This window comes from Nyctereutes procyonoides, unplaced genomic scaffold (genome assembly GCF_905146905.1).
Source record: "Nyctereutes procyonoides isolate TBG_1078 unplaced genomic scaffold, NYPRO_anot_genome, whole genome shotgun sequence".
NCBI classification, from domain to species: domain Eukaryota; kingdom Metazoa; phylum Chordata; class Mammalia; order Carnivora; family Canidae; genus Nyctereutes; species Nyctereutes procyonoides.
The window spans coordinates 80,244,261-80,809,220 of record NW_026575140.1 but is presented as its reverse complement, the minus strand read 5'-3'; the positions used below and the strand labels follow the sequence as shown (position 1 = coordinate 80,809,220).

At 47.1% G+C, this 564,960-nt stretch overlaps 7 protein-coding genes across 25 annotated transcripts; 2 read left to right on the top strand and 5 right to left on the bottom strand.

Annotated features, from left to right (window-relative positions):
- Positions 1-24,526: 24,526 nt before the first annotated feature.
- On the bottom strand, positions 24,527-62,308 carry CHEK1 (checkpoint kinase 1). Of its 2 annotated transcripts, XM_055307113.1 has the most exons (13): positions 62,261-62,308; positions 61,465-61,549; positions 58,611-58,834; positions 57,342-57,406; positions 57,182-57,251; positions 43,891-44,079; positions 43,336-43,440; positions 39,401-39,496; positions 34,988-35,096; positions 34,624-34,801; positions 34,227-34,358; positions 31,624-31,725; positions 24,527-30,424 (listed from the first exon to the last, which is right to left on the bottom strand). In XM_055307113.1, the coding sequence occupies exons 2-13, from the start codon at positions 61,527-61,529 to the stop codon at positions 30,329-30,331; spliced, it is 1,431 nt and encodes a 476-aa protein (XP_055163088.1). In that variant the 5' UTR covers positions 61,530-61,549; positions 62,261-62,308; the 3' UTR covers positions 24,527-30,328. The 2 variants fall into 2 exon arrangements, with proteins under 2 accessions (XP_055163088.1, XP_055163087.1); XM_055307112.1 differs by lacking the exon at positions 62,261-62,308 and having other exon boundaries at positions 61,465-61,751.
- A 5,957-nt stretch (positions 62,309-68,265) lies between these two features.
- On the bottom strand, positions 68,266-96,204 carry STT3A (STT3 oligosaccharyltransferase complex catalytic subunit A). Of its 3 annotated transcripts, none has more exons than XM_055305897.1 (18): positions 96,086-96,204; positions 93,071-93,197; positions 91,753-91,813; positions 87,392-87,513; positions 86,860-87,005; positions 85,419-85,509; positions 83,002-83,108; positions 81,767-81,931; positions 80,193-80,373; positions 79,255-79,410; positions 78,046-78,137; positions 76,652-76,807; positions 76,220-76,408; positions 75,274-75,390; positions 75,066-75,168; positions 71,166-71,354; positions 70,227-70,342; positions 68,266-69,358 (listed from the first exon to the last, which is right to left on the bottom strand). In XM_055305897.1, the coding sequence occupies exons 2-18, from the start codon at positions 93,156-93,158 to the stop codon at positions 69,320-69,322; spliced, it is 2,118 nt and encodes a 705-aa protein (XP_055161872.1). In that variant the 5' UTR covers positions 93,159-93,197; positions 96,086-96,204; the 3' UTR covers positions 68,266-69,319. The 3 variants fall into 3 exon arrangements, with proteins under 3 accessions (XP_055161872.1, XP_055161873.1, XP_055161874.1); XM_055305898.1 differs by having other exon boundaries at positions 96,004-96,138; XM_055305899.1 differs by having other exon boundaries at positions 96,035-96,092.
- Positions 96,205-104,177: 7,973 nt separating this feature from the next.
- Positions 104,178-118,099, bottom strand: EI24 (EI24 autophagy associated transmembrane protein). Of its 2 annotated transcripts, XM_055305896.1 has the most exons (12): positions 117,917-118,099; positions 116,787-116,906; positions 115,119-115,228; positions 111,634-111,779; positions 111,124-111,184; positions 109,803-109,869; positions 109,138-109,262; positions 108,711-108,830; positions 108,253-108,364; positions 107,460-107,571; positions 106,982-107,056; positions 104,178-105,230 (listed from the first exon to the last, which is right to left on the bottom strand). In XM_055305896.1, exons 3-12 carry the CDS (start codon positions 115,158-115,160, stop codon positions 105,068-105,070), a joined length of 1,023 nt encoding a protein of 340 aa, XP_055161871.1. In that variant the 5' UTR covers positions 115,161-115,228; positions 116,787-116,906; positions 117,917-118,099; the 3' UTR covers positions 104,178-105,067. The 2 variants fall into 2 exon arrangements, with proteins under 2 accessions (XP_055161871.1, XP_055161869.1); XM_055305894.1 differs by lacking the exon at positions 116,787-116,906.
- Positions 118,100-155,542: 37,443 nt separating this feature from the next.
- Positions 155,543-199,421, top strand: FEZ1 (fasciculation and elongation protein zeta 1). Of its 5 annotated transcripts, none has more exons than XM_055306613.1 (10): positions 155,543-155,701; positions 161,590-161,945; positions 169,790-169,889; positions 185,108-185,194; positions 187,019-187,187; positions 190,520-190,791; positions 191,652-191,732; positions 192,826-192,901; positions 196,950-197,015; positions 199,075-199,421. In XM_055306613.1, the coding sequence occupies exons 2-10, from the start codon at positions 161,635-161,637 to the stop codon at positions 199,089-199,091; spliced, it is 1,179 nt and encodes a 392-aa protein (XP_055162588.1). In that variant the 5' UTR covers positions 155,543-155,701; positions 161,590-161,634; the 3' UTR covers positions 199,092-199,421. The 5 variants fall into 5 exon arrangements, with proteins under 5 accessions (XP_055162588.1, XP_055162592.1, XP_055162591.1 ...); XM_055306614.1 differs by lacking the exon at positions 155,543-155,701 and adding an exon at positions 156,665-156,783; XM_055306615.1 differs by lacking the exon at positions 155,543-155,701 and adding an exon at positions 161,201-161,447.
- A 9,801-nt stretch (positions 199,422-209,222) lies between these two features.
- PKNOX2 (PBX/knotted 1 homeobox 2) lies at positions 209,223-463,711 on the bottom strand. 4 transcript variants are annotated; one of them, XM_055306571.1, is made up of 14 exons: positions 463,641-463,711; positions 395,521-395,590; positions 304,164-304,267; positions 303,414-303,486; positions 286,174-286,282; positions 270,944-271,083; positions 253,753-253,924; positions 241,992-242,180; positions 230,548-230,677; positions 229,998-230,095; positions 229,104-229,223; positions 213,433-213,509; positions 212,401-212,579; positions 209,223-211,403 (listed from the first exon to the last, which is right to left on the bottom strand). In XM_055306571.1, the coding sequence occupies exons 5-14, from the start codon at positions 286,258-286,260 to the stop codon at positions 211,177-211,179; spliced, it is 1,419 nt and encodes a 472-aa protein (XP_055162546.1). In that variant the 5' UTR covers positions 286,261-286,282; positions 303,414-303,486; positions 304,164-304,267; positions 395,521-395,590; positions 463,641-463,711; the 3' UTR covers positions 209,223-211,176. The 4 variants fall into 4 exon arrangements, with proteins under 4 accessions (XP_055162546.1, XP_055162547.1, XP_055162548.1 ...); XM_055306572.1 differs by lacking the exon at positions 303,414-303,486; XM_055306573.1 differs by lacking the exons at positions 303,414-303,486; positions 304,164-304,267.
- A 51,298-nt stretch (positions 463,712-515,009) lies between these two features.
- TMEM218 (transmembrane protein 218) lies at positions 515,010-532,808 on the top strand. 6 transcript variants are annotated; one of them, XR_008661995.1, is made up of 5 exons: positions 515,688-515,780; positions 524,508-524,617; positions 525,449-525,551; positions 529,226-529,423; positions 530,894-532,808. XR_008661995.1 is itself a non-coding variant. In XM_055306957.1 (5 exons), the coding sequence occupies exons 3-5, from the start codon at positions 524,508-524,510 to the stop codon at positions 529,358-529,360; spliced, it is 348 nt and encodes a 115-aa protein (XP_055162932.1). In that variant the 5' UTR covers positions 515,698-515,780; positions 516,395-516,493; the 3' UTR covers positions 529,361-529,964. The 6 variants fall into 6 exon arrangements, 4 of the variants coding, with proteins under 4 accessions (XP_055162935.1, XP_055162933.1, XP_055162931.1 ...); XR_008661994.1 differs by having other exon boundaries at positions 529,226-529,628; positions 530,894-532,802; XM_055306957.1 differs by lacking the exon at positions 530,894-532,808 and adding an exon at positions 516,395-516,493 and having other exon boundaries at positions 515,698-515,780; positions 529,226-529,964.
- A 4,105-nt stretch (positions 532,809-536,913) lies between these two features.
- Positions 536,914-559,882, bottom strand: SLC37A2 (solute carrier family 37 member 2). 3 transcript variants are annotated; one of them, XM_055306917.1, is made up of 19 exons: positions 559,862-559,882; positions 548,596-548,677; positions 548,077-548,170; positions 547,867-547,945; positions 546,432-546,567; positions 545,932-546,008; positions 544,500-544,666; positions 543,728-543,771; positions 543,316-543,456; positions 542,886-542,976; positions 541,470-541,532; positions 541,040-541,125; positions 540,474-540,522; positions 540,194-540,267; positions 539,855-539,933; positions 539,616-539,713; positions 539,263-539,327; positions 539,004-539,060; positions 536,914-537,486 (listed from the first exon to the last, which is right to left on the bottom strand). In XM_055306917.1, exons 2-18 carry the CDS (start codon positions 548,623-548,625, stop codon positions 539,030-539,032), a joined length of 1,404 nt encoding a protein of 467 aa, XP_055162892.1. In that variant the 5' UTR covers positions 548,626-548,677; positions 559,862-559,882; the 3' UTR covers positions 536,914-537,486; positions 539,004-539,029. The 3 variants fall into 3 exon arrangements, with proteins under 3 accessions (XP_055162892.1, XP_055162890.1, XP_055162891.1); XM_055306915.1 differs by lacking the exon at positions 559,862-559,882 and adding an exon at positions 559,432-559,629; XM_055306916.1 differs by lacking the exons at positions 539,004-539,060; positions 559,862-559,882 and adding an exon at positions 559,432-559,629.
- Between the last annotated feature and the right edge of the window lie 5,078 nt (positions 559,883-564,960).

Below are 564,960 nucleotides of genomic sequence, written 5' to 3'. Positions count from 1 at the left end.
CATCCAATGATGTGGTCCAAAACTCAATCCTTCTTTGGCTCTTGAGAGTTTCAGTCCTTAAGAGTTTATTCTTAACATAATTATAACAATAAAATGACTTTAAAAAAATTTGTTATTAAATATGTAGTAGGTCATACTGCTTAAATCCTTTTCTCACACAATGTTACTGGATCGTCTCAGCATTGGAGCAGGTGGAAATACTGTAATAGTCCCTCTCTCTCCTTGTATTAGTGCTATATTCAATGTGTTTTCATACAAATGGTCTCATCGTCTCAGAAAAAGGCCCAGTAAGGGAGACAAGAAGGATAGCATCATCCTTAGTTTACAAATACATAGGATTTATTTATTCATACTCCATGTTGTTCCAAACTTGCCATGGTTACAGAGCTACATTGAGCCAAGGCCAGATTTCAAAACCAAATCTGCAATTCAATTTGTTTCCAGCACATAAGTATCAGGCAGAACAGTTCTTTCAAGACCAAAGTCAATCCTCTCTTCCTATACAAGCCCATCTCCTTTCAGCCACTGCTCTCTCAAAGCTCTGTTTAAAACCACCTGAGTAAAAAAAATAAATAAAAATAAAAATAAAATAAAATAAAACCACCTGAGTAGTCTTAACAGTAGTCTTAACAGTGTCTTGTGCAGAGCGAAAGCCTTTAATTTTGATAAAACCCAATTCACTAATTTTTTCTTTTATGGACAGGGTTTTAGATTTCATGCTTAAGAACTCTTGGAATACAGGGCACCTGGGTGGCTCAGTGGTTGAGCATCTGCCTTTGGCTCAGGTCATGATCCCGGGGTCCTGGGAGACAGTCCCACATCGGGCTCCCTGCAGGGAGCCTGCCTTTCCCTCTGCCTCTGTGTGTCTCTCATGAATAAATAAAATCTTAAAACAAAACAAAACAAAGCTCTTAGACTACTACAGCAAGAAACAGATTTAACTGTTTGTGAAACTTAAAAATTATATACACACACATACATACATCATGGACCCTCTCCCAAAAACATATTGGTAACAGACTCTTCATTGGCAAGAACTGTTGGCTGGAAGACAAACTCATTTCACTTTTTTTTAAACAATCACTGGAGGCATGTTTCTCAGTATATAATTTTATTTTCCATTGTCTAAAACTCAGTGATGTTTACATTCATATTTTTTTATATGGGAATATCCAAATTGACAACATATTAAACATTGTTGTACTTTAATAGAGAAATATAAGCTGTGACAAATTTAATATTTTCATCTATGGATTTAAGTATGTACTACTATGTGAGACAAGATTCCATCAAAATCCTAGAGAACACAGGCAACACCCTTTTTTAACTTGGCCACAGCAACTTCTTGCAAGATACATCCATGAAGAGAAACAAAAGCAAAAATGAATTATTGGGACTTAATCAAGATAAGAAGCTTCTGCACAGCAAAAGAAACAGTCAACAAAACTAAAAGACAATCTACAGAATGGGAGAAGATATTTGCAAATGACCTTTCAGATAAAGGGCTAGTATCCAAGATCTGTAAATAACTTCTTAAACTCAACACCAAAGAAACAAACAATCCAATCATGAAATGGGCACAAGACATGAAGAGAAATCTCACAGAGGAAGACATAGACATGGCCAACAAGCGCATGAAAAAATGCTCCGTATCACTGGCCATCAGGGAAATACAAATCAAAACCACAATGAGATACCACCTCACACCAGTGAGAATGGGGAACATTAACAAGACAGGAAACAACAAATGTTGGAGAGGATGCGGAGAAAAGGGAACCCTCTTACACTGTTGGTGGGAATGTGAACTGGTGCAGCCACTCTGGGAAACTATGTGGAGGTTCTTCAAAGAGTCATAAATAGATCTGCCCTATGACCCAGCAATTGCACTGCTGGGGATTCACCCCAAAGATACAGATGCAATGAAACGCCAGGACACCTGCACCCCGATGTTTATAGCAGCTATTATGTCCACAATAGCCAAACTGTGGAAGGAGCCTGGTGTCCATCGAAAGATGAATGGATAAGGAAGATGTGGTTTATGTATACAATGGAGTATTACTCAGCCATTAGAAATGACAAATACCCACCATTTGCTTTGACGTGGAGGGACCTAGAGGGTATTATGCTGAGTGAAATAAGTCAATCGGAAAAGGACAAACATTATATGGCCTCGTTCATTTGGGAAATATAAAAAATTAGTGAAAGGGAATAAAGGGAAAGGAGAGAAAATGAGTGAAAATATCAGTGAGGGTGACAAAACATGAGAGACAGCTAACTCTGGGAAATGAATAAGGGGTAGTGGCAGGGGAAGTGAGCGGGGGGTTGGGGTGACTGGGTGATGGGCAATGAGGGGGGCACTTGGCGGGATGAGCACTGGGTGTTATGCTATATGTTGGCAAATTGAACTCCAATTAAAAAAAAAAAAGGTATGTACTACTGGCTTAAAACCAAATGAGCTGGGCACTGACTTTGGATATGTATTTCCATGAAGACAATCATCAATGTGAACAGAGTGGTAACTAGCACTTATGGAATATATACCCTAGGCCATGCAATGCATTTAGCAGTCTTGTTGATGCCTTCTCTTCTAATCCTGAAAACAAAATTATTAAATTGTGGTATATAAGTATACAAAATTAAGATTATTAATTAAATTATTAAGATTACAGGATCCTAAGCAAGACAAACTGGAGAGTTTTTTCACAAGTCAAAATAAATGGTTGTGGTCCAGAGACTCCCTCAGGCTCCTTTTCAAACTTCTCAAATTTCTGAGTGAAAATTATTTTGGACACATAGTACTACTCCTTGATAAACTGGCATTCAGAAATAAAGTACCAAACCTGGAACTAAAATTCTAAATGAATTCTCAACTTGAAATATGGTCTACTGAAGGCAAGAAGAAAAATGGAATCCTACTAACATTACCTGACATGTTTTTTGAGGGAACGAAGGGAATAAGTAGTAGCTAAATCTATGCTATAAATATAGTTACATATGTTAAGGAAATAAGTTCAAATATGTGGTTAAAAAGTAAGAGAAGGGAAGTTCTGGCTTCCATTAATAGTGTAATAGTTTGGTCAAACTAACCTTCCTTCAGATAACAATTATAAATGGGGCAAAAAATAGAAAAGAACTATTTGAAAGTTCCTTTAAAGGAACTGGAGAGAAGTCACCCCTAAAAAGACAGGAACAGTGCTGGGTTAGAATTGCAAGTCTGTGGCCTTATGCCTAAGAGGATATTTTAGTCCACTTATCAAGGACAAACCCACAATTTACTCCTTTGAGGAATCAGAGAATAAACATTAGGGCTGGCAGAGCAGCTGTAAAATTAGAGAAATCCTGGAAAGTAAGAAGCCACAATGAAACCTCAAAATGAATATAAACTATGAACAAATTTTTGGCTGATCACTGACTCCAGGAAGCTGAAAGAACTGAACAGAGATGTGTGCTGCTATCTACCTCAAAGAAGATAGAGTTTGGACTACAAGTCTGTGGGACTCAGGAAGTTTAACAAAAATCCCCTGCCCCTGGACAAGTAGAGCAGGACTAACTCCATTTTGTGCTGCACCCGCCACCTCCTGTATCACCCCCACAGGACCTGCTTATTGCTTAAGGCGCTGCCCCACCCTAGTCAAGCCGCTGGGCACACCCTAATCAGAAATCGGCTCATAACAATGTAACCCCGCCTTGTGCCCACCAAAACTGTGCACCCATTCTGACCAGAGTGATAGGCCAGTTCAAATGGATACTATAGGGTAAGATGTAATTCAATCGGCCACCTGCGTGTGGACCGACATAACTGTGCAACTTTCTGGGTATATTACAATCCCACTGGCCACTGGCCACTGGCCCCTATAAAGCTGCTACGCCTCTTGGTCTCGGGGTCCAAGTCCCTGCTCCGCTGTGTCGGGTATACTTGGACCCAAGCTCGAGCTTGCAGATAAACCCTCGTGTGTTTGCATCGGTATCCGCTCCTTGGTGGTTTCTCGGATTCGCAATCTTGGGGACAACATTTGGGGGCTCTTCCGGGATCCGAGAGATCCCCAGGACTTCATCCGGAGGGTTTCACGCGTGGTGAGTGCACTCAACTTTTTCCACCTTTTGCGCGCGTATTTTCTGAGAGCTGTAAACTGTACTTTACCTGTAGGAATTCCAATCTGTATTGGGTCGGCATTGGCTTAGGTGGACGCACTGGTGGGCCGTCGACCGGGGGTCTTGAGGAGACGTCCCTTGCCCTTGCCTGGAGGACAGAGTTCCTCATCTGTAAGGAGGACAGGAGTCCTCGTCTGTAAGGAGGGCCGGCTGCCAGCCCTTCGGGTTACTTTCTGTTTTGTCTGAGGCCGCACTGGAACATTTGTCTCTTACCGTGTTCTTGTTCATTGCTTTGTGCGCTGGTCTGTGTTATTATGTCCTTGTTAACTTTTGTGTTTGTGCATTTGTCTGTGTTGTTGGGTCCTTGTTAATTGTCTTTACTGTTTCTTGGTGTGGATTGGGGACATAATGGGGGAGACAGAAACCATCCCCCTGTCTCTTATGCTCTCCCACTTCTCGGATGTTAGGGAAAGAGCTCGTATTCTGAGCACAGACATACGGAGAGAGAGATTCCAAATTTATTGCATATCAGAATGGCCAACCTTTGACGTGGGATGGCCCCGAGAAGGAACTTTTCACCTACCTGTTATTTTACAGGTTAAGGCCGTGATCTTCAGGGACAAACCGGATGGCCACTCTGACCAGGTTCCCTACATCCTGATCTGGCAGGACATGAGTGAGAATCCCCCTCCTTGGCTAAAACCATTTTTACCCCCCAAAGCAGGACCCACCGAGATTCTAGGTCTGCGGAAAGCTGAGAAGGAGACCGACTCTACGCCCTAAGCGTCCCTTTATCTGGTCTTCCAGGATTCCTCCCCGGAGGACCTGATTCTCCCGCCACCCTACCGGGCACCCCCTCCCCCTACTGCCCCTCCATTGGAGGTGCCGGGGGCTGCAGAAGGGGCGCCTCCCCTCCCTGATGAGGGAGTCCCTGTGCGCGGGCCAGCAGTGGGGACACGCGGTCGGACCCACCGGACGGCCCCATTTCGAAATGCGGGGCCAGCCGACTCCACCGCCCTTCCTCTCCGCGCTATGGGGCCCCCTGACGAGACTGGTGGACAGCTAATGTTATATTGGCCGTTCTCCACCAGTGATTTATATAATTGGAAAACCCAAAATGCAAAGTTCTCTGATAATCCGAGAGATCTAATCGGGCTTTTAGATACTGTTCTCTTTACCCACCAGCCTACTTGGGATGACTGCCAACAGCTCTTGCAGGTTCTCTTCACCACCAAGGAGAGAGAACGAATTCAGGTGGAAGCCCAGAAGTCTGTCCTGGGAGAGGACAGACAACCGACTCAAAACCCAGACCTCATAAATGCTGCCTTCCCTTTATCCTGCCCCATCTGGGATCACAACTCAGCTGAAGGTAAGGAAAGACTCTGGGTCCACCACCAGACTCTAATGGCAGGTCTCTGGGCTGCGGCGCACAAGCCTACCAATCTGTCCGAGGTATGGTTATGTAAGACAGGATAAGGACGAGAGTCCAGCAGCCTTCTTAGAGTACTAGGAGAGAAGAGCTTGCAGGACTTAGTAATAGTAGCAAAATGAGTCTATAATAATAGAGAAAGTCCAGAAGAACAACAAACCAAACTAAGTGACCGGCAGACCCGAAACCTGGCCAAGATCCTGCTGGCCACAACCATGGATGAGAAAGACGGGGTGGCAAAAGGGGTCCTTGTCCAATACTTAAGGTCCCTGGAAGAGACCCATAGCCTATCTCTCCAAAAAGCTGGACACGGTGGCTGCTGGATGGCCCTCATGCTTAAAAATTATTGCTGTGGTGGCCACTATGATCAGGGACGCAGACAAGCTGGCCATGGGACAAGAATTGCATGTTACCACCCCACACTCTATTGAAGGGGTACTCAAACAGCCCCCAGACCACTGGATCAGCAATGCCTGTCTGACCCATTATCGGAACCTACTGCTAAAACCCCACCAGAATTTTATTTAAGCCACCAACAACCCTATATCCAGCAACACTACTCCCTAACCCAGACTGGGACCCCCCTCTGCATGACTGTCAAGAAATTTTGGCACAGGTGCACAGAATCAGAGCTGATCTCCAGGACCAGCCACTGCCGAATGCAGACACCACCTGGTACACGGATGGCAGCAGTTTTGTCTGAGAAGGAGTCAGAAATGTGGGGACAGCCATAACCACGCAGATGGAGACCATCTGGGCGGAGCCACTGGCAGCCAGAACATTGGCTCAACGGGCAGAACTGATCTCATTGGCCAAGGCGCTGACCATGGGGGAAGGTAAACGAATAAACATCTACACCAACAGCAGGTACACCTTTGCCACCGCTCACATCCATGGAGCCCTTTACAGAGAGAGAGGGCTTCCCTACAGCAGAGGGAAAGACTGTTAAAAACAAAACGGAGATTCTTGAACTCCTGAGGGCCCTCTGGCTGTCCAAGGTCCTAGCCATCATCTACTGTCCAGGACACCAAAAGGTGGACACACCAGTAGCCCGGGGAAATCGGCTAGCCGTTTTAAAAGCAAAGGAGGCGGTCCTTTTGGTGACCCAGGTCTTAGCAACCACGCTACCCGATCCGGGGGCACAGACCCTGCTGGACACCCCCAACTATACTGATGCTGATTTACACTGGATCAAACGCTTGCCTGTGACCCAGTGCTTGTGTGACTGGTGGAGAGCTGCAGACTGCAGCATCATCCTGCCAGAGGAACTAGGACGGCGAGTCCTATCCAAAATGCATCGGAATACTCAGATGGGAACAAGAAAGATGGAAGACCTCATACGACATACAAAGATCACTATTAAAGACTCTCGAGCAAAGATCAAGCAAATTGTGGCGAGCTGCCACGCATGCCAGTTAACTAATGCTACCGCCCATGGATCAAACCGGGCACCCAGCTCTGAGGGGACCACCCAGGAGCCTACTGGGAAGTGGACTTCACTGAGGTAAAACCTGGAAAATATGGGTACAAGTATTTACTAGTGTTTGTAGATACTTTTTCAGGATGGACAGAGGCATTTCCCACCAAACATGAAATGGCACAGACCGTGACCAAGAAACTGCTGAAAGACATCTTACCCAGGTATGGTTTTTCTGTTAGGATTGGATCAGACAACGGCCCAGGATTCATCTCTAAGGTAATACAGGGAGTGGCACAAATACTTGGGGCAGATTGGAAATTACATTGTGCATATAGGCCCCAAAGCTCAGGAGAGGTAGAGAGGATTAACAGAACATTAAAGAAGACCTTAACTAAATTAGCCCTGGAGACTGGCGGGGACTGGGTGACTCTCCTCCCCTTCGCCCTATATAGGGTGAGGAACTCCCCATGTAAGATGGGACTGACTCCCTACGAGATCATGTTTGGTTTTCCTCCACCTATTACCCCAATTTAAAACCTGAGGTGCTTGCTGAATTTGATGATCACCAATTTCTTTTCTCCCTCCAAATGTTACAACGAACCCATCAGCAGGTGTGGCCTAAGCTGAGGGCCCTCTATGAGACTGGGCCACCCACGGACCCCCATCGATATCGGCCAGGTGACTGGGTGTACATGCAGAGATACCAATACCAGACACTTCAACCTTGCTGGAAGAGACCTTACATAGTGATCCTGACCACTCCCACCGCTCTCAAGGTCGACGGGATTACTCCCTGGGTTCACTATACCCACATCCGGCCAGCTGACCCACACTCCGTTCTCAAGGACTTTGTTCCAGAATGGAAAAGCCAACCGGACAAGGACAATCCCTTAAAGCTAAGACTGTGCCATTCTCACTTATTTCCCACCTCCAAGACTCCCTAGTCTGAGGTTGTCCTTCAAAACAGAAGGGAATTAGATTTAGTCTTCTTACAACAAAGGGGGGCGGGGTATGTGCTGCTTTGAACGTAGGATGTTGCTTCTTCGCTGGAATGTAAATGGGAGTAAGCACAGCAACAAGGTTGGTTAGAATCCTGGTTTAGGGATGCCTGGGTGGTTCAGCGGTTGATCGTCTGCTTTTGGCTCAGGGCGTGATCCCGGTCTCAGGATCGAGTCACACATCAGGCTCCTTGTGAGAAGCCTACCTCTCCCTCTGTGTCTCTCATGAATAAATAAATGAATAAAATCTTAAAAAAAAAAAAACAACAGAATCCTGGTTTAATCATTCCCCCTGGCTCACTCTGAGAGCAACCTGGACCCATGATGGGGTCCTGCATAGGATCCTCTGAAAAAGGGGGGAATGTGGGACCCAGGAAATTTAACAAAAATCCCCTGCCCCTGGACAAGTAGAGCAGGACTAACTCCATTTTGTGCTGCACCCGCCACCTCCTGTATCACCCCCACAGGACCTGCTTATTGCTTAAGGCGCTGCCCCACCCTAGTCAAGCCGCTGGGCACACCCTAATCGGAAATCGGCTCATAACAATGTAACCCCGCCTTGTGCCCACCAAAACTGTGCACCCATTCTGACCAGAGTGATAGGCCAGTTCAAATGGATACTATAGGGTAAGATGTAATTCAATCGGCCACCTGCGTGTGGACCGACATAACTGTGCAACTTTCTGGGTATATTACAATCCCATTGGCCACTGGCCCCTATAAAGCTGCTACGCCTCTTGGTCTCGGGGTCCAAGTCCCTGCTCCGCTGTGTCGGGTATACTTGGACCCAAGCTCGAGCTTGTAGATAAATCCTCGTGTGTTTGCATCGGTGTCGGCTCTTTGGTGGTTTCTCGGATTCGCAATCTTGGGTACAACAAAGTCAACCCAAGATAACCACCTAGTAGAAAACAAGTTGATGCTCTTCAGAGGAACGTACAAAGTCCAGAACCTCTACAATGCATCATTTACTATGTCCACTATATAATAAGAAATAAAGGCATAGAAATAAAAATGTAACCCATAACAATGAAAAAAAAGTTACTGACCCCAAGAAATACCAGACATTGGAATTAGTAAACAAAAGCAATAAGCAGCTATTAGAGATGTGTTTAAGACTCTAAAGGAAAATAGTGTCATGGAAGGAAATTGAGGAAGACACAAAAAAATAGAAAAACAAAAAAGCAAAACAAAAGAAATGGAAAAACATTTCATACTCGTGGATTGGAAAAACAAATATTGTTAAAATGTCTATGCTACCTAGAGCAATCTACACATTCAATGTACTGCCTATCAAAATCAACTTATTTCATAGAGTTGGAACAATTAATCCTAAAATTTGTATGGAACCAGAAAAGATCCCAAATAGCTGAAGGACTGTTGAAAAACAAAACCAAAACTAGTGGCATCACAATTTGGACTTCAGGCTCTATTACAAAGCTGTAATCATCAAGACAGTAAGGTACTGGCATAAAAACATATAGATCAATGGAATAGACTACAGAACCCAGAAATAGACTCTATAGTCAACTAATATTCAACTAATTCATAGTTGAATTATTCAATATTCAACTATTCAATATTCAACTAATATTCATAGAAAAAATACCCAGTGGAAAAAAAGTCTCTTCAACAAATGGTGCTGGGAAAATTGGACAGCTACATGCATGAGAATGAAACTAGACCATTTCCTCACACCATACACAAAAGTGGATGAAAGAGCTGAATGTGAGATAGGAATCCATCAAAACCCTAAAGGAGAACACAGGCAGCAACCTCTTTGACCTTGGCTACAGCAACGTCTTGCTAGACAGGTCTCCAAAGGCAAAAATGAACTATTGGGACTCCATCAACATAAAGAGCTTTTGCATAGCAAAGGAAAACAGTCAACAAAACCAAAAGGCAACTACAGAATGAGAGAAGATATTTGCAAATGACGCATCAGAAAAGGGCTAGTATCCAAAATCTATAAGGAACTTATCAAACTCAACACCCAAAAAACAAATAATCCAAACAAGAAATGGGCAGAAGACATGAACAGACATTTTTCCAAAGAAGACATACACACGGGGCAGCCCTGGTGGCTCAGCGATTTAGCACCGCCTTCAGCCCAGGGTGTGATCCTGGAGACCTGGGATCAAGTCCCATGTCAGGCTCCCTGCATGGAGCCTACTTCCCTCTGCCTCTCTCTCTCTGTCTCTGTCTCTCATGAATAAATAAATAAAATCTTAAAAAAAAAAAAAAAGAAGAAGACGACGACATACACACGGCCAACAAGCACATGAAAAAATGCTCCACATCACTCGACATCAGGGGAATACCAATCAAAACCACAATGAGATACCACCTCACATCAGTCAGAATAGCTAAAATTAACAAGTCAGGAAACAACAGATGTTGGCGAGGATGCGGAGAAAGGGTAACCCTCTTACACTGTTGGTGGGAATGCAAGCTGGTACAGCCACTCTGGAAACAGTATAGAGGTTCCTCAAAAAGTTGGAGCTACCCATGACCCAGCAATTGCATTACTGGGTATTTACCCCAAAGATACAAATGTAGTGATCCGAAAGGGCACCTGCACCCCCATGTTTATAGCAGCAATGTCCACAATAGCCACACTATGGAAAGAGCTGAGATGTCCTTCGACAGATGAATGGATAAAGAAGATGTGGTATGTAAATACAATAGAACATTACTCAACCATCAAAAAAATGGAATCTTGCCATTTGCAATGTGGATGGAACTAGAGAATATTATGCAAAGTGAAATAATCAGAGAAAGACAATTATCATATGATCTCACTCTTATATGGAATTTAAGAAACAAAACGGAGGATCATAGGGGAAGAGAGGAAAAAATAAAACGATGAAATCAGAGAGACAAACCGTAAGACTTTGAATCATAGGAAACAAACTGAAGATCACTAGGAGGACGGGATAACTGGGTGATGGACATGAAGGAGAGCACTTGATGTAATGAGTACTGGGTGCTATATACGACTGATGAATCACTGAGCTCTACTTCTGAAATAAATAATATATGCTAATTAACTGAATGTAAATACAATTTTTAAAAAATAGGGCAGCTCGGCTGGCTCAGCGGTTTAGCGCCACCTTCAGGCCAGGGCCTGATCCTGGAGACCTGGGATCAAGTCCCACGTCGGGCTCCCGGCAGAGAGCCTGCTTCTCCCTCTGCCTGTGTCTCTGCCTCTCTCTCTCTCTCTCTGTATCTCTCATGAATAAATAACGAAAATCTTTTAAAAAAATGTTTTTAAATACTGTCATAAATAAATAAACAAATCTTTTTAAAAAAATAAAATACTCTCATATGAGTGAATAAGTGATAAGGAATCTCAACACAAACTAAAACTACAAAAAAGAACCAAATGAAAATTTTAGAATTGAAAAGTACAAAACTGAAAAAAAAAATCACTGGATGATCTTAACAGCATATTGGAGACCACATAAGAATCAGCAATTTTGAAGAAAGCTCAACAGAAATTATCCAACTTGAAAAACAGAGAAAAAAAAATATTAAAGAGGGACGCCTGGGTGGTTCAACAGTTGAGCATCTGCCTTCGGCTTAGGGGGTGATTCTGAAGTGCCGGGATCAAGTCCCACATCAGCCTCCCTGCATGGAGCCTGCTTCTCCCTCTCCCTGTCTCTGCCTCTTTCTTTGTGTCTCTCATGAATAAATAAATAAAATCATTAAAAAATATATTAAAGTGAACAAAACTTCAGTGACTTGTGGGACAATATCAAGCAATAGAACATAAGATTAATTGGAGTCTCAGGGGCGCTTGGATGGCTCAGTGGTTGAGTGTTTCTGCCTCAAAAAAAAAAAAAAAGTTAACGTAATTTCTTCTTGTTCAAGGAAGCTGAATGAAAATGATGCCAGATGGCAACTCTGATCTACAGGAAGAAATGTGGAGAACAAATATAATAAATGTGGTAAATATAAGACATATACCTTATTTCTTTTCCTAATTTTAAAAGCCATACCTGCTTAAAGATAAAATTATTTTTAATGTAAAAAGATACACATAACAATGATAGCACAAAGGAAAGAGGAGGTATCTGGAACCATAGTTTCAAAAGTTTCTTTTTTTCGGGACACTTGGGTGGCTCAGTTTGTTAAGCATCAATCTCTTGATCTCAGCTCAGGGCTTGATCCCAGGGCTGTGAGTTCAAGCCCCATGTTGGGCTCCGTGCTGGCCATGGAGCCAACTTAAAAAAAGAAGTTTTGGGGCACCTCGGTGGCTCAGTTGGTCAAGTGTTTGCCTTTGGCCCAGGTCATGATCCCAGAGTCCTCCCTCCCTGAACAGTAGGGAGTATCCTTCTCCCTCCAGCTTGTGCTTTCTCGCTCGCTCTATCTCTCAAATAAATAAAATCTTAAAAAAAAAAAAAAGAAGTTTCGTATTTTTAAGCGAAGTAGTACAGTATTAATTTATTCACCTGTGAAGAGATATAGTAAATCCTTAAAGAAAACTCATTTAAAAAAAAATACACAAAGGTATAGCTAAAAAGCCAATGGAAAAATTAAAATGCAATACTAAAAAGTATTTGATTTACTCGAATAAAGGTAGAAAACTGTGGCTGTAGGGGAATGTTTTCCATTGTCTTTCTTGACTGGCTGGCTCCTCCCTTGGAGTGCACTTGACTAAAACTTTGTTTTGCTTTATTTTCATTTTGCTGTCCTGTAATTCTTTACTATGGCAGTGAAAAGAACTGAGGTTTCTTTTTCTTTCCATCTCATTCTAGATAACAAAGGGAACCGTGGTGACTCTTGGTGGGAATGCAAAACGGTGCAGCTACTGTGGAAAACAGTAGGTAGGATCCTCAAAAATTTAAAAATAGAACTACCATATGATCCAGCAACCCACACTACTGGGTATTTGCACAACTGGTATTTACGCAAAGAATATGAGAAAACGAATTCAAAAGGATTAGTACACTCCTATGTTTACTGTAGCATTATTTACAACAGCCAAATTATGGAAGCACCCCAAGTGTGATATATGAATGGATAAAGAAGATGTGATACACACGCGCACACACACACACACACACACACACACACAGAGGAATATTACTCAGCCATAAAAAAGAATGAGATCTTGCCAGTTCTAACAAGATAGATTGACCTAGAGAGTATAATAAGAGAAATAAGCCAATCAGAGAAAGACAAATACCATATGATCTTACACATATGTGAAATTTGAGAAACAAAACAAAGGAAAAACAAAGAGACAAACCAAGAAACAATCATTTAACTATACAGAACAGTTATCAGAGGGAAGGTAGGTAGAGGGATGAAACGGTAAAGGGGATTAAAAATACACTTATCGGGCAACCTGGGTGGCTCAGCAGTTTAGCGCCACCTTCAGCCTGGGCGTGATCCTGGAGACCCAGGATCAAGTCCCACGTCAGGCTCCCTGCATGGAGCCTGCTTCTCCCCTTACCTGTGTCTCTCATAAATAAATAAATAAAATATTAAAAAAAAAAAAAGAAAAAAAGGAATACACTTATCATGATGAGCACTGAGTACTGTACTGAATTTTTTGGGGTTTTTTAGATTTTTTTATTTATTTATTCATGAGAGAGAGAGAGGCAGAGACACAGGCAGAGGGAGAAGCAGGCTTCATGCCAGGAGCCTGACATGGGACTCGATCCTGGGACTCCAGGATCATGCCCTGGGCCAAAGGCAGGCACTAAACCACTGAGCCACCCAGGGATCCCCTGTACTGAATTGTTAAATCACTATATTATATACTTGAAACTAATAGAACACTGTATATTAACTTTATGGAGATTAAAATAAAATGTTAAAAATTGTAAGCTGTACAAATATAAGGAATTTGTTATTAAATGTTTAATTTTTTTACTCACCCCCCCCCCAAAGACAATAACCAATCAATTACAGCTAACTAACCATAGAACAACTATAGTCCCATACCCACCAAGGCAAGCAAAGGCCAAGTCAGGAGCCTGCACTTCCACCCTAATGAGCCTATTAATTAGGGGCCTAACACCCCTGCTGTGGTTGTATCAGGTAAGGCCAAAGAAGGAGTTGGGACATTCACCCCCCAGTAAGAAACAGGGCCCTTGTCAGTGTCAGCATGGCCATGTGGAAAGCCAGGACTTCTGCCTCCACTTAACAATAATGGGGAGTTCCCATTCTCATTGGTGGTATCAGAGGAAGTCTACTGAGGTTGAGAGTTTCCCCATTACCCAGCATATTGAGGCAGCCCCCATGATAGTATCAGCAGAGACCACATGTGAAATTGGAACTCTACCCTGCATGGCAGCAATGAAGGGCTCCCCGACTTGGGTGCCAAATGGGAAACCTGTACATCTGTCTCTACTGGGCAGGAACAAGGTATTGTCCACCTCGTTGCCGGAACTGTTGCAAAAAAAAGCCAACTAAAACAAAATGCTTAAGTAAAATTGTATGCCCAGGATATAATTTAAAAATGTCCAAGTTTCAGAAAATCACTCTTCATACCAAAAACCAGGAAGATCCCACACTAAATGAAAGTAAAATATAAAGACAAGTAATCCATGCCAAAACTGAGATGACAGACACGTTTATCTGAAAAAGATTTTAACAATCATAATAAATATGCCTCCATGAGGAATTATGAACATTCTTGAAACAAGTGAATAGAGGGGCACCTGGGTGGCTCAGTGACTGAGCCTCTGCCTTGGGCTCAAGTTGTGGTCCCGGGGTCCTGGGATCGAGGCCTGCATTGGGCTTCCTGAGGGGAGCCTGCTTCTCCCCTCTGCGTATGTCTCTATGTCTCTCGTGAATAAATAAATAAACTCTTAAAAAAAAAATAAAAGGAAACAAGTGAATACCCTCAGTAGATAAAATGTTTTAGCAAAGAAATAAAACATAAATACTAAATAAAAACTTTAGAACTAAAAAATATAATAACCATAATAAAAACCTTAGTGGAGTGGACTCAGCAGCAGCAGAATGAGAGGAAAAAAGGAGAATGAACCAGAAGACAGAAAAATAGGGGGAAAAAAGTGAGAAATTACCCAATCAGAACAAAAAACAGCAAAAAATGAAACTATACACACACACACGTGCGCGCACACACACACACACACAAAACGAATGAAGCCTGAGAGATCCATGAAACTATAACAAAAGATTCATGCCATTAGAGCCCCAGAAGAATAGAAGAAAGAGGGGCACTTGGGTGGCTCACTGGTTGAACGTCTGCCTTCAGCTCATGTCATGATCCTGGGGTCCTGGGATCGAGTGTCACATCGGACTCCCCATGGGAATCCTACTTCTCCCTCTGCCTACGTCTCTGCTTCTCTCTCTGCGTCTCTCATGAATAAATAAATAAAATCTTTAATATAAAAAAGGGGGGGGGAGAGAAGAAAGAAAGCAGGACTGAAAATGGACTAAACCATAGCTACAAACTTGCCAGATTTAGGAAGAGACATAAACAGGGTAGGGGGGCATGAACACAAAGGGAAACCCTCCCTGACACCCTCCAACACGCAAGAAAAGTGCACTCCCTCAAAGGAGGAATTTGAAGCCTGTAGTCCCTGGAAAGTAACAGTGGCAACAATAAAGTATGACCTAATCACAATTCCTGACTAGACTGACTCAACTCATACTGACAGCCTCACTCAAAAAGAAGCATGTCCATGTCTAGGTGTCAATACTATTTATCTCATTCTCTACAATTCTACCCATGGTGCCAAACATTTGATTAAAAAATTACAAAGGCAAGAGAAAACAATAAATTGTCAAAAGATAAAATAATTATCATAACTGAACTGTACAATGGCCCATTAGAACTATTAATTAGAGACACTGACTACAATATGTTAAAAACCTGAATGAAAAAGTTAGACAGGATGCCCGAACAGATGAAAAATCTTAACAGAGAAATGGAATCTCTAAGAAAGAGTCCATTGCTAGAAATAAAATAACATAATATCAGAGGTAAAGAATTTCTGTGCTGGGCTCATCAGTAGACTCAAAACTGCAGAGGACAGAAGCAGTGAACTTGAAGACTGGGCAATAGGAAACAGAAACATGAGGAGACATAATAATAATTACATTAATAATAGTAAGAAGAAACCAGCACATAGCATCCAATAGCCAGATAGCCATATGATAATATAAAATATTCTACAGATGTGATTAGTTTCCCAGACAGAGAAGAAAGAGAAAATGGGATGGAATATTATATACTTAAAAACAAAGGAGCCAATATTTTCCAAAAATAATGAAAAACATCAAAACACAGATCCAAAGAAGCTAAAAGAATCTCACATAGGAGTACACACAACATCACCACCAGGACCACCAAACTGCTTAAAGCCAAAGAGCAAATCTTGACGACATCAGGAGAATAAGGTACTTTAAGTAAATTGTGATAAATTAAAGGTATATACCCCAAACACTAAAACAAGGTATGTCTCTACATGAGAAGATGAGATGGCTAGTGATGTCTATTCTGGCCACTATTTTTATACTTTTTCTAAACTGAATATTTTAGTTACATGATTTAAACATAAAAACAAAGATTCCAAATAACACCAACTTAAAAAGACACATTTCTTAAGAAAAAAGCTACATAGTGGAAAGGGGGAAAAGACCTAGGAAGTAGAGTGTGTGTGTGTGTGTGTGTGTGTGTGTACCAGAGGGGCTGGTGAAGGAGTCCCTCCCAGCCCTAAGTTCTATGAATAAGAGGGAGGCAAGATACTGGAGCCATTGTGGCTCTGGTCAGCCTGGCAGCAAAGGAGCCTCTAAACCGAAGGCACCCTGAGGGCAGGGAGCAGGTCTGTTTTATTCACTGTTCTATAATCATCTAGTTCCCAGGCTTAGCCACCAGAAAATATGGGTTGAAGGAAGGAAAAGAGGGAAGAGGAAAGCTAGCTATCTGGCAGCCAGTGACAGGGGAGGGAGGGAGGGTTGGAGGTGCACAGAGAAAAGGGGAGGTTGACACAGAAAGAGAAAGAGCACCAAAGGGATCCCTGGGTGGCGCAGCGGTTTGGTGCCTGCCTTTGGCCCAGGGCGCGATCCTGGAGACCCGGGATCGAATCCCACATCGGGCTCCCGGGGCATTGAGCCTGCTTCTCCCTCTGCCTATGTCTCTGCCTCTCTCTCTCTCTCTCTGTGACTATCATAAAAAAAAAAAAAAGAAGAAAGAAAGAGCACCAAGGGTGGCGGGAAGCAGAAAGCCTTGATCTGCTGGGTCAAGCTGTGGACATGTCACAGCCACAGCTGAGCAGGGCAGGCTTCAGGCCTTGAACGGTGCTGGGGCAGGATGGCCCCATCCTTTGAGGCTACAGGAGCACAGAAAGGACTAAGTGAATAACTCACCAGTTCAAAGAATGGCCAATCTCTACGGTTGTTTCTAGTGTCACTGTGGTATTTCAAAACCAATTTGCACCCTTGGTTTGCAGAAAGGCAGGGAGAGATGCCCAGTGTCTCGGTCTCCATACAGGAGCTTCTTATCTGGAGAAGACAAAAGAGCATCTCTGATTTGTGGCCTGCAAGTTCAAGTGTTTGTCATCTACAAGGTAAACAATACATACCCATGGAAAGAATGAGTGATTCAGCCAACAGGAAGAAACGGCACATAGTCCTGAGTTGCCAGGTAAGAAGGGACACCAGCCACCCTGCAATGGCCACCCTAGTGGCCATCTCCCCGCAAACCCTCACCTTGCCCCCACCAAGGCCTCCAGTTTCCAAAAGCACCACCACAAACAGGCTCTGCTACAACTTTTCTAATTTTTTTTTTTTATTTATTTATGATAGTCACACAGAGAGAGAGAGAGAGAGGCAGAGACACAGGCAGAGGGAGAAGCAGGCTGCATGCACCGGGAGCCCGACGTGGGATTCGATCCCGGGTCTCCAGGATCGCGCTCTGGGCCAAAGGTGGGCGCCAAACCGCTGCGCCACCCAGGGATCCCTCTGCTACAACTTTTATAGCCAGTCCCGCCCATCCTGGGGTCTGCATGGGGACTCCCCAAAGACCCAGGCATCCCTCAACAAGCACTTCTTCTCCTGATATGTCTGTTGGTCCAGTCAAGGGTCGGTGGCAGTCCAGCACCAGATCCAGGACCCTTTTGCAACTTTTTTTTTTTCCCCAAAGGATTTCACTATCACTTTATTCACTATCACATGTGATGCTTTAGATCATAATCAAATACTGCTACACTGATTTCAGCCCTCGGCTCAAACAATGGAAACGCTAATTTTACAAACAGCGCCAGAACCCAGAACTGGGATTGTTTTCACAGTGCTTAATGGTGGAGTTTGCAAGGAAGAGCCTAAAGCCAAGACCTGTAGGGAGTTTCCAGAGTAAAACTCTAGCGAGCTGATTATAGAGATATGGTGACATTTACTTAAAACCACCACCCACGGGGATATCCCTGATGTGTTCTGGCCAGGACCCCTTTTTTCAACTTTTTAGGAAAAACACCCTTCTGGAGCTCTCCGCTTTTGCCCCCCGGGGCTCCTGAGAGCTACCGCCCCAAGATGAAGCAAACATCACTCAGGTGATTTTGCACGTCCCACCTACCTTCAGAGGCTGTCAGAGAGTTCTGCAGGCTCCCTGCAGTCTGGGTGGCACTTGGCTCAGCCTGGGAAACTCCATTGGCCATAAAAATCTTATAGACGTAGACTCTTAGATTCTGGAAATGTACTAGAATTGGAAAGTGAAATTGGGCATCACGAGGCTCTCCAGGCTCTGTCTTCCCACAGGTCAGGAGGGACCACATTCTCTGGGGCCCTGGCAGCCTGGACAGTGGCCAGTTCCCAGGCCTCATGAGCCACCTGGCGGAAAGCTGGGGATTTCTGGGTGCCTGGCTCATGCCTGGGAGGAGGCATGCCTGCCTGAGGACAGACAGGATCCCCCTCTACTCCCAGGGACGGACTGGGCTGCCCGGGGAAGGTCGGGTCCTACACTGTAGCTCCCCAACCCCACTCATATGGACCCATCACCATCTTCCCAATCCCTCCTGAAGGGCAGCCCACGTTGCCTTCACCATCCACAAAATCTTCTTTGCTCCCTTTCCACTCAAATTTAGGGCTCTCAGCAACAAAGCCTGAGGCACTGGGGAGTGTCAGGGATTCGAACTGAGGTGGGAAGGAGGTGAAGTAAAATGGAAGGCAGGGGAGGAAGGACAAAGGGAAGAGCAAGGACAAAAGTGGAGGAAGCAAAGGAGAGGAGGCAGAGAGGGAGGAAACACAGTGGGGTGAGGGGGTGAAGGCTATGATCACCTCTGAGGTTAAAGGGAGGCCCTGGGTCTTGCTCTTCACCTCCCCGTGGCCCACCAATTCACAGCTCACCTGAAACCGGTCCCCAAGGTTTCTTCTTTTGCTTTTCAGGAGTGCTTTCTTGCCAGATGCCCAGCCCGATGCAGAGGAACTGCATCAGCATCACTGGCAACAGCACCAGCACCACCAGTAGAGATGGGATGCTGAGACTCCTCTTGCACCCACGACCAGGGAGCAGAAGGCAGGACAGAGCCACAGGTGCACAGGCCCTGAGTATCTGGCTTTATAACCCTGGCTGGGAGGGGCCCCGATGGGAGCTGAGACAAAGGGCTGCACTCTCACTGCAGAGTGAACAGAAGGCTGGTGGGAACCTTAGCCTTCCTACCTGCCTTCAGGGGGGTGAGCACACACCACCATGTGACTGCCCATATTTAGAGAACATGCTCCTCAATAGAGCGTGAGAACAGATTTCTCAGATAAGGATGGGCACCCAGACTACTGCTGAGAAAAACAAAACAAAACACTAAACCAAACATCCTGTTTAACGAAAAGTCTAACCATGAGGTGATCTTCCTTAGGGACTCTAGCAAGGGCCTTGTCCTGAACCCTAACCTGTAAGGACCCCTCAGCCTGTAAGTGGCGAGGGCTCCAGCCTTAGCTGGGGACCCCCTCTCCAGGTTTCTGTTTCCACAATAAAACATGCGTTTGCCATAGAGCCACAGTTCCTCTCTCTCTCTTCTTTAATCCCTTGCTGGTGGGTTAACCTAAAATTTTGGTGCTGAAACCCCTCTCTCGACAGCGACAAACCCCTTATATCTTGCAACTCAAGATGCAGCGGGCTGCAGTCGCCCATCTGGGACTAATTCTCGAATCTTGGTTGGGCTCCCTGCTTCTGACCCTGTCTCTTGGCCTTGATCTCCCCGTTGTTTCCTTCTCTTCTCTTCCCAGGGGCTCTGACCGGGACCACCTCCCATTGCTGGGCATCACATCCAACACTGGCTGTCTTCATGCAGGTGTCTTCTCATTTCCCTTCTTGGAACTGGCTCATAGATCTTCTGATTGCCTGCCAGGAATCTGGGCACAGGTAGCACCTGGGAGATGCTTCCCTAGCTACTAGCGGGTGCTCTCAGGGGATGCCCTCTGGTTGTGCCTTCCTTCAAAAAATAGAAGTTTGTGGGGATGCCTCTCCCATATTTTTTGTTTCTTTGGGGACTAGAATCCTCTTCTTGTCAACCTCCATCATGGGTCAGATCCCCTCCAAACCCCCTTGTGACACCTCTTGGATATCTTGGGCCCAACCTCTAGCATTAAGCCAAAACATCTCATTTTCTATTGCAATGTGGCCTGTCCTCAGTACCAACTAGATAATCACTGGTCCAAAAAAAAAAAAATGGCAATTTAAATTTCCAAATATAGCATGATTTCAGAAACTTTCTCCAACACAAGAGAAAATAATCCGACATTCCTTATATCCAGGACTTTGTCTACCTCTAATCTAGATTTTCTCCTGTCAACCCTGTTCGACTTGTCAAGTCCTTCACAACAGAAAACCCCCATTCCTTCCCCTCTTCCCTCCTGAAGAAACCTTCCACCTGCAATTTCAATCAGGCAGACACAATGGCCCCATTACCACCCCTCACTTATCAGCCCCCTCTCCAGCCCAACCCTTAGCACCTCCTCCCCCAACCCCCTGAAAAAAAATCTCATGCTCTTCCTCAGGGAAGTGGCAGGGGAGGAAAAGGCATTGTTCACATTCAGGTCCCACTCTCCCTTGCTGACCTTATTCAAATAGAAAGTGCTTGGGCTCCTTCCTCAGGGCACCTACCACCTTTCTAAAAGAATTCCTATACATCAACCAATCCTATAATCTTACCTACCACAACATCTATGTCATCTTCTAGTCTACCCTCTCCCCTAAGAAGAATCTGGGAAGTATCTGGGTAGCAGCTCAAATTCATGCAGACATCCTCCATCAACAGGACACCACTCACAACCCTACTGGAGCCATCACTGTCCCAAAAATTGATCCTGAATGGAACTACCAGCCCCAATATACCCAAAAGAGAGAGAAGGGGCCACATGATTATCTACCTCCCGGCTGGCATGAATAAGACTGCCCTCAAGGCTGTCAATTATAAAGATACAAAAAGTCACCCAGGGCCCTAATGAAAACCCTGCCCTCTTCTACTCCCAGCTTTTAAAAAAAAATATTTTATTTATTTATTTGAAAGAGAGAGAGAGAGAGAGAGAGAGAATATGAGTGGGGGGGGGGGTGACAGAGGGAGCTCCCTCCAATAAGCAGGGAGCTGGACGTGGGGTTGGATCTCAGGACCGTGGGATCATGACCTGAGCCAAAGGCAGATGCTTAACCCACTGAGCCACTCAGGTGCCCCTAGTCCCAGCTTTCAAAAGCTCTAAGAAGATATACTGCTGTCACTGCCAACATAGACACGGAAACAATCTGTTTTCACTTACACTTCTTTTCACAGTTGGACCAAATATCTCTTAAAACTCCAAAAATTGGAAGATAGCCCACAAACCCCACAACAGGATTTATATGTGGCAAAAAGGGGCACTGGAAGTCGGATTGTGCTCTGCGAGATTCTTTTCCCATCCAACCAATTCCAACTCAAACCAACCCACCAACCCAAATCTAAGCCTGGCAAACCTACTAGGTCTGGCCACCAAAGACTGACAGGGCTGGGAGTCTGTGGCCCCCACCATCATCACTGCCTCAGAACCCAGGGTTCTGTATCTGGTAAGCCCATCTATTTCTTATTGGACGTGGGTGCAACATTCTCAGTCCTACCAGATTTTCCAGCCCCCTCCACCTCTATTGTTAGGGTGGATACCCCCTACACACAAACAGACTGGCCCTTTACTCTGCAACCTCTGATATTCCTTTCATTCACTGCATTTTAGTCACCCCACAATGCCCCACTAAAAACTTAGGGAGAGACATCCTAAGTAAATTCCATGCTTCCCTCCAATTTGTACCTTCCAATGCAACCCCCTTCATACTACTGTGCTGCCTAGATGCTTCTCTCTCCCCTCTATCTCCTCTATCCACCCTCCTCCCCTAAGTGAATCCCACAGTACACCACGGAACCCACTCTAAGAGGAACCCACTACAGCCACTCACTGTACGCCTGTCACAGTCATACTCCAAAATCCCTGCGCTATGCTTCATCAGCCACAATATCCACTAAATCCTGCAGGCCTTCAGGGATTAAAGCCCATTATTTCCAAATTCCCTCCAGCTCACATCCTAAAACCTGCCAAATCCTTCCGCAACACTCTTAAACATCAAAAAATCAGGTAAGTCCTACTGTCTTGTCCAAGACCTCCAAACTGTTAATCAGGCAGTAATTCCTACTTACCCCATTGTGCCTAACCCCTACACATCCCCCCATCCACCACTTATTTCTCAGTGCTCAACAGCAAATTTTCATTTTTTATGGGTGAGGCACACCCCCACACACAGTATACATCTTATTTATCCATTCATCTGTCAATAGATATTCGGTTGCTTCCATATCTTGACTATTTTAAATAATGCTGCAATAAACATAGGATGCATGTGTCTTTTTGAATTAGTGTTTTTCGGGAGGGCAAGGGGAGTTTGGTAAATACCCTGAAATGGTATTACTGGATTGTGTGGTATTTCTATTTTTAATTTTTTGAGGGACCTCTGTACTAAAAAAAAAAATCCCCAAAACAGAGAAACATGAAATGTTATGTACAGAGAAAAAATTATTAGAATTCCACTTTTGCACAGGGTTTAAAAGATAAATGCAGGGGTGGCAGCCCGGGTGGCTCAGCCGTTTAGTGCCACCTTCAGTCCAGGGCCTGATCCTGGAGACCCAGGATCGAGTCCCACGTCAGGCTCCCTGCATGAAGCCTGCTTCTTCTTACTCTGCCTGTGTCTCTGCCTCTCTATGTCTCTCATGAATAAATAAATAAAATCTTAAAAAAAAAGATAAATGCATAAAAATAATAGTAAATCTATGTTAATGGGTATATAATATATAAAGATGTAATTTGTGACAGTAAAATAAAATGGGGAAGGAAAGAAACAAAGCTGTAGAGGACTAGAGTCCTTTCATGACAAAATTAATTAATTTTGTTAATTTTAAATATATTACTATAACTTTAGGATGGTGGGAATGTAAAATTGTATAGCCACTATGGCAAACAATATGGGATTATCTCAATATATTAAAAATAGATAATAGATTTACCATATAATAAGCAATTCCACTTCTAAGTATATACCCAAAAAGAACTGAAAGCAAAGACTCAAATAGATATTTGTACACCCATGTTCACAGCGGCATTATTTACAGTAGCCAACAAGTACAAACAATTCAGATGTCCATCAAAGGATAAACAGATAAACATCTTAATAAATACAATGGAATATCAGCCTTTAAAAGGAATGAAATCTGATATATACTGAAATGTGGGTGAACCCTGAAAACAAATACTGAGTGAAATGAACTAGACACAGAAGGACTAATATTGTATGACTCTACTTATATAAGGGACTAGAAGTTTTCAAATTCAGAGCAATAGACAGTAGAATGGTAGGAGCTAGTGGGGAAGGGTAAATGAGGAGTTACTATTTCAGAGGTACAAGAGTTTGAGTGCAGAGGGATAAAAAAGTTCTGGGAATGGATGATGGTGATGATTATACAACAGAGTGAATGTACTAAATACTACTGAACCAGCACTTAAAAAATAACTAAGATGATAAATTTTGTTACATATATTTTTATCACAATTAAAACTAAAACCCAGCAAATCTTTTAGCTTCAGACAAGATTATCCTGAAATGCATATCCTGAAATGCATATAAAAAGATAAAGGACGGGATCCCTGGGTGGCGCAGCGGTTTGTGGCGCAGCGGTTTAGCGCCTGCCTTTGGCCCAGGGCGCGATCCTGGAGACCCGGGATCGAATCCCACATCGGGCTCCCGGTGCATGGAGCCTGCTTCTCCCTCTGCCTGTGTCTCTGCCTCTCTCTCTCTCTCTCTCTCATAAATAAATAAAAATTAAAAAAAAAATCTTTAAAAAATAATAATAATAATAGTTTTTAAATAAAAGGAATTCCTGAAAGTTTGGATAATCAGGAACATAATTCTAAGTAATCTATCTGTCAAAAAATAATTCATACAGAGTTTAGAAATATTTGAGCCAGATAACATGCAACACATGAAAATGTACGGCGTGAAGTGGTACTTTAAAGGAAATCTATGATTTTTAAAAAGATTTTATTTATTTATAAGATTTTATTTATTTATTCATGAGAGACACAGAGAGATAGAGGCAGAGACACAGGCAGAGGGAGAAGCAGGCTCCATGCAAGGAGCCCGATGTGGGATGATTCGATTCCAGGACTCCAGGATCACGGCTGGGCCAAAGGCAGGTGCTCAACCACTGAGCCACCCAAGCGTCCCTAAAGATTTTATTTATTTGAAAGAGAGTGGGAAAGAGCACAAGCAGGGAGGATGTAAAGGGAGAGGGAGAAGCAGACTCCCTAAGCAGAGGGCCCTATGTGGCACTTGATCCCAGGACTGTGAGACCACGACCTGAGCTGAAGGCAAACACCTAACCTACTGAGCCACCCAGGCGCCCAAAATCTATAATTTTAAATTCTTATATGCAACATATATAATTGATACAGGACTAGTATCCCAAAGTATGTATTTATAGGAAACATAGAGAATAAAGGAAGCAGGTGAAACTATATCACAGTAAAACAATCTGAAAATTAGAGAGTAAATCAGCTGGACTCTTCTATCAATAAACTACAAGGGGAAAAAAAAGTCAGAAAGAAGGAAGGAGGCTTAAGGGGAAATTTATAAACCAAAAACAAATTAAATACATCAGCCAATTACTAATGTGGGCTTTATTTGGATCCTGATCCGAAATGTCTTATAAAAAATAAGAACTGTAAATCTAAACACCGAATGGGAACAGTAAGAAATGGATAATCTTTTCAATGAAGCAGTGCTAAACTGGATAGCCAAGTGAGGGAAAAAAAATCAATCTTGACTTCTACCCTCACATTATACACAAAATCCACTTTCAGGTGGATTGTCGATCTAAACGTAAGAGCCAGAACTATAAAGCTTTTAGAAAATAATATACAAGAAAATCTTCATGATCCTGAAGGAATGAATGAGATTGAGTATCTATGATGTGCCTCCCCTAGTCTTTTCCTAATTTTTTGTTGTTTTTTCTTTTTTCTTAATGATTTCACTTCTTTATATGTTCAGCATACTAGTTCTTTGTCAATTGCATGTGTAGCATATACACTGTCCCATTCTGTGACTTATTGTTTCACATTTTATGGAGATTTGTAATTTTAACATAGTTTGGTTAAGACCTCTCCTGGCGCTGGTTTTATTTCCTATTGAATGAATCATTAAGAAAAAAGAAAAAACAACAAAAAATTAGGAAAAGACTAGGGGAGGCACATCATAGATACTCAATCTCATTTAAACTTAGGAATGAGCAAATTAACACCAGATATTACACACCAGTAACTTGGGAAAAATTAGGTTGACAGCATCAAATGGAGGTGAAAGTCTGAAATACTAGAAACACATATTCTGCTGCTATGAAAATTGTGATACTGTAATAGATTATTCCAAACTTTTTCCAGCAATTGCATCCTTTTGTTCATGGCAGTATAAATTGATACAATCACTTTAGAAACAGTTTGCCATTATTCTACTCAAGTTGAAGATATGCATATCCTAAAACCCATCCATTCCACTTGTCTAAGTATACATACTAGTCCCTAGGATCTAGAGAAGTTCATGGACATGTACAACAGTGTTCTTAGCAAGAGTGTTAATAGGGGTACCTGGGTGGCTCAAGTCATGATCCCAGCATCCTGGGATCAAGCCCAACATCGGGCTCCCTGCTCAGCAGGAAGTCTGCTTCTCCCTCTCCCTCTGCCTACCGCTGCCCCTGCTTGTGCTCTGTCAAATAAATAAATAAAATCTTCAAAAAAACAAAACAAAACAAAAGGAGTATTAATAATAGCATCAAACTGTAAATAATCCAAACATCCATTAACAATACAGTGAATACGCAATTAGTGGTATATTCCTAAGTGGCATCTTATACAGTAATTAAAATCAATGACTTTGATACATGCAAGTTATTCATGCTAATGAACATTAAAAAGCAACACATAAAAATTACATACAGCATAATTTCATTTATATGAAGTTCTAAAACAGGCAAAACTAAACTATCTCATTTAAAGATGCATAAATAGCTGAGAAAACTAAAAACCAAGGAAAGGATTATTACAAAAATAAATTTTAGGATCACTTCTGGGGAAGGGAGTTGGTTATGAGTGGGAAGGGGAACAAGGGAAGGCTTGTGAGGGTTCAGAAATGATGTTTCTTCAATGGAGTTTGATCAACAGACATTGACTTTCTAACTAAACCATACACATTTTATATATTTATATGTATCTCAACAATCATACCCAATATACATACTACACTATGCATACACATGCAGCATGCATTGATCTTCCCATCAAAATTTTAGCTGTTATCTTTGGCCAATAATTCCATTCCCATTTTTACACTTTGCTAATTTTCACTGATAAGCAAACATCACTCTCAATAATGGAAGTAAGCACTTTCTCCCAATAGTATAATGAACACTGCAGAAAAATTATGGCAGCTTATGTTTATTGAATGCCTTTTGTGCAACACCGTATACTATACTTTTCATACACATTAACTCATTTAAGAAAAAAACAACTCTAAAATGTAGTTATTATCAGTTTCTCTACAGAGGCGGTTGCCAATGCTCACATAAAAATGTGAGAGCTAATCTGTCCAAGTCTAAATGCAACTTCTTCCACCATTCTACACAAATTCCAACAACTGAGTTTGTTTACTCTCCATCAATTCACCTTCCCCTTACAATATTCTGTAGGATTTTCTTCATCTGATATTTAATTCATTCATTTATTCAACAAATATTTATTTAGTACCTACTATATTCCAAGTACTGTTCCACTTTCAAGATATACAAAGGGGCAGGAAGAAGGAAAAAGGTAGGCAAAGGGGAAAAGAGATGATGAAGTCTAAGTTTACATTTTGTTGGGGGAGAGAGACAATAGATAATTTCAGATAGCAATCAGTTCTATGAAAAAAAATAGGAGGACAGTGATTGGGGATAGCAGAAACATTTGGGCTGAGATCTGAATACTACATAAGTCATGCAAACCACTGGAAGGGGTTCCAGGCAGTGGCAGCTGTAACCATAAAAGTCCTGAAAGCCCCCCCCCCAAAAAAAGTCCTGAAAGGGGGATGAGTTTTGGCATGCTTAATGAACAGTAAAAGTAGAAGGCTACTCTGCCTGTAGTATGATAAGCAAAGAGGACAGATGGTGTATCTTGCAGTCCAAGGAAAGAATTTAGACTCCATTTCTGACACAGTGGGAAGCCACTGGAGGTTTTTAAGCAAGGACTTACAATTTATCTTTAAGAAAACAACAAGTTTAAAAAAAAAAAAAAAGAAAGAAAGAAAACAAGTTAGGACCTATGTCAAGAGAAGACTTTGAGGAAAAGAAGGTTGGGAAATGGCAAGAGTGGAAGTGGAAAGACATCAGTTTTTAGTAAGAAATCCAGGGAAGAGATGAAGGAGCTTGAACTAGAATGGCAGCAATCAAAATGGACAGAAGTGTTCAGCTTCCAAATATACTGTGAGGATAGACCGGATCAATGGAGTGCCTATTTCTTCATTAAACGACTATTCATTGCATGCTGTAATAATATATCAGGCACTGTTCTAGGTGCTGGGGACAGAGAACTGAACAGGACACACAGGATCCCTGACCTCAAGGAGCTTATTGTATATTACATACTGCAATGAGGGAAACATTTAATAGGTAAATAAAAATATATAGCATCAGACAATAACTGTTATGATGAAAAATAAAGGAATGAATGATAGAAGTGGGATAATATTTTAGGTAAGTCAAAGAAAGACTTTGCATAATGGGTGACATTTAAGCAAGGACTTAAAGTGAAACACAAACCACACCAAAGCACTCCACAGAGAGGGAAAGAGCAAAGGAAAAGAATATGAGGTGAGAATGTGCCTACATTGTGAGCAGAACAGCTAAGCAAATGCAGCCAGAGCAGGATGAGTACGTAAAAGAGTGGCAGAGGAGGCCCAGGAGTTGGTAAGAGGGCAGATCCCATAAAGCCAGGAGGTGGGAGAGAAAATTTTGAAATTTGTTTAAAAAGTGTGATGAAAAGCCAGGAGAGTTGAGAACAGGAGAAGGATCCCTGATTCACGTTTTAGAAATATCATTCTGACTGACTTTTTGAACTGTTGAAGGATAAGTAGTATGAAAAGAGTGGTGACAATGCCTTCAACTAGAGTGCTTCTAGTAGAGGTGTGAAGTAAGATAGATTGTGGATAAGTTTGCTAAATTGAATAGGATTTGCCAAATTAAATGTAGAATATCAAAACTAGGTCAAAAAAGATTCCAGGGGTTTTGGGTTAAGGAAGGGGAGAGCTGAATGTAGCATTTATTGAAATTGGGAGAAACTTAGGAGGAACAGGTCAGAAGATAGGGACCAACAGCTGGTTTTGGTCACATGTTCACTATTAGTCAAGTGGAGATGTCAGCTTGGCTATGTCTGTAAAGTTTGAAGTTCAAGGGGGGAGATCAAAGCTTAAGATAACTTTGTTTATGAGAGTTACTAATGATAATTTTCAAGAACAAAATTTTTCATATTTGAGAATTTACTAACTCAACCTTAGGAATCACCTAACTGTTCAAATTTTTTTCTCCTATGGTGTTAACACAATCACCAGTATACACTAATAAGCGATAAACTCTAACCATAAAATTTCACCTTCTTAGGTTCAGACTAAGATGATCAATTTTATAAACTACCAAGAAAAAGGAATAGAGGTCCCAAACCTAATACATTCAAAAATTAATATAATTTTTTTTTAGTATTTTATTTATTTGAGAGCGAGATACACAGTGTGAGGGTGTGAGCAGGGGGAGCAGAGGGAGAGGGAGAAGCAGACTTTCTGATGAGCAGGAAGCCTGATGTGGGGCTTGATCTGGGACTCCAAGATCATGACCCGAACCTAACCCAGATGCTTAATCAACTGAGCCACCCAGGAGACCCCAAAATTAATATAAATTTTATTAAAAGAACAGAGTCTTAGTAAATCTAATAGTAAAAGAATTAGGAATCAGATCTATTTCTCTCACAGCTTATTTACTTCTCCCTCCCTCTTTTATTCCTTACTACCTAGAAGCTTGGTTACCAAGAAGTCCACAGAGTTAGCTATTCATTTTCAAAATAGAATTTATTTCTGTAATAAAGAATTAAAATATGGCTGTGAAAGTAGAAAATAATATAGAAAAATATTTAAAATGTGCAATAGTAATTTTAGAGTAAAGGTAGTTAAGCATTAAAGTCCATGCTCAACTTATACTTGAAAGACCAACCAGTATTTTATATATTAACTACACTGGAAAAAACATACCTACTTGCAATTTCAATTAACAGTTATACTCCAAAAACAGATTTATATACTTGGTAAGGCCCTTGTGAAAATATAAGTATAAATTTTGAGGATATATTTTTTGAAGTTGGCTTCACTTTATAGACTGATAAATCTACTGTCCAAAAGTCACAGGACTGCTTTAATTACTAATCCATCCATATAATTAAATCAACATAGAGAAACACCTACTTTTTTGGATAAAACCAAATGTTCTGTTAACAATATGACAAGAATATCATCTTTCATTACAGTGGTATAAAAGTTGGTAAGTTCATGTATCCTCAAAGCTTGGTTTCCATTACATGGGTCTTTGGAAACTAAACACAGGATGAGAAATATCTAATGAATTCTATCCATCCATTCCCCAAAGCTTTACTTACAATGAAGATGTAAGGTATTGTTTGTATGAAGAACATACCAAAAAAATTGAAAGTGTTTGGCTAGAGGGAAGACAATTCTTCAGAGACTATTGTTTGCAGTTTGCAGAATAGGATAATCTTCTCTAGGAAGAATAATGTCAATGTAGCAGCACTATATTCACCAGGAATCCAATGGATCTCTCATGTGGCAGGAAGCCAAACCTTCTGGCTGCTCACAACATCACTCAGCTTCCCTTTAATCTTCAGGAAGTGTCTCTTGAATTCTAATCCATCTCCCTATATTAGGAATAATATCCAAAAATTAATATCAAAAAAGAGACTGCCATAAAATCAAACTCTCTTTAGTGGTAAGTAGAGATAAACACACTTATAGATATGTCCAACTACAATTCCCTTCAAGTCCTCTTCTGAAGACTAAATATCCTAGAAGATATGGCTACATAAACAATTTCAACTTGATTTTGGGCCATCACTGTTCCCACTATACTGAGCGTAGAGAGGCAGAAACAATGGCATCTTATCTCTGTCCAGCATTGGTATCTATGTCTATGAACCTAAATCACTGTTTTCCATAGGTACCGGGGGTTTATAAACCAAAATTAAGCTACACAACTACATTGAAGTCTTGTCCAAATACTGTGGTAACAAAGCCAGTGATTCAGCTATGAGAAGAATTTCATTACACTAGGATCTTAATAATTTAATTTCATACTAAGCATCTGGACAATGCAGCAAATTTCCAATTTCAAAATGTGACCTAGTTCTCTAATCTCCTTTAGAACCATATACAGTATCTCAGGAAACATAGAGAACACTATTTTGCTCTTATATATCAAGGCCAAACTATAACCTCAGAACCAGTAATTTCTAAAGAAATAATCAGAAATGTGAACAAGACTCTATGTATACAAATATTAATCACAGATTTACTTATGATAAAGGTTAATTATATTGTACATTTTGACAAACATAATTGTTATTAAGATATATATGGATTAAATAAGAAAAAGCTTCGAATGCTTTAAAATATTCAGGGTAATTACTGGTGGACAATATAACAGGATTATTTTTATTTTATTGTTACTTATTTACATTTTCTACAATAAAGCTTTTATAATAAGGAAAATGTCATTTGAAAAAAATCTGTATTTTAGGATAATAAGAATGTTCAGAACACTGAATGAGAAAAAGCAAGTTACCATATATTTACAAATGCCATGTATATACAAATATAATACCATTAAAAAGAAATCTCTACATAAGAGCATTTCCATATAGCACATACTAAAGAAGTAGTAAGACTACCATAATGAAATACAGTATAAAATCTCTATTCTCTCTGGAAAAGATTAAACTTGATTCTTATTTTATCCTTTATACGTGTTTTCATATTTTTTAGGTTTCTTCAATGAACATGTAATACTTCTTTAATAACAGCAAAACAAATTTTTTTTAAAAAATGTTGTTTGACATACCTTAGAAAGCCGAAAGTCAACCAAGATCTTCTCATCCATTTCCACCAAATTCACTTTGAAAATCAGCTTATTGTTTCTCCTATCAGTTGTTGATACAGTAACCTAAGGCAATAAAAATAAGATTAGTGCAAATTACAAAAACATTTGTAAAACTTCTCATTTCAAGGAATGACCAAAAAAAAAAAAAAAATACACCAGTGTACCACAATTGTGCAACAATGGAACATAATGTTCTGGGAAAGAAGATGCTTAACACATATATTGCTGGTGGGAATCTGCAAAGGTGCAGCTGCTTTGGAAAACCACTTGGCAGCTCCTCAAAAAGTTAAACACAGATACTATATGCCTTAGTAATTCCATTAGCAAGTTATATACCTAAGAAATTGAAAACATATTGTTGTGAATTGAACTATGTCCCCTCAAAATTCGTATGTTGAAGCCCTAGCCCCTCAGAATGTGACTGTATTTAAAGACTGGGCTTTTAAATAGGTAATAAGAGTTAAAATGAAACCACTTAGTGGGCTCTGATCCAATATGACTGATAGCTTTATAAGAAAAAAAAAAAAAAAAAGTGCTGCCTGGGTTGCTCAGTGGTTTGGCACCTGCCTTTGGCCCAGGGCGTGATCCTAGAGACCTGGGATCAAGTCCCACGTGGGGCTCCCTGCATGGAGCTTGCTTCTCTCTCTGCCTATATCTCTGCCTCTCTCTGTGCCTCCCTTGAATAAATAAATTCTTTACAAAAAAAATTTTTTTAATAAAAAATTAGAATACAGAGAAAGATACCAGGTACACATGCACACAGAGGAAAGGTGAGATGAGGAGGCAGCAAGAGGCAGCATCTGAAAGCCATGAAGTGAGGCCTCAGAAGAAATCAACCCTGCCTGGGATGCCTGGGTGGCTCAGCAGTTCAGCATCTGCCTTTGGCTTAGGCCATGATCTCGGGTTCTGGGATCGAGTCCCACATCAGGCTCCTTGCATGGAGCCTGCTTCTCCCTCTCTGCCTGTGTCTCTGCCTCTCTTTCTCTATGTATCTCTCATGAACAAAGAAGTCAATAAATCCTCTTTTAAAAAAAGAAGAAGAAGTCAACTCTGCCGGCACCTTAATCTCAGACTTCAGTTTCTAGAATCGTGAGAAAATAAATTTCTGCTGTTTAAGCACCCAGTTTGGATATTTTGTTATGACAGCCCTGGCAAGCTAAAAACACATTAAGTTCATACAAAAAACTTGTACAAAAATGTTCTTAGCAGTATTCATAATAGACAAAAAGTAGAAACATCTCAAAAGTCCATTAACAAGAAAATGGATAAATAAAATATTCTATCCATATAATGTTGTATTCTAATAGTCTCCCATAAAAAGGAATGAAGTACTGACAAATGTAAACAACATAGATTAACCTTGAAAACATTATGCTAAGTAAAAGATGACAGACACAAAAAGCCATTTATATAATTCCATTTATATGAAACATCCAGAATAGGCCATCTATAGGACAGAGAGCAAATCAGTGGCTGCCAGGAAATGAAGGGAAGAAAGAATAAGGAATGACTATTAATTAATTCGTATGGAGTTTATTTTGGGGACGATGGAATGTTCTGGAATAAAATGATGACGACGGTACCACAATCTTGTGAATATACCAAAACAACTAAATTGTACACTTTAAAATAGCTAAAATGACGATTTTTAGGTTACCGTGAACTACATCTCAATATACCTATCTGATTAAAAAAAAAAAAGTAAATTATCTACATAAGTTAGAGGAAAATCAGGCTGGTCTCAGATTTCTGCATGGTAACAATTTCCCCTAACTTTTAATTTTGAAAGCTTACAAAGCTATTAAAAAAAAAAAAAACCTGAAAGAATCACCAACTATATATACCCTTTGTTGGTCTTATCAACCTAGATAAGTATGTTTACTTGTCTTTTTTTTCTTTTAGTTTTTCAACCAAGCTATACAAGACATACACTTCACTTCAACATGTTTCTCTTGTGAACAAAGACCCTCTTCTACAAAACTACAATATTATGATAACAACCAAGAAATTTGGCACTGATTCAAAAACATTATCTAATATAAAAACCATATTCAAATTTCCTCAATTGTTCCAATAATGTCTTTTATAGCTTTCACTTCTTTAAAACCATGATCTAGTAAAAGATCATGCCATTACATTATTTGTCAGGCCTCATTAATACAGAATATTCGTCTAATTGTTTTTCATGTCATTAGGTTTTTGAAAAGCCTAAAGATGGACTAGAATTTCAGTATTACAAATATGCTATAATAATATAAAACAAAAATTGGTGGTGGGAGCAGGGGAGATGAAGAAGTATGGGATTGTTAATGTATTCATCTTTCATAGAAGGTAATCTTTGTTACTCTTACAATTTAAGGACATACAGTTTTCAAGAACGTGACTTGCATCTCTTGATATTTTTAACAACCTTAAAGAAGACTTTCAATACTATTTCTTAAGGTAAGTAACATTTTACTTAAGTCTTTTAAATTCCAATTGCTTTTTTAAAAAATATATACTGATAATGATCATTTTTTACTCAAATATTTACATTTTTCTTCAGGAAAATCAATGAAACATACCTGATTCATACAACCCTTTTTCCACTGATAGCCCAATTTCTCACAAGTCTCTTTCAGGCATTGATAAGATTTGTCTGCATCCAATTTGGTAAAAAATCGTGTCATCCTTTTCACCAAGCGCTGCCAAGGGTTCTACATGTCAAACAGAGGAAACCTGAATAAATCTGGTATCACCAAAAGCAGTCATTTCATAGCTATTGGGTCTGAAAATTTTTTTGTGTGACTTAAGATTCTTATACAGGAAAGCATCCTCTTATCTCTTCCTTAAAAAAAAAAAATCTATATACGCACAATGTTAATACTATATTTCTAAGATTTATACATTAAAACAAAAGGCTTTATGAGGAAAAAACTAGAAGTTTTTCATCATTTATTTGAAAAAACTAAATTCCCTTACCTGTGAGGATCCCGGGGTGCCAAGTAACTGACTATTCAGGAGCATATGATCAGGACATGTGGGTTGGGAAAAACTGATCCCTTGTACCAGCTTATCAATATATGAAGGGCTAGTGTCCCATACGGAAAGACCTGTCCGTGGTTCTGGCTGGGAACTGGAGTACTTCACATTTTCTTCACTGAGGAATTAAGATATGGGGAAAAATATATCTTTAGATAAAACCAATCAGGCTTTTCTTATATCACATTACCATTCTCACACTGATAAAAAATTACATTCATTATCAAGAAAAAATATATACATGCATTATTTTTATGGGAATATTACATACAATAATTATTTGGTCTTTATTGATTTATCTTACCTAGAGGCACTGTTCACTGGAGAGAAGTCCAAATTGGATTGAATGTGCTTAGAAAATCCACTAGAAGACTCTGATACACCACCTGAAGTGACTCGGGGCCTCTTTGCTCCTAAAAAAAGAAAACATAAATACAAATGTTTTTAAACCATATCTAAATCCATTTATTCAAAACAAAATAGTTATATGACAAATAGTGGCTCTCCACACATGACTGCATAAGAAATGTGGTCATCATAAACTTAGGAGGACTCCTGTGTCAAATTACACATTTCACAAATCCTGATTTGTATGTTGCCAGTGTGGGATTTCACAATAAAGTCATAATTTTATTTTATTTTTTTAAGATTTTATTTATTTGACAGAGATGGAGTGAACAAAAGCAGGAAAAGAGGCAGAGGGAGATGCAGGCTCCCTGCTAAGCAGGGAACCTGACACAGAGCTCAGGTGTCAGGACCAGGATCCAGAGATCATGACTGAGCTAAAGGCAGATGCTTAACCAACTGAGCCACCCAGGCACTCTCTCCCCTGGCAAAACTTTACTGAGAATAATTATTACACAGAAAATGATGCCACTGTAAATTCTGTGGTTAATACCCTTAGCTGGATCCTCAATACTGATAGTCCTATGTTTTTCAGTCAGCTTCCTCTCCCTTTCTCCATAATGACTGCTTCAAAACTTCTACATTCTTATCAAATTCCCACAACCACCCACCCTCCAGTTCCTTATTACATAGTACAGGATACCATCTCCCACTGCACAAAGAAAATAACGTCATTAGAAACTCCCTCAACTTGCCTTTAATAAATCTGCCAATTTACTTGCATTGCGACTCATCCTTCCCTCCCTTCCAGGCTCCCATCTAATGCCCATCCCTCTACTCATACCTGAACCCCATACCTTCCTATCTTTTCAGGGGTCTTGATGCTCCTTCATTCCTTCTCTCTTATACCTTCATCCTTTTTCCCTCTCAACTGGAACTGTCCCTAAACCATTTAAACACACTTATATTTAGCCAAACATTTTATTTATTAATTCCTTCATCCAAATATTTTAGTAAGCCTCCGATGGATCAGGCAGTAAGATGAAAGAAACAGCATGCTGGTATGCTGATGGGAAAGTTAATACAGAAAAATTAACGATGCAGGAGGAAGACTGAAGAGTTGCTAGATAATGTCCCTGAGTAAGCAAGAGAACTGGGTCTCAAGTACAAGAGAAAGAGAATTGGCTTATAACTGGAGCAGACAATTTATTCATAGCAACAAAGAGAAAGCAGAGTATATGAGCACAGAGGCTGCTGGTTAGGTGAGTGGAGGTGATGACTGGAGCCTGTAGAAGTTCCTTTGTGACTGTGTCTATTTCTCAGTGAAATAGGAAATGCTGTCACCAACTGAGAGTGAGGATGGGAAAAGAGGCATTCAAAGTTGAAAGGAAAAAAAAAAAAGTATATACATGTGATTTAGGAGAGTGAGGCTGTGAAAGAAGTGGAGAAATGCATTATAACTGACAGGCAGAATTAAGGGCTCACTTGAGATTAGTGATCCTGAATTTAAAGTTAATATTCTGGTCCAAATGTGATCCGCTGAGCAGGTGTTAAGTGTACAGTAGGCAGAAAACTGGATTAAACTTGGGTTAGGTTTTGACCAGTAACCATGGTGAAGAGCAAACAGGGCTGGAAAGCTGAAGCTGAATGTAAAGGAGTCATTATAATAACTGACCCTGGGATTTAAAGTAATGAGGATGGGATGCCTGGGTGGCTCAGCGGCTCAGAGTCTGCCTTTGGCTCAGGGCATGATCCCAGAGTCCCAGGATCGAGTCCCATATCTGGCTCTCTGCATGGAGCCTGCTTCTCCTCCCTCTTCCTGTGTGTCTCTCTCTGCCCTCCCCCCCCCCCCGCTCTGTGTGTGTCTCTCATGAATAAATAAAATATTTTAAAATAGTAATAATAAATAAAGTAATGAGGATGGAGCTAAGGACCTAGGGAGGGGGCAAATAAGAAATAGTGAAAAGGAAGTAGATTAGTGAATTGCATATCTAGGTAGGGTCAAAGGATTGCTGGAGTCAGGGAAATAGAGGAAACCAGGAAAATGTAACAGTAGTCAAAGCAGGATGCTTGAAGAGACAATCCAGGAAATATAAATTCAGAATATTGGACGGATCATCCAAATGAATATTTAAATCACCAAGAACCATGACAAAATGTACATCAAGAGTTGGAGAGAGTGACAATGTGACAAGAATTTTAATTGGAGGTTCAAAAGCTTACTGTAACAAGGATGGAACAGCGGGTGATAATCTGATATGAAATTCAAAATGAAGCAGGGGAGAAATGTGAGGAAAAGGCAGAAAGTGGCAACGAAGGACAAAAAGGATGCTTGCCCACTCTCAGATTCAAAGGTAGGAGAGTGTGGGAAAGAAAACAGCTACCACTGGAGGAAGCCTGTGTTCTCAAGGGAGAGCTGGATTCCTGTTAGAACAGAGTGAAAGGTAAAAGATGCATTCAGAGAATGCCTGGGTGGCTCAGCAGTTGAGCACCTGCCTTCGGCCCAGGGCATGATCGTAGAGTCCCGGGATCAAGTCCCGCATCGGACTCACTGCAAGGAGCCTGCTTCTCTCTCTGCCTATGTCTCTGCCTCTCTCTGTCTCTCATGCTCTCATGAATAAATAAAATCTTAAAAAAATAAAAGATGCATTCAGAGAAGAGTTAAAAACTCACTCATCTCTAGCCATTGTCCTCTTTCCTCTCATTCACAGCCAGAATGAGCTGTCTACCCTCTGCTTCATTATCTCTCTTTTAGACTACAATCACTGTACTCGACAATTACTCCCAGCTCTCCACCAAATCTGTTCCTGCCACAAACACAAATAACTACTGGGCAAACTTTTAGGCTTCATGTTATTAATTCATTAACAGTATCTGCTACTGTCATGCATTTTTTTCTCTTAGCCTCAATCCCTCCATATTCTCCTGATGTTCCCCCCCCCAATCTCTTTGGCTATTTTTCTGTTTTCCTGGCCCTTACCTACCACTTAAATGTTGGCATTCCTTAAAGTTTCACATACTCAATTTCATCTACCAGTTTAAACTACCATCTATTTGCAGAGAACACCCAAATATTGAGATCTCACGCCTGGTCCTGTCTCCTCAGTTACACACACACACACACACAGCATACATCTCCTTTTTAGACAGTTTTTACTTCTAAAATTCAACATGTCCAAAATCAATAAAATTTCCCAATTCTGTTTTTCCTGAGGTATATCCTAGTAAATGGCACCATCATTTTCTGAGTTGGCCAACCCAGAAAGGAGTCATCCCAGATTCCTCATCCTCCTTCATTTTCCACATATAAACAATCACCAGTCTATCAATTGTAGACTGTATATTTCTTTGGAATCTACCTCTTCCTTCCAAGCCCATTGCTACTAAAGCTCATGCAAGGTACCGTCTACTCACATCTAAGATCAAAAATGTCATAAACAATGAAAAAAAAAAAAAGCCAGAAAGATGTTTTTTTTTTTAAAGATTTTATTTATCTATTCATGATAGAGAGAGAGAGAGAGAGAGAGAGAGAGAGAGAGAGAGACAGGCAGAGACACAGGCAGACGGACGGAGAAGCAGGCTCCATACCAGGAGCCCGACATGGGTCTCGATCCCGGGACCCCAGGACCATGCCCTGGGCCAAAGGCAGGCGCCAAACCGCTGAGCCACCCAGGGATCCCCGCCAGAAAGATATTTTAAAACCAAATATACGATGTTATTTCCTGGCTTAAAATCTCTTAAAACTTCCTCAATGGCCTTAAGTTAATGCCCAAAATCCCAAATGTGGTTTACAAGGTCCCCCTCTACAATTTGGTCACTATCTACCTCTCTACCTTCATCTCAAACCTGTCTCCCTCTTCCTATTCTTTATTCACTCATCTACTCAACAAACATTTACTGAGAGCCTACAACGTACCACACACCATGCTAACCACTGGTGACACCATGATGAACAAGAAAGACATGGTCCATGCCATACTGGCCTTCGTTCAAGTTCCTCAAATGTACCACCTTCCAAATTCCAAGACTCTCCAGAATGCTGCTTCCTCTGTTCCAAAGAAACTGTCACTCATCTTGCTAGTACTCATCTGGCTAGCTCCCCTTTAATCTTCAGACCTTAAATTTAATGTGATTTCCCCAGGAAGACAAGGTTTCTCTGTCATTTAAGACTTGGTCATACGCTTAGCTATAGTACTCTGACTTTCCATTTTATTAATAAACTGTAAAATTATTTTGTATTTCTCTTTTCCCTACTAGACATTATAACCAACCTGAGGACAGAGATAACAGCTATCTTGTGCTGTTGACTCGTGATACTGACTCAATTGTCTTTTCTTTCACAGAAAAAATACTTGTATTTTCAGGATATTACCTTTCTTGAGTGGTTTGTTGTACCATCTATCTTTTTTGATGTCTGGGATGGTAATCCTTACTGATGGATTCTCAACTAGGATTTTATGCAGCAAAGCTGAAATAAAAATATTAATACGATATTTACAAAATAGTTATGAGATTAGAATGCAACATTTACAAAATAGTCATGCAGATTAGAAACTTGTGCTGTGGAACATAGTCTCTATTAGTCTCTTTATATCCAAATACTTCTGGGCAAGAGAAAAAATAAGCTACTATATTATTGCTTTAATTTCATGTAATTGCTCTTTGCTACTGTCTATATCTTAGAATACCAGTTCGTAGATCTGATTCTCAGTTGTCTGCAAGTAAGCAGAGCAGGAGCCAGGTGGAAATGTTTCTTCGCGTGTGACACACATTAACAAAAAGATACAAAAACCCTCATCCATTTTCTTTCTTTTTTTTTTTTAATTTTTATTTATTAATGATAGTTACACACACACACACAGAGAGAGAGAGAGAGAGAGAGAGAGGGGGGTGGGGGCAGAGACACAGGCAGAGGGAGAAGCAGGCTCCATGCACCGGGAGCCCGATGTGGGATTCGATCCTGGGTCTCCAGGATCGCGCCCTGGGCCAAAGGCAGGCGCCAAACCGCCGCGCCACCCAGGGATCCCCCTCATCCATTTTCAATACCAAACTCATTGTTCCAATATATCATGTTATGTCCTCACGCACACAGTTTTATAAAGAAAATTTACTTTCCAATAAGAAAAGAGATAAGAGATAATCATGTACGCACCTATCACCCTAAAGTATCTTAACTATCTTGATGAAGAATTCATATATCTTCAAAAGCCAAAAAAAAAATTTTTTTTAATTTTATTTGAGAGAGAGAGAGAAAGCACAGAGGGACAGTGCAAGGGTAGGGGGAGAAGGAGATTCCCCACTGAGCAGGGAGCCTGATGCAGGGCTTGATCCCAGAACCCTGAGATCATGACTTGAGCTTAAGGCAGATGCTTAACTGATTGAACCACCCATACGCTCCCCAAAATTATTACTATTATTTTTAAAGATTTTATTTATTCATGAGAGACACAGAGAGAGAGAGGCAGAGACACAGGCAGAGGGAGAAGCAGGCTCCATGCATGGAGCCTGACGTGGGACTCGATCCCAGGTCCCCAGGATCACGCCGGGCTGAAGGCGGCGCTAAACTGCTGAGCCACCTGGGCTGCCCCCAAAATTATTTTCTAATGGGACAAAGATTTATACGAGAAACTGAAGCCATAAAAACACAGGGAATTTTTTTTTAAGTTAGGTCTAGGGAATATCTTTCCAAACATAACAATATAGTCAGAAAATTGCAAAGGACAAAATAATAGATTTGAATAAAAATATAAACTTCTGCTTGTGAAAATAGCATAAACAAAATAAAAACGCATGGCAAATTGTGAAAAACACTTGTAACTAAAGCAAAGCTCTAATGACATTAATGTTTAAAAAAAAAAAGAACCCATACAAAATAGTAAGAAAACCTCCCTGCCACAAGTGAGCAAAACAGATCATTCACAAAAATGGACAAAAAGCTAACAATGGATATACAACCTAACTGGTATTAAATTTAAAATAAGAAACAGTGAATATAGGGGTGCCTGGGTGGCTTAGCCAGTTAAGCAATCAACTTCATTTCTGCTCAAGTTGTGATCTCAGAGTCCTGAGATGGAGCCCCATGTTGGGCTCCATGCTTAATGTCTGGCTAAGACACTCTCTATCCCTCCCCACTGCACATGTGCACTGCATACACTCTCAGGTCTAAAATAAATATATCTTTAAAAAAAATTTTTTTAAATATAAACTAATGAAATTGTGATGAAATGATACAAACTCTCTAAAAAGCAATTTGGCAGGGATCCTTGGGTGGCTCGGTGGTTTAGCACCTGCCTTTGGCCCAGGACATGATCTTGGAGTCCCGGGATCGAATCCCACGTCAGGCTGCCTGCATGGGGCCTGCTACTCCCTCTGCCTGTGTCTTTGCCTCTCTTTCTGTGTGTCTCTCATGAATAAATAAATAAAATCTTAAAAAAAAACAAAAAATAAAAATTAAAAAAATTAAAAAAAAAAAAGCAATTTGGCCAGGTAAACCATAATAATTAAAAACTGCATATATCCCTGACACTTCTGGATTTGTTTTAAGATTTTATTTATTTATTCATGAGATACACAGAGAGAGAGAGAGGCAGAGACACAGGCAGAGGGAAAAGCAGGCTCCATGGAGGGAGCCCAACGTGGGACTCGATCCCAGGTCTCCAGGATCACACCCTGGGCCAAAGGCAGGCGCTAAACCACTGAGCCACCCAGGGATCCCTTGTTTTGTTTTTTAAACGACTTTATTTTTTTTTCTGCTGATTTATTTATATTTTTAAAGATTTTATTTATTCATGTGAGATACAGAGAGAAAGAGGCAGAGACATATGCAGAGGGAGAAGCAGTCTCCACGCAGGGAGCCCGATGTGGGACTCAACCCCAGGATCGCAGGGTCACGACCTGAGCCTAAGGCAGACACTTAACTGCTGAGCCACCCAGGCATCCTGTGAATTTATTTTTTAATTTGGTGTATGTGCATTATGTGAATGATCATCATATTGCTTTCATAAGTGAAAATTTTTAAAATATATAAATCTCCAAAGAAAATGAATTGGATGAATAAGGTAAAATATACCCACACAGCATAATTCCATCCTTTAAAACAATGATGTTTTACAGCCTTTAAAAACAATGATGTAGACCTATAGTTACAGTCATGGAAGAATGTCCATGTCAACAGCATTAAGACAAAAAAACAGGTTATAAAATAGCGTATGTAGTGTGATCTCATTTTCTATAAAAACGCAAATACTTATAAATAATACACATATGTAACAAATATTTGTAAAACATTTTTTTGTTATTTTTTTAAAGATTTTATTTATTCATGAGAGACACAGAAAGAGAGGGGCAGAGACACAGGTAGAGAGAGAAGCAGGCTCCGTGCAGGGAGCCCGACGTGTGACTTGAAGATGCTTAACCTCTGAGCCACCCAGGTGTCCCAACATTTTTACAATAAAGTGTAGAACTGGGATCCCTGAGTGGCGCAGCGGTTTGGCGCCTGCCTTTGGCCCAGGGCGCGATCCTGGAGACCCGGGATCGAATCCCACGTCGTGCTCCCGGTGCATGGAGCCTGCTTCTCCCTCTGCCTGTGTCTCTGCCTCTCTCTCTTTCTCTCTGTGACTAACATAAATAAATAAAAATTAAAAAAAAAAATTTAAAGTGTAGAACTGCATGTCAAAATATTAAAAGAAGCTATTTCTAAGTGCTGGGATTATACAGCTTTTTTTAAATTATTATTTTCCAATCTATCTGCAAGGATTATGGATTACTTATGTGATTATTTAAAAGTTAAAAAGAGGGAAACTCTAAAAACAACAACAACAACAAAGAAAAGTAAAAGGGAAGCCATGGGGATCCCTGGGAGACTCAACGGTTTGGCGCCTGCCTTTGGCCTGGAGCATGGTCCTGGAGTCCCGGGGATCAAGTCCCACATCGGGCTCCCTACATGGGGCCTGCTTCTCCCCCTGCCTGTGTCTCTGCCTCTCTCTCTGTGTCTCTCATGAATAAATAAATAAAATCTTTAAAAAAAAAAAAAAAAGGAGGGAAGCCTGGGTGGCTCAGAGTTGTGTGTCTGCCCTTGCCTCAGGGCATGATCCAGGAGTTCCAGGATCAAGTCCTGTTTTGGGCTCCCCCGCAGGGAGCCAGCTTCTCCCTCTGCCTATCTCTGCCTCTCTCTGTGTCTCTCATAAATAAATAAATAAAAATCTTTAAAATATATATATATATATGTATATAAAATGAAAAAATTCAAACATCACTAGGTTTCATTATATAAGAAATCAGTAGTTTCAATCAATATAACTCAGTTACCAAGAGGAGCTGAATCAATTTTTTTCCAAGGGTTAAGGTATGTTTTTTTTTCTTTCCAATCAGAATATTCTTGACAACTGTCACTGGGCTGGTCCCATGGTAATTCTAAAAAAGAAACAAGTCATGGTTTTCTGAGTATTCACATTATATAGTAAAGATTTTAAAGAAAAATAGTCAATGATGCAAATCCTAGTCAATGATACAAATCCATTAAAAGTTTCCTCCAAATTAATTCAATATGTTTTTCAAACCAAGAATACCAACTCACAGAAATTTTAGAGGTATTTCAAAAATGGATGAACCACTTCCACCCACCCTGTTTCCAAACTTATTCACACGAATCTTAAAAGATTGGTATTGTAATATTTCATTTAAAAGGTATACATACCTCATTTTTAAAAAGCTTTGGGATTCCAAGTTCCATATTAGTTATAAATAAAATCACTATTAAAATATATATAAATATGGATTCTCTTGGTTTGTTTCATTTATTTTGGTATAATAAATCTGGCTTTCCATAGGACAGGAGTTTCACCATGATTAAATAGCTCTTACCTCCAGCCAACATTGCTGTAAGTACTATTCCACAGGACCAAACATCAACTGGTTCTGCATGAAATTCTTTTCTCTTTAGAAGTTCTGGAGCAACATAAGGTAAAGTACCACACATCTTGTTCAATAAACGTTCACGATTATTATGCCGAAACACTGTTGCCAAGCCAAAGTCAGAGATTTTGAGGTTATCTAAACAAAAGTAAAAATGAATGGCACTGGAATAAAATGTTTTATAAATATATATATTTAAAGGAATTAAGTTTTATTGGAAAATCACTGGTGTTACTTAAAACGTGTACAACTTTTCTACCTTAAAAGGACAAAAAAGTGTTGTTTTTTTTTTTAAACGATTTTACTTATTTGAAAGAGAACACGAGCAACGGGAGCAGCAGAGGGAAGAAAGGGAGAAGCAGGCTAGCCCTGAGCATACAGCCTGCGGCAGGGCTCAATCCCAGGATCATGACCTGAGCTGAAGGCAGGCGATTAACCAACTGAGCCACCCACGTGCCCCAAAAAAAGAAATTTTAAAAAAAGAAGAAATAAAAGATATCACATAGCTAAAACTAGAAAAAGGCCGCCTCATCGCTTCTATTAAAAGAAAAATCATCAATACACAAAACAGTGGACCAGGTTAAAGAAAGACACTGGAGTCAAAGGAGATTGCCCTTCTGGAGAATGAACACTATCTTAGGTTGAAAGCAGAGCCAGGGCCTTCAACAACTTGTACAGAGGGCAGGAAGGAGGGATCCCTGGGTGGCGCAGAGGTTTAGCGTCTGCCTTTGGCCCAGGGCGCGATCCTGGAGACCCGGGATCGAATCCCACGTCAGGCTCCCGGTGCATGGAGCCTGCTTCTCCCTCTGCCTATGTCTCTGCCTCTCTCTCTCTCTGTGTGACTATCATAAATAAAAAAATAATAATAAAAAATAAATTAAAAAAAAGAGGGCAGGAAGGAGCCACCAATAACGTGACAAGTTCAACTTTCTCAGCAGCAAACAAAACCAGCTGGCAGAAGAAAATTATGTAAAGACATACAAAACCTAAAGATCCACAAACCACTAGAACTTCTTGTCAAAGAGGTCAAGTTTAGAAAAGAGAAACTGTGCAAAAAAATAAACCAGAAGAGCAAATTTACTCTAACTTCCCACTTTTAACACATGCAAACTACAGGCAGAACTTTCAATTTATCCTGTCCTTACTAAATATCTGCCATAACTGAGTGACACTGTGCTAGCCAATGCGGGTAAATTACTGAAAATTAACAACAGACAACTGCTGTGAAAGTTATGAAAATACAGAGCATTACAAGATCTTGCCTAATCTTAGGCAGGAGGGAAGACACCCCTCCTCTCCATTACCAAGGGTCAAATGGCACAACCTTTTTAGAGGGCAACCTGGCAATCTGGAAATTTGAAATATTTACTCTTTGAACTAGCAAGTCCCATTTCCAGGACCACAAATACCGAAATACTCCCTCAAATTCATAAGCATAAGGATATTCCTAGCAATATTATCTGTAAATAGCTTAAATGTCCATCAATAAAGAAATGATAAAATTTTATTATACATATATACAATGAAAACTATGTTGGTAAGCAGTTTTTTAAAAAAGGGTGCTTAGGTGGCTCAGCCAACTGAGTATCCAAGTCTTGGTTTCCTCTCAGGTCATGAGCTCCAGGTCCTAGAATCAAGCTCCATGTCCAGGTCTGCACTCAGTGCAGACTGTATTTGTCCCTCTCCTCTGCTCCTTCCCCTGCTCTCTCTCTCTGGAATAAATAAAATCTTAAAAAAAGAAAAAAAAAGGATGTATCTATAGCACTGACATGGAATAGGGTCTAAGTGGAAAAAAAAAAAAAAAAGACAAATGTCATAGCAAATATCCATTAGAACATGACCCAATTTTTATATTGGGCCTGTGCACAAATTTAGAGAATAAACATTGCTTTCTATCTTTTTAAATCTAGAAACAACTTAAATATACTAAAATAAGGGATTGATTCTCTGAAAATCAAGTATATCCACAGAATATAGTATGTAAGCCACTGATGATGTTTGCCTGCATTTGAATTGGGAGGTAGCTATGTAATTATCCTTTTAATATAATATAAATGCAAATACTATATTTAATATTAAATACATTGGTATTGCATATTTAATATATATATAAATTTATATATAAACTTAACATACTTAAATATATAATATAAATCATATATAACATGACACAATTATTTTTTTTAAGATTTTATTTATTTGTTCATGAGAGACCAAGAAAGAGAGGTAGAGACAAAGGAAGAGGAAGAAGCAGGCTCCCTGCAAGGACCCCAAGATCATGCCCCGAGCCAAAGGCAGACGCTCAAACACTGAGCCACCCAGGTGCCCCTCCATGACACAATCTTGACAAACCACTGAGATTAAGAGTGCCAAGTTACCACTGAAAATGCTAATATAACTGTAACATTCCTTGAATCTTGCTGTTTCCTATGTCTGCAACATAATACTAGGGTTAGAGAACTGCAGATAATAAATTCTAAATTGAGGGATGTGGTTATCTCTGAAATAAAGAGAATACATTTGTGAAAGAATACACTGGACTTGGACTATATTTGTAACGTTTTCTTTTTTAAAAAGATTATTGGGGGATCCCTGGGTGGCTCAGAGGTTTGGCACCTGCCTTTGGCCCAGGGCACGATCCTGGAGTCCCAGGATTGAGTCCTGCATCGGGTTTCCAGCATTGAGCCTGCTTCTCCCTCTGCCTGTCTCTGCCTCTCTTTCTCTCTGTCTATCATAAATAAATAAATCTTTAAAAAAAAATTAAAAGATTATTGTTAAGTATTAGATAAGAACAAAAGAATATTTATATACTATGCAGGATATGAGAAATATAACGAACATCCATTTACCTAATACTCAATTTAAGAACATTCTAACAACAAAAGAACATTCTATTTCCTTTTAAATCCCCTGGGGAAAAAAAAGAAATTCCCCTGTAATCAGGGACACCTGGGTGGCTCAGCGGTTGAGCACCTGCCTTCAGCCCAGGAGTGATTCTAGATCGAGTCCCACATCAGGCTCCCTGCATGGAACCTGCTTCTCTCTCTGCCTCTCTCTCTGTCTCTCTCATGAATAAACAAAATCTTTAAATAAATTAATTAATAAATCCCCTGTAATTATTTCCATCAATATATTCCCTTCCCTACTTTCTCAGAAGTGACCAACATTCTGATTTTTATTTTAATATGCTTCTTTGTGGGATGCCTGGGTGGCTCAGGGATGCCTGGGTGGCTCAGTGGTTGAGCACCTGCCTTCGGCCTAGGGTGTGATCCTGGAGACCCGGGATCGAGTCCCACATCAGACTCCCTGCATGGAGACTGCTTCTCTCTATGTTTCTCTCTCTCTCTCTCTCTCTCTCTCTCTCTCTCTCTGTCTCTCATGAATAAATAAATAAAATCTTTAATATGCTTCTTTGTGATTTCCCGATTTGTATCTCTAAATAATATTCAATTTTATATATTTTTGAACTTCATATGAATAGAATATACTTGTGTGAACACTTCCATGAAATATATCCATGCCATTACTTTGTACCTATAAATGACACATCTCATAATTTATCTATTCTACTGCCAGTAGACATTTAGGTTGTTTCCAGTTTTTTTGCTATTATAAACACCACCGCTTTGAGCAGTGTACATATGCATAATGTTTTATTTATTTATTTATTTATTTTAATATTTTTTATTTATTTATTAGAGAGAGAGAGAGAGACAGACAGAGAGAAGCAGGCTCCATGCTGGGAGCCTGATGTAGCATTCGATCCTGGGTCTCCAGGATCACACCCTGGGCTGAAGGTGGAGCGAAACCGCTAAGCCACCAGGGCTGCCAATTGTTTTATTTTTTTTAAGCCAGGTCAGTACACTGGTAGTTATTGTTTTTTAATTACATTACATATTATGTTTTATGAAAATTTTTATGTCCCTGAACTTTTTTTTAAGCTCTACACTCAACATGGAGCTCAAATTCACAACCCCAAGATCAAGGATAGCGTGCTCTACCAACAGCCAGGCGCCCATGCCTAAATATTTTTTAAATTTTAAGTAACTGTAAAGGTTTTTATAAGATATAAATACAATGTAAAATAAAGTCTACATGCACATTTAAAAAGCAGCCCGGGCGGCTCAGCAGTTTAGTCCTCCTTCAGCCCAGGACGTGATCCTGGAGACCTGGGATTGAGTCCCACATAGGGCTCCCTGCATGGAGCCTGCTTCTCCCTCTGCCTGTGTCTCTGCCTCTGCCTCTGCCTCTCTCTTTCTCTCTCTCTGTGTGTGTGTGTGTGTGTGTCCTCATGAATAAATAAATAAAATCTTAAAAAAAGAACGCATATATCCTTTGATCTAACTTATGTTGATACACGTATGGGTGAAGATATATACGGCTCCTTTATTCTCACAACCCAAATAGATTCTCTTACTATCACCATTTATAAAGAAGGACAGTAAGGCAGAGAGAAAATATGTAATGGCCAACTTACACAAGGCTATACACTTACTATGAGGTGGCCTAGAAATTCCAAGCTTTTAACACTATTCCATACTGCCTCTCATCGTTAGAGACAAACAATCCTTTTTCCCCAGAGGGATTTATGTAGCTTGAAACCTACATTTCCTCAAATAAGGACTTAATTTATAGATGAGGAAGGGGATGAATGACTGTACTACCATCAAGCCTATTAGCATTCAAAAACAATCAAAATAGAATGAAAAACAGAAGCTAAAGGATTCTCCAGCCTTGCTCTCATTTCTTGGGACTCATCAATCAACTATTCAGTTCCTTTTTCCCAATACCAAATTTTCTGAATATCTAAAATTTTGCTATTTGCCTTTATAAAGCAACTTGCAGAAGGCTAAATAACTGAAAGAGGATCTTAGCTAGGTAAATGGCTTAATAAGAGGTTATCTTGGAAAATCTGGGTGCCTCAGTGGTTGAGCATCTGCCTTCAGCTCGGAGCACGATCCTGGGGTCCAGGGATCGAATCCCACAACGGGCTCCCCAGAGGGAGCCTGCTTCTCCCTCTGCCTCTCTCATGAATAAATAATTAAAAAAAAAAGAGAGACTTATTTATTTTAAAGAGCAAGAAGGAGAAAGGGAGAGGAAGAGAGCCTCAAGCAAGCTCACCCCTGAGCATGGAGCCCCTCTTGGGGCTTGACCCCATGACTCTGAGATCATGACCCGAGTCAAAACCAAGAGTGGGATGCTCAACCAAATGAGCCATACAAGCACCCGTCATCTTTTTCAATCCTGACTCAATAAGCTAATACTTTCACTATCTGTCCATCCCAGTTTTTATGACATGCATTAAGTAAAACTAAACTCTTTGCATCTCCATCCAAGTCACAGATTATAAAGAACAAACAGAGTGGAGCTAAGATGGCAAAGTAGGAAGGGGACCCTAGGCTTGCTTCATCCCATGAACACAGCTAGATAAATATCAAATCATTCTGAACACCCAAGAAATTGATCTGAAGACTGAGAGAACAAACTGCACAACTAGAAGGAGAGAAGAGGCCACACTGTGAAGGATAGGAGGTACGAAGATGTGATTTCGGGGAGAAAAAGATCATGGGTGCTGCAGAGGGGAGGGAGCCCTGCTCAAAGAGAGAGGTGGGGGGACGCCTGGGTGGCTCAGCAGTTGAGTGTCTGTCTTTGGCTCAGGGCATGATCCCAGGGTCCTGGGATCGAGTCCAACATCAGGCTCCTTGCAGGGAGCCTGCTTCTCCCTCTGCCTTATGTCTCTGCCTCTCTGTCTCTTATTTAATAAATAAAATATTTTTAAGAAAAGAGAGAGAAAAAGAAAGAGAGGTGGGAGAGAAAGAGAGAGAAGAGTACACGGGACATCACACAAGGAAAACACTTCCCAAAACCACTGACTGGGAAAAACAAGAGGCTGATTTCCCTGTTTTTACAACCGGCAGGGCTAAAAGACTGGAGTTTTAGAGGTCTGTGGCACGGCTTGTGTGGAGCCCTGAGGGCACTCAGTGCTCCCAGGGAGACGAAGGGCAGAGAGCCTGGGAGCAGATGGTGCAATCTGAGGATCCCCTGGGACACACTGAGAGAGACGGTGCCCCCTTCTTGGTGTACACCTGGGAGAGGTGGCACTGCCTCTCCAGGGACAAAAGAGCCAGAGGGCACCGTTTCCCTACTCCACCCCTCAGTACAGGTGCAGAGATACTTGCTGAGGGCAGCTAACCTGGACACTAGCGCTTTGCTGCACTTTATTCCAAACTACATGCCCTGCGCTTTGGTGTGACTGCCGCTCTGGGACAAACCTGCATCAGTCCTAACAAGGCAAGACCCTCCTACAGAGGACAAGCACGGGTCTGTGCCATACCAGGTCCCTAAAGTTTGGAGTTTTAAAACTCAGCCAGCCTGCTTGGGGTAGAACACAGGTGCACTACAACACCAGTGGGCAGACAGCCTGGGCACAGACAGGGTGAAGGAAGCAGATCTGAGGGATGCCTGGGACACCTGCTCTTCTGGGAGGGCTTCCTAGACAGTGGTGAGTATGAACTTCCCTCTCCAGGGACAAGAAAGGGGGCTGGTGCCATTACTCTACCCTGCCCCTCAGCATAAACTAACTTCAGTAAGCAACACAGCACCGACACTTGTGGCCAAAATCGCTTACACCAAGCCTCACCCACCCTGCACTCTACAGGTGCTGCCTGTCTCAGGCAAGTACGCCTGAGAACCAGCACAGTGGGTCCCTCCCTCAGAAGACCAGCACAAATCCCCTCCATGCACCAAGTCTACTGACTGGAGAGTTCCGCAGAGCTTCAGCACAAGTGGAAACAGCATCAGGTCGCTTTTACCAAGCAAACAGAGTACACTTAGTTAAAACTCACCACACTCTGGCCAAGGTCCAAACACTCCCCACTGCAGGCAAGGAGAAACTCTGCAGGGGACCAATCTGAGGAAAAGAGCAGCCAAAATATAGCCACAGACAACACACGACATACCTCAGAGACACTTCCTGAAGCGCCAAGCCCTGGATAATATAGGACCTCTTCTTTATAAAGCCATTACTCTCAGAAGTAGGAAACATAATAGGCTTTCCTAACACAGAGACGAAAACAGAGACCTAGACAAAAATCCCAAGATGGAGGAATTCATCCCAAAGAAAGAATAAGAAAGGTCGTAACAGGGATCTAACTGAAACAGATAATATGAAACATAAATAATATGTCTGATCTTTATAAAGCCATTACTCTCAAAAGTAGGAAACATAATAGGCTTTCCTAACACAGAGAAGAAAATAGAGATCTAGACAAAATCCCAAGATGGAGGAATTCATCCCAAAGAAAGAATAAGAAAAGGTCATAACAGGGATCTAACTGAAACAGATAATATGAAACATAAATAATAATATGAAACATAAAACATAAAGCAACAATAAGAATACTAGCTGGGCTTGAGAAAAGCACAGAAGACACAAGAGAATCCCTTACCTCAGAGATAAAAGATCTAAAAACTAGTCAGACCAAAATAAAAAATGCAGGAACTGAGATTTGAAATCAACTGGATGTAAGGACCACAAGGATGGAAGAATCAGAGGAACAAATAAGTGATACAAAAGATAAAATTACATGGAATGCCGGGGTGGCTCAGTGGTTGAGCATCTGCCTTCAGCTCAGGTTGTGATACTGGAGTCCTGGGATCAAGTCCCACATCAGGCTCCCCACAGGGAGCCTGCTTCTCCCTCTGCCTGTGTCCTGTGTCTCTGCCTCTCTCTGTGTGTCTCTCATGAATGAGTAATTAAAAAAAAAAAAAAAAGAGTTGGATACTGAACCAACTGAGCCACACACGTGCCCTGAGACAAATGAGATTTTAAACCAAAGACTGTATAACAAGAGATGAAGAAGGGCATTAAATCACAATAAAGGGGTCTATCCAACAAGAAGACCTAAAAACTGTAAATATTCATGCCCTCCATTTGAGAGCACTCAAATATATAAAACAATAACAAACATAAAGGAACTCATTGAGAATTATAAAATAACAGTAAGGGACTCTAACACCCTACTTACAACAATGGACAGATCATCTAAGCAGAAAATCAACAAGGAGGGACGCCTGGGTGGCTAAGCAGTTGAGCATCTGCCTTCGGCTCAGGGTGTGATCCCGGGGTCTGCAATCAAGTCCCACATCAGGCTCCTTTCGGAGAGCTTGCTTCTCCCTCTGCCTGTGTCTCTGCCTCTCTCTCTTTCTGTATCTTTAATGAATAAATAAATAAAATCTTAAAAAAAAAAAATAAAGAAAAGAAAATCAACAAGGAAACAATGGCTCTGAATGACACACTAGACCAGATGGACTTAACAGATATATTCTGAACATTTCATCCTAAAGCAGCAGAATACACATTCCTTTCAAGGGCATATGGGACATTCTCCAGAACAGACCACATACTGGGTCACAAATTAGGCCTCAACAAGTATACAAAGATTGAGATTATACCATGTATATTTTCTGACCACACATTATGAAACTTGAAGTCAACCACAGAAAAAATTTGGAAAGACCACAAATACTGGAGATTAAAAAACAGCCTATCCAAAGAATAAATGAGCCAACCAGGAGGTTAAGGAATAAAAAACACATGGAAACAATGAAATCACGAAAAAGCCTTTGGGATGCCGCAAAAGCAGTCATAAGAGGGAAGTATATAGCAATACAGGCCTACCTCAAGAAGCAAGAAAAATCTTAATCTAACCTTACACCTAAAGGAGCTACAAAAAGAACAAATGAAGCCTAAAGCCAGCAGAAGAAAGATATAGAAGAAAGAAATAAAAAAGACCAGAAATAAATGAAACAGAAAATGCCCAGCAGAATAATGAAACCAGGAGCTAATTCCTCAAAAGAATAAAATTAATAAACCCCCAGCTGGACTTATCAAAAAGAAAAGAGAAAGGACCCAAATAAAGAATGAGAATGAGAGAAGAGAGATTCCAACCAACAACACAGAAATATAAAAAATTATGAGAGTAGTATGAAAAGTTATATGCCAACAAATTGGGAAGTCTGAAGAAATGGATAAATTCCTAGAAACATATAAACTACCAAACCTAAACAGGAAGAAATAGAAAACTTGAAAAGACCAATAACCAGCAAAGAAATTTAATTAATAATAAAAAATCTCCCAATAAACAAAAGTCCAGGGCCAGATGGCTTCCCAGGGAAATTCTACCAAACACTTAAAGCAGAGTTAATACCTACTCTCAAACTGTTCCAAAAAATAGAAGTATAAGGAAAACTTCCAAACGCATTCTACAAGGTCGGCATTACTTTCATTCCAAAAACAAAGACCCCATGGGCAGCCGGGGTGGCTCAGTGGTTTAGAGCCACCTTCGGCCCAGGATGTGATCCTGGAGACCTGGGATGGAGTCCCACATCAGGTTTCCTGCATGGAGCCTGCTTCTCCCTCTGCCTGTGTCTCTATCTCTCTGTCCCTCATTCATTCATTCATTCATTCATAAATAAATAAATAACCCACTAAAAAAAGAGAACTACAGTCAATATCCCTAACAAACATGGATGCAAAAATTCTCAACAAGATATAGCAAATTGAATCCAACAATACATTAAAAGAGTCATTCACCACAATCAAGTGGGATTTATTCCTCGTTTACAAGGCTGATTCAATATTCACAAATAAATCAACGTGATACATCACACTAATAAAAGAAAGGATAAGAATCTTATGATCCTCTCAATAGCTGTAGAAAAGCATTTGACAAGGTACAGAATTCATCCTTTTTTTTTTTTTAAGATTTTATTTATTCATGAGACACAGAGAGAGAGGCAGAGACACAGGCAAAGGGAGGAGCAGGCTCCTGTGGGGAGTCCGATGAAGGACTCGATCCCAGGACCCTGGGATCACAAACTGACCCAAAAGCAAATGCTCAACTACTGAGCCACCCAGGCATCCCTACGGCATCCATTCTTGATAAAAACACTCAACAAAGTAGGGATAGAGGGAACATATAGAGCAACATCATAGAAGTCATATTTCTAAAACCCACAGTTGGTATTATACTCAGTGGAGAAAAACTGAGAGCTTCCCCTCTACAGTCAGGAACAAGATAAGGATGACCACTCTTACCAGTTATTTAACATAGTACTGGAAATCTTAGCCTCAGCAATCAGAAAAGAAATAAAAGGCATCCAAATTAGCAAGGAAGAAGACAAAGTTTCATTATTTGTACGTGACATGATACTCTATGTAGAAAACCCAAAAGACTCCACCAAAAAATTGCTAGAGCTAATAACACGAATTCAGTAAACTCACAGGATATAAAATCAATGTACAAAAATCTGTTGGATTTCTATACACCAATAATGAAACAGCAGAAAAATAAATCAAGGAATCAATTGCACCCAAAACCATAAGATATAGATACCTAGGAATAATACTAACCAAAGTGGTTAAACATCTGTACTCTGAAAACTATAGAATGCTTATAAAAGAAATTTAAAAGGACATGAAGAAATGGAAAAACATTCCACGCTCATGGATTGGAAGAACAAATACTCTTAAAATGTCTATATTATCCAAAGCAATCTACACATTTAATGCAATTCCTATCAAAATAACACCAGGATTTTTCACACAGCTAAAATAAACAATCCTAAAATTTTTATGGAACCACAAAAGATCTAATAGCCAAAGCAATCTTGAAAAAGAAAAGCAAAGCTAGAGCATCCTAATTCCGGACTTTAAACTGTATTACAAAGCTGTAATCATATAAACGGTATGGTACTGGCACAAAAACAGATACATAGATCGATGAAACAGAATAGAAAGCTTAGAAACAGAATAGAAAGCTCACAACCATCTGATCAACTAATCTTCAGTAAATAGGAAAGAACATTCAATGGAAAAAGAACAGTCTCTTCAACAAACAATGCTGGGAAAACTGGACGGCAACATGTGAAAGAATGAAACTAGGGGTCCCTGGATGGCAGTCAGTTGAATATTTGACTCTTGGTTTTGGCTCAGATCATGAAATCAAGCCCTGTGTCGGTCTCTGCACTCAGATACTTGAGTATCTCTCTCCCTCTGTCCCTGCCCACTGCACACACTCTCTCTCTCCCAAATAAACCTTAAAAAGAGAGAGAGAGAGAGAATGAAACTGGACCACTATACACAAAAATAAATTTAAAGTAGATAAAATACCTAAATGTGAGATAGGAAACCATCAAAATCCTAGAGGGGACAGCAGCAACCCTTTTGACATGAGCAGTAGCAACTTCTTACTAGACATGTGTCTGGAGGCAAGAGAAACAAAAGCAAAAATGAACTACTGGGATTTCATCAAGATAAAAAGCTTCTTCACAGCAAAGCAAACAATCAACAAAACTAAACAGCAACCTAGAGAATAGGAGAAGATGTCTGCAAATGACACACCTGATAAAGGGTTAGTATCCAAGATCTATAAAGAACTTAACAAACTCATCACACAATAAACAAATAATCCAGTTAAGAAACAGGAAGAAGATATGAATAGCTTTTTTCCAAGGCAGACATACAGGTGGCTAACAAACACATGAAGAGATAGATGCTCAATATCACTCATTATCAGGGAACTGCAAATCAAAACTACAATGAGATATCACCTCACACCTGTCAACAACACATGAAATAACAGATGTTGGTGAAGATCCAGAAAAAGGGGAACCCTCTTGTGCACTGTTGATGGAAATGCAAACTGGATGCAGCCACTCTGGAAAACAATATGGAGAGGTTCCTCAAAAAGTTAAAAATAGGACCGCCCCAGGGCACCTTGGTGGTGCAGTTGACTAAACCCCAATTCTATCTATCTATCTATCTATCTATCTATCTATCTATCTATCTATCTATGAATGATAGGCACACAGAGAGAGAGAGAGAGGCAGAGACACAGGCAGAGGGAGAAGCAGGCTCCATGCACCGGGAGCCCGACGTGGGATTCAATCCCGGGTCTCCAGGATCGCGCCCTGGGCCAAAGGCAGGCGCCAAACCGCTGTGCCACCCAGGGATCCCCTAAACCTCAATTCTTGATTTCCACTTGGGTCTTGATCTCAGGATGTTGAGATCAAGGCCAAGTTAGGCTCCACACTCAGCAAGAAGTTGGCTTGTCCCTCTGCCACCCCATGTGCACATTCTCTCTCAATAAATACATAAATACTCTGGGAAACAAAGGGCTATGGAGGGGGAGGTATGTGAGGGGATGAGGTAACTGGGTGACGGGCACTAAGGAGGGCACCTGAAGGGATGAGCACTAGGTTATACTATATGTTGGCAAATTGAATTTAAATTAAAAAATAAAAGTAAAAAAATTTCAATTAACTAATTAATTAAAATAAAATTACCCTATGACCCAGCAATTGCACTACTAGGTATTTACCCAAAGGATACAAAAATACTGATCTGAAAGGACACATGCACCCTTTTGTTCATAGCACCATTATCAACAATAGCCAAATTATGGAAAGACCCCAAATGTCCACTGACTGATATATGGATAAAGAAGATGTGGTGTGTGTGTGTAAACACACACACACACACACACACACACACACACACTCTGGAATATTACTAAGCCATAAAAAAATGGAATTTTGCCATTTCCAATGACCTGGATAGAGATAGAGAGTATTATGCTAAGCAAAATAAGTCAGATAGTGTATGATTTCACTCATACATGGAATTTAAGAAATGAAACAGATGAACATGGGGGTGGGGAGAGAGGTGAACCATTAAAATAAACTATATGGAACAAACTGAGGGCTGCTGGAGGGGAGGAGGGCAGGGGATGGGTTAAGGGTTATGGGTATTAAAAAGGGCACTAGGTATTATATGTAAGTGATGAATCACTAAATTCTATTAAAACTATTATTACACTATATGTCAACTAACTGGAATTTAAATAAAAATTTGAAACAAACTAAATTTTAAAAAAATAGAATAAGCCTAAGGTCCAGAGTATTCCAACAAAAACTTTCCTTTATTAATTCATTGAAGAGTTAAGACTATTTGTACAACTATTCGTGTAGTGAGTTACTCTCGCATCTAGGTTAGATTTCTCTATCTCATCCACAAATATTACCAGGAAGGACTTGTAAACTCTAAATATACCGAGTCTCTCAAACTTCCTAGACTCTTCAGATTTTCTGCCCTAAAATTTCAATAATACGAAAGCTTCAAATCTGCCTTGTATGGATTAAAATAATCTAGGCAGCAGTGACAAAATGTTAAACTTACCCCGGTCATCCAACAGAAGATTTTCTGGCTTAATATCCCTATGAGTTATCCCAATACCATGCAGATAAACCTAAAAGAGAAACGGGAAAATACCAAAGTTTGGGTACTTGTTTCATTCATAATAATTTTAAGCAAAAGGAAAAGAGACAACTGTACCTACCACTCCTGCCATGAGTTGGTGAAAGAACCTCTGAGCATCTTGTTCAGGCATGCCTATGTCTGGCTCTGTAAGAATTAATTATGAAAGTTAGTTTGCCAGGTACAACAATAATCAGGCATCAACCACACAGTCTCCTAAGGTTAGATTTTTGCGATGGTACTCTGGCAAGCAAAATCTTGTGGTAACAATTAAAAGACTCTGATGTCCTGATGTCCACTAAATCATACAATACTTAATAACTCATATTTCCCCATGTTATGTGGCAAAAATAAATTAACATCACAGGAAAGTTACAGAGAGAAACAACAAACTATTATCCAAATCAAGAATGGAAGGCATACCTTAAAATCTCTTAAAATCTCTGCACTAACCATGATTTGTTTAGCATCTTTCAAATTCTCTCCTAATTTCCTCTAAACACTATGGCAATATTTTCCCCACCACCAAAAATGTAATTGCCAAAGTGTATGCCTGGGCAAATATAAACTAATTTCACTAAATATTTAACAACAAAACGAAACTTCATATAATCGCTCGTACTACAAAGCCATGAATGACTGCAAAGTTCCTTCAGGAAATACAGTTTTATTACGAAATGCTCTATTTTGAGTGATCTTTTTAATATTTTGATCTCCTCTTAACCTCTTATTTTCTCTTATACTGAACTCTCTTCTGAGATATGTACCAGAGATTCTAATAATATTTTTAAGCGATAAATTTTGATCCACATAATACATTTTTATTTACTTCTTGGTGTTTTGTAATATCAAGCCTTTAAATCTACATAAAATAATGAAGTAGCAAGTACAGAATTTACTAAATATAGGCAAAGAAATTCTAGAAAATTCTCAAGTTAATTTCATTTAAACATGAAGAAGATATATAACATGCTGTTACTTTGGCTCTGTCAGTGTATGTAATGATTTCATGTAACTGGAATGTCTACAAAGAAGAATCACTGTATAGGTACATAATACATTGCACTCATGATACTTCAACCTATTAGTTTATCATTCTTAAACTCTACAAAACCACAATCCTAACCAAAATTACATACACAATTTGGGGAAAAAGTTTTCCTTGAAGATTCCATATATGTTTTAATGTGTTAATATAACCTGCAAAAACAAGAAAACTTACTCCAATTTCGCTGTTGCATAAGCAGTTCTGAATGGGCAATGACCAAATAGCAGACCCAATATTAAAAAAAAAAAAAAATTTAGAAACTTGTTTAATAGAACAGCTATCTTAAAAAGATTATTTCCATACCTATTCTGTCAAAAAGTTCTCCTCCACTACAGTACTCCAGAAACAGATACTGGATATTGCCTTCTCTCCTGTGACCATAGAATTTCACTACATTCTCATGATTTAACATTTTATTGATACAGATCTCTTTCTTAATATTTTCTGGACAGTCTATGGCACGCTTCATGTCTACAATCTTGACTGCAACTGCTTCTTCAGTTCTTCTATTCACAGCAAGTTGAACCCTAAAAAAGAAAAGGAACACACCTGAATTGTTTCTTTGAAAACTTTAAAAGATTAAATATGACTTGTCCAACAGTTTTACCTTCATTACTTTCTCTACCCAACAGAAAATACGAAAATGGTTTCTGCCGTGTTCTCAACACATACATTTTTCCGAAATGTGAAAAATGATGGCTAGCTAATGCTCTAAGGAAGTCATGATGATATATCACCAAAGGTTATTTGATAAATACTTGATAAAATACACTAAAATAGAGTAACAATAATTCCAGGCCACATCACATATACACATGCCCTATTCATTTAAAGATTTTTTTTTTAATTTATTCATGAGAGACAGAGAGAGAGGCAAAGACACAGGCAGAGGGAGAAGCAGGCTCGCTGCAGGGATCCCTGCTCCCACCCAGGGATCCCTCTATTCATTTAATTTTAATAACATGGGCAGCACCTGTGGCTCAGTGGTTTAGTGCTACCTTCTGCCCAGGGTGTGATCCTGGAGACCCCGGATCAAGTCCCACATCGGGCTCCCTGCAGGGAGTCTGCTTCTCCCTCTGCCTCTCATGAATAAATAAATAAAATCTTTTAAAAAAATTAAAAAGCAATAATTTTAATAACACTACTTAAGATTTCCTAACCTCATACTATGTATGTCTGTGATAACTGTTCTAAGGGGTGGGTATTATTGTCCTCGGAGAGCTGAGGAAATGGAGGCACAGATTTTGAAGTTTGCCTAAGATCGCAAACCAGGGCAGCCCAGGTGGCTCAGCAGTTTAGCGCTGCCTTCAGCCCAGGGCCTGATCCTGGAGACCCGGGATCGAGTCCCACATCGGGCTCCCTGCATGGAGCCTGCTTCTCCCTCTGCCTGTGTCTCTGCCTCTCTCTGTGTGTGTCTTTCATGAATAAATAAAATATTTTAAAAAAGAACGCAAACCAATGTGTTAGTATGTGATGAGTGAAGATTTGCAACCAGGTGGTCCAACTCCAGAATCATTTAACCGCTATGCTTAAACCCCAGGAAGGAATATGTGGGAGGAGAAACTGACTACACAGGTCTCTTTTAACTCTTTGTAGAGAAAAACATCTGGGGCAGCCTGGGTGGCTCAGCGGTTTAGCGCCGCCTTCAGCCCAGGGCGTGATCCTGGAGTCCCAGGATTGGGTTTCATGACAGGCTCCCTGCCTGCTTCTCCCTTTGCCTGTGTCTCTGCCTCTCTGTCTTTCATGAATAAATAAAATCTAAAAAAAAAAAAAAAAAGAAAAAAGAAAATGTTGTGTGTGTGTGTATGTGTGTGTATATATATATATATACATATGAGAAAAAAATAACCCTTACAAAAGAATATGCACCCAAAAAATTCTTTTTTTTTTTTTTGCACCCAAAAAATTCTTAGACCCCGAACGCAAACACCTGTTCTCTAAGATGCCACTGTATCAGAATCAACAACTGCAAAACAAAGGGCTGCAGGAAGGAAGGAAGGAGGATGGGGGGATGGGGGGTGACTGGATGAGAATGGGGGTGACTGAGGGGGGATGGGGGGACTGGGGGAGGATGGGGGTGACTCGGGGATGGGGTGGTGACGGGGGGGGGGATGGGGTGACTGGGGGGTGACTGGGGGAGATGGAGGGTGGTGACTGGAGGATGGGCGGCAACTTGGGAGGATGGGGGGGTGACTGGGCGAGGATGGGGTGACTGGGGGGATGGGGAGGATAGGGTGGTGACTGGGGGAGGATGGGGTGTGACTCGGGGGGATGGGGGGTGACTGGGTACCAGGCACTGAGGAGTCCAGGCCAGATATTCACTGGGGGAGGATGGTGGTGACTGAGGGGATAGGGTGTGACTGGGGGGGCGGCAGGGGGACGGGGGGAATGGGGGGTGACTGGGGGACGATGGGGGTGACTGGGTACCAGGCACTGAGGAGTCCAGGCTAGATATTCACTGGGGGAGGATGGGGGTGACTGGGGGGATGGGGGGTGACTGGTGGGGAGGCTGGAGAGAATAGGGGGTGGCTGGGGGGATGGGGAGGATGGGGGGGTGGCTGGGGGGGATGGGGGGTGACTGGGTACCAGGCACTGAGGAGTCCAGGCCAGATAGTCACTGGGGGAGGATGGGAGTGACTGGGGGGATGGGGTGGTGACTGGGGGAAGATGGGGGTGTGACTGGAGGGGATGGGGAGGTGACTGGGGGGGAGGGGGGGTGACTGAGTACCAGGCACTGAGGAGTCCAGGCCAGATATTCACTGAGGGGGGATGGGGGTGACTGGGGGGATGGGGGGGTGGCTGGGTGAGGATGAGGTGTGACTGGGGGGGATGGCGGGGTGACTGGGGGAGGATCGGGGTGATGGGGGGTGACTGGGTGGAGGCTGGGGGGAATGGGGTGGTGACTGGGGGGATGGGGGGTGACTGGGGGGATGGGGTGGCTGGGGGGATGGGGTGGCTGGGGGGGATGGGGGTGGCTGGGGTACCGGGCACTGAGGAGAGCCCATGATGGGATGAGCACTGGGTGTCATATACATGTGGGCAAGGTGAATTTAAGTAGAAAGCAATGGTTTTAAAGCTCACAAAGGGAGTATGTACTCAAGAGAGCAGACAGAAAACTGAAGCGAGTGCGAGCGCAGGGTGGGAGCGCCGAACTCACTCTCCATAGGCGCCTTCTCCCAGGGTTTGCACCAAGTCCCAGTCCTCCACAAAGGGCACTGCCATGACTCCAGGCCGCAGCACGGCTGCAAAAGGCAGGAACCCAGAGAAGATGGGGGTGAGGGCCAGCCTCGGCCACCGCCGCCATCCCTCAGGGCTTGGCTCCCCCGCACACCCCGCCCCTATTTTCTCCAAGGCTTTAAACCGAGAGAGCAAGTGCCCGGGGTTCCGGCATCCTGCGGTGTGAACCGCCATCCCCACGCCCACGCGGGACGAGGCGCGGAGCGCCTTCCGCAGGCCTGTGAGAAAAAGCGGCGGAGGAGCGGGCGGCGCCGGGGCGGGGGGGCGGGGGGCTGCGGGGCGGGAGGGGCGGGGGGCTTCCGGCCGGCGCAGGCCAGCGCGCGGGACCCCCCGCGCTGCAGCCCCTCCTCCCCGGCGCCCGCTCCAATTCCCACCCCCGCGCCGACCCGGGGGCCGGGAGGAGCCTGGGGCGGGGCCAAACTGCCCCCAGAAGCGGAAGGCAGGGCCGGCAGGCCCCGGAGCCGCCCGCGCCCGCCGCGCGTCGGGGTTCGGGGTCCGCAGCCCGCAGCCCGCAGCCCCCGGAGGGCGGCCTCCGTCACCCCCCACCCGGCCCCCGGTCCCTCGCCCTCCGCCCGCCCAAGCCGCCCCTCGGGCCAGGCTCCCCCATCCCCTGCGCTCGTCACTGAGAACTGCCTCTCGCCATGCCCCTCTCAGCTAACGGGGACCCCGTGCCCCTTCCCCAACCCCTTCCCACCCTACGGGCCGCCCCTCCTCACCAGGCCGTCCTGTGCCCGCCACCACAGGAATCCAAATGCAGCGCTTTTCCCGCCAAAACCCTGCCGGCGTCACGCTGTCGCAAACGCGCGCAGCCTTGCCGTAAAGCAGGAGAGCGCGAGTCCCGGCGTGCGGCTGCTCCTCAGCGCGGCGGCGGCGGGCGGCGGGCGGCTGAGTTCGCGCCTGGGCGGGTCGGGCCGGTGTGCTTTGGAGTCGAGGGGAGATGCGGGCTGGAGAGGTTTAGGAGCTCCTGGGGCGCAAAGGCGCGCAGGTATCGGTGCTTCACCCGACGCCGGGCCGCCCTTGCGCCCCTGGGCGGAGCCGAGCCGCCTCCGACGCCTGCACACGCTCGGCGGGCGCGGGGTCCTCGGGCCCCCCCCCCGTCCTCCGGCCCGCGCCCCCCCTGCCCGGCCCTCTGAGCCTCCTGCCCAGGGGCGCGGGGTCCTCGGGTCCCCCCCCCGTCCTCCGGCCCTCTGAGCCTCCTCCCCAGGGGCGCGGGGTCCTCGGGTCCCCCCCCTGCCCGGCCCTCTGAGCCTCCTGCCCAGGGGCGCGGGGTCCTCGGGTCCCCCCCCGTCCTCCGGCCCTCTGAGTCTCCTGCCCAGGGGCGCGGGGTCCTCGGGTCCCCTCCTCACCGCTCTGGACCCGCGCCCCCCCTGCGCGGCCCTCTGAGCCGGTTGCCCAGCGACCTGGCTGCATCCAGCAGGTTGTACTCAGAATCGCCTGCTCTGCGACTAAAAGGCGTAGGTACCGCTCAGAGTAGAGCCAAGAAGCTAGGAACAGCTGTCGTGAACCGAACCTGGTGAAGAATGAAAACTTTTATGACGGGAGTCAGAAGCACCTAAAGAAGACCGGCCGTGCTGCAGGGCAGGTGGAAGGCCTCCAGCTCTGTTGTAGTGTGAGGGCATGTCAGGATAACCAGTTTTGCCTCGTCTCCAGGCACCAAATCCATACCTTAGCCCAAACTTTATCAGGGAACAGCATCTCAGCCTAGTTCCACCTGCTTTCTAATTCTTACTGTATGAGAAACAGGTGGAGGCAAAAAGACTGTTTTGCCTCATTTTAGGATGCAGCTTTTAAACGCAGAGTAACCAGCTTAAACGGGAAAGGAGATTCTGGGGAAAGAGACTTGCTTGAGAAGAAAATAAAGTGGGAAAACTATAGGTATTCCCCTGACAATAAACTAGACAGGGAAATCAAGGTGCAGGTGAGATCATCTCCATTAAATTCTCCAGTTCTTAAAATTGGGCCACATACCTGGAGTATAAAGCTCTTGATTGTGATATTAGTAATAGAGTAAAATGAGTGTACAACATGCTATCAAAAAAGCACACGTTTGTTTTAAAGCAAAGTCAGGAACAAAGAAAGGCGAGACCATTTCAAAGTTCTTACTGGAGAAGTTTTTAACCGGGACATCAACACTTTAGGCTTCGTATAATAGTTAAATTTTCCAAGGTCATTTACTCCGTTTTCTCTCATTTTCACTGTGTGCTGCAAAAACTGAAGAAAGGAAGAGGAGGTCCTGCCCAGCTCCTGTGTCTAGGTGGAATTAGGTAGGTTAGCCTGAAAGAGTATGGTATGCCCATTTCAGGCAGAACAGCAGATAAAGACAGCGTGTGAGAGAATCCGTACACACAACAGCCTCTCTTCCCTTCTCAAACCTTACTAGAATAGTAAATATTAAAATTACGATTTAATAATAAAAACAGTAAATTTGTAAAAGGCAGTAACTCACAAGAATGCACTATGAAAAAATTTTCAGAAATTGGGAAGTTGGGGATCCCTGGGTGGCTCAGCAGCTTAGCGCCTGCCTTTGGCCCAGGGCATGATCCTGGAGTCCCGGGATCAAGTCTCACATCAGGCTCCCTGTGTGGAGCCTGCTTCTCCTGCCTGTGTCTCTGTGTCTCTCATGAATGAATAAACAAAATCTTAAAAAAAAAAAAATTGGGAAGTTTTCAGATGAATGATAACTTAAAGATGAATCTTAAAGCTAGCAATAGGAAAGAAAATGAATTTCTATCACAAACCTCCCAAAAGGGCTCAAGTTGGACCCACGACACCACGTAACTGAATGTGGAGGTGAAGGTGGAGCTAAAAAGGATAGGTTGAAAGACTGGGATGCCTGGGTGGCTCAGCAGTTTAGCATCTGCCTTCGGCTTAGGGTGTGATCCCAGGATCGGATTGAGTCCCACATCAGGCTCCCTGCATGGAGCCTGTTTCTCCCTCTGCCTATGTCTCTGCCTCTGTGTGTGTCTCTCATAAATAAATAAATCTAAAAAAAAAAAAAAAGGAAAGAAAGAGACTGTAAGAAGCCTAAAGAACCCTGGCTCCTCCCCCTCTGTGTACCCCCACTGAACTGCTCCTCCTCAAAGTTGGTACAAGACTTGAGAGGGTAAACCCTATCCTAACTGGAGAGCACCAGGCAGGGTTAAAAGCCTTGGTTACCTTACTGAAAAAGTTAAAGTTTATGTACTGAAGGTTGAACCTCAAAGCCTTCTTACCCCACCTTACTGGCAGAAATCTGCCAGCTGGATGGATATACACGCCTTCTTGAGGGAATCTTACCTATATTAAAGATCTAAAAATACCAGTATCAAGGATTTTCTATGTAAACAATTAGATAACAGAACTATGTTCCTATGTAACAATATGATAATTCAGCCAGATAAAGGAGAGAAGCCCATGTTGAGTAAGCCCCACCCCAAGAAGACTTTCCAATCTGCTTTTTAGGACCCCACTCTTAAGAGCAGATAACCAAGAATTTGAAAATGTCTTTAATATGAAAGATATTAAAGCAAAATTTTTTTGAAATTTTTAAAAGATTTTACTTATTCATTTGAGACACAGAGAGGCAGAGATCTGGGCAGAGGAAGAAGCAGGCTCCATGCAGGGGGCCCAACGTGGGACTTGATCCCAGGACTCCAGGATCATGCCCTGAGCCAAAGGCAGACACTTAACCACTGAGCCACCCAGGTGTCCCAGAAATATTTTTTTTAAAGAGCTTTTGGACGTAAACAAATGACAGCAGAGGGGCATCTGAGTGGCTCAGTGGTTGGAGTGTCTGCCTTTGGCTCAGGGTGTAATCCCAGGGCCCTGGGATTAAGTCCTGCATCAGGCTTCCCACAAGAAGCCTGCTTCTCCTGCTGCCTGTATATCTGCCTCTCTCTGTCTCTCATGAATAAATAAATAAAATCTTTAAAAAAAAAGATAGAAAAAATAAATAAATAAATAAAATAAAAAATAAAATGATAGAAAAAAAAAGTTTAGGAAATCTCTCCCAGAAGGAAGAATAAAGATGAAAAATAGAAGAATAAATATAAGACTATCAGGAGACTAACCCATTAAGTCCAAAATCCAAGTAACTTAATTTTCAGAAAGAGAAACGAGTTGTGGGAATATACAAATAAGTAAAGAAAATGTCCCAGAACTGAAGAACTTGATATTCCATACTTATAAGTTTAAAGTACTCAGAACAATGGATGACCCATTCCCAAGTGCATCACTGGGAAATTTTCAAAACATTACATAGAGAGTATCTTAGTATGTCTGGGGTGGGAGTTAAGAGGAATGGACACATAGGAAAAAAAAGAATAGCACTGCACTTCTGAACATTTAGAAGACGCATGAGTGGCTCAGCAGTTGAGCATCTGCCTTTGGCCCAGGGCATGATCCTGAGGTCCCAGATCGAGTCCCACATTGGACTCTCTGCATGGAGCTGCTTCTCTCTCTGCCTCTGTCTCTGCCTCTCTCTCTCTCTCTCATGAATAAATGAAATTAAAAAAAAAAAAAAAGACGACAGAAAACCATGGGCCAATACCTTCAAAATAATTCTAAGGAAAAATTATCCCCAACTTGGAACTCTGTCCATAGCTAACCTAACAACTGAGTGTGACAAGACATACAAGATCTCAAGAGCTTTATCTCCCACGTTTTTCTCAGGAAGTTAGGTAGAGGTGATGAATCCAGAAGGAAGTTAGGAGATTAACACAACATGACACTTGAAAGGATACACCAAACCAACAAGTTGGGTAGCAAATCTAGAATGTAAACCAATCCAAACTGGAACACAGCAAAACAGAAGACCTCTCTAAGAATGAATATTTAACAAGTCTGAACGTATTGAAAGAATGCTGGGACAAATGAAGGAGTCTGGGGGAAAATTAGCATCAAGTACAAAATACCAATGGGGAAAAAAACCCTCCCCAAAAGAGTTATGCCAGGGGGAAAAAAAAGGAACCTAGCTCTAGAAAACCATAAGGTAAAAACACTATTGAGCTGATCTAAATAATTATAGATCTAATTTGTGGAACCCAGGAAATTTAACAAAAATCCCCTGCCCCTGGACAAGCAGAGCAGGACTAACTCCATTTTGTGCTACACCCGCCACCTCCTGTATCACCCCCACAGGACCTGTTTATTGCTTAAGGCGCTGCCCCACCCTAGTCAAGCCGCTGAGCACACCCTAATCGGAAATCGGCTCATAACAATGTAACCCTGCTTTGTGCCCCACCAAAACTGCGGCCAATTCTGACCAAAGTAATAGGCCCGCTCAAATGGATACTATAGGGTAAGATGTAATTCAATTGGCCACCTGCGTGTGGACCGACATAACTGTGCAACTTTCTGCATATCCCATTGGCCACTGGCCCGTATAAAGCTGCTACGCCTCTTAGTCTCGGGTCCAAGTCCCTGCTCCGCTGTGCCGGGTACACTTGGGTCCAAGCTCGAGCTTGTAAATAAACGCTCGTGTGTTTGCATCAGTGTCGGCTCTTTTGTGGTTTCTCGGATTGCAATCTTGGGCACAACATAATTAAATAAACATCTAAAATAAATATACATGATATATGTGTGTTCATGGGAATAATAGACTAGTAAAAAAGCTACAACCTCAATTTCCATACCACCAAGTCACCAGATGATACCTAAAATTGAAAAACCAATGCATAGCAAAATAAAGTTATTTAATAATCTGGAGTAAGTACTATGATAATCAGCAGAGTTGAAAGAGGCTATCTGGGGGGGGGGGAGGGAGAAGAGCGTTGTTGCTTTTTTAAAACTATTTGATTTTTCTTACACTAAGTGCACTAGAACAATAAAGTGAAAAGTAGATTTTGGGGCAGCCTGGGTGGCTCAGCAGTTTAGCGCCGCCTTCAGCCCAGGGCATGATCCTAGAGACCTGGGATCAAGTCCCACGTCGGGCTCCCTGCATGGAGCCTGCTTCTCCCTCGGCCCATGTCTCTGCCTGTGTGTGTGTGTGTGTCTCATGAATAAATAAAACCTTTAAAAAAAAGTAAATGTTTTAAAAAGATAGTTTCATGTAGCCTAGAAGGTAACAAAATTAAAACCATACAACTAACACCTATAGTGATAAGTTAAAGGATTATCCCATATATGCTCCTGAGGGAGATTACTAACAATCTTTACCTGTATTGCTCATATTGGTTAAAAAATAAAATTTCAAAAAAAAACTCAGAATAACCTCTTCCACAAGGAGAAATTCTGTATACAAATCAAGTAATATATTTACATATAGTAAATGAAATCTTAGACCAAATTTAAATCTCACCCACAGGTCAAACAGTATATAAATTGGTTTGGAAGGTTATGTTTCCTGGGTATACAAGAATACCTGAGTATACTCTTTAGGGGCACCATTATGACCTGAGTATACTCTTTAGGGGCACCATTATAACTTATCTAAAAGCCATGTAATTGCTCCTGTTTCTTAAAAAGGTAACACTAAACAGTTACCTTGTAGTTCTTTTTCTTAATGACTTAGGGTTTATGTACATCACTGATATATGTTTTGCGTTGTAAGGTACAAAATGTCCAGCTGTACTGAATATAAGGTTGTTTGTCCTGACATTGAATATTGATGGAACTACTGTGCTTTTAGTAAAAATTTTTTTAAGTTTCTCTCCCCTTTACTGCAGTCAGGAAAGCACTGTCTCCAGGTACTTTCTAATAGCAATTACTCTCCTTTCTAATTTGCAGCTTATTTGGCAAGGGCTTCAAAACCAGATCATTGAATTTATTAGTGGTATATAACAACAACATAGGCCACATATTTAGCTGAGACTGAGAAAGAAGTTTAACCTTAAATAATCACAAGCGTTTTAGTGTATAGGCTAAAGGAAATGAGCAAAGGGACATTTAACTGCATCATGGGTAACGAAAAGCTGGATTTCAAACAGAAACGTATGATTATATTTCAGCTGATTCAAAAACACCTGACCACTAAATTCTATATATAATATTGGAGAAGTTTCATCCTCTCCAATGAGAACAACAGTTTCACTGTCTGCCTTGAGTCTTCAAAAGTTCGAGTGATTGAGTCTCAATTTATTTTTGCTGAAAACAAAACAAAACAAAACAAAACAAAAAATCCAGCTAGTCCCAAAAAACACTGGTGAGATCAGGTCTGGGTAGCTTTCTGTCCCTCATAAAACCAAAGAGCCTGAAAGGACAAGAGATATTGAAAACAAAGACATGATGGCAACACAGCTGACTTTCCTGCCCAGAAATGGTACTCCTCTGGTTCCACAAACATTTATTCATTTAATAAAAGTTTACTGAGCACCCAATATATGCAAGGCATTGTGCTAAGTGCTGCAATTTTTGAAATGACAAAATTGTTTGTACATGTACATGTGAGATCTGAGCTAGTCCTTGATAATGTTCCTGATTTGAGAGAGACAGAATGCCCCCACATGGCTCATTAAGGGAGCTAAAAGCATGGATGAGGTTTGCTTTCTTTCCTTCTATCAGCCCAGCACAAATTTTTGCCTTTCTCAAATCAGTCATAAGTCAAAACAAATAAGGCACATTTAAAAAAAAAGGTCCCCCCTTTAATTGACCAAAGTAAAGCCATGACATTTCATTTGGTAACCTGCTCAGAATTATAAAAATCATTCCATTTGGCCCAGCCCATCTGCCCAGGCAAAACTTCCAGAAATTCTAATCCCATCGTGCTCTGTTCTCATAAACTGCATATTTAAAAAACGTCTTCAGCGTCCTAAATGTGACGCACTCAGTGCGAAGCATATCAGAGCTGGATGTAACATTTATGTCCGTGATAAGCCTCGATTATCCAGGTCCTTTACCTGCAACATAAAGAATGTCATTTTAATATTTACAATCAGGTCAACTTGGGAGAGCTTCTCTACTGAGCTGGGTTCTGCTGCTGGTGTGGTTTTGGCAAGGGCTTCAAAACCAGATCATTGAATTTATTCAATGACTAAAAGAGCACTGGTTTGAGACTAGCTACTCTCTGCTTAACCTTTTGTGTTTTGTTTTGTTTTAAGATTTTTTATTTATTTATTCATGAGAGACACAGAGAGAAAGAGAGAGGCAGAGGGAGAAGCAGGTTCCACGCAGGGAGCTCGATGTGGGACTCCCTCCCAGGATTCCAGGATCATGCCCCGGGCCAAAGGCAGACACTAAACCACTAAGCCATCCAGGGATCCTCTCTGCTTAGCCTTCTGCAGTATTTCTGAGAAGCAGTATAAATGCTACCTGCCAAATATATCAAGGGTTCTCAATTTTATGTAAGAGATATAACGCACTTCTGTGTGATTCTATGCCATAAATTCCTCAGTGGGAGAGATGAAAATGTAGAGTACATGCACACACACACACACACACACACACACACACACACCTAACCCCCCCACACACACTTCCTTTTTTTTCCCCTCCAGGCCTGACAATCACAAAAACAGATCAAGTACAGCCCCAACTGGAAAAATATCACTGTAACCACAGCCAAAATGAGAGCAGACGAGGGTGACTACTCTTGAACAATCTAAAATAAAAATAGTAACATTCTGAGTTTTAAGTACTTTTCTGACATTAGAAATGTCCCATATTAGAAATATACGGCCTATTTTTTTTTTTAATACGGCCTATTTTTAAGCACTAGAACCAATCCACAAACATGAGAGTTGCTTTCTCAGGGTAGCATCTGCTCACCTTATATATCCTGACTAGCCAGTGTTCTGTGGTATATGCTTCCTCCAGGACATCAAGTTCAAAGTCTTTATTCCCAATCTCAGCATTCCGGACACGATCAAAGCCTGGCGGACGCTCTAGAAAGAGAGGAAAAAAAAGGAGAAACACTTCTTTCTACAGTGCTGATTTCCTAAGGAAAGAGTAAATCAATTTGGCAAATCATGTACTAATTGGAATGTTATTCCTCAGCCTGATATTTGTTTAGAGAGTAGGCCCCTTCAGAAAAAGACATTAGGTAGTTAGAACAAATCAAGTGTAACCCTGACTCAAATCCTCTCCAAGTTAATGCTTGGCAAAGTCCATGGAGGCTAACTCTTCTAAGAGACAGGGGTCTGATTTCCCAGTCCCTCCAATCCTGAGGATTGCTACCCAGAGGCCTCTGTGTTACACCAGTAACCCTTCCATGGATTAGAGAAGAACCCATCAGAAGTGAAAGGCCTGCATCCACTTCAGGAATTGTCCCTAGTGCAGAACAAAGAAATTAAAGTCAGAAGGAAAGACCTAACCTAAATCAGGTTAGTCTCCATGCATTTGTTTAAAGCAAAGTCCCTTATGTCACTGTATCCCCTCCCCCCTTCATTCCTCTCTCCATTGCAATACCTTTTACTGAGAGGCAATAGAATGTAATGAGTAAAAAGCACAGAATCTAGAGCTAGACTGCCTTAGTTTAACTTAACTCTGCCACTAGTTAGGTGACTTTGGACAGGTAAGTATCTTATTTGTACCTCAAATTCTTCATACATAAAATAGAAATAATATTAGTATCTCTGTTTTGGGTTGTTGTGAGAATCGAAGGAATTAATAGATGTAAAGCACTTAGAGCAAATATGTGAAAAAAACTATACATGTCGGCCATCACTGTTCTTACTGCTATTACTAACGTTATTACGAATCACTCACTGGCTTCTGTGTAGACCTGTCCAAAGCGGTAGTAACACATCTTGTACATAAGGCAGTTGAGCAGCACCGGAGAACCCTCACGGTCTACACGGAATTCCCCAGTTGGAGTATAATAATCGTGTTCCTTAATATGTTTGCCTGTGTCTGTGCTCCCTCCAATCCGGACCATCCACAGAAACTTGTTGATGTCTAGAAAAAAGTAGAAAGAGAACTGCCGTGTCACAAAGGTTGCTAAAGCTGAATTACCAAATGAAAGCTACTATTTATTTACTTTTATTTTTAATTTAAGTACAGTTGACATACAGTATTAGTTTAAGGTGTACAACATACTGGGGTGACATTTGAAAAAGCAGCTATTTCTAAGAAAATCCCTCAAAATATTTTTCCAATGGGAAAATATTTTTAAAACAGGAAACACAATGTGGGGGCAAAACTTTTCCCTCAATATTCTGAAATTCGGGGCAGCCCGGGTGGCTCAGCGGTTTGATGCTGCCTTTGACACAGGGTCAAATTCTGATCCTGGAGACCTGGGATCAAGTCCCATGTCAGGCTCCCTGCATGTCTCCCCCTGCCTGTGTCTCTGCCTCTCTCTCTCTCTCTCTGTCATGAATAAATAAGTAAAATCTTTAAAATAAAATAAACTAGGTATTCCATTCTTTAGTAGCATTATATAATGTTCAACAGAAGAGGGCATCCCCAGTGGTCCAGTGGTTTACTGCTGCCTTCAGCCCGGGGTGTGATCCTGGAGACCCAGGATCGGGTCCCACATTGGGCTCCCTGCGTGGAGCCTGCTTCTCCCTCTGCCTGTGTCTCTGCCTCTCTCTGTGTGTCTGTCATGAATAAAGAAAATCTTAAAAAAAAAAAAAATGATCAACAGAAGACAAGCAGGATAATGTTCATAAGAGCATCATTCATGACAGCGCCAAACTGAACTCATCAACACTAAATACTCATCAACACTAAAATGCATATATTATGCTATATTCACACAATTGACTACTACACAGGATTGAAAATTAAGAAATTAAAAAAGAGAGAATTAAGAAATTATTATGACCTGCAACACGAATGAATCTTGCAAACACATACTCCTGACCAAAAAAGCCAGAAATGAAGGGTACATACTATACTACCCCATTTATACAGTTCAAAAACAGGCAAAAATACATTTATGTCAAAACTTGCTAAATTACAGATTTTAAATATCTGAAGTGTACAATATGTCAATTATGCTTCAACAAGTCTGTTTAAAAAGCAAACAGATGGCCTTAGAAGCCAAGATAGTAGTCACCCTTAGAAGATGGCGGGTTGGGGGGTAGATACTGTGAGGGGTATGAAGAGAAATTCTAGGACACTAGTAATGTTCTGTTTCTTGATCTGCGTGCTAGTTACATGGATATGGTTCCCCTTGTGAAAAGAGACCATGCTATATACTTATAGTAGCTGCGTTTTTTAAAATGTCAAACTTTAATGCAAAGGTCACTTTTAAAAATTGTATAATTTGGGCACCCCAGTGGCTCAGCGGTTTAGTGCCGCCTTCAGTCCAGGGCCTGATCCTGGAGACCGGGGATCGAGTCCCACATCAGGCTCCCTGCAAGGAGCCTGCTTCTCCCTCTGCCTGTGTCTCTGCCTCTCTCTCTCTCTCTCTCTCCCTCCCTCCCTCCATCTCTGTCTCTCATGAATAAATAAAATCTTTTTAAAAAATAATAAATAAATAAAAATTGTATAATTTGAAACCTCTTCATCTCAGCACTTTCTTTTTTTTTTTTTTAAAGAATCAGTATGTTTTAATTTTTATTTATTTTATGATAGTCACACAGAGAGAGAAAGAGGCAGAGACATAGGCAGAGGGAGAAGCAGGCTCCATGCACCGGGAGCCCGACGTGGGATTCGATCCGGGGTCTCCAGAATCGCGCCCTGGGCCAAAGGCAGGCGCCAAACCGCTGCGCCACCCAGGGATCCCTCAGCACTTTCTTTTATGTTACTTTGTCAAGTGTCTCATATGCTAATTTCCCACACAAAAATTACAATATGTTCCAAATGACATTCATTCTTACACCATCATTAAGCATACTTCTGTGAACCTTTATAGGCAATAAAAGGTTGACTGGCTGAAAGTGGTTTACCTAACAGTGCTTAATGCTAGGATTTCAAGAAATTATCTCTTTTTACCACATATAATGTGTACATTCATATATATAAAAATACATATACACATAAACATACACAAGCACTTTTCTGTAGTATTTGGATATATTGTGACTATTAGAAAACCTACAAATAATTATACACAAACAGTGCTGTTGCAATTGTAAAAGTTCAGATCCTTGGACACATGTCCATGCTATCATCGTTCTTCCTGCCTGTACCAGACACGCATGGAAACCAGTCTTCTAACTTTACACTTGGCACTTTACCTGTACTATATACACAGACCGATAACCTAAAATTTAAACATCTCTGGGGCGCCTAGGTGGTTCAGCGGTTTGGTGCCTGCCTTCAGCCCAGGGCATGATCCTGGAGACCCAGGATCGAGTCCCACCCACATCGGGCTCCCTATATGGAGCCCACTTCTCCCTCTGCCTCTCTCATGAATAAATAAATAAAATCTTTAAAAAAATAAAATAAAATTTAAACATCTCTAAGAAGTAGTCATATATTCAAAGAAAATTAAGAGAGAAAGATGAGGTAGTTATTTAACTGCAGGAAAACAGAAATCATTCTAGGTAAGAATGTAACCTGGTTAGAATGTATACTGGTTGACACAGGAAGGAATGTTCAGATAGTCACGATCTTCAAAATACCTTATTTGGAGTTAACCAAAAACTAAAAACTGACTCTACTAAGAAGATTCAAGAGGAAAAGGAAGAATTGGGGAGTGATAAAAAGAACGAAATTCCTTCTCTATAATTATAAGTTGATACAGCATATCTAAAATGATCAATGAACAGAACATACATATTTTTAGAAACATAAACATAAGTACTAAAATAAACAACTGAAGAAATAATTGCATCTGGAAACTGATATCTATCATAGGGAGTTTAGGTTTAGGGACTAGGTACTACGTACCAGGTTTTATTGTAAACCTGCAAAAGTATTTAATATTTTCAAGTATAAAAAGGTATTGCTTTAAATTTTTTTACAGTTTTTTTAAGGCAGAGTACCACATTTGACAATTCTTCTAAAAATATGGTTTTCCTATTAATCACAGGGAACATGGTGACATATGCCAGACACACACAAGTATGAAACATTTTAAACTGGCATATGAATCTATGGCTGAAAACCACTAAAAATACTAATTCTTAAGTTCATATTGAGATGCCTATGTTCTTTTTGTCCCATTGTGTTTTACTTTGCTAGTACTTTCTATTTGTTTGGTTTATACATACTGTGAAATGAACACAATAAGTTCAGCTAAGCTTTTTTTTTTCTTTTTAAATATTTTATTTATTCATTCATGACAGAAAGAGAGAGAGAGAGGCAGAGACACAGGCAGAGGGAGAAGCAGGCTCCACACAAGCAGCCCAATGCAGGACTCGATCTCGGGACTCCAGGATCACGTCCTGGGCCGAAGGCAGGCGCCAAACCACTGAGCCCCCCAGGGATCCCTCAGGTAAGTTTTATGTTGTTTATCGATTATGGAACTCTTAGGTCTTTAGACCATTCTAGCAGGCCATACTCATGAGAATTATTTACTTTTACCTCTTACTTGTTGCCCAAAAAAAAACAAAAAACAAAAAACAAAACATTAAAACCCTAAAGTTCCAAATACTTAGGAACTTCTCCAACCAAGAAAATACATCAGTATTAGTTAAAAAAAACTGAAGTGTAGGAGATTCATCTTGTTTCCTTAGAATCTATGACCTATAATTAAAAGTAGAATCAAGTACATACCATCAGAGGAATACCCAGTAAGGCCTCCAAAAATGACCAGCACGTAGCTAACATCAAGCTCCCTCATGATCTCATAGGCTTTTTCTTCTGTGGATGCCATCGCCTAGAAAAATAAATGCATGTTTCTCAGAGCAAAATTCCAGATCATATGATACCTCAGAAATATTTCCCACTAGTCCCTGTGTGCCAAATAATCCCTTCACTTTACCTGCCCTACTCGAGAAATATGGGTATTATTCCATGTGTTATTGTCCACTAAAATTGTCCGATTCGCCATAGCTGTAATCTGGTAACCATAATCCCACCATGACATGACCTTTGCATCCTGAAAGATGAATGGAAAATGAAAATAAGCTCGCTGCCTCCAAAAGTCAAATATGAGAGAAGAACTAGAAGGGCATCTATAGTTAAGTAAGGCACTACCTAACCGAGAAAATAAACCTTGTACTTGGTCCTACATTTATAATATAATCATGAAATCTCACTGCAAATTATACAGTATCTAACATTCACAATACTTTTAATTAAGATCACCTTTTATAAGCAAGAATAATAGAATGGTAGGTATAGGGTACTGTGTAATAGTTCCAAAAAATAATCTTGTGTCATCAGATAATTATATTAAATCTTAATTATATTAAATCTTTGTGACTTATTAGTCACAAAAAGCAGTTAATATAAAGATGAGAGGGAAAACAAACCACGGAATATGATGGACAAGAATTAAGAAATTCATACAGCTCTGACTCCTTAAGAGTCTAACTCAGAAATGCTATTCTCAATAGTTACTGCCAAGAAAATTACTTCAGATTCTCAAAAGGTATAAACCAAATGTTATAAGTACTTATCATTAAGTGATCACTTTATGGAAAATTTCTATATTTTATTTCTATTTTCTGATTTCTTTTATAATTGGAATGGTCTACCTCCTGATAAAAACACCACGCTGTCAGAGTATAGATGATTACAAGTTAAAATACAGAAGAAATCCTGAAATGAATGGAGGCTGACTTTTAGGGCTTATTCAATACCAGGGTTCTATAGTTCCAATTTCTCCAGGCTTTCCACCCATCTAAAAGCTATATGATTAATTATCACAGCAAATGTCTCCCACTTCCCCCTACCCCTCAGTCCCACTCCTCTCAAATCTTAACCTCTGGAGTATTGTGACGAAGCCAATAGTATGCTTCTCGGAAGTCATCAAAAATGATCCTACTGCCATCCCCACCACGGGCAGACAGCACGATGGAGGGAGAAGAGTAGGCCTCGCTGGTCACCCAAGTTGAATGAAAGGTGTAGGTGATGAGAAAGAAAGCCATGACCAGTATCATTCCACTTGCCACCTAAAAAAGGAAAAACTATGTCATAAAACAAATTAAACTAACACAATTCAGAACAGCTTCTTACCATACAATATTCGTAAGACGAATCAAAATGAGTCAGGGGCTGTATGAGTTCACTCTGGCCACTATGATAACACTCTACTCCCTCACTCAAGAAATAGGTACACACACACACACACACACACACACACACACACACACACACACAGAGTTTCCCAAGCCTGTTCTTAGTTTAATTCTCACTTCATTCTTAATTGGGTACGTAGAATCCTGTTGCTTCTTGCTCTTTTTGTCTGGACGACTTATGTCCAAATTCTTCATGTAAGTGGACAGCACCTGGGAAACTCCAATGCCAGAAAGAATGCACATAACAGGTGCCAACACTAGCATTAGACGCACCTGAAAGAGACAGAAAGCAAGCAACAACAGTTCAATCAGCATTTTACAAATTACAGATTTCAATATACTAGTATAGCATATCAGTTCAGTGGTCTATTATTTTATTTATTTTATTTTTATTTTATTTATTTTACTTTACTTTATTTTATTTTATTTGAGAGAGAGAATGCACAGAGCAAGAGGGAGAAGCAGACTCCCCACTGAGCAGGAAGCCCAATTCAGGGCTTGGTCCTAGGACCCGGAGATCACAATCAGAGGCAAAGGCAGACGCTTAACTGACTAAGCCACCCAGGGGCCCAGTTCAGTGGTTTTCAACAGAGTTCTCTATAAAAAAGATCAAAATAGGGCAGCCTGGGTGGCTCAGCAGTTTAGTGCTGCCTTCAGCCCAGGGCGTGATCCTGGAGACCCGGGATCAAGTCCCACGTCAGACTCCCACATGGAGCTTGCTTCTCTGCCTCTCATGAATAAATAAAATCTTAAAAAGAAAAATCAAAATATGAGAAAATATTTGCTATATCTACAGAAGTATATATTTCTTGAACTGCTTTTCAGTTAAATATGTACCTATGTATGTGTGTTCCTAAATAATGATATGTTAAAGAATACATGTAACTATAGTTTAAAAATTTTTTTAAAGCATGAGAAATGGGGATCCCTGGGTGGCGCAGCGGTTTGGCGCCTGCCTTTGGCCCAGGGCGCGATCCTGGAGACCCGGGATCGAATCCCACGTCGGGCTCCCGGTGCATGGAGCCTGCTTCTCCCTCTGCCTGTGTCTCTGCCCCTCTCTCTCTCTCTCTCTCTGTGACTATCATAGATAAATTAAAAAATAAATAAATAAATAAATAAAGCATGAGAAATGTAGTCTTACTACAATATATAAATTCTCTCTGCTTTCAACAATCTAACACTTGGCAATCCTCCCTGGACCTTAGGGAAAAAATGTCACCTCCTTTCTTAAGACAATCAGAAAGAGAGGGGAAAAAACATGTCCACGGTTGCTTTCTCCAACAGATATATATGTGCCTCTCCCTGACACAAGAGTATGAATCCAAGAAAACTGGGCCCCACAACCAGACTGTATGAGTGCATCATATATCCCTGGGAAGGATCAGCAACAGTAAGCAGCTTTATAACTCAGCTCCCCAAATGCTCCGAAGGAAGCATGTGCACAATCATCAGTACATCCTGAATCTTGCCATGCCCCTCAGAGCCAGGGGCAGAACTGTAGCATTCCTCACCATGACAGCTGAAAAGTACATGCTGGTTACACCATACATGATGATGAAAATCCGGGCATCAGACAGGTTGCTAAAGCAGTAATACAGACCAACTACAAAAGTAAAAATAAAAACAAGTAAGCAATTAAAATAAATATCATAGATACATGCAAAGACGTTTATACAGAACACTTTAAAATAGCAAAAAGTTAAAAAACCACCTAAATATCCAACATAAAAGAGATGGTATATTTATAGAATAGAATACATCAATTAAAATATTGCTGCAAGATATTATGGATCATTTACCTTCTTTACACATCTCTGTACTTAAAAAAACAAATAATATATTTGTCATATCTTTACAATAATACTAAATAACAGAAAATATGATTCTTTATAAAATGAGAAAAACTGGGGAAAAATTGTATCATCTCATTTTTATTCAATAAATAACTGGATGAGGGGGGCTTGGCTGGCTCAGTCAGAAAAGCAGGGGATACTTTATCTCGGGGTCATGAGTTCAAGCCCCCCGTTAGGTGTAGAGATTACTAAAAAAAAAAAAAAAAAAAAAAAAATTTAATTAAAAAGAACTGAAGTAAATGAATAAATAACTGGATGAATACACATCAAAATGTTAACAGTAGCAAGAGATGTGTGGTGAGCTCCTGAAGGTTTTACTTTTTTTTTTTAACTTGTCTACATTTTTTACAATAATCAACTTCGTTTAAAAAAAAAAAAAAGTTATTTTATTAAAAAAAAAAAAAAAAGAAAAGGCAGCACCCCACCACAAGTAAATCCAAAAACATATGGACTGGTTAGAAGATAAGTAGCTGCGTTGTTACAATCAGCCATGCCTATTCTCAAACTTCAGTACTGTCAATAAAATAAATGGGCAGAGTCATGGATAGGAGATGGGAGAAGTACACTGAAAATACCCCAAAATAAAAACAAAAACCTGAATGCAAATTCAAGTTGAATTTTAACTTATAATAGAAATGAACAGAAAACGATGAGGCTCTGAACTTGCCAGCATCTCCAACTGTTCAACTTCTGACTTCTACTCTGCTTCAAATATTAGAAAAATGCTTAGCCATCCTTTGTACTGCACAGGGTAAACAGGCAAAAACAGAAACAACAACAAAACACAAGAATGAAGGTAATTTACTTATTTCAAATCAAATAGTGATTCTTTAAAAAAAGCCACTTCAGAACACAAGGCAGACAGACCTGGAAACATGAAGACCAGAAGCTGTAGGTCAAAATAGTAGGAGGACCAGGTCGTGGGCTGGTGCTCAGACACAGAAGCAATGATGGGGATGTTGTTCTTAGCATAAGAAGGATCCAGCAGTGAGTAGAAACGACCCGTCCAGGGAGATATTTTTCCTGGCAGCAAAGAAGCAACAAATATTTCACACTCTTGAAACAAAATAACCTCTGATCCTAATCACAATTTTCCATTTCAATAAGAGTCTCAAACAGAGAAGTATTTTTTATTAAAATGCCATCAATACTTTGAGAATTTTACTCCATCCTTTCTTTCAAACTTCAGAGTATTTTTGTCAGCATAGCCAGCAGAATAAAGTCAGGCTGTATATAAACTCAGAGATAAGAGGCAAAAGAGCTTTCTGGAAAGATTTTAGGTCAAATTCAGCCAAACCATGGCCAACTCTATAAACTAAGTCAACTACAGCCTCCAGTGCTGCTCCAAAGTAGACAACACACAGAGACTTGGGCAGAATCAAATCAGCCTGCAAGAAGTGAGGAAAATGAAGCAAGCTAAACAGCCATGGTTTTGTGCAAATGGTATTAGACAAGGCCATGTTTGCACAGTATGGCCAGCAGTGTGGATTGATCTCTCCCACCCTACCAGCAGAAAAGAAAAAGAAAAAGAAAAAAAAAAAAAAAAGAGGAGGAAAATTAGCAAGGTGAGATATAGTCCTTTCACCAAGTGTGATGTTTCTGACATTAAGAGCTACTCTAATGAGATATTCTTAACTACACAGAATCCAAATACTGGGCTGACAAGTGGACTAAATGTGAAGAAGCAGGACTTTTTACTCTAAGGAGGAAAAGAATAAATCTTTCTGTGGTCAAGAAATAACCCATATTTTTGAAGTTTATTATGTGTTCCATATCCATTTACAAAAAAATGTGAGCCTGCATACCTGTCAGCATGAGGAGAGCTCCCACGGTGAGAAGGACAAAGCCTACCAGGGAGATGACACTTCGGAAAAGAACTTCAAACTGCTGTGGATTCAACTTGCTGCGCAGATAATCCACAAAGGCATGAATCTGGCAGAGACCAAAGACCCCAAAAGCTGCCATGTGCTCTGATGAGAGGACGGGCTGTAGATAAAAGCATATATATGACAATGCTGGAAAACAATGGACCCAGCCTAGACCTGAATTCTCCTGACCTAGTTCTGACCAAACAAAGGGTCAAATGAGTTCTGAGGCCTCCGAGGAATTAGGGCCAATTGAAGGGAGAGTCTAATTCGCCTGCTGTATTTTCCAAAGAGTATTTGGAGTCCTCCAAAGCATACCATACTCTATCATAATCATACCTCTGGCCTTTGCTCAGGCTTTCTTTAGCCTAGATGGCAATTTTCTCATTTTCCCAAAATCTGCATTCACAGAAATTCTCATCACTCAAGGCCACACATTTCCTCCTAATCTGCCAAACTTACTGCCTTCTATGTTCCACGCACCTTAGATCTCTTCCATTACTTATAAATTCTTTGCTTAGACCAGTGGTTCTCAAACTAGTGAGCATGATTAACCATGGGGAGGACAAAAAAGAAGAGGGTGTTAAGACACAGAATGCAGAATCCTCCCCTAAAGTTTGATTCAGCAGGTCTCTGAGAAGAACCCAGAATTTGCATTTTTTTAATAAAAAATTTGGAATTTATATGCTTCTTCAGAATACTTATATTATTGTTTTTTGTAACTTCTACCCCCAGTATGGGGCTCAAACTCACAATCCCAAGATCAAGCAGCATGCTCTACTGCCAAAGTCAGCCAGCTGCCCCCAGAATCTGCATTTCTAACAAGTTTGCAGTGCTGCTAGTCTAGCAATCACATTTCCAGAGCTGCTGTATTATAAATATAGACAACTGCATATACTTCTTTCCCCACAAAACTGCAACTTCCTTAAAGACCAGGATCATATTTTTAATTTTTACATTTCCCACTGATTAGCAAATTGCATACAGTAGGTAATCAGTAAGGAAAATACTGCTGACTTCTGAATAAGGGTTCTATTTTCATCAGAATTTCACACGAGAACTTAAACACACCACATCATTCTCCGGTTTCATAGTTGTCTCTTAACCCTATAAGTAATGTGGTTAAAATGTTTGTCCCTTGCTTCCTAAAGGACTTTCACACAGGTCCCATCAAGAAATTCAGGGGTCATTACTAATACATGGGACTCATCAGCATTAAAAAGGACTGGAAATAACTTTGCATTTATATCAACTCAGCTCAAAATAGCTCTCCTCCAACAAATCTAAGCCAGATTAACAGTCCTTAAATTCAAACATTATGGAATAAATATTAACATGCCCTGGAAGCAGACTTCAGTGACCAATGATTCTGTTGCTTCAGTTAACACAACAGTCCAAGGTTAGACTGTGAATAAGTCTTACTCTCTTTATCAGAATCCAAGATAAATCAAGCTACTTGGAGCGGTTTAAAGAAAGTAAAAGAAGCTAAAAACTCTATTCAATCTAGGGCTCACCTGAAAACCCACAAAGGAGATCTGCATGGAAAGAATGGTGCCCAGGCAGTAAACAGTACAGTAGGCCACATAGATCCGATGGGAGAAACGTCCTGTGAGCATCAGCACCAGTACATGGAGAGGGATTAAGTTGATCAAGAACACATAACCTCCCCATGAAGAGACCTATGACAGGATAAAAAAAAGAAGAGTTCCTCTGAGCACTCCTGCTCAGGCTACCACTATATTTAGGATATTACCTGTGACCTTGCAAAGAACATCTCTTTACAGTTAACTATAAACTTTATTTATGCCAAGTGGCTTACAGAGTTTAAATAACTGACTTCTGGGATGTCTGGGTGGCTCAGCACTTGAGCACCTGCCATCAGCCCAGGGCGTTATCCTGGAGTCCCGGGATCGAGTCCCATATTGGGCTTCCTGCGTGGGGCCTACTTCTCTCTCTGCCTATGTGTCTGACTCTTTCTCTCTGTGTCTCTCATGAATAAATAAATAAATATTTTAATAAATAAATAAATTATTTCTTTCATTAAGAAAATCAAATTCACCCCTATTACTGTAACTCAATCCCATATTCCCTATGCCATCATGATCACAAAAGAAGGCTTTTGTAACTCAACACTCAGTTAATCTGGATGCAATCTATTGTAACACTATATGGAGGATTTAAGGATACATAGCAAGCGGAAGCAATTAAGGGAAGAAGTCTAAGTAAATACATAAGATTGAACAGGAAAAAATATATTAGAAAAGGAAAAATTTAAAGGGAACATATTAGAAAAGAGAGTTGGCCAACCAATTTCCATAGGACATATACTATCTGGAGAACTTTAAAAATTAAAAACATTATCTCTATCTTGCTATTACACAATAGATATCCACACACCTGTCTTGGATGGGGCTTTGTAAGGACATAAGAAACAATAAAGACTTCTAGCCTCCAATCTATGGTCTCAAAGCCCAAGAACTAATTCCAGTTTATATCAGTTGATCTCAATAGAAACACTCATGGAGGGATCCCTGGGTGGCGCAGCGGTTTGGCGCTTGCCTTTGGCCCAGGGCGCGATCCTGGAGACCCGGGATCGAATCCCACGTCAGGCTCCCGGTGCATGGAGCCTGCTTCTCCCTCTGCCTGTGTCTCTGCCTCTCTCTCTCTCACTGTGTGACTATCATAAATAAATAAAAATTAAAAAAAAAAAAAAAAGAAACACTCATGGAAGAAAGGAGGGAAAAGTTACCATGTAGAAATAAGCAAGGGCACACTTCGCTGCCCAATAGATGGAACCAGTCTTTACTGCTTTGATCCACATGTAGTAGGTGAGTAGCATGCAAAAGATGGCAATCCCTGCAGAAAGAACAGAACAAAAATTTAGTAAAAGGCCATGCTGGTATAATATTTAAGAATACTGTTCTGGGGGTGCCTGGGGAGCTCAGTCAGTTAAGCATCTGCCTTCAGCTTAGATCATGATCTCAGGGTCCTGGGATCTATCCCTGTGTTGGGTTTCCTGCTCCATGGGGAGTCTGCTTGTCCCTCTCCCTCTGCCCCTCCCAGCTCATGTTGTCTCTCATAAATAAATAAAATCTTTAAAAAAAAAAAAGATCTTTTTTTTAAAGATTTTATTTATTTATTCATAAGAGACACATAGAGAGGCAGAGACACAGGCAAAGGGATAAGCAGACTCCCTGCATTGAGCCTGATATGGAACTTGATTCCAGGACCTCAGGATCACGACATGAGTCAAAGGCAGCTGCTTAACCACTGACCTAACCCGGCATCCCAATAAATAAAATCGTAAAAAAAAAAAAAAAAAAAAAAGATATTGTTATGATTCTTATCTTAAACCTACTTACTCAATAACAGTGTAATTATTTTACCTCTTATCATTTGTTTCCTATTAAAAAGAAGCCATAATAGTATCTATTACATAAAAGTATTGTAAAGACAAATTTAATTAATGCATGTAAAGGACTTAGAATAGCACCTAGTATAGAGCAAGTACTCAGTAAACGTTGGTTGTTATTATTACTATTCCTTTCAGGCACTAAATTCCCTGTTAGTGTGGTCCTAAAGATACTCCATACTAACATGCACCATCCTGCCTCTGCCTCTTATGCCTTCATTAGCCCTTTCCTTAATATTTATCTAATGAAGTCTTAACCCCAGGACTTGGTTCAATCTCAGCTACTTCCAAAAAGTCTTCCCTCATCTCCAAATCTGAATTATCTCTCCTTTCACTACAGTCCCAAAGTACTTTGTACATACCTTTCTAATAACATGTATACTACCTACCTCTTGTGCATTATTATAGGTCTATAATTACCTTCCATAACAGATTATGAACCAACGTAATTTTATTATCATTGTAATTCCTTAATTATGAGCCAAAATAATCTTACTGATTACCTATGATACCTAACATTATGTTTTCCCAATAACATTCAATAAATATAGGCCATACTGAAACAAGTCAATAAAAGTCATTAGGGATTTAAGAAAATCCATTTCTCAAGGTGCCTGGGTGGCTCAGTCAATTAAATGTCTGCCTTAGCTCAGGTCATGATCTCATGGTCCTAGGATCAAACCCTGATTCAGGCTCCCTACTCATCAGGGAGTCTGCTTCTCCCTCTCCCTTTGCCCCTCCCCTCCAAGACAGACTTGTAGTCTCTCTCTCTCTCGCATTCCTGCTCTCTCTCTAAAAAAAAAAAAAAAAAAAAAAAATTAATTTAAAATTTTAAATTTTTATTTTTTATTTATTTATGATAGTCACAGAGAGAGAGAGAGAGAGAGAGAGAGAGAGAGAGAGAGGCAGAGACACAGGCAGAGGGAGAAGCAGGCTCCATGCACCGGGAGCCCGACGTGGGATTCGATCCTGGGTCTCCAGGATTGCACCCCGGGCCAAAGGCAGGCGCCAAACCGCTGCGCCACCCAGGGATCCCTAAAATTTTAAAATCTTAAAAGAATATTCATTTCTCAAAGCATGTGGCTGGTTCAGTCAATAGACATCCAACTCTTGATCTTGGGAGTTGTGGGGTTGAACCCCACCTTGCTGTACAGATTACTTAAAAATAAATCTCGAAGGAGCACCTGGGTGGTTCAGTCAGTTAATCATCTGCCTTCAGCTCAAGTCATGATCCCAGGGTTCTGGAGTCCTGGGATCAAGCCCTGTGTCAGGCTCCTTGCTCAGCAGGCAATCTGCTTTTTCCCCTCCCTCTGCCCTTCCTCACCACTTGTGCTCACTCTCACTCACTCATATAAACAATGAAATCTTTAAAAGAATAAATAAAAAATTAAAAAGCAAATAAATCGATAAATAAAACCTTTAAAAAATATATCCATTTCTCTTATCTAGGAAAATAAAGCAAATGATCACGATGTTAACATAATAGTAACACTCAACACTAAACTAACTACTTTTATGCCCAGAGAAGAGCCAAAAGCCTTATATAATGAAGATTACCAGCTACCTTTCTGGAGGAGATGACAGAGAAAGATATAAATTTGTCTGAGGTCCCTTCTGGCACATTTCTAATCTTCTAACCCAGATACCATTTTTGCTACTGCTAAACATCAGATATGAATTCAGTTCTACTGCACTTCCTGAAGATCTACTGAATAATGAGATGAACAGATTATCTTCAGCATTTTAAGTCTTACCTTCATTATCATAGGAACCAGCCACAGATCGAGAGATATACCCAGGAACTACAGCAATCATGGCAGCAGCAAGAAGTCCAGCCCCTGCATCCTGAAAGAAAAGACGGGTAACAGGAAGTTAACACCATCTACTCATGAGAAAAAGAGAGGATCCACTAGTACATTATGCTTATAATGGGCCCAGAGAACAGTCCAACACTTTTCAAGATAGAAGTGATGCTAGAAATGTTTGCAGCACAAGAAAACTAAAAACATCACAACTAATTCCCCATGATGATACCAAGACTGAAACTGAATACACATATGCTAAGGACAGACAAATCATGCAAGCTGTGAGACATCAGACATTGCCTCAGAATGGGCTGTTTGGCTGCAGTATTCCCGGGCTTATGAGTCCCTATCCCTAACAATATCTGCATGCTGTCAAACAGTCACACCTCTAAAATGTATGCAAGAATAGATAATTATTTAAGCTAAAAAGCTAAAAGGTGACCATCTATCTGGAGTAAAGATCCCAGGAGCTTGAATAATAAAGTTGGAACATCACAAGGTAATCTGTGCGCTCAGAAGAGAGGAACAACAAATATAAGCCATACTCCAAAAGAGTAAAGACTTGTCTGTTGGTAAGAGTCAAATTTGGAATGAGGGCAACAAAGGGAAGGATGAAAAGGTTTCCAAACTACACTCAACTTTCCCAAGACCTCCTACTAGTTAATCACCTCTATGGGATCTCCCTGACACCACAGCCACAAACTAAGAATAGTATCCAAGTACCCTGGATCAGCAATGCAGAAACCTAGAAAAAGAGAGGCAGTATAATGGTGCCTACTACAAAAGTGGTTTAATAATTTTAAATAATATTTAAAAAAATCAACAAATAATTGCTGTGCATTTCCAATAGGAAAAATTAACCATTTTGGAACACTTTTTGTAGTTATTTTCCCTCTCCCTTAGACTGTGAGAACTTTTTTTTTTAAAGACTTTATTTCTTTATTTATGAGACAGAGAGAGAGGCAGAAACACAGGCAGAGGGAGAAGCAGGCTCCCTGAGATGAACCCGATGTGGGACTTGATCCTGGATCCCAGGATCATGCCCTGAGCTGAAGGCAGACTCTCAGCCACTGAGCCACCCAGGCATCCCAGGTTGTGAGAACTTTCAAATCTAAAGCTCACATTTTGCATTTTAAATGTTTTTCTTTTCCCTTATGTAGAAATTTATATTTGACCTTCAAATGTTCTCTAATAAGGACAAAACAGTTGCTAATAACAAGAAACCATATATCCAGGAAGGGGCTGGAGTGAACCCTGTAATTCAGCCTTGCCAAAGCTTTCTTTAGCCTCTGGTTCCCTGCCCTTCTGAGGCTCTCAGTCCCCCACCCTTTAATCTACTACAGGAGTTCAACAATATTCATTCCCAAGCCTATCACCCCAAATCCTTCACCTTGAGCTCTTTGGTAAGGTGGTACGTGACGATGGTGGTGAAGGAAGAGAAGAGAGGGGCCAGGAACACACAGACATTCCGAATGTCGATGGTGATGTGGAAAAAATGAAGTACATGGTAGATTGCAGCAGAGGTGATCATTAAGCCTGTAATAGGAAGAAGAAACCCCAGTAGGTTATCTTAGTAAGACAAAGAGCTTTAAGGGAAAGAGAGAGAAAATCAAAAGTATCAATAAAGTGATAACATAGGTCTTGACAAACTCCCAGAAACAGACACAGTAACTGTGGTAGACCTATAAATTTCTCTCCTAAGAATTCAATCAGAAGTCCAGAATTTATGAAAATCCACCCATCCCCATTTCCCACACGTGTTCGCCTATATACATAAGATCCAATTTTAGGAATCTGTAATCAGAATAAGATTACAATTGCCACAAAATGAAGACATTAGAAATAAGATAAACTGTTCCATAATATACAAATACCTTATTTCTATTAAAAAAATTTTTTTAAAAAATTCCTGTTCCTCTCACCTGGATAAATTGTTCCTCCAATGATTCGTCCCAAAGGGTACCAGGCCCGGTCATCAAACCAGTTATGGAATTTATAAAATCCCTCTTCAGCCAGGAACCGAGTAGTCCGATAATTAAAGTACCTATGGCAAGAAAGAAATGATCTGTGTCTCCTCCTCTTTGTACTCAATACCAATTTGCAGAGAATTTTGCTCCTCAGATTACACCACTAAGGAACTTACCATTACTCTAATAAAAATCAGTTTGATACCAAAACATGCCAAGTATGAAAATCATTTTACATTACCGTAAGTGCCCTCATTTCTAGCTCCATGCTTGTCTCAACTCAAGAACTACTTCTCTCAGAAGGAAATGCAACTAGAGCCTAACTCAAGCAGGATACTTCACTAGCCTGGCAATTAGTAGGTATTAACATCAGTCAGAGAATTCAAGCACCAAAACACAAAACAGCTGATATGTAGGCATTAATAAATTTGGCCCTTTCCAAGAGAGAGGAACATACAAAAGATCATTTTGATACCACATAGGAAGATACATGGATAACATCAAGAAATGGGCATCTCTAAAGATGTTGGTGTAACACCATACACACCTTACAATTTTTTTAATCCACTCAGTAACACAAACGTCTTAATGAATGTTTAAATTTACAAGTCCTACTCATGTTATTTAAAATAGTTCTGGGGGATCCCTCAGTGGCTCAGCGGTTTGGCACCTGCCTTCGGCCTAGGGCGTGGTCCTGGAGTCCCAGGATCGAGTCCCGCGTCGGGCTCCCTGCATGGAGCCTGCTTCTTCCTGCTTCTCTACCTGTTTCTCTGCCTCTCTCCCTGTGTCTCTCATGAATAAACAAAATCTTAAAAAAATAATAATAAAAATAAAAAATAAAAAAATAAAATAGTTCTGGGTGCAGCCTGGGTGGCTCAGCAGTTTGGCACCTGCCTTCAGCCCAGGGCGTGATCCTGGAGACTCAGGATCAAGTCCCACATCAGGCTCCCTCCATGGAGCCTGCTTCTCCCTCTGCCTCTGTCTGTCTGTCTCTCACAAATAAATAAAATCTTTAAAGAAAATAGTTCTGAATGCCACTCATGTAGTAGAATAAAAATATAAATTACACAAAAATATTTGAGGGGGACACCTGGGTAGCTCAGCAGTTGAGCGCCTGTCTTTGGCCCAGGGCGTGATCCTGGGGATCCAGGAACAAGTCCCATGTGGGGTCTCCACATGGAGCCTGCTTCTCTCTCTACCTATGTCTCTGCCTTTCTCTCTGTGTCTGTCATGAATAAATAAACAAAATCTTAAAAAAAAAAAATTTGAGGGACGCATGTCTGGCTCAGTTGGTCAAGTATGTGACTCTCAGGGTTGCAAGTTCAAGCCCCACATTGGGTGTAAATTACTTAAAAATATCTTAAAAAATATATTTGATATAAAATTCTTAGAGTTATACATGGAAAGACACAATTCTTTAAGTCCAAGGTATATAACCTCTTCTCAAGCTTATTTTATTTATTTTAAGTTTCTTATTTTAAAAGAAATAAGGGGGAAAAATAACTTACAAAATGAAAAATAGGGACGCCTGGGTGGCTCAGTGGTTGAGTGTCTGCCTTTGACCCAGGGCGTGATCCTAGGGATCCAGGATAGAGTCCCACGTCAGCTCCCTGCATGGAGCCTCCTTCTCCCTCTGCCTATGTCTCTGCATCTCTCTCGATCTGTGTCTCTCATGAATAAATAAATAATTTTTCAAAAATTAAAAATAAAAATAAGAACATCAACATCTCATCACCAAGGAAACACAGATCAAACCACAATGTGGTATCACCTTACATCTGTCAGAATGGCTAAAATCAAAAAAACAAGAAATAGCAAGTGTTGGTGAGGATGTGGAGAAAAAAGCAACCCTCATGCACTGCTAATAGAAATGTTAACTGAGGGGATCCCTGGGTGGCGCAGCGGTTTGGCGCCTGCCTTTGGCCCAGGGCCCGATCCTGGAGACCCGGGATCGAATCCCACATCGGGCTCCCGGTGCATGGAGCCTGCTTCTCCCTCTGCCTGTGTCTCTGCCCCCCCCCCCCCCGTGTGACTATCATAAATAAATAAAAATTTAAAAAAATTTAAAAAAAGAAAAAGAAATGTTAACTGATACAGCCACTGTGGACAACAGTACAGAGGTTCCTCAAAAAATTAAAAATAGAAATACTATATGATCCAGTCATTCCTCTACTGGGAATTTACCTAAAGAAAATGAAAACACTAATTTGAAAAAATACACACCGTATGTTTACTGCAGCAATGTTTATAGTAGCCAAGATACAGAAGCAACCTAAGATTCCATCGATAGATGAATGGGTAAGGATGATATGGTATGTATGTATACACACACACACACACAGGAATGTTACACAGCCACAAAAAAAGGATGAAATCATGCCATTTGCAGCAACATGGATAGACCTAAAGAGTATTATGCTAAAAGAAAGTCAGAGAAAGACAAATATCATACAATTTCACAAAAATAAAAAACAGAATCAGACCTGTATATACAGAGAACAAATGGATGATTACCAGAGGGGCAGAGATGGGGGCATGGGCTAAATGGATGAGGCATGGGAGACACAGGCTTCAGTTATGGAATGAGTAAGTCAAGGGAATAAAAGGCACAGCATAGGGAATATAGTCAATGACACTGTAATACCAGTGTATGGTGACAGATGGTAGCTACATTTGTAGGGAGCATTTCATAATGTATAAACTTGTCCAATCACTATGATGTACACCTGAAACTAATGTAACACTGTGTACCAACTACATTGAAATAAAAATATAATTTAAAAAGTAGAAAGAATAAGAAAAAAAAAAGGAAAAAATATAAATTAAATAATTTTTAAGGGATCCCTGGGTGGCGCAGCAGTTTGGCGCCTGCCTTTGGCCCAGGGCGCGATCCTGGAGACCCGGGATCGAATCCCACATCGGGCTCCCGGTGCGTGGAGCCTGCTTCTCCCTCTGCCTATGTCTCTGCGCCTCTCTCTCTCTCTCTCTCTCTCTCTCTGTGACTATCATAAATAAATAAAAATTAAAAAAATAATAATAATAATTTTTAATTACTAAGGGTAATGATGACTAACCACCCTTCCTGCCCATCCTTCTAACCCTATTTCCTTCTTGGTCAGTCAAGTTTTAGCAGCTGAAGTAAGCAGAAGTAGCAGATGGCAGAAATCTCTATCCTTCTGTTTGTTGCTAATGAATGTTATTTTGGTAACTGTCAGAGAAACACGGGGATGAGGGTAACAGGCAGTCAGTATGTGTGAGAACCATGTCCTTTACCTAAGCGCAGGTAGGGCAAGGCAGAGGAAGTACCAATTAGTGGGAAGAGGTCTGGACTGGGGTCAGAACCCAGGCCTCGGTTTCTTGCTCCACAAAAGTAAGCATCAAATCACAAGATCTTTACAGTTCCTTCCAGTTCTATGGCTACAGAGCAGACAGTCCCGTTCTCCCTGGCCATCTCACTTCAATATTTGTTCATGTAGAGAATCTGAAAAAAAAGCCTTAACAATCTGGTGATCAAGAAACAAAAGGATAGGTTTCCTCATTCATGAGAAATAAATACATAAATTGGTTTGAGAGGCCCCAAAGAAAATATTTTATGCCTCCAGAGTGCTCTCAAATACTTACAAAAAATAACAAATTTGCAAATCAACTTCTGAATGCAACTGAAATATGGTACTTTTTAAATATTAATGACATTTGAAGAACCTATGATTCTAGCTTTCCAGATTTTTAATTAGGCCTTAACTTTAGGCAATACAATATAGTGACTCCAGTGTCCAGAGACAGACACACCTAGGTTCAATGTAAAACAGAACTTGAAACAAAATGAACTCTCTCTATATATATATATATTTTTTATTTAAAAATATATATCTATATGTTTATTTAAAAAATATATATATTTTTTTTTAAATAAACAAAATCCCTAATTGAACTCATGGCTCTACATTTTCCCCAATGTCTTAGAACTTAACCAAGAGGCCCAATTTCTGTCATTTAAATTGTTAAACAAAAAGTCATAAATCTCAAGTTCATGACTTGTGATTTTCTTTTGAGCCTCAAACACACATCAGGCCCCTTTCCATCAATCTGAATCACTAACTGCTGACCAACCTGAGTAACCAGACTTCCCTTAGCCTGGCCAGAAAATTAGTTTCAGAGACTTACTTATCTGCACTGGAAAACCTGAACGGTTTTCACCCTAAATATATACAGGAAGCACATCCCCGTCACCAAGAGCTGATTAGAATCTGAGATCTGAAACCCACTGAACCTGAATGCTCCCCAAAGCAAATACCAGACCAAGCAAAAGTACTTACGGGTCAAACTCATGGATGACACTTTCAAATCTCAGGACGGCAAAAAGACGAGTGGAGAATGCTGCAAAAGCCAAAGAGTTAATATTTTAATGGTACTGTGCCATGAAAAGTAATAGTAGATTATAGTATTATAGAGGTAATAGCATTATCCAACACAGAAGTCATAGGAAATATGATCCCTAAACAGGCGCCTGGCTGGCTCTGTCGATACAGCATGTGACTCTGGATTTTGGGGTCATGAGTTTGAGCCCCATCTCTGGGGTAGAGTTTACTTAAAGAAAAAAAAAAAGACCCCTAAATAAAGTATTTATCCATCTCTCCCACATAGGAAAAACAAAAGTACTTCACTTTTTTTGTTGTTTTTTTTTTTAAGAATTTCACTTTCTCCTGAGAATGACACCTACATTTTCCAGGTAGGTAGGACCCACTTTACTTATTATCAAGGCCTGTAACAATGCATTCACCTATTAATACTGCACTCAGCCTACATGGTCATCTTTCTTATATGTTGACCTCCCCTCTCCACAACTAACCTTTACTTTGGAGCAAACTAAGAGGTAAGGCAAATCAAGACCACACTTATGACTCATAAAGAGCTAGAAAATCTAAAAAAAAATAGACTAAGTTCTGAAGAGATTTTCAGAAATAACTAAAGTAGGCAACTAGACTGAAGACAATTGTCTTTTACAAAATTCAGTATCCAAGGGTTCCCAGTGAATCTTTTAGTTCTAGGAGAAAATAGAAGTAGCAAAGCATGCTTCCCATTCTTTCCCAGATGATCTCTAGCCATGACTTTTATAATCTTTTTTTTTTAAGATTTTATTTATTTATTCATGAGAGAAAGAGGCAGAGACACAGGCAGAAGGAGAAGCAGGCTCCATGCAGGAGCCCGATGTGGGACTCGATCCTGGGACCCTGGGATCACGCCCTGAGCCAAAGGCAGATGCCCAACTGCTGAGCCACCCTAATCTTTGTTTTTTGTATTTTGTCTTCATAAAATTACACTGATGGATAACAGTAAAAAGATAACATCACAATCTACTGAAAAGAACAAGGCATTCAAGAAAGCCATTCTTGGGACGTCTGGGTGGTTCACTCAGTTAAGAGTCTGCTTTCGGCTCAGGTCCTGATCTCCTGGGATCAAGCCCTGCATTGCGCTCTCTGCACAGTGGGGACTCTGCTTCCCTCCCCCTGCTTGTGCGCATACCCACGCACGTGCACTCTCTCTAAAATAAAATCTCTAAAAAAAAAAAGCCATTCTTGATTCTTTTGAAGATTTTCTCCCCCCAAAGAAAGAGAGGTCTACATGCACACTCACATAACACAGCAGCCATCGACAGAATGAGAAGCTTCAGAAGTGTGTCCTGCTTCTCATAGGACAACCGCAAAAATCCCAGCTTAGTCATCTTGACATCAATGGATGGCAGCAGATGACACTCAAATAGCTGAAATGGAAAAATCAACACTGTGAGATATTAAACACTTTCAATTTATCTAATTCACTTTCATATTTTATGGTGGCAAAAAAAAATATCAGGCAGACAGGAGCTAACGAACACACCAGAGAGGTCAGAGCTAATACCAACACCCAAGCCTTGCCTCAAGCACGACTGCCTGGCAAGAAAGGAGGGATAAGTCAAGTCTGTGTGTCAAAACTCAAAAGGAGTGACTGGACTCTTATCACCATAATTCTGCTTCCTGCTCCTTCACAGTTAACAAGTACATGATCACTACTGGCAACAGCATGGTACAACAGGAATAAAGAGCAAACACAGGAAAGGAAAAAAAGGGGGTTATGGGAAGAAATGCAAAGAAAATAAGAAAGATTGGAAATGGAGAAACAATTAAATAGAGAAAGGGAGCATTCTAGAAAAAGCAGGAATGTATGAAAGAAACCAGGAAATGAATACTGAGTACAGAGGAAAAAGTAGAAATCAGAGAAAAGTCATGACTGAATATGCCCAATTTATGGTCCTACATTTCAGCAGCAACTGCCTAGCTACAAGCTGCTTTCTGTTCCAAATCCCAATGGGGTAGCAGGGTCAACTAAAGAGCATGACTGATGACTAATGCAGGTAGTGATGCACTCAAGAGGGAGACATACGCATCCACCATCACTGCGCTTTCAATCCCATATACCGTGCTGCAACTACTGCTCCTATCTATAGCCACTTCCAACTGCCCATCTCAAGACATGTCTGTAACTGACACTACTAATTGAAGCCACCGATCGCAGAGACAGCTCATGGAACTAGATGACAATCGGAGGGAAAAGAAAATTTTTCCTACTGAATCTGGAAAAGCTCAGAGAAGGAAAAAAAAAAAAAACTAGATTAAAATAAAACATCAGGGGATCCCTGGGTGGCTCAGCGGTTTGACACCTGCCTTTGGCCCAGGGCACGATCCTGGAGTCCCAGGATCAAGTCCCACGTTGGGCTCCTAGCATGGAGCCTGCTTCTCCCTCCTCCTGTGTTGTGTCTGCCTCTCTCTCTCTCTAGGTCTATCATAAATAAATAAATAAGTCTTTAAAAAAATAAAAAATAGGGATCCCTGGGTGGCGCAGCGGTTTGGCGCCTGCCTTTGGCCCGGGGCGCAATCCTGGAGACCCGGGATCGAATCCCACGTCGGGCTCCCGGCATGGAGCCTGCTTCTCCCTCTGCCTGTGTCTCTGCCTCTCTCTCTCTCTCTGTGACTATCGTAAATAAATAAAAATTTTTAAAAAAATAAAAATAAAAAATAAAAAAATAAAAAATAAATAAAATAAATAAATAAAACATCGAAGGAAGGAGGTTAGCTATTTCTGTTTAAGACAATGCTACCTGGGATCCCTGGGTGGCGCAGTGGTTTAGCGCCTGCCTTTGGCCCAGGGTGCCATCCTGGAGACCTGGGATTGAATCCCACATCGGGCTCCAGGTGCATGGAGCCTGCTTCTCCCTCTGCCTGTGTCTCCTCCCCCCCCCCCCCGTGACTATCATAAAAAAAAAATTAAAAAAAAAAAACTGGGGCACCTGGGTGGCTCAGTCAGTTGAGCATCTGCCTTCAGCTCAGGTCATGATCTCAGGGTCCAGGGATCAAGTCCCCTGTTGGGCTTCCCTGCTCAGCCAGGAACCTGCTTCTCCCTCTACCCTGTCCCTGCTCATGCTATGCTCTCTCTTGCTGTCTCAAACAAATAAATAAAAAATTAAAAATAATAACACCGTGCTACCTTCTTAAACCATAAGCTGATCAAGAGCTAAATGATAAAGAATATAGTAATAAGGAGGTGCAACATTGTTCAAGACTTCAGGGGAGAAAAAAAGGTCTTTTTCTCACTATTAGCTGGAGGAAAAGGGGGGGGATAACACCAGACTAGGTGGAAGGCAGAAAGAATCATGCATTCCCAGCTCCAACAACATCTTCTCCACAATCAACTGGCTCAGAGGGGCGGTTTCACATGTGCTTTTAAATTTACAGCCCCAAAGGAAAAAAAAAAAAACGTTATCTTGCAGTAAAAAACAAACACCTAACTCCAGGGAGTCAATAATCCTGCCACATCTCTCAGGTTTGTACTTGTTTTTCTGGAATGCCTGAAAACACAAACATGTCTGCACCGCTGGGCTGATACGAGCCACACACCTAGAGGAGTCAACGGAAGGAGAGTAAGGAGAACCTCTAACTGAGGAAAGGAACTCGAAATTTAAGTCAGGACCTAAAGAGAGTTTTTTCGTAGTGGACTCTGTTTTTCTTGTGTGTGTGTGTGTGTGTTTTTTTTTTTTTTTGCTTGTTTTGTTTAGTTTGTTTGGCACGCTGCTAAAGCAAATAAAAGCAAAGGCACTTTGAAGACCACACGGAGCATCTGTCCTCCTCCCCAGCGGGGTCCGCGGGCCGTGCCATCCTAGTCCCATCTTCGTCCTGGTTTCCAAGCCGGCAGCTTCCCCAGCCCCGTCCGCCCACCCCCTTCCCCCCTCCACGCCCCTCTCTGCTCACTCCAGCAGGTCCCAACTGCCCGCCTCCCGCCTCCACAACTCAACCCCTCGGACGCTGCCCATCGAGGGGCAGCCCTCGGCCCGCCGCATCCCGAGCGCCTTCCTCCCCGGGACCGGCCCCAGGATGCGAGCTTTCCCGCGCCCTCCTGGGCGAAGCGCACGCCCCATCCCGGACCTTCACATCCTTGCATTCCAGGATGTCCCTACCCCACATCCCACGCCCCCTCCTCTGCGAGGCCCCGGACTGCCGCTTCACACACCCCACCCGCCGCCATCAGAGCCCCACCTCCCGCTCTTCGTTCAGCTCCACCGACAACCTGGATTGCACCTGCAGCTGGCTCTCATGTTACAGCCTTCGGCCTTCTCACCTGGCCAGCGTTCCCCAGGAATCCGCTCCGCTCCCTCTGCCATCCGTTCAGCGGCTCACCCAACCCCGGCAGCGGCCCGGTCCGCCTCCTGGCCCGCTCCCCATTGGCTGAGTCAGGGTCGATGCCGCACTTCGAGAGAGCGATAGGATGGCGTGGCTGTCTGTCGGAGTCGGAGGCGTGGACGAGGCCGCGCTCCCACGTCTTCATTGGACAGGTCGGCTGTCAGTTAGCACCCGGGAGGCGGGACTCTGCGCTCCCGCTGAGCTGTGATAGGCCCGGTTGTGAGAGCGAGAGCGCGGAAAGAACGTGCTCGGAGCAGTTTGGTTGAGAGCCGAGCAGTGACGTGTCGGTCCGCGGACCGCGGCGGAGTCGCGGGGGCGAAGGTGTGGCGGGTTTACCCACTCATGTGACCAGAAGCGGAAACTACGCGGCGGAGTCCGCCGGATCCACAAAGCCCCAAAAAACAGAGCCGCGCCGGGAGACTCCTCCTCTCACTTTGGGAGAAAGTGCAGAAAGGGACCGCGACCTGGAGAGGAGGGAAGACCGTTCCGCCTGTGCTCGACGAAAACCCCAAACGCTTCCTGCGACGGACGGCGGCACCTTGTGCAGGATTTGTCCCAGAGTCCGCTCCTGTGCCCGGCGGTCTGCGAGCGAGCCCTGCCACATTCCCGGAGGCGGGCATAGCCCTCCCTTCAGCCCCCGGGCTCGTGGACGAGCACGCGTCGGGCCGTGGGCACCGTGGGGTCAAGCCGGCCAGTGAGCGCCGGCCACGGCCCCGAGCAGCCCCTCCGACGGCGGGCAGGTGCCCCGGAGACCCGGCGCGCAGCCCCGCTGGGCCCCGTCGCTCTCCCCGTGCTGGGGGCTGCGGGTGCAACCTGCCCTAACCACGTTCCCTCCTCCCTCTCGCCCTTAACCCACCCCCCCCCCCCCGCCTCCAAAAAAATCCAAAGAAATGCTGAGAACAGGGAAGAGGGCGAAGGGCGAAGTTCAGCCTCTGAAACAAGCACCTGCACCTGCACACGCACGTACGCACATGCACATGCACGCTGCAGCGGGCAAAAGCCACACCAAAGAAAACTTCACACTCGAGCCAGGGCCACTCGGTTACCTTCCCGTGTGCGCTGCGATCAATGCAGCCGACCACACGTGCTGACGGCACGCTTAAACCTGTGCTGCAGGGGATCCCTGGGTGGCTCAGCGGTTGAGCACCTGCCTTCAGCCCAGGGCCTGATCCTGGAGACCCGGGGTCCAGTCCTGCATTGGGCTCCCTGCATGGAGCCTGCTTCTCCCTCTGCCTGTGTCTCTGCCCAACCCCCCTCTCTCTGTGTGTCTCATAAATAAAATCTTTGAAAAAAAAAAAAAAAAACCTGTGCTTCAAAATCCGTGCTTTTCACCGTTCACATGACTCTGGTACGTTAGGATTCAAACCGCTCTCTTGCTTTTCCTGTTCTTACAATGTATTCAGTGTAATTGTATGAACAAGAAAACTAAAAACTGAACCTGAAGGAATTGCAGAACTTCAAGCAAATGCTTCTTCAAAATTAGAATTAGGGCTTTTCTTTTTCCTGTTAAAAAAGGAAAAGGAATTAAAATTAGATTCCTGTAGAGTTAAAAAAAAAAAAAAGATACTGTTCCAAGAACATAAGATCTTGGTTTGGTGTTTTTTTTTTTTTTTTTTAAGATTTTAATTATTTATTTGAGAACATGAGCAGGGGGAAGAGGGAGAAGGAGAAGCGGGGTCCCAGCTGAGCAGGGAGCCGCATGTGGGGCTCCATCCCAGGACCCAGGGATCATGACTTTAGAAGAAGGCAGACTCTTAACCAACTGAGCCACCTGGGCATCCCTAGATCTTGGGTTTTCATTAATTTTTTTTTTTAAGAATTATTGAACATAGGGGATCCTTGGGTGGCTCAGCGGTTTAGTGCTTGCCTGCAGCCCAGGGCGTGGTTCCGGCCCGGGATCGAGTCCCACATCAGGCTCCCTGCATGGAGCCTGCTTCTCCCTCTGCCTGTGTCTTGAATGAATGAATGAATGAAAGAATGAATGAATGAATGAATGGAGAATTGTTGAACAGATTTCTTAAAGGGACTCTCTTAAGCTTCTAGGTGGAAAACTAACTTGCCTTTTTCAAAAATCAAAATATGCTACTAAAGAACAAAGCTTAAAATTGAAGCCTAGAGGGATCCCTGGGTGGCGCAGCGGTTTGGCGCCTGCCTTTGGCCCAGGGCGCGATCCTGGAGACCCGGGATCGAGTCCCACGTCGGGCTCCCGGTGCATGGAGCCTGCTTCTCCCTCTGCCTATGTCTCTGCCTCTCTCTCTCTCTCTGTGACTATCATAAATAAATAAAAATTTAAAAAAAATATAAAAAAAAAAAAAAAATTGAAGCCTAGAGACACCTGGGTGGCTCAGTGGTTGAGCATCTGCCTTCAGCTCACGTTGTGATCCTGGAGTTCCAGATCAAGTCTGCATCAGGCTCCCCACAGGAGCCTACCTCTCCCTCTGTCTCTCATGAATAAACAAAAATCTTTTAAAAACATAATAAAATAAAATTGAAGCCTATTTTTAGGCTAATTCTTTCCTACCAGTTGCTAGGGAAACTCTTATCTATAAGTAAAATCAAAGTCAGCACAGGAAATGGAGAAAATTATTGTAAGCCCAGAGAATATACATGAATTCAGCATATTAGCTAATCCTTCTCTCTCCTACTTTACTGGACCAAAAGTTTTGAGTTTTTTCAGAAACATTATTTTTACTATTCTGTCAACTGCTTAGAATAATGCTATGTTTTGCTTGCTTTGTAGGAGTCAGGTCATTCCTGTGGAGCTCAGTGGTCTTTCCTTAAGTGTCTACTTACATCTTTAACATCATTAATCAAAAGAACACAGACTTGGGCAGCCCCAGTGGCGCAGCAGTTTAGCGCCGCCTGCAGCCCAGGGTGTGATCCTGGGGACCCTGGATAGAGTCCCATATGGGGCTCCCTGCATGGAGCCTACTTCTCCCTCGGCCTGTTGTCTCTGCCTCTCTCTCTCTGTCTCATGAATAAATAAATAAAATCTTTTAAAAAAAAAAAAAAAGAACACAGACTTCATCTCATGAGAGGCACACCAGAGTAGCAGTATGTTTTCTCTTTTTTCTTTTCAAGATTTTATTTGAGAAACAGAACAAGCCAGGATGGTGGGCAGAGCAGAGGGAGAGGGGGAAGCAGGCTCCTTGCTCAGGGAAGTGGGATGTGGGGCTTCATCCCAGCCAGGACCCTGAGATCCTGACCTGAGCCAAAGGCAGAACTGAACCACCCCGGGCACCCATAGGGTTAAACAAATAGGGATCCCTGGGTGGCGCAGCGGTTTGGCGCCTGCCTTTGGCCCAGGGCGCGATCCTGGAGACCTGGGATCGAATCCCACGTCAGGCTCCCGGTGCATGGAGCCTGCTTCTCCCTCTGCCTGTGTCTCTGCCTCTCTCTCTCTCTCTCTCTCTGTGACTATCATAAATAAATAAAAATTATAAAAAAAAATTAAACAAATATATTTAAAAAAAAAAAAAGTCTGATGCCCATGTGAATCACAGTCCTTTGTAAGTACACTGTTTTTCTCTCTGATAAATGACTTTTCCTTAGAGATCCTATCTAGGTGTGTTTTCCTGTCTCATTTTTGTTCTCATTTTCATCTTTACATTCTGCAGGCCCTTTCTGTCTGAAACCTCCAATTTCATCATTAGTCCAGTAAATTTTCATTTTATTCCTGTCTCTATGTTCCTGTTCTCATTTCTGAAGGTGCTGTTTGGGTGAACGTCAGACCTCCTGATTCCTGGATATTTCCATGATTAACTTTTTCCATGTCTTGATCATTCTATATTCCGAGAATTTCCTCAATTTTATCCTGCAATTTTCTTTTTTTGTTAAGATTGATTTATTTATTTATTGATTTATTGATTTATTTATTTATTTATGATAGACATAGAGAGAGAGGCAGAGACATAGGAGGGAGAAGCAGGCTCCATGCTGGGAGCCTGATGTGGGACTTGATCCCGGGACTCCAAAGGCAGGTGCTAAACCGCTAAGCCACTCAGGGATCCCCCCTGCAATTTTCTAATTTAGGCTCCTCAATATCACTTTTTATACTTTTTTTCATCACAATGTGCATTCTTTAATCCTCATCCCCTATTTCCCCACAGACCCTCCCCCCACACCTCCTTTCTGGTAACCATCAGTTTGTTCTCTATAGTTAAGAGCCTGTTTCTTGGTCCTTTTTTCCTTTGCCCATTTTTTTTCTTAAATTACACATATAAATGAAGTCATATAGTATTTCTCTTATTTCACTTGGTATTATTTTCTCTAGCTCCATCCATGTCATTGCAAATGGCAAGATTTCATTCTTTTATGGTTGAATATTCCACTGTGTATCACTTCTTTATCCATTTACCTATCAAAGGACAGGTGGGCTGCTTACAAAGTTTGGCTAATGTAAATAATGCTGCAATAAATCTAAGGATGTGTGTATCTCTTTCAATTAGTATTTTTCTGTTTGGGGTGAATACCCAGTAGTATTACTGGATGATGGGGTGGTTCTATTTTTAATTTTTTGAGGACCCTCCATGCTGTTTTCCACTGTGACTGCACTGGTTTGCATTCCCACCAACAGTGCATGAGGATTCCTTTTTCTCTACATCCTCGTACACTTGTTTCTGGGGTTATTTTAGCCATCCTGATAGGTGTGAGGTGATATCTCATTGTAGTTTTGATTTGCATTTCCCTGGTGATGAGTGATGTTGAACATCCTTCCATGTGTCTCCTGGCCATCTGTTATGTCCTCTTTGGAGAAATGTCTGTGCACATCTCTGGATTACTTTTAGAAGCCATATCATTTAAATCCACTATTGCTCTAAGTTCCAAGAACTTTCTTATCCTGTCCCCTTTTCACAACAATCTGTTCTTACTTTATGGGTAAAATAGTTTCCCAAATTTCCATGAAAGCAGTTATAGCTTTTAAAGTTACCTTTTGTTCTGGAATTAAATTTCCTCCAAGGGCAGGTGCCATGTGTATTTGGGCAAAGCTCCAAGAGAGGACTGTGATGGTGATCCAGATCTAAATAATTAAAATTTATCTCAATGATCAAATGGACACTACTTTCCTCCATAGGTCTGAAAGCACTACAAAACACTGAAACTTGAAATCAGAGAATGAGGGACGCCCAGGTGGCTCAGCAGTTGGGCAGCTGCTTTCAGCTCAGGTCGTGATCCCAGGATCCGGGATCCAGTCCTGCATCAGGCTCCTGCAAAGAGCCTGCTTCTCTCTCTGCCTGTCTCTGCCTCTCTCTCTGTGCCTCTCATGAATAAATAATCTAAAGAAAAAAAAAAAAGAATACAAATCAGAGAGTGAGCACAAGAATGGGAGGCTGAAGGTACAGCTTAACCTCTCACCCTACTGAGATTCTCTGAAATCCAGTTTTATCCAGCTGAGACCTATGGAAAGTAGTAGCTATTTGAACATGTTATTTTTAAAAACTTGCTTGACTACTTGTCACTCGCTTTCACTATGCTGTTAGGTCCAGGAGGACAGTAATCATCTTTCTAGTTCAACTCTGAATCCCCAGCACTTTGCAAAGTGCCCAACAGAGAAGGCACTTAAATGTTACATGATGAAGTCCTGCATTCCCCCACTTGATCCTTGACTGACTCTATGGGCTTACTTTAGGCCCATCCAAAATACTTCACTGGTGCCTGTCATTGTTCAAAAGGCATGTTACACTGACCTAATGTCAGTTTCCTTTTAACTTCTGTGGGTCATACAGCATGGGAGGAATGTTAAGGGAGGAGGAAAATGTCTGTTCACTACTAAGCTGATAACCTTTACCAGAGCAGTCTTGACGGAGGTAAACACATGGGTATAGAAATTGAATGTACTTCTATAACCAGAAAATGCAAGGGGATGGAAAATGAATAGTAAACAGAACTGTAGTTGCCTTTTTATTCCCACAGCTGTTATCATTTTTTTTTAAGATTTTTATTTTTTATTCATGAGAGAGAGAGAGAGAGAGAGGCAGAGACACAGGCAGAGAGAGAAGCAGGCTCCATGCAGGGAGCCCGACATGGGACTCAATCCTGGGTCTCCAGGATCACACCCGGGCTGAAGGCAGCACTAAACCACTGGGCCACCGGGGCTGCCCAGCTGTTATCATTTTTAAGGTGCTTCAAAAACCTCTAGCCACTCACTGCCCTCTCCTGGGTTTGCTCCAGTTCGTCACAATTCCTCTTCAACTGTATCTTGGCTCCTTACTAAGTACAGAGCAATGAACAAGTCAGTACAAAGATCTGTCCACTTAAAAGTTTCCAACAGACTTAGCAAAGGTCCTCGGGCTTTAAGTATCCACTTTCTAATTCTTCAAGTTGCTACAATGGACAACTGAGCTCTAGATGGGATGCAAGAACATCAGTCACATATACCTGTCCAGGCTGTGACGCCTGTCTCTGCAAAGAACTTTTGTGAACAGGATGCCTTAGATCCTATTGGTTCTAACCAGGTTGCATGGTTCAAACTCAAGCTCTCTCACGTTTAGCAATGTGATCTCCCTTCCTTTCAGGTTACTGTTTGCCTCAAATTGCCAATTCTGATCTTAGCAAAAAACAGAGCCTACTCCCTTTGATCCTCATTTCCTTTTTTAAAAAAGATTTTATTTATTCATGAGATAGAGACAGAGAGATAGAGAGAGAGGGAGGGAGAATCAGGCTCCCCACAAGGAGCCCAATGTGGGACTCAATCCCGGACCCCGGAATCACGCCCTGAGCCAAAGGCAGATGTTGCTCAACCACTGAGCCACCCAGGTGTCCCTGATCCGAATTTCCTAACCACTGTCCTCAGTGCCCTCACCCTAGTGAAAACATGAGGAGTTCACACTGCTTTGGGGCGTATCTCATTTGAGATGGTTGCCAGGTTTTCACTAGAGGTATGCCTAATCTATCCTTTGTACAGACCTGACATTTCGATTATGCTAATGCAACTTTGCAGATTCCTCACTTCCAAATTGAAGCATTTTCTATCGCTAGGCACAGTGCTGGATAGGAATCACGTGCCTTCAGGCAGCCCGGTTGGCTCAGCGGTTTAGCGCCGCCTTTGGCCCAGGGCGTGATCTTGGAGCCCCGGGATTGAGTCCTGTGTCGGGCTCCCTGCATGGAGCCTGCTTCTCCCTCTGCCTGTGTCTCTGCCTTTCTCTCTGTGTCTCTCATAATAAATAAATAAGATCTTAAAAAAAAAAAAAAAGGAATCATGTGCCTTCATCCACTTAACCCCTCACCCTTTTAAACTAAGACCAGCTTAGCTGGTACACAAATTTCAGGCAGCAAAGATGTGGGCCCTTTAATAATAAAGCCAGTTTGTAAAAACTTTAACTCACCTTAAGATAATGGCTGCTGAAATGCTGAGGTCTTCAAACCACCACACAGCAACCTGGAAGTACTTCTCTGCAGTACTACTGTCAAATGACCAGAAGGGTCACAGAGGAATACTGGAATGAAATCTTTTTTTAACTATGTCTTTTACAATTTCTTGTGCACAAGCTGCTAACACCACCCACGTCCAAGATGCCACTATTTTAAAACCTTCTGTACTTCGAAACTTGCTTTTACGTTTCCCAGCAATGATTTTCACATCCTTACAGTCTTGTATCTAATATAGGTTTCTGTAACCAAACGTCTAATCTCTTCCCTAATGCAAAAGTTCAATATACTGAAACCTAAAAGGATTTCTCTCTTCGTGAATACACAAGAGACATACATACAAACTTTAAAACAATTCCAAATTCTATCGAGATATAAACATGATTATAATCACATAACCCACACTTCCTCAGGGAACATTTTTCAGGACTAATCTCCCAAAACTACAACCAGATTGTCCAAGGCAAAGTTGTATGTTCCACTTAACCTTTTTAACGTTTCACAAGGTGATGATTTTTAAATATTCAACCATTACACGCTTGTGGGAAACCAGCTCATGTTTAATTGTGACATTTTAAAATCGGACAAGTGTTTTGACATCTGCCCCCACCCCCACCCCGACATATTTAGTCTCTTTAAAATGACAGGAAAACACCAACCAATCACAGGCTCAATGGGTTTAATAAGTTTACCCCTTCAGTTCCTATTTGCAGCACCCAATAATCCTTTGAAATACCAGACAGACCCGGCAGTGGCCAGCAGTACACTTCAGACCTCCAGAGTTAAAAGTTCAGATTCTCTGAGCATTCGGTGTTGCAGTGGCACTGGTCCAAAACTGGTACCTCCCTACAGCTGGGGAACTTAATGTACCAGTGAAAAAAGCTTTTTCCCCTTCAAGGGGAAGAAAAAAAATCACTCCTCAAAACCAAGCAGATCTGGCTGTGAGGTCTTTCCTCCTGTCCCATCTCTTCAGGCTTGTTTTTTTTTTTTTTTGCAGTGGAGCAAGAGAGACCAAAATCTAACCTGAGTTACAAGAAACAAGACAGTGATGGCTATAAAGGGAGTGACCAGGAGCAGGTGAGATACTCCTTTATCTCCCTCATCCAATATATGTGCTTCACAGGAAAACAACAACAATAACAACAACAACAAAAAAAAAAACAGGTCCACAAAATACAACAGCTAGAATTACAAAATCCATTCATCCAAGGGTGGTGGAAGGCAGGACAAGGAATTGGGAGGATCGATGGCACAGGGACCAAAAAAAGTACTCCAATCAGTCCAGGCACGGGGGCTGGCAAGTGCTAGAAAAGAACTACAGAAAAACCTGTGGTCCATTCAGACTCACCGGTGTTAAAAATCCACACACTGGTGTCAGGAAGATTCTGCCTTAAGCGCACCAGAGACAAAAATCCCAGCTCCTCAGAGACAAGGGAATATGCAAAGGGCCCTTGGCAGAGCGGGTCCTGCCTTCCCTGGCAGAGGAGGGGACAAGGAAAAGAGCTCCTACAGCATCCTTCCAATCCACCCATCCCCTCTGGATGGCAGGCAATCAGTGGCCTGCAGCAGCCTTCAGTTTGGCAGGAGACGGATGCGGTGAAGGGAATTTTTCTGCAGAGGTTGAGCTACTCAGGGCAGACTGCAGGTAGACTGTCTTGTGGAAAAGTCTGTTGCTTAAGAAAACCACCAAAGAGAAGAGGCGCAGCTGGAAAAGGCTGGAAGGCAAGAGACCAAACAGGTTAGATCCCCATTTATTCAAACTTAATGTTTTAATTATTGGATACGTTACTTGACTATGTTGAACTTAAAATGACATAGGGGAAAACCAGACAACTGAATTTGATCAAGGAAGTACAGATATTAAGACACATATAGGTTAACAGGCAGCAGCTGAAGGTGGCACTGGGTCTGGCGGCTATCATGAGGGCAATGGAATCACCATTTGAAGAATCAAGGGTCAGGGAAATAAAGTTACATTTCAGATTAATTCCGATTGGAGAAGTACTTTTCTATGGCTGTTTGTAACATCAAGCTATGTCTGAAAATATACTCTATGTGCTTCATTTTCAAGAGTTTCCAGGGAAAGCAATTACATCGAGGACTGCCATTACACTGAGCACTGCTGGGTAGCAGGGAGCCCGAGGCAGGGCTCAACCCCAGGACCCTGAGATCATGACCTGAGCTGAAGGCTGAGGCTTAACCGACTGAGCCACCCAGGAGCCCCAAAGATTAAACCTTTTTTAAAATAATAAAGCTTCCGGAGTGCTATTATTATCGTTGCTAAAGATTCACTTCATTTTTTGTTTAATTTTCTGTTTTTACAGAGTGTCCACAGGTACAAATGTGTGTGTGCTCAAGTGCTGGGGGAAGGTCAGAGAAAAAAGGATAGAGACTCTCAAACAGGCTCCAAGCTCAGTGCAGAGCCCAACATGGGGCCAGAACTCACGACCCCAAGACCATGACCGGAGCCAAAATCATGAGTTGGATGCTCAACTGACTACACCATCTGAGCACCCCACTAAAGATTCATTTTAAAATACTTTGTTTTGTGGCACCTGGTGGCTCCAACAGTTAGCCACTTGCCTTTGGCTCAGGTCATGATCTCAGGGTCCGGGGGAGTCTTCTTCTCCCCACCCCTCTCACTCTGACCCTCCCTGTGCTCATGTGCACTCTGTCAAATTTTAAATTAAGTACATAAATAAAATATTTTGTTTTACTATCACTATCAATAAATTCATATAGCCAGATCATATGGCCCACTATAAAAATCTAACCATTCTTACAAGAATGGGCTTCACTACAGGTATTTCCTGTGCCTTATATTCAGTGAACTGTTTAATTTTAAGCATATGTATAATAGCATCATTTTTTGAAACATGTGCATACATGCCTGGGAAAAATAGGAGATATATTCCAAAGAGTTTTTCTCTCATCATAGCGGATATGAAATGTTATCCTACAATGTAAGAGGTTATTCTTTTTTTTTTTAACTCTTATTCCTGGGATGCCTGGCCATCTCCGTGGCTGAGTGTCTGCCCTTGGCTCAAGATGTGATACCGGAGTTCTGGGATCAAGTCCCACATCGGGCTCCCTGCCTAGAGCCTGCTTCTCCCTCTGCCTGTGGCTCTGCCTCTCTCTCTGTGTCTCTCATGAATAAATAAATAAAATCTTTCAAAAAATAAAAAATAAGGTGTAGTGAGCTATCTCTCTGTGTACAGAGGAGCAGGACTGTATGTAACATGACAATTATAGGAATGAGACCTTTTTTAAAAAGATTTTATCTATTTATTCATGAGACAGAGAGAGAGAGCCAGAGACATAGGCAGAGGGAGAAGCAGGCTCCAGGCAGGGAGCCCGACGTGGGACTCGATTTCAGGACTCCAGGATCACGCCCTGGGCTGAAGGCGGTGCTAAACCATTGAGCCACCCAGGGATCCCAGCTTACTACACTTTAGCTAATACTTACTATGCTTTGCCAGGTGTCTTTGCTTCATTGGCGCTGATAATGAATAGAGGAAAGAGGATGGAGAAGAGGCAGCCACTGCAAACAAAAGAGAAACAGTCACTTTCATGACACCCATCTGGAGAAGAGATTAGAAGCTCACAGTTCCCTTGCCTACAGAGCTAACATCTATCAAGCACATCTTCAAGCAATGGTCAACACTACTCCAGAAGGCAACATAGAAGCATTTGGCATTTAAGATCATACAGACAAAAAAAAAAAAAAAAAATCATGCAGACTAGATTTTAATGCTGACAAAGCTGACAAATGTCTATGACTCTCTGTCAAGGAGAAAAGTCTACAGACCTCCGGATGGCCAAGTAAGAATGGAAAATGCCTACCATAAAACCAGGCATGTAAAAAAAAAAAAACAGGCATGTAGAAGATGCTCCCTACACTGATTATTTTACTAGTCCTCATCAAGTCCCTCTGGCCAAATTACCTGATAATGTATGAAGACTGCATCGCTGTGAGGAAAGCCAAGGGCAAACCAAATCCAAAGTAGTAAGGCCAATTCCTTTCTATGTTTGACAACCGCTGGTGCATTTCAATTCCTAAAACAGGACAGTCAATACAATATACTTACTAATTAGATTGCTTATTTTTGTTTAGTCAAATGACTAAATACAGTAGACAAATTATTTGAGGTTTGAGTCTTAGGTACACATCAGTCATTTAAAACAGTTAAAGCATATAAATTGGAATTGTCCAAATATAAGGCTTCTGGGTCAAGTTTTTCAAATCAATAATCACAATTTCAAAGCTGCTAGGAATTAGGAATTATAACATCAGCTTCCTTTGTCATGACTAGTCTCAAACAAAGTATCAAATAAAAAGGCAGCCATTCTCAAAAATCAATTAACCTCAGCTAACCATTGGCACCCAGAGAAATATGCCAAGGTCTTTTAAAACATACCCCAAAGAATATGAAAGCAATGATATCAAATTAATTTCTCAAATTCAGAAAAATATGTGCGCCTTTATGCCACTGTATGGCTCAGAATCAGAGCTACATCACATTAAGTACCATAAAGAGAATGTTACGCTGCTGTATCCCCCAGTATCAGGTACAGGTTAACCTCCCCAAGCCAAGTGTAAATTCTCTCTCGCCAAAGAGGCTACCTCCTTCCAAAGATGGGTTACCAATGGCCTAAGTGTTGAACAGTGTGAGAAGCCTGCTTAGCAGCATTTCCAGACTGGACCTCCTACTTCCGAGTTTCTTTAGGTGGACTTACCTTTATTGAACCAACGATATTCAAAGCAGTACAGTGAGTAGAGAAGGGACATGTGCAGAAGACTAACCAGCTGACCAACAAGGTGGATGGGAAAGAGACTCACAAACATCCCCTAAAGAATAAATATGGAGAATCTTAATCCCAAAGCTTCGGAGACTTAACACTTTCACCTGCCGCTCTGAGTCATCCCCCTCTGCCTAGAGAGGCTCCTCATGTTTCTCAACAGGAGAGTGGAGAAAGCCCGTGGGCAGCAAAGAGGAGGTAAACCATGCCGCTTATCATTTTACGATTTTTAAGTTTTCTAGCTGTTTCTGTGAAAAAATGATTTAAATGGGAGCTCATGACCTCCCATAAAGCTCATCTGCCCCAGTACAAATGCAATATTCTGATCTTTGTGACACTCCCTCTAGTGAACCGTCTTTCAAAATTTGCCCATGTAACCAGAAGGCCAGTCTCACCTGGATGAGGAAAAGAGCCTGCAGCAAGAGGTTGAAGAGCATGTCAGCAATTATTTTGCTGACACTAGGGAATGGGTGAGGCTTCCTCCCTGATACCTCAAATGCCAGGTCAGCTATGTCCTGTAACAGAGAAAGTAGCTCACCAAAACACAAATATTATGGCTTCACTATCCATCCCCAAAGCTAAGGCCACTGATCTGCCACATCAGATCTGCCAGGTGAGGCAGGTCTGGCAATGAGATGCTTTTGTGACTTGAGACGCTAATTCCATCTTACAAGAGCACAAAGATCACCCACTGGCTGCTATGAGCCAAGAAAGGTTAAGGCTATGAAATCCTTCCCTGCCCCACCACCAACCACAAGCTAAAACCCACAACCCATTAACCCATCACTGCTGGGCCCAGATTCCATTCTGCCATGGACCTACTTGAAACCAAATGGCATTTACAACTTTGCTGAGCACAAACAGAGGGAGCACCCAAAGAGCACTGAAGATGGACGTAAGGAAGAATTCCAGCCACGACCAAACGTCTCCATGCAGTGATGGATCACCTAAGAGAGGGGAGAAAAGAGCAGTTAGTTTAACTGAAGAAATGAAAAACATAAGAGACCAAATATGGAAGCACTAGTTGGTGACTCTTCTCCATATACCCACACAAGAGTCCCCTTCATTTCTTGCCAGCACATCACCATACCAACTTCAGGTAGTTTTCTTCTCCGTACACAAACCAATCTCTAGCCATAGCTCTAATTCAGAGGAGCCGTGAGTGCTACTTACCTGGTGGTGACAGATGTCACAGTGCTCTAACGGCACACAATATGCAGGAAACCACCTGAGTTTTTTTTTTTTTCCATCTGAGTTTCAATCCCAGCTCTGCCACTCACAAATGGTTTAACCTCAGTAACTAATTTCTATTTCTTCAACCATAAAAATGATATGTGTAACAGTACTCACTCAAAGGGTTGCTAAGAGGCTTGAGCTAGAAACATCTAAAGTTCCCGGCGCAAGGAGTATTCAATAAACTGAGAGAGACAGGGAAATACCTGCCACCCCATCCCAGGCAGATGGCATGCAGTAATACATATACTTACCAATAATCTGGGCTGTCACTGACTGCAGAACAGGAATAAACACTCGATAAAACAGGAGGAGACTTAACTAAATGAAAGAAGAAAGCAAACATTAAAAGCTCTCCTCTAGGGACACCTGGGTGGCTCAATGGTTGAATGTCTGCCTTTGGCTCAGGGCGTGATCCTGGAGTCCTGGGATCAAGTCCCACATCGGGCTCCACATAGGGAGCCTGCTTCTCCCTCTGTCTGAGTCTCTGCCTCTCTCTGTGTGTCTCTCATGAATGAATGAATGAATGAATGAATGAATGAATGCTCTCCTCTAACACAGGAGTTCCATGTTTCGAGGTCCTTATTCCCAGATGGAGGTGCCTATTTAAGGCAGCCTAAAGAAGCACCCTAACTGGACCCATTTCCATCTGCCAACACCTCCCTATAGTACAAACCTGACACTGCCTGTGAAGATAGTTGACTCTCCTCGGGACAGAGATGAACATTTCAAATAGTGGTCAGATGAAAAATACAGGTACATACTAAATACGTAGTAAAACTTTATTAATTAAACACCTGGAAATGTGGAATGTTTAGATTAAGACAACTGGAATTCTATTGAATTCCAAGTCAAAAAAAAAAAAAATTTAACTACCTATCTTTCCAAGTACTCAAATTTTGCTTAAGTTCATGTTGGCTCTTGAACTCTGAGGCAACTTTTTCTGGTATGGGTTTTAGTAGTAATCAATTCTAATATAATTGTAAGATCAGACACAAGGATAACCTGTCCTGATCCTTCTCCCCTTCCCTTCTGATCTTCCATAGCTGCTCTTAGCCAAAGGGAAAGAGATTCAAGAAAAATTTGTAACATTAAAACTTGTGAAAGTCAAAAAAAAAAAAAAAAAAACTCGTGAAAGTCATTTTTAAAAAATAAAAGTGCAGAGGCACTCGGGTAGCTCAGTCGGTTAAGCATCCAACACTTGAATTTGGCTCAGGTCATGATCTCAGGGTCCTGGGACTGAGCCCCACATCCGACTCCATGCTGGGTGTGGAGGCTGCTTGAGACTCTCTCTCTCCCTGTCCCTCTGCCTCTCCTCCACCCCCACCACTTGTGCTCTCTACAAAAAATAAATTAAAATAAAAGTGTGTATTTGGGGCTATACCTGACATTTACATACAAGTGTTCTTTGTGTGGGAATATAAACACTGCAGGTGCACAGATTCCTGAGTTATGGTCTTAAGCATGCATCAGCACATGAAAGCTACCTTGTCTCAATTTCAAGAAAAGTCAAGAACTATTAACATAACAACAATCTAAAGATGCTTACGAGGCATTTGAGAGTAAAGAACTTACCCAGAAGACACCACCATTCCAAGCGCAGCATTGGAAAATTCTACTAACGATACGTGGCTCGCTAGAAAAGACCACATGTATTTAGCTAAGAAGGCTATTTCCATATCACCCAATCCCTCCCCACCTTATACTTTTCATTGGTTATTTTTATTTTTCTAGCACCTGTTCTTCTCCCAATGTTCTCCTAGTGCCAATTAGAAAGGCTAAAAAATGTTTCTAGAGAAGAAGCAGCTTTCTTTTTTTTTAGTGTTCTCGATTCACCATTCTTTTTAAAACACCATGACAAAAAAAAAAAAAAAAAAAAAAAAACAACACCATGACATCCTGAGCAAGCATGGTTGCTAAACCCTAGTTTAATCCAATGTGAAAGAGAGAGTCACCTATAACATTTTTTTGGAAAAAAATACAAAGCAAATATGGGGTACTGAAACTCCAAGTGATTATACTAAGGACCAGTCACTTGGTGAAGTCCCTCCCTCTCACTTTCTGACATCAGCCCCTACTCCTCACCTCTCTTGCTTCCTTTCTATACTCTGGGCTCTCCTCTGCGCCAGGACACTGCTTGCCCTTCTTCGACGCTGCTCCTCTCGCTTTTGCTGAATCCGAGCATCCAGCTTTGAGATGGTACAAATTCCCCAGATGGAGTCTTTGATTCCCTAGAGACAAGGGTATTATTTTAAAAAGGAAGGATTATGGATCAGAGAAGACTTTCTAAGTTACATGCATTAAAGTGAAATAACAGTGGAAACCACCGAACTTACTTTGCTTAAAGGAACCTTGATAGTTTGATAGAATTCAAAATTTATAGCAGTTCTAAAAATGGAACTTCCAAATATCCTTTCTCAAGATTTACAAAATTATAATAAATGTGGTAAATTAATGTATTCTTTACACATATAGTCTTCCCCATTATCAGAATGTGTATTCCTAAGAATGATACTCTTTTCTATAACTGCAAGATATTGGGATGCCTGGGTGGCTTGGCAGGGCGTGATCCGCAGTCTCAGAATTGAGTCCCACATCAGGCTCCCTGCCTGGAGCCTGCTTCTCCCTCTGCCTACATCTCTGCCTTTCTCTGTGTCTTTCATGAACAAATAAATTAAATCTTAAAAAAAAAAAAAAAAACTGCAAGATACTGATTCCGGAAATTTAATACTGAAAAATTTTAATCCGCAGTCCATATTCCAGTTTCTCCATTTGTCCCAACAATGCCCTCTTTAGGATGTTTACCCCACATGTGTCAGAAATCAGTTCAGTCACATACTATAGTTACTTATCATATCTCCTTAGCCTCCTTTAATTAGAAACAAATCCTCAGCCTGTGTTTTTGAAGTATAGAGGCCAGTTATTTCATAGTTCCCTCAATTTAGGTTTACTCACAATTAGACCAAGGCTACCTCACTTTGGGGCATCACAGAAACGCTGTGCTCTTCCAGACATCAGATACAGAGAAAGACATGTGTCTGCCCTTGGTGGTGGTATTTTACATAGTCAAGGTGCTGTCCAGCTTCTCCTCATTAAGTTTCTCTCCCTGTGATTTAGCACCCATTGACAATTCTTTTTTTTTTTTTATAAATTAATTTTTATTGGTGTTCAATTTACCTACAGAATAACACCCAGTGCTCATCCCGTCAAGTGCCCATTGACAATTCTTACCCAAACCAAGCTTAAATAGCACAGTTGCAAAACAGCGGCTTTCCAATCCCTCCAACACTTAGGACTATAAAAGTCCAGTTACTGCCTTTCCCTATACTCTTTCAATATTAATCAAATACTTCTAGTATGCCTTATACCCTGAACTAAACTCTAGTGAAACAAGGACAAATTAAACACTGGTCTCAGGACACCTGGGTGGCTCAGCAGTTGAGCGTCTGCCTTCGGCTCAGGGCGTGATTGAGTCCCACAACCAGCTCCCTGCATGGAGCCTGCTTCTCCCTCTGCCTGTGTCTCTGCCCCCCCCCCCTCATGAATAAATAGACAAATCTTTAAAAAAAAAAATTAAAATAAACACTGGTCTCTAGAAAAGACCAGGGACTGGACCACAGCTGAAAACACAAATCACTACTGTGAAATGTGAAAAGCTGGAGGATACAAGCATGCCACACATGACAGAAACACGGTAGCATAACTGGAGGAAACAATGTCCTTAAGAGGAGTGTATGGAGGGGGAGAAGGTTGTTATGTCTATAAAGACAGTGACAGAGGCACTTGCCCACTATATTGAAAGAGCTCCAACAGTGGAAAAGTTACCATTAGCACTACAAACCCCAGAACTGCCTATTGCCCAGTTCCAAAAACTATTCATTCATCCATCCATCCACCTATGTATTTAGCATCCTCAATGAGCTAGACATTGGTCATATGAAAATGCTCAAGAAATGTGAACCTGCCAGGTAAAGTATACAATGAACAACAACAAAAAAGTAGACCAGTGGCACTGGGATATTTAACCTCACAAAGACTAGGTGGAAAAAGACATTCTGGAAGCAAAGGTCAATCTGGACTCAAAAATGTTGTTATTAGCTAAAACAAATTTTATTTATTTTTTTAAATATTTTATTTATTTATTCATGACACACACACAGAGAGAGAGAGAGAGAGAGGCAGAAACACAGGCAGAGGGAGAAACAGGCTCCATGCAGGGAGCCCGACGTGGGACTGGATCCCCAGTCTCCAGGATCACACCCTGGGCTGAAGGTGGCGCTAAACCACTAAGCCACCCAGGCTACCCTAAAACAAATTCTAGAGGTAATGTTCGGGATACAGAAAAATACGAATGGGCAAGTGGTTATGTACTAACGAGTGATAACATCAACTAGCACAGTGTGCACTTGACCTTTTAAGTATAGTTCTATTTTGCTTTTAACTTCTAAATCTTCCACAAATTGCTTAAATATTTAAGGTAGTGAAGTTCAAATGTCTGAGGACTTTGTACGTGGGAGGACGATGACAGGATCCCCACCTCTGAGATGCTTACTGGAACAAACAGTAACAGCACATTGTGTAGAACTGATCCAGGGTTGATATTTTATAGCACAAGAATGGCAAGATGAGGTAAAGGTATTAAAAGTAGATCTCCTTGCATGAAGTCTCTTTGACCCTTCTAAGATAACTCCTTCAATTCTCCCTCTTTTACTCAAAGGTAATAAATTTTTAAGGACTCCCGTTGAGGAAGGATCCCCTTCTCCCAAGAATAGAGCTACAGGGGATACAAGCAGGGCATTAAGCCTCAGACATCCACTATGAGGGAATTTTGTGGTATTGGTTAATTGGGGTTACCAGGTCCTAAACAGATCTTTATGGGACATTTTCCTAGTCCATCATCATCTGCACCACATAGAATGGGGGAAAAATAGGTTCTGTAATGTAAATAGGAATTAAGTAGTTTAGGTAGTAGTATTCTATCAATGATCATGATTTAATTTTGACCAGTGGACCAAAAACTTGATGTTGGTGGAAGCTGAAGGATATAGGGCAACCCTGTACTATCCTGCAACTTATCTCTAAGTCTAAAATTACTCCAAAATAAAAAGCTTTTTGAGGGCAGCCCGGGTGGCTCAGTGGTTTAGCACCGCCCTCAGCCCAGGGCCTGATCCTGGAGACCCAGGATCGAGTCCCAAGTCAGGCACCCTGCATGGAACCTCCTCCTCCCTCTGTCTGTGTCTCTGCCTCTCCTTCTCTCTCTGTGTGTCTCTCATGAATAAATAAATAAAATATTTAAAAACAAAACAAAAAAAATGCTTTTTGACAAAAAGGCTCTGGAGTCAAACTAACCAAAGTTCCCAATATTAGAGACACTATCATTAGATAGCTTTCCCAAGCTTTTGGAAGATGCAAGATAATACTTAATCTCCTGAGTAGTGTGTCTGAGAATGAGAATCTGTAGGTGAAGGACCTTACAAATATAATAAAAATTCCCCCAAAAGAAACCCTAAGGCTCTCTGAGTCGGTTCCCACAGCAAAAAGATCAAGAGATGACGTGACAATGTACTCACCCTGGCAAGGTCCTGGAGAAAGGTTTTGACACTGTCAGCCATCTCTTCACCACCCAAACTACCAACTACACACAGAGAGAAGCGTCTCAAAATCTTTCATCATGAAGGACCTGGAAACAGATGGAACATAATGAAGCAACAAATAGGCATCTTATAGGTAAGTTACTTCAGGTATATTTCTACTTGATGGCATATTCCACATACCAACATCTCTACATGGAGCGCAGCAGATTTGGGCACTCCCACAGATACTAACACAGTGAACTAAGTGAAGGTATACCTGTAACTGCTAAAACCTGAAAGCAATACAATTTTTTAAGTCCCACCCGTTCACTTTTACTTGGGGGTAAACATGCTCTTGGACTAGGAGTCTCCTCTCCTCTCTGGGCCTTGGTGTCCATAACTATCCCTCCCCTACACATCCCAAATACTTTTGAGGATTTGGAAATGAGCCATTATTTCATCTTAGTACCCTCTTGAGCGGTTATTTATGCTTGACATAGAACCTCCAACACTTGAATGAAAATCAAGATGAAATTCTGGGAAAAATTACTAAATACACACTTCATACACAGGACCCTCGGGCACACAAGCTTAAGGTACAATATAAATTACCTACCTACACTACCAAATAGGCCTCCTCGAGATTTCCAACTTTAAATACACACACAAAATTTTAATAAGCATGCAAGAAACGTTGGATTATAAACTAGGTCAAAAAAGGTCGTGTATAAACATTCTTTAAAAAAATACAGCTTTCTCATTTTAGGTATTCTCAGATGAATGAGAAACCTAGCTCCAAAAACTGATGACGGAATTTCACAAGCATCTCGTATAAAACTCAAACTTCAAAACCTAAGTACATTTTTCCCTCACACATATAACCACTTCAAACTGTACTTTGACCCAACTGGACTACTGCCACCCAGAACCAGAAGAGCAGGGAATATTGCAGTAGGAAGGCAACTTGTACAACACCATATGCACCATTTGCTCCTTAGGTCAAATCCTATTACTTCAGATAAAGAAGTTTCTAAGGTTAAGAGACTTCTGTGACTACTCCCACTTCAGCACAAACAAAAGCACCACAGAGTAACAGGGTAACTCACTGCCAGGTGAACAGTTAACTACTCAATGAGGACAATACACAACAGTAGTTTGTCAAGACTATCATGGATTACTCTTCATCAGCTACTTCCTCACCTGTAAATTAAGGATATTAAATTGTTTTCTAGGTCTTTTGAATATATGCTGCACGAACATCAAAATAGTAACTTTTGTTTTTTTTAAGATTTTATTTATTTAAAAAAAAAAAAAAAAAAAGATTTTATTTATTTATTCATGAGAGACACAGAGAGAAAGAGGCAGAGACATAAGCAGAGGGAGAAGCAGGCTCCATGCAGGGAGCCCAAGGTGGGACTGGATCCGGGGACTCCAAGATCAGGCCCTGGGCTGAAGGCAGCGCTAAACCACTGAGCCACCCGGGCTGCCCTAGTAACTTCTATAAAAACATAGTCCTGCTCCAGACTGAGCTGGCTTGGGAGTTTAAGCAGGACCATCATTTGGTCTGGATTTCTCACAAGGCAGGGACAAGGGTGAAGCATGGCAGTTCTAGTCCAGAACAGCTGTGTTGGGGATCCCGGGGTGGCTCAGCGGTTTAGCACCTACCATTGGCTCATGGTGTGATCCTGGGGTCCCCGGACTGAGTCCCACCTCGGGCTCCCTGCATGGAGCCTGCTTCTCCCTCTGCCTGCGTCTCTCTGTGTGTCTCTCGTGAATAAATGAAATCTTAAAAAAAAAAAAAAGAAAAGAAAAAGAAAAACGAACAGCTGTGTTATTTGAACCGTGGCCATTAACACCTGGCTTCAGGACGTTCGGGGCAAGTTACCTACTGACCAACAGCAGCAGTCGAACAAGTCACTTCGATTTTATAGGGACCCTAGCAGTCCTTCATTCAGGGATACTCGGTCAACTGCCCGCTTGGACAAAAAGCTGAGACGTGGAGAAAAATAGAACTTCCCACAATTTTAGGACCACACGGGGGGAGGGGGGGACCCGACACTGTGCAATTGAGCTGGAAGGAAAAAAGATGCCTCTGGTTCTCATCACTTTACAGATGGAGGAACCCAGTCTCCAGAGTTCAATGCCTGCCCAAGCCTACAGCAATTGAGAGGCTCCTGCGAACTTCAAAACCCTGGTGTCCTAACCCCCACCATCCCCCCGGCAGTCGGGACTTCTCTTCACTCCAGCTTTGCGATGCGTGTGTTCAACCCGTGCAACTTCTCTTGAACCTGGAAATACAGATGGCCCGGAGACCCCCAGTAGTCGCTAGCCCTTGCCACACACCCGTCTGCGGCACAATCCTGTCCTTTCGTTTCTAAGCAGGCAAACTCAACCCGGGAGGCAGGAAGCTGTCCCGGCCCACGGCGGGTCTCGGGAGGGTGAGCATCCTCGCTTCTCTCGGGGCGGCGGCGGCGGCGGCGGCGGCGGCGGGGGGGGCTCCACGGACGGCTCGAGTGCCCCGGTCATCTCGGGTCCGTGCCCGCCGCACCTCCCAGCCCGTTTCGACCGGAAGCCACGGTCTCCCCACCGCACAGCCGCGCACGAGGAGCGGGGCACGCTCACGGCCGGTCACACGCAGCGCTACACCCGCGCGCCCCCCGCCCGCCCCGGCCGGCTCCTGCGTGCCCGGGGCCCCCCGCCCGGAACCGCGCACCCGCGCCCGGGCCCTACCGCCCCTGCTCGCAGGGCCCCGGCCGCGCGGCGCCGGCGGCCCGGCTCGGTGGGCCTGCACCTACCCGGCCGCTCCGCCGCCCGGTCCCTCGCCCACCGCGGGCCCGCTCGGCTCCTCTCGGCCGCTCCGCGCCCGGCCGCCAGCTCCCGCCCGGGCGCTCCCAGGGCCGGGGCCGCTGCGCCCGCACTGGGCATGCCCGGGCCGCACGGGGCCGCTGGGAAGTCGGGCGGGCGCCGAGCCGAGCGGGGCCGAGCCGAGCGGGGCCGAGCCGCGGCGCGCCGCCCGGGCTGAGGGGGCGGGGCCTGGCGGGGGCGGGGCCTGGCGGGGGCGGGGCCTGGCGGGGGCGGGGCCTGGCGGCGGCGGGGCGGGGCCTGGCGGCGGCGGGGAAATAATGCCGAGCGGCTGCGGAGCCCGGCTGAGGGGGCGGGGCCAGGCTGGGGGCGGAGCCTGACGGCGGAGGGCCGGACTTAAGGGCGGGGCCTGCGGGCAGGGGCGGGGCCTGAGGGGCGGGGCCGCGAGGGCCGGCGGAGCCTGGGAAATGCAGTCCGCGCGCGGGCCCCGCCCATCCCGCGCCGCGCGCTCCCGGGACCGCCTCCCTCCTCCCCGCCCTCCCGAGCCTTCCTTCCCGGTTTCCTGCCCTTTCCGGTCCGTTTGCTCCCGCTGGGCTGCTTGTGTCTCTAAAACAACCCTACGAAGCCTAAGAGAACAAACTACAGAGGTTCACCTTGCTTTTCTGGTTGGAGAGTTTCTAGACCCAAAGGCAGCCATGCGCAGGAGTCAAGATCGTTCAGAACAGGACAAGCCGCCGTGCCGTTCGGCTGCCTTAGATGTGTGCTCTGGCTGCAAAGTGATGGTGGAGACTAAAATTCTAAAAATAAAGTGAATAGAAAACCCTTTTCATCTCCATCCCCACCAATCCATTTTTACCCCAGGGATGGCAGTTCTTTGGCATCCCCATCAAGCCTCACCCAGAACTTTTTCTCCTCTAGTTCCAGCCTATTGTATCTCACTTCCCATTTCTCCTATTCACTTCCCATTTTCCTTTACCTCTGTGTTTAGAGCTGCTAGTGCCAGGACAGAAGATCAGACTTTTACCCCCAGAATCTATCTAGTGGGACCTCCTATTTCTGGGACAGGAAGCCTGGCTGCCAACTGGACTCACTCGAAGTGAGTGGCGGAGCAAATGTCCAGGCCTCCTGACTTTTCCAGTTAAATGGGCTGGGAGTTGTTGATCTCTTTCTTCTCCCTGGGCCAACTTCCAGCCCCGTGCCAAAATAAACCAGCCCTTACCTTGAGCCTGCTGAAACCTTCCTTTCCCTTCAAGGACGAGGACCAAGTGGAAATGACCAAGATCAGAGAAGGGAATGAAACATTCAGATCAGAAGGCCAGGGCAGCCCCGGTGGTGCAGCGGTTTGGCGCCACCTGCAGCCTGGGGTGTGATCCTGGAGACCCAGGATCGAGTCCTATGTTGGGCTCCCTGCATGGAGCCTGCCTCTCCTGCCTGTGTTGTGTCTCTGGTCTCCCTCTCTCTCTGTGTCTCTATGAATAAACAAATAAAATCTTTAAAAAAAAAAACAGAAGGCCAACCTAGGATTTATATGTAAACCACTGGGGTGTTTTTTTTTTTTCTTACTTGTTTCAATAATCTTTCACTGAAAACAGATCTAGGAATATCCACTCAAGTTTCCTTTTCTCATAAATGTATTGATGAAGGAGGGTTGGAAGAAAGGCAGGCAGGGACAAGGGACCCCCTGGCCTAAGAGGAAACCAGCCTTAAAAGGATTTTACACCACCCTGGAAGGGAGCCTCCACCCTTTCCTACATGATAGATGCTGAAAATCTGATTGGATGACCAGTGAAGAGGGTTAATCACATTAAAAGAGGAGGCCATGGAGCCTATAAAAACCCCTAGATGTAGAAACTGATGGCAACCCTCTCTGGTCCCCTCCCTTTTCGGGAGCTTTGTACTATCACTTTACTAACCCTCAACAAACTTTGTTTTCTGCTCACTACTCTCTCAGGCCTACCTCTTTATTCTTTGAAGCAGCGTGGCCAGGAACCTTGGACACCAAAGGAAAGGAAATCCTACCACACTATTGCTGTATTTACTCTATTGCTTTATCTACTCCACCAATGAAGTCATTACAAAGAAAAGACTTTCCTAAGCATTCCTTTTGCCTCCACTATAAGTAAAAATCTTAAATTGCTTATTACATAAAATGACTTTCTTTTGGAATTTTATTTTATTTTAAAGATTTTATTTATTCATGAGAGACAGAGAGAGAGACGCAGGCTCCATGCAGGGAGCCCGATGTGGGACTTGATCCAGGGACTCTGGGATCACGGCCTGAGCCAAAGGCAGCCACTCAACTGCTGAGCCAACCCAGGCTTCCCTGGAATTTTATTTTGATTAAAATAAGCAATCCAAAGGCTCCTGGGTGGGCTCAGTTGGTTAAGCATCTGCCTTTGGCTCAGCTCATGATCTTAGAGTCCAGGGATTGAGCCCACGTGGCACTCCCTGCTCTGTGGAGAGCCTGCTTCTCCCTCTATGTTCCTTCCCACTGCTCCTGTGCATGTATACTCTCTCAAATAAGTAAAATCTGTAAAAAAAATAAAATAAAATAATGTAAACTCCATCCTCTGAGTCTTACATACCGTATTATAAAGAGGTTTAATGATAAACTCAGTATAGTAACCATCAGTTACAATAGTAGCTTTTCCTCCAAACTCTATCCTTTCTCGAGAGTGTGAACTTAGAATTTAATACGTATTAATCTCTAACTTGCTTGATGATAGGAAATCTTACAAATCTGACAAGTATAATACAATCTAGAATTTTAAAACAATGATAAAAAATAATTATTATACTTTGCATTTTTAAAGAGCTCTCACAAAGTCCTGAAAGATTAGAGGCAACCTATTGGACAAATAAAGAAGGTATTACTGTCCCAATTTTACAATTGAGGAAGCTGTATGGCTGAGCACCGAACTCAGAAGACTTAACCTCCAGCCTTAGAGCCTTACCATATCTGTAACACAATGTTGCTAAACTAAATGGTATCTGTGTAAAGGTTCCTTCTAACTCTATATACCATGATTTAGTGAATTGGTGACAATATCAGATTTAGAGGCTAGATCTCCCAGTGATCAGCCTTGGAATCTTCCAGGGGAGAGAGATACTATGATTTATTAAGCATCTAACATGTAGCAAGCCTTTCAAACTTACTATTTCACAACAACCACTTATGGGATGTAACTAATAATCAAAAACAACCCAGCCAGGTTTGTGGGATTCTTAATGCCTTTTCTTCATAATACTGGCCTTCCTTTGTGGATCACTATAAGGCTTCCCAGTTAAATTTAGGCTGTGTATTATTATCAATAAAATAGTGCTCCTCAAATTTTATTTTATTTTTTTTTAATTTTTATTTATTTATGATAGCTACAGAGAGAGAGAGAGAGAGAGAGGCAGAGACATAGGCAGAGGGAGAAGCAGGCTCCATGCACCAGGAGCCTGACGTGGGATTCGATCCCGGGTCTCCAGGATCGCGCCCTGGGCCAAAGGCAGGCGCCAAACCGCTGCGCCACCCAGGGATCCCGCTCCTCAAATTTTAATGTGAAAATGAATCACCTAGGGACCTTGCTAAGTACAGATTTTCATTCAGTCCATCTGAGGTGCAGGCTAGGAGTCTGCATTTTTTTTTCTTTTCTTTTTCTGTTTTTTTTTTTTTTAAGATTTTATTTATTTATTTGAGAGAGAGAGAAAGAGCACCAACAGGAGAGGGACAGAGGGAGAGGAGAAGCAGACTCCTCTACTGAGCAGGGAATTTGATGTGGAGTTCCATCCCTGGACCCTAGGATCACTACCCCAGTTGAAGGCAGACACTTAACTGACTTAACCTCTCTGTACCCCAGGAGTCTGCCTTTCCTTCTTTCTTTCTTTTTCTCTTTTCGTTTTTAAGATTTTACTTATTTATTCAAGAGAAACACAGAAAGAGAGGCAGAGACATACACAGAGAGAGAAGCAGGCTCCCTTAGGGGAGCCTGATGCAAGACTTGATCCTAGGACCCTGGGATCAGGACCTGAGCCAAAGGCAGACACACTCAACCACCAAGCCACCCAGGATCACTATCCAGTTAAAGGCAGACACTTAACTGACTTAACCTCCCAGTACCCCAGGAGTCTGCATTTCTAAGAAGTTTCCAGATGATCATTATAAATGTTTATCAACTGCCTGTTATCTACCTACCTATCTTGGCTAGATGTTTGGAAAACATCATGTTCTCCACATTCTTCTCTCCACCTGGAAAACAATGTAATGCAATATGATAAAAATAAAGTCTTGAGGGGCAATGAGGAGTTAGCAAAAAGAAGAAAAGATGAGGAGGGAATTCTACATGGAGGAAGAAGCATATTTAGAGCAGTATAATTTGCTCATTAAGTCTGGAATTTAGAAATGGCAAGATATAAACTCTCTATTAATCAAGTGGTTTCTGTTTGCCAGACTCTTTTCAAATAATAGGATTTAGTGATAAGCAAGACAGACAAGATGTCTGCATTAATGGGGTTGAGTAAATAGACAGGATGGCATAAAATAGAATAAGATAATAATGATAAATGATGAAAAAATAAAACATGGAAACATATTAGAGAAGGCTGGCTGCCACTGGCTTTGTGAAGGATAGGAATGGAAGGCAAGTTAAGGAGTTGACTTCGTGCTGGCATCTGAATGCAGAAAAGGAGACAGCCATGTAACAATCTGGGGTTAGCAGGGGAAACCAAGTACACAGCACTATGGCAAAAAAATTGCCGGGGTATGTTCCAGGAGCAGAAACGAGGACAGTGGGGCTGCAAATATGACAAAGTTGTATTTGGCTTTCTCTTCTTTACCTCCTACATCTCACCAGTCACCAAATACAGTTGCCCCTTGAACAATGCAGGCATTAAGGGTGCTGCCCTTCCCCACCCCTGCACATAGTCCAAAATCCACATGCAACCTTTGACTCTCCCAGAATTTAACCACTTAATAGCCTCCTGTTGACTGGAAATCTTATTGATTACATGAACTCTATACTGCATCCTAATAAAGTAAACTAAGGAAAAGAAAATGCCAAGACAATTGTAAGGAAGAAAAAAAATGCATATACAGTAGTATACTGTATTTCTCAAAGAAAATCCACACATAAGTGGAACTGCGTGGCTCAAGGGTCAACTGTAATTTTTATTTGACCCCCTAAAAATGTCTCAAATCTATCCTTGAATCCATCTGTACCTCTACAATTGCTTTTTACCTAAATCCTTGTAAAAGTCTTCCTGCCTCCAGTCAGTTCCCCTAACCCATTCACCACATAGCAGATAGCCAGAGCTTTGAGAAAATGGAAATCTGATTATTCTTCTCTCTGCCTAAAACCCTTCCGTGGCTCCTATTCCCATCAAGATAGAGTCCAAACTCTTTATCTTTATTATGGTTTATAAAGACTCTGGGGACCTGGCCCTGCATATCTCTCTTACCACATGTCTCTCTATACTCTGTATTTCAGGCCTAATTCCTCAAACACACTAATGTTTCTCTTTCTTCCTGGTCTTCATATGGCATTCCGTCTGCCTCCCTCTGAGCCCTCCACACACACACCTTCCTCAGGCAGAGTCCTCCTCACCATCCTCTGTGAAACCCTTCCCAATTGCCCTCCAGGTCTTTCTGAGAGCTCTTGAAGCACGCAGAATTTCCCTTATCAAAGTACTCATCCTGCTAAATTATAATTACTTATGTATTATCTTTCTTCCCCATTAATTGAGGGGAAGACCATTACTGCTTTGTTCTTTTTCATAATCCCCAGTGCCTCACATGGTGTCTAGTATTGGAGTAGGGACTCAAATACTTGCCGAAAGAACAAGTGAATCAGCCTTTCTGTGTCTCTCATGAATAAATAAAATCTTAAAAAAAAAAAAAAAGAACAAGTGAATCAATTAATAGAAGTTGAAATAGGCAGTGAGATCATAGCTTTCTATGTCAGCCCATGAACTTTGGACACTAGCTTGGTGGCAGCAAGGAGCCAGTGAGGAAGCTGAAGGAAAATGGTATGATTATAGTTGCACTTATGAAAGACCACTCTGGTAACAAGAAGACGCATGGATTTGAAGTGAACAAAATTGGCAGTAGTGACTGTGGATGTAGGAGGCTGGTTGCTTCCACTATGAAAGGGTAGAATGATGAAAGCCTGAATCTGCAGAAAACAGTTTAGAGATAAGAAGAAAGAAACTTAAGGATGTGGAGATTGGGAGAAGAGGTAGAGAGAAGGGGTCTTATGCTTCTAGGGTGGCTAAGCTGGTTGATAAGAAAGGTCATGACCTGAAATTGGAAAAGAGAGGTAGGAATCATGGATGAAGATAAATTCAGTTTTACACATGTTGAATTCCAGGCACCTGCCATATCCACAAGATGAGCTATTTTAGTAGGCAACTGGATCTGGACTCACCAAAGAGATCTGGGTAACAATACAGATTTGGGAGTCGTTGGCATGTAGAAGATAGTTGAAATGATGAAAATAGAAGAGATCAACCAGGAAAATGCACAGACATGAAGTACCTGGCTGGCTCAGTCAGTAGAGCAAGTGATTCTAGATCTCAGGGTTGTGAGGTTAAGCCCCGCGTTGGGTCTAGAGATTACTTTAAAAAATAAAATCTTAAAAAAAAAAAGAAAGAAAGAAATGAAGCAGCATAAACTGAAACCGTGAGTATGATAGCTTTTAATGAGGTCTGGGAGTCCTTCTAGAAAATTATTGAAACTAAGAGAGGTCTTGGGGACTCCTGAACTTGCAGGTGGTGTGAGAAATAAGGGTGCTTTTATAGACCTTCCTCCCTCTAACTTCACAGTTTATCAAAGTGAAAAGGAGAGGCATACAGAGGAATATTTAAAGCAGCTCTGTTCCCAACTGCCAAATTCTGGAAACAACCAAAACATGCATCAACAGTAAATGGATTAAAAGATTTTAGCATATTTATAGAGTACTATATGAATGAAAATGGATCAATCTCATAAATATTAAATTAGCAGAGGAACCCAAACACAAAAGGATGCATACTGTAAAGTTCTACTTATATATAAAGGCAAAGAGCAAGTAAAACTAACCAAAGTGATAGAAATTATATTAATGCTTATATTGGAGAAGGAGGAGAAAAGGATATGAAGAGGACATCTGGGTTGCTGGTAATGTTCTATTTATTGATCTGGGTGAGAGTTACATGTATGGGTTCTCTTGGAAAACTTGTTACTGAGCTCTGCACTTTTTCTGTATTTATGTTACACTTCAGTTTAAAAGTTTTCATTACCAAAAGCTTAAATGTGAAAGAGAATAGCATCAGGTAATTTGAACTAAAAAAGCCTTTTATTTTTAAGCTAGGAGAAAATTGAGGTTTGTTTTTTTTTTTTTTTTTTTAAGATTTTATTTATTCATTCATGAGAGACACAGAAAGAGAAGGCAGAGACACAGACAGAAGAAGCAGGCTCCATGCAGGGAACCTGATGCAGGACTCGATCCTGGAACTCCAGAATCATGCCCTGAGCTGAAGGCAGACCCTCAACCACTGAGCCACCCAGGCAGCCCGAGGGTCTCTTATATAAGGAGAAAGAGATCCAAAGGAAAGTCAAAGAAACCAGAAAGAGAGGCTAGGGAAATATTCTTTATTTTTTTTATATAAGATTTTATTTATTTAAGAGAGAGAGTGAGTGGGCCTGAGCAAGGGGAAGCGGCAGAGGGAGAGGAAGAAATAGACTCCCTGCTGAGCAGGAAGCTGCCCCCAGGCCCCTGGGGATCATGACCTGAGGTGAAGGCAGATGCTTAACCAACTGAGCCACCTGGTGCCCCTAGAGAAAGATTCTTGAAGAGTTTTGAGAAAAGATAAAATCAGAACTTCTTGTTGGGCCTTGTCTATTAAGGTGAGGTATGGGGAATTAGTTAGAAATGCACATTCTAAAGAGTCACACCAGAGATTTTGATTCATCTTATCAGGAATGGAATCCAGAAATCTACACCTTAAAACCTGGTGTTTGTGGTGCAGGAATTCTTGGACTTAAGCTTGAGAAACACTGCCCCAAGGTAGTGATAAGGGCAGAAAGGGCACAGCACTGGGATCAGAGCATTTTTGCACGTTCCAGAGTTGCCACTTTACCATCTAACAGGAGAGTTTTGTATCTTTTGCTTATTTTGTTTTAGTGTCCACAGGTCATATACCATGCAAACTTCTGGGCAAGGTTATTCCATTTCTCCAAGCTTCAGATGCCCTCATCAGTAATGATCTTATCTACTGCAGAGTAATTAAGAATCGAATTAAATTATGTGGAAGGGAGACTTCCTCTTCTAGCCAAGATGTAGTAACAGTAACCCTCCCATGTGAAACAACTACAGAATCAGACAATATACATGCAACAGTGGTTTTCAGATATTGGACATCAGGCAAAGCAGGACAGTGATCCCTGAGTGGAGGAAACAAATGAGATGAGCCTACTATTGATTCATTTTACTATATGGAGGCTGTAACACACAGAGAGTGGAAACCCAGTTGAACCCAGTAGTCTCCCTGAGGGTAGCAGGTGGAGTTGGAGGTCCCAGGAGGCACAGCTGACTAGAGTTCACAGGGCAGAGCCCTAGAAAGGGAAGAGAGCAGAGAGAGGGGTAGAGTTTCCGGTGGGCTGTAGAAAGGCTCCTTATGGATACAGCTGAGCACACATCAATGCATAAATATAAGGAAAGTACTCAAGGTTGAGGAAGAGCCACCCAAAAGGACTAGAGGGCATAATGTCTAAACCTCACGAAGAACTAGGAATACCTTGTGTTCCCACTAACCAGAGGAAAAAGAACTTGATAATAAAAGGACATAAGGTAAAATAATGCCCAGGAAAAAAAAAAAAAAAAGCTCTTACTAAAGGCTGCACTAGTCCTGCCTAACAAAACTTAAAAGCCATCCTCATCCTTGAAAGAGAGTACAAAAGTGTTTCAGGTAAGTTTACCATATCCCAGAAAAAAAGCTCAGGTATATGTATAGGAGGGACACCTGGGTTGCTCAGTGGTTGAACATCTGCCTTTGGCCCAGGGCATGATCCAGGGGTCCTGGGATTGAGTCCCACATTGGGATCCCTGCATGGAGCCTGCTTCTCCCTCTGCCTATGTCTTTGCCTCTCTGTGTCTCTCATGAATAAATAAATGAAATCTTAAAAAACAAAACAAAGGGACAGGGGTTCATTAAAAAAAAAAAGAATATGTATAGGAATACAAAAATATCCAACTCCCACAAGGAAACATTCATAATGTTTGGCATTTAATCAAAAATGACCAGGCATGCAAAGATGCAAGGGAATATAATGCATCATGAGGAGAATAACCAATCAGTAGCAACGGATCCTTAAGTGACACAAATGATAGAATAAAGAACGCCAAGAGGAGTTATTGTGATCGTATTCCATATATTCAAGAAGGTAGAGAGGGCACCTGGGTGGCTCTGTCAGTTAAGCGTCCAGCTCTTGATTTCAGCTCAGGTCATGATCTCTGGGTCCTGAGATTGAGCCCTGTGTTAGTGGGGCTCTGTGCTCAGAGGGATTCTTTCCCTCTGCCCCTTCCTGTTGCATGATCATGTGTGTGCTGTGTCAATCTCTCTCTCTCTCTCTCAAATAAATAAATAAATAAAAATCTTAAAAAAATAAAAAAAGAAGGTAGAAAAGAAACCGAACAAGTTAAGTAGATGCATGAAAATATTTAAAAAGAACCAGATCAAACTTGTAGAGATTTAAACTTCTAGAGATTTAATCCAAAAGAAGGTAGAAGAGGAGAGGGATGGAGACAGATGGGATAAATAAAAAATAAGATGTTTTTTTTTTTTTAATTTTTTAATTTATTTATTTATGATAGTCACACAGGGAGAGAGAGAGAGGCAGAGACATAGGCAGAGGGAGAAGCAGGCTCCATGCACTGGGAGCTCGACGTGGGATTCGATCCCGGGTCTCCAGGATCGCGCCCTGGGCCAAAGGCAGGCGCCAAACCGCTGCGCCACCCAGGGATCCCAAAAAATAAGATGTTAAATATAAATCTAGTCATATCAATAATTCCATTAAATGTAAATGGTGTAAACACCCCAATTAAATGTATGAATCTAAAGAGAAAAAATATCCCTTTGGCCATCTTTGGAATCTGGTATTCTAGGAGTCGTGGCCACAGAGTCCATAAGTAGATAGTAGGAAGGAGCCCAAAATCAGTTGGCAAAATTCCCTACAGAAATAAACCAGTGAAATGTATTTCAGTCATTGAAAGGTGTTATGAATAATAGATTATAATGTCCTATCAGGCAGCAATTTACAAATGAAACAGTTACTTTATTCACTTGAACTTAAATAAATTCTTTTTTTAAGATTTTATTTATTTAGGGGATCCCTGGGTGGCGCAGCGGTTTGGCGCCTGCCTTTGGCCCAGGGCCCGATCCTGGAGACCCAGGATCGAATCCCACATCAGGCTCCTGGTGCATGGAGCCTGCTTCTCCCTCTGCCTGTGTCTCTGCCTCTCTCTCTCTCTCTCTCTCTCTCTCTCTCTGTGTGACTATCATAAATAAATTTTAAAAAAATTAAAAAAAAGATTTTATTTATTTATTTCAGAGAGAGAAAGAGAGAGAGAGAGAGAGAGAGAGAGAAAGCAAAAATGGGAGGTGGGGAGGAAGAAAGGGAGAGGGAGAGGGACAAGCACATTCCCCAGGCATCCCTTGTATGTATGTATGTATGTATTATTATTATTATTTATTTTTTTTTTTAAGTAAGCTCTATGCCTCAGGTGGGGTTTGGACTCACCACTCAGAGATCAAGAGCCACATGCTCCAGGACTGAGCCAGCCAGCTGCCCCTAAGCTAGTATTTTACAATGGATACTTAATTCATTTTTTTAAAAAAAGATTTTATTTATTTGACAGAGAGTGAGCACAAGCAGGGGGAGCAGCAGAGGGAGAAGCAGGCTCCCTGCTGAGCAGAGAGTCTGATTACAGAGCTCAGTCCCACCACCCTGGGATCATGCCTGAGCCAAAGGCAGCTGCCCAACTAACTGAGCCACCCAAGCACCCAAATCAATACTTCATTTAAAACTCAAGGCAAGGGGATCCCTGGGTGGCACGGCGGTTTGGCGCCTGCCTTTGGCCCAGGGCGAGATCCTGGAGATCCGGGATCGAATCCCACGTCGGGCTCCCGGTGCATGGAGCCTGCTGCTTCTTCCTCTGCCTATGTCTCTGCCTCTGTGTGTGTGTGTGTGTGCGTGTGTGTGTGTGACTATCATAAATAAATAAAAATTAAAAAAAAATAAATAAAACTCAAGGCAACTCTATATAAGAATCTTATGTCATCTATCATTTCTCTCTCAATTAACAGATGAAGAACCAAGAATTAAGGAGGAAAAGTAATTGTTCAAGGACAGACAGATAAGTGGTGAGGCTCTTCCAAACACAGATTCACATTATTCCAACATTTATACATTTAATCATCATTCTATATTGTGTTCAAAAATTGAAGAGAGAGGGATGCCTGGGTGGCTCAGTGGTTTAGCTCCTGCCTTCACCCCAGGGCGTGATTCTGGGGTCCTGGGATCGAGTCCCACATCAGGCTCCCCTCAGGGAGTCTGCTTCCCCCTCTGCCTGTGTCTCTGCCTCTCTGTGTCTCTCATGAATAAATAAGTAAAATCTTTAAAAAAAAAAAGAAAGAAAGAATAAGGGGCAACTCCCAAGGAAGCTCTATTGCTTGGCTGGAGATGTCCGGGAAGGCTTTCTGAAAGAAAGGATATTACTGTTGAATCTTGAAGGTTTGATGAAATGTCTGCAGACCAAAAGGTAGAATCACCATTCTGGTTTAGGATGAGGAACCAGTAAGGTAACCACAAGCATAGAACCCATGGGATGGGGAATAGGAAGGTGAGGTTGGTAAGGTGAGCAAGGACCATCATGGAAGGTGGTTTATAAACTCCTACGGAGTCTTACCTTCTTGTTTTTACTTTTTTTTTGTTGTTTTTAATCAGTTACAGCTAATTGAGTTCACTGTACTTCTCAATTCAGAGTACGCTGCCATCATTGGTCTGGGCAAGGTCTTGCTTGTTTGTTTTTTTGTTTGTTTACACTTTTGCATTCCCCTCTATTCACCAATCTCCACTACCCTTTCCTACACAAATATTCCTGTGTGTTTGATATCATTTTACTTGAATATGTTCTTGTAAAACATGAATCATCTTATAATATATACAAAATTTTAATTTACATAAATGATATGCGATAGATGTCAGCCTGCTTTTCTTTTCTTTTTTTTTTTTCACTCAGTACTGCTTTGAAGATTACACCAAGGTGATGTGGACATCTAATTCTTTACCTATTGCTGCCTAAGGAGACAGTTTTTTCTTGGATTTTTTTCCTGTGAACCCAGAAGAACCGTTCTGACTTTCCATGGTTTGTAAAGTCAGATGTCTACAGGCCTGCTGAAGCAGGCTGAGCAGCCTGGATGGGATGGAGGAAGTTGTTACTTGGCTCTGGGGATTTGATGCTATCTGGCAGTGCAGGAAATGTTGCAAGAGAGGCCAAAAATCTTCTGATTTTTTAAATATTGGAAAAACTTAAATACTCAACCATGCACTGCCATTTCTTGGCTTTTACATTAAAACATTTGGATCATCATGGGGCACGTGGCTCAGATCATGATCTCAGGGTCCTGGGATGGAGCCCTGTGTGGGCTTCCTGCTCAACAGGGCATCTGCTTCTCACTCTCCCTCTGCCACTTCCCCTGCTTGTGCTCTCTCATTCATGCACCCTCTCACATAAATAAAATCTTAAAAAAGCAAAAAACAAAAACGTTTGGATAAGGGGTGCCCAGCTGGCTCAGTGGGAAGAACATGCAACTCTTGATCTCAAGGTTGTAAGTTCATGTCCTGTGTTGGCTGTAGAGATTATTTAAAAATAAAATCTTTAGGGACACCTGGGTGGCTCAGTGGTTGAGCAGAATCTGCCTTTGGCTCGGGTCATGATCTCAGGATCCTGGGATCAAGTCCCACATCGGGCTCCCTGCATGGAGCCTGCTTCTCCCTCTGCCTATGTCTCTGCCTCTCTCTTTGTGTTTCTCATGAATGAATAAACAAAATCTTAAAAAGGAAAAAAAAAAAAGAAATTAAGGGGAGAATGAAATAGAGTAAAAGGTCAAAGATTCCACTGAGCTTCGGTACCTAGAATAGTGGTTTACCAGAGGCTGGGAGCAGGGAAGAAGGGGGTTTTGGTTACAGAGTTAACATTTCAATTTGGGATGATGAAAAAGTTCTGGAGATGGACTAGTGGTAATAGTTATAACTAATGTGAATGTATTTAATGCCAAACTATACACTTAAAAATGGTGAATATGCTGAGTTTTATCTTTATGTATATTTTAACACACACACACACACACACACACACACACACACACACTGACTCAAAACAAGTCCACAAGTCCTTTCTGCCAGCAGGACAAAGCTGCGTTTAATATGGAAAAATACACCCCTGGGTGTGCCTGAGTGGCTCAGTCAGTTAAGCATCCAGCGTCTGAGTTGTTTTCTGCTCAGATCACCATCTCAGGGTCATGGGATCGAGCCCCACGTGAGACTCAGTGCACACTGTGGAGTCTGCCTGAAATTCTTTCCCTCTGCCTCTCCTAACTCTTGTTCTCTGCCGGTGACTCAGAGAGGCAGGGAAGTCAAAACGTACTGAGAATTTGAAGTTTGGTTTCAGGTACTTCTTTCAATACCGGGGACTTGATTAAAGATAAGATTGAGTAAGAATCATGGACTAATTAGTCCATTCCTAATTAGTCCATTCCTAATAATTAAGGACTAATGGAAAAAGCAAGGCTGGGATGTGAGAGGAGGAATTAAAGAATTTAAAAATTATACTGTATTGAGATATAATATCCACATTATACAATTCGCCCATTGAACGTGTACAAGTCAATGGCTTTAAGCTCAGTTTCTGCAACCATCACCACAATCAATTTCAAAACATTTTCTCATTACCTGTAAAATAACCCTCTTACCCATTAGGGATCATTGTCCACCATCACTAGGCTGACACACATGCACTTTCTGTCTCTATGTAGATTTATCTATACTCTTTGTCTGTGTTGGGAGGGAACATTTTTCCTCTACCAAGTTAGGTTCAGTAAGGGGGGCTTCAAATTAATAATAGACAGATGAATAAAAGATAAGAAGTTGTATTTATAAATAAGCCATGGAACCATTCAGCAACTTTTCCTCTACCAAGTTAGGTTCAGTAAGGGGGGGACTTCAAATTAACAATAGACAGATGAATAAAAGAAAAGAAGTTGTATTTATAAATAAGCCATGGGAAAAAAAAAAGCCATGGGACCATTCAGCTCAAGAGGCTCTCTGAATAGCTAGAGACAGGAGTTTATATATCAATTTAATAGTAGAAAGAGGGGGAGACAAAGGGTTTCTGTAGGAAGAACAAATGGTTTGGTGGGGTTTATTGTTTGTTCTCAGAAAAGACAAATGGGCTTTTAGGGAAGCAAAGGGCAAGTATGACAGTTTGTTATAAAGTTTGTTTATGTAATTTCTCTTCCCCGTGTGAGTGGCCCATTTTCTTCCTAGAAGTGAAGCATCCCGTGAATATTTATGGCAGTTTTACTCTTGGAAGACTTTTTTTTTTTTTTTTAGTTAGGTAAGGGAACCTCTGAAAAGGCTTCTTTCTGCATTTGTTGTATCTCAAAGTGTTCAGTTTAAAACAATCATAAAAATGAATAAATGAATGAATAAATAATAAATAATAAACAAATAATAAATAAACAAATAATAAATAAATAAATAATAAATAAATAATAAATAAAATTATCATCCAATGAGCGAGCCTGGGTGGCTCAGTGGTTGAGCATCTGTCTTAGTCTCAGGGCGTGATCCCGGGGTCCTTGCATCAGGTCCCACGTCTGGCTCCCCGCAGGGAACCTGCTTCTCCCTCTCCCTTTCTCTGCCTCTCTCTGTGTCTCTCATGAATAAATAAATAAATCTTAAAAAAAAAAATCTTAAAAAAAAATAATGCTTTCCACTGAAGGGTTGATGGGAAATCCCAATAAGTAATGCTAACAGAGAGTGAAATTCAGTCTTGTGATGGGAAACGGCAAGGGAGCAGTTGGTTCTCTGTGTCCAGGCTGAGTAAAGGAGTAGAGGGTTTGGGTTCTTAGTACTTAGCTCATAGGGATAATAGAAATAAAATACTTAAAATGGTGCCTGGCACTCAGTACTCAGCAAGTGTTAAGTTCTTATTTCCTGGGCAGCCTGGGTGGCTCAGCAGTTTAGTGCCGCATTCAGCCCAAGGCTTGATCCTGGGGACCTGGGATAGAGTCCCACATCGGGCTCCCTGCATGGAGCCTGCTTCTCCCTCTGCCTGTGTCTCTGTGTCTCTCATGAGCAAATAAAATATTAAAAAAAAAAAAGTTCTTATTTTTCCCAGACAAATTTCTTTTGATGTAATTACCAGAGGAATAGCTAAAAAATAAAGAAGGTTATGATGAAATCTTTAGTACAGTAAATGTTTACCTTCTCAGTTTGACAGGGAGGTTTCAAAATGCACTGGGAAAGGCCCCAACCAGAAACAGAAAGGTAGAAGTGCTTAAAAGGACACATTTCGGGGATCCCTGGGTGGCTCAGCGGTTTACACCTATTCTTATACTTTCACTCATCTCTCCCCGTGGAGTGGTCTGGTCACTCTTGTAAATATCCACATAAAGCACTCTGAGATGCTCATGAAAGATATTGTTCCTCCCAACAAAAGATATTCTATAAGGGTGGATAGAGGAGAGAGAAAGGAACAATGTTACATAGGCCAGACTTTTTATTCAAGGACAATTAAAATATTACTTTAAAACATTGTTTTTGACTTTTTTATTTTTTATTTTTTTTATTGAGAGAAGCTATACAAAAGTATGCAATTCAATTAATCATCATACACACCCATGCAAATGCACATACTTGCACATCGTTTAGGATTTTCCCATCTCCACCAAGGTAAGGGTAGATGTAGGGTTGTAGGCTGGATGAAATATGGAGATACAGAATGTCCAGTTAAATTTGAATTTCAGGCAAACAATGAGTACATTTTTAGTACAAGTGTATTCTATGCAATATTTGTGACATATTCACTTTTTTAAAAAAACATTCATTATTTATCTGAAATTCAAATTTAACCGGGTGTCCTGTACTTTTGCTTGGTAAATCTGGCAATCTTAGAAGGGGACATTAAAGAACATCCATCGGGTATAAATCATTTTTTTTTTTTAAGGTTTTATTTATTGGGAAGCCTGGGTGACTCAGCAGTTGAGTGTCTGCCTTTGGCTCAGGGCGTGATTCCAGGGTCCTGGGATCAAGTCCCACATCAGGCTCCCCCAAGGGAGCTTTCTTCTCCCTCTGCGTGTGTCTCTGCTTCTCTCTGTGTCTCTCATGAATAAATAAATAGAATCTTTTAAAAAATAAAATAAAAAAAGGACAAATTTCTCTCACTGATTAAAAAACATGTTAAAAGTTTAATTAATTATTAATGTGGGACTCAGTAGAATGATATAACCAGTTTAAAGGAGAAGTCAAAAAAACAAAAAAATTATGTAGAGTAAAAGAATGTCAAAAGGAATTTACAGATAGATGATAATCTGATTTTTTCCCCAAGGTTTGGGGAAAGGAATTGAACCTCCACCTGACAGAGTCAATTTGCATGTCTTTAGGGAAGAATTGTTTTGCATTTCTAGGAGTTATTTGCAATTTACAAAATTGCAAAGTAGCTAAAGGGCAATGAAGGGTTCAGAACAGGCCACCTCAAAATGAGCTGTTTTGGTCTACCGATTATTTTGAGCTAAAGAAGCTTGAGAAACTGCAGAGGCAGGAAGCGCTCTCTGACCTCCTCTTTCTACCTAAAAGCTGGTCAAGACATTTCCCGTGAGAAAGATGCCCTCCCTTACCAGCAAGAGAAGAACATTCTCGTCACCAGAGACTGGAGTTGATGCTGAAATGGCTCGATACACACAGATCTACCAAAAATAACCCTGATCTTGTACTAGTTACCTCCACATATTTCCTAGTGACCTTCCCACAATTTACTGCCCGTACTTCAAGCCCCTTCATCTTTTCACATCTTCACAAATTTACCATTCCTTTATTTAAAATGTTATATGAGGAAAAAAAATAATAAAAATAAAATGTTATATGAGGGATCCCTGGGTGGCTCAGTGGTTTAGCGCCTGCCTTCGACCCAGGGCGTGATCCTGGAGTCCTGGGATCAAGTCCCAAGTCGGGATCCCTGCGTGGAGCCTGCTTCTCCCTCTGCCTGTGTCTCTGCCTCTCTCTCTCTGTCTCTAATGAATAAATAAATAAAATCTTAAAAAATAAATAAATAAAATGTTATATGAGGTCTTGGTCCTGACTGCTGCTGCTTCTTCTCCCCCCCCCCCCTTTTTAAGATTTTATTATTCACGAGAGAGACAGAGAGAGAGAGGCAGAGACACAGGCAGAGGGAGAAGCAGGCTCCATGCAGGGAGCCCGATGTGGGACTCAATCCCAGGTCTCCAGGATCATGCCCTGGGCCAAAGGCAGGTGCTCAACCGCTGAGCCACCCAGGGATCTCCCCTCTGTGTTGACCACAGGCCGTACTGATGAGGTTTTAGAATATAGGTGAGGTCCAGAGCTGATGACCAAGAAAGAATTCTTGAGGCATCTTGGGTGTAAAATGGTTACTAAAGCAGGAGGACAGGACGGCTGGGCAGGAAGAGCTGCTGCCCCGGGGCTCACCGAGGAGAGGCTGATTATAAACCTGGGAGTTGAGAGACTAGGGAATAGGGAGATTTCCAAAGGGTTTTCATATACTAAGGAGGACCTGCAGGATACTGGAGGCCTTGCCATTGTCACGTTAAAGATTGCGTTTCCCACTAGCAAGTCACCAACATTAAGACAATTGGAAACTTTCCAAAGAATGTCACACGTATCCCACCCTGGGTAGGGGTTGTTTGTGGGATATATGCTGTGCTTTGTACTCAGCTAGTCCTGCTCCCCTATCCTGTACCTTCTATTGATTAAGTTCCTCTTTCCAGCTTATCTCTTAACTCCCACAAACGACCCTGTGGGCAAAGCATCCCCCATGGGAACCGAGACTACCCCCACGTTGAGCAGTGACAACTGTCCCGACACCAGCAGGAACGCACGTGATTGACCCCAAGACAATGATCGGCCTGACCTTTGCTGCCCACCTGCAGGTACCCACCGACCTTCGTCCCACATCTGCCTTATATAAACTGGGGTGTGTTCTCAGCACTTTGGAGACAAGTCTCTGTGACGTTTGTCCTCTGTCTTCCTGGAGTTGGCCTCATTGGAAGGAATTCCTTTCTTGTCTCCCCACCGCTCCTCTCTCTGCCTCTTGATTTCGCCAGGGGCGAGTGGTCAAACCAGGTATGTTTGGGGTCCCCGGAGCCAGCTAGTCTCCCACCCCAGCGCCCCAGCTGCATTACTGTTACCATTTCAGAAATGATGACATTGAAGCAAAAGAGAAATAAGTTGCCTGGGACAATACAGTGTGATGTTAGGGACTTCCCTCTCAACGAGTGCTTAGGAAAGTAGGCTCCTTTACACACACACACACACACACACACACACACACACACACCCCTTCACCTTGACGACACCAAGGAATCGAAGAAACAATACAACCATGGCAGATTTAAAAGTAAAGAAAAAAAAAGAATTAAAAATAAAGGTCCGGGGGATCCCCGGTGGCTCAGCAGTTTAGTGCCTGCCTTTGGCCCAGGGCTTGATCCTGGAGACCCGGGATTGAGTCCCATGTCGGGCTTCCTGCATGGAACCTGCTTCTCCCCCTGCCTGTGTCTCTGCCTCTCTCTCTCTGTGTCTCTCATGAATAAATAAATAAAAGCTTTTTTAAAAAAAAAAAGGTCTGGACAGAATTTGCTGAGCCCAAGAATTAGAACAAACTTAAAAGAATCCTTAGTTAACTAGAGATTCAGGCCAAGCGGTCTGCTTCGTTTGACTTCCCTTGTTAAGCTACAAGAGCAATTCGAGCCTAGCAATTTGCTAAGACTTAGGTGTTTCTTTTTTATTTTTCCCCAGTTTATTTTTTATTTTTTTATTTATTTATGATAGTCACAGAGAGAGAGAGAGAGAGGCAAAGACATAGGCAGAGGGAGAAGCAGGCTTCATGCACCGGGAGCCTGACGTGGGATTTGATCCCGGGTCTCCAGGATCACGCCCTGGGCCAAAGGCAGGCGCCAAACCGCTGCGCCACCCAGGGATCCCTCCCCAGTTTTTAAAATAGCTTATTGAGCTATAATTCACATACCACACATTTCCCCTACTTAAATTTAGTGTGTAACTTGGGGCGCCTGGGTGGTTCAGTCTTTTGAGCATCTGCCATGGCTCAGGTCATGATCCCAGGACCACATGGGGCTCCCTGCTTGGCAGGGAGCCTGCTTCTCCCTCTCCCTCTGCAGCTCCCCCTGCTTGTGATCTGTTTCTCTCTGTCAAATAAATAAAATCTTTTTTAAATGTGTAACTCAATGGTTATAATAAATCACAGAATTGTATAGCCATCATCACAATCTAATTTTAGAATTCTTTTTTGGCCCCCAAAAGGAACCATAGTCATTTGCTGTCTCTCTGCATTCCCACCTCTCTACCCCAGGCATAGGCAAAAGCTAATCTTTTTGTCTCTGGATACCTATGCAGAATGTTTCATATAAATGGAATCATCCAGTAGGTAGCTTTTTGTGTCTGGCTTCTTTCACTTAGCACAGTGTTTTCAAGGTTCATTCATCTTATTTTTTCTTTTCAAAGATTTCACTTATTTATTCATAGAGACAGAGAGAGAGGCAGAGACACAGGCAGAGGGAGAAGCAGGCATCATACAGAGAGCCTGATGTGGGACTCGATCCAGGGTCCCCAGGATCACGCCCCGGGCTGCAGGGGGCGCTAAACCGCTGCGCCACCAGGGCTGCCCGGTTCATTCATCTTAGAGAATATACAGTACTTCATTCCTTTTGTAGCTGAATAATATTCCACCGAGTGAATATACCACATTTTGTTGATCAGTTCATCAGTTGATGGACTTTTTTGGCTTGTTCCCATTCTTTGGCTATTATGAATAAGGCTGCTATGAAAATTCTTGCACAAGATTTTCATCTCTCCTGGGTACATACCTAGGAGTGGGATTGCTGGAGTATACGGTACCTCTATGTTTATTTAGGTTTTTTAATTGTAGTAAAATGCATACAACATAAGATTTATCATGTTACCCCTTTTTCTCAGTGTACAATTTGGTGGTGTTAAGTATATTCACATCGCTGTGCAACCAAATCTTCAGAACTTTTTCTTGTAAACTGAAACTTTATGCTCATTAAATAACAACTCCCCATTCCCTTCCTTCCCCGACCCCTGCAACCATGACTGTACTTTCTGTTTCTATGAATTTATGCTAAATACCTATAAATGGAAGCATACAGTGTTTGTCTTTTTGTGACTGGCTTATTTCACTTAGCAAGTGTCTTCAAGGCGCATCCATGTGTGGAAATTAATGAAAGGAAACCTTGTTCATAACCATGAATATATAACCAACACTTCCTGGTAATTAAGAGCATGAACTTTACTTTCAAATAGACCTAAAGTTATTTTGTGTAAGTTTTCTAAGCAATTTCAACCTCAGTTTCTCCTTCTATAAAATGGAAATTAAAAAAATAGTGTCTACTTCATAGTATATGTGTGAAGGTTAAATGAGGTAATACAAGTAAAGCATATGGTACAGTGCCTGATTTATGGTAATTACTCAAGATGGTTGATTTCTTTCTTTTTATTGCCTTCAAATAATGTATTTACTGAACCCTTCGCTTACCTTCAAATAATATACCAGTGTATTATTTATTGTATGTTATAACTGGAGACATCATGGACTTCTGGTTAAAAGTTCAGGTTCTAAAATCTATTTTATTTATTTATTTAGTTTTTAAAAGGTTTTACTTCTTTATTTGAGAGGGAGAGAGAGAAAGAGCACAAGAGGAGGGGGAGGGAGAAGCCGACTCTTCACTGAGCAGGGAGCAGGATGCAGGACTCCATCCCAGGATACTGGGATGATGATGAAGATGATGATGATGATGATGATTATTATTATTATTATAAAAGTTTTTATTTATTAACTCATGGAGACACAGAGAGAGAGGCAGAGGCACAGGCAGAGGGTGAAGCAGGGTCCCTTTGGGGAGCTCGATGCAGGACTCAATCCCAGGATCCTGGGATCTCGCCCTGAGCTGAAGGCAGATGCTCAACCGCTGAGGCACCCAGGTGTCCCTCAGGATGCTGGGATTATGACCTGAGCAGAATGCTGATGCTTAACTGACTGAGCCACTCAGGCACCCCCAGATTCTAAAATTTAAATTTCTGTGTTGGGGATCCTTGGGTGGCTCAGAGGTTTAGCGCCTGCCGTTGGCTCAGGTCCTGATTCTGGAGTCCCGGGGTCCCACATCGGGCTCCCCACAGGGAGCCTGCTTCTCCCTCTGCCTGTGTCTCTGCCTCTCTGTCTGTGTGTGTCTCTCATGAATAAATAAATAAAATCTGAAACAATTTTTTTAAATTTTTAAAAAAAATAAAAAAAATATCTGTGTTCAGGGACACCTGGGTGGTTCAGTCTGTTGAGTGTGTCTACCTTTGGCTCAGGTCATTATCCCTGGGTCCTGGGATAGATCACCATGTCAGGCTTCCTGCTTAAGCAGGGAACCTGCTTCTGTCTCTCCCTCTGCCTGCAGCTCCCCCTGCCTGCCCTCTCTCTCTCTCTCTCTCTCTCAAATAAATAAACATAAATCTTTATTTAAAAAAATAGGGACACCTGGGTGGCTCAGCGGTTTGGTGCCTGCCTTTGGCCCAGGGCATGATCCTGGGAACACCTGGGATCGAGTCCTGCATTGGGCTCTCTGCGTAGGGCCTGCTTCTCTCTCTGCCTCTCTCTGTCTCTCATGAATAAATAAATAGCATCTTTTTTTTAAAAAAAGGAGGGATGCCTGGGTGACTCAGCGGGATGCTGAATTTGAAGGAGGGATGCCTGGGTGACTATATGAAGGAAGGATGCCTGGGTGAAGGCAGGAGGGATGCCTGGGTGACTCAGAGGTTGAGCACCTGCCTTCAGTTCAGGGCCTGATCCCAGGGTCCTGGGATGGAGTCTCAGGTCAGGCTCCTCACAGGGAGGAGCTTCTCCCTCTGCCTGTGTCTCTGGCTCTCTCTCTCTCTCTCTCTCTCTGTCTGTCTCTCTGTCTCTCATGAATAAATAAATAAAATCTTAAAAAATAATTAATTAAAACAAAACAAAACAAAACAAAACAAAACATCTTGTTTAGAATGCAGTGGGGAGTCCAGCAGGGGGAGCTCTCATGCCCTATCACTCAACATTAATTGTAGACCCAACAGAAAGAGGTGGACTTTGCCCTTGGATAGGATTTACTATCTCAGCAGGAGGAAGGCAAACTTTCCTCCTTCCCCAGCAACAGCCTGGCTCTAGAGGGAGTCACAGCTCAGCCAATGAAAAGTCTCTATACTTCAGTCTTCTGGTTGTTCCAAAAGACTTTTTGTTTATAACAACTTTTCCAACATTCCTTTCCTGTATAAAAGAGCCTTCCTCTCCCTGGTTCAGCAGACTTGCCTATGGTTTTGCCAGAGCTTGCTCATCCCAGATGTCAATTCTCTGCTATTCATGAAAAAATCCATTTTTTTTAAACTGGTAAAATAACTGACAGTTTTATTTATTTATTTTTAAAAGTTTATTTATTATTTATTCGTGAGAGACAGAGAGGAAGGCAGAGACAGGCAGAGGGAGAAGAAGCAGGCTCCACGCAGGGAGCCTGATGTGGGACTTGATCCTGAGTCTCCAGGATCATGCCCTGGGCTAAAGGCGGTGCTAAACAGCTGAGCCACGCAGGCATCCCAACTGCCAGTTTTATATTTAAGATTAACACATGTTATATATCATGTGTCAGAGTTTCCTTCCTTTTAAGGCCCAGAAAACTTCCACTGTATGTATGTATATTCCATGTTTTGTATATCCATTCATCCATCGACGGACATTTGTGTTGTTTTCATCTCTTCTCTGTTGTGAGTAATGTTGCTGTGAATGTGAGTGTATTAGGAAGGAAAACAGGGTAGCCCGGGTGGCTCCACGGTTTAGTGCTGCCTTCAGCCCAGGGTGTGATCTCGGGGAATCCCACATCGAGCTCCCCACAGGGAGCCTGCTTCTCCCTCTGCCTCTCTCTCTGTGTCTCTCATCAATAAATAAAATATTTTTTTAAAAAAAAGGAAAACAAAATTACTCTCCTAAGTTCTGTACCTGGATCCTGCAAACTAAACTAACAAAAGATAGACTAACAAGAGAATAGGCGGGGCAGCCCGGGTGGCTCAGCGGTTTGGTGCCACCTTTGGCCCAGGTTGTGATCCTGGAGTCCCGGGGTCGAGTTCCAAGTCGGGCTCCCTGCATGGAGCCTGCTTCTCCCTCTGCCTGTGTGTGTCTCTGCCTCTCTCTCTGTGTCTCTCATAAATAAATAAATAAAATCTTAAAAAAAAAAAAAAAAAGAAGAGAATAGGCACTTAGTTCATGTGCATGGGAATCAGAAAAGAAGTGAAAATCAAGGAAGCATTTAGATTTTGGAGTTTATATACTCTTAACAAAGGGAACTAGGTTTCAAGGGACAATAAATTGTCAGGAAGTGACTGAAAAATATAGAGGGAAACTAATGGAAGATAAGGGCTATTTTAGTAAGATCTGTTTATGCAAACTTATCTTGGTGTAGATATCCATCTTCAAAGGTAAGAGTCTCTTTTCTCTCACTGGTATTGGGGAAGAGCACTTTACTCAAAGAGAAATTTATGCTGTGCTTTTAGGCACTGAAGGTAACTATGTTTTTGTTTTGTTTGTTTGTTTTTTGAGGAATTTCCAGTTTTTTAATTTTTATTTTTTTAATTTTTTTCAGTTTTCTTTTAAATTTACGATTTTATTTATTTATTTGAGACAGTGAGACACAGAAAGATTACAGAGGGAGAGGAAGAGGGAGAAGCAGATTCAGTAATGAGTAGAGAGCCCGATATGGAGCTCAATCCCAGGTCCCTGGAATCATGACCTGAGCCAAAGGCCAGACACCTACTAAGCCACACAGATGCCCCAGAGGAATTTCCAGTTGTTGTTTTTTTTTTTTTTTTTTTAGAATTTCCAGTTTTTATTTGAACTGATAAATGCAGAGAGAAGATTCACCATAACAAAATCTAAATAAAGTAATTGCTTTTTAAAAGCTTTTATTTATTCATGAGAGGCACAGAGAGAGAGAGAGAGAGAGGCAGAGACACAAGCAGAGGGAGAAGCAGGCTCCATCCAGGGAGCCCGACGCGGGACCCAATCCCAGGTCTCCAGGATCAGGCCCTGGACTGAAGGCAGGCGCTAAACCGCTGAGCCACCCAGGCTGCCCTAAATAAAGTAAATTGTATTTCAAGAATGGTATTCTACAACAACATGAGATAACCCAATAACAACAAAAAATGTATGTGTTGTTATTATTTTTTAAGAATTTATTTTTAAGTAATCTCTACACCCAAATAGGACTCGAACTGACAACCTCAAGATCAAGAGTTGTACAATCTGCTGAGTCAGTCAGGTGCGCTCCCCCAAAATGTATATTTTATTTATTTACTTATTTAAAAGATTTTATTTATTTGAGATACAGAGAGAGATCACAAGCAGGAGGGTGGAACAGGCTCCCCACTGAGCGAGGATGCAGGGCTCCATCCCAGGACCCTGGGATCATGACTTGAGCTGAAGGTAGACACTTAAGCAACTGAGGGACCCCAGTGCCTCAAAAATGTATATTTTAAAAAGAAATACATATTTTGATTTTGGAACTGTAAATTGTGTTTTTCTTATTTTCTTTTTTTTTTAAATTTTATATTAAAATGCATTTCTTGGGGATCCCTGGGTGGCTCAGCGGTTTAGCGCCTGCCTTCGGTCCAGGGCATGATCCTGGAGTCCCGGGATCGAGTCCCATGTCAGGCTTCTGCATGGAGCCTGCTTCTCCCTCTGCCTGTGTCTCTGCCTCGCTCTCTCTCTGTATGTCTCTCATGAATAAATAAATAAAATATTAAAAAAATTAAAAAAATAAAATAAATAAAATGCATTTCTTTATATTTGAGAGAAAACAAACTGATTAAAAAAAAATGTTGTGTGACCTAAGATAGTCACTCTAGGGAGGAACACCATAAGGAGAAAAGCAGATTTCCAGGCAAAACATCCAACTGAAGAGACAGCAAAGCATGTTTTGCATTTGCCATTTTCCTAGCTAGACAAAGAGCCCAGATGTATTAGTATATTTACATATTAACTTGATCTTCACAATGCAGTGTCTATTCGGACCCCACACTAGGCAAAACAATGGACTTGATCTAGTGCCAGGCACCTCTCTCTCTAGGTTTAGGGAAGAGAAAATTCATGAAAAGGCGGTGGGAAATGGTCCAAGGTCCAGCCTGGAGACATCAGAGGGAAACAAGATCTTTCCTCTAAAGTTCTCTGGACTGAGACCCCTTCAGTCCTTGTTTTTGACCTGGGGGCATAACGGTCTCCCTTTCTCTTTGGGTAGACAGACAGTCACTGCCTATGGGAATGCAGCAGCTCCTCTCAGTAACCATGGGAACCTTATTGGCATGGCAACCTGGCAGCCACAGTGAAAGTCAGCAAAGGGTGGAGGGATGGAAGTAGTGGGAGGTAGTCCTGTGGAAGAGGGGAGAGGGAAGCCGCCTTCCTTCTTGCTGAAGAGGGAAAAGGATGAGGAAAGATGTCCAGTTCTCTGAATGGCCTCAGGGAGAAGCTCCTGATCAATTCAAAGCTCACTCTATAACCCAGTTCAGGGGGCTTGGGGTAGGATTATATGCCAAACTGGACACCAGGATCTAGATCTCTTGATGCTTTCCTGTGTTAAGTGTGCCTCAGCAGCACCAAGACAGGGATAGGGCTGGGAGACACAGAGTAAAATATCTCACAACATGTGAGCAAATTCTGACATTAAGTTTTGATTGCAGGCAAAATACCATGCAGAGCTTTTGTAGGGCTCTGAGAGTCAAGCACCTTTTATTAAAGACGTCTAGGGGTGAGGAAATTTCCAAGGAGCAGCTAAGGCAGGAGCTCTCTATGCAATAAGGTTGAGGAAGGCTAAGAAGGTAGTAAAAACAAAATCAGGGGCACCTGGGTGGCTTAGTGGCTGAGCGTCTGCCTTCAGCTCTGGTCGTGATCTGGGGGTCCTGGGTCTGAGTCCTGCATCGGGCTCCCCACAGGGAGCCTGCTTCTCCCTCTGCCTGTGTCTCTGCCTCTCTCTGTATGTCTGTCATGAATAAATAAATGAAATCTTAAAAAACAAAACAAACAAGATCCAGTAGGGAGAACCCCTGCCCTGCACCTTACCTACCTATGTCAGCCTCAAAGAAATTACTGTTTCTCAGCATTCATTTCCTCTTCTCTCAAGACAGAGGGTAACAGTACCTAATTTTGGGGATGTTGTGAAAACTAAGTAAGATTTAAAAAAAAAAGTAAATTAAAAAGTAGTATTAAAGTTCCGTGCATGAAAATATCTCAAATAATAGTAACAAGTGTTGTTACTCTGTTGGCTCCTTATAAGTGGCTGTTTGGGTGGTTCTGTAGCATCACCTGAGATCTGAGGAAGCCTTACTTTAATGCACTGACTTTTAAAAAATAACAGCTTTATTGAGATATAATCACATGTCATAAAAGTCACCCTTTTAAAATATACAATTCAGTGGATTTCAGTATGGCCACAGACTTGTACAACCATCACTTACCTAATTTTCATTACCCCAAGTAAAAGTGAAGAAACTATACACTCTACACAGTCGTTGGCAGTTACTCACCCCCTTCCAAACAGCCACTTGGAAGCCACTCGTGTAATTTTTTTGTCTATGGATTTATCCGAACATCTTATATGAATTAAATCATGCAATTCATGGCTTTCCATGTCTGACTTCTCTCATTTAGCATAATGTTTTCCAGGTTCATCCCTGCCTGTGTCAGTATTCTATTCCTTTTTATGGCTGAATAATATTCTACTGTATGGACATACCACAATCTGTTTATCCATTCATCTGTAGATGGACATTAGGGTTGTTCCCACTGTCTGGGCTCTTATGATGAAGTCACTATGAACATTCATGTACATGTTTTTGTGTGTATGTCCTGATCAAGTTTTAGTTTATGGTTTATCAGGCCCCATGACTTTTTTTTCTTTTTTTTTTTCCCATGGCTTATTATGATCAGATAAAGAAATGGTAAATATGAAAGAGAGGCTGATGTCATTACTTCTTTTAAAATTTCCTCCTGACCATACCCTGCTTTACACCTATTCTCCTTATATTTTCACTCATCTCTCCCTGTGGAGTGGTCTGGTCACTCTTGTAAATATCCACATAAAGCACTCTGAGATGCTCATGAAAGATATTGTTCCTCCCAACAAAAGATATTCTGTAAGTGTGGATAGAGGAGAGAGAGAGAAAGGAACAATGTTACATAGGCCAGACTTATTATTCAAGGACAATTAAAATATTACTTTAAAACATTGTTTTTGACTTTTTTATTTTTTATTTTTTTATTGAGAGAAGCTATACAAAAGTATGCAATTCAATTAATCATCATACACACCCATGCAAATGCACATACTTGCACATCGTTTAGGATTTTCCCATCTCCACCAAGGTAAGGGTAGATGTAGGGTTGTAGGCTGGATGAAATATGGAGATACAGAATGTCCAGTTAAATTTGAACTTCAGGCAAACAATGAGTACATTTTTAGTACAAGTGTATTCTATGCAATATTTGTGACATATTCACTTTTTTAAAAAAACATTCATTATTTATCTGAAATTCAAATTTAACCGGGTGTCCTGTACTTTTGCTTGGTAAATCTGGCAATCTTAGAAGGGGACATTAAAGAACATCCATCGGGTATAAATCATTTTTTTTTTAAGGTTTTATTTATTGGGAAGCCTGAGTGACTCAGCAGTTGAGTGTCTGACTTTGGCTCAGGGCGTGATCCTGGAGTTCCAGGATCCAGTCCCCGCATCGGTCTCCCTGCATGGAGCCTGCTTCTCCCTCTGCCTTGTCTCTGCCTCTCTCTCTGTGTCTTTCATGAATAAATAAATAAAATCTTTAAACAAACAAATAAATAAATACTTTTTAAAAATAAAGATTTTATTTATTTTATGACTTATGACTGAGTAGCGACTGAAGCTGTGTTAGAGGAAATCCCTGAATAAAATGCAATTTGGAGTAACTTGTAGATTTATTTTACTTGCCATTCCCCCTACGATTTTGTATAACTAAGCGTTGTGCCATCTTGTTTTCTCCCAACACCTCTATGAAATACTTAGGAGTCTACCAATGGGCACAGAAGGACAAGGAAATTTAAAGACATTCCAAGATCCCTCAGAGTTTGGAGTCAACTTAAACAAAATGTTGGGATTGGTTTGGAAAAGAAAACAGACTTCAGATTGATTAAATTTAAGAGAAGGAAAAGATCTTATTTGAATATCTTTATATCGTAGATGAGCAAACTGAGGTTCAGAAAACCCAGTAATTCTAAGTCATAGAGTTAGCTAACGTTTATTTATTTTTTTAAGGTTTTATTTATTTTTTCATGAGAGATAGAGACACAGGCAGAGGGAGAAACAGGCTCCATGCAGGGAGCCTGACATGGGACTCGATCCCAGGTCTCCAGGATCACACCCGGGCTGAAGGTGGCACTAAACTGCTGAGCCACTGGGGCTGCCCTAGTTAGCTAATGTTTAAGTTGACACTGAAATCCAAACTCCTAACTCCTAGCTTATGGAGCTTTCCCCAGTTTGCCAACACCACACATCCTTCAACTTCTCTTCCCTTCCCTTTAATTTTCTTCTCTAGTAATGTGGTCTACATAATCAGATCAGTCATAATCACATAGTTACATGAGACACTAGACTGAGAATTTTTCCTAGATCTTGCAAGTATAGAGAGCTGGATTATTCAATATGGATTAATATTTTTCTGTTCTAAAAAGGTTTACAAAAGGATTAAAGGATGGGACACCTGGGTGGCTCAGCGGTTGAGCATCTGCCCTTGGCTCAGTGTGTGATCCAGGGGTCCAGGGATCAACTTCCACATTGGGCTCCCCGCAGGGAGCCCTCTCTCTGTGTGTTTCTCATGAATAAATAAATAAAATCTTAAAAAAAAAGGAAAATGTATTAAAAACAAGAAGCTCACTCCTTACCTATCAGAAAAGATTACCCCATAATCTAATAATAATTATTCTTTAATCCTTTTTTTTGTTTGTTTGTTTTGTTTTTAAGATTTTATTTAGTCATTCATGAGAGACAGAGAGAGAGAAAGAGAGAGAGGCAGAGTCACAGGCAGAGGAGAACCAGGCTCCCTGCAGGGAGCCTGTTGTGGTACTCCATCCCTGGACTGAGGATCACGTCCTGAGCCAAAAGGCAGACGCTCAACCACTGAAGTCACCTAGGCATCCTCCAAAGAGCAAATTCTTAACCTGGAAAGGAACTGGATTTTTTTTTTTTTTGAATATGCAAACTTACAGAATCAGCAGATTTTGAATGATTGTAGATTGCCAAGTTTCTCAAAGCTTCTGTATTTATATTCATTCTATATCTAACTGCTCTGTGTGTCTCTAAGTCAGTATTTGCCTCATCAACTTCTTTTCACATGTTCCAGGGATCTGATCAATATCTAACACTGTATTTTTCCTCTTGTAGCTCCTCAAAATCCAGTTGCAATGCCCTGCCATGTCAAGAATTTTGCAGGATGTCATTTGCTATGTATATTTTTGGGGAGTCATCTTGCTCATCACCAACCATACTTCTTTGGGGCTTGGTGTTTCAATGTTGTGAAGCTTTCACCTAGTAGGATGTGACAACTAGAGGAGACTGGTTTATTTAAATCCTGGCGACCAAGACTTTGTGAAAAAGCCTAACTGCTGAAAGTGAGACTATGGGGGCTCTTTGCTCATCATTTCTACAGGGTGAAAAATGATGTCGTGACTCGGAGTCAAGTCTTAAGGAGGACAGCTGTGGCCTAGGGCAGCATTTGCAGTGCATGTAGGGCTCTGGGGGTTTGCTGAAGTGATTTTTATATGGCCTGACAAGTGCAGTGAAATGACAGTGTTAATTGGCATTTTCATTTCCTCCAGTTTATTTCTGAATCATCACATTTCTGAGTACCAGGGCATCCTGGGGTAGCATAAAATAGAGATTACCTGAGATAGAGGGAAGAGGGAGTGAGTCCTCAAGGGTTTATATAAATGATGTGTCTGCTTGGCCTGGTGGGCACCTGAGGAACCTAAAATTAACCTGATAGTGAGCTTGTGGACCTGAACCACCTTGTGAGTGGCCTCTCCTCATGACACTGTGGTTGAGGCTGTATTTCCTATCGAGAGTAGGAGACAACAATAAGCCTATTCTGTCCTCATTCACCCAGGCACAAGCTGAACTGTGCTGATAAATCACTTGGTAGCTACAGAGAGGGGAAGATTAATGACCTTTCTCTTTTGACCACTGCAGATCTACAAGCTTCCCCCACACCGGGGATCTCATTTTCCTCTTCCAATTAAAACCTGCAGTTCTCCTTTCCTGAATAGCCAAATATTTTCTTTATAGAAAATAAAAATTGTCATCATATTTACACTTAAGGGAATTTCCAACACCTTAAGGGATCTCATGCTTTATTTGCCAACTAGTTCATGTATTTCATCATTTTTCATCAGGTCACGGAGGTGACTATTCTGGAATTTGTAATTATTCTTGAGGTTGATTTATTGTCAATTTTTATAGTGCTGCTCATTCTTTTTGCAAGTAATGTGCTTTTGCTCTTGCCGCTTGCGCTTTGTGGTGGAGGGTAATTACCCACCAACTAGATGGCTATAAATAGATTTTGAATCTTGGGGAATATTCCACTTCCCTTGTGGAAACAAATCAGGGAGTTTAATCAACCCTGGAGATTGAGGATGGAGATGGATATGGGCTGGAATGGAATGTTGGTGTTTGAGAGCTACCAGTGATGGAAACATCAAGCAGCCTTAAAATGTTAGCAGCTATGAGCTCATCTTTATTTGCTGGGCTGTGATTGACATAGGTTTTCAAAAAAGATTCAGCAGCTCATTTCCAGAATACCATGGAAAGCTGGCTTCTTCAAGAAGGATCCTTCTAAGGAAAGTCAAATAGAACGAGCACAATACACATCGTGCTATTACTGAATTTCTAACAATAACAAGCTGTTTCTAGCCTTGAAGGCCATTAAAAACACACAACCCGAAAAACAGAAAAGGAATGTGCCACCCTGCAAGGTCAGGTTTCTCATCACAGGAGGTGTCTAAGAGCACCCGGAGGGATACTGGTTTCTGATCAGGTGCAAGTTAGGTTAGATGACCTTTAAATGCTCCTTATTCCCCAAGATTCTTTGATTATATCAAGTAAATTAGAGACTAAAATAAGTTCAGTTCAGGAACTAAAATAAGCTCTTAGAATGGTATTAGTGTGATTCCAGAAGTATTATTTACCCCGTATTTCCAACAACCAGCAGTTTGAACCTATGACCGACCAGCCTCAGTTTTTCTTACTTAAAAAGCCAAGCTTTGGCTATGCCAGTTCTCTCTGGAGGAAATGCAGCCCCGTGCTGGCAGGACGTTCACTTACCCCGTGAAGACCTATGTGTAAGGTAGTGGTTCTTCACTAGGGTGATTTTGTGATTTTTCCCTTCCAGGGGTCACTTGATGAAATCCAGAAGCATTTTTGGTTGTTACAACTGGGGGGATGCTACTGGCACCTAGTGGCCAGGGATGCTGCTAGACATTCTGCAACACACAGGACAGCCTGCAACGGCAATCACCCAAAATATCTACAGGGCTGAGCTTGAGAAAACCTGCCCTAAAGTTTTCAGGCAAAACCCTGCTCTCTTCCTTACTATCACGTAGCTGTCATAGAACTTTGTTTAAAACATTTTCTACCTGGGGCGCCTGGGTGGCTCAGTCAGTTAAACATCTGTCTTCAGCTTGGGTCGTGATCCCCAGGGTCCTGGGATAGGGCTCCCTGCTCAGCAGGAAGTTTGCTTCTCCTTCTCCCTCTGCCCATCCTCCTGCTTGTGTGCACGCACGTTCTTTCTAGCAAATAAATAAATAAAATCTTAAAAAAAAACAACCCTCAAACACTTTATATCTTCTTTAAAGCACTGATCACTTTTGTCTACTGAGAGTGTTGTTTGTTTGGAAACTTTCCTAAGGTCTAAAAGCTCTTACCATGGGGATGCCTGGGTGGCTCAGTGGTTGAGCGCCTGCCTTTGGCCCAGGGTGTGATCCTGGAGTCCCGGGATCGAGTCCCACATCGGGTTTCCTGCACATGGAGCCTGCTTCTCTCTCTGCCTATGTCTCTGCCTCTCTCTCTCTATGTCTCTCATGAATAAATAAATAAAATCTTTAAAAAAAATAAAAGCTCTTACTATGTATAAATAAAATTGGACTTACTCTGATTGGAGATGTGGAGAGGTGGGAATAGCTCTACCTATTAACCTTAAGGAGGATTTTTGAAACTTTTTTTTTTTTTTTTTTAAAAAGTCTGTTAATTTTTTTTTTTAATTCTTTTTTTTTTTTTTAATTTTTATTTATTTATGACAGTCACACAGATAGAGAGAGAGAGGCAGAGACACAGGCAGAGGGAGAAGCAGGCTCCATGCACCGGGAGCCCGATGTGGGATTCGATCCTGGGTCTCTAGGATCGCGCCCTGGGCCAAAGGCAGGCGCTAAACCGCTGCGCCACCCAGGGATCCCAGATTTTTGAAACTTTTAACAATAGCATATAAGCAGCACTTATTGAGCACTTACTATATGCTAGGTCCTGTGCCAAAGTTTTACATGGATTGCACTCAGGAGGTGTAAATATGCATTGAATGTTGGATTGTCTTATATAATTCTGCTAGGGTTCTGTATTAGTTTCTTGAGACTGCCTCAACAATGTCACGAAGTCACTGGATATCAGGCCCACCCTAATCCAGTATGACCTCATTACCTATTTCCTAGGTAAGGTCACATTCTAAAATTTGGGGTTGGGACGCCTGGGTGGCTCAGCGGTTGAGCAACTGTCTTTGGCTCAGGATGTGATCTTGGAGTTCTAGGATCTAGTCCTTCATGGAGCTTGCTTCTCCTCCCTCTGCCTGTCTCTGCCTCTCTCTGCATCTCTCATGAATAGATATATAAAATCTTAAAAAAAAATAAAATAAAATCTTTTTTTAAAATTTATTTATGATAGTTACAGAGAGAGAGAGAGAGGCAGAGACACAGGCAGAGGGAGAAGCAGGCTCCATGCACCGGGAGCCCGACGTGGGACTCGATCCCGGGTCTCCAGGATCGCGCCCTGGGCCAAAGGCAGGCGCCAAATTGCTGCGCCACCCAGGGATCCCCTAAAATAAAATCTTTAAAAAAGAATAAAGTTTGGGGTTTCTAGGGTCTGAATTTTTTCCTCCTCTTAAAATTTACAGATTGGAAACCCAATGGCCAATGTGATGGCATTTGGAGGTGGGGCCTTTGGGAAACCTCACAGATGAAGTGAAGCCCTCATGAAAGGGGTGAGTGCCGTTACAAAAATGGCCCAAGGGAGATCCCTAGTTCCTTCTACTTTGTGAGAAAATGTCCATCTGCAACCGGAAGAGACCTTAACCAGAAATCCTGCCATGCTGGCACCACAATCTCTGAATTCCAGCCTCCATACCTACTAAAAATAAATGTCTATTGTTTATAATCTACCCAATCTGTGGTACTTGGTTAGAGCAGCCTGAATGGACTAAGACATGGGTGGACATAAGTTTTTGGGGGACAATATCCAACCCACTATAGTCTGCCCTCAGTCCTCTTGTGCGAGATACCTTCATTCTATACCAGCATTCCCAAGTCTTAACCCATTTCAACATTAAATCTCATCCAAACGTCATCAATTCAAAAAGTTCCAAAGGTCATCATCCAAGTCAGGTATGGGTGAGATCGTGGGGGTGATATACCAGGGGGCAATCTTCCCCTCCCTCTGTGGATCAGTGTAACTCGTTGGCTTCTAAAATACAGGGTGGGACAGATGTAGGATGGACATTCCCACTCTGAAAGGGAGCAAGTGGAAGGAGGAACAGGATGGCCAATTTAAGGCAAGCTTGAAACCCAGCAGGGCAAAATCTATGAGGTTTTGAGGCGTGAGAATGATTCTCTGTGGCTCAGAGCTCCATCCTTCAGACCAAGGGTGGCCACTCTGCATTCAGGTTGTTCTTCCTTCTTCTTGGAGGATGCCAGGTGTTTGCAGCCGAGTGCTTCTATCAGCCTGTTTTCTGACCGTGGATTTCAAAAGTCTAGTAGTCTTCCTTCATCTCATCCCATTTCTGATCCTTTTGGCCCAGGTGGGCAGTGTTTCTGTTGGGATAGAATTCTCAGAAACCTTGCACGCATGCAACACAATGCGTAGGAGTGCAGGGGGTGCAGGCCATCATTCCTCATTGCATTTTGCCCTAAGCAGCAAGGAGATGCCAGGCCACATTTTTCACCCTTTAAAGACTTTTTTTAAAAAAATGTTTTATTTATTCATTCATGAGAGATACACACAAACAGAGGGAGAAGCAGGCTCCATGCAGGGAGCCTGATTTGGGACTCAATCCCGGGTCTCCAGGGTCATGCCTTGGCCTGAAGGCAGACCTAAACCGCTGAGCCACCTGGGCTGCCCCATTTTTCACCCTTTAAACGTCTCCTCAGCTAGAGGCGCCTGGGTGGCTCAGTCAGTTCAGCACCTGACTTTTGATTTTGGCTCTGCTCATGATCTCAGCATCCTGGGATCGTGCCCCGAGTCAGGATCCCCCCTCTGCTGGGAGTTGGCTTGAGATTCTCTCCTCCTCTGCCCCTCTCCCTGCTCACACGCTCTCATTTTCTCTCTCTCTCTCTATGATAAGTAAATATATCTTAAAAAAAAAAAAAAACAGAATGTGGTACATCCACACCATAGAACATCATTCCATCTTAAAAAAGAATGAAATTCTGACCCATGCTACAACATACTGAACCGTGAAAGCATATGCTAAGTGAGATAATCCAGACACAAAAGGACAAACTTGGAATAGTCAAATTTATAGAGATAGAAAGTGGAGTGGTGGTTACAGGGTGTGCAGGGAAGAAGGAATGGAGATTTATTGTTTAGTTAATAGAGTTTCAGTTTGGGATGATAGAGGTGATGGTTGCTATAATAATGTGAATGTACTATATGCCACTGGATTGTACATTTAAAAATGGCTAAAATGGTAAATTTTATGTTGTGTGTATTTTGCCACAATTAAATGAAAGAAATGTTTGCTGGAAGAATAACTTCGTTTGTATTTTGGGACATTCTCATTCCAGATGCCTAGAATATCAGTCATCAACTTCTAATTCCTTCAAATCCTCACAAAAACAAGAAACAGCAGTATTCCCTTATTGAATACTTAATATATGCCAGGCACTATGCTAAGCATTTTGTGTGTATTATTTTATTTAATCTGCACAATCACCTTGTAGGAGATATTAGAATCCCCACTTTACAGATGAGGAAATTGAGGATCAAAGCTGGTAAGTAACTTGTGCAGAATCACCAGCTGAGAGAAATGGAACACTGAGAAATTTTCTGCAGAGCCCAGGCTGTTTATCACTTTGCTGTGCTTCCCTGAAAACCTCTCTCAAACCTGTGAATCCCATGCTTTGAAGAGCAGGACAGAAGGTGGCCTCTGATACAGTGTCCTCAAGCTTTTCTTAAAGAGGATGATGGCCAAGACTTACATAGTGCCTTGTAGTGTGCCTGACAGTACTTTACATATATTAACTCTCTAATCCTACAGCAGGCCTCAGAGGTGGGTGCTCTTTATTTATCCTCATTTTACTGAAGAGGAAATGAGGTGCAAGGAGGTTAATTCACCTAAGTCATAGAACTGGGTTATCATCGCAACAAAGTAACTCAGGCTCTCCCCCACCCTCCAATTTTTAAGATTTATTTATTTAAAAAATTTTAAGTATTTTACTTATTTATTCATGAGAGAGACAGAGACACAGGAAGAGGGAGAAGCAGGCTCCATGCAGGGAGCCTAATGTGGGACTCGATCTCTGAACTCCAGGACCATGCCCTGGGCCGAAGGCAGGCACTACATTGCTGAGCCACCCAGGGATCCCCAAGATTTATTTATTTTAGAGAGAGAAAGAGTAGGAGTGTGGGAAGGGCAGAGGGAGAAAGAGAATCTCAAGCAAATTCCCTGCAGAGCATGGCGTTCCATCTCATGACCCCGAGATCATGACTTGAGCTGAAATCAAGAGTCTCACCCTTAACTGACGGAGCCACTCAGGCGCTCTGACTCAGACCTTTTAACAACCTCTTTCTTTTCCACTCAATCTGGTTGATGCCACCTGAAGGGCAAAGTGATCAACTCTTCCTAGCATCTGGATGGGACCTTATTCACTTGCTCCACCTTTGTCTCATGATTCCAGTGTCTGTTGAATATATGCATAAATGAGCCAAAAAAGGGCTCCCTGCTGCTTTCAGCAGAAGCTCTCAGCTTCACCATGCTTCTGCCAGTTATCTGACTTATCTCTAACTTTTTTAAAAAATATTTTATTTATTTATTCATGAGAGACACAGGCAGAGGGAGAAGCAGGCTCCATGCAGGAAGCCCAACGTGGGACTCGATCCCAGGTCTCCAGGGTCACACCCTGGGCCGAAGGCAGCGCTAAACCACTGAGCCACCCGGGCTGCCCTGACTTATCTCTAGCTTGATGAAAGTATTTTGGGTTCTCCAAGCAGACATGCTCTTCGGGTGCCTTTCATTGATACCTGAAGGTCTTGCGTTCTTAGTTACCCGCTTTCATGAATTATTAGATTTTGTATTGACAGCATCTAGAAGCACAGACATGCATAGAGGACAAGATAAATGAATGAGGAGGAAATTTTCATAATACCCCAGGGTCCTTCCTTATACCCCCTGGTGAAGCATCCTCTGTTACCTGTGCCAGAAACCTTACTCAGCTTAATCAGCCCGGATCGAGCTCTCCTCCTGCATCTTTGGGCGGTGAACGCATGTATCCCTGTTGGCTCCAGGTCTGAACCGGCTTTGGGCTGGGAGGCGCTGCTCCGCTTGCCCACCTCGGTCTCCAGTATAGTAGAATGAGTCGGAGCCCCAACAGTCCAAGGGAGCCTTTGGTGTGTTTGGGGGCATCCGCCTGCCCATGCACTCGGCCCCCTGCCTGGGTTTTCAGGGGGAATCTGCAGTGCCAGGCGCTGGGAGGCAGCCGGCTTGGGGGTTCCTGCGCGCACACATCTTGGGGCTTCTGCATATTCATGAGGGAAGCCGAAAGTCCAATGTTAGAGGGGGGAGAAATAGTAATCCATAAATATCAATAAAGGCAGGCCGCAGGCCGCCTGGAAGGCTCTGAATGCTAACGAGTCGATGACGTCGGGCCGGCGCGTGCCTGCGGGCGGGTGCCCGCGCGCGGCGCGCCCCCGAGGCCCCGGGCGCGAGCGCGGGGAGGGGGCGGAGGGGGCGGGTGGAGGAGGGGAGCCGAGCCGGGCGCCGGCCGAGCTGCGGGGGGAGCGCTCGCTGGCTCGCCGCTGCCGCCGCCGCCGCCGCCGCCGCCGCACTGTGCTCCGGCCGCTCCCCGCGGCCCTGGATGGGGGTGTCCCGCTGAGCCCCGCGACCCGCCTCCCTCCGCCAGGACCCGCACAGGTGCCGTCGCGGGGGCGACCTTAGCCCGACCGACCCACCGCCGTGGGTGGGGGTTGCACGGGGGGGTGAGGGAGGCCCGGCGCCCGGGCTTCTCCGCCGGCGGGTCCAGGGGGCGCCGCCGCCCCGCACCCCAGCCCGTCCCAAGCTGGACTCGGAACCCGAGGGCCCCGCGGCGGTCGCCCGGCTGCCCAGCCCAGCCCTTCGCGGGAGCGCAGCGCCCGGGCCGGGAGCCGTGGCATGACGGGCGCTTCCAGCATCATCAGATCAGAGCCTCGGCCCCCCAGCCAGGCCTGGCGTGCGTGTGCGTGCGGGCGTGTGTGTGTGTGAGGGAGGGAGGGGGAGGGAGGGCTGGGGGCTGGGGGCACCGGGAGCGCTGCCCGCTGGTGTGGGGCAGTGGGTCTGCACCTCCTCCCAGGACCGCTGCCGGCCCGGCCGCTGTCCGGCGCCGCGGGGCCACCTGTGCCCCCGGAGCCCGCGCCCGAGCCCGAGCCCGCGCCCGCCCGCGCCCCTCCGCGGGGTGCCGGGCCGGTCCCCGGGACCGTGCATTCCTGCAGTGTCAGAACCGCTGGCAGCCGCCGCGCACGCTGCGGGAGCGATGGTCTCACTACGGAGCGGGTCGGAGAGAGGACGCGGGTGGGGGCGGGGCGGGGGGCGCTGCCCTCGGGTGGGCCGCGGGGCGCAGGGCGCGACGGAGCCGCCGGCGGCCGTGCCCCCCAGCCCTCCGCCTCTCGCCGCTCGACCCCGCGGAGCTCCGCGCCGCTCCCGCGTCCCGCGTCCCGCTGCCGTTTGCCCGAGGGCCGCGGGGTGTGCGTGCGGCCGCCAGCCATTGTGCGGCCGGGAGCAGCCTTTCTCTCCCCCCACGGCCCCGGGGCGGGGCGGCGGGGAGGGGGATGTGAAATGAGGGTGAGCGGAGCCGCGGAGGAGGGAGGGGGGAAGCGGCACCGCTCAGGGGTTGCTGACTTCTTTGCAAGCAGACACTCTGTTTCTGTGAAAATGGGAAGCTGGCACGATCGTCTCTACGGACCGGTTTTGCTGAGTAGCGGTGGGACAGCTGCGTGGCTCCAGCTGGGCAGATTTCAGGGGTGAGGCGGGTGAGGGGATGGCAGTCAGCTGAACTGCGGGGCAGGTAATAGGACGAAGGGGGAGACGGACCGGGGCCTCCTAGGAGGTGCAGAGGCCCAGCGGCGAAGTCTCCACGGCTCCCGCTCCGCTCCGCTCTGCAAAGCAGGGAGTGAAAATTTGTTACTGCGGCCCCAAGCTGCATCTTGATGCTGCAAGGGAGAGGCTCATGTGTTTCCTACTGGGTGAGGCTCATGTGTTTCCTACTGGGTCTCTGTTAAGCTCGGAGCCGTCTTTTCTTTTCCAAATTACACCACCTATTGGGAGCCAAAATAAACGGAATAGATTATAGGACATAAACTATAGCCCTGTAGCTTGTTCTAGGATAAAGAGAAAAAAGACAAGGTGACCCTTCTGTGGTTTCCTTTTTCTGCCATTCTTCCTGCATTTTTTTTTTTTCACATTGATTTTGGAAGTGTAGAGAAAAGAGGATAAGCTATGAATTGTATTAACCCTAGTTTTTCAGGGAGAAGGCCCCCCGGGGAAGAGCTGTGAATGAAGATGAGGGGTGAGCTTGCCAGGATGCAAGAGTGGGACGTTTCTGTGGGAGTGCAAAGGCGCCCCACCAAGAGAGAAGAGCAAAAGAAAGTGAGCTACAGAAAGGACAGAAGGGGCACCGGTTCAGGAAGGGCTGCCAGCGCCAACCCAGAGACCCCTCCCGGAGCCAAGCTCTCATGGCCTCTGCCACAGCCCGGGGTCTTTCTATAAATACCTGGCTTAGTTTGGGTGTTGAGTGACTTCCAATTTCCAGAGCAGGCTTTCTGTTTTTGTTTCGTCTCCAGGTGGCCATTCATGCAGAGCTTCTTGGCTTCTGGGTAGTGAGCTGATGCAAAGAAAACAGGCTACATTATGGATTGTTCTGATGACCATGTTTCTGAACTCTAGAGCTGTGATATCCAGTTCTTTTTTTATAATTGTCTAGGTGAATTCATTTTCTCTGGAGGCTGCCTGGGCTGAGGATAGGTGCTTTCAGCATAATCTTCCTGTTGCCAACATCCAAAACTCAATCTTTGTCTTAGATTCTGGTTGGATTGCCCTCTTGTTGCTGGTTAAAAGTATAGATTGTGCCTTTGCAAACTAGCACCCCAACTAGCTTTGCAAGCTAGTTTACTCATTCCGGCTCCCTCTTCTCTCTTAGAGAAGAGTATACATTTAAAGGGAGTGTAAGTGTCTGGAACATCAGCTGGTTAGCTTTCATGTCTTTCTGAAATGGGGCCAGTGTTCCAAGAAGTTTTGACCAAATATATCGAAAAAAAGGTAATAAAATTTACTTGGCGATAGTTCTCCCATTTGATCATTTATTGGACATCACATATGCCATACATTGTGCTTAGCACTTTCAAAGATTATCTTCATTACAAAATAACCTTCAAGTTAAGTACTATTTTATTTTTTTAGGGATTTGTTTATTTATTTGAGAGAGAGAAAGAGAGGGCATGAGCAAGGGGAGGGGCAAAGGGAAAGGGAGAGAGAGAATCTTAAGCAAACACCCCACGAGCGTGGAACCCGATGTGGGGCTCCATTTCATGACCCTGAGATCATGACCTGGGCCCAAACCACACTTAACCGACAGAGCCACCCAAGTACCCCTAAATATTATTTTAAACCTCCCTTTATGGATGAGGAGACTGAGGCACAGACTTTTTAAAAAGATTTTATTTATTCATGAGAGACACACAGAGAGAGGCAGAGACATAGAGGGAAAAGCAGGCTCCCTGTGGGGAGCCCGATGCAGGACTCGATCCCGGGATCCTGATCCAAAGGCAGCCAAAGGCAGATGCTCAACCACTGAGCCACTCAGGTGTCCCCTAGGCACAAATCTATCAGAGGCTGATAATTTGTGGAAGGCTCACAGCTAGGAAGGGATAGGATCAGCATGAGAACCTGGAGTCCAGATTCTCCTGGAGTCCAGACTCTTAGCTATCACAGATTCCAGCTCTAGTCCACACAAATCCTTCATCTGTAAAGCCGTCCTTGCTCCCTATTGTGCTCTGCGATCTTTTCTCAACTTACTTTGGCACTCACGGATTCTCAATCTTTTTTGTGCTTTGGCCCATTTGGCAAAGTAGAGCCTATGGTGTTCTCCTTCAAATATGTTTTTTTTTTAATATTTTATTTATTCATGAGAGACACAGAGAGAAAGTCAGAGACATAGACAGAGGGAGAAGCTCCTCCCTGTGAGGAGCCTGTTGTGGGACTCCATCCCAGGACTGTGGGATCAGGCCCTGAGCTGAAGGCAGGTGCTCAACCGCTGAGTCACCCAGGCATCCCTCGTTCAAATATGTTTTTTTTTTTTTAAAGATTTTATTTATTTATTCATGAGAGACACACAGAGAGAGATAGGCAGAGACACAGGCAGAGGGAGAAGCAGGCTCCATGCAGGGAGCCTGATGTGGGACTCGATCCCAGCACTCCAGGATCATACCCTGAACCGAAGGCAGATGCTTTAACCATTGAGCCACCCAGGCATCCCCTTCAAAATATTTTTAAGTACACAAAATATAGTTATATTTAAAGAGCCCCTTTAGGGGTCTGTAGACCCTAGATGATGAATTCTTGACTGGCAGTTAGTTGTGTATTGCTTTATAGCTGTGTTGTCCAATATGGTGGCCACAAGCCACCTGTGGCTAGTCCAAATGGAAATGTACAGTGAAAATACACTGGATTTCAAAGACATGGCATGAAAAAAGAATGTAAAATGTTTCACTAATATTTTAAAATGTAGATTACATGTTGGAATGCAATCTTTTGGATATATTGAATTAAATAAAATGCATTATTCATATAGATTTGTATAATTAAGATTAACTAAGTTAATAAGTTATTAAAATTAACTGCCAAAGCTGTTAGCTGTACACCAACATCTTCATATTTTAACAGATTGGAAAATCAGGACCGGGATGCTTGTCACTTAGCTACACTTTGGCAGGTCTGTTTGGCTCTTGAGCATATGTTCTTTCTAAGATATCATACTGCTTTTATATATCTTTTTATCTTTACATCTTATCATGTGGCCTTTGCAAACTGTAAATATGTAGAATATGTTTTGATGTGATGCGACGGTAATTGGCTTAAACCTAGTATAATCCCAGTAAGAGGTAGCCAGGTCCTTGTCTGGCATGACCTTTGCCTCACTTATTTAGAGTTTAAGTTTTATAGGCAGAGATGGAGACTGGTACTTACCGGGCAAAACCCATGGTTTTTGATGCCTGTCCGGTTCTCCTCAGCTGGTGGTTCCAATTTCAGCATCTAACTGGATCACTACTCATGCAGAGAGAAGAAAAAAGTTTGGTTACCTTTCCATGTTACAGGGAAGAAAGTTGAGTATATAGAGAAAGGTAGATAATAATGCTGCGCTGCCTAAAATTGAAGATGAGAAACTGGGGGTGCCTGTGTGGCTCAGTCAGTTAAGCATCTGCCTTTGGTTCAGGTCATGATCCCAGGACCCTGGAATTGAGACCCACATGGGGCTCCCTGCTCAGCTCTCACTCTCCTCTGTGTGCTCTCTCTTTCTCAAATAAATTTAAAAAACAAATGAGAAACTGTATGTGGGGGACAGATGATCATTTTACAGGAGTGCACATTGATTGATTGCCTTAGCCTCAGAGCAGTGTATGCTCGGAGCCATGCATGATTTCCAGGGGACTTCTGTGCCCTCGAGGAATTTAAATTAAATTTGGGGAAGGGCTTGGATAGCCACACAGTTGGATAAACCACAGTCGAAGGCAGTGTATGAGGAGGACCCGGAGATGTGGAAAGGAAAGCAGGCCTGAGTGTGCAGCTTTCCAGCATGCAGTGCCCGAGATGGTTACGGAGGCTGACCTTGGAGCTCATGGCCTTATCCTCTCTCCTTCAGGATAACCAATCATTTGGTCCAGTCCTCTAGCCTTAGACATAAGCTCTGTATCTTAGTCTGTTATTTGTTGATGAGGGTAGTAATATCCAGGTCTGTGCCTTGGGGCCAGGCATTTTAGAAGCCAGTAATAGAGTGTATATTCTGCATAACATCTCCTGGGGACTGGGGCAGCAATCACCATAATTAAAAAAAGAGTAATATTTCTGCAGCAAAAACACATTAAATGGGATAAATTAAAACCATAAGCAACTTTATATTCACGTAGATCAGGTTTGGTTGCCAAGCGAGGTCAGGTCAGGTTTTGCCACCAAATAGGTTATGAAAGACTTCTGGTTTTTAGAGCATGTGGTTACGGAGGTGGACCTATGGTAATAATAATAATAATAATAATAATAATAATAATGTGGACCTATGGTAATAATAATAACAACAACAATAATAAATGGAGAACATATGGAACAACGATGACACTGTTCTAAGCACTTACACGAGTTTACTCTTTTAACCTTAAGACAATTGCTTTAAGATGATTATTTCTGTCTCGAGAAAAATAAAAGGAAGCACAGAGAATTAAGTAACTCGTGAGGCTGCAACCGGTAGGGATGGGACCAGGGTGCAAACCTGGGCAGGCTGGTCCCAGGACTACATACTTAACCACTCTGTCTTTTGGAGCAGGGAACCAGAAGCTGGTACGTCTCCAAAGTTTACTCCACGTAGGTTCTTCACACTGATGACACCGTTTGAAAGCCTTACGTGTATGATAGTGAGGAGGTACGGCAGCAATGAGTACCTGGGAAGTTAGAATCTTTGTTTTCAGAGGGATAGAGTCGTGTGATACGTGGCGATGGTTCCTCGGCAGAGCTGGCGCAGTAGCCCAGTCCAAGTTCACGTCACCTTGTTTTTTTTCTCCTAGATAAACGAATCCTGAAAGTGGCAGTTGTCCCATTGCTGCGCAAGAATGGAGGCCCCACTGGTGAGTTTGGATGAAGAGTTTGAGGATCTTCGGCCCTGCTGCTCAGAGGGCCAGGAGGAGAAACCGCCCAGTTTCTATGGCTCATCGCCCCACCATCTAGAGGACCCCTCCCTCTCTGAGCTTGAGAATTTTTCTTCTGAAATAATCAGCTTCAAGTCCATGGAGGACCTCGTGAATGAATTTGATGAGAAGCTCAATGTCTGCTTTCGGAACTACAATGCCAAGACCGAGACCCTAGCTCCCGTGAAGAACCAGTTCCAGATCCAAGAGGAGGAGGAGACCCTGCAGGATGAGGAGTAAGAAGTCTTAATTGCCCTCTGTTGCTTCAGACACAAGCCCGTAGACTGGGGCTCCTTGACGTAGAACTGGTTTCTGTCTGTGGGTTCACAGCCCATCACTTACCTTTTTCTGTAGTGGGGCAGGGTCCTGGTAATTGCTGACATTATTCTGCTATGTTCCTTTACAGCAACCTGTAGAGCTTCCTAAAATTAAAACCTTAAAAGAATGACAGATTTTTAGAATATAGGCTTTCTTAGATATGAAATGGAATTTTAGGAGCATGATCCATTTTAGGGTCTGTCTTCAGTTTTTTTTTTTTTTTTTAAGGTTTTATTTACTTGAGAGAGTAGGGGGAAGCCCACAATCAGTGGGGAGAAGTAGAGGGAGAGGGAGAAGCAGACTCCCGACTGAGCAGGGAGCCTGATGAGGGGTTCAAACCTAGAACCCCAAGATCATGACCTGAGCCAAAGGCAGACACTTAACTTTAGTTTTATTTTTTTTAAAGATTTTATTTATTTATTCGTGAGAGACAGAGGGAGAGAGAAAGAGAGAGAGGCAGAGACACAGGCAAAGGGAGAAGCAGGTTCCCTGCAGGGAGCCGGATGTGGGACTCAAACTCAGGTCCCCAGGATCCTGCCCTGAGCTGAAGGCGGCGCTAACCCACTGAGCCACCCAGGCTGCCCTCAGTTTTTTTTTTTTTTATATCAGTAGTAATCCACCCAGGTATTAGAAATAAGGACCATGGGGAAAAAAAAGTAAACTGTGACAGAGGAATCTTGTCACCTGAATAATTTGCTTCAAGAAACAGCAGAATTGTGAGAATCACCTGTTTATAAACTCCCCTCAGGACTCCAAAGTCATCTATAAATGTTAAGATATGTCCAAATAAGAAAGCATGCAAAGTGAACTGAGAGCCCAGGGAATTACCTTGGGCACAATAAAGGGTGGTAATTAGGTGACATGGCTTTTGAGTATGCGGATTTCCTGTGTCGCTTACCAGCCACCTTCTGGGGTCTTCACATGAGTCAAGAAAAGGGCTTTGAGTAAAGCGCTATTTGAGGAGTGAATAGAAAAAGAAAAAGAGGGGGACCGCTGGGTGGCTCAGTGGTTGAGCGTCTGCCTTGGGCTTAGGTTGTGATCCCAGGATCATGGGATCAAGGCCCTCATCAGGCTCCAGGCAGGGAGCTTGCTTCTCCCTCTGCCCATGTCTCTGCCCCTCTCTCTGTGTCTCTCATGAATAAATAAACAAAATCGTAGAAAAAAAGAAGGGTATAATTCGGTGCATAAATTAAGGAAGGGTGCTTTGGGCACTTAGTAAAAATAGGCCTGAATTCCCTGTAGAGGTAAAATATGCATCGATTGTTCTTAAGGCATCACACAAGAAATGTCAAGTAGTTGTAATGGAACCTTGGAACAACTGGGCTTTGGTTTCTCTTTTTATGAACTGGAGTGGGGGCAGGGTGGGAGGAGTTGCCCATAAATAAGTGGGGTAAAAGGATGTGTCCTAGACAAGGGAGCCTGACCTGGGTGAGAGGTAACTGGTTACTGATTGAGCCTGTGAGTGTACAGGGCCTCCCTGTCTGTCTCATGCACCATTACAGGGCCTAATACAGGGCTTGGTGTGTCGTAAGGAATCAAAGTAATATTTTTTGAATGAAATACTGAATGTCGAAGGAATTGGGTGAGCACTAATAGCTGGCCTTGTAGGTGAAGGTAATGCATTCCCAGAGCAATACCATTTCCTTCTCTCCTTTTTAATTAATGTTGGCCTGCAGTCATGACCAGAGAGAACATTTTTACTCTGGTGACCAGTACTAACTGTGGGCTCAGTGTTTTAATTCAATTTTAAGTTTCTTAAATTCAGAGCCTGTTATGATTTGTTCGACTACTTTAAGTCTCAAAAGAATGGCTCTGGGGCTTCATTATACAGCTTTTTTTTTTTTTTCTTCCCCACTGCCTGGTGCAATGAACTAGAAATACAAAGACTATGAATTATAATTTTCATACTCTTTGCTAACTCACTGTGTGACCTTGGGCTAGTCACTTAACTCAGTCGACTGCGTGGGTCCTCATCTTTGAAACCTCCAGAGCTCAATCCTGATGAAGCGAGGCTAAGGACTTGGAAAGAACCTAACTCCTTACCTCACCCAGGCTGTGCTCTGAAAATGACATTTTAAGATGCGTCCCATTCCTTTTGCTTCCAACAAATCATTTCTTCCCTATCTAACCCTCCCTACCCTGCGCCTCATTAAGGATGAAGGCCCAGTGAGCAGGTTCTTACTCTCTTCTAGCGCATTAGCAGAGGCCACTCAATGTTAATTACCGTCACATGGGGTTATTGGTCTGCTCACCCTGATTTTTCTGACTTGCCTGCCTCATTGACTGCCTCAGCTAAAAGACCAAAGGTTGAATAGTTCCTTAGAGATAAAGTACAATTTGGGGGTAGTGTAGAGGGACGAAGCCAGGAGTAGAGAAATTAACACTGCGCTTTCTAACCAGTGCATCTAGACCTTTCCAACTTTTTTTTTTTTAAAGATTTTATTTATTTATTCATGAGAGACAGAGAGAGAGAGAGAGAGAGAGAGAGGGACAGAGACACAGGCAGAGGGAGAAGCAGGCTCCCTGCAGGGAGCCCGACGTGGGACTCGATCCCAGGTCCCCAGGATCACACCCTGGGCCGAAGGCGGCACTAAACCACTAAGCCACCAGGGCTGCCCAATCTTTTCAACCTAAAATAAAAATCAGAGTTAAATTGTACATTGTGCCTATAGATACCTATCCAGATTCCTCAATTATAAAATTATGATGAAGGAAAAAGGTAATTTACTATCTAATCTGGTTATGAGTCTCTTGAGCATAGCTTGTAATAAACTTGCTTAGGTTTGGTATTGGGATGGGTATTTCATCCACAAATGGATTGACCGTGTTTTGGTTGGGTTAGAGCTAGATAATGGAACCATAAAACAAAAAGCTGTGAAAATCTCAAACCTCCTTAAAGATAGCACAAGTCATAAAGCGATCGCAGTAATTCCCTTTAAAGTTTGGATTTCTTTCATTCTCACGTGGAACTATTTGCTAATAGAGAATTAGCTGAGATGTCAACTTAACTCCATGTCAGGGCATGGAAGTTTTGGGCATTACGGGAGAGTCAAATTTGAATAGCTACTTCCTAGTTTTAAGTTTAGAAACTTCCAGAATCTATTCTTTGCATACGTGTGATCATCTTTTTTTTTTTTTTTTGTTATAAGTGAAAGGAGAATGGATGGTCCTCAGCCCATTGCTTGCCTCACTGGGGCTGCAACTGGCCCTCTTATAGGCACCCTGGACACATCAGCCAAACATGCGAGAACAATCACATTTTCCTGTTCTTCAGATAAACTATTGGGTTAAAGGTGTAAAAAATAAAGTCCACACAGGGAGGCGCCTATCTGGCTCAGCCAGAAGAGCATGCGAGTATTGGTCTGTGAGTTCGAGCCCCATGCTGGATGTAGAGTTTACTTAAAGAAATAAAAATTTATTTTTTTTAATTTTTATTTATTTATGATAGTCACACACACAGAGAGAGAGAGGCAGAGACACAGGCAGAGGGAGAAGCAGGCGCTAAACCGCTGCGCCACCCAGGGATCCCAGAAATAAAAATTTAAAATCAAATAAAGTCCATACAGTAAACAGGTAACCTCGTAGTCAGCCAGACTTGAAGGTGAAGACAAGTAAATACCAAATAGGACAGAGAAAGCCAAAGTAACTGATTTTCAGCAAAGTTATTTCTCTTCTCAGAGGTTCAGTTTCCCCAGAGGGCAGAGGTATTATTGATTCTGTTTAAGTCCTTGAAAGAATCTAAAAAGTTGTCCAAAGCCATCTGTGCTAATAATAATTCCTAAGTATTAACTGTGAAAGCACACTCATGTGAACACACAGCAGAAAGTGGCTGTCGGTTTGATTGGATGCAAAACACTGGACAAGGGCCAGCCGAGAGGGTGTTTAGGGAGATGTTGTCAGATTGGAATTCTAATAAGCCCTTTAGGCTAGTTGTCTGCCTTAGTGTCAAGAATAGGTACGCAGAAGTGTGTGTGTGTGTGTGTGTGTGTGGCAGAATACACAGAGCCCTGATGGCCGTGTTGCCAGTAGACCCAGATCTTTCTTTCTTTTTTTTTTATTTTTTATTTTTTATTTATGATAGTCACACACACAGAGAGAGAGAGAGGCAGAGACTCAGGCAGAGGGATAAGCAGGCTCCATGCACCGGGAGCCCGACGTGGGATTCGATCCCGGGTCTCCAGGATCGCGCCCTGGGCCAAAGGCAGACGCCAAACCACTGCGCCACCCAGGGATCCCTAGACCCAGATCTTTCTATGTGGGGTTTCTCCCACCCCGTCCTGTGCAGTCTGTTCCCCCCTTGCCCGCCTCCTTTTCCAAGTCCCTGGTGTTATATGGGGAAAGATAGTTTAGCCAGTTCCACGGGCACCTGAGCCCAGGCCGTGAGGCACGCACACCAAGAGCCTTTTCTGTCATTACGGGGAATTGCCAGTGCCATGGCAGCATCATGACAGGAATGGAGGCAACCTGTTTAATCTTGGCCCTTTGATGACAAAATCAAGGAGTTGACGTTCAGATTCTCCCTTCCCCCAGATAAGAGTAAGCAGCGGGGGCTTCTCAGGGAGGTGGAATTCCACGGTCCACCTCAGGGCGCCCCGAAGAGGGAACAGATTCCTCCCCAAGGCTCCTGCCTGTGGTAGAATAGATGGCCTCTCCAGGGAGGAAAGGGCTTCCCTTCTCTTCCTCACAGAAAGCTTTGTGTTTTGCCCTCCCACCACTGGCTCTTCCCTCCTGTGGCTGCGGCCTGCCGCCAGGGCTCTGCCTTCCATTTAACCTTCGCTGGGGCAGGAGAGCCAGACAGGAAGCAGTCACGCACCCCGCTGCCCCTGCCATTCCTCCCTTTGTAGACTCATGAAAGCACCGTGTCCGAGGATAATGTAGTTAGAGATCGTTCACGCAGAGCTGGTTTCTGAACTGCTGTTCAAGCTTGTGATTGGGAACTTGGAATATTATTCTGATGCCCGTGCCAGTACCAATCATAAAATGATAAAGCATTGGAAGAGTTACGTGGTTGGGAATGTAGGCTCTGTAGCCGTATGGCCTGGATTCAAATCGCACCTCTGTCATTACTGGCTGGGTGAACTTAGACAAGTTAACTGACTTCTCTGGTTCAGTTTTTTTTTTTTTCCTCCTTAGGACCTGCCTTATAAAGTTGTGAGGAGAGAGTGAATTGATCCACACGAAGGTCTAGAAGAGTAGCTGCCTTCTAGTCAGTGCCCATTAAGTGATAGCTGCTAGTGTTGTTATTGTTACGTGGGCACTGAATACGTGTGGGAGGATAGGGTATGCAAGCCATTACAGAGAGCTGAGAGTTGCTCCATCTTAAAGGTTGTTTATGAACCTCAAAGGGGCAAAGATTACTTTAGAAAAGAAGAAGAAAATTTGGACAAAGCAGGAAAGAATGAGGATGGCTTGAAATCCCAAGGAGACAAGGGTGTATGGGAATCGTCACTAAAAATCTAGAATAAGAAGATGAAAGCCTCACTAAAAATCTAGAATAAGAAGATGAAAGCCACAGTATGTCGGGTAAAGGCTCACAAGAGAAAAGCTGCCACTCTTGCCCTACATGATTTGACAGGGTTCCCAGTTGTCGTTTTAAGGGTGCACACAGTTTCATGGTCATTGGCAGGTGTGCAGTTCGTTAAAGGTCCCAAGCTTCTGTCCAGCCTGAGAGAGACACAAAAGGCTCCTGCCTATTTTGGGCTTTGCTGAATCTCGTTTTTCCAGGCACTTGTTGCAGGGACAAACCTGAAGGCCGGTGCCCGCACACTTGTTGTTGATTCTTGCAGCAGAGAGTGTACCACAAACGATGCAAGGAGGAGTCGAATGAATAGCTGGCCTTCCTGGTGGGTGTGGTGCTTGGAATTTTGTCTTGGAGACAGCAAATCATATTTGCCTCTTGGCTTTAGAATGCTACTGAGACTTGCATTGTTAGCATTAGGCTGGATTAATGAAGCTCTAATGGTGCCTGATGGAGATTGGATTATCACCCATGTTTAAGAAGCAGACGCTGAAATCCTGCTCAATGGATGTCTAATGAACACTTGAGGAGTCCTCTCAAAGTGCTTTCTTGTAATTGTAGGAAAATAACGAATAAGCGGATCACCCCAATAACGGCTATGAGCTTGTTTTCTTGAGTTCCTTCAGTGTGCTTCATGACCGATTGTATGCCTTGTGCCCTAGGAATACCTCTTTGCCTCTGTGCCCATAAATCGTATGTCATTCTGGATTTTACATATATTAAGAGCACTCGCCTCTCCAGATTTCAAGTGCCTGTGCTCTTGTCCATCCTGCACTTAACCTTTTCAGCATCTTAACCCATATTTTGTCATCTTTTGAATTTGATCCATATGGACACTTAGCTACGTGGTTTTTAAAAAATTATTTAATTTATTTATTCATGAGAGACACAGACACATAGGCAGAGGGAGAAGCAGGCTCCCTGTGGGGAGCCCGATGTGGGACTTGATCCCAGAACCCTGGATCATGCCCTGAGCTGAAGGCAGATGCTCAACCACTGAGCCACCCAGGTGTCCTTGGCTGCTTATTTTTAAATGGCCATTTCTTTATATTAGTCTATCTAAATAAAATTTACATCCTTATACCTTGTTTTCGTAGATAGCACGCAGGTTTGACATGTGTAGGCACCTGAGGGAGATTGCTTAGAGCCCTCATTTATCATTAGCTAATATTAACTCAAGTGCCATGGCTGCCATGGATGGCATAGTTTTAGGAGGTTGGTTTACTGATTTATATTAATCTCTCAGTGTTGACTCATGTGTTTATTTTTCTGTGTGTGAGAGTTTGTGACTTTAGGTAATTTCCCCTAACTTCTTCCTTTTTTTTCCCCCTCAAAGAAACCTTCCTAAGTGAATTAAATGACACGAATTGTAGAAAAGTGTTTCTTATAATGTACATATTGGAATTCTAAAAAGACATGTAATAAAGAGAGCCCCATCTTTCCTCACTAAAGACCAGTTGTTAGAGGTGTACTGATTGGTTCCTTTCATATATTTGCCTTAGAGTGTCCATGATGGAAATGGGGCACACTCATACTCTGCATTGGTAGAGGGGGGGAATTATGCTACCCGTGGGCTTGCTAGAACATTTTGGCTAATAAGTAAGCACTAACAGCATTGATATATCCCCCTTAGCTACATTAGAGGCCAAGTAATTAATTCTTGACCCATTTGGATTGCAGGCCTCTGAATTGAAATGCATCTAAACTCTATGATGGCCCTGATCTTAATGAGATTTAGCCAGAAAATCTGCCCCATATCCATCTGTCTATCTATCTATCTATCTATCTATCTATCTATCAATCATCTATCTATCTCATGATCTTCCTCTTTCTCAATCTTCTTTGCCCATAGGAACGGAAGGGAAACATGGGCATTTCTTAGGTTCATGAGACAGGAACTATTTGGTTGAGGGGCAGATTTATTTTCAGGGGCAATTAATTTTTTGCCAGAGGTGGTTTGATTGGACTCTACCATTTGTATCTCAATGGTGAGAAATCCCTCCTCTCTTAAGCAAACACCTTTCATGCCGAAGCCCCTGGCTGGGCTCCATTCTCTTCGCTCTTTCTCTCCTGATAGTGCTCCTAATTCAGTTTTTAAGCTGCTTTGCTCTTGCATGCTGGAAGGCAGATGATCTCAGCCTGGCACACACAGAAGCCTCTCTCCTCCCCTGGCCCAGCTCTTCCTTCCTCCAGGCGGGGCCAGGCCACAGATGTGTGCTAATGAGAGCTTCTCTTTGTTTACAGGGTTTGGGATGCTCTGACAGACAATTACATCCCTTCACTCTCAGAAGACTGGAGGGACCCAAACATGGAGGCTCTGAATGGCAACAGCTCTGACACTGAGGTACCTCTCTGGGGCCCCTTACTTAAGGCTTGAGTAGATGTGGATTCCAGTTAGAAAAACATTTAGGAATTCAGTAGTCTTCCCCGTTAGGTAATGAAGCTCAGCAGTAGCTCCAAAACATTGCTGGGAAGGCAGGAGTTGTGGAGGAGGTTAAGAATAAGCTTAGGGGACATCCAGTGTATACGAGGTGATTCTAATGGCTCTCTGTAAGAAGTGTGAAAGCAAATTACCCTGTTGTTGATCTGTGTCTTACAACATGTAAAATAAGGTGTTCTGAAGTAAGAGGAGGAGAGCAACTCTAACAGGCTTCTCTTGTGTTCAAATAACGATGGTTGAAAAAAAAAATCAGGTTTTCCTGTCTACGATGAACAGTTCAGTCCCACCAAAAACAAGATACCAAATACCGACAGATTTGTGGCAAGGTCAAAGCCTGGCCAATGGCTAATGCTGGGGCCTACACATTAGTGAAGTGGCCACTGAGTGAGGGGTGGCTGAATGAGCCGTTCATAGACTCAACCAAGAAGATGCTTATGTGGCTGAACCTGAATTACACTCTGTGCTTACTCATGCCAAAGAAGAAAGTAGCCTAAAGGCTTCTGAATAAAGAGAATACTTATTCTGAGTAGATTTGCATGAGGAGTGACCTTTCAAGAAGATCCAAATGGCCCTTCCTAGCTGAATCTACATATAGAAAAGTAAAATCATTTAATGACTCTGCCCTTGCTAAAAGCCAATTTCTGCCTTGCCTCTCCTAATTTCCGCTGTAAAGGAAATTTGCCAATTTCTTATCAGGAGGGGCTGTCGCAACCCCGTGTGCTCAGCAAATGAGGGAAAAGGAGGTGAATCTCATCTTCATAGGTCCTCCAGAATTGAGTCCAAGTAAAAGACCAAGAGACAGATTTCCCTTCCTGGGCAATATTTCTGCGGATTGTTGCCCAAATAGCACAGCAAAGGGATCAGCAGTTGACTGATTTGTTGAAAAGGTAGCTATATATCTTTAATTCTTTTAATAATTAGCAATCCAAAATTCTCAAAACTGCAAGGTTTCATTGATGGTAAGACGGTGACGTTGAGATCAGGAGATGTGCAATAAGCCTACTAAGCATGGATATAGGAGGCTGAGTCCCAAGTCCCATTTTGTTTTCTCTTGACATACTTATATGTATCCTCACCCCAAATGCAAAGGACAAGGAGGCAACCGTGGAATAAATGTAGCTACTGAAATTAAATCAGGTCCATCATGGTGGAAAAGGCAGATTTTACTTTGTTATCTCTTTTGCCACCTTTCCAACTCATTTTGTGGATTAAGCCAAAGGATGTATAAGATATCCTGCCCTTCAAAAGGTCTCTAATTTATCCTCATTTGCAGATTTCCCTCAAGAGGGTTAATATTTCAGGGCAAATTGAGTGACCCTGAGAAGGATGATCTTGAGTTCCACTCCTTGTGAAATTTCTTCCATATAACCCATGGGAAAATGACAGGGTAGCCAAAGTGGATGGATTGAGGCTGTTTTATTTCATCTCCTTTATTATCGGGATTCATTACAGTAGAAGCTCTTTTAACTGACCTCAGTTTAAATGATTTGCTAGATTAACCAGCGCTCTGTACTCCTGTAAAAGAGTGATCGACCCAGTGCCCTTGGCTTGCCGAATGCACACAGCCGGTAGGCTTCTTCGAGCAAGCCCTCATAGCTCTTCTTCTGCTTACGTGGTTCAATTGCCAAGAATCTGTTGTTTGTATCCAAACCTCTTGATGCTTGTCCTTCTAAGTGATGTAATCAAACATTATAGAAACTGTTGGATTATGATGGCAAAGAGAGTCATATTTCGCTTTTTGAGAATCAGAGTAACACATGTACATAGTCTTAAAAGTCAAATAAGACTTTAAAAATATTATAAGACCTAAAAAACCCGCTCCCCCAGCAGTTCCTGACTTGTCTGACTACTCCATAGAGGCAACCACTTTTATTTCTTTTGGCCTATATCCCGAATTTTCTAAGTAACACATTTATATTGCTATTTGTTTGATGGTTAAAATCAACAGTCTGGGCGGTAATCTATTAACTTTATTCTATGGAAGATAAGATCAAATGCTTTCACACCACCTCAAATATTTACACTTAGCCTTCCCCCCTTCTAATATGAGATAGTCACCAATTTATATATAGTGAAATCAATATTAAATATGTACACTATTGTAACTGTGTAAATACTATTTCTTACTGAATCATGTAGTTATGTAAGGATATTTCCTCTCTTATACAGCCTTTTGTTGAATCTGATATAAAAAATAACCTTGTTTTTGTATTTTTGTTTTTGTATTTAGTTTTCTGTAGATCTATCTATCAATATAGTTCAACCCCAAACTCTGAGTGAAATTTAAATCTCACAATATGGTAAAAAAATCAGACATTCTCTCAGTTTTTTTGGGGGGGGGTTCCTGAAAATGTCCAAATGAGTACCTCCGTCTTTCTGCTGTAAACTAGTCTGGTTGTATTCTACATCTGGTGCACAGCTGTTGTCCTTGGACTTGCCTTCACTTTCATCCCAATAATTCTTCCTGCTTCTCTCTCCTGTCCTTGGATTGCTGTATTTTTTATCTTTCTAGGTACATTCCGTTGTTTTGGTGGGAAATAAATTCAGTATATTTTTGAGAAAGGGTACAGAGGAATATATTTTTTAGAATTTACTAGAATGTCTGTATTCTCCTGTCATATACTTGATTGAGAGTTTGACTTGATAGTTATTTTAGATTGCAAAAAAATTTTTTTTTTACTTGGGATTCTGAAGGCAATGTTCTCTTATCTTCCAGCTTTCCCTTACTGTTGAGAAGCCCTCAAATCCATTCTGATTCTCCTTTTATATGTGACTCTCTTTTGGTTCTTTCTAAAAGCATTTAGGGTATTCTTTTTTCTTTCTCATTTGAAATTTTCCATTGTGGTGTGCCTTATATTGAGGTTTTTTTTTCCCCCTCCCATTCATTCTGCATTATACTTAGTGGGCCCTTTCAACCTGGAAGCTCATGACTAAGTTGCGGCATGTTTTCTTGTGTTATTTCTCTGAAGATGAATTATTTCTGTTTTCTGCCTCTAGATTGAGATGATTACGTGGGTAGTTCTCTCCTTTATTATGTTAATGTGATAAATTACATGAATTGATTCTCAAATATTGAGTCAACCTTGCATTCTTAAGATAAACCCAACTTGGTCATGGTGTATTATTCTTTTCTTTCCTTTTATTTCATTGTGTGGTTTTCTTTTCTTCTGATAGCTTTACTGAAGGATGATTGGCATACAGTAAATGGCACATATTAAAGTGTTCAATTTGATAAGTTTTGACGTAGGTATACATTCATGAAACAGTCACCACAGTCAAGATATTGAGCATATCCATTACTACTCCCTTGCACCCCCCAGTCTCTAGGCAATCCATTTCTGTCACTATAGATTAGTTTGTGTTTTCTAGAATTTTGTATAAATGGAATCATGCAGCATGTACTCTCTCTCTCTCTCTCTCTCTCTCTTTTTGGTCTGGCTTTTAAAAACTTAGTATAATTATTTAGATATTCATCCATTTTGTTGTTTCTATCAACAGTTCATTCCTTTTATTGCAAAGAGGTGTTCCATTTTAGAGATATACTGTAATTTGCTTATTCATTCGTCTGTTGATGGGCATTTGGGTTGTTTCCAGTTTTTGAATATTGTAAATAAAGCTATTATGAATATTCTTGCCTAAGTCTCTTTGTGGACATACGTCTCCATTTCTCTTGGGTAAAAAATCTACAAGTGGAATGTTGGGGTGATATGGTAAGTGTATGTTTCACTTTTTAAGAAACTGCCAAATTATTTTCCAGTGTGAGAGCTCCAATTACTCCACATCCTAACACTTGTTATGGACAGCCTCTTAAATTTTAGACATTTGAGTAGGTATCTTATTTTGGTTAAATTTGCATTTCCTTAGTAACATGGTATTGAACATCTTTTCATGTACTTATTAATAATCTGTGTGTCCTCTTCAGTGTGTTCAAATCCTTTGCCCACTTTCTTAATGGGTTGTATGTGTTCTTATTAAGCTTTTATGGTTCCTTATATTAAAAGATAAAATGAGGCATACTAAATTTTTAAGAGTTTATGTGAGTAAAATCAAATAGGATGGCACCAAGCTCAAAGTGGTGAGGAGTTACTTCAGCAGGAACTAGAGGGACAGACTTTTATATAGAAAAGGTGAAAGCAAAGGAAGGATACCAAAGGATATTTGGTTGACTATAGCCTAAAGGATTGTAATTATTTGGGAAAGCCCAGTTGGCTGTTTGTGATTGGTTGTTCTTTGGTTTGAATTCTTAACCTTGAGGCATTAGAGGCTTTGGTTTTGGTTTGCTTGGTAGGCTACTAAGACACTGAAACCACCTCAGTCCAATGGCCTCCTTGTTTAATTAATCTAACATATACATTCTAGACATGGTCCTTTGTCTGATACTTGGTTTATGCACATCTTTTTGTCTATGGATTCTCCGGATTGCCTTTTAACTTTCCTAACATATTTTGAAGGTCAAATGTTTTTTAAATGTGATGAAGCACAGTTTACTGATTTTTTTTTTCTTTTTATAGTTTGTGCTTCTTAGGCGGTATTTAGGTAGTCACTGAGAGTTTTTTTCTTAAGTCTTCTAGAAGTTTTATAGTTTTAGCTGTTCTGTGGCTTATGATTCCTTTCAAGTTAGTTTCTGTATATGGTATGAGGTAAGGATCAAAGTTCGTGTGTGTGTGTGTGTGTGTGTGTGTGTGTTTGTGTATGACTATCCACTTGTTCTGGTACTACTAATTGGAGGTATTATTCTTTCCCTATTATATTGTCTTGGCACCTTTGTCGAAAATCATTTGACCATATATGTGTGGATCTATTTCTGAATTCTTTATTCTGCTTCATTGATGTGTGTCTATCTTAGGCCAATACCATGGTGTATTAATTACTGTAGCTTTTTAATAAGTCTCAACATAAAGCAGTACAGTTGCTGACCCTTGAACAACATGGGTTTGAACTGCATGAGACCTCTTACATGTAGATTTTTTTTGGGAAATATAGTACTGTAAATATATTTTCTCTTCCTTATGGTTTTCTTCATAACATTATCTTCTCTCAAACTTATTTTATTGTGAAAATACAATATATAATACATTTAAAATCCCACATATGTATTAATCAACTGTCTATATTATCAGTAAGGCTTCCATCAACAGTGGGCTACCAGTAGTTAAGTTTTGGGGAGTCAAAATTATATGTGGATTTTTGACAGTGCAGGGCATCTGCACCCCTAACCCCTGCATTGTTCAAGGGTAAACTGTATAAGTCTTTCAACTTTGTTCTTTTTTTTGAAATTATTTGGCTATTTTAGGTCCTTTTCATTTCCATATAAATTTTGGAGTCAGCTAATTAATTTCTATAAGTTGCTGGAAATTCAACTGTGACTGTATTATATTAAATCCATAGATCAATTTATATATGTAGATCAATTTATTATGTTAATGTGAATTACACTAATTGATTTTCAAATCTTAAACCAACCTTTCATTCTTAAGATAAACCCCACTTAGTCATGATATAATATCCATTTTATATAATGTGGGTTTTTTATGTTTATTATTATTATTTTTTAATTTATTCAGAGGCAGAAAGAGAGAGAGAGAGAGAGAGAGGTAGGCAGAGAGGCAGAGACACAGGCAGAGGGAGAAGCAGGCACCATGCAGAGAGCCTGACGTGGGACTCGATCCAGGGTCTCCAGGATCACGCCCTAGGCTGCAGGCAGCGCTAAACCCCTGTGCCACCGGGGCTGCCCCTTTATTAAAGATTTTTGCATCTATGTTCACAAGGAATCTTTTTCTGTAATTTTCTTTATTTTCTTTTTTTAAAAGATTTTATTTATTTATTCATGAGAGACAGAGAGAGAGAGAGACAGAGACACAGGCAGAGGGAGAAGCAGGTTCCACGCAGGGAGCCAGATGTGGGACTTGATCCTGGTTCTCCAGGATCAGGCCCTGGGCTAAAGGTGGCACTAAACCGCTGAGCCACCTGGGCTGCCCAATTTTCTTTTCTTTAATGTCATAACATGAAATGGGAATTTTGCTTTCTCTAGTTTCCGGAAGAGTTTGTCTTAGATTGGTATTATTTCTTCCTTACACGTTTAGTAGACTACACCAGCGAAACCATCTGGACCAGTTTTCTCTATGGAAGGTTTTTGATGATGCATTCAATTTCTTTAATAAATATAGGAGTGTTCAGATTTTCTATTTCTTCCTGAGTTGATTTTGGTAAATGGTGTTTGGTAAATAGTGTTTGGTAAATAGTGTTTTTCAAGGAATTTTTTCATTGAATCTAAGTAATCGAAGTATTGACCACAAAGTTGTTTATGATATGTGCTTATTATTTTAATGTCAATAAGATCTGTAGGATGTTCTCCTTTTTATTTCTGATCTGCTAATTTGTGTTTTCTTTCTCCTTCTCTCCCTCTCCTTCCCCTCCTCTCTTTTCAGTCTGGTTATGGGTTTATCACTTTTTTGGGGGGGCTTATTACTTTTATTAATCTTTCCAGGAAACCACTCTTGGTTTCTTTTTTTCTCTGTTGCTTGTTCATTTTTCTGGTTTGTTGATTTATTCCCTTAACTTTATTATTTGCTTGCTTCCTTCCTTACATTTACTAGGGTTTTACTAAACCTCTTAAGGTGAGAGTTTAGGGCAGATTTTAAACTTTAAAAATAACTGTCTTAGTCCACCCAGGCTGCTATAACAAAATACCACAGACAGGGTGGCTTATAAACAACAGAAATTTATTTCTCACAGTTAAGGAGTCTGGACCTCCAAGATCAGGGTGCCAGCATGATTAGGTTCTGGTAAAGGCCCTCATCTGGCTTGCAGCCTGCCAATTTCCAGCTGTGTCCTCACCAGGTACAAGGGTTCTCAGGATCTCTGTGGAGCCTCTTTTCTAAGGTACCAGTCCCATTCCTGAGGGCTCCACTGTCATGAACTAAGCAAATGCTTGAGGTCCCACCTTTTAATACCATCACATTGGGCATTAAGATTCCAACAATTGAATTTTGGGAAGACACAAAAATTCAGACCAGCAGTGACATAAGCATCTTAAAATAAAAAAATGTTTCCTTTAAACTTTGCTTTACCTGAATTTCGCAATTTTGATATGGTGTGTTTTTACTTCTGCTGTGTTTCAGACTTCTGTTTGAAATATTTTCTAATTTCTCTTGTGATTTCTTCTTTGACCTATGGGTTGTTTAGGTGTATGTTGCTTAACTTCAAAATATTTGAGGATTTTATAGTTATCATTTCATATTGATTTCTTATTAATCTGTCAGAGAACACAATATATACCAATTCAATATTTTAAAATATATTAGGATTGATATGCAGCCCCACTTATGTAGTATCCTATTAGGAATGCACTATGTTCCATTGAAAAGAATGTATATTCTGTAATTATTGTAATTATTTGTACTGTTCTGCAAAGGTCAACTAGATTAAGTTGGTTTATAATATTGTCGAATTTTTCTAGATCTTAGCTGATTTTTTTGGTCTGTTTATCCATTACAATTTATTTTTGTGTTTTAAGTTTTATTATTGAAGTATAGTTGATGTGTACAATGTTAAATTAGTTCTCTTTTTAGGTGCACAGCATAGTGAGTTGACAATTCTATACATTACACAATCCTTACCATGATGAGTGTAGTTACCATCTGATGTCATTAATGTTATTACAATATTATGGACTATATTCCCTTTGCTGTACTTTTAATTTTCATGACTGACTGATTGATTAATTTTAAGTAAGCTCTACACCCAACATGGATCTTGAACTCACAACCCCGAGATCAAGAGTCATGTGCTCTACCAACTGAGCCAGCCAGGCTCCCCATGATTTATTTATTTTATAACTGGAAGTCTGTACTTCTTAACCTTCTTCAGCTTTTTTGCCCATGCCCTCCTACCTGCCAGCCTTCCCTCTGGCAGCCACCAGTTTGTTCTCTGTATTTATGAGTGTTTCTATTTTTGTTTCGACTTTTAGATTACTAAACATATAAGTGAAACCATGGTATTTGCCTTTTTCTGTGTGACTTATTTCACTTAGCATAATTCCCTCTGGGTCCATGTATGTTGTCACAAATGACAAGATCTCATTCTTTTTTGTGGTTGAGTAATATTTCATCACACACACACATGCACACACACACATCTTCATCCGTTCATCTATCAATAGACACTTGGACTGCTTCCATACCTTGACTATTGTAAATAATGCGGCAATAAACATAGTGCATTTATCATGTTGAATTAGTGTTTTTATTTTCTTTGGGTAAATACCCCAAGTAGCATAATTACTAGTGGTAGTTACTAGATGGCATCATGTTTCTATCAATCCTTTTACTTTTCACCTGTCTGTATCTTTACATTTAAAGTGTATCTTTCATAGATTGCATATCTATGCTTTTTGGTTTATTGAGTTTAGTTAATTTGCATAGCATTTAGTTCATTAACATTTAGAGTAACTGTATTTTTTGAAATTTTATTTATTTATTCATTCATGAGAGACATAGGGAGAGAGAGAGAGAGGCAGAGACACAGGCAGAGAGAGAAGCAGGCTCCATGCAGGGAGCCCAACGTGGGACTCGAATCCGGGTCTCCAGGATCATGCCCTGAGCTGAAGGTGGTGCTAAACCGCTGAGCCACCCGGCTGCCTTAAAGTAACTTTAATAGTTTGTGTTTAGGGGTATGATCTTGCATTTCTATTTGTCTTATCTGGGTCTTTTATTGTTGTTGATTTTCCTCTGTTCCACCTTCCCTGCCTTATTTTGGGTTAATCAAACTTTTTGGTAATCCATTTTCTTTCTTCCATTGGATTTTAGCTATACCTCTGTGTGTGTGTGGTTTTTTTGTTTGTTTTATTTTTGGCATTTTACTTACTATTCTAAGGATTACATTCTGCATTATTAAGTTATCATAGTCAATTTAGGGTTAATATTATGCTACTTCACATAAAATGTAACACACTCTCAACAGTATAAATGTATCCCTGTCATCCTTTGTGTTATTGTTGTCATACATTTTACTTCAATCCACATTATGTACCCCACAAGTTATTATTTTTGTTTTAGACAGTTAAGAACTTAAATGGAAGTAAAAACCACAATTTAAAAATATTCACCATTCCTGGTGTTATTTATTTTTTCCTGTAGATCTGATTTTTAATCATTTCCTTTCAGGCCAAAAAACTTTCTGTAGTATTTCTTGTAGTGTTAGTTCACAGGTGACAGATTCTCAGCTTTCATTTATTTCATGTTTTCCCTTGTTTCAATGATCACAGCCTTGTACTATCTGTGCCCAGTGCCTCAAAACAATCAGCTCTTAGATTTTTGTCCAGATTTATAGTTGTATGTGGCAGGGTAAGTCCAGTACTAGCTACTCTTTTGTAGCTGAAAGAGACTGTCTCTTCTGTTTTTGCCTTTGGAATTCCTTTTATTCAAGTGTTGGACTTAAACCCGTATTTTGCTTTTTCTCCCCTCTATTGACTTACTTTGTTTTGCTATTTAGGTGATTTTCTCAGCCTTATCTTCAGTTCTTCTATTGAAAATAGGTTTTGCTATCGTAATTTAGATTTCTTTTTTTGTTTTTTAAAATATTTTATTTATTTAAGAGAGAGGAAGAGAGAGCGAGTGAATAGCAGGAGGAGTGGCAGGCAAAGGGAGAGGGAGAAGCAGGCTCCTCACTGAGCAGAGAGCCCAATATGGGGCTGGATCCCAGGACCCTGGGATCATGATCTGACCCTAACTGAAGGCAGATGCTTAACTGATTGAGCTATTCAGGAGCCCCCATAATTTTAATTTGTAAGAACTCTTTCTTGTTTTAAAAAATTGTTTAAAAATATTAATTCTACTAAACAAGCTATTTTTTTTAAAGATTTTATTTATTCATGAGAGACACAGAGAGAGAGGCAGAGATATAGGCAGAGGGAGGAGCAGGCTACATGCAGGAAGCCCGATGTGGGACTTGATCCCGGGACCCCAGGATCATGCCCTGAATGTGAAGGCAGATGCTTAAGCACTTGAGCCAGCCAGGTGCCCCAATAAGCCTGTTTAAGGAAGTAATATTTTCTTGGTGTTCCTGTGAGGGCAGCAGTGATAGGAAGGAGTTTCTTCTGCCCTCTGTATTGCTTTTGATTTACCTTTCCTTTGTATTTGTTTTAGTCCCTGTTTTCTTTTTTTTTTTTTTTAATTTTTTATTTATTTATGATAGTCACAGAGAGAGAGAGGCAGAGACACAGGCAGAGGGAGAAGCAGGCTCCATGCACCGGAAGCCCGAAGTGGGATTCGATCCCGGGTCTCCAGGATCGCGCCCTGGGCCAAGGGCAGGCGCCAAACCGCTGCGCCACCCAGGGATCGTAGTCCCTGTTTTCATGTTGGGGATTATCTGCAAATATTTGACAATCCTTGGGCATATTTAAAAGTGAGACTAGACTCCCAGAGCTTTTCCTGTGAGGGCAGGGCTTGTCTCTTGCTAGTCCCCACTGTAGCAATCAGTAAGGACCTGGTCATTTGTTTGGAGACTCAAAATATTAGCATGTATCTATAGGTCTTTTTTCTTGGGCGTGTAACAGAAATGTACTGACCACTAAGTGAATTCCTCCAGTGTTTTGCTTGAGGAGCATAAGCCTGACTGCCAGCATCCTTGGAGCCTAATCAGGGCAGGAGGCTGAGGGTCTCTGGTGAGTATGTAGATTTACACTTAATCCCTCTGTTTTGGGTAAGATCCTTTTCCCCAGCTTACAGGTGGCCTGGTGTCTCTTGAGTCCAGGTCTTCCTTAGCTCAAGAGTGAAATCACTTCTTTTGATGGTGAGAGGGCAGTAGTTGCCTCTCTACGTGGGACAGGAGAAGAAACCTGGGGTTTCACTGCTCTTATGAAGAATCCTGGCAGATCCTTCCTTTAACAGCCCCACTTCCCCGTGCCCCTCGAAGTCTCCAATTCCAGAGCCTTTCATCATTTTTGGAGTGAAAGCACATACTTTGGGAAGCTTCCTCTCATTGGGCTTAAACCCTCTAGGCTACTAGCTAAACATCTGCTTTCTAGCATCTTGTTTGCTGTTGTCTTTCCTTGGGTTCATTTTGTACCTGTGCAATATTCCCTTTTGGCCCTTTTGCACTCACTTTAGTAGGGTGTCAGGAGGAAGAGGAGATAAATGTGTGTGCTCAATCTCCTATGTATCTTCCTTCTGCTATTAAAAAAAAAAAAAAAAAGGAAATGGGAGACCATTAAAAAAAAATGTGTCCTAGGGTGCCTGGGTGCTGTAGTCAGTTACGTTTCTAAATCTTGATTTCGGCTCAGGTCATGATCTCAGGGTTGTGAGATTGAGCCCAGGGTTGGGCTACACACTCAGCATGGAGTCTGCTTGAGTTTCTCCCTTTGCCCCTCCTGCTCATGCTCTCTTTGTCTCTTTCCTCAAATAAATAAATTAATTAAAAATAAAATTGTGTTCTAGTGTGGATGAAAGAAGAAAGACAATGTGGAACCGCTACTCAAAGACTTATCATGGAGAATAAGGTGTTGGCCTTACTTTAGGAGCTTGGGGGAAAAATAAGTATATGCTTACATTTTTAGGTCAAAATAATATGCTCAAGCTATATAGTAGTATCATTATTTACAATTCTCCACATTTATTGGGTTTTTCAACTAATCAATATTTTGTTCCTGACTGATATAAAAGATGGTCTCTTTCGTCCCTATGACTGTAATTAATAGCAGGTGGTGGTTGTCTTGGACAAGAAGAAAGACAGTTCAGGACAGTGCATTCTGCCCTTCTGTTTTCCAGGTAACGGAGCAGCTAAGTTGTATTTGGTGGTGGACTGACTATATGAGGTGATAGTGTTACCATTCCTCCTTGTTCATTAATTCTTTCAAGAAACGTCTGTTGTCTACATGCTGTTTGCTGTGCTCTGGGGATTCAGAGGCATTGACTTAACCCCACACAGATGTTTCCTGGTTGTTCACAAGCATGAAAGGATGTAGCTGTCCTTTCCTTGGGCTGGGTGCATGTTGATTTTTTTTCACGGAAGGTGAAAATAGATCTTCGTTCTCTAATTCTGGTCGAAAGGCAACCACCTATGTGGAACAATTGTGATAAGGGCAGGGAAATATAATGCAGTAGAGACTGCCTTTATTGTGAATAGAATCATCTGGATTGCTCTGCCAAGAGACACTGGCTAATAGTCACTATTGAACACAAGGACTCAGTGTCATTGGAGTCCTCGCTCAGACTACTGTGCGGCAAGATTTAGCAGCATTCTAGGCTCCAGGGAAGGTTCCCTGCATTAACTGTCAGGCTTTAAGCTACCACATTATGGCTTTAAGGGCACACCCTTTACTGAGAGCAGGAGGAAGAAACAGCTTGCTGAGAAGGATGGCCAGACCTTTCCTGGCTTGAGGTCTTCTTTTCTCCGTTCTGGAAAGAAGTCACTTGGAAGAGTGATTTTTCTTGGAAGAGCCATAGTTCAACTTCTACAGTATGGAAACAACTTGAGTTTTAGTCTATGCAGAAACTCAGCCCCAGATGACCTGGCCTGAGGGTTGTTTGTGGCTTTGGCCTTCCCATTGTTACACCAGAGGCTAAAGGAACTAGCGATTTCTAGGTCTCTGTCCTATGTTAAGAATAAAAGTGTAATATACTCCTCCATGTGCATGTGTGTGTGGAACTCACGTGATCCTACCCGTATACATAAGTGCCATCATTTCTCAAAACTCTTTTTTTTTTGTCCTGTTAGTCCTCACCCTGCTTTACCCTCTGCACAAGATATTGTCCTTGTAACGAAGGGCAGGTAGGGATTCTGTAAATTTGCAAGGAAAGAGGGCTCTTTGAGAAGTGACAGAAACTATTAGAGTGGAACAGAATCTGCTAGGACTGGGGAAAAATGGGGGACAAGCCCTAGAGAGGGTGGGGAAGGATGGGAGCATGAGAGCCAAAAGGGAGGAGGAAGGCCAGGGAGGGGGCCGATGTTGTGGAAGCAGAGGCAGGGAATCATTCACACATGGGAGAGCGGAGGAGCCAGGGCTTTCTGCAGATACTTTTGTGTTTGCTTCTCCTTTCATTTTACTTTTTAATGGCAGACTTCTGAGGTCTGAGAAAATGTGGCGTAGGTGCACTTCCCACAATACTAGGAACTCAGAGTAACTTGTCATTTTTTTTTTAAAGATTTTATTTATTCATGAGAAACACAGAGAGGCAGAGACACAGGCAGAGGGAGAAGCAGGCTCCATGCAGGGAGCCCGATGTGGAAATCGATTCTGGGTTTCCAGGATCACACCCTGGGCTGCAGGTGGCACTAAACCGCTGAGCCACCCTGGCTGCCCACTTGTCATTTATTATCGTTGATTTTCAGGTCTCTTTTTACCCAAGCCTGACAAATGAGACCTGTCAGCTTTGTGCCAGAAATGGGGAGATGAAAGAAAGCTCCCTCCAAGAGGCATCCATGCCACCACTCAGGTTCACTAACATCTAAACTAGAACCTCCGTCTCCACCTTCAGCCTGGAACTCAGACGGAAGGCCTCGTGAAGGGAGATGGCTTAGCTCAACGATGCACTATTAACAGCCAGTGAAAATTGGCCATATCTCAGAAAACGTAAACCTTCCATTTTTAGAATAGACTTACTGTAAAAAAAAAAAAATTCTGCTTATAGACTTAACACTTGCTTATAAAAAAGAATCCAAACAGAAAACAACTCTGTTTCCCAGGGTGAGCCTAATTTCCAGCACAGGCCTTTCTGGCCCTGAGAAGGTTTGCCCTAGGAGTGTGGTTGTGAACAAACTGTGGTTTCAAGAGCTTCGCTCTGTAGAGCGGGATGTGCGGAAGCCAGGCTGCTACCACAGGTGGTAGACTTGGCAGAGAGAGGAGCATATGGGTTCGCCAGCAGAAATAGATGTCGCCATCTGGCACACAAGCCCCTCAAATGATCCCCTTACCTCCCTGCCCTACCCCTTATCCAGGGTGAGCGCAGATGGCATTTGAGATACATTTGATTAATTTTTTAATGACATAGTCCTGGTTTTAAGCAAACGTAGATAGAAGGTGATGTGTTTCGTCAGGGGAGTTTGCCAAGGTGGGGCTCAAGGAATAGGGGAGAAGTTTCTGAGGACAGATTATCTCTGACATGATTGCTTGGGATGAAACTGGGTGTTTTCTATTGGAGCAGGGGAAGTGTAATCTCCGGGAAGGAGGCAGATCAGCATGCCAGCTATCGAGGAGCACGTAAAACTTGATTCCTGGATGAGAGGTGTCTCTGCAGCAAGATTTCCTGGAGGCACTCTTTGCCAGCCCCCAGAGGACTTTCTAAGTAGACTTCTGGACATAGGCAAAGGGTTAGGTGGTTTAGTGGTTTATATTGTGCCGGATTTGAACATAAATGCCAGACTGTGGCCGTTAGGGATGTGATTAGTAAAGCCAGATATGCTGTGACTATCTTGGTGGATTTCAACATCTAGACTCTTAGTGGTTGTGAACTTTCAGAATTTTACTTGGCATTGTGGAATTTTGGAGGAACAGGGCACATGTTTCTATGTTTTTTGTTGTTTGGTGTGTGCTTCTATTCGTGTGGTCAGGTGGTTCTGTGGCACGTCCCGTGTGGATTCACTGCATCCTTAGCAGCTGTGACACCCTGCCTAGATTCCAGTCACAGGATGGCATTGCATCAAGTTCTAAAAGCTTAACTTTCTGAACCAGAACAGCGTACCCCTTAAAATGCCTCAGACAACTAACTCTGGAAACAACCCCCAGAGGAAGTTGTTTCAATCTGGGGGAGCCCGGATTGAAACTCCTTATATAAATAAGAGTGCCTTTGCTGCAGGAAATGGTTGTGGCATCACTCACCTTGACAAGGCTCCTTGTTCATGCAGGTACAATCTACCTGTGGGTTAAAGAGCAGTGCTCCTCCCTTTGAGTCAGACATCCCTCATTGTCCTTTTCGACGGTGCTGGACTCAGGGATGCATGTTGCACAGAAAGGGTGTGTTTAAAATATGATGAAACTCTGGGCATCTCTTCAGATTCCCTCGTCACACAGTGGATGGCCGGAGGGGCCTCTCAGTCTGTGTCCTCTGTTCTAGAGACCAGACAGTAAACAGAACCCTAGTTCTGCTGATGATCAATCAGAATTCCACCCCCCACCCCCCCTTCAGATCCATGAGAAAGAAGAGGAAGAGTTCAATGAGAAGAGTGAACATGATTCTGGTATCAATGAGGAGCCTCTACTCACAGCAGATCAGGTATGAATATTTCTCTTGGTTCTTGGGACTTTTTGTTCTTTGGATCAAGAAAAAGTTTAAGTACATACTTGTCATGTCCATTTAAAGCAGAAGAAAAATACATGGTCTCGCCGTGGCTGTGTGGATGACTCCTAGTGTCTTTGAGCAGGGATTTCATTTCTCTCTGTGTCTCAGTTTACCCACCTGCAGTAAATAGGAACATAATTCCTGACCCTTGGGTTGGGTGGGGTTTGTGTTTGATTACAGCCAGAAAGAAGCCCAGTGTTGACTGGCTTTGCTTCTTGCTAAGCCTCTGAGTACAATCTCATTAAGAGTCAAGACGCTTAAATAAAAGATCCCAAATACCTATTCTTGCAAAAAGAGAAGTGACTGTTGTATGATGAGTATTTTCTCATATTTCATAGAACACCCAAAATATCGAGCCTTCTAGAAGGAGTCTTAATGGACAGTTGTGTCTTTGTTAAAAAAAAAAAAAAGATTAAAAAAAAAGGTAGTGTTTGACATTTGATTGAATTAGTTATATTTTGGCTTGAGTCATTTATTACTTGGGGGACAGGCACCATACACACTGTTGACAAAGTAGTTCTGAAAAAGCTCCACCAGGAGCCTTTGGTGCCAGAAAGTGCTTTTCAGCAAAAGGAACTCTTTCCTATCTGTGATAAAAATGCAGATAGATGTAAACAGGTAAGGATCAAGAGATTGGAGGGCACCAGATAGGAAGAGAATTGGGGCTAACAGTTATTCTTGTGAATTGTAAGGAAACAATTCAGTAATTCAAAGTCAGTGATAAGTACTCTGGGAGAAGAAGAAACTCAACCATAAAATTGTAAAGGGGGTTTGTCATTGGCTTGCATTTTATAAAGGCTGTCGGTAAGCAAAGACTAAATATCCCCTAAATTTACTGAATGGAGGTGAGACGGGGTGGGATTAAAAGAGAAATTCTCGAAGTGGTTACCCTCGGTCTGCTTGTCCTTGGTCCAGCTAACAGGAAGAAAAGCCTGCCTCAGGGAGAGCACAGCCCATTGGTCTGGAGCCTGAATCCATCACAGAATCGAGGACAGACAAATGTATACGTGCCCGGTCGTGACCAGACCCATCTGCGGATGCCTTTCATGCTATCTTTGCCTCTTCCATTTTCTTTATGTGTAAACAATTAATGAACGGAGCAGCTTACCCATATTCCTCTGGCAGTCCTCTGATTTAGCTCTCTCTTCTAGGGGCTGATCTGTATTAAGAGTCTAGATTACGGCTGGGTTTCTCAGCTCTTTCCTGCTCTCCAGACCCTACCTATTCTTTTGTTATTTTCTCATCCTGGTTTGCCCTGGTGGCTGGGCAGCTTTAGTTTCTATCTAGGTGACTTCTGGAGAAATTTCCTCTACATAAAAAAGTCTCCCCATTTTGAGGTGTTCTAGGAACAGCGTAAGCACTGTGAGCAATTAATGGACTGGGTTTTGTGTTAAAATTGGGTGGATAAAGTACTTTCCCACTTAGAAATGAAGTGCTCAGCAGATTGAAGTAGATGTTCCCTTCTAGGCAGCTCTGCTTTGTTTCCCGAAAGAGGAGTTTATTTTCAATAAAGCACTCATCTAAATGGTGTTCTTGGAAGAGATTGCACATGAAAGAGTACCTTACATTAACGAAAGAGTGTATGGAAGCCTTTGGTCAGATCTATTTTTATTATTGTTCAATATGTATTAAATAACAATATTGCTTTAGGAATTTTACAGGCAGCAATGTAGAAACACCCTTAACTGATCAAAATTCGAGCTGGATTGTTCCTCCAGCAGAGAACAGAGTTAGCATTCTCTTGCATACCTTCTTCAGGTGATTGAGGAGATTGAAGAAATGATGCAGAACTCCCCAGACCCTGAGGAAGAAGAGGAGGTTCTAGAAGAGGAGGATGAGGGAGAAACCTCCTCCCAGGCAGACTCGGTCCTCCTGCAGGAGATGCAGGCCTTGACCCAGACCTTCAACAACAACTGGTCCTACGAAGGTGAGGGGCCTGGCAGGTGGGTGTGCCAACGATGAACACTGCTGCCTGCAGGCCAGGCCGTGGGCACAGGCTTCCCATGTAGCTAATAGGACCTCAAATCCAGGGAGTTGGCAATGCCTTTCCAACTGGGTGTCAGGACAGAAGTTAGCAATTTTGGGGGGTGGGATCGGGGAAAGGCAATCAAGCAAAATCAAAATAGTAAAACTAACCAAAGAACAAGACTAAAGCAGATTAAGTAGAAGAAATCGGAAACCCGCTGTCCAAAATGATACTACCATAAAATCAAAGAAAAAGGTAATAATCACGAGAGCTGATATTTTTGGAACGCCCGCTACGTGCCAGACCCTGTTCAAAGAATTTCTGTGCATAATCTCATTTCATCCCCACACCAACTCCATTAGGATTGGGGTAATTGAGTATGCTGAGAGGCTAAGTGACTTGTTCGATGCCACTATTGGGGAAATATAATTAAAAACAAAATCTAGGGATCCCTGGGTGGCGCAGCGGTTTGGCGCCTGCCTTTGGCCCAGGGCGCGATCCTGGAGACCCGGGATCGAATCCCACGTCGGGCTCCCGGTGCATGGAGCCTGCTTCTCTCTCTGCCTGTGTCTCTGACTCTCTCTCTCTATCTGTGTGATTATCATAAGATAAAATAAAAAAAAATTTAAAAAATTAAAAAAATAAAAATAAAATAAAAAATAAAAACAAAATCTAGGGCAGCCTGAGTGGCTTAGCAGTTTAGCGCTACCTTCAGCCCAGAGCGTGATCCCAGGGACCCGGGATAGAGTCCCGGGTTGGGCTTCCTGCATGGAGCCTACTTCTCCCTCTGCCTGTGTCTCTGTCTCTCTCTCTCTCTGTGTCTTTCATGAATAAATAAATAAAATCTTTAAAAAAATAAAACAAAAAAACCCCAAAATCTCTTCCCCAACCAGAAAACCTCTCCACAGAAGGAGAAGAGAAAGAGAACAATTTTACTATTGAATAAGCATTAAGCCAGAACCGAGTGCCCATCACAGGCAAGTTGCTAAAGGGATTGCAAAGGCAGAAAGAAATCCTACTCTCGTCTGCAGCTAAGTGGATACAGCCCATTTCATTAAATCGGTTTAGCAATCTGGAGAAGGGTGACTAGTTAGGGGCCTGTCATCTTCCTCTATGATTACTTTTCCAACCTGTGACTCCCGGGTGCTTGAGGAAACATTCCTGAGTCTCGAGGCTGACAAGAGGCTTATTTTGCCATTAAAATGATTGGCATCCATCTGCAAAGGACAGAGAAGGGTGTTCACAAAGAACAGGCAGGTGAAGGGGAGAGAAACTCGCTGTCCTTATTTTCAGCAGGGAGAGCCAAGCCTCCTATTTTTTATTTGTATCTGCCCTGACACCACATCCAGGTGGTGAGGGGTGGAGCCCACATGTGAAGCCGGGCGGGTTCACTCCAGAATCCACACTCCTGATCTGTGTCGTGTTAGCTCTCTGACACAAGTTCATGGTAATTATGATCAAGCAAAGAAAGAGGTGGATGAGGCATGAAATGAAAAGATGTGACACGGTGACATAATGGTGCCCATGCTGCAGGAGGGGCCCGCGCTCGCCGCCAAGGGAAGGAGGGCTGGGTAGGTGTCAAGGTCCAGACCCCGGATGGAGTGGTGGTAAAAATCGAGGCCTGATCTGAGGAAATGTGTCCTGAAAATGAGACCCTGTGGCCCTAAGGGAGTAGAGGCTGGGCGAGGGCAAAAGCAGAAGGAATGTGCTCGGAATGATGGGGCAGATTTGGCTGCGGAGCTGCATTCAGACCGTTCTCAGCCACACAAAGGCCCCAAACATAGCCGCGCTCGGCGGAAGACTCCGGAAAACAGCTGAAGTGCATAGTGAAATGGCAAACGCAGAAGGAGGAGGACAGCTCCAAAGAGCAGAATAAAGGAGGAGGTCGAACCGAGTCAGCACATCCACAGGCCACAGCAGAAACAGAACAGAAAAGCAAAACGGATTCTGGGGCAGAAACAAAAGATGTTAGGGACCAATTTGAAAAGATGTTCCACCCAAACCCCCATTCCAGTCAGTTCTTTTTTTTTTTTTTTTTTTTGTAAGTAGGCTCTCTGCCCAGCCTGGGGCTTGAACTCCTAATCTTGGGACCGAGAGTTGCATGCTCTACAAACAGAGCCAACAGGACACACTCCCCCCACCCCTAATCTATTTTCAATGAAGAAATCTTAAGGGACAAAAACTTAAGATAAAGTCCTCTGTATTGCAGCATCTCAGGTTCCCTTTCCTTTTCTCTGATGGCAGACTCTGTACCAACTAGCCATGGTGCATTTTTTTTTAAAGATTTTATTTATTTATTTATGAGAGATACAGAGACATAGGCAGAGGGTGGAGCAGGCTCCCTGCAGGGAGCCCGATATGGGACTCGGTCCCAGGATCCGGGGATCACAACCTGAGCCAAAGCAGACGCTCAACCACTGAGCCATCCAGGGGTCCCTCCAGGGTGCATTTATTTATTTATTTATTTATTGCATATTTTTAAAAAAGATTTTTATTTATTTATTCATGAGAGAAAGAGAGAGAGAGAGAGGCAGAGACACAAGCAGAGACACAGGAAAAGATGTGACACAGCGAAGGCAAAATTGAGTACAAAAGCCATCAGTCTGGAGGGATAATGGTGCAGGATGAAGCAGGCTCCATGCAGGGAGCCCAACGAGGTACTTGATCCCCGTTCTCCAGGATCAGGCCCTGGGCTGAAGGTGGCGCTCAACCGCTGAGCCACCAGGGCTGCCCTGGGGTGCATTTTTTAATATGTGTAGCCAGCCGGCCACACGTTTCCTGTGTTCCCTAATATCTGCACCCGCCACCCAGGGCCACAGGGGTGCAGAGGGCCTTGGATCCCTGTGCTTGTTTTGCTGGCCGGGTGTATCTTGCTCTGTTCTTGGGACAAACACCACCTTTCTACTGCTATCAGCACACATGCCAGAAACCTCCTCTTAATGTTTTCTCCCCCTGATCCTTCACCGGCTTCGCACTAGGGATATCATAGGAACAGGGGAAAAATAGGAGGAGGACTCCGGGATCACAAAGCCACACGTCTGTCCATGCACAGTTTTGTGAACGGGGTCCACGGGCCCCCCTGGGGGCTGTTTCCTTTTCCCTCTTTGTTTCCCTGAGAGCAGTGTTCACTTTGCTGCTGGCACACGGGCCCCTTCCTTCCCGGCACGGCCCTGAATTCCCGCCCCGTAAGGAGCTGGGGTGCAGGGAGCCCTGGGCAGCGCCCGGGAGCCGCTGGGTGGGCGTGGGCCGTGGCTGGGACACAGCCGTCACCTGCGGGCCGTCTGCCCCCGCAGGCCTGAGGCACCTGTCGGGGTCGGAGCTGACCGAGCTGCTGGACCAGGTGGAGGGCGCCATCCGGGACTTCTCGGAGGAGCTGGTGCAGCAGCTGGCCCGCCGGGACGAGCTGGAGTTTGAGAAGGAGGTGAAGAACTCCTTCATCACGGTGCTCATCGAGGTTCAGAACAAGCAGAAGGAGCAGCGGGAGCTGATGAAGAAGAGGCGGAAAGAGAAAGGTCTGAGCCTGCAGAGCAGCCGGATAGAGAAGGGAAGCCAGATGCCTCTCAAGGTACATGAGCCCCCAGCGGGGACACGGGGCGCGTGGGGCCCGACACCAGCAAGACAGGGACTGAGCGGTGACTGCCAGCAGGACCCGGGCACGCACTAGGGCCCTGACGATGGAGAAGGCACCCCCGTCTCCTTTACTCCCCTCGAAGACCTCGGTCTAGCTGGGGAGACGGGACGCGGACATCGGAAAATCCTTACCTGTGGCATGTGCTCCCGAGGCAAGCCCTTGGAAAGGGGGGTGATGAGCCCTGAGACTCGGGGTCAGAATCCCCCTGCTCCCAGTCCTGACTCACCTCCTCCAGGTGTCAGTGGGGCATCTCAGGATTGAAAACTCTGACGCCTTACTGGTATGTTAACAGGGCTCCAAACCAGTGGTTCTCGGTCAGGGAGGCTCAGGGGAATCATCCAAGGATGATTTTGCAAAATACCTTGGCCTGGGCCCTGTCCAAGACCTACTGATTCAGGCCGAGGCTTGTGCATTCCGGGAAAGGCTTCCCGGATAAGGACAGTAGCTTTGCGGACGTTGTGTTCTCCTCCCTAAGATGCTTGTGGCATCATCTGCCCCGGGTGGACTGTCCTGCTTTATTCTCTGTACACCTGGAAGCTGGAATGAGGAAACCAGGGACGTGCAGGGGCCACGCGCTGCCCTGAGGGATGACGGAGTTAAGAGTCTTTGAGACTCAACTGCTGGTTCTTGCAAAGCTCAGGCTTCCGTGTTGGCCTATGTTTTAGACCAGGTGTTATCTGGGACCCAGTGGTAGCCGTGGGTCTGGGTATCTTAGGGAGGACACTGAAGTCCCCAGGGGGTGATGACGATGGGGCGGGAAGCACTTGTTTTTGAGCACCCCCCACTCTCCGCAGCGCTTCAGCGTGGAAGGCATCTCCAACATTCTGCAGAGCGGCATCCGCCAGACCTTCGGCTCCTCAGGAACGGACAAACAGGTATGAGCAGTTCCCCGGCTCCCAGAAACCCTCCGGGCCGCTTGCCACCTGGCCTCCCCCGCAGAACGGGACGTGGCGATCCCCTGGGATTATCCCAGCCCTCAGGCAGAGGGGTCTTAGCACCTTCTTGCACTCTTAGGGAAGGACACACAGTGTCTTTTAAAGGGTCAACTTTTTTCTTTTTTTAATTTTTTTTTGAGCGGCTGCCAAGCCCTCAGGTTCAAAGATGAGTGGGTCCTGGCCCTGCCCTCACCAAGGGCATAACCTGATAGAACAGGCATGTGCATAAATGGACGCGTTTGAGATCGTGGACTAAGTTACCTGATTGTGTGCGTGTGTTAGACACATTCGTAGCTGGATCCTAAGGGCTGGCATTCTGGCACCGCAACATGGGAAGTGATTTGGGGAACATCTGGCCCAATTGCCACATTTTGCAGGGGTGAGAGCTAAGACCCCAGAGGGATTAGGTCTCCTCTCAAGGCCATACCTCGAGGGGCCAAACATATAGGTCTTTGGCCTTTGGGTCTGGGGCTCTTCACCCTCAGCCCCCCAGGGTCCCCACAACCTCCAGGATCTCTCTGGTACCCTGTTCTGGGGGGGATGATCTATTTGTATAAGCACCTCATATCCAGCAGAGGGAGCAAACCCAACGTCCAAGACCGAGGGCGGGGTCGAAGTTCTCTCCCCTGTCATTTTTGACAAAAGGGAGACCCTTGGATTTCGTATCACCCGGCAAAGGATAAGGAAGTACCATCTCCCCTTGAAATGTTCCCTGCGCTCAGCCTGAAGGAGGCACAGCTCACCAGGGCTCCTAAATATCCCCAAGCTTCTAAGCATCCGAAGAGTGTATTGGATGCAAGGGAGGGCTAATAGGGTTAAGTCTTAGTTTTAGAGACGTCCCCCAGAGACGGGGAAGGGGTCCTAGGGGTCCTGAAGCAGCGGTGTGCAGAGGATCGTGGGTGTCACTGAGTGTCGCCTTCAGGGAGCATGTTTGTTAGGCAAAATCACAGTCCGCATGCGGATGGCCGACGGATCTTACCGCAGAGGGGCCGTGCTTGTGTCTGAAGGCCTGCGTGCCGTGTTTGTCTCGTAGTATCTGAACACGGTCATCCCTTACGAGAAGAAAGCCTTGCCCCCGTCGGTGGAAGATCTCCAGATGCTGACAAACAGTGAGTTCCTGTCATCCCCAGCGAGATGGGCTGCTCGTTTCCCTCCCTCCCTCCCTGCCTGCCCCGCTGCAAGAGGTACCCCTGGGGTCTGAGGCCTCAGGTTTCCCCAAGAGCAGCGTTAGCTGGGTTAGCCTGTGCATCACGTCCCCCTACAGGGGACAAAGCCAAAGTCCTCTGCACTGGCACCCAGAGCTGTCTTGTTTGCTCCCTGGTTCCCTGTAAAGGGCAGAGCCTTGCCAGGAAGGAATGAGCTGGGGAGAGGGGTCGCGCCAGGTGGGGGCAGGACTGGTGTGCAGGCCCTGGCTCCCCAGCAGGCCTCAAAGCCTCGCCTTCTCTGCCTTGTCTGTCCTCCTGGCGGCAACTTGAGGTTTGCTTTGTCCCACCTCGTGGCCCCGCGGCAGGGGGCTTGGTCTACGGGGCTGGCTGCATTTTTAAGGAGAAGCAAGGTTTCTTCTTCAGTGGCGGTGGCGGTGGCGGGGTGAGTGAGCCTGATTGGAAAGAACAGTCTTCCTTCCAGGAACTGACTGCCTCCTCTTCTCTGCTCTATTGTCAAATATTAATAAACACCCTGAGCTACGGGAGGAACCAGTGTGTGATAAAGAGCCTTTTGTAGGCAAAATCTCTTTACATACATCAAACACAACAACGCCCCAAGGGCTCGGGGCACATGGTATTAGCCATCAGTGTCAGCCTGCATCTTTTAGGAAGAGAAAAATCCTAGGCCGAGGTGGCGTGGCAGCTCAGTGAATCCCAAGAACGCCCATCTCCCTGGCAACCGAGTGCCTCACTGAGTGACATAGTAACCGGGCCACCCAGCCCAGCGTCACCCTGCCTTGGAGGCAGTGGCTTGAGCTGGGGGCCAGCGCAGGGCCACTGGATACCCCGGGGGGAGGAGGGGCAAGAGGAGTTTCTTCTGTTCAGCTGAGGATAGATACCTGCAGGTGTCCCCAAGCTCCCCCCCTCCTCTACTGCTATAAAGGTGACCAAACATTTTCATTTTTATCAATTTGAAGAACCAAAGCAGGCAGTTCTGGTAAACAGAAACCCTGCCTACATCCAGGGATACCGCGTCCTTGAGAATCTGGAATTTTAAATTCAAAGTACATTGGCTTCCTCGTCACTCATTTTCAACTCCTTTATTTGCATAAATATGCACTCAGATTTTTTTTTTTTGGTCCAAGGGAACAGCCAGAAACGAACTGACATTTATAGGTGTTTGTGTTTTCACAAGTAGTAAGCAGTTGGAAAATAATTTGGACAGATTATGGAGGTTGATACATGTAAAGTACTCTATCATGGTTTTTTTTTTTTTAAAGAAGAGCTATAAATTTATTACAGATACCCATTCAGGAATTCAGCGCGAAATCCTTTCATTTTAATTAAGAAACAGTGGGTTTATTTACATGTTTCCCAGTTTTAAAAAATTTTAATTGGAGTGTATCCATCATTTAGAATAGTTTGGAAATACAGAACAGTGAACAAAAGAAAATAAATAATTCATTGTCCCCTCCACGGTGGTTACTATTTTGGTGTTTTCAGCCATAATGTTTTATGTCTTCTCCACATACTCGGGATTATACTGGCTATAAAATTTTGTATCATGATTTTACTCCTATCAGTTAACATTTGGTTAACATTCTTTTTATGGCTCTCTCTTCTATCATGTGGGTACACCACAATCCAATATTTTATTCCTTTTAAAAGAAAGAAGGGTCTTTCCTGCATGTGAATTCAGCTGCAGGTTATAAAAGCTCTCTCTCTCTCTCTCTCTCTTTTTTCTGGGCAAATCGTCTTATGGATTTGTGAATGTCTCCTCTTGACTCCTGAACTAAGGACATAGGCCCCAGACCAGCTCTTGGGACCGGATAACTCCTATACCTTTTGGATTTGGGGAGTGAACTTAGACACATGTTGGCTGAATGCAAGGATTGCATTTTTACAGCTGTCTTCTTTTTCTTCTTCTGTTTTTTAAAGATTTTATTTATTTATTCAGGAGAGACACAGAGAGAGAGGAAGAGACACAGGCAGAGGGAGAGGCAGTTTCCCTGTGGGGAACCCAATGTGGAACTCCATCCCAGGACCCCAGGATCATGCCCTGAGCCGAAGGCAGATGCTCAACCATTGAGCCATCCAGGCGTTCCCCCCCTTTTTTATTTTATTGATTTATTTTTTTGAGAGGGGGAGAGATCACACTTGAGCAGGGCAAGGAGCAGAAGCAGACTCCCCGATGAGCAGGGCCCCTGAGATCATGACCTGAGCCGAAGGCAGACACTTAACCCACTGAACACCCCCAGGCTCCCTGCCGGGGTCTCCTTGTTGGGCATTTTGTGTTGCCCATGTTCAGTCATCAGGTATTTCCAGCCTGTTAGGTTGACTCGAATACACATCTGAAACTACGGTAGAAATAAAAAAACTACCACCTGGAGGGCCTCAGGTTCAGGCTCTTGCTTTTCTCTGGACCTGGTCACTGCCTCACGCCCCCAGGCTCCATTCATCACCCACTCCCAATCTTTGGAGTCAAGTTTCATGATCCTGATTTGAAGCGAGACAGGGTGATCAGTGGAGACCTAGGCCATGGAAACCCCTGGGGGGAACCCGGTACTGTCCAGGCTGAGGTTGCCTCCCCCCAATTATCTGTGTCGGCCCACCTGTATTGCTTTCTCTGCTTGCAGAAAAAGCAATTCGTGCTCATTGTAGAGAGCCAGACCCTGCAGAAGTATGATGTAGAAAGGAACATCCCCTGTGGTCTCACACCCAGGGGTGACCACCCTTAACAGTTTCATGGACATTCTTCCAGGCATTTCTTCATGAATATTAGCATTTATTTTTTCATTTAAAAGTTAATGCATCATGTTCTATAGTCTTCTTGCTTCACTGATAAATATGTCTTGTGCCCACAGATCCCTCTCTTCATTTTTCATAGAGCTAGGTAAGACCACCTGGGATAGACACACCGTGTTTAAAGAATCTGTGATGAAGAATCCTATATGGTGGGCTTTCTCCTCCCCTCTATTTTTTTTTTAATATTGTAAAGTTCAAAAACGTTCTTAAAGGATATCCTACAAAGCTGACTTCCACAATGTGAATTATGAACATGAGAAAGTGCTACCTCGTTTAGTAACAGAAAGAGCTATTTTCAAAACCTCTATAAAAAAAGCCTTTATGCTTCAGTAACTTCCCTCCTGTTTGCCTTATATGTGTGTAAATCGTGAAGCATCTCAATGAGAAATCTACGAGCTTCTTAAGAGTCCATAATTCTTTTGCATTTCCACAAAGTCTGGCCCTGTACTGGGCACAAAATAGAAAAAAAAAATTTGTTAAAGTAAGTTCATTTGTTTTGAATAAATTTGAATAATAATTTATTATTATTATAATAATTAGAGACATTTTTCTAATGTCTCTTTACATGAATAGAATGTCTTTAAAGAGAGTTTTGGGGCACCTGGATGGCTCAGTGGTTGAGCATCTGCCTTCAGCTCAGGGTGTGATCCTGGGATCCTGGGATCAAGTCCCACATCGGGCTCCCCATAGGGAGCCTGCCTCTCCCTCTGCCTGTGTCTCTGTGTCTCTCATGAATAAATAAATACAATTTTTAGAAAAAAGAGAGAGAGAGAGTTTTATTGGTGATTCAGTAATGTGATGACTGCCATTCTTAATATTTAGATTGCATCTGAAAGCTGATTCTTTTTTAAATTGCTTTCTTTTCATGCTTATTAAAGATATATACTAAAAAAAATAAAGATATATACTTAGGAAATCATGTGGAGGTTATAGATGAGCAAAAAAAAAAAAAAAAGTAAAAGATAAAAGAAAATAAAGTCACCAACAAGCCACTGTGACTTTTTGGATATATTTTACTCCACCAGCATGCTGACATGCTTCTTGACAGAAGCTTCTAGGCGTTTGCTCCTTACTCAGTGAATGTCTGGTTTCCTTGAATCATTTCCCACTTTGGGTTGGTGGGTTGTCTGCCTAGAAGTGAGCTTTCTACTCTGCTGGCATCTTAGCTCATCTCTCTTTCTTTCTCTCTGTCTCTCTCCTTCCTTAGTTCTCTTTGCCATGAAGGAGGATAATGAGAAGGTGCCCACTTTGCTAACGGACTACATTTTAAAAGGTGAGAGCAGCCCCTGGCCCCCCTGGTTCAGGGCTCCCTGACAACCCCTCACCCAGGCCTCCCACCAAAGGCCTGGAACCTGCCCTTCTGCAGGCTTCTCAAAGCCTCCTGCCTGCCCAGACCACGCAGGGCTGGGGGCCACCAGTAGGCACTTGTGAGGCCCTCACAGGGATGGGTTTTTGTCTTTGCTTGTTGCCGGGAGGCCAGGGGAGAGTCCTTCACCCTGGAGTCACCAGAGCGACTCCGCATTGCAGCAGCCAAACCAGCACAAGGCTGATTGTGAAAGCTCTGTGGAGTTCAGGCTATTTCGTGGGGAGAAACAGAGCCTGGGGCTGCCTTTACTAGTCTCAGCTGCTTGAAGTCTACATCCTTTCCTAACATTTGTTTTATTAAGGAAACTTTTAACATATGTAGGAGTCAAGTGCCCAGAATAATGAACTCTCATGTGCTCAACATCCTGCTTCAGTGATCATTGACTCATGGCTGATCTCTGTTCACTTACACCCCTACCCAGCTTCTCCCCTCCATATTATTATTATTTTTTAAAAAAAGATTTTATTTATTTATTCATGAGAGACACAGAGAGAGAGAGAAAGAGGCAGAGAAACAGGCAGAGGAGAACCAGGTTCCCTGCATGGAACCCGACGTGGGACTCGATCCCCAGTCTCCAGGATCACACCCTGAGCAGAAGGCAGATGCTTAACCGCTGAGCCACCCAGGTGTCCCCTAAGTCTCTTTATATATATGTATTCCCCTTCCTTTCCTCTTGTCCCTTGAAATTTATTTCTTGGGGGAAACCAGGCTGTTTGCCCCATAGAATTTCCTGGTTTTGGCTTCTGCTAGTTAGTCATGTCCTCATGGTTTAATTTAATACATTCTTCCCCCTTTTTTTTTTTTTTTTTTTGTATTTCCTGTTAGCTGGCAGAGCTAGAGGCTTGATCACACTCAGTCTCAAGTAAGCATTACATTATCGGTGGTGCTAAACTTCCATTAAGAGACACATATTCTCCGGTTGTCGTTCTTTGTGTGACATTTATATCATATTAGTTTGCTCAGGCTGCTAAAGCAAAATACCACGGGGTGGCTTCAACAACAGAAATGTATTTTCTCACAGTTACAGAGGCTAGAAGTCCACGATCGAGGTGCCAGCAAATCCAGTTGCCAGCAAGGGCTCCCTTCTTGGCTTGCGGGGAGCCACCTTCTTGCTGTATCCACAAGTGGCCTCCGTTGTGTGCATGTGGAGAATGCTAGAGCTCTCTGGTGTCTCCTCTTAGAAGGACACTAATCTTATCAGAGCAGAGCCCCATCCTATAACTCACCTCCTTGGAGGCTCCATCTCCAAAAACGGGGCGGTTAGGGCTTCAACATGGGAATTTGGGGGGGCACCCGGACATTCAGGCCGTAACAGTATCCACCGCTGTAGTCATCTGCTGTCTGGATCCTTTATTTCATTTAGCTTTGCTCTACACGCACACACAATGTCGGGTACGGTTCCAGTAGGCTCGCGGATCTCAGTTAAGGATCTCGGAGTTGTATTGTTTCCGTAAGGATCAGAAAGATTAGTCTTGAATTTCTGCAGGAGGACGGCAGGCTCAGCATTGGGAAGAACTTCTGGCTCTTAAGGGCTTTCAAAGCAAATTTCTCAAAGGAGTTTTGTGGAAATGGGTTTGGAAAGTCTGGGAGCCCGAGGGCTGGACCCCTTTCCCCACCGTGATCCACGGAAATGTCAGTGAATTCATAAAACTAGTTAACATTTACTGAGCACTCTCTATTTGCTTCTGAACCACCCTGTGAGGTAGGCAGAGGCAGAGCACAGAGGGGTGGGAGCCACTTCCCCAAGGTCGTGGGATTAGCACAGGCCGGATCCGGGGTTTGAACCCAGGCAGACGAGCACCGGAGACCTGATCATCTACGCCTTCTTCTGGAAGGAAGACACGTGATCACAGGTGTCCCCTGGTTCCTGGGGGCGGCTCTCTGCCTCTGGGCCAGGGGCATCCTGCACTGGCAGGGCCTGCCCCACGCGTGCTTTGACCTCTCTCCTCTCCCCTTCTCTTTGCAGTGCTCTGTCCCACCTAACCCTGCCCTCGGGGGCAGCCTTGCTGCGGAGGTCACGGAGCAAGAGTCATTCTATCACAGGGACTGCATGACACCACGTAACCTCCGACGTGTATTTAAACGTGTATACCTTAACCTGGATTAAACATGAGCAAGCGCGCGGGGTCCTTTGCTGTTGGCTTCTAGTCCTAGTGATCATTGGATGCATGACCGAGGGGCAGGGCCGGTGGGGGCCTCTCCGCCGTCGGAGGAAGGCGGCCGCTCTCACCGCGCATTATGTAGTCTGGCTCCAGCCCTCGAACACAGCTTACACTCTAAGACTAATTTTGAAATAAACCTTCATTTAATTAATATTCTTCATGTGCTTTGGAGTGTGGTGTTTCAAACCCACAGGGGCAGGCCGCCTTGTTGCCTTTGCGTGGTGTCCCGTGGCCTACGGCGGATGACCAGGTGTTGGGGGGCCAGAGCAAGGCCCTGCCGCGGGCCGGGCTCGGGCTGCACGTGGCACAGAGGGAGGAGGCCACCCCCGGGGCCCCAGGATCCGGCTGCTTGGCAGCTGTCAAGGGAGCTGCGCAATGTCTTGTAGGATCTATGGGTGGGGGGTGTCAGAGCAGAGGGGCGATGGGGGAGTCAGCAGGTGGGGAGTGAGTCTCGAGGAGCAGCATGTGCCTCCTGGTGAGGTGGCCACGCTGGCCCTCGCCAGCCCCTCCACAGGAACCCGGGGCGCGGAGGGAGTCAGCTCCGCTGGGCGATCCCAGGTTGGGGGGGCTGCGGCTGCCCCCTGAACGCCCCCAGGGCCCTCGGAACGGTATCCTGCGGCCGTGCGTGCCCTCCGTCTGCCCTTCCCGCAGCCCCAGGGGGCCAGCGGCCCCGACGCCACTTGGTGTCCTGGCCTTGGTGGCAGGCAGCTGCCGGCCTGGGCTGCCCCGCAGGTGGGCGGTGTCCCCGTGCCAGGGTGCTGGCGTGATTTCACCACACCTTGAACTCTCTTGGCTTGCGTCTTCTGGCTTGAGTGATCATAGCCCTGTGAGTTCCCACAGCCCGTCGTTTTTTGTTTTTTTTTTTAAGATTATGTTTATTTATTCCTGAGAGACACAAAGAGAGGCAGGGACAAGGCAGAGGGAGAAGCAGGCTCCCTGCAGGGAGCCCGATGCAGGACTCGATCCCTGGACCCTGGGATCACGCCGTGAGCCAAAGGCAGACGCTCAACCCCCGAGCCACCCAGGTGTCCCTCCCACAGCCCCGTCTTAAAACAAAAAGCTTTATGGAGCCCTTGCCCTGTGCCTGCCACTGACCTTATGGCATCATAAGCTAGTCTCACATCGTGGCGACCCTCTGTGGTAAGTAGGCCATGGCGTCACCCAGATTTTACGGATGAGAGGAGACCTGGGAGGAGAGACGTTCACAAATGGTGGAGTCAGACTGTCACCCTCCACTTGCTCTTGGTAGGGTTTGCCTTAACCACATACGACAAACAGAAAGCCATATTTTATCACGTCGGCAGAAGGCTGTGGGTCAACGTGGGCGACAATAGAAGGCCTTCTGGGTGCCTTGCCTCTCACTTGTTGGGCCTGTGCTTTTCTGGCAGCCGTGTCGCTGAGCAGTAGCCATCCGACCTTGGGGTGAGGGGGGCCCACCCCTCCAGGGAAGCTGCCCCGGTCCCTGCAGGCCTAACTCAGGCATCTACCTCATGCAGAACTACACAGGCCGAGCTCTGGCTACTGGGGGGAGGTTGAAGCAACCATAGGTGCCCATGTAAATGCTTAGGGGCCGACACCCTGACCTAAGTCTTGGTACTTTGCCAGAAAGGGGTGACTTCAGTTTTGCATTCAGTGGCACAGTGGTTAAGGATGCAAAGGGTCATCGGTGATGGGAGGTCACTTGCCAGCTGTGGGGTTTTTCACCTGCCTCAGCAAAAGGGAAGCAGAGAATCCTCCAGAGCTTTCCTTCCTGGCTTGGATTTGTCAGATCTGGGTCAGCCACTCCTTTCCCCCCGAACGTATCCTGCCAGCAGGTGTCTGAGGCAGCAGAGACAAGCTAATCAAAGCTGCTGGCAGTTAAAAATAAATCTCAAGTGTCAGGGATCCACTCAAGCTAAGGGAGGTGAGTAGGGAAAGCTGGTGACCGGGGGTCCTCTTTCCTTGCCTTTTGTCCACATCGGCAGCCTTAGTGGGAAGGTTCAGTCAAATCGCCACGATTTTGCATTGCCCTTCCCTCAATTCCTTGCTCTTCAACATGTGGCGCCCAGCACGGACAGCATCAAATTGCTGTTAGAAACATCTCGCCCCAAACCTCCCGAATCGGAATCTGCATTTTTAACAGGCTCTCCAGGCAATCGGTATTGGCATCCAAGGTCTGGAGAAGCCTTGTGAGAGCGAGTGTGCAGCGTGGTCAGCAGGAGAAAGCGATTCTCCACCCCCCACACGCCCCTCTGCTCATGCTTGGGGTGCAGTGACGCGGCCGAGGTGCCCCCAGGTGCCGTGACACCTACGACTGCGGTCAGCCTTGATGGCCAGGCGCGGGACCAGTCCGGGCTGCCGGCACACGGCGAGGGGAATGGGGCGCCCGGGCCTGGGGCAGGTGGGCTCTAACCTCCTGCCAGTTAAAGGCCCCCACGTGCCCCATCATCAGGTCCCGGTAAGGAAACTCCGCTGGGGAGCCAGACACAGCCTCTGTGTGTCTTGTCTCTATTTCGGGAGGGAGGCAGATACAACCCAGCAGGAAGAGCTAACAGGGAGGGTGGCGCCCCTAACGCTTGTGGGACAAATTGGCTTCTAAAAATTCAGGAGGAGAAAAAAAAATAAAATAAAATAAAAATTCAGGAGAAAAAAAAATAAATAAAAAATAAAAATTCAGGAGAGCTTTTTCCTGCCTCCCTGGATGGTTGGGAGGGTGACTTTGTCCAGCCGGTGGCCAGGGAAGAAGGGGGGTGGACGGTCAGAGAGGAGGTGCGCCCTGCAGGGCTCTCAGGACAAAGGACAGATCAGGTCCGACGTGCACCCAGTGCCCCTTCGTGGGCACCCTGGCACCCACGGCACCCAGGCGCGGCGGGCCGCGATGGGGGTCTGACCGGGGCACCCCGGGGCGCCCAGCCCGCCTTGCAGCGGAGCACTAATGGGGAGGGGCCGCCTCGCCCCCCCCCCCCCCCCCCGGGGAGCCCGGAGAGGTGGTCCTGCTGGCGCCTGCTGAGTTCCTGGAGAGGCTGAGGCCTGTCGCTCTGCTTCCTGCCCGAGCTGGGGGGGGAGCGCCTGGCCCCTCTGCGGACCCCAAGGTGCCTTGGCTTCCTCTCCCTGCCTTTCTTTCAGAAGAACAATGAGCCACCTTAGCACGCAGCCCCGCAGCTCCGCACCCCGCCCAAGCCCTCATGCATATTCATCCCGCTTCAAAGAGCACAGCATGGAATATGCAAATTGACCAGGCAGGAGCTGGTTGGCATTTTGATAATAGCTTTGTCTGAAAAGCCCCAGAGACACTTGCACATCCAGGTCCTCTCTCCCTCGCCCTCTTTCCCCTCCCCGAGGCCCCTCCTCGCTCCCTCTCCCGCTCTGCACAGGGAGCAGGCAAGTACACTGCAGAACCAGGACCCCAGAAGCCAGGGGAAGAGCCCGGGGCGGGGGGGGGGGTCTGGCTCCAGGCGGAGCATCTCCCTTCCCACCTGGTCCTCTCCTCCCTCCTCCTCCAGTGGCGTCGCTTGGGTTTTCTCCCTGTGGAGGGGTCCTGGGACCCTGGGCCTGTCCACGCTGTGTGGGGACATGGTCTCCGAGGCCATTCCCCCCTTTCCTTGGTCCTTCCTCCTTCCTCCTCCTCCATCCTGGTCTTGCCCTTACTCTGGGCAGTCAAGTCTGAAAACCCAAGAGCCTCGCCTTCCCTGGGAGCAGGGAAGGAGTCACCCACAGATAGGAGAGGAGGCTTGGGTGTTGCCCCCATCACCGACAGATCGTGGGGCCCCAGGAGTTCCTGACTTCACCCCGAGTTCTCGATGGCACATCTGGGCGGCCGTCAGTGACAGGCTGCGTGGCCTTGGCATTGCCCACTTCTTTATCCCAGTTTGTGGATGGTCAACAGTGGCCTCTTCCCGAAGACGAGCTCTGGGGGTGATCCTGCCTTAGCGCAGCCCCTAGAGAAGCGTGCAGAGGTGGGGTCCCTGCTCGCCCCAGGGTAGCCAGTTCCAGTGAGGCGCTGGTGGGCTACAGGGTGGGTGCCCTGCTGCGGGGGAGGCGGGCTAAGGCTTGGAGCCGGGTGGTAAATGCTGCTGCATGCGGGTCCTTGGAGGAGAAAAGTGGAGGCAGGTGCAGTGCTGCAGGCACCTCCCAGATTTCAGGGACCAGGGGGTCCTCTGCCTTTGACCCTGAAGGCCAGCCCTGGTCAAGCTGGGGCTTAGAGAGACATGTTACCTCACAGGAGGAGCATGGGTTTTGCCCTTGGGTTCAAATCCCAGCTCAACTACATATCAACTAAATAATTTTTAAAAAAGATTTATTTGAAAGATAGAGACCACACTTGAGAGCAGAGGGAGGAGCAGAGAGAGAGAGAGAGTAAAGCAGACTCCACACTGTGCGTTGGGCCCGACACAGGGTTCAATCCCACAAGCCTGAGGTCGTGACCTGAGTGAGCCAAAACTGAGGGCGGATGCTCAACGGACTGTACCACCCAGGCGTCCCCACGTTAGCTAAATAATTCTATATTTTTTAGATTTTATGTATTTATTCATGAGAGACACACAGAGAGAGGCAGAGACACAGGAAGAGGGAGAAGCAGGCTCCCTGTGGGGAGCCCGATGTGAGACCCGATCCCAGGACCCTGGGATCATGCCCTGAGCATCTGAGAATACGCTCAACCACTGAGCCACCCAAGGCGTCCTCTAAATTATTTTTGAGAAAATAATTTCTCTGAGCCCCAGTTTCCTCATTTTAAAAATGGGAATATTAATATCAGTAATTCCCCCAGGGTTATTCTGAATACAGTATCTTGCATAGATGCTAAGTACTCAATACACTGATTTTTTACTAGTAAACTTTGAGGAACAAAGAGAAAGGGCCAGGTACCGTGTTCGCTCTGTTGTTGGGGACGTGATCATATTCTCAATCCAGTAGGTGCAGAGGCCTGAAAACACAGGACAAGGCAAGAGAAGGTGTAGGCTACTCCCCTCGAGTCAGCCGTACCCTCTGTCCTCACCAAATCCTGCCAGCCGGTGGCCCGGGGAGTGCTGGCACCTGCCGATTCTACGGCCAGAGGTCTCTGGGTGCCAGCAGCCCCGGGACCAGGAGACAAAGCAAAGAGGCTGGAGCTGGATCATATTCTGATTTCTCAGCAGGTTCATTCAAGGGGAGTGATGCAGGAGGGAGGGTGAAAAGTCCAATGTACTTTTGCACTTAGCGGAAAGATTCTATTTTTACTGCTAAGGAGACAGGTAGAGAGAGACGGAAGAGGGAACACGCAGAGCACCCCAGACACAGAGAGGCCTCACATGCCTTGTGACTAGGCCAGACAGGTGGGAGGCGTGCGGACTCTTTCAAGAGGTTTGAGAAGGGCATTGCAGGGTCTCCTAAAGTGCTGCTTCCACACATCGACTAGGCCTTGAGGACCACCTCTGAACAGTCTGGAGGGGTGTCTTCAGAAGGCAGATCTCGGACCATGGTGGAAATTGGAGGGATGGGGTGGCTCTGTGTGCGATGCAGCCTTTCTGCCCGGGAGGCATGGGGCTCCCCAAGCCTGGGGGTGGGCGGTAAAGGCAGGTAACAATAGATGGTGGGCCATGGGTGGGATTCCCGTATGGGGTGAGCAGGTTGGGTTTCCTGACCCATTCTGGGGGCCAAGAAACGATTTTTTTGCTTCTGCACTTGGATCCCTGCTCTGGGCAAACAGCCCCAAAAGGGGCAATACTCAGAGCATCAAGCATTTTCTGCTCGGGGCTACCGCAGATCCCTTTGTGAGATTGGTCCTGGATGGGGCAGGGGTTGGGAATCGCTGGGGGGCTGTCTACGATGCACCTACCGTGGGCCCAGCCCAGGAGACTCTGATCTAGTGGAGAATAGAAATGGGCACCTGCAGCTCCAGACAGCTGCCCAGCAATTCTAGGCACTCCAGGCTGACCTCCTGGGGGTGTTACAGGGGTGGGGTGGGGAAGCTGCATGAGAGGCAGAGATGCCACTGGGCCCTGAAGTGCTGAGGCAGAGTCCAGGAGCCGAGTTCTTGAATCTCCTTCCAAAATGTGACCCTGTGTGACACAGTGAGACCCGTCAGAAGGGCAGCAAGAAGCATGCAGCCCGCTGGCCCGTGGAAGCCTGGACAGTGATGTCAGTCTCAGCTTCTCCAGCAGGGGTGGGGGCTGTCCTGAGATGGGAGGAGTCCCCCCACCAGGAGAAGCTGGGGACCCACATCATCTTCCACAGGACTAGTTTCATGGAGCATCAGCCGAGGGCAACTTAGCAACCATCTCTTCTAACCTCTCAGTGTGCAGGTGAGGAAGTTAATTTAGATGGTCGGTGAGAGGGAATTGTTAGCAGAGTCTTGACCAAATCCAGGAGAACCCAGGGCTCATCCTCTCCCTACAAAGGAGCTTGGGAGGCCCCCGGGAGGGCAGAGCCAGCCTTAACTGAGGTCCCTGTAATAAAAATTTGTGATACTACGGGGGAAACCACCACCCTGAATTTCATGAAATAACAGGTGGGTGTGAGATATGCACACCTGACATGAGTTCTCTGAATAATGCTTGGGTGTAATAAGATGAGAAAAAAAAAACCCTGAAAATGAAAAGGTATAATGAGATATACACAACTGAAGGGAATTGTCTTAAATGGCTGATTGTAATGAGATGTACATAAATTGTAAGGCTTGTAATGAAATGGAAAAAAAAATCCTTGCCTGATAATACTGGGTGTAATGTCTACACCTGAAATAAGTCGTCTCACCACGCTGAGTGTAATGAGATGCACATAATTTTAAAGAGTGTAATGAGATGAAAAATAAATCAAACACTTGTCTTAAAATGAAAGATGTACAAAGATGCACACACCTGAAGGGCATTGTCCTAAATGGGTTCGCTTTAATGAGATGCATTTAATTTGCAAGGGGGCTAAATGAGATTGGCCCAGAGAGAGGCTGAGAAATATAAAACTGTAAGATCTGTACAATCGAAAGTGGTATAATAAAATCTGCCTCATCCGTGGGGTGGAAATAAGATGCCAAAGTGGAAATGCACAGAGTATGACGCAATCGATCAGTGTTCTCTCGGCCAGTCCTTGGTGGTCCCTCGCCCTGCGACACTCTGCAAAGTTGAATTATCCTCTGTCCCCTGTATGGTGCCAGGCACACAGTAGGCACCTGAGAATCCTACTGGCTGAATGACGGGGTTGTAGTCTCTATAGCAAAAGGAAGGTAAAGGGAGCAGCTATAAACAAGTAACTTCGAAAAAGCAAAATAAAACTACTTTCTTTTCTTTTTTTGAGAGAGAGAGCGGGCAGCGGGAAGGAAGGGGCCAAGGGAGGGAGAGAGAGGATCTTAAATAGGCTCCATACCCAGTGTAGAGCCTGGTGCAGGGCTCGATCCCACAACCCTGAGGTCATAACCTGAGCTGAAATCGGGAGTCGGACGCTTACCCGACTGAGCTGCCCAGGTGCCCTGAAAATTATTTTCTGAGAGCAACGCTTCTCGAAGTCCTCAGGCATCTTGCCTTGGAATCTAGGAAACAGTTGGTCATGGGACCAGATCTGCATATATAACAAGCAGCCCTGGTGGGTTTTATGTCCCAAGATTCATGTTTCCCTATTGAGGCTGGGGAGGCACGTAGCCGGAGTGAAGATGTCTGGATGTAGGACACAAAGAACGCTTTGCAATGAAACGTCAGAATATCTTCACTTCCACAGATACGTTCTCTTGGATAATTTTTTTCCCCTTTTTGTCAAAGGCCAAGCCTCCTGAACTGTCTTGTTTTCTCATGCTTGATGGAGAGGGAATAGCTCCTTCTTAAGAAGCAAGAATGCAAATATTGAAAGGAAAGTCAAATAAAGGCAAAAAAAAAAAAAGGCAGGGGCGGGGAGGATAACTAACCAACGAGCCAACCCAACAGTGACAGCCTGGTAACAAGTGTCAGTGTTGGGGGGAGCACGCGTACGGCCAGTGCTGTGATAACCTGGAGAGCACGTCGTAAGGGGTAGCGATGACGGGATTACACCCCGTTGTGGCCGTGTAGGAATATAGGTCCTGGGTGGCAATTCTGTCTTTCAAATGTTGGCACAAAACTTTTTTTAGAAACAGTATGTGGTCCAAACAAAACACGTCTGGGAGCTCAATTTGACCTGAGTGCCACATCGGACTCGAAAGTCTTGTTTGCAGCTCTGAATGATGACATCTGAGGTCAGGGTCCCAGGAGGAGGTCGTATTTTCAACGTGAGGGTGATGTCACCAGCACACATTCAGTTGCCTGTTCTCCTAGAACGTAAACTCCTGGGGGCCAGAGCTTTGATGCCCGCAGGTGTATCCCCTGCACCTGAAGCTGCCGGAGACGGAGGTGGGAGACGGAGACGGGGCTCTATCAATACACATCAGCTGGATGAGTGAGTCTGAGCGGGCTGGGGTGTGATGGAGCCGTTGCCCCCAACTGGCCCAGGGGTCTCCCATCAAAGGAACGTAGCTCTGGCCCTTGGCTCCCGTGAGCCGGAACCTTCCAACCTGGAAGGTCTGCCCCGCTGGGATAGGGGTTGGGGCCAGACATCATCTGGAACGGCTTCCAGGGCCCCAACGCCAGCACCCCGGTCCCACCCTGCACTGTCCCGTACCTCCACGGGGATTGAGGCACATCTTCTCCTGGGCCCGGAGAGGGCTTGGTCACGCACAGACAGAGGTTGCTCCTTCTCATAACACTGCCAGCCACATCTCAAATGATTTGGGAAACCCCTTTATCATTGGTGGCATGGTTGAAAAGCTGTCAGAACCCGATAGAAAAACTGAGCAAGAGGTGGGAGAGGCTGGGGCAGGCTACTCTGGTTTCTCCCAATAGGGTCGCCTACAGTGTGTTTTGTGGAATATTAGCAAAACTTGAATATATACTACTTGGGGGGGGGGAGGCAAATAAATCTGGGGAACAGGATAAACAGGTTTCTCAGAGCCTTTCCTTTACTCCTGTGCCTTCTGGAACCCCACCAGCAGAATAGAATATGCAGTTCATCCTAGATTAATTTGGCCACGGATTTTTTTTTTTTTTTGATAGCATGGTTTTGAACAGTGTCTTCCTTGGAAACCACTTCTTTGAAAGCCTCCTGGTTTCCGGGCTCTGGGAGGTGAGGCTCTAAGGTGTCATCTACTTGCGGGGCTCAAGACTCACCATCCAGAGGTGGGGTCTCTGTCTGTGGATGCTCTGGGTTTGAAGGGAGGCTCGGGCTCCATGAGAGCGGGGACCTAGGGAGCACCCCTCGAGCTGCCTGCGGGCCCATGTGGCCTGCGTGCACTCCCCTCCCTGCCTGCAGCCTGGCGTTGGGGGGGTGCAGGGGGGACACGTACATCTCACCGGGTGCCCAGGAAGGGAAACTAGGCTGAAAGGAACAAGAAACCTGCTTCCTGGGGAGGTGTGGGGTGGGGTGGGGAGAAGCTGTGCCTAAATTCCCACTCGCTCCAGGGAATAGAGTGCTGAGCCCTGGGGTTCAGAGGGCAGGCTCCTCTCTGGACACAAATCCAGGATTCAATGTGGCAGCCAAGACTCGCTCTCCTTCCCGATTCCTGGGACCTGGGGCCTGAGAGGGCTGGCGGGGGGTGGGGGGTGGCAGTGGTGCCACCAGCTTTGAGGATGAAGACCCTTTGGAGCCTAGGATGCGGCCCCGGGAAAGGCAAAGGCCTTTGAGGGAGGTCAGGGATGGTGGAAGAGGGACCACAGGCTGAGCTGCTGCTCTGGGGGAACCCTGCCAGGTGGGGGCGGAACAGGCTCCGGCTCCCTGCTCCCCTCCCTTGGTCTTTGTCTTTGAGCCCCACCCGTATGCAGTGAGTGTGCCCTCCTGCCCAGACGGGTAAACTGAGGTCACTCACACGGCCCCCTACCTCGTTCCCATCCATGGGTCATCAGTTCAACAACAGGTAGGCTGAAGCCAAAGTTTCTCTGCTCCAAGGTCCCACTAACCACCGAAAAATAACTGCGCACCAGAATTATGGTAGGTAATAAGATTTACTGAAAACTTCTCGGCCACATTCAGTACTGGTTTGGTGGATACATCAGAAGGAGGTTGCATAACATTAGGCAGGGGGAGGGGCTGGGAGGAGGATGTGTGGGCCCATGTGTGCGGGTGCACCTGTGCTGGGTGGGTCGCTGTCCGAAGTGCTAGGTGAAGGGTGTGTGCATGTGTGTGTGTGTGTGAGACAGACAGAGAGAGAGAGAGAGAGAGAAGAAAAACGAACCAGAAAAGGAAATGTATTTTATCCCACTGCACATTGCAAAAGTCTCACGCCAAAAAAGCTAGACTTTCCTCTACTTATGGCATCAAAAGGGAGTAAAAAATGATTGGATCACCCAGATTATAAATAAGGTTATTTGTTTCTCAAAAATCCCTATTAAAACATTAAATATCAGCTCTTTTGGGGGAGAAATACATTCATTTCAGGGAGACCTCAGGGAAGCGACCGTCCTTCTGCTCCACCCCAACCCGGCGGGGGAGGGGAAGCCCCCAGGAGGGCCCCCCCGAGGGTCCCCAAGGTGGAGCCAGGTAGCCGCACCCTGCCACTGAAGGAGATGGCCAATGCACAATTTACAAATGAAACTGCAAGTCCATTAAATTAAATCCAATGGAAAACACACATGTGATCAGTCCTGTCATTCACAGCCAAGGGGGCGGAGAGGAGGGGGAGGGGTGCCAATCCTGGGGGCCCGAAAGTTGGGGGGGCGGTGTGAGTCAGGGCAGGGGGTGGAAAGCCTCCTCCTCGAGGGAGCCCCAGTTCCTCCCGTGCTGTGTGTCACGGTGGTGGGTAGATCAGCGAGGTGTGCGGGTGGGCCCCAGGTCTCTGGGCCCCTCGCCCACACTGTGGATATTGATGAGAAGAGGGATGTAGCACCTTCTCCAACCCCCGGCTTCCCCCTGGACTGGATGCTTCTTTCCAATGTTTCTTCCGCCTTCTCTGAAGGATAGAATGAAGAAGAGAGAATGGGGGCTGGTGGGGCCAGCCTGGGAGCAGGGGGGCGGTCCCGGGGGGGTGCTGAGGGCTGGGACATCTGAGGAGCTCCATCTGAGGGCTGGAATATCTGGGATAAGACACCATTGTCCTGTTGTTACAGGAGCGGAGTTCCGTGACCACCTAGGGATGGCCGTGGTCCCCAAAGTCACCTTGATGTGGCTCCTAGCTCAGGTTCTGCATCTCCTTGGGTCCTGGAGCCAACCCAGGGGAAGGGATTCCTCTGAACCCCCTGCAATCTGAGCCTGCCGGCTTACCATTCATTCCCGGGACAGAGAGAGAGAAGGTGGCTATGGGGGCTCCTGCCCTCTCTCCCAAGTCCATGGCTGCCTGGGCCTGAGGCAGGTCCTTGGAGGAATGAGCAGGAGCCCTCGGGAGCCTGCGTCCCACTCTGATCTGCAGGCCGTGGCGCCGCGGGGCCTCCTGCTCTGCTAGCCACAGGTGACGCGTCTGGGCTCCTCCTGCCCTTGAATGTCTGTCAAGGAGCTGAGAACCTTGTGGGGCTGGAACCCAGACCCCCCAACTCTCCCTTTCCTCCTAACTCTGTCCCTGGCAAGGCTCACTCTGAACAGCGCCGATCCACTCACAGTGCAGGGCTTGCAGACAACCCAAGTCCTTCAGTGGGGGGAGGGGGTGGGAGGGGGCATGGATGCCATCTGTCCTCAGGGATGTGGTGAGTCCAGCTCTCACTCCTGCCTTTCCGCGCAGGCTGCTTGACGGATCCCGCAGACGGAGTCCTCTGCAGTTCTGGGGAAGTGGGGCTGGGGTACTCATTGAAGCTTGGTAGTTGGGAAGGAGCAGGTGTCTCCTCTGCATTACTTCAAGCTACTGATTTGGGGAAGCTAGGGCCTAACTTCCTTGGTGCTGCCTGCCCATGCCCCCCTCCCCCCCACCCTGAAGCCCTCCTGACGACACTCCTCCCCCGCTCGGTGACCATTGCCATCTGGGCTGCCAACTACTCCAGGGAGTCACTGTGTTCCAAGCCCAGGTCGCTGACATTTGTCGTCTGAAGCTCGTCGGTCTCCTCCTCCAGCTCCTCTTCCTCTTCCTCTTCCATCTCGTCCTCATCTTCTTCCTCTGTCCCATCCAATGAGTCATCGTGTGCAGCCATCATAGCCTGCTGCATAGCCATGGTGGCATTGTCTGAGGACAGGGACTGCAGGTTGTCCAGGCTGATGGAACCTACATGAGAGAAGATGACAAGGGTCAGGGCCAGGAGCCTGTGTTGGGTAGAGTTGGGTTGGGTAGAGTTTCAGGGACTGGCTCACAGGTGGTCGACAATTCCTGGGTATCAAGTCCCCCAGCCATGGGTCAGCTACGCCCTGCCCCATCCCAAGCAGTGGTGCTCCTAGTTACCAGTCACCGAGCGTCTTCCATGTAAGTATGTTAAGTACTTCGACTTTCTAGCGGTTCTGTACGGTAGGTGTTATTATCCCTGTTCTGAAGAGGAGGAGACTGAGTCTCAGATGGTTAAGTCATTAGCTCAAGGTGACAGTCAGGCATGATGGAGTTGGGATTCTCCTCTTGGTCTGTCTAGCTCAAAACCTGTTATTTCTGCTACACCTGACGTGGCAATTGCCCAGCACCTGGAACCTGAGCGCAACTGTATAGACGCGCAGGAAGGTATGTACGCGCACACCCACACCTCCACTCCGCTTCCCACACAGAGCCATCTTCACGTGCCGAGCTATAAAATGTCTGGCTCATTGAATTATTCATTGTGCACCAGGCGACCAGCGATTAGAAAAGTGTATCTGGAGGGTGTGATGGAGAAGCTGGGAAAACAAAGCTCTTCCTGGCCTCCGTTCACGAGCCAGCTGCCCGCTTTGGTATTTATAGATGGCCTGGCTCCTGGGGAGCCGTGTAGACACTCATGGACGCTAAGGAACTTTGGGTGGGTGTAGGAGTGAGGAGGGGGCTCTGCTGAGCAGTCATTGACTCAGATGTCCATGGACTCCCACTCCTCTTTATGAGGTTGCTTTTTTGGCTTGTTAACACATATGCAGAAACATCCCCTTCTTTCAGGCTCGCACACATCCTTGGAGGGAGATCACTCTTGTGACAGTGCTGCCACTGTCACTCAGGCAAGTAGATGGTCAGCCCTTGCGTCTTTGCAGAGCCTGTCCCGGAGGTCTACCCACCAGCTCCAGTCTAGTGTCCACCTATCCCCAGTTCTTACCGTCTGGGTTTGTCCCTGGGGCGCCACCCTGCTGCTGCAGCACCCCCGCAGCAATGGAGTTGGGCCAGAATCTTTGGGTGGGCCGGTGCTGCGACTTGATCTTCTTGGCTTTCGGGGCAGGGTCTGGGTTGCTGGCATCAAGCATGGGCTGCAGGATGCGCCTCCGGGCATTGATGAACCTGCCCGTGGGTAAAGGGAGAGACCTGGTTAGTCATCCCCCCGAAGTTGTGTGACATGTGTGTGCGCATGCACGCATGTGCAGGGAGTGCAGAGCTGCTTCCAGGCTCTCAGCAGCCGATCCACTGTACAGAACAGACTGGGAGCTGATGTAGGGTGTGAAAGCCTAGCCAGGGAAGAGCCCTGGGCCCCGCAAAGCTCATGGAATCACCTGAGCTTGGTAGCCACAAAGCAGCACGGGAGGGATGCATGAGGAGGGTCAGACATCTCTACTCAGGACTCGTCAGGACTGGACAGAGGATGTAGGGGTCCCCTTAGGCAGAAGCACTATACTCTGACTCTCTCCAGAGGGCCCAGGGCTCCGATCAGGGGGCCCATCTTTTGGGGCTACCGGTCTCCAACCAGACCTTGCTCTCAGGTTTCTAGGACAGCCCAGCCAGACACAGAGAAAGGGAACAGATCCTGCGAAGTCAGAACAGCCAACTCTCCCTCCGCCTTCCCACCCCAGCTTTGCAGAATGTTGTAGTTTTTCAGTTCGCAGAGGTGGCGGCTCCTGCAGGCTCCGAGGCCTGTGCTCCATGTGCGTCTCTGGTGCAGGCGGGGCTGGGCTTTCCGCGCAGGCCTCCAGCGCTGTTCCGGAACCATCTCCCAGCAGAGGGCGCTGAGAAGCTGCAGATGAAGCTCTAGGCCGTTGGGTTGCGGTTGGGTTGGGGTTGATTCTGCTTGGAGCCCAAGGGGAAGACTGCCCAGGGAGCTGGGCCAGGCCGGGCTGGGCTGTCTCTCTCCCCCCTACGCAGTCCCTCGCCAGGCAGGTGGCCCCTGGATCCGAGAGCCTTTGGGCAGGCGAGAACTCACCAGTTATTTACTTGCAGGAGGGTGAGGTTTGTCTGGGCTGCGATCTGCCTCTTCTCATCCTCCGTGGGGTAGGGGTGCTGAAATGAGATGGGAAGGGCTAATGCGGGGTGGGCACACGGTGGCCCGGTCCCCTTAGACACATCATAGCACTGTCCTGGCCCAGGCAGCCCAGCGGTTCAGAGCCTAAGTTGGGGAGAGTACAATGTTTATTTCCCAAAAGCAATGGGACTGGGCTTGGGGGAGGCTGCCCCATATCTGAGGCTCCCACATTCAGGGCCACCTGGCCCTCAGCGCAGGCCCCCCCAGGATGGGGGACCCAAATGGTTTCCCAGGAGTCAGTACGGTTCCATGTTGAGAGCTTCCAAGGCACTTTCACATCCCGACTTGGTCCTCACAGCCAACCCCCAGCAGGCAGGTCAGCATTATTAGTATTAGGTTGACAATGACCTCAGAAGTCCACAGACCTAACAGAAGGTGGTAAACGGGGTATATGAACCAATTCAATCTAAATTGACTGGAATGTACTGAATATCTATTCCGTGCCCAGATTTATGTAGGCCTCCCAGGAGGCAGAAGATAAACAATACTTGGTAACCTGTGAAATGTTGTCATGTGCTTAATGTCATTTAACAAAGCCTATCACTAACATTTTATGAGATAGGCAGGTTAAGTGTTGTTAGTCCCACTTTACAGATGAAGGAACCAAGTGACTTCTCCAGTGTCCCCCAGGTGGTGGCACCAGCTTCTTTCCATTTAGGTCCCATCTCCTTCCCCTTGCTTCATGCTGCCACTTTGTAAGACTGAGTCCATGTCTTTGTGGCAGTGAGTGAGGAAGTGGTGTTCCAGGGCATTTCAGTCATTGCACTGATGACATGTTTGTCTCCCTCTCTCTTAGACTGTGCTTCATGAGGGCAGAGACCATGTCTTATTAATTCGTCTTATTAATGTATCCCCAGTGCCTTCCACATGCAAATGACATGCAAATGACTCCCAAGTGAAAGAAAGCAGAAACAAAGCAAAGGTTGGGTGGTTTGGGTAATGGGCCCTATAGAAGGTTAGGAGAAATGGGTTGGCCAGGGCGTTGGGAAGGCTGCACAGGTCACATTAAGAATGGGAAAGTTTTGGGTGGGGGTGTAATAGGAGTCCTTCCGGGTCCCACTGGGTGGTGAGCCACATGGTAACTGGGTATACATGTCTTTGTAAAGTCTTTCCCGGAAAGGTCCCCACACTACCACACCTTGCACCCAGTAGGCATGCGGTAAAGGTGTCATGAGAGTCTGAATAGGTGAGAGCCTTGCCCTTGAAGTGGGGAGGTGGGATCTAGGGGTTCTTAGGGCACAGGGCCAAGCTGTCCAGCCTCCTCTAGCCAGGGTCATTTCTCATGACGGAGGTGGCATTAGAAAGTGGTGCTTAGGCTTTCTGAAGTCCCAGAGAGTGGGATTCTGATTCAGGCATGTCCCTTAGCCCTATACCATAAAGTCGCCTAGTGGTTAAATGAAATTATACTCATAAAGTGCTCAGTAGGAGGTGACTTTTCATACTATTATTATGGGATGATGTGAGCAAGGCGCTTAAGGCTGTCTAAGGAATGAGTGTGAGAGCAACAGCCTTGGAAGTGCTCTCATTATCAGTGACAAAGGCAGCAACCTCTGCAGTTGCCTGCAGCAGTCAGGATCATGTGCTGTTCAGATTCGTACTTCTGACCCTGACCACCATGCCAGGGTAGCTGGGCCTTGTGATTCACCCAATATTAAGATTCTAACCAGCAGGAAAACACATCACTGTCACAGGAGCCAATTTCATCCTAACAGGGAAGGAACAGAGGAAGGCTGGCCGCCCCAGGGTGCAGAGGAGGAGGGGCTCTAGGTTTCTGACACCTTCTGGGGCAGGGCTGGGGTCCAAGCCCTATTTTCCTGCCCCAATTTCTCTAGCCATGAGAGGGAGCCTAGCAGCCTCCCTGTCCTTGGCCACTCGTCTGAGAACACAGCAAAAATATGGCAACTTTCTGCCCTTGCCAGGCTGCACTAGGCTCTTTTGTGCCTCCTGGTCCTTGCACCTGCTGTTCCCTCTACTGTAATGCTCTTTCTCCCACTTTTCCACTGTGTGCATTTCTGAGCTTCTGGGGGGACGTGTCACAGATCAGATCCCCTGTGAGGCATTTCCCAACTTGCTGGGGCAGAGTTAGTGATGGCTAATGTTTGAGTAACTGCATTTAGCCCGCTATATGGTGGGAGGTCTCCCTAGGAGACTGGGACTTGCTTTCAGGCAGGACCTGGGTCTTATCCGACACTGTATCTCCAGGGTCCAGCCCAGGCAGGGGCGGTGTTCAGTGTCTGTGTGTGGAACACACGAGCGAGCCAACACAAGGAGGAGACGGCCAACTTGTTTCCTGAGCAGAGAGGCTGTCGCAGAGAGGCTGTCCCTGTCCGCTGTGCGGCCCGCAGGTGAGGGGAGGCTGCTGCCCCCTGGCTGCTGGCGAGTGAAGGACACCTGGCTGTCGCCGCTCACAGCTCAGAGCCAGAAAGGCTACAGACAAAAGGGAAAAAACGCCTCTACAAGCGGGCAGTGTGGGCATTGGGCAGTAAGAGAAGGGTGGACTGGACTGGTCAGGGAGGACTTCCCTAGCAGGGTGGGACTTCAGCTGGACTTTGAAGACTGGCCAAGCCATCCTAGCAAAGGAGAGGATGGGCATTCCAGGCAGGAGCCTTGCACCAAGACTTACATTGAAGCCAGTCAGATGCAAATCTCTTCCACTCTTAAAGACCTCCAGGGAAGGAAGGACATCCTTCAGCCTCCCATGGAGGGATAATGTGTGCTGTGTCCAAGCCCACATTCTGAGTGGATGTCATAAATCCACAGGTTGATATGCTCCCATTGAATGGAGAGGGTGAGAGGCAGTGTCACTGAACTGGCTGGTTGTTCTCTTATGGGGGGGGGGGGGAGAGCGAGAGAGAGGCCTCTTATCCTCCCAACAGTGCAAATGCCACCACACATCCCGCCTGGAAGCAGTATCTCAGGAGGCACGTGGTGGAGGCCACGGGGTGAGTGGCAGCTTTGGCCCAGCTCTAGGGACAGGTGTGTCGGCCAGAACATTCCTGGCACCACATCTGAGTGCTCATAGGAGCAGTCCAGCTTGTACAACGCCTCAGACCAGATGATTCCTGAGGACAGAGTCAAAATAGTCCTGGCTCCTGGACAGACCTCGATTTGCTCAGTGCTACTTTTAGCACAATTGGAAAGGCTTGGGGCCAAGGACGGGAAGAGGAGTCAAAAGAGATCGTGGTAAGCCATCAAACCGTACTAGCTACTCTCTGGTCATTATTTGGAAGAACTCCTCGGGAGTTGGGAGGGAAGCAGGCAGCAGCTTTCTGGAAGTAGGTAATCCTTCCTTGAAAAAGGGATACAGAATGGGCCAGAAAATGACAGATCTTTCTCAGGGCAGCCACGGAGCCTCACACAAGTAGGCAGAGCTGCCTAATGGTCAAGAGCGCGGCCTTTGGACCTTTGGAGAGGTCAAGTCCTGCGCTCCACCCCCCCCCCACCGCCCCCCTTACTGGCTATGTGAGCTTGGAGATTTGTTGTTTTACATCTTCCATCTTTAGTTTCCTTAGCTTAAAATGGAAATAACAGAACAGTGCGAACCTCTTGGACTTGGGGGCTGGTTTAGTGAGATACTGTGGGTAAAGCACGTAGGCTTCATGGACTCACTCTGTGCAATGTAGCAAAGCCTCCCAGACATCACATTGCCAACTGTTCAGTCTCCAGAGAAGGGCAGGGCAGCGTTGACACCGAGTAGGTGTTTCATGGTGCCCCAGCTGCTATAGGAAGTTCCTCTGAAATCTGACCTAACCTCTTCCCTGCCTCTTTCTGATACCTTGCTTTATGACCTCCTCACTCAGGTGTCATCTGCCCTAAATGGAGGCTGAACGCACCTTCGGGTGAAGGGTGAGTCCCACATGGGTCTGAAAGAAGTATGGCCAGGGCTGGTTCATGGGTCCCTGGCCACACTTCTTTCATCCGAACACTGTCTTGGCCCAGGCAGCTAAGCACAAGGCTGGCCAGTCACCAAGGGAGGTAGCACAGGGGAAGCAGCAGCCCGCTGGTGTCAGTGGCCTGGTGCCACTAGTGAAGCAGGGCTTGGAGCCAGTTTTCCTTCCTCACTTTCCCGCCGAGACCAAGCACTGCACTGGCAGAGGTGCCAGCCCTCTTCCCTTCTCACTCCTGACCAACTGTGGGCATGTACCCTGGGGCAGCTCCAACTCCGTGGGCACAGCCTTGCTCTAGGGGCAGATGCTAGCCCAAGGGAGGCTGTTGGGATGGTGAGGGACCCCAAAACAACCCCACTGTCATCACATCTGAGATGCCATCAATGGGAGGGTGCACACTGATTTCAGAGATGCTGAGTGGGAAAAAATGAGCCTTTTAGAGAGGAGAGAAGCCCAGGAACTCCTCTTTCTTACTGTAATGCGCCTTGTGCAGGCTTTCCATTCTTCTATCTCTCCTTTAGACTCCCCTCCCCCTTATAATTGAACCCACACAGAAAGGCGCAAAGAACTAAAATGTATAGCTTTATGTATTATCACCAACACCAGTGGGACCGCCACCCAGGTAAAAAAAATAGGATATTATCAGCACCCAAAAGTTCCCCTTGTGTACCTTCCCAATCACCACCTTCAAAGATTTCCTCCCTGGAGATAACTGGATTTTTATAGTACTTTCTTGCTTTTCTTTATAGTTTTCCTATCTATGTTACATCCTTAAACATCATGGTTTACTTCTGCCTGGTGTTTGGATGCTCTATAAATGGAATCTGCTAGCAGGCAGGATTTCACTCCACAGTACAATTGTGAGATTCCTCTTCAGTAATTCTGTGTAACTGTAGCTATTCATTTTCATTGCTGTACAGTTTTCTCTCATAAAAAATCTGCCGCCTTCTGGTTCTTCACCCTCCTGCAATCCTGGACCTGTTTTCCCTCCCTCTGGTTTCTCTTTCAATCCATCCTTCATGCTGCAGCAAGACTGGTCCTTCCTCACCTGGCCCCACTGCCTCATGGCCGCGGGGGCACCTCTCCTCTGAGTTCGAACGCTAACCCTATCTCGGGTTCCACACACTACCTGGATGATTTGTGGAATTGTCTTTCACTCCAACCAGATATACAGAATGTTTTTGAGGAAATGAGGCCCCCACCTTTCTTTCTACCCCCACCTTATCAGTGCCAAGGAAAATACCTGGCACGGTAGGTGTTCAGCATGTGTCTGTGGAGTGGATGATCATAGGAACCGAAGGGGTTAACTGGTGGTTGTCACCATTCCCCAGGTGTCTTTGTGAGTGAAGAGGAGTGGGAGAGGGTGGAGAGCATCAGTGAGTCAGACTCCCCAGGAATACTACCTATAATCAGGCCACCCTACTTCCTAAAAGGGTGCATTGTTCCATGCATGTTTGTGGGGAGGAGATTGGAGTACTTAGGGTCTATAGAGGCATACTGGCCAGCTTTCTGAAGGAGTCTTCGGGGTAGCACAGTAAGACTCGGGTAAGAACATGAACTCTAGAGCCAGACTGTCTGGCTTTGAACACTGGTCTCTCACCAGCTCAAGGCCTTGAGCTTGTTACTTGGGTTCGTCTTCTGTAAAATGGGGAAAATAATCCCACCTACCTCTGAGGTGGCAAGGAGGATTAAATGAGTTAATATTTGAAAGGTGCTTAGAACAGTGCCTGGCACTCTGTGTTTCTTAAATAAATAAATAGCAAATAAAATAAATCTGCTGCTTGGCACATGTGGCTCGATCTCTGTGAAAGCCACAGGTTGTTTTTCTGACAGATGGCAAGAGCCCCCAGCAGCTCCTTCCGTGCATGGAGAGATGTGCTCCTTTGTTCAAATGGTTTTATTTCCTGGAATCTGGGACTGTTCCAGCCCCTGTGCACATATGATGGGGTGTTTTCCCCTAACCTGGATCTCAGGCTTCTCAGGGGATGCTGTGAGGCTGTAAATCTCCCCTGGCCATTTTTTCGGGTGGGATCTTTGAGAGCTGTAGGCTCCCATGGAGCGTCCTGGGGCTCAGTGCAAGCCGTGCCTCCCACACCTCCTGTCTTCTGGGATCAGTTCCATCCAACCCTGCCACTGACCAGTCAATTGTCAATAAGTCCTTGTCTTTGCTGGAGACCACCGAACTTGCTTCTATCTCTGGGACTCACTGCTGCTGAAGCAGCCAGTGTGGCTCACACCCTGGGACTATGGGTGTCCTAGGGCATGCTTCCACCACTCTCCATCTGTCCTGGGGAGTTGAGGGCAGCTTCCAGGGGTCTGCTCTCTCCATGTCCCTATAGTGAAAGCTAGGTGGGAGAAAATAGTTTCGTATCATAGGCAGGAATCCAAGACCTAATGTTTCTCTGGCACAGAAAGATAAATGCAACCAAGACAGTCAGCCTGACTTCCCACTCCTGGTGTACCTTCCCCTGAAGTTCTACAGGTACAGATGCCTGAGCAGCATGGGACAGACAACAGTTATGGCACGACAAGGAGCCACAGAGTTCCCTGGGCTCTGGAGGGTGTGGGGATGTGGCAAGTAAAGGGGAGAGCAGGAGTTAATGCTCACAACACTAGGAGGAGGGGTCAGTTCCTTGGTCTGCAACAATCACAGCCCAGACAGGGGCAGTGATGGTCAATTGGGAGAGAATTCTCATTCAGACAACTCCTGCTTCCCTCCCTACTCCATTCTAAATCCTAGCCTCCCTTCCAGGTCTGGCCCAAATCTCATATCTTCCACTAGACCCTAAGTTTGTTCATCAGCACTACATGCAGGACTTGTTAAAAGCAATAGCTCAGTCATGCAAGAGCCCTCGAAGTCTCTTCTCCCACTGGGCAGGAGTCCTTGGTACCAGCACTTTCAGCGATGCACCCAAACAAGTTACAGGTGTGCAGAGATAGAGCTGGGGTGGCTCTGCGGGGTCTGGGCTGGCGGGAATGCCCTAGCTGGTCTCCAGCTGTAAGTGGTGTAGTTGTTTTCCTACCATTTTCTGTGTGGACCATCCTGAAGAAGGCGGGGGAACGTGGCCCTGCGGTGCCAGTGTGCAGTGTGCAACCCTTTGCTCTGATAGTTGGGAGAGTCTTTCTACTGAACTCAAGTCTTCCGTCTTGAGAGACATTCAGCCAGAGAGCCTAGACTGTCCTCTGAAATCACACAGAAGCCTACTGTACTGCCTCTCCCTGCATAACAAGAGTTACCACCACTTACTGGATGCCTACAGTTTTTGGCTAACTTTGAATACTTACAATGTTCACAGAGTATGCGGTCAAAATACCCGACATGTATTCTCATTGAATTTTCCAGGTACCTATGAAATAGGCATCATTATTCACATTTTACGCCTGAGAAAACCGAGTCCAGAGGGGTTAAAAAACTGGCTCCAGGTTATTCGTGCAGTGAGTGGCGGAGCCCAGACTCACACCCCCTGTGTCTTTAACCACATCCACTCCACCTCTGGGCTAGACCATCTGTCAGGCGCTGCGCTTTTTAGCATATTATTGATCATCTTCGCCATAGGTGGGTATCATTATCTCTACTCTATGAAGAGGTAATGAGCATCAAGAGGTGCTAGTTGACCCGTTCAAGGTCATATCGCAACTACAAAAATGGAGCTCAGATCAGTCTGAGGTCTGTCTGCCTCCAAAACCCTTGTTCCTTATACTATATCGTGCTGGCCCTAAAGGAACAAATCTTTTCTACGGACCGAACATCCCCAGTCCCCTTAACCATTCATGATGTGACATGTTTCCTGTTAAGGGTCGTTTGAACAGACATTTCCCCATCCCAGCTGCTCTTCTCTGGACACAACTTGTCAAAGGGCTTTTTGAAATGTGATGGCCAGTTCTGGACACGCTAATCTGGATGTGTCTGACCAGCACAGATGGTCAAACTCCTCTCATCTACATGGATTCCTCCATTCTTGAACCCCTTGAGTGTGTGTGTATGTGTGAGCATGTCCATGCTAGTACCTGATTATATCATGGGTTGACCACTCATGGTTTATGTGTCTAATTTGTTTCCCCAATTAAATGATCAGTCCCTTGAGTGCTGAAATCATGTCTCATTACCCAAAACTTAGGTGTTAGTGGATAGATACTGTATTTGGAACTTAGATCACTGTTTCTCCTCTCTTTTTTTTTTTTTTTAATTAGCTAGCTTCCAGGCTAGCCTCAAAGGCTGATTTAGTTAGAGATCTGTCTTCTGGTGGAAAGGAGCCCCCAGGACTCATGGACAAACAAGAGATCTTGTTCTATTTTCAGGGAGTGGACTAGACAAGAATAAATTCTGAGATAGGTGAGCACAGACTCCGTCCTTTTTTCTTTTCCTGGGCCCTGTTGGCACTTCTCAGTACCTCTTCTCAAAGCCCCGGGGCCCTCATGTGACTCTGCAGTCAGCCTTCCCAATCTGAAGCCTCTGGCTGCTAGGACTTCAGGGTCAAATCTCCTGAAACTATATTCATGATGATGTAGATAAAACTCATCAGATTCTCAAGAGGTCGGGGGTGGGGGGGTTGTCTCAAAGAGGTTAAGAACAATTGCTAGAAACCTTTCCTCTGGCGCCCCATTCTGGTTTGCCTCCTCAAAGTGCTGTGTTAAAAAATATTCTAATCTTCATTTGCTACTGCTAACAAGCACTGGCACTCTTCCCATGAAGCTGATCTTAGCTGAGTGGGAGTAAAAAAGCAAGCTTTGGAACTAATTCATACTAAGCTGTGAATGAATGATGGCATCCTGGCCTCTCCATTGGCATCTGTTTTTGACAGGGATTGGAGACTTGTAAGTGGATCTCTGATGAGTGGAATTTCAGATTGTGTGGCAAAGTTAAAGGAGAAAGTAGCAGACAAGATATTCTGGAACAAAAATGGTCTCTCTAAGTCTCTCTGAGCTGTTTTTTTTTGCTTTTCAACTTTTCTTGCTCTTCCCCACAGATTCCCTAGAAGTGTCAAGATTTCTCTCAGCTTTTTGTGAGACAGGACAGATTATGGGGACTCCCGGAGCGAGATGGGAGGCATCTGCAACAGTAGCTGTGTCTGTATCAGGACAAAGTACTTTCACACACATCTTATTCCATCCTCACAACAACGCTGTGAGCTGGGTCTCATGATTCCCATTTTAAAGCAGAGGAGACTGAGACCTGATGAGGTCAGGCAACCTGCCCCCGACCCCCTGGCTAGGTAAGAAGGGGCGTGACACTCGAATCCAGAGCTTGCCTATCATGCCCGTTCCACAGGCCACACTCTTTCTGTGGGTAAGAGACAACACCGTTCCTAAGTCAGTTCTAGGTGGATCCTCTCAGTGGGTCTCTGACGGAGACAGATGCATATTCCTTGGGGCTTTAGTACCATGTTAGGCATGGGGAAGGTGGCAAGACACACAAAGAATGTTTGTTGAGTAACTGAAGATAACACCAAGGCACAGAGGCAACCAGCTGGCTTTCACGTCCACATGCCCTCCTTGGCCAGGAGCCACGCTCAGGGCACACGCCGTACCCGGGTATGTGGCAGCCTGTTTCCCCCGGCAGGGCTGAGCCCGGCATGTGAGGCTCCGGGGCTGTGGGTGAGAATAGCTGGGAACCTGACAAAGACTCGCTAAGATAAGGCCACGTTCACATCACGTGGAGTACCAGAATGTTCATAGGAGCATTACTCAGAAGCCAAAAAGTGGAAACAACCCAAACGTTGTGTCAGCTAATGAGCAGATAAACAAAATGTGGTCTGTCCATGCAGTGGAATTCTGTTCAGCCATAAAGCAGAAGGAAGCACTCATGCGGGTTACGATACGGATGAACCTTGGAAACATAAGGCAAAGAAGCCAGTCACAGAAAACCGAGTGTGATAAACCTATTCATGAGAAAGATCCGAAATCAGCAAATCCATAGAGACCCGAAGTAGATGACTGGTTTCTAGGGGCTGGGGAGCAATAGCTAACGGGTACAGAACTTCTTCCAGTGATGAAAATATTCTGAAATTCAATAGTGGTGATGATTGCGCAAGTCTCAATATACTAAAAATCTCTGACTTTACTTATAAAGGGTGAATGTTGGTATGTGAATTATAATTCAATTTAAAAAAAGTCATACAGAGCAGGCCCCAGGTGCATTTTGTGATAGTCGCACAGAGTTCACGGGAGGGCCCTGGAGCCAGGCCCTCGGCCATCGAGTGGCCGCATGGAAGGGCAGCCCTCTCGACCGTAGGGTGGGACGGGATGGCAGCAGGCATAGTCCAGCTGTGACCCTGGCCAGATGCCACACGAGTGGTGCCGGTGTGATGGATGGAGAAGGGAGAGGGAAGGAAGGGATGGTGAGGCGGCCTCATTGTATCTGGAAACTAGGGCTGGCATATAAATCTCCTGCCCCCCGTCCCCCCGCCAGGACAGGGCTCTGGGTCTCCACTGAGAGCCTCCGCTGACAGCCAAGTTTCCCCTTTGCTTCACCTAGACTTTGAGTGGGAGCTGAGAGATGCTCTGGTGTCTTGGGTCAATGCAGAGGCAGTGTAACCCCAGTGGGTGAGGAATTAGAGCCTCGAGGTACCACAGACCTGAGTTCAAATCCCACGAGATGTTGGGGAGCGTGTTCCCTTCTTTGAGTCTACTTTTGCTACCGGCACAATGAAGATAATAGTAGTACCCAGCTCCTGTGCTGGCCGGGTGGATTAAAGGAGATGATGCTGGAAGACGCTTAGCCTGGATCTGGCCTGCGCAGTGAAAGAGCTGCTGCTTTGATGTGCAGCAGGGCCAGCTGGGGACTGGTTTCCTCTCTGGGATCTCCCAACATGCAGAGAATATTCTAGAATGTTGCTTCTGTGCTTTGGTGGCAAAAGTGCAGAGAACAGTCATATTTCGGGTGGGAATGAGCAGAATGGCCCGGCCAGGGCCTGGGGTGCTGGGATCCGGAGCAGAGGGGATGGAGGCAGAAGCTGGGAGGGAAGAGCGGTGCCTCTCCCTCCCCGTCCCGTGGAGAGGACCCTCTGCAGGGTTTTCTCCTCCAGCCTGGGTTTGCTATGGAGTTATTGCTTCCAGCAGGAGTTTGGCCTCTTTGAGCCAAAAAGCAATAGCAAGAAAATATCACTGGATTCTTCAGGGACCCAACAGCGAGCAGCTAATGGAAGAAACCTTCCCAATCTCACTGCAGCCTGACAGCAAAAGGGCTCTGGGGTTTAAGCTCCATCTCAAGAGCATTCCGTCCTCTGAATCCACTTTGGTAGCTCCTCATGCCGCACGAGAGTGGAAATGACAAGAAGCCTCAGACTCAGGACAAAAGGAATCAAAGAATACTAACTTCTCCCAGAGGGAAAGAAGACAACGGGAAAAACTAGTATTTACTACAGATGTTTGAATAAGCAACCCCTACCAACCGAGACTGTAGATTTACAATGTTCTTCATTTCTTCCGCAGACCATGACAACTGCCGTCCACATTGTCCTGGGTGCTCAGGATGAATAGGCTACTGTGTAGGGGGTTCATCAGACCCTCTATCTGCTTATCAGGAAGTCCGCAGCGTGTGTATCCAGACTGGTTTACGCCAGCTTTATGTGTTAGTGTGATGTTGTACAATTTATTCTGGGAACCAATGAAATATAAATGCAAAAAGAAAGTTATTCTTGCTAAGAAAACGAAGTGGAATGCTTTGGAGAGACTGGGGACTCCAATTTCTTTAAAAAATGCCCTGTAGTGAGGATCTTGAGACAAATGTAAGAGGTTGGAATACGTAACAAAAATCTAGAAAGATCCCCTGGCCAGATTACTTCCCAGACCTCAAAGTTCTTATCCCATGTTAAATAAAGACGGAATTTATAGATGTTCTATTATGGGAGAGGTTTGTGCAAGTAAAAGGACAACGTCTCATCAGAAAAAGATTGTGGCCCTGTATCAAGACATTAGCAAATCAATATATATGCATATCTTCTAAATTAAAATAAAATGTATCTTTCTAATGGCTGTGCCTTTCTTGGGCCAACTTTTCCAACGAACAAATCAACACATTGAAATCTGTCCTTTCTCATGCATTTTTCTACCCTTTTCTCCTAAAACTGAACAGCTACTTTGTGCAGATAACGGTGTTACTGCAGAATTCTATTTCCCAAGAGCTACTATCTCCGAGTTGTTCCTCAAAGAGACAGTGCAAACGAGGGGGTTGGGGAAGGGGCTTTGAGTAACCAAATATGTTTAGGGAAAGCTTCCGACCATGCCCCCTCTTGTGAATTGGCAATGCCCCTCCCTAGCACACTAAGAGTCAAGAACTGAGCTAAACTTTGTATAACTCAGATTTTCCCAAATTCCTTTACCCTGTACCAGGAGCAATGCCCGTAACATCCTATAAAGGTGCACACTCTGGGAATCAAATCTTTAGGGCCCACATAAGAGGTATAATGTATGATCCCCATTCTGGAGCAATCCACAAGAAGTCAGAGACATGAGACATGTACGTTTGACCCACATATACATACGCAGAACAGGTAAGTAACAGTCTTCATCAGAATATTTTTAGGCTCAAATGATGGTAAAAATCAGTAGGTGTTTATATATATATATTTTTTTTCAGTAGGTGTTTATAGATCAGAACAACAGGTCCAGCGTCCACCTCTAATTTTCACAAACCGTGGGCCTTGGTCTCAAGAACTCGCTCTTAGTCCTCTGTTCTAGAAAGTTCAAAGAGGATTCACGTTTCTTAAATGTGACTATGTGCCAGGTTTGGCTCTTTATCTGTGTTATTTCATTTAGTTTTGATAAGCACGGGAAACGGGTATTATCTTTTTTCTTTAGATGCAGGGAGATTGCACAGCCAGTGGCAGGGGCCTCAATTCGTACCCGTCTGTCTGGCCTCGAGGCCTGCCTTCTTTTCGCTGTGCCCTGTCACCCAGTCTTTATAGCCTCTCCTGAGCTAGGGTTTGGGCGCCTGTGCACCCACCGATATCTGGGTAGCCGGGCTGACCCATGGCCCAGCCTGGGCCTGCAGAGGACAGCTGTGCCATGCTGTGTCGCTAGAGCCTGGACTTCTCCCCATCCCCTTCCCTGGCTCGTCCACAGGTTCTGAGTTGTAACTTTTTTTTTAAAGGCCTGCGGGTCACTCCGTTGTCCTCTCCTGATGGTCGCTGTGAGGAAGGCATTAGCTGGGGGAGGACTTTGCCAATGTTAAGTGCTTTATTAATAGTATCCGCACTGAGTGCACTCTGAGCTGGAGAGGGTCCAGGGGTGGGAGGGTGTGGGCAGAAAGTCTTACTCATGCTTTTCAGCAAGCCCTCTCCAGGGTTCCCGGGCCCATCTGTAGAGCTGATTGGGGCCCTTCCTTCTCTTCTGCTGTATGCTCAGCGACTCCCCCCTCTCTCTTCACCTCTACCTTCCTCTGCCTTCCCCAGGCAGGCTGGCAGTGGCCATGGAGGGGAAAGAAATGACATTAAGTTATAGAGGGGCGCTGAGCAGGAACAGGCCAAGAGGGCGGGATGTGACCTGGAATCCAAGGTCAGAGGGGAGCACAGCCAGGAGGGGCTTATTGGATGACCCTTGAGTCTCAGCCTAAGACTTAAGTCAGGGGTGAGATGCGAAGGGACAGTGGGAAGTGGCTGAGGCAGGAGCCCCGCACGGGCGATGGGGGTCAGTGCAAGGTGCTGGCCTGGGCGCCCCGGTTGGTGGGCAGGGGAATTGGTCTGGTCATCCTCCTCCTCTGACGCTTGCCTTTTCTCCCCTTCAGAAGTGAGGCTATAGGTGGGTTCACATCAGTCTTCAAAAATGCATGGGGTTGGGGAGGCGGGGCAGGAAGGACAGGGACTAACAGCTGTGAAGCACCTCAGTGTGTGAGGTCTTGGCGTTAACTTCGCTGCTTCCTGAGTGTGAGTGTGTCTAGGTTACAGAGTGAGAAGTTAAGTCTAGATCTGAGCTCAGGTCTGGCTGCCTCAGGAGCCCATGAGCTTTCCACCGCACCCACAGTCTATAGTCACACACCATTGCCACGGACCCACGGCTGGGGGTGGGGGGAGAGGACCAGCTGCTGCCATCTTGGCTGTGACGGGCCAGGGCACAGAAACAGGTCCTTCCCCGAGAGCCCTTCTTCCCATGGGTGGGGCTGGGAACTGTAGCTGGACACTGAGCCCACTGGGCCCCTGGGGCTCTCTGACAGTGTGGAGAACCAGAACAGGCAGGAGGCCTGGACATCCCTGCCACCATCTTCAGCCACTGAGTCAGAGCTGCTCCCAAGAGGCCTGAGGATGGACCTGGCCCTGGCTCCCTGGCTTCATCACTAGGATCTCAGAGTCTCTCCAACCTCATCCCCTCACCTTGACCCTAGGCCTTCCAGTCTCCTCTCCAAACTAGGTTCCTGGTTGTTCTCTAGTTGGTGCTTTCAAAGCGTGCTTCCTCAGCAAAGCACTGAGGAGGCCTCAAGACCCTAGAGCTGGAGGGTGGACCTGTGTGGGGAGACTCAGAGGCCCGGCCCCACACTGGTCACCATGGAGCAATTCTGGGTATGTGGGCCTAGTGCTTCCAGGCCAGAGTCCCTAGGATGCCCACATCTGAGCACCCAGGCTCAGGCGCCATGGCTTCTGGAGGTACTCATATTTCAAATAAAGGGTTGTTGATTGATAGACTGATTAATTCCTATGATCCATTTGATTTCTTCCTCCTCAGAAAGAGTTTCCCTCACTCCTGGTTCTTCCTCACAGGCCAAGACAGTCCCTTGGTATCTGTTTTCCATCTATCTTTGTACCGCCATGCCAGGCCAAGACCTCGCAGACTGCTGGAAGCCTGCTGGTGCTTCCAGAATCTACCTCCCCACCTTGGGTGCACACACACACGCACACATACATGCACATGTACACACACCCTACACGGTCAGCTCAGACATGGCCATTGGCCTTCATTTATTGTGACAACTCTTGAACGATGCCAGGGGATTATAGCTTTGATCTCATTCCTGACGTTCAACCACAGTCCTGTCTGTCGCAACCAACACTGCACACAGCACACAGCTGCCATCATGTGAGTGCACACAGCAGGCTCTTTACGGACATTACATTTAAAGCCAAGGCTTTATCGCCATTTTATGGAAGTGGCCGTAGAGGCTTATGGAGGCAGTTGTTCCGCACCTGCTGAGCTGGTTACATGAGGAAGGAGACGTCTCCCTGGGCTGCTCCTCCAGACCTGGTGGTCGCAGCCACCGCTCCCCAGCCCTGTGCCTCATCTGGCCGCTCTGATCAGAGAGACCGAGAAAAGGGCCACACATCTGCTGCTACCCCAGCAGCGAGGACTCCAGGGAAACAGAAGAGCCCTGGCTGAGGATCACCCTTTTCTTCCATGGGAGAGGGGCTGGAGTATGCACAGCCGCCCGCAGGAAACACAGTCCTGGCCCCACAGAACCTCACTCCGTTCATGAAACGTTGCCCAGTGCTCCCTTCAGAATAAATCTGTGCTCATTCCCTCATTTGGCATCACACTTTTTCGTGGCAGCAGCAAGTCCTGGAGAGAGCCTCTCCCAGCTTTAGGCCCCTCTGAAGCCTCTCATCTGCCTTGGCCTCTGGAAGATGAGATCCCTATTGGGAGAGCCTCTCTGTGGGGTCACACCCTCTGAAGATCCGGGGGTGACAGCAGAGTCTGGACCCTGGGGGGTTATTCGTACCCCACGCTGCAACTCCACACCCCCAGCGCACACACACTCACCATGAGATGTTGGAAGAGCCAAGAACGCATTATATTGGTGGCGTGCTTGGGCAAGACTCCTCGTTTGTTCTTGGACTTCTTATCCTCATTGTCCAGGAGGGAGGTGAGGTCAAGGTTAACCTTCAGGGCACGTGGAGAAAAAATTAGCATCAGCAGCCTGGCGGGCCAGCAGCCGGGGACCTGTTGCCATAGTGATGGCAGGCTCGCTGCCAACCCCTTCCCAACTGGTTCTTAGGGCCCCAGGAAGGCCACCTTTCCTTTCACTCTGCACCAGCCCCTCAGAGAATGGGAAGAAGGAGGGGGAGGGGGTGCGGGAGAAGGGGATGAGAAAGGACACAAAGGAAACAGGGACATGCAGACGGTAGAGGAGAGACAAACTTGCCAGAGACCATCCACTGGTTATGAGCATTTCTGGGTTACTTTACAGTTTGCAAAGCACCTTCCTACCCATTCCCATGGTGAGCACTGACAGCAGCCCTGAAGGTAGGAGGGCTGCGTGCAGTTGGTGTTAACCCCCCTTCTGGGGATAAGAACTCTGAGGCTCAGGTGACTTATCCAAGATGACAAATTAATGTCACATCTCAGGCCTGACTTCAGATCCTCTTTTTCTCCCTACTTGTGTGCGCGCTGTATCCCACTGAGCTGCGGGGTGGCTTGGGGTAGAGGCCAGGAGTGGGAGGTGCAGGATCCTTTGACATAACCCCGAGAGGTGGGGAAATCCTAGGACTTCCTGACACTCAGCTTCCGATATGTAAACGGGGGTAACGATACCTCTTAGAGGAATAACGAGGATTGAAGGAGTCACTGGTGTAAAGGGCCTGGCGGATAGTAAATGGTTACGGTCGCCCTCCCCATACCATGCACGTGCGCACACACCTGTGTACGGACACTCACCTGTGTGTTCTGGATCTGGATGGCTCCCTGGGGGATTGCTTGGGTGACCACCTGACCCTGGGAGGTTACCATGGTAACCGGCTGGTATAAGGCTCCACCTGAGGAGACAACCAGTTTTTGGGTCCCCTGCCACGGGGGTGGGTAGGAGTGAGGGCAAGCAGGGTTTTCAATTTGCTTGGCACTCCCATGGAAACACCTTCTATTCTGGAGGCACTCAAGTCCCTGTTGCGGGGGGGCAGGATGGGAATGGGGTCCAGAGAGCAGAGCCTCTGGTGGGAAGTGTTTTGGGGGCAGGGACAATAGCTTTACTTGGTCTTTGAGGGGCTCATGAGACTCTGACCCAAATTTGTTCCAAAATATCACAATCAGATCTTGGTGCGAGCCATCGATAAACTCAGAGAACTCTTTAGTCAAGAAATTGAGCTGGAAGCTCCTCCTTGGCAGGGGGCACCCCTCCCACTTCCTAAGATTGTACAGCACCCTGCCCCCCGCCCCCTTGGGGCCACCCCTTCTCCTCCCAGGAGTGTCCCCCACAATCCCCTGCACCGACCTGACACCACTTGTGAGTTGACGGTTGTCATGGCGATGTTGCCCTGCTGGAGAGCTGAGGCTGGGACCACAATCCCCTGGGGGTTATTGGAGACTCCAGACATGGAATTGGGGGAATTCTGCAGGAGGTCCTGGCAGTAAGGGAGGCGTGGTTTGTGACAATGTCACTAAATGCTTAGATGCCACAGCCCCAAACTCCTCCTCTCCCTTTCTCTCTTCCTGCCTTCCCTCCTCCCTTCATCCTGCTCCTTCCAGGACCCAAATCTGAAAGGCAATTCTCATGGCCTTCTAGAAGGAGTGAATAAGAAGGCTCAATATTAAAAACCAACCAACCGACCGACCGACCGACCAGCCAACAATATTTATCCACTTAGCTATTCCATTCTTCCGAAACCTGAGACACAAATCACCACATAAACAGTGGTCCCCACTTCAGCTCCACTTTGGAATTCCCAATATCGATGCCTGGGTTCTAACCCCAGAGATTCTAATTCAATTGGTTGGATGTGTGGATGGAGCCTTGGTGTTTGACAAGCTCCCCAAGTGGTTCTAATGTGTGGCCAGGGCTGAGAACCAGGCTTCATCTGCCTGGCACCTCTTCACTCTTCACATTCAACTGTCTCCAGACACCTTCCCTGACACCCTCTCCCCTGAGAACCTCACCTCCTCACGTACCTATATCATATTATTACACCAAGCTCCAGACGTGAATGGCCTCCAACGTTTTATCTTTGTATCCTGAGCACCTAATGCAGGGGCCTGGCGCACAGTGGCTACTAAAACAGTTGTTAAATAGTAATTTTAAAAAGTCATCCTAGCTTCTTTATAACCTGCCTTCCAAGGGCATCTCATGAGCCTTGACCTCAAGCCACCCTTCTGCACATTTCATCGATTCCTCTTCCTGAGGCTGCCAACACAGAATCCTGCCGCAGACAGAGGCTCCCTTTGCCCCACACTGTCAACCTGCCAGCCCCTGTTTTACCCAGGAAACAATCCTTGCAGTTTGTTTTTCTGCAGTAGCCAAAGCAGATAAGAAGACCATGTTTTTCTGGCACTCTGGTCACCTCGTCATTGCCATGTACCAGCTGGGCAAGGAAGTGCTTAGACCTGACGTTGAGGGACTCCGCATGCCATGCACAAGGGAAGGGAGCTTGGCTGCAGCCTCCAAGAAGCAGCACTAAACCCTCCCTGCCTGGAGGTCGGTTGCTTGCTCAGAGGGGGGGCGGGATTTGTGAGGAAGGCATTGGGTGTGGGTGACAGGTTGGGGTCTTTAGGCTTTATTTGGAGAAAGCAAGAAAAGTGGCCGAAGAGATGTCGTGGAAGGAGCTTCAGGAGACGTGCTTGGGTCTCTGAGCTTCTCCGACCACGGTTCCTCATCTGAAAACAGGGCTGAAGCAGGTAGCCTATCTGATGACCCTCTAGGGCTGACGCTCTCATGCTCAAAGCTTCGAGTCATAACACATGAGATGTAAGAATTCAGATAGGTGCAGTCAAGAAAATAGACTACAACTGGGGGTTAGGGGCGAGAGGAAAGAAGGCCCCTGGCTTCCCAACTTTTGCTTTAAGACTGGAAGAAGCTTGGGCTTTCAGCCTCCAGGGAAGTTCTAGAGTTTCTTGGATGAGCCAAACTCTTGGTCTTCCCACTCAAGGAGTTCAAGTCTCATACAGAGGCCCCACCCTCGAAACCCAAAAACTGGAAGAGCCCTTAGAAGCCACATACTACAACTCCCTGAACACAAATAAGGAACTAGAGGCTTTAGAAACCCAAGTGACTCAACCAAGGCCCCCAGCTGGTTTGCAGCAATGGGACTAGAACACAGCCCTCCTTCATCCACAAATACTGAACACCCACCTTGTGCCAAGAACCGGGCTACGAGGTGCTCCTGGAACCACAGGAGTTCAGTACATAGTTACTGGAGGTAAGATAACAGGCAAAACAATCCAACTCCAGAAAGACAGAGGCGGCATGGGCACCGAGGAAAGACCATGGATTTGAGAATCAGCCAATCACAGCCCTTCTGGGAGCCTTAGTCTCATTTATAAAATGTGTCTGGCCCAGTGCTGACATCCAGGAGCCCTCAAAGCCTGTTTTTAGCTACGTGGCCATCTGAGGTTGATTCAGCCCTCGTCCCAATGCCCCAGCCAACCATCCTCACAGGATGTGAGCCAATGCTGATGTTCTCTGAAGCTGAAGCAAAGCTGGAAGGTAAATGTATCTGAAGAGGGTGTCCCACCCATGCCTTTCACCCCAAAACTAATGGAAATGATTTTTCAACAATCTCATCGGGAATCATTCATACCATGTGCTCCTCATTGGGTAAAGGCATTTGGGTGTTTCAAATATAAAATGTTGCCCCAGACTTTCTTTTCTCCGAAAAAAGTATCCGGCAAGGTTAGGAAAACACAAGCGAAAGCAGTAAAATAAATACAAGATGTGTGCCTTGGGATTCAACCAAACACACATTTTTGCTAGCTGGAGGCAGAAGGGTGAGAGCTATTGCCTGGATACTTCATCTGCTTATTCAGACTCTGGCTGGTTCCCTGCCCTGTGGTTTTGCAAGCCTCGTGCCAGGTTCTGGGCTTGGGTAACGAAAGGCAATTTATGCATTAGATCCGAGTCTTCTCTTTCCGACCCTCTCCTCCTACTCTGGGGTCCTTGGCTGGGACATGCTGAGAGGCAGCCAAGTTCTATCAGCAAAGGAATGGAATGTAGAGCTTTGAGGGCAGAGACTATGGAAAGGGCCAGGGCTGACCACATCTTAGCTGGGCAAAAAAGAGGAAGGAAAATCTGGGCATCCCTGAGGTCTGGGGAAATAATATCCATCCCCAACATTTGTAAATGTGAGCTGTTTCACACACTGGCCTGAGCCCTGTGCTGTTTTTAAAGACACAGATTCTCAGGGTCATTGAACCGGACCCTCTGCAATCTGTATTTGTAATGACCACCCTCAGCTGGTCCCAAAGATCAATGGGTCTGAAACTACCTACTTATTACACACAGAGAATATTTGCATTCTTCTACCAGGTTCTTTCATTTTAATCTCCCTGCTACCATTTGCCTGAAGAGGAGCTGAGGTCTGGAGAACCAAAGTGACTTCCTAGAGTCACCCAGCCTCGAACCCGGGTCCTCTGGCTCTGAGCGCGGTGCTGATGCTCGCTTGGAGAGATCTGCTTTGGAGTCAGACATCCAGGCCCGATGTAAGCAGGGTGCCTGGCACATTCAAGCACCCAATAAATCACTTCCCACTTCCTTTGGCTAAAGCCACTCAACTCGGGAGCTGAGTTTGGCACGGCCAGGATTTAAAACCTGTCCTAGAAGTCCTGGAGCCCCTTGGGTTCTCTACTGAGCAGCTGTGGAGATCCGTCTGGGGCTGCATACCAAGTAGTGGCCATTCCTTACCACAGGCCCCCCTCATTCCTGCCTCCCTGCCGCAGGCATTCCCGGGCCCGGGCCAAGCCCAGTGGAAGCTGCGTCCCTGTCTCGGACGAGCTCTGTGATGTGACTGCAGCCACTTCAGGAGGAGCCCAGGGTCTAGCTCTCTGGAGCCTCTGTCTCTCCGGAGACATTGGGGCTCCAAATCTCTGGCAAGAGTCTATGGTCTTTTCTGAGGAAGCAGCTACGATGGCAGCAGTGGAAACCCCTTCGGGAAACAATGTTGGCTAAGCATGCAGTATTTTTATCTTCTTGACAGCTTTCTCTTGGGGCTTATCAGACTCCCAACCAGGTGGATGCTGCTCTGTCTAGACCCAAATAGAGCTGTTTCTTTCCAGACTCCTTAGCGCCCATAAAGAGGTGAGAAGCACATGTGGTACAGTTTTAGCGACATTCTTGAGCATCCAGAGCCTCACGTCTCTGCCCAAATTGTCCAGGAACCAGGGGCGCAAACTGGTTATCTAGCTCAAGATCTCTGCCTTGTCCCATCAGGAACATGGCAGGGGTGTCCCCAAGCCTCTGAAACCTGCTGAAAGGCTGCTGGAAGCCTGGTTTCCTTGGTGAGGCCATCCCACCAAACTGGGGAGTATGTGGGCTCCTACTTTCTAGGAGTAAGATTTGCTTTCAAAGTAGGAAAAGTCCCCAAAGCTGAAAACTTCCATAGTTTCCTGCGAATGATGTCTCAGGGCCTGGACCAGGTGACCCAGGACTCGGATGGAAACCCACAAGCTGGGCTCCACAGGCCTCCCCAGAAGCTGCCCCTCCGCTGGTCCTCGTGTGCTGTGGCAACGGGCACCTTAGAAGCAGGTAGAGCAAAGTAGGGGAGCAGCTTTAGAACGGCTGAGAGCTCACACCTCCTAAACCCCACCCGTGGACCAGCTGCAAAGCCCTTGCTGCCACTGGTCACTCTTTCTGGGCCATAGTGGTCACTGGGTGAGTTTTACTCCAAATCTCATTCTGGAACCAAAAAAGATGATTTGTTCAAAAGGAAGACCTTACTAAGAAAAAGTGGGAGGCTCTGGGATTACTCTTGGAAGCAGAGGGTGTTCGGGTGGGGTACGTGTGGCACAAGGAGGCTGGCGATGGCTATGGCTCTGACCTCATGGTCTGGCGTCAGCCCAGGAAGAGCTCGGTCAGTCCCTGGGGCCCCCAGTCTTTGCTGTGAATAGGGAAAGGGCTTGTGTTGCCTGAAGAAACGTAATTTCCACTATAGGAAGAAATTCTTAGAATGAACTGATGGGAGGAAGAAAGAAGGAGCGAAGGCAAAGACAAGATGGAGAGAACAATTCTCCTTTAAGTTATTTTGAAAGAGCCGGAGTGTTTATCTTACCAGGATGTCTGTGGAACAGGGGACATGAACTAGATGACACTGCCAAGGTCCTTCCAGCAGAGGATTTTAGAAAAACCAACGCCCTTCTCTAGGATTGTGTGTGTGTGTGTGTATGTGTGTGTGTGTGTAGTGGGAGGGGGCAAACAGGGGAGAGGTTGGGGGAGCAGTACAGCCCACTGAGGGGGGTGGGGGGGGCAGCTGTCTGCCATCCACCCCCAGGCCACTAGGGGTCTCTGCTGATCCATCAGCTCAGATCTCACTCCCCCAGACCTCCCCAAGCATCCCCGGAGGTCAGGCTGGGGGTGGGGACGTGGTCTTGGGCGCAGCACTTCTGCTGGAAAGCTTGTCCTGACTCACCCCAGGCACGCCCATGGCCCATTCTCTGGACTCCTTCAGTGCTTCCTGTCGGCCTGGCCCTACTGGACACACAGCTCGGTGGTTCTCCTGCTTATGCAGGTGCATGGGTCTTCCTCCCCTAGCTTTGGCTGCAGATATTTGGAGGGGAAGAGGGTTCTTTCTTTGCATTCTCCCACACTGCCTACCACAGTGTTGGGTGCATGATAGATGCTCAATAAACACATGGCCTGACTCGGCTTTGGCCTGGGATGGGGTGTGTGCGTGTGTCTTAGAGGGGTGGGGAGGTTGTCCCTGTCCCCAGACACGCTGTCCCTGGCAGGCTTCCTCCATTCTGGCAGGGCCAGAGTCTGGTCCTGGGCTGGGAGGAGCTGGGCTCCCAAACCCTGGGGAGCCAAACACATGTAAACAGGCCACCTGATCCTGTTGCTGTCCCTCTCGTCGACTGGGGGCTTTAGTCTCAAGGGAAAGGCACTTCTGGCCTGTGGGGGCAAGTGGCAGCTGCTGCTCTTAAGGAACATTCCTTCTCACAAGGAGGAGTGGACTGCTCAGGTTTCACTCGCCTGGCGGAAGGGGAAGGGCCGTCCTCATGGTCTCCCGGGCCCCTGAGCTGGAGGGCTGGAGGCCTGGAAGTGGTGGAGGGGACAGCTCCAGCGGCCATGGCGACAGTGAGGCAGGCCAGGGCTTGGAACTCTGTTTCCTGGCGCTGTGGTCTAGGGGTGCCCTCTTCCATCTCAGGGAGATCTCGCAGGGTAGATCACTTCCCCCTTCTCCTGCCGGCCCTAAAACAGCCTGGTCAGATCCTCAGGATGCTTGGCCACGGGTCGGAACTTCTGGGGGCTTGATGGAGGTGACTGCCCTCCACCCCCACCGCCTTGATCTCCTGCTAATCTTGAAAATGCAAACTCCCTGTAGGTCAGTAGGCAAGTCTACCTTCCCCAGGTAGAGGTTCACTCGCTAGTCCCCTTCCTGTGTTTTTAGGGAGTCTGCATAGCTGGAGAGTTCACTCTGTACCTTTCTCCTCCCTATTAGCAAATCTAAAGTCTTGCTTCCAGCAATTGGTTCCTTGCTCTCTAGTCTCCAGATTCCTGCTCTGTGGTTAAGGGGGTCACCCCTCCTTATCCAGGGTGCAGGATCTCTGGTTCTTCCTATGCATCACCAAAAAAGCCAAAGGACTCATTATAGTAAGTAGAACATAGACTCCAAAGTAACCTACTCCAGTCTCTGCTGCTTACTAGGTGTGTGACCTTGAGCCAATGTCTTAACTTCTCTGAGCTTCTCTTTCCTTGGGGAGAAAATAATGTGTCCCTTGCAGCCTTGATGTGAGGAGTAAATAATATATGCAAAGCACCCAGTGCATACAGGGTTTGGAGACGCAGGGGAGGTTCAGGAAATGTTGACCTTCTCCCCGTTCTCTCCCAGCTCTTCCTAGAGCAGCACAAGCAGCTCTTCTTAGAGCTACTCAATTAATTTGCCTCCAACACGTTTCCAACCCTTACCCCCTCACCTACGCTCCCCATTACCTCTCACATCTTTGGTGACTGGCCATCATTTCCCACCTTAGGGCATAAGGTGCCCACAACTTGGTTGCAAGATACTCCACTGTTAACGTTTGGAGGACAGAGATCATGTCAGATCCACTTTGAGATCCTTGGAACTCAGCAGGCTCAACTGCACTTGCACAGATGCAGGGCATGAATGAATGACTGCTCAGGAACGAATGACTGCTCCTCCTCTACAGCTGCTTCTCTCCAGGGATTCTAGAAGGTTGTTTCTGTTCCTCACCTTCTCCCAGACTTCTCTCTATCCTGGGAACACTTTTGGAGCTCCCGGAAAGCCTACACCCCCACCATCCCCCTCATCCCCAAGGCCAGTGAATCTGTGACTTCTCCACTCACAATGGGCAAAATCCTCCTGCTGGCCTAACTAATCCATGCTGAGGTTTGCTCATTCTGTCTCTAGGCAGGAACAGACTGGCTGTGCGAGTGTGCAGGGCGGGCCGGGCCCTTCCTGGGGGCAGGAGGAAGGAGGCTGAGCAGCGACTGGGGTAACCTGAGGCCACACATGTGGTTTGTTTAATCCAGACCCTTTCCTGGGGTTCCTCTCCCCATCTCTGGCTGCTCCCTTCCCGCCTTTCTCAATGTTCCCTCGACCTGGAGCTTTCCATGGCTCACATAACTTATCTAGATCCTCAGGTGTGACTCACAGCTCCTTTGCACTGAGATTGGGGGCTCCTTCTGGATGATTCATTCATGCTCTCACAGGACCTAGCAGGGTGCATACAGTAAGTGCCCCCCCAGTGCTTGGTGACTGAGAACCGTGGCTCAGCCCAATGTGCCCCGCGATGGGGCCCTGGCTTAGATCCCCATAGAGAAAGAGGGATGAGTTTCAAGTCAAATTAATACTTGAGTGAGGCGGGAGTTAGGTTTTGTCCAGTGGGATGGTTTAGTTTACAACCTCTAGGAAAAGACAGGAGAAGCTCGAGTGCGAGTCTGAGATGAGCCTCCTTCCTAGGGAGGCTGCCCCTGCAAGAAGCCTGGGCTGGGAGGCGTGAGGGAGCTTTGATGTCATCAGGTGCAGGCAGTACAGGTTGGCTTCCTAGGGACGTGGACAAAACTGTGGTCCAATTCTTTGGGAGACTCCGTGTCAGCTCTCCTGCTTGGTGGAAGCCGGCTCCCCCACTCCCTACCCTCATCCCACCCCCAAGAGAAAGCTCACATTCAGAAACAGGAAGGCCAAGCGGGGGAATGTGCCCAGCTGCCACAGAGCTGAATGGGAACACGGTGTGGCATCTGAGTTGGGGGGGGAGACCAATTTGAATTAAAAAAATGTCTCCCACTTTGCAACACAAGGCCGAATGATTAGCACACAGGGAAAATCATGAGCCAGCAGTTTGCAACAAAGCTGGCAGACGGCTGGAATGTTGATCCTGAGGATCATGTTCCAGAGGGGAGACACCCCTCCCCGGGCCAGGCTGGCGCTCAGTGGGGCTATTTCAGGCTGGGGGGATTAAGGTCGAACCATGACGAATGTGAACCATCGTCTGCGAACCATCATCTGCATGCGTGTGTGTGTGTGTGTGCGCGCGCGTGTGTGTGCACACCCACCCACCCACACACACACACACACACACACACACACACTCCAGACACTCCTTTTCTCTCGTCTCTCCCATCCCGGCCCCCATGCCCTGATCTCCAGGCCTGCCTCCCGCACGGAAAGTCTCTTGGAGGCCAGGACCTCTCCCTCCCCGGCAGGCCCAGCCAGGCCCGCAGCCCCAGCTCAGGGAGGCACGGGAGCCGGGCCTGGGAATGTGGACAGCACACACCTGGCTTTGCACTGTCCCCTCACCTGCCCAGCCTGTCCCTTCATCCCCTGTCTCTGCCGATGCCATTCTTTCTTCTCTCTCTTCCGCCCTGGCTTTCTCAGCCTCACTTCCCTTCTCTCTGCTACCCTTCCCTCTGGGCCGCATCCTTCCTAAGCCTCCCTCCTGACGGTGACTCTCCAGGGTTGTCTCTCTTTCCCTTTTTCTTGCTTCTGATTTCTCCCTCCTAAGCCTCCCTCCTGACGGTGACTCTCCAGGGTTGTCTCTCTTTCCCTTTTTCTTGCTTCTGATTTCTCCCTCCCTCCTTCCTCTGGTCTTGCCTGATCTCCGTCTTTCTCCTTGTGTTACTTCTTCTTTTTTTTTTCCTTGTCTTACTTCTTTCAACAGTTCTTTGCTGGCCATCCATGCATGAGACCTTGGGTTAGCCGCCACCAGGCGTGGGTTATAATTGTATATAAAATACTCTCTGTTAGCTAGGAGACGAGAATAACAATACACCAGCGACTCTGAGTTGAAGCCACATGTGGTGTTTACAATTAAGTGGCCCCCAGTGCTCCCAGCACTTAGTTGGGAGAAAGAAAAGGCCTTTCTGGATGGGGTGTCAGAGGGGCCTCCAGGGGAGAGCAGCCTTGTGGCCTCCTTCGGAGGGGGCTGGGCTTGGTCCTGCAGAGCTGTGCAAGTGTCGTGGGAGCAGACAGGCCTGGGAGAATGGGGGTCCGGGGAAGCCTGGGGTATCAGGTGAAAGGATGAGAGAACTCTGAGGACATTAAGAGCTTCTGGGCAGGAGAATGACATGAGCAGAGCCTCAGCACCACAAATCCAGCGGCAGAGGCTGAAGAGGCAGGTGTAGGCGTGTTTGCGGTGTGCATGAGTGTGCGCGCACGGGTGCATGTGTGTTGGGCTGAGGGCTAGCCAGAGAGGACAGGCGAGCCGGTGAGGCACCCAGGGCAGCAGCCTGTGTGCGATGATCCCATTTACCCACTGAAGTCTGGACTAGGTAGGAGGTGGCAGTCAGGGGCAATGAAGGGACACGTTTGCGAAATTCCAGACAGGAGTGTCTTTGCGTCTTTCTCTAGTTGTCTTTGTTTTTGCCCGATTGTCTGAGTTCCCCTTTCCAAGCAGATCAGAAGCCTTTCCGCGGTGGCCACCCCAGGGCCAGCTTCGCTGTCAGGCAGAGATCTGATATTTACAGTGACGGGAATCAAAGTTCTCTCCTTTTCCTCAAAGCTCAGAGGCCCCGAGTGCCGGGATCTCCCAGGAGGACTTGGGCAGGCAGCAGCTCCGCGCCCCGGCTCACCCGGGGTCTTATCCTCCTCTGCCAACCCCGCGCCCCCAGAGGCCCTGCCGGCTGCAGACTGACTTGTCAGTCCCAGGACCCCAACCCCGGAGGGGCCCGCTGTGGCTGCCGAGCCCTCTGGCCCTCCTCTCCTCCCCCATTACCCCGGTGCACCCCCAATGTCAGCGCTCGAGGTAGACTTGGAGAGCCCAGGAGGGGAAATCCAGAGCCTCTCCAAGGACCTGATTATTTCCAAAGACTTGTGCTAATTTTCTGATATGATCCTCACATCTCTGTGAGGCACTAAATCCTCATTACTTTTCCTGACCGATGCATTCTAATTAGATCAACACTTAAAAAAAATTCACAATAGCCACAGGATGGCTTTCCATCTCATTAACTCCTCACTTATTATTTTCATGAAAATTACTGATAAAAATGTGCATCTCCATTTGCTGAGGCCTCACGGCCTCCTCAGCTCCTATCTTGAATCTCTCCCGTCACCGGGGCTGCGCAGCGTCGCCATGGTAACCCACAATAATAGAAACTAATAAATTACAAACGAGATGCTCGTTGAGCAATTATTGTCCTCTTTTATGCAAGTTTCTTGCTAATTTTGATCATAAGGGAAAGTACAATAAGACTCTGAAGGAATGAGTCTATTTCAAGAGAATATTAGCAAGCAGAAGCCTGGGCGGCTGTTTTTAGATCTGTAATAAAGTGATTTGGTGATTTCAAGCAATGGGAAGAGGAAATAAACTTCTTGCCTCATGTCCCATGCAGTAGTCACTGTCAAGTCCCACAGAGATCCCTTTGGATATGTGCAAGGCGGGGGTGGCCTCCTAGAGGCGCCCCTGACCCTTCTGTCCCCTGCCTCTGCCAACCTGGAGGGGTGGATGGATGAAGTGTGTTGGTCCTTAAAGCTTAGAGATAAAAATGGCACCACCTCTCTTAGGCACTTGCTTTCCAGTGCCCATCATTCTTAGAAAATTTACCCTCTTCCCCAAGCCTGATCCTCTCATGAGAAGAGGCCACTGCAAACCTCCTGGGGCCCCTCATGTGTCTGTCCTAGACTCGGGAACTCAGTGGGAGAGGAAGAAAGTGGTGAGCTATGGCTTACGTAGATTGTCGGTGAGTTTGATGGAAAGGTATCACCAGGCAGCTTTCTTAGCTCGTAGGTTTGGAGAAAATATTCCACCCTGGAGAGAAGAGCCCGTGTTCACCTAGAACACATAGTGGCCATTTCTACATTCCCCAGTTCCCAGGATGAAGGTGGCGGGTGACTCTTGGGAAGGGGGGTGACTTGAGGCAACCTTCACAGTGGCCCTGAACCTTAGGGAGACAGATGAGCCAGGGTAGGGTGAGCAACAGGAAAATGATCTGGGAAAAGCAGTCTCATGGGAAGCATAGAACCCACCTATTAGGTGGGCAGGACTCAGGGAAGGACCATTTTCCTCAGAGCCTCCTTCTCAAAAACATGGAGAGCTCAGCAAGCCCTCTTGAGAAGTGTGCGGGGCTGGGAGGCTGGGGTCCATTCCCAGCTCTGCCCCTGTCTCATGTTCCAGGAAACCTTTCCATCTCAACACTTATGTGCATTTCATGTGTCAGAAGAGGGGCCTCGTGCTGAAAGGATCCTGTGAGTCTAATCCACTTTCCTGGGCCACCAGGGGGCCTTCAGACAGTCCTCCAGCCTGGCTTAGGAGATAGGACCCAGCCCTGTGTGTTACCTGTGAGTGAAGGTTTATGGAGGGCTGGTTGGGGGAGTAGGGTCCCCCGAGATCATTCCTGAGCAGGTTATCGCTGTGCATCTTGGTTTTGAGGCAGGTGATGTACCGGTTACAAAAGTCCTTGCAGAGTTCATTTACTTTCTCCAATTCCAGCAGGTGAATTCTCAGGACCTGGATTGCCTTCACCATCTGGAGAGAGGAGGGAGAGGTGAGCCCAGGTATTCGTATCACACTCCTCCTGCTGCCTTGACTTCCCGGGCCCCAAGCCCACCAGTGGGGAGAGAAGCCCATCCCCTGCCCTAGGTAGAAGCTTTCTCATCCACTGGATTTAAATTCTAGTTATGTCGACCTGCTGGTGGTTCGTGTGTGTTGAGCCCACTGCTACCACAACCGTTCTCGAGTCTGAGAACCATAGAGATAAAAGGCCAGGTCTCTAGCTCTGGCCCTGCCATTTATCATCTGTGCGGCCTCAGGTAATGGCTCTGCACCTTGTTGTCTGAAAAATAGTTATGCCCTCCCTAACAACTGTCTAGGTTTGTTGAAAGGATTGCATGAGAGAATGCACAAGCTGAAAAGTGTGAGGTGCTGAGTAGGCATGAGGAAGACAGGAGAGTTTCTTGTGAGCATCTCAAGAAGTCAGGGACTGTCTATTCTTAAACATGTATTCTGAGTGCCTCATGTGACACAGGTCACCTTGCAGATGCCCCATTGATACTTGTTGACTGATGGAATCATCCAGCAGGACTTAGCTGGGCTCTGGAACACCTAGCTGTCTGTGGTGGCCTCTTCTGTGCCCTTTGGATTGTTGTACGTGCGCCTGTCGCTTCTTCAAATGGACACTCCGAACCCTTCACGGCAAGAGGCTATTTCTCAATCGGAGCTCTTCTCTTTATCATTGTTATTATTATAAAAAGAAAAAGTGTGACAGGAGGTTTGGAAAGTAAGGGATGAAAATAACTGTCTTTGATCCAATCACCCTAAAAGAAAGATGATTTTTTTTTTTGTCTTTTCTACAGGCATCTATTTTAACATGGCTTTAGTCACCTCGTCCATACAACTTTGTTTCCTATTTTCCCCTTAGTTTACCAAATAGATTTTTCTACACAGCAGCACTGTCTTCCCTATTGTCCTTTTCCAGCCTGTGAGTTTCTAGGAAGGAGAGATGGTGTCTGATTTGCTCACCATGTTATCCTTGGCACCACCACTCAATGGATGCTGAGTAAATATTTGTTGAATGGGTAAAAATTATTGAGTAAATATGTTTTTGATTGTTGCCTATTATTTCATGTGTGCCATCCTTAACCAATCCCTTATTGTTGAGCATTTAGGCTACTTCCAATATTTCAATTTTATAAAACATGTTACAGTGACTGTTTTCCAAGCTTCCAGCTTTTACGTCACACGTCTGCATTATTCCTCAAGGTAAATTCCCAGGAGTGACAGGAAAAAAAGGCTGTGGACATTCTTTTGGCTTGTGATAAATACTGCCAAGCTGCTTTTCAAAAAAAGTGTGGTTCAAGTGAGGCTGGAGCGATTGGACATCCACAAGCAAAAAAAAAAAGCAAACCTTATATAAAAATGAATTAGCATGGACCAAAAGACCTAAATGTAAGCAATAAAACTATAAAAACCTTTAGAACAAAAATGCAGGAGAAAATCATGATTTCCTAAGAGTAGGCAAAGAAGTCTTAGACTTGACCACACAAGCTTGACCCAGAAAAGGAAAAATTGATAAATTAGAACTCATCGATATTGAAAATGTTTGCCCTTCGGAAGACCCTGCGAAGAAGATAAGAAGGCAAACCATAGACTGGAAGAAAATACTTGTAAACCATATATCTGACAAAGGACTTCTTTCTAGAATATGTAAAGAGCTCACAGATTTAAACAGTAAAATAGCAAGCAACCCAATCCGAACAGGGGGAAAAGACAATATCAGACATTTCACTGAAAAGGATACACAGAAGGCAAGTAAGCACACGAGAAGATGTTCATTGTCATTAGCCATCAGGGAAATGCAAATTAAAACCACAATGAGATACCACTTACACACCTATCAGGATGGTTAAAATAAAAAAAAATAGTGATAACACCATGGCAAAGAAATGGACACTGGGTCACTCGTACATTACTGACAGATATGAAAAATGGTTCAGCTCCTTTGGAAAACAGTATAACAGGGCTTTTTTGTTTGTTTGTTTTGTTTTCTAACAAAACTACATATATGCTTACCACGCACCCTGCAATTGTACTCTTGGGGATTTATCCCAGAGGACAAAAATATGTTTGCACAAAAACCAGTATGTGAATGTTCAAAGCAGCCTTATTTCTAACAGCCCCAAACTGGAAACAACCAAACTACACTTCAGCAGGTGAATGGGTAAAAGACACTGTGGTACATCCATGCCATGGATTACTATTTAGCAACAAAAAAAGGAACCAAGTACTATAGACTCAACAACTTGGGTGGATTTCAAAGGAATAATTACGCTGAATAAGAAAAGCCAATCTCAAAAGGTTACACACTATATGATGCCACTTCCCTAACATTCTCGAAATGACAACATAATGGAGATGGAGAACAGATTGGTGGTCGCCAGGGGTCCAGCGGGGGATGGGGGGAGGAACTGCTCTGTATCTTGACTATCAGTGTTCACGAATCTAGATCTGTGAGAAAATGGCACAAAACTACACACACACACACACACACACACACACAGACAAGTGCATGTAAAATGGTGTAATCTGAGTAAGATTGGTAGATTGTATTGTTGATTTCCTGGTTGTGAAACTACGTAGTTATGCAAGAAGAGAATCAGAACTTTTTTGTATTAATTCCTAAAACTGGGTGTGAATCTATAATTACATCAAAATGAAAAATGAAAAAAATGGGGCTTGTTGCCCTTTGAGACCCATTGATATGGATAATAGCAGGATACAGGGAATTCCTGTTTAATCCTACCCTCCCGGCTGTTGGCTAGCATCTTGATGCCTGGGAAACAAGGCAGGGAATGTCTCCCGGAGAATTTTGCAGGTCAGGTGTGAGCAGAGCGGCGTGGCTGGACACCAGTGCCATGCTCCTCTCTGAGCTTCACTGGCATTTCTAGTGGGGAGTGACTGGGGTTAGCTTTTGGATTGCCTGATGGGCAGGCACGCACTGTGCTTAACTAATGAAGGTTCCTGGAGTACGGAATTAGACTCAGTGCCACTCAAAGACAGACCCACAGCTCTGTGTCTTCATGTGGGGCTCAACCCTCGGGTCTTATCCTAAGGGAGTGCTCCCTCCCTGGGGCTGAGACCAAAAGAGACTGTGTTCTCCCAGGTAAAGAAGGGAATCTTGACTTTAGAATGGATTATTCGGTACTGGAATAACATTTGCTCTCAATTTCCTACTTGGCTGTGGCCATGGATATCTTGGTTTACGCCTTTCAGAATAATTAGCCCCGTATAAAGCGTTTAATGAATGCTCATTGATTGATTGATAACAACACCCAAACATTTCTTATTCTTACAAGGTCTCAGGCACTGTGTTAACCCTATCACATGCCCTGCCTTAATTATACCACACAGCCACCTCTGTGAGCAGGTACTCTTATTGCCCATATTTTAGAGTTGAAGAAAACAAAGCCCAGAGATACTAAGTTTCACTTGTTTAGAATCACATGGCCGACAAGTGATAACACTAGGGTATGAAGCCAGGTGGCTTATGTTGCTTCACCCTCAAGACAAGCTCTCAGGATCTGTGTAGCTGGAGAACAGCAGTTTGAAAGCTGCATGATTTGTGGGGTGGGTGGGGGTGGGGTGGCTCAGTGATGGGAAGTATGGGCTTCCAGGAAGACCAAATAGCTTTGGGGACATTAAAGTTTAGGATTTCCAGAACCCTCCCTGGTAACATTGCCTCCTTTGGCTGCTCTGGGTTCTCATCTCTCACTCCTGGCCAACCCCCTGGAGTCAGAATACCTCACAGTGTAGGGGTATTGGACTGTTAACAGAGAGGGTTGGACTGTCAGGGGCTTCCCGGTTTTTGATTCCCTGAACATTACCAGGACTCGTGCCCTCAATTCACTGATGGGGCTGGAAGGGCCCTGGGAGATGATCTGGGCTGGCGTCCAGGTGAGCGGATGGTCCAAACTCTCTAGGCTATATGGCTACATCCTCTCTTCTGAGGCTGCCCCCGTCAGAAGCTTCACTTCAGACCATCGCTATGTCTCTCAGCCTGCTGATCAAGAAGTTCTTCCTTACATGTCCCAGAATCTCTCCTCCTGCCTGAATATGAAGTGCTTACCCAGCACCAAGAACATCTAGTGACTCCATCAACACCATCTCCCTTAACTGAATGTTATCCATTCAACACAAACACTGAGTCTCACTATATGTCACACACAGGACAAGGCATCTGACTTGAATAAATTATCCAACTGGCTTTGTCTCCTTCGGACAAAATCACCCTAATTCCTTAAACCTTTCTTTTTTTTCCCCTTCTTCCCTCTCTTCCTTCCTTTTTTTCCTTCCTTCCTTTACTTCTTCCATTTCTTCTTTCTTTCTGTTTCTGAGCTTTCCTTTACTGGACTATTTTCCATTTTTAATCAAAATTGCATTGACTCGTTTAATTTTAAATCTACATGCATGCATCCACCACGTGGAAAGGTGTACATATCTATTCAATTATTTTTAAAACATAGCCAGTAAATAATTATTATTTAAAAAGAACCCAAAAGTACAAATAGGTAAGACAAAACACGATAAATCTATGCAGGATGATTTTGTTCAAACAAAATACACAAGGAGCTTACACCAGATCTGGTGCCCAGGGGTCAATAGTGGACCTACTTTTTGGTCTAACAAAGCACAGTTGAAGGATGACTTTTTTATGGGATAATAGGCTTGGTTTAAAGATTTAAGAAGGTAGAGTAAATCATAATGATATTCTGAGGCAATAAATATGTAGGACCTATTCAATATTAGAGAAAAAGATGGGCTGTACCATTAGTGGGGGTGGCTGTCCAGCAGAGCAGCAAGTCTGTGGGGGTTGTTGTCAGACAACCTGAATCCAGCCCACTGCTTACAAAATTGGGTGTTACTGGGCCAGTTCCATGACTTCTGCAAGTCTCAACTTCCTCATTTGTAAAATGGGGATAATGATCATCTCCAGCTTGCAAGATCTGATGAGGGCTAAAGGAGATAATGATGTGAAAGTATCTTAGAAACCACAGGGAAGCAAATGTGTATAATTTTTCCACCTCTTTTAATAATTTCTAATATCCTGTTGGCTTTTCTATTGCTATTCCATATTCAGCAAGTAGAAAAATAATCATTCCCAGTGTTTTTCCTCCTGTATTTATGTTTAGTAAATCATTCTCTATCCTACGTGTTTGCCGTTTCGGGTTTTTGCTTCTCAATCAGAATAAAACTCTGATTTATTAAACTATTTTTCTAAGTGATCAGTGTCATACAAAAAAGTTATTTCAAATCTTCTAGAGCAATAACAATTCCATTTCATTTAATATCATCATCAAACGTGATGAATGTGTTCTCAATCTTTTTCCCTAAGTCCTGCTTCACCTCCAGCTTCTCTCTCTGCCTTCTCTTTCAAAATAAAGAAACAGCCCCTTACTTCTGAGAAGTAACTTTCAAAAAAAGCAAAACAAGATGCAACCTTACATTTCAGTCTCACATCACTGTGCACTAGCTTCTCCAACCCCTCATCCCGGTCCCACAGGACTGGGGCTACTCGCTGGCCATGAAGTTGCAGGGTGTGATGTCTCAAATCTATTATTTCCTGCCTGCTGAATGTGGACAAGTGGTTCAACTTCATCTGTAACATTTAGGATGAAAATACCTACCCGGTAGAGTGGGTATGAAAATTGAATAAGACAATGTAGGCAAACTTTCTGGGCACATTGTAGCTATTTGATAAATGCCCATTCTTTACACCAATCCTCTCCCCTACCCCACTGCTACCAAGTTTCTTGCTAAAAAGTGGCCTCTTGTAGAATCATGGCTTCTGCACTTCACGGTCATAAATCCTCGCCTTCCACAACGCTTGTATACATACACCACTTTATGATTGGCAAAATGCTTTTCTCATCATTATCTCATTCGAGTCTCACAACAACGGGGACACACAGGCAATTTAGGGTAACCTAAATCCCCCGCGGCAATGAGGGAGGCACCCTTTCCCTGGAGGGCAGCTTCTTTCCCCCCTCCCTCTTCTGCAACTTGGGAAGCCAGGACTCCTCTCCCTTACTTATAGACAAAAGAGATTACACACTTTCATTCCTTAAAGTGCTCAGATATTTCCTGCGGGTCGTGAGGGCAGCCAAAGCTAAAATCTAATCAGGGATGGTTCCCTGACCATACCAGTTGGATCTGAGCGGTTGGAAGTGTAGGGTCCCTGGAACAACGGATGGGACGTGGGAGAAGGGTGAAGACCAGGGATAGGAGAACTGCCAGACGACTGGGGGTTGCAATGATCAGCTACAGAAGCCATCATGCACGACAAGTCCTATAACTTTTAAGTCAATAACATGGCACTTCGCCCCCAGCGTCCTCAGAATTTGGGGCAGCAAGTGGTTCAGAGGGAAGAGCTGGGCTTTGGGAGTTAGACCCACTTGGTGCAAATCCCAGCTCTGTAGTTTCTTGGCTATGAGACTCTTAGTCCTTGATTTTCTCCTCTGTAAAATGGGGATGACAATGACTACCTGGTGGGGGGGGCACTCCCATGAGAATTACATAGAGAAGCGTGCTCGAGAACAATGGGTTTTGGAGGCTGGGTCTTGGGTCTTCTTCCACCCCCTGAGAAATTCTGGACAATTTACTTAATCTCTGCACTTTATTTTCCCCATTTTTTTCCCTGTAAAATGGGATAATAATAGTGACTCTCTCAGTGTTGATCTGAGGAGTTAAGTGAGATACAGCTCGCAAGAACTAAAAACAAGAACCGATGCATAGAAAGCCCTAGAAGAACAGCAGCTATAGGTCAGCACGGCTGTCAAGAGTGTGGGCGCTGGCGTTCGAGCCCCATGCAGCATCTGACTCGCGCCTCTGCCTCTGGCTAGCTGTGGGATCTTGAACGAAGTGATTTCACCTTGTGTCTCAATCTCCTCATTTTAAAATGGAAATAATCATACATCCATACCTTGTGGGTTCCAAAAGAGGATTAAATAAGATAATATATGTAAGGTGTTTACAGTGGCACCTGGCACCTAGTAAGTGCTCGCTCTACAAATGTTAATCGTGACTAGCTTTGATTATTCTCCTAGCTTTCCCTTTCTTGGTGTTGGTAAGGTTTTCTGCTCCTGTGTAGGTGAAGAGCTGGACTGAAGCCTGAAGTGAACGACTCTGATCGGGGCCGCCCGAGGTCTCTGCGGGCCCAGAGCTCTGGCCCGGCTCCTTCGTGTGCCTCCTTATTCACAGCCTCCGGCCTCTGGCCCTGCCTCTTTAGAGTGGGCCCAGGGGCCTGGGGGCCCCATTTTGGAGCTGGCTTTGCGGTCAGGCAGCCATAATCTGTCCCTCGAGCCACACCAGAGTCTCATTAAAACGTGCCCCATAAATGTTAAAAAATTTACACATAAAAAAATTCCATGCATGAAACTGAAACCGTACGTTTTACAGCCTCGGTTTGAAATCTTGCATAATATATAAAACCTCGGCACTGCACTGGGGGCCCGTAAATCAGATTTTATAAAACAAAAAGCTTTTACCTTTCAAAGGGGTTTGGGGAACTTGCAAATTTTACAAACTTTACCAACTGCCAGTCAGAGGCTGCTGGGTCCAGGCAGGGGATCAGTGGGCCAGGTGAGAAATGGGCCTGGTGAGCACTGGTTGGGTGGGGGGGCTCCTGAGGGAGCTCAGCTGGGGGTTGGGGGCATGCCAGCTTAGCCACCATGCACGGGCGGGGGAGGAGCCACACCCACAGCCCTGAAACAGGGAGGTAGAGAAGGGCAGAGAGTGGGCACCAGGGGATGGACAGGGGATGTGTAGAGATGCTGGTGGCATTTATAAATGAGGGCTTTGTAAATAAGATGGGGTCACCCCAGAAGGAGTAGGGTATTGAGAGCCAGCGGACATGGGCTTTGGTCCTAATGACTCATTTTCCTTTTCTGGACTTCAGTGTCCTCATCTGTAAAATGGGTAATGGGATGGGCTGGATTGGCTTCTCCCTGAGGTTGTGTTTTTCTCTTAGTGTTTTGTGATTCTACTGTGGGAGCAGCTGGCTAGCAGGGGAGGGAAGTTCCTGCGGAAGCCTATGATCTGGGAACCTCTCTGATCTTTGGGCAGCTCTGGGACAGCCCGTTCCCATGGGAACTTGTCTGGGAGACCACAGTGGGGAGCAGGGGCTGGGATTGCTCAGTGAGGCAATTTGCTTGGAGGAATGGAGAATGAGTGGCTGGAGGTGGTGGGATTTATGTCCTAATGGCTGGCCTGGCAGGGCTGGGGCCCATGGGCTGTCTGGGCTGGGGAGGGAACAGGATCAGAGGGAGACTTGAGGCCCCAGGGTGGGACAAAGTTTTGGGGGACCCCCCATGTCCTCCTGACAATCCCATCTGTGAAAGTCAATATTCAAGGGCAAAGGAAAGCCGCCCTGACACACATATATATAAAAAATAAATCTCTCAATTATCTCAGCTCATTTGCTTGGGGTCTCTCATTTTATGTCCCTGCTCCGCTGCGCAGTATATCTGTCCGGATAAAGAGTTACAGTCCGTTGGGCTACGTGTGCGGGGTTGTAAAAAATACAGATGCCAAATTAACTGGCTGTGGCACTCAGCAGCTGATTGAGCTGATAATGACGCGATCTGACCTTTTTCTAATTTCTAATTATGTGCATCTCGGCTGTGCTGGCTACATGATTCTTGTTCTAATGATGGCCCCTGTGGTTGGCCTCTTGAGCCGCTCCCTTCCAACATGGGACCATAATCAGGGAGGCAAAGGGCACTGCTGGACTCCCCAAATAAAGTTGCAGGGTCCCCGCCCACCGTCTCTCTGATGGCCAGGAGGAGAGGTTGGGGAGGTGGGCCTCCTTACCTTAGCGATACTGCCTTCGAGATTAACCTTCTGGATGCCACCCATTTTTAAAGGACATTTAGTTCCACATGCCACCTCGTTAATTTTTTTTATTGCAGTCACATGAGATGGGTGTCTTAGCACTACAGACGAGGAAACCAAGCTTCAAAGGAGTTACATCATGAAAGTCACACACTCAGTGAAGCCGGGCTCCGTCCTGCGTCTCGAAGTGCTCCTTCGACTCTCTATTTAAACACCTGACCGGTAGGCCAGCCATTGACCGTGGCCAACACCTTTAAGTAAATCAGGTCCACGTGCATGGATGTGATGTCTGAGGACTGGTCCATCCACTGGACCAGTCCCAGCCCAGTCACCTGGGATGAGAAGACCAGGGAACACCAGAGGTCCGGGCCGCGGGGCATCCACATCCCTAGGTCAGGTGCTCATGTAGCACATACCTGACCAAGTTCTGTTGGGTTGAATCAAGAAGTCTGATTCTTTGGGTGACAAAAAACCCAGAGAGATCCAGGTAGTGTTAGCGAGGGGAGAGCACAGAGCCAGCCACTTACTGGTATTTTCTAGGTTATACTAGAAAAGGAGGCAGTTCACAGGGTGTCTTTTATACTTTCACCTGGCAGGTTGTGGTGGGCAAGGTATGTGAGGTTCGTTAGGACCCTAGGACCCCTGCTTCTTATAAACACTTCAATTCTTTCACATTACTCAGCCTGGTTTTACTTTTTCCTACCAACTTAGGCCTCAGCTTCTTTTCGTGTCATGTGTCAGGGGTGGGTCCCGGCCCCTCAGGTCCATTCTGCCTCGCACAGAAGTAGCTGCCACAGGCCCTGGGTGGCTCATTCGGTTGTTGTCATTCAGCTCAGGTCATGATCTCAGGGTCCTGGGATGGAGCCCTGCATTGGGCTCCCTGCTCACTAGGGAGTCTGCTTCTCCATCTCCCTCTCCCCCCTGCTCATGTTCTCTCTCTCTTGCACACATGCGTGCGTTCTCTCTCAAACAAATAAATAAAATCTTTATTTATTTATCTGAGAGGGCATGAGTGAGAGAAGGAGCAGGGGAAGGGGCAGAAGCAGACTTCTTCCTCAGCAGGGAGCCTGACATGGGGCTCCTTCCGGGCACTCCAGGATCATGACCTGAGCTGAAGGCGGATGCCTAACTGACTGAGCCACCCAGGGGTCCCAATAAGTAGAATCTTAAAAAAGAAGAAGAGGAAGCTTCCTCCTCCCCTAGCTCCATGGCTACTGTGGGTCTAAATTCCAAAGACCTACTTCGGAGCTGCAGTTCTGAGATGGTGGTCAGCTGAACACCGGAGAGGGCCAGACCAGCCTGCAAGGAACCGGACAGACAGTGGTCTGGGCTCCTGGGAAGTGGGGCTGCTCCAGCCCAGCCAGGGACAAAGGAAGGCCAGGGATGGGCAGAGCAGACCCAGGGCCCTCAGATACCTACGCTAACATGCCCGATGGCAGGCAAGTGTTCATGCTCTGGCATGTGCTCCTTCTCTCTAAACGCCAGCCCCACTGTGACACTTCACCAATTTCCAGGCCAGGGTGGGCTCTCCCGGCAGCTCTTCCAGACTCCATGAAATATCAAACTCGATCCTGAGAGAAGCAGTGGGGTGGATAGTTCACAGCACAGAATAATATAGAAGTCACTGAAATCTGTTCTGTAGGTGTTCTGAGTGTGTGTGTGTGTGTGTATGTGTGTGTGTGTACATTGTTTTGGTGCCACATTTGCTTTTCTAATTCTATTTCTCTTTTGGGAGCAGGTTATCAGCTAAACTCTGGCTACAAGAGGTCAGCACTACCATCGATTTATGGAGGAGCGTTTTGCAGAGTTTCCAAATTCACCATGCATGATCTAGGTAATCCGCCCACAGGAAAATCAAAAATTGTGGTTAATAATTAATAATTCCAGGATGACTGTATATCATGATGAATGAACAGAGCAGCTTCCCTATTGCTTGCTCTCTCTCTCTCTCTCTCTCTCCCTCTCCCTCTCTCTCTCTTTCAGCACAATTCCCAGGGCTAGAAGAGAATTTTAGATGTCACCTATGGTAGTGGGTATCAAATCTCACTGATGATCGCAATTGCCCAGGAAACTTAAAAAATTGTAGATTCTTGGGCCCCACCCAATTTACTGAATCACAGTGTCCAGGTGTGGGGTCCAGGAATAAACATTTTTTAAAAAACTGTAGTGATGATCTGGATGATGATAAATTGGGTTTCGGAGCCTGGTCTAGGCCCAGATGGACAGGACATCCGCTGGCCTTCTCAACATGAGTGTGTCTGCAGGCTTTTTTCTCTACTGATGGGTTTAAATATGCCTGTTGCCCTCATCCTCCACATAGGAGCACACTAGCCATCAGCTCCTCTCTGAGTGGCCCAAGACATATTTATTAACATGCCAGGACTTCAGTCCTCAGAACAGCTACTCCAGACCTTCTGGCTCCCATGACCCTCCTTCCCTCCTGTCTACACTGCAAAGGGGGCAGGGTAGTGGGATGCAGGTGTGCAGAGAACAGAAGGCCATTGGCAGCAAAACCTGGGCATGCGACTCTTGGGTTAGGAACCAGAAATGGCTCTCAGCTGCTAGAATGGGTGCATCTAGTGCCTGCCCCACAGCAGGCACCCCCCAATTTCTGTTGAATGAATGGAAGGAATAAAAGGATAATTTCTAAGGCTTTTGGAAGGATCAAAGGGTAGGAAGACCCTAGCCGGGGTGGGGGTTGGAGGGTCTTTACCAGATTGTCCAGTTCTGGGTCATCGCTGAAGAAGGGTTTGTGCTCCTGCTCCTGCTGGTGGACAAAGTTCTCGATGTCCACATCAAAGCTGGCGGAGGTGATGCACTCCGAGCCCTGGGTGGCCTGTTCGCATTTCTCAAACAGCAGCGTCAGGAGCGGGAAAAGAGGGTGCCTGCGGGGATAGCAAGAGCTCACACATGCGCACACACACAGACCTGCTGCTGGCGGGGCTCGGAAGCCACCGGGGGCCCCTTGCCCGCACTCCCAAGGCCCCCGTGCCAGCCTGGAGGGCAGCACCTCATTCCCTGGTCTCCCAGCTCCTGGGGCCTTCAAGGACTCTATTCTTCCCTATTGGGTGCCTAACCCTTCTCTTTAGTCAGATAAGCTGCGTGGATATTTGGTGAGAGATGAGGGGTATCACCCTTCATGGAAATCAGTGTCCATTTCCCGCTCAAGGTCAACCCGAGAAGGAAGTGTAGGAAGTATCCAGAAAAGTCCAGCACATGAGCAGTAGTGGTTAGTTAGTCACAGACTCATTCTAGAGCCAGCTGAGGGCAGCAGATGTGCACACCTGTGTGTCTACAAGTGTGCACAGGGGGACTGTGTGAGCTTGAATGCTCGTCCATACATGGTGGGCTGGTGTCACCACCTCTCCTGAGTCCCCTGGCTGGGTCAACCTCCCCAGTTACATGTATACAATCTCCCTGCACCTTTCTCTCATTGCACACTTAGCACAACCGTGACTCCATGATTATCTGCATCCCTGTTCTCTCCCAAGATTGGCCCTGTTTTAATGATCATTGTATCCTTAGGACCTACCCTGCCCTGCACACTCACAGCAGGCACTTCCTAAATATTGGTGGCTGATGATGAATGAGAAAATGAAGACAGTGTGAGTGTGAGCATGTGTGAGTGTGTGGGTGTTGTTCTGTGATTACATAAGCTGAAGTGCCTACTTCAGTCCCTGACTGGCTCTCGGGGTCCTCGCTTAGACATCACCACCTCGAGGAGGCTTCCTTCACTCCCCTGCCCCTAACCATGGCTGATGGCTCCCTGAATTGTTTTAGTATCAGCCTTCCTCACTAGACTCTGAGCGAGATGAGGGCAGGAGCTGAGCCCACCTCCTTCATCACTGTGTGTCCAGAGTCTGGAAGAGGTCCGTGGATCCCAATAGATGTTTCCTGCACATTACATGTGTGTGTGCCTATTTGCACATACAAGGGCACATCATTCTTATTTCCCCGCAGCATGTGTGAACAAGTAGGTCTCAGCATCCAGCATGTGTGCAGGTGTTTGCACAGCTTGCTGACGCTGGACCCTGCAGCCTCACTCCCTTCCATTGTGATTCCAGAAGAGCGTCTGCCCACATCCCTCTCTGGTCTCCCCTCAGCCCCTTGGGAGCACACAATCCAGCTTTTTTCTGCTTGATGAAGCCCTGCTTGCTGGGAGAGGAGGAAGAACATGCGTTGGGCCTGGCTCCCAGGTCTCTGCCAAGAGCACATTCTAGCCAGCACTGTCTGATAGAACTTTCAGCCATGATCGAAATGTTCTACAATTTCCTCTGCCCAATATGGTAGCCACCAACCCAGGGAGGCCAACAAACACTGGAAATATGACGGTGGACCCTGCAACAATGAATTTTAAAAGATTATTTATTTATTTATTTATTTATTTATTTATTTATTTTAGAGAGAGAGAGAGAGACAGAGAGAGCGCAGAGCTTGCAAGAACACAAGTGGGCAGAGGGTGGGACAGAGGGAGAGGGAGAAGCAGGCTCTCCATTGAGCAGGGAGCCCCATGCAGGGCTCGGTCCCAGGACCTTGGGATCACGACCCGAGCCAAAGGCAGATGCCCAACTGACTGAGCCACCCAGGGCCCCTGACTTTTAAATTTATGTAACTAATTTTACATAGGTAGCCAGGGTGGCTAGTGGCTACCATACTGGGGAACACAGTATGTCTTGCAGAGACAAACAGACCAGGCTTTCTTCCTCCCAGCATGCTACGATCACAGCAAGAGAAAGACTGACTATCCAGCCTACAGTGTTGGTGTACAGATGGGGGAACCCCTAATGGCCTGCCCTGTGCTGGGATTCTGGTAATTCTGGGCAATAAGACAGAAGGTGCTCAATGCCATCCACACCTACACCTCTACCGACTGGGCATTCTGTTCGTGCTCAGGGGCACTGGCGGATGAGGAGAGGGACATGCCTGCTTCGGTTGAGCCACTTGGCGGGGCAGCCTTCCCCTGGACACCACCTCCTGACCCTTGTCTTGGGAGCTGTTGCACACACAGCTGCCCCCCACAGCAAGCTGCAGCCGAGGTTACAGTCTGGAGAGGAAAGAGGCTGGGTGTCTGAGGGCGGTGCGTGGGCAGCCGCCAAGAGCTAGCCCATCTCCTGGGCTCCCAGAGGAAGCTGGCAGGGCAAACCAAGGGTCCCTTACCCGTCCGGCTGAAGACAAAGAGAAAACCAGGTGAAGGGGTTAAACTCCAGTGTAAGTCTTCATTTGCAGCCACTAATACCGCAGCATATTATAGTCTAATCTAACCTGATCCCAGTTTAATGCAAGATTCTCCTGGCCCTGAGTGGAATACCAAAGAAAGCCTCAGTGGCTGTAATTTAAGCAGAGCCCTGCAGTGGTTTAGCTGAGGGACATGAAAGGCAAATTCCAGACGGTGTTATGAATTATTGCGCCTTATGAACCTTCGTACTCTCAACAGATGCCTGCTGCCATTTAAACAGCCACTAGATCAATTAGGAATGAAAGGCACAAATCGACTCTGTACAAGGGCACTAAATTACCAGGAACTAATAATCCGCAGCATCGTGCCAGGTGGTGGGGGTGCGGCCCCTGCCCGAGCCCCGCAGCCGCCGCCGGTCACCGCACGTTCCTCCCTCGCTGGTTGCAGGGAGGGTGGGCAGCAGCTGCATGGGGAGGGGATGGTCTATGTGTGTGCATGCGTGTGCACACATGTGCACCTGGGTTGAATGTTGGCTGCCAATGAGAGCGGGTGTGAGTGTTGTCCAGGTGTCCTGGCCTGTGTGTTGCTATTGTGTGTGCACACACAACGCATTTTTGCAGTATGCGTGCACATGTGGGTATGAAAGCGGGATGCAGATTTGGTGTGCTGTAAGGTGTGCATATGCCCCGTGTTGTATGCAGTGCGTGTGTGCATGCGTTATGTGTTATTTGCAAGCAGTATGTGTGAGGGGTTTGTGTGTTCTGTGTACACAGCCTGAATGGCATGTGGGGTGGGGAAGAGGGATCTGCGAGTGATGGAGTCTCCCAGCATTAGAGTTTAGGTAGACAGGGAGAGTAGTCTGTTTTGCCACTGTCCTTACCCTTGCAGGGCAGACAGTAGTCAGGGAGGGCCTCTCTGAGGAGGTGACATTTAAGTTAAGCTTCCAGTGATGAGGAGACAGTCATGCAAAGATCTGAGGGAGGGGCCATTCCAAACAAGGAAAAAAACGAAAAACAAAGTATTTAAGGTAGAAATGAGGTTGGCACGTTTCTAGAACAAAATCCAGATGAGTGTGTGGAGCGAGGCACGCAGGACGGGAATGGAAGGAAAGGAGGCTGAAGAGAAGCAGGTGTTAGACCAGAGGTAGGGGGCTGAGGTAGGACGGGGGCATTGTCACACACACTGGGGAGCAACGTACACTTCCTATGCAGAGTGACAGCAGGGGCCCTTTATAAATTTCTCACTTCCAGGTGTCAGATCTCCCCGGAACGTGTGCGTGTGTGTGTGTGTGTGTGTGTGTGTGTGTGTGTGTGTGAGGAGGGCATATCTGGGGTATTTTCTATGGCTTCTGCTATCTCTCAGAATAAGGAAACTTTTTCTATCACTGCCTCCCTCCCACCCCAATTTAACCAGGGGCCCCTGGAGCACAGAGCAGACCCCATGGACGCCCGCATGAACACCAGTCTCCAGCCCCCACCCCCCACCTGAGCCACACTATCAGCTCCCACACTTCTCTTCTCATGGACACCCTCCCCAGGCTCCTGCTTCTGGCCACGCTGGTCCCTGGGTCCCCGAGGTCTGGGGCTCAGACGGTACCGGAGCTTGCCCACGGCTTTCCTACAAGTGTTCGCCAGGGTCAGTGAGCTGTCTGTGGCTCCCACGCTCTATCTGCCTGGATCCCTCGATAAACCTAGATGGCTACCCGCTACTTCAAGCACGGGGACCATTGAGACACTCTGCACACACACACACACACACACACACACACACACACACACACACACCCTGAGAAATAGGCTGTTTCTTAATGACTCAGCTGGGTTCCATGGCTGCAGTCATGCTACGGGCTCCTCTAAGGCTGTCCCCAGCCCAGTCCCCAGCCTCTGGCCCAGCCACCCGGCCTATGGGTTGACCTATATTTCTAAGCTACCCTCCAACATCACCCCAGAAGGCTGGAGATGAGGCCGGAACCCTCCTCCATGCTGCAGGCTGGGGTAAGCTGGGGGTGAGTAGGTCAGGGACCACAGGAGCTGGGTGTCTTAGCCTCCTGGGATGTGAAGGGTCCCGCCTGAACCAGGTGGGGGATGGCAAGAAGCATTTCCAGTTAGGCGTGGGGTCTGGTTCTTTATTCCTGGCCTTCTCTGAGCTTCGGTTTGGCCAGCTAAGATGAGTTTTAAGGAGTTCCTCTTCCTGCCCTCCAGATCTGTCCCACTGTGGGTCAATACCCTTCAGAGGCCTGAAGCAGGAATGTGGAAGCTCCGTCCCCGGTGCCCAGACGATGATGAACAAGATATGAAAGATGGCCATTAGACTTTATTTCCAAAGAGCGGAGGACATTTGACCTCCATAAGAGCTCACCTTCTCCCTCCCAGATCTTTCTCCACTCTTCTCCCCCTGTCGCCTCCCGCCTGACCGCCCCCTCCACCCCAATCTCTCTTAAGCCGTTCAAAATTTGGAGGAAATAAATCTCACTGCACTAATTCAGTGAGAGTTTGAGCCTCGTCAGTGCAGAACAAATAAAAGGAGTGAACTGGCATGACATTTTACTGCAGAAGAGAGGTCGTTTCCAGCCACTAATAAAAAGGATTTGACACAGACTAATAAAGAGAAATGAATTTCTCTAATGGCCTAATTTAGCACATTCAGCATTGTGCCTCTGCCTGGGTGCTGGGAGGGGGCGGGTGGGAGCCGTGAGTGCGGACAGAGCCAGGAGCAGGGGAGGCGCCGGGACTCAAGCAGAGGGGAAGAAGAGATGATCTCAAATCACATTTTATTATTTCTTTTCTCTTTTCGGGGGCCCTACCCCCACCCCCCACCCTCATCACCTCTTCTCAGGAGCAACTGAACCAAAATCAAGCGTGAGATACGCAGTTTCCGCTAACGATCCAGAGACATAAAGAACTGCTCTCTGTAGAACCGCAGTCTTGTGCTAGCTTAGGAAGGTGATTAAGCCGGATGTACTGATTTCTACAGGGGTTTAAGCCGTCGTTTGGTTTAATTACTTCTGACATTTCTGCCTTCATGTGTTTTTTTACATCACCCATGTGCTGCCCTGGAATGCCCAGTTTGGGGCTGCCCCGCCCTCCAGGGAGCAGACTGGGGACAGGGCAGGATGTGGGCTGAAGCCCTTGGCAGTGGACAAGGCCACCCTCCCTCTGGCGGCTGGGAGCGGCCCCCACTCCAGCCCCGAAGCAATCCTGCCCACCCTGCCCTCTCCGGTGAGGCTTCCCAGAGCCTCCTTGGGCAGGCGAGCCTCAACACCACCTGCCCACCGTACTCCTCCCCGCCTCAGGACAGGTACTCTCAACATGGGTTGGCCTGATTGGCTTCTCCAACATTCAAAGGCCTCCAGGGATGGAGACCACCACTTCCTTGGTAATTCATATGCTCGGACCCCACTTCAAGTTCCCCGATAAGGCTGAAGCATGTTTCCTTTCGTTTGAAGGATTCAAGAAAAGACAGTGCGACCCTTTTCTGTATCTCTTCCTTCCTCCTTGGACAACCTGGGCTTTTGGGAAAAAACATTTTTTTTCATATTTCTTTCCGCTTAGAGGACCGGAAATACAGAAGCCGAGGCAGGAAAAAAGTTAGAAAGAATACAAAAAATAGAGAGCTTCAGGGAAGCTCAGATGTGAAGAACACAAGAGGCAGACGGAGAAGAGATACGTAGCAGAAGCAGAGCACCACAGACACCGGCGGGGGGGGGCAGGATGGTCATACGCAGGGGGGCACATTCGTGTCGAGTTCTCTTTCTGGGTGATAAACCTTGTGATTCACAGTCATGCCACTCCGTCACTTCTGAGCCTCTCAGCCATCCCTTCCCTTGTGACCTTGGCCGGGACTGCGGACCTCAATTATGGGTCCAGCCAAGTGTGTGGCAGCCTGCCTGGCTGTCTCCCTCTTCTCCCTGGCACTGCCCCTGGAGCCCCTAGGCCTGTCCTGCACGTCACCTCAGCCCAGACTCCTCGGGCTAGGGGGAAGATGGGCAGAGGAGGCTCCGCGTCAACCCTTACCCCGTTCCCCAAGCCCTAGCTGCTTCTTCCAAAGGGCACAGGGGCCAGAGCCTCCCCGGCCCTTCCTAGCTGGGATGGGGGATGGACTGCTCAGAGTGTGGAATGGTTGGTAGGAGAGCAAAATTTCTGTGTGGAGATTTTCAGTGACGAGCTGGTGGGACAAGAGGCCTGGTCGGGGCCAGAGGACATTATTAGTCTGTTGGCCCGTGAGGTGGGGGAAGGTGGGAAAGGCAGTGATCAGGCTGGCTCTGCAGCTACCCACCTAGTCTCCACTCACACACACAGTGCAGGTCTCCACTTGCCAAAGGCCCACCACTTGGGAAACTACCATACCCATGGGCTGGCATTTTGATCCTTTATTTCTAGCGCTTCAGATCAGAGGTCACTGGGATCAGAGATTCACAGACAATACCCTAGAGCCACTTTCTGGGACGGCCCCGTCTTTTTCCTGGGCATCTATTCAGGGCCTGATGGTCCATTACAAGCATTCATTCTCACAACTATCGTTCTCCTGGATGCCAATGAACTAATAAGTTCACACTTCAGGTGCTTCGGGTATGGCCTCAGACTTCTCTTCAGTACTTTTTTCTTAAGAGTCGAAAGAGAATGTGGTCTTGGCCAGACAGTGGGTGGTCCCTGGCCCCTCGTCTTTTCACTGACCGCCTTCACCAACAGAGGCAATCTGGACTTCTCGCGCCCACCTTTGCTCCTGCCACTCCTGAACTGTGTTCCTGCATCTCTACCTGTCACCTGTGATAATCTTCAGAACCCATGTCAAGATGCCACCCATTCCACCAAGGCTTCCTAGTGGGTCTCTCCAGCAAGAAAACCATTGTCGCCTCTGAAGCATCATAGGAAGCGCTTTGGGGTTTCTATCTTGACCTCGCTCATAATTTAAGGTGAGAAGCTCGGCGGTCTGAAATAAGCATAGACTTTAAGGTGAGAGCTGTGTGACTCGGGGGCAAGTTACTGAATTTCTCTGAGCCTCAGTTTCCTCTTCTACAAAACAGGGCTCATATCACTTACCACGCAGGTTACTGTAAGGTTTCAATGAAGTGACACGTAGAGTGTCTGACACTTAGTAAGCTATCAATTAATGCTTGTTCCATTTCCCTGGAAAGGTGTGTGGGCACCTTCTTTATTCAGAGCAACATTGACACCATCGGCTCCAATAAATTTCTATTCCCATATCCACTGACTCATTTGGCAGGGAAAACAAGCCCACGTGCCAATTCAAATAGAGGCACAGAAAGAGGAGGAGGAGAGGCGATGTACAATTTATCAGAACTCAGAACCTCTTTTTTTTTTTCAACCAAAAAAGCACTGCCAGTAAGAATTTATTTTTATTTCCCTTATGACACTCATTAAATTCTACTAACTATAGTTGTTTGTGCACAGATCTGTCTTCCTCACTATGTGGTGAGCTGCTCTGGTCCACGAGCTCATCTTATCTCTTTTTTTAATTTCCAAGGGTCAAACACAGTGCCTGGCACACAACAGAGGATCGACAAATGTGTGGTGAATCAACCAATGGGAACAAACGAACTATGGGAAGGGAGGTTCTAAGACGCAATCCTGAAGTTCTTTCGGGCTCAGAATCCATCCCTTCAGCAAGACTCAGATCAGACACTGCCATCTGGCAGCTTCTAGCTACAATGGCTACAAAAGGACCTGTGTTCCTTGGGCTCTGCTGGCTTGTGTGTGGGGTGGGGGCTGGCAGGGTCCTGGAGGGGGTGGGTGAGTGTGAAGGAAGAGCTCACCCGGCCCTCCATTTCCCCTCCCCTCGAAGGCACCAGATGGAGAGAGCAGAGTGGGGTGGGGGAGAAGGAGCCAGCAGCTCCTGGTTGGATGTATTTTTACCTCAGGTGTGACGTTGAAGCCATGCGGGTGTATTTTTAGCCCTGCCTAGTGGGTGGTGTGTTCGCCTGGGTTGCCTTGGAGAGGACTTCTTCTTGTTGCTAAATTGGAATCGCATCTGCTAGGGTTCCTGGGCTCCAACCAGCTCTCCTCCCCCAGGTGGGTAGACAGGTCCATTCCTGGCAAGGGTGGGGCCCAGGGCAGGCCAGTCTGCTCTGTCCCCGTCCCTTCACCCCCTCTACACACCCCTCCCTCCTGGCACATTAAAAATAATAATAATAAATGTGAGATCTCAATGATGAAGTGACTGCCAAGGCGAGTCTGTAAGGGTACGAATACAAACAACCTAAAGCTAGAGACCTGTGAGGACCTCACGTCTGGCCCCTTCGTTTTAAGGAGAGCTGACTCAGGCGCAGGAAAGGGAAGTGTCTTTCCCAAGGGTAGCTGGTGAGGGGCAGTCAGAGCTCCTGTCCAAGCCACCGGAGATCTAGCCAGGGCCCACATGCAGGCAGCCTGGAGGGGGTGCAGGGGGAGGGCGCGCTCTCCCTTCTGCCTTGGTCACTGGCAGTGACTAAACACACACCCACACACACTAAGTTACAAAGGGCTCTTGCACGTGCTTATTGCATCCAAACACTCCATATCCTTCTCATTCCCATTTTACCAATTAGCGAACCCAGAAGTGTATCATTAAATAATGATATCAAGAAGCTAGTAAAGGGACTGAGTTGAGATTGAAATCTGGGTACCCAGGCTCTGAATGCTGTGCTCTTTCCCCTCCCCCATGTATCACTGAACCCACTTCCTTCTTCTCCCTTTTGCTCTTTTGCCCTTGAGACACGCACGTCCTTGGGGGTCACAGACCTGAGCCCCCACGTTTACCCTTCGAGCATCAAGATCAATGCAGCCAAGAGAATCTCTGTCCTATCCAATGAGTTTCAAAAAGAATCTTCTCTCATAATAATAAGGCTTCTGTGTGTTTGGGGAGGGCTTTGACATTTTTGCAGATCTTTCGGTTTCTCGTTTGGTGCTGACCCTGTGAGGTAGGAGGACAGCTTATCTAAAGAGGTGACATAATTTGCCCAATGGTAGAGTCAGAATTTAGATGGAAGTCTTAGTCTTAAGTTCTTTCCACTTGACCATGAAATGGGCTAGTGCTTGAGAAAATCAGAGAGGGTTTAAAAGAAGGGCAAGACTAGGGATCCCTGGGTGGCGCAGCAGTTTAGCGCCTGCCTTTGGCCCAGGGCGTGATCCTGGAGACCCGGGATTGAATCCCACGTCGGGCTCCCAGTGCATGGAGCCTGCTTCTCCCTCTGCCTGTGTCTCTGCTTCTCTATCTGTGTGACTATCATAAATAAATAAAAAAAAAAAAAAAGAAGGGCAAGACTGGCCGGGTCCAGCCCTGGTGAGAAGCCCCAGCCCGCTGGCTCTCCTCCTATTCTATCCTGCACGCTTCACAGAAGCAGGAGACCCAATTGCTGGTTGTCTTCCCTCTTATGAGGGGGACAGATCCCCTGTAGGACTAATCACAGCAACTACTCACAAATGCAGCCACCGTTCACTGCGAGCCTTCTACATGCCAAGCACTGTCAGCTGTTAGCATTGGTTATCTCCTTTAATCCGAATATAACCTTGTGAGGATAAAAGTCAGTGGGTTCCAGGATCCTGAACTCTTACCAGTGTGCCTTGTCTTGGCGGGGTACCTGGACTTCTCAGCTGGGCCTGGGCCGGGCCGGTGAGCTGCAGAAGCAGCAGGACCCACTGCCTCGGAACACACCTGCTTCCTGGACCAGGCAGCTGCAGCCTCTGTGTCTGCCAGCAGCACGTTCAGAGGCTGCGCTGGGCTTGGGGGGCCTTCGGATGCTGGCAGGAGGGGCAGAGAACAGGCTTTGCCTGGTGCCAGGGGAGAACTGAGTGTGGTTTTACTTCCAGATTATGGCTCCAGCAGGATCACTCCCCTGACTATAGTCAACAGCTGAAATGTTATCTCTGATGCCAGTGAATCCAACTGCTTCCATGAGCAGGGAGTCTGCTGGAGCCCCCAGCCCACAGAGCCCAGCCCAGAACGCAGCCTGGAACATCTGCTCCCAGCATCTCGTCTAGAAGCCCTAGCATGGAGCATCTGGTCCTGGCTTTTCTGCTTGGAATGGCTGAATTTCTCCCACATTCTTCTCAGGCCAGCTCACCCAGCACATTCCAGGAATGACCAAGCACAGTGCCAGGGAAGGCAGAGGGTTAGGCCCCAGGGTCAACTCACTGGAGCCAGGACACCCTTTGGTCACAAGGTGGAAGTGTTCTCTCAAAGACACTTCATTAGAAAGTGCCAGTTCCCAGGGTCCTGGCCAGGCAGCTGTCCTGGAGGACAGTCATGGCAGGACCCAGTCCCTCTGTCCAGGCCCCAGACTCCGGGGGCTCCTCCCACCCCATTTACTAGCCCAGCCCCAGGAAAGGCAGCTTGGCCATCATTTCCCTTGGGCTTTGCCTCCCTTGGGAAGAGCAGTGTAGCTCTCCCACACTGTGGGTCAGACGCCTAGCAGTCAATTCTGCACTATGTGCCAAGTTTATATTATAGCTACTTTATGTCTATCTTTTTCCTACTCGCGGACTGATTTGTCTTTTTTCACAACCCCTCTTGGAACATAAGATGATGCTTTACACACAGCGGAGCTCCCTGCACGTTTAACTGAATTGCAGTGTGGAGACCACTCGGCTGGGGGGCCTTTCCAGCCCTAAATCTGCTGCCTCGCCTCTCGGCATTTACCTCCTACCCTGACCAATCCCTGCTCCCGTTTCCCCAAACGTCTGATAGCAGCTAACCCCTACGGCCCTCTCACCTGATGCAAGATTCCTTACCAAGCACCTAATGTGCGTTGTCTCATTTATTCCTCTTGCCAACCCTGAGGAAGAGGTAGTATTATTTGTAGCCCTATGTTACAGAGGAGGACACTGGGGGCAGAAAGGCTTAGTGCCGAGCGTGGAGCCAGAATGTACACCCAGGCGACCGAGGCCCAGAGGCCATGCTCCCAGCCCTGAATGCCACCTCCCTGAAAGCACCAGACTGCTTCGTCGTATCCTGAGCGGGCCAAGGGAACGCATGCTGGCCCCTCGTGCTTAAAACGTCCTCACTCCCTCGGCCCCGGTGTGTCAGGTATTAGCCTGTATTCCCTAATGTTAGTCTAGTTGTTACTGTTTTCTTTTTTTACAGTTGAGAAAACAGAGGCTCCGAGAGATTAACTCGCCCAGGGCGACAAAGCCAGCGATCACCAAGTCTATTTCTAGAGCTCGTTGCCTTGCCCGGCAGGGCCCTTCTGCTGCACTTACGCCTCTAGTTGTAGGGCCAAGCCTGGAGCCTCGGTGACCTCTACTAGGATGGTCTCAAGAAAGCAATCTGAACGCTTTCACTGCCCTGTTCTGATCTTCCCCCAAGTGAGTGTGGCTTCCAGAGGGACCCAGTCCCAGTCCGGGTGAGAGGAGACCAAGGAACACAGACAGGGCTTTAGAAATGTCCAGTTAGGACTGGACTCCAGAGTGAGCCGGCCAGGGCAAGGTCTCACACGGGTAAAGCTCTGAGTCTGTGGTTGAGAAGAAGAGAGGAGTCTGTCCCGAATGAAGACCTGGAAGGGCCACAGCGAAAGGCCAAGACTCTGAAAGCAGGAAACTACAGAGGAGGTGAAGCTTGGTTTGACGCAGGGTTTCTGGAGCTGCCAGGAAGGAGTTTCATTAACGGGGAAACCAGGAAAGGCTTGGAATCTACTTGGAGAAGGTGGGGAAGTCAGGGTGGAGGCAAGGCTGGGCTCAAGCAGGTGGGAAGAGACAGACCATGTTGGTTGAAACCAGGAAAGAAAATTCACCTCATTAAGGTGAAAAGGCATAATTGCAAATGCCTACTGTGTGCCAGGCACTGGTGGAAGTATTAATTCATTCAGAGAGAACATTTTACGTTTAGAACCCAGGGGTATACCCGACAGGTCAGTGAGGACTGAGAAATGTAGGAGCATGGCTAAGGGCATGAATAAAATCAATTTAAAGAACTGATTATACGATGTACTGACCTGTTTACCTCCCCCTGGTTGCCCAAAAAGGGGGGCGCTTGGGTGGCTCAGTAGGATAAGTATCTGACTCTTTGATTTCAGTTCGGATCATGATCTCAAGGGTTGTGAGATGGAACCCCATGTCGGGCTCCGAGCTGGGCATGGATCCTGCTTGGGATTCTCTCTCTCTCCCTGTCCCTGCCCCCTCTCCCTCTCTAAAAAATACATACATACATACATACATACATACATACATACATAGGGGGACCTGGGTGGCTCAGTGGTTGAGTATCTGCCTTCGGCTCAGGTCATGATCCTGGGGTCCTGGGATGGAGCTCCATGTCAGGTTCCCTGCTCAACAGGGTCTGCTTCTTCCTCTGCCCCTCCCCCCAGTTTGTGCTCTCTCTCTCTCTCAAATAAATAGAATCTTTAAATAAATAATTAATTAAATAAATATTTTTTTTAAAGAAAAGATGTACTGATTTGTTTAAAATCAGAGACCGTGGACCTGCAGCGTGGCTGCCTGTGTGGGGTGTGTACTTCGGGCAGGCAAGAGCCAACCAGGTCCCTCTTCACAACTCTGTTCAGTGGTATCACCTTGGTAGCTTGAAATGGGTCATGGTGGGAGTGTTTACAGCATGCAAATCAGCACAAGCTACAAATCAGGGCTGGGCTCTCGCTCCCCTCTCCCAAGAGCCGGTTGGCCAGCATACCAGCCTAGAACTGTGTATATTTTTTTGGGGGCGGGGGTTACTGCCTTTTGAATGAATCCATTCAATGAGCATTGCTTTGGTGCCTACTCCGTCCAAGCTGCCAACTCTAAAGTGTTGTATAAGGCGCCAGAGATGGACCAATGAATAAAACAGACACAGACCCTGCCCTCATGGAGTTCCTGATCTAGTAGGGGAAACAGAAGCACTGTTAGGTTGATCAATTCAACTTCAAGCCACGCCAGGGAAGGGAAGCACAGGGGGCAGCAGCCACCCCCCCCACCCCAAAGCTCAATTCTCCAGCAATTTAAACGCAGAAGCCAAGCACACTGTCTCCCTGCCCTCCCCCCGCCCCCCACAACGTCCTCACAGCTCAAGCCTGCAGCCCAGCTTTCCCCATTAATAGCTGGTAACTTCTGCGCTGGGCAGGCCCCTTCCCCGTTCTCAGGGAGCTTGGCAGCCTGCTGGGGGGGAACCAACGCCCCAGCAGAGCCTCCCCAGCCAAGCGTCTCAGCCCAGCCGCCCTCCTCCCCCTCTTGCACCTGGCCAGGCCTAGCTCCCTGCCACTCTTCTGCTCCCCAGGACATCACGGTTTCCATGGGAACCCACTCACTTCAAAGGGGAATGGAGGAGACCGGAGGGGAGGGGAGGAGGGAGAGTGAAAGCTGGATTAACCTCACCCTCCTGGCCCCATCTCTGGGCCTGGCAACCTGACCTAAGGGCCAGGTCCCCAGGACAGCGCCAACACTGCCCAGCAGCATGGAGGGATGGGGAGGGGTGGGGTGCGGAGGGGTGTCCAAGCTAAGTTTGAACTTTTTTGGGGGAAAAGCCCCAGGGTTGAGGCGGGGGCTAAGGAAGAAGAGAACTGAGCTAGGTCCAAACCTGTGGTCCCTGCTGCACGGGGCAACCCCTCCTTGGACCCCCTTCTCAGCATTGCTCTCAGGCCACAAACACAATTACCCGCGATGTGCATCCAATCATGGGATCTGCTAGGATTAGACTGAAATCATTAATCTGAGCAGGAGCTCCTGGTTGCCTTGCTGATTAGCCCAGATGATGCTCTGGTATGATCCAATTAAAGACAGACTGCCTCCCTTCTCCCCCCCCCCCCCCACACACACACAAACACACACACACTCCACATCAGAAGGAACCAATACATTTCATTAACACGTCCTCATACACAAATAAAATCTCAGGGGCACTGGCAGGCTCCCTGGGCTCACAGGCACACCCTTCTCTTTTGTCACACTGTCCCCCCTGCTGTCCTGCAGGGGGCCTGGTCAGAAAAGGGCCCCCTCCACCCTTCCTTCATCTGTGATTCTGGGAGGGGCCGTGGTGGGGTCTCCCCAAAGTCCGTGCTGGGCACTAATCTGAATGGAGAGAGTCTTGTTACATTTATTGACATAAAATGCCGACTCCCTGATGTGCTTTGGAGCAGCCAGGCTGCCCCAAGGCAGGCAAATCTAATTAAAATTACCCGACCCTTCAGGAGGCTGAGCTCCTTCCCCGGTCATCCGGCAATGGCTGTAGAGAGAGCAGCTGGTACTAATGGGAGAGGTGTGGTTATGGGAAAAAACCCCGGGTCCCTGGGGCAGGAAGGACTGCAGAGAACAGCCAGGCAAAGGTGTCGGCTGTCCTGAGATGCTGGGCAGCCATGTTTGGCTGGGCAGTTGGTGGTGACCAACCTGGGATTCCTTCTTCATGGTCAGACACCCGCAGAGATGATTTGTGCAAATGCTGAGGGCTGTTGGGGGCTCAGCCCAGTGGGAGAAGATAAAGCTCAGGGGTGAAGGTGAGCAGGACTAAGTGTTAGTTGGAGGAAGATCTGGCCCTTTATATTTCAAGTGACATTATGATGGATTGCTCCCATGGGAGAGGTGACCCACTTCTCCTGCAGGTTGGCTTAGGTGGGGAATGAGCCTGGGATCTTGGGAAGGGCTGGGGAACCCATTTGCTTTGTGCTAGACACAGTGCCAGGTGCCTACATGGGCTGTCAGTGATCTTACTAAGCCTACTGGTTAGCTTCTGTGGTGAAACTAGAGCTCAGAGAGATTAGTACACAAAGGAGTTAGGACTCAAGCCTGGGTTTCCAGAAACTTGGTTGTACCACTAGCCAGGGGTCTTTCTAGACTATGATCTGTGCTCATTACAGGTCCCTGTCCCCTAGGAGTCTGCAAAGGTGCCTAAGACGGTGCATACAAATCACGTGGTCTGAGGGGGACCCGAGGGTCTGCATCTCTAGACAGCTCCCAGGTGACTCAATGCTGCTAGCCCCTGGGCCATACTGTAGGTAGCGATGATCTACATGGAGCATGATGGCTGTGCTCCCAGGCCATTGGACAATCAGGCCATTTTCAGAGGCCATGGGATTCTCCTCTTCCTTCTCCCGCCCCCCACATAAGCACGAGCCCACCCTGCCATTAATTTCCAGGTGCCCAGGCAGCCTCACCTCCCCAACCTGATTGTTCTGGCCAGTGGCCATCCTTGGAACATGGAGGCTCTGCTCTGTCTGGAAGGCCCTACTCCAGCCCATTTCTTCTTCCAGTGGACTCTCTTACTAGCCTTTATGCTCAAACTCAAATATTGCCTCCTCTGACCACACCGTGTTGCTTTCTTGTCTGCATATCTGTCCGTTCCTAGAGAGACAGGGAAAAGCCCACCCATTTGCTTTTACAGGTTTACCCTCTATCCCCTGGAGTCCAGCCCAACGGCTCCACATACTCTAGTGAGTGTTCAATAAATAAATGTGAAGGAAGGAGGGAAAGGAGGACAGGTGTGCTCCGTCTCTCTGACAGGTACTGTGACCAGGTCTGGGAGTTCTTTGGGGTCCAAGGCAGGGCTCTGTACCTGGCCTGTGCATTGGGCAGGGGGGGGCACAGGCACGGTGATTTATCCTCCCACCAGGGCTGCGGAAGACCCTCGTGGCAGTACCTCTGGATCAGGGCTCACTGCTCTGGACTCCGTGTTGGAATTAGAGGCATTCAGCTCATCCGAGGAGCTAAAAATAATGCCGACGATAATGATAGTAATGGCAATAATTACCAACATTACCATAAAAGCACTGTCGTTGCAGGGAGGAGTGAGGAAGAAATCAATCCTCTTTCCGTTCATCTTGGGTGGACCATTCCACGTGTTCCTGATCTTGGCACCTGCCGTAGCGAGTGCTAGGGCACAGGTAAGACGTGCTTGCCAATGCATGTGAATGTACGTGCTCACACAAGTGAATGTGAGCAAGGGTCCAACCTCAATACTCAGTGCTGACTTGGGCAGCTGTTCTAGTGGTGTAGGCTCCCCACAGAAACGTAACGACTAAGATCCCTGCTGGAGCTTCATTCAGGGCTGCTCCTAGAGGGCTGCATCTTCTCAACCCCATACACAGAACAGAGAGCCCCCGAGCCCATCTCACCCTCTGCTACATTCAGGGCCTGGCCCTGCTCTCAGCGAACTCCCCATCTGGAGGGAGGGCGCTGGAACCTACATGGCCACACACCACAGCGCTCGCTAAAAAATAAAGACAACCACGAACCAGATGTGGTCCAAGGACCAGCTGCATTAGATTCATCTGGAATGCTTTTTAAACATTCATATTCCTTTTCCTATAGCTTGACCTACTGATTCAGCATTTCTGTGCATGGAGCCCAGAACTATGCATTTTAATAAGCTCTTCCAATGATTTTTCAGGCATACTAAAGTTTGTGTGATACCAAGTCCTAGAGGGTACGGGCGGATGTCCAGTGGTCCAGTGGGCTTGTGGGAGTGAAGGCAACAACGGGGGATGTGCAAGGAAAGCATCCCAAGGTGGCTGTCAGCTGAGCTGAGGGTTTCAGACACCCACGAGGGCTCAATCCCCAGCTGGGATGAGGAAAGGATCCTTCTGGAAGATTCTTCCCCAGGTTTTGTTGCCCCTTACTAAACAATCCCAGGAAGCTGGTGTCAACCCACAGCGGCCAGCTGAGGGATGTCCAGACTGATTTGAGAGAGAAGGCAGTGAGAAGAGCGGCTGTTGGCCGTGGTCTTTATGAGCCCACCCGCTGGCCTGTGTGCTCATCTCTCAGGGCTGAGCTGGGCCGGAGGCTGCCGGGGGGCTTCCGGACACAGCTCAAGTGTCTCCTACCTGTACACAGCTCGCTTGTCAGCCTCTAGTTGGGCCTGGGGATCAATGGGGGCACTGGGCACAGGCGTGCTGGCAGCAGCTGAGGGGGCGGAGATGTGGACAGCCTGGGTCTTAGAGGGAGCCTGAGCAGTTGCTGTCATCTGCGGAGAGAAGAAGAAAGAGGAGGTGGCAGGTTAGTATGACCAGGATAGTGGGTTCCTGGCCGGAACTGGGAAGCCTACCTCGGCCTGTGGCGTGTGCATGAACGAGAGAATGTGTGCCAGGGAACTGTGAACGTATAACAAGCATCCATTTGTTTACGTGCTCCAGTGAGAAGAAAGCATTCTTCATATGAGAACATTCTAGAGAATAATTTAGGGCCATACAAAACCAGGTGGGTTACCTGCCCTCTTCAAAGAAGAGATGATTCTTAATGTAAATGAAGGTGGTGACCTCTGCCCAGAAGCAGAAAAAACTAAAATGATGAACCCTTTAAATTGAGCTTATGGGTCATTTGGGCTGTTCTGGGCAGTAATAAGTGGATTTGATGACTTCGAAGAGCAGGGGAAAAAAAACCCCAGCTGAATCAGTTCTCATTTGGGCAGAGGTTTATCCCATTTCACTCAAGCCAGAAGTAACTGAATGGTTTTGATAATGGAATGGGTCCCCAAATTTGGTTTACCTTAGTGGTAGGAGGTAAACAAGTTTTAGTGGCCACTGGATAGATTTCTTTTCTTAGCCATAACGAGTGCTTTGGGTAGTGATTTTTGTCCTAAGTGATGTTTTTGAAGGTATCCCTATGTCCCCGATTTTGTGCCAGAGCAACTCATTTTAATGTTCTATATCAGACTTTCTGAATAAAATTTTATTTAAAGAAATGATTAGATGGCTTAAATTTTTGGATGACCAGCATTACAGAATTTAATGCTTTTAAATATATTTTCCTTAGTCAAATGGATCCCTAAAATGTCACAAATGGTGATGTGCCTCAACTCTTCTCCTCTGCCAGCCTGTCCACAGCACCAGTGCTGTTGGGCTTGATATACTTGACTACCTCCTACACACTAAAACCTTGTTTACACCTTCATCCACAGCATGAAACTGAGGCAGGTAGATGCCTACTTAGCCTTTGTTGAGAAAATGAATGAGAGAATGAATGAATGAATATACTTCGAAAGAATCAGATGTTTTACAGTTGGCATGTTCACCATATGACCTAGGTCCCTGCTTCCTGGAAGGAAAAGCATGGTCCTTCCATCAATACAAGCACATTATTGCTAATGCTGATACCCCCAAGACATTTATTTTTTCTGTGTCATTTACTCCATTTAGAGTTTTGCTCGGATGCCATGTCTTCAGTGTAAAACAGAGCCCCTCTGTCCCTTGCCGTCCTCTTACTCTGCTTTTTTTCATAGGCCTTTCTATGATCAGATACTACACATCCACTTGCTTAGCTATTTTCTCTCCCACTCCCAACTAAAATGTCAGCTCAAACAGGGCTTGATTAGCAGTTGTATTCGTATGGCCCAGAATAGCCTGGCACTAGTAGATGCTCAATAAATAAATGTCAGATGGTGGATGAAATCTTTCATTTCCTAAAAGAAGCCTATCTGCCTTACTACACTGAATCCCCATCATCTTTCGTTAGGAAGAAATATCTTTGTCACTGTTGACTGGACTGGGGGAACCCTCCCAAACTCAGAGCATGGATGGCTAGAAAGAGCATCATGGTGCCTTCAAGCTAGAATATGATTGTTTGATTCCTACTGTTGCCTGTTATTAGCCTTTGACCTTGGGCAAGTCCCTTAACTTTCCTTAACTCCTGCTTTCTCATCAGTAAGCAAATTCGTTCTTGCTTGGTTCTAAATTGGTCCTAAAACTCATTTTAGGCCCCATGGGTATTAAAGAGGTGCTGTAAGGAGGAAAGTAGAAACAAATGTTCCAATTTTCAAAACAGAGAAAGAAAGTGGAATCAGAAAAACTAAATACTGCTAATCTTCATGTTGATCTGGGCCAGTTTCTTTCATCCACTAATGCAAGTGGTCATCTTTTTTTTTTTTTCAAATATTTCCCGAGTCGTTGGCAATGCACTGGACACAGTGTGAAGTAGGCAGTGAGGTTATGGGTGAATGCCTGCTCTCAGGTTGCTCAGTTTCTGGATTTCACAGGTTGCCATGCTGCAGGTGAGGAAAACATGTAGACATGGATGGTGTAAGTGACCTCAGCAAGGTATCTCCCGTGACACCCTTGTGGAGGACACGGAGAGCCATACCAGTGGACAACCGCATGGATTAGGACTCTATAACGTAAAGGTGGCATTTAAATGACCCAGGTCAGCGTGAGGAAGGCTTCTAGGACAGAGTCACATGCTTTCTCCTTAGCCTTCTTCTTCTTCTTCAGTATTTTTATCAGTGATTTAGAGGAGGGAGGGAAGCTGAAGAAATGCTTGGCAAATTTATAGGCGACATGAGACCGAGATCCAAAAGATCTTTACAGATTTTGGCCACAGGCTAAGTCTAATAAGATTAATTCTCATGTAATAAGTCAGAATTTAACACTTCTAACACTTGGGCCAAAAAAAAATAAGAATCAATAATATAAGAGCAGAACAGGAGAGCCGTGGTTTAACAGCAGTGTTTTAGTTGACAGAAAGCTCAATATGTCCAAAGTGTAATGTGTCTGTCAAAAAAAAAAAAAAAAAAAAAAGACCAGCAGCCTCACCTAATGCTATCTGAGGATGCACTAACAGAGGCACTACTCTCACAAAGCCTCTAGTCCCACTCCTCTCTGCTGAAACAGGTGTAGGAGAGTACGTTCAGAGAACTGATCAGGCTGGTGAAGGGATTATGCATTATGTCCTAGGAGGGGTATGTGAATCTGGAACATGTAAGAAAGATTCGAGGGATGGGGGAGATGAGACACAAGAGCCCCTCTGACTAGGTGAACAGGGACTGGATTATATTGGTTCTGCTCTGCAGGCCTCAAAGGGTCAAACTACAAGCAATGCATTCAATCTATACAACGTTGGAGACAGATTTGGGCTCAACCTAAATAATAAGTTTCCAAGCCTCTGAGTGTTTTGAGGCTGGAACGGGCTCCATCTGGGAGGCGGCGAGTTTCCAGTACAGCAGGGACTGAGCAGAGACTGATGGGCTGGGTCCCTGTGCAGGGGATGGAGGCTCTAGCTGGGCGGCATCTGAAGTCCCAGCAGTGACAGGCTCAGACACCAGCGGGGTCCTCTAACAGTCACCACCTGCTGTGCGGTTGACAAGAGCCTGCGACTAGAGGCTGTGGAGTATGTAGGAGTGCTTTGGAAACTCTGGGATGCTCCCAAGATGGAGGGGTGGTTGTTGTCATTAAACACACGGTTTCCAGAATGTGCTTCGTTTCTCAAGCAAGGCACAGCTATGTCTGCAGACATAGACCCCTTGTTTAGGGGTGAGACATAGGGGAGGCTGGTATGCTCTGCCTTGGCCAGTAAGGCTGAGTTTCCTCGTGTCCTTGAAGGAATCCACAAGGGACTTCTATGAAGATGGGCTTCTAGGAGAGAGAGGGATGAGGGGAGGTGCTCTTTCTCCTCTGACTTCCCTTTTCTAGCAGGACTGCTGGGTGACAGAGGAAAGCACAGAATAAGAATAAATCAAAAGCAGTCAATTGCCAGCATCCCAAGAGGCCCCAGCTGAAAGGCTGTTCCTGGAGCTCAGGAAAGGTGGGCGGGGGGTGGCAGGAGAGACCAGATCTGGTCTGAGCAGGACAATGACTCAAATTTATTTAGCTTCTGGGGGCCAACTCAGCAAACTCTGCATTTCCTCCAGGTTTGGAGAAGGAGTGTTTACCTCCAAATAGATCCCCTTTCCTAGCCAGGGACTTCCATTTCCCCAAGTACTGAAGCTCTGAGGGAGAGGGCCCCCAGCAGCTGCTTCAGGGGCTGGGGGAGGAGGGCCACCTGTGGGGGTTCTGGGAGGAGGTTTCTGGGCATCACCCCTAGAGCAGGAGCAGGGGAGAGGATCAGGGGCAAGACATGGTCCTAAGTGACACAATGTGCTACAGCTCCCTTGTTCTGGCCTGCAAAAGCCAACTTTTAAATCTTCAGGACTTGGGCAGCCCAGGTGACTCAGCGGTTTGGCGCTGCCCCCAGCCCAGGGCCTGATCCTGGAGACCTGGGATCGAGTCCCACATTGGGCTCCCTGCAAGGAGCCTGCTTCTCCCTCTGCCTATGTCTCTGCCTCTCTGTCTGTCTCTCATGAATAAATAAGTAAAACTTTAAAAAAACCAAAAACAAACCTACAGGACTTTTGCAAGCAGATTGATCTCCCACAGGTGGCTTGAAAGTGGCCCGGTTGAGCATTTACACCAGGGGGATTGGCAAACGCCGCAAATCAGGGCCTCTTCCGAAGCGCCAAGCAGAGAACTGGTTGTGAGACATTTACCAGCACACCTAAATGTCAGGCATTCTTTCCAAGCAACTTTGTCCTTTTCTCCTCGGTCTGGCAGGTACAAAAACTAACTGTACACACTCCATGAGGCCACTTGGCATGTTCACAGCTGGTCCCAGAACCGGCCACTCCAGGCTCTGAACCTTCCTCCAAGGAGGCCTCAGGGGAAGCTGGGGACAGGGTATGCGGACGGCACTGCACAGACATGAGGACTGTCGCCTTACAACAAGGAGAACTGAGGCAAAGGGGAGGAGAGGCAAAGCTCAACAATGTCTCGAGAGTTTCCTGGAAGATCAGAAAAGGCTCAGAGAGTGAAAGGAGCAGGGAATCTGAGGCCCTGGGTCCAATGCTCCTTACCTATGAGCTGCAAGTCTAGGGGCAAGTTTCCTGATCTCTTGGACTCTTGGTTTTCTTATCTATATAAAAGCCAGGGTGAATGTCTACTGCAGAGGCTGCAGAGAGTAATCAAGAGAACAGGGTGCTGACTGCTGGATGGGGAAGGGTGGCAGCACTCCCTGGAAGGAGACGGGGTGCTGTGAGAGCCTACACAGGGTTCTAGGGTTCCCACCTCCTCTTACCTTCGGGTCTTTTTTTTGGGCAAAGGTCCTAGGGCCTCCCCCCAACCCCATACCCCTTCCTCCCACGGAAGCTATAACCACCGGACTTCTCGCCATCATTCAGCTGGAACCAGCCCTGCTGGGAACTTGGAGCTTGAGGGCCCTGCCCAGATTCTTGGTTTGAAACACGCTGAGATGAAAGTTCATGATCCCCACCCCCCATCCTAAAACAGAGTGGGAAGAGATGACGTTTGTAAGCCGTGTGTATAGGAAGGCAAAATCTGCCCGCAAATCTGCCAGCCTCTCTGACAGTCTGGTCTGACCGCGGAAAGGGGTAGGAGATGCTCCACAGTGTGATCTGAGAACTCACCTCACCTACCCACCCCCGCTGCCCTCACTGACCTAGGAATGCCCACCCACGCTTCCGTGTCTGCCAAGCACCACCCTCCCCCAACTGTAGGAGGAGAGTGGCACGCGATGTTCTCATGAGCTAGTAAAATACCTCAATGGTCAGGAGCTAGTAAAATACCTCGATGGTCTCAGGAGCTAGAAAAATACTTCGATGGTCTCAGGAGCCAGAAAAATACCTCCACAGGCCTTCAGGTTCAACAGTAACGCCGGGCACTAAGTTAGCGCCGTCCCCGTTTTACATGAGAAAATTGAAACCCACAGAGGTGAAGAGACAGCTGGAGATCACAGACAGTTTGTGTAAGGGTTGGGGTGAGAACCAAGGGCTTTTTTTCTTTGAGGAGGAGAATGGGAAGGCCCCCCATGCCCACCCCCACCAAGTGACAAAGAGGGCAGAGAGGAAGGGAGCCAGATTCAGGTGGAAGGCTCACTTCTTGGCCATGCTGGGGTGACTGGGGGGTGTCCACGCAGTTTCTTGTTTGCACTGCGGCCCAGCTTCCCCCATCCCCCCTAGAGGCCTCCCACACACAAGTCATTCCTCAAACATGGCTCATGGGTCATGTGAGGAACAGTCCTGTGCGGGGGCGGGGTGGGGGCAAGTAGGGAGGTGTGGGTGGTTCAGTAATTGAAGGTGGCCCGGTGCTGGGTGCTGCCGGGTTCACTCCCCTCGGAGGCTGCGGAGGAGCCTGCGACCCAGAGCCTGACCACGCAGGGCTCCAGGCTTCCATCACCACCTGCTGTCAGCCTCCGTTCAGGGCTCCTCTCTTGCTCCTGGGGGGTGGGAGCAGGTGGCTGGGGGATGAAGGATGGCAACAGAGTCCCTCTAGCACCCCACAGAGGTGCTTGGCAGGAGACACTGGCCTCAGGTAGAACTGAATCCCACCTTTGCCACTCACTACGGGCCAGCCCTGGATCTGGAACTTTACCTTTCAGGGTCTCAGTTTCCCGATCTGTGAGATGGCGGCGATGCTTCCTGCCTCCTCAGCTCGTGAGGATTGCTGCCTCCTTCAGCGGATGCTGGCCAAGCAGGGGCAGCAGTCAGGCCTGTCTGCTCTGCGCTCCCTCGGCCCTGAGCATGCTCTTCAGCCGCATGTTCTTACTTGTCTCTCTCAGTGACTAGCCTGTAGGCCCCTGGTGGGCAGGGGCTCGATCTCTCCTGTTCACTACTGTAGCCTCTGTGTATCTATTGAAGGCAGGGTTGACTGGTGTGGAGGAGGTAGGCTTCCCATCCAAAAGATACCTTTTTGGCTGCAGGTTTACCCTCTTGACAGTGGATGCCTCAGGCCCAACAGAGAAGTCACAGTTCCTGACGGCATATGGTTTGGGAGTGGCAGGCATCCAGCCCAGGGCTGGAGACAATGGGACAGAGCATGATGTACTGGCATGAGCATTCACTCTGGACGTGACTCTGCCTGTGTGACTCGGGCGAGTTACTCAACCTTTCTGATCCACGGCCCTCACCTATAGAACAGGGGCAACAATACCTACAGTGCAGGGTTGTTGGAATTAAGTGAGATAATGCATGCAAAGCAGCTGGTACGTAAGAGACAGCGTATGGTAGTTATCATCAATATGAGCCGCCGTCTGCAGCCCACCCTCAGACTTGGCCTCTTTTGCTTCTGTTCCATGGGCTGCCTAAGGGGTCCCTCCCTGTGGAGGGAACCCACTGTCTTGTAAGCACCCAGGGGAGTGGGGCAGGCCTGGGCTCAGGCACAGGGAGAGGGGACCATGGTGTTCTGGGCAAGTGACTCAGTTTCTCCATCAGGTACAAATGGAGCCGACAATCTCTTTTCCGGGGATTACAGTGAAGCCATTATGTGAGAGTGAATTGCCCACGGTGAATGCTTAGTAAACTTTGGTTTCTAAGCATTTTTATTATTCCTTTATTGCTACTCTTCCCTCTGAATCCAGACTCCACTCCCTGTCCAGACCCTGCTCCAGAGGCCCCGGCACCCGCACTTCCCATGTCACACCCTCCGTCCCCACACGTGGCCTTGTTCTTTGTGACTCCTCTACCTAAGAACCTCTCAAAGAGTCCTTTCTTCCAATCTTGGACAACCTAGGTCTGTACCTTCTCAGCATGACTCAGCAACGACAATCCTCCAAAGAGGACACCCCCTCTTCTGAGCCTCCCACCTGACCCGGGCAAGGTGGGAGCTGCCCATTCCCAGTGCCTGCCCCACCAGGCCGTGGAAGCACGATGGTGTTCCGGGGAGCAGCAATGGGGGAGGCGGGGAGACCCGCACAGGCCTGGTCCACTAGGGGCCGCTGAGGCTCCAGCAGGGCTGGGCTGGGCTTGCCTGGGAGCTGGCACTGTCTGCAGTGCCAGGGCAAGCTGGCAGGGCGGGATCTGGTTCCCTCACTACCAGGAGATAATCCAAGGACCTGGGAGGAGGTCAGAGCTCGAAGCTATTTGGTAAACATCAGGTTTGGCCTCAACAGGTGGGAGGCAGCAGCGGGGCAAGGCCAAAAAAATTAGGTTTTTGTGGGGAGGGCACAGCTCCCAGAGTGCTCCAGGCCCGGGCCTGCTCCCTGACCCTGGTCTTGCTCCGGTGCAGCGCCTTCCCCTTACGTTGTACCCTGCTCAGACCCTACCGTGTACCGTTGCCTGAACATGCCCGATGATTTACATCCTCATGCCTTTGCTCCCATAGCTGCCTCAGCAGGAAATGTCCACGTTTCCCCTGCCCTGCCTCCCTCCGAGCATGTGTAAACCTACCCCTCTTTCCAGACTCAGCTGGGCACCACGTCTCCCAAGAAGCCTTTCCCAGTGCTCCCCACCCCCGGACCTAGGTAGCCTGGACCCCATCCTCATCTGTGTGTGCCTCTAACCTTAATGCCTCTCACACTTTGGGACCTTTAATTGTCTGTCTCCTGAGCGGACTGGTTTCCCAGCCCCTATTACCATGCCTGGCTCCCGGGAGGCTCCCGGTGTGGTTGTTGGATGACTGAATGACCGACCAAGTGAGCAGATGAGAGAGAGCAGTGTTGAAAGGTCCAGGGATCAAAAAAGGGAGGGGCCGACAAGGAAGGGCTCCTCTAAATGACCCCCAGACCCACCCCCCCCCCCCAGTCAGCACAGGGAAGGGAAGAACTGGCAGATTTAGCTGGAAGCAGGCAGCCCAATTTAGCTCGAAGGGGCTCCTGGCACAGCAGGCCGAGGTCACCTACATTCTGATCCTGGGGTCAACTGGATAGAAGCAACCACAGAAAAATGACCTCGTGGTGTAAAACGAGCGGTCTTAGTTAATTAATTAGCTTTAAAAGGGTTTGTAGGCACTGGTTCTCACAATGAGGCTTGTAAAATGTTCACTGCTCCTGTCTGCACTTCTGGGGTGTTACTGACGTTTGGCTAATGGGCATGAGGCTGCGGGCTTAAATCTGAGTCTCGCTCCCCAGCTTTCTGGCACTTTCTGGGCAACCGTCTGCCATTCATCCTTTCCGTCCATCTCTGGAGAACCGCTCGCTTGTGTAACTGTCCCAAACCAGTGATTTCCAGTAGGCCCGTTAGTGGATATATCAGAATCTCCGTGGGTGCCTGTGTGTACGCGCGTGTGTGCAAGGGGGTGTATTTAGAGCTAGAAATATATTTGATATGCCTATCCTATTCCTAATAAAAAGCAGAGTAAATCAAATTCAGGGCAAACTTGGCTACTAAAGATGTACAGAAGAGGCTGAGTAGAAAGTCAGTGTCACGGTCGTGGAGGAAGAGAGGCTGGGAGTGAGCACCCTGCGTTTCACGCTCACACTTACAACAATCCCGTGGGGCGGGGAGGGCACGCGTTATTCCGATTTCACTGACGCAGACACTAAGGCCCCAAGTGGACTCTAAGCTCGGCGAGGGCAGGAGCTACTCATTCTGTGTCTCTAGTACTGAGCACAGGGTTGGCGAGATCACAGGGAGCCTCGGGATTGATCGAATGGGTGCGTGGCTGGGAGAAGTGTACTGAGGTGACCGGCCTAAGACGCATCTAATTCATCAGCAGCGCAGCTGCGACAAGGCCTGACTTGGATTCCTGAAATTCAGGATTCCTGAATTTCTGCCGTGTGGAGTCATTGCTCTCGCCTGGACCACAGATTCCAAGGCCACCAAGCACCCCTCGCTTGCCCATCCCCCGCCCTCTGGGCCATGTAGACACCCGAGCTCCTAGAAGATCACACAGGCAAGGAAGGCAAAGCAAGTTCAAGTGCTCCTCAGGCTCGCTGCAGACTTTGATCACCTGTTCCCTGATTTATTTTAAGCTTCGTGTACTTGGGCCATTAACTATTTTTGTAGCTGCTTGGGGCCCGTGCCCTGTTTGGAGGCAACAGGATAGGGAATAAAATCTCTGGGTTTTTGGTAAATTGCAGAATTCAGGTATAAGCTCATCGAACAAATAACCTAGACAAGGCCACTAGAGTATCTCTTCCCCAGATTATAAGTCAGGTTGCTAGCTACCCACCATCTCCTAAATGGGGGCATGAGGGCCCCCCGGTCAGACTCATGGGTTGCACAATGAGGAAATGCAGGTCTTATGTGAGCTGGAGTTCAGGGATATGTCCAGTTGAAAGACATGGGTGGCCCAAGCAGGCCGGGGACAGAGGTCACTGTGCACAAAGAGAAGAAAGGCCTGGCCAAAAAATAAGAAAGAAAGAGAAGAGTCCATTTTGATGAGTCAAAGACCAGGCAAGGCAGGTCACCCATACGGGTCCCTGGGGTGTTGCCCCCAGGGGCAGAGGGAGCCGTCGTCAATCAGGCCACAGAAAAGGCTGAGGGGGACTTTCAAAGCTGCTGAATTAACTCTATGGCTGCAAAGCGAAAGGCAGGGGGCTCCAGCCTTTAAAGAGATGAGAGGAATGTAAAGTGTGAAAACATCTGAACTCACTCTGCCCGTCACAGCTGCATGGCCTGGCTGGGGGCCATTCACAGCCAGGGGGCCCCAGCCACCCCCTCTGCCTCCAGCTAATGAAACCAGCATGGGGATCCTAATGACTGATCAAAGCCCATCCAGCTTCCCCAGGATGTCTGCTCCCCTGGCCCTGCCCAGAGTGGGAATGGTGCTCTGATAGGGTGGGAAAGAAGGTACTGGGGGGTGGGGTCATGGTGGGGGGTGGTCAAGAGAGGCGGGTCTAGCCTGGTCCGGGCCCAGCCTTAGCCTTCCTCTTGTAGGAGAGGTGAGACTACAACACTTTGACCCCAGATCTCCAATTTTCTGGGTCCTGAGCACCAGTCTCCTTATTCTAGGGGCTCAGGAGGATGGAGGGGGGACAGAGGGACACAGCTTTTGCCAAAGGATCCCAAGCAAATTCTTGACTTCCTTCTCAAGTGAGCTTCCCATACTGGTCCTGAACCAAGAGTTCCGACTTTGCCTGCCTTGCGGCCCTCTGGTCATGAATAAGGTTGCATCTTGGGTGAGTGACCAAAACGCACCCATCATCAAGTCAGCCACCTTCCATGCCAATTTGTTCCTAAAGTGGTAACTGGGTGCCCATACTCACAGGAGAGCTGCGCCTGGTGGGACCGACTAGGGCCTGCCAGGATGTCTGCTTTCTGGTCAAATGCTCACGCAGCCCGACACGCCGGGGACATGCAGACAGAGGAATACTAAAGATTGAATACATACACAAATAGACCAGATAAAATATTTGTCTTGCCTATAAGCCAAGGGCAAAGATATTTGTGGAACGGGAGGTATGTGTCTGTGTTTGAGGAGGAGTGGGGGGAGGTTGCTGATAGCAGGAGCTGGTGTGTGTGGGTAATAAGGTGAGGGAGCGGAAGCTCCTGCTTTCACTACTAGATCCCACTTCTTTCCTGAAATTGTCGGTGGGACTGCAGAGGGGAGAACTTGGCGTGGTCATGACGTTGCGTCTGGAGTGTTACAGGAAGTGGGAGAACTTGAATGACCTTCAGAGGTGAAGATGGAATACACGAAGGAAGGGTGTCCGCTCAGAAGGAGTGAGGGGGTGGCTGTGTCACCTCGAAAATTCTGGGAGGGGAGAGTAGCAGAGAACAGAGCTTTTAGAGTCCCATTTAGATGGGGGGGGCGAGGAGGTGGGGCAGTGGGAGGAGGGGGCCGGGAAAGTCCAGCTGACAGATGGCCAGGCTGCTGCCAGAATGCAGAAGAGGGAAAGGAGTGATACAGGAATCAACCGCATATAGTGAACGGGATGGGGAGTGGAGACCACACACCTAGCTCATATCCAGGTCTCCCTGGAGACAATGTTTTCATTAAACAGTCATTGTAGAAATCCAGAGTCCCCAGGGACCTGGCCCCACCTCTGGGGCAGAAAGTGAGGATGGGGGACCCAGCTCCCCTGCACGGGAATCGAGGAACTGCGGCTAGACAGTAGAGGGCGCTGTGACTCCAACAGAAGTTAGCCAGAAGCCACCAGAAGGAGGAAGCAGGCCACGGAAGGGTTCCAGTGGGTTGTTGGGTTTGCACTTTCTAAGTTTATGGTCTGCCTTTAGTGCACAATGAACGCAGAGCGACATCCTCACAAGTAATCACGGGTTTCCGCAGGATGGACTGAAACAGAACTGCGCGGCCGGGGGCTGCGTGGCCATCATACCACTCGGCTTGTGCGCAGATAGCACGGGCCCAGAACCATTAATGCTTCTCTCCTGAAACAGGAAGAAAAAAAAGCCTCCCTCATTTTTAATAACTTTATTCCCCAAACTTCAAAAATGAAATTGCCAAGTTAAGAACTTGCTTTGGAAAAAAAAAATTCTAATTTATTATAAAGAAGGTCCGGGGCTTGGGAATTTTTTTTTAATGCAGATTCCTAATTTTCCAAAGTGAGATTCTCCTGTGCATTTGAATAGATTATGCTCGGTATTGCTAGCCCTTAGCACAACGGGAACATTATTAAAACGATTGCACGGGTCTCAGAGGAAGGGCTCTGCATCTCGCTTCCTTTTTCATTTTGGGGACTTCGTATCAGAGACTGTCCATTTTTGCCTGTGGAAGAAACTGGGTTTTCCAAGGAGGTGATATAGAGATGTGCTCAGCTGTCCAGGCCTTGAGGAAACAAGACCTAAAGGAATAGGAGGAAGCGGGGGATCCTTTCCAGAGGGCCCTGTATAGGAAGCGACTCCCCTGGGTGCTGACCCATGTTCCTATTAGGCCTGGCTTTCCTGAGGACACTGAGTGTTAGAGAGCAGCTGGTTCTCTAGGATAATGAGCATGATGAGGGCAATGGAGCAGGGCTTCCCCTGAGAAGCTCAGCCTCTTGAAAGCATAAAGGGAAGAAGGCAGGAGGACGCAAGCAAGTTCCCCAGAAGACGCACACAGAAGACATTCCTACGTGGGAGCCAGTCCACCTCAAAGTCTAGCTCTCTCTGGAGAGAATGGCCTTTCCCTATGAGTCAGAGGTCTTTGTTCTGGAGATCTCACTCACCTCCTCCATCCTGCTCATTCCATCTCTGCCCTAACCCCCCATCCTGATCAGTTTCTTTGGGACCCGGGTTGGCCCAGGGAAGGCCCATGGCAATCTAGCCATAGCCTCCTGACCTAGCCAAGGCCACAAGAACCCCAGACTTTGGCTTGGTCACTTTACCGTGGACACTGACTTCCTGCCAGACCCTCGGGTTACAAATAGATGTGTGGTTTCCGCGGGGCAAAGTACTCCTTGATGTTTTAAGTGTACTTTCCCTGGTGAAGTATGGTGGCTCCTCGGAGAGGGGGGCCTTGGGACAGTCCCTGCCCAGGGCTTCTACTCCGAGGTCCTCGATGGGGACCTTGAGCCTCCCTTCGTCTCCCAGAAGGCTCGAGCAGCTCAGTGGTGGCTTCCGGGGGGGGGGGGGGGGGCTGAGTGTCCGAGGGCTGTGGCCACACCTCCATCCCCTCCCTCAGCAGCTGGGATGTATTAGTTCCCAGCTGTATGCTGAGAATTAAATTAGGCTCCTGTACTTAACTACACCCGGCTCAGCATTCTTGGACAACAGAGGCCTTGCTGCAGCCCTCCCGCTAATCCCCACCAAACCGAGACTTCTCCCAGCTGCCCCGGCAGGCAAAACAAGGCTTGGGGTGGGCGGGCAGACGGCAGCAGCCACCAGCTGTGCCAGGCCAATGCTCTCTGGCCTTTTGGCCCTGCCCTCGTCTGTCCTTGAGCCTTGGGTACCAGGCCTTTGCACTCACCACCTGCTAAGTACGGGAAGTGACCCCATGTCAGGTCCCCACTTCTGTTGAGCTAGGAGAGCAGGACCCAGCTACAAGAGAAACGGAACCGGCGTGCCTGCCTCTTTATTGGTACCCCCGGGGTCCCTAACACTGCCCGAGCAGACAAGAGGATGAAGTCTGTATCTACTGAAGGAGGAAGCTCGTACCCCGTTGCTGCCCCAAGAGTCCTAGGTCTCCACAGTCTGGGCCTCCTGCACCGCAGGGAAAGGTCCTGATGTAGGGTCGCACCCCCAAAAGCTTTCGCATTGAGGAGCCATGTAAATGCTGCAGTCACTCGTGGAAAGCTACTGACGGGGCAGAGGGTTTGCCGCATAGGAGGCTGGCTGCGGAGAGCCCACAAGGAGCACAGAGTGGACATGCTGGGGCCGGTGTGGGGACAAAAGGACGTGCGCTTGAAGGTTGGGGGAGTGCTTTTGAGTTTTCAGGGGGAGAGGAGTCAGTGGTGGTCCACATGCCAGGCATTCGGTAAAGTGGGGATTTCTGGGGGTGGTGTTGTGGGGGAAAGGGATGGATGGAATGGCCACTACATGCTCACACCGGGCTGGGCTGTCAGGATCCCAGGACCTAACGTGAGCAAAAGAGCCTGCCCGCCCTGCGTCTGCACATTCATACCCCCCTCACAGCATAGACCCTCCACGTGCTCCCTGAGAACGGCTGAGTGTGAACCGCTACGGAGAAGGGAGGCCTGGCAGGGACGGCTGCAGGTCCCCGGCCCCACGGCAGGCCCTCACTGCACGTTTGCTGAGTGAATGAATGTCCTAGCTGGCTGCAGTGCACATTCTAGATACTCTGTCAACCCTGATAATACAGGCTTGAGAGATCGGGGTAGAGAAAATAGGAGAGGGTGATGGAAAGCGTCGGAGAATGCAGGCTTCTGGGACAGCACAGCCACATAGCTAACTCAGAGTCTCCAGAGAACCGGGTGTGGAGAAAGGTGCACATTGGGTGGGTGGGGAGGCACGGGTCCCAAGTGAAGGGTCTGAAAGACTGGGGGAGCCCAACCCACAAAAGCAGGCCTCTAAAAGGAGGAGAGAAGACAGCAGGAAGATGGGGCACAGATGCCACCTTCTCCAGAGGTGCAGCCAGGATGGAGTCTCTGGAGAACTCGGGGAGGGCAGTGCTGTGTCCGAGCTGAGGGATGGAAACTGGGAACCAGGCGTTGCGGGGAGAAGTGTTGGACGACCTACAGATACCATCCTGGCCTTTTTCTAGCAGGAAGCCAATAGGATCCTGAGCAGAAGGGCGATTCCAGGAACAGGCAGGTAGGGAAGGACAGGACAGAGGGGCTCCTGTGACCAGTGAGTGGGGGCATCTGGTGCAAAGGAACCTCTCATTAAGAAGTTTCCCCAGATACTCAAAAGCAGACTCGATTTACCTGCACCTGGATCTCCCTGAGGGAGGGGCTGGGTGCATTGGTCAGACACCTGCTCTGAGGGGGAAGCAGGGCAGGGGTGGGGACAGGACTGGGACTGGGGGCTCCAGACCATGGTCCCAGAAGTTGGTGACAGATAAGCTCAAGTAGGATCTGAACCGGGTTTTACAAATGCAGCAATCCCTCCAGGGGTCTGTGTGGGGCAGCCCTCCAGAGGTTGGGGGGGAGCCCAGGGTACAGCAGAGGCAGGCCTGGCTCTGTCCGGCCCCCAGGGAAGGCCGCCGCGCCCCCTTCCCGTCACCTGGTCAGTCACACTCACCTGCGGGCTGTCCTGGTAGGGTGGGGGAGGGACATTCTGCGTGGCCATCATCGTCAGAGCGGGGGCTGGGGAGGCATGTTGCATCATGGGGTTGATTCACATCGAGGATCTGTGGCAGGAGAAAGGGGGCCGCACCGTTAATAGGCTGTGCGCAGGGGGCCCTGGGGACATTTCTCAGGCTGGGCCACCTAGACTGACGGGACACAGCAAGAGCTGGAGGCCCTTCAGGGGAGCAAATGAGAGCTAAGGGGGGGGGGGCCCGGGTGGGGAGGGGCTGGCCGAGCTATTTTGACTTGAAAGAAACGATATTCAAATCACATGTGAAACAACCTGTCCACCCACAGCCATGGTTTGTTCAGCATCACCAGGGGCCTGGTCTGGGTCGGGGGAAGGGGTAGGGGGCTCGGCCCGTGGCAGCTCAGGGCATTGGTGGCATTCGGGGATCCCACAAGACAGAAGAGTGCTGGTCCCTTCCCAGGCTTCTGGAATGGGCACCTGCGCTCTGGGAGGGGGGGGCCCAAGGACACCCCCCCCCCCGCAGGAGGCATCAGGCCCTTCCACTTCCAAGGCCCAGCCCCCTGCACTGGGGTCTTGGGGGGGGGGGCGCAGACCAACCCCTCCCAGGTGTGCTCGCCACACCCCCTAGTGGCAGGTGGGGTGCCCCGGGCTGAGGGGTGGAGTTGGCACCTGGGCACCTGGGGGGACCAATGGGTCTTCAGGGAACCTCCAGGCTGGGGTGAGCCTCCTGTCACTTGGAGAGTTTTTCTAGGTGTGTGCTGGAGACTCTGGGCATAGGGATGTAAGTCAGCCTCCTTAGCCTTCGTTCAGTACAGAGGCACAGGCACCTGGGGCCAGAAGGGCAGAGCCAAGTCCACCCCCTCCTATGGAGGTGATGAGGCCAAGAGGAAGGATGTGTGCAGGGTGGAGGTGGGGATGGGGGATGCTGCTAGTAAAGCCGGGGTCAGTCCCCGGTGTCCTCCACTGTGCTGCCCCCTGACCCATCACCCGTAAGCCAGCTGCCCCTCCTGAGCCTCAAGCTTTCTTCTTGACCTGGAACGTGGTGCTGTAAGTGGAGACCGCTGGCAATACCCCCCAAGGAAACACAACGCCCAGAATGCTGTTGAGCTACACTAGATGCCCTGAAATATTTAGAGCTGGAAACCACGGGCTAGCTGCCTGACCCAGGGCTGTACGTTGTGGGGCCTGGACACTCTTAAGAACCTCAGTGGGGCTAGGGACCTGGGTGGAGGGTGCTGACGAGCTAGGTGTGCGCACAGACTCAGGCCCTCCCTCCCCTCTCCCTGAGGGCCGGTGGGGCTCCACCCGATCCCCCATGCCCTCCCACCCCTTTCCTAGGGTCTTCTGAAATGTTCTCCTGCAGGAATTCTGTGGTAATCTCCGGGTGTTTGGAGCTGCCCAAGGGAAGGGGCTGGTCTCCAGAGCCCTGAGGGGTGTGTGTGTATGTGTGTGTGAGAGAGAGAAAGAGAGAGAGAGAGAGGGAGGGAATGCGGGTGTTGTTTGGTTATTTTTCCGGAAGAAGAGGAAGTAGAAAGCCTGGCCTGACCTCTGTCTCTGAGGCACGACTATGTTCTGACCTTCACTGCCCAAGCAAAGACACGGGACATGTAGGTGTCCATTCAAGGACTATTTATTGGGTGTCAACTACATGCAAAGAACTGAGCTAGGAGGTGGGAAAGGGTACACGAAGGAGGCAAGATCTTCTTTCCAAGGAGTGTTATCAGTCGGGAAGGTGATGGCCCGGCAGGCAAGAAGAAAGCGAAATGAAGGTTCCAGAAGGGACCGGGTAGGGAGAGAGGGCTTTTGCTGTGACTGCAGGGCATTCCCCTTGGCCTCACTCCTACCTACACCTCGCCTACCCCGGCCTTACTTCAGAGGAGGGGCTACCGGGATGTGTTGGCAACAGAAACACTCAGGGTGTCCCCACCTCACGCACACCTGAGGCACCCAGGTCCATGCTTTCTTTCTGCAGAGTGTCGGGAGGGAGCCCTTGGGGGAGCTGGTCACTTCAGGCGGGAGAACCAATGCCTGTTTTCGTGGCTGGGTGTTTGGGTGGCGGTAAACATCCAAGGAAGGGTGGAAAGGGTTCCCGAGGACAAAAGAGCATAGAGGCTCCTTGAGATGTCGGAAGAAACTTCGAGAATTAAGACGTTTGAGATACTAAAATGGGTGCGGAGTCTCTTTTGGACCTTGGGCGGGGGTGCGGGGGGAGGGAAGGAAATCGGGCTATTTCAGGGGTGTGTTAGGCTCAGGCTTTCCTGGGACTGCAGCAGATGAGGTGACGCTGGTTGGGGCCTCAGGACCAGCCCTGGGACCTGTTCCTTGGAGCTCCAGGCTTGGATGCTCCTTGGCCGGGAGAGCGGCTGCGGGGCTGCAGTGCCAGCGGCGTCCAGCAGAGGGCCTGGAGGGCCTTCTCTCCCCTCCTGGGGCCACCCGGTTCCCCTTAACCTCTGCGCTGGGCCTGGGGGTAACCCCATCCCACGGGTGAGAAAGGCAGAGCAGAGGACGCCCTCGGAGGAGGGCCGGGGCTACCAGATTGGGGCATTCTTTTGTTGGCTGTCCAAGGAATGGGAGGTGGGGTCACTTTAGAGTTGCTGTCCCTAGAAATACTTGCGATGGCAGGAGGGCTATGTGGTCTGGAGGCAAGGAGAGGCACTTTGCAGCCAGAAGCAAACACCCACCCGCCTGGGCTAAGAGGAGATTTTTTTGTCTCTGGCCTGTCGGGCTCTAGCAGGGGTCAGACCCGCCTCGCCAGAAGACACAAGAACAATTTTCTGAGGACCCAGATGGCCTTTGCCCCTCCCGTCCCCCTCTCTGGGGTCACCGCAGGCCACTAGGCCACTAACCCATTGCCCTCTGGGGGCTTCTCCTGCCGGAGAACAGGAGGACTTTTCATCGTTGGTTCTCTGCTCACTCAGGCACAGAAGGTTCTGGTGGGGAGACGCCGGGGGAGACCCCACACCCATCTCTGGAAGCTTGCTCTTCGCTTCACACCACTCCGCAGGCCCAGGCACCCCCGTCCTTGGGAACACCCCCCCCCCAGCTGGCTGGCCTGGGGGCCCGTGGAACCACCCTGGAGAGGAAGGCGGGGATCCAGCTTCTCTTGTCTGAAACTGGGCCCAGTGAGACTCCAGAGCTGCGTGGGGGGAGCTCCCTGCGCAATCACGGGGTGCCTGGGCCTCTTTGGGAGTGCGGAGGGGAGGAGCAGGCCTGGGCTCTGGAAACCCAGCCCGGGGCTTCCAGCATGTGTCAGCCGCTCCTGTGCGGAGGCCCCAGGGCTGTTACCAGACACCAGGGCACTCAAGGGGGCACGGCCAAGAGACTGCGGATGGAGGACACACGAGGAATGATTTACCGCAGGGAAACCTTCCCAGGGAACAGAGGCTCAGGTCAAAAGGTTGTTCTTAATGCTGAAAACCTTTACTATATGACAGCTAGGAGCGGGGGTGGGGTGGGGGTGGGGGGGGACCCTAAGGCAACATTCAACCCGACAATGATACCCAAGAAGTAATCTGTGTCACTGATATTATCAAAAGGAGTCCAGGCTGCCATTTCACAGAGCTCAGGACCCAGGAAGGCCGTGTTGCATGGACTGGGGGTGGGTGAGGGGGCGTAAAAAGACACCCCGTTTTAGGAAGTAGGAATGGGCAGCCCAAGAGCACCGCCTCCCTCTCTCCTCAACTCTTGTGCCCCTCAGCCCTGCAAGGTGAGGCCCTGGGTCTGTAGCCCAAACTCCAGTGTGTTGACAAACAGGCTTAGAAAAAAAAAAATAGCAAGCTCGTTAGGAAGGAGCTCATTAGGACTTGTTGACATGAAACCCATTAGACCAATTAACATTACATTAACGGCCTGGGGCACCAAAGGGTTAATGCTGCCCGGCAGTAATTGGGCTGGGGTGCTGGGGTTGGGGGCTCAGGGCCTCCAGGATGAGAAACAAAGTCTAATTGGGAACTCTCTGGCCAGCTGGCCCGACAGCATTTGTTCTTGCCCTCTGACCCTAGCTGAGACTACACCGCATCCGGCACCCACTTTGGGAGGGGGGGACGGGACCAGCTCTCCTTTGGCCCTTCACAGCCGCGCCTCAGTGCCCCAGACAGGAGACTGGGGGGATGGCGGGCACAGGCCAAGGCGTGGATGGCTTTTCCACCCTGTTGGACTCTGAGAGTCCTGTTTTCTTCATCCATCCCTGCCCCCACCCCCTTCTGCTCCAGTGTCTCTCTTAGGGCCCAGGCTGGAAAGTCTCCTGGACTCTCCCAGTTATAGGTGTGCCATCGAAGCTTCCAAAAGCTCTTTGGAGAAGTGAGGATCCTGGAGGCCCCAGAACCTGATTCGGCTAAGGAGTGTTGTAGTTTAGGCACAGGGGTGAGGAGAGGGAGCACTGGGTCTTCCTTCCTTCCTCCCTTCCCCAGAAAAAGCTATGACACACTGTGGAGGGCCCCCTAGAAGCCCTTGTCTCCCGTCCTCTGACCCCCACCAGCAGTATTTTCATGATTTTCCTCCCCCGGCTACACGTAGAGGCTGTGGAAGTCCCATCCCCTGCCTGGGCCTCAATTGAAGCCTTGTGCTAAGGGTCGAAAAGTCTGGATTCCTCATCTAGCCCTGCCACTTCTCGGTGGCAGGGACAAGCCACGTTCCCCTCCTGGACGGCCACCACGAGGGATTTCACCGGAATATTCTGCGGGTCTTTGCCCAGGGTTAGCCCTCCACGTGAGCTTCGTCGAATGGAATGGAAATAGTTGGACTGGAGCTTCATTTCAAAGGCCAGCCAGCTGGCGGGTCTTCTCTTCCTCACTTCCCATTTGGGAGTAAGGGAGGGAGGCCAGAGAGCCAGGAGCCCTCCCCAGCGCACCCAGGTGGTTGGTTACCAACCCACCCCCCAACCCCAGGCTGGGGGGGCCTCCCAGCAGCTGCCCAGGCCTGGGTTCTGACGTCTAGACAGGTTTGTAGGAGGCTGAAATAACAGAGTGAACTCAGCAGGAAGGGCCAGAAGGCTGCGTTAGTAACCTGGCTGGCTGCAGCTTCTCCCCCAGGAGCCGCCGCCTCGCCCAGGGCACAATCCGGTCTATTTTCCTTTCAGCCTAGAGCCTCCTCCAAAAGGATGGTCCGGGGCCCGGCTCCCTTCCCAGAGGCGGCCTGTAGGTGGCGCCTCGGAGCCCCGCTTTAATTGCATTATATAATATAACCTGTTTACTAAATCATGTAATTCAGTCGCCTTAGGATTTACAGCTTCGGATGTGTATAGAGAATTGGACTTTGAGTCAAATTTAAAAACAAATAAAAATGAGAGGCAGCTGTTGCTGATAGTGTGATATTCATCTTTTGGAAACAAATTCACCCCACTGCTATAAATTATGCCTGGAAAAAAAGTGTTGTTGGTGGGAAGGAGTTGGCTAGGTCTCCTGTGCTGGCAACTCAGAGCGATGAATCTTGAAATAACGGTGTCAACCTGTCACCGATTTCATGTGACTCTGTGGATTTATCTAAAGAAACGCAGGGGTGCGCGCGCGCACACACACACACACACACACACACCCCAGATTTCCTCGCAAAACACGGGAAGGGCTAGGAATCTCGAGCTTTAGAGGAAAGACAGTGGTCACTGTGCCGGGTGTACGGGGTCAGTGCTGGGTGGTGACGGGGTGGGACCAGTGCAGGGATGGTGGAGAGCACAGAGGTGAGGATGTACCTCCGGGCTGGGACGCTGTAAAATGTGACAAGGTCTGTTTGAAGTATTTGCAAGCAATGGAGAAGTGAAGGGTCCTTGGGGAGCAGAGGGGAAGGGGCCAGCCCCCCAGGAGCCCACCAAACGCTGGACCAGGTGCTCTAGGAATCGGGTGGCATGGCTCAGGGGCTCAAGGATTCAGACGACAGGAATGCCGTGGCCTAGTGGATGCTGCTTTGACCCATCTCTCTGACCTTGGGTGCTGGGGGCAAATGTAAGGCCTCTAGTTTGATAAGAGCAGGCTCAGAGTGGGGTGGGGAGCCAGGCAGGTAACTATGTCACTGAAGGAAGCACAGGTGGAAGGGGACCCAAGCAGGCTTTGCACTCAGGATCAGACTTCTGCTCACTCCTGGGCTGAGGGCTGGCTGGTAAAGGTCCAAAGTTAGCCACGGCTCCACCATTACCCAGATCCCCGGGGACACTGCACCTGGCACAGGGCCCAAGTCATTGCAGAATGCCCCAGCCCTTCCCTGCTGCTCCTGCAGTTCCTGCTTGGACCTCTCAATAGGTCTCTACTGATTTCAGCAAAGATAGCAGGCAACTCAGACTCCCTGGCCACCCACAGCCCTCTGAACTACTTGTCATTTGCCACCTTTCTGAGACGCCTACTTGGGTGTTGGTGCCAGGTCATGCCCTATTATTATGGTGCTGGTCTCCAGGGAACAGAGTGGAGACGGAGCAGAAGCCAGCGTGAGCTTTATCTGGGATTGCTGTCTTCTGACTCCCTGAGAGACGTGAAAACGGCTCTGTCCCCACCCTTCTCTCCTCCTTCAGCCCTTAACTGCCACGCGGGGCAAATGGTCTTTGGAAGGTGTAAGAGCCTTCTGTGAGGTCAGAGAAGCCAGAGACCCTCCTGCTCCCCATACCAGGAGTATAGTCTCCTCCAAATGGCCACGGTCCTCCTTCCAAGGGCCTCTACTCCTCTCCTTTCCCCACCCCCAAAGCCATTTTTTGGTGTGGTCTTTATCTGGAATCCCAGTATGTCTCCCATGTGCATGGCTGGGTCAACAGAGCATCTATGCACTCACTGACCCCAGTCTAGAGACCCCGTTCTGGGAAGCGGGGGTGGTTATCACCCACCCTGGACCCCTCTGTGCACACAGTTTAGGCAGGGGATGCTCAGTGGTTACAGAAGGCAGAGGACTGGACTCCGTCCTGGCTGTGAGTGGGCCTGCTGGCAGTCACGGACCCACATCACCCCCTGAGCAGATTTCCCAGAGAGGAGCCCCCCTCTTGCTTCCTGCCATGCCTCTCTGATCATCGGGGTTCTGAGAACTTCAGCGCCCAGACTTTGGGCACATCAGGGCTGCTGCTTTGCCCCTTGCCGCCCCTAGTTTAGCTATTTTGCAATTTGGCTTCAAGCATGTGGACCAGGGTCAGAGTTAGGAGAGGAACTCATGCTCTGCACCATCCCTCTTTCCTGCCTGCCTCTACTTCCCCACACCAGGGCCAGAAAGTGACAGAGCAGTCACTCGCCTCCCTGCCTGGCCTGTCACACCTTTCCCGGCTTCAAAAAGCTGCTGATATATTTTACAAACTGAAACAGCAATTTAATTCCCCCTGATAGCAGCAATTGTCCATTAGATCTTCCTACCGAGGAGCTTTAACAATAATTCCTTTCATCCGACTGCTTGCTTCTTCTTGATCTGAGAATCAATCCCATAAATAGCAGGCAAGAGTTTTCACATTACTCTCCCCCTCCAGCTTTTAGCATTTTGATGAAGATTCTCATCTCCTCTTAAAGCACTTCACAACTTGGCAATTTTTCCCCCTTTGGTTCCTTTAAACAAAATAAAACAAAAAAACAGAAAGTGGTGGGGGGAGCATGCTACTTCTCAGGGTAAGTGCGGCCCTTGCATGTGTCTCACAGGTAAGTGCCTTGCACCTTTGCCTGCGCAGAGGCAGGGGGTTGGCAGCAATGACCTCCAATGGCCACCTCCTGACAGCTCAAAGTTGGTGCTACTCTGCCCCGGAGGGGCACCATGATAAGTTCCTCACCACCCACAGTTGGGTCCGGCTTTTGTCGGTGATGCTCGACTCAGAGTATTTTTCCCTTTCCAGAAAGTCTGTCCCCTTGGTGCCACATCTCAGGAGTGGAGGCCGGGAGGCTGTGCTGCTGCCCTGGGGTGGGGTCCTCTCCCTGGACCTGTGGCCAAAGTCCCACCTAGCACTCGGGCAACTCTTGAACCTAGAGCTGGGAGTCTGCTCTCTCTCATTGCCAGCCCCAAATTGCACAGGCAGGAGAGGTTGGGAGGAACAGGGAAAGGAGGGAGATAGAGACCTTTCATTCAATTGTTTCTCTTTTCTTTTAAACCTGCAGGCAGTCCCAGCGATCAGGGGCAGAGGAGAACCATCTAGTTCTTCCGAGGGTACGGTGAGGGCGGTGAGGGTGGATTGCCAGGGCACCTGGGATCCCTAGCTGCTCCCTCAAGACAGCGTCACGTGCTCTCTTGTCTGCACACACACACACACACACACAAACAAATCTAAAAATGAACCCAGGGACTGAAATCCCCCTCGACAAACCTGATTCCCAGGTTTATTATTATTTGTCAAGAGCTGACGGCAGCCGCTGCTCGGGAACGGAGCTGAGAAAACAACACGGGCTAGGCCCCTGAGGCTCACAACTCAGCAGAGACAGAGGAACAGCTCGGATGCCAGGGAGCCCAGATGGAAGGAGGGCTTCTGTTCTGGAAGGAGCCAGGCAGCCACCTCCCTGCTGCCCTGTCTACCTCCCTCCCTTTCGGAAATCCTTGTCTTCTCTGAGGCGGGCACTCCCGAGGAGCCGGAGCCGGGAAGAGGAAGGAAAGCAGGGGTGGGCAGGGAGGGGGCTGGATCCACAGGACTGGGCGAGCAGCAGAGGGGAAGGGAGCACAGAGATAAGGGACCCTGACTCCTATCCCATCCGTCCCTTGTGATGCTCTCAGATTCTCCTGGAACCAGGGGATCCTGAGAGGGTCAGCCAAGCCCCCTCTCTCCTGTACGACCACACCAAGTCCTCTGGCTGGATGATGCCTGGTTCTATAAAATTGCCTCCAGAAAAAAATGGTCAGGAGTCAGGGTTGTTGAAGGAAGTGGCTCTCTGGGCTGAGTTTATCATGGAAAAGCCACTTATCCTGGTACATCCTCACCCAGCTAATGGGTGTCCTTCCTCCTGAGGCCTTTGCAGTGGCCCAGGCGAGCTTGTGAGGAACAGGCAGAGTCAGGCCCCAAGGTCAGTTCAGGGAGCCTTGGTCCTCATGGCTGTTTGGAGGCAGGGACACTGGCTCTGTGTTCCTCACCTGTTGGGAAAGGGAGCCCCAGGGAAAGGAGGATGGTGGCTGCCACGTGCGAAAAATTGATGCCGGGCAGCGGGCCCACTCATGGGACTCAAGGCCCAGCTGAACAGACACGGCCCCCATCACCTTAGGAAAGTTTTCCTCCCTGCTTTTTGCTGTCCTTCTCCCCTGCCATCTAAGTCCCTGTAGGGGACACCACTCTGGTGTCCTTTCCTTCATCCACATCTTGCTCAAAATTCTACTCTTCCATGAAGCAGAGTAGAGCATGGAAGCTTGAAAGATCACTACCCGTGTTTCTATGTTACAGGAGGTCTGCTTTCCATCCACGCATCCCGTCTTGCCCATTGAACCCTGTGCCCCCCGGCACACAAGGATCATGGCTCTTCCTTGGGTTTCCTTTCTAGGGGCAGAAATCCTGGGCCACATGATTTCACAAGCTCTATATCCTTACAGGGTGTGAATATATATACAGTTACAGTTTAATTTCTTGGGCTTACTGTTACAATGCAAAACAAACAGACAAATCTGGAAAATATAGCTCTTTGAGTCCCAGCAGTCATTCACACCTCAGTGAGAACGAGTTTGTTTCCCCGGAGCAAATTTTGATAGGGGTGAGATCAAATGGAATTGATAACAGCTGCCATTTATCGAGCTTTCCCCACGCCCGGGGCATGAGGCTTATCTATGTGATGCAGATAACCTTGTGTATTCCCACCACCACCCCACCCCGCCACCGCATGGTGAAGGCAAGAGGCTGTGCCCATTCATGGATGTGAAAACTGAGGTTCAACGAGGTTGAGGAGGTTTTCCAATGTGATACAAGGTCTGCTTGCAGAGTCTGCATGTTTAACCTAGAAGTCTCAGGGTAGAGGTGGGGAACACCGGAGGAGGAGTGAGCTCCCCAGAAGTTGGGGGAAGTACAGAAGAGGGAAGGGTGAATGTGGAAACGAGCTACCAACAGAGTCGGGCCATCCCGTACCGGCTGTCCTTTAACGTTCACACACCCTGGTTTTCGCGGATTATAGCAATCCACCTAAGGTCTCCCGGCTGCCAAATCTGGGCACTCGTACCCTACGTTAATGAGCACAGTCTTGACACCTTTGGATAGTGGCACCGCTTCGGGAGCAGCCCGCTTCCGCCAGCCCTGTCACCCTCGGACCGCAGCGTGGGCACACATTTTATTTAAAGATTTCACTGCATTCTGCTCTTCTCATTTCACAAAAATGAGTGGAAGATGGAAAGCTGGAAGTGCTGATCCCAGGGATAAGAAGTAGGGGTCTCATAAACATAATACCGCTGAGACAAAGATGGAAAACATCAAGCGTGCTGAAAAAGGCAAATCTTGAGTTTCCATCGTAGACTCCCTGGACTGTGGGCTCAATTATAAAGGGGAGGAACAGAATTAAAGAATGCACGCGAAATGACAGAAATCCGCAGTGGAAACCTGCATGTGGGGGGCGACGCGTAATTGGGAATTCGATTGTGTGTTCAAGCCGCCTGGGTGGGAGTGGAAGTCTGGGGACCCGTGCTGTGCCAACACGGGGCCAGCCAGGGCCCTGACCCCACACTCTGTGGCGCTGGGGCCAGGGCTCTGACTCACATCTCCTTCCCGTCAGCTCGGGTGCGGGGTCCCACTGTGGTCCAGGTGGGGGCCACCAGAGGCGGGGTGCGCCGGAAGGGAGCGTGCAGCCCGCAGCCCGTCTGCTCCCTGTGGCTGTCTCTGCTTGGACTTCTTTCCCCACCCCGCCCCTGGTTTTCCAGGGACCACCCACAGCTGCAAAGAAGTCCCTGTTCTGGAGGGAAGTAGGCCCATGACTCACAGGCTAAGAGGCACCTGGCTCTATCTCTGGAAAGCCTGTCCAGTTGAGCAGTATGGGCTTTTTCAAGTTGGGGCTGCTCTACCGTAGGGGGCATCTCACTCCCCGTCATATCTCCCTGAGTTCTAGCCTTATCCCCCTGCAGAAGTCCCTTCCTGCTCATCCTCCTTTCAGTCTCCCTCTCCTGGCCCAGATGGATTCTGGGCAGCAGTCTGAACAGGTGACGGGTGAGGACATCTCTGCAGGCCAGCAGTGGGGTTGGTACCCACAGCCTCCTGGACAGGCAGCTGAACACAAGTGCAGAGGACCAGAGCTGTGTTCTACTTCCCACCGGCTCCTGCCTGCCCCCTGCCAAGCCCCAGCCCCTTCAAACTCCAGCCTTGGGAGGGGTCTGCAGTTCTCTGGCTTCTCATAGGGAAACTTTTAGTCATCTGCTGGCTCTTTCTGCTGCACTCAGGCACCCAGGAGAAGTGTTTCATATTAGCAGCAGAAACTTTGATTCCTAGAAGCTTGTCTGAAAATTAGAACTCACCTCAAACCTTAATCCTGCCCTTTGCAATGCCAACTCATGTTCCATCATTGTGCTCTCAGGGGCTAGAAAGAGTCCTGCCTTCAGTACAGATTCATGGTGGGCTCAAAGGTCAAAATTGTGCCCCTACTTTCCCCTCTTCTCTCTCTAGTAAGAGGGGACTCCACTTCTCATGGCAGGGCAAGGGCCAGGGGATGGAAGAAGAGAGAAGACAGTGGATTGTGGCTCTTGGGGACCAATTAGGATGCTCTGACTTAAAACAGAGAATGATCTTCTGGGATCTGAGCCCTTGTTAATCTGGATCTTCCAGTGTCTGGCCCTCTCAGGGAAAAGGAGTGAAGCATCTTGGCTCCCAGATCTAGAGCTTCTGTCCAGAGCAGGTTTGTCTGGGCAGTCAGGAGAGCTGTGTGCGAGCTGTCTGCTCCCAGAGCCAGTCTCTGGGGTGGTGAAGAGAAGCAAGTGGGAATTCTCATCCAAGATGCCTCCCCCAGGGCGCAAGGTAGCCTAAGGCTGGGGCAGATCCGAGCTATCCAAGCCCTCTAATCTTTCTTCTCTTTTTAGGGCCTGGCTGTCTCAGGTCAGAGCATCTGCTGTGCAGCATTGCGGAGGGAAGTCTGGTGTCTCTTTGTCCTGGAATTCATAAAAGTGAAAAAAAAAAAGATCTCACTTAATGAGATACTTGCCATGGTCAGGGATTATTTCACTAACGGGAGCTTTGTGTGAAGGTGAGCTGAAAAGGTGTAGGGAATAGGGAGATGAAGAGGAAAGGAGGCCCATTTAAGAATGATCTGGAAGGTCAAGGGGTCCCCAAGGGGGACAGGCTGCGGCTGCTGAACAGATGAAAGGTTCAGGGAAACGTCTGTAGCGGGAGGCTGACCACTGTGGCTGCCCTACTGCCTGACCTCTGCCTTCCCCTCACTTCTCACTCTGCACCTTCTTTCCCAATTCCAGGAGCTTCTAGGTCTCAAGGCTCCAGGGAGATTGCCAGAGTGGCAGGGTTGTGGCATCCTGAGTGGTCATGAGGTCTGACCTCTCTGTTCAAATGAGAAAACTTGTCCAAGTCCATGCAGCAAGTTGAAAATAGGGACCTAACTAGAATCCAGGTCCCAAGAAACACATCCGATAAGCATTTACTGAGCACCTACCACACACCAGGCTCTGTGCTGGGCAGTGGAGGTGCCAGGAGGAAACAGACAACGGAGCAGGATAAACGAAGAAATAACGAAATGATAATCTCCCTGAGCTGAAGCAAGACCGCTGATTTCAGATTGAAAGTGGTCCCAGGGCCTGGGCAGGAGTAATGAAAAAAAAAAAAAAAGAAAAAAGAAAGGAGCAAACAAAATGTCAAGCCTCAGCACACGATGGTGATGTTTTCGAACTTACAAAGGAAAAGCAAACCAGAAGTTTTCATTAATTCTTATTGCAAGATCGGAAATACAAGATGAGAGAATAACGTCTTCAAAACCTAAGAGAAGGTTTTTTTTTTTTTTAGATTTTATTTATGTATTGGACAGGGGGAGAGAGAAAGCGAGAGAGAGAGAGAGCGCACAAGCAAGGGGAGCAGCAGCAGATGGAGAGGGAGAAGCTCTCCACGGAGCAAGGAGCCCGATGTGGCCTCGATCCCAGGGCCCTGGGATCACGACCTGAGCTGAAGGCAGCTGCTTAACTGACTGAGCCCCCCAGGCGCCCTGAGCAAAAGGCTTTTTAAATATGGGATTCTGAGTTGTATCGGAATATCAATCAAGTTCAAAGGCGAAATGCAATCTGTTTTGGACGCATAAGACCTCAGAGTTTATTTCCCACCCATCAATATCAGAAATCATTAGAGGTGGTATCCTCTAATGATTAGAGGAGGAATCCAAGCAAGAGGACTGCATCCACACAAGACCTCGGGGCAGCCTGGTGTGTCCCCGCGGGAGGGAGAGAGCTGGAGGGGAATGGGGGCAGGCGGTTACCGCCAGGGGCTCTCAGATTCTCCTGCAGTGGTCACGTGGTAACGATAGACGGCTCCATTTCCTTTTCCCGGTCAAATCACACAATTTAGTTCTGTGGTTGGATAATATTTCTTTTTTTTTTTTTTGAGACTTTATTTATTTATTCAAGAGAGACACACACACACAGAGAAGAGAGGCAGAGACACAGGCAGAGGGAGAAGCAGGCTCTGGTGGGGGAGCCTGATGCAGGACTTGATCCCAGGACCCAGGGATCACTCCCTGGGCTGAAGGCAGATGCTCAACCACTGAACCACCCAGGTGTCTTGGTCGGATAATATTTCCATCTTACAATCAACCTATAGTTGGAATGCAGAGGGAACTATAGTGATAGGGCTGTAAATCTTCTAAATCTTTAAAACAAATCTTCTAAGTCTATAAAACTACTATTATACTCAATAAATATGAGTGAATTCTATATAATGCTATGCACTATATAATATTTACCATGTAATATACATACACACTGTATTCTATATGATACTATATATAAACATAGATAGTGTCAAATATGGTTTAATAAAAATTATCCAACTGATCCAAATTGGAAGGGGAGAATGTATGCCAATTTTCCTGGCTTTCATGGCAGGGGGTGAATAGATAAAGACGTGAATTAAGAAAGAGGGACTAATGTATATTATATGACATTATAAACACTAGCCACCAAATAACTAAAATTAGAGGCTATTCATTGTAGTTGACTTTGGGTCATTTGGACCTTGTGGATAGAGGTGGGGAAGGAAGGGACCCTTTTAATTTTTTATTTTTTTAATTTATCATTTATTTTTGAGAGAGAGAGAGAAGGCATGAGCAAGGTGAGGGGCAGAGGGAGAAGCAGACACCTCACTGAGTAGCGACACCCCCCCCGCCCCCTAAGGACCCTGGGATCATGACCTGAGCAAAGGCACACACTTAACTGGCTGAGCCACCCAGGTACCCCAGGCCCTTTTTATTCTATTTCATTTCTTTTTCATTGCTTTTTCCTCACGTATGTACTTTACTTCTCATTTTAAAAATACCTCAAATAAATAATGAAACATCCACCGAAGAGAATACTACGCAGCAGTTAAAAATAACAGAGCCAAGCTATTTATTTTGACCTGGAAAGCTGCCCACTATACAGCCTAGGTTAAAAAAAGCAAGGTTTTAGAAAAGTATTTAAAACATAATACCGAAGCACCCGAGCCAATAAGATATAGTCCCTCTCTGTGTTCCCTGCCCTATGCCAAGGGGCCTGCTTTCGGAAGGCTTCCTTGTCTCAGATTTTTATAAGATGCATCTCTGGTTTTGCCCCAGGAAAGAGCTATTTTATGTATGTTTCAAGGACAAATGTATGTTTTTTTGACAATATGTGATCAATCCCAAGACTGGCCATGCTGAAGCTGCTCAGGAGATGAAAGCCTTACACGCCAGGAACCAGCCGGGAGGAAGCTGCCGGAGAAGAAGCATCAGAGCCTTACGGATGTCAAGACTGAAAGGCACCTGAGAGCTCCTGGCCCACCTCCCTCATTTCACAGATAAAGGACATAGGGGGGGGCCGATGAAAGGTCACTCCGTTGAAGTCGTGTCCAAAGAAGAGAACTGGGCTGTTGGACGCCAGAGTCGGGAGCTAGCCCGGGAGAAGTGGAAGGCTGGAAGGCAGGCTTGAGGCCCAGGCTCTGCTGAGAATCCTACAGGGAGATGGCGGGGGTGCATGTGAGGGGGTATGGGTGCCCTTCAGGAGATGTTCAGGGTGCAGATGGCTTGACTTGGAGGGGAGACCCGGCCAAGTCAGACCAGATCGCCCTTCCTTAGTGTCGCAGTGGCTGGAAAGGTGGCAGGAGGAAGTGTGCTGGGGCTCCTCTGTGAAGCTCGGTGAGATGCTGAGCTTGACGGGACATCTACGGAGCGCCAGCCTGCCAGCCGCTGGGTGAGGTGCTTTCTAGTACATTATCTCATTTAATCCTCAAAGAAGCCTTCTATGATGATCCCAATCACATAAAGACAGTGAGGGTCAGAAGACTTAAGTTAATTAACTTGCCCCAAATCTCACAGCCAACGAATAGCAGAGCTAGAATTTGAGTCTGGGTGTGTCCGGTTCCAAAGTCCCAGCCCAAGGGATCAGAGGACTTCATGAAATATGTGTTGGTCAATTATAAGTCCTTCCCAAACTGCGGTACACCTACTCTGGTTCCCTGGCCGAGCCCTGCATATGTCATCAGTCCCTTCACCTGATCCATGAAGGTCCAGGTGCCTGGGGACTAGGATTTACGTTTGCCCAGGAGGGCTCACAAAATTCCCACCTCGGAGGGTCTAGATCAGCAGTGGAGGCTCCCTTTCTCCCAGCTCTGACCGTCAACTCCGAGGACATAGTCTTGCTGTGTCAGGGCGGGGATGAGGTGGGCTGGGGCCGAGCATGAGTGTGGGGAGAAGAGGGATGCTGGAGTCCCAAATTCTAGGTTTCTAGGTGGGTGCTCAGCTCCACCCCTGTCCTCCACCAGCCTCAAGGGCACACTGAGTCTCCAGCGGCCCGCAGATTCTGTCCCCGGCCTCTCCCTTGTGTCTCCCTAGGTCCCTCTGCCTCCACTGAGCCTCTGACTTCGGGGGGAGGCAGGCAAGCCCAGGAGGGTATGGCAGTTAGGGTTTGTCGTTGACACGTGGAGATCATTAACGGGGCTTATTTTTAAATTGTAATTGCAAAATGTAAATGCTCCCCAAACTGATGTGTAATTGCTACCCCCTCCGCCCCAGCCCTTCCCCTCTGGTGCCAGCTTTGCAAGGAGAGAATTAGAAAATAAAAAGGGGGTGGATTATGTAAGCAAAACGATTTTAAAAAAAGAGAGCGAGAGAGCTAAGAATTTAAGTGAGACAGCTGGCGGCTCCTCTGATTGCCACACTTCCAGCATTAGCTGCAAAAATTGTCCTTGCCGACTGCACCAACCCAAGCAACGGTGTCAACTGCATTTAGTCCCCGGAACAGACCAGGCTGGGCCTCAGCAAGAGAGTCTGGTGTGTGTGTGTGGGGGGGGGGGAGACTGAGGGGGAGGTCAGGAGGTGCATTGTGAGGTCGCCTCTCTGCCATCCATGCAAACTTTCCATTCCATGGCAAGATGCAACCCGCCACAGGCGTGAGCAGTCCCTCAACCCATTTCCATCCTTCCCTTGATTCTAGCACGTAAGGAGGGCAGGGCTGCCTCCATTCTCCCAGGCATGCCCTGGCCTATTTGGACTCTGGCATCTGCAGCCTCCACGTGGAGACAAACAGGACTCTACCGAGTTGCTCAGTGAGAAGCAGCTCAGTGCAATGGCCAGTCCCAGAGAAAGCCACTGGACTTGGCAACAACACCCATCCACACTGGTTCACCAGTAGTCTCTAACCCTGTCCCCTTTTTCTCTTTCTTTTTCTTTAACATCTTCCCATCTTCTTTAAGCCATAACTATCTCCTGCAGTGGTTTCCCTTGACATTGCTGGGTACGCAGACTCCGAAGGTTGTTGAAAAGATGGTCAACACGTCCCTGAAATGGGCATTGCCAAACCCACACTTAGCATGAAGACTTGAGCCCCCTACATAGGCCTTTTTCTCTGGTCTATACCTCTTGGAGCTTCAGCATGCTGCCCACCCCTTAAGGCACCTACAACACAGAGCTCCCCAAATGGCCAGAGGGCATAGGAACCAGGACAAGCACTGTGGGCCCTTCTGCCCATGTGATCCTCTGGAATATCTGTGGCCTTGCTAACTTGGGGAGCTGGCCCCAGCAACATTCACCTCTCTGGCTCACTGTCTTCCTCTCCCTCTCTCCAGGGAAACCAGCTTTTGTGAGGAATTGGGCGATGATTCCTGCCCCCCAAATGAAAGCTGATGAACTATAAGATCATGGCAGCCCTGGGACAGCAGGGAAACTTACAAAGTCCTGGGCAGTGTCCTTTGGAGTTGGGGCCCAATCTCACCACAACAGATCCAGCCCTTATCATGGCATACTGGAAAGAAAAAAGGGTTGTTTTGGATAACTGGATTTCTAAATCCCTGCCTATACTGATACTTATGTCTTTGAGATCATGAAGTTACTTAAGGGGATTTAAAAAAAACCCTATCTGATAAGAGGATTAAAGGAGATTCTCCATTCAACATGCCTTATACATCCTAGAGAACTATTTCTCAGAGTTCATCAGAAACACCTGGGATGCAGTTTCTTCTGTGTTCATCAAAAACACTTGGGGTGCAGGCTCCCGGTCTTAACCTCGGCTTAGAAAATCAGATGCTCTGGTGTGAGGTCCAGGTGGTACATCTTAACAAAGACCCCTACGTGATTCTTAGATGATAGTGCTTGCTCCAGAAGGTTATACAAATGTCAGTATCATTGTGGATGTAAGCAACAGCCCATCCATCTGCATCGACAGCACTTTATTGTTCCCAGACTACGTACAAGAAAAGAGAGGTAAAAGGGACAAGGTATGGCTCTGGCCCTGCCCTGAAGGAGCTAAGGAGGAAAGACATGAAAAAAAAAATAATTTGGTGATTTGGTGTTGCGAGTTCCAAGGTTGTGTATGCTAAGTGCCAGCTAATGGGATGGGTTGCTTCTCGAGGTTTTCAGAAGAAAAGATCATCTGCCTGGAAGGCATAACTATGTGTTTAGGGATGGAGAAGCATTTCTTACTGTTCGGGTGATCCTGGCGGACTCGAGGATGGCCCTCAGGAGACTCACTCCTTCTCACTCCCAGCTGGGCCAGAAATTCTTCCTGTCAGCTAGTGCCAAAGCACCTGTAAAAAAAAAAAAAAAAAAAAAAAAAAAGGGCAGAGTGGCTCTCAGAAGGGGTTCGAGGCCCTGGGTGATCAGAGAACATGGGGGCACCTGCTCTGGCTATGAGGGATACACTCTATCTGCTCCCCGGACCTCCCTGCCATATGTACCACGCCAGTCTCTCCCCGAGGTGTAGCGGCTCAGGCCCACCAGCCACTGTACAGCCCAAATCCTTGCCTAAGTTGCAAGTGCCCTGTCCTCACCTGGCTGGTTTCCTTTTTTTTTTTTTTTTTTTTTGGTATCCTTTTTTATTGGAGTTCGATTTGCCAACATATAGCATAACACCCCATCAAGTGCCCCCCCCACCCCAGCTGGTTTCCTGATATCAGTTGTCCATGTGGCCCTCTCTCCCCCAAAGTGTGGGCAGGTGCCTGAGTGATTCTGGGCCCTGGGGAGGGCGGAGCTGGCTTCTTCTTCTTTTTTAGAGATTTTATTTTATTTTTAAAGATTTATTTAATCATGAGAGACACACAGAGAGAGGCAGAGCCACAGGCAGAGGGAGAAGCAGGCTCCATGTAGGGAGCCTGACATGGGACTCGATCCCGGGTCTCCAGGATCAGGCCCTGGGCTGAAGGCAGCGCTAAACCACTGAGCCACCCAGGCTGCCCAAGGCTTCTTGTTTTAAACTGGAGAAGACTTGGGGTGCCTGGTTGCCACAGTCGGTTGAGTGTCTGACTCTTGGTTTCAAAGGCTCAGGTCTTGATCTCGAGGTCTTGAGATCAAGCCCCACTTGAGATCAGGCTCAGCACTGGGTCTGCTTGAGTTTCTCTCTCTCTTTGCCTCTCCCCTCCACTCTCTCTCTTTAAATAAATAAATCTTAAAAAAAAATAAAATAAAAAACTGTAGGAAACTCAAAGGAAGAGTAGCAGTCGCAAACTCTTCAGATGTGCGGCTGAGTCTCTGATCCTTTTCCCGTGGCAGGCTTTCGCTGGGGGTCTGGGGACCACACTGGGTGTGTGTGGGGGGGGCAGCAGGGAGGAAGAGTCAGGAGGTCAATGGACCCCAAGCAGAGACGGGCAGTGAACGACAGCCTTGGCCTAAACTTGGCTTTGACTGTACTACTTACTGATTTATTTTTAGATCGAAGTGAATTATTTTGGTTCTCAATATTTAAAATGAACTGCGATGTTCAGAAACTGAGGTTGGTGGTCTGCACTGTTCTAAGGCCTGGCCTGACACTTCCCAGACACTCGTGTCGGTTAGTTTTCTCCTTGTGGATCCAGTTGCTAATTTGATTTGAAGGAGGCTGCATTTGGGGCTGTGAGGGCAGGGTCACGGGACGGCGCGGGAGCAGGGCAGCTTGCTGAAATGCCTGGGCTGCCTTTTCAGGGCAGCATCGGGCAGCACTGCCAGCCAAGAGCCCCAGCCTTAGACGAGGGGTGAATGCATCTGTAACATTCACAGTTCCTCCCTAGTTAACACCATCGTAGTCTCCTTGTAAAAACACATTTGCACCTCAGTAAAGAATGTAATTAACTAGTGACATGACAACAGGAGGAGCTAAACAGTGGCCTGGGCTGCGAGCTGCAGTGGGGAAATGGAAATTTAGACATTTGCCTGAACAAGACTTTCCTGTCTTCCTTCCAGTGTGTGTATGTGTGTGCGTGCACATGTGTGCACACGTGTGCACATGTGCGCACCAACACAGGCACTGCTAGGGGTGAGGGTGGCAGAGGCACAGCATCCGGGATGAGGGGGTATGAATTCTCGCCTGCAGGAAAGAGTAAGCTGGGGCATGCTCGGAGGATGGGATGAGCCAAGAGAAGCTTCCACAATAGGCCAGCTGCTTAATGTATTTCCATTAACAAAAGCTTACCGGGTTGAAACAAACCCTCTGTCCACACCCCAGGCTCCTCCCAAGAGGAGCTAAGGAATAGAGACACATTCAAAGCGGCAGGAGGTCAGGTCGCCTTGGGACAGCCTAAGACAGAGAGGCCCAAGGGATCAGGACCAACGGAGGGAGAACAGGTCCTGAGCACCAGATTACTGTTGTCCCCACACCCGCAGCCCGTTTCTCCTCCCCGGGGCCTTGGGTGGATTCTGTGAATGGCTCCCAGTTCTCTGGCCTCCCAGGCAGCACCCAGGAGAGGTGTCCCATTCCTCCTTCCCCAGCCCCATACCATGAGGCAGGACCTCCCCACCCCTGAGGGGTTTGCTGCGGTGTCAGCTCCTTCCCCAGAACTTTCAGTGACTCCCTACTCTCAGAACGCACCAACAAAGCTTCCCAGATGGCATTTTACCAAGTGCGGCTTTCAAGGTGTGTGCAGGCCGGCCCCCAGGCCCCCAACTGCCCGGCTGGACTCCTCTTGCTCCATTACCCATAGGCTCTCTGCCCTCCATCCAAACGCAAGCATTTCCCATTCTCCAAACCTGTGCCACAGCTTCCCGCTTCCCCTGCTGCCCCGGTTCTATATTTCTACCTGGCAGGACCTTAACGATTCGTCAGTATTCAACTCAAACATTCTGGCTCTTTCCTCTAGAACCACAAGTAATTTTACCTCCTCTGTTTCCAAGTAACATGCTGTTTATCATTCTTTGGAAGCTCTTGCCACATTCTGTTTCATGCTATAGTTATCTTGGTGTCTTTCATCTTTTTCCAAACTGTAAGCTCCTCATGGGCAGAGACCCTGTCTGATGTCTGTCATTTTTCAGTTTACAAAGCACTTTCATATGTAATATCTTCTTTAACTCTTACAGCCACCTCTCAAGGTCACTATTTTAATACAACTAAATTTTCATTATCTTTACAAAACAATACAAGCTGATCCACACCAAATAGATAAATAAGAGCAAGAAAGTTTAGGTTAGTTGTAAGCCCACAATACAGAGAGAACCACAGTTAATATGTAGAATTAAAACTCTTCTTTCGGGATCCCTGGGTGGCGCAGCGGTTTGGCGCCTGCCTTTGGCCCAGGGCGCGATCCTGGAGACCCGGGATCGAATCCCACGTCGGGCTCCCAGTGCATGGAGCCTGCTTCTCCCTCTGCCTGTGTCTCTGCCTCTCTCTCCTTCTCTCTCAAAAAAAAAAAAAAAAAAAAACACTCTTCTTTCTTAAAAACAGTATCACACCATATAGACTGTTCTATAGTCAGCTTTTTATTTTTGTAACATATATATACCTTCCAGATAAGGAAAATATACATTATAATCCTAGTGGCTAAATGGCATTCCATTTACGGATGCACTATAATTGTTCAGCCAAATTTCTATCGTTTGTTGTTTAGACTATTTCTAGTTTTTGCTATTATAAATCATGCCCATTCTTATAGCTGAATATTGCTCCAGACTTGATCGTTGTTGTAGAATAAGCTTCTAGATGTGGAGCTGCCAAATCCAAAGGTATGTTCATTAAAAAAAATTTTAACAAATTACTTGTGGGAAGGTCACAGCAATTCACATCCTATCTGCAATGTACGAGTGATGACTTTTTCTTTGCCAGGTGATTGTCCCCATTTCACAGATGTGGATAATGAGGCTTAGGTACTGGGCTTGCCTCAAAAGACAGCCAGCAAGTGGCATGTCTTCTGACTCCAGACCCTGACATTTTGCGGTTCCAACCTCCCCACTTCTCTTTGCTCTTGTACGTCTTACCAATCCAAAGGGCGTGCCCGCAGTAGTAAGTGCTGAGTAAATGTTGGGCCCCCGGAAGAAAGCAGAAGTGGATGTGCCCTGAGTTGTAGGGTGGGCTTTTCCTGGGAGCTCTGCTGATATCGGCACCCCTGCCTCATTTCCCCAGGTGTCTGGGGTCCACTTGGCAGATGAGAGCTCTATTCTTGGGGAGCTTTATACTCTTCCTTCCTCCCTTCATCCACCCCTCTGAGCAGGTGCAAATTGCTTCAATTTAGCCTCCATGTATTATAAACCTACCATGTACTGGGGACTGACTGGGCATGCAAAGATCTCACATAGACACACACACACACACTCACACACTCACACACACACACACTCTCTCTCTCTCTCTACCTGTCTTGGAGGTGCTCACAACCTAGATAATACGGAAATAATTGTACCCTCCAATGTGTGGAGGCAGCTGCTTCTGGCTGTCGGCCTCACCGCCCCCTCCTCTGCCCAAGTCCACAGTGGCAGTGGTGGTGGGGGAGAGGGTGTGGGTCAGGGGCTGGAAGGCTAGGAGCCCTGCCTGTCTGCTCCTTCAGCCTCTATTTCTAATTGTGTCCTCTCAGACTGAGGGGCTAGAGCTCCTTTTTGATGTCCTGGTGCAGCTGCAGCCACATGTTCTTTTTTTTTTTTTTTTTAAGAATTTTAATGTATTTGGGATCCCTGGGTGGCACAGCGGTTTGGCGCCTGCCTTTGGCCCAGGGCGCGATTCTGGAGACCCTGGATCGAATCCCACGTCGGGCTCCCGGTGCATGGAGCCTGCTTCTCCCTCTGCCTGTGTCTCTGCCTCTTTCTCTCTCTCTCTCTCTCTGTGTGACTATATAAAATAAATAAAAATTTTAAAAAAAGAATTTTAATGTATTTATTCATGAGAGACACACAGAGAGAGGCAGAGACACAGGCAGAGGGAGAAGCAGGCTCCCTGCGGGGAGCCCGATGCAGGACTCGATCCCAGGATCCGGGGATCAATGCCCTGAGCCAACGGCAGACGCTCAACCACTGAGCCCCCCAGGCGTCCCAACCACATGCTTTTTAGTCTGTCTTTGTGCTCTAGCTGTACCTCTGCTTCCACTGCCACCCCTCCGGTGACACTGAGGGACCAGGGCCCCACAGACAGGAAGCACACGGACAACAGAGGCGGGTAACCAACCCCACCCCCACTCAGGCACTGATGGGGATACACTGGAGGGAGGAGGGACAGTCCAAGGGGACCCCAGCCTGCCCCCACTCAGGGCACTGCTGCAGGGCTACAGTATACAGATTTCTCCTCTCACCTGGCTCCCGACAGCCTGGAGAACGCTTCGAGGCAGAAATATCGCTTATAATCTCCGTTCTGTCACTGCCAGCGATTCCTCTGAGCAAAGGAGGGCAACTCGCATGGCAGAGAGCACTGAAGAGAATGAGACCAACCCGGGGCTGGGGGGATGTGGGTCGCGGCCACCCCTCCAATCCCGGGGCAGCCACGCTGCTGCCCACCTTGCCTGAAGGAGGGGCCCCAGTCTGCCTTTTCCCATCTTGGCCAGAGAGAACACACCACCCTCCCTCTTGTTGTCAGACAAAATCCCCCTCCTCTGGAGGCCAGCGTGGCCTGTGACACTCCTGCCCTGATCCCGAGGCTGGATTTGGACTTAATTAACAGGCCGCCTGACAGGCGGGGAGGCCAACAGAAAGAGATGGATGGGAAGACAGGGGCCCTGTGTGACCCGATGGCCCAGATGTTTCAGGGACAAAGAAGGAAGCAGGAGCTTCACCTTGAAGATGAACTCCTTCTGTCCCTACAAGATCTCCAGGAAATGGAGCAGCCTCCACCCATAGTTCTTTAGCTCTGGTCAGGCCCTTCCCTGCCTGTCCAAGTTTCAAACCAGGGCACCCCCTGACAGGACGGGCAGGCTTCCCCAAGAGAACACCTCTGCCAGTTCTGACAACTCGTAGTTTTTATTCATTCATTCATTCATTCATTCATGAGAGATGCAGAGAGAAAGGCAGAGATACAGGCAGAGGGAGAAGCAGGCTCCCTGCAAGGAACCCGATGTGGGACTTGATCCCAGGATCCTGGGATCATGCCCTGAACCGAAGGCAGACGCTCAACTGCTGAACCACCCACGCATCCCCAACTTGTACTTTTTGCAGATGGATAGGACAGAGATGAACCCGAGCCTCTGAAATCTGTGGCCGGAAGCTCACACCAAAGGCCTGTCTCCTGTGCACTCTGGGAAGGCTGTTCCATCCTGTACCTATCCCAGGATCAAAAAACATCACAGTCATTGTCTCCTTTGGCCTAAGAGCCTTGAAAGAGCCTGTTCTCTCTCTGGAGCCCACCCCAGGGCCTATACTGGCATGAGTGCAGGACCCTCGGGCACCTCCTCAGTGGTAGACACAAGAGTCTAAGGCTGCTTCACGTCCTCACTGGGGTGAGCAAGCTAAGGAAGTGTGGCGGCTCATTCCAGCCTGACCATGGGTTTGCTAGGTGATGTTGGTCAAAAGCCTTTACCCTCTGAATTCTGTTCCGTCATCACCATCATCACCACCACCATCATCAGTCTTCATCATTATACACAAAAGGCTGGACTTGACAGTGTGATCTCATTCTCTTATTGCTCTTGATCTGCTATTGAACTCAGCTGTCCCGGTGAAAGCCTCACATATCACCAGAGAGACGAGGCTGATCTCAAAGAGACCAGATTCCAATCCTCTAGGAAGAGAGAGCCTCCTCGGGAGCTAAGATGATTTACAGACTTGTTTATACTGATTGTCCCCTGCTCAAAAAAATCTGTGGTGGCTTGCCAGGGCCTAAGAAGACAAAATGCAAATTTCTTAGCTTCCATTTTATCCTCTGTAATCAGCCAAAACCTACCTCTTTTCTCGAATCCCCTGGGCCTTTCTTTTTTTTTTTAATATTTTATTTATTCATTAGAGACACACAGAGAGAGACAGAGACACAGGCAGAGGGAGAAGCAGGCTCCATGCAGGGAGCCCGATGCAGGACTCGATCCCAGGACTCCAGGACCATGCCCTGGGCTGAAGGCAGATGCTCAACTGCTGAGCCATCCAGGGATCCCTCACCTGGACCTTTCAACCCAAATCTTCTTCCAGCCAGCCTAGGCTGCCTCTGTCGCATGAGCTAGTGCATGCCATGTCTGAGTCCTATGCCGTGTCACTAGGCCCTCATGCCCTTCTGGGGGGCCTCATGCTCCTCCTCCTCCCTGCTGTCCAGGCCCATCACCATCCTGCACTTACTCAAGTCCTCTTTCCTCAAAGACAGACTCAAGTCTTGCCCTTCTCTGACCTTCTGCAACTGAATGAAGTCAACCTTTTGTACCCGGTGACTGGTCCTCAGTCTACTCTGTTTTGTGAACTGTTGCTTTCTGTGTTAATCTGAATCTCTTCAATGGCATCATACATCTTTGAGGACAAGATCTGTGTCTTTTATTCCTTTTATGCCCGCTACACATACCTTGCTTAGTACCGTGTCCCTGTAGACCATTGAAAGAATCATTCCTGTCACATGAAGAGGGACCGCTACCGGAAAATACTAATCCAGATGAATGCTTAATCAGTACAGTTGAAAGTTTGCTATTTAGTCATCATTACTTTTTGCCAAAGGCATTCCAATTCTCTATATTTCAATGTGTCTCTGAAGGAAGAGCTTTTGACCAAACTCTGGGTTATTTCAGAGGACTCCTGCACTAATATTAATAAGTGAATGTGGAGGGATAGTCCAGCAGAGCGGAAAAGGCTTTGAAGCCAGACGAAGTTGGATTCAAATCCTGGAGCTCCCTCCTCCCAGCTGTGTGACTTCTTTAAGTCTTGGTTTCCCTATTCCTGTAAAATGCAAACAATAATAGCTAACTCACAAATTGTTTATTAGGATTTTACGGTATTACAACACACAGGTGCTGTGCTTAGCAGACGGTAAAGTACTCAGCCCTGGCCCAGAGTAGGCTTCTGTAAATGGTGACCATCATCATTAACGACAATGATGGTAATGACAGTTTGCTTAGGTCTTGTTTGGCCAAATCCTACTCCTCCTTCCAGATTCAGCGCTGTAACATTTTCTCTCTATGCCACCCTACTACACATGGGGTATGTCATGCCCTCCTTTCTTCTCCCCTAATAACTGGGGCCATATCTCTTATAAGATAAAGTCCAAAGTTCTTAGCCATGGACTCCAGGCTGTATCTCACTAAGTTACTGTTTGTTATGTATTCCTATAGGCTTCCCTTCCATTAAACTCTGAGCTTCCTGGGCGACGTGTTCCTCACATCTGTGCTTCCAGCTCTGGCCTACCAGTAGGCTCGATGTGTATTTATTAAACAAGGTAATGAATGGATGGACAGGAATTCCAAAGGCACTCAAGAGACCTGGGCAGAATCTGACCAGACATAAATGAGAGATTGGTGATCGGGACTCCAGCATGGAGAGCAAATGTCCCTTTAAGCGCAGCTAAGACCAGCCCTGACTTTGGAGAAGGCACTTAACTTTTCCAGCAGGATTTCCTTTCTTGGAGAAAACTTCAGATCCATTGGAAGCATTTTGAAAATCTCTGAAAAGCCCCAACTGTCTCCATCCCCCCTTTGTGCTGGGCTAAGCCTCTTCACAGCCTACTGCTCTGCCATTCCTCTCCCCAGGGTCAGACCCTCCAGCCAGTGAGCCCCTGCTCCCTCCTCCAGCCAGGCTGCTGGATGGCCCTGGTTCTGAGACAGCCTTCCCAGGCCTGAAAGCTCTCACCAGAAGCACGAAATAAGTGTACTCTGGCACAAGCCAACCATTCATTTTTGTCCCCACATAGAATGAACTATATTTTTCTCTCTAGCTCCTTTGCTGCACCTTAGCTCAGCAATAGCCTCCTAATGGGTCTCTCCCTTGCCTACTCCATCCTCCACATGGCTGCCTCAAGGATGGTTCTAGTGACTTAGAACATCCTATTCTTTTAGCACTTATCCCACCAGATTGTGATTGTCTGTTTGCCACTCTGGCTACCCCACTAGATTATATCATCCTAAACTCAGTTTCAAGCCTGTATATATCTGCAGAGCCCCAAACGTATTTTGGAAGTATTGGATGTTCAATAAATATTTGTTGAATAAAGGAATAAATAAATATACACATTCAGCAGAGGATATGTACACACAACATCCTAATGTCCTTTACCAAGAACTATGTTATCCGATTTGTTATTTAATTCCTGCAACAGCCCTATAAAGGAGGTATTATTCGTCCTGTTTTTAAAAGGGGGAACTGAGGTTAGAAAAGTGACTTTGTGACTTGCCCGAAGTCACAAAGCTGGGTAAGGAGTGAAGTGAAAAGGCAGAGTCCAAGGGTTTCACGGTGACCTCCTCAGCACCCCTGTGCACCTGCCCACCTGCCTGCTGTCTGCCTAGCCAGGGAAAGGATGCAAAGAGGCTGAGCTGCTTCCCTCACTTGGGAAATAAACAAGAAGAATTCTTCTTCTCATCATTTGGTGAGTCGCTGACATTTTGTTTGACAAAGAATCTAGGAAAAGCCTCTCCTGGGACTAGTTTTGGGACTAGGCTGTGATAATATTGCTTTATTGAAAAAAGATGCTAGGAACTGAGCTCTGGATGGCCTTTTACATGGAGTAATTTATGCAGGAAATGAGAAATAATTTTTCTTAAAGATACACACATTGAGCTGCACATGGTCACAAAGACAGGAGTGATGACAAAACACACACACACAAACACACAATCCCAGAGACATGGTCACAGACCCACAAAGGCACAAACTCTATTTCACAGTCATGATCACAGCCACACACCCTGTAAAAAGTCAAAAGATTCCCAGTCAGATCAATACAGAGCCCTTGCAAGTGGACACACCCACTGGCAAGACAGTCTGATGGCTCCGGCTTTCCCTTTCAGGCCTTCCAGGGAAAATCGTGATTTCTCCCCACACACACATGTGAATTTCAGTCATTAAGGAACGCACAGAAAGAATGACACTGAAAAAATTAATCTCTGTGCCTCCCTGCCCTTCTCAGGGCCCTGTTCCCTCCTGCAATGATCACGCTGCGTGTGGAGATCCTGCCAACCTGCTGACCTGCCACCCAAGGCACAAGTTCCCACTCCAGGAGATTTACACCTTGGGTCTCACAGTGGTTGCAGTCATAACCTGCTCCTGGAGGACAGCAAAGGAATGATAACAAGGACGAGAAATGAAATGTCTGTAAAATTCTCATTCAGATGCCACTCAGAAATGAATCTCAGAAATGGAAGGGATGGTAAAAAGATTTTATTTAAAGTGCTTTCCTCCCTAGGCTGTTTGTGAAGGGTTGGGATTCACAAGGATATCTGAAAGTCAGAAATTCTCTTCCATCCATGGTGATTTTGACCTGGGCTCAGAGCAGAGTCCAGGATCCCTGTTCTGGTGGAATTGGCAACTGAGATACTCAGAGAGGCCAGAAACTGTATCTGGAGCCACACACCTGGCTTCTATCCATAATGCTCCTGTATTAGCTCTGCATGTGACCCCGGGCACATCACTGCCTGGGCCTCAGCTTCTCTATCTTTAGAGTGAGAAAGTTAGGAGCAGATTGTTGTTTCTGCCAGGGTCTCATCAGAAGGCCCCTTGCTCTGCCTTGGCCAAGTGTTAGTGAGATTTCATACACCTCTGTACATGCACGGTGATTTATACATCCCAAAGCATATCCAGCCATATCTGTTAGCTTTTTGCTTGAATTCCCAGTACCTTCGTGACGTTGATAGTGCTAAAAGCAACACACCCATTTTACAGATAGAATAATCAAACTAAGACTTAAAGTGTCTTGGCCAAGGCTGCAAAAAGAATCAGTCCTGATTCACCTTACACAGAATTGAATTTCTTCTCTTGAACATCACTCCCTATTCAAAGGGGAAAAAATGCACAACATACCTTGAAAACCCTGGAATTTGGTCTGGAAAATATTTTTTTTTCTATTGCCTACCTTGGACTGGTTAAATAACAACTGTGATTTTAAAAGCTCCTGCTTCATTTTTGCATGGCTTAGGATGGAGGTCCAGGGCAGATGTTCTTTCATTTAGGAAAATGATTTAATCATCCTTTGGCTACTAAAGAAGGGCCTACTCTGAGAGGGGAAAGATCAAAGAAAAGGGAACTCGACTGTTATTTGCTCATTCAGCAAATGTTTATTGAATGCCTGCTATGTGCTAGGAACTGTTCACAATTGTTTACACACACACACACACACACACACACACACAAGATAAAAGTCTCAGCATTCATAAGGTTTACATCCTGGTTGGGGGAGGGTAGAGATGGGAGTAGTGGACAGATGATAACAAGACATATAAATAAAATATACAATGTCAGATACTAAGGGCAAAGAAGAAAAGGTAAAGGGAAGAGAGTAGAGTATGAGGAACTTAAAGTTCCCCCCACGAACTTCCCAGGGAAATGAAGCCAGGGCCTCAAAGATGGAGAAGTGTGAGTCTCAGCAGAAGACAGCAGAAAGAAGATATTGTTCTTTGGGAAAACAGGTCCCAGCAAGAAGGTGGCAGGGCGGACTGTGCAGGAGAAAAAGGGACAGATAGGAGAGGGATCTGAAGAAGGTGCCTCACCTGTGAAGCTTAACTAACTCCTGCCCTGTGCCATTGCCCCACTCTTGGCCTCTCCTCAGGTCTCCAGGGCTAGGTGAGTGAGGCCAAAGGAGTGTCAGAAAGCTCAGTAACAGAGATAAAAACTGGATCAACAAAAATGTGCTGCCTAGCCATATTATCATGCAAGGCAGAAGAAGAATCAGGGAAACCTGATTCTGCTCTCCTTTAAGTCTGGTGTTTTGTGTATCATGTGTTTTTGTCATTGGTTTTTTTTTTTTTTGTCATTGGTTTTGATTAAAAATTTTCTTTTTTTTTTAAGATTTTGTTTATTTATTCATAGAGACAGAGAGAGAGAGAGAGAGAGAGAGAGAGAGAGAGAGAGGCAGAGACACAGGCAGAGGGAGAAGCAGGCTCCATGCAGGAAGGAGCCATCCTTCCTCTATCCCCGGTCTCCAGGATCACACCCCAGGCTGCAGGCGGCGCTAAACCGCTGCGCCACCGGGGCTGCCCCCCCCCCCATTTTTTTTTTTTAAATAACATTTCTACCTGAGTTTTTGGTGTCCCCCCTGCCAAATGCCTGAGGTGAGTAAGTCCCCGCAGGCCTAGCTCCCACATGATTAGTAAGAATGCACAGGAGACAGCTCTGCACTCTGTGCTGGGGAGAAAGAGAAAGGGCCGTGCCCCAGAATGAGGAAGCTGTGAGGATAAGTCCAAAGAGGCCTCACAAGCAAGACAGAGAAGGAAAGGGGAGCAGGACTTATTCCTGGAGCAGAACCTTGAAGCAAGACATGACCAGGAGAATCCAAACACCCTTCCTCCCTTGGACCTTGGGGGAAGCTGGATTTCCCACAGCGTGGGAGGGAATCTCAAGCTGTTCCACTGGGATATTCATGGGAAAGTAAGTTTGGCAGTTTGGAGGGCTTGGGGGCATACTGCTGATGGCAGATGGCCAACTGCTCCCCCTTCCAGCTCCACAGCCAAAGGTCCACTGCAATAGTTAAACTGTGAAGGCACCAGAGTCCATGGGGAGTTCTGGGAGCTAAGCTGCCCCTGCCACAATCAGCAGCCCTGCCCTGGTGGGGGAAGGGAGGGGGAGATGGTCACTATTTGCTTTCACTGCAAGGGAAAGGAGAGGGTGGCACCTTATCACTGTGTCTGCCCAACAGAGCGTGACCCCCCTGAGGGTAGCGAATGGGAGGGAAGTATTAAACAAAAGGGAAGACTCTGTATGATGGGGTCAGTGTTCTCCAGGGCACCCCAGCACTCTGGCTCACAGATCTGCCTCCAAGGGAGGTGCCTAGAGTCTGCTTTCCTCACTGTTACTCCCTGCTTTCCTCCAATGCCTTCCAAACCCTGACAGTAAACCCTAAGACCTTAGATGCTCTATTCCTATGCTCAAAAAAACTTATTTTATCTTTTTTTAGGTTTGGGAGAGGGAAAGAGAATGAGAGAGAGAGAGAGAGCTCATGAGCAAGGGTAGGAGTAGAGGGAGAAGCAGATTGCCTGCTGAGCAAGGAACCCAATGCAGGACTAGATTCAAGGTCCCCAGGATCAAGACCTGAGCTGAAGGCAGATGCTTAACTGACTGATCCACCCAGGTACCCTCAAAAATCTTATTATTAAAAAAGATATTGGCAGCCCGGGTGGCTCAGCGGTTTAGCGCTGCCCTCAGCCCAGGGCCAGATCTTGGAGACCCAGGATCGAGTCCCACGTCGGGCTCCCTGCATGGAGCCTGCTTCTCCCTCTGCCTGTGTCTCTGCCTCTCTCTCTCTCTGTCTCTCATGAATGAATAAATACAATCTTTAAAAAACAATAGGGGCACCTGGGTGGCTCAGTGGTTGAGCATCTGCCCTGGCTTAGGTCATGACCTGGGGCCCTGGAATCCAGTCCTGCATCATGCTCCCTGCAGGGAGTCCGCTTCTCCCTCTGCCTATGTCTCTGCCTCTGTCTCTCTCTCTGTGTCTCTCATGAATAAATAAGTAAAATCTTAAAAAAAAACAACAACAACAAAAAACAGGTCAGGCAGTTGAGACCTTTTGTGATATGGTCCTACCTCAATCCCCTGGCTTATATCTCCATCTCCTTCAAGTCGGGGAATGGCAAACTATACTCACACCAGATCCTGAGGCTGTCTGTTTTTGCAAATAAAGTTTTATTGGAACATAGCCACACACATTTCTTCACTATTATCCATGGCTGCTTTCCTAAAGAGTGGGAGAGTTGAGCAGTCGCAACACAACACCTGGAATATTTACTGGCTGAAACATTTCATGAAAAGTTCCTTGGTCCTGGTCTAGGTTATGGGTAAACTGTGCTCATCCTCTACTATGCAGACCCTATTCATGGATGGCTCCAGGCTCTTGCTGGTTCTACTCCCCAAGACTGGGATGCTCCATTTCCCTGTTCCAGTAGCGAAATGTGGCTCATTCTACAAGGACGCCCCTTATATATTATTGGCTCTGTGATGTCTCCTCAATTCCTATATAAATATTGCTCACACCCGTGTATAGCCACGACATGTTGTTAGGATGACCACACATAATTTATCACCCAAACTGGGACAATTTTGAGAATGGAGGAGACCACGACTAATAATTACACAGAAATTACAGCTTTCAACTGAGACCATCCCAAGCAAATGGGGTCATCAGGTGGCCCTACACTCAGAGCTTTGTTCATTCTGCCTTCTAAGGGTCAACTGTTTATATATCTAACTCCCACAAAAGCCAGAATGCTCAATGACAAAGACAGTGTGTATGTGTGTGTGTGTGTGTGTGTGTGTGTGTGGCTGGGGGGGGTGGATGTTGACCCTGAGAGTATCCATATATATAAGCTATGATCAATTAATGATTGCTAAAATGAAAAAAGGAAGGGCTCTGGTCCTGAATGAAACAAAAGCAGTTTCTTTAAGAGCAGCAAGCTGGAACAACCAAGGACAGAGGAGCCATTAGCCAAATAGAGAGGCACCTGCAGCCAGCGGAGGGTGCACACTTGTGTCACTGTGCAGGCACACTCAGAACAAGAGGCCATGACAGTGCCTGATCCCCTCCCAGGGACTCCCACCTTTCTGCTTCCCTGGCCCCCCTGCAGCCCCCCACCTTCCTCTTCCCAGCTCTGCCAATCCATGGCTCAGCTGCTTTCCCATCTCTCAGGATGGCTTGGGGCCGCCATATGCACCAGAATGCTTGCCTTGCAATGGCCAGAACAAAGGAGGGGCACCACTCCAAGGATGATAGCTTATTTCTGTGAGTTTTCGGCTGAGGCTGAATACTGGGTGTTCAGAATTTAGATATACATCTCCCTTCATAAAGCTCCAGCATATTCTATGGACTTCAGCTAGGAAGTCCATAGAAGCGGGAGCTAGGAAACGACAAGAAATGAAGAAATGAAGATGACCCATTTAACATATTGATACTCTCCCATCTGTTCTCTACTAAACAGCCAGGGAGATCTTTTTGAAGTGTAATCCATTCTATTCCCTCCCCCTCTTCTCCACGGTTCCAAACACATGTTACTGGTTTCCTGTTGCTCTTGAGATCTGTCCTTAGCCTAGAAGTTTGGGTGTGGTTTGGCCCTGCTGACCTCACCTGCTTCATCCACCTTGCTCTTTGCTTTCCAGCCACCCAGGCCTTTGGTCCCTCAAATAGAACACGCTTCTTCTGACCACAGGATCTTTGCACAAGCCGTCCTACCTTCCTGGAAGATGCTCTTTTCTTGTCCACTTTCAACTAGTAATAGCCTGCTTCACTTTCACAACTCAGCTCAAACTACTTCCTCAGGGGAGCTATACTGAACTCTTGGGGCAGGTGAGGATCCTTTGTACATTGCATTTCTTAATCCAGTTTGAGTACTTGATTCAGTTTATAATTATACATTTATTTATGATTATTTGAGCAATGTCTAGGCTATAAGGCACCGGGCTGTAAATTCCACGTGGACAGAGACCCCTGTTTGTCTTGCCCACCTTGAATCCCTAGCACCTAGTAGTGTTCCAAAATGTTAGTGGAATGATCCTTCGCACCAACCCGAGTCAAAGATCAGGAAGGTGACCTCTGATCATTTCTCAGTGTAGTGAACTAAAGTGATTGGAAATAAGAACTATGGATTAAATTCTTTTCATCCTCCACTTTCAGCTCTTTCTCCTCCTTCTCCTAACAAAGCTGTCTCTAGGGACCTATTGCACAGAAGGCCACGTAATGGAGTTTACACAGGCCGAGGTGGTGGCTGTGAGTTCACAGGATGAGACAGGCAACAGATGTGGACAGACCCATAGAGGGCTGATCAATAACCAGGAAAGGAGGCTGGGCCAGGACCAACCAGATGGGAATGACGAATTTGTAGCAGGTCCTGTTTTTGCCGTGCTCCTGCCCACAGCATCTTAGGCTCAAAGAGAACCCAGAGGGGATCTTCTCTACTCCATAAGTCCCTCCCTCCTTCCCTCCCTCCCCCTCTCTCCCTTCCTCCTTCCCTCACCTCCTTCCCTTGCTGTTCTATAGTATTCTTTATGCCTAAGGACATCTTGACCCCACTACAAGGCAATCTTCTTGAGGTTAGGGACTGTGCCTTAAGTGACTTTGCATGTCTCACCAGCTCCTGGTACAAGGACCAGCACACAATGAATATCTGTGGACCCTGTCCTTATCTGGACGGTGTGCAATGTGGCAGTGACTGTCTGGGGTAGAAAGCTAGAGAACAGCTTTAAGGCCTGGGTGTGGGGTAGTGCCAGGGAGGCCATGAGGGCTTTGTGGTCCCAGGTGTGCAGACAGGGTCAGCTCTTGGGCCAGACAAATGCTGAGGCCTTCAAAGCCCAGCCCACCACTGGACTAAGAAGCTGCTCCTCCATGGGCTGGCTCATCTCTAGCGTAGAGCAGGTCACTATGCCTTTTGGGGTCTGGAGAGAGAGGCATTTACTCACCGTCCTCCTCCCCAGGGGCGCCAGGGGCAGCCCGGCACTTGTACCCTGGGGTGGGGCTAAGCAGAGGGGCCCCACCCGGCCAGGGAGAAAACAAAGCAGCTGTCTCGGTGCTGGCACCAGGCCGCTCCCTGTGAAGTGAGGCCTTTGTGCTGGGCCAGTCAATAATAGAAAATGCAAGTGGTCCAAGGTAGCGACTCCAAGCCCCTGGGCAGGATGGGGCAGTAGCCCACCAGGTCGGGAGCACAGGGATTAATAACGCATCAATTTTAATGCAGGGAGAGGTTTTTTTTCTGCTTCACAAACAGCAAAGTGAATGTTTGAGCATCCCGGCAGGGGGTTAATGAGGACTCTGATTAGTTATTCGGATTTCTCCACACTGCCTCAATCCATCCTACTAGGGAGGAGAGAGAGTAGGAGGTGGGGAGGAGGAGGGCTGCAGATGAGCCAACCTCCAGCCTCTGAGCGGGTTTCAGCCCCCGGAAAGGAAAGCGACACCCCACCCCACCCTTCCTCTCCACTCTCCACACACTGTGGTAGGAACGAGGGCTGGAGGGGGTTTGGTGGTGACCTGGTCCAGCCCCTCGACCAGAGGGAAGACCAGAGGGCAGGATTCCCCAGGCACACCTAGGATGAATGAGAGCGCTTGCCCAGGCCAGAGCCCAGCCCTGCTTGGGGCTTTCCACCAAAATTCCCTCACCCTGCTCCTTCTTCCCAACCCAAAGTGAACATTCTTCTCCAGAGTCTGTCTGAGACCCCCAGCCAGGGCTGTCCTCTGGGCTGGTGGACCACAGGGAATCTTTATCAGAATTTCTCTGCCTCTAGCCCAGGCTGGTTCCCCAGGATGGCCCCCGAGGAGGGGGAGCCTCTCAGCCCTGCCTCCTCTGTTCCCAGCTGCCTTCCGGGCTCCCCCGCATCCAGCAGAGCAGCTCTGAGGGAACCCCAGCACAAAGCCACCAGCTCCCTCTGGCCAGGCCTCCTGCATCAGCCCCTTCCCCTCCCTGCTGATTCCAGATCAGCGACCAGTCCTGCTCATTTGGCTCCCAACATGCAGGAGGGCACACAAGAGGGGCAAAAGCATGCAGAGACACAGCATGATCTCAGGAAGAGAAATCGCCAGGCCATCTGGACAGGCTCAGTGCTTTCCTGCTATTACCACCCAGACAGACTTGTGAGGAAGGTCTCCCCACTCCCCTCCTCACTACCAGGTCCCAGTCATCCCCTGTGGAACCCGGAGCAGGATCCAAACCCAGATCCACAAGAGATGTCACAGCGGGACACAGCCCCTGAGTTTTTCTGAGATCATCTTAGTGTCACTTAAGTCCTTAAAATGCCTCTTTCTGAAGGCATCAACCCCAAATGCTCAAATAGCACATTGAAAGGCCCCTTCGACTCTCCCAGCCTGAATCTACATATCCTCCCTAAGGTCAGGGTCCATCATCTTGGCATCTTCTTGGCACTGGCAGGGATTCGTGCCCTGAGGGGCTTCTCAGTGCTGCTGTCCTAAGCCTCCGTGATCTCATTCAGCAGAAGGGCTGGTGTTTATTGCCGGTTCCTGTGTGCCAGCCATTGTCCCCAGTGTGGGACACACACCACACACATGATCTCACCGACCCTCACTGGGGTAGGCGCTTATATACCTGCGTTCCAGCCCAGCACAGTCCAACAGAACTTTCTGCGGTGCTGGGAATGTCCTCTGAGCTCTCCAATATCGTAGACACCATGTGGCTATTAAGCACTTGAACTGTGGCTGCTGTGACTGGGTAACTGAATGTTTATAATTTCATTTCATTTCATTCTAATTTAAATAGACACATGTGGCTGGTGGCTGCCGACTTCAACGGCGCAGCCTCGCAGGGTCAAGCAGCGCGGTCACCGTCACCCAGCTGGTAGGGGCCCGGCTTCCCACGGGGGCGTCTCTGTCAAGGGCAGGTGTGCGTCTCCCCGATGCTGTCTATTATTATTTATTATTATCAAGCGCATTAGAAACTAAGGCCAGAGAAGGCAACGAAATGGTCCGTAATCAGCAAGTCTAGAATGGTCTCCAGCCCCGGGTCTGTGAGGATGCAGGGACACCGTGCGGGATGCAAAGATGAGTAGGGCAAGGCTCTCCCCTCAAAGTGCTACTAATTCAGTTAAGAGACAAAAGGAATTCTACTTGGGACAGGGGTTTTCAGCGCTGGATGGATTGAAGTGGGATGTTGCCCAGACATCCCGCAGTCCCCCAAAATCAACCTCGCCCAGCTATCAACTCCATTATCTCCATTCTGCCCGCTTCCCCACGTCGGGTTCTCGAATATTCTTCATTTCGGGTGAACGGTACCATCACTGTGGCAGGCGCTCAAGAATGAAACTTGGAGGGACGCCTGGATGGCTCAGAGGTTAAGCACCTCCCTCAACCCAGGGCGTGATCCTGGAGTCCCGGGACTGAGTCCCGCATCAGGCTCCCTGCATGGAGCCTGCTTCTCCCTCTGCCTGTGTCTCTGATGAATAAATAAATAAGATCTTTGAAAAAAAAATAATGAGACTTGGAGGCGCCCTCCACTTTTCTTTTCCCTTCCTCCCTGCTTCTCACTTTCTACTTCCTAAGACGTGTTGAGGTTTCTTCCTAAATGTGCTTTAGAGACCCCCTCCTTCCCATCCCTTCCCTCTATGCCCCCCACTGCCCCTCAACCTGTGGCTTCCTCCTGTCACCTCACCATGGGCTCTAGCGTCTTGGAGGAATTGGGTGATTTCTTGGGCCTCTGCACTTTTGCATCTGCTCTTCTGTCTTCCTGGAAGACCCCTCCTTGCCCCATCTGCTCGGACCACTGTACGTAACTAAAGATTTGGCTCAGGGCTCACTGTCCCTCGAAGCTGCCTCTGAGTCTCCTTACCTCTCTGGCAGGATGCTTCCCCCTCCACCCTCCTGTGACTCAGCTCACCTCTTTTATGCCACTGGCCACATGGGTTGTAAGCACTGGCATGTCCCATGGTGTCCTCTCAGGCCATACATAGTGGCTTTGTCACTTCTGTGCTCACAGGGCCTGCGGTGGATGGCACACGGTGGGAGGGAGGGAGGACGGCACAGATGTGTTGGCACCAGCTGTTATCTGAGACCTACTGCACTTTCCCCTCCTGCCTTCCCTGCGTCCCACGCACACCACCTTTCTGCATGAGGAGGCTTGCGGGGAAGTTCCCTGAAACATTCCAGATTCACCTCGCAGCCTGCCCTCCCGGGGCAAGGCAGGGTGACTCCCCAGCACCCGGCACTCAGTGAGAACCCCGATGGCTTGGAGGAGTCTCAAAACAGGGTTGGCTTCAACCCCAACCCAAACCTCCAAATGACCTTATCAACATCTCTCCCTTGGTCTCTGGGCTTCTCCCGGTTCCCTCCCGGAGGCATGTGGGTAACAGCGGCATCAGGCACTGTCCACCGGCACCTCTGGTCCCTCCGAGAGAACTTACCACACTGTGCACCTGTCTGGGGGCCAGAGTCATCATATCAACATCGTTCTTTGCCGTACCCAGTGCTCTACCCCTTACAAAGCAGCTGCCGCCCCGTTTCTCATTTGAGCCTCAGGACTCCCCTTTGTGAGGATGGAAGTTAGACGCTGTTCCTCCATTTCACAGACGAAGAAACAGAGGCTCAGAGGGATTAAGAGACTTGTCCGGTCTAAGCGCTGGATCCTAGATTCTAGGTCAGATCTTTTGATTCTAAGTTCAGTGTTCAACTTACTGGGAGGACGGTGATGACTGAAATAAAGGATCGCAGGGGAAAAACATGCTTGGAAGACTAAGCCGATGGGCTCATTTGAGGGTACGTGGGGCTCGGGGTTTTGAGGGGACACTGGGGGCAGAGCAGAAAGCTGGGAATGAGTGTCTGGGGCTGTGCTCTACCCCCACCCAGTCCACCAGATGGTCTAGCCATGCAAAGTCATCTGCTGTTCTCCAAGCACCATCTTGCAGCTTTACCTTTGTGCTTTGCTGAGGAATTTATAGCATTCTTTGCATCTCTGACTTCTGATAGTCTACCCAGCCTTCCACAACCATTTCAAATGCTACCTTCTGCAAGAATTTTTCCTGGATCTTCCCCGGGCAGAAATGGTCTCTCCTCCCTTTGGGCTCTCACAGCACTTTGTATCTCCCAGCACTGCCAACTTTGTCTCATCCCAGTTAGGGCGACGGTAATTTATGTGTCTGCCTCCTCCACCGTGTCTGAGGCGGGGACAATTCTTGTTCACTTCTGTATCACTCACAGTATCTGGAACTGTGCCTTGGGCATACGAGGTGATCCAAACATATTGGTTGGGTTGAATTGCATTGCTAATTATATTTCTAAGGAGGGCTGGTAAAAGAAGGTAGAGTTAATCCATGTCTTTCTAATGGTGAATGTGAAATGTCACAGACATCACATCTTTTGTCCTCATTCTCAAATCTGAGCTTGAGGATGATTTAAAAGCACATGTGCAAAAGATGAAAGGAGGGGCTTATAAACAAGAAGCAACAAAAGAGTAGCCCGCACCTGTTAGAAGTGTGCTAGGAAGGCCAAAGCCCAGAATGCACTGGTGTCTGAAAACACCCCATCCCCCACAGTCCCCCTCTCTTTTCTCTCTTAAAAAGCAATACTTGAAGCAAAACGGAAGAGAAAAAAAAATCAGAGAGTGAGTAGCTACGGTCCAGGCAGACATATGAGGTTACCGGATAGCAAAAGGAAAGCAAACAATTTAACTCCCACTTTGCTTTGTTATCTTCAAGGACAACAATCATCAAAACAGAAAAATGATTTCTAAAAGGTTCAAGTTTGAGATAGGTGAGGAGATGGTAATCGAGCAGCTTATGGTGTTAAGTAAAGTCAAGGCCAAGGACACCAGCAAATCACACCTCAGAGCATGGAAGGAACTTAAGGAGAGGACTGCTGAGCCATGGTTAGCTGTCTGTGAACTGATGAAAAGAAATATTTTGGGGGTTTTTTGTTTGTTTTTTGTTTTAAGAGATGGAAACATGCAAAAGTCATCTATCTTTTCACAAAGTGGCTAACAGATTCTGGAAGCCACATAACTGTGAATTCAATATGAATTGCTAACAAAAATTCTAAATTGAATTAATTATGAAAGAAAGAAGCGATGACCAAGAATCAGAATAGCTTCATTGAAAACCGATCATGTTTAACTTGATTGCCCTTTGTGGAAAAAAAAAAGCAGAAATCCTAGGTTGGCAGACAAGGAAAATTCTGAGAAGTATGTTGATTTCAGCAAGATACATGATGGCACCTTCCATGATATCCTTCTGGGTAAGATAGGTTGGTCTGGGGCACCTGGGTGGCTCAGTCAGTTAAGTATCTGCCTTCAGCTCAGGTCATGATCCCAGGGTCCTGGGATCGAGCCTGCATCGGGCTCCCTACTCGATGGGCAGCCTGCTTCTCTCCATTTCTTGTGCTCTCTCACATACTCACTCTCTCAAATAAAATAAAGGATTAAAAAATACATAGGTTGATCTGAGGAATAAGTTGGACGAGAGAATAGGTAGGTGAACTTTTAGCGAGATTGTGATCATCCCTCATCAGTAGTGGCCAGCCGATGCCAGTGTGGTGGGAGTGACTGGCTCTGTGCCACTGAGCGTCTTTGCCAGTGAGATCTGCATGACGCTGTAGAAGGTTTGCTTATTCTACACACTGGGAGTTAATGTGTTTCCAGACAGAATTAAGATCAAGCTCATGAGGCAGGAGACACAGGCTGAAAGCAAGGAGATGATGCTGAAGAAAGGAAAATATAAAGTTATACTGCTTGAGGAAATGGCAAGGTGTATAAGTGAGGGGGATGGAGCTTAAAACCACTGCATGGGAATAACAAAGAGAGAAGTTTGGTTGAACATTCCATAGGTACCAGTGTTGTGGTGTGGCTGCCAAAAAAAAAAAAAAAAGTAATTGCAATTGCAATCTAAGGCTGCATTCCTAAAGTCCAGGTGAAGGTGGCGATGGTTTAGACCGTGCTGGAGGGTCACGCTTACTTACTTTATCAGAGGAACACTGAGACTATGAGTGCATCAGGGAGCTAGGCTAGGATAAAAGGGATCTACCCGCAGCACAGAAGACCCAGGGAGAGGCATGAGATTTGTCCTCAATGTTTAAGGTGTCATAACAGGGACGCCTGGGTGGCTTAGCAGTTGAGCGTCTGCCTTTGGCTCAGGGCATGATTCCGGGGTCTGGGGATCGAGTCCCACCTCGGGCACCCTGCAAGGAGCCTGCTTCTCCCTCTGCCAATGTCTCTGTCTCTCATGAATAAATAAATTGAAAAAAAATAAAGTGCTATGACACAGAAGAGCTATTGCTCTTACACTCTGCTGTCCAGAGCAGAACTAGGACAGGAAGGTGGAAGTGACAGAGACATAGTTCCCCTTTGTGTCCTACTGCAAGAGCTGCCCCAGAGCAGAGCAGAGCAGAGCAGAGCAGCTGCCTCCACCAGGAGCTATCAGGAGGACAGCGAAAGCCTGTGTACTGGAAATGCCTTCATATCATGGCAGGTTAAACCAGTTGACCTCCATGACCCCTTCCGGCTTAGGACATGATGAGACCCTTGAGTGAGGAAGGTGTTTCTGATTGGGGCAAAGCCTCTCCAGGGTCCTTCCAATACATCGTGGAGGTCATCATCTCCTTGGCCAGTGTCATAAATCTGGTCCTGTGTTCTGGGGAATTGCTCTTGGGAGAGATGAGCGCGGTCGTGACATGTGGCATTTGGAAAAGAGCCAACATTTTCCCCTGTGCTTCTCACAGAGATTCCCTGTCCCCACCCCCATCCCCTCCAACATTTCTGGGAGGAGCGTGGCTCCTTCTTCATCTTCTCCTGGGGCGTGAGCAGAACTGGGCAGAGGTGGGAAGGGAAGGCAATGGTGTGACTGCCACCTCTGGAGCTCAGAAGGCCAGTGAAGCTAGCAAGGCCCAGCCCAGGCACAAGCCAGAGAGCTGACCACCATGGCCAAGTGCATGATCACAAGCTGATAACTTGTCAGAAGGAAGAGCAAGAAGCAGTTAGGGAGCACATTCCAAGGAAGGCCAACCCAATAGCCAAATGGTCTCCCTGGACCATACACTCAACACCCATTGATACAAATTAGGTATCTGTGAGAGATTCTTGTTTCCAGCCCTCCCTGGGTCTTTGCTCACAAGGCTCCCTCTTCTCAACTGTTCTCCCTCCCTTCTAGGTTTGCCTTTTCTGGTCTTGCTCATCCTTCAAGGCCTATCCTTTGCATAACTTTTTAGTTTCTGAATTGAAGTCATTTCCCACTGGAGCACTCACTGCCTTGAAGTATGGGGAGCGATATTTGTGCCTGGTATGCCTCCTTCATCAGGAAGCAAGTTCCTGGAGGGTAATACAGGGGCCTTTTGCATATTATTAGTCTCGCATATTAGTGGCAATGTGGTGGCTATTAGAGCCCCCCCCTCATGGTCCCGAGTTCTGGCCTTGACTCGGACAGCAGATCCTGTAGGCCTCACGTTCCTGAGGAGTGAACTGAGTACAGATCCCCAAGTCCACACCCTTACGATTCTATTCAGTGAATGTTGTCTTGAGGTATTTTCCCCTGTATCACCATTGTCAAACCCTGTTCATCCTGTGGTCTGCTTTCATTTCTGGATTTTTTTCTGTTGTTGTCGCTCCTCCAACCACCCATCCATCCCTCTGTCTGTCTGTCCATCCATGCACCCTTACTTTTAACCAACATTTATTGAACATCTGCTTTGGACTAGTTCACCCAAAAGACAAAGATGTATGTACCGTTCCTAAGCAGAGCACAGTTATAGCAGGGGACACAGCCACGTGAATGAGTAACACGCGTACAGGAGGATGCATGCTTTATCAGAGGTGAGCAGGAAGTGTGCTGGGCCCCCAGGGGAGGGATGGACAGGGAGGAGGAGGCGGATCACAATGCCCAAGCCCCTCCTAACCCCCTCAGCTCTGTCTCTGACCCTGATGACTTGAAGCCTTCTCCTTGGCCTCTCCTCCTAACATGGTACCAAGAAGAGAGAAAGGATTTGCGTGAAGCAGAAACAGGGTGCAGAGGGGCGTGGCCTCCCAGTCCACAGGGAGCTTGTGGGGCGGTGCAGGGGGGTGCTCTGAGGTCAGGGTCTGCATTCCCCAGCCGCTTCCCTCTCCCTGCCCCCACTGCAGCAGCGCACTCGGCGAGTCATTTATTCCTCCATAACATTTGCTCGAAGGAACGTTGCCGCTGAATTATAGCTGGGACCATTATCTCACAATAACTGTCTGGGAAATGTTAATGTTAATGCATGGATCATGCAGAATGCCACATTAGGGGTTTTATGGTGGACATAACATTTTTATGAACTTTTTCTCTGGTAGCATCAGCCTTTGATGGAAAGAAAAGAAAAGAGGGAAGAAATAAAGGCAGAGTGGGGAGGAGGAAAGCAAGCCGGGCGGCGGAGAAGTGGCCCTGGGAGCACAAGGGCCATTTGATGGCCCCTAAGGCTGATCTCCCCAGAGCTGCTCCCTCTGGGGGGGCCACCCAGCAGTGCGCCAGTGGACTGAGTATCTTTTGTGTTGGGTGGTTGGGAGTGGGGGGCAACCGGCCAAACCGGCAACTGGCAGGAGACAGGGTCTACTTGGGCAGACCCATAAAACTTTTCAGCCCTTTCAGCCACCTGCTGCCAGGCGGGCATTTGGTGCCAGTGGGGGCCAAGGGAGGGGTGCGGAGGGGGGTCCCAGGCTCGGTGGGGCGGCCACCATACCTTCTGGATGAGGGAACGGTTCCCTAGCAGAGCAGCTTTGGGGGCTCACCTTGGGGAGCGATGGCTAATGGCTTAAGGAGATTTTAATTTCTGCCATTAAATGGAAAAAAAAAAAAAAAGGAAAAACACAATCTTGGGAATGGCAGTATTTTACACCTGGCTTTTAGAAAGGACTAATAAAGGCAGTGTTTAGCATTTTATATCCTTACTCAAAAATAACGATCTTTGGTTCTCATCTCAGACATATTTTAAGTGAGCCTGTGTCTCCTACCTCCAGAATATTCTTTCAGGAGGCTGGATTTATGGCTCTGTTCTTTGCCTGCCCTGGGCTCCAATTTAAGCCTCGTAACCACTGCATTACGGTCAGTTTGCCTCTTCTCTTCCCTCCTCTCTACCTTTGCAGTCGCCCCCGATGCTGTTACTGCAATTTTTCTTCCAGACAGAGTGCTGTTTAGCTCCTGACCCTGCAAGACACCTAACACCTGTTTACAGCCATTCCTTTGAGCACATTAAAACTCAGGCTGGGGGTGGGGTGGCAATGCTGTTCCGCAGCCCCTTCTCGGGTGCTGTCAAATCTCCACAAATCACCACCCCAGGAGGCTCCAAGACTCCCCTCCCACCCCCCACTCCCCACCCGCACCAGACTGTGAGTCCCTCTGAGCCAGGACAGGTGTGTGGTGGGGAGGCTCGAGAGGTGTGTATGGTGCCCGAGGCAGGAGCGGATGCAGAGAGTTGGCAGGAGCCTGGCTCTCTTAAGAACACATTTGTGGGCTTGCTGAGAAGACCTGACTGGTGAGCATGGTCAGTAGAAAGAAAGGGTGCCTGCAGGCCAGACCTTCCAGGTTCCAGCTCTACACGGCCTATGACCTTACTGAGGTCACTGAATCTCCGGGGGTCATTTTTCCTCTGGCTCAGGCCAGAATGGCAACTCTCTGGGTCTTCTGAGCCAGTCTGACTCTGTGACCTGCTCAGATCAGGTGAAAGACATTGGGCTGGATGAGTCTAAATCCAGGCTTCACCACTTCCTAGCTCTGGGAACAGAGTTTTTTTTAACAAACCCTTGGGGTCTCTATGCCTACACGTAAAGAGGAAATCACAGTGCATATCTCGTAGGTTGCCAAGGTCAACATGCCTGCGAACACCCTCAGCAGTTTACGCATGTATTACGCTTGACTTATATATTATGTCTGCTATTCCGCACTAGAATGGAAGCTTTGTGAGGGTGGGGATTTTGCTTTGTTTTCTTCACAGATGTATCTCTTATGCCTTGGCCAGTACCTGGCACGTCGTAGGACCTCATTCAATATTCAGGGAACGGATGTATGTCAAAGAGTTCTGGGGCAGATCGGAGTCCCTCAGTATCCCCACTTCTGCCCCAGTGTAGACCCCTGAGTATGTGCCCTAAAGCTTTCCAGAGGAGGACATTCTCCAGGCTCTGGGGGCTTTTGAGTCTCTTGACATAAAATGCCAGTTTAAGGAGCATCGAAGGCATTCACGACCCAAAACGTAAAAGGAATTTGCACAAGCCCTCACGTCTGTTCTGGCGGATACCGAGAGCAGGTGTACCTGAACCAGGCAGCAGGCTGGGAGCCCTCCCCTATCCAGAGACCCCCCCCCATCCTTCCCCAGGCCGCTCCCCTCCTTCCTGAGCTGCCACACACTTGCTCCTGGGGACCCCTGCCATATGCTCCATTCCAGCTCTAAACTGCGTGCTAATTGTTCTGAATGAACAGCTCCAGCTGGAAAAGCAGGCAGGCCGTTTACAGACCTTAAGATAACACCCAGCTTCCCGTAAGTAAGGGGGGTTTCCAGGGAAGGGGAATGGAAAGTCTTCCTTTCAGGGCCAGAGCTGGGCAAGACGTGTCCCTGGGGCTGGGGCTGCGGCTGGGGCTACAGTCCAGGGTATCAGCTCTTCTTGATCTCTATCCAACTGAACCCATTTCAAAGCAGCCCCACCTGAGCAGCCTTCCCTGTGGCGGCCCAGAGCCATTTTGCGCCTCCTGTCCAAGGCCCAGCTCCCGGCATGTGTGGAGAATCTCCTGTAATGGTGTCCCTTGTGCTTCCAGAACCCGGCCACATCCCTGCGTTCTCTAAGAAGCCGTTCAAGATTGGCTCACGTTAGGCCCCTCATTCAGAGAGGCATTGTGCATTGCATCTATTTGGGGAAGTGGGGAAGGAAGGAGGGTGGATGGAGGGTGGAAACGGGCTGGCAAGGAACGACTTGCTCTGCCACGGAGGACTGCCTTGACAACCTGCGTCACCCTGCACGTGGTAAGGGGCGTCATCTACGCGTCTTTTTGTGTCATCCTCCTACTGCCTGTCCCTACACCGCACGCCCAGTTTTCGCCGAGGTTCTGCAGTGCGGATTTCAGCTTTGTCCTCCATTTCCATCCACGTTTCCCAAAGAGGGAAGGAGAAATGCGTACAGAGCAGTTTTCTGAAGGAGGCGCCTTGAGGTTGGGAAGAACTTGGGGGACCATGACACTGAACTCCCTGATTCACTGAGGGGGAGGCGGAGGGGGCTGCGGGTCTCTCCCAGCAGGGAAGGACTCACCCCTGCACCCTGCCTTCTTCCTCGTGCCTGGGGCCTGCCTGGGGACATGCCAGGGAGGAAGGGGCTGTGACCACAGCTTGGAGACTGGGGCTCAACGCCAGCTCTGCCACAAACGAGCTGTAAGGCCTCAGGCATGTCACTCAATCTGTACCCCCATTTGCTCATCTATAAAAGTGAGGGTGAAGCAACGCTTGCTCTGCTTACCCCTCAGGGTGGTTGGAGGGTCAGAAGAGAAGCAAGTGTGAGAAGACAATGAAAACCGAAAAGCAGGATTCAAAAGTAAGGGATTTAGGTTATGCTTATTTTCAAGGCTTGGAGTCTTTCTTACCTACCGGGGGTTAAGGTTTTGGAAGAGGTAGAGAAACAGCCATCTGCGTGAAAAAAAAAAAAATATCTGCCTGGTTCTCCCCACCTGGCATCAGAGCAACAAGGAGGGCTGCTGAGGAAAGCAGAGGCTTGGCCTGCTCCGCCTGTGTCTCTTCTAGAGGCGGGCGTGCATGGAGGTCTGATCCCCGAGCAAGCCGGCTCTCCCACGTCTGCCTGCCCGGAGTGGAGCCACGGGGGAAGCTTTCAGTTTAACAAAAGGAAGAGCAGACTGGCCATGAAATGCCTGTGGATTGGTGGGCCGGGTGGGATCTGGACAACTTCAGTGTTCTGGAGGCTTCTGCTGCCTCCAAAGTCTCTCACAACAGACATTCCCGGACTTCTGAGACACTGCTGGGAAAGGAGGTGGCGAGGGCACGGCAAAGGGGAAACGGGCCTCTCTTTGAGGGGGTGTTTAGCCAGAACCTCCTGGCTCTGGCCCATGTGCCTGCCCTGCTTCCCTGTCAGGCACTGTTTGTACATAAGACTTACGGCTCCTGGTAACGGGCCTGACTCGGAGACAGCCTTGACCCTGGAGGGCCTGACCCAGTCCCCTTGGCCCCATGGCCCCACCAGTACACGGGGTGGCCAAGAGGGCCTCGACAGTCAGCCTCTCTCCAGCCAAAGGAGGGCAGCAGGGGAGGTGAGCCAGAGGCCAGCTCCTTCCCTGGAAGGCTCTAAGCCCAGCTTCGGCTACAGGCCAGCTTGCTGAAGGCAGTAGGGGAGGTGGTGGTCAGGGGGAGCTTCATGGGCAGAGAATTACACCCATATGATCCCCAATCAGACATGGCCTCAGTTACTCAACGGATTGCCAGAGTCTGGGTCAGCCCAGGGCCAGAGAGTTGGCTAAGGTATTCTCTGCCTCTCCAGGCCCAATTTCTAGGTCTGATGGCTGAATGTGGCCTTTTGACTGGTGCCATTCACGCTTCCTTCTCATTGCATGCAATGCCTTTCCACCCCTCCTCTGCCAGTAGAAAGTCTACTCATCCTTCAAAGTCCAGCTCAGATGTCACCTTCTCTTTGAAGCCTTCCTGGATCTCCTCCAGGCAGCAGAGGGTGTCACCCGCTGCTCTGGATTCCCCTGGCAGGCAGAGTTAGCTGCTCCTGAGATGCCGTGATCACACTTAGCACACAGTCAGCAGCAGGCCCTGAGCTCCCTGTAGCACTGAGCTCACCAACACACCCTGCGATCTCCAGCAGCACCACGCACAGATCCCTGCACACAGTAGGCACTTAAACATTCACAAGCATGCAAATGTGTAATTGCATACCTTCTGGGGCCTAAATACATCTGTGAAATGAACACCCAGAAAGGAAGAATTGGAAAGATGGCTGAGCGTCCTGAAGGTTGCCCAAGGGAGACCTCTGCCTACCTCTCCCTCTGCCTGCCTCAACCCCAAGCCCAGAGCCCACCAAATCCAAATGGTTTTTTATCAGCGATGAAACAATAGATGATCTTTTGACATTTCCCGGGCTGTTTGGAAGGAGGAAAGATAATATGTAATAAATTCATATACTTCTCTGTGTTTCCTGGCTCCAGCAGCTATATTTCCATCTCTTTATGCAGGAGTCCTGGGGAGCTGAAATCCTTGATAATGCCAAACAATTCAACACTTTTTTCTCTTTACTCTGTCTGCACCACAAAAAAAAAAAAAAAAAAAAAAAAAATCGACTTTATGCTGGCAGCCGTGGGAAGTGAAATCAGATGCCACATTCCTTCTTGCATGCAAGAGAAGTCAGTTCTGCTTTGGGGGCCCCGTCTCTACTGGAGGGTCTTTGGGAAGGAGAGCTTAGGACCTCATGTCTGATTAACCCAAAGTGAAGGGCAGTCTGGCCCCGCCTGCCCCCAGGGGATAGGGACTCGTGGATCTTGCACCTGAGGTGTCTAGGACAGACTGAGCCATTTTCTCTCTGTGCCTTCTATCTCCACCGCCCACGGTCCTTTCTCAGACAGCCCCAGCAGTGGACTGACTACATCTGATCTGACTCCAAACAAACACTCTCCCAAGCCAGAGCAGCCCAGGGCCCTGGAGGTTAGTGGAGCAGGCTGATGCCTTTCAGCTCAGACTCTCAACTTGAACAGCACATTTCAGCCCAGGGCTAAAATCAGCATCCATTAGCAGCACCTTCATTTCTCGGAGAAGGGAACTGGGGACAAGCTGGAGGACAAGGCTTAACCCAGGGCCATGCACCGCAATCGGCTAGAGCTTCAAACCTCTTCTCTTGACCTCTAGGCTGGAGATTTATCTATTTGTCCATCTACCCTTTGAGTCCTCTAACAAATCTTAAATGCCTCCCATGTGCCAGGCACTGTGTTCAGGTCCCAGGAAGCTTCCCCTGAGTCAGGGGAGCTCTGCTTTCAGGTTTTCCTGTAGAGACATAATGCAGGGCTCTGCTCATTTGGATCTGAATAGGTTCTGCAGGACACACAGTGTGTGGCTTCAGCAGGCATTTACAACTCCCGCAGCCTCTCCTTCCTTGCAACCACTTCCCCCCAGGCTCCCTACACACACACACACACACACACACACACACACACACACACACGCTCACCTACACTCCAGCCATCCTAAAGTGCACTGAGTACCCCGAGGCGGTGCTGTGACATCAACGTACCATTCCTTCCTTCTCATATACTAAAGACTAAGAGGGTGGGCTTGAGATTCTAAATACAGTATTTGAATCTTGGTCCCACTACTTGCCAGCTGGGGGGGACTGTGGCAGGTGACCCCTCTGTGCCTCAATGATCTCATGTGTAAAATGGGAATAATCATGATAACACCCCCTAGGATAAAAGAGGATTAAATAGAATAATACACACGCAGTGGTTAGCACAGCGCCTAGCACATAGCATTCAAACACCGCTTGCGGCTGTCAATAGTAGTCGTAGCCTGATAGGGAGTGGCCCAGAGAGGCCCAGTTGGAGTGGGAATAGAGAGTTCTCCAGCCCTAGCCTTGGCCAGCTTTGTTCCTTCCAAAGCAAAAGCCGCTATTCCAGAATGAGAGCGGGAGCCACTCGTCTCGGCTTGACCTGCTTCTTGTCCCCACATCCTGCCCTGTGAGAGACAGCCCTGAGATGCTCTTGCAAGCTTTCTCCCTCTCCTGTCCCTGGGGAGAGTAGGGGCAAGAAACAGTGACCCTCACCCTGGACAGTCAGCCCAGGGGTGATGAGCATCGGTCTTTCATGGGGAAAGAACCATTAGTCTCCCAGGCCATCACCTATTTCAACCCCAGCCGCAGGGAGGGAAAGACAGGGGTGGGGTGGGATGGGGTGGGGTGAGGTGGGGGTGTCTCAGAAACTGGAAAGAGACTAAGTGGCTTTGGGCCCCTCTGGGCTTGCTCTGCAGTTTTGGGGGAAGCACCTAAGTCCCTCCTGGCCCCAGACCTGACTCAGGAAAGCCCAGATGGAAGTAGGTGGGAGGATGCAAGAGGACTCAGCTTGTGCAATTCCAAGGTTCCTCAGCCAGGAACCAGGGGGCCCTGGGGACAACTTTGGGCTCCTGCCAGTGCCATTTGGTGAACACTTCCACATCCTCTTCTTTCTCTCAGTCTTTGAGACAAACATGGCAGAGCTCATTGACCCTATGTAATAGGTTAGTATGTCGAGGCTCAGATCTGCTGAATGTCATGAGTAAGTGGTGTTGCCAGGATTCGAACCCCACCTATCCTGATTCCTAGTTGAGCATACCTTCCCTCCAACAACCTGCCCTCCACCCTGCCCTGAGTGGCCAGTTCTTCATTTTCCCAGGGAGGTAGCTGAGGGGCTCATTGACTTCACCCCATATTCTGCGCCCAGGGAGGGGAGGTCAGCTGAGCTGGCCCCAAACAAAGAAACTAATAGTGGTGGTGAGGAGAGCATTTCAGACAGAGGAAATAGCATTTGCGAGGGTAGGAAATAGCACAGCGATGCAGGAAATGATGAGAAGTTTGTGTATTTGATGAAGGGGTGGCAGGAGATGAGGCTGGCGAGGATAGAGGCCGGCTGATGGAGGGCCCCACATGCCAGGCTCCGAAGCTTGGCCTTTATCCTTTCAGGAACAGCCAGTTTTCTTGAAAGCATCGCACTCCCTGCAGAGATTCACGTCAGGTATCGTCTCCTCCAGGGAACCTTCTCTGACAGAGTCCCCAGAATCACGGACTTTATGAAAGAGGAGTTCCTTTCTCTTTTACGGTATTCATCACATCACTCTAAGTTTTTGTTTAAATCGCTGTTTCCACCACTATTCTGGAGGTCACATATAGTTTTCTGTTCTTTTTTAGGGCCCCCAGAATCTAGCAGGAGGCCTGAAGGTACCCAGGTGCTTACTAAGTATTTTACGGATAAATGAGGGAGAGCACGTTGAAGTCAGATGATCTCTTCACTCCCTGCTCTCTGCCTTCATTCCGAATCCTCAGTTTAAACAATAAGTATTGATTTATATCTGTACCGATCTATTTCCTGATCTATATCATGGAAATAATAGTACTCTGAGGATTATTGTAAGGAATGATATAAGTAAAATTGTTTAAGATATAAAATCACAGGGCAGCCCTTGTGGCTCAGTGGTTTAGCGCTGCCTTCAGCCCAGAGCACGATCCTGGAGTCCCAGGATCAAATCCCACATCGGGCTCCCTGCATGGGGCCTGCTTCTTCCTCTGCCTGTGTCTCTGCCTCTCTCTCTCTCTCTCTCTCTCTCTCTCTGTGTGTGTGTGTGTCTCTCAGGAATAAGTAAAATCTTAAAAAAAAAAAAGATATAAGATCACATAGTAAGTTCCCCATAAATGCAAGCTTCCCTTCCCTCTCATTCAGTTCATATTTATTACTCACTTTCTATGTGCCAGGCACTGTTCTAGGCACTGGGTTCATAGCAGGAAACAAATCAAACCCTCTAACTTCGTAGGACGCCCTTCTAATTGGGTGAGACAGATAATGCCAGATGGAGGAGATAAGAGCCTTGGAGGAGACTAGGCCAGAACAAAAAGGAAAGGGGGAGTTCCCAGGAGTCAAGGTGGTGTGGGGGGCCGGGGGGGGGGGGAGGCAGGAAACCCCATCAGTGAGATGCCAACTGAGCAGAGACTTAAAGCGACCAAAGAGTGTTCAGGGCGGGAGGGGTGTGTTGGAAGAACAGCAAGGTGCCCAGCGTGGCTGGAGCCAAGCCAGCCGGGAGACATGGCAGGCCTGGCAAGGTTCCGGAGCAGGTGAGGCCGCGGGAAGACTGAATTTTCCCTCTGAATGAAATGGAGGCCATTGGAAGAGTGGATAGAGTGGTGTGATCTCATTACCATTTTAGATGGGGACTCTGGCTGGCTGCAGGGGGGTGAGAACAGGCTGAAAAGTTGCAATGAAGGATGACAGTTTGGGGCCAACTGCAATACTCCGGGCAAGAGACAGTGGAGGCGGGCCCAGAGTGGGAACAGTGCAGAGTAGTCTGGTCCACCAAGGCTTCTGCATTCAATGCTGTAGAGTGTGAGAGAAAGAGAGATGCCAGGATGACCCCAAGGTACTTGACATGAGCACCTGGAAGCCTGGATTTCTCCTTCACTGAGATGGAGAAGGCTGCCTGCCCTGCACCAGGTGGTGCAGAGGTGGAGAGAACCGAAGAACATTCCGGAAATGTGTATACACACATCGGGCAGTGGGGAGAATTATGCGTGGTGCGTATGAGGAAAGAATAGGAAATAGCAGCCTATGAAAGAATAAGCCAAATAGAAGCCAAATGCCAAAATGATACAGACAAGAACGGTGATGGCTGGTCAGGAAGGCGATCACTTGTGTTGGCTCAGGCTGGGAAACTGCCCTTTACAAAAGCCACCTTCTCGCCAAATCCAGGGACCTTGTCTCAGACCTCATTTCCTTTCCACTCTTGTCACAACTGACCCTAGGATCTACCCTTCTCGGTGAGAAGCCTCCCACAGCTACGGCCCCCTCGTGCGGCTCTCCTGTCCTGCTGCTCCAGCTCACCGTGAGCTCCTCCTCCCAATCCATGTACCCACCCAAGGCTGCCGGGGCCCTCACGATGTTCTCTGGTTCTGAGTGGTGCGTGCATGCACGTGCATGTGCAAACCCATGCACACACACATGCACACATGCGTGCACACCTGCAGATTTGATCTGTGACCCTCAGAAGCCTGAGGACTTTCGTCTCAACAGGGCGTTTATTTTAGGTGTCCAGTTATCATCTCATGTCCAGGCTAAGCTCAGTATCTCCTCTCCTTCAGCTTTTCAGGTCACCTTGCTGGTTTCTTTCTTTTTCTTTTTTAAAGGTTTTATTTATTTACTTGAGATTGAGCACAAGCACGAGCTGGGGTAGGGTCAGAGGGAGAAGCAGGCTCTCTGCTGAGCAGGGAGCCCAACCCTGGGACATGACCTAAGTGGAAGGCCACCCAGGCACCCTACCTCACTGGTTTCTGTCAGCGGCATCATGGTTGTGCCAACACTCTGGCTCCAAGCCTCAGATTCATCTTTGGCTTGTTCCTCATCCTCATCCTTTTATCCATGAAGTCATCCAGCCCTATCCCTCCTTCCTATCTCCTGACTTAATTCCTGCAACACAGGACCCTGTCTCCATCCTCCCTGCCTGGTCCATCCTTGCAGAGGCTGTGGCCAGAATGACCTAACTAAAGCACGACCTTTACTATTCCACTTCTCTGTTGGAAAATGCCAAGTGGGTTCTCATTTCCAGCAAGACGGGGCTCCAATTCCTCAGCCTGGTGTTAACCTCTCCCTGTCGCCACTTCTCACTTTTACCTCTCACTGGACCCCAATACTCTACCCGAGGCCAGCGGTGGGGGGAGCTGGCCGTAGTTGGGCACCTGGCAGTGCCACTCATTATCTCACAGAATCCTCATGACAGCCTTGCGAGGTAGACATTACCACGTTCGTTTCGCAGATGGAGAAATGGACCTTACAGTGGACTCTTCTAGTCACTCTGGAAGTCAAGAGCTAGTGAGTAGCAGACCCGGGACGGAGGCTCAGGCCTTCTTGACTTTCTAGTTCCCACCTCTTCCATCATACTGTACTGCCCCCCCCCACCCCCCATTAATCTTTCCACCGTGGAGCGATGGCTCATGTTTTTCTTCTACTCACTCACAATGCCCTGCCGCTGGGCCTCCCCACCCCACCCCTTCCCCTGACCCCACCTCCCTGTATTCTTTCTGGCCCAGCTCCCGGGTCTCTTTCTCCTATGATCCCAATTCTCCCAGCTTCTCCACTCAGCAGACATTTCTCCTTTCCTTTCATGCCTAAATCAGTTGTTTCCTGTACCTCTCCTCTGGTCACTTTGCTAGGGAACGCTGTCCACTGTGATTGCAAGCTCCTTAAGAGCAGGGGCTTGTCTCAGACTCCTGGAATATCCCACACATTCTGTTAGGCTCCAAAGGAGATTGTCCATAAATACTTGTGGAAATGAAAATATGATAACGACTAGTTCTTTAACAGAAACATTCAAAACAACTTCTAGCAAAAGTCCTTTGTATTTCAGTTTATTGTGTTAATTTCCTCTAGTTAACGTGGAAATAATTGTCTGAAATTACAAGTTAAGTAGGATGGTTAATGTTAGGAAGCTTTGTTATTTAAGAAAAATATTATTACAACGTTAGTGGCAGTGAACTACGGAGTTCAGCTTAAGAGACAGCTTCCTTCCTTGACACGCAGTTTTCCATCGTTCAGAATATTCTGTAACGCTCTGATTTTTTTCCTCCCTCCATCAATGTCTGAGGAAATAAGATTAAAGGTAATATCCACAGAAAGTTTGAAGATTTTTAAATAAGAGGTAAGAGGCAGAAGGGAGAGGATATTGTATTTCCCCAGGGAGGTGTGGTGTGTGTGTGTGTGTGTTGTATACACGTGTATATGTGTGTAGCGTGTGCGTGAGGTTTGTGTGCGTGTGTGTATGTGTGTTATAACTACCCCAATAACAAGTGACTTCCCTGAGGCTGGTCAAAGATGAAGACCGATTCTTCCCAAAGTTTGAAAAGATTTGCAAAAGACAAAGACCCGGGGATCCGACCCGGTGGCTCGGCGGTTTAGCACCTGCCTTCAGCCCAGGGCGTGATCTTGGAGACCCGGGAACGAGTCCCACGTCGGGCTCCCTGCATGGAGCCTGCTTCTCCCTCTGCCTGTATCTCTGCCTTTCTCTTTCTCTCTCTGTGTCTCTCATGAATAAATAAAGAAAATAAAAAAAAAAAAGACCCAAGAGCTAGAAGGAGACTCTTTCAGATATAAGACCAGAGCGGTGTTTGTCGGGGAGGTCAGACAAGGAACAAGAGGATGAACTACTGAAAAAGGAAGATCTCTTTCAGAGAAAGAAATTCAAATAACGCCTTACACTTGAGTGAGCTCCCTAGGAACAGAGCCCCTCCCCACGCGTCCAGCCTCCCCCTGGAAGACACTCTGCCTACAGAAAGCAAAGGAAGAGGGAGCTACATCTCCCTCACTTGCCCCATTAGTCAGACACCTGCTCACTTCCAATACATGGTGTTGGCCTAAAAAAAAAAAAATTTTAAATTTGTTTTTGTGACTAGGCAATTAAAAGCATATGGCCAAGAAGGTAAGGAGTAGAAGCAGCACCAAATGCTCTATATACGCAAAGCTGTTTCTCCCACCTCTGCGCCTGGATCCCCCATTGCTCCACGCCACCCCCAGGGGCAGTTACTGTTACAGCTTGCAGGCCTGCCTCGCCGGGAGGCTGCACATCCAGGCAGGTATGCTTCTGCCATAAACGGCAGCACGCAGGACAGTGCTGTTCTGCACCTTGGCCTTTTCCCTTTGGGGTTGGCCTGGACTTAAGCTTCCGTGGTCCACAGTGCCTGCCCCCCGCTCCCCAGGCGAGCCCGACAACAGCCACAGTCTGTCCCCGCTCTGGGGTCTGGTTCTCCCGGACCTCTTCCCACACTTCCATATCCCACGTGCACAGCAAACGCGGTTAAACGCCCCGGGTCTTGAACTGATGTACGTCGTCCCTTCCAGGACAAGCACTTGTCAGGTATCATGCAAGTCGGTCTGAGGTCTGGGAGAGCAAAGGAGAAAGGAGAAGGGGGTGACACCTGCTGGGTTCCGACAGTCCTGAAGGGAGTGCCGGCCAGGTGCCCGGCCTTGGGTAGGAGCTGGGGATTCAGACACGAAGCTGGCCTTGCCGAGGACTCGGCAGCAGCGCCCCCAGAACCAGCATCGCTATCCGAGGAGCTCCTTAAAACTGGGGACGGGCAAGGGTCAGCCCCTCGCCCCCACCCCACCCCCGGGCTTGGGGGGGTGACGCAGCGGGGGCTGGCACTCGCTCCTCTCCTGTGGCTGCCACTGCCACCAAAGAGACTGTCATTAAAGCTTTGTCCCCGGCTCTCTGATTTACATGTACAAATAATCGCTGTCAGGGGCACGAGCCCCAGAGAGCAATAATAGATTCTGCTGGTAGCAGATGCAGATGCAGGAAATAAAAACAAAAATGAAACACGCTAGCCTGGCAAAACTCAACGCTGGGAGAAATCCTAGGGGGGAAAAGCCTGTGGGGGGCACGGAGGGCCTATCAGACCAAGTATTGATTGGTTGGTCTGCCACAAAAGCTAGCCTGGGAGTCGGCTTTTTAAAAAAAATTGTGGTCACATATATGACATAAAACATGCCCTTTTAACCGTTTTTAAGCATCCAGTTCGGTGGCATTAATTGCATTCATACTTTTGTGCAACCGTCACCATTACGTTCCCAAAACTTTTCCATCACCGCAAACAGAAACTGTATCCTGTAAGCAGTAACTCCCCATCCCTGCTGTCCTCTCAACCCCTGTAACCTCTGGTCTGCTTCCTTTCTTTCTTTTTTCTTTTTTTGCTTCCTTCCTTTAGGAACTTGGCTATTCTTGAAATCACATAATATCTAGTCTCTTGTGTCTAGTTTTTCTCCACTTTGTGTCATGTTTTTCAAGGCTCCCCCCGCCGGCCCCGCATTGTAGTCAGGCACGAGAGCTTCCTTTTAGGGCTGAATACTATTCCACAGTGTGGGCACACTACATCTTGTTTATTCACTCATCTGTTGATGGAGACTGGCTGTTTCCACCTTTTGGGGATTGTGAACAGTGCTTCTGGGATCATGCACATATTATACAAATATATTTTAGAGGCCCTGTATTCAATTCTTTTGGGTGAAAGTCTGGGAGTGGAATTGCTGGGCCATGTGGTAACTCTCTGTTTAGGTTTTTGAGGAAGTGCCATACTGTTTTCCCCACAGTGGCTAACCTCAGACTTGGAAGGATGACTCAGTCCCTGCTCTAGCAGATGGGGCTCTGGATATGTTGGTCCTGGGAGACCACCTGGTGCACCTGGGCATGGCTGACCTCTTCGGTCTAGCCGACCTGGCCTGTGGTAGTGGAATGAAGGAGAAAGAGTCCAGAGCAGAAGGGTATCAGAGTAGGATCCATTCGGCCTGTCTTCCAAGTCGCTCCCCAATGTGCCCAGCTTGGAAGAGAGCCCACTGTAAGAGCGGGGCAGGGAATCCTAGGGTCCCCTCACCCACCTTCCTGTTTTACATTTGAGAAAGTGAGGCCCGGACATCTGATGACACCTGACCTAGGTCTCCTGTCCCTTATTTTTTCTGCTGTACCATCCTGCCAGCGCCAGGTCTGGAAAAACGGGGCTGCCCAGGGTGGAGTGGGAAGAGTCGCCCTCAATGCTGTAGCTCTGCAGCTGCGGTGATACTGGTGTTGGGCTTAGTCCTGTGTCGGGCTCAGCTCTCTCTGCCAGAAACTCCTTTCTCCCACCAGCTTCCCCTGGTTCACTTCTGTCCACCCCCAGCCCCCACTGAGCCCCCTAGCCCCTCGGTGGAGTTGGGCGCCCTCCTCAGGGCTCCCTCAGGAATTCAGGCTCAAGGCTGTTGTCACACACCTGCTGATTTCAGCTTACCATCTGTTGCCCCCACTGTGAGGTCAGCATCTTGAGAGCAGAGAAGGAGCATGCTATGTGTGTATCCCCAAGACAAGGCTGGTACCGAGTGTTTGTCGAATGAATGAATGAAAGTAATTGAGTGAATGAACTACGTGCTCTTTATAAATAACCATGCTGCTTAATAAATGTTTATTGACCCACCAAATGAATGAGTGAATGGATGAATGGCATCCTGGGGGCTGAGTGAGCTGGTGAAGTAGACTCTTGGCTCATGGTCAAGCCCTCACTCACTCACTGACTCATGGATTCCTTCATTCATTATAATCACCGCTATGTGTCCAATCCTATTAGGTACTGGGGTTCAGATACAAATTAAGACTCTGCCTCTGTCATCAGGAAACCTAAGAGTAAGTGGAGACCCAGGGAAACAAGAGGTAGGCTTCGTGCTACCCCATCCCCAAAAGCACACAGGGACTCACATCACATCAAAAACCCGACCAGGCCCTTCTCTGCTTCACCAGTTGCTGGGCACAGCTGGCTGCGGGAGGAGTGGCCAATTAGCATGCTGCACACACCTGTCCGAGGCTGCTCCAAGGATCCAGGGGCTGGAGAATTAACGACCAGGAGGATTTTTGGAGCTCCCAGAACCCAGCCCAGCTCACATCAGAGACCTCATTCCCCTTTAGGGATTCATTCATTCTGCACAGCTGGTTAATTTTTCATCAAGGGGTGGGGGTGGGAGTTGGGAGAAAGCTCTGATCCTTCACTCTTTCATGCTGGGGGTGGAGGAGAAACACAACATCCTATCCATTTTATTTTTTAGATGAAATGGGAACAGATTGTGGTTGCCAGGCAAGACCCAGCCCTCACAGGGCTCGTGCTTCTGCTGCGGGTTGATTAACGGTTATTGGGCAAAGGATAAAGCATCCAGACGGCACAGGCCTCCGATGAAGGTGCGTACACATTTAATGAGCACCGGGTGACATGCTAGTGGTGAGCGGCAATTTTTTGTAAAAAGTGATTTAAGATTCCAGTCTTCCATCCCGCCTTCATCTCCCCTCCCATTAGGACCAGGTCAGGCTAACTCCATGCTCTTGCCTGGGGAACATTTGTTCTGTTCCTTTATGAGCACCTCCCTTCTCCACGGATCCTCCAGCTGCGGCACCAGGGGCAACTATTTCTGCTTAAATCTGGGCCAGAACCTGAAAGCATGGTGCTGAAAATAAAGTCTCGGTTTGCTCATCCAGAAAATGGGAACAAGAAGAATAAGAAACTGGCCTTATAAATAAATGGGACCGGACATAGCAAAGTGTCATTCACCTCCATTATCTCACTTGGTCCTCATTCAAAATTAGGTGTCCCGAATTCAAGGTGACCCCAGAAGGGCTCTGGAGCAGACACTCTCGTTCCTGTTTTGGGGAAAAGGATGCGGAGGACGAAGTCGCAGTCTCTGCCCAGATCATGCAGTGGGTCAGTGGCTGAGGAGGGAAGGGATGTAGAGCCAGAGATGAGAAGGTGCTTCCTTCCTTCCTTGTTTCTGGGCTCCCTTCCCTCTGGGAGCCCCCCATCTCCTGCAACCCATAGCTAAGATGACTTCCCCTGGTCAACAGGGCCCCTGCTGGCCTGCTAGGCACTCAGCTTGAAGATCTGACCATTTCCTAACTCCATGTCCACCCTTCCGAGATGTCCGCACCCCAGATAGTTGGGAGACATAGTTTCTGGTCAACAAAAAAATAAAAAACACCTACTGTGCACCTAGCATTGTGCTATGTTGCTATGTGCTCTGTGCAAGACGTAAGGCATCATGGTCCCTTTTCTCAAGAAGGCAATTTTATGGTTCAGACAAAACCTGCACAGAGGAATCTGATAGAGGGTGTATGTTAAACAGCAAACATCAGTGTCTCCCCCACCTTTGGTAGGCTTATGAATATTTAATCTGGGGATCTTGCTAAAATTCGGATCCAGGAGCTGAGATAAATGCTGAGGCATTTCTAACCATCTCCCAGATGATGCTGGTGCTCCTGACCACAGGTCCTCAGACCACATTACGAGTAGCAAGGCTATGTGTGGTCCATCTGATGACAAGTCAGAGGAGCTAGGATGGTCAGGGGGAGTTCCTGCAGGAGGAGTTTATGGTCAGGAGGGATTTATGTGTGGTTTGGAGGGCGAGAGGGACAGCAATTGGCAAAGCAGGAGAAATCCTCAACAGAAACTCTGGGGTCCGGTGGGTCATGGGAACACAGAAGAGGCCTGATAGAGCAAACTCTCAGCTGGGAGTTGGAGGCACAGTCACCTGTCCTGACTGTGTGACCTTGGGCTTGTCACTTCTTCAAAAGGGACTTCATTTTCCTCCTCTATAAAGGAGGAGTTGAGTGGCTCCCAGCCTGGGCAGCACATTAGAACATCTGGGCAGCTTTTAAAATAAAACAACACCTGAATTCCTTCCTGAGAGGTTTTTATGTAGTGGTCTGGGCTAGGGCTGAGGCCCAGGTAGTTTTTAAAAGCCCCCCAGTGATTCTAATGAGCAAGCCTGGGTTGAGACCATTGCACTGGGCGACCTTAAGGGTCCCCCCCACCCCCCAGCTCCCTCATCTTTACATTTGGATAGAAAGCACCAGGACTCCTGGCTTCTGTTCCTGGGCTCCGGCCTGGAGCAAAAAAAACAAAACAAAACCAAAAACCCCACAGTATTAGACAAATCCTAAGAAAAGCTTCACCACAATGCCAGAAATCTGAGCATTTCTCTGGTGGAGGCCAGGTGGAGGGGCTGTCCTGCCCATCTGGTTCCCATTAATCCCAGGGCATGTTTCACATCCCTGGCAGGTACTTGGAGCTGGGAGCAGCCCCCTGGGTGGCCCTCGGCAGGGGCCTTTCAAGCCAAGCCCTGCTGACAGGCTGCAGGGCTCTGTGGGGCCCTCCTGGCTTCCAAGTCACTTGCCCCCTCTTGGGGGTAGGATCCTGGGCAAATTAGGAACCAAAGAAGGCAGACGCAGAAGCTTGGCCTCTCTTTCATTAGCGGTCTGTCACAAAGCGTGAAGGGCCTCGATAAATTCTGTAGCTCAGCAGCTGCCGAGGCAACCCGGGAGGAAGACGATTCATTTGTTCCCCAGAAGACGGAGTCTTCAGGAATGTCCAGCCCCGTTCATCCCCCCCACCCAGCCGGGAATGAGCCCAAAGCCACATGTTGCTGTCTGCCTGTGAAGACGATGCAGGGGGAGTGACTGCCCCAGCTGGGGGTCCCTGAGGACCCTTCCGCCCTGCCAACATGGGTGGAGAGTCAGCCTCTGTTTCCATTTGGCTGCTAACACATCCCTTCCCAGCCGCAGGCATGACAGCTCTGGGGGGGGGGGGTGTGGGGGGGAGGCTGGGCCACCTCACCAGGGTTGCTAAGCAGGGTTGGGGAGCGGGGGTGGGGAGGTCACCTGGATGGAGAGTGTGTAGGCTGAGTCTCCACCTGAATTCTCCCCAAAGGGATGCTGCTGCTTCTCCTTCTTCCACTGGCTGTGCCCTAGAGGGCACAGTGTTCTGGTTCTGCCTGGGCTCTGGGTTCAGACAGCCGTGCAGCAGAGTCCCAGCACCACTGACTAGCGAGGAGACCTTGGGCAAGCTAACCAACCTCTCTGTGCCTCAGTTTTCTCAGCTACAATGTGGGATAATAAAATATGTACCTGGCAGGGAGCTGGTGAGGATGAACGTGGTAAGATTATTAACAGTGAAAGTTTAAGGGGGAGAAAGGTCAGAGACAGAGAGGTCTCTCCAGCTGGCAAGTTCTCAGGCAGCAGGGAACTCAGAACTCCTTGCTCAGGTGAGCTGGAGGAGAGGATCCATGCCCAGCACAAGCCTTCCAGGATGAAAGCAGGGGTAACGCCCTCCTTCTCAGGAAAGGACAAGAACCTACAGGCCATACTTTGCCTGACACTCACAACATGTGCACATTCTGGCCAAATCAGTGTGGGAGACTCTGGCCAAATAGCAACGCCAGCCCCTGGATTGGGAAAGGGCCAAGGGCCATGCCTGCAGATGTCCCTCCCAGAGGGAACCTGTGGCTAGGTTCGCAAGGAACTGTGTGGGGAGGGCAGACAGGAAGGAAAGCGTACGGCAAAACACTGCCCTGGCCTGTGCTCGGCCAGAGGCCAGCCAGGTACACAGCTGTGAGGTCCAGCAGGGCCCCCGGCGGACTGACACCAGCATGGCCAACAGCCAGCCCCAGGGGCCGGGACAGGTAGTGGGCAGTGGGGAGGAGGGGCTCCTAGCCAGGGCTGGCCCAGTGGGTCAGTACCCGTCACGACATTGGACACAATCCTTCCACCAAGGCTGCTTAACCTTACTTTGAAGACATGGAGTAAAAATCCATTTTGCACAAAATTTCAGTTTAGAGCAAGAAATTATTTATGTTTCAAAAGGATTCCTTCCAGCGCAAAATTTTTTACCATGGGACTTGTCGGTGACAGATTTCTAACACCTTTAGGATATGTCTTGATTTTTTAAAACTCCAATGACAAGCAAATTTTCAGGAATTCAAATTTCTAAAGCATGAAGTTTCTTTTAGGCACTGATTCTGCATTTTTGACCTACCTGTAAGCACTGGCGCCCTGTCCCCCATCTGTTCTTTACCACCCCTTTGTCCCTCCCATGTCTCCCCAGTTACCTCCATAACTGAGTGTGTCCTATATGGCCAGTGCTGGGCTGGGGGCTTGTTTTCTGGTCTCTCATTGATCCTCACAAGACCCTCCCCATGCTCCGTCCCTCACTTGTGGCACACCTGGGACCAGTGGGGTGCTGGTAAATATTTCACAGTCTGTTCTCTGGAACATGTGCCCACCATGGCCAAGCCCAAGCTACAGCGAGGGGAGCGATGCAGAGCGGCCTTTACATAGGAGTCCTGCCCCCCAGCCACAAAAAGCAGGGGTAACCTTAAGGACCTGGGTAATAGGAAAACGGAGTAAAATGCTTAGGGACTCATACATTTTGAGTATTTATTGCCTTTGTTTTGGTTTTAATTTTAATGAAATATACACAACAAAATTTACAGCTTTAAACATTTTTAGAGACCTAATGGACTGCATGGTAGCCACAGTTCTTAGTACTGTACTGCATATTTGAAAGTCGCTCAGAGTAAAACCTAAAAGTTCTCATAACAAGAAAAAAATTTGTAACTCTAGTGATGAATGTTAACTAGGTTTATTGTGGTGGTCCTTTCGCAATATATACAAATATCAAATCATTATGCTGTACACCTGGAACTAATATAACGTTAGATGTCAATTATACCCCGATTAAAAAAAAACCTTTTAAGTGTACCAATCACTGGTGTTAAGTACAGTCACACTGTTGTACAAACATAACCACTATTAATTTCCAGAATTTTTATCATCCCAAACAAAAACTCTGCACCCATTAAATAAGAACTCCCCATACCTTTGCTTTAAAATATAACTTATTAAACTTAAGTTTACAAAATTTAATTTTAATCAGGGCTGTGTTTAACCAGTGGCTTGAAAAATTCCTGAAAGTTTAACAAACAGCTTTTGCAAAGTGGTACAAGCTGGGCCCAGCACAGCACTGTCTAGAAACCAAGTACTGCCATGCATCTGCTACATTTACTCCGGGTAATGTAATAATGACGTCAAGCACAGCATTTTAAATGCCGCCTTTCATGTAAGCCTCATAAGCAAACCTCTAAGTTAGGTCATTTATTATCCCCACTTTACAGAAGAGGATCCAGGTGAGGCTACACCGAAGCTAAGGAGAAGCTAAATGACTCATAGCCCTATACCAGGTCACATCTAAACTCCTCAGTCCAACTGTCAGGACTATGAACGGGGCCTTCTTTATTGATACAGTTTGATTTCTCGACACCAGTCAATGTCCTTATCCCCAGTGAGGCATCGGGACAGAACTGGGAATGTGGGATAGGTCTCCTGAAAGTTCCTTCTTGCTCTAGCGAGGGAGTCCTTTTCAAGGCAGGAGGGCTGTACAGGAGAACCAGCCTGAGTCCTAGCTTTGGCTCTGCCTCTGAGATATTGAGCAAATCACCATTCCTAAGACTTGGAGTCCCCAACTGAAGAATGAGGGGAGCAACAGTCTCTGGGGTCTAGTCGCTCCAGATTCCAGGATGCTATGGGACAGAAGCCCAGATGCGATTCTCTGCTCTGTGGCCAGCTCACTGCCAGATGTGACTTCTATTGCACTCAAACTAGTGCAGATCCTCCCATATAGTCAAGTCCTCAAGCAGAAGCGTATTGGACCAAGAAGTGTCCTCACAGACACTGAAGGACCTCAGCAGTGAGACAATCATAAAGGAAGAATGGTTTGGGGGAGGCTGCTCAGATCTGGGGTTGGGGGAAGAAAGAGGATCAGTTGACCTCCAGAAGTCCCCAGTGTCCTCTCCCCGAGGAAGCTGGTCTTGCGGGTTTCCTGAGCTAGATTGATTCCAGGCCTGGAATCCATCATTCCCTTCATAATACAAATAATCACCAAATGTGCTCAAGCACTCGGTAGCCTGGATATTCACTCTAGCAATTCTCTGTGTGGACGGTGATTAGACCATCATTATCTTAATGCTTCTTAATTTATCTTTCTGATTAGCAACTTACCATTTTATTTGCAAAAAATAGCCTTCTGCTGGGTGGAAGCCAGCCGAGCACAGCAGCTGTCATTTTCTCTGTACTAAATCAGGCCAGGCTTAAGTTGGTTTTCTGGTGATGCTATTTCTTGTGTCTTAGCGCTAATATATACCACAATCCATCATGGTAGTTGTTGTAAAGGCTCACCCCCGGGGGGCTGCAGGCGGAGAGGTCACCTCTACCCAGGGAAGAAGTCCAGGATAAGACACCCCCTCCCCCATTGACATACTCCAGGAAGGGCTCCCAGAGTCTGACCAGCATCCTGCCCTGATAGAAGCATAGTCATAGAAGCAAAGTCGGTGGTGCGTGTAACATAATAAAAGCTGCCATGTCAAAAGCACCTGCCCTGTGCCAGGCATCATATGAAGCGCCTGATATCCATGATCTCATTCAGTTCTCAAGACAACCCTAGAGGTGTGTGCCATTGCTATTTTCCTTTACAGATGGAGAGACCAACGCTGAGACGAGTTACGTAAGTTGCCTACGGTTTGTAAGCGGCAGAGCTAGCTCTGAATCAGATCCTTGCGACTCTCAGAACCGATCTTAAATGCCATGTTATAGTACCTTCCCAAGCACAGTAGACACAGCAGGAGATGAGAGATTTTAGGGCAAACATTGTCGGGGTGACTTTTGAATAGTAACACTCTCTAGCTTTCCCACTCACAGAACTGGCTCAAATCAGCATCTCTCCATCCTAACCACAAAAACCGTCCTCTTCTTTCCCACTCTCCACCACTGTGAGCAAGTCCTGCTCTTTCACGCTGTTCCTAGCTGTCAAGCCCTGGTCACGTAATGTTTTCCTTTTAAACTGACTTCTGTCTTCTTTTTTTGTTGTTGTTGTTGTTTTTTGTTTTGTTTTTCTGTCTTCTAAACATGAACAAATCATACTGCCTTCCGAGCCCTACTTCCTTCCAGAAAATATCTTTACCATTTTCTGTCCCTGAAACAGACCGGTCATGGCTCTGGGACATCACTGCTCTGCCATTGTCCTTAGGAGGTCCGTCGTATTTACTCTACTTGGATATTCAAAAGCCTACACTTCATATATTTCAACTGTTCCTACTTCCTTCAGAAAGCAGTATGCCTAGATATTCAGGTACATGAGGGAGGGCAGGAGGATTCATTATTTGACTCCTAAAGTCTCCAAAGAAGGTCCTTAGGTAGAGGAAACTCACTGAAGGAGCAGGTGACTGTGATGTTGTGTCTTCAGCTCAGTGAGTGACCATGTATTTTCTTGGTTAACAGACAAGCCTTCGCTAAGCTCTATGTATGAGAACCTAGTTTGCACTATTCAATATGGCAGTCAATAGCCACAAGACGTTATTTAAATGTAAAATGCAGTTCCTTACTTTTACTAGCCACATTTCAAGTGTTCCCGTTGGCTGGTGGCTACCAAACTGGACAGTACAGATACAGAACATTTCCCACTGCAGAAAGTTCTACTGGACAGCAGCACTGGTCCAGATAACTTAGTCCCCTAAACCCACTTGGAAGCTTTCGTAAACTAGGTTGGATACTTATTAAGGTGCAAGTTTAATGGATTATGGTCACATATTTACCTCATTTTGGATTGTATAGGCCAGTGTTTTCCAAAGTGTGGTCTTCACACTTTGAGAAACAGCATTATCTGGGAACTAGTCAGAAATGGAAATCCTTGGGCCCCATCTCAGATGTACTAAGTCAGAGCCTCTGGAGGTAGGACCAGCAATCTGTGCTTTAACAGGCCTCCAGGCGATTCCGATGCTCGCCACACACATGTTATAGATAAATAATGATGCCATGTGTTGAGAGACTTGTGTGTGCTGGCCAGCATTCTAGGCACTTTACAAGTACTATCTCACTTAAACCTGGCAACGACACTGTGAGATAAACAGTGTGTTCCTATTTTACAGACAAGGAACTGAGGCTCTGGGTAGGAAGTGACTAGTTCAAGGTCACACACATCTTCAAGATTTGCAGAGGCAGGTTTCAAACCCAGTTTGTTCTGACTCTAAAGCCCAGGCACTAACAGCCCCTAGTTTGGCAGCATCTCCTTGCCAACGGTCTCTGAGGATACTTGGGGAGAGTATCCTCATTTGCCAAGCAGAACAGTGGGACTCAGGATGGGGAAAAAGAATGAGGCCCAAAACTCCCATGGAGCAGCTGTAGGAACAGTGCTGTCCTGCCAGCGGCAGTTCCATCTTGCCCTAATTGGGGAAATGAGGTGGATTTGGGTAACCTAAAGGCCAGCCCTCTCTACTCAGGGCAGTGGTCTTTTCCTGGGTCTTTGCAGGTTGGCCAGGCACTCAGGAATCTTGTCTGAAGGGTGCACATGAGTTCAGAGAGATGCATTGCTCTAAAAATAAACTTCTTCCCTGGATAACTGTAGATTTGCTTTTTTTAAGAGTTCAAGGAAACCGCCGGTGATTGTATTAGGGGATTAGAGCGAGAAATTGCTGTTCCTTCTTTAATCTCTGCAGTAGTCCCTAGGCTGGTAAGTCGGATTTTATAAGAAAGGAAACACATGGTTTGTTTTGTACAAAAATCAGGTTCCTGAAACTTTCAACAAACATCCATTGAGCACCTATGTTATCCAGATACTTTCCCTCAGGCCACCTCATTTAATCTTTAGAACAACCCCATAAGGACCTATTATTTAAGACAGTGGCTATTATTTCCCCCATTTGACAGATGAGGAAAGAGAGGGTTTCGACTGGTAAGTGGCCAGTCAGAAAGAAAACCCAGATCTGCCTATTCTGCAAGTTCTCACTCTTACTCCTCAAGCCTACCGTGTCCGGCACTGGGGTAAATTAGGAGGAGGGACTGGACTCTGGGGATCTGGGGACAAATCCAAGAAAATCTCAGGCACAGCAGGCTGATATAGACAGGGAAAGAAGTTCCGTGTGGTGGCAGGTCAGCCATGGGGAAGGCTTTGAAGGAATATTTCCACGGGGATTTGTGTAAATTGGGCCTGTTCTACACATTGCTAGGATCATATTTGACCCTATCACATGTATATATCCCACACTTTCGATCCCTTTCCTCCTGAGGTAGTTCCAAGCTGGTGCTGGCCACCAACTCTTTAGGCCCACAGGGGAGACACGGCCTGAGCTCTGGCGGATACTGAGCCCCTTGTGACCTCGACGTGAGAGCTGGGCCTGTCTGCTTGGGCCAGTAAGTCCTGAATTATCTAGCTAGTGCCCAGGAAGCCAGTGCAGTACTCAGATCCCCAGTGGCCTCAGACAGACAACCCACCCTCTGCCCTCCTGGAAAGGAAGCAGGACTCAGTGGGCAGGCGGGAAGGCGGCAGGCACAGTCCTCGCACAGCTTGGCTGAGAATGTGCAGGCACAGCCAGACTTTGCCATGCTGCACCTCCTCGAATGGGCTGGCCAGGCCACGTGCAGCCCAGAGGGGTGATGTGGGGCTGTGTGTGTGAGATATGGGGCCTCAGCCTTGGGAGGCCCTCCTCCAGGCCCTCTAGAAGGAGCAGCGAGGAGAAACAGGGGCTGCCCCTTGTACCGCTGGGGCTACTCACAAAGGACTCTACTGGACAGCCCGTTTCAACTCACATACGGTTAGGATCTCCTCAGGATAGTTTCAGTACTCTCTAGATTAGGGTGGAAGGTTGGAGAAGGCCATCCTATATTCTCTTTCTGAGTTTGGCTGGCTCATCCTTGTCCTCCCCTGACATCTGGATTACTAACGTCCGACAGAGAACTCCAGAATGCCAGAGAGGAACTTTTTAGGGGAGACAGGGCCTCTCCCTGCCTCTGTGCAGATGGCCTGGGCCCCTCCCCCCCCAGCCCTAATTTCTCATTCCAGATCCGGAGTGCCATTCCCCAGATGCCTGCAGGTTAAGAGGGGTGGTTATAAGCTGAGCTTCAAGCAGCCTCAGGAGCCTGGGTGCAGGTTCAGGCTGTCACGAGGTGCATATCAAAGCCGGAGTTTAAAAACTGTACTGGGAATAGTGCAATTATCTCGCTTCACCACATTTCTCAGCCCCGACTGAGGTTTAATTAAAGCCAAGTAAAAACACAGAGTCGCCATTTCAGATATCACCCCCACTGCATGCTGGTTAAAAAAAAAAAAGGAAAGGAAAGGAAAAAAAAAAAAAAACCTTTATCAGGGACTTAAAATTTTTTCTGTGGGTATCTTCCAGCTCAGTTGGATATTATTCCTTCATAACAGCCTCTTTAAAGAAAAAAAATATATATTTAATATATATGTATAAAATGAGTTAATCCCCCATAATCTCCTTGAGTTGTACCTAAAACACAGTTTCTTGCAGGTGACCTTTTCAGGAAAGGCTGTTCCTATGGCAACCGCATTGTTTGATTCAGTCAAGAGAAAAATGCTGCATGGAGATGTATTTAATTTTGCTTAATTTGATGCTGTATTTAACACTTGCGCAGGCTGACAGGAGAGAGGGGCTGAAAGGTAGGAGCCCGCTCATCGGGTTACATTCACTGGCATCCTATCCTGAGGGTGAAAGGATCGGCAGACACTATGATCCACTTGGTACCTGCCCCTGGCTTAGGGCAGGGGAATAGGACTCTGAGGGTGTACAGTTGCAGGAAAGAGATGGATAGGGCCTACCAGCCGGTCCTCAGACGCCAGGCCACAGCATAGAGATTGCGAGTTGAATAAAAACGTAGCACACACTGGTGACATAACTTTGGACCAAATGTTAAGAAGCCTGGGTAGAGTCTTTGTTTTATTCCTCCCATGGCATTTCCTCATCAATGTGAGAAGCAATTGAATTCAAAGACCTCTCAGGTGTCTTTTAGTACTAAGCCTATGAGCCCCTGTGTGCAAGTCTGGGCTCCTCAAGAAGACTGTGAGCTTCATGGAAGTGGTGCTGGCACAGAGTAGACACTCAGGAAATGGTTCATTCCTTTGGTCAGACAGGAGCCAACTCCAGGATGTACCACAGCCCAATCCTCAGAGATTTGGGTACAGCCTTGCCCACCACAGTTCGTAGGCCACTGCAACTACTTCTTGCCACACACAATCACAGATGGAGATCCTAAAGTAGGATAAACTAGGGCAATTGGCCAAGATGCCACAGATGGTGACAAGGATAGAGTCTGTAGTCCAAGCTCTCTGGTTTCCAGTGGTCCTGTCAAGCCAGATACATGTTCCTGTTTGGAGCAAACATGGCAACCCCAAGATAAGAATAGCCCAAGACAAACTGCTGTCCCATATGGGGCCAGGATGCTCCTGTTCCTTCTGTCTCAGCCTTAGACAAGCAGCATGAACCAACTATATGCATATCTCTATTCCAGGTAACTTCTAATTTCACTTACTAGCTTGATGACCTTGAGCAAATTATTTGACCTCTCTGGGCCTGGGTTTCCTCATCTGAAAAGTAAAAGAGTTGATTGGAGATGCCCAAAATGCTTTTCCTACTTGGATATTCTTTGTAATATGATTCTACTCTTCTGTCCCCATATGTGAAGAGCTATATTAGTTAGTGGGCTGGATTAGCCACTATATGGTTCCAACTCTCAGTGAGTCAGCCCCTCTCCCCAGGTCTTCAACAGAGCCCCAACATCTCTATCATGAGCCATGCCCAGCCATGTCAATGGCCTCAACTGTGGACTGCTATGTTGTTCAGAAATAATTCTGTTATGCCTGCTTCACATTTACTGGAGTTGCCATCAGAAGTCTAAGCTTACTTGATCACGTATCACTGTATAGATGTTCAACCCCGTGCTACTGTGTCCACCTTTACCTCTCTCCTCCTTCCCCATATCCTTCGACTGTGCCCTCTGGAAATCTTGGTCCTCTCAGATAATCTCCTTCACTTTCTTGCTTTAAGTGAAACCCAGCTTCCCTCTGAGGACATGTGTCCTTAGAAGCCCTTTCTGATAGAGGCAGGTCTATCTCCCATATCCAATGTGCTTCAGAATGGGAGGTGAGTATATGCCTACCTTTCTCCCCATCTAAATTGTCTCTTTCTACCTTCAAAACCCAAGCTTATTTGAAGAGCTGATCACCAGACCTCTTGACCTCTGCTCCATATATAATTCTATCTTCCTACCAACTTTCTGGCCCTTCCCCTGCATTCATGGATGACTTCAGCATCTGATTTTCTGATTCCTTCTCCACTAATACTTCTGAATCATCATCGGAGACTTTAACATTCATGAAGATGATCCATCCAACATCTTGGCCTCTTAGTTCCATGATCTTCTAGCCCCAATGAGCTTTTGCTCTAATAAAATGGCCATTTTGTAGACTTTGTCTCATCAATCACTGAATCACCAACTTAATTTAGATTTCTAATGTCCCACTTTCTGACCATCACCACCCTCTTTAGAGCTAGCTTATCCTGACATTGCCACTCCACCAATTTTCCAACCTCATCAAGGCCTTCATTTAATTAAAAAAAGGCATTTTGGGGAGGGGGTTAACCATTGTTACCACTCTCTGCATGTCCACTTTATTCCTTACCCAGCTCTGATCCCACAATCCAACACTTGAACTACTCCCTTGCCAATACCCTGAATGTCTGGCAGCTCTCCTTCCCCTGTACCAGTCTAACAGAACTCCAGTCCTGGTATCCTATCCATTTGTTAGCAGTCTGCACCAGAACAGCTGAACATTTCTGAGAAAAATGACACAAATTTGCTGACTAGACTCGCTGCAAACACGACCACAAATCTCCCTCGATGCTGTCAGAGAAACCCACTACACTTCCTTAGAAAATTCAATTTCCCAGTCTCTGGGGAAACTATCCCACTTCCTTCTCTCTCCTCAAATCTCCTACACTCTCTTTCCTAGCCCATTCTTAGCTGATGACCTGGCTGTATATTTCATAAAGAAAACAGTTTTATATAAGATGAGAACTACCCCATCTTCCCATCAACAAGTCCTTTACTATATCTGCATCAGAACCAAAATCCTCTGCCTACCCCTCCCTGACTGCAATGGAAAAAGAGCCCTGGCTCCTACCCAAGGTCAACACTTTCCCTGGGCTCTGAACCCATTCTCCCCACCCCCTTATATATATATATTTTTTCCAGCTCTTCTCTTTCTTCTTGCATTATCATTTTCTCCCTCTTTACTGGGTTGTTTCTATTGACATCCAAACACACTTCCTTTAAAGAAATGCTCCCTTTACCCCACTCCCTCCTGCAATTTCTACCTCTTTTTGAGCTCCCCCTCACAGCAGATCTGTTCAAAGGAGTCTATACTCACTGCTTCCACTTCCTCACCTTGACTCTCTTCTCCCCAAATAAAGCCCACTCCAATCACCACTCCACCAATGACCAATTGCTGATGTTACTAACGACTCTATCTTGCTGAAATGGACGGCCTAATTCTCTGTCCTCATCTGCTGTCAGCGGAGTTCACCAAATGTTCCCTCTCAAAAAGTTGTCTTCTACAAGGTTCCATGAGAACTCACTCACATGGTTTTGCTCATACCTCACTGGCCCACCTTCTCTGGCTCCTTGTGGGCATATCCTACAGGCCCTAGAGTATCTTCAGCTCTCTTCCCTTCTGAATGCTCTGTCTCTGTGAGGTCTTACCTAGTCTTGTCGCTTTAAGTAATTTCCTTCACACTCAGGTCTCTTGGACTGATACCTCCAGTTGTATCCTCCACCAGATCCCCAGACATCTGTATTCAACTGTCTCTTCAACGTCTCTATTTCAGTGTCTAAAAGGCATCCAAGACTTAGCATATTCAAAACAGAGCTTTTAATTCCCCTCCTCAAATCCACACATCCGCCCCCCCCACCCACATTGAACCTTCCCCATCTAAGTATACTCTCCACTCACTTGCAGAAAATCCACGAATTGGTCTTAATTCCTCCCCCTTCCACTTCCAGTTCATCAGGAAGGCCTTTTGGTCCAACTCCCAAAGTTCATGAGAGTAGAGCCAGCTGAATCCAACCACTATCCCCGATCTTCTATCTCCATGACCAAGACCAAGTGTCTCTGAGTCTACACAACAGCCAGAGGGGTCGTTCTATAGCAGATCCGGTCAGCTCTCCTCACTCCCCTCTCTACCGACAGCCTTCTGACGGCTCTCACTGTGTGGGGAGTAAGATCCAAATGCCTGTGCACGACCTCCTAAGACCCTTTGAAAGGCACCCTATCTGCCCCTCTGATCTTATTTCTCTCTGTATGCTCCCTCTTGTCTACTAACTCCCAGGTGTGTGGGTTCAGGCCCATCAGTGACTCTGCTCTTACTTTTCCTTCCAACGGAGATGTTCTTCCCTCACATCCAACTGTCGCTGCCACCTTCTCCTCCAACAAGTTTTGATGCGGGTCTTCCGTCCTCAGAGAGCCTCCCCCAACACCAGCCAAGGCGCTCTCCCATGGCACCAGCGAAAACCTGATGTTTTCTTCTTTCCCTATGTGTTTCTTTGTTTATTTGCTCTCTCCCTCCCCACTCAGAACTGGAACTTCCTAAGGGCAGGGCCTCTGCCTTGCTCAGCACTATTCCTTGCACTTACAACAAGGCTTTGCACACAGTAGGTACTTAATGTTCCTTGATTGGCCACCTGTAGGATTCAATCTGTGGCTAGATGGGAGGGGCAGAGGGGATTCTGAGAGCCAACAGGGAGGGGGTGAGGAAATAGGAATGAGATGTGAGCTCCTCGAGGACAGGCATTGCTGTCTCCCTTACCTTTGTGTCCAGGGTGGGCCCTGCAACCATGCCTGGCTCCTAGCCAGTGCCTAATAAATACAAGGGTCCCACAGCATCGTGGAGTTGGGCATTCTCTGAGCACCCTGGATTAACCCTCCATCTAAAGCAAGACCTTCTGTTTACTGTAATATCCCTATTGGGTGATCCTCCAGCCTTCTAGGATCCTAGAATATTCAGGGAAGAAGCCCAGCAATGGAGGGAGTAGCCCAAGGCCATTGCCCACAGAGCTTAGCCTAGGCTGGGCCTGGCCCCCAGCCCCAGGTCAATCTTCCTTCTGGCTGCCTTCTCTTTTTGCCCCCATTGTGCCCCTTATTTGCACATCCTTGCCCGTATTCTTCGTGCTGTGCAGTTTGATTTCTAGTTTATTAAAAGTTTAGGCAGGACTCGTGTGCTCTGGTGAGGGACTAGGGCCTCTCTGGGAGTGCGGAGACCTAGTCTACTGCTGCTAAACATCCCTCACCCTGTGGAGGTGAGTCACTCCCTCCCCCAGGTCATGGAATGGGGCACAGCAGTTAGGAGTGTGGACCCCTGCATCTTTCAGACCTGCCTAAGGTCTGCATTATGTGACCACAGGCAAGTAACTAGATTTCTGAGTCTCATCCAAAAAAGGAGGATAACCATCCCACTTGGCTCCAAGGATTAGTACCAAGGTAAACGAGAGAGTAAACGCAAAAGTGTTCCGTGTGCTCTGGACGTGGAGTAAGTGTTCAGTAAATGAGAATTGTCACAGCTATTAGGTCCTCCAATCCCACCCTCTGGCCCCGGAGCCAGCATAATGCTACTGTCACCACAGTCAGGAGGAAGCAACTTCTCATTTGGCTACTTCCCCAGCCTCACTCAGAAGATCCAAGAAGATTCTTATTCTGCTGGTTCCTGCTCATATGATCGTCCATGTCCCATGTGTCGTCAGAGAAGAAGTTCCTTGAGGGTTAGCCACACCGACACCATCTTGAATCACCCGGTGCACACAACAGCAGATGTTAGAGCTGAAAGGACCACTGCCCCCCACGCCCCAATCCCAGCCCCAGAAATCACCTTCTCATTTTGCTAGTCAGGAATGCTGTAGCCCACGGCAGCCCACAAGGTCACACAGTGACAGCTGGATCTGGAACTCAGGCCTCCTAACTCAGGGAGGCACACTACCTGCTTATCCTCATTCCCAAATTCCGATCCACATAGAAAAAGACTATATGAGACCCCAGGCTATGAGGCATTTCACACCAAAAGTCTCTTCATCTCGGCCAAAGCTGAGAAACATTTTCTTTGCACCGTGTTTCCTCACCCCTTAGGGAGGAGGCCAGAAGCAAGTCTCCAGGGCACAGGGCACCTGAGTACCAAGAAAACTGGTGACTGATGCCCTGGACTGGTCTCCTCCTACCCCCATACCCCCTTCCCTCTCCTTCTCCTGTTTGCCCACCCTCCTTTTGAATTCTCTCCTTTTTTCATTTCGCCTGGGCTGCCTGCCTTCTTGGCTGTTTGCTCAGAAGCTGGGCTCTGTTTGCTGAGCTGTTATTCATTTTCATATTACCTGGGATATTTTCAGCTGCTCCTCTGGGTTTTTAGGAGAATTTCAAGTGGTGGAAAGCAACGTGGACTGCAAAGGCAAATACGCATCCGTGACCTCTGAGCCTCACCTGGGGAATCTGTTCATCTTATCAGCTGCCTTCCTGACGAGCACAGTCACTGCTTCCCCGGCCGACACTCAGGCCCTCATCACAGGCTTCCGGGGAGCGGGGCACGCTTTTAGGCAAACAGGCTGCAAGTTTTCTCAAATCCATGACCGATGCATCAGGCCGGTTTGCTTAGCCTAATGACTTGTAGGGCTTTTGGCCCTGCCTCTCCTTACAGGACCTCCTTCCTGCACTGCAGCCAGACCAGAGAGAGTGCATCTCAGAGGTGCTTTCATCTCCTCCACCTCCCCCGAGAAGTAAGGAGCACAAGGCAGGTGGAGAAGTCAGCTCTGGCAAACAGCTTCAAGAAAACATGGCTTCATGTTCTTCCAGACACACCAGGACCCAATGCTAAGGCCGTGGGATAAATGGGAATGACAAAGGGAGAAGGGCCTCAAGAAGAAGGCTGCTCCCCTGGGAGGAAGCCAGAGAGCTGTCCCTGTGCCCGTTCACTTGGCAAGATCAAATCCTGAGGGGTGTCTCTTCAATCCCCACCCCAGGTCCAGGGCAGAGCAAGTCCTGAACCCGGTGCATTATGGAACAGATGGAACAGGATGACGTGGGCCATCGAAGGAACGTGGATATACAGTCAGAAGACCATGACTGGGAGGCTTGGTTATCTCACACAGTAGTCACGTGACCCCCACGGAATTTGTTCCAAATGTTCCAGGAGACTAGGCAAGAGGCCTGGGTTATTGGATATGCGTCAGGTTTAATAAAGGGCATCGAGCGGCCCTGGGCTTGTTGTGTTCTCTGGGCTTGTCACTGTGGTGCTGGTGGCCTGTGGCACCGCCACTGCAGGCCACAGACAGCAGTAAAACAAGGGCAGATGCTCCTTTCTGGGCCTCGTGGGATTTTTTTTCTTGACTAAGCCATCAGGTTGTTGCTATCTTTTCCTTAACTCTGCTTTCACGACAGGATAGACAATGAAGGACTAACTAGAACCAAAGCCAGAGCCTTGTCTGCATGGTACATGGTGAACGAATGAGTGAAAAGAGAAGCGGGGCTGCAGCTGGCTCATATGTGTGCTCTGACATGGGATGGAGGTAGGGGCTGGGAAGCCACCCCAGTGCAAACAATGAGAGAAGGTCCATTCACGGAAGAAGAACATGGAACACACATCTAGGCAGCGCTCAGCATCAGAAAAGTCCAGAAAGAGATCACAAGTCCCTTCTATAGGATATAATGGCAAAAGCCCATTTTCTAAAAGCAGAGCAAAGGGCCAAGTTGGACTTGCAGAACTAACCCCTTCCAATCTTCCCAAAAAAGGAAGCCAGAATACATCATAGAGCTTAGGTAGGACTCGGTCTGAGGGTAGAAGTCCTGTGGCCACTGTCATAGGGAGGAGAGAATCGTGGGGCATAGAAAAATGAAGTTATTCAAACTTCCTTCCTCCAAATCCCTAAAGGGGCTCATCAGCTCCCAGTAAAGAACACAGAAATCGAGTCAAGGGGTCGTCATCCCTGTAGAACCTTCTGTTTCATCCTCAAGGCAACTGAGACTCGGCTTCTTTGATTCCAGCCAAGTGATAGCCCCTGACCGTCCTAGAGAACCCCATCACATAGGGCCTCTCAAGAGGCCCTGTCAGACGTCACCTTCCTGAAATAGCGCAGTCCTGCCACAGTCCCACATCCAGGGGCCCATGTGTGGGGAGAAGAGGGGCCAGTTATGATCTCCATGTTTTCTCCTGCCGTCGTATTTAGAAGACACGAAATACAGAGAGCATCAGAAGAACTCTTCTGGGAAGGTGGACTGGGAGCTGGGTGCTAACTGCTTTAATTTTTCCCTCAGTCTAATGACAGGCTAGGAGGCCACCCTGGCCTTCCAGACAAAGAGTGGTGAATGGCTAACTACAATACAAAAAAATAAAGATCTTTCCAGGGCATTAGCTCATTTTTCTCTACCCCTTGAACCAATTAACAAGAGTCTGGGCCGTAAGTTCACAGGAGATTTTTAGTTTGGGACCACACACTCAACAATGCCAGACATGGGACAATTAGAAAAGATAGTCATTAGGAAAAAAGGCTAACAAATGCCACATAAAAACTGAAATTAAAATTCCCAAGGCTTCAGTCCAAATTCTGGGCCCTTGAGATCACGCACGGAGAAGTGTGCCACGGCACGGTCGACACTCACCTAACTGCAGAGGGAGAACCACAACTGAAGTCCAGAATCAAAGAATGTTAAGGTCATTTGTTTGGCTTTCAGAATCCCCAGGAGAGCAGGCTGGTGCTAGCTACAGTCTTATTTGCAAAGCAGTGATAAATAAGCCCACAGGAATCGATAAATCCAGGAACCGTGAGTTATCCAAATGCTAGCCATGAGTCTTTGAAACCTGTGAGAAGATCTCCCCTGGCAGACAGATTCCTTAAGATAGCCAGAAAGATTGTTTAATGGGGACAAGGAATGAGCAGAGGCGATGGCAGGACCTTCAGGAACAGTTGGGATTCCCATCTCCATCGCTGGTCTTGTTTACTGTGTACCTCTAGTGGCAACAACGATACCCAGCACATGAAGCACTTGGTAAATATTTGTTAAATGAATGATGCATGCTTGAACCCCAATCTCTAGGAACTATTTGTTACTATTCCCCAAGTCAGTTCTATGTGGGAACTCCCCCAAAACTCCAAGGAACACCACCGTGCCCCACCCACACACACTCTGCAAACTGCAAAAATGGCCTATGTCTACGTGTCCCGGCATCCTCTTGAATACATGCTATCAAATGCACTTGAAAAGACCTAGAATACCCCTGCCCCTAGTCTGCTGAGGAGAGAAGTGAGTCCCCTGTCTCATTTCCAGATTTATTCTGAGCCCCACACTGGACAGTGCACACCACCTACCCCCATCAACCAAACGCACACAAGTAGCAAGTGGTCAAGGGGCCAAGCGGCCTTTGGTCTGGAAGACTTTGTCACCCCCCCTACAAGTGTTAGCAGACAGGCTGGATTCCCCAGCTCTGGCATTAATTGTAGCCCATGTGCTATGATTACAAAATGGAATTAAATGACATGCCAAATTAAAGAGTTATTTTTTCTAATAAATATTTTGCATAGGATGTGTTTATAATGGCATTAATTATTTACACTGCCATATAGAGAAAGCATAAATATAAAGAGGGAGATCAGACGGTTCCTGTAGGAGAAATAAAATGAAAATTTCCATCAGGATGATGAATACCTGCAGTCTAACTTTGGGTCTGGGGCTGCGGGGAGGTGGAAAGAGAGGGACATCTTGAGAACAAATCTGACAAACGTTACCAAGGCTTTTGAGGGAGGAATATGTTAAAAATGAAAGTGAGTACAGAAAGTTTAAATATTTAATACCTGCATTAATTCTAATTCACACTTTCTTTATTTTTCAGATTAAAAATTTACAAGAATTCCCATCTCTTTCATCCTTCTCCTACGAGACACGTTACGGTCACTGTTCCAGGGACCACCTCTGGCAGCCCCAGGGGAGGAAGGAGGCATGAGAAAAGTAGCGCCCACCTCCCTCTGCCGTGGCACCCGTCCCCCACCAGATGTCTCCCCCAACTCCACCCCAGGAAGCCACTCTTGTTGGGTTTCTGGCGCCAGAATGGCTGATGGGACCGAAGCCACTTCCTGGCCTCCTCAGCTCTCCGGGAGAGGGCCACGGAATTCTCAGAGATGATGCAGCCAAGATGTGGGTTTAAAGCGCTTGCCCAAGTCCAGACCTTCTGGGCAAAGAAGCATCACCACTGATTTCTCCTTGAAACAAGGGATTTTTGTCACACCCACTTCCCCTGCCCTCCGGCAGCTTTTATTCTAAAGCCTACCAGACCAGCTCTATATGCCTTAAATGATGCAATTTTAAATTCTGCAAACCAGAGTTAATTTGAATGCAAGGGAGAAAGAACTTCTTGCAGATCACAGTCAAGAGAGGAACACTAGGGCATTACTTCCAAGCTTCAGCACTGGCCCCAAACCCAGCATTGAACTGCTGAGCAAACTCCCCTCATAATAATAACAAAATAGACATCTGCATTCCTTTAAAAAGCACTTCCCCACATCACACCCCACCCTACAGTTCCACACAGTGACAAGGGTGCTGTTACCAGCCTTCACTGGAGACACAGGAACCCCAGCTTCTGAAAAGTCATGTGACAAGTCCAAGGACTCCCTACTTTAAATTAAAATTAAAATTCTTCCCACTTTGGGGATTTCCGGGTGGCTCAGCGGTTTAGTGCCAGCCTTCGGCCCGGGGCGTGATCCTGGGGTTCTGGGATCCAGTCCCATATCGGCTCCTTGCATGAAGCCTGCTTCTCCCTCTGCCTCTCTCTCTCTGTGTCTCTCATGAATGAATAAAGAAAATCTTTAAAAAATAATAATAATAAAATTCTTCCCAATGTTACCATGCAGCTTCTCCAGCACAGGGTTCCCACATACTGGTGACATGGAAGGAAAAGAAAAACTGGGCCAAGAGATGCTTTTTAACCCCATTCCCTGATTTCTGAGAGGCTGGTCTGCAGGGCAGGCCTATATTTGCGGGCTGAGAGCCATGCAGGGAAGAGTGGCTACGCTCTGCTCACCTGACAGGTCTGCTGTGTCCTGTTTCTGTTTTCCTTATGAGACCCTCAGTGACCTTGAGGCCAGAGACCCTCAGAGGAGAGTTGTTGACAAAATTGTCTCAAAGTCTGAGCATTCTTCTGACCCTCCGGGCTTTAGACTGTCAGACACGGATGTGGTGTTTTCTTCCTTCTCTCTCTCTCATAGCATGCTGCACCCCCCCCCCATCACTTACCACAAATTCCTGTGCAAAATACCTTCATAAATAGGGCTGATTAGCTCCTTGTTCTAATCAGGCCTCTGCTTAGACAATTCCCTGCCCCCAGCCCCACTCCTCTTCATGCGTCTACTGATCCACAAAGTGCCTGTAAATCAGCAGAGAAAACACACAAGGGTGCACACACACACACACACACACACACACACACACACACGCTCCCTCCATCAGAAAGCTGAGCAGGAAATCACGCCTGTGGTGGGGATCTGGCGCTGAGAGATGTTTGGGGTTGTTTGTTGTTTTTACTCCCAGATACCTGCTGGAGTAGGGCCAGCCCTTTAAATGAGATGAGCAGAGCTAGAAATCATCCCAGCTTAATGTCTGGAGAGCAGAATCCCTCTGAGCAGTTCCTTCTTCCTTTCTCTCACATAATTCACAGTCTCTTCCTGAAAGGGCAAGGAAACAGAGCCCCGCCCCCCCCCAGCCAGGTAGAGGGCATAACTGGATGAGCTCCAAAGGATCAGCTTCAGAGATAGCTACTCTCCTGCTGAGCCTCAGGGACAAGCACATCCTCCTGTTGGCTCCATAGAGCACCATTCAGGCTCAGAGTTAGAGCCGTGTGGGTACAGGAGCACGTGCACAAGCATGTGGAGGTAAGTTTGGTAGACCAGTTGTCTGAGCTTCACCAACAAGCCTACCCACCCTTCTGGATTTCACTGGTTGTGAAATTTTCAGATGATAGAAGAGGGGATGGAGATAGCAGGGAAGAAGGTAATTTAGCCAGATGAGTATGTTGATCAGGGTCCACGCTGTGGCTGACGACAATAACAGACACAGTGATGGCAATCACAGTGCTGACACCTTGCAGGAGCAAACCCCTTTCTCCCAAGCACTCTCACCACCCTCTCTCTCACCTAATAAAAATCAAAAGAGAGATCCGATGTTTGCAGAAGGCACACTCCTAAGATCCTAGCACAGTGCGCAGCGCATTATAGGCATTCTTGTTTTTCTCATTTCTCCCTGTTCTACTCTCATTTTCTTGTGCTAAATAAAATGATTTAAAGCCTGGGTCAAGATTAGGAAGAAAGCACTGAGGCCTCTCTCTACTGCCCCCCAGATCCTGTGTGTAGATTGGTTTTGCTGCTTTGAAGAGACAGAGGGATTGAAAGGCTCCTATGGCAGGGTGGAGGGTCTGGGCAGCCAGGAAAGATTGCAAGGAAGGAGAAAAAGCTCTCCCTTTCTTAGGGGTAGGATGTCTTAGCAAACGGAAATGCGATCACCTTAATTCATAAACCTACTTTTATTTTTAAAAAGCTGTTTTCAAAGGAAATGATACCCTCCCACCTCTACACCCCGTACCCCCCCCCCCAAAAAAAAGCAGGCCTGCCCTGCAGTCTCTCTCTGGCAAGTATCCTCTTTGCTTGGGCAAGAGGGAAAGTTTAAGAGCAAAGGAAATCACAGTTGTTAAAAGCCCTGAAAAGACAGTGAGACAGAAGCCCACCTCAGAACATTTTTCCGAAATGAGGTAACGGGGGGGAAAGTGGATAACTGGGGATCAGGGGACTGACCAGCCCTGTGACCTTGGACAAATCACTTACTTTGAGCATCAGTTTTCTCCTTTCCAAACTAAGAGAAATCTAACCTAGTGGGGGTTTATTTTTATTTTCATTTAAACTCAATTTGCCAACACACAGTATAACACTCAGTTCTCGTCCCATCAAGTGCCCTCCTTAGTGCCTGTCACCCAGTCACCCCATCCCCCCATCCTCCTCCCCTCTTGCAATGCTTTGTTTGTTTCCCAGAGTTAGGAGTCTCTCCTGGTTTGTCTTCCTCTCTACCTAGAAGGGGCTTAATTCTCCTGAGCTATGCCTACTGAGCCTCTCATGCATGCCCTCACCAGCCATTACCACATTTATAGTGTGACTCAATTCTTACACAAACCCTGTGAGACAGGAACTCTTCCCGCCTTCTGAGAGATGGGATACTGGGGCGAAGGGCTGCAGTGGCCTGCCTGTGGGCAGAGACCCAGTCAGTTATGGAGCTGGGCTGGAGCCCAGGTGTTCTGCTCTGTAGCCCACACACGCTCCCCACATCACAGCTGTCTCCTGATGGGCAGATGAGGTCATGTACATGCAAGGCCTTTGGAAAGTCTAAAGGTTGGAGAATGTGAGGTGCTATTTCTGACAGTTTGGAGAGTGGGGAGGAAAGGGGCACTTCTCATTTTTGAAGCTTTCCTAGGGTCTTCTTCCTAGATCCTTGGCAGTGAGAATTTTCTCCTCCCTTTGTTCTAGAAGCACTGCCCCACTTTTTAAAGCAGTAAAAACCACAGATGTCCCACAGACACCCTGAGGGCAGGTGGGGTGGAGGGTGAAGCTCTGAGGGTTTCAGTCCCTTGAGAAACCTGAGACAACCCTGTCCTGCTTCTCCAGCTCTGTCCTGACTCTTTGAAGGTCTAGGGCAAGGCCTCTCCCTGCCCCAGACACCAGTGTCTCCATCTGGAATGGAGATAATCTGAACAAAGCCAAGCGGCCAGCCAGAGTGTGGTGGTAGAGGAGGGCAGGAGGACAGAAGCCATGTTGGGGTGCCTCCCCCTGGGAGCGGGGAAACAAGGGGAGGCTTGTTTGGGGGCCATCTGTGGTGCTGGAAACTGCTGTGAGCATCTTAGATGCTAAAGAGGAACTTGGGCAGAGAAAAGGCTTGGAACTTCTCATAGAGGCTGGTGTTTGCCGGGGTGGGTTTGTTTGTAGGATTTGAAACAAAGGGTGCTATGGTCATATATGTTGAGGAGGCTCTAGGTTCAGTTCTAGGTTTTCTTTAGTGCTGGATTTCTTAAAATGTTTAAAATTGTAATGAGTTCTAGGACTCTTTAAAAGGGGGTGTTCATGCAGCTATACCCAAACTTGCTTGGCTTTGGAAGTCATTCTCTCCCCCACAGAGCTTTCTGTGCTGTAGAGCCCACTTGGGGGAAGTGCTAATCTAAGGCAACTCTCCCATTTCACAGATGGGGCCAGAGGAGGATGGGAATCTCTGCGGCTTCTAAAATTGGCCACCTTCCTGAAAGCCCCTCATCCCTAGGGGGCTAAGAATCGCTCCACACCTGTTTCCAGGGATTAAGGAAAATGTGTTCGACTGCAGCTGTGGTGCATGGAAGAAAGGACATCTGTCTTCTCTTTTTAAGGGGTGGGGGTGGTAAATGCAGTGAGGGGAGGGGAATGAAGAACTAGGCCCCTTAGAAATGGGGAACCATTTAACAGAGTAGAGGAGCAAGACAGCTAGACAGGTCACCCTGAGAACACTCTATGCCTTCCCGAGTCTTAGCAGGGACCACCCAGGAGGCCAGGTCCCAGTCCCAACACCCACGTCTGCAGCTATTGGGCCCACTCAGAGACACTATGCTTGACCTCAGTTTCCCTTTTTGCTAATGGCTCCTTCCTTTAAATGAACTCCTACCCAGCGACAAAGTCCCAGGGCCCCCAAGTCCACGGTAGCCTGAGCTGCAAAGACCTGGGGAAAGAGCTGACACCCATTACAGTTTTTGCAGCTAAACAGGGAGCTCAGCCAGGGAGAGAGAGAGAGGGCTGGGGAGTGATGCCCACACCCTGCCCCTGGCCCCAGACCCCCCTTCCCCACCGCCAATCCAGAAAATGGATCAAGATCTCCTTGTAGCTCCTAGTCTGCTTCTTCTCCAATGAGTCTCCCTTTTTGCAAATGTCAGGCGTGGCACCAACCTCTCAGGTTCAGGGAGTTGAGTCCTAAGGGGCTTGAGAAGACTGACCTTTCCCACCCTCTAAAAATGGGGAGAGGACTGATTATAACCCCAGCTTTGTTGAGGTCACTGGGGGTGGGGCGAATGGGATTCCTATGGGCCAGAGGAGCTGGATGGAGGGTGCAGGGATGGAGGCCCCCTCCCCCTACCATTATACATCATTCTGGGACTTTCTCCTCACAGCTCTGAGCCCAGCCAAGGCAGCTGTTGTCCAGATCCAAACAAAGACCTGAGACTTCTTCCAACCAGGCCGAGCTGGGCGGTCCGTGGATGGGCAGGGGTTGTGGGGGAGCAGAGAGACGGGGCAAGGGGGAGCCAGGACGGGAAGAGAGTCTGCATGTCTTGTCCTCTGGTCCGTGCCCTTTGTGCTCAGGCTTGAGATAGACACTTCTGTGGGGCCCAGGCTGGCCCTTGGGCAGCCTCTCCCCCTCCTGCTTCGCTCCTCAGCCACATGCCCTTGGGCTGAGCTAAGTCCAGAACCCGGCTGAGTAGGGGAATTGTTCTGAGAAAGTGGCCCGTTGGCTGGTTGCTATGGAAACCGACATACCACAGTGCTGACCCCGGAGAGGTTTAGCACGCTCCCCCAGCAGGGATGCCAGCAGCTGGACTGCAGCTGTTACAGCGTAAGTGGGGGCTGGAGCCTCCGCCAGCAGTCCCTGCTGTTTGCCTAAACTCGTCCGGCAGCGGCTCCCCTCCACTCGCCCCCACCCCCAATCCCAGCACAGCCCTCCCCCTGCTGCAGCCAGGAAGGGAGCGGCTGAGCCTGCCCAGGCGCCAGGGGGTGGGGATGGGGGAGGGGAGCAGAGCTGGACTCCAGAGAGGGGGGGTCTTTTATGGAGCAGGACCCCTCCTCCCCATCGCATTTCGAGGGAAACCGAGGCCCAGAAGTGGTGGAGGAGAAGGTGGTGGCCAGTCACACAACCAGGGCAGGGCAGGGTTTTGCTCTTGGCCCTCCCTGCACCGAGTGAGCGCTCACGTGGAGTCATGGGCTCCGTGCAGAGACGCAGCTAACCCAGCTTCACTCCTGGGCACAACCATAAAGGGTAAGGGGGCATCACTGAACAGCAGGTGCACCCGAAAAGCTGACCACAGAAAGTGGGGTACGTGAAGAAGAAAGGGAGAATGAGTTGGGAGCAGTGGGGAACAGCAGGAAAGGGCGCTGGAGAGATGGGAGGGGCTGGAAAGTTAGAGGAGAGAGGTCAGGAGGTACCCAGAATGGGCCCAGGAGACGCGTGGTGGATGGCTCCTTCCCCAAACAAAGACAGGCCTGCTGAGGACTCCCCACAAAAGAAGGGAGTGGAGAAGGGGGGGAGCATTAAAATCGGTTTCAAGGAGGCATCTCCTGCCATCCCATCATGCCTTGAGTTCCCCAAGTGGCCTAAAGCAAACACACCAACCTGCCTCCCTTCCTCCGTGTGAAGCTGCAAGACTCAGGCCAGGCTAATCTGCACCCGGGACTCTAAACAAACACCATCCAGCCAGAGAGGAGAGATGGCCCTCCCTGGGGCGGCCCCATCAGCCGGCGGCCCGCACAGCAGCCGGAACACCAGCTGCCTTCCATTCCCCCCATACCGCTGGCCTCATACCGGGTTTGCTCTGACCCTCATCCCCACCTCTCCAAGGAGCTTGGGCCTGCCCCTCCTTTGCTGCCCTTCCTCATCTAGAACTGGGGCCCAAGTCAATGCCTTGTGAGCAGGTGGTCCCCCTCTTCCTCCAGAACTGCATCTCACTGCTCCAATGAATAAAGACCCTTCTTTATACTCTTCCCTTCCAGCCACCCTCAAGTACTTGGTCACAGGTGACTGGAGGGCTGCTCTGGATCCTCTCACCCTCTTGAGCTATTGGGAAGTTACTCTCTTTACAAAGGCTTTGTTCCACCAACATGAGACTCCTGGTACAACTTGAGAATGAGCCAACATCCTTATGCTCTGTAACTGTAACCGAAGACCGGGCTCTGCAATGGGCCAGCAGCTTCTTTCGCACTTATCACCTTTTTAAAAGGCAATGTGGTATCTCAGGTGAGCGATTCCTATTGGCTTTGCAGATCCAATAAGAAAGCATCGAAGCTGATGTCCCGCTCCTCTGGCCCACCTCTCTGCCTCTGGAGCAAGATCCACTGCTCACTTATGGACACTTAGCCTTGACTTGGGGGTAAGATGCACTTGCTAGGAGGTGCCTGGAGCCTGCCCTGGCCAGTGAGGTCATCAAAAAGCATTTGCTGAGCAGTTGACCATATGCCTAGCACTGTGGATATGGTGCTAAGGAGGAGGCATGTGGAAAAAGTCTTGGACAAGGGCCCCAGGAAAAGTTTGTAGTCTTAATGGAGGACAAAACTGATGTGAAACAGATAAATCAGAGCTCAGCAAGAGAGCACCCTGCGTGCAGACACAATGGTAGTTGAGGCACTACACTCTCCAGAGAAAAAGATGTCCACAGGAAACTTTTTCTTTCTTATCTTCCTTCCTTCCTTCCTTCCTTCCTTCCTTCCTTCCTTCCTTCCTTCCTTCTTTCTTTCTTTCTTTCTTTCTTCTTTCTTTCAGAGAGGGAGAGGGAGGGTGGGGTAGGGAAAGGCAGAGGGAGAGAGAGAATCTCAAGTAGGCTTCATGGACTTGGGGTTTGATCACATGACTCTGAGATCATGATCTGAGCTGAAATCAAGAGTTAGACACTTAACTGATAGAGCCACCCAGGCGCCCCAGGTCCTACCATTTCTTGAGGCCAAGTGCAGACACCCACTTGGCAGCGATGGGGGTGGGAGCAAACTATGGTGGTAAGGATAAAATCAGACCTATGAAACCATGGCAGTGGTGAAACTCTAGCCAGAGCCTCCTTCTATCTCTCCTTCTTGGGAAAGACAGATACAGAAACACCTGACATCCCCTCTTGACGGCAAGCATCTCTTTACTCTTCCAAGATGAGAAATGCGCCATAACCCAGGATTTAGGGTCTGAATCACTCTGGGACTTTGTCACATTCCCCCTGAATAATGACGGGCATTTACAGTTTCCACAACAGCTATTTCATTTAAATCCACACTTCCTCCTGTGCCATGGGTGGGGATTATTATTCCCATTGTACAGATGAGGAAAAAGAGGCCCAGAAAAGTAAGCTGTTGACCTGAGTTCATGTGTTTGAAAGTAACAAAGCCAAAGTCAACCAAGGCCTTCTGCTGTGGGCCAGCACGCTCTCCAGCATGCTATAAGGCCTTTCCGCTAGAGTGTCCTGTTCTGTTTCTTATAGAAACCAGCACCTGGTAGTTGATTAGTAAACATCTCCTGTACAGCAGGAAAGCATAAAGTTGCCCAAGTTGTTCTGAAGACCACAGCAAGACATGTGCAGCTGCCTGTATGTGTGGTGGTGGGGTGTTAGAGGATGCAGCAAGAGTCCAGATGAGTGCCTGCTTCCATGGGGAAGGTTACCCTGAAGCGCTGAGCTGCCATTTCAAATTTTTTTTAATTTTTATTTATTTATGATAGTCACACAGAGAGAGAGAGGCAGAGACACAGGCAGAGAGAGAAGCAGGCTCCATGCACCGGGAGCCTGGCGTGGGATTCGATCCCGGGTCTCCAGGATCGCGCCCTGGGCCAAAGGCAGGCGCCAAACCGCTGCGCCACCCAGGGATCCCTGAGCTGCCATTTCAAAGAGATGGTGGCAAAGGATACTGAACTAGTTTTAAAATAAATTAACTCCTAAAATATCCTTAAAGTCCTCAACCTATGTGAGCAGCAAACATCTTTCTGATGAAAAAATAAATAAATAAGGTATGCCTGGGTGGCTCAGCAGTTGGGTGTCTACCTTTGGCTCAGGGCATGGATCCTGGAGTCCCAGCATGGAGCCTGCTTCTCCCTCTGCCTCTGTCTCTGTCTCTGTCTCTCATGAATAAATAAATGAAATCTTTTAAAAAAAATAAATAAAAGAGGTTGGGGATGAGGAGTGGGGAACTGTCAGCAGAGAACAGGTTGTATGGTAAGGAGCAGAAGGAGGTCAGAGGGTAGACAACACAGGAGACCAGACAGGCCTCCAGCCAGGTTCCCCACGGCAGGGTCCATGGCCAAGTGTTGCTCTGCCCTTGAAGCAATGGAAGGTGGACCCTCCCCAGGGTCCTGAGATGGGGAGATGCCAAGGAGACCCTTCATCTGGAACAAAAGGGTCAAGAAGGGGAATCTGCAGGGCCAGGCTCAGTGTGTGAGGACAAAAGGCCTCATCTGTGCAGATGCCTGTGAGCACTGACGCACTGGGGCATGAGGGCCTGGGCATAACAGAGCGTCTTAGGGTTCCCAATGGCAAGAGATCAAACTCCTGGTGTACAGACAGTGATTCAAAAAAGGTTACTTTACTGGTCACTTATTACAGGAATTTTTTAAATGTTGGAGCTGGTAGAGATTTTAGGGACTACTTTGCACATGTCCTGGCTTAGTGCCTAGAACGCAGGCACCCCGCCCCCCATGTTTATTCAATGAATGCATACACGATTGGATGGAGAGAGAAGCAGAACTCTGAAACCGCTGATATTCGTAATGATGTTCTGACGTTTGAGATATTGATGTGCCTTCCGAATCCTCCAGGAGAAAGCTGTGCTTTCTGCACTCGTTAACTGCCTTTTAGGGTCAGGTTCTCTGATGATGGTAACTCCTTGTGAATCAGAATCCAAGCCGGTTCTGTTTGATCAACCTGCATGGAGTTCCTAGAATGTGCCAGACACTGTGCAGAAGTACTTCACTGCCCCTTCTGTTCCAGACCATGAGGGAATAGGATTCAGGGCTCTGACAGTCTCATGCTGCAGAGGAGGCAGGGGCAACTGCAGCAGGAGCTCCTCTGCCTCCCCACCTGGGGGTGAGGGATGCATTCTCTGCATCCCCTGGGGTTCCAAGCAACTTCTGCTTTGCGTTAAAAAAGATGGAGATGACCCCTCTGGCCCCCTCCTGCCTCAGCCAGAGCCTTCCACCCACTGGCAGCCTGGGGAGGTGGAAGGGGGGCGGCAAGGCTGCCACGGGGCTCTCGTCTCCTTGCCATTTCTTTGGCGGCTCCCTCACTGGCCCTGTTTTTCAGACCTCTAGTAATAAAAACAAGCCAATAAAATGAACATGAAAATATATTCATTAGGATTTATAATGCTCATTAAAACTGCCTGTGTACGAAAGCATGACTTAGCTTCATATAAGTGGGAAAAAAATGCAAATTATACTGCATGCAAAGGAGATATTTCCCTAATCGTCCAATCAAATGCCAGCCCAATTATCTGTGGCCAACCCAATGGGTTAAAATTATACTCTCTCTCCTTGGACACAGTGAGGCGCCTGAAAGTGTTTCATTTTAATAAAAATGAAATCTGGACCCTGCAGAAAACCAGCTTCACTAATGACGTGTTTACACAGAGAAAGACAATTTCTAGTTAATGGTGATTACTACCGAGAACAAATTAAACTTCCTGGAGTATATGGGTTAGAGATAATGGGAACGGGGAAAAAAGTTATGGTTTTAGTGTGTGCGCGGCGGCATGGGGGAACAGGGTGACAGAGGAGAAAAGAAGCCCGGCACCTCCAGGAGGAAGTCGAGCCTGCAGGGATGCTGGGGTGGGTGAGGACGGGAGAGCTGGAGAGACTGGCTGTGTGGGTTGTGCCAGGCCCAGCCACCCAGCTCGGGCAGTGGGAGGGGGCAGCTGGCTCTGAGCTCTCAAAACCCTATGGCTGGCCCCCTTCATCTGGAGCAAGGCCTGCCTGCAAGCTCAGGCCTCCTATGCACTCTTTCCTTCTTGGGACAGCAGGTGACCGATTCTTACCACTCCTCAGTCTTTGGGAACATGTGGAAAGTGCCTCCCATCCCATTCCACTGGCTTAGTGGTGACAAAGCCCAGAGGCAGACCTAGGCAAAGCCAAAGTGAGCAAGCAAGCTTCAGATGGGTGACAGAGGGAGCAAAATGGACAAGGAGGTAGAATGACAGGATAGTCATTATGTTGGTAACATAGCTTTGCCAACCCTTCACTAAGTCCTTACCCTCTGGAGGGTGCCATTCTAAAACATTACTCATTTTTACCGTCACCTTTGGGGCAGTATCATCATCATCTTCCTCCTCCTTCTTAAAGCAAGAAAACGGAGGCCAAGAGATGATGTCACACGCCTCGTGAATGAAAAAGTTGAGTTTCTAACCCTGATCCAATCCTAAGACCGATGCTCCTAGCCATTGGGCTATCCTGTCTGGCTACTATGAATACGGAGCCCTTTACTATTGGTATCCTCTGGGCTATGAAAAAGAAGCCTCCAGCTTACCGCACAGACTCCAGGCACTCAACTTCCTATTCGCTCCTTTGCCCACTGGAGGACATGGAGATGCTCCTGCAGCAGCGAAATCTCAGGAATTGCCAGATCGCTTCTGCTCCCCATCTCCCCTCTCCCCTACCTCCTACAGGTGAGCCAGGGCAGGGAGGTGGGAAGGGAGCCAGGATTCCTCCAGTGCTGAGTTTTAATGTATGTTCTTTTGTAAACAAGAACAATCATTTGTGAACAGGCCCAGATGCAAACAGTCCCCAAATCAGGAATTCCAGCTCAGAGGCACAGAATAATACAGCTTTGGGGAAGATTTAATAATAGTAAAATTAAAATTGTAACTGAAGCATAATGAAGAATGTGGTACAAACAGGCACTGCAAAGGAAAAAAAAAAACCCTACACAGATTAGCCCCTATGGAATAGTGATTGGTTGAGAGCAACAGTAAACAATGCACAGAAATGCAACTTAATTATCTCGCAATTCTTAACATTCTACCAAAGCCACATGGAAAGCTTTGATGTTGGCAGCAGCGAGGCAGCAGCGGCGGCAGCTCCTCTGTCTCCCCTGCTCCTGAAGGAAGATCATTACTAAGAAATTTGCAACCACTCCAGCAGCTGAGCCAAAGAAGAGCAGCGGGGTTTATCTGCTGAGAAACCAGGAAGTGGCCAACCACCTGGGAAGAAAGCGTCTCTCGAGGGCCACCAAGTCAGGGGATTGGCGGACAAAAAGAGAGCTCTGAGGATTGGGGCATGAGGATCAGGATGCTGGTAGGGGAGGCTCAGCTGACAACCCATCTTCAGAGCTAAGTGGGTAGGCCTCCTCGGGGAGCCTGGGGTCCATCAGCCCCAGGACTGGCTTAGTGAGCACCGGGGTACTTGTTGGATGGAATCTGGGTTCCCCCACCTCTCCCCTTCCCCCCCAAACACACAGTGAGTACCATCTGGTTGAGAATATCTTCATTGTTCCTGGGATTGTCCCTGAGTTGACCAGCCAGGGTTCAGGGCCACGGGGTAAGAGACCCAGAAGAAGGACTCTTCATTCTGAGTCAAATGCCTCTTTTAAGGATGTTTCTGAAGGACATCTGAAGAGATGGATTCAGTGGACTCTCGCATCCAGAAGCCGAGACCAAGACGCCAAGGCCTGGCTTCCTCTCTCTTGAACTCACCCAAGAACATGGCACCACAGCCACTAATCCATTTCCTTCCTCTTTGGAGTCCCCCTTTACTCTTTGTGAATGGTGATTCCTAGAAACAAGGGATTCCTCATCTGATCGGTCAGTTGGTTGGCTGAGGGCAGTCCTGCCAAGAGACCGGGGGGTGGGGGTGGGCAAGATGACCTCCTGTGGTCCCAGGCATACACAGGAGTGTAAGAAACCAAAACTGTGGTCCATGAAGTCCCTACATCAAGGTTTGCTTGGATTTTTGCCTTGTCTAAGCTCCTAGGAAGCCTCCTGACTTTGTTTAGTTGAGTCCTGAAGTGCAGCAAGACAGAGCCCAGTTGATCCCTAATCATGAGATGGCCTGGGAAATTCCAGCCCTTTGGTGATGGAGGTTCTAGGGTGCCAGTTTTGGGGCCACCCACTCACGGGCTCTCCCAATGACTGGTCAAGTCCGGAGGAAGTCCTTGATCCCTAGACAAAATAGTCAAGACAAATAGGTTGCCCAGACTCCTGAGTGGCCTGGGGAGAAGAAAGAGGTAGTTTTTTCCTGCGCAGGTGATGGGGATGCTGCTCTAGTTCCCCAGCAGTTGCCACTGTCCTGGAAGGAAATATTTTCTGTGGCTCCTCAGGGTTTCACTCCTATCATTTTGGAAATCAGTTCCTGGGTAGACTAAGTTCCCCCGTTTCACAGATTGTAGATTCTGAGTTGTAATGGAGGGAGGCTACTGAGAGCTCCAAGGTGATCCTAGAGAACACTGAGGGGTCTAGGATGGATGCATTATCCACTGCTGGGGGCTAGGGGCTGGGGGCTGAGGGCTGGGGGAGGGCAGGGAGAGGCAATCTCAGTATTGATACGTTTATGTGGGATGCTGAGCTATAGAGACTCTGGTACGTTGGAGCACTGCAGAGACTCACCAAGACCCTGCCTCCTCTGGCAGGGCAGTTTCCAGAAGTGAACAAAACGTGCCCCCCACCTTCATCACGCCCTAACTCACCATTATGGTTAATACAGATTAACAGTCTACCCCCCTGAACACGATTTCCATAACCCTTATCTCATTCTGAAAATATCTCGCTTACGTAGGGTTCATTGTCTACCCTCCTTTTCCACTAAAATATAAATTCCTTAAGAGTAGGGGGTGTGTCAGTGTTGTTCAGCACTGTGGCCAAAGTGCCAGGCAAGTGGCAAGTTCTCCATAAGCGTTGGCTGAATGGAAGAATAAAATGCCTGGAGCCAACAGCCTAGGCCCACTGTTATCCTCAACCTCCCTTTCTCAGTCTCACCTTGGGGGTGGCCCAGTCTGCCCTAAAACACCTGGCCTCAAGATACGAGTGAGGCTGGAGCTTGGCCAACAAGGGGCTGTGGGACAGGGAAATGCTCCTAGAATCTGAAAACATAATGGAAACAGATGTAGAGTGCTCACAGGCTCAGTACCAGGCGTGGCTCTGAGTCCTCAACACGGATTAGCTCATTTTCATGGTCACAATGTGGGTTTTGATCCTGCCAAGTCCACTAACTGGCTGTATGACCTTGGGATGGTCACTTCCTCTCCCAGCCTTATTGTCTCAGTCACTGAGAAAATGGAGAAGAGTGGGTGCTACTCTAGAATATCTGCTAGACTGTAACCCCAGAAAGGACAGGGGCTACGTATGCACTGTTGCAGCCTCAGGATCTAGCACAATGCCTGGCACATGGGAGGTCCTCGCTAAGTGTTTATGAAACGAACAAAGTAATGTTCTGTCTACCTGTGTTCTCGGATCCTAAGCTGCCCATTGTTCTGCAGCACGCAGGTCACTTTCTCATGTCCCTTCGGCCAAGGAGTCCCTGTCTATTGCTTCCAAAAGCCCCAGGGAACCTTAGACTCGGAGTTCACCTAGAAGTGTGTCCTCAACGGAAGTGAGACAGGGACTCCCAACGCAGCTCTGGGGCTGGAGGAAGAGAGAACTGGCCAGAGTGGGCAGGGGATTCTGTGTCACCCAACACAGGGATTGTGATCCCACACTGCCACAGGCTACAGCCCCTCAGAGGAGCCTGCAAGTAGGCAGGGCAGAGCTGATGCTTCTCTTTATCTTACAGATGCAGAGACTGAAGCTCAGGAAGGGTAAGCCACCTGCCCAAAGTCACACAGCTGTGTGACCCCGAGGCCTCCTCCCATTGCTTCCCTTGCTGCCCTCACCGCTCTCAGACTAGAACCCTGATGCTTTTGGCAGAGGAGAGAGCTGCTGGAGAGGTGGCCCCTCACGGAATCTCCAGCACCCCATCACGGCCTTGGAGGCACGGCAATCCGAGCGAGATCTGGGAGACAGAAAACTAGTGGTGACTTTATGCACTTGCAGATTTAAACACACGTTTTATTCTTCGTAAAAAGCTGCCTGGCAGTTGCCCGGGTGCTACATTTTTGCAGATGTCAGATGCGTCCACCTCTTCACCCCAGTTGCCTAATAGCCCAAGTGGTTGCTGCCTCCGTTTGTTTGTCTCCTTGGGGTGTGCTCTCTTCAGCCCCGGGAGCCCCAGGAAGCCTGGTGTTACATAAGCACCTCATCAGAATAAACATCCAGCTAGATGCCTCTTCCTTCAGTCCTCCCGCCCTGGAGGAGCGCCTACCTCTAGCCCCGCGTTCTCCCAGAGTGCAGAGAGAGATTTCTGTTCCTGACAGCTGCCCCTTATTACCAGTGGTCGCCCTGAGGAGCCAAGGCCAATTTGCAGCATCTCTGGGCATCTCGTGCCTTCTGTAAAGAACGGGGGGTAGGGGATCGCCTTTACTCTGACCCCAGACTCCCTCCTAAGCATCCTGGCATCCCTCCTAGCAGGTATTTATTCAGAGAAAACCTACTGTGGGCCAGGCCCTGTGCTGGGTACCAAGAATATAAATAGGAGTGGGCCTAGATCCCTTCCTAGGGAAAAACCAAAGCAGAGCGGAGGTGACAGACGCGCTAAGAAATAACTACAGATCAGCAGCTATAATTGAGAAATATATGTATTCTGGGATCCAGGGAGGGAGGAAGGAAGTTGTGGCTCCGCCCAGGAGTCAGTGGCATTTGCGAGGGGCTTTGAAGGACATGCAAGTGTGAATGAAGGAGCAAATGAATGAGTTAGGATACATAAACTGCACAAAGTAATACATGACAGGAGGTGTGAAAAGCAGTAGGGAAAAGAGCATGTGGAGGATTGAACTAAAGCCACTTCTCCTGGTACTCAGCTACCCCCAAACTGGCTCTGGTCTGGCCAGACTCCCTCCTTCTTTGAGAGCAAAACTAGAGGCTGGGGAGTCCTAGTCACTGCTGACTTCACCTCTTTGTGGCCTCTGTTCCTACCTCTTTAGACTAGAGCCAACGATATAGTATCTACACATAGGGTTGTTGCAAGGACTAAACGAGATACTATGTACTATGTACACGTGTGTGGCGGGCCTCGATAAATGGAGGAATCATTATTACTGCTTTTGTTACTATTACCACTACTGTTCCTGGCAAGCTTCCAGGAACCTTAAAAAAAAAATGCCTGGGAGGCATAAAAACACTTCTGGATATACTTGATTCTCCACATGGTAAAAGATTAAATTCTTCACTTCCAACCTAAACATATCAGGAAGGGCCTTTCTACTCTTTCTTGGTGATGAAATGAAAAACATTTTGGAAGAGGCAGCCTTATATCACAGGAGCTTGCTTGGGCAATCCTCAAAGGCTTCACATAGGTTCTGTTGCCCGGGACAGAAGTCAGAGCCAATAGGTGACCCACTTAGCTCAAAGCTTCGCTCATACAGGTGCATTAAAGAGCTCTACAGATGCCGCTATTAGGATCCCTTAAAGGAGTGAGCTGACGCCCGCATGCAACCCCAGGCCCTGCTGGTGAAGGCGCAGTGTGTGTGTTTGTGGGGGGGTGTCCACTGCTGTCACTGGAGATGGTTGGTGGTGAAGAAGTTGCCCGGCATCTGCTGGGTTTGGGCCTGGCAGTCCCACATCCCGGGGAGCCACATGGACCTCTCATGGAGTACACTGTCTTGTCCTGGTTTTCAGGACCCCACCACACACACTTACCCAAATGCCCAAGCCTGAGGAGAGGATCTCATCCTGGATACCTCACCACCCCCCACCCTCCATTTCAAGCCTGTCCTTTCTCTACCTGTAACACCTCACAAATGTATACAGTGTTCTCTTTCTCCACCACTACTTCCTTCAGGCAGGACACCAGCGTGACTTGCAATACCTTTCTAAAAGGTCTCTTTGATTGTTTTTTTTTTCCCCCTGCCTTCCTCTAATCCATTCCACACACTGAAACAGGAGTGATCTTTCCAGGACACAGATCTGGCCAAATCAGTCCCTTGCTTTGAACTCTTCTGCGTACCAACCCATCCCCTGATAGCCTGGCGCTCGAGACCCTCCGTGGCCTCCAGCCCCACCTCTCACCACAGCCTCTTTCCCACACAGTGCTCCTGTCAGATGTGAAATCCTGCATTTCTGCCCCCCAGCCAAGCCCTCCCTAACTGCTGAAGTTCCCTCGGCTTTGAGTACTTCCAGTCACTCCCTTGTTTCTTGGCTAACTCCTCATCCTTCAGGTATCAACCCAGACATCCCCGCTCTCGAGGAACCTTCCTTGATCCCGCCAGATTTTATGAGGTGCCCTCTGTGGGGCTCTCAGAGTGGTCTGCCCTTACCATACTGTCCTCGAAGCGCCTGCCCACCTGTCATCTGTCCCTATTCTCTCACTGAGCACTGAGCTCCAAAAGGATTCCCATCCTGAATCATGCTCGAACATAGTGGGCAATAAACTTTTGTTGAATGAACAACAAATGAACAAACAAATGCATCAAAGACAAACTAAATGAATGAATGAATGAATGAATGAGTGATTTAGGCCACATAAGCTGAAAAAAAAAATCACATAACAGGAGGTCATCCCCACCGTGGAAGCTGAGCACATGACTCAGAAGGCAGAGACACGGGGTGGAGGCAGGAAGAGGTCCGGGGCTGATCCAGCAGGTGAGCAGCAAGAGAAGAAGGGAGGGGCCCTGGCAGAAAGGCAGGAAGGACACATGAATGAACTGCCCCTTTCCGCCCGGCTCCCGGCTCCCGAGCCCTGCACCCTGTCTGCATTAATCTCGGCTACCTGAAAACAGAGAGTTTTGCCAATAAGGAGACTTAACGCCATTTCATAAACTTTCTTTAAATTAAAATCAGGCAACGCACACACATACACATATACCCCACAGACATCTTCGTCGCTGAAAAGTTGCTCCCTATAAAATAAAAGAAGCTGTTTAAATGTCTTCCTTCCAAGCTAGCCCCACAGAGCTGGAGCTGAGAATACATTAGCCTTTAATGAAGTGAGACTCTCATCTTCCAGGAGACACCTCATTTAGCGCAATTGTTTCAGAGCCATTACAGAAAGACAATTACAAGGAAGCGGGGAGAGTAATTGGAAATGCTGGCAGGAGTTGGGCGAAATGATAATAAATAAAAATATTCAACCTAATAAGCTTCCAGGAGGGGGTGGGATGAACAAAATCAACATAATTAGAACTGAACCTTAGCAAGGAAACACAGACAGCAGGGTGGCAAGTGCTCAACTTGTACAGGAAGAAAGAAGTCGCAGGCAGCCGAAGATGATTCCGGGCCGCGGGCTGCTGGCCCCCTCCGGAAGCTGCTGGAGGGCGGAGGGGTGCCCAGAGCCCAGGGCTGGCGGTCGGGGGGTGCTCAGGGTGTGCTGTTCCTGGCCACGGAAACCTGGAAGGCTGGGCCTGGCGCAGCCGGGGTCCTCTGTGCGAGGAGCGGGGCCGGGGGAGTTCGAGGGGGGAGCACGGCCGCAGCCCTGGCTCCGTCGCTGTGGGTCTCTAGTTTGGCACCATGGGCTAGAGGCCTCCACTCTCTGGGCCTCGCTTCTCTCATCTTAACTCCAGGGAGACAAACTACAAGATCTGTAAGTGGTCTCCCTGTCTTCCGTGAAGGCTGTCTCCCTCTATAGGTGTGTCTTCCTCTCCTTATCTGATAGGTCCCCTCTTGGGTTCTGAAATTTCAACTCGGGAGCCTAGAATTTAAACTTAAGAGAGTCAGCCTGAGCATCGTTTATATCCAAGTCATTCCTGACCCCACTCTACTTCCCCGCCCCCCAGGGGGCACTGGCCACATCCTACTTGCCAGGCCCTGGCCTGTCTGCTGGATCCCTCGCAGCTCCTAGAACACAACTGTGTTTGTTGATAGCTCCGTCTCTCCCTAAAAGGCCATGAGTACTGTTTAGAGCATTTGCCGGGGAAACGGTATGAGGCCTGGGACTGGTTTCAAAATAACCCCAGTGAACAGGGGAGTGCTGATTTACATTATGATTTCTTGTTTGGTTGTTTTTGAAAAAGGAATGTACTAACTTGAGGTCAGGGACCTCAGATTTGTCACCCGCTACTTAGCTCCGGACCCGGTACACAGCGGGCACATACTTATTTTTTTGTAGCATAATGGGTCTCCAGTAAACATGTCAAATAAACTGACTGAGGATCAAACTGAAGTCAAATTTTAAAACTTTGGAAGATTCTCAGATAGTCTCAAGCAATTCCAATAAATATAATTCAAACCACACTTAATTTACTGAGAGCCGGTAATATGCCGGCAGTGTGCCAGGCCCTGGAGATTCACGGCGGAACAAGATTCCCCAAGTGACTTTCCCTAAGGAATTTGCCATCTAGTGAGACTCAGGTTGTAAGGCTTGAGGCATGATGTGAGGCCACACTAGGGGGTGGGCCATTTGTCCTGAGACACAGGCATATATGCTTTAGTCTCAAGTCCTGAACAGTGGGACAGTGCCCTTAAGTCCGTGGTCTTCAAATGAGTTTACACGTCTATCAGTAAAAAATTTTCATATACCTTCAATATGTATAAATATCAATGTGCGTGTGTGTGTGTGTGTGTGTATTAGACCTACTACTCTACCAATATATGTCTTATGGAACATATTCAGAAATGGAAATCTAAACAGGATGAGATTTAAAAAAATAAATAAATTTGAAATATTTTCTTTTCTTATTCCAATGACCTATCTTGCTCACTTGGTTTTGGAGATTTCATGTGTAGAGTACCAGGGTCCCAGGACTAGACAGGCCTGCCATATAGAAGGGGTGCATGCAGGGCTCAGTCAGTTAAACATCTGACTCTTGATTTTGGTTCAGGTGATGATCTCAGGGTCACGATGTCAGGGTTATGAGACTGAGCCTCATGTCAGGGTCCATGCTGGGCATGGAGTCTGCTTAAGATTCTCAATCTCTTTCTCTCTCCCTTCCTCCCCCCCCCCCACACCCCCAGTTCACATACACGTACCCTTTCTCTAAAAAAAGAAAAAGAAAAAGAAGTAATTCCAGGCTGCTCAGTATACCAAGTGGAATTTAACACCTGCTTTTCTCTGGTCCTAACACCCAGTTTCCAGTACCTGGTGACAAATGTGCCTCCAGGTCCATTAGAACCCTGGAACAGAAAAGCCAAGCAAAGGATGGGAGAAGAACCCAGACACCTCCCTCTGAGAGAAACCAGGAGTAGTCTTATTCATTCATTCATTTGGCAAACACTTATTATAAATTCAGAATGTGCCAGGCACCATGCCAGGTGGAGTGAGGGCTACAGGCCAGAACCCTGTGCTGACTCAGTTTCATGGAAAAGGCAGGATGCAGATACACTTGGGATGCGGGTGGACACTGATCAGTGTCAGGAGATTCAGGCCAGGTACTCTGGGAGGGAGAAACTGCCTTCCCCTGAGTGATCTAAGACTTGTTCAAGAGGTGGCATGGGACTAGGGAATATGGGCAGGCTTTGGCCACGCAGAGAGAGAAGAGACAGGTTGTTTTCCTCTTCAGGAAAAGGAAATGTCTGTGACAAAGACACAGGGGCAGTAAATTAAGGGGGTCATTCTACTTTGCCTATCCTCTGTTCCATCTGGAGATCCCATATCCTGAGGCCAGGTGGGAGAGAGAATGCTTACCAGAATTGCAAATACAAGAGACAGGGGCCTGCTCTCAGACTGAACACCCTGGAAACTAGAGAGTGAGGCCTGCTGCCATGCCAGCCTCCCATCAAACATGCCAGGTTTGTCCAACAAAACAAGTATTTATTGAGTGCCAAAGGCTAATGGGAGAGAAAGCCAGTCTAGTAATGGGCATTCTCTTTCTTTTTTTTTATTTTTTTTATTTTTATTTTTATTTTTTTGGGCATTCTCTTTCTTTAGGGATGGACAGAGCTTGAGCTGGCCTCCAGGCGAGGTAGAACAGAGGACTCCTAAGGCCCTGGCTAGTTCTGGGATGCTACCTTCTGGACTCTCAAGCCCTCAAGCGCGAGGCCTCTCTAGGAAAGATGTAACTAAGATACAGTGTGATAGACAGTCACAGAAAGGTGGTTGATGTGCACTGGGAGCACAAAGATGATAAAGCCCAGCCGGGATGTGGTCACACACTCATCACCAAGCAAGTGAGTTCTAGCCAGGTAAACCAGGGGGATGGACAGCGTTCTAGGCAAGGAGAACCATATGCATAGAAGCAGAGAAGCACAAGAGTACAGAAACCCAGGATCTTTCTGGTGGAGGCCAGTGGTGATAGGATCCAGCCACTCCCAAGAAAGCAGGAAGCGTTGGGGCCCTGGGGGGGGGGGGGAGACAAGAAGCCCTGGGAGTCGCTCTTAGGCTGGCCCTGCTATGCCTGGAGCAGGGTACCACACACAGTTGGTGCTTAATAAATGTATGTAGATGGTAAATTGTCATCTCTAGGAAGTAAAGGCTGGGATAAGCAATTCATTCTTATAAAGCCCCAGGCAGGGCCACATGCTGAGATGCATTTATTAAAGTCTTTTGATGAGAGAGGGAGGGAAGAGAAGAGGGAGGAGGAAGAGCTGGGACCGGAGCTGCCTGTCATCATCTTGACAGAGCCCCCTGCACCCCCTCCTCCGCTGTCCCCACCGCTTTACATCCAGGAGCAGGCACAGGGTCTCAGAGGGGAAAGCAGATAGGAGCCATGGCAAAGGAAGGAAAACTAGCAATGGCGCCCTAAGCCCCAAAGCCAGGTCAAGCATGCCTAAGATTTCTTTAATTTTTCCCAAGAACCCTATAAGGTGGGATTTCTATTAGTCTGTAACAGATAGGCACACTAAGGCTAAGTAAAACATGGTTGGCCGAGGAAGTGGGAGCTCAAATCTGTTGGACACTATTCCTCTAGATGCTTCCCAGTTCACAGAGTGGATAGGGCAAAGGGAAGACAGACATGGACACCAGCTGGTGGTTTGTGGCCCTAGGTCCTGGGTCCCCTCCTGTCTCCTCAGGTTCTGCTGGCCCCCGATGTCCCTAGGTGAAACCCTAGAAGTTGGTGAGAAACTGCCCCAGGACCCAGGCTGAAAACAGCCAGCAACCCTCAAGGACGTGGAAGGTTCTCTGTTAAAGGCAGTTTGGTGGGCAGCCCTGGTGGCTCAGCTGTTTAGTGCCACCTTCAGTGTGATCCTGGAGGCCCGGAATCGAGTCCCACCTTGGGCTCCCTGCATGGAGCCTGCTTCTCCCTCTGCCTGTGTCTCTGCCTCTCTCTCTCTCTCTGTGTCTCATGAATAAATAAATAAAATCATAAAAAAAAAAAAGGCAGTTCGGAAGGACCCTTAGTAGACACAACCACAGCAGCCTCTCATCCTCTTCTCACCCCGGCCCTTTGCTCCAGCCTTGAGTTACATTTTGCATCCAGAAAGCCAGCACACCTGTCCTACAAAATCCCAGGGACCTCCCTGGGCCCTGACCTATTTCCCCTCCCAAGAGCCGGGAGCCTTGGGTTCCATCCATTCCAGCCTCTACCAAACCCTCAGTGGCCTTAGGTGAGTGTTAGCTCCTTTTGAGCCTTAGTTTCCCCCATTTGATACTGAGGAACTCAGTGATCTCTAAGGTCCCTGAGCAACCCATGGGCCTCTTCCTCCCTTCCCAGACTTCTCCTTTTCCTCCTTGCCCCATCCCATAAAAGCCAGGAGCCCCTTCCCTTGGGTGAGCCACCTGCAGGCTGAACAGCCCATCACAGGCCCCTGGGGACCACAGGCGAGGCCGTCCTGTAACCGAGGGCTAGAAGCCTGGAATGGACAGACGACCACCAGAGCCTCTGCACAGCCTGGCCAGGGTGTGCTGGCCACCACATTTGGGAAGGTGTCCAGGTCCCTGATTCAAAGGTGCTTCATCTGAGATGTCTGAGTGCAGTGGGAAGCACAGCCTTCGGGGTTGTGCAGACGTGAGTTCACTCTCCTCTTTCTAGCTGGGGAACAAGGGTGTGTTGCTTCACTTTTCTGATTATGCCTGGCTCCCTGATTTGTTCTGTCATTAGAGGACTTGTCTCTGAGGGTTGGTGGGAGGGTTACAACAGATAATGCATAAGAAACCTGAGCGGTGCCTGTCACACAGCAGAAACTATGCTTCTTCAATGCCCCCTACATTAGTATAACAGTAGGACTCCCAAAGTACTTGACAGTCCTGAAAATCACATGGTGTAGGGGAGAGAGCTGCCACCCACACTCAGCCACTCACCAAGGCTGAGCAGTTTCATGAAAAAAAAAACCCCTTCCAGCAGGAAAGGGCTCCCCCAGGGAGAGACCCAGGTGGGTCACTTGAATGTGATACACTTTTTTTTTTTTAAAATTGGGTTTAAAGTTATAAAACAACAGCAGTGAACTCCTCCTGCCTCTGCAGGTACTTGGGCCCAGGTGGGGATCGGAGGCATTAATTAAACTCACTCAACCTCCCCCACAAGACCGGTGGTCCTGAGTTCCCGAAGCTTCTCTCCATGTGGTCTCCTGCACCAGAAAGTGGCTCCTCTCCAAGGCTCAGCCTGGAGAAGTATCCACCTTGTGGACCAACTTCACAGGCACCCTCAGACCCCCTCCTCCAGACGCCCACCCCAACCTAGCCTAATTCTGTCCTAAGTATTCCTAAGGTGCTTTCCAATTTCCCGCTGTAATAAATGGCACAGAATGCAAATGGAGGTGGATGTGGGACACAGATGTTTGCACTAATTTAATTGAGGGAACACCTTGGATTAAACACTTTGCAAAACACTCACAAATAGGTTCAGTGCATTCGGTAATGAAAAACCTCCCAGCCCCCTGGCACTTCGCTGCGGCTGCCTGGGGCTCCAGGAGCGGCGGCTGGGGGTGGGAGGGTGTGGGGGAGTGGCCCAGAGCAGGATGGAGAGGAGATGCCTCCAAACACAGGGAGTGAGGCAAAGGAGCCAGTTCCTAGGAGGGCTTCCAACAGATTTTCTACCAGCTGGGGCTGACTCCAGCAAAAGCAAGAATCTGGAAGGGTTGAGGAGCGAGGTAGGCAGCACCTGCCTCCCCATGTGGGTAACTGCTCACCTGTAGGGGTCAGCAACTGGCAGGTGCCTCCCTGTCCTAAGGACTCAGCTCCATCCTGGAGGGCTTGACTGCCCGTCTGGCTGATGGCCAGTCACCTCCCTGTACAGTATTGAGGTCCCCAGGCCCCATGACCCTATGGAAGATCAGCCTATTTGATCTTTTGGGCATGAGGGTGGGTGGAAAATATCTCTCAGAAATTTGGGGCTTATTTGCAAGGCAGTGATAATTTCTCTGAAGCTTCTTCCTCGCCTTCCCCTACAGATTAGGGGACTTCCAAAGCTCAAATCCTGTGCCTCTACCAAGCTCCAGCCTTCCACCTTCCCTTCTCACCATCTATCCATTCATCTCCTTAGCTCTGGGGCTCCAGAGAAGAGCTATGCTCATCTGACCTGAGGCACGCACTGTGGCCAGGGAGGCAGACATTAATCGTCACAGGTACACTGTGATAAATGCCCTCAGAGAGGCACACTTGGTAACCCGGGAGCTCAGGGACAGTGCAGCAACTTGGTGCAAGATGGTCAAAAGAGAGTGGAAAAAAAGGGAGAAGGATTCCTGGCAGAGGAACAACATTTGCAAAGATAGGCAATTGCAGAGACTCAGGAGAGACTTCCCATGTGGGTCCACTTGGGGGACGGGTGGCCCCAGTGTAGATGGACCATTTTCACCAGCCCCCTCCTCCCACCCCAGCCCCAGATAGTTCTCATAGTTGGGTAAATCTAGGATCAGTTCCTGTAATGATTGCTGTGTAAGTCTCAGAGTTCAAATCAGGCCAGGATGATTTTATATTCCTGAAAACAGAATCCCTAATTTTCAAACACAATGATCACTTCAAGTATAATAACCATTATAATAATAACCTCTTATACTTGTATAGTGCTTCATAGTTTATAAACCACTTTCACATATCTCTTACAATCCTCTATCAACAGCCCTTCGAGAAACATAGAATAGGTAGTTTCCATATTCTCACTTTCTGGATGAGAAAATTAATCCCAGGTTCTCAGCTACATAAATAACAGAACTAGGGCTCAGACTCAGGTCCATGTGACACCGAAGTGCATGCTTGTCTACTCATTCAATCATTTAGTCTTTTGACCATTCAGTGCATCATGGAGCACTGCTTGAGCACCTGTTATGTACCAAGAAACACTTGTTACAAGACTCAGAGCATGGAGAGCATAGTGGGGATATTAAGATGAGGAAAAGCCTAGGTGCAGAGACAGCACATTTACAGATACGCCTGGACCAACAGGAAAAACAGCAGGGCAAAAAGCAAAGCACTAAAGCTGAGGAACCAAGAAAAACACAAAGCCACTCTGCAAACACTGCGTCCTTCACTCATACACACACTCCCTGCAGCCTGCAGGCACTCATGTAACACGCATGTGCCCTTATCACATATGAAGATAGGAGCCACTTCTCCTGGGCTGCCTCCACGCTCCCCAGCATGGAACGCAGACTCCTCCACACCCAACTACCCGCTGCTAGTTGAGCAACAGTGCAGACCCAGCAGCTGGAGGCTGCCTGTGGAGCTGTTTCACCCCATCCACAGCTCATACGAGCAGTCCAGCACTGTGTGAGCCCTGGTGTTGTGGCGCAAGAGTGTGATACACTTCCTAGGCTGGCTGGCTTGTGGCTGACTGGCTGGATGGACAAATGGATGGTGGATGGAAGGATGGATGGATGGATGGATGGATGGATGGATGGATGGATGAGATAGAGAGGGACACTGGAAAGCACCAGAACTTTCACCTAGCTAGAGGTAGATCTTGTTGGGACCCTGCCAGTGGGCCCAATTACAGCTAAATACTGCTTTGCTTTCAGTTTCCTCTGCAAAAACAATATTCACCTCAAGGATCTATGTGAGAATGTGACAGAAGATGCTGACAAACGTAGTGCACATAGAAGTAGTGCCCTCCCACTCAGAAAGTAAAAGTAATGGACAGGCAAGTAACTGTGCAGGGACTCAACAGAAATCAGTCTCCTGACTTCCTACCACATCATCCATCCTGGGGCTTTAAGGACTTACTAGAGAATGCCCCTCTATCACCTTACCCTCTTCTACTAGGTTCATTCATTCTTTTTTTCATTTGACCAACTGGGTAGGGTACCTATTATGGCCAGGCCTGGTGCTAGGTACTAAGATTAGGAGAAGAGTAAGATTCAGTCCTTAACTTGGAAAGACAGACAAATAACTATGTTTGAGGTCCTGTAATAACAAAGAGGACATAGAAGGTGTGCAGCAGTGTTTCACAAAAGCCAGGGAAGCTCTGGAAGGAGGCAGTCATAGAGGAAGATATATGAGTTGGACATTGCAGGAGGATTAGGGGTCACCAAGTCAAGGAGATTCCAGACAGAGGATACAGCACGTGCAAAGGCTCTGTGCAGTTATACAGAGTATCCTGGGGGAACTGAGCAACTAGGTATATTTGGGGCCTCAGGAGTAGGAATGTGCCCATGTGTCTGAGTGTCTATAAGTATTAGGAAGGAGGAAAGAGCAAGGTGGGGTAGGAGGTGAAACTGGAAAAGTAGATAGGGTTGAGCCTGGAAGCCCATGGTCAGTCAGGCCAAGGAGGCTGCAAACAGTAAAGCACCACTGGGGTGTTGGAGCATGGGTGGGACGGGTCAGATACAGCAGCATTAATTAGGCTCCCACTATTCAGGCACAGCACTAGGCTCCTCTGTATATAGGAGGCTATCCTTGGCTGACTGATGATAAATGAATTTGAGGAGGTATTTTCTTCTTTGATTCAAGGCAATTATCCCTGGAGAAATGGCCAATTTGGGAGCAATTTTTCCTCTCTGAAGAGCCAGACTGGCTGGCTAATAGCAAAAGCAAGGGGAGGGTTCCCACATGGCCACCACCACCACCAGCACCTACAGCCAGAGCTGCTGGGAGCAGTGCTTGGAAATCCTTTAGAATGTCCTAGGGATTTGGGAAGAAGTTGAGAAGGGATAATGGTGGAGGTCACAGGAGCCAGAGAGGAAGAAAAAAGGGGAGGAAATCCCTCAAGCCGGACAAAGTCTGATGAGTCTGCATCTCTGGTGAACAGGACAGAAAGGCAAGGTGGGTGGTGGCAGCCACCCTGTGGTTCCCAAACCCTCAAACCTTCTCCAGTCCTGCTCACAGCGGGCAAGTTTCTCCCTCCCCTTCCTTTTCTTCTCTCCCCCAACCCCTTCCCTCCTTCTCAGCTCCTCTCCAGAAAGGTTTATGGAGAAGACTCCAAATAGCCCCCTCTCCTGCAGGCATAGTCACACCAACTGAAAGGAGATTTAATTAGCAAAATCTCGTTAGGCAAACGAAATTATCCGTAAGACAATACTCCTCTGGACAGGGGGTATGATTAAACAAAGCCATTAATTGAGAGAGTCGCTTTGGCAGCTCCCCGGATGCATTCATCTCCGGGCAGGCTCCACTTTGCCTCCTTGGGCCAGAGGAACAGACTCGGCGTCCTCCCCGCGGCCCCACCCGCTCCCCACTTCATCTCTCCCAGAGCCCCTCCAGTTGGGGCTGCAGACCTCGGCATCTCATCAGCGGCCCGCGCTGCCGCCAGATTCCTGCTAAAGTGCCTTGATTGCATAATGTCTATTTGCATAATGTAAATTGCAATCTCCTAGCTCGGGAGGCAGGAATCACAGAACAGCCATTATTTTTTACCACTCCACAAAAATTCTACATTTAGAAAGCAGATTTGCAGCTCAGAAAGCCGTATAAATCTGAATCCGCCAGAAACGCCATTAAATCACACCAATTAAGCCGGACCAACGAAGAGCCCCTGTCACTGTTCTCTGCACACTCAAGGACTCCCCGCCCAGATGGAGGCCACGAGAATCTGGAGGCTGTGGGAGCGGGACTGGGAGCAGGAGCTGCAAAGAGGCAGGGAATTCTGTCTTGTAAACCCTAACCTAACACACCCCCGAGCATAGGTGCCCACCAAGACCTGGAGGAGAGAGGAGGAGAGGTGGGTGCAAGGAGGCTGAGTTATTTCTGAAAGAGGACTTCAACTGCCTCAGTTCATACCTTCTATTGATTAAGTTCTTCTTTCCAGCTTATCTCTTAACTCGGACAAACGACCTTGTGGGCAAAACATCCCCTGATGGGAACCGAGACTACCCCTACATCGAGCAGTGACAACTGTCCTGACACCAGCAGGACTGCACGTGATTGACCCCAAGACAATGATCGGCCCGACCTTTGCTGCCCACCTGCACATACCCACCGACCTTCGTCCCGCATTTGCCTTATTTAAACAGGGGTGTGTTCTCAGCACTTTGGAGACAGTCTCTGTGACATTCGTCGGCTGTCTTCCTGGCGTTGGCCTCACTGGAATGAATTCCTTTCTTGTCTCCCCCACCTCTCCTCTCTCTGCCTCTGGATTTCGCCAGGGGTGAGTGGTCAAACCAGGTCTGTTTGGGGTCCCCGGAGCCAGCTGCTTTTCCACCCCTGCACCCCAGCTGCATTTCTTAAAACTCATTGCCTGATTTCTGGTGGTAGACACACTGTCTATAGACTTTCAGTTTATGGAGCAGGAGAGCATGGTTTGGAAAGAAGTCTGCACTCCTAGCAGAAGTAGTGGGGAGATCTAAGATCTAAGATCTTGCACCCCGTGCAAAACATCCATGCCTTTCGCAGCTCTTCTGTGACTTTTCCTCTCTTCTCCCAAGTCCCTTCCAGCCAAGTGTAAGAGACCATAGGAGAAATCCTGTTCAGACTGGGCTGGGCTGGAATCTGAGCGCTTTTTAAAAGCTGTTTCCTAGGGGTCACTGGGGAGAGAGGTGAGTCACAAGGTGCCTGGAAAGGGGCATTCTCTCTGCCAACTACCCAAGATCCCAGCTTTCCCGCAGCCAGCCGTACACCTGGTTACTCTTTTGCCTCTTTATTGCTCATTCAATATTCATTTGTCGAAGGGCAAGATGCTAATGTGTATTATTAAAATATCAATAGTTTATGAGTGAACTTTTATGGAGGGTACAGTTAAAGGAAAGATTCTTGACCATCCCTGTCAGGAGCAATGGAGAGAAACTATCTTTCTAACTCCACTTTTTATTTATTTCCTGGGTGGATGAATGGCTGAAGGGTTTTGAGTAGCTATTGTGTGCCAAGAATGGCTGTCGTGCATTCAAACGCTGGCTTCCCTTTGCTCCCCACCGCAGTCCTGGGAAGGGTATGCTGCAATCCCAACTCCATTCTGGAGATGACGAATCTGAAGACCAAGCAGATGTGCCTGGATCCCAAAGGTCCTGAGTCAGAATCTAAACTCTGATTTTTGGTCTTCGGACCCCAACTTTTTTCCCCTCAAGTTGGAGCCTTGAAAATAGAAATGATCCTTGTTTTTATCTGTTCCTTCATTTGTCCAAGTTAAACATTAGTTTCCAGACTTAAGTTCCAAACCCTGGCACCTTTTTATCAAAACCAAGCGCGCTTACCCCTCTCTTCCCTGCCCCCTCCCTTTCCGGCATTAGCCATTCTCAGATCTCAGCCCGTTGGGAAAATGAATCAGTCATGTCTCCACTCTTTCCTTGCCTGGGTTTTGCTTCTATCCTTTTAAGTCACAACAAGGTATCCAGTCACTCAGATTCTCTTCCAAAATTCAGCTGCATTTGGGTCGGAAGAATGGCAAAGGAAAGGGGGCCTGGTCCCTTAAAGGCACAGGTTCTAGTGTGTGGGAAAAGGGCAGGAAGGAGAGGAGAGGACATAGGGTCAGATAGGAAGGGCTGCCCAGACTTCCCCAGGCCTCAAAACAGCCCCAATAGCCTCTTAAGTCCTGCTCTTTGGTCCAAACCTCTCTCGACTTGGAAGGCCACTGAATTGGGAGTGTGGGGATCCCTGGGTGGGAATGAGGGCTATAGGCTTGAGGAATCCTTGGTCACAGGTCTAAATGCCTCTCCAGATCTGGCACTTCAAGCTGCGAGTTACAAACTGGACCAACATTTGCTGAAATGGACCATGAGGTGGAAGCTTCCACCAACTGCAGGACCTCTGAATACCAGCATGTCCTTGGGGAGTCCTGCTTTAGGAAGAAGCCTAGCCTGGCCTCTGGGGGTGTAGAGATGGACTTTAAACCCAGACATTCTGTGAGATAAGGGACAGTCTGATTATCAAAGATGGGCGTTTCTTTAGCCTTTTCTTTAGTCTTTGGAAATAGATGAGGCTGTACTGTGTCTGACTTGCCAAGTACTAGTCATGGTAGACTGTACTCACCAAAGATGGTTGCAACAACATATATCCCATCCCCATGCTCCTCTTTTAACGTGTTGTTGATCTTCTTCCTTTGAGTCATGGTGGGAGGGATGTCTATGTTTCCTTCCTGAAAGCACGGTAGGCCTTTGTAACTGCCCCAGTCAAGTCAAGAGAATGTGGTGGAAGTAAGGCTACTTGGCTTTGGCAGTACAGCCCCCACCGGCTCTAGCTCTCTTTCAGAGTGCTCCCCCTTGGCGTCCAGCCACCAGGCTTTGAAGAAGCCTGAGCCACACGGAGTGATCACATGGGCCTGGCTGGCAGCCCCAGCTAACATCTCAGCCAACAGCTGGGATCAGCCCCCCGAATTATAAGTGAATGGGCCTTCAGATGATTTCAGCACCCAGCTTTTCACTTGCCTCCATTGAGATCCCAGACCCAGTGGAAGAGACACACCATCCCTACTGTGCCCTGTTTGAATTCCTGACTCACGGGATATGCACAGAGTCAACATTATTAATACGCTAAGTTTTGGGGTGGCTTGTACAACCATAATAACTGGAATACCACTGGAATTAATTCGAATGTTTGCTATTTCCTGCTCAAATCCAGCCTTCCCTGGTCTTTACTCTGAGACTTCCGACTATTCCCTTCTCAACTGGTCCCTGTCCCTCTGAGCCTGCTCCCCTCCTCCTCCTCCCTCTCCAAAAGGCAGGATCCCGTGCCTGAGGCAGCCTTGAGAAACATTCCCTGAAGGATCATTTGAATCTTCCCACCTCTGAATCCCAGGACCCAGAGAAACCTGCTGTTCCTTGTTCCTCAGTACAGGCCCAAGAGCAGGTCCCTGTGAGGGAGCTTTCCCTGGATGCATGTGGCCCAGTGCAAGGCACCCGGTGTGGGGAGGGCCCTGAGAGACAGGGAGATTGTGCAGACCTTTTGCCCACACTCTTCACTCTCATTAAGGTTCACGCTCAGCTTGCTTCTCTCCTACTTGACTTGACTTATGAGGTCCCTTTAACCTCCGGTGCGAGGAGACGTGATTCTCACAAAGGTCTTTCCACTCTGGCTCCCCCCGGTCTCCCAGCCGCATCTCCTAGGTAGGCTTTCCTGGAACAGGATGGAGGGAGGCCCCCTTCCCTGCCCCCCTGGGCCCAGGCTCCGACCACTCCAGAGCCTGGGCTGCAGAGGCGGTGTCCTGGGAGCCACAGCCCGTCAATCACAGAGGCGACCAGCACTGAATCGCAGGCCATTAGGCAGGAGGGCCGGCGCCCTGCTCACTCACCGGGCAGCCATCGGCAGGATGTTAGACGATCGCATGGCGGCCATTCTTATGATTTATTCAAATACTCATTACAGTCAATCTATTTTTACACAGAGGTGAAGATGTGCGCTGATAACGGTTAATCATTTATAATTCCATGGACTGGTTGGAAGCCAATGTACTATCAGAGGCGCAGCGGCAGCCCGGCCTCCGGTAGCCCCAGAAGCAGGCTGGGAAGCTACCTACATAGGCCAGGGCAACCCAATCTTGGGGCTAACCTCTGCTGAGCAGAGACCAGGTTGGGAGTGCAGTGGGGACAAGAAGACCTGGGAATCCCAGACCATCCTCCGGGAGCTCACAGCCTCCTGTCGATGTAGCAGAACTTCAGAAGAGGGAGAGATCACTTCTAGCTGGAGTTACCAAAAAGGGTTTTACTGGGGAGACTGGACCGAGGCTGGGTCCTCCAGGTGGGTAGACTTTCGCAAAGTAGGAGCCAAAACGAGCACATAAAGCATAAGGTAGAGCTGTAACCATGCCAATGGAAGGGGAGCCACCATCAGTGTCTGCCTTCCCCACCTTCATGGCTCCCTAGAAATAAACCAAGGTGTAAAAGCAAGTGCGGGTTATGAACTGGCCCACTTCCTCCTCGCTGCCTCCCCAGTTTAGCCCACATATGATAGTGGCTGGGGTCTGGGTTGGCCTTGCAAACTCAAGAGCTTCCCTCTCCAACACTCATGACACACATGACACATCAAGTCCACCTTAATGCACAATCAATAAAGTCTAATTAAATAGGATATTATATTATAGGGCTTCTCTGTCACATTTAGACCTAATCTAATTAGAAGTCCTCTGTATTTTACATTCTGAATAGCTCATTGTTGAGTATTTCTCTTACACAATGCATGACCGTTAAAGATTAGGTTCAGGGCTGGTCTTTAACCCATAACCTCATTGAGTCAGCATGGAAACACCAATCAGAGCTACTTACAGTTCACAGTCCCTTTTCTGGTGAGCGGCATGGAGGACGGAAAGCCTCAGAATCCTGCTCCGGACTTCATCTGCCAATAAAAGAAAACGTTTTTATAGATATGTATGATTCTGCTGGGATTGAGAGCCAAGGCAGGGCTGAGGGTAACCTCAGAGTGGGTCTGGTCCAGGAGCAAAGCCAGGACTAGTAGCTCTATTCATATAGTGCTGAGTGGGAACGTTTCCTGGCCAAGGGACTCTTGGTGCAAGGCTATTACCATCTAGGAAAGCTAACCAGGACAGACAGAGAGAGGATCACTCCCTCCTTACCTGCTTGGTGCCTCAATTTCCTATGAGTTTCAGCCCCTTCCCTATAGGAATCCTATAGGAATCTCATGGCTGTTGAGACCCCTAGGCTGACCAAGGCAATAATCATTTACTGATGCCTCCCATCTGATGGAAGACCCCATGCAGGGGGATGAGCCCAGCAGTCCCTGTGAAAGCTTGCAACCTATATAGGGAAGGCAGCAAAAAGCTAGCAAACCACAAAGCCAAGGCTGTTGTTTATGTCAGGATTATGGAAAGTCTTGATTGAGGGGAGAATTTTCAAGGAAAGGTGAAGAATCCAACGGGGCTGGAAGGAAAAGAATGCACATGGAGAAGCAGGATGAGGGCACGACTTGGAAAGATTACTTCTCTTTCTGGAATAAAGCAATAACAACAAGGAAAACCCAGCACATGTTTATCAGGTGTCTGCTCCATGATCTACGGTGGCTATGTACGACGGCAGGAACAAAATCCATGGGTGGGTCCTGTTATAAAACTGCTGCCATGATGTCATTGGGGAAATAAGATTCCCCATGTGGAACATCATCAGAGAAGACAGGACTATATGCACAGTAGTGCTCAACTGGGTGGTAGGGACTATAATTCTCTCTCCATAGAGAAATGAAGATGGCAAGAGCTGAGGCACTCAAGGAAATATTTGGAAGGAGTATTCAGGATGAACAGGTCTTGGAGACCAGACAGGCAAGATTTGGCTGGTAGAAGGGAGCAAAAGGGCATTCCAAGAAAGGGAGCAGTCTGAGCCAGGATGAGAGGGGGACGGCATGGAGTGCCCTGGGTCAATGCAGAAGCTGGTCTGCCTGAGAGAGACCAAGGCGAGACCAACACTGAGTACGCCAATTGGGGCCAGAGCATCTAGGGCTCTGAGTGTTCGGAAGAGAGGCCAGACTCAGGCTAGAAGCTGGTAGAGCCATTTAAAGTTTTTCAACAGAAAATGACACAAAGAAGATGAGCCCCTTTGCTCCAATCTCTTTAAGATCTTCTTGTTCATTAAAACAGAGAGGTTTCTTGGTAGAGGTGGCATTTCAGATCGAAAATTCAGGCATGGTGTATATAGCGTGATGTGCTCATAGAAAGAAAATGCACCTTTTGTTCATGATGGCGTCTACCAGGCTAAGGCACTTCCTGTGGAGCTGTCTACTAACATCTGCATAACAGGTTCATGGTTCAAGGAGTTGCCTCTGAGATAAGCCCAGACCACTGGACTGCAAGTCCTGGAAGACAGGACTGCATCTCATGCATCTGTATGGCCTGAGAATCTAGCAAAGTGCCCAGGATTTATTGGATTCTCAGTATATGTCTGTTGAAATATTCATTGGAAGACCCTGTTCATTCCACACAGAGTCCACAACCAGCAGCTCAGAACCAGCCGCCGGTTGGCAATGGTCGGCAGTGGGCTCCAACTTATAGTCTTTTTTTTTTTTTTTCCAACTTATAGTCTTTTAAACAACTGACACACTGCTACTGAGCATACATGAACTCAGTATAAGAAGTCTCTAGATTGAATTGCATGCAGCAGTAGGTACTCTCTCCCTGCCCTCTGGGATTGTCTGTGGAGCCGCCAGCAGCTTAGAAGATACAGCAGACTTGCTGTTTGCACATGCTACAAAGCTGGGAAGGAAGCTCCTATTGGGGAGATGGATTCAAGAGTGTTATAAAGCTTTTAACAAACTGAAAGAATGAGCCAAAATGACAAAGTCCATTTTTTCCTTTACCAGTTTTTGCACAATAACATTATGATATCCATAAAAGAAATAATTTTGAAAATAAAGAAATACAGGCCACAATCCTATCTCTGTAAACCACCAAATTGCTCTATCCCACGTCCACATGCAAATCCATTTTTTATTTTTTACAGAATTGTAGGAAAATATTTGACAAGAATATATACACCAAATCCCACTCTTCCATTCAAAAGTCAATTCCAGAAACACCAAATAGGGTAACCCTAGTTTAAAATACATATATGTGTGTGTGTGTGTATGTTATTTGAATTTAACATAAGCTCAGGATGAGCGCAGAGTACAGCACTGCTGCCAAAGCCATTAGATGTGATCTCAGGTTGCATTAATAGCCATACGGCATCCATCTGAGGGATGGACAGTCCCCTCACCTTGGACTTATCAATCCATATTAGTTTACAATGCAGTCTGGCATACATTTAATAACTTTCACAGTGAAAAGAGAAGTGAGTGAAGATGTCCAGTGGCTAAAGCATGGGTTCAAAGTTTAGTAGCGAAAAGTGCAAGCTCTGGGGGCACTTGGGGGGCTCAGTCAGTTGAACATCTGCCTTCGGCTCAGGTCATGATCTCAGGGTCCTGTGATCAAGCCCTGCACTGGGCTCCCTGCTCAACAGGGAGTTTGCTTCTCCCTTTCTCTCTGCCCCCCTCCCCCTGTGCATGCTCTCTCTCTCTCCCTCTCTCTCTCTCTCTCTCACTCCCTCAAATAAATAAAATTTTTATTTATTTTATTTTAATATTTTATTTATTTATGAAAGACACATAGAGAGAGAAAGGCAGAGACACAGGCAGAGGGAGAAGCAGGCTCCATGCAGGGAGCCCAACACGGGACTCGATCCCAGGTCCCCAGGATCACGCTCTGGGCCAAAAGCAGGCGCTAAACCGCTGAGCCACCCAGGGATGCCCTCAAATAAATAAAATTTTTAAAACAATCTTTAAATAAATAAATAAAAATGCAAGCTCTGGAATCAGACTTCCCAGCTTTCTGGGCATAAAATAAGATTTTGTTTATTTATTTTTGACAGAGAGAGGGAGGGAGCACACACACAAGCAGGGGCAGTGGGAGAGGGAGAAGCAGACTCCCCACTGAGTAGGGAGCCGGATGCACGACTCAATCCCAGGACCCTGGGATCATGACCTGAGCTGACAGCAGACGCTTAACTGACTGAGCCATCCAGGGGCCCCCAGACTGCCCTGTTTTCTGTCCTTTCTCCACCACTTACTAGTGGCACTACCATGGGAAGGTTACTTAACTTCTCTGTGCCTCAGTTTTCCATCAGTAAAATCAGGCGAGTAAGGGTTCTACCTCTGAGGTTTGAGTGAGGATTGAATGATTTTGTAAACTGCAAAGTGCTTAGAATACAAATTCAGCACTCACTGAATGTTAGCTAATATTACTATTTTGTTATTTCCATTATTATTTATTATGTTATTATTTTCATTACTAGGAGGCTGTGAGGTAGAAGATATGAAAAGAAATCAGACTGATGCCTTCATTTGTCCCTCTCTGAAATTACCCATCTTTCTCCCACATACTGGTCCTCCAAATATTTGAAGAAACTACAAAGAGGAGGAGAAAGAGGAGCTGTGTTACTCTAGACAGCAGGATCAGGAGTAATTGCTACATGTTAGAGGAAGTCAACTTTCAATTCCATAGAAGAAAGAAGTCTCTAGCAATGAGAACCATCCCCAAACAGGCTTCCTGTAGGTAGTGAGCTCCCCAACACTGGAAGGAGAACCTGCACTGGGTGAGAAGCTGCTGCACGGCCTGGTCTCCCAGACATGGCTTTACCTATCTACGAAATGTTAAAAAAATAAATGAGGAGATCGACAGGGTTGACAAACTGATATACTGATAAAAGATTAATATTGTCTTTGTTCACCATCGTTTCATAAAGTAATTCGACCCCCAAAAGTAAGGAGAGCTACAAAGGACCATTCGTTAAATTGAATAAATAGAGCATCATGGAAAGCATTCCCTCTTTCCTTCTCTTTCTGTCTCTCTTTGCTCCTCTCCCTCTCTCTCTCACTCACACACACTGTGTGTGTACATATACGTGAACATGAAACCTCCCCACACCATCCTTATTTTTCACTCATTACCATGTACCCGTGGAAAAGTCTACGTAACCTGTCGCTGCCCCATGGACACATGCTGGGGACCCACTGATGTGCCATGTATTTTCGGGTCTTCCAAAGCCAATAGTTGGTGGTCCTGGCAGGCAAACAATCATTTCAAAAGTCTTCAAACAAGCAGCCGTGCAATCATGGATCAGAATTGCAACTTAGGTCTGACTTATTCACCATGAAAATAAAATGGAACTATGAAATTGACCACTCACATTTATAAATATGAGGACATTTGTGAAATGGTAGGTGAGGGAGGAGTTGTTGAATGCTCATGATTATCTGGGAACGAGGTAGGGAGAGGGATTTAACAAAGCTTCTCATAGGAGGTAGCACATGCCCCAGGAGAGCTGAGCGGCACCCATGCAACATGCCTAGGTAAGTTGTAAGGATGGAGAGAGGTGAGCTTGAGGCTTAGCAAGGCCATGAGTCTAATAGAAAGAACACCCCTAACAGAGAGGTGTCAATCAGATATGGTTCACGTGCTTCTCATTCTGTCATTAATGTATGATCTTGGACAAGGAACTTTACCCCCCCACCCCGTGCCTCAGTTTCCCCATAGGCAAAATGATAGGGCTAGACGACTAGATAATCCTTAAAGCAAAATTCCATCTGACATCTATATACCTCGGAGGTTGCCCAGACTAACCCACCAGGGAGAGTTCTAAGTCTTGTGCTAAGGTAGCTCAGTATATCACGCTGGTTAAGAGTAAAGATGTGGGAGTCAGAGAGTTCTGGGTTCAAACCTGGGAGCATCATTTACCTAACCTTAATCTCTACAAACCTCAATTTTCTCATCTTTAAAAGGAGGGTGATAGTAGCATCTTTTTTTTTTTTTAAAGATTTTGTTTATTTATTCATGAGAGAGACACACAGAGAGAGGCAGAGACACAGGCAGAGAGAGAAGCAGGCTACATGCAGAGAGCCTGATGTGGGACCCGATCCCGGGACTCCAGGATCACGCCCTGGGCCAAAAGCAGACACCAAACTGCTGAGCCACCCAGGGATCCCCGACAGTAGCATCTTTGAATGAGATGAGGCATCTAGAGCATTTTGTGTAATGCTTGGAACATATTAATGATAATAATAAATGAGGGCTACCGTGGTTCTTAAGTATTAAAAGTTAAAAATTGGTAGCAACTGAGCAGAAAAGGAGAAAGAGAGGCAAAGCAAGAAGGTTGAGAACTTCTGCATTCATCCCACTGCCCATAAAAGCTTCTCTATCCTTGCCCTAGGGATGAGGACAAATTATGGAAACCCATTCTTCGACACCAAGAGTCTCTCTGGATGCTCCTCTTCTCTGAAAACCCCTCCACGGGCAGATGAACAAAACTTCCAGGGAAAACAAAATGTGAATATATCTTTCCAGAGGGAAACTCCTGCAGGACCATCCATCCGTCCAGACGGCATGCCCTGTGTGTCCCTACCTTATTGCTGAGCCTCCTCTCTGTTCCACTGCGCTCCCTCGTCACCTGCCAACAGCTTGCAGTTGCTTACATTTGTTGAATGAGGTTGGCAGTTACAGCATTGTAGGCCCTGACCACCAGGCTCTAAATTACACAATAACTAGGTAATTGAAGACTGATAAAATTGCCTGGCACTAAATACTTGACTCTGAGATGCATCCCACCCCAGCACTGAGGGTAGTGCACAGCCATTCCTGAACCTGGTAAGAACGGTTGCTAATTCCACACCTGTCTTCAGCTTCCCATCTCCTAGTCCTGGCTGCCCAAGTACATTCCTCAGGCCCTGCCCAGGCCCAGGTCTCTGATCTTGGGCCTGTAGCTGTGAGAACAGGCATGCACCTAAAACCTTCTAGGCAATGTTGGCACTGGTGGGCTAATCCTCATACCTTTCCTATGTGCCAGAAGGAACTGGAGGCACTAGTGATCTGTCTACATCAGGTGAGTGAGGTGTGCACTCCCAGGGCCTCAGGGCCCTCTGCAGAGGACCCGCTCCCAGGGCAACCTCCTGGCCCTGTGGATACCCTCTGAGGTGTGAACACACCAGGACCCAAGACTTGCTGATTCTCTGTCAGGAATATCACGTCTCTTCTCCACTTGGCATCGTCATTGACCTGCCTCTCTCTTCCCCCCAGTCCTAATTGGTCTCCTGGCCTCTAGCCTCACCCCATTTTTGCCCATCTACCACTTCCCATAGCCTGGGATCTTTCTGGAACACAGATGTGATAAGGTCCACTCCTCCTTAAAACCCTTCAATGACTCCTCGTTGTCTGACAGAGGTTGCCAACTGGCAGCCCCTATGCTGACTCTTGCCTGTCTGGCATTTTTATAAATTCTGCCAATGTCTAAAAAGCAAGAGATTTTGCATTTTAACAATCCATATTTCTAACTTTCCTCCAAAGACTGGAAGACCTAACGATGCCAGTCCTGCATTTCCACACGGCAGTCACTGGAGGATGCAGTCACCCTCTTTTAATCACGCACCGGTCCTCCTGTTTACCCCCGAGAGAAGGCAAGCGTCACCTGGGAAGTCTCCCCATCAAGGGCCAGACACCTGGAGGCAGACTTACTCTGCCTGCTGAAGAGTTTCGGGTTCAAGGTGACAGCATGGGGGTGGGTGGCTCATTATGTTCTCAGCTGTGCTGTGCCAGCTGGAGGGTGGAGGATGGGATCCAAGGAAATACCAGTACCACCAGGCAGGCCTGCCTCATGTCCTTCCCTCTCACCTGGGCAACTCCACTCCTAGACTCGAGACAGCCTGCAAAGGTCTTAGGGCAGCTTTTCTGGAATGCCAGTGGCTACAGGGCAGGTGCTAAAGAAGCCCCACCCTGCTTTATTCCTGAGGCCCCACCCCTGGGCCCAGCCTCTCCCCACCCCAACTCAGGGGCGGCTGTACCCCCTCCCTTTATTTCCATCCCACTGTTCCTATCAAAGCCCTAACAGCACATATTTTGTTAATTGTACAAACCTAATGGGGGAATGCATTGGCAAAAAAGGGTAATGGCCATCAGACCAGCAATAAAACAAAATTAATGGCCCATAGGAAGAAATCATGTCCACTTAATCCCGGCTCTGAAACTCTAATAGAATAATGGAATACCAACGGAGGGTTTTTTCTCTCTATGCAGATTGCTTACACCATGTTAATCACTTGCAAAGCAGGCCACATACCACTCTGGCTCACATGACCCTCCAGGGAAAGTAGCAGACCAGAAACATTTAGTGCAAGGCTCATTACTGACATGCACCACCGCAGCAACACCTTCCCCCCTCCCTCCTTCCCCCAGGTGACTCTGGGACAGCCAGTATGGGGTGTCATTGAGAGCCACGAGGTGTGGCGGGCCGGAAAGCAAGACACATAATACCTAATAATAGCAAACATTTATTGAGTGCTTACTATGTGCCAGACCCTGAGCTAGCTAAGCACTTCCTATACACTATATTACTGTGTCTCATTTTCATCCTCTGGAGCTGCACAGTCCAGCAAGGTAGCTGCTGACCACATGCAGCTTTTAACATTCAAATCCTAATTAATTAAAATTAAAGAAAATTTAAAATTCAGGCTTCAGGTTCACCAGCCGCATTTCAAGTGCTCGATATGTGTCTAGTGGCTATTGTCCTGGAAGGTTCAGACAGACTACATCTCCATCATCACAGAAGGTTGTATTAGACAGTGCTGCTCTAGAATACTGAGGCCAATTTATCTTGCTCACTTAATAGATTCGGAAGCTAAGGTGCAGAGAGGTGAGGCGAGCTGCCCAAGGTCACACAGCTGGAATATAGCTGCACCAGGTTTGAACCAGGTCCATTTCAGCCTGGCCCTAGAATCCTCAGCCCATCCACTAAGAACCAGGCAGGACTTCTGTGGGTAGTTAGCAGTAGAAAGGCTCTTCTGTCCTGTCTTGAGCACCCACCCACTCCCTTCCACCCCAAAGAGGAGACAGACCCCAGTGCTCCACTTGGGAGCCAGCTCTGTGGCTGTTCCAAACTGTAAAGGTCATCTGGAGAGAGGGAGGGCTTTATAGGTCACCCAGCCCAACCTCCTTCCATTTATGAATGAAGAAACCAATGCACAGAAAAGTGAAGGGGCTTGTCCAAGGTCAAACAGTTGGATAATGACAGAATTAGAACTACAATCCAGTTTTATTGACTGCTAGTCCTCACTGGCCAAGGAAGAGGACAGAGCAATGCCCAGGGCCACATATGGCCAGAGGTGAGAGAAGGAGGCAGGGTGTCTCCTGCCTTCCTGGAGAGTCCTGGGCCAGCTCAGAGGAGGCTGGGATGAGCCTGAGGGTTCTGGGCTCTGAGGGAAGAGGGGTGGGGATAGTCAGTCAGGCCTAGAAAGTGCAGTGGTTAAAAGCATGACATTGGGTTGCTACTACCTTTTGAGAAAATAGTATGCAGTGTCTATTACCATTAAAAATGCACAGAGACTTTGGCCAGGCAGCTCCAATTTGAGAATATGTCCTATAGGGAAAAAGTAGCAGTGCACAAGGATAATGTGGAGCATCTATCATAGGGGGAAAGTGAAAAACAACCTAGATGTCTACCAATAGGGGACTGGTTGCATAACTTGTGGCACAACCATACTGCAAATAAATGAAGCCATTAAAAGAATGTGTTAGATCTACATCTTGTGCCATGCAAGCTGGCCATAATGTTCAAAATAAGAAAAGTAAGTAGCAGAGGATGTGTGTGGAGTGGTTCTATTTTTACAAAAACAGAGAAGACTCTAGAATGAGTTGATCCCTTTGCATGTGTTTGTGTGAGCATGAGGCAGAGTGAAAGGGGTGATCCAGTGTTCACACCGGAGCTGATGGGGCACCAGTTACAGCTAGACGAAGGCATCATTTTTAGTGTATCTTTGCCTTGTTTCTGCTTGCCATGAGCACCACCACTTTTGTAATTTTTGAAAAGAAATAAGGATGAGAAAAATAACTGACAAAGGAAAAAAAAAGAAGTCAGACTCTAAACCTGCCTCACTCACTAGCTTTATGTCCTAGCATCAACCCATCTTGGTTTCCTTGCCTGGAGACCGATGATAATAGTCTCATGTCACGAGGTGCTGGGGAGACTGGAAGGAAAATGAAATTAAAGCTACTCAAGTCGCATGGGCCTTTTTATCAAGGTTGAGGGAAAAATCTGCCCAGTACAGGGAGGTACTTCCTGGGTCAACTCTCCAGGGCAGTCCCAGAGCCACAGCCACAGATCCCATTACTAATGTCTCAGAGCCTCTGTATTTGCCATATAACCATTTTTATGTGTTCCTCTGCCTACTAGACTGGAAGAAGTTCACAGGTAGGAATAGTCCCTTGCTGATTTATTCATTTTTTTGATCATTCGTTCGAGTTAATAATAACTTAATAATTAGGGCATCTGGGTGGCTCGGTCGCTTAAGTGTCGGCTCAGTTTTGGCTTGGGTCATGATCTCAGGTTTGTGAAATTGAGCCCTCCCCGCTCAGCAAAGACTCTTCTTGAGACTCTCCTTCTCCCTCTGCCCCTACCTACGCCTCTCTAAAATAAATCTTTAAAAAATAATAACTTAATAATTATGTCTTAGGCACATGTACCAGGCACTGTGCCTGACATCAACTATATAACAATGAACAAAACAGAAAAGTCCCTGTTTTCACGGAGCTCACATTCTAATGGAGGAAACAAGCAAACTGTACATACATACATATACATGTATATATATATATCGATGTGTAAATATGTGTGTGTGTATATATATACAATCAAGTGGTGACAAGTACCAAGAAGAAAAATGTAGCCTGGTAAGGGAGCAGAAGTGACCGGGGAGGGGAGGGAGGTGTTTTAGAGAGAAAGGACAGGAAAGAACCTCTGGAGCTCTCTGAGAAAGCACCCGTTGAGACACGTGCCACAGACCCGGTGAGGTCAGTAGTTGTTTAAAAGATGTTAGTTTAAGAATAAAATAAAAATAGACTTGTAGGAGAGTGAAGAATAATTAAGACACCCTGAAAACATGCCTCCAGTTCTGAAGATATGCCCAAAAGAACTAAAAGCAGGGGCTCAGAGATGTTTGCACACCCACATTCATAGCAGCATTATTCCCAAGAGCCAAAAGGCGGGGAGCCACCAAAATGTCCATGGACAGATGAATGGATGAACAAAGCATGGTAAATATATATAAGGAAATACTGAAACTTAAAATTAAGGGAAGGAAGTTCTGACACATGGTATGTACAGTGTGGATAAACCTGGAGAAGACTGTGCTAAATGAAATAATCCAGCCACCAAAGGACAAAACCAGTATGATTCCACTCCCATGAGGGACCTGGAGAAGTCAAATTTGTAGACATGGAAGGTTGAACAGCAGTTGCCAGGAGCTGGGAGGGAAGAAAGATGGGGGTTATGGTTGAACGGATGCAGAGTTGTGGTTTTGCAAGATAAAAAGGGTTCTGGGGAATAGATGGTGGTGATGGTTGCACAGCACTGTGAAAGTACTTCATGCCACTGAACTGTTCACTTAAAAGTAGTTTAGATGGTCAATTTTATGTTATATTTATTTTACCCCAATTTTTAAAAGTATAAACTACCAGTAACTTCTCTCAATTTCTATAGAAGAAAAGAAAAGAGCTTAGGATGTCGAAGAGCGGAAGAGGAGCCTCTGACAGCCAAGGTGAGGGTAAGGGAGCCCAGGGCAGACAGAGAGAGCAGGGGACCTCACGTCTCTGAAGACCAGTGGGGAGAACACAGAGTAGGGGCCTGCCAGGCAGAAAGGACAGGGGCTCCCAGGCCAGGCTGCTTCCAGGGAACACAACCTTCCTGTGGAAACATCTGAGCTGGGGTGATTCCAGGGTGCTGATACTGGACAGATGAGATACAATTTAGGGTAAAAAAGAAAAGAAAAAAAATTTTTTAAATTTGTTTTAAACTCGTTGGTGGTAGGAGACAACCGATAATGAGCAGGCCACTCTCTAGTTTGAAATGAAAGACAGAAAAAGAAATTTTTTTTTAATGAAATGAAAGACAGTCACATGCATCCGCTGCAGGAAATCTAAAAGGAAAAGGGAAGAGGAAGCTGAGAAAAAGATGAGAGGATCTGGGCCCTTCACCTGATACAGCAGTGAGCAGCATGGTGTGTTGGGAAGTGTTTTTACTCAGGGCCCAGGAGACAGTTCTGTCTTCACGGCTTTGACCTTATGTGGCCTTTGACCTTCTCTGGGCCTCAGTTTCTTCTGTTGAACGGAGTGGCCGGATCAGGGCAAGAGGAATCTTAAGGTTTTAGGGGTTCACAAACTCCTCCACATTTTATCCAGAATAGTGTTTGTGTGTACATTATTCTGTGGAGAGATTTATACGTTTTATACATTATACAAGATTTTAAAGCTGTCCCTGTCCCCAGAGAGGTTAAGAATTGGTGGGGGAGTTATTCACTAGGCTCATATTAAGTTAGAAATTTCTAAGATTCCAAGCAATCTTGAGCTAGACACCAATAAATCTTTGGGCCTCAAATAAATCAAGATGTTTATTCCTGCTTTGCCTGCAGCACAGAGATATTGTAAAAACAAAGTGAAATAATTATATACTTTGAAAAGTTAAAATTATTTCTCTGGTGCCAATGCATATGATGATCACTACTGTTGGTGTTTCATGGAAAGCAAGTTGTTCTACAGCAGGCATACAGGCAGCCTGATAGAGGGATGTGATGTGCTACAGCTGACCGCCCTTGGGTAGAAATGAAGAGGTCCTCAATTTCCCTTGTGGAGAGGGGTCTGGGCCGAAGAGAAGAGTGAATACAGCCTACCCAGGAGGTGCAGCCTAGGGCAGAGTGAAATGCAATTCTCTGTGCCAACAAGCTTTTATTTTGCATCTGCCTTTAGTTGGGAGGAAAATTTCAATTGTGTGCCTGAGAAAAGTGACAAGATTGAGATATGTCAAGGAAAAATAGCACATGCAGGGGACAATATCTGGCCACCAGAGAGCAAGACCCAGGCTGGAAAACCTCAGAATGATCAAGCCAGCATCACCAGGGCAGAGGGGACCTCAGCCACAATGGGTAGTGCCTATCCTGGAGGAGGTGGCTCCAAGGAGCAGGGGGGAGAGCTGCTTGTCAGAACCATGCACGGTGAGACCTGGCTAGAACCTTTGGCGATCGTGCGTTCCAACCCCTGATTTCATGTCTGCGGAAACTGGTTGAGAGAAGGAGTGAACCCAAGGAAGGCCAAGACTGGAAGCCAGCCAGTGGCTCCCTTCGTTCAATTTATAAAATGTGTTTTGAGGTTACCAGATCCTTTCCTAGGTTGGAGGTCAATAATGAACAACAAATCCAGCTCCTTGGCCTCAGGGAGTCCAGAGTCTAGAGGAAGAAACAGACACCAGTTGCTTGAGAGGTTAAGTGTCATCCAGCATGTATGTAGGGACCACAGAGGAGGGTCTCCCCACTTAGGGCAGGCACATCCAGATAACAACGAGGTGGAGGGTCAGCCCCTTCCCCTCAGACCAGTGCTGGAGGTACCCTAAGGTCCAAGCCAAGCTAACAAGCACCTACGTCTTGGAGAAGGGGTGTCCACCATGGCAGCCATCAAAGGGAGACTCTGAGCATCCAGGCCCCATGGGGAGAGAGCCACTCACTCTAGCAGGCCAGCCACAGGCCCTGGTGAGCAGGCCTCTCCAAATAGCACTTCCATTCATTACTTCCTAACTCGCCTCGGGGGGCTGGTCCTGAATATTGTTTCATAAATAACTTAACAGGGCTCCAGCTTGTTTAACTGAGGTTAGGCAGATGTGCACAGCACAGGCTGATTATGAGGGAATTTGGCTGTGCTGAATGGTTCTGGGATGCTGATTCTCTGCGGAGGGGTGGCTCAGTGGAGAAGGCAACCACTCGGCTGGTGTCCCCACCTGGATCCCCAGATCACAGCGGGATGCTGAAAGAGCATTTGTTTCCAATTGTTCTTAGCCACTAATTTGGCTCCAGGGTATAACACCAATCTGAGAACAAACGGAGTAGGAAAACTGTGCCTTTCCAGAAGGAGGCTCGGTATCACCAGAAATAGGGGAGGGCGGGGGAGGTTTCCTGAGTTCACCGCACTTGCCCACTTGCCCGAGGCCTCCTGAGCGGGGCTGGCCGATTCCCGCTCCAGCCCGGAGTCACCTGGCTGCACTGCCATCTGCTGAGCCTCACCTGCTCATTGCTCCTCCGAGGTGCCTCCAGCAGAGGACAGATTACTCTGATGGCAGGTAGATAAAAATGGGATCCCTTGCTAGCAGTAACTACCCAGAACAATCTCTCTCCTGAGCAGCTGACTGTCTCCACCTGGCACCTGCCAGCGAAAGAGCTGATGGGTGGTAGAGGCTGGCAGAGGCCGGCAGAGGCAACTCCCCCCACGTGTGGAGGGGACTTGCTCAGAGGGCCCTCTGTCGGGCTGCAGAAAGGTAGGCCGGGCCGCCCCTCAAGAGAAGACACAAAAGCAGCCCTGTTCCTGGCAGAGTAAAGAGCTAGCACCCTCCAGGGGCAAAGGGGAAGGCAAAGCTGGGGAGCAAGGCTGCGGCAGATGCTTTCTCAAGACTCCTGAGCAAAATCCCCAGTAAACAAGAGGCCCCTCTCATAGTTAAATTGCCTTCTGGTGGCTTAAAATAACTGAATCAGAGAACTTTGCCTGTGACCCTCTTGAAAGCAAACTGGTAGATAAAATGCTCTTAGCAAGCCTACCGCTCTATTCACAGCCCCCCCAGCTCACCCCCAGCAGACAGGCCATCGTTTGTATGACAAAAACTCCTCCCTAACCAGCACGTGAGTAAGCCAGTCAGTAACCTCATAAACCCAACATAGTATAAAAATGCTGGAAAGAAAACACTTTTTAAAAAATCTCTGAGCAAAGTACATGTCACAAAATCTTCCCACTAAAGTTTATGAACCTTACTCTGTAAGGGAAACTCCCAGACCGTTACTTAGAGCTGCTTCAGACTGATTTTTTGTACATGCTTCTAACAGGACCGGTTTTCTGGTATCTCGGGCCTTGGCTGATAAAAGCCATGAAAGAGGAGGCTCACGCCGGGGAACGGAGGGTCCGGTGGCCTCGTGAATCAACGCGTCAGGTTCAGTCAAATCAGGATTGTTTACTTAGGAAAAAAGGAGAGGACGTTCACTGTTGATGTTTAAAACATCCTTGGAGGATTTTAAGAAGTAAGCCTTTTAGCGATCTGGAAAATCCCCAGTGAGGCTCCTTCGTGATGCTTCCAATCTTCCGGTAAGTTGTGTTGGAGCTTGTGCAGGAGCTGCCTGTGTTCATTCCTGGTTGGCTCACTCAAGTGCTCAACAGGCACGACTCAGTGGATGCTGGGGCAAAAACGCAAGACAAGGCAGGGACACTGTCTGGTGAAACACATACACACGCACCCATGCACACACACGCATGTCAAGAGCACCTATTACACATTAGGTGCTCCACAGATGCACGTTGTCCGGATGTTAGAAAAGCCAGTCGGATTGCCCTGGGCCCCAATCCCTAGCTGCACACAGGAGAATCTTGGCGGGGAGTCAATTAAAAATTTCATTGTACCAAAACTTCGAGCTGCTCCACCAAGAGAAACACAAGGACAACCCAGAATCAGGCCTGAAACAGTGTGGACCAAACTCTCCAGTGTATCTCAGAGCTGTCGCGCCTCTGCTGGCCCGGCTTCCCCAGTGACAAAATGAACAGTTGGGAGCAACGGAGTCTGAAATGCTTCCAGCTCTGGTGTCAACAGTACCCTGGTTTTACTTAAGGATGGACCCACCCTGCCAGCCTGATTTCTCTTCTTCTCACCAAAGCAGTGGAAGGTGGGATTTAAGTCTCTGCCCCAACGCAGCCCAAGGAGACAGCAAGTGACTCTGCATCCTCTCCCAGCCCCTCAGCTGGCCCTGTCATCATTTTGGGGACAGAAAGTCTTTATGAGACTCATAAGGGATGGTGGAGGAGGGGTTAGGATTTTGGCAATCTGTCCCGAAAAATTCAGGTTAATAATTTATATGTGCATTAAAAAAAAAAAACCTTCTGAAACAAATTGCATACAAATTGTGTGACATTTGAAGGAAATTTGCCAATGTTGCTCAGTGAAGCGTAATAAATATATGCAGCCCATAATAATAAGTTACTTAAACTCAGGGCACTAAATGATTTATTAATTGTCTTCTAATCCTTTCCAGCTCCAACTAAAACCAAGAGTGTGGCCATATTTCACATACCAGTTCATAATGCCTCCAACAGCAAACAGCACGGCTGCCATTAGCTATTCGGTCCATTTTTCATTCTGGGCCCCAACTCTGCAGATGGGTTTGCAGCAGGGCCCACAGCTGAGGGGGACTGCTCCTGTCAGCACATGGATAAATGTACCCCAAACACATCCCATCCCACTGCACTTCTCACATGAATGTCATGCAAAACATGTTCATTTTGCCTTGAGCTCCTCTCCTCTGGGTTCCCCTTCCTCTGGGTTCCACCTCTTCCACCCTGGCACCCCTAGGTAGACATCAATCCTGGGAGAACAGGCCATTGTCTCCTGGGATGGCCCAGCACTAGGCTCAGAGCCCCCACAGTCCTCCCCAGCAGCAGATGGTGAGTCACAGAGAATTAGAACGGAGATGGTAAATGGAACAAAGACCTGCCCTTTCTCTAGGACACACTGACCCAGTGGGGAATGTGGGATCTCTGTTGCCATGCCCACTTATTGGGTCTCCTCCCTAGTGCTCCAGACATAAGCCTCTTCCCCCTGGAAGACTTCATGCTCAGGATGCTGCCCAGAGCTGCCTACAGATCCAACCCTGCTTGGGAGTCATACCGAGGGTCTGGTAGGAGGGAACACTAGCAAACCAGAAGTTTAGAGCCAGAAATATCGCCTGTGGATGGATGGAGAAATAGAGCAAGATAGGGTCCCAGGAATTGAGTGACTGAGTTCAGAAGTGAATGATTCTCCAGGCTGCCTTGCTTCCTGGACCAGCATGCTTCTCTGCAGTCTTCCCATCTCAGAATGATGCCATCTTTCACCAGTGACCTACATCTGGGAGTCCCCTTGGATTCTGTTTCCGCTTCCTGTCTCACTCCCACACGCAACAGGGGGATTCTGCTTAGGATTCTTTCTCTCCCTCTGTCTCTCCCTCTGCTTGTGTGTGTGTGTGTATGTGTGTGCGCACTCTCTCTCCCAAAACAAAAACACCCCAACATTTCTCAAATCTATCCCTTTCTATCTCCACTACCACTGCATGATTCAGAACCCAGGGATGCAAATCAGCAGCTCTTCCCAGATGTTTTGTGGGATTTGCATAGCACACCTGGTTTTCCTTTGTTTTGTTTTTAAAAAGGTAATATGTGGGATGCTTGGGTGGCTCAGTCGTTTAAGCTCCTAACTCGATTTCAGCTCAGGTCATGATCTCGAGGTCATGGGATTGAGTCCCTCATTGGGCTCCATGCTCACTGCAGAGTCTGCTTGAGATTCTCTTCCTCTGCCCCTCCCCCCACTCACACACACTTTCTCCCTCCCTCTTTTTTTTTGTTGTTTTTTTCCTCCCTCTTTAAATAAATAAAATCTTAAAAAAATAGGTAATACATAACATGGTTCAAAAATTTAAAAAGTATATGAAATGTCTCTCTCCCATTCCCATCCCCCACTTACCAAGTAAACACAAATACAGATTCTTATTATCCCCCTTTTATGCGCACTTTTCTGCACCTTGGTAGATTTTTTTTTCTCTTTATGTTTAATATATTTTTGGAGATCTTTCCATGTAAGAACAAAGATAGTCTTCATTTCTTTTTACTTTTATTTATTTTATTTCATTTTTTTCTAAAGAAAGCTCTACTCCAATCATGGGGCTTGAACTCCTGACTCCAAGATCAAGAGTTGCATGTTCTACCAACTAAGCCAGCCAGCCACCCCCTCCTTCCTTTTTGTAAGTGTGTAGTATTCCACTGTCAGAATATTCCATAATTTAACTAACCCAATGGATATTTGGGTTTTTTCCAATCTTTTGTCATTACAAATAATGTTGCAAAGAATAAATGTTCATGAATGTTATTTCACAAACGTACAAGTATACCTTCAGGATCAATTCTCCAATATGAAATTGCTGGGTCAAAAGGCATACGATCAATAATTTTGATAGATATTGCCAAATTTCCCTCTAAAAGGGTTATACTGATTTACACATTAAGATAGCCTGTTTCCCCAGAATTTTGCCAATATAGCGTGATAACAAAAGTTTTAGATTTTTGTCCATTTGAAAGATGAATGAATAATGCTATCTCAGGACAATTTTAATTTGCATTCCTTTTTATGTGTAACATTGGACATCCTTTGTTAAGAGCCATTTGTATTTTCTTTTCTGTGAATAGTCTGTTCAAATTCTTTGCCCGTTTTTTTCTATTGAGTTGTATTTTGTTGTTAATTTTTAGGAACTCTTTGTATATTAGGGAGAATAGGCCTGTGACATGAGTTGCAACTTTTCTCCCAGTTTGTCATTTGTATCTTGACTTCATTTAAAATATTTGGCCTGTGCTTTTTAAAATTTTTAACCTGAATTCCAACAGGCCTGGAGCATTCACAATCCCATTGGCCACAGCCTCCATTACTCCCTAACAGTTGTACAAGTGACTTACTTTACAATTTTTAATTGCCTACACATTGGGGTGATGCATGGAACTGCTACCACCATTGTATGATCCAGAGGAAAGCTAGTCTGAAAATAGAGCTGATATCCGGAGGATGACAGAGAAAGAATCTGAGTGCTTGTTGATGTCATTAATACACTGAATTTTTCCATCCCTACAGTACTCCTGGTTCTGGGCTTCATAATATGTAAGAAAAAAAAATCTCTTACTGTTTAAGCCACTTTGGGTTGGATTTGCTGCTACTGGCAGCCAAAGGCATTCTAACTGAAACATATCTTGAATGTGCTTGTGAAAATCTGGTCCCTTCCAATCCATTCCTGCTAGTGCTGAGGCCAAGTTCAAGAACTTAAGTCTGGCAAACACCACTCCCCCATTTTAATACATTCCATAGCTCTCCCCATCACCTGCAAAATATAATCCAAGGGTCTTCACACTCAACCTGTCCCTGCCCACCCCTCCCCCCTTTGGTGGTACTGTCTCCTGCTTCCAGGTTGTTGCAGCTCCCTGGAGAGTCCTTTCCCTCCTTCTCCTGTCTAGCACCCAGGACAGTCCATTCCACCATCACCTCCTCCAAGCAGATTTCAGACCAAGTCCCCACCCCTACCCTGTCACTGCCATGCACCATCTGGTACTTTCCTCTATGGTTGCACTAACCTCATTGTCTATACATCTTTTTACATGCCTGAGCCCCCACCCTGCTCACTTTTTTTAGAGTTCCTTGAAGGCAGGGGAAATTCCTTGCCCCAAACCTAGCTTGAGACCCTGTGTGAGGTAGGTGTGCAACCAGTATTTGTAAACTGAATGGAGCTCCCCACATTCATTTCGATGTGTTCACACAGATGCCCCCTCAGACCTCTCCCAGCCCGAGTCCTCAGAACCAATGTCTTACTACCCACATCCATGCCACTTCACAGAGAAGCTCGAAGAAATGTCCCAGCCAAATGGGCCTGTTCTAAGAAGGGAAGCAGATGACCTATTAAATCACCAGATTCAAGAGTGCCATTTGCCAGAGCACGGGATCCATGCCAGTGTCCCTGATGCTGTAGCAAATCGCCTACTACAACAGAAAGCCAGGGTGAGGAGCTGGGTTCCCAGCCACTTAACCAGCTGTGTGAACTCAGAGAAATGACTTAAGCCCTCTGTGCCTCAGTCCTCTTATTTGGGTAAAAAGGATAAGCAGGCTGTTGTGATGAGCGTAATTGTCAGTAAATGACAGTCATGTTATTTCCTCCCTTAGAGCTGAATCAGCCTCAGATAAATGAGGCAAAGTCCACATAGAGCACACCCCAAACACTTCCCCACGGCCAGCCTCCTTTCTAGGTCAAACACCAATATGGTGACCATGCTGCAGAAATATACTTACGGAAACAACAGGAAAAGGAGAGGAGGGCTGGCATGCCCTGAGTACTTCCTGTGCACCAGCCTGTGCTACATGGTGCACACCTGTCACTGTGCACCTGCATCATGGCAACACCGCATGGCAGTGTTTCCAGTCTTCTTCCGGAGAGGAGCAGAGTGGGGCTTTCAGAGGATAAACATGCCTAGTGGGTCCATGTCATGAACCCAGTTACATGGGAGAGTTAGGGTCTCAGCTCAGCTCTGTCTGGCTCTCACCCTTGAGTTCTTTGTCCTGCCTCCCATTACACCCAGACTATATGGAATGAAGCTGGCCTGACACATTCAGGACTTGTGTTCCTGCTGATAAAATTGGAGGAGATGACCCTGAAGGAGGTCTGGGGCTGCGAGAAAGGGGGGTGAAAATGGGAGAGGGAAGAGAGAAGCTCCTGTGTGTGCGTGCATGTGTGTAACTGTGTGTGACTGTGTTACGGCTCTTGTGTGTGCATGTGTAGATGACTGTGTGACTGTGGGTGTATGACATGTGCATGGCCCTGAATGCTCATGTGCGTGCATGCATGTACATGGGCACCTCTGTGTATGTGTTGACAAGGGGAGGGGGACAGCTTGCACACACTGGCCTCCCACCTACTTCCATACACATTCACACGCTTGGCCTCATCGAGCCCAAACTTGCCCCATGTGAACTCCACATGTGGTCAGCAGTGGGAGACTTCACCTATTAGCCATTGCAGGCAGTTCCAACCAGCCATGTGACATCAGCATTACCGGGGCTGTTATTAGCCTATGACCAGCCTGGCAAGCCTGCCCAAGGGACAGCAGAGGGGAGAAGGGAGGGAGGAGGTACCTTCACCAATTCAATTAGGCTTCCCTGGACAGACTTTCCCAAATCTGGACACATCACGGCCCCTCTGGTCAAAGAGAAAACTCCATGGAGGCACTTCGGCTTATGTGTCTCTCAGTTTCCAGAGATGTTCAGAGCACAGGGGGAGACACACACATCTTCCCAAACTAGCAGTCAACAACAGGCCCGGGGCTCTGGCTGAGGAAGGAGGGAGGAAGGGGCCTGCAGGAGAGGAAGCAGCCTTGGCTCCCAGCCAAGCTTCAGGACCCTCAGCACCCACCCAGATTCACCCTCCACCAGGACGGCTCCGGGTTTCTCTCCCGTCCTCTCTCTTGTTCCATCTGGTGTCATCTACGGTTCAGAGGGACAGGGCCCACCGTGGGGTCACAGCAGCCTGTCCGGAATGCGCAGAACCGAAACCACAGCTCAGCTCCCAGTCCCTGCCTAATCCCCCTGGCTACCTGCCACTCCAAAGTCCTCTGAGCTCTGCCAAATGACAGCCACCATAAAGGATTTTCTCCCTAAGCAGGACAAAAGAAAACTCTTAAGGAGTCATAAATAAATAAATAAATAAATAAATAAATAAATAAATAAATAAATCTTATGGGGCTTGGACCCAATAGAAATTCCTTTCTCTTTCCCTGGACTCTAGAGAGGAAAAAACTGAATCCTTATACTTACTTAACATAAAAACATCTCAGCAGCTGGGGAAGCCCTCATTCCCTGCATTCCCTAAAACTTGTGACACCCCCCACCCCCAATGTCTCTGAACATAGTTAACCAATTGAAGTTAGTGGCAAAGGCTAACCAGAAAGCCCCTGCTTTAACCATTCCCTTGCTTCTTTGCAAAACAAGATGCAGAAACCAAATAACTGAGTATGGTACATGACTGCCTCAGCCTGGAGAGAGAGAAGAAGAAACACAAACACACACACACACACACACACACATGATCACACAATGTTTATGATAATGATTATCCGACCTTCCTGTGTCCTGTGGTGACTTCAAAGATCCTTTCACCTCCATCCTCTGGTTTTCATGACTACAAGGCACTGGAAAACAGAAGTTTACATCCTGCTTTTCTAGCTGAAAGACCCCAGGCAAGTTATGTCCATTTTACAGGTGAGACAAGTGAGGCCGAGAGGGATTCACGGTCTGCCCAAGTCACGGGACTGTATCACACATGGTGATGTGTCCACCAAGGGCCTAACCCATGGTCCACAGCTCTCTGCGCTGCCCTCTAGCTTTTCTTTTACTCATTCTAGTCTTGATTAGAAAACCAATTATTACTGCACTCACTCCCAAGCCCCGTCCTCCTGGTGGGAGAAAAACAGGGCCCTAGTAGCAAGCTGATCTTTTGGAGAGTCTGAGAGCCTCCCAACTGCTCCGGAAGACACGCGGCCTTCCCCTTCCAGGACTTAGCAACGCTGCCAAAACAAGAGGAGAAAGCTTCCAACAAAAGTTTGTTTTCATGGAGATTTTATTTCCTTCGCTGAGGCTCTCCCACCACAGATTTCTCTTTGTTGGAACTTGCATTCAGAAGTCACCAGATACACGGCCCCTGACCCTTTGAGCCCTCCGGGGATCTCACGCCTTTATCTCCCCTCCCAGGCTCGCAGGCTCCCGGCTTCCCCACCCCCCTCTCAAAGGGCCCTTTGAGCCACTCCGGAGAGAGAGGGGCTCTTGGAGTGGGCAGAGGCTTCACTGGGAGGGACGGAGCCCTGCGCGCACGTGTCTCGGAGTATTGGCAAGGGGATAAGGATGCGTAACCACATCCCTGGATCCCTCGGGCAGAGCCTGCCTTCCACAGTGGTGAGGCTGTTAAGTGGGGCTCAGACAGCAGGATGCGGTCTCCCAGGCCGTCCCCAGGCCTTGGCTCAGCTAGCACCCGGGCAGGGCCAGCCCAGGCACAACTCGGAAGGGGATAAAATTTGTCTTAGATGGACAAGCCTTTTCTTTTTGCCCTTTTCAGGATCAGCTGCCTTCCCAGGTCCACAATTCAGAGATTTGGCTCTGGCCGGCTCGCTTAGCCAGGGAGAAAGGAGCTCACAACATTAATCCATGTGTGCTTCACGGGCAACTCTCCCCAGTGTGTGCATTCGGGAGGGCGAGGGAGAGCAGAAGAGAATCCAAAGAGTCAATGCTTAGCTCTGAGGGATAAATTGCTAAGGGCAGAATTACAGGTTCAAGAGGTAGGGGTGGGGGTGGGGGTGGAGGTGGCGGCGAGGCCCCTGATAGAGGTCCAGCTGTCCTCAAAGCCTCCCTTCAGGAGGTGGGTCCTGACATGTGCTGTCAGGGGCACAGATGTTAGGGTTGGAGTCTTAGCCCTACAACTTGCTAACTCTGTGATCCGGGCAACTTCATTTCTTTGGGTCTCGTCTCCATCTTCTGTTCAAACGGGGATGACACCATCTCAAGGACGGTATGAGGATCAGACAATAGATCCAAAAAGCCAGGCAGGGTATCTGGCACACAGGAGGAGCTTGACTCCTGCTCTGTGAGGCCTGAGGTCGAGTCGGCACCATTGGCATTTCTCTGAGTTTCCGCATAAAGGGTCTGGGTTTTCCTCTGCCTACACCTTCTTACCCTTGCCCCAGACCGTACACAGCTAGACAGTAGGATTTTTAATGTTTACGTTTTTAAGGGCTTATGTGAACTTTTGTCATGAGGAGGCAATAAAGACAATTTACTAGGCATTTTTCAAAATCACCATCTCATTTGTTTCTCAAATGCTCTTATTCCCATTTAATAAACGAAGGAATTGCGAGTCAGGGATACAGAATGACCTTTCCAAAGTTGCGCAACAGGTAAGCAAGAAAGGTAAGACGAGGCAAAGCCTAGTCATGTGTGGTACAGGCATGTGCAAAGAAATGCCACCCTGCAGAGGGCAGAGAAGGGTGACAGATGTGAAGACTTGAGGCTTACATACAAAGGGAACCCATGAAGCATGATAACCTTATGAAGATGGGGGATTCTAAACAAACTGCCATTGCCTGGCTCTGAAAGCCCAGAAGCTTGAAGGCAGTTCCGAGGGACATCATCGGTGGGGCAAAGTGACAGAGAAAAGAGGACAACCTCACAGAATTTCTGTGGCAGCTCAGGAGTTCAGGGAAAGCTGTCCTACTCCACGTTCCACATGAAGACCTGCAGAAGGCAGCCCTGGGCCAGACCAGGCTCAACCAGACGAATAGGGAGTAGAAACAGCATCTGTAGAAGTCTACTGTCCAAGGCAAAGTGGGTGCTGAGGCCAGACCCTAATGCGCCCATGTTCTCCATCACACAGCAATAAACAAGGGACATGGGAGGAACTAGGGAAGGACACGGGTCCCATCCTAACTATAGAACCAACCAAGAGGCCCTTTGGCTTGGGAGCTGACTCCATAGATCATGTTTCCTCTCCACGGACACCTTCCATTAGCCCAGGAGTACAGAGAACTGGGTTGTGACCTTCCTTTTCTCCCCCCTCTCCCCACCCCATTCAGGGGTGTGCCCTGACAACACTAAGCTCTGCCAGGCCCTCTCAAAACAGCCTCCGCTCCTCCTGACCAGCGTCAACCTGCCAGGGCCAAGTCAGGTGCAATCACATCTGCCCTAGAAGGCTGACTCCTGGACATTCCAGCTGGAGGATTCCAGGATCTCAAATTCATAATTACCAGCTCCAGAAAGAACGCTATCCCTCTGCCTCCATGGGCACACACAAGTGTTTCTGGACTGATCTCCTGCTTAACCAGCTGCAAAGGAACTCTTGCAAAGGGAAGAATGAGAAATCCCTCCTGAGTCCAGGGAAGCCGTGAGTCTATACTGTGAAGCAATTGCAGACAGTCTCCTTTTGCTTTCAAATGTACTTAATCAACATGAAAAGGATTGCGAGAGCTGGAGCTCCTACAGGTAGAACTAACAGAGAAGAATAACGTTCATAAATCATTTAGCATGCAGGCTAAACAGAGGTGTTATTTTTTTTTTCTTAAAGAACACAATGCCGAAGAAATAGAGTCATTCAGGAAACCAAATATACTGTGACTTGTCCCCAAATGTAGTGTCCCCAAGGGGAGCAAGGCAGCCCATTCCTATCATTTTCCATCACAATCTGACCCTCAGTAACTGGTTTTCCAGTGTGGGTCCCTCCCCCACCCTGAAAGCTCAGTCCAGCCAAGGGGTCAGTGCTTCGGACAGGCAGCTGATAAAAACAGCTGCACCCCCACCTACCACTGCAGCCCCAGTCCAGAGACGGACTGTCTCTCCTCCACAGCTGACTCCACCCTGCAGCAGCTGGGCCTGAGCTGGGAGCTCCAACAGGAGGGGAAGTCAGGCCCACGAGACCCAGGCTACATTTTTTTCAGGCCTCTGCTGAAATGTCACCTCCTCAGAGGGCCCTCCCCTAGCCTAGCCACCCTGCAGAATGATGCCCCTGCCCTGGCTGCTCTCTGCCATCTTCACCTGCTTTAATTTCCTTTTGGAGCAATTATTACTACTTTGTATTATATTAGATGTTTGTTATGTGTGTACCAAGATGTAAGCTTCAAGAGGGCAGAAAATGTATGTTTTGTTGACAGTCAAATCTCCGGACCTAGAATAGTATCCGACATATAGTAGGTACTCAATGAGTATTTGTTGAATGGATGGTTGGATGGATGGATGGATAGATAAGTGAATAAAATGGTTCCTTCCCCCTCATCCAGGAAATATTCCAGATAGAGAAACCCTTGTCTACTCCAAAGTAGGAAGATGGCGGTTAAGACCTAGGGATCTGTTGCTGATTGCTGATTCTGTCATTTTTGGTCCAGAGGCAACTATTCCTGTTCCTCAGCCTTACCTTCTCCACCTTAGAACGGACATCACTCCAGTGCAAGAGAGATAGTGAGGGAGGAATCAGAGAACTAATGTTTATTGATTTCTCTTACAAGGGCCTTGTACCATGGCTGGGCAACTGATTGCCTCATTTATTTATTTTTTATTATTTTTTTATTTTTTAAAGATTTTTATTTATTTATTCATGAGAGACACAGAGAGAGAGAGAGAGGCAGAGACACAGGCAGAGGGAGAAGCAGGCTCCATGCAGGGAGCCTGACGTGGGACTTGATCCTGGGTCTCCAGGATCACGCCCTGGGCTGCAGGCGGCACTAAACCACTGAGCCACCGGGGCTGCCCAAACGTTGCCTCATTTAATCCTCACATTTAATCCTGTGAGATCGATAACATTACCTCCATTTTAGAGATAAGAAAACTGAGTCTCAGAAATATAAAGTAATTCACCTAAACTTGCACACCTAGGAAGTAGAGAAAAGAGATCTCAACCTGGGCCTGCAGATCCCAAAGTCATTTCCACGGACCATGGCGGCACACATTACAGAGTTTATCCTTTTGCACATGTGTTACGTGCATCATCCTGCAAAAATCCATGAACTCCACACTTTTCCAGAAGTAGAACTGGGGAGAGAGGTTAGGGTGACATCTCGTCCCAGTTTCCCTGAGACTTTCCAGATTTCCACACTGAAGATCCCATATCCCAGGAAACCCCTCAGGCTCAGGTGACCTGGAACAGTTGGTCACCTTCAGTGGGATGCAGCCACAGCCAGAGACCCTGGACACCCTGACCAGAGAGCATGGGATTTCCTCAGAAAAAGCACATCCTCCACACGTCCCACTAGCAGCAATGTCTGTGCCACACGGCTGTAGGCCCCCAGTACCATGCCCGCATCTGATTCGCCGCACACAGGCAGGAGCCGGCATTGGCACGAAGGGAGAGACAGGGATCCGTGAGGTGCTATGACCCTCCTTTGCCCTGAATGCACTTTGGCAACCGAACAAGAATAGCGTGGACTCTTTCCCCAAAGGACTGTAACCACCAGGACGACATGACCTCCCAAAAGCAAGGAGGGCAGATTCCTGGGATTCCAGTCAGTGAGGCTGGACAGGAAGAGCAGCATGCAGGACTGCCAATAAGTGACCAAGAAGTAACATAGGGCCCACGGGAGGGACCCTCCCAGATTCCCAGATCAAAGGCACAGACTCGATAGAAAGGTCACAGAAGCCGTCTCACTATTCTCTAGCTAGACTTTGGCAGAACCTCTACCATTTGTCCTCATTCTCCTGCCTCCAGAGGGAAGACCCATCCAGGGTCCATCCTCCCAGCCCCCACCTCCATCCACCACCTTGCTTCACGTCCAGGGAGGGCCAACCTCCAACCTAAACCACCTCAACTCGGGGGATGGGCTGATCGATTCTTCTGCAGCCAGGGCTAGCACAAGAGCAATCACAGCCTAGAGCATCGGTGAAGACCAAGCGGAGATGTGGGTGGAGGTAAAGCGTAAGGTACAGGGTTGCTCAGGATACTCTCCCTCTCACCTTCAAGCTTTCTGAATTCAGGGCCTTAGTGGAGGGGCCTTTTGTTCATTTGTTCATTCATGACCCAGGTGGCTCTTGCATCTTGCAGCCCAGAGCTGTGAGCTGGAGCCCCCTGTGCTCCTCTTCTATCCTCCGTCTGGACCTCCTTACACCTCTGCTGTGGGCATGTTGTTCAAAAATGTCTTCAAATTTTTCACCTGGGTGTTTTCAGTGTCCTGGCTCTGTGCCTAACGTCCTTCCTCTCTTTCTCAACATGCTGTATCTGGAACCTCCCCCTCCTTTCCTCCTGCCTTGAAAGCAGAGGCCCCGTCTCCTTCCCTGGGCTGTTCCCACCTGGGCTCCAACCCTTCTTCCCACAGTGCCCATCTCCTGGGAGTGTGTATTCATGTATCTTCAGTGTCTGCTCAGGCTGCCCTCCTTGACCTGCAAACACGCAAACTCTTCCCAGACCCTTGGGCTCAATAGTGCAGTGGAAAGCACTCCCCAGAAGGCAAAACTCCACCCATGTCGCTTACTGGCCCCGTGTCCTCTAGAGACTCAGTGTCTTCATCTGTAAAGTGGGTGTAATAGCCCTGGCCTGACTCCCTTAAATATGGTGAAGAGTGGCAAGAAAATGGACTTGAAGTATTTCTTAAATTGTGATACAAATGGAAGAATGATTTAACCTTTATTGTCTTAACCCTCTGGAATGACATCCTCTCATCTCTTTTTCCTTTCACTGCCAAATGTTTGAAAGCGCAGTGTGTGCTCACAACCATCACCTCCTCTTCTCTCCTGATCCCTTGCAACCTGGCTGCTGACCCACAACTCCAGTGACATTGCTCCTGCCACGGCCCACTTTCCCCCTGCCCCGTGCAACAGCTATTTCTCAGGCACAGCCCTCCTGAACTCAGAGTGTGACACTTGTCCCTTCTTCCTCCCTCAAACCCACTTGCCTTCTTGTCTTTACTGTTTCCGTCAATGGTACCACTTCTCCTCCAAGCTGTAGAAATCTTATAATTCTCATTGATGCTTCCCTCGCCACACCCCAACCCTGACTCCTCCAACATCCCCACGTGGGGTGTTTCAATCCTACTGGTCCAACTCCCACATAACCTTGTGTGTTCACTTCTTTTTGATCCATTACCAACAGGCGTCTTAATTCCTTCACTGCTTTTCCTGCCCAATTATAGTCGTCTCCCAAGTTACTCCTCTCTGCTCTATGTTACACATTAGTGTCAGCAAGACCCTCCTAGAAGGCAAAGTCTTCTCTTTTTATTCCTTATATCAAAACCTGCAGGGGCGCCTGGGGGGCTGAGTCAGTTAAGCATCTGACTGGTGACTTGGGCTCAGGTCAGGGTAGTGGGGTCTTGAGACTGGGCCCCATGTCGGGCTCTGTGCTCAGTACAGAGTCTGCTTGTCCCTTTTCCTCCCTCCTCCCCTGGGCTCATGTGTGCACACTCCCTCTCTCTCAAATAAATTAAATAAATAAAATCTTAAATAAAAAAACCTGCAATGGCCCCTTGCAGCCTGTAGAATAAAGTGCAAATCCTTAAGCCTGACACAGAAAGCCTTCACACCAGGGCTCTAATCTTTTTCCAGCCTTAACTACAATCTACTTTGTAATTTGTAATAAAACCCTACAGTTTTAATAAATTAGAGTATTTCTTGTTCCCTGACTATGCTACATACTTATCTACCTCAGGGCCTTTGCGTATCCCATCTGTCTACTGAAATGCCCCTCTTCCCTACTGTCCATTAGAACCCTACTCCTCCTTTAAGCCCAGCTCAAAAGCCATCTGTCCACAAAGTATTTCCTGAAAACCCAGGAAAATAGGAATATATTTTCTAATTCAATTCACAGTATATTATTTGATACTTATCATCTTGTGTTACAACTATTTACATCCTTGTCCAAACTCTTCTATTAGATCTGTTCATTACTGAATGCCATTTAGCATACTTTTAAATCCATAGTAGTTATGCAATAAATATTTGCTGAATAAAAAAAGAATGACTAAAAAAGTCTCTCCAGTAGTTTCCAATCCAAGGGCCCCATGTAGGATTTGCTTGATGATTGTTGGCCACCAGCTCATCTCCCGCCCCATCCAAGAGTCCTGTGGCAAAGCCAGGTTGACGGTCAGCCACGTCACACACACATGTGCTCCCACCACTTCCTCACCTCGCACATACTCCTCAGCCTTCTCCAATCTTCCACCCTCACCTACACCTTTGGGTGCCAACAGCTCTCACACCAACAGAGTCAGTGAATACTTTCTAGTTCTTCTCTTGTTGGATTTGCCATTATTGTTGCCCTGACTCTGTGGTCTCACTCTCCATCACAAAGTCTTCTACTCCTCTGGTTTGGTGATGCCACCCTTTCCAGATTCTTCTAACTCTTCTCCCCTCTGTAGCTTGTCTATGGTTTTTCTATCACCATCTCTTAAATGTCGTGTTCCTCAGGATTCCATCTTTGCCCATTCTCTTCTCCTTCGACATCCTCACCTGAGTGATCTCATTCACTTTCATGGTTTTGACCACCATACATGAGCTGATCTCTGACTTCAGCCATGTCCTCTAGTGCATATGTTCAGTGTCCTGACAGACATGTCCAACGAAGGGTTCCATACACATTGGAACTCAGTGTATTGGGAGGGAGGAAGGGGGGAAGGAGGGAGCATAGGGAAAAGGGAGGGAGGGAGGGAGGGAGGAAGGAAGGAAGGAAGGAAGGAAGGAAGGAAGGAAGGAAGGAAGGAAGGAAGGAGAAATAATAAACCCACCCCCCAGAAGACCTATTTTTCTCCTGGTTTTCCAGCACAATTGCTAGAATCACCATCTACTCAGTACATAAGGTAAAAACCTGAAAGTCTCCATGGAAAGCACTTTGGAAACACTGTTTCAAAGTTCTGGAATCCGCCCCCTACCCCCCCCCCCCACAGCACCACTACTTCAGTCCAGCATTCATGCCTACTTGCCTAGAGGACTGCAATAGGTCTCCCACTGGTCTTATCCACATTAATCCAGGCTTCTCAGTACTGCCAACGCGATTTTTCTAAAACGCAAATCTCTCCAAGGCACTCGCCGGCCTAAAATCCCTTAATACTAACAATAGCTACAATTTATTGAGTACTCTCTTTGTTCCAAGACTTCTCTTAGCACTTTATGCTAATTAACTCAGTCCTTGCAATGAAGGAAGTGCTATTTTTACACCTTTTTTACAGATTAAGAAATCGAGGCACTAAGAGATTAAGTCATAGGCAGCAAGTGGCAGAGCAGGGCATCTGGCTCCAGAGCCTGCATCTTGGCTGCCATTTCATATTGCCTCTTGGAGGACTCCCTGTTGGCTATATGAAAACTCTAAGCTTCTCAGGTGATATAAAAGGTTCTCCATAACCTGGCCACTTCGGCTCCTCCACTCGCCTCCTGCTACTTCATGGACCATGCCTTATGCTCCAGAAATCCTGAACTGCTTACTTTGCAAATACATACCATGCTGGTTCATGCATGCATGCCTTTGTGCAAGATGATCTCTTGCTTAACACTCTCCTCCCCAACATTTGGCCACATTTTGGGCTACTTTCTATGCAAGCCAGCTTAGGCGTCACAAAAGCCAGTTTCTTCCAACTGCCCTGACAGCCATCAACGTGAACTATGTCCCTATTTGGTGCCCCACAGCCCCCTGCCCTTGACTTTCCTTCTCGGGCCCCCCTCTAGACTGTAGATTCCTCAAGGGTGGGAACTCTGCATCTGCAGAGTCCGGCCCAGTGCCTGGAACACGGCAGTTGCCCCATGAATGTTTGCTGAGCTGAACTGAACTCCGCCTTCCCCAGAGTACTCCATCCCACCCCAAACAAGGAAAGCCCTGACCCCCAGTCATCCCGGAGCATCTCTGCACAACCATATCTTTCTTCCCAGAATTCCCTCAATGCATAGAATCTGGGCCACTCACGGAGTAATTAATTAATCCTGTCCCTTCTTGTGACCTCTCCTGCATAGTAATCTTCATCGTTATTTAACTCTTGTATTGTTACTTTTCTTCCTGTGAACCACTTCCCCAATGAGAGGATAAACTCCTTGAGGCTGGAAGTTAGGAGCTAGGTTTCACTCCTATTTCAATATTCCCAAATGGCTTGTACATCTCAAGGGCCCGATAAACGTATGTTAATGTAATGTAGTGCAACCTAGGGGAGCTGAGGTTGGGCTGCAGCACACGTGTTTGGGGTAGGGTATGCAATGGGAAAAAAGGGAAGAGATCTGATGTTAAATTAAGCAGGGGCTCTTTGGAGAAACAAAATATTTAGGACTCAAAAGAGCATCACCTCGTCTCTGTCTACAGCACCCTCCTCCCCCCACCACAGGCCAGAGACTCACCTGCTGGCTTTGAAATGAATTTGCACTTGTATGTAATAAAATATGGAATTAAAACTCTGGATTCAGAAACAAATGAGTCACAAAGTATGCATAAAAACCAAAATTATCACTCCTTGCCCTCCATCAAGAAGCCTCCAGCCTCACTTGCTGGACACCAAGGCCCATTTTGCATTAATTGTCCATCAGTTGATCAAAGAACCATCAGAGCTCCTGTACCCAGGCGGCAGAAAAGAGATAGCCCGCCTTAGCCTGGGATGCAGGCATGCCTTTCAAAGGGCTCACCCCAGTCTTCTCAGGAAGCATATCAGTGGCAACATGCTTTCGTTAACAATGGAAAGTATCTAGCTCTACCAGCCCTATCACATGCCAGGCCAAACTGACATAAAAATAAGTGCCAAAAAACTCAGACCTTCAAAAGCATCTGTGATTAGACTGTTCATCATTGAGGGGAATGCCTGGCTGGCTCAGTCAGTTAAGCATCAGACCTGACTTCGGCTCAGGTCATGATCTCAGGGTTGTGAGATCCAGCCCCTTGTGGGGCTCTGCACTGAGCATGGAGCCTGCTTAAGATTCTCTCTCTCTCTCTCTGGGGCACCTGGGTGACTCAGTCAAAGTGTCTGACTCTTGGTTTCGGCTCAGGTCATGATCTCAGGGTTGTGGGGTTGAGTCCTGTGTTGGGCTTCACACTGAGCACAGAGTCTGCTCATCCCTCTCCCTCTCTCCTCCCCCTCCCTATGCTCATGTGCTCAATCTCAAAAAACCAAAAACAAAACAACAACAAAAAAAACAACAACAACAAAAAAAACCCCATGCATTGAGGATCTGCTACTTCATTCCTTCTTTCTAGGAGTAACATGTCATGAACGTGTTGCAAGCACAGACTCTATGCCAGGCACTATTGCTGAGTTCTAGGAATTCAGTAGCACACAGAACAAGCCCTGACCGTCTAAGAATTAACAGCCACTGTGTGCAGGGCACCATAAGCACTCAAAGAAAGATCAGACACGGTCCGCATCCTCATATGTGGCCTAGTTTTGGAGACAGGCTCTTTATATAAGGCGTGGGGTATTTGTGTGGCTGCCATTATTCTGCACAATAGCCAATCACATAGAGATTGTGAGGCTCTACTGAGCAGAGGTGGACTCCCAAGCCCAGAGCAGGAAGAGGCTTTAGAAAGGAGTCAGGAGAGTATTAAAAATGGAGAAAAGTTGTTGGGGGAGTGCAGAGAAGAACAGTGGGAGACCCCCAAGGAGGTTTACTGGAAGGCAAGCGTTGCAAGTGTTGCATAGGGTTCCTTCTGGCCAGAAGTGGGGTTGATTCACATTATAAGTGGGGATGATCCAACAGGGTGAATGCCTTAAGGCATATACACTTGGAAGACACTCTGGAACCATCCTGGGAACTTTCGCTGATAACACTGGGAAATTCCTGGGCAAACTGGGATGGGTTGGTCACCCTATGACTGGCCCACAGGCCAGCGACTTTTTACCTAGCAAGCGCGGCCCAGATAAATGCATTAGCTCCTCGCTGCTCACAGAGTGGCCCGCAGACCAGCAGTATGAACATCACCTGGGAGCCTGTTCCAAATGCAGACTCTCAGTGCCCCTCAGACTACTGATTTAGAATCTGCATTTCAACAAGATGCCCAGGAGACTCGTTTATATGTAAATGTTTGAGAAACGCGTTAGTGGCCCTTTCTTTGGAGATCCAACTGCACTGCGTCCTGGGCATCGAACCCAGCCCCAGCCCCCAGGGCCGCTTAGCCCACCCACCAGCGTGCTATGAACTACTTCCTCTTCTGGGAAAGGAGCGGGCTTTTGCTTCTCCCTCTGCCCACCTGATCACCAGAATTCTTCCCTGTCCCCGCGTCTCTATGATTCAAACAACTGTGAAAATGAGATTTACTCTCCAGGGTCTGACCTTTCTCCGTGCCAACCTCCCAATTCATGGATCTCCAGTAAAAGGCAGTTCAAGGAGACCCAAGCAAAGGGCAGCATGGATTTTTTTTTTTCTTTCCTGAACCCATGACACATCCTCTGGGCAGAGGAACCCCAGTGGGTTGTCCTTCCAGGCTCAGATGGTGAAGATGACGCATGCGTTTGGGGAAATGAAGCATTGGGAAAAGAGGCTGACACGAGATTACCCTGGAGATGACACAGAAATCCTGGAGTCCTGGGTTTTACTCACCGGTTCAGGGTACAGGCTCACACATGGACACACACCCCAGTCAGCCACACAGTAAGTTGGATCGAAGAATTTGCTGACCCAAATTGTGCAAGACTTTGGGCATTTCGCTAGTCAGCTAACGAAAGACCACCCCACCCAGACCACCCCACCTCAGCCAGGCTTGTCTGTGTTCCAAAAACTCTCAAAGAAGGACATTTGGGTTTGTGGCCTGAATCTTGGGCTTCTCTCAGTGGTTGTGAGAGGAAAGATATCCTCAGCTAGGGGAGAAGAGAGAAAACCAAGGTCTTGCCGTCCTGTCCCCACAGAACATTTTACAAGCTGTGCCCTTCTGGGCTCCGCTGTCTCTTGGTTTCACTGAAAGGCCAAGGAGGTTGGGGAAGGGGTGGGACAAGGAAGCCGGGGCCTCATGCCACCGGTGATGGCAGCACCCTGGCTGGATATTGGTCTGATGACCTGACGAGACAAGATAAATATTTAGAGGCCAAACTCGAGGTCCGAGCCCTGGACCCTCTACTTTTGAGCTAGAGCTGGGAATGTTCTGGGCAGTGTGTCCAGAAGGCCTAGAGTCCTGGTTACCAGATACCAGAGCCTGGCAGATAAGACTTGAAATGAAGAGCTCATAAGGAAAAATTTACCACAGTGGAATTCCACTAAGAGGGCCATATATTTAGGGATTGCGAATATTTTACCTCATAATGAAAGGTCTGAAAAACTTAAAAACACCAGGCAGCTGGGGGGTGGGGGTGGGCGGTTGGGTAGGGGTGGGTAAGAGAGCAGTGAGTGAATCTGCCCATCTCTAAAAAGGGGGGAAAAAAGGAATTTGTTTAAATAGTATCACCAAAGGAAGCTTTGATGAAATCACCCACTCTGTGGGGCTGGAAGTGGGTTGAGGGTGTCTACCCAAGAGGACTCGCTTCCTGCCAACTACTGCCCCTCTCCAGAGCCCCAGGAGCCCTATTTTGTTTTCCCTTCCCTGTGCTCTTCAGAAGGTTCAAACTGAAGAGTAAGGAAGGAGGGCCCTGGAGGGGGCCCCCTGGGAGAGGTTGAGTGCTCTGTCTGCCTTGCACAGTTTGGTGAGCGCCAGCCCCAGGCCTTCCCTTCCCAGGGGTGGGGTGGTGGGCAATAAGCAGGGAGCTTCAAGCCCCCTCCGCACCTAGGCGAGCACTTCTCCCCCATGGTGCACCTGCAAAGTGCCCTGGCCTGTCGGGGGACAGATACTTCTCCGCGTGGCAATGCAGGTGCTTCATCCGTGGAGGATTTGAGGTTTGAGGGGAGAGGCGAAGCGCAGGGAAAGGGGGTCCAGAGCCCAGCAGCTAACCTCCCTGCTCCTCGGTGGCATTTAACATTTCCCCAGGACCCAGAGAGTTCAGGCCTAGCACCCCTTGAGGGAGTGGGGGCAAGGAGTGTCACAGCTGCAGCTGGGCAGGCCCCTGGCCCCCAGCATGTCTGGGGTGAGATGGGGGGCTCTCTCGGGGATGCCATTCAGGCCCTGTCTTTTGGGGGAAAAAAGCCAAAGAAAAACATGTATTTATAACACGAACTTCCCTCCTCTCCTTCCCCTCAGCTAACTGATTAATTAAATGAATACAAAGGCAGTCTTGTTGGGAGCCCCAGCCGCAGGGACCCTCTGTGTTTTCTTTAAGCCGGCCTAGCAAACAGGAAACAAAAGGCTTAATTCTGTCTGGTTTCATGAAGGGGGCTGTATGTCACAGCCAGAGGCTGGGGCTCCTCCGCCAGACCCCACGGAGCAGCCACAAGGCAGCTCGCGACCCCCAGCCTCCCAGCCGAGCCCACCACCCGCCAAACACACCCTCTTCCCCAATCCGGAGCTCAAGCCACGCTGGCCTGGCTCTTGGGGGAAATGCCTACACGGCAGGAGAGAAACTAAAAGGGAGCCAGCCGTGCCCAAGAGAAGCCTCTGGAAGAAAACCTTCAAGGGAGGAATTTCATCCACGGGGCCATTAGCAACGGGAGAGAAGAAAAGGCGCTAAGTCTGGGGCTTTCCTGATGGATGAAATGAAAAATACCATTTTCCAGAGGTCATATTCCTCTTCCAGGGAAATCTCCCAGATATTCTTTAGCTTGGCAACCATACAGGTCCCCCTTCCCACCGCCCCCAGGTGGACACTGAGGCTCAGAGAGGGACTGAGCGGGTGAATGACACAACCCCGCAGAGCCTGCTCGAGCCCCCCTGACCCGAGAGTCCTTGCAATCTCTTTCTCTCCAAGGCTTTGCCCCATCTTCTGGACATTTCCCTAATTTTCTGGGAATCTCCAGAACTTTGTATGAGGTGTGGGGGGGTGGTGGTGGGGAGAGCAGGAGAGATTGTATTTTTTTTTTTTTTCCCAAGGAAGGGAACAGTATCTGAGAAGGTTTTTAGCTGTACTGGGTATAAGTCCAAAGGGGGTACAGATGTTTGTACTCAAGAGTTCATCGGACCAAAGGAAGTACCCCCAGCAGGTCTCCCCCATTTCCCAAACCTAACTAAGAAGTGACAAAGAAGACCCCACTTCTTCCTTGGGGGGTTGCAGGGACATGATCAAGCACCAATCTGAATGTTCCCCCAACCTAATCTCTCAGCTCAGAAAGTGCTCATGGAAACCAAAGCCTGAGAGGCCAGAGAGAAGGAGACAGAACAAGGAATGATGGCGCAGAGGTGAGCCCGGCTGCATCTAGGCCAGTGGTCTGAATTAAGTGAGCCTAATCAAGCCTTCTACTTCAGAGACCCCAGTTCACTAGGCAAAGCCTTACTGAGTCGGGGCACACCACCGTTTGGAAAAGAGAGCAAGGAAGCAAGTGCCCACCCGGCCAGCCATTCATTTAGGTACTCGATGGTTACCTTTCAAGGGCACTGGGGACGCAGTGACCAACGCAGACACTGTTTTTGACCTTCTGGAGCATGTCTGATGGGCGAGTCAGATATTAAATTCTAATCACACAAATAAATATGCGAATGCAAACTGTGACAGCCTTGATGAAGGACAACACAGGCTATGAAAGATGGCTCTGGCTTCAAGGTAGAGAAGAGACGTGGCAGGAGGGGAAGCAGGAGGCCAGCGGGAGGTACTGCAGTGGGCCACACAGCACATGAGCAATGGCAGAGGTCTGGGCCAACAGTGTGGCACAGCGACTATGCCAGAAGTGGTCAGGCCGAGACTTAGTTTATATTATAGATGGAACTGACAGGCCATATGATTGGGCTACAAGGCAAGCAGGACAAGGTCAAAGTCAAGGATGATCCTGGTTTTGGGGCGAGCAACTTGAACCCACTGCTATTCGGTGAGATGGGGCAGATGGGGGAGGCACAGATTAAGTCAAGAGGTGAAAACACTGAGTCAGTCTGGTCCTTTCTGTTCCCTCCCTTGCCTCCAACCTCGGAGGAGCACCTCAGTTCATCCCTTTGCCTCATTTCCTCCTGTGTCTAATGACCGTGACAGTGGAGAATGAAATGCCTTGGCAGTGGGACCCACTGGCCCTGCCTCAGTTGCCCTCTGGGAGACAGGGAGACCAGCAGCCAGGATCTGACATTGTGCACTGGTTGGCAATGCAAAGTGGTGCACTCCGAGACACCCCAGAGAGGCCATGTCACTATTTCAGAGATGGGCAGACTGAACCACAGGAGTTAAGCCACCTGCCCGAGCTTTCATGGCCATGGGTGCTAGAACTGGGCTATACCTCAGGCAGCCCAGTGTTTCCTCTATGAGTGGAAATTACTTCTGTCTTATCTAGAACATACGAGTAGCAAGGAGCCAAGGAGCCCCAACTCAGTGATGTGGGACAGTGAAATACAGCACACTGTCTTCTCCTGCAATCACTGATTTAACTTGCTGATTTGGTTTCTCTTGGATGGATAATAAATTCCATTTGTACTGAATGAGTGTGCGGGGGTGGCAGGAGCACCTGGACCTGAGTGAAGGTGAGAACAAAGGAATGTTCTGCAAGGAGAAGGGAGTACCCAGACAAAGGTGGGAGCAGCCTACATGCCACCGACACACTTCAGCCTCTTTCAAGTGGACTGGAAGCCTGGGAGCATTGCTTGGAAATGCATGGGTGAGTCATGAAGGCCAGAGAAGCAAGGCTGGGTAGCTGAGCAGACAGCCCGGGTGGGGATGGGGACTTTGACAACCACCAATCAGAAGGAAAAAGAAGAGGAAGGATGGCAAGGAGGAGGAAAAAGAGGCATCAAGGGAGTACGAAGAAACAAAAAAGTGACAAGAGAAAGGGGAGGGGAGGAAGGGCAGCAGTGCCTGCGGAGATGGAGGGGGCATCTGCGTCTGAGGAGCCCAGAGGTCAGAGCTATAGGGTTAGGACCAAAGGTCATCTGAGAGCCAGCCCCTGTTACAGGTTGAAGGAACTCAAAGGAAGGAGAGATGAGATGGATCTTCACTGATGGATCTCCACAACAATGAAGACTGTCCCCCACACTCACCCACACTCAAGGAAAATGTCCCTGGCCACTAGGATTACCAGCCTACTATGGGCAAGACTCAGTGCATTGAAGGGGAGCCCAAAGCAGGTTTGAAGGCAAGAATGGCTCCTCCCCTGCCACTGCCCCCATCCTTCTCACCTCTCAGGTGCCACCAGCCAACAAGGGAATCCAAGGTTGAAAGGGCTGGTTGATGGGGCACAGTGTCATATGCTCCCCATCCCCACCTTGGCCTTTTTGGCCTGTCTATCAAAAAAAGCTGATAGAAGCAAATAGGATTCCAGACACCGCATTCTTGGTTCTCTTCAGAGAGAACACTGCTATAGAAATTATGGTGGCACATTTGACCTCTTCCATATGAGGACTCCACTCTGGGCCCCTGACCCAGTCAACTCTCAGCTTCTCTCTTTTCTGGCCAGTAGCCCTGAGAGCCACCACAAGCTCCAAGAACATGGGCAGCAAAGCCTAAATCTGACCATGGGGCTGGCAGACACAGGAAAGCCCAGGTTCTCCCAACTTCTCTCCACCCAAGGGCTTGTCTTTGGGGTCTAAACAAAGAACCAGCTACCTCCCTGGAGGGCCTTCCATTGGTCCTGCCAGGCCATGGAATATGCTGCTAATGTGCTTTGTAGGGAGGTAACAGCTAGGTCTCCCAGGGGCCTGCAATCTGCAACCCACAGCTGTGGTGTGGCCCAGGGAGATGGCTGTGGTGAGTCTGTGCAGGGCAGCATGGAGTGGGATGACCCACCCTGAGATCACCATGACCCCCTTCCATCTGTCCTCACAGGCAGCTGCTGCCCGAACATACCCAACTCCCCACGGACCCCGAGTATACAGAAACCTGGTGAGGTGCGCTCTCCCAGCAACTCCCTGGCTCACCCCTACAGCTGCCCGCCTTGAAGCCTTGGCCTGAGTCTTACTTCCCTGCTTCGGGCAGGAAGGGGCTTTGAGGCCGTGTTATTTATTATTAAGAAGTCCCTAGCATGAGGACTCTCCCAGCCTGAGGACTTGGAGACTTGAGGGAAGCTGAGGACTCACAAGGAAGGCTGGGGCAGGGCTGGCTCTCAGGCAGATGTGGAGCAGAAGAAATTTGCTCTTGGGCCCCATTCAATGAGGGGTTCAATAAGAGAGATCCCCACTCAGGAATCTGGGTGCCTTCCAGGACCCAGTGGGGAGACTGGAAGGATCCATGTGGGCAGTCACAGGGCACCACGAACAACCTCTGGGTTTGCTGTTCACCCACCCATGGACTCTGGCCAGTAACTAAATGACTCTGAAGGTCAAAGTGGCTATAATGAATTGAGAAATTTCATCTCCCTCCCATCAAAGATGTAACGAATTACACAAAGACCAAGTTCTCCCCAGGTATTTCTACCGAACTCCTCCAAACACCCGCCTCCCCCAACTGAGCAAGATCTCTCTCTCCCTCAGAGAAACAGAGGGCTGCAGGGGGCTAACCCCCACAGTAGCATTGTCCAGTAGAATCTTCTGCAGGGATGGAAGATATGGCTACCGAACACTTAAAACATGGCTAGTGAGACTGAGCTACTTAGTTTTTAATACGATCTCATTTTATTTAGTTTAAATTTAAACAAGCACATAGTAGTGGCTACCATATTCTCACCAACAGGGCAGTAGCCAATGTGTTCAGGGAAGTACCTTCTTCATGCCAATACAGCACTAACACAAAGGAAGGCCTTTTCTCTAAGTAATAAAGCACGACGGCCCCTGCTTGGGAAGAGGGCCATCTTTTGTCCTTCCTGGTGATCAGGGCCACTTCATATAGGCAAGCAGTGGCTCTGTACCAACACTCAGAGTCATGGAACATTAACATGGATAGGACTGTGGACGTGATCAGATCCAGCTCCTTTGTTCTGTTGATGAAGGAATTCAGGCCCAGAGAGGGGAGACGGCTTGCGCAAGGTCACGGGGAAATTACAGCAGGGCCATCAGGACCCAAGTTTGAGTTCTTAAATCCTCATCCCTTGCTGAACCTGCTGCTCTTTCCACCCCGCGGTACTGCCCTGACGAAGCGCCCCCCACCCCCGGCTCCCTGGAAAGGACACTGGGCCAGGGTTGCTGGGTCCCAGGCCTGTGTCAGGCCTGTGGGCACCAGGCTTCCCCTCCTGTCACCCCCATCCCGTCCCCTACACCCCTGGCCCGAAAAGTGGGTGGGGAAGGGGGTGTCCAGAGAATCACAGCCCATGGGGGCGGGGGACAAAGCAGCCAAACCTCTGGTGAGAAGGAGGAGCCGGCTGTATACTCCGCACACACTCGTAAGTTATGAGCATCACAGGGGGGAGAGACGCACATAAATTAAAGCGGTCGACTTGTATGCACACACGCACACTGGCACGGGCAGAAGGCTGGCCTTAAATGGTAAAAATTAGCAGCTTGAAACAGTAAAAAACCTCAACTTTGCCTCAGAAAGATGCAGGGCAACTTCACAGAGTTTTATGTGGCCCATAAATTAGAGCTGAGGACGGGCTCCGCAGCCTTCCCGGTGCGGCCGGGCCTCGCGCAGGTTCGCCGGTGGCAGCATTACAAATGTCCCGGGCACTTTATACACAACAGCACAGCGTGAGTTTGCTGGGGGATATTGGAGCTGGTAATTGCTATTCTAAAACTGGCCTTGTAAGCTTGAAGAAATGTTTTGAGGGGGGAAAAGAGCCAATTTAAGAGCTTTATAAAGCTGTAAATGCCTTCTGAGCAAACCAAATGTAATCTATCTAGAGAGACAGGTCGTCCCTCAAACCCAGGGGCAGAGCCCACGATGCCGCCCGGCCCAGAGAGGTTGCCCTGAAGGCCCCACCGCGGCAAGCAGGTCACCGGGATGGGGACGGGGGACTGTCCCCGATGACCCTGGTGCCTCGGAGGCTCCCCTGGGGCAAGGCTTGCAGCTCCTTTGGTGGCCAGCCCAAGCTGATCCCTTCCTCCCGTGCAAACTAGCCCCATGGGCTGTGGCTTCCCTGGCGCTTCCCAAGTGTCCTTCTCTCCCTGTGGTCCTCGGAAATGGGGCGGGATGGAGACTTGGGAGCCCTGGCCGAGACTTCCCCCACTGGGCCTCAGTGCCATCCACAAAGTGGGCCACTGTAAGAATCAAGGAAGGGAGGGCAGCCCAGGTGGCTCAGTGGTTTAGCACTGCCTCCAGCCCAGGGCCTGATCCTGGAGATCTGGGATCGAGTCCCACGTCGGGCTCCCTGCATGCAGCCTGCTTCTCCCTCGGCCTATGTCTCTCATGAATAAATAAAGAAAATCTTTAAAAAAAAAAAAAAGAATCAAGGAAGGAAGCGCACGTGAAGCACCTGCCACATAGCACTCAATAAAGAGCAGCTGTTAGTCTTTTATGGCTGTTGCTACTTGTGGGAGGAACAAGTGTGCCCTAGGCAGAGAGGCAGAGGGCACCTTTGCAAGTGTCCACGTTCTCGGGACTCAGCTCCTGCCAGGCTCCTGGCATCAGGTGAAAGGACATCGTTTAAGGATCGTCAGCAGTAGCAGGCAGGCACGGACGTTGGCCCGACCTTCCCCGTACAACAATGCCAGCGCCTCTTTCCTCACTTCACTTGCCCTCGTCACCCCAAGCTGCCAACAGACACATTCTTTAGCCGTAGCCTCTGCTCTTGCCTCGCACACCATGTCAGGACCCCAGAGTCCTCTGCTAACCCTGATTATCAACTCAGAGCATCTTCACCGAGCTGCGCGAACTTGCCCAGGTTTATGGCGAGAAAACCCAAGACTCGGAGAGACCTGCTGGAATAGAAGCAGCCAGGTTCCCACTCTCCCAACCCTCTGTTCTCATCCCCTGGCCTCCCTCTCACATCTCTTCCCTGGTGCCCTCCACCTCCATAATCCCACTCTCTTTTCAGATGTCAGTATTTCATAACGGAAAACAAAAGCCATATAATGCACAATTACCCACTTTCCATTGTGTTTTAACAGCTCTGTTGACAGCATGAAGCACCACACAGGAGCAGTAGAAAGGGATTCGAGATCAAGCTTCCAGCGAAATGTGTTTTTAGTTATATGTATTTTCATAGTTTTTGCAACACCTTATTAAAGTTGAAAGCTATATATAACAGCATTACCGGTGGCACTTTTCAATACCACTGAAGTTGGGTTTCTTTCTAGCCCAAAGCAAATGCGCCCCAGCTGCCTCTAAGCAGGAACTTCCCCATCCCCACATCCACTTCCAGCTCTGCTGAACTGACCCCCACTCCCCACACCTCCTGCACACACACACACACACACACACCCATAACTTCTGAACAGTGGGTGCAGAGATGAGACAATGGTCCGGGGTGTGGGCAGGTGGCTCAGCTGTGATAGAAATCTTACAACCCCCAAATCATGGGACTGGAGGTCTTCCCTGACCCACCCCTCCCCACAATTCTCTTATATAGGACTTACCGTGACCTAATTGCTGTCCCCCGCCAAGATCATGCCAAGCAAGTTTCCATTTCCGGGACCTCACAGAGGCCATGCCATCCTCCTGGCTGCTTACCTTATTTCCCTCTACTTTCTAAACCCCTACTTAAACCTGAAAATGGTGGTGATCCATTCACAAAATAAAATCAACACACAGGAGGTAGCCTGGTGATGGGGAAAGTACCTGGGGCCTCAGTGACAAGATCTGTATTTGAAGCCTGTCCCTGCCATTTCCATTAGCTAGGTCTCCATTAGCAAGTTTCTGACTTCTCTTATCTTCATTTTTTGGTTCATCCATAAAATAATAAGAGTCTGAACTACATGATTATAAGATCCTCTCCAGTCCTGGCATTCCAAAATGAATACCTATTAAGGTTTCCCGAGAAGTACTTAGGTGACACCTCCTAGGCACTTGGTGCCATAAGGAATAAAAAGAAGGATAAGGCTCAGCTCCTGTCCTCAAGGAACCTGTACTTTGAGAAGAGAGACCTCTGAGAAAGAAAAGTGAAATTATAGCAAATACGTTCGGCTCTAGCCCAAGCTAGCAATACATGAAAAGTCATGAGGCAGTACATGATTAGACGCCAAATGGATTGTGCAGGCAATAATTGCTCTAGGCCGAGGAGTTCAGAGGAGGAGAGGGTGCTGAGCTGTGGGCTGGTCTCAGAATGCTGTACCTAAGAGGCGGGAGATGACGCTTGGCTTGAAGGACACGCGCACACCCAGGATTTGCATCTCTGGGAAGGGCCAGGTAAGCAGACCTTTATGAGCCATGGTGGTCAGCAAAGGGAAGGGTGCAGGGGCCAGTGAATCAACCAAATGAGAGGGGAAATGAGATTCACGTAGACAAAAACAGGGGCCGAGCTGTAAAGGGCTTCAAGTGCAGACTAAGATGTTTGAATTGTTACCCTGCAAGCAGCAAGGAACCAGTGAAGTGAGCAGCACAGAACTGTGTTTTGAGAGAATTCATCAGGCAATGATTTGCCGAATGGATTGCAAGGGAGAGGCACGGGAAGGAAGGAAGCCAGGGAGAAGGTAATTGCCGTAATCCAGGCAGGAGGTGTCACCATCTGGACCAAGGTGGTGGCGGTAACAAGGCAGTGACACACCAGACGTGGGGAAGGATGGGAGGACAGCCTTAGTCTCTAAAAGGTTAGAGACTGACTTGACCATTTATTTATCGCCCAAACTTGGACACACTTTGAGAGTGCAAAGGGAGCCATTCCAATTACACGGGGACAGCAAACTTAAATCAGGACTGTCCTGGGCAAAGTGGGACGTACGGTTGCCCTAGGGAGCAGAAAATGAAGGAGAGGAAAGGTGAGATGGACACCAAGGCTTCAAGCCTGCAGGGCAGGAAAAATATGAGAGATGATAGGAACAGGAGGAAGGGGCAAAGAGTGATAGAGAAATGAGGGAGGAAAGGAGCTCCCTGTAACTGAGTGGCCAAGCTGAGTTTGAATTCTTTGAAGGCAAGCGCTGCATTTCATCTGAATCACCACAGAGACATTTGCTAAGCTGAACTGAGACAATAAAGACCTGCTGAATTTCATCTAAAGAGGGCTGATGGTGGGGCCATTAGAGACAGGGTTACCCTCCCCCCTTGGTTCTGTTTGTTTATATGTATGTTTTCAGAATTTCAATAGACCTACCTCTTGGTAGGGTTTGTCCCCATGGCCATCTGCAGCCCAGGGACGTCTGGTGAACTGATGATTCTGATGTGTGCTGAAAACATAAATGGGACACCAAAATGGCCAGCCCTGGCAGGGGACTCTCAGCAAATCCTCCTCCGCGCAGGAGAGAAGGAGCAGGGAATTAAATTCAACCATGCTTCCCGACTAAAATGCAGAAAATGAGGCCAAAAGAAAGGAAATTCGAGCTAAAAAACCGAGAGAGCAAAAATGCAGTTTTCCTCTACCCTGAGTGGATTCGGACTCTTATGTGCAGGAGTCCCAATTAGAACATCAACAGCCACTTTTGCTGAGTCTTATCCAAACTGAGGATTAGCACCCAGCACCAGGACTTGGGAAATCTCGAACTTTCCCACAGATGCAGTTCCCTACAATGGGGACTCGACTCCATGGCTTGTGTCTACACCTCTGCGGCAGACAGACAGGCTCACTAGTCAGGTCCCATAACACTGTCCAGAATAGGATCTCACAGAGCTCCAGTGACCCAGAAATTTGAGGCAGAAACTAAACATTGGCTATGAATTATCCAGGTACCTGTGGCTGCAGTTACTTGATAAAGCTAATCTCCCCAAGAGTGTTGATTACTGCTGAGTTAACAGTATAAGACTTTGGTATAGGGCGAAGTCGCCTGGCCTAGCACTTCTTGAGCTATAAAGAATTCGCTACCAATCCTCAGAGAGAGTTCCCTCTTGGAATCTTCTGATAGAAGCAACTCCACGGGTCTCTCTAGCTGACTTGGCAGCACCAACATCACAAAAGAAAGAAGATGCTATGGCTTGCAGTGGCTCTCAATCTTTTCTCCACTGCACACAAACCTATGGGTTATAGCAAGCCCTGTCTGTCACAGTGGATCCTTGCAGCAGTGGTTCCCTACCTGGGGCGGAACACCCTTAAATAAGTTATCAGAATAGGCTGAGGGGTGGTGTGTCTTTGAGAAAGCCTTCCCCAACCCTCCAACCCACAGGGAGGTTTTCTGATAGAAGTCAATGTACAAATCAGGAAACTTGCATTATACCAAACTTCCTTTGAACACCTGCCAGCTGTAAGAACCATCTCACCCACTTAGCATTCATTTTCTCACCTCTGAAATGGGAGTAGTTATAACAAAGACCCTGTCTCTGAGGGCTGTGGCAAAATTAAATGAAATAATAAAAGTGTGTGCAGTATAGTGGGAACCTAACAGATGTTTGGGTTTTAGTTCAACTGACATTTTAACAATGTGATGAGTGCTGACATGAAATGGGTATTTTCTAATTAGTGGGTATTTTCCCTCAACATGACTCCCTATATGATGGTCTGCTATAGACTGAATGTTTGTGTATCTCCAAAATTCCTATGTTGAAATCCTAATCCACAATGTGATGGTATTTGGAGGTGGGGCCTTTGGGAGGTGATTAGGTCACAAAGGTGTAGCTCTCATGAATGGGATTAGTGCCCTTATAAAAAGAGACCCCAGAAAGCTCCCTCACCCTTTCTGCCATGTGAGATTCTAGCAAGAAGTCAACTACCTGTGAACCAGTATGTGGTCCCTCAACAGACATTGAATCTGCCAGCACCTTGATCTTGGACTTCTCAGTCTCCGTAACTGTGAGAAATAAATTTATGCTGTTTATAAATTACCCAGTCTATAGTAATTTGTTACAGCAGCCCAACCAGACTAAGATATTCTCCTTCAGGAGAAATCTATTTGTTGGGTAATAAAGCAGATGGTGGCTCCCATCCTCACCTGACCCAAGACCTTAGGAATACCCCCATCATCAAAAGGGTGGTAGACAGCTAACATCATATGCAATGATGAAAGGCATAAAGCTATCTCCTTAAGATCAAGAATTAGACAAGATGCCCACTTTTACCATTGCTATTCAGCATTGACTAGAAATTCTAGTCAAAGAAATTACCCAAGAAAAAGAAACAAAAGATATCCAAATTAGAAGGAAGAAGTAAAATAATTTCTACTCGTAGATGACACAGCCCTATATATAGAAAATCCCAAAGAATCTATAAGAAAGCTACTGGAACAAACAAATTCAGCAAAGTTGTAGGGTACCTGATTGCATGCAAAAATCAGTTGTGTTTCTATATACCAGTAATGAGCAATCTGAAAAGGACATTAAGAAATAGCATCTAAAAGAATTAAATGCCTAGGAATATATATAATCAAAAAGGTGAAATACTTGTACCCTGAAAACTGAAAACTGTTGCTGAAAGAAATTAAAGAAGACCTAAATAAATGGAAAGGCATTTTTTTAAAAAATATTTTATTTATTTATTCATGAGAGACACAGAGAGGGAGAGAGGCAGAGACACAGGCAGAGAGAAAAGCGGGCTCCATGCAAGGAACCCGATGTGGGACTCCATCCTGGGACTCCAGGATTGTGCCCTGGGCCAAAGGCAAGGCTCAACCGCTGAGCCACCCAGGCATCCCGGAAAGGCATTCTATGTTCATGGATAGGAAGAGTTAATATTGTTAAAAGGTTTATTCCAACAGCCCTTTACCCAAATTGATATGGGATTGCAAAAAGTCCTAAGTATCCATAAACAAGCCTGAAGGAAAAGGGCAAAGTTGGAAAGCTCATACTTTGCAACTTCAAAATTTACCACAAATCTACAGGAATCAAAACAGTGTGCCACTGGCATAAAGACTGGTATATAGACCAATGGAATAGAATCAAGACTCCAGAAATAACCCTGTACATCTATGGTTAATTGATTTTGACAGAGTGCCAAGTCCATTCAATGGGGAAAGAATAGTCTCTTAAATGATGCAGGGAGAACCATATTTCCACATGCAAAAGAATAAAGTTGGACCCCTATCTCATACCACATACAAAAATTAACTCAAAAGGATCAACAATCTAAATATAAGAGCTAAACACATAAAGCTCTTTAAAAATTAGGGATAACGCCTTGGATCTGGCAACAATTCTTAGATATATCACTAAAACTCTAAGTAACAAAAGAAAAATATATAAATTGAACTTCACTGAAATTTAAAAAATGTTGTCCATCAAGGAACATTATCAACAGAGTGAAAAGACAACCTACAGAATGATAGAAAATATTTGTAAATCATGTATCTGACAAAGGTTAAATGTCCAGAATATATAAAGAACTCTTAAAACTCAACAACAAAAAGAACAATTTAAAAATGAGCAAAGCGGGATCCCTGGGTGGCGCAGCGGTTTGGCGCCTGCCTTTGGCCCAGGGCGCGATCCTGGAGACCCGGGATCGAGTCCCACATTGGGCACCCGGTGCATGGAGCCTGCTTCTCCCTCTGCCTGTGTCTCTGCCTCTCTCTCTCTCTCTCTCTCTCTCTCTCTGTGACTATCATAAATAAATAAAAATAAATAAATAAAAATAAATAAATAGGGATCCTTGGGTGGCGCAGTGGTTTAGCGCCTGCCTTTGGCCCAGGGCACGATCCTGGAGACCCGGGATCGAATCCCATGTCGGGTTCCCAGTGCATGGAGCCTGCTTCTCCCTCTGCTTATGTCTCTGCCTCTCTCTCTCTCTCTCTCTCTCTCTCTCTCTCTCTCTCTCTCTCTGTGACTATCATAAATAAATAAAAATTTAAAAAAAATAAAATAAATAAATAAATAATAAATAAATAAAAATGAGCAAAGCACTTGAATAGACATTTCTCTAAGGAAATATGCAAAAGTCCAATAAGTCCACAAAAAGTCTTATCCTGAGTCATTAGGGAAACTCAAATCAACATCACAATGAGGTACCACCTTATACCTACTAGATTGGATACAAACAAACAAAAACAGAAAATAGTGTCAGCAAGGATGTGGAGAAATTGGAATGCTTGTGCTTTGCTGATGGGAACTTGAAATGGTGTGGCTGCTGTGGAAAATAGTTTGATAATTTCTCAAAAAGTTAAACATTGAATGACCATATGACCCAGAAATTCCACTCCTAAATATATAACCAAAAGAACAGAAAATAGGGTGGCAAACAGATACTTGTACCAATATTTATTGCAGCATTATTTACAATAGTTGGAAAGTGAAGCAACACAAGTGTCCATCACAAAGAAAGAGATAAACAGAATGCAGTGTATATATATATATATATATATATATATATATATATATATATATATAAAATACAATGTGTAATACAATATTATACTATACAATTATATATATATATATATATACACACAACGGACTATTACTCAGCTATAAAAAGGAATGAGATTCTTACATATGCTACAATGCAGATGAACCCTGAACACATTACATAAAATAGTCAAACAAAAAGAATAAATATATTGTGATTCCATTTAAGTTAAATATCTAGAACAGGCAAATTTGTAAAGACAGGAAATAGATTTAGAGGGTACCAGGGCTGAAGGGAGGGCCGAATGGGGAGTCATTGCTTAATGGGTAGAAAGCTTCTGTTTGGGGTGATTAAAAAGTTTTGGAAATAGATATGGTGATGATTATATAACACTGTAAATACAATTAATGTCACTGAACTGTATACCCAAAAATGGTTAAAATGGCAAATTTTTATCATATATGCAATATATTTACTTTCTTGTAGACAAATTGAACCCAAAGAGCCTAGAGCCTAACCAAAGGGGGAAAAATCCAGATTTCTTTCAACCTTGAACTCAGCAGCTAAAAATGCACATAGGCTTTGCAACAGACTCTACTCAGACTGAGGTATGGGGCCACTGGGCACAGAGGACACTGAACAAACTCCAGGAGGGAAGGACTAGGGACGCTGCCTGCTTTCTACAGGGGTGCTGGAATCAGGTTACCCACAAATGGAGTTGGACTCCCCTAAAATGCAACCACTTAACAAATGTTTATTGACCACACACAATGATTAACAGTGAGTAACCTGCCTGAGGAACTGGTACTTGGCCTGTCTCCTGAGGTCTAAGCAGCAATGGCCTTGGGCCCTGGACTGTGCTCAACCATTAGGATGTCTTTCGTTGTGGTTTGTTCTGGGTTTCAAGGGAATGTACTGTGTAGATGGAAAAGCATTATACAGGTATGAGATGGTGTTGCTATCATTACTATGATCACTAGGGATTTATTAGGTCTTCTTGGAAGTTGCCAGCCTAGCTAGCCTCCAAACTCCAAGCCAGAAAAAGCAATGGGTTGCTCCTGCGTGAGGGAGGAGAGGTTCTGGGGAGGAAGCAGGGAAGAGTAGTCAGCATGTGCAAAGTTCCAGAGGCTCTCTTACTCCACCAGGAGCCCCTCCTCCCTTCATGCTGGCTGGCTTGTTACCCTAGGGTCCTTACTTGATATTTTCCTACATACACGCCTTTGTTTATGGCTTTCCTCTCCCTGCCTATTCAACCCTACCCAAACTTTAAGCTCATGGGAGACAGGATTTCTAACGGAAAAAGTTTAGATAAAGATAGACCTGGTTTTTTGTTTTTGTTTTAAAGATTTTATTTATTAATTCATGAGAGACACATAGAGAGAGGCAGAGACATAGGCAGAGGGAGTAGTAGACTCCCTGTGTGGAGCCTGATGTGGGACTCCACCCCAGGACCCCAGAATCATGACCTGAGCCAAAGGCAGACACTCAACCACTGAGACACCCAGGTGCCCCTGGATTAAGTTTTGATCCAAACTTAATCAGCTGTGTGGCTTGGGCATGTGCCATATGTGAAAACGGGGACAGTTATATACTTCAAGCCTGTTACCAAGTAGTAAGTGTCAAGGGTTTGGCACATCCACCTCTTCCATGACGTCTCTCCCAATCCCCACAGCCCACTTGATCTCTCCTTCCTCTGTGAGCCTCACTCTTAGTAGTATCTCCCATTTGGTAATGAATCCTCCTGACCTGTAATATCTCTTGTCATGAACCACTCTTAAGTACTGCTATGGAACTCCTCCAAAATAATCTAACTTTCCATGTTTTCATGCTTATCTCCCCTACTCAAAGTGTAAGCTCCTTCAGGTAGAGGCCAAGTCTTATCAACTTTTGGCTTCCTCCAGGGTGGCCAGCACACAGTGGGTGCTAAATAAATTGAAAATATATTTGAGGCAAATGGAGGATCTGCAGGCAACAGAGGAAAACCCCACAGGAAACAGAACACATTCAGCTCAAAGTAATAGCCCATTCATACTCTCTGCTCTGGATGAAACTGTTCCCTGCCCATACTGGCACTTAATGAACACTTCATTCATGGAGTGAATGAAATCTGCTGATGCCCCTCGCTCATTAAGGTCAACTACTGTGGCTAATCAGGAAAATAGTTAATCTGAAGGAAACACCTCTTTTTGTGAATTTTAGAATGTCTTTGGAAATGATGTCTATCTTCTTAGTTTCATTTGACCCATTACAAGGAGTCAATGTAAAAAAAAAAACTAATTTAAAAAAAAAGAGTCAATGCCCCATGAGCACAGCTCTCCTTCTATTAAGAAAGGATGCCCAGGAGTAGGTTGCAGTGGCAGAGGGTAGCTGGCCAGGAATATAAGCTGTGTCACCAATAATCCACATAACAGACAATCCACTGCCAGAAAACAGACTTGTTGCATGCTGCCCGCATGTACCATGTCCCTTGGAGCTTAAAGAATCTCCAGCCTATTCAGCCAAGAGGCTCTCTGGGTACTAACCATCGGTCAAATCTCAGATGGTCAGAACCACCCCATTCTCCAGGTCCTCATCCAAGAAGAGGCCAAATTAGACTAGAGGCTCCCCAACATCCTCCTGCAAGTTCTCTTGATTCCAACGAGTCTTCCTGTTTTCCAGAAAATCAAATGAGTCAGGGAAAGGGGAAGAGATACATTAAAAGTACCTTGGAGTCGAGCTACCAGCCCAGCCTCAAGGGCAGGAACAATAGCAGGTCACCTGTCTCCATCTCTCTCCCCACAAAACCCTCCAAGGGTCCTTTACAGGTTCCTCTTGGGGGGCTGCTGGCAGGCCAGGACACTGCTGTTGGGCAGGCCAAGTGCAGCTGACTTGGAAAAGCTGGGAGGGCCTAACCCCGGCCGAGCCTCTGTGGGAGAAAGGAAGCAGCTCCTTAACATTCCATCCCCAGCACTGGGGATAGGGCTCAGATAGCTCAGCCTGTTATACCTATCATGTGCCAGCTGCTCCATGCATTAGGCCGTTTGAGTCCCAACACAACAACGTAATATAGTTATTAAAGTCCCCATTTTTATGAATGAGGACACTAAGACTTGACCAAAGTCAAGCTGATAGTACACAGCAGACGTGGGATTTGAATTCTGGTCTGTCTGAAGCCAAACCCTTTTACTTCTCAACTAAGCCCTCCATGGATTCCTGTCCGTCACTGGGAGATTCAGAAGCCAAGTGGAGGGAGCAACGGGGGTAGCCTTTAGTGGGTACAGGAGCCTCAGCCATACCTATCCTCTCCCTCCTAACTGACTCATAGGGTGACCAACTTCCCCAGGACCAAAGGGTTCCCCTGGACATGAGACTTTTACACTAAAACTATCCCGGGCAAACTGTGATGGTTGGTCATCCTATAACCAAGGCTCCCTTGTGCTTCGTGGTTCCAAAGAAAGCAAATACATTTTTCAGGATGCAGATGTAATTGCAAGACATTATCAATGACTCTTAACTCTGAAAAGGAGAATAGCTTTAGGCCCATCCTCCAGCATAGACCCAAAGGGCCAGGTCATACAGAGAAACCTCCCCTTCTCTCTATGTCCCAGCTCCAGGCTAAGACTAAGGAAGCCAGTCTGGGCTGAGCTGGGGTTTGAGGGGAGTGGATAGAAGAGAAGAGGTACTTGGTAACTGACGCCAATGGGGGCAGATTTTTTTGAGGCACTGCCCCCATCGAATACTCACAACAACCCCATGGTAGGGGATTACCAGCCCATTTTGCAGATAGAACAGCTACATTATTGGAGACCATTTAGAGGATCTTCTCAGAGGTTCCCCCAAACATTTAAGAAGCCTGGATCCTGAGAGTCCTGCTCAGGAGGCTCCTTACCAGGAATCTAGGCAGAGTCCCCATAACGTAAGCACATGGAGAACCGTTCCATGGGGAAGGAGTCAGACTGTGCCAGGCCCTCCTCCCAGCCTCACCCGGCAGCTGGTAGAGGGCTCACTCACGTCTATCATCTCCAAGTGTGTGCATGCACCAAGGGAGAAGGGGGCTCGCCCCATGACAAGACCTTCACCAAGTCCTCCTAATCACCGTTCCCTTCCACATGAAGATGGAAAACACAAAGGGCAAAGTCTCTCTCCAGCTATCCAAACACCTCTTCTAATTCAGGCAAAGGAAGCTGTAGTAATCAAGGACTACCGTAGCCTGCAGTGAAGCCTCCTCCTCTGACCCCATACCCACCTCTTCACGATGTGTCTTGGATTCTTGTTTTGTGTTATTATTCAACTTAATGAATAAGAAGATGAGCACTGAGGAGAGGCTGTCTGGGTTCAAATACTGGCCTGCCCACCTATTAGCTGGGTAACTTGAAACCAGTGACTCAACCTCTCTGTGCCTCAGATTACTCAAATGTGAAAGATGTAGGGCAGCCACCTCAAAGACTGGGAGAGTTAAATGAGTTGTAAGGCGCAAAGTGTTTAGAACAATGCCTGGTACAAAGTCACTGCTCAGTAAATGTTTGCTATTAGTATTATTTTAATATTATTATTTAAAAAATAAAATAATAAAATAAAAAATATTATTATTGATGTTAATAAAATACTGTCACCCTTGCTGGACTAGAAGTTTCTGGAATGCAGGATGAGAAACTGATACTTCTTTGTATCATTCCCCATGTTAGGCAGATTCCTACCAAGTAAGAGCTATCATTTCCTGTGGATTGACCTTTACAGAAGACCAAGGGCTCCTTCATGTTACTTCCTAGAAATGGGGAGAGAAATATGTGGCCGACGGCCATTTTTACCCCCAAGGATGGCCCCAAAGTGCCTCACTGTGAGATGAGCAGCAGCAACAGAGATCTGGAATGAGGCCCCAGGAAAAGAATTCAAGGAAGCCTGAGTCCTCAGGACATACCACCCCCTGGAAGTTGGGGACCCCCAGAAGCTATGTCGCACAGAAAAGCCAAAAACCTTGTAGAAAGATCTTGAAGTGAACCCCAGAGCCCTCAGTTCCCATCCTAGCTCTGACTGTGTGACCTTTCACAAGCCCCATAACCTCTCTGGGCATCTCTATCCTCAGTGGTTGAATGAGACAGTTGTTCAAAGACTAGTTACTGAGTTCCTTCCAATCTGACATCCCACGTCTCCATTTCAGAGGAAGGGAAGAAGCAAACTTTGTATGAACCTAACAACTCATCTCACAAGCAAACAGTTCTCCTCATCCTATCATTCCCTTCACAAACATTGACTGGCTTTTCATTATATGCAAGTACTCTTCTGGATTATAGGAGTGGAAAAGAAGAGACAAAATCTAATCAATACTAGAGAAAAATAAAAGGGAGGAGGGAGAGCCAGGGATAGGAGAAAAGGGATTTCACTTTAGAGAGGGTCCTCAGGAAGGGCCTCACTGAGAGGATGATATTGGAGTGGAAACCTGGAGAAACCAAGGGAGCGAGCCAGGCAGATGTGTGGGGAAAGGACGCGCCAGGCAGAGGGACAGCAAGTGCAAGAGCCCTGAGGTAGCAGCATGCCTGACTTATTCCAGGCACCACAAGGAGGTCTGGGGGTCAGTGTGGCTGGAGTAGATGGGTGAGGGAGACAGTGATGGGAGTTGAATGGGGGAAGTGGAGATTCGGCCAAGATAAGGACTTTGGCTTTTATTCAATTATGAATCCAAATCATTGAAGCTTTAACATAAATGAATTTGACACTGTTCACTTATATGGTGAAGGCCAAGTACGTTGTCCATTTGTTCACTTTTACCTCCCTCCTCTCCACTGTGGACACGCAATCTACCTACCTATGATTTTATTTTTATTACTTTCATTTGGGGAAGAAAAACTGAGGCTTGGAGATCATCTGTTTCTCTCTCCAGGCCTGTAGCCAGACTTGAACCTGGTCTCCACTGCAGAATCTCAGACTGGGATCTCTCACCTCTCCAGGAGCTGCAGCCTGATCCAGAGTCAGACTCCTGGTACTCTTTCTCGAACCCTTCCGAGTCCCACTGGCCATCTCTCAGCCCCTTCTTCTCTCCCCAGTGCCTTTTCACCTACTGTTCCCTCTGCCCCCAATACCGGGGATACTCTTCCTTCGTGTTTTTCTTCACTGATGTCCTTCAGACCTCAGCTCAAACATCACTCCTCAGAGAGACACTTCCCTGCTCTCTCTAAATAGCCTTTCCTGTTCAATGCTCTCAGGGTTTCATGTTCTTCCTCTCACAGCTCTTATTACACCTGTATTCTCATGTTTATTTGTATGATTTTTTTTTTTTAAGTAAGGCCTCTCTACTCCAACCAACTGCAAACTCTATCAGGATAGAGGCTATGTCTGTTTTTGCTCAACTTTCTATTCCAGGCACCAAAACAGTGCCTGGCATACACCTGGCACCCAGTAGGTACTTGAAGAGTAACTGAATGTCCCGGGCCTTTGTTTATCAAGCACCCAATGGGCATTGGGTGGGACAGGCTGAGGGCTCTTCAGAGTGGGTGTGGCCAGAGCCCTGGGCCTACAGAACCCCTGATGCTACACAAGGCTCTTTACACCAGCCAGCCACCACTAGGGTGGAGGATTACTATTCCATCTGACCACTGAGAGAACTGAGGTACAGGAAGCGAGTGAGCTTCTGTAAGTGGGCCTGTAGTTAAACCTAGTCTTCCTGATTCCAGAGTCTATGCTCTTTCTGCTCTATCCCAACTGCCCCAACTGCTTCGGCCTGGGCAGTTTCAAATTCAGCTCTGACACTAATTTTCTGTGACCTTAGGCAAGTTTCTGCCCCTCTCTGAGTTTCAATTTTCCATATAGAAAATATAGAGGCTGGGATAGACAGAGGTCCTTTCCAGTTCTGAGATTTCATGGCTTAAGATTCTATGCTTCTAATTTCATAAAAGTTAAACAATGGGTACGAAAGTACTTAGTTCCATGCCAAGCACACAGAGGACACTTCACAAATGTTTATTTCCTCCCTGCCTTCATTCGTACCTCCAATTCCCTGTTTCAATGACTCTCTTTTTCACAGCCCTCCTTGAAATCACCTGTGCTGTCCTGGTTCTTCCAAGAGACCCAGAGCACTGCCTCCCCTCCCTTCAGGGAAACCAAGCCAGGCTCTGACATGGAAGTCTCCAGGCTGCGGTGTCCTCAGATGGCCATTCTAGCCGTGCTCCCCAGAGAGGCCCATGGTCTTCCTGCACCCCACTCCCTCCTGCTTCCTAAAGGGGTACTTTCATCTCCTTGATGTCCAGCACTGTGGGGAGAGAAGGAAGTGACAGGAATGGAATTCACACTCAGGACCTTCTAGAGGCCAGGCCCTAGACCAGGCTCTCTGCTGTGTTGTCTCATTTAACCCCTACAAAGAGCCATTGCTCTCCCCATTGCACAAAAGGGAAGACAGTAAGGCTCAAAGAGGTTAGGAAACTGCCCAAGATCACACATCCAGCAAGTAGCAAAAGCTGGGCTGTCACCCCTACCTGTCTAACCCTGAACTAAATCCCCTTTGCCAGCTCTAGGAGATGACTAAACCCAGGGAGTCACACGGCAACATCAGCTATTCCCTTGAAAGCATCTTTCCGCAGGAAACAACAAATGTTGGAGAGGATGCGGAGAAAAGGGAACACTCTTACACTGTTGGTGGGAATGTGAACTGGTGCAGCCACTCTGGAAAACTGTGTGGAGGTTCCTCAAAGAGTTAAAAATAGACCTGCCCTACGACCCAGCAATTGCACTGTTAGGGATTTACCCCGAAGATTCAGATGCAATGAAACGCCGGGGCACCTGCACCCCGATGTTTCTAGCAGCCATGTCCACAATAGCCAAACTGTGGAAGGAGCCTCGGTGCCCATCGAAAGATGAATGGATAAAGAAGATGTGGTTTATGTATACAATGGAATATTACTCAGCCATTAGAAACGACAAATACCCACCATTTGCTTCAACGTGGATGGAACTGGAGGGTATTATGCTGAGTGAAGTAAGTCAATCGGAGAAGGACAAACAGTGTATGTTCTCACTCATTTGGGGAATATGAATAATAGTGAAGGGGAATATAAGGGAAGGGAGAAGAAATGTGTGGGAGATATCAGAAAGGGACACAGAACATAAAGACTTCTAACTCTGGGAAATGAACTAGGGGTGGTGGAAGGGGAGGAGGGCGGGGGGTGGGGGTGAATGGGTGACGGGCATGGAGGGGGACACTTGACGGGATGAGCACTGGGTGTTATTCTGTATGTTGGTAAATTGAACACCAATAAAAATTAATTTATAAAAAAAATAAATAAATAAATAAAATATTTAAAATAAAATAAAATTAAAAAAAAAAAAAAAGAAAGCATCTTTCCTCTTCATATTTATGGAATTGGATTTACAGCCCTAGCAACTTAAGTCCATTCATCCCTCTGGCCAACTCTTCTTTTCTCTCTTCCCTAACCCTCCAAAATACAAGACTGCAAAATTATCACAAATTGTGCCCAGTGCTTCTAAAAGAATGACATGGCTTTACCAACACACCAAAGAAATAAGGTCAAGAAGTTGACTCCAGCCAATGTAGAGGAAGGGGGCCTGATCTTCAATAAATACCCCCCTCCCCAGCTGGTGCTGAGAAGGAAGGGCAAGTCTTTCCTCCTCAGCTTACAGCTGCTCCCCCTGAGGACTTTTCAGAAGTCAGACTCAGGCAAGCCATCAATGTGAACATCACTGGGTACCCCCAGATACTATGAAGGCCCTAGCCAGAGTTTCAGGAAAAATAGGGGAGGGATACTATTTTTTTTTTTTCTAAAGGCTTCTCCTGAAAGCTATGCCCTTAAGGAGCATGAGGGTGGGTTGGGGGCTGGGGGTGGGGGATGGGAATGACATCAGCTCTGCCTGGATGGGAAACTCAGATGGGAGCAAAGCTCCCCGGTAGGACTTTTCTGGTGCCCACTGTCTTCCTCTTACCTTGTTCTGCCCTTGCCAGGGATGGAAAATGAGCCACCAGGGATGGAGGGCTTGGCCAACTCTTTGCCTAGAAAGGGCCTCATCTGAGGGCCAAAACACAAGGCTGCCTTCCAAGACCCCCAAAGTAGGTTACACTCCCTGTTTACGCTCTTGCTGGACTTCTCGGAGGCTCTTACCATGGTTTCAGTAATCACCTACATAGCTCGAGTGCCCTCCTCCCCCATGGACTGGTCTAGTGGAAGCTGTATCTGCAGGACCTCTGCAGGGTCTGGCACGTAGAAGGTGCTCAATAAAAATCTATCAGATGAAGACCTGGTTCGGGCTGATGGGACCTGGTGGAGGCCAAATCACGCCCCCTCCCCTGCACTCCACACCAGGCCCCTGCACTGCATTAGATGGCAAAGCCTAAGTGAGCACAACCACTGACACACAGCAGGCACAGAATTCAGGTTTTTCAAACTTCTGCCAGACTCTGGAAACCATGCAGAGGGAACCATTCATGCCCTGGCAATGAGGTAGCATGGCAGGCCATCCTGCCCGCTTTCCATTGCTTAAACATGGTTGTCATAACTCTGTGAGCGAGTATAAGAGGAGGTGTGTATTTGCGTGAATGCTTTACTTTAAACTAATAAGAAACACAGAATCCTTGCCAACCAATTTTCCCCCCCACGTATTACATGCGAGGCACTGTGTAGGCGCTTTCATTTGTGTTTTTATAACGGGCATAACACATCCACATACATTAACTCATTTGGTCCTCTCCACAGCACCGACAGGATGTATTATCACCACCACTTTGCTGATGAGGAAAGTGGGGCCAGCTTTTAAGGTCACGCAGTAAACAAGCCTGAGGCAAGGCTCAAACCCAGCCCTTGGCTTGTTCTACACTGTCCTGCCTCAGTCGCCCTTCCTGCCGCACCACAATCACATTACCTGTGACCTCCCCAGGCCAGAGCCCTAGATCCACACTGAACTATGCATGCACTGGAGCAGGGGGGCTGGGGTGGGCGGGAGATGGAGAGAGAAAGCAGCCAGGAATCCAGCAACTAGTCCCTGAAACACGCAGCTCCCTAGAGGCTGGGCTAGAAAGCCTGCCGATCCAGAATACCACAGAACCAGCCCCGTGACCCTGGGCAAGTTCTCTCTCTTACCTGCTCTGAGCTTCACTTTCTTTTTCAGGTCCATGGTGAGGACTAGATAGAGAGGTGGGAACCCCCAGCACATAGTGAAGGAGCCCCCAGTCTATGGTCTTGCACAGCTCCCCTAAAATCACAGGGTTCGGGGGGAAAATCCTTCTCCTCCCTTGATCTACAAGCTAGTTGTGGCAGCCCATCTCCTTCCTCCCTGAAAGAGTCCAGTTCCACCAGGCTCAGGCAGGGACGCTGGCACCACAGTTCTGTGCAAAAGAATGCCAGGGAAGTTTCCTTCTTCCTTGCCAGCAGCTAATGGCAGTCCCCAGAGTACAGCCTGGGAATGAAGTTCTCCTTCCATCTCCCCTTCCAAAGCCAATGGAGATGACTTTGAAGAGTATTCCAGGAGACCAGATGTCCAGCTTGGAAAGCGGCCTTCCTAGCAATCTGGAAGTCAGCAGTCCCCATCTCATTGCCACCAAGAGGCTCTCACGAGTTGGGGTGCCTTACCAATGAGAGCTATGCCAGTGCAAGGAACGAGTCACTTTCCCTGGGAACAGCCTCTAGGGAAGGCTGGGGAATCCCATCAAGCTCCTTGGCTTTCCTCCAGATCAAACACAAGTGAGGAGTGCCCCAGGGGACTACTGCCCCCCCCTTCGAGTCTGGCTCTCTCCTCCCAGAGCTGGAGGGGGCTGCTCCCAACGAGGTAGCAGGGCAAGACCACCACTTATATACACAGGCCCCAGGAGCACAGCAGACCTGAGCTCCCATATCACTGGGCTCTCCTGCTTGATTTCTGTCCCTATGGTCCCCCTGGAGACTAGAGAATTCAGAGGGCCTGCCAGCAGGAGCTCTTCCAGCCCCCGCATCCAAATAGGTGAGGCCCAACTGCTGCTATATCCAATTCTTTCCATCTCCCTCACCTCATCAGGGTTAGACAGGTCCTACCAAGAATGGGCTAAATGCCCCTGGGTGTCCCACCACCTTCTCCAGACACAGTGTGCCCAGGGGTCTGAACCACACACAGTTTAGCATTTATAGCCCAGAGAGTCATAAGTAGTAGACCCAGAAGGGGCCTTAAAGACAATCTCGTCTAACTTCCTCATTGTATAAAATGAGGATGCTAAGAGTCAAAGACATTAAAAGACATGTTAAAGGTCACACAGCTTGTCTTCAGTGTGATGTGCATTTGTCTGGGCTCTGCAGTAAGATTGTATAGCTCCTAGAGACTCCAGTGCAGCACGCTACTGGGCATTTATTAAATAGTGGGCTCAGGCCATGCTTGTTGACGGACAGATGAATCACCAGGGAGGGCTCAGGAGTGAGAACAAGCACCTGTCACCACGGGGCCCTGGGCATACCCTGGAGCCTCTCTGGGCCCCTCTCTGATCTGGAACTAGAACCACAGTCCACACACACAGCATGGCTTCCCCTGAGAAAGGGCAGGAACAACCCTGTACTTCCAAGGCTTAACACAGGCCTGGATATAGAGTAGTGATCGGTGACCATGTCAGAGTGCAGAAAGAAGAACCCCTGGGACTGGGAAGCTCACTCCTCCCCACCCCCGTTCTACCACAGACCCACACTGCTAGCCTGGAACTGGGGGGACTGGGCCTACACCCACTCGGAGTTAGCAGGCCCTACCATTAACGGGGTCAACGTCCCTTGGTGTCTGTCAGGATTGAAAGTCAGACGACCGTGGGTACGAGCCTCCATCCTCCACACCCCAGGCTTCGGGGGGCTGACAGCTTGGGCTGCACCACAGCTCTGCTGCCCCCACCCACTGCCATGACTACACCTCCCCGCCCCTAAATCGACCTCCACCCCTTGTGCTGGCCAGTCCCATCTGTAACTGCAGGCTTGTGGAAATAAAAATACAGATCTTCTTCTAGGCATTGGTTTCCATAACAGCTCGTAGCTCTCCCCGGAGTTTACCAAACAAAGGTGTAGGTAACGGAGAGGATGGGTCCTGCTGGTTCCTTTAAAGAGATTCTCAGGAGAGGAATAGGTGGAGCTCAGGGTCTAGCAGCCCTCAGCGGCAAGGCGATTGCTTTGTCTCCAAAAGACTAAAGAAAGGAGCGTTGCTGTAGAAGGTAGACCTGGACCCCCTATTCAATGTGAACAGGTGGAGACACCCACCACCTCTTCCTGGACCCCCCACTGTAGCTCTCTGAGCCTCACCTCCCCTCATCTGTCAAATGACATAACAATGCCTATCCCACCTGCTTCCCAAAGTTGAAAGGATTAAATGAGAGAGTGCCATTAAAAAATGGGCTTTATTAGGAAAGAATATTAATAGGCACCATGAGCTTACCATGTGCCTAGCACTTTTAGATACTATGTTCTAGAGTCTTCACAGCACTCCTAAGTCCTCTGTATTATTATTATTATCCAAACGATATCTCCAAGAAAACTGAGGCTCAGAGAGCTTAAGTGATATACCCAAAGACACACAGATCAGTAGTAGTAGAACCAGGGTCAGAACCCAGAATCCGACTCCAAAGCTTGTGGTCCCTCTCCCAAGGCCACATGGTCTCAACAAAGGAAGCAAATGTCACCCTTGAGGAAGAAGCCAGTGAGTCTTCAGACTGAAAAGCTGCCCTCTTGGAGCCAACCGTTATTGCTAGGACCCGTCCATTTGCCCCGGGGGGGCCATCAGGCAAGTCAAAGCCAACTCCCTCTACTGTGTTGGTATCCTACCACCCAGGGGCCAACCCTCCCAGCGTGTGCCTTTGCAGCTTGCTTGGTGGTGGTAGTGGTTTCAGTCATTGCCCAGTCATGAAGCAATCCAGTTGGTAAGAAACAGAATCGTGGAACTTCAGGCTGAAGGGGACCTCTGAGAGCAAGGTCAAGCTCCTCATTGGATAAGTGAGGAAACTGATGCCCAGAGGTCAGCCACTTGTTGAAGGCCACAGAGCCAGTCAGTGGCCAGGTCTAGAGCAGAATCCACCACCCTGTGACTCCCAGTTCAAACCATTATTCTCTCCTCCATCCCAACCACTCTAACCGGGGCCAGCTTCCTAGGCCCTGAGAGGCCCAGGTGTGGCCCATAAACTCTGCTCCCTTAGCTTAGGAAGACCAGGGATGGTGGGTAGGAGAGTCGTGTTATAGTCAGGAATGGGATTAGTCAGTTTGCTTCAAGCACTGAGTCAGTTCTACGCATCGAGAAGTCAATAGGAACAGTCCTCTCAGAAACCCCCCACAGTCGCCAACACAGAGAGGCCCAGGGGGCACTGCTGGAGGCAGGTGTGGCCCACTCAACCCCCTGACATGCCGGGAAGGGGCTGACCTCCTCACTCTGGTTCAGGTGGGCCCCCAGCCATCCCTATGAGCCCTGTGGCCTGGAGAGTCTTGAGTCCCCTTCCAGCCCTGCTTGGCCAGAGCTCACCCCCACCTCGGTACTGATGCTGCTGAGCGCTCACCTCCACTCTGTCCTCATTACTCGGCAGCAGCCCCACAAAATGATTTGTGCCCATTTTCATGGCACCTCAGCGCAGCTGCATGTCACCTCTTACGTGTTTCTGGGTTGAGTTTGTCCACTGGCAAACTGCACAGGGTCTGGGTGTCTATTTCTACCACAGCCCTTGCTGGGGTCGGTACGCAGCAGGCAGCACCAGGCCACAGTGTGACTGGCTGTTTGTCCAACATTCATTGATGGTGCCAGTGACCTGCGAAAGGCCCCAGGCCACAATCCCTGGTGGAAGTGAAAGGGAAGGGGAAGGGGGAGGCTGGGTAATCCACCACCTGGATCCCCCATCCAGAATAACCTGGGCAGGAAAAAGAACCTGATTGCGTCTCTGCCGTATGCCACACACTGCTAGGTACTTTACAGATGCTCTCTCCACAATTCTTTGAGCTTTATACTTTCATTTCTCTCTTTATGGGTGGAAAAGCTAGATCAAAAATGTTAGGCAATGTGTCTAAATTCTTGCAATTAGAAATGAAGCTATCAATGTAGTTTTATCTGAGGCTAAGCCCATACTCTGCACTCTCTCCACAGCAGGCAAACTCCAAGAAGACAGGGACTTCATGGTCATACGTTTTCGTCCTGCTTGATTTTGCTGCTTGTAGCCTCAATGCCTAGAACTGTACCAGGCATACATACGGGAGACATGCAACAAATATTTGCTGGACGGAGGAACAAAGGAATGAATGAAGACCATGCTGCCTCCTCTCCCCCGGCAGGACAGAAAAAGGGCTTGTGACGTCAGGTTCCTAGGCTCGATTTCCAGGAATTTTGGACAACTATCTGTTCCTTCTTTCCAACCAGAAAAGTACCCAATATATTAAAGTTCCTCCAAAGGCCACGTGGAGGATGAGTGGTTTTACTAGGCATGGGATAGGACTGGGAGTGGAAGCATAAGCTGAAACACAAAAGACTAGGTCCTAATGAGGTGGGGAATTTAAAAGCATTCTCAGTGCTCTGTGATCTGCTCATTCTGGGCCACTCTCTGGCCTCTCCCAATGGAGGGGGGGGCCTCCCTCATCCCCCACTGGGTACCCCCACCGCCTGTACTGAGCTGTACTGAGCTGTACTGAAATTGGCCACATTCCTATTAAGCAGAGAAACTAGCAGTTACACCACCCACTCCAGCCCCATCCGAACCCTCAAAAGATCCTGCTCCGGGCCCCAGGGCCAGCTGCTTTTCTCCACATTCCAGCCAAAAATAATACGAGAACGAAGCTGTTTGGTGGAGACTTAATCTAATCTTCATTGCTTCAGTTTTAAAATATCCTGCCTGGTTTAGGGTTTCTTATTACACACAGGGATGTGTTTTTAGTGAGATAGGTCTTAGCAGAAATGGCCTTCTTGTAATTAGAAACCCAGTCAGGCAGGGCCTGCGGTGAGGCATCCAAGCCAAACAGCAGATCCCCCTCAAGACAACACGTTTGCAGTGAGCTCTTCCCAAGCTGCCCGAGGGCCTGCTTCTCCCTTACTCCTGGGGGCTCTGGAAGGAGAAAAAGCTTGAGCTCTGGTAGAAGGATGGTGCCTTCCAACCCGTAAGCGTTCCCATAGCAAAACTGTTGCTCCTCCTACCTCCATCCTCTCACCCCTAGTCAGAACAGAGACTAAGATGTTGCTCAAGACCACTGGAGGAGGATATGCGGAGGAAAAAAATGACCCCAAGAAGTCCCTATGGATGAGGGGGGATTAAAGGCAAGCATTCCACAAGCCACGTCTCCAGTGTCAGGGCTCGCACTGAAATATCAGGCATGGAAACAGGAGACTCCAAGTGCGGATACACTTTTGTATAAGTGCTGGGTGTAACTTCTTGGGCTCTCTGGCCCAGCATCTGCTTTGATCTGCCAGCATGGAGACTGCTAAGTGAGGTTCAAGCTGCGGCTAGCTCCAGACCAGTGCCCATCCCCCCCCCAGCCCGACCAGATGTCACACACCAGTCCAGGCTCAGGCCTCTTCTTTCTGCTGGCACAAAGGGAAGGGGCTGAGTTTCTGATAAATCAGATTCTGTGTTTATCTGATGCCCGAAAGCTCTTCCAGGTAGCACCACCAGGGAGAAGCATGCTGGTCCCCCCCCCCAACTTAACTTCCCCTCCTGATAAAGTGCAGGTGGATTGTGGAATCACAGCAGGCGTTTTCAAATTCTAGGATGTAAAGAAAGGCAGGCGATCAGCCCCTTTGCCCCAGTCTCAGAACTCCTGAGAGTTGTGGGGAAAGGCTCTGGATTGGGCAAGGAAAGAAAACACAGAGAAGAATGTCACTCTGCTGCTCAGAAGCCTCTCTTCGTTTCCTTTATTATTTAGAGCGCGTCCAATGTGGGAGTCAGGGAGTCATGCAAGATTTGCCCCTCTTGTAGCCTAATGAGGAATCCGCGAGATGCATTCCACTTTACAGATGAAGAAACAGAGATCCGGAAGCTAGGTGACCCGCTGGAGTCATGTTGCCAGACAGTAACAGAGCATAAAACTGCCAGGCCCCCAAATTTCAGCTTAAACACTAGCTCAGCATGTTGACCTGCCAACCCTGATTATCTCCTTCCTCTCTTTCCCACCAGGTATTAGATTTAATTAAATTAGCAGATCCCCATCGCAACAAGCCTGGCCATGCAGCCTGGCCAGAACCCAGCCAGGGCAGCTACTCCCTCTAAATTCTGCTTCTCGATATAATTCAATCTTCAATAAGTCACAGATCGCATGTGAAGTGTTTTATACAAAGCATGGTGTGTTGGCTAGAACCAAGGCTGACGGTGGCTCGCGATGATTTCATTTTCCGTATAACTTCCTCTGCTTTTCCTCCGTGGCATCACTTCGCCCTCTCCATACTCTGATCTGCATTTTGTTTGATCCAGACACTTGGCTTCACATGCCGTCACCTCCAGCAATTGCATCACACGTTTATATATATCTTACAGCATCACAGTCCTTATGCCACACAGCATAGGAAAAAGGAAAACTTATAACAGCATTTCTCACCTTCCTTGAACTAATTTAGAAAATGTGCTCTAAATTAAATAAATCAGGAACAAAAGTCTGAAATTGGAGATAGAATTTCGGGGGGGGCACTAAATAAATAACAAGGAAATCTTGCAACATGTTGGAAGCCTATAAATTTTATAGGTTGTGTCTTTAATAAAAACAAATTCAATTGCTAACAACACAGTATTATTAAGCCGCTAACATTTAAAAATCTAATTTGGCCTGCTCTGCTGCTGTTTATGTTGCATTCACCCAGGGTAAGGAAGTCAGGTTGATGGGTTTGGTTTGGTTTCTGAATCAGGCTAATACAGCCCCCTTTAAAACCCAGTCTTTTTGCTTTCTAGGCATGCCTTGGTCCCTAATGAGTTACAGTCCCAGGTTGAAGATGGACATGGCAGACAGAAATTTAACACACACTCTGGTGCACCCATAAACATCAAGGCTGAGGGAGAGGAGGTATGTTTCCAGTTAAGTTAAAACTCCATGAATTCAAGATTCTCCACTCACAAGACAGTAATTCTCCTTATTTCATCACTAACTTACTTCAAATGTGTTTATACAATTTATTGCTACTGAACTTCCAGGCAACTGGTGTAGAGTTAATGAAACCCAGCTTGGAGAAGCTTTGGGCTTTGAACAACTAACCACAGTTTAAATGGTTATGACATGCGGTCAAAGCCACAGCCCAGCCCCACTGCAGTTTCTGTGTTAGGACCTAGTCAAAAACCTTGTCCTCTCACCTTTTGTGCCAAATAGATTGAAAAAGAGGAAAGCGCTGAAAAATAGCCTTCCATGTTTCTTCTCAAGGTTCCCAGCCTTTCTCCCTGACATTTTAACACATCTGTCTTACTAAATGCAGGGCAAAGCTCCTCCCCCCAGGCTCCAAGTAAATATTTTAGTTGCAGTTTGAATTGGCAGCCCGTTGAAATCCTGAAATCCAGTTTGAGTTTAATTGAACAGGGTCAGGCCTACATAAAGCAGTGTTGAGACAGGGGGTAAGGGAGGAGGTATCCCGCAGCACTCCAAGTCTGACTCAGTGCAAGTCCAAAAGGCAGTTTCAGAAGGCACAGGTGACACACTGGACCGGAAAAGTAAACTCGTCTTTCTGAATTACTTGGACATTGATTTTTTTTTTTTTATTAATCCTCATTGTCACATGGCATCCTCCCCCAGGCTCTGTCCATGTGGGAACTCCAGGAGGCTCCCTCTTTTTAAACAGGCCCATTTTGGAAGAGTAAAGGGGAGGTACAGGCTTTGCCACTGCCGCACAATAAAAGCCCCTTTTGAAAGCAGCACTTTCATTAACTTAAAGCAATCTATAGACTTAAAAGCATGGAGCAGTAAACTCCCAGAAAGGATCATAAAACAGCCAGTCTCAAGTTGGGTACACTTCAGTGCAATTTGCACGAGGCATTTTACTGTGAGCGGTGGCCGGGCCCATCTCCCTCCAGTAACCCCCTGCCCCTTATTCGGAGCAGCTTCTCTTTCTCTGGGCTTTCATGCCTTTCGCGCTCACAAAGGGGAGGCGGTGACTGGGGAGTCTCCGTGGGGTCACGGCTCCCTCCCGCCCTCCGGCTCCCGGCGGGAGAGCTCTCGAATTCCAAGCCTGCAGAAAAACAGCCTTGGAGCTTGGCCGCCGGGCAGTCTCGAGGCCCGAGGCCGCTGCGGCCACTCGTGGGTCGCGCGTCTTCTGAGTCCCGGAAGCGCGGTCCGGGTGCCCGAGCGAGGGGGGCCGGGGCTGCGGGGGGCCGGGCCGTGGGCTCCGGATTGCAAAAACAAAAAAAAGAAAAGAAAAGAAAAAGAAAAAAAAAAAAAGAATTTTCAAGTCTTCCTCTCGTCCAGCCCCTTACACGCTTTGCTTCCCTGGCTGGCCAGAGGGATAATAACCTCCCACCCGGGTCGGGACTTCTCTCCCACCAACGAGCTAGGCCTGAGCCGTGGGAGGGGAAAATGCGGTTGCGGGGTGCAGCTCGAGTGGGAGATCGCGAGCGCAGAGACAGGAGGCCCCCTTCCCTTCCCCTAAGACCCCGAGGCCCCTGGGGGGGGGGGCGGATCGGCAGGGCGAGCGAGAGGGCTAGGGGCTAGGGGCTAGGCTTTGCGTAATAGATGTTTGAACACCATCATTTGCTCGGCTTGGGGAGCGGAGGGTCACCCAGATCTGCCTCAGATGTGAAGCTTTTGGCTCCCACCCGCTGGAGAGCACTCGGAATCCGAAAAGTCAACACGCTGGCGAAGTCCCGAGACCAAGTGGGGTGGGGGTAGAGGACCCAGAGCGCCCCCGTTTCGCAGGCTGGACACGCGGGCGGCCGGCGGCCGGGCTCCCCGGCAGCGCCCGCGGGTGGAGGGCCGGCGGACTCGGAGCCCTTCCTGCCCCGGCCGCAGCCCGGCCTCCCCGCGCGATGCGGCAGCTCGCAGCCGGGCCCCCGCGCAGGCCGCGGTCCCTGCGGGCCGCCCGCGCCGCCCGCACCGCCCGCGCCGCCCGCCGCGCTGCGCCCGCGGCCCCCCGAGGGCCTTCCGGAGCCCGCGGAGCCGCCAGGCTCGGTCCTCCGACCCACTCCGAGCCCTGCGGCGCTGCCCCGCCGCTTCGACCCAGAACGTCCCTTGGATGTGTCCGCTTCCCCGAATCCTGCTCCCGGGACCGGGCCCTGCGCGCCTCAAGTCCTCGGCTCCAGACCCGCTCTCTCCCCCGGGAGCAGCAGCCGACCTTCGGGGCTCGCCGGCCACGGCCCCGGGGCAACTACTTTCGTCGCCTGCCTAAACGCCCTCCCGCCCACGGAGCGAGGGGACCCGCTCGCGCGACCCTCCCCAAATTCCGATGGCCTCGATCCCAAAGAAAAGCCGCGATCCCGGGGCAAAATACTAGGGACGCCACCCGTCGCGCCGAGTCCAGCCTCAGGTGCAACCTCGGGCCCGCAGCTCCGACCTGAGCCCCCTGCTCGGGCCGGGCCGGGGGTGCAGACTCAGCAGCCCTTCAGTCCCGCTTCCGCACAGCCTGACTCCCGCCACCCGAAGTCCGGCGTGGCCCTGAATCCGGGCTGCTGCGCCCCCCGCCCCCCGCCCCCGCCCCCCGCCGTTCCCAGCCCGCGTCCCCCGCGCTCGGGAACCTCGGCTCCCTCGCCCAGAGCCCCCGAAGGACCGCCCGCCTCCCTCGTCGCCGCCTCGGGCGCGGGAGTCCGGAGAGCCCCGCTCGCCCAACCCCAAAGAAACGCAAACTTTGCGCGGCCGACTCGGGACTCCGCTCCAGCCCCCTCCGCGCCCGGCTCTTGGGCGCTTCCCGTCCCCCCTTCGACTGACTCGCGTCCCAGTTCTCAAGCCAGGAGGGCTCCCTCCTCCCCGACCTCGCCCTGGGCGCCGGCGCCTCCCCGACCTCGCCGCAGACCCCGCGGAACCGCTGGTCCTGGGGCGAGGCCCCCAGCCCCGTCCCCGCCCGCCCGCCCGCACAGCCCGCTCGGCCCGGCTCGCCGGGCGGGGAGGGACGCGGCCGCGGCTCCTGCGCTCCGGCCGCCCGCAGGCAGCTCCGGGCCGGGGGCGCCGAGCGAGCGCCGGCCCAGAGCGCGCCCGGGGCCGGCCCCCGGTTCCCACCGCGCCCGCGGGGCGCCCGGCCCGGCCCCGGCTGCTGCACCCGGCCCGGCCCGCGCCGGTCCCTACTCCCGGGCCCCCCGGCTCTCCCCGCCCGCGCGCTACGGCGTCTCGGGCCGCGGACAATGCGCGCCCGGCCGCGGGCCCGAGCGGGGCGAGGCGAGGCGAGGCGAGGCGGCGGCGGCGGGGGCGGCGGGGGCGGCGGCGGGGGCGGCGGCGGGGCTGCGCGCGGGCCGGGCCGCGGCTCGGGCCGGGGCTCGGGCGGGGCGGGCCGCGCCGCTCCGGCCGCCTCCTTCCCGGCCTCGGCGCCGCTCGCGCTGCTCCGCTCCGCGCTCTCCCGGCGCTTCCCCAGCTTCTCTGCACGCTCCCGCCGTCCCTCTCTGCTCGCTGCCTCCCTCCTCCCTGCTGCCTCCCTCTCTCCTCCCTGCTGCCTCCCTCTCTCCCTCTCTCCTCCTTGCCCTGTCGCAATGAATAATACTCTGGCTTGGGGACTGGAATAAAACACACGCGCTGAGGCAGCCGCCCGCAGCAGCAGCAGCCGCCGCCGCGCCGCCGCCGCCGCCGCCGCCTGCAAAAGCGTCTCTGACATGGAAATGAATGACAGCTTACCTGATGCCAATCTTCATCAGACTGACACCGGCGTGACAACACAGCCTATACTTCCCAGCACTGCTCGGGACGTCAGCGGCACCGGGACCCGCCCCCGGAGCCCCCCCCCCCCCCCCCGCCGCACACACCTCCCCTCGCCCCACTCCCGCTCGCTCCCCACCCCCCGCGCCCCCACCCACTCCGGGCCCGGCGCTCCCAGGCCCGCGCCGCAGCTGGAGTGTCTCCCTCTGCTGGAGGCTTCCCGGAGACGGCGGCGCGGGCCCGCTCCTGCCGGCGGGAGGCGGAGCGGCGCTGCGGAGGCGGAGGCGGAGGCGGCCGCGGACGGCGAGCCCGCCGCTGACCCGGGCGCGCCGAGGCCCCCTCGGAACCGGGCCGGGCCGCGCCCCCCACCCCACCCCACCCCGCCCCGCCCCGCCCCGCGCCCTCCGCAAACACGGCCTCCTGGGCTCCGCGGCTGGCGAGGCGGGGGCTTTCCGTGCACCCCGAGACAACTCCCCCGAAATCAGGAAACTTAAAGCTGGCGAGGGAGCCTCCCCTCCGCCACCACTCCTTCCCCCCACCCCCCACCCTATTCCTGCCTGATGGCCTCATTTTTATGATTGCATTTGAATAATTCTCATTACCCTGGCCCCAGAAAAGGTGCTCGGATGACACTCTGGTTAGTTATTCCTATTCTCAAGAGCTTTTTCTGCTCTGGGCTTCCCGGGGCGTTCGGCTCACCGAGGGGGAGACTGTAATGGGGTGGGGCAGAGGGAGAGATAAAAGGGTGTAGAGGCTTTGTCAGTAAATCACCTCTTTGCAAATGCCTGGCAAGCCTGTTCTAAGCCACTGCTATTTTCATTCTAAAAAGTACCGGAGTTCTGGGGGTCCGGGTGGTGTAATATAAAGGGAGCGACCAGCTGGGCTGTTTCAGCCCGGGCCTGCTAGGGTGGCTTCCATCCACTTCAAGGAAGAAATCCGAATTGGCGCCCGGCCCTCTAAGAAGACCAGTGCAAGGATTTATGGTCATACATGTATGTGCTTTCTTTCATTCCGCAAAGATTACAGTCCTACTAAGTGCCAGGCGTAGGCACCCAGCCACCTACAGATGCAGGACTTAGCACATGGCCCTCTGCATAAAGGGGCCCCCTTGACATTTGCTCCTTGCTGCCCTTAGAGGAGCTGGTTCAGCCACCATCAGGCAGCGATTGATCCTCTGACCCCAGAGCAGGCAGGGGGCCTGGATAAAGCCTAGACAAAGACAGTGATGTAAGCAAGGGAAGCAGAAAGTGAAACCCAAGCAGGCCAGGTTTTCAGTAAAGAATCCGACCCAAGAAGTTGAAGGCTGCCCCATCAGTCTTTGCAGGCCTCTGGGTCACTCCTCATCTGCCTCCATCGTGGGCAAGGACGAGAGCTATTAGCGTTCCATGGCTCGGAAGAGGCAGTTGAGACCTGTTCTGCCTCATGTCCCAGATACACTAAATACTGCTTGTCCAGGTCTTCCCAGTCCCTCCCCAAATTCAACCTCCAAAGTTGCTTGTGGAAGAAAGTCTTCACCCAGAGCCCCCTTTATGGATGGAGTTGAATCCTCTCACCTTCACGTAGAACCTCCAAAGACTTCGCTAGGTGGATTTATGTCACCCCAGCCTCTGATCTGTGGTCAGAGACTCTGGCTGCTGACAGCATAATCGCTATTATATATTATACATTGTATAATAATATAATAATAATGAATGCACTTGCCCTTTTTATGTAGTACAGAAGCGGCCAGATTCTCCAACCCAGAGGCTGGAGGTCAGGCTGCCATAAACTCTCAGAGGGAAGCCCTCTTCAGATATGGGAGGGGGAGGGGAGATCCATTTGCCCCCCCCCGCCCGGTGCCCCTGGAGGGAAGGCTCTCTCTCTCTTTCTCAGGGCTCATAGTGAGTTGCTGTAGCCTGTAGAGTCAGAGGGGAGAATCAGGCTGAATGTAAATACTTAACCCCATCAGAGAGGTGTCAGTGAGCCATAAATAGTACTGCAGGCAACAGCCATGCATCACCGATTCACACTTGTCACACCCCTCATTTTCTGAGATCTAGTTCTGTGCCCAACTCTTTCTTGATACAGGAGATCCATTGCCATGAGCTGTTAATTTTTGGAGTCTTTTAAAGTACCGTGATTTCTACTAATACCCTTTTGATGCCTTAAACTGCACATTGTAATTTAAAATAAATGTATCTTGCTTTAACTACATTTGTAATTTGCAAAAGCTTAAAAAATGATTACCTAAATGTAACCATCCCTCCAAAATCATTCAAAGCAAATATTTGTCCTGTACCCACTGGAAGGAAGCTCAGCTGTGTGCCCAAGCTAAGGAGAAAGAGCAGAAGCAAAGAAATTCAAGTTAAAGTTCCTGTCCTCGAGGAGCTTTCATTCTAGTTGAGAAGGCAGAGCACCACTATATAAAGCATTAAACGATAATAATAATATAAGAATCCAACAGACAACACAAGCTAGTAAATATCTACTGAACACATGAATCGCCAATATGTCAAATTCCAGGAGTTCCATATCTAAATGTTGGCTCTGTCAGCGAGCAGAGAAGGGACAGAGTGGAAATTAAATCTGTAGAATTCACTTTACATACTCTACAGTCTCTCCCAAATCATCCTTCTGAGGATGAAGAAGAGGATGGAGCGGGACACACATGTCTTGTAAGTCACTAACACATCAACATTATGACCAAACAGGAGTCCCTACCCATCCCAGCCATCACTCTTAAACACCGGAGTTCCTACGGTATGGTTCTGGGCCCTTTTCTCACTCTTGTCTGCACGTGATTCGTCTTTAGGATAAGCAATTCACACCAGCCCAGATTAACAGATTGTCTCCTAAGAGCTGTGGATATGTATAATCAATGGCCTGAGTCCTGTCATTATCAGCCTGTGAATAAAATTTAAGCTTATCTGTTTGCATCTGCTCAGGCCACCATAACAAAGTACCACAGGGCCAGTGGCCCAAACAACACTTATTTTTCCATAGTTCTGGAGACTAGGAGTCCAAGATCAAGGTACCAGCAGAATTGGTTCCTGGTGAGACCTCTCTTCCTGGCGTACAGATGGCACCTTCTTGCTGTGTCCTTACATGGCCTTCCTCTGTGTGCACCAGAGGGAGAGAGAGATTTCTGATGTCTTTCTCTTCTTATAAGCACGCCATTCGTATTGGATTAGAGAACCCCTTCTTAGGACTTGTGTTACCTCCTTAAAGCCCCTATCTCCAAATACAGTCACACTGGGAGTTAGAGCTTCACCACAGTTGAAGCTCTAACTGTGTGAACTTAGGGGAGGACATAATTCAGTCCGTAACACTGTCCACATACCAGTTCCCTCTATTCTCAATTATTTTTTTGATGAATCTCGATTGTGAATTCTTTTAAGGATGGGGACAATACCTACTTCATCTTAGAATCCTTAGAACCTTGATAAAGTGCTTAGTCCTGAAAACATTAAAGAAATACTTATCAAATTGAATTGTATGGAACTTATTTCTCCATCATTGCCCCAGCCCAGCTGAGGGACTTACCACCAGTCACCTGGAATATGATTATTTTGATGATTTCCTAATTGCTCTAATGCCACCAGTATCCCCAATACTTCCTACACGCTATCACCAGAGTGTTCTTCCTAAAACAATTTTTCCCCTCAGGAAACCACTGTCTATAAGATTTAGCCTCAAATGTTTATTGGACTTTATGATAAAAAGAAGGGACTTGAAAGCCACCTTCCTTAGCATGGCATTCAAGTTCTACTTCCTCATCTGGCCCTGGTCTACCTTTCAGTTAATCTCCTGCATCCCCACCTACGCCTCCCCATCACCACCTTCCATGGTTCCCAGGGTTAGCCCACAGACTTCCTGCATAGGTTCCTTGTGGAACTTCTTTATAGTTCTGGGTTCCTGGTTGAATCCTGGAGAAAGTTCATCTGGATAAGGGCCTAGGAATCTGTTTTAAAAGCTGCTGCATGAGGAGAATGAGAAGACAAGCTGCAGAATAGGAAAAAATACTTGTAAAAGACACATCTGATAAAGGCCTGTTATCCAAGAAATATAGAGAACACTTAAAATTCAACATTAAATAAATGAACAACCCAATAAAAACAGGGAAAAGATCTGAACAGACAACTCACCAAAGATATAGAGATGGCAAGTAAGCATATGAAGAGATGCTCAGCATTATTTGTCATTAGGGAATTGCAAATTGAAACAATAAGGTATCACTAACACCTATTAGAATGACCAACATCCAAAACTCCAACAACACCAAATGTTGATGAAGATGTGGAGCAACAGGATGTCTCACTCACTGCTGGTGGGAAGACACAATGATATGGCTACTTTGGAAGACACTGTAGCAGTTACTTAAAAAACTTAATATACTTTTACCATATGATCCAGCAATTGTACTCCTTGGTATTTACCCAAATTTAAAACTCATGTCCACATAAAAACCTGCACACAGATGCTTAGAGCAGCTTTATTCATAATTACCAAATCTTGGAAGCAACCAAGATATCCTTCAGTAGGTGAATGGGATAAATAAACAACGGTACATCCAGACAATGGAATATTATTTAGTACTAAAAAGAAATGAGCTAAAAACTATGAGAAGACACAGTAGAACTTTATTTTTTTTTTTCATAGTGGAACTTTAAATGTATATCACTCAGTGAAAGAAGTCAATCTGAAAAGGCTGTATAATGTATGACCAACTATGTGACATTCCATAAAAAGCAAAATTACAGAAATAGTAAAAGGATCAGTGGCTGCCATGGTCGTGGAGCAGGGGAGGGGTAAAATGGCAGAGCACAGCAGGTTTTTAAGGCAGCAAGATACTCTGTATGATACTATAATGGTGGATATGTGTCCTTAGACATTTGTCCAAATCTGGAGGATATACAGCGCCAAGAGTGAACTCTTCTGTAAACTGTGAACTATGGGTAATGATGTGCCAATAAAGGCTTGTCCGTTATAACAAATATTCCACACTGGTGGGGTATGTTGATGGTAGTGGGAGAGGCTGTGGATGGTGGTGGGGAACGGGGGGCAGGAAGTACAAAGGAAATCTCTGTAATTTCTGCTAACTTTGCTGTGAACCAAATATCACTCTAAAAAATAAAGTTTATTAATAAAAAAAAAAAAGAAAAGAAAAACCCACCTCTAGCCAGCCCTGGTGAAGCCAGGATAATCAGGGCCCTTTTGGCCCTCCCTGCACTTGCTCACGCTTTTCTCTCAGTCTTGACTTTTAATTCCCCCTTCCCCCTACCCACCAAAATCCCATGTGCTGTTAAGACTCAGCTGAAATACCATCTCTTTTCAAAACCTCCTTGCCCCTACCGCCCCCACCCCACCTCTAGCAGAGAACACCAGCTTTGGAGTCACATGGACCTGGCTCCAATCTTCACCCTGTCACAAGATAGGCACATATCTGGGAAGTCACGGATACTCTCCAAGTCTCGGCTTCTGCCCTTATGAAATGAGGATGATAATAGTATCCAGCTCATGGGCCCATGGAGATTAGATAAAATAATGAAGGCAGAGCTCAGCACAGTCCCTGGCACATGGGAGGTTCTCTAACAAATGGAGCCATTAGATTTAATAGCCCTTACCCAGGGCCTCCGCAGTACTTGCCTGCGCCTTTATTATAGTGCTTATTTAATTGGCCTGAGGAAGGGAGATATTGTGTACTGAGAATGCTGTGACAGGCTCTGAGGGCTGGAAACACAGATAATGGGAGCAATGAAAGAGAGGAAGGGGGTGCTTACTCTTCTCCTAAGGCCTCCTTCCTGACCTGAAACCAGGTGGGCCTGGGGTACTGGGGGGGGGCAGGGCCAAGTGAGGAAGATTCTGTTCCTGATGAAATGCATCAGGGCACACCCCTTAGAGCCGGGCTGGGGGGATCTGCACATTGCAAAAATGCATCTCCTAAAAGGTGGGGCTGCAGGATTCCGCTCTGAGCTGGAAGTTGGGATGTCTAGGCTCCTTGCCCATATCTGATGCACTTTTTTGACCCTGAGAAAGCCTCTCTCTCTACTCCCCCATTTCACTCCCATCCTCTGGAGCATGGGGGGATGCCACCTGTCTTCTGGGCACATGACAGACAATTAATTGGGTCGTGTCTCTAACCGGCTTCTCGGATATAGGAGCAATACGGTCCCCAAAGACTTTCAAAAAAAACTCCATTCTTTCTTCTGGTAGTGATGTACATATTGGAAGTTTCTTCAAGCATTGGCTGCCTCACACTCTCTCTCTCTCTCTCTCAAGGTTGCTACCCAGCCCTAACTCCAGATGAGAGGCTCTGTGGGAAGCAGGAAGGGAAAGAGAAGAGTTTTAAGTGATTTTGCAGCTCTTTCCAGTTTCTAGCAAGAGGTGGGCAGTATCACAGCCAGTTTGACGAAACTGAGAAAGAGGAATACTGAGAAAGAGAATATTTAGACTGTAAAATGCTATGATGATTTCCAAAAAGAGCCACTTGTGGGAAATGGCATCCCAAGAGTTTGGCCACAAAAATTTGAGAAGGAAGGTACAAACCTGTGCCGTCCAACACACAGTGGCCACTAGCCACGAGCAGTTATGAAGCACTTGAAATGCAGCTGATCCAAACTGAGATGTGTAATCATGGATTTAGAAGACTTAGTATAAAAAAAAGAATGTAAAATAGTTCATTAATAATTATTTTATATGTATTAGATGTTGAATTGATAATCTTTTGGACACATTGAATTAAATTAAAATAGGCTATTAAAAACCTTTTCACCTATTTCTTTTACCTTTTTTTAGTGGGATTGTCAAAAAAATTGTAAATTAATATGTGACTTGCATTGTTGTTATTGAAGCCTCTCCTCTGGGCTTCATTTTTATCTTGATAAAAACTATGTTTGGATGCTGAAATTTTTACCATTTATCATGTAACACTCTGGCTCACCAGTTCTTCCAACTACTCTGCTTCCCAGCACCACCACATGGGATCAGCTTAGGGGTGACAGAGTGAGGGGAGGACAGCAGGACAGTCAGTGCCTCTTCCCTCAGACTGCAGAAGTTGCAAGGACCACCCCTCCTCCACCCACAGGGTTATGTGGAGTTTTGAAATGTCTACTCTCTCCAAAACAAAGACCTCTTCTCCTTGAAGACCTGTACTGAACCCTCGTCCCTCATCTCCTTTGGCCACCTCATCACCTTCACAGTTGTCACACCTGCCATCACCATGCTTTCCCTTGGCTCTATTCCCATTTTCACCACCTCACCATTTCCTCCTCACGGAATTGCCCGGCCTTCTGCTCATACCCTGGACCATCTCCTCCCTGTCTCCAGGGATGAACTCTAACAGCATTTGTTGCCTCTGATGCTGCGTCCAACCTCTAAGCTTCCCTGAGCTGAGGATTTTGCATGGCCACGCTCTCAACTTCATTCTGGCAGCCAGACCTACAGCAGCCGGGTTGCTGGGCTCAGAGAACTGAGCAACAACCCTGGAAAGGGGTGAGGCCTCATTGTATGAAGAGGCCAGTCCTGTCTTACCATGTTGCAGGGGGAGGGTGAGAAAAGAGTGACCAAATGAAGGAACAAGATACTCAACTTAGCCAGCACAGGGAGCATGGTTAGCCTAGCAAGGAAGATTAAAACAAAGAAGCAACAATAATAACAGCAAATATGTATTGATGATTTGCTCAGTGCCAGACTCCAAGCTAAGTGCTCAAGATGCCCTGCCTAATCACATTCCCATGGTGTCCCCATGAGGCTGAGATAAGGGGAGTAACTTGTCACCAAGTAACAAGTGTGTGGACTCAGGCAGGCTGCCTCCAGGACCCATACCTGGAACCACTTGGAACCACTATGCTGCACTGCTTCCTCATAAACATCAACGTTCTCACCCTCATTCATTTGTTCATTCTCTGATTCACTCATTCAGCATGCATACACGGGTAGCCTCTAAAAGATGTTCCAGCTCATGGACTCCTATTCAGCATGTAGGCTGGCCAGGCACCTGCTAGGCCCTTGGGCTATAAAGATGAGGAAAGCACAATCCCTGAACTCAGAGATCGCAGGTTTTCAGCAACCAAGGGAGGTGTAGGAAAGTCTAATTCTGTCTTCAGATCACACTGTTTTACAGGCAGAGAAACTGAGACTGGACAGGAGGGGGAAGGATAGGGTCAAGCTCAAATGTCTCCTTCCTTAATGGGGCAAGGAAGAGTCAGCTTGCATTGTCTAACCAAACCAGGGTTTGTCATCCAGCTCCACCCTTCCCTGGAGGTTTTACAAACACACTGTGTCACTTCTTGGCTACAGGTCCTCTTGACAGACTCAGCATGTCTTCTTCTGCCTGCGTCCCCATTGGCTGCTATCACAATGCATAGTGGGAGTGTCAATACTCAAGTCAAAACTCATCCATTCCAGAAACAGTACTTAATTCAGGACACTCATGTCCTGTATCCTTCTGAATTTGTGGGCTCACATTTCCACTATAGTAGTATCCACTTGAATGCTACTTTGTACATGTTCTTAAATTTCAAATATGTATGCATTAGCTCCCCAACTAGATTTTGACCTTCTTAAAGGCAAAGACTACTTGTTGTGGTTGTCTTTTATATATATCTTACCTTTCCAATCTCCAAGCATTTGGAAGCAACCTCAGAGTATGTGAATTGCCTAATAAATACTGATGATTAAATAAATAAATACTGTGCACGGACATAACTTTGTGTGTCTGTCTGTCTGTCTGTCTGAATCAGTATGTATAGCAGGGATGTTTGTGTGTACAAGTATCAGTGTAAGTATGTGTGGATGAATTCTCCAGCTATTGCAGTCATGGAAGCTTAAACACACAGCAGCACAATCCGTCAGTTTCCAGACGTTATCTCTCATGATAATTTCCTGCCAAATCTTTGAGTTGCAATTAAGAAAGTAGATAATTTGAAACATTTTCCTCTGCATGTTGAGATGGATTATAATCCTAATTTGATAAAGACTCTTAATGACTCATTAGCCACCCTTGGCTTCTCCTCAGGTCATCCAACTTCCCAGGCACAGGGAGGCAGCAATGCTCAGGCCATTACATGTTATTGCTTCAGCAGCACTAAAACCAAGACACAACAAAGCCACAACAGCATACCACAGTGCCACAGCCCTTGAATTCTCTTTTCTTCAGCTCCTAGATTTGGGCGTTGGATTTTCTTTTCCTGGCGTTGAACAAAAAGCCTCTAATTTCTTGATAACCAAAATGCTCTCCCTGGGGTCTTTGCACACTGCCCAAGGTGGCATGTACAATGTACTGTAGCCTTCCCTCTGCATAGTGGCAGAGGAAGACTGTTCTCAAATCTCCAGCCTCTATCCCCATAATAATTTGTTTCCTAGGAAGTGATTCCCCAAGTCCAAAGGGTAGGATTCCCGGGAGCAAGGACTTTCAGGTTGTTTACAGATGATAACCACATAAAAGCCCCCTTTCTACTTTGGCTGACCAGGGATCAGAAAGCACCAAAGGTCTTTTGAGAGGTTACCCCACCCATTTATTTCCTTCTCTCCTGGCAGAGTGACACCTCTTCCAGCCAAGGTGTAAATAATTAAATTCTTCACAGGACCATGGTTTCTTCCCTTGGGTTGCCCAGTCTAGAATTGAAGAACCCTGACTCTCAGAAAGTTCTTCCTCATACATGGACTCATGTGGATATGTATGCAGCATACATGGACACACACACATGTCACAGATGTTCCTGTAGGATGCACATCCACACAACCACAGCAGCACAGAGACAGCATGGATATGTATGCAAGGACTTTGAACGGCCCTTGATCCCGAGATCTGATAGGAGAGTAAGGAGGAGAGGGAGGCTTAGTCAACCAGCAAACATCTTTGTTGCATGCCTACTACGTGCCAGGCACTGTGCTGGGGAACAATGTGGCCAAAGAGAATGGAGACGCTGGGGGTAATCAAACAAAGTCAGACCAGTGGTTGCTGCCCTCAGATTTGTAGCAGGTGGGGGTGGCATCTGTAGTCCCCATCAGACTTCTGAGCTCAAATTCCCTTCCCATCCCTCCCCCATGTGTGTTCTTACTCCTGTCCCCACTCTCTCTATCCCTGATGTCTACAGGGTAGGCTTGGGTGAGATAAAAAGCTTCCACTCCCCCACCCCTCTCCCCCCTTGCACATTTGATCAATGTGACAAATGCTTTCTGGGCAGGACCCCTGAGGCTGTCTTCGCTGCCACCCACCCCTCCTTCCTTCCCAATGAGTCCAGGGAGATCTGAGCAGAGGGGTGATGGATAGCCCTGTCTTATTGTTCCAGACTCCAAATCCAACAGGGGCCTGGGAGAGCTGTATAAATCAGAGCCTGGGCTGGGCTCTCACCAGCGTGAGGGCTCAACAAGAGGAATGGAAGGCGAGGGACCATAAAACTGTCTGTGGGCTAAGTCGTTTCATTTCAAGTCAGGGCCAGGGAGAGAAAATGTTTGGTTCTTGGGAGACAGACTCATTTGAAGAGGATGGATAAGCTGGTGGAGGTCTGCATGTCTGCATGCTCAGAGAGAAGGAGGCTGAGGGAGACCAGTCCCACAGGAGGGGGTACTAGACAAGTTGTCCCTCACCTCTGGTGTCTATTCATTCGCACCATCCAAGAGGGTGGGTATACTCATGTCCCAAACTTTGATATGGTTTGGGAAAATTGATCTCTAGTGCAAAGAGAAGATTTTCATCCCAGATAGCTAATAATTTTCCCTTCTTTGAGGAAGGAACAGATGGGGGTTAAAAAGGAAAAAAAAAGGCAATGCTGGATATTAGCTCTAACTGTGATGAAACCAGGATCAGAGAGGCAGGAGTCATTTCCATTTCATTTACTGAAACCTTATGGAAGAGCTAGTGTGTGTCAGGCACTGTGCTAGGTGGTGGGGGCACAGAACCATGGGGGCCTGTTCTCAAGGAGCTCCCAGTCTAGTGGGAGAGACAGAGAGGCAGTCTCTCAATGGCTTGTCGTTCAGTATCCTTTGTCACAGCACTTGTAGTAAATTGCTGCATTTATTGATTTGCCTGTAATTCTCCCCTCATTAGACTGGAAGCTCCTTGAAAGGAGAAAGGGAAGGAACCAACATTTGAGTATCAATTATAAGCTCTCATTAGGCATTTTAGAGTCATTGCATATCCACCATAACACTTTACGATATATTTTATTATCCTCATTTTACAGATAAGAAGATTGAGGCTCAGAAAGGTTATCACTTGCCCAAGGCCAGAGGTAGTATGTGGTATGTGGGAGAGCTGGAACTCAACTCAAGTTAGTACGTCCCCACACAATGCTCACAGGCTCTCATAATGCACCTGCATCTCCTGAAGCGGTAGCCAACTCAGGAAGCTGTTGACTATATACGGGAGGGAGGGGCACAGAGCTGCGTGTGGTTAATCTGGGTGGGAGGGTCAGGAAGACTTTGCAGAGGAAGGGATTACTGAACAGTTCTAAAGAACAAATACAATTTGCCAAAATGACAAGAGATGAAAGTCAACATAGGTGGAAACCACATGTGCAAAATGATGTGGAGGCATGAAATAGCATCATGTGTACTGGTCATCTACTCAAGGGCTCCCTGCCTCACCCATGACCTCCTTTCCCCTTCCCGTTTCAGGCCTAAGAAACAAGAGCTCATCAGTGACCCAACGGGGCATCTGTACTATGCAGTGCAGTGTGTTTCTTTTGCTGTTATTGTCGTTACCTTTTCTGGGACTAGATTTTGAGATCCAGGGAGGATCCAGTCTGCTTTACTCATAAGCATAATTCCAATATCTAGAATGGTACCTGACTAATTTTGGAATGAGTGACAAAAGAGGATGACAAAAAGGGGGTGTTTTCTACATCTCTGCCTTTCCATGAGGCTGGTATAATTGGGCCAGACTAGGAGTCCCTCCTGTTTGGGGTGACGGAAAACAATTTTAAGGCCAGATAGGCACTGAGATAGGATGAAAGGAGGTGAGGCCCAGGGTCCTTGAGCAGTTGGCAAAGGCAAGCCTTGCCTTCTATCTTCCCTGCTTCCTCCCCTCTAGTTCAGGAGCCAAATTTAGGATGTAGACTCAGAGAAAGGGGGCCACAGAACTGACCTTGGACCTGCCCCTAATCTTCAGCTCATGCTAACAAGACGAGTCTTTGTGGGACAGAAGCTTGAGGAACACCAATATTTAAGGAGTATCACAAAGCAGAGGAGCCTACAAGGGAAACTGAGGAGAGCCCAGGAAGCCATAAGACCCAAAATGACACCCAGTTACCTACCCATCTTCTTCTACAGCTTAGTGGCTATCACCCCACAGAAGTCTGTGGATCACTTGTGCAACTTCTAGAAATGACAGAGGTATTAACTAAGGACAAGAATGAGAGAAACAAAACAGTGGGTTAAAGAGTTTCACGGTTTGTAAACAAAACAAAGAAGGAAGAGTGGTACTGACTCAACAGAAAGAGGAAATCACAAGCCAAGGCCTGTAGTAGGGGCTGATCTACTCTGCAGAGCCCTGAAACATTCAGCCTTCAGAGGCACTAAGTCCCATGGCCCTGAGGCCAGATACCTGGCAGGAGAGGGGGCATTGGTGGGAAGTCTGTTTATAAGAGGGGTCCCTACCCCCATAGACAGACGGCCAAATTTCTCTGTCCTTTGGTAAATGAGACTTTTTTTCTTTGGAGGAACTAAATAAGAACCATATTGGACTTGGGAACACCAAGTATGGTGGTGAATTAAGGGGAGATCTGCATGCTGAACTGTGTGACTATTAGTCCTTTCTCTGGCCTTGTTGGCAACTTCCCATGACCGCCAACAAGTAGACTGGAAGATTCTTCTTTGAAAACTGAATAACTCCAGGGAGAACTCCAGTTACTGTTATTTGAAGTTCCCTCAATAAAAAGACTCATTTTCCATCTGAGCACCCTATCTGAAGCCCACTAGTTAACAAACTCTGCCATTTACCTAACAAGCTTCCAAAATCAACTTTCAGTGTCTCTTTCTTAAATATAAATAAGCAGTCAAGAATCAGCAGATACTTACAGAAAGACTCAAGCTTGATAAAGGGAGACTGAAAAAAACCAGATAAAAAAGAGATCTGAGGTGATAGAGATTTTGCAAAGAGGAATAAAGAAGTTCAAAAAGAGCAATAACATCAATTCAAGAAGGTAAGAGCTTGCATCTATAAAGCAAGGAGAGATTACAATTAAAAAGGAAAAAAATAAATGAAAAAAGCCTCTCTGAAATTAAAAATATAATTACAATTTTTTTTTCAAAAACTCATAAGATTTAGAAGACAAAGTTGAGGAAGATTTCCAAAGAGGGAAACAAAAGGGAGAGAGAGATGAATAACAGGAGAGAAATAAAGGACATTAATCTCCTCATTAGCCCACCACAAAGACTGAAATGAAAAAAAGAGATCTGGGATCCCTGGGTGGCTCAGTGGTTTAGCGCCTGCCTTTGGCTGGGGGGGCACGATCCTGAAGTCCCAGGATCAAGTCCCACGTCAGGCTCCCGCATGGAGCCTGCTTCTCCCTCCTCTTGTGTCTCTGCCTCTCTCTCTCTCTCTCTCATAAATAAATAAATAAATAAATAAATAAATAAATAAATAAATCTTTAAAAAAAGAAAAAAAGAGATCTATCAAAGCCTACCACCATCATCACTGTGACTTTATAAGACTGACGTGCTGCCCACTGCACTAAGGTAGCCAGTTTTTGTGATTTTGAATCATGAGGGATAAATAAAAGTCCCTACAATCTTCTAAGGAGAAAAAGAATCAGGCAAAAGAAACAAGAATAAGAATATTAAACTTCTCCAAAAGCAGCATCAGATGTTAAAAGATAACAGAGAAAGGGCTTCTAAATTCTGAAAGAAAATTCTTTTTAGTCTAGAATTCTACACACAAATAAATTATCACACATCAGAGTGGTATATATTTTCAGGTAGTCAGTATCTCAAGACAATTATCTCTAAAGTACTCATTCTTAAGAAGTTATTGGAGAGGGGTGCCAAGCTGGCTCAGTGAGTACAGCATGTGACTCTTGATCTTGGGGTTGTTAAGTTCGAGTCCCATATTAGGTGTAGAGATTACTTAAAAATAAAATCTTTTAAAAAAGAGAAGAGAATGGAATTTAGCAATTTAGTCTGATGATAATGTAATAGTGAAGACAGCTAATTCAGGAAATAGGGGCTCCAACATAAGAAGGCAATAAAGGAAATATTCAAAATGATGGTAAAAGGAAGCCTCAGAATAACAGTTATGCAATATTCCAATTCTAAGAGCAACCAATCCAGATCGGAGCAGAGAAACAGGAGGTTCTTGGAGGGACAACTGTAAAGGGGAAAAATGGAACAAATGGGCTTGAATGTATGCAACATGGTATTAACAAGTATGCAGTGGAATTGTTGAACCATTTGAAAAAAATTATAAGTACATTTAAGCATAAGGTCAATTAAAAATGAGGCAACTATTAATTCCAAGAGGAACAAAGAATTGTACAAAAGAGAACACACGATCACAGTGTGCTACTTGACTCAGGAGTAAATAATATTTGTATAGTCATGAGTACATAAACACTAAATATCAACGTAACAAAAAAAAGGTTTATGTTGGAGTGGTAGAAGGAGGGGAAGTGCAGGGATGGCATTGGAGGGTAAAGGGTGGGAGAAACTAAGGTCTCATCTACCATGGCAGAGAGTCAATATACAATTTCTAAAATTGGCAAATCAAAAGATAGCAGTATAAGCATAGCATTTTAAAATATGGCAACACTTACAAATGAGAAATAAGCTGAAAGAGTTGAGGTTGACTGACTTGAGGAGCGGGACTTGGGAATGTGAAGGGCTGAGGCAAGGCAACTGCTGATTTCCACATTGTGTATAAGCGTTCTTTGATTAAATTGAAAATTAAACTTTTTAAAAAAAGATTTTATTTATTTATTCATGAGACAGAGAAAGAGAGAGAGAGGAAGGGAGGGAGGGAGGGAGGGAGGGAGGGAGGGAGGGAGGGAGGGAGGGAGGGAGGGAGGGAGGGAAAAGCAGGCTCCATGCAGGGAGCCTGATGCGGGACTTGATCCCTGGTCTCCAGGATCACACCCTGGGCCAAAGGCAACCACTAAACCACCAAGCTACCCAGGGATCCCCGAAAATTAAACTTTTGAGAGTCTCTCTGGCTCACATACAGTCTAGCTTAGCTTCTTATGATAAAACATCAGATGATAATTTGGGGCCAAAGTTCTGGCTGAAATAAAGGATGCATTTTTATGTGCGTATCTGCATATACCCCTTGGAGAACTGACATGGTAGTGGGTGGTCAATAGGCTTCAAAGATTAAGAAATCTGATCCTGACCTATGGTTGTGGACATCACAGGCAATTTTCAAACATATCATATTTCATGTTTGACTGAGCATGCTGGTCTCTCTGATTACAATAAACAAACTTCCCAAGCCCCTAACAAGGTGAACGTCTCTTCAACCTTTAAAACTCTCCTAAGCTGGGATCTCTGGGTGGCGCAGCGGTTTGGCGCCTGCCTTTGGCCCAGGGCGCGATCCTGGAGACCCGGGATCGAATCCCACGTCAGGCTCCCGGCGCATGGAGCCTGCTTCTCCCTCTGACTGTGTCTCTGCCTCTCTCTCTCCCTGTATGACTATCATAAATAAATAAAAAAATTTAAAATAAAACTCTCCTAAGCTATCATCAATTCTAGAAAGTCCTTCCTGATGCCTCCTCTCTGAAGAGTTACTTGTTCCCTCTTTCATCCTACTTCTGAATCATCTGTGTCTACGTTCAGCAAAGCATCCCAAACCCCGTGATTCAGTTAGAAGTAAGCTGTCTCTCCAGCTACTCTGATTCTGTCTATAGTCTGCAGCTTGTGCTAGTTATGCTGCAGGATAAACAACCACAAAATCTCAGTCACTCACCACACAATGGTTTATCTCTCATCATGTTATATGTTGGCTGTGGCTCTGGCTCCACTTCATATCGTCTCTTTATGTGGGTCTTATTCTGGACATGCCATTCTCCTGGCAGACAGAAAACAGAAAATGTCTATGGGACCACAAAATGTTCCTGAAAGCCTTTGCTCAAAAGTAACCTATCACTTCTGCTTAATTTTTATCGGCCAAACCAAGTCACATGACAAAGTCTGATGTCAATGGCACAGATAAGCATAATTCCATCGCAGGGAGGGGCAGCAAATAACTGGGTGCAATAATACCATCTACTACAATCTCCTCTTTGTTGGAGTCCACATCTTATTTTTTGTATCCTGGGCCTAGCTCAATGCTTGGCACCAAGTAGTATTCAGGGCATCTTCATTGACTTAAACTGAATTGTCAGATAATTACTTAGCCTAGTATTACATCCTGAGAACAGAAGGAGATTTGGAAAGGGCTTAATATAGAGCTAGGAGGGTATCAACAACAAGTTCATGGTATGTGGAACAGCACCCTAGACTTGGGTGTCAGTTCAGACTCTAAAAGTCATTACACCTCTCTGGGCTCATCTTTAAAATGAAGGAGATGAAGGAGAGGATCTCTAGGATCCTTTCCAGTCCTAACTTTTCAGGAGTCTGTCAGAGAACACCTCCACCTGAGTTCCTTCCTATCTGCTTGCCAATCTGCCAAGTTCTAGTAGTTATGTTAGTCAGTTTTACAACTGAGAAGAAAATAAGCCCTAAAGTCACGTCACACGCTAAAATGAATTTCTAAACACTGAAAATTCAATGATAACAATAAGACAAAATAAAACTGTACTTCAAAAATGAATGTGTTTTCAACAAAAATGTTAAGTGGCAAATGTTTTCTTTTAAACAAACCATTTTCTGTTTTGAGCACATTGTTCTAGACAGAGGGATATCCATTACATGAAAGTTACTTATCACGACATTGCAGAGGGGTGATTACACATCTGAATGTACCCACACTGAGTTCTGGTTCACAAATGGAAATCATCATGTAAGTAGAAACTGCCTTGTACATAGTGAGAGTTTGGTGTTTGTTGAATGAATAAATATGTGTCTTGGTTTGACTTCTTGGGCACTGATGCTAACATTACCAATCCAATGTAGCTCTATTCAACTGTATCTGGACCTGGTCTTGATTATTCTTTAAAGCTTTTAGCAAAAAAAAAAAAAATCTAAAAAGGTTTGAGAAATCCTGTAGCTGATGGGCTGACGTACTAAGAGAATTATTTAACAGACGCTGGGTCCTCAGCCCTGTGTTCTCAACAGCAGAAGGCAAACGTTGTGATGACCCTGTTTGATTAAAGAATTTGTACTTTTAAGTTTCCACCCATAAATCAGGGATGCCAGTCCAGGTATCCATCACCACCAGATAATAACAGCATGTGCATATCATTTACTATATTCTTATTTCTTTACATATGTTAACTTATCACAGCAACCATAGGAAATGGGTTCTGTTATCATCGTCATTTTACTGATGGGGGAATCAAGGCAGAGAAGGGTTAATTAACCTGTCCAGGGTCACACACTGGGCTAGACTTTGAACTCAGGACATCAGGCTCTAGAGTCTTCTAAAGTCCTCTCTACATTATATTGTCTGAGGGGGCAGCAGGCTACCAAGTGGGTTGGATTCATTCTTGGATATAGATGTAGCTTGAAATCATAAGCATATCATCAGCCCCTCATCTATAAAGATCCTTCCCACCTGTCCCCACAGCAGCCCAGGAGACTATGGCTTCCACCTTCTAATCATGGGTGCCATGAGGAAAGTGAGTGTGACTGGCTCCCTCAAATACCAGAAAGGATAATTTTTCAGGTGTATATCATTGAACCTTAGCCATCTCCAAATTTCTGGATTCCATGCCCCCTTGCCTAGATGAATATAAGGAAATGTAACCTCTCCCCAGTACAGTGAGGTCCACTTTATAGTGGTCCAAGCACAGCAATCACCACGTCAGGCTCTTTCCTGTAAAAAGCAATCAATACTGTCCCATCCCACATCCTCACCCTTTCCTGCTCCTTGGTCTATAACTGCTATTGATTACATCAGAGCTGGGAAGCAAATGCCAAGATATATCAATCAATCACCAAGGTACCAAAGAGACTTTATTAAAACCATTACACCTTCTTCTGTTTTCCTGCCCACCCCAGGTTCCTCAGCCCAGTGGCCATTTCTTTTGGAATGTTTCCAAGAACTTTGCAGACATGATCTGATGGCTGGTGGAATTTCCTCTTTTTGGGGAAAATTTAGACCCAGAGAAGGCGCAAGAACAAGTCCCATGGTGAGAAGATGGAAACCAGGTGTGTGAAAATATGCGCATGTGTCTGTGGAGTATATATATATGAAAATGTGCATGTACATATGTTTGTTTAAAGAAAAATCTAGAACTTAGTCACATTTCAGAAACATTTTGTAATTATCGCTGAAATTTTTACAAATCAATTCCTTCTGGTCGCTTAATGTCCTTCACTAAGTGGTTTAATTGTGAAATTTCACTTTATAATTGGGTTCATTTTAATGCAGAAATTGGTAGATTTGCATAAGCAAATGACAAACAGTTAACAAAATCCATTAGCAGAGACACAGGAATCCAAAGAGCCACACACCCTGGGTTGTCGGTTTAGAATTAAAACCTGTGGTAAGAAAGTCCCTGGCCAAACTCAGATCAAGTTCTGCTGCCCCTAACCAGACAGAGGGAAAGAGGAAAAGCATTTCAAATGCTTTAACATATTGCTAAAACAATAGGAAGCCTGCCAATGTGGCAGAAGAGACAAAGTAAAGGAGAATTTCTGCTTATCAATGAAAGACCAAAGACCGTTTCTTTGAAACTCCAGTCAAGGATTTAAAAAGAATCACCAGTTTTCCGTAGCCCTTTGACAATTCTTTTTCCAAGTGAAAAGGGTACTGGACTCAAAACAGAAGGGAGTGTGGAGAATCTGACTTCTAGTCCTCATCTTCTTGCTGAGGTCTCAACTAGACCATACCTGAGTGCTTATGTTTCTTCTTTCTTCTTCTCCTTCTTCTTCTCCTCTCCTCCTCCTCTTCTTTTCTTCTCCTTCTCCTTCTTCTTCTTTTTAAGATTTTATTTATTTGAGAGACAGCATAAGTGGGCAGAGGGGCAGAGGAAAAGGGAGAAACAGACTTCTCATTGAGCAGGGGCTCGATCCCAGGACTCTGGAATCATGACCTGAACTGAAGGCAGATGCTTAAGTGAGTGAGCCACCCAGGTGCTCCTGAATGTCATTACCAGTAATTGGTGAATTCTTTCATTCATTCACACCCAACAAATATTCATTGAGTGCTTGCTATGAATAGGTCCTATAGACATTACAGAGGCTCACAAAGACATGGGGTGAGGACTAAGCTAAGAAATATATAAATAAACAGTAGATAAGGCGCTGTCCTCATGGAACTCACAGTCTAATTGTTATGGATTGAATTGTGTCCCCTTAAAGTTTATAGTTTGATAGAACTGGCATCCTTCTAAGAAGAGAAAGAGACACCAGATCTCTCTGTCTGTCTCTCTTTTTCTTTTCTCCATGTGCACACAGAGAGGAGGCCCTGTGAGGATGCAGTGAGAAGGTAGCCGTCTACAAGCCAGGAAGAGATACTGCACCAGAAATCAACCCTACCAACACCTTGACCTTGGACTTGCTAGCGTTCAGAACTATAAGAAAATGAAGTTCTGTTGTTTAAGTCACCTAGTCTGTGGTATTTTCTTATAGCAGCTGGAGCAGACTACTACATAGCACAAAGGCACAGGTTAGGGTGCCTTGCCCCATCTAGGGGATGAGGAAGGCTTCCCAGAGGATCTGACACCTAAAAGGCCAAGAGAACTGGCAGGGGAAAGGCAGAGGTGGAGGGGGGTTTCCAGGACAGGACACTCATATGCTGAAGACCTGCAGGTAAGGGGAGATCAGTTCATTTAGGGGAGCCAGACGCTTTTCCTTATGGATGGAGCCTGAAGTGTCAGAGGAAGAGTAGAGCTAAGGCTGAGGATGTAAGGGGAGCCAGGTCCAGGAGGTTTCATAAGCAAACATGTCCCTGAAGATCTTGAAGGCCAAGGAGCTGCTATACCTTTTGAAACTTGGGTTCACCCTTTGATACTTCCGATTCTGCTGAAAAAAATGCCAGCTTGGGTTCTGCAGACATGGAGTAGTCTGCTTTTCCACCTCCCTAACCAGTCAAGTGCTTCTTTGTATGTTTGTGTATGTCCCTTGTGGAAATGCTTTACTCTTTCATCCCTATGTTTCCTCCTTGCCTTTCGAAGCATCTTCTTCGGGTGCTTGCCTTCCGCTCTGCAAAATTCCTTTGCTTTTTGTTCATAATTGGTAGTGCTTGTTGAGTCAGTTAACGCCAACCATGTACCCGGCACTGTTTTTAAGGGCTTTCAGTGTATCAGCTTTGTAATGCTCACAGCAACCTTATGAAGTAGATTCTGTTAACTCCAGTTTATGTAAAAGGAAACTGAGCCCAGAGAGATTAAGACATTTGCCCAGGGCCACTCAGCTAAATGAAAAAGCCAGGATTAAAAACCAGAGCAGTCTAGCTTGGGTGTTCATACTTTTAACTACTACTATGCTCTATTGTCTAGGGGGAGAGGGGAACAGATGGAGAAACCGGGGCCAGTTAGATTGCCATGGCTAGGTGAGTGAAGTGCTTGGAGCTCTTTCTGATTCTGGAACCTATGCTCTTAAACTCTTGAGGGATGGAGAAGCAGCAGCTGGCTTTGAGAGGGACTCGGGAAGTAGGCTAGATAGAACTATCGTGGAGTAGTTGAAGAACAAGGGAGAGAGATGAGAGAAGCAAAAAGTTGGGGTCACACTCAGGTTTCTAGGCAAATGGTACAACCAAACCTTTGTCATTTTGTGCCACTTTATTCTTTGTTTACTCATTATCTCAGTCATTGGACAAATACTTATTCAGAACTTATTCTGTTTCAGGCACTGGGCTGGAAAAGAGGAGCTGGTAAGTCCTGAGAACGACCATGAGCCTCACCAGCGCCTTCCCTGTACCTTCTTTTCTGGAGCTCAAGGACTTTACATTTGAGGGGATGGAGTTGATATATAAATAAATACAACAAATTATTATGGTGCTCAAAATGAGCAATATATATATATATATTCCCAGCTATCTATAAAGTCATAAAAGGAGGACTTCCTATCTCTGCCTAAAACAGGCAGGTGAGGCATCACTTGGAAGAAGGTGCCTATTTGAGCCAGTCATGAAGGATAATGGGAATATCCTAGGAGAGTAGCTGGGTTCCTTGGAGTTTCCCTGGAAAATATATCACAGATCCTCAAATTCCGGAACACAGAGTCATAGAATTAGATAATATTTACTGAAAGGAGCCTTAGAGGTCATCTGGTCCCACCACTTCGTTCACAGGTTGCAAGCTGAGTGGGGCCAGGCCAGCCAAGCTGAGGCAGTGAGGCAAACCATAAGGGAGCATTTCCTCTCAAGGCCCAGGGATTGTCACCCAGCCCCAGCCCCAGCCCTGAAACTGAGGCCTGGCTTTACTGGGGTTCCAACAACCAGTCAACCACCAACGGTACCTTGCAAGAACCCCTGGCCACCTCCGCCCCAGTTTTCTGGGCTTTGCGATTCGTGGGTTGTGGAGAGAAAGGCAAATGGAAGACAAGATGGAGAGGAGTCAAGAAAGTCACCGCGGTTTCTGGTTTGTGTAAGGACTCTAAATCTCCACCTCCACCACCCTCCAGACCCCTCAAGTTCCCAGCTTCTCCTCCCCCAAGTCTTACGTTTATAATATAAATAATAGTGAAAGGGAATAGAAGGGAAGGGAGAAGAAGTGTGTGGGAAATATCAGAAAGGGAGACAGAACATAAAGACTCCTAACTCTGGGAAATGAACTAGGGGTGGTGGAGGGGGAGGAGGGCGGGGGGTGGGGGTGAATGGGTGATGGGCACTGAGGGGGACACTTGACGGGATGAGCACTGGGTGTTATTCTGTAAGTTGGCAAATTGAACACCAATAAAAAATAAATTTATTATTAAAAAAAAGAAATAAGGAAGTCCTCCTCATGGTGTCCTTCCCCCTCGTCCCTCTGCTACCCCCTCTTCCAGCGCCACACCTCCCCGACAGTAATTTCAGCTTCGGCTTCTCTTTGCCGCGGGCACCTGCAAACGTCCACCGCGGAGGCCACAGGGCTGCGGTTCGACAATCTGCCGGCAGGGGGCAGGCCTGCCGCGAGTCCCGATCCTGCCCGGGCCTCCCAGCCCCCAGCCCAGTCACAACTCCTTAGAGATGCAAATTGAGAAGCAGCCTTCCTAACCCGAGAGGGCTGCTAATTCTCGGACGAGTATGCAGATTTCCATCCTGCCTTTGCCTGGGTTTATTTGTTTTACTTTGCAATAAATTTAATACAGACTCCCTGAAGCAGAGAGGCAGATGGACTATAAACTCTGCATTTTGAGCAGCCTTAGTTACTAGGTTAGTGTGGTTTTTTGATCCCTACTTGAATTATATCTATGAAATTTGACATGGATTTGGGTCTGGGGTTTGCCGGCTCCTTGGTGCTCTGGAGCTGCTTCTAGGGAATTTACAAGGGTTGATTTGATTATTGGGACTTTAATTTCTCGCAGAGGCTAACGAGCAGGCTGGGAAGCCTGGCTGGGGCCTAACAGGAAGATGGGAAAGTGAGAAGTTGGGCTGCTACCTGCCCCACTTGTAGGCGGGGTCAGTATTGTTTTCCCACAGCCCCTGGCAGGGCCCTAAGTCAGACACACTAGGGACGGCCAGCAGGAAGCCTGTGCCGCCCACCACCCGCTCTGGGGTGGGGAGGGCGTCGTGCAGCAGAAAGTGCCCGCAAGAAGCTCAGAGTCCAAGAAAAAAATCAGACACACATGTGGGGCAGACATAACTAAAACATCTATAAAGAAGCATTAACAAGACCAGTACAAATTGGCGTTGTCTAACAATGTGAATTGGATATGAGGGGACATGGCAGAGGGGAGAAAACTGCCAGTCACCCCTCCTATGAACACTTTTTGCCTCACACTACAATGTGCAGCCCTCTCCCCTTCCCTGCTCCCTTTCACAGACCAATAACAAAAAGAAGGCGTCTAGGAGCTAGGAGTATGACGAGCTGGGTTCTCGGCCCAGCTTCGCGGGATCCCTCTTTGTTCACATGTTGAGTGATACGTTTAATTTATCTGAAACTCAGTTTCCCTGTCTGTAAAATTGGAGTCACCTGATTATCATGAGGGCCGAGCAAGATGATTTGGGTAAGAATGCATGTGTACACAGCAAAGGACAGGGCCATACATGTAAGGGACTGATGCCCTTTGACAGCTGTGAGGTGATCACTGGTGGAAGCAGGAAGACCTTGGGGCAGACAGAGGTTGTGAAGGAAATTTCAGCAAGACCCTCCACTGTCCCATATCTGTGCCTCAAACCTGTCTGGGCGACCGATGCACATGGGAGGAGCTGGGCCCCAAAGTGCAGACAAGGTGTGCTGGCCAGCTCTCTAACCTGGTCCTGGCTCACTTGCCTGAGAAACCTGCCTGCCAGCAGACACCGACCAGGGCACCTGGGAAGTTCCCATAGCAGCAGATTCCAGGGACTGTTGTGTAGACCTGGAGGGCCTGGGCCATGCTGGCAGTGGGAGATGGGCAGGGAGGAGGGGCTGCAGCCTCAACTCACTCCAAGGGAAATCCCAGAGCACAGTCAGAGCCCTGAGACAGAGAAACCAGGGGCCCTCTTCCTCAGCCTCCCTTCTCTGCACCTCGACATCCTTCAGCCAGAGGCTGGAGCAGGAAAGGGACCTCGAGGGGGCACTAGGAGGAATGTATTGAAATAGCTGAGAAAAGCTTAGGTTTGGGAGTCACCGAAGTAAAGGGGCAAAAGGAAGGAAGAGGGCAGATAAAGGAGAAAAGGAAGGAGCCAAGGACATGCTGGTATTTGTTCCTTCCACGTAAGGAAGAATCACCAGGAGAAGGGAAAAGAAGTAAGAGAAGCAGAGTAGAACCAGAGAAAGGAAACAGCCAGGTTTCCCATGAGGAGGGGGTGGGGGGCAGGGGAGGTGGAGGCTGAGAGGAAATGGAAATGAGGGGCTTGGTCACCATGGAGAGAGAAGCTGGAAGCTTGGCAGCAGTTTGTCTATTAAGAGGAAAGGAGGGGAATCAAAGAAGCTGTGGGTGTGTCTACACACACAACCGAATTGGAAAATAACTAGCTGAATTCAGCCCAAAGGAGGGCATGGAGGGGGAAGGGGATGAAAAAGCTGGCTAAATTCTCTCCAAAACAACAAAACTCCCCACCCCCTCCCACTTCTCCAACCTACCTGCCCCACCTCTCGCCCCAATAATGCACTGAATCAAAACTATTAGCGTCAAGATTTTGTTAAATGAAATTTGACTTCCCATCCCCCACCCAGACACAGTCCATGATCTGTGTTGTGCAAGGGAAAGGGAACCTAAATCTTGCAGCAGAGACAGAGGTGCCACCAGCAGGTGGCAAGAAGGGGCAGGGTGCATGCAGAAGCAAGGGTAACCAGTCAGGCACCGTGGTCTTCATAGAACAGCTTGAGGCAGGACAAAGAAATCCAGCAAGTAGGTACCACAAAGCCAAGAGGATGACCACACAAACTCTCCAGAGTCGTAGCAGAGGCAATCCTGCCCTGAGACCCATGGCCAACATTTTGTCTGACCCTGTGCTTCACAAGAGCCCACGCTGGCTCTCCTCCAGGTGTACCCTCCCTGGGGGCACAGGGCAGGAGCCTTGCTCCCCATTCTCAGTCACATTCCAGGTACCCAGGGCAAGCATGGGTGGCTGTTTGGGCAAGGATGGGAGTGGAGTGGGGGGTACACTCCCACACAGAGGGTGTGGACAGAGCTTGGGAGTGGGAACACCAGCCCCAAGGCTCCTCACAATGGGCAAAACAGTGCCCATGACAGGAATGGGGCGTGGATGCTTGGCCAGGGCCTTCACGTGCACCCTTGCCTTGGCCAGGGAATGTTAGCAGCTGTCCTGAGCAGAGGAGAGCCTGGTGTCACAGCTGGAGGTCAGGATGCTGAAAAAAGTAAGGAATCCAAGATTGCTATAGGTTAGAAGCTCAAAGGGCAAAGGGAGCAAGAGGGATGGTCATATCCTATGCATGTGTGGCCAAGGAGAATGGGGAAAAAGAACCATAGTATACCTCCTGTAATATTTAGTACATTCTCATACAAAAAAAAAATCATTGTTTACCTGAAATTCAAAGTTGGCTGGTTGTCCTGTGTTCTATCTGCCACTCTTCTCTGGAGCAGAGGGGTTGGGGTGGTGGCCATGAGGCAATGTCACAAGGTCAAAATCTTCCTAGAGCTAACACATGCCAGAGAACCTTAACCATACCAGAGTCAGACCAGCATGTTCTAGTTATGGATCGGGTTGTAAAAAGCATGGTCATTTTCAAAGGCCCTGGGCTTAGTGGAGAGAATGACCAAATCCTCTTATCTGTACTGATCACTTTCAGATAGAACCAGAACTGGGGCAAGATATAAGCAAGGGAGACTCCGCTCTGCACCCACTGGGGCCCCAGGGGCCAGCTAAATCTCAACTGATAAGGAAGAGTTTCCTTCCCTGGCCTCCTACCCCAGTCCTTCATGTCGGAAAAAAGGGACCCTCTCAGCAAAATAAGACTGAACTGACACTTCTTCCAAGTACTTTAGAGGTTCACACAATTCTATACTATTTTTCTGATCTATCCTAAAAGTCTCCTGGTGCAACTGGTACTTTTTATTTTCAGAATCTAACCTCTCAGATGCTACATTCTGGGAGGAAAATAAATAAATACACGAATCAATAATAACTCTACATTAATTTTGAACTCAATTGTGAACACAGGAGAAAAAAAAAGTCAGTGGTTGTTGCCAGATGCAAAAGGGCAGATTCAAAGGAGGGTTCAAGTTTTGTTTTGTTTTGTTTTTAATCCAAAAAAGTTTTACAATGGTGTAATAAGCAATAGAGAATAAAATAAAACAATAATAAAAAAAAAGCATACACAGCAGTGTCCTGTTAAATAACTGGATGAGATTCATCAGGGCAGCAACTGGTTCTGAGTGTTTTTTAATTTTCTCTCTGCTGGATATTCTCCTCTCATGGTGTCAACAAATAGATTAACTACTTGTCAGGGACGGGGCCTTCACAGAGCAAAATTGAATTCTTCAGTATTTATTCTCCTCTTTATACCTCCTCCCCTAAGAGGACTTCTGGTTGTTTTTTTAAAGACACCCTCCCTCTCCCCAAATCTAGAAATGATTCTGTCCATAAGGATCACTTGGTAATATCATGCAAAGAGTTAATTCCACCGCAGTACACACTGGATTCAATCGGAGGGTTTAATAAGATTTACTAATTGCCTCTCCTTATAAAGGAATCAACCTTGCAAGGGCCAACTCAATACTTAAATGATGCCTCTCTGACAAGTGAAGGCCAGATGGCAGCATGGTGCCTTCAACAAACCAGGGTCTCACAGAAACCTGAATCCAGAACAGTGGGGCCCATAGCACTAGGTGAGCTGCTTAAAAAAGAACCCGTAGCTGAGCAGTCAGAGTTACATGCTCTTCCCAATAGCGGCAATGTCACTTCAGAAAAACAATGTGATGGTTCAAACTGGGCTGATATTATTGACTTAAACTTTTTTTTTAATTTTAGAATTTTGTTAGCATGTAAATCATTCTTAATTGTAAAAAATAACCAACTATAAATATGGAAAGTCATGCCTATTTTTTGTTTGCACCTTTGAGGTTACATTATGATAGAAATAACTCAGGTCCAAATTAGATGCCTGAAAGAATATTTTTGTTCTTTGAGAAAGAGTGGACATTAATCAAACATGAATACCAAAGATAGAGTGGAAAAACTGGTCTAAAAAGTCGGAATGCTCTGGAGCCTGATCCTGACATGATCCACTGGGCAACTCTGAGCAAGTCTATAACTCAGTTTGAGCTCTAAAATAGGAGTTATATATGTGCCTTTTCACTTCCTCAAGGATGCTCTGAGGATCAAATGAGATAATGAATGTGGAATGACTATTTTTTTAAGATTTATTTATTCATGAGAGACACAGAGAGAGAGAGAGAGAGAGAGAGAGACAGAGAGAGGCAGAGACATAGGCAGAGGGAAAAGCAGGCTCCTTGCAGGGAGCCCGATGGGGGACTCGATCCCAGATCCTGGGATCATGCCCTGAGCCAAGGCAGATGCTCAACCACTGAGCCACCCAGGCGTCCCAGACTTTTTTTTTTTTTTTTTTAAGTATAGCTCAAAGCATTGTGGAAAGTGTTTTCCCAGAGCATCGTAAGAAAGGAAAAGCAGTCTCAGATGAGATGGATAGTTCTTGGATTTGCCTGCTTAAATCATTGAGGTTAAGAGTTGTCACTTCCATTATGATTGACCTAAGAAGGCTCCACAGAAGAGAAGGAAGGAGAGAGAAGAGGGAGCATGCATGGCACCTGCTGGTACCTTGCTTAGCTCGGAGACACTGTGGGGCTGTTTGTCCATCCGTGCTCCATAATGATGTTCACAGGCCTGGCCACTCTATCCATGCCCAGCTCCTCTTGCCTTATCTTCCTGCCTTCTGGGATCCCCTTCTTAGTCTGGGAAATGAGACAGAAAAAATATTACTTAATGGTGTCTGGGGAAGAGAGTTGTCAATTTCTCCTGCGCTGGCCTCCACCCAACTTTCCAATCAGCAAAATTGCAATCAAGGTTGGACCTACCTAAGTAAAGGAAGCCTAGGCACATCAGATCAATTGAAGTTCTAGGCACTGATCTCCAAGGGAGAGGAAGCAGTAGAGGGGGCTGGGTGCCTGTTGATGCCAACTCAGCATTTACATTTGTTGGAAGGTAGATGTAAATACAAATTAGTGACATCTTACTAGAGGTTAGATACTAGTAGTTCCTGGACTGCAGCAGCATTTTCAGAATCAGGATTTGACACCAAAATGTAGGAGGCTGCTCTAATATTGTTTGATAGGGTTTTTTTCCCCTTTTTTTAGGTTTTTTTTTTTTTAATATTTTACCCACTTAGCACATGAATTATCAACTGTCTGACCAATAGAGAATAAAACACAATTCCTTTTTATAAGTAAAGACAAATTAAAAATTCAATGGACAATAGTATACCTTTCACAAAAAATTAAGTATCTGAGGAGTAATTTTAAAAAGTAATATAAAAGACTTGGGGAAAAATGTTTAACCATTTTGAAGAACATAAAAGACCTGAATAAACAAAGGAATCTATCAATACTCTGGAAAGGATGAATTAACTCTATATAATGTCAATGCTCCCTGAATTAACCTGCAAACTGAATCTACTCCAATCAAAATCTCAATAGATTTGGCTGGGAGACAGGGGTGAAAGAACATCCGTCAAATATTCTAAAGTGTATGAGGAAGAATAAAGGCCCACTAATGCTAGATGGCTTTAAAAGAAAAAAAAAAAAAGCAAACAAGGGCACCTGAGTGGCTCAGTCAGGTAAGCATCTGCCTTCTGCTCAGGTCATGATCCAGGGGTCCCGGGAACCTGCTTCTCCTTCTCCCTCTGCCACTTCCCCTACTTGTGTGCAAACTTTCTCTCAAATAAATGAGTAAAACCTCTTTAAAAATAATAAAAAATTAAAAAAGCAAAAAGGAGAAATACTTAACACTAGAAAGTGAGAAATATTCCAAAGCCAGCATTATTAAAACAGTGTGGTACTGGTACAGAGAGAAACAGGCCAGTAGAATGGAAGATAGGTCCAGAAGAAGGCTTACGTGTGCCTGGAAACTTGCATGTGATGGATCTGGGGTCATAAATCAAAGGGTAAAAATATGACTTATTTCATAAATGGTAAAATAGGAATTTCTGCCTCATTGCTTGAATAAGAAAATAAACTGTATATAGATTGAATCCCTAAATGTGAAAGGTAAAATCAGAAATAAGGGAATATACATGATCATACATTGTGATCTTCAAGTGGGAAGACATTTTGTAAACGAGATTCAAAAGCAACATCATAAGGAGGAAATTGGATGGATTTTATATCAAAATGAAAGATTTATGTTCAGTGAAGTGTACCATCAACTGAGTTAACACAAAAATGGGTAGTGCCTAGAAGAAGACATTTGTATGACTAAATGCTCAGGGAATCCCAATAAATTAGTAAGAAAAAAAAAAGAAGAAACAATAGAAAAATGAACTAAGTAGGTAAGTAGATGGAAATCCTAAGGGCTAACAACTCTTTGAGGTGAGACTTAATTTCACAAATAATATGAAAAACCCAAAAGAAAAATAAGATGCGGGATCCCTGGGTGGCTCAGCGGTTCAACGCCTGCCTTTGGCCCAGGGCGTGATCCTGGAGTCCCGGGATCGAGTCCCGCATCAGGCTCCTGGCATGGAGCCTGTTCTCCCTCTGCCTGTGTTTCTGCCTCTCTTTCTTTCTCTATGTCTATCATGAATAAATAAATAAAATCTTAAAAAAAAAGAAAAATAAGATGCCACTCTACATATAGTAAATTAGCAAAAATTAGAAAGTCTGATAATATCAAGTGCTGACAAGAATATGGAGAAACAGGAGGGCTGATAAATGTGAACACTGGTCTGGCTCTCTTAGAGAACAGTTTGGTAGGGCTTATGGAAGTAAAGAATGCATGGAGCCTATACTGTGGGTACACACTCCCTGGAAAAAATCTCACACAGAATGTCCATCATCTTGTTGATGGAAGAAACAAAGCACTGATGGCAACAGGGGTCTCCACCACCAAGGGAACTGAAGGGTAGATTATGGTAACTACAAATGACCAAATGCAATGGTAAGTAAGAAGGAATGAAATAGATCCACTTAAAGCAACATGGATAGTCTCCAAAATAGAACTGGGATGGGGGGTTGGGGGCAGGATGGATTTATAGCACAATAAAATTTATGTATGGTTTTAAAAGACACAGAGCAATACTACATATGGTTCAAGGATATATATACAGGTGGATAAACTTACAGAAGGTGGATTAGAAGGATATAGATTACAGTGGATATTGGGGTGCGCCACCCATAACCCTCTTTAGGGCCAATGCACCCACCCCCCAGCTGCAGGGATCATTAGTGCTGAGGCTCAAGGTTGCATCCCTCAGGGGAACTGCCCCACAGAAGGCTATGCCCATATTAGGGCATTAGGGAAGTGGTCAGTGGCTGGCTGATGCAAGGATAAAAGGCTTGGTCCCTCCAGGAGCGCTTGGGTGGCTCAGGCGGTTGAGCATCTGATTCTTGATCTCAGCTCAGGTCTTTATCTCAGAGTCATGAGCCCAAGCCCCATGTTGGGCTCCATGCAGGGTATAGAGACTGCTTAAATTCAAAAAAATTAAATTAAAATAAATTTTTCAAGGCTTGGTCTGTCCTGCTGTGTTTGGAAAACTTTAAAGGGTCCTCCCAGGTTCAGAGCTTCCATAGTCTCAGGTGAGCCCCTGGTTGTAAGCACAGTGGGAATCAGCTTCACTTTCCGTCCCATCCTATGTCCTCAATCCCTTCTGTGTGTGTCTCCCGAAAACACTCCTGAATGAACCTGCACACAAGTCTCCATTTCAGAATGTGCCTCCTTCCAGAGAGCCCTATTTAAGGAATACATGAAATAATCAAGAGTGGGAGCAATTACTGTGGAAAATGGAAAAGAAACGGGGATAGGAAACAGAAAGGGAAACTAAGAATTCCATGAGTCAACGTGAGGTCTCACAGGACTGGTGATGACAGCACACCATGTCACTCAATTACATGCACCCAAAGCCCATAATGTAAAACAAAAAATTGAAAACATACCATCTATCTGTGGATGGTATGCATACTTCTCCTTCCCTTGTTCACATTTCTCTGTTAACTAAACACCAGTTAATCCTTGGCCAGCAGGGTGGACAAGGAATGGACTCAGAAAGAGCAAGGGAGGTAAAATGGGTAAGGACTTATGTTTTCTGACCCTTATAACTAGGGTTGACCTTAAGAATCAGGAAGCTAGGAACTCCCTTGGCCCAGGTCCACTCTTGCTGCAAGGAGTTATGAGAGATACATCCCATCCAGCAAGGGTGGGCGTAAAGGAGTGTGGTATATATGTTGGGGTGTGCGTGTGTGTGTGTGTGCATGTGTGTGTCTGTGAGAGAGAGAGAGAAAGAGAGGGTGAGGAGAGAGGGAAAGACAGACAGAGACAGAGAATGTGTTTCCACCTCAGGCACAGCTCAGCCCAAGATCTGACAGAGATATAGATTCTATTCTTTCCATTCACTCCAGCACCAGATGGAGCAAGAGATCTTTATGGCACCTGTGGGGAGGGGGGTACTTACAGCTGGGGGAGCAGCTTCGTCTGCCTCTGAGCCAGATGCCACATTGACTTGGGCATCTTGCTCTGCCTTCTACTCCCCAGCTTGCCTGCCTCTCCCCTCCTCTGACTCTCCTGCTTGATATTTTTCTGTAACAAAAACCTATTCCCTTCTTTGGGCCTTGACCCAGACAATCTCCTCTCTATACCCCTCTCCTCTGTCTCCAGAGTCCTTTGCCCTTTTTTAGGGTCTACAAGGGTCTTTCGGTTAGCTTCACACACACAGACACTGAAGTGGATGAGGCCCCAAAGAGAGCAAAACTGATGCAATTGTGTTTGTCTTGGAAAGTGCGTGCCCTGGGAAGAGGCTGTGGAATGTTCAGGAAAGCCACTCAGCGGCTAAAGTGCCCAGAGTTCTCTCTCTTCAAAGAAAAATAGAGAACTGTGTTTAAAGGAGCATAAGTAAATTATACTGTGAATTCACCAATCTACCCTTTCCATAAAACGTACTGAGCTCCTACTATGTAGCATGTAAGTATGTTCGGAAAGCAAGGACTTCCAAAATGAGTAAGATGCATTCCTTGGTGTCTAAGAGCTTACAGTTTGGTATAAAGGTAAGGCTTGCACACCAATATTGATGATGTAGTGTTTAACATGGTAAGTGCAATAAATAAGTTACCCCCAAATGCTCAGATTGTTCAGAGCAGAGAAAGTCACATTAGAAGGAAGATTCAAAGGTTTCCTGAGCGACATAACTTTTGAAACAGCTTGCAAATAATGGATAGGATTTAATATACTTTGAAAATTAATTTTAATGTATTTAATATATTTGAATACAATGTAATAATGCATTTAATACACTAACATTTTGAAAACATGATTAATATTCCTACTGCTTTTAAAAAAACTACATGAAATAAGAAATCAAGATTCCCCTATTACCCATCTCATTCCATCCCCCAAAACTAACTATTTTAACAGTTTAGTGTGTATCAGCCCTAATCTTTGAATGGAAGTGACTTTAACAAAAAGAGAAGGGTATCCCAGGTAAAGAACAGGAGGTGAGAAGAGAAAAGACAAGTGTGTGCCTGGGGTGTGTGACCAAAGTAGGAGATGAGAGATGACATCACAACAGGGAGTCAGAGTCAGGTCCACAGAAGGTCCTCAGTACAGGAGTTTAGCATTTGGGATATTGTTCAATAGGTGATGTCATAAGAAATGGTTGAAGGAGTTAGGGATTTTTATTTAACTAGAGTAAGAGAAGATCTGGGGACACATGGTAGCAATAATTTAATTACATATAAACAAAACCTATCATGGGCAAGAGAGATTAGGCTTTTTTTAAAAAAAGATTTTATTTATTTATTCATGAGAGACATACAGAGAGAGAGAGAGAGAGAGGCAGAGACACAGGTAGAGGGAGAAGCAGGCTCCATGCAGGGAGCCTGACGTGGGACTCAAACCCGGGTCTCCAGGATCAGGCCCTGGGCCGAACCCGGCACTAAACCACTGAGCCACCTGGGCTGCCTGAGATTAGGCTTTTAATTTGAGGATCCACAGGTCAGAATTTGGGTCAATAACTTAAAGTTTCAGGAGTGGGATTTCAGTTCTCTATAGATAAAGGACTTTCTAAAAACAGACCTATGCCATCATAGGACAGATTACCTGGGGAAGAGTAAGTACCTCTTCACTGGAGAAGCTCTGGGCAGAGGCCCAGTGACCCATCACTGTGGACAGAAGACTTGTGCATCAAGTAGGGAGCAGGGAACTTGTGAAGTTTTTTCTAGCATTAGGATTCTGCAGTAAAATGAGGAAGCAGGGAAGGATTTTTAACTGAGGAATTATATAATCAGAGACATGCTTTAGAAAGATTAATCTGGGAGAAATATATAGATTGGGTCAAAGTAGAAACAAACTTAAAACGGATGAGCATGAGCCTGATAGAATAGCTCAATCAAAAGCAATTAGGACTCTGGTTAAACGTGGTGGATTAAGCATGCTTTTTATCTGTACTCCCTCATAAAATGCAATGAAAATGACGGCATGAATAAAAACGACATGAATCCACAAAGACAAAGACTGTGGAAGAGAAGATGATAATAGACAGGACGTGTCACAAAATCCAACTTGGAATTGGAAGCACCTGGCGCCTCCTTAGACCTGGCTGAGGCTGGAAATGGGCAGTGGGTTAGCTGTCCAACACCGCACCCCCCCCGCCCCCAGCAATGACAGGACATCCCTGGAGAGGCTGACCTGGAGGAGGTCCACATGAAGGACAATAGTCACAGCTAAACAATGAGGTACCATTCTGAAACCAGAGGAATTAAGGGAAAGAGATACTGAATGGTGAAATCCCGCAGTCGCCTTCCCTTGCTAGGCTCCTGGAATGCCAGCAGCCAGGCTCATACTCACCTCCTCAGGTGAAGACTAGAGAATTTGTTTCTTGGGAAACTTACCAGCTTAAGAGATAAGCCTAATCAACACTGAGATTTGGGGGCCCCCAAGTGAATGGCCTAATCACTCAGCTATAAGGCCCCACTAGTCACCAAGACTAAATACCCCCAACACAACACACTCTACCTGAGTTTTAGGGCATCATTTTTAAATATAATGCCAGGCAATAATTACTGAAAATTTTGGTGAAATCTCTAACACAAAATACTGAACAATCAAAATAAAGGAATTTTAAGGAAATAAGCATTGCAGAGAGAAAAGGAAACTTCAAAAATATAATTAACTAAAACTTAAGAGAATCAAGGGATGACACTGTACTCATTAAAAACAAGAAGATGCTGTGGAAGAGAATAGGGAGTGGGAAAGAGCTTCTTCACATTGAAATAAAATATCCCAAGTAAAACACTAAACAGAAAAGCTGGAAGAGGGCCGGGAAGCTCTCACCAAAAATAGAATGAAACAGAAAACAAAATGGAAAATAGAAGAAGAAAAGGGGTAAAATCTAGAAGGTCCACAATTTAACTAATAGGAATTCCAGAAGGAGAGAAAACAGAGAGTTGATGGGGAGGAATCCCCAAAGAAATAATATTAGAGCCTTTCATCAAACCAGAGCCCCCAGGTTCCCAGGCTGACAAGGTCGGTGGGTGCCCAGCACTACAAATGACAAAGTGGCACCAAGGATTGTTACTGCAAAATTACGGAAGATCATGGGTAAAAACTAAACCCTATTCGCAGAAGCATTATTCAAAATAGCCAAAAAAGTGTAAACAACCCAAATATCCATCAACTTCCTTAAGGATAAACAAAATGCAGTATATTCATACAGCAGGATATTATTTGGCAATACGAAGGAATGAGTACTGAGACACGCTACAACACGAAGGAACCCTGACAATGTTTTGATAAGTAAAAGAAGCCAGTCACAAAAGACCACATAGTGTGTGATTCTATTTCTATGAAGTGTCCAGAAGAGGCAACTCCACAGAGACAGATACAGACTGGAGGTGGCCTAGGGCTGTAGGGGAGGTGGTTTGAGGAGAGGTGAGTTTAGACTGCTAATGGGTACAAGGTCAGTTTCTTTGGGTGATAATCAAATATCCTAAAATTGATTGTTATAATGGTTGCAAAACTCTGTAAATATACTAAAAACCATAGATAGTACACTTTATAAACGAGTGAATTATATATGAATTATAGCTCAATAAAGCTTATATATTAAGGAGAGAGAAGGAAGGAGGATGGGAGGAAGGGGGAGAGAGAGAGAGAGAGAGAAGGAAGGAAGGAAGGAAGGAAGGAAGGAAGGAAGGAAGGAAGGAAGGAAGGAAGATCGATTCCTTAAAACTTCCAGGGAGGAAAAAAGGTTGCAGATAAAGGAATAGGAATCAGAATGGCATTAGACTTTTTTAAAACAGACCTAGATATAAAGGAGGTGGTAGCACAACGTCTTTAAATTTTTAAGAGGTGCTTGGCTGGCTGAGTCTGTAGAATTTGTGACTCTTGTCCTCAGGGTCTCAGGGTCTTGAGCTCAAGCCCCACATTGGGTGTGGGCTCTACTTAAAAAATAATAAAATACACAAATTTGGAGGAAAAGTGACTTTTAACTAACATTTCCATACCTTGGCAAATTAGGAATCAGAGTTGAACAAAAACATTTGAAAAATGCAAATACTAAAACATTTTTCCTGTAAATCCTTTCTATAAAGGCTTAGAGAAGAAACAAGTATCATTAGGCAGTAAACTAGCAAAGAGGAAGACATGAGACCCAGGAATTCAGAACTCGCACAGGCGAGGAACAAAAGGAATTCCCAAAGTGTTGATGCAAAGTGCCATGGGCCTTAAGACCAACCTGTCCAGATTGGAGCAGGAAGAGAAATGATTTGGGTGGCGTATCTCAGGAAAAATAAAATAAAAGTGAACCACTATGGAACTGATAAACTGTCTGATACCCATGGCCAGACTGGAGGGAATTTATAGTTCTAGAATTTGGGGCAGAGTTGGTGACAGGCACATATAAAACTAGGCAAGTTTTTAAAACACCAGTATTAACTTAAAAATAATAATAATACATACCAGAAAGGAAACGTAATCATAGTACATGACAGGGCTTAGCTACAATATTTCCACAGTCACAATACTATAAATACTGAATGCCAGTTTAACCAAAAATTATCTAGTAACTAAATTAGGAGCCTCGAGGGAAAAGTGGGTATTTTTGTGTTGGAATGTGTTAGAGAGTTAAATTAACATCTGCCAGAGGAAGAAGGCAATGATGTTGGCAAAGTTGGGGAGGTGGAATGAAGCATTAGAAGCATAATGCTGTTTAGAAAATACAGACTAGAGACCGGAAGAGACCTTTAATTTCAGAAAGGTCATCAGGCCCTGAGTTACACTGGTGGCTGGTGGGGATGGGTCTCGGAGGTGTGGAAGCTGGCCTGAGGACACAGTAAATGTGGAGAGCAAGGGGAAGGGAAGCCTACCAACAAGAAACAAACAAAATCATCCCACAGGTTTAAGCCTGGGTTACAATAACGGTAGTGTCTGGGGAAACAGCAAAGTTGGACAAAGTCAGCTGCTTGGGAGGAAGCCAGAGGTGGCCTCTGCCGTGTTCTGGGTGGTGGGGTCCCTTCAGCTGCACCCCCTATAGTGTGCCTGTGTGGTTTCTAGAGGTACAGCATTCTGCTTGCAGCTCTCTGGCAAACAGAAGCTGGGAGCATCTCAAATGTGTGAGATTCTGGGTTTCAGAAATCACTTAAATTAATTCCGCTGATATTCAGCTAATCAAACCAACACCCGGAGAAATTAATCCAAGGGAGGAAACAGTTAACCAAGGGATGATCAACAGTGTTCAGAGACAGAAGTAAAGAAGTGAAGACCAAGGAAAGGCCATTAGGTCTGGCAATTAGGTGATCATCAGGAAAGTCAGTGCCCTGGAGTGGAAGGGGTACAGCCAGGTGCCGGGCATGAAAGGTGATGTGTGGGCTGGGGAGTGGAATCTACCGGACAGTGCCTCACACACCATAAGGGCTCCGCAAATATTAGTTGTTGCTTTTTCAGAGAAACGTGATGATTTAAATGGAAAAAAAAAAAAAAGGCTGGTAGCTAGCTTTGTGAGGACAACTAAGTATTTAAAGGTGTTTAATGATAAAAAGAAGTCATGGAGCCGGCGTCTAGACTGAGGGGGAGGCCAGGCAGTGACAATAGCTAAAGGAGCGGAGAACATTGGCTGATGGAAGTGAGCACCAGCGTACCTGGACCGACTTCTAAAAAGGACATAAATGCAACAGCTCGTTGTGTAAAAGAGACAAGTCCAGACCAAAGGAGAAGGGAAAAGGATGGGGGAGGGGATATCCAGATAAAATTTGAAAGGGAAGAAAGAGACATTGAAAAACCCTAGATTGGACGATCTCTTTCTAAGAAAACAGGGAGGCATAAACCATCAAATGAAAGTAGGTATCTGTAGGTGGGGTTGCATGCTGGAAGGAGCTGGAAAAGCTTTGGCCACCCCTCTCCCATTCCCTCCTCCAGTAGACCTTTGGCAACATCTGGAGACTTTTTTTTTTTTTTTTTTTTTTTGCTGTCACAGTGGGGGAGGAGGTGCTGCTGGCATCTAGTGGCATTTTGCAGAGGTCAGGATGGTGCTAAACATCCTGCTATACACAGGCCGGCTCCCCACAACAAAGAATTAGGCTGTCCCGAATGTTAATTGTACCAGGATTGAAAAACCATGCTTTAGAACAACTACTGAGGCAATTTGACTAGGCAGTCAACAAGAAGTGTGTAGGAGGATTGCTCAGCAGCTGCTCAAGCCAACCCAAGCTTAAATAACATAAATTTGAATCCAATTGGTATGGTTTTCTGAAGTTTTCTAGTTACATTAAGCAGAGAGAGCTCATATAAATAGAATGTCTCATTTTGAAGGGCTTTACAAACATCTGTCATGTTGTAATCAATTGCTAAAGGTTTAAATATCTAACATTTATTATGTTAAACAAATCTTTGAGGTCAGTACCTTTTTTTCTGGCTTTTCATTGAGGAAACAAAATCACAGAGGGGTTAAGTGGGTTACTCAAAGTCACACAGCCAGTACAGGTAAAGAAAGGATTTAAATACAGGCAGTTTAACATGAGTGTCTATTCTTATCAGGATGCCGTGCCTTTAGGAGACCTCTACGATCATTTCCATTTCTCATTTGACACTTTTCCAAAGACCTCCCAATTCTGGAACATGGGTGTTTCCTAGCAAAGGTGTTTTTTTTGACAGCTCTGCACCATACATATCTTGTCCCCTTAATACACAGGACTCAGTCTTGAATTCAACAATCCAAATCTTAAGTGCTAGGAAGGTGGTTAAGATTTCCTCAGAGAGAAGTCAAGGATTTGATGTATGACCTCTGAAATAACTACTTTGAATGAGATCAGCAACCTAATCCCTTAGAAATTCTGCAGATGGCCAGTCTGTTTTGTGAACCAACAGGTTAGCTATGCCCCTCTTTCTGAGATTACAGTGATTGAATGCCTCTGAGCATTATTCACTCTATCTACCAAGGCCTTTTGACTATTAATCCCTGATCATATGCTCTGCTCAGCCTAGGTTTGGAATTATCAACCTCCTAGGGTTGTGTTCATCAGGACTTGGCAGAAACACTAAGTTTCTCCCCTGTATGTACATTAATTCAAGAACTCAGGGAAACCAACTGACTGGCCTATGATTGATGCTATTATGAAAAATGCCCAAGCAACAGATGGGGATTAGACACTTTTAAGCATCATTAATCCATCCTCGGAGCTGGCTTGACCTTTGACCCAGCTCTGGCTCCTGACAGCAAGAGGGCTGTAGGCTTGAGACCTCCTGCCTGTGGTAACTGGCAGAGGCGAGGCTGTTGCAATGGAAAATGGAGGAGCACACAGCTTACCTGAAGGACCCTGAGATCAGAAGCAGCTAGGAGGCCCCCAAGGGACCAGGATACCCTGCAGAGAAAGAATGCATCCCTGCTCAACCCAGCATTCCTCTCCCCAGCTTCTGTCAGCTCTGCCTTTAGGTCAAGGGGTTCACAGAGGACTCTGGGCCTCCCATCTTCCAGCTCCCTCCTTCCTCTCCAGTTCTTCTCCTGGCCCTGTCATCTGACTCCTTATGTCCCCCGCTGCCCCAGGGGCCTTATGCTCTGCTCCATCCTAGCTGCCCTGACCAACATTCATTCCATATCCTCTGAGTCACCGGTTTGTCCTGCACCCTCACCATTGCGAAGTCTTTCTCGATTACATACTGACAGAGGAGAAAGACAGGTTCAGAATTGGAGAACGTATTTATTTCTATTTTAATTACTAAATTATTTAGGGGTTCTCCCCCCTCGATTGTGATTCTGGTTGTTGTTTAAGTACTTCTTAGATAGAGCTTATTCTTCTAATCATTTTTTGTATTTCCCCAATAATTCACATCTGATGATTCCTATTCACTCTGTAGCTAAGATATAATCATCATGATTTCAAACACTAGGACCTTCAGTTGACCCTCACTAAGTAACAGATATTTGGGATTTTGAGATTTGAGCATGAGGGGGGTTACAAATCTTATTCAGGGCAAGTGGTTTCACTTAATCTGGTCTTATCTCCCTTTCCATTAGAAAAACCTTGCTTTGTCTAACTTAAATGCATCATGCTGTTGTGCTCTCCAGAAATTCAGGCTTTCATCATAGAATCCCTCTGGGAAATGTCTCTCAGTCCTTTACAAGAGTCATCAGCTCAATCTTCTCATGCTGTAGTAAGAGGATCTGGGACAGGGAGTAAAATTCATCTGTTCTCCCTCTGACATCAAGGGGGAGGAGTTTTATCAGTCAGGTACCTGAGAAAAAGGGCCAAGGACAGAGCCCCAAAGCTCTGATCCCCAAACCCGTGCACCTCTAACGGCTATCCACAGAGGGCTTCTCCCCTTCCCAAGTCTCTATGTTTAGTTCCTTGGCCACTGCCAAGTGTCATTCCCTGCTCTCATTTCCTTTCTTTGATCTACCCCTCCAGTGCTCCAACACTGAAGTTAGTGTTAGCTAGCTGCTTTACTTAGTCTTTGATTCTAACTCCCCTTTACCAGGTCTTCTTGGGTCCTTCTCTTAAGCAAGAAGGTCTGCTTTCATCAGCATCTCGTTGTTGGCTGATTTCTGAGAAGAATATAGTTGTGCATGTCTGAAGCTGTTCACATCTTGATTTCCTGTAGGATGATCAAAACTGCTTTCTACCAGGAGCTAAAGAAAGATGATCCATCCAGGGCTCCTCTGGGGCAGAAGACAGAGTCCCCAGAGCACCTCTACTCTCTTTAAATTATTTGGACTTTGAAATGATCTGTTTAGACCCTTAGGCCAACTGAGGGCTGAGAGACAGAATGCCTGCTGCTCTTTGTTTCTTCTAGGAACTCCATAAGGAAAAGAAAAATAGGGGAGTCTATGAGACCCACTGTCCCAGTGACCTGGTGAAGAGGTGTCACCTGCCAGGTCAGCCTCTCACCTAGCTATCACAGAGGCTTCTTGGAAGAGTTCCGATCCAAAGAAGGACCTAGAACAAGGAATGAATAATAGGTGCCCAGTTAATATTTGTTGAATAAATGAAAAAAGTTTTAATATCTTACAGCATCTCTTCACTATTGAGATTACCCTCACTCTGAAGTAGATAGAGGCTAAAAGAGACAGAAAAGAAATTAAAATGTGTTTGGCACCGAGACAGAGTAAAGCTGTGTCTAAACATGAGATGGAAATCGCATCCTCTCTTAGCGCCCCAGATTCTCCACATGCAACGAGTCGGGGGCTGATACTGGCACAGAGAAGAAAATGAAAACTTAGTTCCTAGACCCCCAGCCCAGTGAAAGTGTTCCATCTCCATGATCCAAAGAACATCAAGGCCTATTTCTGACCAAAAGAGGGAGATAAAAATTCCTTCCCGGGAAACCCAAATTTTTGCAGAGCGGAAGAACTTGCTATATCACAGCTTTAGCTAAACAACGTGAGCTTGATTATCAAATATTAGAATTGGAAGAAACAAGCATTGATGCAAGTAAAAGAATATTCTGCTGCTGATTTAAAGACAAGTGAATCGCTAAATATTTTTATTAGCAGCAAATTTGCTGCTTGCTGGAACTAATTTCACGCCCCGTAGATATGGTGCTTAAGTTGGAAATGGCGTTAAATTGCTCTCTCCTTGAGGCGGGTAAGGCTTCTGGTGGCATCTACCACTAGATGGCACAGACAAGGTAGCTCCTCTGAGATAGGCAGTCTTCAAGCCAATCACAGGGAAGTCCAGAGGAAGTTTCGCCCTAATTTCCCCTCCTTCCAAAGAAAGGCTTGTGTCTCAAGTATCTAAACCTGTTTAAAGAAAGGAGGTGACTAGAAGGGACCATTCCTACCAAAGTTCTTGAATTTCCCAGTTCTATCTTTTCTCTAAACTCACACACCTCTAGTTCATACATCCAATTAGTCAAACAACTGTAAGTAATACAGTTTCTTGTATGTTAGTCCTGTCTATTCAGTGGTACCATATAGCTTCCAGAAAGGAAAGATTACATTTTATCACCAGAATGGAAACCACAGTGAGCAAACAGATACAATTTGCAGGTCCGGGAGCTAGAATAGAAGAACAAAGGTAGCACAAAGGATGAGACCAGTTTGGACCAAGACGGAACAGAACACACAGAGGTCACTGGGCCCACAGGGAAATGAAAGCAGATGAGCAATCCAAAATGAAGGCAAGGCCAGCTCTGAGGGTCAGAGAACTGCTGGGGCTCAGAAGCCACAGCCAGAGGACATGTTAAGTAGTAAAGGTCAGAGCAGGCTGTGGCTGAACAAATAGACCAACAGAATGCAGAACACAAATGCCTAAGGAGAAAAAAAGGCAAGAGGCCAAAGGTCAAGGCAGCAGTCAGGAAATGCATAGAAGCTAAAGAAGTAGGAACAAAACATATACACAGAAAGATTGAGGTGCTTATGAAACAGATGCTTACAGTCAGTTACTAGTTACTACTAGGGCCAACACAGGTTCACCAAGAATGAGTTTTGCCCAAATGAATTTATTTCCCTGTACAGTAGAGTTATGAAGTTGATAAATCAGATCATGTCACTGGTTCTCTTTCTTAAAGACTTCTGAGTTGGCTATAGACTAAAACTCGAAGTCTTTAACATGGTAGTTGAGACCCTTCACACTCCCTTGCCTCATTTCCTGTCACTCCTGTCCCTAAACCTGGCACTCCAATCACATTAGGATATTTGCTCTTCCTGAACCATTCCAAAGAGATTCATTCCTCTTCATTCCTCTCTGGTCGTTTCTTCACTGGAAACAGCTCCTATCTCCATGCTCTACTTATCTCACCAAAATCTCGCTTATCTTTCAAGGCCCGTTAAGGTCACTTCTTTGGTGAAGATTTCCTTTCTCCTTTTTCCCCCAGGAAGAAGTAATCTCCTCTTGCTCCAGGTCCTCTGTAAACTTTGCTTACACTGTTAATGTGGAATATGATGTAATATACATGTTACCTATTATACAGTACATTGAAAAACATATGTACCTCTAGTATAAATGAGAGACAATGCATATTTAATTATATACACATTAATTTGGAGCTAAAGTATATGTGATTATCACCTTTGCTAAATTGTGAGCTCCTTAAGACAAGAACCATGTCTTGATCATTTTTGCATCCTTGGCACCTAACACAGAACCTAGCAGAGAGGGGTTCAACAGTAAACATTTGATTTCAATGGGAGTCAGTGGCAAATGCATATATCTTCAAAGTTACCATTATGAATAATGTTGTAAAATGGGTCATTAGGCAAAACTGAAGCTGTCTGAACACATACCCAGACAAGAAGGAGGTTTCCAATGCTGCCAGGTTTTATCCAACATTTTTAATAGTGATCTGAATTAACATACAAAAAGAATGTTTATCAAATGTGCACGGAGACCCACTAATATCATACAGAAAAGAATCAAGACTTTAACAATAAATGTAATAGACTGGAATCCAGTAGTCTGGAAAACTAACAAGATAAAATTGAAGTAAATGTAAAGTCCTATATTTAGATTTCAAAAATAAATTGCACATACCGAGTACGGTGGAGATTTCACTTGGCAGTAATAAATGTGCAGAAGAGTTAGAAGCTTCAGTTAATCATAAGCTTTAAAAGTGAATAGTGAGATGTGACCAGTAACAATCGAAGGACACAAGTCCCTGACGGTTGTGGAGTGTCCGGCTCAAAAGAAGCAGTAATAGTCCCACTGTACTCCAAGCTTATATGACATATTATGAGAAATTCTAGCACCAGATTCTAAAAGATGCTCTAAAAAGCCACAGTTCAAGCCCAGCCTAAAAACAAACAAACACACTGCAGTTTATCCAGATGGTGAAGGAATCTATATATGATGAAATAAATCAGGAACAAGGGAACTCTGTGTGGGCCTAACTTGGAAAGCTAAAAACTAAGGGAAGGTTTCATTGGTATCTTCAAATATTTTAAAAGTGGCCTCTTACATGTTGCTACAAATGGCACTGTGTAGACACAGTGAGTACGAATTACGAGGAGGCAGAGCTTGGCTCAATGTAAGAAAGACCTTTGTAAGATTTACAGCTGTCCACCAATCAAGTGGGTAGCTCTGGGAGCTTGAGAGCTCTCCAACCCTGAACAGATTCCAGCACAGGCCAGATAACTAGGTAGGTATCTGTAAGAGACTTGCGGAAGAGATTGTTTCTATATACAAAATACAAATACCTTCCCTTGTGAAATCTCTCAGTGGCTCATCAGAACCTGCAGGATAATGTCTAAATTCCTCATCACGTTACGAGTCCTTCATGACACAGATCCCAGTGACCATCCCTCCTTTCATCTTCTGCTCTTACCCACCCCCATGTCTTCATCTCCAGCACATTCCACACCATAGATACTCCAAACTCCTCACCTGTCCCCTAGTTGTTATTCTCTCTCATACCACGAAATATTTGCATGTGCTGTTCCTTGTGCCTAGAACTCTTTCCCTCATATCCTCTGTGGCTAATTTCTGGTCATCCATAAAGACCCTGTTCACCTGTCAACCTTCCCTGACTCCTCTATTTCCTGCCCTGTACTCAGGAAGCACCCCAGATTGCCCTGTGATGCAGCCTAATTTATTGCAGAGTGTTTTTTCTTGTTTGTCTCAAATAGTAGAATGTGAACCATTTGAAAAAAAAAAAAAGACTATGTCTCATCTCCGTACCTCCCATTTCTAGAACACTGCCTGATGGATGGCAGGTGTTCAGTTTTTGAAGTGAATTGCATCAAGCCTTTATTCCGTAAGTCAAAACATGATCAAAGAGTCAGGGAGAATCTGGAGTTTACTACATGGGCCATCATCTCCAGAAATGAGGGTTCAGAGAAATGACCAATTCAGGGAATGGCCTTCCTTCTCAACCGTGGACCACCTAAATAATTACAAATAGTGCTTTCTTTTTCCTTAAGAAATTTGGCTTCACTATCTTCATTCGTCAAGCTCCCTGCCCTTTGTCACTCCCTCCCTTTCTTCTCCTTGTCCCCCCACTTACATGCTCCCTGACTCTCTTTTCTCAACTAGGGAAATACATAGGCAAAGCAATCAAAGAACCAATTCTATTTATCATCATTTATTTAGATTTAGATTAACTTAAATCACATCCACTGCCTTCAGGGCCTCTGAGTTTGTGTAGCAAACTTATGTTAATATTTTCTATTGAGGATAGTCTGGTATGATGCCCCAAAGGTCAGCAAAACAGGGTTCTGGGGCAGAAAATCCCAGAACTGAAGCCTCAAGACTTCTTGTCCTCCTTATGGACGGGGATCCTTGCCAATAAAAAATGTGGAATATTTATGAGACTACCTTCTCAAGCTGGGCCATACCTAGGCATTTGTGTGCTTCTGAGAGAATTATATTCCTAATCCTGCTTTACCGCCTAGATCTCCTTTCTAAGTATTAGGTCTTTCAATCGCAGAACACAGTACCAACCTATAAAAAGCCTTTCAATTTGAGTAGCTGGCAGCTCAAATAAGAATTGTGTCCATATTTTAAAATCCCTCCATTCCGGCCATCTCCTCTCACTCAAAGCCCACGGATGGTGGCTACACTACCTACAACCTCAGCTTGACTCTATTCCAAAATAGAACTGACAGAGTACTCACTGGTGTAACCTCAGCTGAATGGGAGCATTTTTCCGCTGCTTCTCCAGCACCCTGAACTTCACGTCTTGTAAGGAAGCATGGGGCTCAGGCCTGTCATGGGCTGTAACAATGCCTCAAGACATCTGCTAATCCAGAAACCCTATGGTTCTTCTAATACTCTCACATTTTCCCATAAAGCATGGTGAGTTTCCTTCCCCCACCCACCAAATGTTCCTGTAGAGGCTCCAGCTGAGTTTTGCCATATATATCCTTCCTGCAGCTGCCTGGTGTGTGCCTCTCAGGCTGCTGGCCTCTCCTTTCCCAAGAGTTGGGGAAATGAGAACTCACAAAATCCTTCTCTTGCTGGTTGGTCGCTTTACGTCAGCTCTGCAGCAAAGAACACCTGGACCCAGAGGCGCGGGCCAGTGGCAACAGTGGTAACAGATCCTCCTGCTGTCTGAGGCTTTATATCCTCCTCCCAGTCGGTAGGAGAACAAAGGGACATTAAACTCCACCTTATCATCATCCTTGGCACTCTCCAGGAGAGGATGCCATTTTACAAAGAACAAAGAAATCCCGCCCCCACTTGTGATGAGGAGAAATGAAATGAGCCTTCTCACTCCACATTCTGGGGAGGAATCACCAAAAGCTAGTTAAGGGCTTGGCATTATGGGAAGCAGGCCCCATTCTGACCACAGATTGCACTAACTGGTATTTGGTAGACTCATTCCGTCGTTGATTTTGACAAATCAAACCAAGTCACTCCTCTGCTCAAAAATCTTCCAAATGGCTTCCTATTTCACTCAGAGGAAAGCTCAAGCCTTACAAGGCCCTCTGTGCACCTCTCCAACTCTAGCCATACCAGCCTCTTTTCATTCTTCTAGAAATATGCCTACAGACCTTCCCTCTAAGGGCCTTTTGGCTGCTTGGCTCTTGGCTCTTCACTCTCTCACTTCCTTTGGGCTGCTGTTAAGATACCACCTCTGCAGAGAGGTCTTCCTTAATGACCCTATATAAAAGAGCACTCCTCAATCTACATGCCCCTCATTATTCTTTATTCCTTTATCCTGCTTTTCTTCTTCACAGTACTTGAAACCAGGTGGTATTTTACATAGTTATTTGTTGATTATCTGGTTTCTTCCACTAGAATGTAAGTTCCATGAGAGTAGGGACTTTTATTGTTAATTCTTTTCCCTACAGTCTGGAACAGTGCAAGGCAACCAGCGATACTCAGTATAAATATTTGTCAAATGAATGAGCACAGGAATGAATGGCTCTACCCTTAGGCATCCATACTAATGATCCATTATCACTTGCCTTGTGCCTGACCAGGCGATGGAGCCTCTTGCCCCCTGGCCCAGCTACTCTCCTATTTTCCAGAACTCTAGCTTTTCAAATGATTACTAGCATAATCCGAATTCAAGTGCCTCTCTGCCAACCAGCCTTTTCCTGTCCTTTGGCTTAAGGAATAGACTTTAGAACTCCTTCCAAGGGATGCCTGGGTGGCTCAGCGGTTAAGCATCTGCCTTCAGCCCAGGGTGTGATCCTGGAGTCCCAGGATGGAGTCTTGCATTGGGCTCCCTGCATGGAGCCTGCTTCTCTCTCTGCCTATGTCTCTGCCTCTCTTCTCTCTCTGTGTCTCTCATGAATAAATAAATAAAATCTTTCATAAAAAAAAAAAAAAAAAACCTCCTTCTGGCATAAGAAACCTTCCCAGCTCTAAAATAAGCCAAATGGACCCAATCTTTTGGCGACTGAGTATACTAAAACATTTCATTTGGCTCTTTCCTGAGTAAAGTAGACCTTCTAGAAAATAGACAAAAAAGCCTGGCTCTCACTAGTTGAGCCAACAGGTTGAATTTTCTCTGAAGGACATTTTGACTCGTAAGAATGGACAAACAATTCAGAAATCAAAAGCATGTTACTTGTCTCATCCGTTTCTGAGTCCTACCAAAGAGGTAACTCGCCCCCTTCCCCAAATCAGGGGAAGCAGAAGCTTTCATAAGACACAATGCTGCAATAATGCTGAAGGAAGCTGTGTAGGTTTGCTTTCTATCCTATTGTCTTATCCTGTCAGCTCTGTCAGCTCCCAGGATCCAGGCTCAATAATTTACAGCAGAAAGACGTTTAATAAATAAACGGCCAGATTGGAGCTGTCAGCTCTGCACAATGGGGCTGTTTGCATCTTTCGCTGGGGCTTCAGCACCCGCTCTCCCGACTTGCTTCAGCTAAAACAATCCCACTTGCTATTTTCATAAAATTAGTTCCTCTGCAGTTTCTATTAATCAGAACATTCTTTGCAGAGAATTATACTGGGATTTCATCACCATCGGAGTTCAACCATTATGCGAATCTGATGAATTTTTATCACCTCTATGAGTGGCAGAGGGTAAAAAACTTGGGTGGGCTGAGGTAAGTGGGTAGAGGGTTCTCCCCTCATCATCAGCCGAGGTCACACAGACTTGAGAACCCAGATCGGCCTCCCCTGACACACATCTGAGCAGCTTTCTTCCACAGACACATCTCTTTCGTATATATCTATAATTCTGAATCTTCTTGGGGTCACAGACTCTTAAATATCTGAAAAAAGCTATGGATACTCTCCCCAGAAAAGCCTACATAGGCACATACCCACTAAGCCTTAACATTCAGGGGGTCTGTTCACACTCTTCCTCCCCTCTCTGCATATATGGCCCATCCACGGACTCCAGAGTTATAATCGGGTGTCCCATGGCTTCCTAATCATCCTCATCTCCCCGAAGAGACTTAGACTGGAAAAGAAACTCAGCCACCTCTGAATCCCTTTGTTGAAGGAGAAAAGATTTTCTTAAAAGAGAAAAAGAGCACAGAAGTAAAAAAGTTTTTCATCATAGTCATATATCTTTTGAGAAATGAGGAAAAAAAGGAAAAATATAAGGCAACTCATATTGGCTGAAATAATGAAAGCCCCAGTATCCATAACCTGATTACAGTGTACTGTATTTGTCTGGATGAGACATGGGATCAAAATTAGGAAAGATTTGATAAATTCTCCTTGCCTCCAGACTATACAACACCTATCTTGTCCTAACTAAGATAAGCTCTACAAGAGAAAAGACAGCATGGATAAAAGAAACCTTGGACCAATGGAACCAGGATTCTAGTACCAGCTCTGTCCATAGACTATGTAATTTTAGACAAGAAGTAACTTATCTCTATCAATGGTTTTTGTTTTTTATTAACATGATTTTCAAAATCTGTGTCAAATCCAGCATTCCATGGGACTCAATTCATTAGAGATCTCTAAGATACTAAGGATCAAAACTTTTTTAAAAAATTTATTTTTATTTATTTTTAAATTTTTTAAAACCTTTTTTGTAAGATTTCATTTACCTATGTGATAGAGACCGAGCACAAGCAGGGGAAGCAACGGGCAAAGGGAAAAGGAGAAGGAGAAACAAATTCCTCATGCAGCAGGAAGCCCAATGTGGGGTTCGATCCTAGGACCCCCGAGCCAAAGGCAGATGCCCAACCATCTGAACCACCCAGGCACCCCTCAAAACTTTTTCTTAAGGGCCCATCAGTAGATATTTTAGGCTTATGAGCCATACAGTCTCTGTATTAACTACTCGGTGCTGGCGCTATAAAGTAAAAGTAGCCATAGACAACCTGTGAGCACACCTGTATTCCAAAAAAACTTTACTTATAGACACTGAGATTTGAATTTCATATAGTTTTCACATTTTTCTTTTGTTTTGTTTTTTCTTTTTTCTCCAACCATTTAAAAATGTAAAGTTCAGGGGATCCCTGGGTGGCGCAGCAGTTTGGCGCCTGCCTTTGGCCCAGGGCGCGATCCTGAAGACCCGGGATCGAATCCCACATCGGGCTCCCGGTGCATGGAGCCTGCTTCTCCCTCTGCCTGTGTCTCTGCCTCTCTCTCTCTCTCTCTCTCTCTCTCTCTCTCTCTGTGACTATCATAAATAAATAAAAATTTTTAAAAAAAGAACTATCATTATAAAAATGTAAAGTTCAGGACACCTGGGTGACTCAGTGGTTGAGTATCTGCCTTCAGCTCAGGTAGTGATCCCAGGGTCCTCTGCCTATGTCTCTGCCTCTCTCTGTGTGTGCCTTTCTTGAATAAATAAGTAAAATCTTTAAGATAAAATAAAAAATAGAAATGTAAAATTCATTCTTAGCTTGCAGTTCATACAAAAAATAGATGGCAGGCCAGATTAGGCCCACAGGCCATAGTTTACTGACCCTGGTCTATAGCATCAGGTAAATATTATGATCTGGAAAATCATGGTAGCAATTCTGGATGACCTTGGAAAGTCAGTAACTTGAGTTCAACAAGTGAAAACTGCACTGGGGGAAGTTTTTGTTTACCATTTCCCAATTAGCAGAATAGAACAACGGTTGCTTTTGAGTTTCAGCTAATAACCAACAACTACTTAAGTAACTTATATTTTCAGACCAATAGGAATGCTCAAATCATCACACATGAAAACATGTATATTACAGAAATTCAGAACTCTCCGGCAGAAAAACTTTTGACTACAAAATGAACGAGAAAAAAAGTTTTTTTTTTTTTAAAAGATTCTATTTATTTATTCATGAGAGACAGAGAGAGAGAGGCAGAGATACAGGCAGAGGGAGAAGCAGGCTCCATGCAGGGAGCCCGATGCTCCAGAGTCACGCCCTGAGCCCAAGGCAGGCGTTAAACCGCTGAGCCACCCAGGGATCCCTGAACAAGAAAATTCCATGCCTTCTGAGATCACTCCTACAAGCCGTACTCTTTGTACCACCCTACCTCTGTCTGACAGCATAACAAATGATTTTGCACATTAAAGAAAGAGGAAATTAGGCACTGGTTTGTATTGTTCTTGCTTGAGCTTTCTGGTTTGCTTAGGAGAAAAGAAAATTGTAATTAAACGAATGATATGCGTACACAGACGACGCCTACATTCTACAAGTACAGTATTAGCAATACATATACAGCAGAGATTTGCAGCAAGGTGGAGAGGCAGTGTATAACACTCGACAGAGGAGACAATTTTTTAAAGGAGAAAGATTGGATAGTCAAGTAATCAATCTTCTCTAGAGTGAACTCTGATTAAGAGATGGCAAAAGATGGAGCGCTGTGGCGACAGCACTTCTCTCAATTTCCATGAGAGGATGGAATGTCATTATTTAATCAGAAAACTAATACCTCCCCCCAGTTAAGGGGTGAGAGAAAGGTGGGGCTTGCGGGGAGGGTCCCTTGATGTGAGAGGAAACCTAAAATGTTATATCCATTCAGGAAGATGTAAGAGGTTTGGAGTGCCTTCTCAGTCGTGCCTGATTCTTAATTTATGATTTCACTAAAGTCAGCTTGATCATTTGAAGTGTAAGAAGGTTAACTTTCCCAATCTCAAACTTTTGAACACTTCCTCCCCAAAACATTCAGAACTCAGAGCTGGTCCTGACCAGGTGGTCTAGACAGTCTTATTTTTTTTCTTTTTTTTTTCTTTTTTTTTTTTTTTTTTTTTTTGACAGTCTTATTTTCCATTATTTGCCTCTACTCTGGCTTAGCCCAGTCTCCAACATTATCCCCTAGATACTCATTGCTCATTCTTGTCTTAATACCTTTGTTCAGACTATTTTCTCCCCCTGGATTCCCTTCCATCTCTGTTCCATCTTTTCCACTCCTCCCTCTATGCCAGGGCCCCGCATTAGTCCCAGATATACCACGAGGACCCCTGCTAACTCCAGCCAAAACTCTATTTCCCCCAAATAATGCAAGTGAAGAAGTGCTCTGAAAACCACAATACGCTCTGTAAATATGAAGTATGATTATTACTGGGGGCAATTAAGTTTGGCTCATGTTACATCTTGCCTTAAAGTGTTTCCTAATTGTTTCATATGCTGTTGGCAGGAACAAACCACAGCCTATTAAGGAGGGCAGGGGCCACATGATATTTTTTTGTGTCTTCATAGTCCCTACCAGTGCTTTGCTACACTTTAACACTCAATTCCAAGGAAATCAATTAATCAAAATAATGGCTTTCTTAACCTCAGAGCTCCTCCCTGGGCCAAGTGGTTCAGTTGTTGAACACATGAGAAATAGTGGGCTAAGACAAATGACTGCAAATGAAACCTTGAAAGCAGAGTAAATTTAAGACTTTCATTCAATGGAATTCAGTCATCTTCTTCTATTTTACTCACAAAGCTATGACGCAGAAGCTGAATTCCCTAAATCAGAGATTCAGCGTCCCAGGACTGAATAGTTTGCTTCATGACATTTCTGAAAGTTGTCTGAGGTCAAAGGTTCAAGCACTGCAGTTCTCAAATTTGGTATTGTTTTGGTTTTGACTGTGGTCTCTTTTCCCTTCCTGATTCAGCAGTGGAGCATGCATCCTCGGTCCTATTTCCATTGCTTGGCCTGATTTATGGATGTTTTGGACTAACCGGCCCTACATAGCTTCGGAACTAGATCGTGGCGAGTTTTAGTTTGCGGTTGGGTAAGAGCAGTCTCCTAAAAGCATGGACCACTTCCAGCTGCCTGGAGGTGTGGCTGCAGATTTACCCGATGGACCCTGGCCTCGCTTCCTCGGCCCGGCCCTTGAGCAGAATTATCCTGGCCATGGTCTACTTCCTAAAGCTAACCGAAGAATAACTCCAAATAAAATAAGGCCAGGTAAGGATAAATGAAAATATGATGCTGTTGCAACTTGTGCTTCGGCCTCGGCTCCTTCCGGGGTGGGGGGTGGGGTGGGGTGGGGGGTTAGGGACCCCTAATGACTGAGCCTGACCCCACCTCTCCGAGGCCTAATGGGACTTGCCCCCAGAGTCCCGCCGCCCACCCAAACCACCGGATCGGGAACAGAGACGCCCATCAGACTCCGAAGCAGACATTAACGTCCAGACTGCGGTACAAATCTCCAGGCTTCGAGGTGAGGGGAAGAGGTTGCCTTCCACGGCTCTACCACCCGGCTGTACCGTCTCCATAGTAACAGCGAGGGAGGCCCGGAGAATAGACTCCCTCGCGCCTAACAGCCCGCCCCCGCGCCAGACTGACCAATGGTTCTGCGGGTTACCTAAGAGACGGTGTGATTGACACCAGAACCGACCAATCGGAGGGAGCAACAGAGAGCGACGTGCCCACCCACCACGCTCGGCGTTGCCCGGAGGCGCTGCGGCCGTAAGCAAATACGAAGGAAGCTGGGTGTTGAAAGAGCCGCGCTGATTAGCGAATCTGGAAGCGCCTGGATGAAAGCCCACTTGTGATTCGTCGGAAGGAGACCGAAGCCCCTGTGGGCTGGACCCGGTCGGACCTTGAGGTGTGAGTAGGACACCTGGTGGGAGCGGGAGAGCCAGGTGAGGGGGAGGCGAGGAAAGTGGGGGCGGCTGCGGAGGCAGCCTGGGGGAGGCTGGGGTGGAGGAGGCTGCAGGAGGGCGTGGGCGCACGGCTCGCCGCCGATCTGGACCCAAGGCCCGGGGCGGGGGAAGCAGGGATGCTCGCTTCCTCGTGCTGCTGAGAAAGCGCAATGTCGGTGCGTGATTCAGATACATTGGTCTGTCCGCCTGCTGGGAGGTAGCCGGGCGCACATCCTGAAGATGAGACCGGGGGCGACGCCAGACCCGCAGACCCCAGGTCCGGGGGTGCCGCTGCCCCGCCGCGAGCCGCCGGTGCGGTCTGCACCGCCCGGGGGGGAAGTGGGAGCCCCGGCCTCCACCCCCGGTCCCCGTTTTCTCAGAGTGCCCTAAGAGATGATGCCACATCGAAGGCATTTAGGTAGCGCCGCGATGGATTTTTTATCCTCCCCAGCCTTGCATTTTACTTCATTAACAAAGGTAGAAGCATTATCCTAATACATTAAAATTCAAACCGGATTGAATGTAGAAAAATAATAAATAATGTAGAAAAATAAATGTGTGATGCTCCCCGCCTCCTCCCCGCTCACCCCATTATATTTGAATGTTTGGAACAGCTATAAAGGAAAGTGAATCCTCAAGAAAGGCCAGTGACTCCTGGAATCCCCGTTTTCTGCTGCCTTCCTGGGCTGGAGCTTGTGAAAGTGCGGGAATGGGTGAGATATCTACCTCCCATAGGGCACTAGGCCCAACTTAGCCTCCGTGGAAGGCACGTTTGTGCTGGACAGTAAGTTATTCTTGGATGGCCATTGGTATTCTCACACGGGATCCACAGCCAGGGCCAGCGGTGTATTAGGTCTGTTAGGCCGAGGGTGCAGGGGTCAGGCACCTCCATGTATGCCTGTCTGTCAGTTTTATCTGAAAGCTGCGAGAAAGGGTATGAAGAACCAACAGTGCATGAATGAGCAGTGCACTGCACAGGCCTCTGAAAGTTTTGGACAATCTCTTTCCGAAGAAAGACCTCACAGCATGAGCACAGAGTGGGGACATTGGACCTGTTGTTGCTCTGGTTGTCGGCTACTAAACAGGGTTTTCAAATTCTTTTTTCTTTTTTTTTAATGTTCTGGCAATGTCTGTAATTACTCAGTATTTCTTTTTCTTTCTTTTTTCTTAAGATTTTATTTATTGATTGATTGGAGACACACACAGAGAGAAAGAGGCAGAGACACAGGCAGAGGGAGAAGCAGGCTCCATTCAGGGAGCCCGATGTGGGACTCCATCCCAGGACCCCGGGATCATGCCCTGGGCTGAAGGCAGATGCTCAACTGATGAGCCACCCAGGCGTCCCAAGTAAATGGACTTATGCTGGAAACCAGGTTGGCTAAACCATCTGTTCTCAAAGAAGGTTTAAAAAAGCCAGGTTCATGGGGGGTGCCTGAATGGCTCAATGGTTGAGCGTCTGCCTTCAGCTCAGGCATGATGTTGGGGTCTTGGGATCGATTCCTGAATCTGGCTCCCTGCAGGGAGCCTGCTTCTCCCTCTGCCTCTCTCTCTGTCTCTCATGAATAAATAAATAAAATCTTTAAAAAATAAAAAATAAAAGCCCTGGACATGAATCCAAAACACCATTGTTTTAATTTTTTTATTGTATTTTACTCAATAATTAAGCTATTCCAGTATGGGAAATAATCACAAGTATTCCCCACACTGAATAAACAAAATAAGATGACTGGATGTTCACTTCTATCCCACAATAGTGCTCTATACTATATCTAGGCTTTCCTGTCCATGCTTAGTCAGAAAATGTACAGTTTGGTTATAAACTGATGAACCGCATTCTTATAAGAGGCTGGGGATATTTATCTCATTACTTTAAAGCCATGCCATATATGGACCCCAATGGCTCATGAACCTTTAAACTTTCATGGAGATTGAAGGGCTTGTTTCTGATGGTACCAACTGCAGTTACCACTTGCCCAGTATTCTAGGCGTTAGAGTTGGTCCAAGTTTTACAAGTAATTTTTACAGTTTATACAAAACAGCAGCAATTAATTAGTTATCTTGTTAGGGTAGTACCATCAGCTCAGTCAATGAAGCAGGAAACCTGAGTCATCTCTAACACCTTTTCCCTTGACTCCTTTCCATTTCCACAGCTACAGGAGTCTAGACCCTCAATATCCCTTATCCAGAAAGTCCCCTACTGGTCACCAGTCTGGTCTCTGATCTTAATTCATATGCACTGAGCCACCAGCTACCTCTTTAAAAATTAAGAGTTCTCTGAAGAATTTCATAAATAGAGAATATTACACTGGGTAGTATAACAGATACCTTTGCCCTACTAACGAGATTAAGAAACATTAACAGTGGGATCCCTGGGTGGCACAGCGGTTTAGCGCCTGCCTTTGGCCCAGGGTGTGATCCTGGAGACTCGGGATCGAATCCCACGTCGGGCTTCCGGTGCATGGAGCCAGCTTCTCCCTCTGCCTATGTCTCTGCCTCTCTCTCTCTCTGTGTGACTATCATAAATAAATAAAAATTAAAAAAAAAAAGAAACATTAACAGTTTGGCACATCTGCTTAAGTTTTTTTTCTTTTATTTTTTTTTAATTTTTATTTATTTATGATAGTCACACAGAGAGAGAGAGAGAGAGAGGCAGAGACACAGGCAGAGGGAGAAGCAGGCTCCATGCACCGGGAGCCCGACGTGGGATTCGATCCCGGGTCTCCAGGATCGCGCCCGGGGCCAAAGGCAGGCGCTAAACCGCTGCGCCACCCAGGGATCCCCAAGTTTTTTTCTTTTAAATAAAACATCACAGATTTATTTCAGATCCCTCTTGTTCTCTTTTCTGGCCCCATTTGCCTTCCTTCCTCCCTCCCCATAGGCAAACACTCTTGAGACTGTTGTACATCATTTGTGCCCGTGGATTTATATTTGTACAGTATACATGTACATCATAAATGATATATATTACTTTTTAAAGATCTGCTTACTTATTTTAGAGAGACTGTGAGAGTGTGTGGGGTGGTGGGGCACGGGGTGGGCAGAGGGAGAGGAAGAGAGAAACTGAAGCCAACTCCATGCTGAGGTTGAGCCTTAAGAAGTTCATCTCCTGACCCTGAGATCATTACCTGAGCTGAAACCAAGAGTTGAAAACTTAACCAACTGTGCCACCCAGGCGCCCCTATATTTTACTTCTCTAATATTAAAAACACAACTAATATCATACTGTGGGCTTCAATTTATAATTCGCTTTTATCACTCAACATTGTCTCTGAGATAGCATTCATATCAATACAGGTAACCAAATTCATTCATTTTAAGTGTTCATTACGAGTATATAATACTGTATCCATTCTCTTATTCATGGACACTTAGGTTTTTTCAGATGTTTTGCTATTATGAAAAAAACTTCAGTGAACATCCTTATAGATGTCTCTTTATGTAAGAGTTTTCCCAGAACATCTCCAAGGGGATGGTACTGCCCTGTTGGTCATTTTGGAATTTGTAAGAGCACATTTGGTTATTATTGTGATTTGAAGGCACTACTGGGGTTTTCAGAGCAGGGCTGCGGATGCTAGAGGTTCTGCAGTGAAGAATTGTCCTGCATCCTGTACAATTTTCAAGTGTCCCACAGGATACTTATTTGTAATCTGAGCCTAGAACCTAACTCCATTTTTCATATAAACATAATGTATTTTTTGGCATAGTTTGATATAGTAAAATTTCCAGGAATGCAACTCAAATGTAAATCAAGGGAAAATTATACTTACTTGTGTTTTGGAACTTTAACAAGAGTTGTTCATCACTTGAGAAAATCACATAACTGAAGGCAGCCCAGCTCGTGGTATTTGAGTTGCCATACAACACACCTGCATGAGCCTGCATTTGTAGCTTTTGCGTTCATGGTGATTCTAAGTTTAGGTGCAAGCATCTGACTGCTGTACTTCATTATGTATTCTAGTGTAGTCAGCCTGAACATTTGTATATTTAAACATATGCTGTTTTATTATGAATTACTTTCCATATAAAATTGGCTTGTATATGACATAAAGTAGAGGTCGAGTATTACTATTTTCTGATTGGTTGATCATTTGTCCCAACACCATCTATGAAATCCTTTACCTGCTGAATAAGAACCAACTCCGTCCTATACAAAGTTCTCGTAAATGCATGGATCTGTTTCTGGGTTCTCTATTTTATCCCACTGATCCATGTGTCTTTATGCCATATCACACTGTTTTAATTACCTTGGTTTTATAATGTGTCTTGCGGCAGTTGGTAACAAGAAAGGCAAGTCTCCATCCTAGTTCTCAAAATTGTTTTCGCTATTCTTGGGCTTTTGCTCTTCCATATGAATTTAGGATCTGTTTTCAAGTTCCATGAGTTCCATAAAAATTTATTTTGAGATTTTGGTTAGAATTGCATTGAATTGATACTGAGATCTTTTCATATTGAACCATCCCATCCAGGAATGTAGTTTATTTCTCTACTTTAAAAAAAAAATACCTTTGGGGGCACCTGAGTGGCTCAGTCAGTTGAGCGTCCAACTCTTGGTTTCGGCTCATGTGTGTACATGTGTGTGTACATACCAGATCTTCTTTATCCATTCTTCTATTGACGCACTCTTCCGTTGCTTCTATATCTTGGCTAGTGTAAATAATGCTGCAATAAACATAGGGCTGCATATCTTTTCAAATTAGTGTTTCCATTTTCTTTAGGTAAATTCCCAGGAGTGGAATTACTGAATCATATGGTATTTCTATCATTAATTTTTTGAAGAACCTCCATACTGTTTTCCAAGTGGTTGTACCAATTTATGTTACAATAGGGTATGAGGGTTCCTTTTTCTTTACATCCTCACTAACACTTGTAATTTCTTTTTCTTATCTAGCCATTCTGATTCGTATAATGTAATATCTCATTGTGGTTTTGATTTGCATTTCCCTGATGATGAGTGATGTTGAGTATCTTTTCAAGTGTCTGTTGGCCATCTGTATGCCTTCTTTGGAAAAATGTTTATTCAGGTCCTCTGCCCATTTTTTCATCAGATTGTTGTTGGGGGTTTTTTGTTTGTTTTGGGGGGTTTTTTGGTGTCCAATTGCAGAATTTCTTTATGTGTTTTGGGTATTAACCCCTTATGGGATATATTATTTGCAAATATCTTCTCTCATTCACTAGGTTGCCTTGTGTTATTGATGGTTTCCTTTGTTGTGTAAAAGCTTTTTATTTTGGTGTAGTCTCAATAGTTTATTTTTGCTTTGGTTCCCTTGCCTGAAGAGACATATCCATAAATATGTTGCTATTGTTCTTCCTTGTTTTTAACTCCTCAAACAATTTGTCCTTATCATTACAGAAATCTTTACTATCAGTATTTCCCAGTATTTTTCTTACCATTCCTCCTCACATCCATGCCTTCTTTCTTAGTTCATTTTCATTCTTGCCCAAGCATATGTGAACTCCATTTCAGTCTTTGTACATCTGAAAACATCTTTATTTTATACCCACTCTACTAGGAGCCTTGTGTGCCGATTGTGTGGCATCCTTACAGAGTGGTTTCAGTTATCACTGCTGGGCATTTATGGGTTTCTCACTTTTAGACTGGTTTTATGTTAATCTTACTTCTCGAGATTCCCATACCACTTTGATAGTATGATTTGAACCCCACATCCACATGTGGTGTTGGGTTGGGATTCACATTTCTCTTGGTTTATTCTTTTTTCACTCATGGCCTGAGGTACTTGCCAGCTCTCCTCCAATAAAGTCAGCAGCAAATGTTTTCATCCCTATTTCAAAAACATATGAGTCCTTTCAGGGCTTATCTTTATGCCTTGTTCCCAATTCCAGTTCTCTGTATTGTGGGTCTGATACTTCACCTGTCCAAGAGGTGAAGGGGGCTGCTCCAGAGTCTGCAGCTGGTTTTGGTATCCCTGCAAAGCTCAGCTCCTGCTTACCACTCAGATTTTGAATTACATTTTCATTTATAGCTTCAGGATTTTCCTTTATTGCTTCCGAGCTCTGCCATGTATTGAATTCCTTTTGCTCAGTTTTATTAAGCAAGTGTTCACTGTTGTATGAGGTACTTCCCTTGGTAGGTCTGTCCAGTGTATTGACCAGAAGTTACAGTCATCTTTCTAAAGCTAAAAATGATCCTATCACACCTTCACTTGATTTCTGTGGACTTGTTAGCACTGCTTCATTTATTCATCCAACAAATATTTCTTGCTTATAAAATCTGTGGTAAGAACTGGGGATACTGGGATCCCTGGGTGGCGCAGCGGTTTAGCGCCTGCCTTTGGCCCAGGGCGCGATCCTGGAGACCCGGGATCGAATCCCACGTCGGGCTCCCGGTGCATGGAGCCTGCTTCTCCCTCTGCCTATGTCTCTGCCTCTCTCTCTCTCTCTCTCTCTCTCTCTCTCTCTCTCTATCATAAATAAATAAAAATTAAAAAAAAAAAAAAGAACTGGGGATACTGTGGTGAGCAAGATTTAAAGTCTCTGTCCTAGTGGACTTTACTGGTTGGAGACATAGAAAGTAAACCTGTAAATAGTAAGTAAAAATGTACACTACAGTTTATGAAATGTATCCTGAAGGAAATAAGGAGTGATGGAGAGTAATTGTTCGAGGTGTTAGTTTAGCAAGAGCCATGAGGGAAGACCTTTCTGAGGAGGTTACATTTAAGGCTGAGATCAGACAGATGAGAAGCCAGCCCTGTAAATAGTGGAAGGTTCGTTGGGGGTTGGGGGTTAAATCCAGGCAGTGGAAACAGCAAATACAAGGACCCAGAAATGGGGGGAAACACTTGACAGTTTAGGGTTACTGAGGTGATACTGTGTGCTCTAAGAGGGGGGGGATGCACCCCAGTTAGGTGAGAGAGGCAAGTGAGAGCCCAGCCTCATCTGCCACCACTCCTCTCTCAGCTCATCCCACCCCTGCCTGTCATCCTGCCACACTGATTCTTTCCCAAATGGGCCTGTGCGAGGTCACCTTGGAGAAGCCTTCTCCCTTAGCACTATGTCAGTTCCCACCGTACTCTGTCTCCTTATCAGAGCGTGGTGTGGATAATTGTTCGCATGACAGCGTTCTCCAGTGGGCCTGCAGCTTCTGTCAGAAGATACGTCTAGTTTACCCTTGTGACCCTTGTGACTCCCTTGTGGCACATATAGATGTTGATCGAATAAATGTTTGTTTGTCAGTTTATTCCTAGGGCTTCCTTTCTGATCTTTCCAATGGCTTTATAACAGAGCTTCTCATAGATGATAATTTTTGTGGTATTTAAGCCATCAGGGTAAAGAAAACCATTGACTGAGGAGGAATTTATTTGCTTGATATTTGTCTCTGATACTGAAGGGGAAAATCAAGGGGAGGGACTGCTCTAGAATCATTGGAGTAGGTCGCAAAGATTGTGCCCACATCCTAAACCCCAGAACCTGTGAATGTGACCTTATGTGGAAGAAGGGTCTTTGCAAGGCATAATTGAGGATCTTGAGAAGAGATCAAACCAGATTCTTTGGGTGGATCCTAAATGCACCACAATTGTCCTCATAAGAGACAGAAGAGGAAGAGACAGGGACAGAAAGGAGAAGGCCATGGGAAGATGGAGCCATGCAGCCACAAGCCAAGCAATGCCCGACACACCAGACTCTAGAAGAATCCAGGAAGCATTCTCCCCTAGAGCTTTTGGAGGAAGCTCAGCCTGGCTGGCACCTTGATTTCAGACTTCTGGCCTCCAGAACTGTGAGAGGACACCATTCTATCATAAGCCAGCAGTTTGCTAATACATATTCCTTCACATTACAGCTCAGTTATGTCTTCTGTAGCCCAACTGTAATAAGACCTACCTCAGAAGCCTGTTGCATGAGTAAATGAAATATGTTTGTAAATACAGTGATGGCTCCTTTTTTCTTCTTCATCGTTCTCATCTTCTTCAAGCATTTAGGAGTTTGCTTCCTTTTCATGAAGAAAAACTCAAAGAGTAGAGTGGGACATATCTGTCCTGTGATTGTCTGGGGAGTTAAAGCTCACACCTCAGACTCAGACTTAGCACACCTGAGAGCTTCAGCCTCCACATGGGCTCCCTGTGCTTGGGCCCTGGTGCCTTCACAGCCCCCTCCCGTCCCCAGCCGGTAGTGTTTATAGCAGGAGAGCATTCAGCTTGCTGCTTCATCAGAGAAGCCAAACCAGGATTCAGATACCAGATCTGAAGTGAGCCACACAGAGCAAAAAGCAACCTCTCCATCCTCACCTAAAACAAAGACTTGGTGTTTTTAATTTCTAATTCCTATTAAGAGACTGGATTTTCCCAAAGACCTGTATTCTGATAATTCTAATCAGAAGTTCATCATACTGGGACGCCTGGGTGGCTCCGTGGTTAGGCATCGGCCTTCAGCCCAGGGTGTGATCCTGGAGACCTGGTATCGAGTCCCACATCGGGCTCCCTGCATGGAGCCTGCTTCTCTCTCTGCCTGTGTCTCTGCCTCTCTCTCCCTGTGTCTCTCATGAATAAATGGATAAAATCTTTAAAAAAAATAAAATAAATAAAAAAATAAAAAAGTTCATCATACTGAATTCGGACATTCTGTATTTGGATTTGCACCTGTCTGACTGCCCTCGCACAGCCAGGAGAGGGCTGAAGATAGGTAGCACCAGTGCAGGGAGAGTGGCGCATGGCACCTGGTGCCCGGGTGGCTCCAGGGCCGAGTGGGGGTGCTCATGCTTCGTTTCCCCCACAGATGGCTGGCACCGTGCTCGGGGTGGGGGCCGGCGTGTTCATCCTAGCCCTGCTCTGGGTGCTGGTGCTGCTGCTGTGTGTGCTGTTATCCAGAGCCTCGGGGATAGCCAGGTAAGGCATTCTCTCCAGCTGGGAGTCCAAGGTAAAAGCAATTAGAAGCGAAATCGCTGATGCTCATTAAACATTTAGAATCCAGAAGATCATTTTTGTAATTACTGGCAGTTTGAATGAGTTGCATTTTAACCTGTTATCATAAGCACTGACGGTGTTATTTATGCTCTGAAGCGGAGGTGAGAGGAGAAGGGAAGTGGTATATTTTCCAGCTCTCACTGTGGAGGATATGGGAGAGACAAAAAGGAAATCCGCATTCTCTGCCTGCTGAATTTCTCGGAGGTGTATGTGTGTGTCTTTCTTAATTGTTCAGACTTAAGAGAGCACATGCTCCGTCTGTCCCTAAGGCCCTAACCTGGGCCTGGGGACACAGCAGAAGTGCCGATGGCTTGGCTCTCTCTTGGGGACTGGCCTCAGAATACTGACCCTGAGCATACTGCAGAGTCGCGCTCTGGCCAGACAGTGTCCACACAAAGCAGCGAGCTACGTGATCTACCAGAGTATTCCAGTCTAAAGACAAACAGAGAAGTTGAGAAGAGGGAAGGGCTGCTCTGATTTTTCATGATCATGAATGTACAGAGACAAAAAGTACTAATTCCCATTCTTAGGAATCTCGAATCACCAGGAATCAACAGGAAGGCATCCAGTTGGGGACCCATGAGGAAGAAGGGGAGAGTATTTCTAATTCACTGGACAGTGTGGGCAGGGCTCTGTGCCTTGTTAAGGGACTGGAACTTAGAATATTGGCTCCAGGGAAGAGCCAGTCCAGACCTAACTGATTAGAGAGGAATCTGTAAACCAGGCTCGTGACGTTCTGTCTTTTGACCCCAGGTTCTCTATCATTTTTGTGTTCCTCGGTGCTCTGATCATCACATCAGTTCTGCTGCTCTTCCCTCGAGCCAGCGAAGTCCCAGCCCCAGAGGTTGAAATGAAGGTAAAACCATTGGCTTAATTTTGCCTCCTGAGTCATAACTCTTCTCTTTCTTGGTCTAGACCGCTATCCTGCTCCAAGGTGCTCCCCTACATCAGGTCTCAGGTCGTCAGGTCAGCTGAAATGTGTAGGAAGCATAAAGTTAACACACGGTGGGGAAAGCCCAGGGGAAGTTTTACATTGCCCAGTCCTTTCACCCAGGATGAGACTCTCACACTGATTCCCAAATGCAACACCACGGGGCAGTCAGATGCCTGGTTCAAGTGTGTCCCCACTGAGCATCAAGCTGAATGAGCAGTGCATCCAAAAACCACCTGACACAGTGGGGCTGGAGAAGAGGAAATGACTTAGGAACAGGAATAGCACCTGGCCCTGAAATGCAAGTGTCCCCATCCTGGTAATCGGGGCTCAGAAACCTAGATCCCTGCCAAAGCATACAATGCCCTCAGGGTGCTGAGTGGCAAGCTTGTCCATCCCCATGTGTTTCAATTACTCCACGCATGCTTTCAAGAGAGTACTCTCCATAAAGAAGATTGGTGGGGAAAGAGCATTTCTGTGAAAAGCAGAAGTTGTAGAGACAGCTGAATTCAGTACCAATGGCTGTCTGGGGGGATGGGCTGCCACTCATTCCTGGAACCCCATCCTCCAGCACCCACCTCTCTAGAGGGATTGTTACCACTTCGCTCACAGTCCTTCTGGAGACCCCACCCATCTACTTCATTCCTGACTGGGGCTCTGGCTTTACCCTAAGATCTTGATAATGGTATTCACTTATTTCCCGTCACTCATTCTAGCAGCTTCTTTCCTCTCAACCTCCCATTTTCATTTTTAAAGTAATAATGATGACATTAGCTCACGTTTTTCTTTTTTTAAGAGAGGAAGACAGGGGGAGAGGCAGAGAGAGAACCTTAAGCAGGTTCCTGGCTGAATGCAAAGCCCAACACAGCACTCGATCCCAGGATCCTGAGATCATGACCTGGGCTGAAATCAAGAGGACGCTCCACCGACTGAGCCACCCGGGCACCTCATCTAACATTTTTTAAGGGATTACTGTGTGTGAGGTTGTGTGCTAGGCACCTTGTTTGCATATCTCAGCATATCTCACTTAAACCTTAAGACAACTATAACTAGTATGAGATAGTGCTATTCCCATTTTATAGGTAAGGACACTGAGGCTCTAAGAGGCTAAAGTAACTGGCCCAAGGTCATACATATGTGGGAAGAGGCAGAACAAGGATTCAAGCTGAGGTCTGCAAAATCTTCATTGTTGGGTACTCGACAGAAACTGAATGGGAATTTTATGGGTGAGTTGTCGACACTAGACCACAGTACACAAAATTATCCAAGTTCTGAACTAAAATTGGTGCATGTTTCTAACCCTATCTAGGACTGATTGTGGCAAAAGAGAGGAAGTTTGTTCTGAAAAGTCCATGGCACATAATACCACACAGATTTAAGGAATCATTTCCACACATAGCAGGTATTTTTCTCAACATTTGAAAACTGCTCTGTCAAGGTGCAAGTACCAAGTGTGGGAGCCAGAAAGAGACTCCCGCCTCTGTTTCCCTGAGAGGGAGAGAGTATGAAGGGCCATATTTCTGGGCCGCTGTAGACGTGAATATTGGAAAAAGGGCGCAGAACCAAAAATACTGTTTTGAATTCAATCCCTCTATCCTCCGTCATAGGAGTTACAGACCCAGGAGAGAAGGATGTTTGAGCAAAATATGTCTGTCAGCATGGCCAGCAGAACTGGTGTTTTCATTTTCAGGCTTTGAGAACTGGCCCCTGCAGCAGCCTGGCTCAATACTGTATCAATAATACATGACCTGGGCCTTCTGCACCTAAGGCCTGCTAATTGGCTAATTAAAAAGTGAAACGTGTCAAACGAGCAAACATGTAGCCCACGAGAGACTTGTTCGGTACAGGAGCCAAGGTCAAAGTTATGTTAAAGCTGTTTTATCAAACTGACCTTTGTTGTAAGTTGGCTGTTGGGGTAATCTCTGGAGCAGCCCTTTCCTTCTTGGTATCTTTGGATCTCTGCGATCAGAGCAGTGCTAGGACTTGACAGGTAGTCTGGGCATCGCCACTGTATTAGCTTCCTGTTGCTGCTGTAACAAATCACCACCGCTCTATGGCTTACAACACAGACGTCTTATCTCACAGTTCTGTATGTTAGAAGTCCAAACGCAGTCTCACAGGGCTAAAGTCAGGGGTTGGCAGGGCTGAATGCCTTCCTAGAGGTTCTGGGGAAGAATTTGTTTGTTTTCCCAGCTTCTAGAGGCAGCCCTTGGCTAGTGGCTCCCTTGCTCCATCTTCAGAGCCAGCAAACATCTCGCGGACTCTACCTGCATCTTTACATCTCTTTCTTTGACCTTTTCTTCCACCTCCTTCTGCCATGTGTAAGGACCCTTGTGACTATGCTGGGCCCACCTGGATTGGATAATCCAGGCTAATCTGCCTATTTTAAAGTCAGCCAATTAGCAACCTTAATTCCATTTACAGCCCTATTTCTCTTTTGCCATGTAATCTAACATATTCACTATTTCTGGAGATTAGGATGTGGGCATTTGGGGGCCATTGTTCTGTTCACCATAACTGCCTTTCAGGTATTTTAGAGTCCCTTCCTTTTGGAAGCTGTGAAGTCACCCTGTCACTTGGTTCATGTTCCAGTTCCATTAGGCTCATAGATTAAATTGCCTTTTCCTGCCCTGATTTAAGCACCACTCATTGGATCTGGGAAGAGTAGAGCTCTGGCAGTGGACAGTAGGCAGGTGGGCAGAGCCAACTCTAAGTATAGGTTTTGTCCGCAAAGACCAACAGCATTAGGGCCTCAAGTATGAGTGCAGGCACCCAACTGTATGATTTGGGGCACGTTATCTATCCTTTCAACATTTCAGTGTCTCAGGCAAATGGTCATTTAACCTAAGCCTTGGAGCGCTGGATTATGAATGTCAGGGTTCAGGACCCTTCTGATGAAAGTTTTAAAGAATCACTTTTCCATTTTGAAAATGAACTCTCCTGAATCAGCAATGAATGGGTTGATGATTTTGGGGCTTGATCTTGCATATATGGGGGTTATTATGCTGTTATATTTTTATATGTTTAAAATTCTCCATAATAGGGACGTCTGGGTGGCTCAGTGGTTGAGCATCTGCCTTTAGCTCAGCGCATGATCCTGAGGTCCCAGGATTGAGTCCTGCATCAGGCTCCCCGCAGGGAGCCTACTTCTCCCTCTGGTGATGTCTCTGCCTCTCTCTGTGTGTCTCTCATGAATAAATAAATAAAATCTTTTTAAAAAGTAAAATATCCATAATAGAAAAGTTAACAACAAAAATGAGCTTTTCTAAGACCAAGCAAGCAAGTTTCTCATGAACTCTTTCAGATAACTGATTTCAAGACATAAAAGAGCTCATCCAAGGTCTTTGCAGTGTTTATGAGCCTCCTTCTAAATTGAGCCATTTTTTTCCCTGTACTTCATTAATCTTATCTTTATCTCTTATTTCCGGCTCAGGGTGTTAAGGTTCTTTCTTAGTCATTTGCAGAGGAGATTCAGAGCAAGACATTACTGGAAGTCACAAATAGAAATGGACTTTGGGCCAACTCATCAAAGATTTCAGATGAGCACAAGCAGGGTGCTGAAGTGATAGTAATTTCATTTTTGATGTTTCTTTCTACAGATTGTGGATTCCTTTTTCATTGGCCGCTATGTCCTGCTGGCTTTCCTCACTGCTGTCTTCCTTGGAGGCCTGTTTTTGGTTCTCATTCATCATATCCTGGAGCCAGTCTATGCCAAACCGCTGCGGTCCTACTGAGCACTACTCAGGAAGACCAAACCATTCTATCCTTCACTTCTGAGGTCACTGATGAGCAGAAAGGTACTCTTCGGAGCCTTATTTTGACAGCCTTCATGCCTTAAGATCGGAGAAATATCCATTCATGACTAAGGCAAATCCCTTGAGTCCTGGCTTCCAGAAATGGGGTTGCAAAATTGGCCCTGCCAAGATGATTCTCACCATCTTCAGAGGGATAGTGTGGTCTTCTTAGCACCTGTTCCTCAGGTTTTCAATCTGTTTTGAAAAGGTAATGGTAACAGTGACCTGCTTCCAGTACATTTTCAATCAAGACATCAGTAAATGGATTTTGGGAAAAGGAGCACTTTGGTTTCTTCTGTCCAGTAGACTGAAGACTCTTGTCCTTTTGAGAATACACAAGATTCTTTGTTATAAGGGTGGGATAATTTGGGAAGGAAAGGCACTCAAAGTTCAAAAGATTATTTTAATGGGATGAGTTGGAAGAGTTACCCAGGTACTGGTTGTTGACCAGTTTTGCATATGGTGCCACAGAATCTGTACAGGCAATGGGTGTCACTTCCCTCTGCTCTAGTAAAGCAATAAACAATCGGAGGACTGACTTTCACTTCAGAGTCTTGGCCACAGCTTTCTCAATCTATATTCTCTATTTGAGAGTTGCTTGGGTATTAGAAGAAGGTATGGAAATGTTGGTTACTTGTCTTGCTGCTATAAATCTCCGGATTCTTTCTCTTTTAGCATTTGCTGGCTTTCAAGTGCCTTTTTAAATTGTCATAGGATCCATTTTGGGTTATTATCATTTCTTTTTATCTTTGTAGCTTTTTCTCCAAAGCTGGTAAGGAATATACATACATTCCTAGGATTAGATATAATTTTATACCGGTCTCAGATCCCACATCAACCAAAATTATAATTAAATGGAGGGGCTCTAGGATAGTTCCACTTTGGAAGTTTCCTCCTGACTCCCTAGAACTAAATGAAGAAGGATCTTCTGGCTTAAAATTAAGAACCAGAAAACAAGTTGGAAAGAAAACTTTGGGCATGTGCTGAGCTATGTGCCAGTAGTATACAAGTTCCCTTGTAATTCAGTGTATTTAAATTTTACCATATATTTGTTACCATCTGGTTTTAAAGCAGAAAAAATTAAGGCTTAAAGAGTTGAGCTAACTTGCCCAGGCATCATATAACAACCAGCGTGCACACCGAGGTGTGGCAGGCTCTGGGATCTGTCTCAGACTAAAAAGAATACACACTGAGCTTTGTGGAACTTTGAGAGCTTAAGGAAGTCAGGGCCATGTCTCCTTCACTTTCCCTCCTGGATCCTATTGTCAGTGTAGAGATGATACCCCAGCAGAGGCTAAGCTCTAAATTAAAAGAGGAAAGAATAGGTGATTTGGGAGAGTCGTGGACTGGTGAAAGCCAGGTGTATTTATTTCTGCACTTGAACTGTCTCTATCTTACTAGTTTGGAAAACCTTTGCAGGTAAGGCTTTGTCACAGAACAATTCAAAGGAAATCATCTCTTCATCTGTCCTAGGGCCTACAGGTGAAAAAAGAAAGGAGAAACATCTCTCTAAGCAGATTGGAGGAGAGAAAGGAGAATGCAGACATGTGGAAGGAAGTAGGGCGAATGGGCAGTCAGGCTGTGTGCTCTTCTCTGGACACTTGCACTGAAGCTTCCAGATGCCTGTGCAGATGCTCCATGCAGAAACACTGAGCCAGCCCAAGTGGAGCATGGACTCCTAACAAGCACAGGCTGCCATTTGTCACCTCCTGAAAGACTTGCTGACAAAGCAAATCTGGGAAAACTTGTAGGTTCTGACCTTGAATCCATCTTTTTTATTCCCCAACAAAGGTGTCCAACTATAAGATCAATGGGTAATAGCTATGAAGTTTTGGATGACTACATGGGAAAAAATGTGTTAAGGTTGGAAACTAAAACACCATGGCTAGCTAATGTGTGTGTGTACGTGTGTGAGTGCGAACGCATGTGTATGTGTGTTTTGCACGATTTAAATGACAGGTTTGTGTGTTAAGGGCAAAAATACACTTTGTACAAAGTGTTTCTTAGGTTGGCCTGCCTTCTGTAGATCGCACTACCAGCCGTGAGGAAATGACTGCTAGATTATTCTCTAACTTCATACTCTAGGCAGTTATGGCCAACCATTAAAAAACAAAAAAACAACCACAGGTTGCGATAAGAAGTAGATAGCTGAAACATGAATGTCACTGAGAGTCCTACATGGGGCACCCTACAGAGTCTGACATAGCACCCCCTGGGCTCACCACCTTCCTTGGAGACAGGGCGTAGAGGCCATCTTAGTGTCCCATTCATAATTCTTTGATCATGGCCTTAGAACAGGTGGTGCTGGGATCCCTGGGTGGCGCAGCGGTTTGGCGCCTGTCTTTGGCCCAGGGCGCGATCCTGGAGACCCGGGATCGAATCCCATATCGGGCTCCCGGTGCATGGAGCCTGCTTCTCCCTTTGCCTATGTCTCTGCCCCTCTCTCTCTCTCTCTCTCTGTGACTATCATAAATAAAAAAAAAGAACAGGTGGTGCTGTGCCCTACCCAGAGGGGATCCTGTAGCAGAAAGACTGGTGATCCCCACTGTTTACTAGGTGGAGAGGGAGAGTAAATCAACAGTTAGTTCTACATGGAAAACAGGTGATTTCATAGCCTCTTAAAATTGTATCCTGGCAAAAGCTAAATTAGCAGGACACCACACGCCCCCACGACGGAGACATTGGCCCAGTCCGCTAGGTGGCGCTGCGTGTTATAGTTTACAAAGTCCCTCAAGTCCGCCAGACACGCTTACCAGGTAATATTTTGACAAGTTCCTTAAATTTCTCATTTATACAAATGGAAGTAAAGCTAACATTCTTTGCTGCTATGTGGTATCAGCTATTTAAAAATTCATCAAAGTTATTGTGCCAACATTCAGGTCCTGGGAAATGCATAGTCCATGCTTCGTACCACGTGTGCTGCCATTCATTTAATTCTAACATCAGGGATTCCACTTCTTGACTTCTTGTTCTGTTCTCTGAGACATAAACTCTTCTGTCAACTCCACTGTTGCTTCAGCTGAAGCATTTTTATTTTACTTTGATTTTTTTTTCAAAGCATACAGAAACCTGCTGCAATTATTTTATGGAAGAGAAACAGGCAAAGAGAGGAAGGGATGTTAAAACTTCCCTAGTTACTAGTGGGGCTCAAACCTGACATCAGGATTCCTGACATTTCACTCCTCAAATAATAATAAAGATCATTTTTTGCTCACAAACAACTCGTTGTTTCTACATTAGTTAATAGTATTTTATAGCTATTGATCTCATCCTTTCCCTAAACCCATGTCTTTGAAAACATAAAACTTCCATTGTAGAATTTCTGATTAGCATCTGTAGCATGAATAAAAATATTTCATCATAACTTCTTGGCTTAAACTTTTAAGTATTTGGCTATTGTTACGTAGGAACTAGTTTCCAGATGTGGGAGTCATCCTCACAGAAGTGCAGGAACTCAGGCTGGGGAGGGATTTTTTTTTAGTTCATAGGATTCAATCTTTAATCTCTATTTCCATCCTAATACTTGGAAATATTCTATTCCTCACAGGCTGAAATCGCAATTTTTATTATATTTACCAAACATGTGCTAAGCATTTCTGTAAATGCTTTGTAAATATTAAATGATCCTCATAAGCAACCCTTATGAAGTCAGTGCTCTTAATATCCCCATGTCCTGGATGGGGACCAGGTACAGAGTGGTGAGGTCAGTCAGCTCAGGGTTAAATAGGAGCCAGGGTTTGAAGTCAAGGTGGTTTGGCTCCAGTCTAATCTTTTACATACTTTATATTATACTATGTTGCTCCATAAAATAAAAAGAAAGAAAAATGAGGGACCAAGGTCAAGCAACGCAAATCTAGTTGACAGAAATACCAAAAAGGCTCAGCTAACAGAAAACCCAGAAAGAGGATTGGGCAGGAGTCTGAGAGAGAAAGCAGTTAAAAGCCACACAGGACCTGAGAACGGCACTCATCCACCTTGTGTTTTTGGTGGGCCTTTGCCTGTTGGACTTTGGCTCCTCACGGGCTGAGAGACAGTGGAGCAGCCCATAGGTTGAGTTTTCCAGGACATGCATAGCCGTCCCTCTCTTAAATGCTGTCCACCTGGAATGTTGGATACTTGGGTTGGTTTTCAGAGGTGCCAGTGGAAGAATCAAAGCCACAAACCAAGCATGTTTTTGTTTCTTGATCTCGGTTTCTAGCAGACCATTACTGGTGGTTGCTGTTTACTCAAGGGAAAAAAAGTTTCCAGCTCCCAACACACACCCTCTTGTCTGTTTCCTGGGACCTAAGAAATGACAGCAGGGATAAAAATCAGGATCCAACACCACAAAGAGAATGAGAAAGTTTCTTTTTCTGGTTTTCCTCCCATTGTGTTGGGTACAGTACAGAATGCGCATGTGGCACGGTCCAGCCTTCAGAGAACTCGGGTGGTTACACAGCTGGTATTTACGCTGGACCCAGATGCTCCATAGACAGCCCATCCACCTTTTTTTTTTTCCATCTTTAGGGGTATCTTTTTTTTTTTTTAAAGATTTTATTTATTTATTCATACAGTCACACAGAGAGAGAGAGAGAGAGGCAGAGACACAGGCAGAAGGAGAAGCAGGCACCATGCAGGGAGCCTGATGTGGGACTCGATCCAGGGTCTCCAGGATCACACCCTAGGCTGCAGGGTGCTAAACCGCTGCGCCCCCGGGGCTGCCCTCTTTGGGGTTTTTTTTGGCTTGTCTGTCTCCAAATGGAGCTTTACACTGGGGAACAGGTAATAACATCCTATTGCTGTAGTAACAAAGTACCGCAACTTAGTGGTTTAGAACAGTACAGATTTCCTATCTTATAGTTTTGGAGGTCAGAAGTCTGAAGTAGGTTTCACGAGGCTCATATAAAGCTTTGGGAGGCTCTAGAGGGGAATCCCATTTCCTTTCCCTTTCTAGTTTCTAGAAGCTGCACATTCCTCGGCCAGGGTCCCCTTCTGTCCTCAGAGCCCCATCTTCTAACCTGACAACGAACACTCTTGCCTCCCCTGTGGTTTATAAGGAGCCTCGTGATCACAGTGGGCCCACCCTGAGAACCCAGGATGGCCTCCCCATCTCATGGTCCTAGTCCCATCTGCAGTTAACATATATTCATGGGTCCTGAGAATTAGGATGTGGACGTCTTGCAGGGGGTGGGGGTGGGTGCTGTTCTGCCTACTGGAGAATATATGGCCCACCCCCCATGCCTAGGGTTTGATTCCTCCCACCCTCCACCTTCCGTTCTCTGCCCACCTTGCTGCTTTATATCCAGGGCCTGCCCCTTTATCTCCAAGAGCACCCTCCGGTCCCCAGGGCCCCCACCCCACCCCCATGATGTGTTGAGTCTCCTTCCCCCAACCTCAGTCCTGCCAAAAGCCTCAGAGTGCCAAGGGTTCCCTTTCTTCTCATTACTTCTTGCCTCCCCGCCCCCCCACGGCAACCGCACACCACCCCAGCCTCCCAATGGCTCTCTAAAGGAGAAATGCAAAGAGTTATTGCTTTTTAATTACAAGTGCTATTGTAACATCTATAAGGAAGAACACTTTAAGCTTAATTGAGACCAAATGTGAAGTTAAATTAAATGAATAACTAATTAACGTAATGCTCCTGCATTAGCCCCAAGTGAGCGCTGAGGCCCGGAGAGAAGGCAGGTAGCAGGCTTCCGGGGAACAGTCAGTGCCCAGAGCTGAGGTGGGCAGGGAACCCGGGACCTGAGAGACCAGTGCGGAGGGGCAGACGGCAGGGCTGGGGCTCTTCCACCTTCTCTCTTTCCCCCAAACTCCCACCCGCGGCCTTGATTCTGGGACCTGGGGCTGACCCCCCATGCCAGGCTTACCCCCGGCCCCCCAGCCAGGCCGGGCACATCCCGCTGCTTTTCGGGTCCCCATGCTGCACTGTAGGGGCTTGCTCAGCCTTTCTTTTAATGTCCTCCCTCTTCCACCCCCCCCCCCCATCATGCTAACTGCCTGCCGGGTCCATTCATTCTCCCTTCTGACGCCTTTCGCGTTCATTCATTCCCAGCAAACTAACTGCCCTGGGGGATCCAGCAAACCAACTGCCCTGGGATCACCCTCCGGCCTCCCCCCTCCTTCAGGCTGGAGGAGGGATGGTGATGCCTCTCAGCCCCACCCCCCACCCCCCATCTCCAGTGTTTCTCTCCTATTGTTCAGAATTTCCGTCTTATCCCTCCCCCAGGCAGGCTCCGCAGGAGCGGGGAGGGAGCCTTAATACTGTCTGCAGGTGTCCCTGCAGCCCATCTCGTCCTCGGAGGTGGGTCCCCTTAGGACTGTCCTCCCGGCCAGGACACAGGCTTCAGGCCTGCCAGTGGGGGAGGCTAGGGAAGAGGAAGTCTCCCCCACAGGAGGAGGTCTCCTGCCAGCCTACCCTGACCCGAAGCAGGAGAGAGAGAGAGAGAGAGAGAGAGAGAGAGAGAGAGAGAGAGAGAGAGAGACAGCTGAAAGTTGGAGAACACAGCACCCCTGGCCCTGTCTCTGCTGGCAGGAGTGCGTGGCCCACGCTGGGCTCTGCGGGGGACGATGGCACCATCTAGTGGCTTCCCTCAGTGGCGAGCCGCGCAGATGCCTCTGCCCTGAAAGAAGGTTCTAAGAACGCTGGGCTGGATGTAAGGCTGGGCACTGTAGCCCCGGCCCAGGGTGGGCGGATGGGGGGCACCCGAGGACCTAGGGGTTCCTGACGTCAGAGTGGGTGTCAGGCAGCTGGAGGCTTACAGCGGTCACCGTGGCCGTGTGCACCCCCGTGAGTGCGGCCCCGGCCCTGGTGTCCCAGTTCATGCCCGGCCGCGTGGGCTCAGCTCCCGCTTGGGCCACCACCCACTATCATCAGTGTTGTCCCCAGCATCTCCGCAGGGAGTGCCGGCTGTGACAGCCGCGGAGGGGGGGGGGGGAGCAGTCCCGGGACACCCAGCACCGGGCGCGGCTGGCCAGCGGACTCCGGACTGTGCTGGCGGCGGCGGTCAGAGAGGAGGGCCAGGGCCAGCCCGGCCTGCAGCGCTCCAGGATTCGGGGAGGCAGGAGAAGTGCTCAGGAGCACGGGGGACAAGAGGCAGCTCCGGGCCGCCTCCCTGCTCGGGCCATCACCCTGGTGTGGGTGCTCAGGGCATCGTCCCACCGTGCCCTCTGCCCCTCCACTCCCGGAGCGGGGCTAGCGGGCGGCAAGCACTCGTTGTCATCACTGGCAGGGCCCTGCCACCATCCCTGCCCCACACGCTGGGGATTTAGTCATGCCCCCGGCACTGCCCTGACACATGCCCCCCACCTCCCCCTGGGGACACCGAGGGCTGGGACTGAGCCTGGGGCAATGGAGGCCCTCGCTGTCCAGGGTGGCCCAGCCCCAAGCCCAAGAGTGATGCCTCCCTGCCTTGTCCCCCTTGCCTCTCCCCAGTCCTGGCCCAGCCCAAGCCCAAGAGTGATGCCTCCCTGCCTTGTCCCCCTTGCCTCTCCCCAGTCCTGGCCCTGGAGGATACAGCAACAACACTTTAATCGACTCGGGTCAGGAGTCAAGAACAGGACCCAGTGCAGGGGAGAAGGGGTTCCAACGTGGGGAAATACATGAGAAAACCGGCACGTGGACAAAGGAAGGGAGCGAGGCTGGGCAGCTCTGAAATAGGGTCAGAAATCCGCCCCTACACAACAGGCCGATTGCTGAGGTTCAGATTTAACACAGGAAGGAGAGACACGCCCTTGCCAGGCCTCGGCCAGGTCGGGCCTCTGCCTTCCCTCTTGGAATCTGAACAAGCAAGATCTGAGCCTACCCTCCCCTTACCAAGCTGGAGACACCACTCAAGCTCTGATCCCCATCCCTTCTGCCCACAGCTTCCAGAGTCCTGGGCCACGAGCCCTGCAGTCCTCGTGTTGGCAGTCCCCCTCCCCGGGCTGGCTGGTGTCAGGTCAAGAGGCTCCCACAGTCCTTGGGGGTGGTTTCCGTGGTCTTGCCCCCCCTCCCCGGTGAGGCAGTGGGGTCGGGGAAGCACTTGGGGAATTGGCTGAGGTCCTCCAGGCTTCTCCTTCAATCAGGGCTTCATATTTCTTTATACCTGCAGGAGGGTGGAAAGGTGGGGGAAGAGAAAGTGAGACACAGACTAAGCTCCTGCCCCCATGGTGGGGCCGGGGAAGGCAGGTTTATAGGGCCCCTTAGTAATTGCCTCTCACCCGCATTCTCTATCACTGAGGGCTCCCTTTCACCCCCTCAGCTGCAAACAGCAAGCCAAGATGACCATGAGAACCTTGCAAAGCTGGTGTCGCCTCTGACAGTTTTACAAAGCAGAATCACAGAGCCCATCTCGTCTCAGCCTCAGATCACCTTGTCAGGGACTTAGGGGTGAGTGCCCCCCTGCCATACACAGAAGGCTTTGGAGGCTCAGAGGGTGTGTCCACGGTCTGATACATGAAAGTGAGCAGGGAAGTCAGGATTGCCCAGGGACTCCTGGTTCCCTCTGCCCTAGCAGGAGCTCCTCTGCTCCCCACACACCGGCCTCCCTCAGAGGCCCAGCTCAGGGTGGCAGCAGTGCAGAGAAAAGCCAGCCCCCACACACCTGGGTTCAAATTTAGGCTCTGCTGAAGGCCTCAGGCACATTGCATGAGTTCTGAGCCTCCATTCTCTCATCGCTATAGGACAGAACCGACCTCTGGAGGTTGCTGAGAGGTAAGCGGCTGGGTCTGAAGTCAGACTCCATTCCAGGGGGAGCAGATGTCCACTAAATGTTCATCCCCCCTTCCTGCTGCTCTCTGGGCCCTCCCAGTCTCCCCTCAAGCCTGGCCCAGGAGGGCAGGTGGAGGAGGTCCCCGTTGCCCCCACCAGGGCAGGCAGGATGGAGCTGGGCTATTGCCTCCTGCCCTCGGTTTTTCTCCCAGAGAACCTGGAAGACAACATCTCGAAGGGAAAGTGCTTTCCCGGATGTGGGGCTGGTCACCCTGAGCCCAGGGGCTCCTTCCACACATTTACCATCCAGGGACAGGTCCACGGCTCCGGCCAGCTCCTCAGCCATAACGGCCTGCTCAGAAGGAGAGCGGGAAGGCCAGCGAGAGCCTGCCCTCCGCACCAGCACGCAGCCCAGCCTCTTGCTGGCTCTGCCTCGGCCACTACGTGTGGCCTCCACACCCGCCACCACCGGGCAATAGACAGAACACACCAGGCCAGCCACCGAGGCTTGATTGCAATCTTATCCCAAAGGCTTTGATTCTAGTTGCCATTTTCTGTACACCCCGGGCAGACAGGCCAGATGATGTCGGTTTGTGAACTTTTAGGAGGCATGTAGGGCTCAGAGCCCGAGTTCAGAGGGAAAACGATGTCCCTGGGTCCTGCCTCTGTCCTCGGGGTACAGCCAAGGCCCTGCCGCTCCCTCCCTAAGGAGAAGAGTCTGCCAAGCCCAGGTGGCAGCTCAAGCTCCTTAGGAAACACTTCCCAAGCACCATGCTCTGCTGGGGTGGAGAGTCTTGGAGCTGGCCCCCAAGGGGAAAGAGAAAGTTGGAAAAATCACATGGAGGAGAGAAGATTTGCATGCAGGCCCCACTCGAATGGCACCTTAGCCACGGACTTGAAGGAAATACTCACGAAAGTCATGGGACTTGAGGAAAATACTACCGCGGGTGGGTTAGGGCCAGACTAGAACTATGGAGACACATGGGGACAACAGAGGACACATTAGCAGGGCTGAGAGTGGGGATGGAGGGGCATGGAGCAGCCCCAGGGTCCGGCCCCAGTCTGGGCTGCGGGTGGGCTCAGACTGGGTCCCGAGCAACTGAGCACTGGTTTGAACTCCCATAAGAAGAGAGGTCGGGGAGGAGAGGCTACCGCAGTCGGGAGGACTCACCCTCTGTCTCTGCTCAGGAATGACTTCCAGGCTAGGATCTCTTTGTACACCAACCGGCAGAGGAGCTGCGGGGAATCCGAGGCACAGGGGGAGGGGAGGGCCATATCAGCACTGAATGCACGGGGAGTCCCCAGTGCTAGGTGAGCAGGGGGCTGGGAGGAAGGAAGGTCGTGGGCACAGGGTCTCATCTGGCAGGGTCCCCCTTGGGGAACGTGGTTCTGAGTGTAGGGCAGGTGATCTCACTGTCCCATAGGCCCTTGTGGCCAATGCTCTGCACCTCCGGGGATCCGGCCTGGCAGGACAGGACACTGACCCCCACCGGTGCCCATCTGTGTACCCCCGAGAACCCGTACCAGGCAGGCCAGAATGTCGGCAGAGATGAGCATGTAGAAGACATTGTTCCAGCCTGTGGGGGAGATCAGCCCAGCCAGCAGAGGCCCCAGAGCCGCACCTGCGCAGAACACAACATCAGAGAAGGGCACCCGGCAAGGAGCCCCAACCTGCCTGCCCACCGGGGGCAGCATTCCAAGGAGTGCGCTCAAGACAGGGCTCAGGGCTCAGCTGCCAGGAGCCAAGAGTGGGAGTCACAGACCTATGGACCCAGTGCCGTCAATGATGGCCGTGACAGTGGAGAGTGCCTTTGCGTTGCCCTTCAGGCTCTGGTGAGTTCCCTGGGGAGACACAGCGGAGTGGGGAGGCCCAGGTGAAGAGGCAGCACCAGGACTGGGGGGCTGACTTGGGGAAAGGCAGCAGCAGGGGCTTGGAGTGGAGAGGAAAGGAGGGGGGCCAGTGCTGATGACTTTGAGGGTCTCAGGTGCCAGGATCTCTGTGCACCAGGGAGGGGGGAGGGATGCGGGCCTGGAGACCCCAGGCCCTAACCAAGCCCCCAGAATCATCCCCCAGGGAGGCTCCAGGGAGGCGGCCCGCTTACCAGGTCAGCAGAGACGGCGGTGGTGATGAGCGCGTAAGGGCCATTGACTAGGGCCCCACAGATGATCAGCATTACTGAGGCAGTAACAGGGACAGCTGGTTAGGGGTGAGGGGCCACCGCCAGCCCCCGCCCCAAAGCAGGTGAGACCCCCCCCCCGGGTGTCAGGCTGAGAACCTCCACTTTCCCAAGCCTCCCACCGTCACCCCCAAACCAGCTTCCAGGGGGCCCCCCAAGGCAGTGGGCTTCCTGTGTGCCAGCAGGACGGGCAGTCGCCCCTCACCTACGGAGTTGGTTATCCCGTTCTGGCCCACGGAGTTATACAGGAACATCTGGGAGAGGAAGAGGGAGATGCAGTCACACTCAGGACTCCCCATCGGCCGCCTGGCTTAGACTGGAGCCTAGAAGTCTGGCCGGGGAACCCCAGAGGTCACCTTACTCCTTTTCCTTCCCAAACCCAGACTTCTTGGTCTTTAATTGTCCTGGAGATGGAGGGTCTAAGATGTGGTCATCTATCGTTTCCTATTTCTCAAAAAGGAGAGTATCTAACCTTAATTTCTCATATCTAACCTTATCTAATAACTAACCTTAATTTCTTATTCTTTTCTTGGCCAGGAAGTTTAGCAGCTGGTCTGTTCCTTCTCCACCAAGGCCAGATCCTTGCTAATCCCTTCCCAAAATGAATCTCTTTCCTGTGCCTCCCTTGGCTTCTCCGCCCCCAGCATGCACAGGGATGGACACACACACATACACACACACACACAGGCGTGTGCCCAGGTGTGCATGCATTTCCACAGCCTGCACAGGTATGTTCGAGCATGTGCATTTTGCTCTTGAGGTTGTACCTACCATGGGGGCAGCCAAGATTAGCATGACGCAGCAGGTGGTGGCCCTGCCATTGGTGTAGTCGGAGATGAGTCCCGCCATGATGCCGCCTAGAACACAAACTGGTTCACGCGCTGCTGCTCCAGAGGTGACCACAGCCTCCCACTAGCGTGGCACCCCAAGCTTTGCCCCATCGCTCTACCCAACACTAGCCTGGGCATGGGCATCCAGAACTAGCAGAGCTCTTCTCTCTGAAGCCCTCCCCACACCCATTGCTTTATGGGAAGATCAAACACAAGGGCGAACTTTCTTAGGGCTACCCAGCCAGGCAGGAGCCCTTTTTACTCTGATGTCATCTGCCCAGGTCGTGTCACATTGGACCCGTCCCTTCCTTCTGCATCCCTACAAGGGAAAAGGGGAATAGAGCCTAAGGCAGATTAGGGCAGGGCCTCACCTATGATGCCACCAACATCGAAGAGGGTGGACAGGTCCCCAGCCTGTTTGGCACTAAAGTGAGCTGTGGAAAACACAAATATGTGGTCAGACCTGGGGGCTCGGAGCAAACGTCGTGGAGTGCCATAGCCAGCAACACCGCTACAGAGCACCTGATCCAGTCCCACTGCCTCCATTTTCAGAGGAAGGAGTGAGGACCATGGGGAAGTCATCTGCCAGGGTCATAAGTAAATTTGCAGCAGTTTGGGACCGGACACCCTCTCTTCCCCACACCCTATCCTGTACTTCCTTCTCCCCTTGCAGGTTGGCTCTGACTTCTCAGAAAAGCCTTCCCCTGAAAGCATGGGGGCTGGCCCAGGAGAGCCCTGTCCCACTGGGCCACCTTTGCCCTGGAGTCATGACTATTCTCACTGAGCCGCAGCCCCACCAGCCCCGCTCCTGCTCTGCTCTGCTCTGCTCAGGAGGCCTCCACCAGGAGCCTCCACATCCATTTGAAGTCTCTGCTAATAAACAAAGCCAGGAAGGAGACTCACAGGCACATGGGGACCTCAGGTCCCAGGCCTTGTCCTAGGATTCGAAAAAGGAATATCCAGAAGCTTGAATTGTAGCCTAACCCTCAAGGTTGACTCATACTCTGAAGCCAGCACCAAGGCCACAAAACAAAGAGTCCTAGTGTCCACAGAGCTTCCCTGGCGTGCTCCCTTTATCTTTGAGAGAGGCCCTGTGATGGGGCTGTTGGGCAAGTTCTGGGCTGGGATTTGGCCTTGAGTAATCTCCATGGCATCCTGTTCAGAGCAAGTACAGTGCACGCAAAGCCTTGGCCCTCCCACAGGGCTTGGAGGGAGCAGCTCACCCTGGGGTGGAGGGCCTGGGCCCTGCGGGAGCTCTGAGGGCAGGGGCAGGGGAGTGCAGGCCCCGAAGGAGGGCCGTGCCTCCCACCCAGGCACAAGGCATCAATCCCAGGAGGCAGCCCCTTGACAGGAAAGCAGTGTTCGCTCACTACCAGGCTTCAGGCTGTGCGGTGGCTCACCAGGCCCTCTTCCCGGGGTTGGGGGAAGCATTCAAAGGCAGACCTTCCAAGCACCAACCAATCCCACTCATCTATGAGCCTCGGCAGGCTGGAGGTGGGCGCTCCTACCCTCAAGACTAGAGAAGAAGTTAGGAAGGATTACAGAACAAAACTTTGAGTTCCTAACTCCCAACTCTGGTCCAGCAGAAGAAAGGTGGTTCCAATCAGGTCCATGAGGTCTAACTGCCAGGGGCTAACTTCCAACTACCAAAAAAAAAAAAGAAGAAGAAGTCTCCCTTTGCCCCAGGAGAGGTTCAGCAGGCATCCTGACTATATTCTGGGATCCCATGTATCACATGACAGGTTTCCTCTCCCCACCAGAGGTGACCTCGCCTCCCTTGTACTCACCCACATTGAAGATGTAGAGGGGCAGCCAGTAGAGGAAGGTATAACTGACCAGCTTGGCGAAGAGCAGACACAAGGAGAACTCGACCACACCCTGCAGAGCAGGGCAGAGGGTGTGAGGGAAAGGCGTGCAGGTGGCCCGAGGCCCGAGGTAGCCCCAGGGGGTGCTCAGCACCCCCAGCACTGCCACCGCCTACCACACAGACCCACCTCCAGGACCTCGCCAATCTCAGTAAGAGCAAGGTGCCTGCATTCAAATGCTTGGTCAACACAAGCCTCCCACGTTACCTCCCCCAGCTGGCCACTCACCCGAAGCACCTCCTATAAAGAAATTCTGGGAGCCGTAGACCACCCTGAGCCTCCCCCGCCATCTCCCAGCATCCAGCAGAGAAATCTAGAGCCTCTCCCTTGCCTCCCCCCACAAACTTCTCACCGGGATCCGGAGCGCCCCAAGGAAGCTGATGGCAGCAGGCTGGGCGCTTGGCTCCTTGGAGTCCCTGGCGGCGTTCTCCAGGCTGCTCTCCTTGGGACTGTTCCCAAGGTCCTCGGCGTCCTGATGCTCTTCCAGCCCACCCTGAACAGAGATGAGCCCGTGCTGCGGGCACGTCCAGGTGCCACCTCCCACCAACTGGAGGCACGACCCGTGCAAGAGGTAGGGGCTCCTGAGCTGGAAGAGGTACGCGCCCCCTCCCGTCTGAACTAACGTCCTTCAGGCCCAGCCAGGATATGGGGGAGCCAAGCCAAGGGCCTGACGCACGGGCCCTTCTCCAACTCCCGAGTCCTCTCCAGGACCAGCCCCCGCGGATGGAGTAGAAGGGCAGGGGTCGGGATGGGGGGGGGCTCACACTTGTGTGGTGCTGAGGGGGCGTGCAGTCCACGTCTTCTGGGTCTGAAAATAAACAACCTTCTAAGAAGCTTCCCAGCAGGCCAGAACCCCTGCCCCCAAGTTAATGGCCAGTCTACTTCCCAGCACGAGGGAGCCTGGAACCCGGGCTCCGCAGACACCTTCTAGGCCCGGCTCCCGAACAACCACCGGCGTCACTACTGCCTTGTGGACTTTCTCTGCCCACAAAGTGGCCACACTGCCAGGCTGGGCGTCCCTGAGGGCCGCGGGGATGTGGAAGAGGACGGCGGATGAGGGGTGTCCCGTCTCGGTCACCTCCCCCTGCTCCCCTGCGGAGCCAGCCAGCACTGGCCAGGCACAGCGATGGGCCAGGCGTCCTAACTGCATATCTCGCTGAGACCTCAACCAACCCCAGAAAGTAGAGGCTCTTTTTTTACAAATGAGAAAACTGAGGCCCAGGGGTACCTGGGTGGCTCAGTAGTCGAGCGCCTGCCTTTGGCTCAGGGCATGATCCCGGGGTCCTGGGATCGAGTCCCACATCGGGCTTCCTGCATGGAGCCTGCTTCTCCCTCTGCCTCTGTCTCTGCCTCTCTGTGTCTCTCATGGACCAATAAATAAAATCTTTTTAAAAAAAGGAAAAAACTGAGGCCCAGAGACACTGTTTGTCCCAGGCCATACACGGGTCCTCCAGCCCCATGACCTATAATCCTCCCCCTAGAGCCAGCTGCCTTCTCTCAGACCCTGAAAAGAGAAGGGGGAGGGGGTCCACTCACATTCGATGAGAAAGAGGAAGGTGAGGACGCCCATGGCAGCGGTGATGATGCCAGGCACCACAAACGACAGGCCCCACTGCTCATTCACCCAGACGCCAGCGATCAGGGAACCCAGGATGTTGCCCACAGATGTGTGGGAGTTCCAGATGCCCATGATGAGCCCCCGCCTGGAGGGAGGACAGGGAAGGAAAGGGGAAAAAAGGGGGGGGGGGAGTCAAAAGCACACGGTTCATCACAATTGCTCCGGCCAAGTACAAAAAGCTGGTTGCCTCCAGCATCTAAGCCCAAAGACAACCATGGGGGAGGAAGGGGAGGACTTGTCTGGCATCAAGCAGGTGACAGCAAGGCCTGGGGTCTTGCTCCCCTCAGCCAGCAGCTTGGGCAGCTCCCATGGGGCTTCCACATGCAGCTCTCCCTACCCTGAGGATGTCCACCCCCACCCTCTCTTCCCTCTGGTCCCACAGCTGCTACCCTACAGCACTGGTCCTTGACCAGAGCCACTCTGCCTCCAGGGGACCCAGAAAATGTCTGGAGATTCTAAACTGTCCCAGCTCCAGGTCTGCTAGTGGCATCTGGTGGGTAGACGATGCTAAACATCCTGCGATGTGTAAGATAACCGCATGACACAGAATGATCCAGCCCCAAATGTCAGCAGGGCTGAGCCGGAGAAACTCCTGCTCGAAATCAACTCTTATGTATTTATTTTTTGCACAGAAGCCAGTTCAAGTACAAAATAATAATATTTATTATAAAGTTTTAGGGACATCTGGGTGGCTCAGTGGTTGAGCACCTGCCTTCGGCCCAGGGCATGATCCCAGGGTCCTGGGATCGAGTCCCACATTGGGCTCCCTGCATGGAGCCTGCTTCTCCCTCTGCCTGTGTCTCTGCCTCTCTCTGTGTCTCTCATGAATAAATAAATAAAATCTTTAAAAAATAATAATAATAAAGTTTTATTGGCTTCATTTTTGTCTTCCTGCAAAATGGAAATTCGTCTGTTATGAGGAAGAAGCAGAACTAAGGGATCCCTGGGTGGCGCAGCGGTTTGGCGCCTGCCTTTGGCCCAGGGCGCGATCCTGGAGACCCGGGATCGAATCCCACGTCGGGCTCCCGGTGCATGGAGCCTGCTTCTCTCTCTGCCTGTGTCTCTGCCTCTCTCTCTCTCTCTCTCTGTGTGACTATCAAAAATAAATAAAAATTAAAAAAAAAAAAAGAAGCAGAACTAAGGTGGCCTGTCTTGTGCTTAAAACCTGATCAATGAGAAAACCAGCAATGCTTTTCAGTCACTAAAACATTCAACTAAACGTGAAAATCAGCAAGACGGAAACAAGTCTCTAACCTTTCACCCTGAAATTATACACAAGGCCGCCCGTGGCCTCCTGGTACCCACAGCCCTCCCGGGGCACCTCCCGCTCCTCCCCCTCCTCACACTCACTTCCCCTTCCCGAACCAGTTGCCAACGCAGGTCACCACCGAGGGCCAGCCTGTGGTCTGGACAAGTCCATTACAGATCTGCGGGGAGACTGGAGGTAAGTGGGACCGGTCTGGGCCATGCGCAAACTCCCTCCGACCCGTCTGGGCCGAGGGGCCCTCCACGGCCCACGCTGCAAGCACCCCCTTTCCCAGCCCACCCCCCCAGTGCAATGGGCAGAGTTCTCCTCTGGCCCAAGATCCTTCCCTGCAGAGACCCAGGCTCTCGGGCATTCTCGGGGACCTCAGGGCCGTGCTCAGGGCAGACATAGCGAGCAAACAAATTCATGACCTGCATGATTCCAAGAAGGGGTAAGAAGGGCCCCGAAGCTTAACGGGGGAGTACTGGGCTGGGAAGGGGTGATTCACAGCCCAAATCTGCCACTGAGGGTGGCTGGGACCAGCGGCCTCAGCGATCCTTCCCATGATGGAGCAGGGGTCTGAGCCCAATGCGGAGGCTCGTACCTGGATGAGCACAAAGTACCAGAGCATGTGGATGTTCCAGAAATATCCTAGGCCAAAGAGCGAGGTGAAAAGGCCACTGAGCAGCATTCCAGCTGAAAGGTAGTAGCGGAGGGGGAGCCGCTCCCCAAAAATCCCGCTGGAGGGGAAAAGTGGACCTGTGGTTAATCACCCACCGCGCTCCCCAGCTCCGCCACCTGCCTCGTCCCCCTCCACACCATCACACCAGCTTGGCCCAGGTGACCACCCGGGACCTCTGTGTCACCTGCCACATGTCCCCCTCCACACATACCATGCTGGCTCTGGCCCAGGTGACCACCTGGGACCTCTGTGTCACCTGCCACATGCCCGGGAGGCCCTCGAGGCTCCTCTCACTGGACTTCCCTGCCCTGGCCTCCTCGCCTCCCTGCCCTCGGCTGCCCACTCCTCCCCATTGACTTTCCCTGGGGCACGTCTCTTGCCTCTGTCCTGTGACCTTAACTACCACCTGCAGGTTACACAGCTCCACCCGGTAGCTTCCCTCCAGATGGCTGCCCTCACAGGATCACAGCAGATGCCTGCTGGATGTCTTAACCTGGATGCCCCCAAGACGTGTGCAGCTCAGCACCCTGAGACTGAACTCTCCCCACTCAGTCCCTTGCCCCCCTCCCCCCGCCCCCCATCTGAGGGAGCGTGGCGCCACCATCTCCTGTTGCAGAGCCACCACACGGCTATGGAACCAGCTGCTGATGAACTGGGCACCTCCACCAGGCTGTGGGTTATCAGAGGGCAGTACACTGCCTCATTCGCCTTTGGCCCCTGGCGACGGACACCAGGCTTGCTGCGTCAAAGCCATGCCCGCTGTGCTAATTTTAACCTAGGCCCAGGAGAGGATGGGAGTTTTCCTCGCCATCTCTGTGTCCAGGCCCCCCCGCCCCCTGGACATGAAGGATCCCGGTGCAGGAAACACCATATTCCAGCCGTATCACCACCACTGTCATCTGAGAGAACAACAGAGGGAGCGTCCAGCCTTTCCAGGAAAAGAAGCTACTAAAAATAGGAGTCTCCTAGGTGAAGGTGCAGGCCGGGTGACGACAGTAAGGAAACGAGGAGGGCCGGGGCTGCTGGTGTGTGTGCCCACCTCTTGTTCTCCTATCCATCTGGAGGGGGGGGCATCAGCCTTTTCTCTTGGACCCCCTCCGCCCCGAGGTTAGTCAAGGGGGGCAGCAGGGACGCCTGAGTAGCTCAATGGTTGAGCGTCTGCCTTCGGCCCAGGGCGTGATCCCGGGGTCCTGGGATCGAGTCCTACATCAGGCTCTTTGCATGGAGCCTGCTTCTCCCTCTACCTATGTCTCTGCCTCTCTCTGTGTCTCTCATGAATAAATAAATAAAATCTTTTTAAAAAGGGAGGGGAGCGCACCTCACCCCAGGACAGTCACAGGCTCGGCCTGTCTCTTACCTGATGAACATGCCGATGGCATAGGCCACAAGGAAGGCATTGTCCACGGCCCCCAGTAACTCCTTGTAGTTGTTCTTGTCTGAAAACAGATGAGAGAGACAGAACGCTGGTGCTTGGCTGTCCCTGCAAGAAGTCCTTTCTGGCCCCGGACGACCTCCTCCTGGGGCGGAGACGTGGGGAGTGGGGAAGGGCAACCTGCCCTGTTCCTACCAAATGGAGCCCAGTCGCACCACGTAGTGTCATTGATACTGTGGCTGTCGTTAGTGGGCTTGATCAGCTCCGAGCAGTTCTGGTGCAGACGGCTCTGAGGAGGCAATGGGGTGCGCAGATCAGGGGTCATCTCCCGGCGTCAGAGCCCACCCAGCCCTCCCGGACCCCACCAGGGCCTCCCCGCTGGACTCCAGCCTTCCCCTGGCTTCTCCTCCTGCAGGAACTGGCTTACAGGGGCGAGTGGCCACTTCAGACCCTCAGTGAAGGGCAAGGGGAGTCTAGGAGCAGAGCCCTCCCCTTCCACCCACAGGCAGCAACACCGCTGTCAAAGGGAGCAGCTCAGGAAAGTTCCCTAGGAACTACTCAAAGTAGGGGTCGGCCATGTGAAGAAGTCACCTCCATGACTATGGTAAGGGAATAGGGATGGTTCTCGGCCGAGCTCTAGAACATTCTACTAGAGTTTATTTCTGCTGGGCCCGGCATCCCCTGCACTCTTCCCGAGTGCCAGGTCAGCCTCACCTTGACAACACTGATGGGCTTCCTGGACATGTGATAACAGGTATAAATGAAGAAGGTGAGCAGCAGGATGAAGCCTCGGAACCTGCAGGAAAAGGCAGGCACCTGGGTTAGCAGGAAGTCGGCCTCGGCTGGAAGCTCAGTCGCAGTGTCCCCCGGGGCCTGCTCTGGCAGCCCCAGGGCCTCGGCACCCCGAACTCTCTACCTACGTGTCCCCACCAGACACAAGTTCCTTGGGACGGAGGCCAAGGGGAGGGTGGGAACAGAGGCCCGGAGGCCACGGGGCTCAGGGAGCCCTGGCTCTCTGGTCCCAGCTCCTGAGGCCTTGCAGCAGAGCTGGCTCAGCACCAGCCCCCCAAGACCACACAAATGTCCTCTGTCCCCAATCCCCACTGCTCTTGCCACCTCCCGTCACCTCCACTGTCCCTTGACCTAAGGTCCGGACGCCTCTATGTGGGTCTGTGTTTCCTGCCGAGACATGGCAGCAGCAAGGTGGAACCGTGTTTAGAACACCGGAAGCGGTGGGAGCAGGTGCAGGGCAGCCGTGCAGGGGGCCCTGTCCCAGGGGCGCTCACTAGTCCTCTTAGGCCTGGAACACAGCAGGAGCAGCAGCGGCCACAGCCCAATTAGAGCAGAGCCCAGACGCAGCTGAAACGTGGCCGCAGTGGGGGAGCTGGTGCCGGAATCCACATCCTCCTCCCAGGCCGGGTCTCATCCATCCCACTGGGCAGAAGGTCATCTTTTCCATCTGTGGCTCACACCTCACATGCGCCCTTGCCTCCCCCCACTTCTCATCCCGAGGACCAGTCTTGGGATGGAAAGAACCCCTCAGCCTGCCCTTTCCCTGGGGGTCTGGGGAAGGCCTCGATGGCCTCCTGAGTCAGTGTCTGCTTCCTCAGCAGAACATCAGCTGAGCTGAGTCAGCGGCCGGGAGCCACAAAATACACAGAAAATAGACCTCAAAAATGGACCCACACCCCGGGAGGAAGAGGCAGGCATTTAGGAAAGATCCAGAGCCTTGGCTGATTCAAGATCTCATGGAGGAGGGGGAAGGGTAGGAAGGACCCTAAAGCCCTTTCCATCCCTCAGCAACATGACCCTAAGTGGCAGGACACGGGAGGCTCACTCTGGCCTCTCTAGGGATCTGCCTCCCAACCTCACGCTGCTTCAGCTGCGAGCTTGCAAGGTGATGGAGCAGAGACTCTGGCCTGCTGCGGCCTGCCCATGTGCTCCCTGGGAGCAGATAAGGAGGTTCAGCAGGGGCCCACACCAATATCCGGACCTGTGAGATTCCAGCCCTGCCCTTACACCCAGCTCTGACCCCACCTCCAGTCGAAAACCTGACACCCAAGAGGGCAGATGAGTCATGATTCTGGGAGATGGGGGTGCAGGAGGTCCTCAAACGTGCTGTGATGCCAGGCCTGGCCCTGATGCCCTCTGGGACTTCCTCCCTGGACTCCAAAGAGGCGCTGGGATGAGCTCAGAGTCCCACGGCTAGCTGGGCACAGCGCCCTTGGCACCAGGCCTCTGATTAATCCAATGGACTTGCCATTCCACAGCCCTCTTTCCATTCCACTCCACTTTGGTGGCTATTCTGAGCAAAAGGTCCTGGTGCCACAGTGCAAAGGGGCTTGGGGTCACTGGTGCCATGGTGCAAAGGGGTCTGGGGTCACTGATCAGGTGAAGGGCTGAGCTAAGCTGACACCAAGGCTGCCAGATTTAGTCTCTCACAGGAAAGACAGCTGAGGGGCTCTGGGCGTGGAGAACCACAGGTTTCACTTCCCTTCTCTCAAGCCCTTTCTTCAGAATAAGGGGCCCCAGGAAGGGAGCAGCTGGCCCCCTGTGGCTGTGAGGGGAGGGACGGCAGCCCACGTGCTGGGCAGGGCTGGGCTAGCAGGCCAGGTACGGTGGCACTGTGTGCCGTGAGGCCCGGGGACTGTTTGACGTGAGGCCAGTTGCCCCCGTGACCCTCCAAATCTCTGTTAGCAGAAAGTGGCACTTCTTAGAGTCCCCCCTCCCTCACCCCAATACTGGTTACTCAGTAACCAAGTTAGATAGGGACGAGAACCAGCTCTCTCTTAACTATGAGCAGACAGTCCAACTATTGACCTTATTAAGACTTTGCACTAGGACTTCCTGAGGTAAGGACAGGGAACGATGTGTCCCAAAGCAGCAATGGGTTAAAAACAAACAAAAACCCTACAGGACCTATTACCACTGCCAGGACAACAACCCAAAACTACAAGGAACAGCACAGGAGAGGGACTTCGGCCTTAGGAGGTGATGGAAAGGAGCCTCCTCTTGCCAGTCAACCCCCAGGACCTGCATCCTCCTTTCTTACTTTGCAACCCCATTGCTGCCCACCCTGTAAGGCCAGTGGGGACTTAAGCTCCCTCGTCGCCATCCCCTTCCCCCTGTGCCAGGGGCGGGCTTCCAACCCCATCCAGGGCTGCTCAGTAGCCATGTGACGGGCTGGGCTGGCTGTGGCTGCAGGTGAGCTTGGCCGTTGCCCTGAGCAAATGGACTTGGTGACCTGTCCTTGGATGTGCCTGTTGTGGGACTCAGCAGATCTGAAGAGGATAGAGGCTGGGAACATAAGGACCAGGCCGGTGGCGGGAGTGCCCTACCCCCTGCCAAATCCTCCACGGAGGCTGGCAGACACCCCGGTAGGGAAAGGCCAGCCTGGAACAGACAGCACAGCGCTGAGCCCTGAGCCCGGAGGCTGGCCTCCAGCACCCGGGATGGGGTAGGGACAGGCCAAGTCCCAGAGGGCACAGAGCCCTCTGGGAGCAGAAAGTCAGCCCGAGGAATCCTCTAGTCGTTACCCTTCCTCCTGCTGGGACTCAGGAGCTTGCTCAGAGAGATCAACTTGACTCAGAGCTTGGTCCCAAGATCCCATCCAGCAAAGGGAGCCATTAGCCCGCAGCCACAGTGATGAAAAGACATGGCTTTAAGCCATGGCACCATGTTCTGTTTAGGCAGCTGGCAACTTCTGGAAGAGTATGAGCCGGTCAGTTTGGAAGAGGTGGTCAACGCTATGCAAACAGCACGGGGGCGGGGCGGGGGGGAAACGTGCTGATGGTGGCAGAGCTGGGGTCCCAGCCGCAACGTGAGAGGACGTCCTTCCTCTCAAGATTCTCTAGAGGCCCAGACCCCCCTCCCCTGCCACCTCAGCCTCATCCCCCTTCCTCTGAGCTCGAAAGATCCAGGGTGCGAGGCATGAGCCAGAGGCCAAAAGGAGAACAGCACTACGCCCCCCCCAACACACACCCCAACTCAGGCACTGTCAGATGGGGGGTCATGGGCTTCAGAGACTCTGCCCCCCCACCCTGTGCCTGTCCTCAATTCTGTTGTCCCTTCAGGGTAGCTGCACTCAGACCCCAGCACTCGCGTGGTACAGTCTGAATTGAAGAAGTCAGGGCCTGACCCACCGCATAGACCATTCCAGACCCGTCCACGGGGCCCTAAGTCAGACCGTCCTCCCCAAGGCCCCCTGCAAGGAGGGAAAGAGGAAATGGTAGGAAGGAAGAGGAAGCAGGAGGCAGCTGGGGAGGGGGGTGAGGGAGGGGGGAGGGGAGCACCCCAGGGTCATATGCTGTGACCAGCTCTGCAAGCCAACACATAGCGCCACGCCCAGTGCTCATCCCGTCAGGTGCCCCCTCAGTGCCCGTCACCCAGTCACCCCATCCCCCCGCCCTCCTCCCCTCCTGCACCCCTTTGTCTGTTTCCCAGAGTGAGGAGTCTCTCATGGTTTGCCTTCCTCTCGTTTTTCCACCGCTCATTTTAAGGAGCCCTTTCGGTGGCCCTTACGGCCACATCTCTGCCGCCACCAGGACAGTCAGACTAGACAGAGCTACTGGGCGGCGGGGGCCCTGATGGGCGGCCAGGAGGCCGGGGGCCAGGGCAGGACAGGGAAAGGGTCCTCCTCTTCGGCGGGAAGAGGCTGAGTCCTGCTCCCGGGGCCTGGGGCTGTCGGCCTCTCTGACCGCGCTGTGCCATTCTGTAAGTCAGACACCGCACTCCGCACCTAGTGTCACGGGATTGAGTGACACATGACAGGTGTGGAAGCGCCCGGCGTCCAGCAGGTTCTCGGGCTGCACTGGAAGGCTGGGCGCAGGGACCTGCAGGCCAGCCCTCCGCCAGCCCTGGGGGGACATGCAGCCTCGGCCTTCCCAACAGTGATGGGGGGGCACGGCTCCTGCCCCCCGCGGTCCTGCTCAGCCAGCCCCCCCTCCCCCCCCCCCCCCGCCTCCTTGTCCTGGGTGCTTCTCCCGCACAGCACCCGGGCCTGCACCCAGCCCATGAGCAGCAGCCACAGCCACCCCTGCACACACACACACACACACACACACACACACACACACACACACACACACCCCACGGGTCCGCAGGACCTCCAGGCTGCGCCAGCGACCCAGGGGGGGGGGGGAGGACAGGGGACAGCTCGGGTGACTTCGCCTGCTCAGGCTCCCCCAGCTGCGGCTGCCACCTTCCCATCCCCCTCTGCCCTCCCGGGTCCCCCTCTGTGCCTCTGCTGGCTGTGCCTCTGCGCTGGGGCTGCAGGTCACTCGCCACCCCATCCTCCTGCCGCTGCCGAGGCTGCTCCCTCCCTCCGACCGCAGCCCTAGGCTGGTGGGCCCTGCTGGCTCTCGGGGTCTTCTCATTTCACCCGCACCCCGAGGTGTGGCTCAGCGCTGTCTGCAGTTTATAGACAGGACCTGGAGGCTCAAAGGTATTACGTGACTTCTGCGAGGCCAGACGGCCCTGTGATCTGGGCGACAGCAGGACGACCTCCGGCCTGGGAGTTGGACCAACCTGGATGCAAACTCCGGCTCAGCCTCCTACTAAGGATGTGGGGCTGGACAAGCTACACAACCTCTCTGTGCCTCAGTATACCCACATGTGTGGCGGGGAAACAAATCGTCGCCTCGCGGTGAACCACAAATAAACAGTGTCTGGCACAAAGTAGTAGAAAGAGCAAGTAGAATGATTGGCAATAATTAGGGTTTGGCCAGGGCTTGGGCACCTGGGTGGCTCAGTTGGTGAAGCGTCGGCCTTCAGCTCAGGTCATGATCTAGGGGGGTCCGGGATGGAGCACCTGCTACTCCCTCTCCCTCTCCTGCTCCCCCTGCTTGTGCATTCTCGCTCTCTCTTTCTAATAAATAAATAAATAAATAAATTTTTAAAAAAGGCTTAGTCAGTGCTTAATATGAGCCTGGCCCTGGTCTGAGCACTTTACACATTGTACCTCGTGTGACCCTCAGGACAGTGTTGTGAGGTAGGGACCGCTAGTCTCCCCACTGGACAGACAAGGACTCCAAAGTTCAGGGCAAATCCACCCTCTGGTGTCCCAGTCGCAGAAGGCTGAGCTAAGTCTGCTTTCTTCTGCTCACTTCTGCTTGAACGCCCTCCTTGGGGACACGTGAAAGCAGTAAGTCCGATAAGAGTTTGATCCTTAGCTGTCGGAAGGTAGGACCAGGTCTTAATCATCACTGCAAGCCACCGGGTTCAAAATAATAATGGGCCTACCGTTGGCACATTAATGTTTAGTGTTTGATAGGAGTCCAAACCCATACTCAGCAGGAAAGAAATAAAAGGATATGTACTGAGTGCCCTTCATCGGCCACGGGAAGTAAAAAATGTTCTGATACCACGTCCATCCTCCAGAACCCACCTGTCTTCTTTTTACTGATGGTGAAACCAAGGCTTAATGAATTTAAGTGCATAAGACATATGGTGGTGAAAGGATTTCAATCCAGATCGGTCTTAAATCTGGGAGCTGTTAGAGGACAACAGTACGTAGTTGGAATCACACTTCAAAAAGTGTGTAAATGATGTGTGTGGTTGTAGAAAGCGGTGCCGTGTTTTCATGAGCTCTTCTAAAATGCTAACCTCCTCAACCCTATTTTCTCTAAAATAGAAGTTACTCTGATTAAAGGGTATAATTAATATACATGAATGAAACTCTATTAGGAATAATAGCAGCAGACGGGTACGATTTGGCATACATGGGGATGAGATATATATATATTTTTTTTTTAATGAAGAAGAAAAAAAGATAAGTGTTATCTTAAAGTAAAATAACTGGTCTTTCCAGAATAAGAAAGAAGACAGTAAAGGACAAAACCTGAGTGGATTAATTTGTAGAAGGTTTGTGAAAAGAGAAATTGATTACAGTATGCACAAATAATGAATCTGAAAATAAGTAATTATGTTAAAATTTTGTCAAAATCTGCCTCAGTTTTCATCTTTTTCATATTATTTTCACAACAAAGCTAGGGTTCCTTTAGTATCAAATACATCAATGCAAAAGTAGAATTTGGTGTTCTCTGTCTCTGTTAAAACGACAAAATTTTCTTGAATGTTGGTTACTGGTCTGCTTAAAGAGAAGTTATAAAATGTTACTCTTTCACCTCCTGGGTAATCTGCCTAGATGGCAAAAATCCAGTATATTACAGAATAATTTTCCATTATTTTTTTTTTTTTTATTTATGACAGTCACAGAGAGAGAGAGAGAGGCAGAGACACAGGCAGAGGGAGAAGCAGGCTCCATGCACCGGGAGCCCGACGTGGGATTCGATCCTGGGTCTCCAGGATCGCGCCCTGGGCCAAAGACCGGCGCTAAACCACTGCGCCACCCAGGGATCCCCAATTTTCCATTATTTTAAAAAACAAAGATTCTTAGGAAATAGCTAAGTTTCTTTACAATGTTACCTTCATTTTTTTTTTTAATGTATTATGGTCACTTTCAAATGGGTAGACAAGAACAGTTTGTTAGGCACTCATGATAAGCATTCAAATGTCCTAACAACCTCTGATTTTTTTTGCCTTCCCAAAATCAAGTCCTAAATGCAACATAAAATAAAACTTTCTGGATATCTTTCATACCTCAAACTATCAATGAGATATTCAAGAGGGCCCCTGGAAAATCACAAAGATTTGTTTTTTCACTTTTTAAAAAGAGAGGTGCTGCAAATGGTTAGGTTTATCTGAGATGTTGCTATTGACCAGCTGTGTGGAAATAACTGTGAAATCAGAATAGACACTCACCCTAATCTAGGTTAAATTTCCAAAGATAAAATGTTATTATTTATATAAGTATTTCACAGACTATATGCCATATGAGAAATTCCTACAGATTTCTCAGTGCCCTCTGGGTCTGTGCTCAGCATCCCAGGGTTGCTCTGCTGTGTGAGAACAGCACAGCACAGCCAGTCAGGATTTCAGGTCTGATTTAGAATGTCACCTGGTATACTATATGTTGGCAAATTGAATTTAAATTAAAAAGGGGGGGACGCTTCTGGGGGGTTCATCAGTTGAGCGTCTGCCTTCGGCTCAGGTCGTGATCCTGGAGTCCTGGGACGGAGTCCCACATCGGGATCCCTGTGGGGACCCTGCGTCTCCCTCTACCTGTGTCTCTGCCTCTCTGTCTCTTATGAATAAATAAATAAAATCTTTAAAATAAAATAAAATATTACCTGGGCTGCAATATTACTTCTTTAATTTGAATCTAATATTTTCAACTTGGGATGTACATGGGACTTTCCTTGGAGTTTTATTGAAATACAGTGTGTAGGGGTGCCTGGCTGGCTCAGTAGGAAAAACATGTGACTATTGATCTCCAGGTTGTGAGTTCAAGCCCCATGTTGTGTGCAGAGATTAAATAAATAAAATATAGATGTGTAGGACTTTTGCCATATTTACTCAATCCCTTCAACTGATGTTCTTGGTATATATATCTCTGGTATACTATATAAATTATATCTCAGGATTTTTAAATATCTCAAGACTTTCTTCTTTATAAAAATTGTGTTCACCCATTTTTATAAATTAAGATGTAATGTTCACTATCTCCTTTGAATTTATCTTACTTCGTTTTTAGGCATTGTCTAGATTTTTAATTGGCTTGATTTTGTTTTGCATATCTTAGGAACAATCAAATTTTCTGATTAGCCACATCACTCTTGTCATGAATTCTCATCAGGTTGTTCACATTTGAAAATTATTGTAATAAGTTAATTCATGCCTCTTTAGGTCTCTGTTACCTACAGAAAGTTTTTGTTTCATTCTAATGCTTCCTAAAGTTTCTTTAATCAGCTAGAGGCCAAAAGTTTTGTTTTTATCAAGCAAGAACTATCTCGAAAAAGCACTGTTCCAGGCACTTATTCTTGGGTATGGGCTTCTCATGGCATTGCTTATACATCTTTAAGAACATACCCAGTGGGTTGAGTCAGGATTTCCAGAACTGTAGTGAAGAAGCGGACAGGTTTATGAGATTGCTAACCCAAGATTCGGTGGGATAAGAATCGCATAGGCCCAAGTGAACTGATGAGGGATGGCCATCATTGCTGTTTGGAATATTGTGGATGTCATAGTGTTCAATTTTCTGGAAATATAAAGAAGCCCTACCAATTTCTTCTTCAGCTGTGAATGACCCATAACAATGTACTAGATTCTGTTTTTGTAAACTAAAATGAAACACTTGCAAATATCTCTTTCTCCCTGGCCACCCCACCCTCCAAATTCAGAAACTTTTGTTGAGTCTTCCTGCTTTTCATAGCCATATGGTGATTAGCAAAAGTTTAATAAGAAATTGTCCTTTTGTTATTATTGTTTACGTGGGCTCCACAACTAGTATGGAGACCAGCGTGGGGCTCAAACTCACCACCGGCAGATCAAGACCTAAGCCGAGATCAAGAGTCAGATCCCCAAATGACTAAGCCACCTAGGCACCCTGTGCTTTTTTTTTTTTTTAACCAGGATGTAATTAGAAAAATTGATTATATAACCAAGGCCTTACCTGGAATGTCATATTTGACAACAATGATCTTTGAATCAGATATAACCAGCCCCTTTTAAGGAACTAAGGTTGACTGCATGAAGCCAATACTAATAAAACCCTCCCAAGAAAACTGTTTACTGTGTTCCTTTATAGGCAAATAAGGAAGGTCCTTCCCTGGCAGGCCCAGTACACTTGGGATATTTTGGGGACTTCAAGAAAGGAGGAATTTGCTCACATTTATGGGTAACAGCAGGTAAAACTAGTGTTTTGGCTTTCTAATCTCAAAACAGTAAATAATACAGATAATAATAAATGAATTGAATAAATAAAGGCTTTTAAAAGTTCAATTTAAGATTTCTTAAGAGGGGATCCCTGGGTGGCGCAGCAGTTTGGCGCCTGCCTTTGGCCCAGGGCACGATCCTGGAGACCCGGGATCGAATCCCACATCGGGCTCCTGGTGCATGGAGCCAGCTTCTCCCTCTGCCTGTGTCTCTGCCTCTCTCTCTCTCTCTGTGACTATCATAAAAAAAAAAAAAAAAAGATTTCTTATGAAAACCTCCAGGGAAGCAACCTAACAAGGCCTGTATTGTAGATGAACACTCTTGCTGTACCTGTATACATAATCAGATCAAATCTGATGAGACCAGCCTTATTTTGTGATCAAGAATAATCTTTGCAATTATTTTTGATCAAAGCAGAGGAGACTGTAGAAAAAAAAAATACTTCCCTGGAAAACTGTGCATTGTCTAGAGGACACTCCTCCAATCACCCGGATTCTAGCCTTTCATTGACTTTGCGCTACTTTATAATTCTTTGGAGTGGCAGGCAACTGACAAGTCATGTGTAAGAAATGACAGTCTCAAATGAATAGTCTTTCCTCCCAACCTGCGGAAAAGCCAATCTGGTCTTAATATTCCTGATCTATAAATGGGCAAGTTCTTCAGATTCTTTCTTAATTGTGGTTAAAATATACATAACATGTACCATCTTGAAGCGTACAGATCACTGGCATGAAGCACCTTCGAGCTGCTGTGCAACCGTCCCCACCATCCATCCCCAGAACCTCTCATTGTCCCCAGCTGAAACCCCACACCCATTAGAAACAACGGCTCCCTCTTCCCTTCTTCCTAAGACTTTCTAACTGATCATAACATCTTCTGCCTGCCTTATGATCAATAAAATGAAAATCTTTAACACGTGTTCATTTTTTATATCCTATCAGTCATAATTTCATCTTTTTACGAAAAGTATCTTTTAATAGTCCTAAAACTCAAGAAGGATCAAATACTGTAAGAGAGTGAAGAAGGCTGGGAGTGATGGAGGGCTGTCACCAGTGAGGGCCGTCACTGCTCACCAGGCGCTGTGGGTGACCAGTCGTCCCAATTCGCCAGGACCGAGGGGGCTGAGCTGCAGGCTCTTACCTCTTGAAACCAGTAAGGTGGTCATCTTGAGAGCACCCGCGCTAGCTAAAGGGGATTCTCCACCGGAGTAATATAATTTGAGAATTTGGGCCTGGTGTGGCTCAATTGTTTCTCAAGAGGGGCCAGGGATCTGGCTATTTACATGACCGCTTACAAATTGTTAAGTGATGGCCACTAACACGATGTCACACACACACGCACACGCACTACTGTGCGGACCCAGAGACCTGCTCCAGTGCGTGGCCTGCGGTGAAGAGGGGGCTGGAAGCCGCCCTGCCCCGCGCACCCCGCACCCGCACCCCGCGCACCCCGCACCCCGACGGGCCGTCCGTCGCCTGCAAGGCCCCCTTGGGCAGGAGGGAAGCACAGGCTGGGGGGGGGCGGGGGCGGGTCCGCAGAGGAGCCCCCGGGCTCCGACAGGTGTGCCCCCACCCACGTCCCTGGGGCGCGGTCCCGGGACCCCCAGCTCCGGCCCCCCAAGGGGTGGGCGAGGACAAAGGCGACGCCGCCGCCGTGTCAGCCGCCCGGCCTCGGTGCCCAGCGGGTGGGGTGCGAGGAACCCCCCGGCCCCCCGGCCCCCGGCCCCCCGCCCCGGCGCCGCCTCCCTCCGCGGCTGCCGCCCCCCGCCCCGCTCACCAGCTGTCCCTGGAGAAGCTGCGCAGGAACCAGACGCCGGGCGCCACGGCGGAGCGCATCGTGCGGCCGCGACCGGGCAGGGCCGGAGGTCGGGAGGACGGCGCGGCCGCAGGAGGGCGCGGAGCCGGCGCGTGGCCCTCGCCCGCCGCCGCCGGGTTTAAATGCCCCGCGGCCCGGCCCGCCCCGGCTCGGCGGCCCGACGCCCGCAGCCCCCGCCCCCTCGCCCCTGCAGGCCCTCGGGGTCCGACCCGGCGCACACCGACCCCCCAGCCTCCGGCGCCTGCATTTCCCCTCCCGGACCCCGCGCGGGACCGGCCGCCCTCGGAGCTCCTAGAAGCGCCTCCGCCCTTGCGCTTCTGCTCCGCTCACTTCCCGCCCGGGACCGGGACCCAGACCGAAAGCCCGAGTCAGCTCTGCGCGACCTTCCGACCTTCCGCTGCCCGCAGCTCATTGCGGCCACCTGCGTCCTTCTGTCCTGGGAAACTGAGGCTCGCGGGGGGGGGGGTAGTGACATGACACCCGGTTCCCCCCTCACCCCCCCACCCCCCCCACCCCACCCCCGCCGCATCGCACTGATCTGAGGGTGGTGCACCCTCGGGCACCCTGAGAGCGCAGGAGGCTTTGCGGGGTTACAGTATCGGCCCAGGCAAATCCCTCCGGCCCAAGGCGGGCTGCCCGTCCCACTGGGACTCCGGGCTCCCGAAAGAGCCAGGCGGGCCTCTACCTGCCCCCCTCCCCAGGGAGACTGGCCTCCCATCTACTCCTGCGGGGACAGGCTTGCAGCCGTTCTGCTCTCCCTTCTGGAGGCAGCAGCCAGGCAGCAGGGAAGCAGCACAGAATTCTGTGCCCTTAGAAAGTGCTCCTCAAGGCCTCTAGCCTGAGGATTTCCAGGGCATGTTCCCACCTATGAAAAGAAGATACTGTGAGGTCTTTGGATTTGAACCCAAGAGGGGTGAACTCTACAGGGCCAGAAAGGAAGCATTCACCTGGAGAGTAAAGTTGTTAATAGAACATAAACTAGGAACATGTCCGTGCAAATTGATTTCAGCGCTAACACCACCCTACCCCGAACCCCTAGGAGGGCCCAGGCCTGAAGAGCAAGGTCATAAAGATGGAGCAATAAATCCGCCCAACAGGTCAGGGCCCAGAATGATGGGCTTGGCTGTTCCCTGCCCTGGAATCAAGCACAAAGAGGGTAAGCAGAGCTGTAATACCTCGTTAATGCCAGGTGTCAGGGGGCAGAGGTCTGGTCGCAGAAATGAAGACAACAACAAGCAGAGGACAGGAGGTGAAGGGATAGAGGAAAGAAGGAAGGAGATGGGAGGAAGGAACCAGTGCTAGATTAGGTGCGGCACAGAGAGGTCGAGCAACCAAAGGAAGAGCATGGTGAACAGCAGCTAGCCTCACCCTGAATTCTAGCACTAACCGTGCCCAGATATACATTCATTTCATTCTCACAAGCCAGTGAGGTGGGCATTACCCATCTGAGAAGGGCGACTCTAAGTCCTGGTTTACCTGGGACAATCCCAGGTAAAATTCCGCTCTCAGTTCTGGGGTCAGTAACACCCAGTAGACATGAGGCATAAAAGCCAGCAAGGTCAGGGGTGGAGAACAAACTAGAATAATCAGCTGATATCCCCAGGAAGACAGATATTTGTTTCTAAGGTACTAAAGAGGAGGAGAAAGTTGAAATACAAATGAACCAAGAAAGCTGCTGACTGGACTTGATGCTCCCTGGGAGGGGTCCATGGACAGTCCTGGAGGAATGGAAGGGACTGTCACCAGGGATCCAGAGGCGCTCCCCAGACTTGAGGAGGGTGGAACCTCCTGTCTTTCCATTTGCAACAGCAAGAAGTCCAGGAATAAGACCTAGGCCTGCTCGCTTCACGTGCTTCTCTGGAGATGTTGTGTTTGTGCCTCTTAGGGGACCCCGCTGGCCTGGGGCTGGAACCCCCAAGGGACATTAACGGCATGCCCTCGGGTGGCATGGCTATTCTTCACCGGGTGCCAACAAGTGGCTGGGAGCCTGGCCAGTCCTGACATAGTCTTTGCCTTGTTCCCGTTACTTCCTGTGAATTCCAGCCTTGTATCCCTGTTCAGGGGCCAGGGTGACACCGGAACACTCTTACCAATGTTCCTTACTTGTTCCTGGGGGTGACTAGACAGTCAGTCTCTTTGCTTCCTGCAGCTTGAAGGAGTGACAAAGAGAATGTTATGGCTCAGATCCTCCTTTCACTCACCTACACAAGCTCTCTACCCTTGACTCACCTTCCTGTTATCTGGCACCCCTTACACACACTCCTCAGGAAATAAGGAAGGGAGGGAGGAGTCACCAAATCTAAAGGAAAGGCTCTTCAGTTCTTACTGTGGCTGGCCCTGTCATTTGTCCCAAATGCTATGGTCGAGTATCAGACACCCGCAGCACAGAAGCTGGCAGTTAATGGGCCTCTTGCCCATCAAATGCCAGCTCCTACTGCTGGGTAGGAGTTCCTAGTTCCTACTGGTTTACTGATCACTAACAAGACTTTCTGGGTAGCCAATGATCTGTATAGGTCCTTTTTGATATGGTAACAGTATCCTCCCTACTTTTTTCCCAAGGGATCCAGGGACCAAAGGCTTGAGAAGGCCTAATGAGAGCTAGTGCCATGAGAATAAGCTATGAGTCAACAGAAGTCCAAAATCCCTGCACACACACAAGCCGGATTCTCTGAACACCTCTCCCTCCTCCCACTTCTGACTTACCAAACAGAGAATGGCATATTTTTTTGTGATAGAATCAAGACCCAGACCCTTGATTAATGGGGTAGAGGTTGGGATATTAGGGGAGATAGAGACTCTTTGACCTTTTAAAGATTCAATTTCATATTAGGCTTTTTAAATTAAGATGCCAAGTGTTGTAGTGAAAAGAACACAAGCTTTGAGGCAGAGCCAATCCTGACCCAAACACTACTACTTCTCTGAACCTCTAACATACATAATAATATCTGTCCTTGCAGGGTGGCTATAAGAATAAAAAATTCTGCATATAAAAAGTGCCTGGCCAGGGGCACCTGTGTGGCTCAGTTAGTTAAGTGCCTGACTCTTGATTTCAGCTCAGGTCATCATTGTGGGGTTGTGAGAAGGGAGCCCCAAGTTGAGCTCCATGCTGGTTGTGAAGCTTGCTTAAGATTTTCTTTCTCTCTCTCTGCCCCTCCCCCAACCCTCTCTAAAAAAAAAAAAAAAACCCGAGGGGGCCTGGGTGGCACAGTCAGTTAAGTGTCCAACTCTTGGTTTTGGCTCAGGTCATGATTTCGGGGTCATGAGATCCAGCCCTGTCCCCCTACCCAAACCCCTCCGTTGGGCTCAGCACTGGGCATGGAGTCGGCTTGAGAGTCTCTCTCCCTCTCCCTCTGCCCCTCCCTCTTGTGCTCTCTTTCTCTACAATAAATAAATAAATCTTAAAAAAAAAAAACACCTGGCCATATAAAGTAGGTTTGGTAAGTGGAGCAATCATTATATGTGCATGAGATACTGACTACAAAGGATAGACACCAATGGCCATTATAAATCATAAAAAAATATATAGGGTTCAAGATCAGAGTCCTTAAAAAGTGCCAGTGAGTATAGCTGAATAGGTTTAACCTATATATCATCAATATCCTGTGTGCGTAGACATGTATGTGTGTGAATGTGCATGAATGTTGGTATCTTACGTATGTATGACTTTACTCACTGACGTTATTGTAAGCATCATGACAACACACGTTGAATAATTTGGGGTTCACAAGGATGGATGCATGGGTAGAGGAAAGTGCCGGAAAGAACGAAAGGAGCTATTATTATCTCAAATGTGACAGATGCTGACATTTCACTAAATTTCTCCCAGCCAACACAATCAAAAGATAGATAAGCAAAGTGACTATGTATCCCAAAAGATTTTATTTCAAGGAAAGACAAAGAAAGTCCTAGGCTTGATACAACTGGTCAAAAGTAAGGGCTTCACTCTATTCAAGGCAGGACGGATGGTTCATACTGGCCTAACGAGTGGGCTTTGAAGACCATTATCAGCCAAGCAAGGAGGCAGCCCGGCTCTCAAATGGTCAGCCAGTGATGGTAGCAAATGTATGTGAGGAATGAGAGCAGGGAAGAAAGGAGCAGACTGGGGAGGTGGCTAGATTACTAGTCTCCTGAAGTAATTTTGTTGGTGTGGGCAGAAATAAAAAGAAGATATGGTAATGAAAAAAGTGAGGCAGCCTCAGGCAGCCTCGTCATACAAGCTGAGGACAATTTTTGGTTGTTCTAGTATCTGAAAGTAACAATTCATTCATCTATTCATTTAATAAATGCTGGTTACGTGGCAACTATCTGCCAGGTGCAGCACTCTGTGCTAGGGATACATTGATAAATAGGACAGGTACTACCCCTAACCTCAAAGAACATACGGCTGAATGGGACAGAGATGCAGAGAGCCCTAATTCCACCTCAAAGAGCTCCAGGAGAATAAATCAATTCAAGCAAGAAATAGCTTGTAGAATTATGTTCATTCTGCTATGGTGACACCGAGAAGGGATCAGATACTGACTGGGAAAGTCTTGAAAGGCTTCACAGCGGGTAATATAAGAAGCAGAACTGGAGTTAAGTATAGCTCAGTGACTGTCAAGTAGAGAAGAGGGGACAGGAGCAGCAGAGTGCACGTGCACCAGAGGGATCAGGACCTGAGCTGAAGGCTGACGCTTAACCAACTGAGCCACCCGGGTGCCCCTGTTGTTACTGGTTGTAAGATGCTCAAGAGCCTTAAAAAGTCTGTTACGGGATTGGGATTTTATCCTTTGGGCAGCATATAACAGGAGGTTTAATGGTTTGTGGGGTTTGTCTTTTTTTTTTTTGGTGGGGGTGGGGAGAGGGAGAGAGAGAATCCTAAGCAGGTTCCAAGCTCAGCACAGAGCCCAATGCAGGACCTAACCTTACAACTCTGAGATCACAACCAGAGCTGAAATCAAAATCTTTGTGGTGATGGAATCATTCTGGATCTTGATTGTGGCAGTATTTACATGAATCAACATGTGGAAAGGGCACACGTAAAACTATACATATATATTGTGCCAATGTCAATTTTCTGGTTTTGATATTATACTATAGATACATAAAATATAACCATTGGGGGAAACTGGGTGGAGCCTACACAGGACCTATCTGAACTACTTTTGTAACTTCCTGCATAATTATTTTATAAGTTTTGTTTAAAAAAAAAAAGCAGCTCTTCACCAACTTTCAACTTCCTTCTGGTAGGTCTCAGTTTGCTAAATCTAGGAAAAGGAGACGGGAGAAATGAGAAGTTTACTTTGCAAATATAAATCTTTTCTTTTGAGGAGGTGCGATGGCGCAGCAGGATGAGCTGTGCAAGTTAAGTGAATGTCAGGCAGGACTGCAGAACTGTTTCTCAGATCCCAAGTTCTTTGTTCTCATCTCACACCTTCCTCTGCACCACTAGATGGCTGGGAGATAAAACGTCTCCCCATTCCTCACACATGGAAATTCAAGCTCACGGAG

Coding starts and splice junctions, on each gene's coding strand:
- CHEK1 (XM_055307112.1), bottom strand. CDS start 61,718: ATGGCGGTTCACACCGCAGGATGCCGGAACCCCGGGCACTTGCTCTCT. Junction 31,726..34,226: donor AAAAGGGTTGTATGAATCAG/GTATGTTTCATT, acceptor TTATTGCCTTAG/GTTACTGTATCAACAACTGA. Junction 30,425..31,623: donor TTGACTTTCGGCTTTCTAAG/GTATGTCAAACA, acceptor TTCCTAATATAG/GGAGATGGATTAGAATTCAA.
- STT3A (XM_055305897.1), bottom strand. CDS start 93,158: ATGACTAAGCTGGGATTTTTGCGGTTGTCCTATGAGAAGCAGGACACA. Junction 75,169..75,273: donor ATATTTCTCGAGTAGGGCAG/GTAAAGTGAAGG, acceptor TTATTTTTCTAG/GCGATGGCATCCACAGAAGA. Junction 71,355..75,065: donor TACTGGGTATTCCTCTGATG/GTATGTACTTGA, acceptor ACTTTTTTCTAG/ACATCAACAAGTTTCTGTGG.
- EI24 (XM_055305896.1), bottom strand. CDS start 115,160: ATGGCTGACAGTGTCAAAACCTTTCTCCAGGACCTTGCCAGG. Junction 107,572..108,252: donor ATATCGTTGGTTCAATAAAG/GTAAGTCCACCT, acceptor GTCCTGTTTTAG/GAATTGAAATGCACCAGCGG. Junction 107,057..107,459: donor CAGTCTTCATACATTATCAG/GTAATTTGGCCA, acceptor TTTTGTTTGCAG/TGGCTGCCTCTTCTCCATCC.
- FEZ1 (XM_055306613.1), top strand. CDS start 161,635: ATGGAGGCCCCACTGGTGAGTTTGGATGAAGAGTTTGAGGATCTTCGG. Junction 187,188..190,519: donor CAACAACTGGTCCTACGAAG/GTGAGGGGCCTG, acceptor CTGCCCCCGCAG/GCCTGAGGCACCTGTCGGGG. Junction 192,902..196,949: donor TCTCCAGATGCTGACAAACA/GTGAGTTCCTGT, acceptor CTCCTTCCTTAG/TTCTCTTTGCCATGAAGGAG.
- PKNOX2 (XM_055306571.1), bottom strand. CDS start 286,260: ATGATGCAACATGCCTCCCCAGCCCCCGCTCTGACGATGATGGCCACG. Junction 271,084..286,173: donor CCTACCAGGACAGCCCGCAG/GTGAGTGTGACT, acceptor TTCTCTCCGCAG/ATGACAGCAACTGCTCAGGC. Junction 242,181..253,752: donor ACCCAGAACTGGACAATCTG/GTAAAGACCCTC, acceptor TCCTCTCTCCAG/ATGGTGAAGGCAATCCAGGT.
- TMEM218 (XM_055306960.1), top strand. CDS start 524,508: ATGGCTGGCACCGTGCTCGGGGTGGGGGCCGGCGTGTTCATCCTAGCC. Junction 524,618..525,448: donor AGAGCCTCGGGGATAGCCAG/GTAAGGCATTCT, acceptor TTTTGACCCCAG/GTTCTCTATCATTTTTGTGT. Junction 525,552..529,225: donor CCCCAGAGGTTGAAATGAAG/GTAAAACCATTG, acceptor TTCTTTCTACAG/ATTGTGGATTCCTTTTTCAT.
- SLC37A2 (XM_055306915.1), bottom strand. CDS start 559,490: ATGCGCTCCGCCGTGGCGCCCGGCGTCTGGTTCCTGCGCAGCTTCTCC. Junction 546,009..546,431: donor GGTACTTTGTGCTCATCCAG/GTACGAGCCTCC, acceptor GTCTCCCCGCAG/ATCTGTAATGGACTTGTCCA. Junction 542,977..543,315: donor TTGGGGCGCTCCGGATCCCG/GTGAGAAGTTTG, acceptor CCTGCTCTGCAG/GGTGTGGTCGAGTTCTCCTT.